General features: G+C 45.3%; 7 protein-coding genes and 2 long non-coding RNA genes across 14 annotated transcripts; 5 read left to right on the top strand and 4 right to left on the bottom strand.

The window, feature by feature from the left end:
- The first annotated feature begins 12,052 nt into the window (after window positions 1-12,052).
- Window positions 12,053-26,219, top strand: SLC46A3 (solute carrier family 46 member 3). 2 transcript variants are annotated; one of them, XM_077341787.1, is made up of 6 exons: window positions 12,053-12,298; window positions 13,894-14,106; window positions 15,876-16,740; window positions 18,102-18,185; window positions 20,131-20,287; window positions 21,271-26,219. In XM_077341787.1, the coding sequence occupies exons 2-6, from the start codon at window positions 13,915-13,917 to the stop codon at window positions 21,356-21,358; spliced, it is 1,386 nt and encodes a 461-aa protein (XP_077197902.1). In that variant the 5' UTR covers window positions 12,053-12,298; window positions 13,894-13,914; the 3' UTR covers window positions 21,359-26,219. The 2 variants fall into 2 exon arrangements, with proteins under 2 accessions (XP_077197902.1, XP_077197903.1); XM_077341788.1 differs by lacking the exons at window positions 12,053-12,298; window positions 13,894-14,106 and adding an exon at window positions 14,157-15,107.
- A 3,070-nt stretch (window positions 26,220-29,289) lies between these two features.
- Window positions 29,290-37,804, bottom strand: POMP (proteasome maturation protein). 2 transcript variants are annotated; one of them, XM_077341789.1, is made up of 6 exons: window positions 37,597-37,804; window positions 34,066-34,163; window positions 33,094-33,154; window positions 31,073-31,174; window positions 30,197-30,290; window positions 29,290-29,518 (listed from the first exon to the last, which is right to left on the bottom strand). In XM_077341789.1, exons 1-6 carry the CDS (start codon window positions 37,597-37,599, stop codon window positions 29,451-29,453), a joined length of 426 nt encoding a protein of 141 aa, XP_077197904.1. In that variant the 5' UTR covers window positions 37,600-37,804; the 3' UTR covers window positions 29,290-29,450. The 2 variants fall into 2 exon arrangements, with proteins under 2 accessions (XP_077197904.1, XP_077197905.1); XM_077341790.1 differs by lacking the exon at window positions 37,597-37,804 and adding an exon at window positions 35,902-35,925.
- A 36,723-nt stretch (window positions 37,805-74,527) lies between these two features.
- Window positions 74,528-218,013, top strand: FLT1 (fms related receptor tyrosine kinase 1). Its single transcript, XM_077341786.1, has 30 exons — window positions 74,528-74,806; window positions 90,003-90,099; window positions 90,374-90,597; window positions 102,621-102,745; window positions 107,498-107,651; window positions 107,736-107,872; window positions 108,561-108,735; window positions 109,436-109,553; window positions 118,206-118,375; window positions 118,534-118,690; window positions 140,907-141,021; window positions 150,727-150,835; window positions 159,713-160,003; window positions 166,145-166,291; window positions 167,511-167,642; window positions 178,582-178,688; window positions 180,521-180,650; window positions 192,013-192,117; window positions 194,906-195,019; window positions 196,757-196,845; window positions 198,863-199,022; window positions 199,387-199,484; window positions 201,395-201,517; window positions 202,816-202,927; window positions 204,995-205,094; window positions 207,389-207,494; window positions 209,206-209,339; window positions 213,121-213,208; window positions 214,258-214,349; window positions 215,849-218,013. Exons 1-30 carry the CDS (start codon window positions 74,740-74,742, stop codon window positions 216,030-216,032), a joined length of 3,960 nt encoding a protein of 1,319 aa, XP_077197901.1. The 5' UTR covers window positions 74,528-74,739; the 3' UTR covers window positions 216,033-218,013.
- Window positions 218,014-221,069: 3,056 nt separating this feature from the next.
- PAN3 (poly(A) specific ribonuclease subunit PAN3) lies at window positions 221,070-294,339 on the bottom strand. 4 transcript variants are annotated; one of them, XM_077341796.1, is made up of 20 exons: window positions 293,498-294,339; window positions 284,898-285,019; window positions 278,855-278,921; window positions 273,406-273,476; window positions 259,349-259,510; window positions 246,737-246,887; window positions 244,464-244,711; window positions 243,562-243,624; window positions 242,635-242,739; window positions 240,508-240,565; window positions 238,537-238,698; window positions 238,108-238,224; window positions 237,914-238,015; window positions 235,557-235,722; window positions 234,159-234,246; window positions 229,417-229,556; window positions 227,641-227,770; window positions 226,480-226,544; window positions 225,654-225,792; window positions 221,070-224,122 (listed from the first exon to the last, which is right to left on the bottom strand). In XM_077341796.1, exons 1-20 carry the CDS (start codon window positions 294,003-294,005, stop codon window positions 223,982-223,984), a joined length of 2,805 nt encoding a protein of 934 aa, XP_077197911.1. In that variant the 5' UTR covers window positions 294,006-294,339; the 3' UTR covers window positions 221,070-223,981. The 4 variants fall into 4 exon arrangements, with proteins under 4 accessions (XP_077197911.1, XP_077197913.1, XP_077197912.1 ...); XM_077341798.1 differs by lacking the exon at window positions 259,349-259,510; XM_077341797.1 differs by lacking the exon at window positions 243,562-243,624 and having other exon boundaries at window positions 293,498-294,337.
- LOC143839585 (uncharacterized) lies at window positions 280,865-285,591 on the top strand. The gene is made up of 4 exons (XR_013231770.1): window positions 280,865-281,267; window positions 281,858-282,035; window positions 284,662-285,266; window positions 285,452-285,591. It is a non-coding gene; the product is annotated as an uncharacterized LOC143839585 (long non-coding RNA).
- A 4,109-nt stretch (window positions 294,340-298,448) lies between the features above and the next one.
- On the top strand, window positions 298,449-374,512 carry FLT3 (fms related receptor tyrosine kinase 3). The gene is made up of 25 exons (XM_077341785.1): window positions 298,449-298,770; window positions 301,419-301,595; window positions 333,374-333,495; window positions 337,484-337,689; window positions 338,578-338,693; window positions 339,975-340,092; window positions 341,845-341,981; window positions 344,157-344,296; window positions 344,382-344,532; window positions 347,334-347,499; window positions 354,634-354,740; window positions 355,702-355,810; window positions 357,582-357,757; window positions 358,935-359,038; window positions 359,118-359,250; window positions 359,353-359,457; window positions 360,906-361,016; window positions 361,742-361,889; window positions 365,682-365,809; window positions 366,316-366,440; window positions 366,614-366,736; window positions 368,109-368,220; window positions 368,984-369,083; window positions 370,835-370,940; window positions 371,940-374,512. The coding sequence occupies exons 2-25, from the start codon at window positions 301,502-301,504 to the stop codon at window positions 372,072-372,074; spliced, it is 3,072 nt and encodes a 1,023-aa protein (XP_077197900.1). The 5' UTR covers window positions 298,449-298,770; window positions 301,419-301,501; the 3' UTR covers window positions 372,075-374,512.
- A 25,183-nt stretch (window positions 374,513-399,695) lies between these two features.
- Window positions 399,696-421,188, top strand: CDX2 (caudal type homeobox 2). Its single transcript, XM_077341784.1, has 3 exons — window positions 399,696-400,452; window positions 413,220-413,365; window positions 420,344-421,188. The coding sequence occupies exons 1-3, from the start codon at window positions 399,942-399,944 to the stop codon at window positions 420,542-420,544; spliced, it is 858 nt and encodes a 285-aa protein (XP_077197899.1). The 5' UTR covers window positions 399,696-399,941; the 3' UTR covers window positions 420,545-421,188.
- Window positions 421,189-440,825: 19,637 nt separating this feature from the next.
- On the bottom strand, window positions 440,826-455,949 carry PDX1 (pancreatic and duodenal homeobox 1). The gene is made up of 2 exons (XM_077341783.1): window positions 455,426-455,949; window positions 440,826-441,500 (listed from the first exon to the last, which is right to left on the bottom strand). The coding sequence occupies exons 1-2, from the start codon at window positions 455,847-455,849 to the stop codon at window positions 441,091-441,093; spliced, it is 834 nt and encodes a 277-aa protein (XP_077197898.1). The 5' UTR covers window positions 455,850-455,949; the 3' UTR covers window positions 440,826-441,090.
- Window positions 455,950-461,053: 5,104 nt separating this feature from the next.
- On the bottom strand, window positions 461,054-465,557 carry LOC143839584 (uncharacterized). Its single transcript, XR_013231769.1, has 3 exons — window positions 465,340-465,557; window positions 464,642-464,737; window positions 461,054-461,656 (listed from the first exon to the last, which is right to left on the bottom strand). It is a non-coding gene; the product is annotated as an uncharacterized LOC143839584 (long non-coding RNA).
- Window positions 465,558-490,097: the final 24,540 nt, after the last annotated feature.

The following is a 490,097-nucleotide window of genomic DNA, read 5'->3' as shown; positions in this document are numbered from 1 at the left end:
ACTAATGGCTTTTGGAGGCTTCAGGCACTTTCTGAACTTATTTATCCACAACCTTCATTATGATCTCCAGATACTAGTCTCAAGATGGGACGTGAGGTTCTCCCAGCACTGCAACTGGTCTCCAGACTACAGAAATCCATTCCCGTGGAGAAAATGGCCGCGTTGAAGGGTGGACACTGTGGAATACTATTCCCTCTCTCCCCCTGAATTCCACATTTCTCAGGTACAGCCTCCAAATCTCCAGGAATTTCCTAAACTGGAATTTCCTAAACTGGAACTCCAGGAATTTCCTAAACTGGAACTGGCAACCCCTTCTTCTTAAAAGCAAGTCACTTCACTTCTTTCACAACGCCTCTTCATTTGTGAGCAGAAGTTTTATATTTCAGTTCCCCAAGCAACTATATATTGTTTTTACTGTGCCAGCTACTGTAAAAAAAACAAGGTCTGCACAGTCGTATTTTACTGTCTGGGTGTCCTCGTTTTAAAAAGCGAATATAATAAAACGAAGCCTGGAAATTCCTGGCATTTTTTTTGGCTGAAGAAATGTTTCTGAATAAATCCAGAGCTTCCCCTCTCGTCAGTGAAGCCAGAGTTAAATAAGCCCCTATCAGTTTCCTACAGATCCTCTGAAAGTCATTCTCACTCATTATGAGACCCAAATTATGGAAGCAATCTTTTGTAAGCAGCCTTCCTTAGCCTTAGCACCTGCTGTGCTGTGATTCATGCCTTTTGTGTTTTGCATGGTATCTGGAGGCTGTTGACAAAGGATTGTTCTAAATGTGGCTAGAAATTCTTTTTTTTCCCCTACCAGAATCTTAGATCAGGAAGAAATGAGAGTTGCGTCACATAAGACATGAGCTCATTTCCATTCTCGCTGACATCCGGCACTGTTTCTACCACACGAGCCCAGATGCTCAAAGAATACAGGCCGGGCTGACACCACAGAGAGCATATTTTACATCCGAGCTGTTCATAGCCATTTGGCACACAATTCCAATTTTCTCCCGTGGAATCTGTGCAAACGTGAATGCAAATGACCAGAGGTGGAACAATAAAATGTTTATGAAGCAGCCAAGGACTGGTGCCCATGCATAATTTACACATTTTCCAGGGCAAATGTTATTAGTGATCCTGCTAAATAATTCTGCATGATGAAACATTCCATGAAACTCAGAAGTCTGCATGACCATCCTTTAAAAAAAATTAAAATAGAACAATGAACATCAATGGAACAATCCCCTGCCTTAAAACCCAGGTCAATCGTATCAGGCATGAAATGTTTTGGCAAAGAGGGAGGTTATCGTGTTCTGGCACAATACAGTAAGAAAATGAACGCTTGGGAGGAGGGTTGCCAGCTCTGGGTTGGGAAATAACTGGAGACTGGGGGTGGAGCCAGGAAAGGGTGGGATTTGGGGGTGAACAGGGACCTCAGTATAATGCTATGGGGTCCACCCTCCAAAGCAGCCATTTTCTCCTGGGGAACTGATTTCTATCATCTGGAGATTCGCTGTAAAAGTGGGGGATCCCCAGGTCCCCCCTGGGGACTGGCATCCCTGTGAGAGGTTGGGTGCTAATAGGGTTCGCATCTCCTACACACATAATTTCGTTGGGGCCACTGAGGCCATCAGGCCAGCCAGCTGCAGCTCCTGGGCTGTGCAATAACCACTCGGGAGATGTTCTTTTGTGGAAGCAGGATTTAAATTCCCTCCATGCATGTGTGCATGTGGGGGGGGGGATGCTGTTTTTACATCAGTGTGGCTCTGATCCGCAGATTTAGACAACTGCAGAAGGAGTTCAGATGCTGTTATTAGATATTCAGACTGATTTAAGAGTTTTTCTAATCAAATCACACCCAGGCCCTTTGTTATGTCAGTGTGGCCCTGCTTGCCAGAATTCTTGTATGTGGTCCCCAAGCACCCAGGAGTGGTTTAAGGCAGTGGTCTTCAACCTTTTTCGGCCCAGGGACAGGTCTGCAGCGGTGGGGGGGAGGTGCCGCTTCGCTCAAGCCTAGGCCCGCAGCTAGGCTTGAGCGATTTGGCTGCCAAAGTGGCCGATCGCTCCTGGTGCAGCAAGCGGGGGGGGGGGGAGGTGCACCTGTGCCTCCCTCCCTCCCCGCCGCAGCCCAGTACCGCGGTACCAGTACCAGTCCGTAGCCCGGGGGTTGAGGATCCCTGGTTTAAGGTATTACAGGGCCCATAGAACCAAAGCTAGTTTACTGGAGGCAGATGGGGTCCTCATATTGCAAAAGGCTCTCTAAGGTGTCCTTAGAGACGGAAAAGGGAAAAGGAGAGAGGCTAAGGGGCTGATCCATGGGGGAGAGCCACTGGGTGGGACCCATAGGTTATACGAATAAACCAGCACACACCTTTGTAGCAGAAAGATCCCTACTGCCAAACGTGCCCCATCAACCCTCTGAATGGTGCTGACGGGGAGGGGTGTCCCAAACTGCTTTCAGTACTTTATAACCTTCCAACCAGTATGAATGGATTCCAGAGGGAGATGTAGCCTTGCGCCCATGCGGGTGAGCAGGCACCTGAGAGCCTGCCATCGATCCTCTTGAGGAGGGAATAGTAAGGCAAAGGAGAGGAAGAAAGCAGAAGGCGGTCCTAATGATATGCTAATGGCGGCCTATCGCTAAGAGGGCAGGAAAAAGGCCACCTCGCCATCAAGCTCCAGTGTGTAAATGACAGCTGACAACTGCGCCAAGAAAGTCCCAGGGCTAAAAGCAGGGCCACGGCAAGGGGAAAACTTCAAAGCAAGAGCAGGAGACAGATTTCAAGGAACTTCCTTGTTCCGTCTCTGCCTCGGCAGCCGGCAGACTCCTGAACAAAGCGGTAACAACCTTGAAAGGAGAGAAAATGATGCGGAACATTAGGATAAGTAAATCCAATGCTCCTGTTCCTAAAAGGAAGAGGGGGGAGGGGAAACTAACCGAAGGATGCTCAGCTGGTATGGCCGTTAATGATAACTGACGCATCTGAGATGGGGGCTTCATACAGGATGTGAAGGAGCATCTTGTGTGTGCTTGAAGGGCAAGAGGGGAATGGAGTGCATTTAACAGAGATTCGATGCACCTGCTTAGCCATGCTTCAAGTATTAGCAGTTCCATCAGTTACACTCAAGTCGCTGCGGGGAAAAAAGACAACATTCAAATAAGAAGCATGTGCTCGTCCCCCCCCCTCCCTCCACAGAAACCCTGGGGGTGAATGGAAGAGTTCAAGGCAATGGAGGGAAAGCAATGATTGAAATCCTGTGTTCACAGTGGGACTGACTTCTCGGCAAACATGCACAAGTTCAGGACACACATCTTAGAAGTGTGAGGAAGCTAAGGGGGATGTGACTCTAGTTATGTGGACTGGGCTGTGTGTCCATTTCTCAGGGAGTCTCCCTTTGCAGAAATGGTATTTGGACAGAATATAGTCTTAATAGACCACAAAGTATTCCTGAATTTAAAAAGCCGGAGACGGTTTTGTGGATTAGAAATAAGAATGGGTGTAGTCACTGTAAATAAACCACATCTCAAAAAAAAAAAAGATATTATAGTGCTGGAAAAGAGGCAGAAAAGGGCAAGTAAACTGATTAAGGGGATGGAACCCCTTCCCCATGAAGAAAGGTTAAAGAAACAATGATTGATGGATGACACGATGGAGGTAAAAGGAAATACATTTTCCCCCAAAGGGTAAGTATTCTTACTAACAGAGGGAAGATCTTGGGCTACTCCACTACTGACTCCATAGTCAGTCTCTGCCAGGCTGGTTTCTGTGTGTGCCACCTGCTCAGAGTCCAGTCATGGGCTTTTGTGCATGAAGGTATCTCTATGTGAGGCACCCTTCCATTATGGGCTACCTCTAGGGTAACACCACTAAATACCAATTGCTGCCACCAACCCCCAAATTCAAGCCTTCAGTGGGGTAGATTCAAATGAGTAGCCGTGTTGGTCTGAAGCAGCACAATAAAATCAGTGTCCAGAAGCACCTCTAAGACCAACAAAGATTTATTCAAGGCTCGCGTTACTGGACTCTGATTTTATTGTCCTTCAGGGGGTTGGGGGGGGGGTTGGATTTTTTATTGTTTTAGATACTTGTGTTTTAATCTTGTTGTTAACTGCCATGAGAGGGCTGGCCAGAAGTGGCGGTCTATAAATATGATAAATAATATAATTAATCAATAATACATGGAATTTACTGCCACGGGAAGTGATGGCAGCTCCGAGCAAAATTCCGACATCTCTGATCTAACAACTCTTCCATGTCACCGTGATAGCTGGTGTGATCATTTGCATTTAATTTTAAAGAAAATAAAGTGAAATTGTGCTTTCCCTTTTTAAAATAGCCTTCAGTTTTTCTTTAAATCCCCTCCCCCCCCCAAAAAACCCCACAATCTGTCAGTTGTGCTGTGGCAGAGATTTTCTTCCTGGATTGCGTTTGTTGCGGTGCTTTCTGTTTGAAGGGAAGTGAAGCTGCTGACACAGGCGATGGATAATCTGCTGACAACTTCCAAACAATGGGTCTCTTGGCTGTAGTGCCCTTGCTCCCCACAGGAGTGGCTTCTCTAACATACCAGCTGCTAAGAGAACTGGCGTCAAGTAAATTGAAACTATAATTGAGACAATATTGCCGTGGCATGCATTACCTAATTGGCACTTGGTGGGCTCCCAGGGGATTAGCAAGCATCCATTAGTTTTTACCTTGCTGAAATAAAGGATTCCCCCCTCCCACCTGCAGCCCATCCCTCCCGCTGAGAACCAAATGCTTTCCCCCCCTCATTGTGCTGATCACTGCCCTGCTGTCAGGAAGGAATGTGCAATGGATTGTGAGTGAGTTAAGTCACCTCATTTGGCACCAATCAGCTCTTTCTTAGGTTTTTAAAATTATTAACATCTTTGGGCACACAGATGATTATAATGCTGATGGCTGCAAAGTATATGCAGCACGCTGCAATCAGAATTCTGGATTCTGAGCTGGTACTACTTGCATAAGGTGTTTTGAACATTTTAAACGCTTTGTAAGCAGCAGGCACTAGGGAAAGGTCCGCAAAACATGCCCCTATGCTCCAATTTGTTATTGAACTGTTAGGCCCTTTAAGTGTAGTTCATTTGTTTAGGGTAAGCTTGCTAGGTCTAAAAAAAGAAGAGTTGGTTCTTATGTGCTGCTTTTCTCTGCTTGAAGGAATCTCAAAGTGGCTTACAGTTGCCTTCCGTCCCTCTCCCCACAACAGACATCCTGTGGGGTGGGTGAGGCTGAGAGAGCCCTGATATCACTGCTCAGTCAGAACAGCTTTATCAGTGCTGTGGCAAGCCCAAGGTCACCCAGCTGGCTGCATGTGGGGGAGCGAGGAATCAAACCCGGCTCATCAGATTAGAAGTCTGCACTCCTAACCACTACACCAAGCTGGCTCTTGGTGTTAGCATATCTGCCCTTTTTCCTAGGTGAATGAGTATAGATAGCTCTGTATATAAATGTGAATAAATAAATAAAATTAAAATAAATATTATTTCCCCCCTCCTATTTCAGTAGCCCAGGAAGAAAAAATAGAAACAGCAGCCCTTTCCAGTCATTCTAACTGGGTAGAATTGAATGTACGTAGACAGGGATGCAATGGTAGGCTCTCTATGGAGGTGCTCTTGAAGCTGCCTTAGAACTCTGGTCCATCAAATGGCTCTCCAGGGTCTCTGGCAGAGATCTTTCACGTCACCTACTAATTGGTCCTTTGAGCTGGAGGTGCTGAGGTTGAAACTGGGACCTTCCATGTGCAAAGCAGATGCTCTACCACTGAGCTTCAGCCCTTCCTCTTGTACACGTATGTTCCAATGAATGTATGTCAATCAAGGGTGGAATTTGCCACCACAGACCCATTCCCCTCCACCATGGATTCCATTTTCTTGGTTAGAACAGAGACTTACAAATGTGGCATATTATAGAAGATATTTATTAGAAGCAAGATTGTCTGTGGAACGTGTCCGGCTGTCCAAATTGGCCCCTGCCCCTACAGCTCCTGCCCTCCCTCCCTGGACGCTAGCCATGTTCCTCTCAGCCACATCAGAGACACACACAGAGCCCTGCCAGACCGAACATGAGCCCTCATTCCCTCCTATCGTCTGCCTCTGCCTCTGCTGTGAGGGAGGCAGAGAGAGCTGCCCCAAGCTGCTGACCAGCCTTGCTTCCTTCCTAAGCATGAGCCCTAATTACCTGCTATGGCTCCTGCTGCAACAGAGAGAGAGACACAGAGAGAGAGACCCCTGCTGCGATGGAGGGAGAGCGAGACAGAGAGAGCTGCCCCAAACTGCACACCAGCTCCGCTTCCCTCCTACAAACCAGCCCTGATTACCTGCTATGCTTCCTGCTCCAAGGCACACCGAGAGACATGCAGGGAGAGAGACAGACACTGAGAGAGATCTGTACCTCCCAGTGTCCCTTGGGTCCTAGCACCCATTGCATTCCTTATTGCAGTGGGATTTCTGCCTAGTCTTTAACCGCTCCTCGCGAAGCGGATAAAATAAAAGAGTAAGGGATCTGTCGGCGGGCCCTGTCCGGGATGAAGAAGGGTGCCGGTAGGCCCCTTCCCCTGGACGGACAATCGGATAGCCCAATCGGCAGGCGCAAAGTGCCTGCTGATTGGGCCCTCCGATTGTCCGTCCGGCAGCAAGGGACCAATTGTGAGCCACGCACAGTGTGGCTCGCAATTGGTCCCTTGCAGCCGGACGGACGAATCAGGAGGCGCAAAGCGCCTCCCGATCCACCCCCTCCGCATTCCGACGCAGCCGGCCGACTGCCGCCATTACCTTTCAGCCAGCAGCGGCCAGCAGAGGAGTCTTCGGGAATGCTGGCGGCAGTGACCTGAACTAGGAGTCCCAATGATTGATGGCATGGTGCCAGTGGGGTGGCATGACAGCCTTTAGATACCTGACCCTCTTTTAATTCTTTCGACAGCCCATAAACATGGATGCTCAAGGCATCCAGGCCCAACCAGGCACACCTATCACACCCTGGACCTGAGCCCCAAAGGGACTTGGCATGGACCCATAGAAGCACCAAGCTGGGAGGCAATGCCAATCTCTCACATGCTGTTGAGAGCTGGGACTGAGGCAAGGAGTTGAAGTTCTTTTGCACCCTCGTCATTGTGGTGTTCCAAGCAATGGCTGGTTGGCAAACCAGCCCTGCCTGTACAACAGGCCAGTAGTCTCACCTGCATGAAGCAGGTCTGGGACTGCTGCTTGCTGAAGGACAGGTAAGCAAGTTTGTGGATATGAGGAACCTGGCTGATCCCAACTTGTTCTCTTAGCTACACTGCTACATCACCTTCCAACCTCCATTGGTGTACATGATCACCAAAAGTGGCAGGACTACAAGGCATCCAAGAACCATCGCCAAACAAGTTCATCGTTGCTTTGGGCAGCTGGATGAGTGGGGAAACAAGTTTTCCTTGGTACTCAGCATCAACATCCAAGCCTTTCTTAAGTGGAACAGCACATGGATGGGAGGGAGATTAGGGTTTAGTGCATCTTGGCACAGTTTTATGTGCAAGTAGGGATAAATGAAGCTGCCTATAAAACCCTTCCATGTGCCCTTTGTCCCATGTGGCAGGGGCCATGTGAGTGGTAGAGTGCCAAGCAGAAGATGGGGGGGGGGGAGAGGCTGCACACGGAGATAGTGATGCAGGCACATGGGCAAAGGGTCAGAGGCAGTGGGGCCCACCAGAAGCGCTGGGCCCTGGCAGGTGCCTTGCCGCAAGGGTTTGCTGACGCCAGCCCTGCTTAGAAACACAGAGTTGGAATAGCCTCCAGGTCATCTAGTTTAGTGGTCTCCAACCCCCAGTCCGGAGACTGGTACTGGTCCGTAGATCAGTCAGTACTGGGCCGCGGCTTCTCCTCGTCCTCCTCCCGAGCTCCTGCCTCGGGGGCTGCCTTGCCACTCTGCCGCCGGCTCATCTTTGGTGCTTTCCAGTGGCTGCCATGGCTGGGGCTCTTCCTCAGCATGGGGAGGCTCCCCCTCGGCAGCACCCCCCCCCCAGAGGGTGGCAGGAAGTCAGGGGCACCGGCGGGAAAGCAAGTAGAGCAGGGGCTCAGGTGGTAGCGGTGACATCCCTCGGCAAAAGACTACCCCCCCCAGGCCTCAGTAAAATTGTCAAACGTTGACTGGTCCCTGGTGATAAAAAGGTTGGGGACCACTGATCTAGGAACAATGCAGGAAATTAGTGCAGCTACTCCTTTACTCTCCCAGTGAGCCCTGCTCTATGCCCAGATGAAGGTGAAAAACCTCCAGGATCTCTGGGCCAATCAGGCCTGGAGGAAAATTCCTTCCTCGCTCCAAAGTGGTGATTGGCGTTATGCTAGGCATATAAGAAAGGGCCCTCCCTTCCTGCCCTACCTCTCACACATTCTGCCTAAAGTTATAGTGAGTCACAGATTCAGCATGGCTGTCAGATGGTGTCTCACTTCTGCTTAAAACCCTCCAAAGGAGGAGAACCCACCACCTCCCAAGGAAGCTTCTGTCAGCAAGTTCTTCCTAATGCTAAGCTGAAAACTGTGGCCTGATAAGGCCAGTCTAGCCCAATTTCATCAGATCTTGGAAGCCAGACATGGCCAGCTCTGGCAAGGATTTAGGTGGAAGACCAAAGGAATACCGCAGCTGCGTTACATGCAGGCAGGCCACTGAAGAATAGTCAGGGTGAAAGCAGAAGGGTGAAGAAATGATGCATTTTCCACACGGCTGTCAGTCGGCCCTCAGCGAAAGCTGAGCGGGCGATGCTTAATCAACTCACCAGCCTATGCAGCCCTTCTCTCTTATCTCCTCTTACCACAAACAAAACCTGGTCATGGGAGATAAACCTATCCATATCAACCTCTGTTTGTGTTTGTGTGTGTGTGTGTGTGGGGGGGATGCTTTACCGTTCTTTGTGAGGTTTCAAAGCATAACAAGCAGCTGACAGGGCAGAAAGGTCATAGGAGGCAAGAGGCTGGAAATGAGAACAAAGAAAGAGATGCTGACAGATTTTTTTTTTAAAAGCTGTCCTTGGTGGACCCAAATCATGTGCATATTCTAAAGGGCAGGAAAACTGGAATATGGTTGTACATCAACCTTCTCATATGCCTGCTTTAAGTGTGTTTACTCAGAGGTAAACCCCCCCCCTGAATTCAGTCAGATTAACTGTCCAGTAACTGTGTTTAGGGCTGTGGCCTTAGAAACCCAATTCAAACCTATTTAAAGCTGCCTTGCTGTATTTCACAGATAGGTGCAGACAGCGGGACAGGCCAGAAAAGCGTTTTAACTGGCATGTATATTTGGCCCAAGAAGAAGAACTTTCTGACCTGCCTGGCTGACAATTTCATTTATCAAATGGTAGATGAACCCACAAGAGGTTCAGCCATACTGGACTTAATACTGACCAACAGGCAAGAGTTGGTGGATGAGGTGAAGGAGGTGGGGACCCTAGGGGGAAGTGACCATGTCCTCAGAATTCCTTTTGAGATGGGGAGCGAAGGAAGCTTGCAGCCAGACGCGGATGTTGGATTTTCGTAGGGCAAACTTTAATAAACTCAGAGACATGATGAGTGTCATACCATGGACGAGAATGCTGGAAGGGAAGGGAGTATGTGAAGGGTGGGCGCTACTCAAACAAGAGCTATTGCATGCTCAATCAATGACTGTCCCAGAAAGACGAAAACACTGCAGGAGCTCTAAGAAGCCTATTTGGATGAACAGAGAACTTCATGAGGAACTAAGAAAGAAAAGGAAAATGTTCAGGAAATTGAGGGAAGGACAGAGCTCTAAAGGTACCTACAGGTTACTAGGCACTGTAGATCAATCATCAGAAAGGCCAAAGCTGAGAGTGAGCTAAGATTGGCCAGGGAAGCCCATTGTAACAAGAAAAGATTTTTCAGTTATGTGAGGAGCAAACGTAAAGTAAAGGAGGCAATAGGCCCATTGTTGGGTGCAGATGGACAAACTCTAATGGAGGATGCAAAGAAAGCAGAAAGGCTCAGCGACTATTTTACATCTGTTTTTTCCCACAGGTCAAAGGGTTTAGGCACATCTAGAGATGGCAGTAGCCAAGAGATAGTGTCTGGGTGGCAGGTTGACATGGACAGAGAGGTTGTTGAAAGGCATTTAGCTGCACTGGATGAGTTCAAATCCCCTGGGCCGGATGAAATGCACCCAAGAGTGCTCAAAGGACTTTCCGGAGAATTTGCACAACCCTTGTCCATCATCTTCAGGACCTCTTTAAGGACTGGAGATGTCCCGGAGGACTGGAAGAGCACAAATGTTATTCCGATCTTCAAAAAAGGAAGGAAGGATGACCCGGGAAACTACAGACCAGTGAGTCTGACCTCTGTTGTGGATAAGATAATGGAGCAGATATTAAAGGGAGCTATCTGCAAACATCTGGAGGACAATTTGGTGATCCAAAGAAGTCAGCATGGATTTGTCTCCAACAGGTCCTGTCAGACCAATCTGGTTTCCTTTTTTTGACAGAGTAACAGGTTTGCTGGATCGTGGAAATTCGGTTGATGTCGTTTACTTGGATTTTAGTAAAGCTTTTGATAAGGTTCCCCATGATGTTCTGATGGATAAATTGAAGGACTGTAATCTGGATTTTCAGATAGTTAGGTGGATAGGGAATTGGTTCGAGAACCACACTCAACGAGTTGTTTTCAATGGTGTTTCATCAGACTGGAGGGAGGTGAGTAGCAGGGTACCTCAGGGCTTGGTGCTCGGTCTGGTACTTTTTAACATATTTATTCATGATCTAGATGAGGGGATGGAGGGACTACTCATCAAGTTTGCAGATGACACCAAATTGGGAGGACTGGCAAATACTCCGGAAGATAGAGACAGAGTTCAACGAGATCTGAACAAAATGGAAAAATGGGCAAATGAGAACAAGATGCAATTTAATAAAGATAAGTATAAAGTTCTGCATCTGTGTCAGAAAAATGAAAAGCATGCCTACTGGATGGGGGATACGCTTCTAGGTAACACTGTGTGTGAACGAGACCTTGGGGTACTTGTGGATTGTAAACTAAACATGAGCAGGTAGTGTGATGCAGCGGTTAAAAAGGCAAATGCCATTTTGAGCTGTATCAACAGGGGCATCACATCAAAATCACAAGATGTCATAATCCCATTGTATACGGCACTGGTTAGACCACACCTGGAGTACTGTGTGCAGTTCTGGAGGCCTCACTTCAAGAAGGATGTAGATAAAATTGAAAGGGTACAGAGGAGAGCAACGAGGATGATCTGGGGCCAAGGGACCAAGCCCTATGAAGATAGGTTGAGGGACTTGGGAATGTTCAGCCTGGAGAAAAGGAGGTTGAGAGGGGACATGATAGACCTCTTTAAGTATTTGAAAGGTTGACATTTGGAGGAGGGCAGGATGCTGTTCCCATTGGCTGCAGAGGAAAGGATACACAGTAATGGGTTTAAACTACAAGTACAACGATATAGACTAGATATCAGGGGGGAAATTTTCACAGTCAGAGTAGTTCAGCAGTGGAATAGGCTGCCTAAGGAGGTGGTGAGCTCCCCCTCACTGGCAGTCTTCAAGCAAAGGTTGGATACACACTTCTCTTGGATGCTTTAGGATGCTTTGGGCTGATCCTGCGTTGAGCAGGGGGTTGGACTAGATGGCCTGTATGGCCCCTTCCAACTCTATGATTCTGATTCTAAGAAGATAAAAGAGAAATGACTTTCTGCTTAGTGTATTGGAAATAGTGCTTGTTATCCATTACATTTGTACTACTGACAAAAGGTCAGGATACATTCATAAGGTTATCTAAGGTTACTTTCATGGCCTAGGTAGAATGGCTGGCCTAAGATTGAGCTGAGCAAAATATCTGGACTGAGATCCATCACCAAGAAAACAGATTCCTTCCACAGCAGAAGAGGAAGACCCGAGTTCAAATCGATCTGAATTCAACAGGATTGACAATGAAATAAACAAAGTAAGTGCAGACTCTGCCCAGGTCAAACGGCGCAGCATCGCCTACGCAGCCACTTTCAGTTTCCGCGCGGCGGGATTGGGCGCGCGCGTCACGCGGGCGAGCAGCAAAAGCAAAACCAAGCGCGCCGGCTCAGGCGGAGAGGCGGGCTCTGCAGCTGGAGCGGCATTTCGGTCGAGCAGCCGCTCTAGCGTCTCTGCTGCCCGGGGAGTCCGATGGCCTGGATGCATTAGGCGAAGGCCGGCGTTTGGCCTCAGAAAGGCCAGAAGCGCCCCCCCCCCATCGCTCAGCGGGCGGGTCTCGGGCGTCCTCCCAGGAGAGCGGAGGCGATGGAGAGCGAGTAGCGCGTGCGAGAAGGTAAGACGCCGCCGCCGCCGCTGCAGGTCGCAGAGGGCACTTGCCGCACGGCACGCACAGGTCCCTTCCCCGGGGAACGTAGGAAGGAAGCAGGCAGGCGTCCCTGGTCTCCCACGCCGCCGTGCTACGTGTGTTTTGCTCCACCTCGGGCGACGGAGGAAGCAAAGGGAGTCAGTCCCCTTCCCTCCGCCTCAGAGTTCTCAGGGGTGAAGGGGCTGCGGTCTGCCACGTCCCTCCCTTAACCTGGGGCGTGAGAGAGAGAGAAAGGAGAAGGAAAAAGGATGAGGAGTCATGTCGAAAGTCATATCCCCAAACGGCGAGGCGGGGCTTTCAGTTCTCTGGACTCTCTCACCGCCCTCAAGGGGGGACTCTTCAGCGCTCTGAGTGCCCGCAGTGGCCACTTCACCCCACTCGTTTTTGGCACACCTCGAAACCTGTTTGGCAGCCTCACTGTTTCCCTCCAATGATGTCTCCAACATACACTTTGGCTGGTTCACGCATTTCAGACTAGCAACTTCAGCTGCCCTGCCCTGCCCCTTTCTCTTTCTCTTGAGGAGTTCTGGGGAAACTGAAGGCACACCCACTTTTTATAGTACCTTGATTGGCCCTAACAAAAAGGTATTGGATAACTTTTGGGTTTTTTAAAATGTAACCTACTGTGAGAGTGTAATCTTTAACAGACCTGTTCTGCAACTTCTCTACCAGTTGTTTTGTGAAGCCTGCTGATCTGCATGTGGCGAATCAGCTTTTTATGACCCTAAACTGTGAAAGACTTTAGCAACTTATTTATAGAGTCCCTATCTTGGGAAGGGGAAAAACTGACAGGACAGAATTCCCCCGGCTCTTATAAAAGCATTAAAAGAGCCCTGCTGGGTAAGACTGGTGATCCATGTACAGTGTCTTGTATCACATAGTAGCCAACCAGTTCTTCTGGAAGGATACTGACAGGACATAGAGCAGGGGTAGTCAAACTGCGGCCCTCCAGATGTCCATGGACTACAATTCCCATGAGCCCCTGTCAGCATTTGCTGTCAGGGGCTCATGGGAATTGTAGTCCATGGACATCTGGAGGGCCGCAGTTTGACTGTTGCCTCCTGGCTCTGGGATTCACAGCCTTTGAACATGGTGGTTCCCCTCAGTCACTATGGCTTACAGGCACAGATAGACCTGTCCCCCATACATCTATCTAATTCCTTTAAAAGTTGTCTTTTCCTATGGCCAGCTCTAGCAGTGAATTTCATATTTCAATCACACTATTTAAAGAAGTATTTCCTTTTGTCTGTTTCGAATCTGCTGCCCATCATTTTCGTTTGAGTTCTGCAGAGTGGATGTTCAAAGCATGGTGGCAAAGCTCATGGTCTGCAATTGTGCTAATGTTTACTGATTCTTTGAAAGTTGATGAATGCCAAAATGATATAAGTTCTTCCATTATTCTCTGAGCAATGTCTGGTAATATCTCTCTTCTATCAAACATCCAAAAGCAATTTAGAGCTCAGCGGTTCAAAGCTGTCATGTTTTGCATTGTTTCGTTAATAATCTATGTGGCAAATGCAGGCATATCATTTCTTCCCATTTTCTGTTTCTTTCACCAACAGATTTAAACTAAAATACAAATCATGAAGAAAACTCTGTTAGTGGAGCCTGTCATTTTCATGTATATGTTTGCCTATTTCCTGGAGCAGCTCTCAGTACAGCAGTATGTGTATCGGAGAATCTGGGAAGAGACAGTCAACTCCAGCTTCATAGATGGCAACAATATTTCCCACTGTGAACTAAACCAAAGTGATCCAACTTACTTGAAGGAAGAGGTAAGGTGATATTGCATATCAGGTTTTGCAATCTAAGCAAAACTAAGACTGTAACAGTGCAGTCGTAGACACAGGTGTAGTCTTCTAAAGCCAATGAAGTTGGAAGGGGTAATTCTGTTTAGGATTGTCTGATCTAAGCCTTAGTCTGGAATAACTCTGAAGAAGAAGAGTTGGCTCTTATATGCTGCTTTTCTCTACCTAAAGGAGGCTCAAAGTGGCTTACATTCACCTTCCCTTTCCTCTCCCCACAACAGACACCCTGTGAGGTGGGTGAGGCTGAGAGAGCGCTGATATTGCTGCTTGGTCAGAACAGCTTTATCAGCACCGTGGCAAGCCCAAGGTCACCCAGCTGGTTGCATGTGGAGGAGCGTGGAATCAAAATTGGCTCGCAAGATTAACCACTACACTAAGCTAGCTCTCTGCACGGGTAGTAGATGAAGATCTCCTGCTATTACAGTTGATCTCCAGGTGACAGATCAGTTCATCAGGGAAATGGTTGCTTTGGTAGTTTAGCAAAAATGTACATTAAATTAATTCTTCAAAGTGACAGACTGCTCCAAGCAATTTGATTGATTAGCATCGGCTGAGCAGAGAAAGACTTCTGCTGTCAGATTTCTGCATGGATGGAGCCAAGTCTGATTTCAGCCTTAGCTGAAAGCAGTTTGACACAAAATGAGAACTGGGGGAAAGTTGGCAAGGACAAGTGGGTTAGACAGACTTCCATTCAGGCCAAGGAAAGGAGATAGACCTTTTAGAGAGAAGCAAGTTAGCTCTGAAGAGTTTAGAAATCCCTGATCTGGGGTGGTTAGAAACTGCCTTTAGAGAATTTAGGTGTCAATTAACTCTAGAAGAGTACTGGTGTTTCAAGAGAAGGGGTTTGGATACTGGAAAGAAGGCACCAGCCTTCTGGAAACCAAAAGAGTCAGAGAATACTCAAAGAAAGTGTACTGAAGTGTTTGGAGAGAGCACTGGAACAAAAGCTTCTCAACATAAAGATTTAAGTAAGTGTGAAAAGATTAAGAAACTCTCATTAACCTGAAAGTAAAATCTGTGCACATACTGATTTTCCCTCAGAGTTTATCTATATTGAGTTACCTCAGTAATTTCAACTCTTGATATCACCTTTGTTAATTTTGATTTTGAAAGTGTTCCTAGTGTCATTATCAGTGATTTAAAGGGTAGCCCAACCCCTTCTCTCATGTTCCTGTAGTGAGCAAGCAGTGAAATGTACTGATATGGGGCGGGACAGCTGAAGTTGTTCAGGAAAGAAGAAAAGAAGACCACTAGGGCTGCTCAGTCTGAAAAAGAGAGAAAAGGAGGGAAAATCTTGCCTCTGAGGGAGGAAATGGACAGGGCTGTCATAGCAGCAAAGAGAGGGTTGGGTTTTTTTGAAGCAGGTGAACTTCAGTTACAGAACTACAACTCCTGGCACTTAAGTTAACATCTTTTAGATGCCAAGTGATGTCCATCATGTTTACTTTAAATCACACGCCTTCCACAATGTTTTGAATATTGTTTTATTTCTAGGTTGCTGCATTTATTTTTTGCTAGATTTCTTCTGCGTGTGTTAAAAATATTTTGCATTTTTATTGTTAACCATCACCTTGAGTACGTTTCTTTCATAAACACAGGATAACAATTTTCTAAATCATAATTTGGGAGTGAGGAGAATGCAAATACTCAAGTAAAAGAGAAAGTAAATACAGGACTATTTTGAATGCCTCCCTCCCCTACTTGATCTTAATTCTGTTTATTTTTTCCTTTTTCAGGAAGTCCAAGCAAAAACTTCCCTTTTTACCATGAAAATGGAATTATCTGGTGCCATTCTCAACATTTTGGTAGCCTTTGTCCTTGTAGCTAATGGGAATAGCTATGGACGAAAAATCTCAGTAGTTCTGCCTCTGGTGGGGAATCTTGTAAGTGGCATTTTCCTCAGTGCCACATCTTATTACTCTCTCTCCCTCCCTTTTCTGTACGCTATGGCCTTTATAACTGGGTTCTTTGGCGGCATTGCAACTTTCCTCGGGGGCGTCTTTGCTTTCATAGTCGATCTCTGTGAGAATCCGAAGCAGAAAACAATCCGGATAGCGGTGGTTGATTTGATCTACGGATTGGTGTCTGGAGTGGGAGGACTGTCTTCAGGATTCATTTTGAGAGGAATAGGCTTTACTTGGACATTTGTGACTGTTTCACTGATTGACATGGTGAACATTTTCTATGTGATGTGTTTTTTGGACGATACAATACGTGTATCTGAAGTTCAGCGAAAGTCTCTGCTGGGCGGCCTTAAGAAAACTTTTTCCGAAGTGCACGCACTTTTTAAATCCTCCTCTCCTAAGAAGCAAACTTTGATCGTCTTACTGCTGTGTACTTTTATGGCTTATTTGTTTACAGTGTTTGGTGGGATGTCTCAGTTTATCCTTTATGAACTGAATGACCCACTCTGCTGGAATGAAATCTACATAGGATACGGCTCTGCAGCATCCACTGCAATCCCTTTGACCAGTTTTCTAGGAATAGCTGTACTTTCTCAGAGACTAAAAGACATCTACCTGGTTTTCATTGGGATTTTCTCATACGTTGGAGGGATTATCATGGCTGCCTTTGCCAACACTACATTGCTCATGCTTCTAGGTGAGTGGAGAACCAGGCCGGTGAAATGCAGAAATTAGAGTGGGGAGAGCTGCAGTTATGGGTGATTATCCATTTATTATATTATCGCTGCCCATTTTTCACCCTAATCGAGATCAGACCTAGCTTGGATGACTTTATTCGCTCACCCTAGTTATCGCAGTTTTTACTAAGGAGCAGAATGGATTTTTTTTAAAAACCCAGATTGAAAACTGTACCATATTTAAAATATAAGTAGAAAATACTTAGATAACAACACAGCATGGTGTAGTGGTTATGAGCAGTGGCTTCTAATCTGGCGAGGCAGGTTTGATTCCCCGCTCCTCCTCATGCAGCCAGCTGGGTAACCTTGGGCTCATCAGAGTCCTGATAGAGCTATTCTGACTGAGCAGTCCTGTCAGAGCTCTCTCAGTCCCACCTACCTCACAGGTGTCTGTTATGGGGAGTGGAAGGGAAGACGATTGTCAGCAAGTTGCTTTGAGACTTCTTGGGGCCCAGAAAAGTAGGGTATAAAAACCAGGTCTTCATCATTATCATGATTTTCTTTTTTTTAAATGTTGTGTGTAAAAAGTGCCTTCGATTATACACACCAAAGCAGAAATGCATAGATGCAGTAATGCAGCATCATATCTCCACCTGGAAGAGAGAGCATTTAAAATTCAATATGTGGTTCATTCCATTATCCAAAATTCGAAACTATGTACAAACATAATGCATTTCTCTTGATGGCCCAGAACCAGAGTCAACTGTTGTGTAACTCATTTTATTAGGACTAACCTAAATAGAACAAAACAGTGAGCAATATTTCTGGCAGAAGATTCACCAGGCTTGGGTATTCAGTAGTCGGCAGGTGATTATCCATTTCTTCTGAACTAGTCTGAATTAAGAGACTAGTAGGTGTTGGCTGCTAAACAGGTTCCAAGATACAGTAAAGGCTACTGGGACAAGAACCTCTTTTGCAACAAACACTACATAATCCAGTAATCTGTAACATCCCCTGCATTTTAAGACTCAACAGATGCTGGGCTAAGGGCTTCTCCATCCTGTCCCAAAACATCTTCCTTTTAAATTCTGATTTTATTTACTGAACATCCATCCAGCCTGATGGAAAGTTCTGGCAAAGGAAAAAAAAAACTTGGTCACAGTGTTGCAATGTCTTTGGTTGGTCCTAATAAAACATGCTGTTACAGTTGTGACTGAATCTTGTGCCATTGTAATCCTAAATAATTACATAATTATATATTTATACATCTTAGCTGCCGTTCCCTGGGGCCTTTAAAAAAAAACTGTGTGTCTTACAATGACTGTTTTGCTTCTTGGCTTGTTTAATATCGCTGTCTCATGATTGATCATGAATTTTGCAGTACGTGTGCCAGCTCTCCTGGCTTACATGCCTCTTCCAGTGCTTCGATCCATGCTGTCAAAGGTGGTTCTTCCTAGTGAACAAGGTGAGTCAGTTACTGAAAAAGCAGTCATGATTGTTCTGTGATGATTTCTTGAAATCCTAGCCAATGTTGAGTGAATGACTTCAGATTTATTTAGCTACCAACAACATACAGACTCACTTGGAACAATGTTTGAGTCCAGTGGCAGCTTTAAGACCAACAAAGTTTTATTCAAGCACACTACCTCGGATGCAATTAAATGGGAATTTAATATAGGCAGAGGGTGAGCAAGAAATACACAGCGTAAAGAAGATGTTCAATAGATTTAATACAGGAACTACAAGCTAAAACCCCTGTGGGGTTTTAATTCTTGTGTGTATGCTCCTGCTAACCTAAAAAACAAATTGGTACTTGGCCAAATTTGTAAGACTCTTCTCTGAAGGCTTTTTCAGTAGTGGTGGCCCATTTCTGGCACATCCTTTGCAGACAGATCTGTGACAATAATTTCATATTAATGCTATTAAGACGTCTTTTAATTTTCCAAGGATTCAGTTGATTAATTAGTGTATCTGCTATTGGAGTCATCCCAATTTTAGTGGCTTGATTTTTCCTGTTGTTCCGCTGCTCCCATTAGTTCTCTATTTTTACATTTCAGTTTATAGTCTTCTGCTTTGTGGGCTTTTGTAAACTGTTTTTTTCCAGTCAAAACTTTTAAAACTGTTTTTATATGTGCAGCTCAAATTAGGTTCCATATTGAATCTGAGGATTGTTTCACGCATGCATGGATGTGACTTCGAGGATGTTAATTAATTTCAGTGACATCAAGTTCTATGAAAGTCCTGTATGCATATAAATTGACTTGCCTCCTCCAGCCAGGCACTGAATGATCACATGAAACTGCCCCTTCTGTGTCAGATTGTTGATTTAACAAGGCCATGACTTCTCTAGCTGGCAGCAGATCCCCAGGGTCTCAGGCAGAGCGCTTCCTCCTCACCTACTAGCCAATCCTTGTAACTGGGGATGCCAGGGATTGAATTTTCAGCATGCAAAATTGGCTTTACCACTGAACTACAGCCTCATCTTATATTCATCATATGAGTCAGCCCTGAGATGTCTCTTAAATAAAGATGTATCTTAAAGTCTCACTATGGGATAATTTTTGAGTTTGTAACCTACAGTTGAAATGTTAGTCTTGTCAGTTTGAAAGCTAAGAAATGTAATCTACAGCAAAGAAATGCTCTTAGCAATGCCAACCTCCACGTGGGACCCGGAAGTCCCCCAGAATTACAGCTCATCTCCAAACTACAAAGATTAGTTCCCCTGGAGAAAATGGATGCTTGGGAGAGAGAATTCTATGGCATTGAACACCATTGAGATCCTTGTTCTCCCCAGGCCAGGCTCAATCCTCAAATTTCCAGGAGTTTCCCAATCTTGGGTCTATTAACTCAGGGGGATGTGGCAAACATAAATGTAGTAGATTGGGCTGCCAGCTCTGGGTTAGTAAATACCAGGGGATTTTGAGGGTGGAGCCTGAGGAAGGTGGGGTTTGAGGATAGTAGGGGCTTTAATAGTCTGTAATGCCATAGAGTCCACCTTTTCAGACTGTCTATTTTCTCAAGGTGAATTGATCTCTGTTGGTTGAAGATCAGTTGTAATAGTGAAAGCTGTAGATGAAATACATGAACCGTAGATGAAATGCAGCTGTCAAAAAAATACAGAAACTGCAGTGCTAGTTCAGTGTGAAATGCCTTTTATTTCCCTTGTACCAATCTTTTGAGAGGCACTGACTTGTCCTTTAGGCCTTTCTATGATATTGCTCATCACTGTTCATCTTCTTAATTGCAACTTTAGACTCTATGGCGCCTGTGGGTTTTTTGGTGGAAAGATATGTTTTAAATAAGTGTAGATTATCCTTGTAGGCTTTTTGCCCTGGTATTGCTGCAGAACCTTTGTAGGTCTGAACTATCTTACATCTCTCTCGAACCTTTCTTTGTTCTATTTTTGACAGGTGCTCTCTTTGCTTGCATTGCCTGTTTGGAGGTTGTAATCGGTGTCATCTCACTTGCTGCTTTTAATAGCATCTATGCAGTCACTGTAGCCTGGTATTCAGGCTTCAGTTTCCTTTTATCAGCCGGTCTCTGTATAATTCCTTTGGGCACCATGTGGTGAGTATGGATCATGTTGAATGTCATCTCTTCACCTTCACAAAGCCCTTCTGAAATACAAATTGAGGTAGGAGTTGGTCAGCAGTTGCCTGGAGAGAGGCGTGTTGATGATAGCATAGAGGGAGAGGGGGTTGTGGTGGTAGAACATCTGCTGTACACACAGTCCCAGCATCTCCAGGAAAATCAGAAAGGACAACACTAAACTTGATGGGGCAATCATCTGATTCTGTATAGGGAGCTTTATGTGTTATGTAGCCTGGGCATTAGTCAGTCACTGCCCTGCCCACCTGGCTTTCCCCAGCTGAAACCAATCAATGGCGACAAAAATGTGCAATTTGTTCATCAGTGTAAATACTTAGACATAAAAGAATATTTTATAACTTGCATGGTGAGAGGCCTTTCAAACGGAGTGTCTTCTGCTGGAATGTTGCATTTATCATTGCCACAACTTTATTAAAATAGGTTGAATGAGCAAAGGGAATCTTCTGACTCACAGCCTCTACCCCCCCTGCTCACAAACCAAATCAGTTTTTATTGTTGGCATCTGAACCACAGACTGTAGCTGCTCTCTGCCCTCTGCCCTCTATCCTGGATTCCACACCACATCTTAGTTCCTCATTTGAAGGGCAGAGAGCAAACCATAATCAAGTATGGCTTTTGCAGCGGATAGTTTCTGAGCTGCAATGGCAAGGAGTAGCAAGTGATATGGCCGATCCCAGGCTCACCTTCATAACTTTGCCATCGTGCACAGAAACCTTCTGGTTTCTTTAGCTCAGGGGTTGTCAAACTGTGGTCCTCCAGATGTCAATGGACTACAATTCCCATGAGCCCCTGCCAGCATTCACTGGCAGGGGCTCATGGGGATTGTAGTCCATGGAGATTTGGAGGGCCTCAGTTTGACCACCCCTGCTTCAGCTGGTGGTGACTTAATGGACGCATGGTGTGTCATCTCTTCTAAAACCTCTCACATCTCTTTCTCCTAGCTGGTTTATGAGTGCCACTGGGCATCAACAGGAGTATATGCCACTTGTCCATGAAGAAGAGCCTGCTGGTGAGGAGGCTGACAGCTGAGAGGAGGATGTGCCTTGCATACGACCTCTCGCCTGCTTGAGACCCAGTGGGTCAGTTGGGTTGTCACAGCTGAACTGGGATCTGATGTCTGCACTACTGGAGCTCCTCAAGAACTGAAAAGCTGCTGCTGTACTAGATGCTGTGTAAAAGGGCAAAAGGGGAAGTCACAAAGGAGAGAATATGAAGTCTTTCCTATCTTGGTATGGCAATACATAGGATTTAGCTGTTAATGTTGCAATACTAATGTACTCTGTGATGAAAAATAGGAGTTTCAGAAGAGAGGAGAGGACAAATCGACAAGAAATGCTGAAACTTCTTGACTTTGTTACACAAAATGGCAAGTATTCTGGGTTCAGGGAAACATGTCTTCATGGACAAAGTTAGGCTAATGAATCCTCTGTGTTGCCAGTGTAAATTAATTAGCGTCAAGGGCTTTTTAAAAAAGGGAATTTGTGACCAGGTTTTATACATTAAAAAAAAAAATTCAAACATTTTCATTTGAAAGGGTTTCAATTCTAAAATAAAGGTGGTGTAGTAGGAATGTGGATTTCTAATCTGGCGAGCAGAGTTTGATTCTGCACTCCCCCACATGCAGCCAGCTGGGTGACCTTGGGCTCGTCACAGCACTGATAAAGCTGTTCTGACCGAGCAGGAATATCAAAATTTGATTTTCCTCATTGATTATCTTGGTATCTTTGCAGTTGGTATTACTAGCATCCCTATATTGAAGAGCGAAAGGCCGATATATATGCTATATATATATATGCTATATTATTCAATAGAGTTTGAATGTTACAATTTGGATATTCCATGATATTTACATTCAAAGGACAACCATTGAGGAAAATTTCCATTTGAAAACGGGACATATCTAGAAACCGTTCTGGTTGGATCCTACCCGACAATAAACAAGAACGAAGAACCATTTACTTCAATTATTTTAGTAACATTTATAGTAGCCTTGGGATAGGTTTTTTCTTTCTCTTATTGTATTCACTACAAACCGCCCCACTTGTCTATATTTGCGGGAGCAAAACAAAAACAAGGTTTGCGAAGGGGGCGGGGGGCCAAGAGCCTCCAGAAAAACAAAATATAACAAGACAGACATGGTCATGAGGAAAACCCAGACATAAAGCACCAGGAAAAGAGGGGAAGAGCTACATGACATTCATGAACTAGGCCTAGCCTAACCCTAACTGTACAGAATTTTTTAAGGTTTAAGAACAAGAAGTTTTGCAGGATATAAGCTTTTGAGAGTTAAAACTCCCTTCCCTGCCTTAGTATCTGAAGAAGTGTGCATGTACATGAAAGCTTATACCCTGTGAACTTTAACTTTGTTACCCTTCTGAAGCTTTAATCTGCTGATGTCCATACAAGTTGATCTTGCATCCCATCATAGTGAATCAGATATGAATGGTGGGATACAAATTGAGATAATGAGTTGGGGCACCCCACTGTTTGCTGAATCTGTTGGTTTGTGGTCTGGATCCGTGTTGAAGGCACTCACTTTCAGCATGTGTGAATCTACTTGAGGATGATTTAATATCATGCAATAAAAGAAAAACTGTGGTGAAACCACATCTAAACTGTAAACAAGCATACCGAATACATGATCTAGTGGTCATTGATATAATATCAAGAATTATGCTTAAAATCCTGAGCTCTAACAATTAAGAAAAAGAGTTGGTTCTTATATGCTGCTTTTCTCTACCCTAAGGTGTCTCAAAGTGGCTTACAGTCATCTTTGCTTTCCCCACAACAGGCACCCTGTGAGGTGGGTGAGGCTGAGAGAGCCCTGATATCACTGCTCAGTCAGGACAGTTTTATCAGTGCCATGGCGAGCCCAAGGTCACCCAGCTGGTTGCATGTGGGGGAGTGCAGAATCGAACCTGGCATGCCAGATTAGAAGTCCACACTCCTAAAACTACACCAAGCTGGCACTCCTAACCACTACATCAAGCTGGCACGAAGCCACCACTACACAAAAATTAGCATTTAATGTAGATCCAATTCAATAGATAAAGAGAATTTTAAGGAACAAACGTTTTGGACATTATTCACTTTCAGTCACCATAAGTGAAAGAAAACCTTTGTCAAACTTATCAATGCCTAATCATTGTAAAATGCAAGTCCTTTAATCAGCACAGAGTTTTTCCTGGGTCGGTAATCATCATGGACCTTATTATAATTCAACTGCTGTGGAACTCCATCCTGGTTGGTGAATATGAAACTCCAATCCAGTCAATGATGCCACAATCCAACCACTGAAGAACTGCAGAATTCCAGGACAGCAGTTCAGCAAGAAGGTGCCAGCTACTCACCTGTTTTGATACATAATCTTCTTCAAAGTAAAACAGATTTCAACATACCTGTCAGCATAACAAATCCACCAAAGGCATAAAGAGCTCAAAAATCAATATAACCAACCAAGAGTATCCAGCTTCAGTCACTTCATTGCCAAATTTGTAAGAGTAAAAAGCTGACCCCTTATTTGATGGGAACTACACTTTAAGAAATTTTCATCCTCTGAGAAATGTGGGACCAATTTTGACATGTACGTATGAGTTGTTCTAGAAATGATTTGTTAAATTGCAGAGGTAGAGTTCTGTTGTACTGACCATGTTTGATCTGTGAGATCAGATTATGCAGAAGGGAGCAGTTGAGGTCACACTTAACCAAAGAGCCCCCAGCTCTTGTGACCGCATTTAATACCTGTCAAGGCTCCACTCTAGAGCTGAAGCTACTAATGCATTCTGGCCACTGCCAACACAGCATGAAACAGGATTTAAGTCCAATGAGATGAATGGGCTGAAGTGTGTTCACTTCTGTTTTAGAACTTAGAAAAGTTCCTACTTTTTATGTGTTCCTGTAGGCATATTGTGTGTAGGGTGGGGGTGATTGATAATAAAGAACTTACATGGTAAATCTAGAAGCAAATCCATTGTATGTTGCTGCTGCTTCTAAGGTTGCCATATGGTACACAGTATCTCTCAGGTGTTATATTTTTCAACATGATAAGTAGTTAATATTTTTGCTCTTTATGGTATAATATTTTCTTCCAGCTGGTATGGAGACTCTCATTTCTTTTATAACTCTTTGGAGCTCAGGTGACAAAACCAAAACTGTGCAGCTAATTAGCCTATAGTTAATGTGATGTAAAGTGTAATTTTTGTACTTATATAGCACTTTTAATTTTCAAAGCACTCTACAAATATGCAAACCATTATTTTTTTAAGCGCAGCTGGGAGGCAGGCATTGTTTGCCAACTTAATGGTGGGGACAATCTTAAATATCTAACTTGTCCCATGGTCCCTAAAACAAATTAATTCTGGGCACTGAGATTATAAAACAGCTTCTGTTACTTTGTATTATAGGCTCTGAAATGCCATTATGTATTGTACAGGTCAGGGGATGCCATTAAACAGGGTCTTTTGGCCCTGCAGAATGTTGCTAGCAGTACCTGGTGCATTCCTCATATCTGCAGCTGCTGTTTAGGTAGCTGTTTCCTGTCCTGCCATTGTGAGTAGTTTATTGCTTTGCTGTATCTAAGTAGCCAGGTATACTATGCTGATGCTTTTATGAGTCCCAGATCTGAGTACTGATCTTCTTAAATATTTTTGTCAAAAAGAGGAGGGGAGAAGAGAAATAACTGATTGTATACTTTATGGAGAGGATAATCCACAAATACATACAATAAGAAAGTTCACCCAAAAGATGAAAATGCAGATTGTTATAGTTCCATCTGCTCCCAATAGTATATCCGCTATTTTATGTTGGAGCTTCCTTGAAAGTAATTGTTAAAATAACCATAGTTAAATAGTTTATCTCTGCACTGCTCTCTTAAATATTTTGTTCTCTGCAATTTGTAGTCTTTAATTTTTCAAAAATGCTCATACCTGTGAGGCTGGGTGGTGCTGGCAGTCTGCCGGCCTTCCAAAGTGGATATATAATTACAGAGTGGGTCTTTAAAAACTAACCCAAAAATCACAAATTTATAAGAGCGGGTTTTTGTCCCTCACTTGTTGTTACCTGAAGGAATCTCAAAGTGGCTTACAATTGCCTACTCCTCTCCCCACAACTGACTCCCTGTAAGGTAGGGGAGGCTGAGAGAGCCCTGAGAGAACTGTGCCCAGCCCAAGGTCACCCAATAGGTAATATAAGTCTGGAGCCTTAGAGAACAGTGAGGTAAGTCTGGAGCCTTTGAGAGTGCTCCTGTTCAGGCTGCCATTTCCCTGGAAGTTGAGTTTTGGTATATTATATATGACAGTGTTATAACAATGAGCTGTACCATAGGTCTTTCTGTATGGTTAATTTTAAAACATATATATGGCCTCTAGAGAAGGATCTACTTGTTTTGGCTTCAATTCTGAAAATGAATATGAAGACAAAAGAATCCAGAAGTTATCCAGGATGTACTTTTCCACACCATTTCACATAATTCCTCTCCTCTTTACAGTTGCTGTCTTTTATAGCTTCTTTTGTCCTCATGAGTTCTGAGCTCACTGGCATATCCCTTCTGTTGATCAAAGGAGGGCCCTTAATCACCTGCAGAAAAGCTGCTAGATTTGATATGAACTTTAACTCTTTTTGCTTTTCCCAAAGAACTGTAGCTTGATAAGAATTCTAAGAGGAAAGCCTGCACTTCCCTTCAGCATCTAAATTATTATTTCTGGGAGAAAGGGAAACGTGATTTTAAAATAATCAAAGTAGAAATTGGAGTGTTCAAAAACTGGCGGCTTAAGAGCCATTCAATTAAATTTCCATGTGTATTAGCAATAATCTTGTACAGATATGTAGCAATTTTGAATGTTTTTAATGTATGGATGAAAAAAATTGAGAGAAATTAAACAGATTTATAAGATTGCTTTGGTTTCTGTTCTAAAAAAAAGTTTATTCTTGGTTGTTGGGCAAATGGACAAATAGTACCGAGGGGACGAGCAAGAGCATGCCCTGAAGGGAATCTTTTCTGTCTTCCCCTCCTGGCAAATATCCTGTGATCTGTGAGAAGCAAAGGCTGGGAGTTTATGAAGGTTCATAGTTAAACATTTGGGGTTGATGGGAAGCATCAGATTGAGCCAGCCAGGTCTTAGTCACTCAAGCTCAACTAGAAAGATCTTGAACACCTTTTTAATAGTTCCGGAATGGCAAAACATCCATTCAGATTTTCCACTGACCTATGAAATATTTCATCAAATCAACAAATTCTTTTCAGTAGTAGGACTAAAAAGATTGAAATCATTCCTGTTCTATATCAAACAACAATTATGATCAAATTTAGCCATTAATAAAAACAATTTACATATAAATGTAAAATTAATACAGAGGCTAAAACACGGCTAAATTCACAACCTAATTGGCCTGTAATTAATTATACTTAAAATTATTCAAAGATTTGAAACAGCTTTCTTATGGACACAATCTCAGCACAAAATTTGACTAGGGATATTCTTATTAGAGTGGTCTGCAAGGAGATATTTACATAATTTTTCACATCTTCCTGGCCACCTGGATGGAAGTAAGATAAGTGGAACAAATTAAATGTCCTTATAAAATGGACAGTATAACAACATGTTCCACTGTTTCGACTTCATTCAATTGGAAGAAATTTGGCTAAAATCAAATATAAAACATGAGATCAACCTAGGCATAAGCTGAACACCATATGGTGAAGGGAAGCTGTATGCCTCAGAAGACATCTGTTCATCGCAGAACAAGGTATATGGTTGATCAGGGATTTTAAAAAGCTTTGCATAAAGTGAGCTACCACTGCAGAAATGAGGGGCTCTATCTTCCAGCAGGTGACAAGTTAGTGACTCATCAGAGACCCAGCGTTTTAATGCCAGTGATGGAGACAGAGCTTACGAGCAGAATAATTGGGGCAATACAGAAGTACATAGCGATTCTAGTGGCTCGGAGAACCAGGTTTAAAATTCCACTCTGCCATGAAAGCTTGCTGGGTGACTATGGGCCTTCCACATTCCCTAAATCACAGGGTTACTATAAGGCCAAAAGGCAGGAGAGAAGAATGATGTAAGCTGTCTTGGGTCTCTACAGTGGAGAAAAGTGGGTACAAATAAACCAGCTGTGACCAGATCCCATCTTTCAAGGAACGACCACAATACAGAAGTACATGAGACATCAACTTGACAGCTACTGATAACCACTACACCAGAATGGCTCCTTAGCTAGTCATCTATGCTGAACTTGCATCTAGAATGGATTATTGCAATGTGCTCTACTTGGGACTACCCTTGATGAGTGTACAAAAACTGGAGCTAGTACAGAATGCTGTGGCTAGACTGCTGTTTGGGAGCATGCAACCCTGATCCTGCAGCAATTACACTGACTTCCAACCCATTCCCAAGCCCAATTAGCTTGTCCTATGTTGCTTTGAACCAGGATATACAAAGGAACATCTTGCATGCATTCATGCCTGGGAATTAAGAGGACCTCCTGACTGTTCCATTGACTAAAGAAATGGTGGGTAAACAAGACAAGGCCATTTTGACAGCACATCCTGGAGAAGTCCAAAATGTCACATGACACTACTGAATGAAACCCTTGGCCATCAAGGTCAGTATTATCTGCTCAGACTAGTTGTGGCTCTCCGAGATTTCAGCTAGTAGGCTTTCACATCACCTATAACCTGGTTGATGTTAACTGGAGATTCAGATGGTTGTACCCACAGTCCTTCTGCATACCAAGCAGATATTCTACCACATAACCACAGCTCTTACTAGCTCTTCCCCTATACTTTTGTGTCATCTGTGCAGCTGATAAAGCCCTTAAAAGACTTTATAATTTACGGAGGAAATAACCACCATGGCTTTAAGAGAGCCCTCTTGGCATAGTGGTTAAGAGCAGCAGCCTCTAATCTGGGTGATCATGTTCGATTCCTCACTCCTACACTGGAAGGAGAAACTCCCTAGCTTCTCCCGCTAAGCACAGGGCTGAATTCCACAAACCCATGTTTTCCCTGCAATCCTCCCCCCACCCCTGAGGCACACAGCATGAAGACAGACAGGGCACATTCTTTCTTTGTATATATGGTTCTGGTTCTTTTTTCTGTTATGGCCCTCACTAAACAATGGTTTATTTTGTATATGCCTTCTGTTTTGGCATTCCTTCTGTGGCTGGTGCATTGGACAGAAGAGGGAGAGCTGGACGTTTCTACGGGGCACCGGGCTGACACTAATGCTGTTTGGACCTACTAACTAGCTTTCTACACATGAAGCCATAGCAGGCAAAACAAAGAGCATGAAAACATAGCAGGCAAAACTGCAGCCTATTCCTTCAACAGAAGTATCTCAGTACTTTTTGACCATGTTAAGCATGACTCATGGGCACCAAATGTAACCAACGAGCATTTAAACAAGCTGTCAATGTTGAGTATAATCATATTTTCCAAGGCATCTGCGAGAGGGATCAATATTACTATGTTAGTTCTCTGAGCACTGCAATTCTGTTTATATCTCAGCTGCTGTAGGAGCGTAGGATCCCAAAATGTTACGACAATATTCTCTGGGCTAAGGGTACACATTGCAGCAGGACCATCAAACGAGGCTGTGAATAAACAGGCCTAATAGTATTCGAAACATACGCTGCTTAAGATAACTTCAGAGGTATGAACTATTTTGAAAAGTCACAAAACTTATAGAAAATTTTATTCACTATTTAAAAGATGTCAAGTCATCAAGAACAGAGAAAGATTCAACAGCAAATACCTGGGTTATAAGTTGCAAAAGAACATCCAATTTAGTATTTTAAAACCATTTTTTAAAATGCCCTGTTTCTATACTTTTCAGTGTGCCGGTTTCGACAATGTGGTCATGAAGTAACTATAGCCCTGAATAGAGATACCGATTTCCTGATATTTTAAAATATCCCAATTACAAGACATTTATATTGACAGTAAACACAAAACAAAGGTCAACATTCTTCAAGCATTTAATGTGCCTTTTCATCAAGTTAGGTAAGAAGTCATGTATATGAACAAAATATTGTACGGCTGCCATTTAATATGGTTTCCTTAAACTGCAGAGAGACAGGCAAGAAACATTTCCATGTACAGTAAGCCTGGAGTATGCGGGTGTTATAATAAACCAAGTTGACGCTCCATCATCATATGAGGATCTCCCATTATTTCACTTTGTGCTGGGTCTGGAAAACAATATTTGTATTAATTCATATTATGAAAAAAAGTATTGTACAAGGTAATTATAAATATGGATCAGGTTCTATGGAAGCTGCCTACGATGGCTTTTGCAGGGACATCCTCTGAGATCTCCCCCCCCCCAAGGGGGGGTTCTCTGACATCTCTAAAAAGCTGATGCTCAATCATGGGAGTCCTATGAGGGGAGAACTGGGTGATGTAGCCCCTCTTCACTCTACCACTGGCAAAGTTTCCACTGATGCAAGAGAAGAAACGCAGGATTTGCTTGTGCTGTGCTTCAAATTCTCCATCTCCCTCTGACAAATGTACAGTCAGCTCAGGCTCCCCTCCCATAGAAGAGGGCTGTGCCTGAACAGATGTGTCTGCAGTAGGCAATATTTAAATGACAATTATCAACCTGATAGCAGACATTAATAAAGAATCCAGATCCTCTCCTAGTGGCAAATTATGCAATTCTGATGGAGTCCATCTACAATGTGGCTATCATTTACATAGAACCTCACAACGCACTGCTATTTTTAAGCAGGTTTTTGAGTCTTCGGCCATTTAGGGAAGCCTTGAGCTATCTACAATTCTCTCTTCCTTAATAATCTCTGAGAAAGACAACAAATGAATAACCTTCATCTCATCTGATATCTCCTCAAGTTCTGAAAACAAATTCTTACCATTGAGAATATCCTCAAAACCAATGCAGTCATAGTTGCCTTTCAAGATCTCCAGGGACAGGTTAGAGCTGTGAAGGAAAGGAAGTCGCTGGACCTGCAAAGTGTCACACAGTATATTAGGGAATCTGCCATTCTGCAGATAAGCTGTCCACATTTTAAATAGAGACTAATTAGAAGTAGTAGTAGAATTTGCTTTTTATTTGTTAAATACATACACATAGATATTGTAAGCTGCACTCATGACAAGTTATAAAGCCACTCACTGTACATTCAAAACATGTACCAGTTTATTTGGAAGGTGATCATCTCTCCTCCCATTCCACAAAATAAATGGAAACACTGCAAGATCTAGCTTGTCTCCAAGAAGGAAAGTTTTTTTTAAATTATCTATGCTATTTAGGGTTGCTTGATTTGCTAAGTGAAACTCATTTGCTGACCTAAAAAGATACCCCTAATTAACTATGCATCATATTTTCTAAAAATGTTAATTCTTATAAAAGGTGCAATGCCGTTTCCTTTCTCATCTAGGAAAGGATTATTAAAAATTACCTGCCAGTGTATGCAGAGTTAACATATGAAAACATATACAATGAATTGATCATGATTCCCTTTATTGAGTGGCACAGCCTTACTAACAACATAATGATCAGACTGAGATCTCTGTCATCCTCTCTGTCTCCCCACCTTCGCAGGAACCAAAGGCCATATCCTGTGCTCTAAGCTCTATTGAATAACAACAGCAGGAATTTAAAGTAAAGATCATCAGCAACTAACAAAATAATAATAATTAAGCAAACAGGGCTTGAAAAAGAAACATACAATGGTTAGTAGAGATGGTAAAGAATTTATGCTGTTCAAAATAACCCCAAAGTATACCTGTTTCACTGCTTTGAACTCCATTTGTAATTTCAGTGGTGCATGCAGCCCTTGAATATTTCTCAGAGTAGAAAAATTCATTTTATCCTCATTCAACGAAAGCTACCAGAAGAAATTTTAAGAACATAATTATATTTGACAACCAATAATGGAAATGCAGTTTCCCTCAATCTCATAAACTAGTTTAACTAGACACATTAACTAGACACTAGATAACTAGTTCCCTTCTGCATGGAAAAATAAGAATGAACAATGCCTTATTCCAAAGGGGGATTTAAAAGCACCTTAACAATCTGCTGTTACATTTCGCTTTGTTGTATTTTGCCAGCTAAACAGATCTGACTCCATCTAGTGGTGAAAGCAGTACATGGCCAAAAGCCAAAATGCCACTCAATTCAAGTGTCAAATGTATTATTTCTGGCACAGGGGAAAAAAAGAAAATGCATGTTTAGCAAAGTTTCCCTGTTTTTTATACATATATTTGGCTAAAGGTTCAGTTCATACTTACTAGGAGCCAGCACAGAATTAGTTTCCCTATGACATCAACAACTGAAATCCTGCCTCTCAGTTGTAATCCCCCTCATGGCTGGGAGATAAACCTTATTCTGCCATGTTACGACTAGAATCTTGTTTCTGCATAGACCTGATCAGCTGAAGGGGAAGAGATTAAGGATGATATGCCAATTTGCCATTTTTGCATGAGCTGTGATAACTGACCAGAGCCTATTACTTCTGAAATTAAACGTAAAGCCACTATTTATGGCTGAAACTCTATGCATTTTATTACTCCTGAGTAAATCTCACCAGATATTAACATATTTATTAATGATCTAGATGAGGGGGTGGAGGGACTATTCATCAAGTTTGCAGATGACACCAAATTGGGAGGACTGGCAAATACTCCGGAAGATAGAAACAGAGTTCAACGAGATCTGAACACAATGGAAAAATGGGCAAATGAGAACAAGATGCAATTTAATAAAGATAAGTGTAAAGTTCTGCATCTGGGTCAGAAAAATGAAAAGCATGCCTACTGGATGGGGGATACGCTTCTAGGTAGCACTGTGTGTGAACGAGACCTTGGGGTACTTGTGGATTGTAAACTAAACATGAGCAGGCAGTGTGATGCAGCGGTAAAAAAGGCAAATGCCATTTTGGGCTGTATCAACAGGGGCATCACATCAAAATCACAAGATGTCATAGTCCCATTGTATACGGCACTGGTCAGACCACACCTTGAGTACTATGTGCAGTTCTGGAGGCCTCACTTCAAGAAGGACGTTGATAAAATTGAAAGGGTACAGAGGAGAGCGACGAAGATGATCTGGGGTCAAGGGACCAAGCCCTATGAAGATAGGTTGAGGGACTTGGGAATGTTCAGCCTGGAGAAAAGGAGGTTGAGAGGGGACATGATAGCCCTCTTTAAGTATTTGAAAGGTTGTCACTTGGAGGAGGGCAGGATGCTGTTTCTGCTGGCTGCAGAGGAGAGGACACGCAGTAATGGGTTTAAACTTCAAGTACAACGATATAGGCTAGATATCAGGAAAAAGTTTTTCACAGTCAGAGTAGTTCAGCAGTGGAATAGGCTGCCTAGGGAGGTGGTGAGCTCCCCCTCACTGGAAGTCTTCAAGCAAAGGTTGGATACACACTTTTCTTGGATGCTTTAGGATGCTTAGGGCTAATCCTGCGTTGAGCAGGGGGTTGGACTAGATGGCCTATATGGCCCCTTCCAACTCTATGATTCTATATATTTTTGATACCGTAAAGCAGGGGTAGTCAACCTGTGGTCTTCCAGATGTTCATGGACTACAATTCCCATGAGCCCCTGCCAGCAAATGTTGGCAGGGGCTCTTGGGAATTCTGGTCCATGAATATCTGGAGGACCACAGGTTGACTACCCCTGCCCTAAAGCACTACTTGTCACAGTCATACCCACTCCCATCAACTTCGGACATTACAAATTAGAGTACAGATATTTAGGACAATTAATGCAGTTCTGGCGTGTTAAATACTGAACTTACATTTTTCTCTGATAGCTCCAAAGGATGGGCAGGCAAAAGTTCACTCTTTGCATTTGTAAAGCTATAAAGAAAAATAAACGATAGAAGTAGTCCAAGCAACCTTATCATAAAGTCTCAACCCTAATTTCTTAACCAGCAACAATTCCAGACACAGATGTTAAGGAATTAAAGCTTCAAATGATTGGAAATACGGAACTAGCACTTTTCTTCAGCAGTGCAGAAGAAATGGCATTGTATAGGTAGCGAAGAATGCCCAGGAAAAAACACTTGGCCAGCTGGCTGCACCCTGATTGGCCCTGCTCCTGCGGCTCCCAGCCTCACCTCACAGACACGCCTGGCTACTACAGCCAGGCGCATCTGTGACTCTCCACTCCTCCAGGCAAGCGCTTCCCGGGCCCCAGGTAAGCGCCCACAATTTCCCTCCTTAAAGGGGAAATTATTATTATTATTATTATTATTATTATTATTATTATTATTATTATTATTATTATCTTTCGATTATACTTCCTAGATTGCAAACTTCCCTAGTTACGAAATGAAGGTAACTGGGTTCAAAACGAACAAGGATGCTATTATCCTGCACCTATCCATGACACAAATATGGTGACATCAGAGCTCATCTCTTTCTTCCCAAAGTAAATCTTGACAAACCTGAAGAAATATCCAAAACCAATGCCATGAAAATCAGGCATACTGAAGCTGGTAATGCAGCAATTAGTCAGTTGAGGCGATCTTGGAGGGAATGTGAAATCATCTAAGTTCTATTCTCTCGAAGTCCTAACCAAACTACTTCTATACTACATGCTTCATTATAAGAAATACCACATATCAGATTGTCAGTACAGAAATTCTACCTTAATGGGACAGAGGTTGTTTGGCTCAGATATCCGGGCACACAGAAGTTTAGCATGGCCAGAAGAAGGAAGCACAAAACTACATTTTGTATACTTATAAGAATTCAACAGTGCATACCCTTTTCGCAATGTATCACGGCTTTCAAATGACCCATGAGATGAAAAATCTGGAACTGGAATACTATCTTTCAGCTGAGATCCAATTCCTCGGGTATTCTGAAATAGAAAGAATGACAATTAATGGGGGAAACTCACAAGTATTTCAAATGACTCCCTGGTAATTACAATAAAATATATTATGTGATTACTTATTTATTTATTGTATTTCTATACTGCCCTCCCATAAGGCACAGGGTGGTTTACATAAAACATAGAGCTATACATCACAATAACAACTACCCTAACAGTGGAAACCAAAACTGAGTAATGATACTAAAACAGTTAACAGTACAATAATAACTTTCTAAACAAGAACCCGCAGGGAGGTCAGTTTGGTTGAGGACATGGAAGGGATGTCTGGGGGGGGGGGGCAGCAGGTAATGTCGAGTCTGTCAGCCTCAACCAAATGCCTGGTGGAGGAGCTCCCTTTTATGGGCCCTGCAGAATTGTGGAAGTTCAGGAAGGGCCCTGATCTTTTCAGGGAGCTTGTTCCACCAGGTGAGGGCCAGGACAGAGAAAGCTCTGGCCCTGATTGAGGCCCAACATGCTTCTTTGGGGCCAGGGATCACTAGCCAGTTGGAGGTGGTGGAGTGTAAGGCTCTCTGGGGGAGTAAAATATTACATATACCTTACGCTTTACAGCAACTTCTCAGAAAATATATTAGTGAGATGTTCGATTACCTTAAAATTAGTGACAATACAAATCATACCTTAAAGCATCTGTTACAAGGAAACTGTCAAATAACTCCCTGACTTCAGAGGGTAGACTATGTTTAAATGCAAACTCTGTCCCTACTCTTCCTTTCCATGTCTTCAGTGTGCACCACCTGGCAGTGTTCAATGCCCAAATGCAAAGTTTATTCCCCCTCAAAAGGTAAATATCTATATCCCATTAAACCCCAGTTAGAGGTTTGGGGGTGTAAACAAAATGCCATTTACCAAAACATGGTCAACTGAACCTTTATCAAAGTTGGACACTCAACCAAGCTCCACATGCCAAAGGATGGAAGGAGAACACCTACAAGTACAGCAACAGTTCTCATGACTGGCTGGGATTTACTATCCATCATAATGGAAGAATGCTGTCCTAATACTACATTTACAATTTTGCATTCAGGATCTCTAAAAATGGCCAGGGGATGCAGAGCAGACTCATTTGTTAGGAGACATGAAAAACTGACGCAATATAGGTTATTGGATAAAAGTCTGGATGAGGAGCCAGGATTCCAAGAAGCATAAGAAGCATAAGAAGCATTAGTTTCCTTTCCCATCAGCAGCCTCTCTTGTTTATTTAAGTTGGACATTGTTTGTGTAGCAACTGTCTCTCGTGCCCTGTCTGAATAGATTTTCCCCATCCACCATCAATTCTGGCTGCAATCTCCAGGCACTTCCTATGCACAAACACACACCCCCATCGCACAAATATTTGGAGTGCATAAATTTATAGCACAAGATCTAAAACTGGATAAATTAAGTAAATAAAAGACTGAACAGCAGGAAATCCCTCCGACAGCAATACTAACATGACAGTCCTATTGCTTCCCAAATGACCCTATCTAGGATCCCATGGTCACAAAACGCTGCTGAAAAGATCAAACATTTACTTAACTCCAACGCTCTATTGGCATTTAATTCCCTATTGAACATAACCGTTCTGAGGTTATAAAATCTTATCTTACGATGATTACTTGCATTCATCAGTTATTTAGCTCCTGACCTGACATACAGAAAACAACCCAAACCCAAATTCTTGGTTTAATAGTGAATGTTGCAAATTACAATCTTAAATCCGCACCATTTATCATGATTATAGAGAATCCAGTGATCAGTTTATGCCTGCAGAATATTTCCATTTGAAGAACCAATTATACCAACTAACAAAGAAAAAGTAAAGTAGTTACTTTAAAAAACAATGGGAACAACTTGTGCAGGCAATAATTACCAACAACAAGACAATTTGGGGTTCTAGTTTCAGGAGCTTTTCATATTTCTTTAACCAAAATCATCCCCTTGCATCCTTGGTATGAATATTTTTTAAACCTGTTCTATGAGGATAGAGTAAGCTCTTGTAAGCTCCCTGAGATCAATCTGGCAGACATCCTAGACCCCTAATTATGCTTCTTACGCAGTTCTATGTCTAGAAACCAGCCAAAGACAATTGGAAGCCAGAGCATGGCTGTTAACAATGAAGCTGGCTTCGCCTGCATTTCAGATCTGACCCTAATAATTTCCCTTATGATAGCTGAACATGAATAATCTACATGGCTAAAGCACATCGAGTGAAAAATTATATCTATAGCAATCTCTTTAGACTCTTTGTGCCTAATATCTGAAAAGGCTGCATTTGATTTAATTAAACTCAGACTGCTAGATACAGAGCTAAAAGAAGTTAGCAGTAAAGCTAGAAATACCTGCTCTGAGTTTGGGGATCTCACCAAGTTCTCAATCCCTAGCTGCACATTTCTATCATCTAACCACCCTGCAACAGTGTACAGTGTTTATGCTAGCTAGAACTAATACTCTACCTTCTACTGTGCTATATAGATTTCAACAGATCCCATATCCAGCTAGGCTTCACCCCTATGGACAATGCTGCACAGAATCAATCACACATGTCTTTTTTTTCCATTGTCCATTTTATTTCTCAATCTGAGCTAAATTTCTTAACTAGCTGCTTTGTAAATGAGAACTGCATTCGGATGAATTTAAGATTCAGTTTCTTTTGACATCCCAGAACCCTGATATAACTGAACCAGTTGCAAAGTTTTTATAACTCGCCATGAAAGATCGTGAATGTATTTTGCCCCACTCTAAATCATGATATCTGCCATTGTTTACTCTCTATTGCAGTGGGTCCCTCGGCACTTTTCTTCCTTTTAATGTATTTTTAATATGCTATCAAAGCCTTTGTTGTTGTTGTAGGAAGCAAGAAGTAAATCCTCAGGCATGGCTGGTAGACAGTGACCCCCACAATGGTGGCAAAGCAAGGTCAAACCACAGGATGGAAGAAATTGTTTGTCTAAGCTTTTCATAGAATATAACTATGAAGTCATGCATTACGTAAAGTACAACAAAATTCGAGTCCAGTGGCACCTTTAAGATTTATTCAAGGTATGAAGTTTACTTGAATAAATTTCTGTTGGTCGTAAAGGTGCCACTGGACTCGAATTTTGTTGAGTCGCTCTCTACGCAGCCCATGTGGACGCCACGCTCTCCACAGAGCCCCATTTCTCCTGAGGGGACACCAAGAGCCCTTCGCAATGCCGGGGGCACAGGCGGCCTCGGCAAATCCCACTCCGCAAACAACAGCGGGGGAGGGGGTGGCAAAAATAGCGCCACGGAAGAGGGGGGAGGGGGGCGTGCGGATTCCAGCAGGTGTATCGAGGCCCGTCCTGCCGCTTCCGCATCCCTGTCCTCCCCCCCCCCATGTCGCCTCGGGACCCGTCCTGCCAACTGACCCCCGTCCCTCCTCCCCAGCGCGGCCACTCACCATCTTTGCACCGTCACCCGCGGCCGCTTCCTTCCGGCTGCAGGGCGCGTCGGGAGAGGGAGTGCGGGGACGGCGCGTGCGTCCCAGCGTCACGCAGGAAATCTCGCGCGAGAACGACTCGGGAGCGCTAACGAACTTTTTTTTTTGAGGGGGGGGAAGGTAGTAGTGGGCTCGAGGCCTCTTCTTGGGAGGGTGGGCTGCTCTCTTTCGCGCCATTTCTGTATTCCCTCCCAGGGAACAGTTGCTTCGTTTTAGGGGCGTCTGGCAGTGAGCTTTCAATGGGGGCAGTTCTTCATTCATGAATCGTTGCTCAGCTGGTGCTTTCGGAGGGATCTTTGGAACGATTGTGCCCTCCCTCCAATATTTTATTTTTTCTCTTTCTGCCTGGGAATATTATCTGCGGGATGTGTTTGAATTGCAGAAATTTTGCGGGGGCTGGAAGCGACATAGGGCGACTCTCCCATGGCCAAAGGAAACCTTCTGCTTTGCCTTTTAACTGAGGGAGCGGTTGTGTTGTTGTTTAGCCAGGCGGCATGGTCTGTGTCGACGCAGTTTTCCTTCTGACATTTGTTTTGTAAAACGTACGGGGAGGAAGCAAACTAAAGCGGAGAGTGTGTCTTTCCTTTCATGGTTTTCTGATACAAATTGCACTTTTGCAAATTGCAAAAGGGATGGGTGTTTTTTTTTTTTTTTGCCTTCATAGGCAAAAAGCAGCTGAAGTTTACTTGCTTTCTTATACAGCGCTCATATGGATCATGTTATTTCACAACGAATACATCGAAAGCATAAAATCAGTATTTTCAAACTGCTATAAAAGATACAGATAGAGCTGCAAAAGGGAACTATGGACAGTCTTAAGTAGCGGGAGGGGGGATTGTTTGACAAACCTGAGAAAAAGCCCCCAGGTTGCTGGAATATCTGAAATGTAAATTAAAAAAAAAAAAGTAAATTTAAAAAAAGTAGTTCCTTAAAGCAATACTATCAACATTTGTAGCTTTTTAAAAAAGGAATCCCTGTTGAATTTTATTAGGGGTTGCTAGGTAACTAAAATTAGTTTGTTTTATGTTTTTGATTGTATTGTATATGTGTCAGCCAACTTGAACTCTATAATAAAGGTGGCCAATGTTTTAAATAAATACAATAATATTGGCCAGTCTTCTCAGTTTTGGTTTCACATGAGCATGTTCAAGCAGCAAACGGATGGCTAGTACCCAAGCTTCAAAATGCATGTTCCTACCCTTTATCTTGAAATTGGGAAAACAAGCCAACTTAAAGAGATGAGGACAGCTGCTATGCAGTTTCTAAATCTTGGCAGACAGAATCACTTGCCATTGAAAGTGCTTCCAGAATTAAGGATATTTGAGTTAGGACAGACTAAAAAAAATTGGTGCCTAAGGCAGAGAATACAAACAGCATCTCATGCTTATCCACCCAAACATATCTTGACAATTGCGATACACACAGTTCGCTCTTTTAGGTGTCTGTCTCACTTTCTAAATTGCATATTAGCTGATGGGAGCTGTAGGGATAATTCAGTTGATGGGAGCTGTAGGTTGTTTTTATTCCAACCAGGTTGATAAAAATACTGGATTGCAAAATTCTTGAAAAACATGCACAGACTTTTACTTTTCAGGAATATATTATATATCTTACTACCAATAGCCACTGACATCAGCTCTGGACTGGGATCCTGGAGATATTATGCTAAGGGATTTTTCTGAAATTATTCATGTACCTTCATGGTTGAATACTAACCTGAATTTAGCAGAAAAAACTAAAACTGAATTTCCTAGCATAACCAGCTACCTGGAAGGAAAAAAGTGTCCTGCCTCATTGATGTAAGCTTAATGAGATATTATTTACCTCCATTTCATGAAAAGCTGCAGCTGCACATTTCCACACATCAAGCCTCTGTTAAAGGGACATGAGATTTTCCACCAAGTTTGTTGGCAACTCAACCTTTTAATTATAGAGTGTGTAGGGACAAGGCAGCCTTCTTCCTGCATAGTGCAGGGGGTTGGACTAGATGACCCATGAGGTCCCTTCCAACTCTATTATTCTTTGATTCTATTCCATCTAAACTATACTATACTTTATTACAAATTTCATCTGTAGTCTAAACTAAAATAGACTAAACTACTGTACCTTACATAAATTTATTATACACAATATGTAGCCATTATTGGTAATGGATCCTGGTATACATTGTGAAGTTAAAAAATTAGTTTCTTCACCTCTAAACACCTTGTACAGTTGAGGATAGATTTACAGTATATTTTTCTTGAACAGTCGCAGTAGTGTGAATTGTGATCTTTATTGCATACTTGCAGAGAATGCCCTTCTGCGCTCAAGTTGGAATGGAACCCAAGCTCCAAAAGTTGTCGAAGAACTCCATCTATCTTATTCCTTCATCTAAAATGAATTTCAGTCCCATTTAATTCTGCATATAAGTACCATGTCTTAAAAAAGTGATATGACTTATTGTCTTTCATTTTTGTCTTCTTTAACAATCCAAATTTGATATGGAACTCCTCTGTAATGATACTGTGTATTGGCATGCTAACAATTTCATTTTTTTAAGTTTAAACTTGATTTTAATTCATGGGAAAAGAAAGCTCAGTGATCTAGTTGGCATCTGAAGCAACTTTTCTTGTCACTAAACATATTTATTTATTGACTATTGGAGTTTGTTGACCAGGATATGAATATCAAGATGAAAGCTGTCCTTGTAGGATATGACCAGGACACCATCATTCCACATACATTACTTGACATCATCATGTTTAGGCTGTATATTATAAAGGAATGTACTGCTGTAGTAAGGATGTAGTTTCCCTTTAATAACAGAGAGGGAAAATAAATAGAAATATGAGATTTTGCCAGCAAATACATTTTCAACAGCATTTGCTCCTTTGTTTAAATCAAACTATGGAATTTATAATTTATTTCTCATCCTTCCTCTAGGAGCACAGAAGTATAAAACAGCATTTCCCCCTCACATCCAACTTGTGAGGGAGCATGGTTTGTGAGATGGGGAGCTATGATGTAAATGGATGTGGCATAGACATATACATAGACATATTATTTCCTGCTTTTTTTCTGCATGCAATTCATAGTTTTCTTCTAATTATGACTGGGGTATATGGAGGACTCCTTGCTTCCATATGAACTAGCCCAATTCTTAAATCTTTGTTGTAGGCCACACCCAGTTTGTGAAAATCAAGGACAGGGACTTCTTGTAGTGGCACCTAGTTTAATGAACTTTCTCCTCACATCCCACTGTTTGGCAATTAATCTTTATTGTCTATAGAATATAGATCCCAAGTAAAAACATGGCTATTCACTCAGGCATTTTATGCTGGGTGATTGCTACTACTAACTAATTCTACAGCAGTCTTCTTCTTGGTTGTACTTCATTTTACTGTTTTGGTTTTATTATATTGCAAGCAGGGGACTTGCAAGAATGTTTATGGGGCATCACATATTCCCCTCTCCCCATTGCAAATTATTGTTATTAGTAATCACATTTATATCTCATTCCCTCTCCCTAGAATGGCTAACAGCATATAGAATGCACCCTATAAAAACAATACAAAAGATAAATAAACTTTAGAAATATATTTTAAAAAATAAAAATCTAAAATCTATCCACTATTAAGCAGGGTAGGATGTGTGGATAGTGAAGACACAGATGAAGCATACCAATTGCCTGGTAGATCACAATCACTCAAAGGCTACCTGAAAAAAGAGCAGTGCCTAGGAGGCACACACCTCTTCAGACAGCTGGTTTGATAGAATGGGGCTGTCACTTTTGTTGACACAAGTTGGACAGTTCATGGACCAGGGACCTTCAATATATGCCAAAGTGAAGATAGGAGAAGATGGAGAGAATCTTGCTGGGAGAGGTGATCCTGAAGGTATGAGGGTCCCAGTCTGGTAAATGTTTCAAAGGTAAGTATCAACACTTTGAATCGGGACCAGAAACTAATTGGAAGCCCATGTGGCTGCTGTAGGATAGTTGATATACGTACTGAACAGGACACTCATGTCAGCAATCTGGCAGCTGTGTTGTGGACCATTTGTAGTTTCCAAATCATTTTCAAGGGTAAGCCAGCATAGACCACTTTACAATAATCCAGTCTTGACATGACCATTGCATAAATTAACGTGGCAAGGTCATCCCAAAACAGGGAGCCAGTTGGCCCTGCATAGATGATAAAATGCAGTTTTTGTCATTAAAGGCACATGCTTGCCCATTGAGCCATAGTCCCCTGACAGTGTTGAACATATAAAGGTGAATCTCATCAAAGTTCAGTGTCCACCCCAGTGGTCCAGGCTTTCCCCAGCCACATAGTCTCTGTTTTAGATAGATTTAGCTTCAACCAACTTTCACCAAGCTTTTCCACCTCTGCATCCAGACAGGAGGTAAAGACCAGAATTCCAGCTATAGATCATTCATTAAATAAGAAGTAGAGTTGGGTGTCACCTGCATATTGATGGCACCCCACTCCAGACATCCTGACAATGTTGGCCAGAGGGCACATATAGATGTTGAATAACACTGAGAAGAGAACTGGCCCGTGAAGAATTCCACAGGTCAGGGCCAGCAGTGGACCACCTCTTTCTATCCACAATTATCCTCTTGGACCAGCCCTGGAGGAATGTGGAGAATCAGCTCCAGGCCTCATACCCAGGAAGGCTAGGTGGCTGACCAGGACCAAATGGTCTACTGTGTCAAAGGCAGCTAACGGATCCAACAGGATCAATAACACCATCCTGCCTGCATCAAGGTATAACTGGAGATTGTTAACCAGAGCTGTCTAGGTCCTGAATCCCTAGTCAGAAGATGGATTGTACAGAATCTAGGGCAGATGTCTCATCCAGGAATTCCTTCAGCCACTGCTCATTCAATCGCCTTTCCCAGAAACGAAAGATACTAGGAAGATCCCCCTCATCTAACAATTACCTTTCAGGGCAGGTGTCACCACTACCTTCAGTGCTTGGAAGAGGGCCTTGAGAGAGTGAGTGATTTCTAATGTCACCCAAGGGTCCTCCCACCACTTACCTGGAGGCTTTCAACAACCCGGAAAGGCAAGGATCCAACAAGTAGGTAGTAGGGGTACCCTATAGGACCCTATAGACATACTTATAAGGTTATATTGGTCCTTAAAATATTTTGAGGTGTGTGTCTGCGACCTCAGGCACCTGAAAGACTTCACTGATTATATGCCTTGCTTCTATTAGGTAATGGCATCTAGTTTGGCTCCCTGTAAATTTCCAGTGCACCTTATTTATTTTATTATTTATTTATTATTGCATTCACTGCCACTCCTGGCTAGCCAGCTCATCCCACAACCCCCTTCCCTGTTAACTCCATGGACCGCAAGAGCCACCTAGCGCCTCTCAGTGAGGAATTCAGAGGAGGGACCAAGTCGATGTTCCACCACCCATCCTCAACCAAATGCCTGGTGGAAGGCATATATAAAATTATCCTTCAGTCCCGAAAACTTTAGATCACGTACTATAATTTTCCTGCTGCTATCAGCCTTACAAACACAGTTGGTCAAGGATTGATAAATGTTTTTAAAGAAAGAAACTAAGATTTTGTTTAAATGTTCCTTTTGGAATGAGTTGGAAATTCACAAGAAGGCATATACCTTAAATATGTTTCATTTTAAAAGCCACTAAAGCCTAAGAAGTAGAAAACAGCAGGTGGCATGCCCAGATTCCAGGCAAAACCAAGCTATGCAGAGAGTTTGGCAACCTTTAAGCAAATGTCTATGTAGTCCAAGATCCTGTTTCCCACAGTAGTCAAACATGTCCCTTTAGGAAACCAGCTAGCATGGAGGCAAAAGGTCATTCTCCTAGGCTGCCAACAACCTGGAGCAAAAAAAGTCCTTTCCCTTTAATAAATTCTTAAAGGGATATTATTTACCAGGTGCTATTACTCAGCTCCCATGTTCACACATTAAACCTCTGTTAAAGAACAACACCCTTTTCTCCAGGCCTGCTTAACAACCCTCCTCTCCTTCCTGGTTTTCCCTCATTAGTTTGTATTTAAAAGCCTACTGTCTGTGAATCTGGAGCATTTGTTTAGCTGTTGTGAATAACAGCCGCTCACAGGTTTAAAGAAAAAATTGCTGTCCTTTATGGCAGTGGTTCCCTTACCTTTTTATCACTGGGGACCAGTCAACGCTTGACAATTTTACTGAGGCCGGGGGGGGTAGTCTTTTGCCGAGGGATGTCGCCGCCGCCTGAGCCCCTGCTCCACTTGCTTTCCCGTCGGCGCCCCTGACTTCCTGCTGCCCGCTAGGGGGCGCTGCACAGTGCAATGCCGAGGGGCAGCCCCAGCCATGGCGGCCACTGGAGTGCACAAAAGGTGAGCCAGCGGCAGAGTGGCAGGGCAGTCCCCGAGGCAGCAGCCGGGGAGGAGGACGAGGAGGAGCCACAGCTCGGTACCAACTGATCGACGGACTGGTACCGGTCTCTGGACCAGGGGTTGGGGACCACTGCTTTATGGCACTAGGCAGCTGGATTTTTCAGTGGCCTGGAGGTACATCTTATCAAAAGGACCAGATTTTCAGGCTGTCGGCAATACCAACCATGCACTTGGGGCAAAGGACAGGCCCTGTGTGCTAAGGAAAACAGTCCAACACGCTACTGCTCAGCGATAAGACATGGTGTAAAATTGATTTTGGTAGGAATACTTAGAAGTAACTTTAAGTCTTGTTATCAACTGTTCACAATTTAGTGAAAGGAAATGCTTTTCAAGTGGCTACTGCAACATAACATTAATATGAAAAGTCCCTGTTGATTAGCGGCATGCCTTTGCAATGGGAATGAACACTGTGTGCCACGTATATGAACCTGTATGGGAAAAAGCTTTATCCTGTTGAGGAAAGATTTCCTTCGCTGGGCTTTGTCAATAGCCATTCATGAACTTGCTAAAGTGAAAGTCCTTTTTATTTTACTTCATGAAATAAAACAAACACATTCTCTTTGATCCTTAACCAGCCCTTTCTTGATTAGACTTTTATGTTTCAGCGTGCATTGTACATGTAATTATTTGAAAAGGGATCTTGTTTTAAATTATTTAGCCTTTTCTGGATATTAGATAAACACAGGCATGTTTAGCTAAAGAGTAAAAATAAATTTCACACGACACTGCAAAACGCAGCAAAGAAAATAATGTGTGGGCGTCAGCGTGTTCCCAAACAAGGCTCTCTGGGGGCTCCTTTTAACACACTGCTACGTTAAAATCGTGTTCTGAAAACTTCAGGAAACCCCTACATGAACCCACCCTTTCCTGAAACTGGTGAAAGTATTTTTTAAAAAGTACTGCAGTGAAGAAGAAAAAAAAAAAGATTGCTGCTAACATAGTGCCAAAGCAGATTTGTTTTGTTTGCTTACTACTAGCAGTTGTTTCTCCTTTCAATATATTGAAAATGCTCATGTTACTATTAATAGCTTTTAATGAAATGTTAGTGGCATCACCGCAGCATGTTTTGTTAATGGGGAAAGCGTTTCCATGCTAAAGCAGACTGCAATAACAAAGTCTTCTGTGATAACGTAGCTTAATAGTCTTACATATTTTCTTGGGTTTTTTAGTCTGCTGGTTTTAATCTAATTAAGCATCACACAGAAATGTTCTGTAATGTATAACCATCGCTCCTTTTAAAGTTTATGGACTCTCCCATACATGCTGTTCTGCTGTTTTCATTTCATTTTGATATCTTGTACTATATATACTATATATTGTACTATATATTCCATGTAATCATGTAATATATGTAAACCTCCCAGAGCCCTGTGGAAGGGCGGTATATAAATCTAAAGTTAATTAATTAATTAATTAATTAAAAATGCATACTGCCCTTTTGTTTTGTTTTTACTCTTTTCCCCCCCATTTAGCCATAAAGCTTTCTTTCCATGGCAGAATACTACACACACCAGGTCCACTCAAACCCATTCCCACTGCTTTACAAAAGTGAGCAGAAAGGTACCAAACTCACTACACTTCCTTAACCGTGTAATCCTAGGCTGGCTCTACTCTAAGTCAATTGAATTCAACATGCTTAGGCTGTAAGAACTTCTCATAGAATTACCCTGTTTGGCATCTGGTCTTTTTCTCCATGACGCAGAATATTTGGGGTGTAACATTTGCAACTGATCACTAGGGGTTGCTCAGATGCCAAACTTGGCAAATCTTTGGCACTGTTATGAATGCCTGTGAGTGCTAGCAGCTCTTTCAGCATCTTGTACTTGCAGGTTACATGCAGTTTTTTTCTGAAACCCTGGGACATTTAGAATATATATAGTTATCAAAGTGTTAGCATTTCCTTCAGGAATGTAGATGTCACTGAATTTAATTAAATTCAAGGAGCTGGAGGACTTTTTGTTAAATGAGGTGATTTAGGAAAATATTATTATTATTATTATTATTATTATTATTATTATTATTATTATTATTATTATTATTATTATTATTAGATTTATATCCCGCCACTCCCTTGCGGCTTGTGGCGGGTAACACTATCACAATAGAAAAAAAGTATATGGTTTAAAATGATATTTTATGTTAGGCATTCTAAACCAGAATTGTATGACACAGAAATTATAGTGGCATCACAAACTGATTCCAACATTTGAGGCTGATAGTTGGTATTAGTTTAGAACAAGTGTCGAGGAAAATGTCTTGTCCCTTTAACAGAGGCTTAACATGTGAAAATGAGCAGCTATGGCTTTTTATGAAGCATCCCTGGGCAAATGATATTCCATTAAGAGTCCATTGAAGGAGCAAGACATTTTTCTCCAGGGAGATGGCAACTTTAAACAGTGGGTTAAGGGTGTGCATTTGGTTAATGTAATCCGGGGGGGGGGGGGAAACACCACATATTGGTATTTTTCAGGTATTAGTTCAGCCAGATATAGATTTTGATATTTTTTGACTAGCCAAAATGGCAGAGCCTGAAAAATTCTGAAAAGCTGATAGCTGAAGGGTGTTTAAAGAGGTTACTGTCCCTTTAAATGCCTTCTGGATTAACTCATGTCGGAGAAGGTGTTTAAAGGTATTGTAAGGTATTTAGCATTCCCTTGTACAGTGGCTGTCAAAAGACATTTACATTTTAAAGAGACTGTGTTTCCTTTAAATTCTCTCCCCCTCCCCACTTCCATTGAAAGCAATAGAGGCTGGGGGTCACCTCCTTTGGGGGACCATAGAATTGGATCCCCTGATCCAATTTTTTTTGGGTAGAGGTGGGGGTGGAGGACAGTCACCAGCAGCTATGCTGCACATTTGGTGGCTCTACTCAAAAAACAGGTCCCCTCTGAGCCCCATGCAAACACAGATCAATTATCTAATATACTCTGGAATGGTAGAGAACAGGAAGGCCTAGAGGATCATTGTCCATGGGGTCGTGATGGGTCAGGCATGACTTCGCACCTAACGACAATGACAACGACAACTCTATGGAACCCCCCAATCGTTAAATGGAACCCCCCAAAATTGGCATTCCTTAATATTTATGGAATCCAAATTTCATATTGGTATTGATAATTGGGAATATTGGGAAATGTTGATATTGTAAGGGTTCAATATACCTAAACACGAAAAATACCAATTTTTTTGTAACTCCTAATGCAATATGTTATGTATCAAAGTGATCTGCAGCATATTCCTTTCAGCAGCAGGTTCCTTCCTTACAGAGTCAGACTCTTCATCCATGCAGCCCAGTATCCTCTACTGTAAAAGGTTTTAGGCAAAGGCTTCCTGAGTTCTTTTACCTACATATGCTACAAATTGAACTAGGACTCTTATCTGTATGTAAACCCCATTTGCTTTACATCTGAGCTATGGTTCATCCACTGATACAGAGTAACTTATTTATGCTCTATCCATTTTCAGAGCTATTAAAACTGTGTCAGTCCTTGATGACTAATATATGATATTACCATGGCATTGTTAGGGTAATATGTACTCACAAAGTAGCATTGTGCATGAATAAATATATCAGGCCAAACATTCTATATTTATGTTTCATGAAATGCTACTATAATAATGCCAATATATACTACTCTTTCATTGTTACTGTCACAGGTACACATATCTCTTTAATGTCGGGTTCTTTTTAAAAAGATTCTCTGATCTTCTATTACCATGATTGGTACTTTAAAAAAAATGTAGCATGCTTAATGTAGCATCATTGCTATGAGACTAAACTCTAATCCACAAGTCACTAATTTAAATTTCATCTCAGGCTCAGACTTACTAGGTGAATGTGCCAAACCATTCATCATGAATTTTTTGCAGTATGATGATAGTGGTCTGCAGTATGGCTATTGTAAGAATAAATGTGGTAGTGTGTATGAAGTACTATATAAAAAAGTATGAAGTACTGTATTAAAAAAGTATTGTTAAATTAAAACATAGTCTATCTAATTCAGTCTTAACACCATTTTATTTAGAGAGTTTACATTCAGACCCAAAATCCGCTTTAACAATTAAGATAATTTACTAAGGCAAAACGTACTTTTTAACTTCTTGAATGAAAGAGCTGTGATAATGGATAAAACACCAGTGTAGAAACATTCTATTCACTGATGACACAGCCATAAAAATATCCTGGGGAAATGGACAAATATTGACACGATCCATGATGGGAAGCAATTTGATTCACAGAAGCTATATTCAATGTGCCTGGCAGCACTGTTAAGAATCACAGTATTCTAAAAAAGCCTAAAATCTGTGCAGTTCTAATTTTCAAAATTACCCATGCATTTATTTTCTTTATGAGGTACAAAGAATACATAATGCTTTGCTTTGCCTTCTCTCTCACACATACTTCATCCTTATCCATTGTTTCTCTTAATATTTGTGAAACAGCCTAGGGGGTGGAGAGTGTCCTGGCTGTGCGAGATGGAATAGGGCCAATCAGGGTGCAAAGCTGGCCTCACAAGCTCCTCCCGGCCTGGTAACTAGCACCTCCTGGCTTGCTGATGAGCTCCTCTTGGTCTGCTAATGACCTCCCACCCGGCCTGCTGACTGCCTGCTAATGAGCTGGCCAGCCCCCACCCAGCTGCGAGCTGCTCAAGCCACCTTCAGCCACGTTGCTGGGGTGGGGCGGGCAAGGCCTTTTCAAAGCCCGTTCTTAGGGACAGGATTTGCAGCTAGTAAGATATAAGATAAGATTATTATCTATATGTAAAATTACATTAATGTTGACTGTGGATTTCTGCTAAGAAATAACATTTGATGTATCAATGAAAACTGGTCAAAGTAATTTAAGATGTACTAACATAAGGAATATATTTCTGGGTTTTATTTGTGGTTCCCCAAAGGATTCCAGATAAGTTACAGTAAATGCATCAAAGGCTATAAAAACCACTACAACAGTAATGATTCCAGGGTCTAAAATGTATATATACATACTGCTGACTATAAGGAAGAAAACCTACGTATATTATGAAGTATTCTGATCTAGTACATTTATGGATTGAATCCAGTTACTCACTTTCACTAAATTAGATCCTACTAGTAAAGATGTGCAAGACTCTGTGAGTGGGATTGGTTCCAGTCTGATCCTTATCGACCCCAATTTCACTACCTCCATTACTCTCCCTTCTCCTGCCTCCATATCTACTTTCACACTTTCTCCCATTCTTTCCTCTTTTGCTCCTTTCTCTGGGCTGGTTTCTCTTTCTTCACTGGGCCAAGGTTGCTTGTCAACTCCAGAATGCCATCCATGATCATAGAATCATAGAGTTGGAAGGGGCCGTACAGCCAATCTAGTCCAACCCCCTGCTCAACGCATGATCTCATGTCATTTTCTAGAATTCTATTTTGAGGGTGCATTCCCCATGTTACTCTTTTTTTTTAAACCAGGACTTGTTTTGTGGGTTTTTTTGATCTGCATTCTGGGAATTAGAATTAGATATGTGATGAATCCATTCTTTTCCTTCTTCCTCGATCCTGGTTTCAATAACAAAGTAATTGGATCCAATTAATAACATTTTAGAGGCATAACAGATATAAAGATGCTTAGATTTTATTCACCAACTGACTCTTGGGTTGGGATATTAAATTGTTACAGTACGTCAAACAGAAGGCTGAAACTGGAGACATACAAGTTCAAAGGGAGTATGAATAATAGAAAAGCCGGAAAATAAAGCAATTCTGTACTTTTGTTTAGCATCTGGATTTAATTAAGCCACATTGGGAATAGAGGTTCTATAGCTTTCTTCAGTGAGTGAAGATGATATTCGGGTGCATCATTCAGTTGGGGACTGGGGAAATGTGCTCCTTTTAATGCTTAATATGTGAAAATGAGAAGCTTGAAGCATTTCATGATTTATAGAGGTCGATCCCACTAAACCTCGATTAAAGGTACACAACACTTTTTTCTCTAAGCAGTTGGTAATCTAATCATTCAAGTGGAAACCAGCAGTGTGAATTATGAGGCAAATCATTACAAGTCCTCTTGAAGACAGTAAAAATTTGGTGGGATATGTAAAAGAATGGGCAGAAGTGACAATGTATGAAAGTGATAAGAACAATATAATAGGACAAACATGGTACGAACATCTATTTAACTATAACATACTGACAGCCCTGTAGGATGGACATATCAGTGGTGGTTTTCATGGGAGGGGACTCAGGGGCCAATGGGAGGTGATTGAATTCAGGTTAACCTCAACCAAATACCTGGTAGAAGAGCTCCCTTCTGCAGGCTCTGTGGAACTGTTTAAGCTCTGCTAGGGCTCTGATCTCATCTGGGAGCTTGTTCCACCAGGTGGGGACCAGAATGGAAAAAGGTCTGGCCGTTGGTGATGCCAAGTGAGCTTCCTTGGGGCCAGGAATCACCAGGCAGTTGGTAGTAGCAGATCGCCAGGCTCTTTGAGGGGTGTAGGCAGAGAGGCAATCCCTTAGGTACACTGGGCCCAGACCACAGATGGCCTTAAAGGTGATTACCAGGTGATGGCTTTGAAGGTGATTTACAAGGAATCCAAGCTTATGCCAACACCATGAAACAGCTCCTGTGTTGCATTTGTGCCACACAAACTGTTTTGGAGTGAGGACATGAAAAAAGCAGAAAGGGAGCAATTGCCCCCCAATATTTATGGCTTCTGGAGTCCTCCTTCCCATTAACAAATGTGTTGCAAGAATTTGGTGTTGGAAAAGGAGATGCAGAGTTGGACTGGATGCATGATACAGGACTGGTGAATGTTCCTGCACTTATCTGGACAGGATACTACTAACAGTTACATGACAAATCTATGCTTACACTACTGAACTTAATGTGGATGATGTTATGGTAGGGCGAGAGATTGTCCCATTAAATACTGGAGTATAAATGTCACTTTGTTGTACGTCACCATTCATGGGTCACTTCTCTTGTTCTTTCCCATACTGAAAAGCCAAAAGAAACCATGTAATACTGTTTCTACCCTTGTTAGTAAGACCTTAGGAGTTTGAAAAATAAAGGTACAGCTATTAATCCCCTGTTGATTCTTTGTGGTCTACTGGAAGGGTATTTGGAGTGTTTTCTATATATTATTCGATAAAAGATGAGGCTAGATTCCCCACTGCTTTTAAAGAGCATGCTGAGGCAAACTGCTGTTAGGATATGCAAGACTGCACATTTGTTTATTCTTATTTCTCTGCTCACATCCTTGAAAACATATGGTCGCTGTTTTTGTTTTGACTAATTTAGCAGGTTTTTTATTTTTAAAAAAACACCACAATGTGAAAAAATGTGGTAACCTAATCTTTTCCAAGAATAGCTTGCATATGAGAACAGGAAGATGTCTAAGTAGACATACTAATGGAATGTTATCATCAGTATTTGCTGCCACATCTAGATAAAAATTCACACTCATCAGATACCCTAGATAATACTTTAAATAACAATATTACACTACAATTTTACTTCTTATATCGTATCTTCTCTTCTGCTGTAATTAAACTCTCTTCTAGTAGCTTCTCTAAAGTGATTCTAAATTAAATATTGCTGTTATGAGCATTCCATACCAGTCAGCCTTCATGTGTCTTATAAACCATGAACTGGGCCCATTCTGCACACATAGGATAATGCACTTTCAATGTGCTTTGGCAGCTGGATTTTGCTGTGTGGAACAGGAAAATCTACTTCTAAACTACATTGAAAGTGCATTATCTAGCTCAGTGATAGCTCAATCTCATCCTTTCTTAGACGTTAAGCAGGTACAGCCCTGCTTAGTATTTAGATAGGAGACTATCAAGGAGTACTGAGGTTGCTATGTAGAAGTAGGCAATGACAAATCACCTCCTAACATCTCTTGCCTTTGTGATTCAATAGCTAACAATATATATTGTGATAATATTATAATGGCCATATTTGTTGTTCCAGTTTCCTCTCCTAGTATTATTAAGATGATTTTTCACAAAACAGATACCAAATTTCTATTTCCATTTGTCCTAGCCTTTGCCTTGATCTTTGGCCTTCATGAAGTTTGTTAAATAATCTATCCTGCTAGACATGTTCTTTCCTTTGCTCACTTTCATATATTTAACAATGTAAAAAGACGCACATGTGTGGCTGCTTCTAACTTTGATACCGTTTGCCTAGCATGCTTAAATGCTTACAAGTATGTAACATGAAGCTACTAGAAATTGCTAATCTGGTGAGCCAGGTTTGATTCTCCGTTCCTTCATATGCAGCTAACTGGGTGACCTTGGGCTTGTCACAGCCCTAATAATACTGTTCTGACTGAGCAGTCCTGTCAGAGATCACTCAGCCTCACCTACCTCGTAAAGTGTCTCTTGTGGGGAGAGGAAGGTAAGGCAAGCCCCTTGGGCAATGAAAAATGAGGTATAAAGACCAATTCTTCTTCTTCTTCTTCTTCTTGTATCTTGACTCATTTTGAAACTTTTCAGGACCAGCAGGAAGGCAGCCACAGTTCTAAAAAGCATCTCTCTTTACTTTGCTTTAATCTTTTAGGCAAGGATCCTCATATATGTCATTTCTTCTCATGGTATCTAAGGATAATGATGGACAACACAGCCCCCTTCATAGACATCCTGATTTTCCATCTTTGTTCGTTTCTGAGCTTCCATATTCTGAAGGACTTTGTGAATCACTTGAAGGTGAGGAGTTAGGTTTCTTCAAGACTTGTTGGGATAGGGAGAATACATAAGGGAAAGTGACCCTTTCAGTAAGATCACCCAGATGACTTTTCAACAGAGAGAAATACTCTATGCATTGGTAAGTGCTGCTGTCCAGGAAGCATATGATCTATTATTACAGTATATGTTAAATACGTGGGTTCACAAGAATGAACGCCTGGCTACTAGGTGAACAAAAAGTGGCTTAGACTTACCACGGCCGCTCGTTGACGCCTGCGGAGGGCCGGCTGGAGGTGGATGCAACTGCCCCAGCAGCCTGTGGGCCGGGCGCACTGCCAGTATGCAGCACGCATGATGTCAGGGCGAGCCAGAACACACAGCAACTATAAAAGGCACCACATTGTGCCTAGATGAACAATAGCTCTATATTGATCTCAATGGTGAGTGCACATGGAAGAAAACAACAACTGACTGAAGCCCCCGAGAACAACTCCTACTTATATACATTTGAATAACAATAGACTCTCCCGCGGCTGAGCCCAATAGAAGAAGAAGTTCTTATATGCCACTTTTCTCTACCCAAAGGAGTCTCAAAGCGGCTTACGGTTGCCTTCCCTTCCTTTTCCTCACAACAGACACCCTGTGAGGTGGGTGAGCCTGAGAGAGCCCTGATATTACTGCTCGGTCGGAACAGCTCTAACGGGACTGTGACTAGCCCAAGGTTCACCCAGCTGGCTGCATGTGGAGGAGCAGGGAATCAAGCCTTGGTCACCAGATTAGAAGCCGCCACTCTTAACCACTACACCACGCTGGCTCAGAGGCACTTGATTAGTTTAAAAGGATTGGCTCTAGCGCAGGGGTAGTCAAACTGCGGCCCTCCAGATGTCCATGGACTACAATTCCCAGAAGCCCCCGGCCAGCGTTCACTGGCAGGGGGCTCCTGGGAATTGTAGTCCATGGACATCTGGAGGGCCGCAGTTTGACTACCCCTGCTCTAGCGCCTGTGAGCCTTGCACTCATTGGTTGCTTCTGAGGCCTACCTCGGACCTCCAGCTCTGTCCTGTGCAGATTCACGTACGCAACAGCATACTTTTAGAGCTCTTTAAAATCTGATACTCAAATAACTGAAGATCTTTCCATAAGCATCCTTAATAATGATGATTAACCAATTGCCGCAAAGTACATTCTTTGTTGGTTCGAATGGTGTAATAAATAGAATACAGGACTACGACCTAAGATAAATGGGCTTGCTTGACTCAGTCAGTGTCTCAGTCATTCAGCCTGTGATACCTTAACAGGGGTGGTGTTGTGGGTATTCCGGGGGGGAGGGGGGGAGGGAGAACCACATGAAAAGCCTCTTTGAGTCCCTGATCAAGGAAAAAGCAGAATGTAAATCAAATAAAGCTTACTATGATAATATTTTGTTCTATATAATGGCATACTGCGATGTTATTTATAATGTAATAATGAGGCACATAGCTTATTCCCAAGAGTTTATCTCAGCCAGTGAATCAATACTTTTGGGAACTTTGCCGACCCTTGGTGAGCAATTTAAAGCAGGCATCTCAGTCTAGCTACAGATTTCTCATATTCTTTCTAATCTTTGTGTTAAATTTTGACAACTTTGCAATTTACCTGTGCATAAGATACTGTAGGCGTAATCCTTTGCACACTTATCTAAGAAATAAGCACCACTGAATATAGTGTAACCCCGAACAGCCCTAGCTTGGGAGCCATGTTTTTGGGCTACCTCCATGATTTCTTGGCCGCACACGGTCTGAGATTGTAGGAAAACTACATGTTTGTTATTAAGAGTAGTGTTCAGGCAATCAGGCTACCAACAAACTCATGAGGAAGGAAACAGGCTTCAGGCTTCCCTCCCATGCTGTTTTCCAGAGCTGAAAGAACTGCAGGGGGCCCTGTTTACTGTATTGTGGGGTTCCACGTGCTGCAATCAGAACATGTGACAACCCACCACAGGGCAAACTACCCACATATAGTCATTTCAGCTCAGCGAAGTTAAATGGAAGGCTGAAATCCAGCACTCATGAGCCAAACTGGGCCCCAGCATGCTTGGAAACAGTAGTTCCCTAATGACATCTGGCTAAAATTTTAATTCAGTGGCACCCTTAAGACCAGCACAGATTTATTCAAGGTGTGAGCTCTCTTGTGCATGCATACTTCCTCACACAATGGAACAGGGTTCATAAGAGTATAGCTATAAGGAGAGAGTAAATTAGTAAACAGCATCATGTAAACGTCTATAATTATGCTGCATGATAATTCCTTGTTAGAACAATGTATCAGTCATTTGGGTTCAATTGCTGTTCACAAAAACATTGGGGGAATAAAACTGTTAAGGTTAGTGATTAATGGTAGACGCTTTCCCAGTTGTGAAAAGAAATAATTAAAAGGCACTTGTTGATAGCCCCATCCTTCTCCATCCAAGCATGGAGGCATCCATGCAAGTGACAAGCCATGCTGAGCTTGTTCTCCTGTCCTAAGTCCAGAGAATAAGATTCTAAATTACATTACACTACATACTTACATCGCATTACAGTCTCATTGCCCCAAATAGAATAAAAAGAAGAGGGGGTTGTAAGGAATGTAGATATAAGACTTGAATGAGGTTAGCATTTGTAGTGAGATAAGAAACCAGTATCCCTGCTGAGTCCTGACTGCAGGTTCACCATGCCTGTCTTCTTTTGGTTTTCAGTAAGGAATGAATCATGGAATAAATAAAATACATCATCAGAATAAATAAAATGCATCTGGTCACCCATCTGCCTTCAGTCTTTTCCAACCCCTCAGTCACACCAGTCTCCCATTTCAAAATAATGCTCGTAGTGATCATTTTTTTCAAAAAGAACCACAACAAATGGTTTTGGTGAGGGACAATTGCTTGGCTTTTTCATCACACTTCTTAGTATCACACAGAAATGCCTCATGCTCTATGACTCACTAGAAGCACAGACTGATGTTTCACTTCACTTTAAAGGAAATCGGCCTCTGCTTCATGAGGAGTGATAAGAAGGCCTTCATGTGCCCACTCATCTCCCCACACCTCTGTACTTGCATGGTGCAACCTCCTGTTAAGTAACTTCCTGGATCTATGGGTGAAGAGGGAAGTTTCCATCAGCAAAGATAGAGACCCTGCAGATGGTGTTCATCCCAAAAGCTATCTGAAGTAATGGCCTGCTGTGTTAGATCTTTTCCATGTCTACTAATTGTTTAGTCCTAGACTCCTAGAATCATATAGAGTTGGAAGAGGCCAAACAGGCCATCTAATCCAACCCCTTGCTCAATGTAGAATCAGCCCAAAGCATCCAGGATAACTATCTGTCCTGCTGGCTCCTCTGACAATAATGTATTTCCAGGCCATTGCTGGTACAACAAACAACATCTCTGGTCATTGCAGTTGCAGCTTTGTATAGTGCCTGTTCTTAGGCTTCATTCCAGCTTTGCTTTTGTCTTTGCACCTTGTCTGTGTTTTGCATCACTGCACTCCACTAAGGTTTTCACCATGTCTCCCTGGGCCAGCTTGGCATGCTACAGAGGAGGAATACACAAATCTTAAGCCTAGAAAGTTTCTGGTTCTAGATCACTTGAGATCAGGAGGAACTACTACATGAAACTATGCAAACAGAAAATGATGTTCCATTGCTCAGGCAAGGCAAAAAAGCATGGCTCCTAAAGTTTGTACTAAGCTTTGCTAATCCATAGGCATCATGCTGCCTAACCATCATGGATGCTGAGACCACACACTCTTTATTCTGCGTCAGAAACCATTCTAGACTTGAACATACTTTTTACAACTCTGAGACTTGAACATGCTTTTTTAAAAAGCTCACTAGGCCAGGCCTTGAAATGCTGGAATCAAGAACCCTGGATGTTCACATACTTCCATGTCATCCCATATAACTCAGCAACCACACCTAATCTAACCATACACCCAATGTCTGGCCATTGGAATATTCATCTTTCATCTTGCTGAGCAGCCCCACACTGGGAGAACCGTGTCTAGCATTTATGCTCCAAAATGGAGCATCCTGTCCCTAGTGGAGCGACCTATGCATGTATTTTCCTGTTGTGTGCATCACATGCTTTGAGGGAGGGATTCCCATCCTTTTTGCCACCATGAGGGGAACATATACTTCTAGTGTGCTCCATACTAGTGGTATTTTTGGCCTGTGAGTTTTTTTTCTTGATGAGCTAATTTTCGCAGCACAAGTTGAATTTTGGAAGTCCAACCAAGAATTTTTTTTTCTTCTGAAGTTGACTCTTGGTGCATTTCCCCTCTGACTTTTCCATCTCGTTCATTTATGGACCCTTAATTATAGCATTCAAAGCACTATTTAAAAAATGTGCCAAGTATGGCATTAAAATGCCCTGCTCCGATGAGCATGAACTCTGTTAAGAAATGTTGTTCTGGTTGGTGTTCATACAACAGGATGCATAGCACTCAACTGCCAGATGCACTAGATCTTTCTTAACAGGAAAAGATAAGTGACTTCTGAAGAGGAGCTGCAATGTTCCAAAGGTTTAAGAGACATCCTTTCCTGTCATGAACTTCCCTCGTGCTTCTTTGCCTTAAAAAAGAGAGAGAGAGAGAGAGTGCAGTGTAAAGGTACTTCCCTCTTCTTAAAGTGTGGCAAACAAATACAATAGCTGTGTAAACCAAAATTAGATTTTTTTGGTATGCTACATCGTCAAAGGTTTTTATCTAAACATGTGACTTAATTCGAAATTGAAATACTTGCTTATTTACAAAATATCAGCATAGCTTATGAGAATATTATGAAACTTGAATGGTTTGAGATAATTTACAATTTAATTTTGTAAAAATTTGCTATTCATTTTTAGATGCGTTTTGATTGTGAGGCCATCTTCAATTTTTTTCCTTTCCCTTTACTAATTAAAGCAGTACAGTAGTGACAAAATGAACAAAATCTGCTCCATTGATTAATCAGCTTTAGCACAATCACTTCTTTTTTGGATGCAAGCCTGTCATGATAAGTGCAGAAAAGTGGGTTGAACTGGAATCCACATGGCTGGGTTGGACATATTAATTTTTCCGCGCATCTAATATACAAATGCCAACCCCCTGAAATCAGTCTCTTTGCTCTTGTTCACATTCTTGAAGCTGTTAACCGTTCAATTTTATATGGAAAATGTGTCGTATTCATTTATTTTTGGCATGTGCATCTTAAAAACAGCCTGCCTTTTCATGTATTGTGAGTTCATACATGAACTCATAGTCTTCATATACAAATGTTTGTAGTATGTAGTATCTGTTGCTATATGAATTATCCTATTATGACGTTTTCTTCATTGTTCAACATGCCCTACATGCTTTGTTTCCTGTTTGGTTTCACATTTCTCTTTAGCTGCAGATTTCTGCAATCTTAATTCTATTACGTATATATCTCATCATGTGGATTGCATTCTCAGTGAGAACTGTGGACTATAAATTACACAAAAAATAAACAGATTACAAATCCCAACATTTATTTCTTTAAGTTTTTCTAGCCTGCCTTTCTCATATGAACCCTGTTCCCTGGGAACAACATTTTAAGGAGTTTAGCTAGAGCAGGGAAAGTTCCTTTCATTAGAGTTCTAACCTTATGTTTTTTTAATTAATAAAGGACAAATATTTGAAAATACGTGTTCTTGTCACAGCTGGGATTGGTTGTGGCTCCTAGTTGAAAGTCCATAGTGTTAAAAATGGGGGGGGGGGGCGACATGTAATGTGTGAAACGGTTCTTCATAGTGTGAAGTCAAAGCCAGAGGGTGATGCTAATATTTGTTTTATGAGCTGGAGGTGTGCCTATTCAAGGGTGTTTCATCTTCAGATGAGGGTTATCCTCTACTTCTGACTCTTTTCTTTCACTGCAAACTTTTATTTTAAAGATCAGAAGTTCGCTGTTGTAATACTCTATTTTCACAGGCATCCTTCCCTACCAAGCTTTTGTTAAAGAAGACAATAGATTCTTGTGTCAGTCTTATTGGCACCAGTTTTGTATAATACAGGAAATGCAATTTCCTTTTAGGGCTGGAAAATTAACTTGGATCATGCTTTCCCCCCCCCTTTTTTTTTTTGTTTTCTTTTTTCTTTTGCTAATCAGTACACACCCTGGGAAACCTGGATTTCTGGTTCTGGAAGGGAGAAGGGAAACAGCATCAGCATCTATTCTACATCCTTCAGTCTAAAACTCTTTTGGTCTTTTACTAATGAAGGTGTATAACTTGAATGATGCAAATCTAACAACAACATACTCAGAAGTACGCCTGTTTATGTATATAAATGTATTCAAGGGCTGCTTTCTTAGTAATTGTGTATTTTCCAGTGCTATCGACCTAAGAAATAGTTTGCACTCAAGAGGAGAAAGTGGCAAAATTCATAATCCCTACCCCCACCCATCTTCATCCCTGACTGTAAAGAGAGTTTCTTCTCACTATTCTCACCTTCTGCCCCTACTTGATCGCGTATTAGAAGCAAGCACTCGAAAGCTCATGCCCTGAATAAATCTTTGTTGGTCTTAAAGGTGCTACTGGATTCTGATTCTATTGTGCTACTTCAGACCAACACGGCTACCCATTTGAATCTATTGATTGCATATGGAAGTTTAGTACAAATTAGCTGACAGATTACCCCCTAACTATGAGAAACCTGCATGGAAACTGAAGGCAACGCTGTAAAATGATCAGATGTCCTTATGAAGAAAGATTAAAGATTGTGGGACTTTCCGGTATAGAGAAAAGATGACAAAGTGTTTCCTTATTTGTGTTATTTGTTCTTATAACGCCTCTTTTGTTTCTTTCTGTAGTTTGGAGTTATGAAATATGTTATATGTATTATATTGATATTTTTTTTGGTTTGTGTTTTTGTTACATTTTGAAAATCAAACGAAGTGAAAAAGAGAAAGGTGACAGGGACATGAAAGAAACATCACATTATTTATTGGGTAGAGAAAATGGATATAGATAATCTTTTCTCTATATGTGTTCTTACTAGAAGTGAGGTAAATGATGCAGTTGGAGGGAAAGCAGATTCAAGGTGGGGAAAAGACAGTCTTTGTTTACGTAGTGAGTAATTAAACTGTGGAATTTGCTGCCAATAGATTTTGTGAACCTATCTGAACCCTACTTTATCCAAAGGAAGTAAACTTCTAAAACCCAGGGCTGGCAGGCAAATGATGAGCTGGCTGGCAACATCAGCAGGAAGCTCTGACCTCTATGCCATGTTTGCTTTTCCTCCAGGACAACTAGTTGACTACTAGGTAAAATAAGATGCTGGGTTAAATGGCCCATTGCTCTCTTCCATCAGGATTTTTCATTTGTTCTTATGATTTTATACTATGCATAAACAACACAAGCTGCAAGAAGACTTCAACCTACCCAAAAACAAACCCCCTTGACCTCAACAAGGGCCAGAGCTTTCTCCATCCTGGTCCCCACCTGGTGAAAAGAGCTCCCAGAGGAGATCAGGGCCCTGACAGAACTAAAGGAGTTCCACAAGGCCTGCAAAAGGGAGCTCCTCTGCCAGGCATTTGGTTAAGTTCGACCTAAACCACTGCTTGCCATTGGCCCCCAAGCCTCCCTCCTACGACGACTACAAATCCGCCCAACCCACTGGGCGTCAATATGAGTTGAGCTGATGCTCTTTGCAGTTTCCACCGTTCTTTAATGATATTGTTCTCATTGTTAATGTTATTGTTGTTATCACCTGTTATTACTATAAATTGAGTTACCTGTATCATTTCTTGTTTCGTGTAAACTGTCCTGAGCCTTCGGGGAGGGTGGTATATACAATAAATAATTAATAAATAAATAAGACAATTGTCTATTACTGGTAGGAATGCAATACAATGCACCATTAAAGAGAGTGAAAATAAAAACAATAGTTAACTGTTGGACTAGATCCAAGAAGAATGAAATTCAGATTTCCACACAGCCAAGATGTTCATTGAGTAACCTTGGGCAATTCACTCCTTTCTCGGGCTAATCTCATCTAATTGTTGTAAGAATAAAACATAGGGGAGAGAATAATTTACTCTACCCTGAATCTTCTGGAGAAAAGGTGGAATAAAAATTTGACAAAGGCAAAACTAATATGCCTGTGGGTAACTTGGTAGGTTGAATTGAACAGGATCATTTCTGCAGTAGCGGATACCCCTACATCGACTGCCTTAATCAGGGGTAGTCAAACTGTGACACTCCAGATGTCCATGGATTACAATTCCCATGAGCCCTTGCCAGCAAATGCAGGATGGGGCTCATGGGAATTGTAGTCCATGGACATCTGGAGGGCTGCAGTTTGACTACCCTGATCTGAAATTGGTCAAAAGATCTGCACAAAATTCTATATCTTCAAGAGGAGATCTGAAGCTCATGGTCCCTTTCTGTGTGTTTTCAGAATCTCACTTTGCAGTGAAGTTAATTGGTCCTCAGACTTCATTTCAAGCTTTGTCATTGAAGGATTCACAAATTCAAATTTCTTCTGCCTCTGCCCTTGTGTGTCTGGTCCTTAACATGTGATAACCCTGCCAACTGACCCCCACTCCCTCCCTTTCTAAGAACCTGCTGCCTTAAAATAATATTTCTATTGTGTTGTGACATGTTCAAGCAGCAACGCAATGATAAATTCATTTCATGGGCAGGCATGGCAGGTGAGACAGCACAGTTTTACTTTGAGGTGGTCCAGTTAGTGTGACTCAATGACTATCAAGAAACACCCTTCTCTTCACCCCCTCCAGCCATTTCACCCATTGTTTATTATGTGCGCTCATGCACATTTTTCCTCTTAGAATCCACTCTGCAACACAATAACAATATTGGGGGGGACCCATAATTTAAATTTTGTCTCCGTGGTAGTCTCCATTAACGATGCATTCCACGTATTTGTGATTTGGGGAGGGAGTGTGATGATGGCAACCACACTCTCAACAGCTAATTTCATGCATGCATTTTGAGTGTTGACAGAGCAGAGGATCAACACGTCACACCGCCCATCCAGTGATCTGGCAAGACTTTCCTCCCCAACCAATCACCACTTATGTTGTCTGTGGACAGGACTGAGCAGGGAAACCAAGGAGTGATCAATTCCAGCGCTCTAATAAGTCTTGGGCCATTCCTCGCTGCTGACGCAGGAAAACCACCATTAACAGGCAAAGTGAAAATGAGAGACAAAGGGCTTGCTGAGAGGGGCAGAGTACAAATTGGAAGATAAAGAAAATTAATAATAGAGATCTCTCCTGACAGAAAGGGCATTTAACCCTTCAGTGGACTGCAAGGCAACCCAGCTCACAGTGGGAATGCCTTCAGCTGATCAAATTCCGTGTTTCCAAACACACTACCCTGAGCCGACCTTTAAAACGGTGGTGTTGAAAGGTGATGATGCTTGGTTAAGGGGGGGGGGAGATAGCCCCCCAAAGAAGCAAATGCAATTTCACCAATTTTTGTTTCCAGGCACTCCACGACAGGGAAAAGGATGCTGCCAATGAGGACGTGCTGTTTACAAGTCAAATTCAGGGATGGGGGCTTGCACGTGTACAATCTCATGATGCTGTGCTTGCTGTTTTGTAACTGAGTTATTACATGGATAGTAGTGGGGAAATGTAAGTATACAGTATCAATAGGCATGCAGATCCCTATTGCTCAAATTGCTGTTGGTTTGTGTGGTGATGTGATTATTATTAATTTTTTTAAAAAATGAAATACAGTCTGTGGCTGAGGGGGTGAGGACAGAAGGCTGTGGGTAGAGACAAAAAGCATCAGAAACAAAACGGAGGGGGGGGGGAGAATGAAAAAGGAAAGTCAGTGGCAGCGAGAACCCACTTAATGAGTGATGACATTTCTGACTTTGCAATCATCAAGTGATGTTAACATGCATGCACAATTTTTTAAAAAGAGGCATGATGCAAGCTCAGTCTGGCTTACAATGAGTAGAAGGCCGAAAAGAAAACCTTACTGCAGAGTGAAACAGGAATTCAACATGTGGAAATAATGAGGTTTGTACTGTGCAAAGGGCCCTGGACAGGTCAGTTCATAGAAAGAAGAAGAGTTTATTTTTATACCCTGCTATTTCTCTACCTGAAGGAGTCTCAAAGCAGCTTGCAATCACCTTTCGTTCCTCTTCCTCATCGTCCATCTTCCTGTGCAGCCCCACGCTGGGACTGTGCATGTGCAGGCCGGCTGCGGAGAACCTTTTCTAGCTCCAAAGCTCCGAAGGGGGCACTCGCAGACCCAATGCGTGGACTTTCCCACCAACTGGGTCACCTGATCTTAATGCAGAGAGCCCCTGTCCTTCAGTTCCTCCGCATTGTCTTACTGAATTTGACACTAAAGGGTCTATCCCTTTTGTCAGCTCACACTCATTTGGCAGCAATCGCTGCCTACCGTTCCGAGATAGATGGAAAGTCAGTGTTTGCCCACAAGTTGTTAAAAACCTTTTTTGAGGGGCTCTCACTAAACTCCAACCCCCACATGAAAGGCCAGTATGTCTATGGTCACTGGAAGTGCCTTTGCACGCATGAATGAAACATCCATTTGCACCCATGGCATCCTCATCCCTAGACCTCCCATCCCTTAAGTTAGCTTTTTTGGTGGCTGTAACCTCAGCCAGGAGAATAGGGGAATTGGCAGCCCTCAGGATGGATCTGCCTCATATGAAGATTTACCCATTTAAAATGGCCCTTCGTTACAGCTGGGAGTTCCTACCTAAAGCAGTGTCCATGTTTCACATGTCTCAGGACATTTCCCAGCCTGCCTTCTTCCCCATTCGCTCCCCATATGCTGAGAGAGCATGACACACGTTAGATGTTCACAGAGCCGTATTTTATTACATTGGCTGGACCAAGTCTTTCCACATGACAAACTCCCTTTTCATGTGCTACTGGGGGTCTAAGTAAGGTTGTTGAGCCTCCTCACAGTCTATTTCCCATTAGGGTGTGGCAGCAATCCAGACCTGGTACAGAGAATCCTCCCTAAACTGCCCGCTGGATGTTTGTGCCCATTTAGTTAGAGCTCAGGCAATGCTGGCAGCATTCTCAAGGAGGCTTCCTCTACAGGATATTTATTGAGCAGTAACCTGGGCCCATTCCGCACACGTAGGATAATGCACTTTCAATGTGCTTTGGCAGCTGGATTTTCCTGTGCACAACAGGAAAATCTACTTCTAAAGTGCATTGAAAGTGCATTATCTATTGTGGGCAAAATAGGCCCTGGGGAGGGGAATAGACTTACATGAAACATTATGAATTGAACCTATAAACTAGAGCTGAAACTCAGTTTGGAACAGCAGTACTACATTCGCTGTTTTAATTGAAGGTTTCACCCCCCCCCCTCTCTCCTCAGGTACATCAACTCACTAAACAGCAAGACAGACGATGAAAACAGAGTTGCTTACCTGTAACAGCTGTTCATCAATGTCTTATGTGCGGACACACATTCCCTCCCTTCCTACCCCTTCCTACCCCTTCCTGCCCAGGAGGTTGGGAGGTCGATCCCAGCAGCCGGCTCAAGGTTGACTCAGCCTTCCATCCTTCCGAGGTCGGTAAAATGAGTACCCAGCTTGCTGGGGGGTAAACGGTAATGACTGGGGAAGGCACTGGCAAACCACCCCGTATTGAGTCTGCCATGAAAACGCTAGAGAGCATCACCCCAAGGGTCAGACATGACCCGGTGCTTGCACAGGAGATACCTTTACCTTTAAACCTCTCTCCCAAGAAGAGTAAAGACAGGTTCAGCATAACTTGGGTTCATGGCGGTGATGGGAACTGAGGGATGGGGGTGCTCTGCACTAAGGTCAGGTGACCTGATTGGTGGGAAAGTCCATGCATGTGCAATTGGGTCTGCAGTCCTCCCTTTGGAAGCTCCCTTTTAAGCTAGAAATAGTTCTCCGTGGCTGGCCTGCACACGTGCAGTCCCAGTGTGTGTCTGCACACAAGACATCAATGAACAGTTACAGGTAAGCAGCTTTGTTTTCTCTTTAAAAAAAATTTAATCAACTTTCCTTAAGTAAAAGGGGTTCCATAGCGACAATGCCTTGTTGCTTAGAGCAGAAAACTTATTCTGAGGAATTTTGAAACACTAGGACTAGGCTCTGACTTGTCTCACAATTTGTCAGATCAGTCTACCAGGCATAAGAAAAAGCAACAGAATGAGCTTCTGAACCAATCATTCTAGTATACCTCCATCAAGAGTAGCCCATGAAGGAAGTTACAGTATTCACTTTGGTCAGTACCATTAAAACATATGCAGTTCCAGGATTCAATGGTTATCCAATAGCGACTTAGAGCTTCATCTCAGTTAACAAAGGTAGTCTGAAATACAGGAGTTAGGAGAGATGTTTTCACCTGTGGTCTTCTTCAGTGGCATGACTGTCTTTGATTTGATCATTACTTCATTTACATATTTCTGTACACCCATAAAAGGTAATCTAGTTTCAGAGGAAGACAAGAGCTGAAAAAGTCAATACCCATTCCTCTTCTTCTCCGTTTCTGACATAATCTGCTGCCTGTTGCTTTCCTGGGCTTTGTAATCTCAAGAGACCTTCTGATTCAACCGGTGTAAATAACATTATTGCATTATTAAGGTAAAATTCCACTTCCTACTCTGAGCCCCTTACACAATTGGAAGTTACACTTTTCCTGTCATCATATGATTCTGCCCTGTACTTTTAAAGGAAGTGAAATGTTGGGAAAGGAACAGCAAGCTTAAAATAGCTATATTGACCTCCAATATAAAGTAAAAAGTAATGTTAACAAACTGGGAAAACATACCTATAAAAAGCCACAAAATAAGTCTTTACAAAACTCAGAGATTCCTCTAATGAGCTAGGTCTAAATCTAGAATATCCTGTTATAATATTGCAGTCTTATATTGTTCTTTCTTTAAATAATTGCAAGTAGTCAAAAATGAACTTTTCTTCAAAATATTTCCATATTAAAAAATTGGTTAGTTTCCAGATTTTCCAATTTCACTCAACATTTCAACTAGACTAGTATCATAGCAAAAATTTTTTTGTAATGTTTCTTACAGTCATTGCAAGCCAAACAAAAATAATACTATGTAAGCTTTGATTATAAACCTTATAATCATTATAATCAGATTAGATGAATATATGGAGGGATACAACTCGAAAATTTTAGTTTCTCAAAGCAAAACAAAATTGGCTTTTCTTTTAAATACACTTTATTTTAAACAACAATAAACAGCAAACCCCAAATCATAGGCCAGCAAACTTGAATAAATATGTTTTATTCGAGGACTTAAAAAAAAAAAGATGGTAAGCAAATATCAGTATATTAAGCAAGTATACTAATCTTATTTAACATACTAATATTTGCTTCCTTACTTCCTTTCTGTAGCATATATTTCTTCTTATAAAATTGATTAATTTAGAATGCACATCATATTTGTTTATGATTTGCTGTTCCTTTAAGATAGAATAGGCTAAATTTCCCAGCATTTGGCTTAGCAAATTCTAGCAAGCTTGAATGGTGCAAACTCACAATGCTGGTTTGGTGTATTCTTTGCATATCCTTAAAGGATAAATGTTTGCTTTTAGTATTCTAATATTTTCTTGCTTCTCGTCTAGTACAGGTGTGAACAGGCAGAGTCTTACTTATGGCTTCTTAACGTGATGGATCCAGATGTATTTGTTACCTTGTGAAGAACTTCTGGTATCATGTAACACTGGAAATGGATTTAAAACAGTCCTCCCTCAACTGAACACATAATGAAAAAACATATAATATATCCCATATAATATATCATCCATTGTTCCTATTAATATTTGTGAAACAGCCCTGGGGGTGGAGAGTGTCCTGGCTGTCCGAATTGGAATAGGGCCCATCAGGGTGCAGCCCTGATGGGCCCTGCCCCTACAGTTCCCGCTGTCCCTCCCTGGCCACTAGCCACTAGCCACTTTGCTCTCAGAAGCTGCAGGAGCCAGCATGTGAGAGAGACACACAGAGAGCCATACCAAACCGCAAACCAGCCCTGATTACCTGATATGGCTCCTGCTGCGAGAGAGAGAGAGAGAGAGAGAGAGAGAGAGAGAGAGAGAGAGAGAGAGATCTGTGCCTGCCAGTGTCCCCTGGGTCCTAGCACCCATTGCATTCCTGGTTGCAATGGGCTTTCTTGCTAGCGGGAATATAATTTCATACATACAGTTATTGCCATACATACTTTCTGTTCCCAGCTTACTATCTGTCTGCTCACTTTTGTTTTTCACATACTTTATTACATTCAAATTTTTAAAATAAATATTATTATGAAGAATGCAAAGGAAATCCATTCATGATATTTTCCCACTATATCAGCTATAATCATGTTTGCTGGTGGGGGAGGAAGATACTCTGTTCCTTTCTAACTTCTTGGCAGGTATAGCTGGAAGGGTAGCTTTTTTGTTTTATAAAATGTATACCCTGCATTTCTACCCTCATAAGGGCCACCAAGGCTGGTAACAAATTGAAAAATTCATAATGAACTCACAACTTAAAACCCACTGAAACCAATAAAAACACAGCATTAAAACAATCCAAACCAGAACTAAAATATATACAAAAACATAAACATATCAAAACATTGTACCTGAAGAAGGGATTAGAGAACTTTGACTGAGCAGATATCTTTTTCCTTTCCTCTTCTAATTCTCCATGAAGATTTTTAGCTTCTCAGATTCAAAAAAAGTTAGCTTTACTGGTTTGTGCTGATGGAGCTGGCATTTTGTGTAGGATAGAGCTTTAAACTTATTTCAGCCGGCTTTGAGTCACTGCATTGAACTTGACTTGAGCCACAGATATCCCTAAATATTCCTTGGGAAGTCATGACTCTTAGAAGCAATGTCCTGTAAGAAGGAAGTTCATAAGGTCTGGGTGGTGGAATGTTGATGTGCACAAATAATTTGAAGATTTGAACCCCTGGGTTTATCCTGGGCTGCTGTTCCTGCACTTTTGGAGAGCTACAGTGAAGTGAGTTCTGAAACTTTATGCTGGATCAAATCCTCTTAGCCTCTAAAATACTTCTGGTCTTCTGTTTTATTTAGGGAACTGGTGCTATGTCTCCCATCAGTGAAACAAGGATATAACGTGACATGGCACGCATGATGAGAAAGAATGAATCTGGGAGGAGATAGAGGTGTTTATTTTCTTATCTATTCTATAAAGGATGAGAATGTGAAACATGTAGAACAAACTTCTTAAGTAAATATCATTAAGTAATATTAATTGGAACAAATTGTAGCTCAGTTATCCTATGGCTTCTTATTCACTTCCTCTGAGACATATATTACTGGCCACTAACAAGGACAGGATATGAAACTAGATGGACCTTTGGCAGAATTTATTTTAAGAATTCTTATTTTCTTAAACTGTAATGGTAATTTCCCACAACATCTTCAGGAAACATTCTAATCAAACTTAAAAAAACAACAACTGGAGAGCTGAATCACTTTTCAAAAAACCATCTTCGTTCACGTATAATATCGTTTTGTGAGTCCCAAGAGGTTTTAAGCTGTGTTCTTGGTTCTGTCAGTAGCTTCCTGTGACGTTACTTGACTCCTGTGTGCTTGAATTTCCTTCTGTGTGAATTAAAGTAACACATTCATTAGAAAGGGTAACTTCTTTCAAATGAGAAGGTTTCTGAAGAAGAAACTAAAAGGAGGGTCAAAGTCCTTCAGGAAGCTTGGAGAGTATTTCATAGAATCATAGAATCATAGAGTTGTACAAGCCAATATCACATGGAAGCTGTTTTCTGTATTCATTGTTTTGAGTCTTGACATCATAGAATCATAGAATCACAGAATCATAGTTGGAAGGGGCCATTAAGGCCATCTAGTCCAACCCCCTGCTCAATGCAGGATCAGCCCAAAGCATCCTAAAGCATCTAAGAAAAGTGTGCATCCAACCTTTGCTTGAAGACTGCCAGTGAAGGGGAGCTCACCACCTCCTTAGGCAGCCTATTCCACTGCTGAACTACTCTGACTGTGAAATTTTTTTTCCTGATATCTAGCCTATATTGTTGTACTTGTAGTTTAAACCCATTACTGTGGGTCCTTTCCTCTGCAGCCAACGGGAACAGCATCCTGCCCTCCTCCAAGTGACAACCTTTCAAATACTTAAAGAGGGCTATCATGTCTCCTCTCAACCTCCTTTTCTCCAGGCTGAACATTCCCAAGTCCCTCAACCTATCTTCATAGGGCTTGGTCCCTTGGCCCCAGATCATCTTCGTCGCTCTCCTCTGTACCCTTTCAATTTTATCTACGTCCTTCTTGAAGTGAGGCCTCCAGAACTGCACACAGTACTCCATGTGTGGTCTGACCAGTGCCGTATACAATGGGACTATGACATCTTGTGATTTTGATGTGATGCCCCTGTTGATACAGCCCAAAATGTATCAACTGGTCCCCGATGATAAAAAGGTTGGGGACCACTGCCTCCAGGTCTTTGGTTGTCGAAGATCAGAGGGGCCTTTCCTGGCCAGGCTAGCTTGGTCATCTATGGACCTGGATTGTCGGCATCCTCTTAGTTCTCCCTTGAGGCACAAGTGGGGGCTATTGGATTTGGGGGGTAGGGGTTAGGACTTTGCCACGGAGTTATTTTTCATTGGGTGGGTTGAGTATAATTTTAATTTTTAACCTGTATCTGTGGGGGTTTTATTTTATGTAACCTGTCACAAGGCAGCTTTGCTGATAGTGGCGGGTCATAAATCCAACAACAATGACAACAGTAATAATAAACAATGTAAATAGTACCAGCCCCAATACCAATCCTTGTGGGACCCTTCTGATTAATTTTCTTCATAGTGAAAACTGTCCATTTATTCCTACTCTTTACTTACTATTGTTTAACCAATTTTAATCCATAAGATTCATAGGCTCCAGCAATATGTGGACCGAGAACTTCCAGAAGTACAGGCAGGATTTCGAAGAGGCAGAGGAACTAGAGATCAAATTGCCAACATACGCTGGATCATGGAGAAAGCTAGGGAGTACCAGAAGAACGTCTACTTCTGCTTCATTGACTATGCTAAAGCCTTTGATTGTGTGGAGCACAACAAATTGTGGCAAGTTCTTAAAGAGATGGGAATACCAGAGCATCTTATTTGTCTCTTGAGAAATGTATATGCAGGTCAAGAAGCAACAGTGAGAACTGAACATGGAATCACTGACTGGTTCAAAATTGAGAAAGGAGTTTGGCAAGGCTGTATACTGTCGCCTTGCCTATTTAACTTGTATGCAGAGCACATCATGAGAAATGCGGGATTAGAGGAGTCACAAATTGGGATCAAGATTGCAGGGAGAAATATCAACAACCTCAGATATGCAGATGATACCACTCTAATGGCAGAAAGTGAAGAGGAACTAAAGAGCCTGTTGATGCGGGTGAAGGAGGAGAGTGCAAAAGTTGGCTTGAAACTCAACATCAAGAAAACAAAGATCATGGCATCCGGCCCTCTCAATTCCTGGCAAATAGATGGGGAAGAAATGGAGATAGTGACAGATTTTATTTTCCTCGGCTCCAAGATCACTGCAGATGGGGACTGAAGCAAAGAAATTAAAAGACGCTTGCTCCTGGGGAGGAAAGCTATGGCAAATCTAGACAGCATCCTAAAAAGCAGAGACATCACCCTGCCAACAAAAGTGCATTTAGTCAAGGCTATGGTCTTCCCAGTTGCAATGTATGGCTGCGAAAGTTGGACCATAAGGAAGGGCGAGCGTCAAAGAATTGAGGCTTTTGAACTCTGGTGCTGGAGAAGACTCTTGCGAGTCCCTTGGACTGCAAGGCGAACAAACCGGTCAGTCCTAGAGGAGATCAGCCCTGACTGCTCTTTAGAAGGCCAGATCCTGAAGATGAAACTCAAATACTTTGGCCACCTCATGAGAAGGAAGGACTCCCTGGAGAAGAGCCTAATGCTGGGAGCGATCGAGGGCAAAAGAAGAAGGGGACGACAGAGAATGAGGTGGCTGGATGGAGTCACTGAAGCAGTAGGTGCAAACTTAAATGGACTCTGGGGAATGGTAGAGGACAGGAAGGCCTGGAGGATCATTGTCCATGGGGTCGCGATGGGTCGGACACGACTTCGCACATAACAACAACAATAAATCCATAAGAGACCTCATCCTCTTACCCCATTGACTGATAAATTTACTCAGGAGTCTTTGGTGAGGTACCTTGTCAGAAGCCTTTGGCAAGTCCAAATATATAATGTCACTATTTTCTACATGCTTATTCACTTTCTCAAAGAACTCCAAAAGATTGGTGGGGCAGAACTAGTATTTACAGAAGCCCTGCTGGTTTTTCTTCAGCAAACTTGGTTTCTCTGTGAGCCTAACAATTCTGCCTTTGATTACAGTTTCAATTAATTTTCCTGTAATTTCCTGATTTTCTCTTGAGCCCCTTTAAAAAAATGGTATAATATTTGGTACTCTCCAATCTTTTTGGTACTACAAATGCTTTGGTGTTTTTCTTCAGCTTTATCCTGTGTTAACCATTCATGGTCTGTAACACAATCAGTTCCTGGTGTTATTTTAGCAGAGAAAATAGACGTTGCTTTATTTTGAATCAGACTACCAGTCCATCATTGTCAGTATTGTCTACTCAGGCTGGCAGTAGCTCTCTAGGGCTTCAGCCAGAGGTCCTTCACATCACCTACTACCTGATCTTTTCAACTGCAGCTGTTGGGGATTGAACCAGGGACTTTCTGCATACTAAGCAGATGCTCTGTCACTGAGCCACAGTCCCTCCCGTCTCCATCTTCTACTTCCAATTGTGTGAATGATTTGATTTCTGCATGTCCACAGATACAATCATTTGTTTGGTTGCCTCAAATATGTGTTTGCAATGAACTGTGAGGTTGTCTTCACAGAATTCTGAGTCACTGTTCTGCTTAATTTTGTGTGCCTAGCCCAAATGTTCTGACAATATTTGATTCTATTTTGTTTCGTTCTTTTGGGTTCCAATCAGCTATGATGATTTTGTTGGGGTGTGTGATCCATTCCTTCCTGGTCACTTGCACACATCAGCTTCTTCCTCTTCAGCAATTCTTGTTGTGGCATAATCTTGAATGGTGGCTATACTGATAGACTATCTAGGAAATCTGTTCATTGCATCATAATCCCTGATTTTTCTTCTCCCTACTTGAGCAACTCCATGCCTTGGTGTCTGTCATTTCCAGAGTAAACTCTTTGTTATTTCCTGGCCGAAAATGTCCTGATCCAGCCCACTCAGGATCTATAGTGAAATGTCAGCTAACCTGAAAATGTCAACTAACCACTTCTGATTATCTCTTACTTCAAAACTCCTATGATGAGGCTATCCAAAGCAAAAGAAGAGACACTGCTGGAAGACAGGACCCAAATATCCGAGGGCACTCATCAAATATGAGTAACACTACTCTTAATGTCAGAAGTGGTTTAAAGCCAAAAGGACATTCAGCTGTTGTGAATGGATGCAAGAGGAAAGTCCAAAGCTGTTTACAGAGAGAACAGGAACATGGAATGTCAGAAGTATAAATCAAGGTAAACGTGAAACCGTAAAATGAGAAATAGAACATTACATTGTCTATGAAAGAGCCAGCTTGGTGTAGTGGTTAGGAGCATGGAGTGGACTTCTAATCTGGTGAGCCAGGTTCAATTCTGCACTTCAATTCTGAATGTGAATGTGATGTATGATTTGACCACTGATTTTAAAATGGCAAGGATCCAAGTAGTCCTGTGACTTCAGTCCGTGATTTGCACTGTACTCTGGTTTCTCTTCAGATCACATTTTAGTGATGTTTCATGATGAAGAGGATCCAGGGTTTTTTGTACAGTAATCTATGGATCTGTAAATTCACAATGGATTTTCTGTATATCCATCCAATGTACAATGTACAAGAATCGTATCTAAGAACATGGATTTTCTTTTGTAGGTTTAATACATGTAGGCGAATGTGGTTTGCCACTGTGCCTATGAATAACTGGGTGCCTTCCATACAGTGATGAGATGTCATGGTTTCACCATTGCTGGAATGATTGTAGATAAAGCACAGCAGCGAGGGGTCTTCCAGACGACAGGTGTTCCCACAGTTTTCCTGCCCTAATCCCCTGGAAGTGGCCACCCTGCATTCTCTGGGCCCCTGGGGATTTTCCAATTAAAAAAAATATATATCAGGGCAAGAATATTGTTCTATTACTGTACTGCTAGAAGTGTAGCATGTTCTCTTTACATTCCCAGTATTCACATTTTAAAGAAGAGTTCTAGGCCACTAGCTAACAAAGATACACCTTTTTCCTTGTATCTCCGCTTTTTATTTAAAGGTGAGAATCAAGAGAAACTGATACACCTATTATTACAATTATATATCAATAAACAATATTCTAGTGCTAGTTTTAGAAAAACAAAAAGCCCTCCAGGGTGGTGGGGGAGGAAATGGCTGCCATGGGGCCATAAAATCCAAAATTTCCACCCATACAGTAGCCATCTCAGTTTTGCTGCAATCTTTCCCAAAAGTGCAGTGTAAAGGAAGAGTGAGAAAGACCAGAGAAAAGCTGGGGAAACCATAATGCTGTGGGGAAGCAGGGAGACAACCCACCCACCCCTGCCCACGAACTGAATTCCAGGTAGAGAAGCTCTGGGAAATGCATCTAAGCCCAGCTGGAAATGTATACATGTTACAGTCTTATCTTTTTTTTGTGTTGGTTCATAATGTCTGAAAGAGACCTCTGGTCTCTTCCAACTCACAACCACTTTCTAACCCAAATGAAATAATAACTTTATGTGCCAGTTGAGTAAAGCCATGATTATCCCCGCTGGAGATAAAGTTCTTGCTTCCAAGGAACTAGTAGCCCTGTGTTGGTCCCAAGGTTATCTAGTCCAACCTCCTGCACTATGCAGGACACTCACAACCCTCTCGCTCATCCACTGTAACCTGCTACCCTCTTGAGCCTTCACAGAATCAGCCTCTGTCAGATGGCTATCCAGTCTCTGTTTAAAAATTTCCAAAGATGGAGAACCCACCACCTCCTGAGGAAGCCTGTTCCACTGAGAAGCCACTCTAACTTTCAGGAACTTTTTCCAGATGTTTAGACAGAATTTCTTTTGAATTAATTTCATCCCATTGCTTCTGGTCTGTCCCTCCAGGGCAAGAGAGGACAATTCTGCTCCATCCTCCATATGGCACCCTTTTAATACTTGAATATTTAATACTTGAATATCAAATTCCCTCTCAGTAATCTCCTTTCCAGGCTAAACAGACCAAGCTCCCCCAACCTTTCTTCATACATCTTGGTCTCCAAACCCTTCACCATCTTTGTTGCCCTCCTCTGGACACGCTCCAGTTTGTCTGCATCCCTCTTCAACTGGGGTGCCCAAAACTGAACACAGTACTCTAAGTGAGGCCTAACTTGCTTGAATTACTTCCAAGCAAGGCGTTACGACCCAACCTGCCAAAGTAGGAATGGCTTTTCTGTATACATCTACACAAATCAGGAGCCGTTCTTTCACCAGCGAGGATTGCATGCTTTCCCCCTCCCTGCTTAACCCCCTGGAAGACGTCCCATTGATCCCAAAGGGCCATTCCCCAGTAGGGTGCTTAGAAGGGGGGGGGGTCCGAGGCTGGGAGCTGCGGTGCAGGAAGAGGGCATCCTCTCCTCGTAGGGACCGGCTCGTCCCTCGGATGTCGGCTGGTTTCCTTTCTCCGCAACCTGCGAGCGTCTTGGAGCAGGAAGCGGGTCGGAGGTGCCTTTCTCACCCGGGGGCGGGCGGGCCGGGGGGGGGGGGGGGCGCGAAGTGACGTGGGGCCAGAGGCGTGCTTGGGGAAAGGCGGCTGCGGCTGGGGAGGTTATAAAGAGGCCGAGCCCGGCGAGCGCGCTGCCCTGCGGATACTGCCTGCCTGCGGCTCCCGCGCTGCCTGCCTGCCTGCCGGAGAGGAGGAGACGGCCCGCGGGACGGACGGGCGGCAGCGGCGGCGGCGGCTTCGAGGGTTCGCGGCCGAGCTTCTCCGGGCGGAGGGGGCCTCGCGGAGCGGCGGCTTTCTGCGTGCTCCGTCGGGGCGGCATGTTCGGCTGTGGGCTCCCGGGAGCTGTGCTGGGCGGCCTGCTGGGATCCTGCCTCCTCCTAGCAGGTAAGTCGCGCCGGAGCGCCTCGCCTGGCCCCGGGATGCCCCGCCGGGCCCCTCCGATGGGAAGACGGCAGCCGAGACCGGGAGGCTCCTAACCCTCGGGGCCGGCAGAAGGCGCTTCCCACCCCCACTGCCCGGGCGCTCAGGATGGGCGTCCCCAGGGGCACGATGCGCCGCCGGGGCAGGGACGCGACCCACAGCCGTCCCCCCGGGGGGGGGGGGGGTTCACGGAGCCCGGAGGATGAGCGGGGACCGCAGGCGAACGCACCCCCTTGCCAGGATCGCCCCAGCGTTCCTCGGGGGCGCCTCTCTCCCCGGGAGCCTCGCCCCGATGTGTCCCACCGTCGCCGTCAGCGCGCCGTCTCCGCGGGTCCCTTGGAGAAGGGCGCTCGGAAGCCGCGCTCGACCGACTTCAGCGTCTCCCGGCGCTGGTCCAGGCGAGCATCCCTCGGGCGCCCAATCCGGATCCGATTTGACGCGGGTTTCGCTGTCCGCACGAGAAGCTCCTCGACACGCAGAGGCCAAAAAAGCTCCGAGGCGGCCGTAGCAGCGGCGCCCTACGCATAGGCGGGATCGCGCTGCAGGCATGGGGCTCCCCAAAGAGAGGCGCGCGGGCTCGACGCGTTAGTCCCGCTGAAAATCGGGGGAAGGGAAAAGGCAAGGAGTCGCCCCTTTTTCTCCAGGGCCGCCCCGCAGAAGCGGCTTCTCCAGCTGCTTCTCCAAACGCCCCCCCCGCCCCCTCCCCCTCCCCAGCGGCTGCCCGGTTTGCTGGGCTCGTTGCCAGAAGAGAGGCACCCATTCGAGTCAGTGGGCAGCGGGAGCACAGTGGGGAGAGCCTCTCCCCGCGCCCTGGTTTCGCCTGGACCTGCGAGCCCCGGCTCTTTCTCCGCCTTTCCACGGTCGCTGGGTTGGGGAGTGAGGCGGCTGCCCCTTCCGACATGCTGGCTGGAAGGAGGTTGTCTGAAACGGGGACGGGGGGACGGCCTGCTTGCCAGGATATGTCATTAGGGAAGGAGGCGATTCCTGAAATATTCCCAGCGCAAATACTGCACCGAAGCCTTCCTTTCCAACCCACTGACCTGGAAGCAGGTTTTATTGGTTGTACTGAAACTTAACTCCAAGAAAGTGCTGGCCATAAATGTCCTTCAACTTGCCGAGATTTACTTCTAAGTAAACACGTTGAGTGTTGGGCTGGACTTCGTTTAAATCCGAAATTGATCGTTAAAAGTGGATTTTATACTGGATTGTAAGAACATTTTCCTTTCATTTAAATGGATTGTGTACCGTCTCCCCCCTTTTCTTGAGTCGGTCTGTATTATAAATATTAAGCCTAAATCGGCCAGAATGTAACAGAATTCTTAAAGCTGCCGTCTTCTGGTTTTCCATTGCTATGAGCGTCATTAACAACGGAACAGATAGGACAAGAAGGGCTCAAAGAGGCTCATTGTCACGTATTATAACACAAATAATCTGCAATGTATCACTTACGAAAACCATTAGACTTACCAAACCCATTAAACCATGTTGTAGTTAATGTGGGTCATGCATTTAAATTATAGCTGTTAGAAATACAGAAAACCAATTTAATTACCATTTGTGAAAATGGCCTTAAGCTCGAAAGCACCCTCTGCCCAGTTTTGATGCTGTAAGCAGTTTTTGATGCTCAAGTACAACAAGTGCGCCTCTGGCAGCCATTCAGTCGATGGAATGGGGGATGATCACACACAAGATGGTCAGCTAAAAAAGTAGCAGAATACAGATCCAAATTAATTGTTATAGAAACTCCGTGGAAGGCAGTGCATAGATGGGGCACAAGGTTGTTGATGTTCGTAAGTGTATTTGAGATCATTGTCAGCAGGCATAACAAACCAATTCATTTTCTCTGAAAGTTAGGAGCCCCTTTAAACTTTATGAACATGATCCAGCCAAAGCAAAGTGCTTTTGAGCCCTAATGGTCTAATTCAGGGGTAGTCAAACTGCGGCCCTCCAGATGTCCATGGACTACAATTCCCAGGAGCCCCTGCCAGCATTTGCTGGCAGGGGCTCCTGGGAATAGTAGTCCATGGACATCTGGAGGGCCGCAGTTTGACTACCCCTGGTCTAATTTATTCAGCACATGCTTAAATCTGTGCCACTGACAGCTGTAGGAGCCCCTTCACAATTTATGCTGCACCATGATGCCGGTGTTTCCCACAGCATGAGACATGCCTCCTTACATGCAAGTTTACACACTGGGGATCCCTGGCCACACTCTAATTCCATGAAGCTGGCCTTCAAGCCTCTGATGAAGTGAACTCTGGTGCACAAAAACTTATTTTGGAATAAGCTTTGTAACTTCTGACCCACTCTTCTGTCAGTATGTTACCAAGTTTTGTCCTAGACACAGAATATGGACTAGGTAGAGTACTAGCAGTCAACCTAAGCACAGAAAATGCTATAAAATAAAAACTTCTAGAGGCTGCATGGAGAGGCTTCATGAGCTACCTCTGGGGTAACAATAAGCTGACAAGTGACCTGTTGAAGAGCCTTTTTTGGAAGTCCCTTTGGATTGCTAGTTCTTTCTAGTTAGATCATGGCATGGCTCCCTGATTCATTATGTTAAAAATACCTCCTTGTGTGTAAAGTGGCAGCTGATGTATGGACACTTATTAATTTATCGTATAAAGGTAAAGGTATCCCCTGTGCAAGCACCGGGTCATGTCTGACCCTTGGGGTGACGCCCTCCAGTGTTTTCATGGCAGACTCAATACGGGGTGGTTTGCCAGTGCCTTCCCCAGTCACTACCGTTTACCCCCCAGCAAGCTGGGTACTCATTTTACCGACCTCGGAAGGATGGAAGGCTGAGTCAACCTTGAGCCGGCTGCTGGGATAGAACTCCCAGCCTCATGGGCAGAGCTTTCAGACAGCTGCCTTACCACTCTGCGCCACAAGAGGCTCTTTTAATTTATTGTATAGCATGTGTGTAATATAGCCAGGAGATCCTAGACAAGAGATGTTCATAGGTGCTTTGCCCCCACATCATGACCCTGGTGCAATCCTTCCAGGTGCTAGCTTAGGCCAACCATGTTTAGTTTCTGAGATCTGATGGGATCCGGCTTGCCTGGACTATCCCAGTTGGGTCAATGACCCCAAGGCTGGGCTTCCAAGACAACTGAGAAGCAGAGGTACTTGGTATTTATACAGGGGAGAAAAGCCTTTTCAAGTGTTAACTTTCAATGAATTGTGCTTTGTATACGTATCTCTGAAATATTTTATGAGTGCACCTAAAATGTAATGTATAAGGATTAGATCCAATTAAAGCCGGTGAAGAGCATTTTTGCAGGCAGTAATGGAGGGAGTGGTTTCCTCAGATTCTTCCTTTCTACTGCAAATCTCTACAGTGCTATTCCTGGGATTCTCAAACCTCAGTGCAGTGTTCTTGGGAGGAAGTACATTGCAGCATGAGAGGGGAAAATTCAATTCCCAAAGGTCTGTTGCACTTGTAGTGCTCTGGATCCAACAAACATGTTCCATGCATATGAATAAACATATGGTTTTCAAAGGGGTACCTTTATCAGGAAAGTTGTTTGTGACTCCTTGCTGAGAATACACTCAGTAACAACCCTGGACTTGCTGCCATGTAATGTGCTTAGTGGCAACATGCAGAATCACTGATGGTTAAGTTGTCTGTAAGTTGACAGTGCAAATGTCAGAGAGGAGTGATTTGTCCTTGTGTCAGTATTCTGGGTGTTTTGAATGAGTGCTTAAGTATTCTTCCTTACATTTAGACTACACTGAGAAACATAAGGAGCTTCTGCTGATTTCTTTCTACTAATTTGTACAACTTTATGACTAGTTAAGGTCCAGCAGTAAAACTGAGGGCCATTTCCCACGGCGATCTTTGTTGCAAATTGTTTGCGGAATGAAAAATCGCCATTTAAAATAGTGGAATTCGTCGTTTTGCACACCTGGCTTTGTAGTGGAATCAGTTGCGTTTTTTAGCGTTTCCCACAGGCTTCCGGTCTCGGCAGAAATCGCTAGAAAGGAAGCGCTATTGCCAAGCTTGTCCCGCCCCTGGCCGTCAAGCAGCCAATGGGCAGCCGTTAGCATGCTCCCAAACAGCCCCTTTCCCTTTAAGAAAGCTTTTTTAAAAAAAAAAACAGACCCATAGCAACGAATCTACGTAGATTCCTTGCACTGGAGAGACCCATCCAGCTGCCTAATGTGATCTATCGTTTGATTGTATGATCGTTGGCACGCTGGCTCGAGTGATAAAAAAAAATTCCCCCCCCCCCCCTTCTCACGGGCTCGATTTTCGGCTGAATTTATGTGTAAAAAATAAAGGGACTTTATTTCTGCAAACGGGCTTTTATGTGGTTTGTGCTTAGTGACTAAAGGTGAAGGACTGAAGCCAGGGAAGCCTCTAAACAGAAAGAGGCTCGCCGGTGCGTTTATCCCCGCTCGCTCCGAGAAAAAAAAATGGCGATCGCTTCGCCGGAAGTTTGGAGGAGAGATCCAGGGGGAGGGACTTTGAAGAACCAGCTACAATGGTAACGCACAGGTCTTTAGCGCTACTGTTGCAGATTGGTTGCAGGAGTGTATCGCTATCCGGAGGGTGAATCCAGTTTTCTGGATTCCCCTGAAAGCGCCACAACGAAGCGCTTATTGCTGATCGGTTTCAGGATTGTTGCAGATTGTTGACGACGTCGTGCGTTATGGCAAATTAGTAGCGTTTTCAATCGGCAACCATTGTGCTATTTTTAAGCCGTGGGAAATGCCCCTGATATATGAAAGATGCTGCATAGAGCATGGTTGCATGTGACAGAATGACAAATGCAGTTTAAAACAATTCTGCTGGACTACTTGGAATGAAACTGAGTTAGATAGTAATTGTTTGCATATACATGGGAATAAATAACAGTGCAGCTACCGTGACGTACTCCGGAGAGAACAGTGTTTTATATGTCGCTAAGTTCTTGACCTGTTTGTTGGTGAACTTCACAATATAATTAGGTTATAGCTGGAAAAGTATTCCTTCTGTTTTTGATGTGCAGCCTTCCCCCCTGTGGAATTCCTACACTAAGTTCTATGCCTAGTGTTAATTCTTCATCTCTAGCAGCAGCTTGCAGCCATTACAGCTGGGCAGATACTTTCTGCTAAATACAAGAGGAAATCTGGTTGATTACTTTAGCATAAGGTTTAAGGTTACTCTGCTGTCCCTTAAAAGCAAGTAGGGGGAGTCTGTCCCTTCTTTCCACTTCACTGTGAACCAAAAGGTTTCTTTCACATATTTTGGACACCTTGGAACTTTTCTGTAAATGCAGTGTCTGAAGAGTTCGTGCTATAGAACTAGGACAAAGAAAATAGAACTTGGCTTTAATGTGTGTGTGTGTTTTCTGTGTGCCAATACACTTTCCACCTCTCTTATAATGTTAGTGAATGACAAGAACTGAGGTTTATAATTATATTTATTTAAATCATTTAGACTTCCCCCTTTCTCAGCCAGCTCATGTTTGTAATGTAACAGTATTAAATGATAGTTAATAGTTGATAAACCCTAGTTTGTGCAGGGGAAACAAACTCAAGTTTGCCTAGATGCTTGGTTTTGGACATGATAGCACTTGGAGTTTCATTGAAGGCTTCCCAAATCGGGAAGCTTTCAAACATTCACAGTGCATGAGATGAGAAGGGGTGGGGGAGTAAACAAGCCATGTTAATCAGTAAAGCCCATCAAGAACAAACCAGGGCTTGTTGTGGTATCTAAATATGGACAGGGGACCCCGCACCAAACAAGAATCCCAAGGTTCTTTGGAGAAGGTCTGTCTTGCCTATTAAGGAGGTATAGAACCGATGTAGCATTAATGCCTCATATGCTTCTTCTGTAATAACTCCTCAGCTGTTGTTGGGATTCTGTGCTCTCCCCTAGCACAGTGTTTTCATTGTGTTTAAGAGAGATGAACTAACCATGTCAGAGTGGTCTACATGGAAAGAGAGAAATTATGTGCAAGCATCTCTCTGCTTAGAAAAGCAATAGCCAGGAGATCCTAGACTGTCTGGGAGATCCTAGACCTTAGAAACAGCCTCCTCTTATTCCCCCCCCCCCACATCTGGTATTTAAGCTATATAGCCTCAAAACCTGGATAAAGCGTCACAAAACAGACTTGCTACAATTGTGACAGAGATAAAACAGACAGAACTTGCCATCATTAGTTCTGTCATTAAAACTTAATGGTTAGCAATATTTAAAGAAATCTCAATTGTTTTGTACAATGTCCAGTATAAATGCACATATGTAAGTGAGGACCTATAAGATTCAGAGGGAGGGAAGTCCCATTCATCACCCTCCCTGCCCAGTTCCCCCCTTTTTGTTGTCCCCACGCACTTCCCCACTCCCCCCGCACTTTTGCTGCCTTCTCCCCCCTCTTCCAGTCACTGTTTCCACTCTCTTATCTCTTTCTTGTTAACACTTCCATTCCTAAAAACTCCTGTCCACCTACAGTTGCTACACAACCTCACACTGCCAGTTATGCTGTCATAAGATTTTAGAAGATCTTAGTCAGCATTTTCCATTTGTGGAATTTTCAGTCTTCAATTGCATTAAAAAAAATTGAGATATCTCCTCAACCACACAGGTTTCCTCACATTTACAGAAACATCTGTCTGTCCTTGTTCTCATGAGGTAGGTTTTTGGTCTATGCTCCAGGACCAGATTAAGTATTAGATACGTAGGTATACAAATGTGAGTGTGTAACATTCATTTTACTTAGAAATTCCTATGTATATATAATTTATGTATGTACATGTATCTGAATAGATCTAAGACATGGTGGGTCACCGGAGCCTGTAATTCAGATAAGCCAAAGATACACCAAGTTCAACTGCTGTATACAAAATCAGTTGAAACTGGAATATAAAACTGATAGAAACAAAAAGGATTTAAAAGTTGTCAAATGGGTTTACACCAGCTCATAATCTATTTCTCCCCAGTGGCAGGGTGAACAGCCATATGCATGTATATTCCCAGCTGAGAAATCTTCAGCCGAGTTACAGAGTGTGATTTCTGGTTCTTAAAATAAATGAACCTTGTTGCAAGAAATGTTTAGAATAATGGAAATGAAAGAGAGAGAAAAATCACATTAAGATACTTTAGCCTCCTACCTGTGGAAGTAATGTATAAAATGTATACTCCAATAGCATTGGTTTGATTGAATGTCTCTCTTTGGCTGGTGGGGATTTATGCTTGGCAGGAGAAAATACAAACATATAAGACACGCTTAATGAAGATTTTAAAGGATATTAATCTAGCCTTTGGGGAAATTGTCTTTGATGGATTGCTTCATGGACCACTGAAGAAAAGACAGATTCAGCTTTGAGATTCTGTGTGAATTGCTAGTTGTAAAGATGTATTGTAGACAATAGTGCAGTTCAAAATGGTTCTCAGAATGTGAGCTGGGTCTCTGGAGCCAAGGATACATTGCCTGAGAAAGTGACATGGTACATGGTGGCACCAGTTAGGTGAGGAACTGATACGTTAGTTCTAGTAATGTAGGAAGCCAATGTTGCCACCACCATGTCAGTGGATTGCTAAGCAGTTGCCAAAGAATGGTAGCTCTTGGCTCACTTTTTGCCTGGAATCTGCACAAGAGATGCACTTACATGAAACAGTGTGCACTGAACTGTAGAATGCATTATAGAAATGATTTAATAGTAAAGTGGACGGCTTTAGGGCTTTTTTGCATGTGTGTGTCTGCGTGGACATTTTAAGTAACTACCCCACAGTAAATTCTAATTTATTTCTGATCTGGTTGTTGGTCAGGGATGGTAACACCCTTTGGCAACTACTCATCAGTCCAAAGTAGTAGTGCTTGACTCACAATGCACCTGGAGTTCACGCATGCACCTGGTTTTTAGTTGGTGATCAGGTAATACCTGGGGAGTTCCCCCCCCCTCCACACCACCATTGATTGGTATAAGGCACTGCTTTGCCTACCATCGCTTCCCAAATGGTGCAATACAGGTGGTTTCTTGGGCTCTTTTGCCAGGTACCCTAAATTTTAATCTAGGCTGTGTTCCTTTGAGCTGGGCTTCTTTTGGCCATAAACAAGGAATATGGTGAGTTGAACAATTATTTGTAATTGTTACTTTAGGCTGCTTTCTATGTCAACATTTGAAAACAGTTCTAGGTAGTGTATGCTCCAAAAGGTTACAGAGGCATTCATTGTAGCTAATTTATGGGAAATGTTGAATGCAGTTCCAGTTTAGCAGAAATAAATAGCCATTATTGATAGGGTTTCCAGCCTCCAGATGACACCTGGAGATCTACCACTCTTCCAGTGAGACTCCAGACAATCAAGATCAGTTCCCCTTAGAAAATGGCTGCTTTGGAGGGCATTCTGGACTCTATGGCTTTATACCTTGCAGAAATCCTTCCCCTCCCCAGGCTCCACCCTCCTTAGGCTCCATCCTCCCCTCCCACCCCCCAAATCTCCAGATATTTCCCATCCCAGAGCTAGAAACCCTACTTATTGTTTTTTTCTGGAATAAAATTATGTGGAAGTGGAATTAAATTGCACTGATAAGATTGCAGCATTTGTAAAAGTGGTGGTTCATTCGTTTTTTCACGTCCATTGTCAAGTCACATCACGTAATTTAAATCTTTTTGGAATGTAAGGGATACAAGTTAACTCTGGTACCCTTAGGAGTTCTACACAGACTGGATTTGGTTTTAAAAGTGTCCCATAAATATTTTAAAAGTCTAAGCGATCAGATTTTAACAAAGAGGTTCAGTGCTCATTTTACTGAATTCGAGTCTTGAAAGATTAAAACATTAAAATGATTTTCCTCAGATACAGATCTCTGCATATTTTAAGGGTTCATTCACTTTTGTGTACTTTCAGTGGTGAAAATGGCACAGCCTCCAGGTATAGCACTGTCTCCCTATGCAGCTTTGTGCCTCCAAAAACATCATGTGCTAACATAGGGTTATGTGCAACCCATAGTTGTCTCTTTAGCTGAGACTGAAAAAAGTGGTCTCCTAAATTAATCTAATGGATGTCTAGAAAAGGGAAGGTGACTGTAAACCGTTTTGAGACTCCTTCAGGTAGAGAAAGGTGGCATATAAGAACCAACTCTTCTTCAGTAATATCAGGGCTCTCTCAGCCTCACCCACCTTACAGGGTGTCTGTTGTGGGGAGAGGAAAGGGAAGGTGACTGTAAGCTGCTTTGAGACTCCTTCAGGAGAGAAAGGCAGCATATAAGAACCAACTCCTCCTCCTCCTCTTCCTCCTCATTCTATGTGTACATAGTTCTTTCATGTGCAGACTTGACATTTCATTGTTTTGTATATGTAGACCTTTTAGGACAGTGGTCCCCAACCTTTTTATTGCCGGGGACCAGTCAACGCTTGACAATTTTACTGAGGTCCGGGGAAGTAGTCTTTTGCCGAGGGATGTCACCGCCGCCTGGCCCCTGCTCCGCTTGGTTTCCCGCCAGCATCCCTGACTTCCCAACACCCACTGGGGGGCGCTACCAGAAGCAGCTGCACAGTGCCACGCCAAGGGGGAGCCCCAGCCATGGCGGCTGCTGAAGAGCACCAAGGGTGAGCCGGTGGCAGAGTGGCAGGTCAGACCCAAGGAGGCAGCCAGGGTGGAGGACGAGGGGGAGCTGCGTCCCGGTACCGACTGATCCACGAACCGGTACCGGTCCTTGGACCGGGGGTTGGGAACCACTGTTTTAGGGGACCAAGACTCACAAAGGGGTTGACAAAGATACCTTTCATGATAATAGGATTTTTAAAGAACACTAACTTTTCAAATACTGTGTCCATCACAAATCCAGGCCTAAAGGATTTTTAATCAATGCATTGAAATGTTAGCTTCTTAAATGTTTGCTTTGCTCTTTATACCTGTGAGTAAATATTACCTCATGGATCATAATATACACAGTGATCTTGGGTGTCAAGAGATCACAATTTAAAAGTTGCCTGAAATAAGGCTTGAGTCGTTGATTCCAAAATTACTTGTTAAGTGCTCTCATTTTCAGGACCTTTAATTTTTAGTACTTCCTTTGGAGATAGATCTGATGCTATTTCCTGCTATGGTGTTTGACTGTTGCCCCCAAAGGTTTTTTAAATTAAATTTTTGTTTGCCTTCTGTTCACTTTTGTATCAGTTGTCTGATGCAGAAACCATCCTCTAATGTCCTGAAAGCAATTGTATATCTCACTGAGTGGGTTTTAATTGCAATGTGATATTAAGAAGGCACAGTATTGTAGCACAGTTAAGTTCAGCAAGCCAGCAGGTGTACTAATTTCAGGATTGTTTTATATGAAAGACATAAATAAAAATATGTTATTACTTAAACTTTCATTTGGTCTTGTTAGCACATTCACATTTAGTGTTTGAATATTAGAGTATCAAGTGGAAATGTGCATGTGTCTTCTAGCCATTATAAATTCAAGGCTCAGAAGACAGAATGCACATCACTTTCAGCTCACTGTCAGACTTCAAGCAGCAGCTGGACAGAGACATATCCTGGATGCTTTAGTCTGATCCTGCATTGAGCAGGGGGGAGGACTAGATGGCCTGTATGGCCCCTTCCAACTCTGATTTTCATAGAATTCTAATGTTCCATTCCTGTACCATGAGCAGACATGATAGCTATACCTATGTTAAAGATTTAACCACTTGTCTGCCTATGCCCCCCACAGGGTACAAATTCCTGGTACATTCGCCTGGCCTCGCCCCTGGTGGCCCTGGCCCCAACCTGGTGGAATGAGCTCCCCGAAGAGCTGATGGCCCTGTCGGAGTTATCAGCTTTCCGCAGGGCTTGCAAGATGGAGCTCTTCCCCCAGGCATATGGTTGAGACCAGGTTGAGGTCCCGGAGATACCATCAAGGGATCCTTTAGAGTCAGTGAGATCAGGACCCTCTCTCCTAATGAAAGAGCTCCTGACCTTAACCTGGACAGGGGGTGGGGAGTTAACTCTAATGTACAGCCATCTTTTAATGTGTCAGTGGATCTTTTTAGGGGTTATATTGTTGTATTATTTTTATTGTTTTGTACACTGCCATGAGCCTTTGAGAGTGGTGGTATAGGTCTAAAAATAAATAAATAATAAACATTAATATATTCACCTTTGTAGTCAGTGACTCCTTTCACTATCTTGAAGGAGCAAATGGTCATGGAAGCTGTTCTTTGAGAGAATAATGTTATAGATGAAGCTCAAATGACTAAAGGGTTTTACTTTAAAGGATGCGGAGAACCCTCACATGGATTAATCTCAAATGATAACCTGACCCATTGGTTGGAGAAAGTCAAAAGCATTTGGCTAAGTCCAGAACGTCTCAGCTTTATGGTTTAAACTCATGAGCACCATAATCTTGCCCCAGTTACAATGCCTTAGCAAAACCCAGATTTGACTAGTGTAGCATATCTTACTTAGGGTTGCCCTTTTTGTGGAAACCACAGTTGGTCCAAAATGCTGTTTTGATACTATAGTTGGTCCAAAATTTACAGTTTCTAATAGGCCGCACCTCTTTCATCATACTAAGCTGAATTGTGCCATCTACACTAGATTCCAATTTGTTTCTGGACCCAATATAATGTGCTGATTTTAAGCTAAAGCTCTAAATGGCTTGGGTCCTGATTTTTAAAGGACCATCCAACCTGGGCCTTAGGTTACACACCAGGGGCCTTCTTTCAGGAAAGAGCCTTAACTGAAGTCTGGTTGATTGTGACTTTATTGCCAACAGTCCATCGGGATGTCAGCCTCCAGGTGAGACTTGGGATTCCCCTGGAATAACCCTTCATCTCCAGACTACAGAAATCACTTCCCCAGGAGAAAATCACTGTATTGGAGGGTGGACTCTATGGCATTGTACCCCACTGAGGCTCTATTCCAAATCTCCAGGAGTTCCCCAACTTAGATCTGGCAGCCCTACCTTCCTATATCCCACCAATGGCTGTGGGTAGACTTTGCTATCCTAACCCCACCTCACACCCATGTATGGAATGCTCTCTCTCCAGCCTAGTTTAAAGATCTACCTGTTCCATAGGGCCTTTGATTTAGACTGATGTTAATGGATTATCTTGTTTATTGTTTTAATGATGTTCAATTTGGTGTGATCTGTTTTTAAACTACATTGTGAACTTCCTTGGGAATCAGGCAAAGTTGAATGGTGGTCTAGAAACATAGAATAGATAAATATGGAAGCTTAAGATAGACATTGGGTGCTTTCTAAACTGTTGTATTTTCAAACCCAGAAACTACTAAAAATGATATTGCTGTTTAGTGGCAGCTAGTAATATCAAATGAGCCTCTTGTGACACAGGGTGGTAAGGCAGCAGAAATGCTGTTTGAAGCTGTCTGTCCATGAGGCTGGGAGTTCAATCCCAGCAGCTGGCTCAAGGTTGACTCAGCCTTCCATCCTTTCGAGGTCGGTAAAATGAGTACCCAGTTTGCTGGGGGGTAAACGGTAATGACTGGGGAAGGCACTGGCAAACCACCCCGTATTGAATCTGCCATGAAAATGCTAGAGGGCGTTACCCCAAGGGTCAGACATGACCCGATGCTTGCACAGGGGATACCTTTACCTTTACCTTTAGTAATATCAATCCATCCTTGAACTAATAGATGTAGCATTTATTATTATTTGATAAGATTCCACATGATATTTTTGTTCATAAGTTGGTAAATGCGGTATGGATCCTAATTCTGTCAGGTGGATCAATAACTGGTTGACAAATTGTACCCAGAGGGTACTTGTTAATGGTTCAGCATCTTCTTGGAAAAGAGTGACAAGTGGAGTACCCCAAGGATCTGTCCTGGGGCCTGTGTTGTTCAACATATTTATAAATAATTTGGACGAGGGATTAGAGGGGATACCTATTAAATTTGCAGACAATACTAAACTGGGAGGGGTAGCAAACACAACTCAAGACAGCAACAGAATACAGGATGATCTTGAGAGGCTCGAGAAGAGGGCTAAATTGAATAAAATGAAGCTCAATAGGGACAAATGTAAAGTTCTGCATTTAGGTAGGAAAAACCAAATACACCAATATAAGATGAGGGAGACTTGTCTTGGCAGTAGCATGTGTGAAAAAGATCTAGGAGTCTTAGTAGACTATACATTGAACATGAGTCAGCAGTGTGACTCAGTGGCTAAAAAGGCAAATGGGATTTTGGGCTGCATCAAACGGAGTATCGTGTCCAGATCACAGGAGGTGATGGAACCGCTTTACTCTGCTCTGGTTCGGCCTCACTTGGAGTACTGTGTTCAGTTTTGGGCACTCCAGTTGAAGAGGGATGATGACAAACTGGAACATGTCCAGTGGAGGGCAGCAAAGATGGTGAGGGGTTTGGAGACCAAGACGTATGAAGAAAGGTTGGGGCAGCTTGGTCTGTTTAGCCTAGAGAGGAGATCTGATAACCATCTTCAAGTATTTAAAAGGGTGCCATATGGAGGATGGAGCAGAATTGTTCTCTCTTGCTCCAGAGGGACAGACCAGAATGAATGGGATGAAATTAATTCAAAAGAAATTCCATCTAAATATCCAAAAGAAGTTCCTGACAGAGCGGTTTCTCAGTGGAACAGGCTTCTTCGGGAGGTGGTGGGTTCTCCATCTTTGGAAATTTTTAAACAGAGGCTAGATAGCCATCTGACGGAGAGGCTGATTTTGTGAAAGCAAAGGGGTGGCAGGTTACAGTAGATGAGCGATTGGGACGTGAGTGTCCTGCATAGTGCAGTCGGTTGGACTAGATGACCTATGAGGTCCCTTCCAACTCTATTATTCTATGATTCTATAATCTTGATTATGTTGTATTGGACTGTTTTATTTGTCTATGCTTTATTCATTGTACTTCTTATGATGTAAACCACCCACAGCCACTAGGAAGGGCAGTATAAAAATTTAATAAATAAATGAATGATGGTGGTTCAACATAGCACAAGAAGATGGCACTTGTGTGGCAATGAAGGGAATTGATGGTGGAAGTAAACAAAATGGAGACTCATTTTGCCAATTTCACAGTGGTTTCCTTGTGTTCACTTTCATGCAAGGGACTGAACCACAAGGATTTTAATGGAAGCTGCAGGTTTGCTCGGTTGAGCTGGTCTCATTGAATGCATATTTTAAAATGAAAATCAAGAGTAAGCTATTTGTGCATGTTCAGGCCCAAGCAGCTGGAATGTTAGAGTCACAACATGGCATGGAAGCCAGCTTGGTGCCGTGGCTAGGAGTGCCATTTCTAATCTGGTGAGCCAGGTTTGATTCCCCGCTCCTCCCCCACATGCAGCCAGCTGGGTGACCTTGGGCTCGCCACAGAACTGATATTGTTCTGACCCAGCAGTAATATCAGGGCTCTCTCAGCCTCACCTACTTCACAGGGTGTCTGTTGTGGGGAGAGGAGAGGGAAGGAATCTCTTTGAGATTCCTCCTGGTAGAGAAAAATAGCATATAAGAACCAACTTCTAATTCTTCTATGTGTCTTTCAGAAAGTGTACAAGCCAATATCACATGGAAGCTGTTTTCTGTATTCATTGTTTTTGAGTCTTGACATCATAGAATCATAGAATCATAGAGTTGGAAGGGGCCATACAGGCCATCTAGTCCAACCCCCTGGTCAACACAGGATCAGCCCTAAGCATCCTAAAGCATCCAAGAAAAGTGTGTATCCAACCTTTGCTTGAAGACTGCCAGTGAGGGGGAGCTCACCACCTCCTTAGGCAGCCTATTCCACTGCTGAACTACTCTGACTGTGAATTCCCCCCCCTAATATCTAGTCTATATCGTTGTACTTGTAGTTTAAACCCATTACTGCATGTCCTTTCCTCTGCAGCCAGTGGAAACAGCCAACTAACATCCAGGGAATTAGTTTGTGTCAGTGTTTCCTTGAACAGTGAGGTGACAATTAGAGATCACCTCTTATTGCAGCTGACCAGGAGAAAATGGCCATCCTGGAAGGTAGACTGTATAGTATTATACCCCATTGACATCCATCTCCTCCCCACACACCACCCTCCTCAGGGTCCACTCCCCTAATCTCTGGGTATTTCTGAACCCTTGGCAACCCTTACCCTTTGTAATATCTTGATGGCTTTGGTTGAGAAGAAGGAGAGAGGGAAAAAAAGAGAAGAATCAATATAATCTCTTTGTGAGCGCTGTGAAAATACACAAACCAGCCCATTTTAACAATGCTGATTTTTATCTGTTTTCTAGGATCTAATTTAGGATCCAAACTGAGAGGCCCAAAACTAAATATAATAGGAAAACAACATGTCATACAAGCCGGAGAGTCTTTAAACCTCATGTGCAGGTAATCAGCTGGGATGGACTCTGTATACTTAACTTACACTTATTGTGCTACTTAACCAAATGCACTCTTGCCTTATTTTGTTTTTTGAGACTAAAACTGAAAAAACAGACGACTAAAGAACAAGTCTTTGCTTTAATGGTTTCTGTTTTAAAAGATACTAAAGGCACCTAGTATAACCTAACATAATAAAACAAAAGCTTGGGAATGACAACTATGTAATGCAGCCTGGTATAATTGCTTTTTCTCCCCTTTGCTTCCTTATCTGCATTTGCAGTGGGGAAGTGGCCCATTCATGGTCTTTGCCTGAAGATCTAAATAAGGACAGCAAACGTCTGAATATCACCACATACACTTGCGGAAGAAACAGAAAGCAGTTCTGTAGCAGCCTGACTTTGAACAGAGCACAAGCAAATGACACAGGATATTATAGCTGCAAATATCCATCTTCAAGCGCTGCGAGAAAGAACACAGCATCAACAATATATGTATTTATTAACGGTAAGTCCCTCTTTCTTTTATAAAGCCAATGGTTTCACAGAATGTTTTACTGCCATTGCAGAAGAGAAGGGAGACGTATAATGAATGGATGAGTCATTGCACTTATAATTATCATACTATTATGATGTAAGTCACCATGAGCCGGCATGCCGAGAGTGGAAACTAACAAGTCACATTATAAATGAATATTGTAGTTCTACTTTCGAATTAGAATCATAGAATCGGGTCCAGAAACTTGGGATCAAACTCGTTAGAAAAATCATTAATGCTCGGCATGATCAGCAGCAAAAGGAAACGTGGTGGCCAAAGGATCCGCTGGCTCGACACGATCAAAGCCAGTACAGGGATGACCATGAACCAACTAAAAGAAGCAGTCAGACAGGGCGCATGGCAAAGACTTTCCTATAGAATTGCTGAGGGTCGGACATGACTGAACGGATAACATCATCATCATCATCATCACCATCACTAAAATCAGTTGAACATGCTGTCGTGTCCTTGTGCACTTAAAGCCTTAGAAACATTCCAGTAAGGATTAATTCACACAGGAACCATTGCTGTTTTTAAGACTTCTGCTGGAATTTAGACAACATGGATATGCTTCTTTCTTTTGGTTGCTGGTACACGTTTCAGTTGCTAGAGAATAACTTGCTAATGATTTCTCATTCCCTTCATTTTGATCGATCAGTCTGTCCAAAAAAACCCCAATGTTATTTGGGCCATGACATAGGACATCCGTGATATACATTAGTGTGCAGACAAACGACTCCCATCCCAATTCATCTTCACCTGTGGATTACTATGACCATCTTTTTATCTGATGGGGAGGGTCAGCCCAAGCAGCATGAGTGAGGTATAAATCCAAGAGGGCTAATGTTGTGGTGCTTGTGTGATGTAAGACCTCAGAAAACCTCTTGGGAATGCAAGGAGCTGCACGATTTTGTTGATGCTGGAGTGGAGCTTTCTAGTCGTTGCTGCCTGTATTGGCTGTTGTATAGAGGAATAGACAACAGAGGGCTTGATTACATAGGTGAAATAGTCCTTAGGAATTCATGTAAGGGAGGTATGTGTGCACCATGGGAGAATGGAAGATGTTTTGTTCACAGTGTATGCATTCAGTGATGCATATGGTATGGGGGCATTGTAGGTAGAAGAAAAAAATACACCAAAAATACCAACTGGCATATAAAATATACTGGGAATTAAGGATGCTTTTTCAGTTTGACAAAAAAAAAAAAGTTGGGAGAGCAATCCTATGTTGCTCCTGTGCTACAACAGATGGCCATGGTGCGGCTGTGGTGCTCCTAGTTACCTCCCCAAGGAGGTGGAGAGAGAGATGCCCCAAGAGTGTAGCTGGGTACAACCATGGCAGCTGCCTTGGTGGACTCAGGGCATGTGGAATTTTGCATGCCTTGTCCGAGAGGAAGTGTGCCTATGAAAAGATTAAGAGCAATGCATGGACCCTTTCTACCACAAATTCAGTAATATTCCTTACTATAATGGTGTTTCTAGGTGTGCACGATTTTAGCCCAAGGGTGTGAAATGCTATTTCCTTGTCAATTGAAACAATACTGGAATGTCAGACACCGATGGCAGGGACTTCAAGAAAGTGATTGACTTGAATCTATTGACTTATTGTACTCTTCAGTCACAATAGTGCTGATTATGGACTACATGGTTTTCCTGTTGTTGCCAGTGGGAAGGGACAGCGCTGAGCTTGTACAGAGCTAGGGTTGCCAACCTCCAGCTGGAGACTAGAGATCTTCTGCTGTTATGACTGATCTCCAGGCGACAGATCAGTTCACCTGGAGAAATGACCATTTTGAAGGTGGCCTTTATGACATTGTGCCCATCCTCTCCTCAAGCCCTGCAGTTCATTCCTTTCATATATACAGCCAGTGTTGCCAATATCCAGGTGATGGCTGGAGATTTTGATAATAATAATAATTCATTTACATTTTTATCCTGCCCTTCTATGTTGCTCAGGGTGGGTAACAACATTTAAAAACTTTCACTCTGACAACTGACCTTCAGGCAACAGGGATCAGTTTGCCTGGAGAAAATAGTTGCTCTGGAAGGTGGATTCTGTGGCATTATAGCCGAAGTTCCTCCCTTCCTCGAACCCTACCCTCTCAGACTCCACTCAGATCTCCAGGTACTGGTTGCCAGTTGCAGCTCAGATTGAGTACAAGGTTTTGGTATTGACCTTCAAGGCCCTTCACGGTCTGGGACCCACATACCTGTGGGACTGCCTATCACCTTATGCTCCCTTCAGGACTCTGCAGGGACTTTTTGGTCCTGGCCCCAACCTGGTGGGATGAGCTCCCAGAAGAGCTGAGGGCCCTGAAGGAGCTTTCATGGTACCTCAGGGCCTGGAAAACAGGGCTTTTTCACCACACCTTTGGTTCGTGTTGGGGTGCAGAAGAACTAAGGGCCCCTCCTCAGATTAAAATGACAGTCGGCACCCATGGAAATCTATGTTCTGAGGCGTTGAGACAGTGGAAGTGGACTATGTGTGTGTAGATTAAGTTGACCAGATTTTAACATTGGTAAAGTGGGACATTATTGACCGGGAGGTTCTTGATTTAAAATTTGGTCTATATGGAGCAACAAAAAGTTTCATGGAATGCATAGAATGCAAGAATAGTATTGTAATATATGTTTTTTACTTTCAACATAAGTACAATTTTCCAGGTACCTCCAGATGTCCCTCCAAAAGTGGAACAATCTGGTCACCTTAGGGTAGATACGGGATGAGTTCTTGATTTTTTTTCACTGCCAGAGCTTGTTATCTTGTTTAGTGTTAATGTTTTTAACTGATGTAGGGTTTTATTCTGTAATCCGCTGCTAGACGTTTTACGAGAGCGGTGGGTAATAAATCTAATAGATAATAATAACTTCCCAACCCCAGAGCTGGCAACCCTATACAGAGTTCACAATTACTCAGGTCCTTCTTTTTCCATGTTATGACATGCTTAGGTGCTTCAGAATCACAGGAATTGATAAACAGGAAACAAATGCAGGATATTTGGGGATTTGTTCTCCCAGCATATTAAGAAAGAATCAGAGTTTGAAGGCTTACGAACCCAGGAAGCTTTCAGTCCTGCTCTGTGTGCAACGGCAGGAAAGAAGAAGGGAGGGAAGTATAAGAACAGCAGCAAGACGGATTCCTGCCATCCCCAAAAACAGAGGTTTGTCAGGGTGTCTGGATACAGTATTGGGTCTAGATGAGTGAATGGTGTTACTCAGGGCACAGCAACTTCTTATGTTAAAGAGATGTTTTAAAAGTGCTTTGAAGACAGTGATTCTATGTATTCTAACAACATTCCCAAGATTTTGTTGTATTTTTAATCCTCAGATGTTTCTTTGTTATTTCTGACAGATAATGCAATGTGTATGACAGTGGCTATTTTAGAAACCCCCTTCCCAACCAGCTATTATTAGCTTACCTGGTTTCTATTCCATCTTTCTCCCCAATGGTTTACATCACTCTCTTCTGCTCTGTTTCATCCTCACAATAACCCTGGGAGGTACGTTGGGCTATGAGTGCACTGCTTCCAAGGCAGTGTGGGGATTTGAACCCGCTTCTCCCAGATTCTAGTCTGACACTCTAACCATTATGCCCCACTGCGCCTTTTATAATAGGTGTTGCAATACCTCTTACAGTTGCCACCCGTCTGGAGAAAACAAACTGTCCTGTCCCTCAGTTAGGTGCTTCCCCAAGGAATGTAGCTGACCTTGCCTTCATGTCATGAAGTGGCTCAGCTGTCCATTTCCACACATTAAGCCCCTCTTACATGGACAGGATATTCCTTTCTCCAGTTTTGTTAGCAACACTACTTATATGTAACACTGTAAACACTGAGGAGGAAAAATATCTGTCTGTACCAAACTCTAGCACTGAAAATTGTTAGTCTGGAAACTCCAGAGAAAGCATGTACTGCTGAATTAGTTTGTGCTTGTTGCATCTTGAAGCAAAACGTAGAGAGAACGCAAGTGCTTTTGTTTCTTTTAAATACAGTGCAAAAAGGCCATCACTCTCCAGTGCTATATAACCAAGACATTCCTGAACAACTGACAGTCTTTTCAGTAGAAGTCTAGATACTGGAGCCCGTGAGGTGCTCCTAATTTCTTGTGGATCTTTTATATACTGTTTCTCCCAGTGTCTCCCCCCCCCATTTTTTCCCCCTCTGCTTTACTTGTCTTTTTGTTTGATTTATCTTGCTAATAGCCAACAACTAAGTGGCTGCATTGGAGCTGATTTGGATCTAGTTCTGGAAGTGAGTTGACAGAAAGGAGCTTTAACCATTTTCTCCCTTGCCATATCCCTTATCTCAGTCATGCCTTTGGAATCATTGCTTGGCCCATGCCAGAAGGGAGATGTGGTGGAGTCAAGAGCAGCTGTCCTAGGGTTGCTGACTCCTGGTGAAGTGAGGACAGTGTCTGGGGAAATCAGAGCTTGGGAGGGGATGGATCTTAGTGATGATACAATGTCATAATGTGCACCCTCACCCCCAAATCAGGCATTTTCTCAGGGGGTTTTGTTCTCAGTCCCACCTGGAGGTTGCTAGCCCTAGAAGGGGGTGCTACTGAAGTAAGAAAAACAACACAGTGTGAACGATTAAACCTTCCTTCCCTGGCCCCCTCTGAAGCTCCACTTGACTCTTTAATAAGATGACCAGATTTTAACATTGGTAAAGCGGGACGCCATTGACTGGGAGGGGGGGGGTCTTGATTAAAAATTTGATCTATATGAAGCAACAAAAAGTTCCATAGAATGCAAAAATAGTATTGTAATATATATATATTAATTTCAACGTAAGTACAATTTGCCAGGTACCCCCAGATGTCCCTCCAAAAGTGGGACAATCTGGTCACCTTACTCTTTAATATTGCGGGAAATCTGCTTGCAGGCATCCAGTTTGGCTTAACTGGGGTACCGGGGAGAACAGACTGTGAGCAGTATTGCCAGCATCTAGGTGGGGAATGAAAAGACAAACAGCAGGGGTAAATCATGACAATCACTGAGAGTCTTTTTTCAAACAACTTTGTTTAAAATAATACAAAATATAACTGATTCAGACCAATAACCAACCATGGCTGAAAAGTACACAAAAGTGTAATTGACTGGATCTTGACTGGCTCCATGACTTAACTGAGACCAAAAGAGCAGTTATAACTCTCTTGTCTTAACTTTTAATCCCACAAGTTAAGACAAGAGCACTGGCAGCCTTTTGGAGCTCTGACCTACTTGGTTTCTAGTATGGATATTTGTTAGTTTGGCTTTTAACCATATGCACGAGATATCAGGGTCGTTGTGATGTTATTTTCAATGTTTTGGAAATTCCAAAAAAGGCAGTGGCCAAAAAATGAACCAATGACTTTTATTGAATTAGTTACACTTTTATATATTTTCTATCCATTGTTGATTGTTGGTCATTATATTTTGTAGTATTTGAAACAATGTTGTTTGGAAAAAAAGTCTCTCAATTATTGTCATGGTTTATCAGAGCATGTTCTCTCAGTCAATTCTGTTCTGTTTGTATTTTTGTTATCTTTCGACTGTAACCTGAGCTTGGGGAGCTCCTTTGCCTCTGATACTGACTCATAAAGTGTTGGCAAAGTTTAAATTTGCAAAGAGGAGGCCAGCACCAAGCTGTTTAAAAGCATAGTATAGTTTTATTTTGAAGAGAGAGAACTTTGTATGGAAAATACGGTTGTGCACTTTGGCTCGGTTCGGCCGCCTCGGAGATCACTGAAGCCTGAAGTGGCACATAGGAGGCCAGCGCTACAGCGTGGAGAGGAGGGGTGGTGGTGGCAGTGCCTGGCTGCCTTGGGCATCGGTGATCACCGAGGCAGCCAAACCGAGCTGAAGCACACACCTCTAGAGAGAGGCCTAACTATCTTCTGCTCTGCATTCACTCTGTCTGTTGGTTCCATATGCAAGCAAGGGGGAAGTATAGACAAAGGAGTAGGAAATCTCCAAATGAGCCAATCAGGACATTGGAGGAGATTATTTGAAAAAAAAAAACAGGACGTTCTTATTCTAATTCTGCTAAGCACACCTCTCCAGTGCTCCTGTAGGATATGCTTCATAACCTTTAGAATCATGCATGCCACAAATCTTGTATCATCATAATCATCTTTCCACCTTCATATTTTGCTAAGAGGTAGGTGGGCGGGGGTGGGCCCGTCACCAGGACAGACAGCAGTTCTAGTCAATCGGGTGAGGGCACAATCTAGGCTCTCACCAGGACAGGCCAGAAAGCGATGGGGAAGTGGTAGGACACTGTGAGTACAGAAGGAGGCCTTCCCCTCAGGTCTAGAAATGCCGCATCCGGGAGCAATGACGTCTCTATGTGTCTGCTGGGCGGCCACAGCGGGGTGGGGTGGGGCCTTTCAAAGCCCGTTCTCATGAACGGGCTTTGAATCTAGTCTAAGATAAAGCATCATGATTTAACTGACATAACTCTGACATTATTTACAGATTTTTAATCTTTTTAAAATGTAGGAAATGTAATATATTTTAGAATTAGAACCATGACTATGTTAATAATAAATGCAATCTATCACACCAGGATAAAGAAATTTCCAAATAGGTATATTTGAACACTGCCGTCAGTCTATGCTTTCTGGTTCTGTTTCTCTGACAGACGGAGGAAATGAATAACCTGCGTATACATATACAAACACTGCAAAGAAGTCAGCACAGATCTTACCTGGAAGGCCCTTTAAGACAAAATGTGCAATCATAATTCAAGGGGTAAAAATCCCCTCATGTGTATTGGTGTTATTCTAGTCCTTTGTGTCGCTGAAGCAAACAAATACCATTAATTAGTGCTTTGTTCTCACTTTGGTGTGTTCTGGATTGCAGATATATCCGCTAGTGTGAGAATGTTCTTCCCCTTTAGTACCAGTTTCCTGTCCCTCTTTTTAAAAGGCTGCAAGACATGTGATGGCCCTCAGCAGTACATTGTTGGCATCAGCCATCGGTGACATTCTGTCTGCAGACACCATGGTCACACTGGAGGGCAGCTCTTCCTTATACTTATAAATGGCTTACAGGTTATGCATACAGGAAATTGCTCTGTAAAGCTAGCTGGTTTGGGGAAATAGCTTCTAATTTTGTGACAAGGATAAATGAGTCTTAAGGGAGTAGTAAAAAAGTAATGTTGCACTGGAGATACGAAGAGCCAGTGACCCGCTTTTATAACTACAATCTCTGTATTTAAAAAAAATGTTCCTTTTATAATAGTGGTCTTTTGGTCTTTGAATAATATTGAAAGGGAATGTTGTTAGGCTGTTTACATACTTTGCTTTTCTTTTATGTGGAAATAACGTTAGAAGTGTAATTTTTCTACCAATGTGCAGTCTTTTTTCATTTCTAATGCACATTTGCAAAAAGAGTTTCATTTTATCATATGTGACCCCATTGAACTCTTGGTGTAACTAAGACACTGATCTGGCATTTGCTGGATAATATAAAGGTAACACTGCCAATTCCCCATCAAAATGTTTCTCTTCTTAATAAACTAGATATTTCTCCTATGCTCAGAGAATTGGATACATATGACTGAATGTGCAAAATTTCAGTGTAACCCTGTTGCAATGAAAGGGGTTTATTTATAGAACTGCAATTCAGATGTTCCTCTTCCTGGTGCCATGCAATGTCCAGGTCCTTTCCCTCTGAACCCTCTCCTGTCAACAGGTGAACAGATCAATGGATAGCTTTAAAGACCAGCTGAAGTCTAAGGAAATCTCATAGAATCATAGAGTTGGAAGGGATCTCCTTGGTCATCTAGTCCAACCCTCTGCATTATGCAGGACACTCACAACCCTATCGCTTATCCACTCTAACCTTCCACCCCCTTGAACCATCACAGAATCAGCCTCTCCATCAGATGGCTATCCAGCCTCTGTTTAAAAATTTCCAAAGATGGAGAAGCTACCACCTCCCAAGGAAGCCTGTTCCACTGAGAAAACACTTTGTCAGGAACTTCTTCAGATGTTGATCAGTAGGGATCATCAGAGAAGAAGTCATCATGTTGCTTATCATTTGGACATGGCTCAGGTGGAGTGCAAGCAAAATACTAGTTTTGAGTCCTGTAATACTCTATGCTCAAAGTAGATGTAGTTTTATGAATTGGCTGGAATACCAGTCTTGCAAGAGAGGCCATGAAAGTCCATTAATTGTTTGCCAGATTTTGTGGGAGGGGATAAGGCTCAGTGGGAGAACCTGCATTCAGAAGTTCCAGGTTCAGTCCCTGGCATCTCTAGTTTTAAAAGGACCAGGTAGTCAGCAATGTGAGAGACTTCTACCTGAGACTCTGGAGAGCTGTTGCCAGTGAGTAGCTAGTACTCACCTTGATTGACCAATGGTCTGATTTGGTATAAGGCAGCCTCTTGTGTATTTCATGTATGTGCTAGCTATTCTGTTGCACCAGATGGCTATGTGGCAAATGAGATGTGATGACTGAACATGATTCATGCTTCCTTATGAAACAGAGAACCAAGTAATGTAAAGCCCTGCAGGACTGGGTAGGAGGGTCAGCCTTTCTCTGCCCGTTCTCTACCATCTTCATCTACATTTCACTGCTGGTTTACTCCTGGCAGTTTTACTTGTGGTTTTAGAATAAGAGAAAAAAATCCAGCAAGAAATAATTCCAAGGAAGAGTTCAAGACCCTTTCCCACCTAGCCCTAATATGCTTTTAACCCCCTGTCCTACCTCCTTTATGAAGAGTTGGTGAAGAGCTGGCCTCCCCACTTTTACCTTTTCCTTACGTCACAGATGGCAGGGCTCTTGAATTGCTGCTTATTGATAATTGCTTGGAGACCACTGAATGGGTAGCCAAATTTTTATCTATAGTAATGACCCACAAGGTAAAGCAGTAAGCGTCACTAGCTTGATCTTTTTGTATTTTCTGCTCCCTTCTCTGCTGTAATTTGTTTTACAGCTTTATAGATCTGTATTACAGAACTAATTTGTATACTGTTTTATATTTTGGATACCATTAAAGGTTTTTGTATTTGTATTTGTTTGAACTCAGGGAAGTCTCCTTCCTCCATTTTATCATTGCAACACCCCTGCAGGTTATCCTGAGACTATTTGACTGGCTCAGGTACACACAGTTAGGTTCATGGTGAGTGATTTAACCTGGATCTCCCAAGCCTAGTCTAACACACTGTTACACCAAAATGGTTTATGGAGCATTTAGATTTTTTCCTGTAATGTCAAATATATTTGGCACAGTGACTCTGAAATAATCATTGTCCTGTTCTTATTCACTTAGAAGGAAGTATAAATGAGTCTGGTGGTCCTTCCTCCCAAGGAAGCGGATATAGGATTGCAGTCTATAGCTGCAGTCCTATGACAACTGCCTAGGGCTACACTCAGTTGAGCTCAGTGAGACTGCCTTCTGAGTAGACTTCTCTAGGATTGCAATATGAGGTCCTTACGATGGTTGTAAAAAGAGACCAGGACTGTGTTGTGCACAATATGTTTAAAAATAGGTTTCTAAACATTATTAAATCTAGTTTTCTAACATCAGTACCAACATGTTACTTAAATCTATCTGGAAAGACCAGATGATGTCAGAAAATACTGTTATTTGCAGCTAGTAAGCATCTGTATCTAAATTTACTTATGTAATTTATATAGTGCATAAAAACTCAACAATTTTCAGAGAATTATGATCAGGTAGGGAAGTTAATTTGACGTGAGGGGATGTGGGTCAAGATGGCTTTGAAGTTTACAAATGATCCCTAGAGGAAAAATTATGCTTTTGAAAGCCTGCTTTGAAAGACTTTTCCTTCACTGGTATATTTAATGTTGTCCAGTATTTTTGGCAAGCTCAGTTATGAATTGAAATCTTTTCCTTTTTAGTATTTTTTTTCCTGCAGTGATCATGACCTTTTGTATAGTGCTAGCCCCTAAGATTCACTCACTGACCTCAATTCCTCAAGCAAGATTTTAGTTCTGGCTGAATCAGGACCTATGTTGTACTAACAGGTTTAATATGACATGATCTCAGTTTGGTGCGGAGTAAAGAATGCTTGAGCCCGTCGGTTTCAATGAACATTAAAGGCACAGCTCCCTATCACAGTATTATTCAAACTGAGGATCCACGATGAGTCCTTTATAAGGTCTTACTCCTCCCAGCTAACATGAACATTGAGATTTCTAGGAATGACAGGAGGGATTCCATGCTGTTAGACTTTCCCCTTTTTGCAGGGCAGGGGTTGATAGAGCTCCTGCTGCCAACAGCTGCCTGGTATCCCAGTAATCTGACAGCACTAGCCTGAAAAATGTGCTAATTAGTCACGGAGTTCAGTAGCTGAGCCCCTGAAACTCTTGTGTCACCAAGGAGGTGCAGTCCTAAGAGTTGCTTCAGGTTCAAAAATGAGTTCGCTGAGATCTGAACATGCTGGAAAAGTGGGCAAATGAGAACAAAATTCAGTTCAAGAAGGAGAAGTGCAGAGTTCTAGCTCTGGGTCACAAAAATAAAAAGCAAGCATACCTGGATGGGAGATATACTGCTGGGCAGTAGTGTGTGTGAATGAGATCTTGGGGTACTTATAGAAGAAGAGTTGGTGCTTATATGCTGCTTTTCTCTACCAGAAGGAGTCTCAAAGCAGCTTACCTTTCCTCTCCACATAACAGACACCCTATGAGGTAGGTGAGGCTGAGAGAGCCCTGATATTCCTGCTTGGTCAGAGCAGCTTTATCAGGGCTGTGATGAGCCTAAGGTCACCCAGCTGGCTGCGTGTGGAGGAGGAGCAGGGAATCAAACCCAGCTCGCCAGATTAGAAGTCCACACTACACCAAGCTGGCTCTCTTGTGGTCTGTAAGCAGACACTGTGACGAGGCAGTAAAAAAGGTGAATGCAGTTTTAGGCTTTATCAACAGAGGCATCACATCAAAGTCACAAGATGTCATAGTCCCGCTTTATACTGTATTGGTCAGACCCCACCTGAAGTACTGTATGCAGTTTTGGAGGCCACACTTCAAAAAGGATGTGGACAAAATTGAAAGGGTGCAGAGGAGAGAAAGAAGGATGAACTGGGCCCTGGGACCAAGTCCTGTGAGGAAAGGCTGAGGAACTTGAGAATGTTCAGCCTGCAGAAGAGGAAGTTGAGAGGAGACATGATTGTTCTCTTTAAGTGTTTGACAGGTTGTCACTTGGAGAAGGGCAGAGAACAGTACCTGTTGACAGCAGAGGATAAGACCCACAGTAATGGGTTTAAACTGCATGTAGAACAGTACTAGATAGATATCGGTCAGAGTAGCTCAGCAGTGGAATTGGCTGTCTGAGGAGGCGGTGAGCTCCTTTCACTGGCAGCAGTTGGACAGATACTTATCCTGGATGCTTTAGGCAGGGGGTTGCATTGAGCAGGGGGTTGGACTAGATGGCTTGTATGACCCCTTCTAATGCTATGATTCTAGGAATAGATTTTCATTGTATTTTTCAGTTCAATAGAGACAGAGAGACGTGAGTCTTCAGCCATAGACAATACTAGCCAATGACCATCTTCAGTTGAATACCAGAAGTTACTGTTTCATTTGCTGCTGGTATCCAGCAACTCTGAAAAAATTTTTTCAGATCTCTTGTCCAACCTCATCCCTGTTCCCTTGTTCTGGCTAGAAGTCATGCTCTAACATGCAAGTGCTTGGCTATCTCTTATGTAAAGTCCCTTTCAAATAAGGGGAAGATTGATTAGATCATATATCAGGGCCTTGTGGCCTTACCACAAAAATATATTACTTAACTTTTAGAAATGATTCTCTCACTGCATTGTTTTGAGGAGACTGATGCATTGAAGCTCTCATGTGCAGCTTGTCATATACTTTGAAGGGGGCACATGGCAGATATTGGTGAAACAGAGAAGAATTTGCAAGAATGTTAAATCAAAATAGGGATCCTGAGTTTCTTAAGTTTGAGCACTGCCATCTAAAAGAGCCTAACTTTCCGTGTTCATCTGCAATTCGATCCTGACTTAACTTCTCTTTATTCTCCTTTTGCAGATACACACAGTCCATTTGTAGAGGTGCACGGTAATATACCAAAAACGATTCATATGACTAACGGACAAGAGCTTGTCATCCCATGCAGAGTTACAGCTCCAGATATTTCCGTTACATTAAGCACGGTACATTTTTGGGTTTTTTTGCTTTCAAAAAGTTTCATTCTATGCTGTACATATCACACACTTCTTATGTGATTTAATGTTTTTAAAATGGAAACCAGTGATTGTCTGAACCATAGGAAACGCAAGAAGCCAGTGATGAAATTGCACTTGAGTCTCCCGGTGTATTTAACACTCCTTAAAAGCAATTGCAAGTGAGTCTCGTATGGGTGGCAGGAACAATGCTCCGCTGTGCAGTCTACATATGAAAAGGTTTGCTTGTCTGAGCTGTCAAGAGCTGCCTTCACTGGAATCCCGAGTTCTTCCCCAAAGCTGGCAAACCAGTAATTTCCAATTGATAAAGTAACAAGCTAATTTCCTCCCATCTTGACCTCTGAAGCTGGAAGAAGAGTAGAGAGACACTAGGTCTGTATCCTGTGGTGACAGGAAACTAGAAGATGGGTCTTCATTCATATATAGCACACCATTCAGGAACTGTCTCAGAGGATGATGGAAATCTAACCACACCCATCCAACTTCAGAGACAGTCCTTACAATCATCTAACGGCATCTGCAGTCCGGATGTGCTTCTAAAACAGGAGCTCAGGAGAATGGCCCCATACTGATGTCCTTCCATTCCTGTGAGTCCTTACTGCTCCACACGGAAGCAAGTTACTGCACTCCACATTGAGTCTTCTGGTCAGCCTTTCAAAGAGCTTATATTGCTGTTGTATACTGAGTCAAGATAATTCATCCATGTAGCCCAGTACTGTCTGCTCTTGACTGGCAGGCACAGAAAGGTCCACAGAAATGCCCACACCTGCTATTTCAACTAAAGAGATCAGAGATTGGTCCTGGGAACTTCTGCATGCAAAACATGTGTAGTACTCCAGAGCTAAAGGCCCTTTCTGCTTCCACTTAGGATGTCACTTTCCTCTTCCCAGGCAGGTTGCCAGGTTCCCCCTGGGCACCAGCAGGGGAAGGAGAGTATGGTTGCCATATCCAGGCTGGGAAACTCCTGGAGATTTTGGAGTGGAGTCTGGAGAGGACAGGAATCTCTGAGATACAATGCCATGGAGTCCACCATCCAGCGCATCTGTTTACTCCATGGAAACTGATACCTATAGTCTGGAGATGAGCTGAAATTCTGGGGATCCCCAGGCCTCACATGAAGTCTGGCAACCCTATCCTCGGAATCATCTGTCATGAAGGTTCCCAGAACTGGCTAGGAAAGTGTTGGGAGGTTATGAGGGTGCAATTGGAGGAGAATCTGATGACACTTTGAGATGATGCTTTAAGAATTCCCCTTATATCTTTGACAGAGATTAGGGGAAATTCCTAGAGCATCACTCTTCAATTTCTTGATGGCATAAGACTGCAGCTGGAGTTAGGGAATTCCTTGCTGGGCCCATGCAGTTGGGAAGCCCATCTGCCACTGCTATTAGGAACAGAAGGAATCAGTGATGAGCCTGGATTTGAGCTCTCCCTGTGTTTTAAGCTGTTCCTTAAAAGCAGCTGTAAACAGGCCTGATTTGGGTGGGTTTAGCCTTCTCACCTGTTGTTCCTCTTCAGCACCTATAAAGAAAGTAGGGTTGGAGTTTGTTTTTCGAACAAACCAAGAGATAATATGTGGATTGAGGAAGCCAAACCTGCTACCTCCTTCCTCCCTAAACTGCCTTGTCATTTATTTCTTTCATCAGTGTTTTCTGCCAGCCAGGCTCACTTCAGATGTCACAGATGGAAGATAAATGCTTTAATTACAATAGCAAAGAATTTCATCTGAATGGGATAGGGGAAGGGGAGACTACAGCTAGAAATGTGTTTCCTATTAAAACCAATAGAAACAATAAAACATAAATAAAAACAGCATGAATGAAGAAGAAGAAGAGTTGGTTCTTGTATGCCACTTTTCTCTACCTGAAGGAGTACGTGGTTTCTAGAGCTGTCTGACAAGGTTTATTTTTGGTACTGGGCACATGTTCTAGGGGCTTTATTCTAACCATCTCAAGAGCACAGCAACTAGAACATCCTGTTTATGACAGATAAACCTTAGCATATGCCTATGCATATATTTTTGCATCATTTTAAACACCCATTTTAATTTTTCCCTTATGTTTTCTTCTCTTTTTGTCACCCTTATGGCACAAAAGGGAATTTTTCAAAAGCTGCCTTTGTTAGGGCCATACTTCTGATGGACACAATCATTACTTATACCACAATCCTAAACTGAGTTACACCTTTCTAAAACCATTGACTTAAGTGAGATTACGGCTGGATGGATACACTGAAGCAGTCGGTGTGGACTTAAATGGTAGAGGACAGGAGGATGGTAGAGGACAGGATGGTAGAGGACAGGACGATTATTGTCCATGGGGTCGGGATGGGTCGGACACAACTTTGCACCTAACAACAACATGGTTACACTACTAATATGTTTTGGCAAAGAATGATCATTTTTGTTAGTTTGAAGAACAGGCCCAAATTACTTAATGAGTCATTTGACATGGATAGAGAATTTTAATAAGTTTTGGAACTACGGGGAAAGCAAATTTTCCCCACTGGGTGTCCCCCCCCTCTCTGCATGCAGTGGAACTTTAGGTGGAAATTGAAATATCTGCTTTGGGCTGATCCTGCGTTGAGCAGGGGGTTGGACTAGATGGCCTCTACGGGGCCTTCCAGCTCTATGATTCTATGATTCTAGTTCAGCAGTGGAAGAGGCTGCCTAAGGAGGTGGTGAGCTCCCCCTCACTGGCAGTCTTCAAGCAAAGGTTGGATGCACACTTTTCTTGGATGCTTTAGAATGCTCTGGGAGACTCAAGTGCAATTTCATCACTGTTTTTTTGTGTGTTTTTTCTACTGCTCCCCAAATTTCCCAGGTTTTCCTCTCAGATTTTTTAAAAAGTTGTATTCACTTTCCATCTCTAGCCATGGATAATTAAAATTACAGGGTGATGCTGTTTTAAAAAAGGTTTTCACACTGTAAATTGGATTATGACCCATTTTTCCCCTCATGTCCCTGATTCAACAGCTCTGAAAGTAGGTTAGGGTTAGAGTTGGCTAGGGTTAGGGTTAGGCAAAAGTCCGATAGATATACGAGCTGCTTATTATTTCATCAGTAGGCTCAATAATAGACTATGATGGGCATTGACCCAAGGATTTTAAATATGTTTACTCAAAGTTTTTTAATAGCTTGAAATTTAACTTTGATTGGATTTATAATTAAAGTGGAATGGAAGAAGGTACCTTTTGTATTCACACTTTGGTGGAAACTTCCTAACAGATGGGACCTCTACTGTAGCAGAAGGTTATGCGTGCCACTTACTGTCAGTGTCTGTATATGCAGTGATAAATCGGTTAAGGGAACAAAATGGGAAATGTTTATGTTGGGCAGCAGTAGACACAATAGAATGCCTAAAATTCAGGACACTTTAGAATGTTAGCCAGCATGCCATAAAATAACAGACAGTATTTATACACATGGGACACGTTCTTCCCATTATTTCAATGGTTATTATGGCTTCTTAGCAGATGCTGTAAAGATAAGGAAGTATATTCTACTGTGTCACTTTGGTGTTTAGTGTGATTATTGTTGATTCTATTTAAACATCTTTTTTCTAACTGAGGAAACTGTATGGAATGAAGGGAGGTGACTTCCTTTGCATATCCAAGCTTTGATATGTGATCAATGACAATGCTATATTTTATTGAATGTACACCTACACAGGAAAAAATGTAGAAGCTCCTATTATCTCAGTGTAGATTTCTAGGTTTTTACAATAAAAATGTCTCAAAGAGAAAGAATAAAATGGGTTCTGTAAGGCTAGTGCCCAAATCAGCTAGAAAGTGTTATGCCGAAATGGGAGTAAATCGTGCTTGCTACAAAGTGCAGCTTTACAGTTCTTCTACAGTTATAGTATCTCTCTGGTTAGATATGATGCTGGCTAGATAATTGTCATGTTGATTCTCCCCCTTTCAGTCCATAAAAGGTAGAAAAATAGTTGTGCTCTTTCCACATTTAGTGCTGGATTTGGATCTGAATTATGTTGCATTCCCAGCATGCTCTGAATGTGTGAGGGTGGGGCAAGAAGTAGGCAAAACCAAAATGCAGCCAGTGAATCTTGCTCACCTCCAGCATGCTCACTTACCTGTAAATGGGAGAGGAGCATAGAGGTGTTGGTGCTAAAAGCAGAGAGAAAGGATTATCGATGGGCAAGTACTCCTGAACCATATGTTGTGGTTGCCCTTATTTCATATGGAAAGAGGATGTTGATATAATCTGAAATTGTCCACTTCCTTTTGAAGATGGTTTTATCAAAAGCCTGTTGTCAGGCTCTGCATTAAATGCTGTCATTATCACATTCCTCTGTCAGTAACAAAAATTATATTATCTGTTATGAAAACTAAGTGGGGGGAAATCTACACACATTTGTAGAAAGAATCCTTCACTCGTATACCAAACACCGAGCCCATTCTTCTCTTTCTGGCAACCCCCGTCCTCCCCAGTTATTTCTTCCCTCTGTTTCTTCCCACCTGTTCTCAATTCTGCTATAGTGCACCATTTTTCATTATTGGGAAGTTCTGTTCCCCCTGACATTTGCAGATGCTTAGACATCCCTTTTGCTGTTGAAGGTTTCTAACTGCTCAACCTTTAACATTCTTAATGTTTAATCGTGTATATATATATTTTTTCAGGTTCTAGGATTTGATTAATAAATGAGCCATTCATTGGCTTGAGGGGAACAACAAAGAGAAATAATGCATAATTTTCATTTTTAGATTTCAGGTGAAGTTCCCAAAGGGAAGACTATCTGGGATAGTACTAAAGGTTTTATAGTGCCAAACGCTACATTTGAATTCATAGGCCTCTTCCAATGTGAGGCAATAATTGGTGGACGTAAACACAAGACTATGTACCTGACATACAGGCAAAGTAAGCGTCCTTCCGTTCATTCATTTCTATTATTTTACTGTTTTAAGTATATGACTAATTTTTCTGTTTTGGTGTATTGTGTAGACAACCTCATTGTTAATGTCAAATTAAACGCCACAAGACCAGTCAAATTACTAAAAGGAGACAACCTTGTTCTTAACTGTACTGTCACTGCATCCTGGAACACAAGAGTGGTTATAACATGGAATTATCCTGGTGAGGTGGGTGCTCTTTCTCTTTGCTAATAAGAACACTTCTCTAATGACAAGCATGTAGGGATTACAGCCTCCAGGAGGGACCTGGAGACCCATCTCCAGACTACAGAGTTCAGTTCTGCTGGAGAAAATGGATACTTTAGTTTGTATCTATGGCATTGTACCTCACTGAGGTACTCCCCAGGCTCCATTCCCAAATGAAGAAGTATGGAAGGGGCAGAAGTTTCCATTAAGGAGGATTGGCCTGGGACCCACTTTCAGAAATTTTGGTCCTGACCCACAGGTTAGGTTTAGAATCATAGAATCATAGAGGCCATCATACAGGGCATCTAATCCACCCCCCTGCTCAATGCAGGATCAGACTAAAGCTTCCATGATAAGTAAAGACCACCAATGAAGGGAAGTTCGCCATCTCCTTATGCAGCCCATCCCACTGCTGAACTACTATGACTGTGGAAAAAACATCTCAATATCTAGCCGATATTGGCAGCAGAGGATAAGCCCCAAAGTAATGGGCTTCATCTATATGTGTTCTGTTGGACAGGAGTGAATTAGTCTTCTTTTATATATGTATCTATGGCATATATGTGGAACACTTACCACACTTGAACCTTGAGTTATCACTGATTAAACTACAAATGATGATTTCCAATACTTATAACTTCTTCCCTGTAACCGTGTTCCCCCTGCCCAGAGAAGCAAAAGAGGTACCATAACTTCAAGCATTAACCAACGGACTTATAGAGCAAACGTATTCTACAGTATTCTTGTGGTTGATAAAGTTCGTGATGTCGACAAAGGACTGTATACTTGTAATGTGAAAAGTGGTCCATCTCTCAGATCGGTTAATGCAACTGTCTATGTTTATGGTAAGAGATATTATGGAATGTGCCTTATAGGAAGGTTTCACGGTCTTGTTTAACTGCTTGTGTTTTCTTTTTCCTTTTTTTTAATCTGCCATCTAAAATATTGAATGGATTTACCTTTTTGGTACTCTGCTAGGTGGTCCTGATGGGTGGGCCTGCTTTGAATGGTGAGTTGCTGCATAGGAACAGCTTGTCACATGGTACGAATCGCCACATTGAGTGATTTAAAGTGACTTCCATACATTGGCTGTGACTCTGCCAACCAAATTACCACCTTCATTAATCCCATATGGAAACTGGTGGCCATCCAGAAATGCTGCCCATATTGTGGTCCATTCCTTTCTCAAAGCCCTAAGTCAGGGGTAGTCAAACTGCGGCCCTCCAGATGTCCATGGACTACAATTCCCAGAAGCCCCTGCCAGCGAATGCTGGCAGGGGCTTCTGGGAATTGTAGACCATGGACATCTGGAGGGCCGCAGTTTGACTACCCCTGCCCTAAGTCTACACTCAGCTCTTTTTAGTGAGTACCTCTGACACTTATAGGACGTAGCCATTTAAGAAACCTTTGTGTAAGACAGGGATTTTGTTAATATTGAATATTATACCATAATGTCCCATTGCCTGTTTCCTTATTTGTGTTCTTTCTTGATCAAATTACTTTCTGCCACACACCATTTTCTACCTTTCTTTCTTTTTTATAAAGAAAAAGCATTCATCAGTTTGAAACACCAAAGAAAAAATGCACTGGAAGTTGGAACTGGCAAGAAATCCTATCGAATTTCTATGAGAGTGAAAGCATTTCCTACACCAGAGGTTATATGGTAGGATTAGTTATTTTCGCATGGACAAAGAAATGACTTGTTTGCACAAATACTTTGCAAGATTAATTTTTATTTATTTATTTATTTATTTATTTATTTATTTACTTACTTACTTATTTATTTATTTATTGACTGCTGCTCTCAGAGACTCGCTGCAGTTTACAATAAAACAATAAAATAATGCAACCCCTAAAATTCCCTTAACACATTAAAACACTAAAAGTTCCACTCCCAACCCCCTTTCCAGCTTACAGTCAAGGAGCTCTTTCATTAGGTGTGAGGGTCCTGATTTCACTAGCACTACAGGATCCCCAGATGGTAACACCGGGACCTCAACCTGGCCTCAACCATACGCCTGGTGGAAGAGCTCCATCTTGCAGGCCCTGTGGAAAGCTGACAATTCAGTTGTTGTTGTTAGGTGCTAAGTCATGTCCGACCCATCGCGACCCCATGGACAATGATCCTCCAGGCCTTCCTGTCCTCTACCATTCCCCGGAGTCCATTTAAGTTCACACCCACTGCTTCAGTGACTCCATCCAGCCACCTCATTCTCTGTCGTCCTCTTCTTCTTTTGCCATCAATCGCTCCCAGCATTAGGCTCTTCTCCGGGGAGTCCTTAGAGCCCTCAGCAATTCCGGGAACTCATTCCACCAGGTTGGGGCCAGGGCTGAAAATGCCCAAGCCCTGGTCACGGCCAGGCGAATGTCCCTGAGGCCCGGGACAACCAGCAAATTCGTACCCACAGAGCAAAGTGCCCTGAGGGGGGCATAAGCAGACCAGGGGTCCCGCAGATACATAGGGCCCAAGCTGCATATAGCCTTAAACGTCAAAAGCAATACCTTAAACTTGATCAAGAAACAGACTGGTAACCAGTGGAGATGAAGCAACGCTGGCTGAATATGGGCCCTCCAAAGTGTTCCATTGAGGACTCCTGGAGCTGCAATCTGTACAAACTGTAATTTCCAGGTCAAAGCTAAGGGCAGGTCCACATAGAGCAAGTTAACAGAAGTCTAACCTAGAAGTGACTGTTGCATGGATCACTGTGGCCACATGTTCAGAGGACAAGTAGGTCGCAAGTAGCCATGCTTGGAGCAGATGAAAAAACGCCTCCAAGTAAACCGTTGAGTAAAGGTGTCCTGAAATGGACTTGGCAGCCAAAGGAATACAAATGGTAACCATACTGTATATGTCCCACCATTTCAGGGAATACAACTTCTTTGTTTCTATGCAGCTTGGGCAGGCACTGAAGACACACTGATGTCCTGGTGCAGTGTAGTCCTTAGAGTGCTGGGATGGGACTGGAGAGACTGGATTCACGTCCTCACTCTTCCAGGAAGCCCTGGGTGGCCTTGAGCCAGATACTTTTTCTTTGCTTCCCCAAGCTTCTTGGAGAAAGGTAGATCGATATTACAGGTCCAGTCGTAAACACTATTAAATCATTACATAGGAAATGTTAGGCTATTTCATACTGAGCTCATGAACCTCTGGCTGATGCAGGGCAATTCTCCATTGCCTGATTCTTATGCTGAAGAGCTCTTGAGGTGTAAAGGAAGAAATTGTGAGGAAATTTCCAAGGAAAAGAAGGAGTACCATCAATTTATTGAAACAGTTCACTTGTGCTTTGTCACCCTCTGGTATTTCATATGTGAAAGTAGGGACATTTGAATAAGGATTCCCTGCTACAAGCTGCTTACTGCTCTCTTTGCCTGACGTATGTGGGGTTGCCAACATTGTAAGTTACTATTGGGTTGCATTTGTCTTTAATTGTGGAAATAAATGTCACTATAATTGCTGCAGAGTTAACCACTGTGAGGTCCCCCTTGTTTACTGGGGATCTGACAATGATGGAAAAGGAGAAGCAATGGCTAGAGCGCTGTTAGTGGGAAAACTCAGAGGCAGACTGTTAGAACATGGCCTGGAGCTTGTATTAGAGCCTGTTCTATGGCAATGATGATGGTGAAAAAGCAATCCTCCACCACCATTGTGCCTGCAATGCTGAGCTGTTTTATGTGGTTCTGGGGCCTTTATGGAATCCAGAGAACTGGATTCTGACTACCCAGCAGCCTGCTGTCATCAGTTTGCTACTTACTTTGCAGACAAAACCTCCCAGATCCACTCTGGGTTAAATGCTGGCATGAATGCATATTAGATGATGTACTTATGGCACTTGGTTGTTTGATATATACGGATACCTTTCAGCTTGTGGGCAAGATCCTTGGAGAGGTGAGACCTCCTACCTGGGTTCTAAACCTTTGCCCTTTCTGGCTAATAAAACCTGCCAGAGGGGGCCTGGCTGAGGGTGTGCTCAAAGAGGCAATAATCAGACTTATTCTGGAAAAAAAATCCTCTCTAAGGCCCATTATGCAGGGAGGGGAAGGTCCGCATTTGGGGTGGAATGGCGTCGCCTAAAATCACCGGTCGCAGATTCGGTGCAGACCGCTGAAAAAGTCACGTTAGCGAAACGCAGAAGAAAGCGGAGCTTCTGGGCGACCAGGGCACAAACAGAAGCAGTGCCAGAGTCGCCGCGTGCATAATCAGTTACTCCGGGTTTTGCCACTGTTGCGTCCCGTCCTGTGAGTAAGCGGTTTGTTTCGCTTCTCCCCCCCCCCCCCCCGCATTTTCCATGTGACCCGAAATCGCCATTTTGGCAGCCGTGCATAATGGGCCTAAGTCTTATTATTTTGGAGAACTTCTGGCAGGCCTCTAGTTATCCATTCTAGAACAAGATGCTTGAGTAGGTGGTTGTTTCTTGACTTCAAGAGCTCTTGGAAGAGACTGATTTTCTGAACCCATTTCAATTCAGCTTTAGATGGGGGTTTGGAACAGGGTCTGCCTTGGTTGCCTTTGTTTATTACCTCTGCTGAGAATTAGGCATAGGGGATGTGATCCTGTTAGTTCTGGATCTCTCTATGCCCTTTGCTACAACCATAAGATCTTACTGGGTTGCTTCTTTGTGCTGGGACTGCAGATTACCATGTTCTGGTGGTCCAAGTTCTGCCTGGGGGATGGGATAGTTTCGTTGGGGTGGGATTCTTGCTTGGCTCCATGGCTGTTGATCTGTGGGGTTCTAGAGCATTTGATCTTATTCCCCATGCTATTTAATATCTACACGAAGCCACTGGGAGAGGTGATCAAGAGGTTTGGAGTCACCAATATGGAGATGACACCCAATTCTGCCTTTCTTTTATGCCTAATTCCAAGGATGTTGTTTATGTTCTGAACTGGCCTTGGAGTCAGTAATGGACTAGATGAGGGTAAACAAGCTGAAATTTAACCCTAGGTTAGTAAAAAGGCAGACCAAGACTACAGCTCTCTCCTGCTTTGGATGGGGTTATACTCCCTCTGAAAGGCCAGGTTCACAGCTTGGGAGTGCTGCTGGACACAGTGGTGACCTTAGAAAACAAGGTAGCTGCAGTGGTTCAGAATGCTTTTGCCCAGCTTCCTCTAGGGCAGGGGTAGTCAAACTGCGGCCCTCCAGATGTCCATGGACTACAATTCCCAGAAGCCCCTGCCAGCGTATGCTGGCAGGGGCTCCTGGGAATTGTAGTCCATGTACATCTGGAGGGCCGCAGTTTGACTACCCCTGCTCTAGGGCATCAACTGTGTTCCTTCCTGGGCAGTCAAATTTAGTCACCATGACCCTAAATAACATCCAGAGTGGACTATTGTAATGCACTCTACTTGGTGCTGCCCTTGAAAAATATTCTGAAACTGCAGCTAGCACAGAGTGCTGTGACTAGACTGATGTCAGGAACCAGCTGTCAGGAATATGTTGACCTGTTATTACTGCAATTACACTGTTTATTGATCCACTCCTGAGCTCAGGTGAAGGTGCTGGTTTTACCTTTAAAGCCCTACATCAGGGGTAGTCAACCTGTGGTCCTCCAGATGTTGATAGACTACAATTCCCACGAGCCCCTGCCAGCAAATGCTGTCAGGGGCTTATGGGAATTGTAGTCCATCAACATCTGGAGGACCACAGGGCACTACCCCTGCCCTACATGACGAGACTGGGGTTTCTGAAGGGACATCTTCTCCCAAATTTACCTGCCCAGGAATTAATAGAGAGGCCCTCCTCACTGTCCTACCGATCCAAGATGTTTTTTTTTGGTGGGTGCAGGAGAGAGGGCCTTTTCAGTGGCAGCCCCACAGTTGCAAAACAAAATCCCCAGGGAGGTGTGCTTTGCCCCCTAATTTTCCATTTTTAGGAGGCAACTGAAGACTGTTTTATTTAAGATTGCAGCTAATTAAAGTAGTTTTAAATAGTGATTTTTGAAAGGGAAGACAGCATGGTATTGCCCAGTCTCATTAGGTCATGGAAATTAAGCATGGTTGACACTTGGATGGGATTATCAAGGGATATCCCGCAAAGGAAGTGAATGGCAAATTTTGCCTTGAAAACCTCTTCCTGGGGTTGCCATAAGTGGACTGAAATTTGACTTTGCACTTTACACACACACATTGTGATTTTTAAAGTTTGATTTTATGCTTTTATGTATTTTATTAATATTGTAAGCTGCCTTGAGTTCTGTTGGAAGAAAAGAGGCTAGCTGATATTTTAAGTAAGTAAATAAATAAAAAACATCGACCCAGGGGTTGGGTGAAAAGCTGACAACTCTAGTTGTGGGAATTAATTCACTCCACAATGGACTGCTGGACACTAGCTTCTGAAACAAGATGTATGAGTGGACTGTTCATAACCATTTCCTTTTTACTAAAACAATGGAAAGAAAGTGCCTGTACTCCCTAAATTTTGTTGAAAGGCATTTTCCAAAGACAAAATAAGGACCACTTACCAGGTACAGGAACAACACAGCAAAATAGAACATGTTCCTGGAATGGAATGAGTGTTTGGTAACACAGAAAATAGTTCAGAAGGTCCCTGTCCTAATACATTGTCATTTTTGTTACAAGGTAATTTTTATTCATAATAAAAGAAAAGACTTGGGTACTTTACTGTGGAGAAAAAGAGTTGAGCTACAGTGAAGATTTCCCCTTTGAGAATAGGGCTGGCAGCCCTATGTTATAGGTGAGTGATTCCCTCTCCTGGGCTCTGCGCCTCCCCCCAGTGAACAGCTGGCCAGTGGGAGGACTTAACAGGAGCAGGAGAGAGGCCCCGGCTAAGTCACTGGCAATACGGCACCCTCACTTCTGGTGTGTACTGGAAGTGATGTCACCATGTCGAGGAATTGCTGTGAGATTTGAGCAAAAACTCTATGACAGAAACCATCTGTAATGCCCATTATGTACGGAGTGGAAGGTCTGCATTCGCGGTGGAATGGCGGCAGCTAAAATAACTAATTATGCACACTGCAGGCAGCAACCGGGAGCAAAGTCAACGTATGCCGCCGAAAAAGTCGCGTTAGCGAGATGCAGAAGGAAGTGGAGCTTCCCGGGACCAGGGCGCAACCAGAAGTGGCTCTGGAGTAGCCACGTGCATAATAGGATACTCTGGGTTTTGCTACCGTTGTGTTCCGTCCCGTGCATAAGCGGTTTGCTTCGCTTCTTCCTCCTCCGCGTTCTCCATGCCGTCGTTTCAGCAGCCGTGCATAATAGGCCTAAAAGAATGGGTTCATTCCTTGCTCAGTCAGTTTTACTGATTTTCTCGGTATCTGCAATGCCTGGAGTTGATCAGATATAGCAGAGCAAAGCATGCCACGGAAGGACAGTCTTCTTACTTCCCCCAGTGAATCTAAAGCTAGAAGGTCATGTACTATGGACGTGTTGGTTTCCCCTCACTGCTCAGTGTAAATGGTGCAATTTGAGCAGCTTCTCTCAATGCAACTCAACCCCTTTTGGCACATCCATTGTTATTTTTCAGGCAAGTTTTGGGTGAGTCTCCACCCTTCCTAATCTTATTGGTCTGCCTGGTTCTCCCTGCCTACACTTCCTCTTACCCAGCTGATTAACACTTACTGGAGAGCTGCATTTAGACCTGGGAGCAGTCAACACACAAGTGTTCCTGTGGAAGCTTTGCCTAATGCTGAAGTGGCATGACAAAAATAGCTATGAAAAAGAAACGCCCCCCAAATTGAAGCAAATGCATTCGGGAGACTAAAATATTTTTTTAGTGTCTCCTAATTTCTATGCCCTTATCTGGATAGCCCAGGCTAACCTGGGCCCATTTCATGTACAATAGATAATGCACTTTCAATGCACTTTAGAAGTAGATTTTGCTGTTCCACATAGGAAACTCCAGCTGCCAAAGCACATTGAAAGTGCATTATCCTGTGTGTGCAGAATGGACCCTGATCTCATCAGCTCTCAGGAGTGAAACAGGATTGGCCCTGGTTAGTACCGGAAGGGAGACCACCAAAGAATTCCAGGATTGGATGTGGAGGCGAACAGTGACAAACAACCTGTAAATGTCTCTCGCCTTGAAAACCACATGGGGCTGCCATAAATCAGCGGTGATTCAACGGCAACCCCCCCCCTCCCCAAACTGTACTTCTTTCATAAAAACTCTACATTAGCAACAAACTGTCTCTAGTACAGAATTCATATGCTCTGATTTTCAGGCTTTTTGCATTGCTTTAATATGAGACAAAGTTATCTGTTTTCCCTTGGTTTCGTCAAAAACGTGTAAATGGTTAACTGTGGTTCCTTTTTATTCCTTTTAAACAAAAGCTTGATTCGGAAAGCAGTTCCTTACAAAGAAGTCCCATGTTATTCCGCAACACCTCTGGCCAACTTTTAATTTTATTCCAATCCTCTGTTTTGTTTAGTTTTGTTTCCAACTCCTCTCTTCCATTAGCAGTTTTAAATGGAACATAAACTGTACAAGTTCAAGTGACGGCGATGCTGTATTGTGAGACAGTATAGTCTTTGGCCGTGTTAGGCTGTGCTGGTAATCATTTGTGAAGTCTCCAGGGCTTTTCAGTGTAGCTTCAGACATTATGGATTAGCAGTTGTTTGGCATCTGTCTCATTGTGCACCCTGTAATATGTATGGCAGATACATGGATTTATTTCACTGCATACACTCCATGTGTGATTGTTGCAAATAATAACTTGACCCCATAGTGAAATTAATATATCGAATTGTATGTTATAGGTTATATCATCTTGTATGCCAGGGGTTTAACTGCAGAGATTCGCATCCCTCTTGAGATGAGTGTTGCCAATAGGCCAGAGGATAAATGTTCTGTAACTTTGTGTAGAGGCTTAATGAGATGTTATTTACTAAGGGATGGTATTTGCCCGGATCCTATGACCAGCCTCAGCTCCCTGTTTCCACACATTAAGCTTCTGCTGAAGAGGGCATTTTTCTTCTTGTTGACAATATTTATTTGTTTCATTTATGCCCTGCTTGTCTCCCAAGTGGAAACTAAAAGCACCTTAGGAGAGCATTCTCCTCTCGTCTATTTCATCTTCATGATCATCTTCTGGGGTATGTTAGGCTGAGAGAGTCTGACCAGCCCAAAGTCACCCAGCAAGTTTCCATGACACAGTAGGGATTTGAATCTGAATCTTCAAATCCCAGTCTAACAACCACACAAGAATGGCTTTCCAAGACTGGATTTCTAGTCTGTATAACAAAATACTGCTTCACTTGGTATATTCAAGAATCAGCATTTTGGTACTGTTTGGCATGACAGATTTAGGTTGATTGTGGCTTTTATAGGCACATATAACTGAAGATGTTAATAAAATGGACTTCTTTAAGGCAGGAGTCCCCATCCTTGCTGAGTCTGTGGGCACCTTTGGAATGCTGGCGGTAAAGCCAAGCACAAAATATAAAGGAGTGAAGTTAAGCATAAGTTCAAAATGAATGACTATATTGTTTTAAAATACTTTCTTGCGCAAATACAGCTCACCTTCAGAAACACAGCGAAGACAATGGGGCTATGGCAGCAGCTGTTGTCAAAGGAACTTGAACAAAAAAGCTGCACAGCCAATCATTCGTCCTACTAAACGAAAGCTCAGCTTGGCCCCACCCACTTTCTAAAAAAAGCCTCTTGTGGCGCAGAGTGGTAAGGCAGCATACATGCAGTCTGAAAGCTCTGCCCATGAGGCTGGGAGTTCGATCCCAACAGCCAGCTCAAGGTTGACTCAGCTTTCCATCTTTCCGAAGTCGGTAAAATGAGTACCCAGTTTACTGGGGGGTAAACGGTAATGACTGGGGAAGGCACTGGCAAACCACCCTGTATTGACTCTGCCATGAAAACACTAGAGGGCGTCACCCCAAGGGTCAGACATGACTCTGTTCTTCCACAGGGGATACCTTTACCTTTACCTTTTACTTTCTAAAAAGGTTTTGCAGGCAACAGGAAAAAGGTCAAGGGTCACCATCGTGTCCATGGGCACCCCACTAGGTACAAATGTGCATGCACGGCAGTTCCGCACATGTGTGTTTGCATCCTCTGGCATGCCAGCGGCCGCACCTGCCTCTTTCCCCTCCTCTCGCAGCAAGAAGCTAGACGGACCACAAGCGACGTGGCCACTTTGGTGGCTGCTTTGCTCGCGGCCCAGCAAGCTTCTCGCTGTGGGGGGGGGGGAGACAGGCACGGCCGCCAGCAGCCCAGTACTGAGGCTTTTACAGTCCGGTACTGGGCCCCGGACCGGGGGTTGACGACCCCCAGTATACATGATCTATAGGCAGAATAAACGCTGACACTGTAAACCATTTTAACTTGTTCTTGTCCTTCAACAGGTTGAAAGATGGGATCCCTGCTGCTGAAATGTGCACCCGTTATAGAATTAGAAGTTATACGCTCACCATAAAACATGTTGCAGAAGAAGATGCAGGGAACTACACGATACTGTTGAGCACCCGACAATGGAACCTGCATAAAAACTTAACCGTCACACTCAGGGTAAATGGTGAGTTGGTAGCATAATTCATGTTCTTGGCAAGGAACAGATTCTTAGCTGGATTTTCTTTGGTTCAGCAAATATATCGATTCCTACAAGCTGATTCCTATTTGTCTTCCAGGCTTCTTTAATAATTTCCACTTCTGCTGTCTTCCATCTTTTGACAGTGAAACCACAGATTTATGAAAAAATGTCCTCCCTTCCTGGTCCTAATCTCTATCAAGTGGGCAGCAGGCAAACCTTGACATGCACAAGTTATGGTATTCCCCAGCCTACAGTTAAGTGGACCTGGAAACCTTGCCACCAAAATCTTTCTAGGCCAAGGTAGGCCATTTGGGATACTATTTTCCCTGAGTTTTCTGTTTGCTAATGTCATTACGAATCTCTGCTTATAAAAATATAAATTATAAAAAAATGTATAATTCTGCTTATAAAAATTGTGCTTGAAGCCCCCCTCAGGCTTCAAATTAATCATGCCTACATTTGCAGTTTGCATGTGTGGAGTTCTCCCAGTACTTAAGTGAATAAAGCAGCAACAGGTACCTTACAGCAGTGATCCCCAACCCCCGGTCCACAGACCGGTACTGGTCCGTACATCAGTCGGTACCGGGCCATGGCTCCTCCTTGTCCTCCTCCCTGGCTGCTGCCTTGGGGGCTGCCCTGCCACTCTGCTGCCGGCTCACCTTTGGTGCTCTCCAGCGGACGCCATGGCTGGGGCTCCCCCTCAGCATGGCACTGCACAGCTGCTGTTGGCAGTGCCCCCCAGCAGGCGGCGGGAAGTCAGGGGTGCCAGTGGGAAAGCAAGTGGAGCAGGGGCTCAGGCGGCGATGGTAACATCCCTTGGCAAAAGACTACCCCCCCCCCCCAGGCCTCAGTATAATTATCAAGCATTGACCGGACCCCGGTGATAAAAAGGTTGGGGACCACCTCCTTACAGCATCTTCCTTCAGTGCAGCCCTCCGCAACTAGATAGTTTGGAGTTGGCTTGGAGGGACCAGCTCTCTTCCCCAGCTCCACAAAAGCCTGGAAGATTTTATTATTTATTTTATTATCTTTATATACCGCCTTCCCTTTCAGCTCAGGACAGTTTACATTAGAACTCTCATAAACGATACATATAGTAAACGTCTTGACTTAAATATATAACATCTTTAACTAGAAGTTGCATTGAATAAAACAATTTATAATTTAACATTCAACACTCAGTGCTCAACAACTCAGTTTTTTTGCACCGTGGTTCCATTTTTCTACTGTGGGTGCAGTTGATGGTGGGAGGGGCCCCTGAGCTCCGGTTGATGGTTTGTTTCACTTGTCTTGGCCGAAAGCCGTGTGGAAGAGCTCCCTTTTGCAGGCCCTGTGGAGTTTCTTTAGCTCTGGCAGGGCACTTTCCTGCCCATTTTATTTAAACAGTTTATGAAAGAATGTTCAGGGTGAAGGAAATTGATCTCTGAGAATGCTGGACAGAACCCCTTCCATCTTGGGAAAGTTCAGTGGCCGAATGGGAACTGTCTCACCACCTCTTGAGGATTGACCATTTCGAATTTAGAGGATGTGTATGTCTTGTCATACTATTCCCTGAGCCAGACAAATCTGAATGAGAGCTTCAAGGCCAACAAGACAGGGAAAGCCATCTTCAAAGATAATAAAAGGGAAGTATTCTGCAGAAAGACTTTAAAGAGTCGTCTGTTTTGCAAGCTGCTTCCTTTCCATTGTATTCATGACATTGCCAGCACCCACCTAGAATCCAGTTCTCAAGAAACGAGAAACTGTCTGCTGCCTTCATGTTCGCTGCTGACTCACGCGTACAAGCAAAGACTGAAACAATGAATGCTTTGTCTAAACTCTTCCTTGTGTCCTCCTTAGAAAGAAAGAATAATAAATCATCAGAAGATGATTTAATTCCCAAAGAACGTTTTAGATCTTCTGCAGGACATGCTTCCAGTAGATATGTAAATAGCTTGTTAGAGAGACTGAAGCTATCATGTGGAAGGACTTCATGACAGCTGCTGGCTGGCACTATTGAAAAGAGCTTTCCATGTGAAAGAATCAATCTTTGTCGTGAATCGTTTGCAGATGATATGCCAGCCACATGGAAAAGTTTGTCTGGTTGCCATCTCACGGCTTGCCATAATATATGAAGTAACCCAGAACCGAGCAACTTTCATTTAGCCAGAAATAGCAACTTGGAGCCTGTTTTAGTACTGAGTGAAAATGATCACTCAGTTTTTTTTTTATTTTGTTTTATTTCTAACCCAACCTAGCACATCAAAACTGTAAGCAAATAAAATTCTTGGGACATTTCTACATGCTATCAATGTAGCGTAATGCTTACCTAATGAAGATGTTATATTCCGGCACCTACACATGATGACCACATCCCGCATCTGGGCAGCAAACTGCTCGCTACATCCTCCATATTACAGTGCTTCTCTGGGCATCCCAAAAAGTGGATTCACCACCCTAAAAAGTGTTAATGATCAGAGAGCAACCAGCAGGCAATCAGCAGAAGGAAGGTATGGAGGCTCAAATACGCTAAAGTCATCTGCAGCATCCCACCCTCACTCCTGCCCCCCTCTCCCTTGCTCCCGGGGAGGAGAATTACTTTTTTTAAAAATGGGGAACTTCTTGGAGCAACGAATAGGTGGACTCACATGCAGGTGATGCCAGAAATAAAAGAATACTCCATTCAACAAAGAGTGCCTCTTGAAAGTTTTCTCCTTCCCCCCATAAAAAAAAACCAGGAATGGTATTAATTTACTCATTTATCAAAGGACTCGGCTGCCTCAGCTTCAGTACCCATGAAAGTCAATGGCGCCATAGACTATAATAGGTATTTGGGCATTCCCATTATATCCTGTGGGATGGACTCTCCATTGGATATAATGGAGGGGTGGGGGCATCCTCTTTGGGAGCACCTAGAAGTGTACCCCTTTTACCAATCATTTTGAAATTTGGAGGAGAGTCAGGGAAGAGCCTCCTGGAGCTACCCTGAAAGTTTGAAGTCTGCATCTCAAGCCCCCACTCCCCAGGCCACAGGAAAGCTGGGAATGCCAAAATTCCCATTGTAGTCTGTGGCACCATTTACGTTCATGGGCATTGAGGCAGCCGAAATGGGTCCTTCCTGCACAAGCCTACTTGTGATCCCATAAGGGGTGTTCAAAAGCACTATGGTTTTATGCATAGGCATAGCAACAGAGAAGTATGATTTAAAAAAAGATTAGCGGGCATTGCAGAGCATTTACCCTACTTGCTGGCGTATAAGACTACTTCCCCCCCCCCCTGAAAAACATGCCTCCAAGTGGGGGGGTCGTCCTATATGCCGGGTGCATTTCAGTTGGGGTAGACATAGCTGCCCATAGTGGCCTCCCGCTGCTCGCCCGGTGCCCATAGTGGCCTCCCGATGCCCGCCCACCTCATTCTACATACCATCCAGTATCGCACAGTATCCACCATGGCCGCGGCGGGTCATCAGCGTGGTTGCAATGAGCATCAGCAGCGAGACAGGGGTGCCAGCCTTTTCAGTGTGACCGGCCTGTTCTGCTCGGCGGGAAGCAGCAGCGATCTGGCCCGCCCCTTGTCTATGCAGAGCTCGCACATGTGCACTTGTGCACTAGTGCCGGTCACAGGGAGGTGCAAAGGCGGGCCGTGTATATAACAAACTCTATATTATGAGTGGAAATGTTGGGGGGTCATCTTATATGCCCAGTCATCTTATATGCCGGCAAATACGGTAATTATGGAGGAAGGGGATTGGTTGCCTGAATTGATTGACAGGTGGAAGTGTGACGCATATAAGGTATGTCACTCTCTTCCAATAGCAGGTGAGGAGGGTAAGATGAGCAAAAAGAAGGCAAACAAAGGCGAGACAGCAAAAATGTGAGGAGTGCCTGGGGGCGCAATATAATGTGCTTTGCCATTCCGTGGGCGTGACACTATTTTTACTAATGTGCGGAAATGCCCTATATTTTATTCCCAGTACCAAAATGCCTTCCCTAAACTCCCCTTCCTAAAACTTACATTTCCAAAAAGCATTAAGAAAAATGAAGCAAAAGCCCTGAAAATGTGTTATCTTTATTGAGTATGGAATGTGAATAATCCCACATTGAAGTAAATATAATTCCTATACATCGTTACTTAAAGCCATGTCATGATTCCAAACAATTTTTGGTCAGTAAACTAAAGGAATTTTCATCATTGTTTCTGAGTAGTTTTTCTGTTTCTGGAATGTGTCATTTGTGAACATTGTTTATGTGATACAGAGAGCAGAAGGAAACCATTTTAACAATTCAATATACAATACAGGTTTTTTTGATATGTAGAAAATGCACAGAGTCAATTTAAAACATTGTTTGTGAAAAGGGCTAAAAGCAGAGCTCTTCCTTCACACTATCCATTTGCTTAATTTTTTTTAAAGGCTCCCAACAACCTTATTGCATCTGTATTCACAAGTTATTTATAATACAGTTTCTTAAATTAAGGTTTAAACAATCTTCTTTCTAGACAGTTTACTATTCCATTATTCAATAGTCATTCTTACCTCTTATGTTGGGCATTAATGTTCCCATATCAGAATTGTAAGTATGAAGTTAGCTTACTCATTAACATAGTACCCCAGTTATGGAGGGAAATACAAACCCGTTTTAAAAGAGACTGAGAATATGTACATGCGTGTCTCTAGAATATGTAACTAATTTATTTGCTTGTGTGTGTTTTAAGTGCCATCATGTTGTTTCTGATTTATGGCAATCCAGGAATTAATATTTGAGACTGGTGTAGGTGGGGCTTCAAAAGTGTGTAATGCCTCTGCAGCCACCTAACCAGCCACATAGCACCTCCTGACCTATTTCAGGTCAAGAAAACATTGCAGAAAGGAGATAAGGTTGCCAGATTAGTAGAGGTTCATGTTCTGGAATTCCACACTACCTAGGTGTGCATAAACCTGACTAGGGTCAAGAGAGCTGTTCCACATGGCAACAGTTGAGCCATAGAGTTGGAAACGACTGAATGGCGAACATCATCATCATGAATTAATGACCTCCAAAAGTCAGAGTCCTTGCCTTACATAGAATAATAATAGAATAATAGAGTTGGAAGGGACCTCATGGGTCATCTAGTCCATTATTACCTCTCTTTATACAAAACCAATCAAAAGGTTCTCCTGAACAAACAACATTGAAATGAATATCAGTAGTGGAGCACTTGTGCATAACCCATTCATTTCTGTGGTGTTCACCCAGGAGAATCTTTGCAGGGATTGTATTCCTCTGATATCTGCTGAAAAAGCAAAAGCATCTGGAATATTCACCCTCTTTCTGTCTTGCTGAAGCTAAATGAACAAATTTCCACCAACTTTAGAATGAACAGTCATCTTCGTCAAACATAGACAGCCGCTTTAATTGCAAATCTTCACTGTTTCTTAATGTAATATTAAAGAAAAGGATAAATAGAAAATCATTATGATGTGCTTGGTTAGCATCTGGGGCAAAAAAAAACTCTGGAACGGAAATGAGGCCGTGCAAAATTAACAAATAACCAGTGTTAATTGTGTTTTTGTGTTTACTAATGGCTTGACCTGCTCATATTTAATTTGTGGGTGTCTCTACTCATGCAATGTCATTAATAAGTATTGATTCGTTGCCTTCTGTTTCTTATTTGTCTTTTTTTTTAGAAAGGTAGTGCTTGGCAACTGATGGGAAAGTCAGGAGGGGATATAGCATTGCAAGTTTTTTTTTTTTTTAATGCATCCTCATGTACTTACTGGAAGTTCTCATTAAAAAAGTGATAAAGGGTAGCTATGGGAATCTCTAGAAACTCCATGGTAAAACCATAGGCTTTGGTCCCACGAGGTCATTCAAGAAAATGTAAAAGCCATATAAAACAATATGAAATGGCATTTGCTATAAAAATAGCCGACGGCGTTAAGGAGTCTCTGTAAAATGCAACTCAAAAGGTTGTGTCCAATGATCCACTTGCCACAAGCATTGCAGGCCCACCTCATTTCTTCCTTCTACTCTGTAGGTCCTGCCAGTGCCAGGAGATTCCTAGCCAAACTGATTCCTAGTATCAGTGGATCAACGCGCTGCAGGGAGGTGTGAAATTGTTCCCTTTCCCATTATTAGTTCAGCTCTGTTGGCAGAGAGGGAGGAAGCAGGGGTTCAGCCTTTCTTCCTCTTTACTGCAGCTGCCTGACTCACATGGTGATTACTCCACATCGGTCTTGTGGTAACCCTGGAAATTTTATCAATTATTAACAAGATTTCTACCCTACCTGTCTGCCCCCATAGGGCCACCCAAGTGGTTAATAAATTAAAACAGACACATTAAAATATCATCTTAAAATTCATACATTGAAGCAAGTAAAAAAAACAAAGCTTAAATTAAGTCCAAAAGGTTTAAAATGACAGTTAAACACTGGGGAGGAAAGAGTGATCACCAAGCAAAACCAAATTATCTATCTATCTATCTATCTATCTATCTATCTATCTATCTATCTATCTATCTATCTATCTATCTATCTATCTATCTATCTATCTATCTATCTATCTATCTATCTATCAGAATGAATTTTCCTGGGGTCTGAAGTAACTCCTGGGGGGAACAGGAAGTGAAAAAGATCTGCAGCTTCCTGTACCTTCTGCCAACATATCAAACAGGTAAAAGCTACCATTCTAACAAACTAGAAAAGGAAATAGAAATTCAGCTCAAATGTTATGTAGCTAGCAGAGGTGTCCCCAAATTTCTCAGCTAGTGAAAGCCTGAGCTCAGGGTTCAAGTCCTTTGGAAATGTTGGAGTTCCAATAGAGCACATAGATTTAGGTCAGGCCTGCTCAGTTTGTAACCCACCAAACTAATATTCCTCATCAGCCAGGCAGCCATACACTTTCGCAGTCTCAGAAGAACAGCATTTTAACTGACAGTAGGTGGCTCTTCAGATACCTTCTATATGAAACACTTAGCAGTCTGGTTTCACAAATGTCTGAGAATTTAGCCCACTCACCAGTTCAAGGCATTTAGCATCTTTATAGGAGTCAGGATCTAGTAACACCAGATGTGAGCTATATGGGCATTTGCTGAATGTGCTTCCTGTTAGTACCTGTTTGGCAGCTTATGGTAGGGTCTCTAACAATGCCTGTAACAATTGCTTATTTCATTTGTACTCCAATGTGGTGTAGTGGTTAAGAGTGGCAGCATCTAATCTGGGGAGCAGGGTTTGATTCCTCACTATTCCATATGCAGCCGACTGGCTGACCTTGGGCTCATCACAGTCCTGATAGTGCTATTCTGACTGAGTAGTCTTGTCAGTGCTCTCTGAACCCCACCTACCTCCCAGGGTGTCTGTTGTGGAGAGAAAGGAAGGGAAGGCAATTGTAAACTGCTATGAGACTCCCTTGGGCAGAGAAAAGCAGAATATAAAAACAAACTCTTCTTCTTGCAAACCATAATGCGCACAAAAATAAAATGAATCCTTAATGAATGTACCCTGGCTGGCAGACAGTGTTCTGACCAAGTTATCACTGGCTACAATGACCTTAAACCCAAATCCTCTAATCTGAGACCAACACTCAGAGTCCTCCATTACACCACAATTGGCTCTGTGTTCTGCATTGTTGTAGTAATGTTGCTGTATTTTTGGGTGTGTGTGTGGAGGGCACCCATTTAGATTCCCTGAAGGTGGTTGGCACTTTGTAAACTCATACAATACTATATCATTTCAAGGATATGTTCTGTCAATACTGTGTTTTTCTTGTTGGTCCTGTACTACAGGCTGCGGACCAGCGGTGGCGGGGAGGGCGATCGCCCGGCCGCGCATGGCATGCATGTGCGGCACTCCTGCGCACGTGCACACGCGTGGCCGGATCATGCATGTGCGTTTGTGCCATGTGTGGCCGCAAACCCGCATGCGTTGCACTTCTGCAAACGCAAACTCGCAAATGCGCATGCGCAACCCAGCCACGCTTGTGCGGGAGTGCTGCGAATGCGCATTTGCACGGGAGTGCCGCGAGTGCGCCTTTGTGGCCGCGCATGGTGCAAACGCACATGCACGGCCAGGCATAGCCCTGCGGAGGCAGGGAGCCGCGGCCCAGTGCCAGGGCCTTTGCGGCCTGGCACCAGGCTGCGGCCCGGTGGTTGGGGACCACCGCTGTACTATACTTCCTTCCTACATCTGACTTTTGCAAAGGATTATATGGTGGATCTGTATTTCCTGAGAATATTGTATTGGTTGTAGCATTATTTTTTACTGGACTATGATGACTTTCAGTCATTTCACGCAATGTACCTCATAATTCTGCCACTAGATTCCTTGGAAATAAAATAAATGGAACATTTCCAAGAAATGCATGTTAGAGCAAATTGCTAGGGTTAAAAAAAAAGAATTGTGATGAAGAAAGCAATTTACTTGGCTATTTATTTTTACTTACAAAATATATAACCAGCCTTTCTGACCTCATCACAGTCACCAGGGTGGGTAATAGATAAAATACAAACATAATAGAACATTAAAAAAAAACAATTACAATAGAGCTGAACACAATATAAAAACAATTAAAACCAAACCAAAATACATATACAAAAGTAAAAGCAACCAAAAAGCCAGACAAACTAGGACAGGAAAGGGGGGGGGTCATTGAGGGAAAACTAGAAGAAATAAAAACTCTTCATGAGCTGACAGAAGACAGAAATGGAAAGGGACAGGTGAGTCTGTCTGGGGAAAGAGTTCTAGGTGTAAACTGCACGGAGCTTTTATTCCAACCCCAGATCTATTCAGTCCCTGCCCTCTACACAGAATGTGATTTCCATTTGGATTTGGGGCGATTTAAATTTTCCTTCTGCAGCAAGAAGGATTGATCCGGAGTGACATTACCTTTATTGTGCGATATCTTAGAGTGCTTTTGACCCTCAATATTTAAAGGCTGTTTTGAATCTGGGCTCTCCTCCGTGGTAGAGGACCCGTGATTGGCCACAGGTGGTCATGTGACAAATTTGCCTTAAAGGAGAAGCCCCTAATTTTTCTCAACTTCTGTCGGTCCTGGGTTTTTTCTCCCTTCTCTGCCTTTTTCGATCCTCTCCCCCACCTCCTCCAAGAAAAGAAAGAAGCTCCCTGCTTGGCTCCTCTCCACCCTCCTTCAAGAAAAGAAAGAAAGAGGCTTGCCCCCCCCCTTCTGAACTACCCTAACCACATGCAGAAGACTTTCCCGTTCAATGGGGAGGGGGGGGAAAGGAAGATCCGAGTTCAAAGCGCTCTGAATTCAACAGGATTGACAATGGAATAAACAAAGTAAGTGCAGACTCTGCCCTAGACTAGGCATGTGCGATTCACTTCAGATAGTCCAAAAATACCTAAATCAATGTTGTTTCAGACATCTTTGGGACAAATCTGGTCCACATTACACTTCACTGAACCACAATTCGGGCATAATGCAGGCATGTGGAGATTAGGCCATTTAAAGTTTAAAGGGACAAACATTTTCCTTTTCCATTTATACCATGGTTGGGGGGAGGGGGCTTGAGGTAGAGGCACAAAATTTGCAGGTGCAAACCCCCAAGTTTCAAAAAGATGGGACCAGGGGGGCAATTCTGTGGGCACCCAAAGAGTGTACCCCCTTCCAACCTCCATTGTTGACAATGCCGGGGAGAGAGAGCAGGTCCACAGTTCCTTTCTTTCTTTTTTAGAAGTGTGATCTGATAAAACACTAATTGCCCAATGACTATAGTCTCCGGGTAATATGAGATTCTATCATTTACCATTGACTGCTATACCCCAGACAGTGTTATGGCCAAGCAATACCAGCCAACTGAGGATCCTTGTTTGGCCCCAACTGGAGCCAGGGCTTTCTCAGCCCCGGCTCCTGCCTGGTGGAAGGAGCTCCCCAAGGACATCAGGCCCTGATGGAGCTTCCTAAGTTCTGCAGGGGCTGTAAGATAGAGCTCTTCCACCAAGCCAATGATTGAAGCCAACAAAAATCAGAACCACACTTCCCGGCCCTCCCTCCTCTCGTCTCCTCTTTCATCCTGTCTCCTCCAGCCTGATTCCGTGCTAATTATTTAAGCTCCTAAGATCAAACAAACAGGAACAGCAGGTTAAGAGCAAAGTATTTTTAATAATTTAATCTTGAACTGTTTTTTATGATATTTTTGTGTTTTATTCTGTGAATGTTATACGCCTTATTGTTCACTGCCCCAAGACGGCCAGCCTGAGAGGGGCGGTATATAAATCAATAAATTAATTTAGTCATGAAGCCAGTTTGTTCTTTAAATCCATGGACAGACATGTCAAAATGACATGTAGTAAACTCTTAGCCTGGAAAACTTCCTCATCCCTAGTTATAAATATATTGCACTATTGTATTTGGCAAATGGAGGCAAGATCTCATTAAGAGAGCAGAACTGTGGAGTGGAGAGAGGACAGTGTGAAGCTAAGGGTGATAACGGTGGCCTTGTCCAGAATAGGCCATGGGAGTTTTCTTATCTTACTAAGGCAGGAGGTGCTGGGAGCTTCCTGTGCGAAATTAGGAGCATACGCTGCTTTCCTCTTGTTGTTTGGCTTCCTTCTCTATATAAGACGGTTCCCAGCACAGTGATTATCTTTGCATCTTCAAACATGGCACAATCAACTTCCTTAAGAGCTTGATGTATCCTTAAAGGCAAGCTGGGATTTTGTTCCCCTTTCCCTCTCCCCCCTCATCCAGATTCTTTCTCACTTTGAAGGTGTAGTTAAAGAATGAAAACACAGACTAACAAGACTAATACGTAGTACATTTGTGTATTGCGAGTCAGATCCCTCATTGGAAAGGTAGGAACTTTTAGGAGCTCTGAACAGGACTGTAATGCAATATGTGTCTTTGGGCTTCGAATGACTGACAACTCTGACGAGTCCCTTTTGCCATTTTTGTCTGGAAATCGAAATGGTTTCAAAAAGGAATTGTTCATTTCTCCAATACTGGATCCAAGACCACTCAAGTGTGTGTGCATGGGCCTGTGGGCAGTGTTTGGAAACTCCAGTGGGCACAAAATGCTGCTGTCAGGAATGGTTCATAGGGACAGTATCACGTAGTCTTGACCCATCCACACTGGCTCCCAGTTTGTTTCCAGGCACAATTCAAGGTGCTGGTTTTGCCTTCTAATGTATGGAATCAACTTACTGGAAGGACAACCTACTCCCTTATGAACCTGCCGAACCACTATGATCATTTTTGGAGGCCCTGCTTCAGGTGCCCCTGCCTTCTGAGATTAGGAGGGTGCCAGCCTAGGAGAGGACCTTCTAGGTCGTGGTACCTAATAGTCTGGAACTGTCTCCCCAAGGAGATTTCCCTGTCCCCATCTATTGCCATCTTCTACTGGCAGGTGAATACTTTTCTGTTTGATTTGTTGTTCATTCATTCACCCCTTCCTACCCCTGGCCTTGACTCAGAAATTGCAGCTGGTGCAAAATGCAGCTGCTAGGGTTCTCACAGGAACATCTTGGAGGGCCCATATCCAGCCTGTGCTGTTGCATTGGTTGCCAGTTGTAGCCTGGATCAAGTTCAAGGTTTTGGTGTTAACCTTTATGACTGTCTGCGGTCTGGGCCCCACATACCTGTGGGACCGCCTATCTCCCTATGTCCCCTGCAGAGCTTTACGTTCAGCGGGTATGAATCTGTTGGAGGTCCCTGGCCCAAGGAAGGTTCACCTGGTGGAATGAGCTCCCAGGAGAGCTGTGGGGCCCTGTTGGAGCTTTCACAGTTTTGCAGTGCCAGCAAAACAGAGCTCTTCCACCAGGTTTTTGGTTGAGGCCAGGGAAGGAAGATCGGGGGCCCCTCACCGAGGTCATCAAGCTCCCCTTAGGAAGATCTCCCCTGAGACTTGTTGTAATTGGGGGTTGTAATTGGGGATTATAACAATGGTTTTATGGGTTTATTTTTTTGTCTGTGAATGGCAGGATAGAAGCCAAGTTATGAATAAGTAAATAAATGTCTAGTGTTTTAATTGCTGTTTTTATGTCTTTGTGTGTATTTTAATTCTGGCCTTATTTTAATGATGTACTTTTTGATTGGTTTTAATGGTACTAAACTGTGATTTTATTATTTATATATTTTAACTGATTAGGCATCTTGGTGGCCCTTGTGTGGGCAGAAAGGTGAGATAAATAAATAAATTTGCTGCCTTATTAAACATTCTTTTATCCATTTAATTATACTTTAAATTTTCTTCTGGGTGAGGAGATAGCTAAGTCCTTTGAGTGCTTGTCAGAAAAGCATTACATCTAAACCACTCCGTAATTTTGTTAGTGATGTTGTAACTCAGATTTTTTTTAGTGTTTCTAATTTGTCTCTTATGGTTGGAGTTCAGTTTAGATATCCATTAGTTATAAAGGTGAAGGGAACATTAAAAAATAACTTAATAAACTGCACAGGATTCAGTATGTGGACTTACTGTTTATACAATGACATTAACTTATATGTTCTTCAAAACTCAAGGAACTTTAAACAGATCTTTTCCATACCTGGAACAAATGGGACAATAGTAATGCTCCATAGAATTACAAACATTCCACACAGAAATCTTGCGATTCAGGCACAGCACTGAATGCACTCCCAGTTTGCCAAGTTTTGGGAATGTTGCTAAAACCAGTCCCCCCTCCCCCCCATCCCCTGGGAGGGAACTGACAGTAACCTAAGGTGGAAGCTGAAAAGAGTCGCGTTGGTTTCTTCCATCGTTTCCCGCCTCAAAGTGATGACATTTGAGATCCAGCCAATGCTGTGGGCCATTTCGCACAAGGACCAATATTGCTAAATGTTTGCAGTATGCAGAAACACTATATTTAATAGTGGAATTTTGTCATTCTGCATACCTTCAATTCTAGTGGAATATTGAAGTCCCAGTAGCGGTCTATTCATTCCCCACAGGTTTCCTGTCTTGCCGGAATTGCAACAAAGGAGGTGATATTTTTCCGTGCTTCTTCCTGCCCCTGGCCATCAATCAAACAGAACAGCCAATGAACTGTTGTTTTCCTGCTCTCGAAAAGCCCCTTTCCCTTTAAAAACTGTTTTTTAAAAACCCGAAAACACCAGTCGCAACAAATATTTGTTCATTCATTGTCTCAGAAAGACCTTTTTCACTGGTGCTTAATCTTCAAGTAAAAAAAAAAATACCCCATGGGGCGCGATTTCTGGCTGAAATTACAGGCAGTGTCGAACAGGGGGCTGTATTGAGCTTGGAAACTTTAGTGACAATTGCAGAAGGGAACTTTGTTTTACTGTTAAGCCTTTCTGTAGAGGGACTTTAGCCGAAGAAGCCTTGCTTATTCGTTGCTTTTGCCGGTTTAAGAGGGGAAAAATGGCGATCACATCTCTGGAAGCGCGGGGGCAAGAGCTAGGGAGGGACATTCTTTCTAGCGCTATTTTGAGAACGCACATGTCTTTCTTTGATGTGTTGCGGCTTGTGCTCAGAAATGTAGCGGTTATTTCAGGGGGAATCCACTTTCCTGGATTTCCCCCTAAGCACTATAAAATTCCAATTGTTGCTGGAGTTTTGCGGGAGTTTTGTGGCTTCTTTACGTCATGCGGAACGTTAAATTAATAGCGTTTACAAAAGGTAAGACTTCGGCTACATTTATGTTGTGCGGAATGGCCTGTATCTCCTTTGCCTTCCTCCCCTCCATGCCATATTTTTAAATTTTTTTGACCATTATTGCATTATAATTTATTTATTATATTTATATACCGCCCTCCCTGGAGGCTGATCTGTACTACTCTGTACTCTCCTGCATCCCACCTTCTTGATACTGTGGCAAATCATCTCCTCCAGTGACCTCCTCCTTCTTTTCCTGGTTGCATTCAGTTCCCAAGCAGAATGGTTGTTTTGCTTTAACAAACGTGCGTTGCAATGGAGCTCCCCCTTTCCCCTCCCAGCTGAACTCTTTCTCTGAGCAGAGTGGATCCTTTTGGCTCCTTCAGTCAAAAGTAATCTCCATGGAGTTATGTGGGACATGCTTACACAGGTGTTCTTCCACAAAATGTTCAAGTGTTTGATCTATCTGGAGCTATAGTAAGAAAGGCTGCAGAAGCTCTAGATTCAGAATAAACAATTTCCTTTTGCAAACTGTAGGAACTGTGTTTGCTTGTTTTTAGGTGACGGTATGGCAACATACTTATGTTGTAATATTATCAGGCAGGCAAAATAGAAAAAAAGATTGCCAGCAAAAAGATTCCTGTTCAGGTCTGCAAATCCTTCCCAGTCCCTTAGAATCATAGAGTTGGAAGGGTTCTCCAGGGTCATCTAGTCCAACCCCTTGCACAATGCAGGAACTCACAACTACCTGCCTACCTACAGTGACCCCAATTTCATGCCCAAACGATCCCCCCTACACACCAAAAATTTCTAGAATCCAGCCTGGCCTGGAGGAAATTCATTTACCTTCCAGAACCAGTAGGCAACCCCAATGGGGAGGGGACCCAATCCAGCAGAAGAGCTCCCATTTGGGTCTGCAAGGGGTTGGGAAATTATTCCCAGTCCCTTACAGAGCTGGCAGCCAGCTCCAAGAGGACTGATGATCCTGGCCAACCAATGCTATTGCAAATGGGGAAGTAGCTGCCTCTGTTTTGAAACCCTACTGGGTTTCTCTGATAGATAACTAAGCTCATCATGATCACGGACATAGGCAATATGAGGAGTCATAGTGGGAGAGGTGGCCTTTGGAAAATGATGGTCCCAGGCCCTATAGGGATTTAAAGGTGAGAGCCAGCCACTTGAATTTGTTCCAGAAACCAAAGGGAAGCCTATATAACTGCAAGGTAGGTTGACTGTGCAAATACCAGGGAGAGCAAAAGTCTGGCAGCCGTGTTCTGAATGGCCTACAGTTTCCAAACCATCTTCAAGGGCAGCCCTGAATAGAGTGAGCTCCAGTACTCTAGGCTGGAAGTGATCATGGCATGAATCACTGTGGCCAAGCCCAAATGTGGCAAATAGGGGGCAGCCAATATATTTGGTGAAGATGGAAGAATGAGATATTTTAAGGCCCATTCTGCACAAGGATCAATGTAGCAAATTGCTTACAGAAAGAAATAACAGAATTTTAAATAGTGGAATTCGGCGTAATGCTTACCTGCCTTTGAAGTGGAATCCAGTAGCGTTTCAATCATTTCCCACAGGTTTCCGGTCTCGCCAAAAATCACTAGGAGCTTTGTCCCGCCCGTGCTTTGTCCCGCCCCTGGCCGTCAATCAAACGAGCAGCCAATTGGCGGCTGTTACCATGCTCCGGAAAAGCCCCTTTCCCTTTAAGAACAGTTTTTAAAAGAAAAAAGAAAAATGTTGCAACGAATATGCCTTGATTCCTTGATTCCTTGATTCCTTGCTTCCTCCTAACGTAGAGACCCATCTAGCTGGCAGCTGGCGTGTGAGCTGCCGATTCATCGTTGCCACACTCCCCCGAGTGAAAAAAAAATCCCCCCCCCGTGCACGGGCGCGATTTTCGGCCGGAAATAAAGGGAACTTGCAAACGGGGCTGTGTTGTGCTTGGTGACTTGAGGGGAGCTTTAAAGCAGCTCTGTGGAGGGACTGCAGCCAGAGAAGCCTCGCTGTGTGAATGAAGGCTCGCCGGCTCGTTGCTCTCCGCTCGCTCCAAGGAAAAAAAAATGGCGATCGCTTCGCCGGAAGTTCAGAGGAGAGAGCCAGGGGGAGGGACTTTGCTGAAACCGCAACAATGGTAATGCACAGAACTTTTTTGAAACTGTTGCAGATTGTTTGCAAGAGTGTAGCGCTTTCCAGAGGGTGAATCCACTTTTGGGGATTTCCCTGGAAGCGCTACAACGAAGTGCTTCTAGAGGTACTGTTTCAGGAGTGTGGCAGATTGTGCGCGACGTCGTGCATAACTGCAAATTAGTAGCGTTTTCAATTTGCCACACTCCTGCTACATTTAACTTGTGTGGAATGGGCCTAAGAATTAGAACCTTAATTATATAAATAATAAATAAATGGACTCTATGACTCCTGGGTTAAGAAATGTCCAAGTTTGCGTATTTGAACACTTGCAACTTCCATCTATAAATGCATCCTAGTGCTGCCTCTCTGACCGACAGTGGCTCTACTTGGTCTCAGGACCAAAACAGATAAGATGCTGAGAGAGCTGTGACTGGATCCTCCTGGCAAGGGTTGCCAACATTCAGACAGGGCCTGGAGATTTCCTGGAATTAGAAGTGATCCCCAGACTATGGAAATCAGTTCATCTGGAGACAAGGGCTGCTTTGAAGTGTGGACTTTATGACATGAGGTGTCTCCCCTCCCAAGGCCCCCAGGACTTTACTCCTAGATCTTCAGGAGTTTCCCAGCCCAAAGTTGGCAACCTTACTCCCATCCTTAAAACAAAAATTACAGCCACAAAGGAGAGCGGTTCAGTTTGGGGCTGAATCTGATCCCACGCCACATTTTTTTTCTTGGAGAGGAATAGGGTAGGGTTTTTTTGTTTTATTTTTGCTTTTAAAATCTAGTTGAGATTGGGTTAATCTCCCTGCCCCCTCCCTGTGAGATCCCACAGGGTCCCATAAGGCAGGGGTGGGGAAACTGTGGCCTTCCAGATGTCCATGGACTACAGTTCTCATGAGCCCCTGCCAGCATTCACTGGCAGGGGCTCATAGGAATTGTAGTCCATGGACATCTGGAGGGCCACAGTTTGCCCACCCCTCCCATAAGGGATTATGCAGTTTTGCTTTTATTATTATTATTATTATTATTATTATTATTATTATTATTATTATTATTGGATTTATTACCCGCCACTCCCTTGCGGCTCGTGGCGGGTTACAACAGTATAAAACCCCATAAAATACATTAAAATCCCATTGACACATCTGCAATTAATAGCTACCTGGCAAGAGCGGCTAATCGACTATCCATTCCCCCACTAGCGGGTGGAGAGGGGATTTAATCCCAATCCTCAGGTCCCGGGGGGGCATAGATGTTAAGCCTGGTCTCAACCGTAAACTTCAGCTCTTTGAGGGATCTTTTCTGACATTTCACTTAATATATAATCACCCATTTGTGCTTTTTTATTTATTGCAAAGTGATCCTAAGATCAGACAAGCATAGGGAAACCATATAGAGAATTTTATGATTGGTGAATGCAGTGCATGAAAACAATCCTGAGATACTAATCCAGGGCATTTTCTGCACTTACCGTTTCCTCCAGAGTTTGAATAGAGTGGATTCAGTACGACTTAATTTGTATGCTTTGAAAGCATTCTGCATTCCCTACTGCTTTCCCAGGTTTTCATTGCAGTCTGGTGGGATCATGGTGTGTATGTTTCTGGATTTCACAGAAATACTTGCTATTTTCAGCTGTGTTGGCCTTTTGTTGTTGTTGAGGGGGGCAGGCTTTCATGGTCTCCTGGTTGGTTATTTTAAAGGTGGGTATGTTCATTTGCATTCATAGGGAGATATTCAGTTGGCTGCCTTTATTTTAATATTTGATGTCATCTTAGCTGTCTGAAATGCTCCCTCCATTGTCTTTATGCCATATTTTCAAATCAAGAAGTGTGACAGATTGTTTCCATTGACCTTCTTTCAGTAGAATAACTCCCCTCTTCCCCCCACCCCAAAATGTTCAGTGATTTAGTACATTTAATACATTCCTGAATCTGTATCTATTAGAGTGCGATAGCAAATACACCCGCCGCTGTACATCATTAAGTAGATGATCCACATGTTATTAAGCTGGTAAATGCATCCAGTAGCAGACCATGATTTATTGGCAAGTTTTGAAAGCAGAAAACACAAAGGGAAAGGAAGCCTTTTGTATTGGTCCCAAGGAAGTGCTTGTTGAGATGTTTGTGGTTCGTGGATGCAGACATGCATGTACAAGCAAAGAAAAACACACACACACAAAACTTTGCCTCCACCCCAGGCATCAGTATTTGAGAATTCTTGCTATTATATGGACCCTGAAATAATCAAATGCATTGATTGCCATCTCACTGCCTCTTTAGTAGTCCTTATATGCGTTGCCCTTGGTCTCCTTCAAAATCCATCTTAAACCCTTTGCTTCCTCCTTGGTATCCCAAGGTGCCATCTCCCCATTTTTTTTTCAGGTGATCCAGTGCATATGCTGAACAAATATGTTTTTGTTAAAATTGTGCAATGCCAGTGGCGTGTCACCTGGTGAGACCATTTTGGCAACCAACCCAAATTTGCAGATTAGCTCACAAAATCCTAAACACCTGGGCATGATCCTGGACACTTCCCTCTCTATGGAGGCACGGATCACAAGAGTAGTGCGGCTGGCATTCTACCGCATATGCCAAGCCAAACTACTAGTGCCCTACTTGGACCCAGAATACCTAGCCACAGTTCTGGGCTTCTGCAATTTGCTCTGCATAGGCCTACCCTTAACCTTGATCCAGAAACTACAACTGGTGCAGAATGCAGCGGCCAGGTTCATCACAGAAACATCATGGAGGTCCCACATCTGGCCTGCTCTCCAACAACTGCATTGGCTACCAGTTGAATTCCAAATCAGACTTAAGGGTTTGGTAATCACTTTTAAGGCCATACTCGGTCTGGGCCCAGCGTACCTGAGGCACTGTCTCACTGTCTATACCCCTCAAAGAGCTCTATTCTCTGCCACTTCTAACTGTCTGGTGATCCCTGGCCCTAAGGAAGCTTGTCTGACCTCAAAAAGGTCCAGAGCTTTGTCTGTCCTGGTCCTCACCTGGTAGAATTTGCTTATAGAAGAGATCAGGGCCCTGCCCCAGCTAGGACAGTTCCCCAGGGCCTGGAAAATGGAGCTCTTCTGCCAGGCATTTGGTTGAGGTCAACTGAACCGACAGCTACTGGACCCCCCCAGAACCCCTGTTCGTGAACTAAATATCCTGAACTGACCAACCATGGGACTGTTAACATGCTAATGTTGTTCAACCACTTTCTGAACCTATTGGAACCACTGTTATTACTGTTGGCACGATTGCTTATTTGATGTTGACACTGACTTATACTGCATTTGTTTCATGTTCTCCCATGGTTTATGTAAGCTACCCTGAGCTGCAGGGAAGGGAAACAAACAAACAAACAAGCAAACAAACAAATAAATAAATAAAGTGGTGTACCAGTACTGGTGATAGTCCACCAAAGAATGGGGGACAGTGGAAGGTACACAGTGGGCATCCTCTGGGCAGCATGGATCAAGGGGCCGTCCTCTCATGGGCAGATCAAGAGTGGGGCACAAAAATAGACAGAATGATTTTGCTTTTTAAAAACTGCCTTGGAACTGAACAAATAAGATAAATTGAGGAAAACCCATTTTTAAATAACATGCAAAAATGTGAATGGAATGTGTCCTCAGCCTGAAGGGGGGGAAGCACAGTACAGGATTTTAAAAAGGAACATCTGCTCAGAAAGCAAAAGTAAAAAAAAAAAAAAAGAGGGGAATTCATAGTGGAAATGGAGGAAACCACCAGTGCAGAAAAGTCCCAGGTGACTGTGGTTAAGATTTCAATAGTGTATATGTTTTTGGTCAGTTTTTCCCCACTTAATTGATTGGTGTTCCCCCTCCCTCCCCCAGCTTTGGCACCTTTAAGATGATATCCCAAACAAGATTAATGCATCATGTTTTATGTGCTCGTGAAAGCCAACAGTTCAGCAAGTGCTACTGCATATTGGCTGAATATGGTAAAATGTTGCTACAGCATTTACCCTCTGATCTGGGTTTCACTATATATTGACTTATCTCCAACTAGATTTATTAGTTATTTGATATACACGTGATGAAATTATTTGGAAGGAGAGATTGTAGAAGATGGGGACAAATTGCTAGGATCACAATGTACTAGCTTTCTAGAGTTTTCTTTGCCTTTATTTTCAACAAAATCAAAGGGACAATGGGACTGAACAGGTAGTTGTGGGACAGCTACACAGTTTCTTGAATGAAACATTGGCTCTTGATCCATTGCAGTCCGGCTTCCAACCTGGCCATGGGGTGGAACTGATTCTGGTCACCCTTACAGATGATCTCCGGAGGCAACTGGATCTAGGTGGGTCAGTGCTGGTGTTCTTGCTAGACTTTACAGCAGTGTTTAACACTGTCACCCATGGGCTATTAGCCCAACATTCAGTCAACATGGGGATCTAGGGCACAAATTTTAAAGGGCTGCAGTCCTTTCTCCAAGGTTGGGAACAGAGGATGGTTCTAAAGGAGAGAGCCTCCCAGTGGCATGTCCTGGAATGCAGGGTTCCACAGTGAGCTATTCTCTTCCCCAGTGTTATTTAACATCTATATGCACTTCCTCATCCAACCAATCCAGAGTTTTGTGTGGGGATATCATCGATGGCAACCAGCTATTCTTTTGATGGATGGCCATCCATCCACACCACCAGACTCTTTGGCCAAATGTCTGGGGGCTGTGGTGGACTGGTGCATCATCTAGTAATAGAAAATATCATCAGATAGCAGCCAACTATGGTGACCTTGTTGAGTTTTCTAGGCAAGAGACAGAATATGCTGTTGCCATTGCCTGCCACCATGTAGAAGCCATAGACTTCTTTGGTGGTCTCCCATGCAAGTGCTAACTAAAGCTACCCTATACTTAGTTTCCAAGATCTGATGAGATTGGGCTAAACTGGTCCATCCAAGTTAGTGCCAAGCCATCCAGTATCACAACAAAAGAAGCTCTTCAAAAGGATATGAAGACATGTACCAAATAAAACAAACATTCCAATGTGTTTATTTCCACATGTATCAAATTAGCATTTGGAAAACAAATTCATTCCATTTAGGTTATATTTGAGCATACTGTTTAAAAACAACAACAACAAAGAAAACCCTAGCCCATTATGTATGATAAACATGGCTTGTCCCCCCCCCCCCCCCAGTCTTGAAATTTCTAATAACTGTTACAACTTTGTGGCTCTCTCCACTCCCAGTTTAAAGAAACCAAATGTTTTGAATTGTACATATTTTTAAAATAATTTAGAAGGTTTTATCCCATATCTAGTAAACAATGGAAAGCATTTATATTTTGTTAATTTTTTATGGGAATGTAAATATATGTATTTAAGTATGCGTTGGGGGGACCATTGTCTTAATCTTAACAAATGTTTTCATGAAATTACTGCAATAATGTAAACAGATCTGTTTATGAATTCTGGTTGCTTGATAAGGGTGACAGTAAAATTCTAATTGTTCCAGTTGATATGTTGTTGTTATTGTTATACTGTTATATTTGATTTTGATAGTGTTCTATGTGAATGTTCAAAAATGTTTTATGTAAACCGCCCAGAGCCATAGGGAAGGGCAGTATAAATAAATAAATAAATAAATAAATAAATAAATAAATAAATAAATAAATAAATAAATAAATAAAATCTCAATACAGCATTTCCAACCTGAATAGAAATCTATGTCCGATTAGGAATCAAATTTTTCACGCCCCTTTTGGATAATGCCCTCCCCCTCATCATAGAAATTAAATAATTTTTTTGTGAAAATCTGAGATCTCATGTTATTGTTGTGTTTATAAACAGTGGTCTGATTCAATAAAAAGCAACTTCATATACTGATGTGTGAATCTACTTTGGTAACAGATACAAGTGTGTGTGTGTTAAGTGCTTTACGGCGACCCTATGAATGAATGACTTCCAGAAATGTAAATAAATAAATGTCCTCTTATTAAGAGCCTCCTTACTCAGGTCTTGAAAACTGAAGCATGAGGTGGCCTTTATCATGTTGGGTTTTCATCCTTTCCTGTTTCCTTCACCTTTTATTAGCATTGTCTTTTCCAGTGAGTCTTGTCTTCTCTTGTTGGGGCAAAACTATGATAGCCTCCATTTAGTCATTTTAGCTTCTGAGGGGAGGTAACTGGAATTCTGTGTTAATAACAGTAATCTCTTTTAAGTAATGCTTTTTGAGTGTTTGAAGTACTTCATGTACTTTTACCCTGTAATCCAGGAGTAGTCAAACTGCGGTTTGTCTTTTTCAGTGCTCCTTAACATTTTAATTTTCCGTTGGAAAAATGAACAAAAAAACACCTTTATTTTCCAAATGTATGTATTTCCCACTTCCATGTTGAAGCCTTTATCTCTCTCTCCAAATTCTGAGTCCCATTCCTCCCCATCATTTATTTTATATGTATCAATAGCTTGATGTTTAGCCCGTCGCTCCCACATCACCCCCCACACACACACACACACCAACATGCCACTGACCCCCTCCCCCAAGTGAAAGCTCAATGACTTGCTGCCACAGCTGTTGTGTAGCTGGAGAGAGATGGCATCTGTTGCTGAGACTAAATAAATATTGCTAAAGCAGTTTGCCTGGTCTGACATTGTTATGACTGGTTTTACTTCTGTGCATGGGATTTGGAAGAAGGTATGTTCAGTATACCTGAATTCCATCTGTGGCTGATCTATCACTTTAAACCACAAAATTCAAACTTGGACCTAACCTTTGGACGGGCATCCAATGACCAGTAAATGTCACACACCCAATTAGTCTGCCTTTACCGAGGCAGTTGCCAGTGCGTACAAGAGAGAGTCAGATGTTCAACTTCATGCTTCAATCTCATTTTTCCCACCCTAGGCTTGACTTTTGCTCCAACCCAGAGGCACCTTTCACTTTGAAATCTGGCAGCACGACAGGAAACAGAATCCGAAGCATCACCCAGAGAACAGCAATCATAGAGGGGAAGAATAAGGTATTGTCATTACGGTTGGGGAAAGACATGCGCTGCTGCTAATGCTGGGATACCATTGGTGACCATTTGTCAGAACATGACGCTGAAAGATATTTCCAAAATCTAATATGCTTTGTCCTCTCAGCCTAAGAATGTAAGCAAAGCCTTGCCAGATCAGACCAGTGGGCCATCCTAGTACAACATCTTGCGTCAACTGATTACTCTGGAGGGCCAACAACAGGGCAAAGAGACTGAGACCTTTCCCTGATGTTGCCTCCTGGCTCTGGGATTCAGAGGATTAGTGCCACTCAATGTGGAGGTTCCCTTTATGCACCATGGCCATAGCCACTAATAGACCTTTCCTCCATTAATTGGTCTAATCCCCTTTTAGAGCCATCTATGCCAGTGACCATCACTATATCCTCTGGCAGCAAAGACCTCACTTTACTCCCTCATTGAGTAAAGAAGTAGAGCAAACAGCCTAATGAGTTTGACTATACAGAGAAGTAGTGCGTAATAGTCACAGATTACACTGAGAAATGCACAAGGTTTTCAAATGCTGAGCAGAGATTTGAAGTTCCTCTTCCTCAAAAATCAAACCCCATGGCTTTCTGTGGCACTTGTTTTGCATGCTTGCATACATGTTTGTATGTATGTGTACACCCAGAGACATAAATATCCCTCTGTTTGCAGCTCTGTGGAAATCTGCCTTGCTAGCCGCATGTAAATAAGTACAAGCTGTTTGCTTAGTAAGGTACATCTTCAGTGATCTGTGGCACTTGATTTGTGGCACTTCATCTTCCTTAAGTAGTTTTAAAAGGGGTGTTAACAATTTGCCGTGGAACCTTCTTTGGGTTCTTATAGTCTCATTTTGATGCTCTCCAGGAATGGACAGGACAAAATGTGAGGTGTCAGGCTCAATGGAATACTAAATGATATGAAATCCCATAGACTGCGAAAGCCTTGTCCGGCTATGTTGAATGCAGAATGCACCATTTGATGCTGGTGTGTAATGTCCTTGTTTTTTCTGCAGACGTTTCCCACCTATATGGCTCTTCAGTGAGTTTGCTAAGAGACACAAAGCCAGTTTATTGGACTCCATCCCATGTCTGGTTGTTGTAGTCCACAGTTTGAAAAAAATAGGGGATGTTGAAAATTTGGAGAGGGTTCAAACATGAGCCTCGGGGATGTTTGAAGTCTTGATAAGATTGTCTCACATAAAAGGAAGGATGGGAATTTGATTTGAACACAGTATGAAATTTCCTCCAGGGTAAGGAAATAGCACTGAAGAACACTTCATGATTTCACACAGAGTTCCAATCGAACACAAATAGTCCAAGAGGAATACAAACAGTTTGCTTACCATTCCTCTTTTGGTGCTTCCCGGGAGAGCCAGCATGGTGTAAACAGCAGGGAGCTCTAATCTGAAGAACCAGATTTGATTCCTCACTCCTTCCCATGCAGCTGGGTGACCTTGGACTAGTCACAGTTCTTTGAGAGTTGTTCCTACAGAACTCTCTCATCCCCTCCTACCTCACAGGGTGTCTGTTGTGGGGAGAGGAAGGGAAAGGTATTTGTAAGCCACTTTGGACTCCTTCAGGTTCTGAAAAGCAGGGTATAAAAAACCAGCTCCTCCTCCTCCTCCTCATGATGCTAACCTCAAGATTCAAAGCAAAAGTTAGCATTTGCATGCGCAGGAACTTTATCTGCCTTAACTAATATTAAAGGGGCCACTATTGCCTTTAATGAATGAAAAAAGACCTGGATGATTCAAAGATCATGGATGATGATGGATCATCAAAGATGATGGATAAGTTGAAGGACTGCAATCTGGATTTTCAGATAGTTAGGTGGATAGGGAATTGGTTAGAGAACCGCATTCAAAGGGTTGTTGTCAATGGTGTTTCATCAGACTGGAGAGAGGTGAGTAGCGGGGTACCTCAGGGCTCGGTGCTCGGCCCGGTACTTTTTAACATATTTATTAATGATCTAGATGAGGGGGTGGAGGGACTACTCATCAAGTTTGCAGATGACACCAAATTGGGAGGACTGGCAAATACTCCAGAAGATAGAAACAGAGTTTAATGAGATCTGAACACAATGGAAAAATGGGCAAATGAGAACAAGATGCAATTTAATAAAGATAAGTGTAAAGTTCTGCATCTGGGTCAGAAAAATGAAAAGCATGCCTACTGGATGGGGGATACGCTTCTAGGTAACACTGTGTATGAACGAGACCTTGGGGTACTTGTGGATTGTAAACTAAACATGAGCAGGCAGTGTGATGCAGCGGTAAAAAAGGCAAATGCCATTTTGGGCTGTATCAACAGTAGCATCACATCAAAATCACAAGATGTCATAGTCCCATTGTATACGGCACTGGTCAGACCACACCTGGAGTACTGTGTGCAGTTCTGGAGGCCTCACTTCAAGAAGGACGTCGATAAAATTGAAAGGGTACAGAGGAGAGCGACGAAGATGATCTGGGGCCAAGGGACCAAGCCCTATGAAGATAGGTTGAGGGACTTGGGAATGTTCAGCCTGGAGAAAAGGAGGTTGAGGTATTTGAAAGGTTGTCACTTGGAGGAGGGCAGGATGCTGTTTCTGTTGGCTGCAGAGGAGAGGACACGCAGTAATGGGTTTAAACTACAAGTACAACGATCTAGGCTAGACATCAGGAAAAAATTTTTCACAGTCAGAGTAGTTCAGCAGTGGAATAGGCTGCCTAAGGAGGTGGTGAGCTCCCCCTCACTGGCAGTCTTCAAGCAAAGGTTGGATACACACTTTTCTTGGATGCTTTAGGATGCTTAGGGCTGATCCTGCGTTAAGCAGGGGGTTGGACTAGATGGCCTGTATGGCCCTTTCCAACTCTATGATTCTATGATTCTAAAGAGGTAAAGAGATAAGATCCTGATATTTAATGGCAAAACCCATATGTTTTTCTAAAGGTACTGTGGTCAGTGAAACTATTGGCAATTGTTTCCAGCCACTGATATCACAGCCATATTTACAGGAGATTTCACATTTGGATTTAGCTATTCTAGTGGCAGAAATGTGCAGTCTCTGCTCTCCAAATCAGTTCTCTGCTTGTCTGCGAGGCTTCTTGCCTCTTCTGGCAGACAGGCTGCCCGGCCCTTTCCTGTGAATTCACTGGCTCCTTTTAGGACTAGTTGCATGACAACAATCAGGGAGAAAGGGTGGAACATGTTTACCCCTCCTATGGTGAGAATGTACCTTGAGTCTGCTGTGGTTTGGATGCTGCTAAGGATAGGAAACAAAGAAGTGTGTTTGTCTGTAACTTGAGAGGAGAGAACATTTCCTTGGGGTTTATTCTTGGAGGAAAGGAAATATGGCTTAGTTGGAGGAAAACTGGAATGTGATGAAGGCCCTTGGAGTCTCGGGACAAACTATTGAGGTGAAGAAATCCCTACAAGAACATTCAGCTCGGTGCAGGAGGGAAACATACATCCCAGTTAGCTCACTTTGCCTTGTACTCATTAATCCAAGTACAGGGAGAAGAAGGGGGAAACCTAGATGGGATCCATACAAAAGTCCCTTATTCTCCTTGGAGTAAAAAAAAAGGTCAGGTGACTAGCAATCTCCAATCAGCAGACGGGAAAATGACACAGCATCTATATTCCCACATGCTACCTGGCTCTGTCGATTTCCTCTCCTCAGAAATGGCTGGTAAAGAAATCAGTATCTTTCTATGAGTCTAAAGCCACAAGAATGGGCTGCCACATCCCCAGTGAGCCACCACATCAGGGGTAGTCAAACTGCAGCCCTCCAGATGTCCATGGACTACAATTCCCATGAGCCCCTGCGAGCGTTTGCTGGCAGGGGCTCATGGGAATTGTAGTCCATGGACATATGAAGGGCCGCAGTTTGACTACCCCTGCACCACATGCTTGTTCTCACTACTAACTGCACACATGATTCTATGAATTATGGCCAACAGGCCTTGCCTGTCTTACTTTCTGTGCAGAGTTTCAGTGCACATGTATCTGCAGTAAGGAGCTCTTTAGGAATACACATGGCATCAGTAAAAGAGGGAGTTTATCTGCTTTATTTTTAACTTTTAAACAATAGGCAGAGGTGCAGAGAACTGTGACAAGAGTTGGACCTTGTCAAGTCCTTTCCAGTAATATCTACAGGACCGCCTCTTTCACTATGTCCCCCAAAGAACGTTACATTCTATTGAACAAAATCTACTCAGGATCCCTGGCCCCAAGGAAGTCAAACTTTCCTCAACCAGGGCCGGGGCCTTCTCAACCCTGGCCCCAGCGTGGTCGAATTCTCTGTCAAATGAGATCAGGGCCCTTGAATAGTTCCACAGGGTCTGAAAGACAGAGTTGTTTCACCTACAGTTGAGGCCTAGGAGAAAGAAATAGCTTAGTAGTGCCACCTCCCTGTCTGTCTACAACCCATCCCACTGGAGTCCATCTGAGTGAATATCTTACCCCTCCTCCTCTATTTTTCTTGAGGAAGGAGGTGGCTGAAGCCAATTGGTCTAGTATTTCATTGTTATTTACAATTTTTAAAACAGGATATTTAATTTAAAACTCTTAAGTGTTTTAATTTTAAATTTCTTATGTATTTCAGAACTCTTTGTAAGCCGCCCTGAGCCTTCAGGGAAGGGCAGGGTATACATGTGAAAATAAACTAATATATATTGGATCCAGTGCCTGAGGGATACGATAAAATCATCAGGCTGGATAAACAAGTGGAGGTCTGTTCCAAAAAGCGGCCCAAGCAGATAAAGCAAGCGGGGCAAGCAAGTGAAGCATTAACAGGGAGGGGCAAAGGTCTGTGGCCTACAAGAAATAAGTGCTTTGTTGCCCAGACCAAACCTACTGAAAATTGCATATAAGAACACAGAAATCTTTCTTCTTTCAACAAAGGACAGGCATCAACAGGTCCCACTTTTTAAAAAATCAAAAATGTTAGTCAACAGCCTTGTCAAATCTATCACCTTGAACTTGCTTTTGTGTTCCCTACTTGGTTTATTTAATATCAAAGTTGAGCCGCCATAAAATTTGAGCCCTTTGGACCTGGGGTTGCTCCCATTTGGGAAAGTGAATCCTATTTTGCTCCACAGCATTAAGTATAACTTGATACTGCTTCCCAAGGAAGTGAGCCAAAGCTCAGGTTGGCAAATCCAGGGCCTATTCGGCACACAATAGATAATGCACTTTCAATGAACTTTAGAAGCAGATTTTCCTGTTCTGCACAGGAAGATCCAGCTGCCAAAGCACATTGAAAGTGCATTATCCAACATGTGCAGAATGGGACCAGGTTAGGAAGTTCCTGGATTTTGGGGGATGGATCCTTGTGGAGAGCAGAGTATGTAGAGGGCATTGACCTCAGCAGTGTATAATGCCATACAATCTATGCTCCAAAGCTGCCATTTTCTCCAAGGGAACTGGTCTCTGTCACCTGGGGAACAGTTGTATTTCCAGGAGATCTCCAGGCCCCACCTCAGGTTGGCTGCTCTAGTCAAAGCCATTCTGACATAGCATTCAGAAGGGGCCAAGCTGACTTCCCCAGTCCTGCTCTTGATGTGGATGCCTGCAATGTCAGGGCCCAAGAGCCATTTGGTTTCTGGCTCTAAACTGCATGTGTACCCCCTGCAGAGCTTAGGAGAGAGCACCAGTCCAAAAATGTGGAAGGATGAAAGGATGGAAATCAAGGAATTTAATTCTATAGAATATATGAGTGGCAGGATAGAGTACCTTGAGACTGTACAGCAATTCATACAGTTGTTACATACCCTAGTGGGATACTGCATTTCCCCCCTGTTTCAAATATTATGGCTCTCTATGTAGATTGGAAAGAAATAGATTGAACCACTTGGTGTCACAGCCCCAGTTTGAATTGGGTCTCCAGTGCTTACTATTTCTACTTTTAAAAAGCAGATTGGTTTATGGATATCCTGAGATGGCCAATTTGACCCTTATATGGTTCATGGGAAGCAATAATTACTGGTTGCTTCTTTCATGCATGACTGAACTGATTCCATTGAAATATGTTGCTTTTATAATTCTGGAATTTCCCCTAGCATTTAAAATACTTTGGCCGGGGAAGAGGTGTTTACCAGCCTGTTTTTCATTGATCAGAGTTGACACAGAGGTTACTTAGTGAGCAAGCCTAAGCAGGACTGGCTCAGAAGTAAGTCCCAGTTGACTCAGTGCTGCTTACGCCCAGTGAAGATGCTTAGCCTCCCACTGCACATCAGTAAGCACACAAAAATGGTTGTTTATTCCTTTGTGCATTTGATGAACTGAGCTCTGACTTACCAACAATGCAGTTCTAAACAGACTTATACCCTTTAAGTTCATAGCCATCAATAGGCTGGGAAGAATATAAGCCTGTGAAGGATTGCACTGAAGATTTACGCAGCAATATATTTGTTAGGTTTCACAAGATTTCTATTTGTCCTCACTACAACCCTGTGAGGCAGATTAGACTGAGCAAAAGTGACTGGCCCCAGGTTACCCAGCAAGCTTCCATGACAGACCAGGGATTTGAACCTGCATCTCCCAGATACTAGTCTGACAGTCTAACCACTATACTATGCAGTGCATAAAAATTGGCACTAGCTGGGCTGCCTTCATACCAAACACTAAGAAACCCCTCTGAGATACTGCCTAATGTGCAAATGTTGGTTATGGAAGGAACATAGAAAAGATATTCAGTGTGTCTTCTTTCCAGTGTAAATTATTCATTAGTGTGTTACAAGTCTATTTAAATAAAATTTAGATTTATATTCCATTGTAATTTCTATATGCATAACTGTATGGATTGAGTCAGAGAGTACTCAGTACTCTCTGTCTACCTGTGCCAAATTAGATAAGTATAAGTGAGTCCCACAAGGATTTTCCCCTTCCCCACTAATATTGTTCTCTTCCTTGAAAGTTCCTATAGCCCTTCCCCTTTTTATGCCTACCCACTATCCACTAGACCAGGGGTAGTCAACCTGTGGTCTTCCGGATGTCCATGGACTACCTTTTATCTACCCATTTTCATGGGGACCCAAAGCAGCTTACACCATTCTTTTATTTTCCACTTTATCCCCACAATAACTTTGTAAAGTAAGTTAGGCTGAGAATCTGGAACTGGCCCAAGGTCACCTGGTGAATTTGTTCAGCTGGTGATCTCACATCTGCTGATTCAAGCCTGGATCTCCCAGATTCTAGTCTGAAACTCTTAACTGCTAGACTACATTGTTTGTTTGTTTGTTTTTTGGGGGAAGCTGCTCTTGAACAGTAGCAAGCAGCCCATCCTGGGTGAATCATGCAAATCATATGGTACAAAGCAACCCAGTGGTTGCTGCTAGGCCTGGCCTTGATAAGTCCTTGATCAAAGGGCCAAATCATTCTTTTACTGAAAGAAATTAAGGCTTAAAGCTGGCAATACTGTGTTAGTTGCTTAGCAACTGCTACTATGATCATTCCTTTCTTACAGCTACAGGTGCTTATCATTTTGAACGTTTTAGCCCCATCAGCATTTTTTTTTCAAGATTTCAGATTTTTCTGCAAATCTGGGGCTTTTCTCAGGTTTGTAGAAAGATCTGTCTTGTCTGTCCATGGAGCCAGTTTCCAGATTTAAATCTCTATAAAAGGGGCCATATTATATAAGACATGGTTTGGAGATGACAGAAGAGTGATGGTTGAAATGTCAAACCAAATTCTCTCTGACAATAAATAAATAATCTTTGCTCAGAGTGCCATAATGCACTGGAAGAGTGCCATTTCAAAATATGCCCAGATAAATGCATAAAAGGATGATTTCTTTAAGAATAGTTAAAATGTAGGTTGATCCACGAAAAAACAAAACTGCATTAGTGTAGTTTCTTTTTAATATCACAATGAGAACAAACTTTCAAATTACAAGCTAGATTCTACACGCCAAAAATAAAAAAGAGCTGGGTGAGACAAGAAAAATCTGGGGTATATTAGAAACGCCCTTGAGAAGACACTTTGAACTTTTAAAAGATGAAAATGTGGAGTTGTGGTTATCTTTCGCTGAGAGCAAATCAGGTTCCAAAAAGTCTCAGTGTCTCCTGAGATAAAAATAACAAAAATTGAATTTCCCCCTTATGTGAGGAAAAAACAGTAGTTCATCTATAGGTGTTTGTAAGGCTGTGAGCAGCAGAAAATGTCTTATGTCCTTATGTTCATGGAGGTTGAAGAATGATGAAATGATTCAATAGACAGCAAGTCAATAAAAGCCAAATTGGGTTCCATTATCTAATGGATAATCTAATGGATGATGGCATTTAACCTTCACAATTGGAGTCCCAATAGGACAGATGTGGCCAAACTATGGCTCCCCAGATGTCCATGGACTACAATTCCCATGAGCCCCTGCCAGCACATGGGAATTGTAGTCTGTGGACATCTGGAGATCCACAGTTGGACCGCCCCTGCAGTAGGAGATAGTCCAGTTGTAGAATCTCTTTCTTGGACAGTTCATTGTAGCATTTCCCCAAGCAGATAGAATTCTAGGTCACTGTGTTGATCCATGTTGTAACGTTGAGATTCTTATAATAAGGAATACTTGCTTTCATTGTGGGCCACTTGCTTGTCTGTCTGCTGTTACTTACAAAAAGAATTTGGTATATTTTGCTTTGTGTTTGAAAGCCGGAGTGACACGTATTGCCAAGTGTTTCTCCAGGTGATCAATTCAAAGTGTGCCAAATCTCATTTTAGTCTTTGAGGACTACTGTGAAGGTTCATTTGGGGAGGCTCTTTTCTTGGGTTCCGAAGAACGTGCAGCTCTGGTTCAAAACCATGGCATATAATCAGAGAACAGCAACTTTATGCTTTAAAAAAATTTAACAGAAAGGTGACTGATCTGTATTGACAAGAGATTTAATCAAAAAGTGTTATTCCTTTGGCTTTACAGCAATTTGTTGACAGAGGAAGGGAAGCTGATTACTGCCCATTGCTGCTTTTCATTTAAGCTACCCAGGAGTCTCCTCCATACTGTTCTAGAACGCCTCTTCATCCCACGGGGAGAATTCCAAAGGGCTCAGTGGGGAGGTGGGGGAAATCCTGCCTAGCCAGCTTTGTTCCATTGCCAGTAGCATGGATCTAGTCCAGGTTTGCCATAGTTCTTGGATGGTCTAAAAGAAAAAGTAATGTATGTGCTTCAAATGCACTGCTGTGAATCTTTCCATCCTCTGCAGATACCAATTGTCATGGTGTCTGCCATGAAATACATGCCATCCTTAAAGCCAAGATATGAAACAGTTGTTTCCGGAAAAAGCTGACCATACCCTTCAACTCCTCCACCCCTTCCTCATTCAGCACATGAACCTGTCGCAGATGGAGCCGTCATTTTCAATGTTATTTTTTCCAGTTCCTTTAAGTGACTGATAGGCAGCCTGTGGGATACAGCTCATGGTGCCGCACCTCATTTATTGTAACCTTCTGATGTACTGGTACTGGTACATCAGAAGTACAAAATAAAAATAAAAACTGCATCGTCAAACCCATGCAAAAAGTTAGACTGGTAATATAAATGTCTCTTGGGAAAGCTGCTTTCCTGTTTTTTTACTGTTATTTCCATGATTTCACATGGTGACAACTCCTGGTTGCCGAACTGCATTTCACTGAATGAATGGAACAAATGAATCGTATCAGTGTCAGGATACAGAAAGATCATTGAAAAATAATTCAGTGAATCTTATGAGAAATGAAATGATTTTTTTTTCTTTTACAGACTGCAAGCATTTTGATTGTGGATGAATCCAAAGTATCTGGAATCTATACCTGCATTGCTTCCAATAAATTAGGAATGGATGAAAGAAGCATTCGTTATTTTGTAACAGGTAAAGTACAATTCATGCTGTATAAGGTCCTAAGACGTTAGATAGATTGGATTTTCCCCTGTTCCTATTTGAGCAATTATTGTGGTGGATGCAAATATGGCTTTTTAGACAGCGAACTAACTCACAGGGCATATCAGAAATAGGATAGCCCAGGTGCTGCAGCTCTTCACTTGTTGATATCACATGTGAGATGTTCTTGTGTCCCCTTCATTGGCTGGAGTGCTGCAACGTCATGGAATGTTTACAAACATTCCATCTGGGCCATTTGTGCTGGCTCGTGTACATAGTGAGGTGCCAGCAGAGCATAGTTGACAACCAGGTCTTGACAACCAGGAACTTGACAACTAGGTCTGAATTCTTGCCAATGACTTTGGGCCTCCACATCCTCTTAGGCTAACCAATCTCACCAAATTGCTATTGTGAGGATAAAATAGCGGAGGGAGCATACGGTAAAAGAAGCAACATGGGATAAAAACAAAATGTAACAGAAGTGAGCCCTTAAAGCCACTCGTCCCTACCAAATGCTTTTTATCCAAGAAGCTAAAATCATGCCGAACTTTGCTCATATGGATGTTATTATCAGCTGTACTCAGTGTTTGTGGTTGTATGAATCCTTTCTAAGTTACTACTATGATCAAGTAACCTTCCTTCCTTCCATGCAAATAAGAAACTAAATGTTCCAGTTCTTTGGTCCTTGCTGAAGGGGAAGAGGGGGGTGGGGAGCACCTTTAAACTAATGCCAGTACAAAAATGCTGATGGCTACGAACAAAAGGCCAGGATGCTAAGAAGGATTTCCTTTCAGTGTATTCAAAATAGATACTTCAGAGCCAGACCGATTGCTTGAGGTTTGTTAGTTTTTCGTCAGTTTTCAAAATTGTTCTCATTTGATGGCTAGTTTAACCAATGAATGGCAGTGGTACAGGAATGTGTGTGGGACAAAAAGCAGTTCGTTTGTAGGGTGCTGTTTTAGGAGTCTGCAGAAAGGCAGGGAATGCTCCGGGATTGGTGTGAAGACACACATAAATCTGCCTTCTGCTGAGTCCTCCCATTGATCCATCAAGGACAATATTGTCTAAGACGGGCAATGGGTCTCCAGGAGCTCCATTAGAGGTCTTTCATATCACCTGCTGCTTGGATTTGTTGAATGGAGATGTTGTACATTGAAGATGGGACCTCCTGCATGTGAAACAGAGGCTCTTCCATTGAACTACAGACCCTTCCCTTGTCACTAACCACAGGCTAAGATAGGTCATCCTTCTCAGAAGATGTACTGGATGGTCTACACTGGGGAAGGAGATTTCCATGAGAGGATCTCGGACAGCCTGTGGTCTGAATGCCCATACGACTATGTTAGTAGGGATGGAAGGTCAAGCATTTGGAGGCTGTATCAAGTACTTTGCAAAGTAATTGCTTGGGCTGAGCTTGAAGAACTAAAATTCAGTCTGGACAGGTTTTTTGTTCTGGTGCAGAACTTTTGGTTGTATCAAGTGGTCTGTCACTTGCTGGAGCAGTTAAATAGGCCAATGGCCAAAGGAATGTGAAGCTTATGGCTACTGGCTTGCTGCTTTGGGTGTTTCAAATCAGTTTGAAAGATTGTAAGGTATGCATGAGCATTGACTGATCAGGACAACTCCTTTATTATTAGCCATTGAATGCAGTATTGAACATCTTAAGGCAGAGCTGAAGAATTATCATGAATGCTTTAGGCTGATGGGGTTGGACTAGATGGTCTGCAAGTGTTCAGTGTAACATGTGAAGAGGGCCAAAGAAATAAACAGTGTGTGTGTGGGAGGGGAGGGTACATAGAAAAGACATATCTGCACCTCATGGTCTATCCTTTTTGTTTATTTCCAGTATCAAAAATTATTTAATATCCACTGTGTCCTTAGAGAAATAATTGGCAATTTTATTTCCGACATGCACTTGTTTACACGACCAGTTAAGTTAGTAATAGTGGGCACCCTATGCTTTCTGGAATGTTTGTATCCAATTATTGACCTCCTCCATGACAAGCTCCTAGTTAGTTTTTGAGGAGGCCCAGAGTTTTGTGGAATACAGTTTTAAAACTATTGCATTAGTAAAATGCAATATATAAGTATGATAAATAAAAATAAATAAAATAATAATCTATCATATTTTGCCCTTCCATTCTTCATTCATTTTCAAAACGAGCCCTGACCAGATTGGAGCATAGTATAGTTGTCAGACTAGGAGCTTGAAGAACCAGGTTAGGGAAGTTTGCTGGGTGACCTTGGGCCAGTCCCACGCTCTCAGCATTACTTACCTCACAGAGTTGCTGGAAGGATAAAATGGAAGAGAAGAGAACCATGTAAGCTGGGTCCTCCCTGAGGTAAATGAAAATAAACAAAAATGCCCCGTTATGTGCTTCATGCAGTTAGGGAGTGTTTATGTAAATGATGCAGCATATGGACAGGAGAGATTTCTTGGATTCTTCCTGTAGATTTGTACCATGAAGGGCGATGACACTATGGGGATGACCAATGTGTTTGAGAGGGAAGATGGAAGGAAGATTCACAGCGGACTGCTTATTCCATTCACACACTGAATCAGAGCTTTTCCGCCCTGCTTTTGACACGGTCGGTTCAGGCTTTTGTTTGAGGATGTTGGCTATCACCATCACATGTAGTTTACACTTTTGGTTAAACATTTCTAATGAAGAGTTCTGTAGCACCTTTAAGATAAAATCTGATAGATTTATTGTGATGTAATAGTGGATTTGATACTGCAGCCTGCTTTACTGTCGCTTTTCTTGGGCCAAGAATATCTTCTAAATAACAACAGAAATCACACATATGCTTTCAATATGTGCCATTAATGTTTAAGGCCTTAATGGTTGCTCCAGTATCTCACATTATTTCTGTAAACCCAACCGATCCATTTTGCATCTTCCAGTCCACTCGGTCAGTCTGATCCTTCCCCTATTTCTGGCTGTTTTGTTGGCACACAGCAGGGCCCTGGGCGTGTTCGCAATTACTGAGGGTGAGACAGGAACAGCACGGCCTTATCTTCTGGCTGACCAGTGTCACTAAAGGCATTTTATTTTGAGATTCCTGATGGTGCTTGGCAAAGATAAACAAAATCTTCCATCAGGAAACCTGGGAGCTATTTCCACAGGAAGTTTCAAATCACTAAAGTAAATAAAAGTCTTTTACATTATTCCAGCCATTCATACCCCAGCTTGTCCCAGGCTATAACAAATGTTATGAGGTGTTACCAGTTAGTAGTTTTTTCCTTTTAAATGAAGCACATGATGGCATCTTTCCTTCATTCGCTCTTTCTCCCCGTCATACCTTCTTGACTACATATATTATTTTATGCTTCTTGTGCGTAACTTTGCCATATGGCAATTTAATAATAAAATAATAATAATAATAAAAATAAATAATACTCTGTCTCTGTCACACACATAAAATATATTTCTTCAATTTCCCCCCTCTCATTTTATGTCTAAAAATATCCAGGGCTGATTATATACTTACTTTGTTTATTCCGAGGTGGATCTTGCTGAATTCAGATTGATTTGAACTCAGGTCTTCTTCTATCCCCCCCCCTCCCTATTGAAACAGAAAAGTGTTCTGCACTCGAACTCTGACCTGGGGGGGGGACCAAGTGCAGCAGGGGCCTCCTTGGGCTCACCACAGCACTGAGAAAACTGCTCTGAGAGAGCAGTAATATCAGGGCTCTGTCAGCCTCACCCACCCCACAGGGTGTCTGTTGTGGGAAGAGGAAAGGGAAGGCGATTGTAAGCTGCTTTGAGACTCCTTCGGGTAGAGAAAAACAGCATATAAGAACCAACACTTCTTCGTCATCTTTTTCTTCTTCTTTTCTTGAAGTGGGGGGGGGGGGGATTGGAGACAGAAGGAGGGGAGGAATAAATCCAAGAGGCAAATTTCTGCTGAGAGAAGTTAGGTCTTCTAGAGCACAGTCATTATAAGGGAAACCTTGCAACTGATAACTAGGAAGACTTTGAACTGACACGCTAGGCAATCAGAGGAGACTTCTTATTTGCGAGGCATGGAGATGAGAGTTAATTTGAAAAGAGCATAAATCTGCACACTTACTGATGCTGGTTTTTCAAATATCGAGGGTTATATCCACTTCTGGATATCGCGGGGGGGGGGGGGAGGAAGGGTCACTCCCAATCAATCATGCATGTTGCAGAGGGAAAATTTAAAATGCCCAAAATCAAGCTGCAAATCAAATTCAGTGTAGATGGGAGGGATTCATTTGAACTGGGACTTGGTAAAAAGCCCCGTGCAGACTACACCCAGAATGTAAAAACATTTTAATGCTGTACCTGGAGAAATCAGACAGCAAAGATTAAATTAATTGTACTCCAAAATGTACAGTGCCAAAGTTTGACTTAGCTGTTGTTTTTTAATTGCTTTTTCTTGACTCTTAGTGTATAGGCATCACTATTTTTTTTCTCTACTGGTATATTTCTGGATACCAACAGAGGCAAAAAAGGGTGATGTCTGTACCATAAGAGTCAATAAAAAGCACACATTTCTAAAAAAAACTAAATCAGGCTTTGGTCTGAATTCCAGTGCCAAATTAAGAGCTGTGTGTAAGGGGCTGTAGCTCCCCTGTTAGGACATAGGTTGAATAGACTGGAATTTCGCTCGGTGAAATTGCTCCCTGTGCTAACATTGGTGCCGTCCAGTAAACAAAGACAGGAAATAATGTGGCACAGCCTCCAACTAACACGCTGACACAGTTCAAGAAAGTTGTGTAAATATTGGTCAGGCCACAGAAATCATCCAGAGGCTGTAAAGCAAAACTTGGCCCTGTAATACTTCTCGCACAGGAGTCTGAAAGTGAGCTCCAGCTTTCACTGTGAAGGCTGACACAGTCACGAGGCTCCTATAGCAATGTTCTATTGAATCTTGCAGTCAGAATGGGATCAACTATCCTTAAAAAGTTAAACATGTCTTACTAGGAGGCAAAGCATCCAAGCAAGTGCTGGTGGAAATTGAACAGAAAATGCACCAGCTTTGCCCAAGGCTAGAAAGGAGAGATTCCCATCTTGCCATGTCCTACCTCTGAAGATGCCAGCTGCAGTTAGTGGTGAAACAACAGGGATGAAAATTACCAGACCATGCCCACACAGCCTGGAAAACCCACAGCAGCTAGCTAGAAGGGGTCCTTTCCGTCATATAAAGGTCACATGATATATTTGCAGAAAGCTAAAGTTATATTCCCCCAGAACATGGCCAAAGATGAATCTGAATACCGGAAATAATTATTTGGGTCCAAAGGTACGGGTGAAATAAATTTTGCACTAAAAATATTCTCCCCAAAATTCCCCTCTGTTAACAGCATCTGATGGCTGGCGTGCAATTTGACGTCCGAAAAGAATCTCACACTGCAGTCAGTTTGTACAATGTTTGACAGCTGACCTGCAGTAGAAGTCAGTGAACTGAAAAGAACTAACATCAGACTATATCTGAAAACTTGCATGTACTAGCAGGAAACATTTGGCAGTACCTTATATGCTCAGGTGAGCAAAGCTGTTTCAGTTACATACCAGGAGACATGATCCTTTGATCTGTTGGTCATGAAGGACTTATAAGTTATAGCCATTGACTGGAATTCAAGAATTAATTTAGAACCAAGTAGGTCAGGGGTATTCAACCTGTGGTCCTTCACAATTCCCATGAGCAAACGCTGGCAGGGGCTCATGGGAATTGTAGTCCATGAACATCTGGAGGACCACAGGTTGAATACCCCTGAAGTAGGTGACTGCAGAACAGGGTAAAGTTGTAGTCAGGGGATAGTACAATGCTAGATATTCATTTTTCTCTACCTAGCTCCTAATGGTAATCAAACTATGGGATTCTGTACCATCTGGCATTTCCATGTTTTCTTCAAGGACAGATCCATGTAAAGTACATTTCAGTTATCTAACCTTGAGTTTATCATGGTATCGATCCACATGGACAAACTGGCCAGGTCAAGGTGGGGGGGGGTCATCCATGGGTCTAAGTAAAATGGAAGTAAGCTGAATAAACTTTATTCTCCATCAATAATCCTGTGTCCGGTATAATCCCTAGTCTGTTAACTCAATCAGCAGGGGTCAGCTGACTCCCATCATGTGTGGGAAGCACATTAGCTTCCTAACCAGCATTGGTTTTATATCTTGTCAGGATTTAATTTAAACTTGTTCACCAAGAACTGGCTGCTGGAAAAAGAAATATAAACCTTGATATCATCCAGTATATTGATGGCATAAAGAGGAGTCTTTTGTTACTTCTAGCACCATTGTGATTAGTTGTTAGGTGCCATGGGACTCCTTTTTATTTTTTCGTCAATAACTAACATAGGTAATTTTCTAGTGGCATGATGACTTGTATTCTACCACTGTGCTCAACCAAGTTTGAAGCCTTCCACCAGCCCAAGGAGACTTCCTCTGATGACAGAAGCCTTCCTCCTATAGAAGAGTCTCTTCCATTGGAGGAAGACTCCTTGGACCACAGGAAGAATTCAGACTTCCTCTGAGTGGAGCAATTAGGATAGAAGCCCCTGTATTTCCTCTTTGCATGGCATCAGACATTTAGCAACTTTTTGCACCTGATACCAAGAAATAATTAGCAGCTTATTCTTTCCCATGAGATTCCTTGGTTTCCTTCTAATAAACAATAAGCAAGTGCCATTAAGGATGTATTTTAGACTGAGATGCATCGCTGGAGAATATTATTCATGTAAAAAAAGAAAGCAGCCATTTTAAAATCAAGCCATCTTAATGATGCTGGGTTTATATGCAAATTATAGATGGAGGGATGCCAGCAAACAATGTAAGTCTAATTTGTTTTAAAAAATAAATTAAACACAAATGTGTCACCTATAAGTATTAAGCATCACTGGGGATGTGATCCAGTTTTGATATGACTTGGAATCTGGTCAGATGGGGAAACAAATAACCTTACTGATTTTTTTTTTGGCCATTTACTTCTATAAATTATCCTTGACTATAGCTGTGCCCCTTGTTTCTGGTGTAAAAGAAGTCAATTTATTTTCTATTTGCGGTGAATCCAGCATTTAAAAACAGTTTCCACTTATAAAGAGTAATAAAGAGGTAATTACCACCCATCAATCTACCCAGTTTACAATTAGACAACTAGAGTTAAACCAATAAAAAGTCATGTTAATAATATGTGTACAATGTAAATTTACCCTGACAATAACTCTGTCTTATTCCTTCTGTCATAAAAGAGATTGCAGTTCATAAAACCAAATGAGAGCTCAAACCAACCACTGTATAATATCATAATTAAGAATGTGCAGTTTCATTATTTATTGAAATATCAAAGGATCCTGTAAAGATCATTTCATAATGCATGGGAGGGAAGAGGCTATTATCACAGATATTATCCTAGTGACCATTCAAGATCAAGTTTGCTATTCACTATTCATTTAATATTTCTCAAACTATATTTAAAAACAGAAAGCGCACCAAAGGTTAGTTGTATTCCAATTTGTTTTTAAAATTAGGACTAGTAAACTGTCTTTCTAGTGTGAATTCTAGTGTGAATTCTGAGTTAAATGATCATTCCACAAGGTTTTCAGGACATATATAGTTTTTCTGATTTAAACCTATGAAGATAGGTTGAGGGACTTGGGAATGTTCAGCCTGGAGAAAAGGAGGTTGAGAGGGGACATGATAGCCCTCTTTAAGTATTTGAAAGGTTGTCACTTGGAGGATGGCAGGATGCTGTTTCTGTTGGCTGCACAGGAAAGGACACACAGTAATGGGTTTAAACTTCAAGTACAACGATATAGGCTAGATATCAGGAAAAAAATTTTCACAGTCAGAGTAGTTCAGCAGTGGAATAGGCTGCCTAAGGAGGTGGTGAGCTCCCCCTCACTGGAAGTCTTCAAGCAACGGTTGGATACACACTTTTCTTGGATGCTTTAGGATGCTTAGGGCTGATCCTGCGTTGAGCAGGGGGTTGGACTAGATGGCCTGTATGGCCCCTTCCAACTCTATGATTCTATGATTCTATGATTCTAAAGGTGCTTGGACAGATTGATATGCCAGAAGCATTCCATGTGTACTTGAAATGACTGTGTTCCAAAAGGATGGGAAACAACACTAAACACAGACTGTATCCATCACATACTACAGCAAAGTGTGCCAAGAGAGGATGAATATGTGAGCTCACAGACTTCCAAGACTGGTTCCTGTCTTGGAAGGTTTGGAAGGGTTTGAGCTCACATGCTCACCCATCCTGCTTCCTTGCAACATGACTCAGAAACAAACCACTTATCTCTATGTGGAGATGTGGAAGTCTGTGATTTCTAACCTGAGCATCCAGGAAGGAGGGAGCCATTTCCTCAACAATAGGTTGAATAGGAACTCGCCGAGAACATTTTTTTTTCTGAAGGAAAAAAAATATATCCTTGTATGAACAGACAAATGTCAGGCCATTAGTCATACAAAGCTAAGGTGACCAGATTGTCCCACTTTTGGAGAGACATCTGGGGGTACCTGGCAAATTGTAGTGATATTGAAATTAAAATATATATATATATTACAATACTATTTTTGTGTTCTATGCATTCTATGAAACTTTTTGTTGCTCCATATAGACCAAATTTTTAATCAAGAACCCCCCCCCCCTGGTCAATGGTGTCCTGCTTTACCAATGTTAAAATCTGGTCACCTTATACAAAGCTGTCCCCAAAGTATAACTCTCTCCTCCTGGGAGAGCTGTCCACAGGGAGATGTGAATGATAGCAGGCACCCTTTATATGGATCATTGTGAAAATATGGCAAGGATGAGGAAGTGCCTCCAGAAAGTATATGTTTTTGAAACTTCCTCTGAGTAATCATTGTCTTTTGATGTTTTTTACAGATGTGCCGAGTGGATTCCATATTAAGTTAGAGAAAACGCCTATTGAAGGAGAAAATCTGGTGCTATCCTGTTTAGCCAACAAATTCCTGTACAGAGACATTGCCTGGATTTTACCAAGGACAGTAAACAACCAAACAAGAATAAAAAAGGCAGCCACTAAGGAGTATTCAATTGACCTCACCCTCACTATCAGGAACATTTCGCTTGAGCACTCAGGCTCCTATGCTTGCAGAGCAAGGAATGTATACACTGGCGAAGAAGTGCTTCAAAAGAAAGACGTTACAGTCAGAGGTGAGCACTGTAACCAAAAGACTGTTTTCTCACGGATCCGCAGATTTAAAGGCGCAAGGAATAATTGTACAACACAACACAATATAAAACACTAAAGGACTCACTAAAAAGTCAAAGTTCTCTCCTATAATCTTGATTGATTGCTTACTACTGTGGTCCTCCAGAAAGTGGGAGGTTTGAACATAGGAAGAATAGCAATACAAAAAAAGCAATCCCAATCAATCAGTGACTCAAACAGCAAACCCCCAATCTGGGCTTCCAATTTGGCTCAGAGAGTGGGAGAGAGATTCCACTTTGACAAAGCCGTGGAAGTTCGGAATTGGAAGACTTCCCCACCCCATGCCCGGCATTTTATGTGTTATGTTGTATTGTTCTTTGCTGTCTCCCCTCAAGTGCTAATGAAAAACTTTGGACTCAGCTTCTCTTCGGCTTTAATATTCGACCTCCTCCCAACTGTCAAAGTGGCATAAACTGAAAACTTTGTTGTTATTGTTGTTGTTGTTGTTAGAAAACTATCTGGTTTTGGTCAACATTGGACATTGAATAAATTAACTTGAAAGTACAGAAAGAGTATGGGCCAGTTGGTGAGAATGACTGGACTACAGTGTATGTTTTTTTTTTTTAACATTAATAAGATTTTTGTGGATGTATAAATATTGCCTGCAGAGCAAGTTGTTATGCTTATTTATTTGAAATTGTTTTTTCTACATTAAATATATTAATCTTTTTTTTAAAACCAACTTTTCTCAGGGAAGGCTCTGAGGATGCAGAATCAGAAATAAAAATGTTGAAATAAGGCACACCCCCTTGTATTGTTTGCATGGAATAACTCTGTTCCGTTGAATACATACATTGAGGGGACGTTTCAAGTTGCCCCCCCCCCATTAGTTTCCTTTCAAGTAAATAAGAGTGTGACTGTTAAAGGGGTGTTGACATCAACGGGGAAGACTTTTCCCTCGCTTTAAGGGAATAAGTGTAAATCCTTACGAGAAGAGAGCTTTTACTGCCTCTGTCGAACAGGTTGCAGCCTTCAGAGGAAACGTTTAATGCAGGGGTAGTCAAACTGCGGCCCTCCAGATGTCCATGGACTACAATTCCCAGGAGCCCCCTGCCAGCGAATGCTGGCAGGGGGCTCCTGGGAATTGTAGTCCATGGACATCTGGAGGGCCGCAGTTTGACTACCCCTGGTTTAATGTATTTGTCCAAATCTAAATTTAAAATGAAAGTTATTAGGAAATATATGCACAAATCTATTTCTCCTTCAGATGCAAACCGTAATAGGATTTAATATGGGGATTTACAAATGACTAAGCTACTCATAGAGAATTAAAGCAATCTAACCTTTTTAAGCATTAATTTTTATTCTCTTGTGTGATTTCATTTCAAGGTGTGCCTGTGTGTTATAAAAATCTGTATAAGGAAGAAGTTACTATTTTTAATAGATCTGATAACTTTATTTTTTTACAATGTATATCTTTATTATATTGGGGAGGGGGGGGGGTTCATTTATGATTAATGATTATATAGAAATTTTAGCCAAGTGTTTGCAGGTCACAATAGTGACAGCAAAAGTGGGAACAAAAGTGGCTTTGCTATTAAAAACAGAGGGTGACAACATGACAATTTCTTGGGCCTGAGAACTCACCCACCCATTTCCTCCTTTAAGGTAGCAAGACTGTGTCCCCCAGCCAAGCTTGTCGTTCACGTGGGAATTGCTTTTGTCAAGTGTGAAAGGGTAAACAATAGCATTTCCACATCATGCCAGTTTTTGTGAAGCCTAAAATGCTTTGAAAACAATTAGCTACCTGGAAGTTGTCAGGGTAAAGAAAAGAATAATGGTTTCTATCTTGAAGTTTCACCTATAGCCTCCTTGTGTACAGAAGATCTTTTTTCAGTACTACCACAAGGGCTCCCAGCAACAATTTATGTTCTTGTTTAGCAACTTGCTGTGGGTATTAAAAATATGTTTACATGGCCAATTCAATTACTAGGAACTTCATCCCAGTGACAGCACTGTGTATTGGGGAAAACAGGGAAAGAAGGAGCCATTGCTGTAGAGGTTATAGCTAAGAACATGTTTTATAGCGCATTATGGGCTACAGTGACAGAACGTTATGTATTTGTAAGGGCTGGTAGAAACAAGACTTTAGGACTTAGCAGAAGAGGAAAAAAATGAAGGAGCAAATAGTTGGATGCAACCTACCCATTACTGCTTCTGTGCCAGCTCCACAGGGTGAATTGGACTAATAGGCTCATTAGTCATATACAAATAGATGCATGGTTTAGACTGTAAAGCTTGCTTATGAGTTATATAATGATTTACAGCAAGTTGCCCTATGTGAAGAAAGGCCACCTAATCATTCTTCCACCGAAATTGCTCCAAGCCTCAATAGCCATGACCTGCAAAGTTATAAATTATTGCCCCAGCATTGCTGGGAGATATACAGACTCTCTCAGCAATGTGCAACAGGGTCTTAAAAATGCCTTTGGCACTGTGACAATGCACAAGCCCACTACCAGCACTGCTTGTGTTTGCTGTGCTGGAAAGGGGTGAAACTAGTGATGTTCCACAAGACCTACAATTTCCATATATGATGTGAAAAATAAGAATGGCAAAGGAATTGTAACTGGAAAAAAGAGTGTTAAAATTCAGAGGTGCATTTTAATGACTCGGAATCAGTAACTGAACTGAGAATGTAAATTATCCACTTTAAGGGATGCAATTGTTAACCAAGAAGGGCTGCATCGAGGGGGCTTTCAGAAATGGTTGGCATTTTTCCTGTTGAGTAACAAGTGGGTTTTCTGTCTCAGGTTATTTTTTCTGTCTTGCTACTGAAAGCTTAGGATCAACAATATCTCTGTGGCACTGCAATTGCTGCTCCGCTGTGGCTTCCTTCAGATTTCTATGATTAGAGGATACAGCCCACCATGGACTTCTCCACTGTTTCCGCACTGGAGGCTCTGTGTCAGGCTGCAGTCTGGAGTTTGAGCTTAAGCAGGGTGCCCCGCCTCTTCCTTCTTCTACACAGGGAAACATTTGGCCCAGTGCACCTCGCCCACCCCAGATTTCTGCTCCCATATGGGAGCCGGGGCAGTGAAGTTCCCAGTGCGGAAACGGTCCTCTTGGACATGGGAGTTACATGGGGAAAGTTTGTTGTTGACTGTATGCAGCGTTGGCTAAGTGGTTGCAACTGGAATCTGACATAGATTTTCACTGAACTGAAGCGAAAAGCAGTTGAGCCAATCTGAAGTGCATGTGAAAAATCACTGCCTAGTAAACACAAGGGTAGAAATAAGGGAATGATGATTTCTTGCTTGAATCGAGCATTTGAAAATCAGCCAATTATGGCAGCCAACATATTCAAAGTATGTGAAAAGTGATGCAAGGAAATGTTTCTCGATATGGAAAAAATGTGTATGGCTATAAACAAATTAAAATTAATCAGAAATAACGTACAGATTGTGTGCCCTCTTTTTTCGTCTTCTTGCTGTTTATCTCAAGTGAGTTGAATATGCTGTTCTGTACAGTGTTTTGGGGAACACAAGAGTGACAATTGGGGGTCTTAGGCTTGGCATCAGGCCAAGTATTCTCCTGGCTTCACAAACAACACAAAGTTTAGCTGCATCTTATGGTGTAAACTTTTGTGGGCTAGAAAGAAGCCAATGGATGCAAGAAATTATCAAGGTACACAAACACGTATGTGTGTGCACACACCAGTGTAGAAGGAAAAACTCTGAACACTGGGGGCGAAATAGTGATAATGTGCAAGGAGTGTAGTCTGTGACACTTCTACATAACATTCAGATAAAAGCTAAGCGTTCACACAACCTTCCTTGCCTTGCTAATATGATTTAATATCTGCAATGGAGAACGAAACTGTAGTGCCATTTGATATGTAAACGAATAGAATCAAAATGGAAGATAAGATTTAATTCAGCATTTTCAAGATTCAGACTTATTGCAATGCTCCTTTGTTGAAGAATGGTGATTTCCAGGTGAGCAGCAGACTGTTCTGTGAGACTGCAATGATGTCCCTCTAGTTTCTGGATACTGCTTTTTTGTGTCTATCTCCCCCCCCCCGCCCCTTTATGTAGAAACCAAAATGCTTGCAGATGTAGGCAACAGGAATGCATTGTGTGCACATTGTGGTGTACATTGTGATGGGTGGATGAATGAGCCCCTGAGACTAGCAGATGATATGATGAATGAGCCACTGATGGCTGATTTTATTTGCATTGTCCTATATCTGCATTGCATGAGTAGATGGTGAGACACGGAATTAGCACCTAGGTCAATTGCAGGGCTTGGTCCCTTTGGCTTGTGTCTCTCTCAGGTAACCCAATGTCTGGCTCAGGCTGACCATGAAGAAGAATTTTCTAGATAAAAGAAATTGAAAGGGTGTCCATATCCCTTGGCACATGAAGCCAAGGTGGTGGTGTTTGGTGATGTTTTCCCACCAAAAATGTTGCATGAGGGAGAGGCACCATGGTCCTTCAGCTCTAATGAGCCACCAAAGAATATTTTAAAAAATACCAAAAAGGATTCAGGAGTGAGGGAATGTATACTTTACCAGTGATTTAATCAGTATCTGGAGTTATTTTTTAGAAGTATTTAGTTCTCTTGTATCTAAGGTCATATATAAAATGATACTTCCTCAGGTCCTGAGAAAATGACCTCTTTCAAATAATTGATTTTTCCATAAGTGTAATAGAAATGTTCATCAGATGATATATTCTGGCCTCCTCTGAATAAAGTCAATAGCCATCGCAAGAACCAATCCAACATGGCACTTGGCGCTGTCACATTAATGCAAAATAAAAAAATGGGGGTGGGGAATCTGACAGGCTTGTTTGCCAGTAGTTCTTATTATGGTAGTGAATCTGCAATGCTTTAATTGCTAGAAAGGTCTGCAAGAATCTTCTGTCTTCTATGTGGTTAATCTTCCCGTGATTCAGTAATGGTTGCGTCACAAAATACACCAATAATAATGGACATATAAAGAACTTTTCTATATGAATATCCAAATATTGCTAAAGAAGAGAGAAATCCATTTGTGATGGGATAGTAAGATTAAGAGAGTCTATTGATCAGACGTGTCTCTTTTAACCTGGAGTGAACAGAGGATTCCTCTGTCTGCATGGATACTGATTTAAAATATCCCTCAAGGTGGTTGTAACTGGGATGAATACTAGTTACCTGGAAAATCTGGTTAAGCGATAAGCCAAGCCTGACTATGCATAGATACCATGGATATCAACTTGATTCTATTTTAGGGTTGTGTTCTACAGAATGAAGCCACATGACTTCTGTATCCCAGCATATTGAGTAACTCCTAATTAGAACATGTGTGGTATAGGCTTGTGGCTTGGAGGATAAAAATAAAAATTAATGTAGTCCTAAAATGCAATAAACAATCTATTAAACAATCCAATAAAATCTTCAGATTGCTTTGGTCCAGTTGCCATATGGTGTTGTGGTTGTTGACTATTTACTGGCTATTGAACCAAAAGCTAAAATCTTCAAAGGCCATCCTCTGCTCCTTAGTTTACAAATAAGATCATGGGTTTTATTTATTAGACAATGTGTAAAAATAAGTAATAATAAATAATAATTCACACTGCAGATAGACAATACTCTTTAACAGCAATAACAAGGACAAGAGGACTATCAGTAGCAGCTTATGAAAACATACTGTGGGGTGGGGATTTGGTGGTACTTGTCCTGCTCCCAAGAATCCAAGGACCTTTCTGCTTCGGAAGAAACCATTGGATCTGATCCATGAACTGACTTTGAAGGAAAGCACCAGCCACCTCTCATTCGCATGGACTGTTTCTGTGCTGTGGTCTCTGTTGTCAATAACTAATATTGGCTATAGCAAGTAGCCTTTAAAGAAGGAAGATCTCTAGTTTGTGGTGCTTGGATTTACTTTTGCATATCTTTTACTGATCCTCTTTTCGTTTGGTGAAAAATGATGAATGGAAACATCAGAGAACAGTTTGTTTCTTTTCCTTTTATCATTTTCTTGGACCCACATGACCACTTATAAGATGCTTAGGTCATATGATGGTAAGAATAGGGCAAGAGTTTTTACTTTGTTGTTTATGGGGACGTACTAATTGATCTGTCCATGTGTTTTGTAGCTCAGGAGGCACCATTTCTATTGCGGAACCTGACCGATCAGGTTGTCAACACCAGTCACTCTCTGACTATGGAGTGTCTTGCTCATGGTCTACCAGAGCCTCAGATATCCTGGTTTAAAAACAACCAAGAGATACAGCAACAGCCAGGTAAGTACACTTTTTGCCCATGTTTATTTATACATACCATGTAATCTAGCTCCTATTTCATTCTAATACTTCTGAGTCCGATGGATGCCCCTCTCTGCAGTTAAGGACTTTGCAGGGGGTATAATACTTGGAAGCCAAACTGGAACGGTGTGCTGATTTCTTTTCTGATCTTTGTTAGTGATACGAGCCTGCACAAGAACCAGTCAAGACATTCTGGTGCTTGAACTAAAATATCCAGATTGTCCTTTCATACAGATTCAAGTTCAAACATGTAGTCAACTGAATAACTGGCAATTCGACATACTTTACAGCTCTCCAGAATTCGCTGGCAGGGGGCTCCTGGGAATTGTAGTCCATGGACATCTGGAGGACCGCAGTTTGACTACCCCTGGTGTAGAGTCAGCAGAAAGAGCAGAGAGTTAGTACTAGTAGTACGAAACAACATACTATTACTCTGATCCGGTATAATAGAAAACGGTGTCTTTTCCTAAGGTTCACCTTTACAGCATTTCCTTTGTTGTCACTGGAGGAAGTGCCATGCCTTGAAATAATATCAAGGTTGTTTTAATCCAATGTGATCCCTGTCCAAAGAACCTCCCCATAAAAGAGGCACTGCAACCTCCATAGCTCCAGTAGTCACTACCAGGCCTTGTGCTGGAACAACAGCAGTAATTGAGACTGCTTCATGGGATTGCGCTGAAAATTCTGTATGGCATAACTATGCTAAAGAGCAGTGGGGTTTTAGGTAGTGTGGGGTATCCTGGTTCCTCAGCACAGAAGCAACACTGCATTAGGACCCATCTCCTCATCAACCAATAGCCTGTGATTTCAGATTCCTGGGGAGAGTCCAAGGATGAATGTTGCCTACCACCATCAGACGCCCCCTGAGTATGAAGAATCAGCATGGCACTGATAAAAGTCCTAAGCCATCATCTCCTTTACTGGTTATATTCCAAGGAGTGTATCTTACCTAGTAGCCACTAGATACCGAAAACCATTAAACAAGCATTTTCAAGCTGTTAGCCCCCATTAACAGAAAAATCTTTAGCTACTAAATATACGAGATATCCCTACTCTAAGAGGGCATTAGCTTTTTCTTGTGAAGTGCGTTGTGTTGTTGATTGCTTTGGTTTGGAGCTCAGAGTTCCTCCCAAAGCCAGCTGCATCACAGAGTCTCAGGTGCCATTTTGAATCGTTTCAAACATCTCTCATTCTACAGGTATCATATTAGGGCCAGGAAGCCAGAGCCTACTGATTGAGAGAGTGCAAGAAGGGGATGCGGGGCACTACCACTGTGTGGCTGCTAACCTAAAAGGAGTGGTGGAAAGTTCAGCCTTTGTCACCATACAAGGTAACCCGTTTCACGCGAAGAAGAGTAGTCACCAGTCACCACTTCTTGTGTTGGGTTTTCTTTCTCTTCATTGATCTGCTCCTGCGTTGCCAGTCGCTTTTCATTGTGGCAGTCTTCTCTGGCTGTAAGAACAGGTAAAATGGCCTTGTTGATCGTCTGCGGTATTTTTGAAACAAAGCCTTAACAAGGGAAATGCACCAGGTCAAAGAGGAAGCCAAAGGGAAATGCTAGTTCAGAATATGTTTATACTGACTTGAAAATAAGCTTTGCTGCAAATCAAGAAAAGTAGGGTCAGGGTAGAAGATGAGTATATATTTAGCCTTGCTGAAGACATTATTCTGCTGAGCTTCCTGTTTCAGGCTGCTGCAAACCAGGATATGTTTGTCATTGGGGAAGAGGGGAAGATTTTCATTTCAGTACAGTGTGTGAAACCCATCTTAAGGTTGGTCCAACAACTGTATATATATATTTCAGAATTACTTGCTGTTTTATTCTCAGCTTCCATATCTGTCTGTCTTCCTTGTCCGTCTGCCTTCTCCTGAACTGCTTTGCCATCAACAAAGTAACTGATGAAGGGCGCTTGTCCACTTACACCCTGGAAATCTTGATGGTCTTTAAGATGCTATAGGACTTAGAACTTTTACTGCAAACTAATGTGTCTACCTATCTGATCTTTGTGACATCAATAGCCATGAATGTAATCCCCATCCTCACCTCAGCCCTGTTTGTATACCTAACAACATATCTCACACTAAGGAAAGATGCAATGACTACTTAACTGGCCAGGAATTAAAAGGTCAAGTACGAACAACAGCCTAAGAGAGTAAGCAGCAGCCAGCATAGCTACTGATTGGAACCACAGCTGAATGACAACACAGGTCTTAAGTGATGAGACACATTCTCCAAACTATGGAAAAAACAGAAAAGGAAGACAGCTCACTGTACATGGACCCGCCCCACCTGTCAACCACATTTCAGTATGCATTTGCACTAACTGGTGGGCATCTTGTTAGCATGCAATGGGAAAGGGATACCATAGAAAAGAAAGAAGTTTAGGATCAATCCCCAGATCATTTCCAATTTCCACATTAGGAGCCTTTGCCCCTGTTTCCCCTCTTTTTGCCCCCAAAATGAGCCTACAATTTGTTCCCGCGCTGAAGCCAAGGGACAGGAAGGAGAAACTTCCCAGCAGCCTTTAAAAAAAAAACTTGTCCATCTTTGTCACATGATGAAAACTCAATCATCTGCCAGTGCCATTTTGTTGCCTTAGAATGTCCCCCTTCCAAGTCTGAAATAATTTTGTTTTTTAATCATCTCAATCATGTTATAATGCAAAACTGTAATAACACAAACAAGTTTGTGGGAATACAAAAGGTGGGTTGTTGTTTCATACCATTCCCCCTCCCCATACATACACAAAGAACGAAAATCCATTTTTGAACACTATGCACATGACTTGCGTCAACAGCACCTTCAAAACTATGTTCTACCTAACCGAATTGGCAAGCAAATCAGTTCACCGATAGGCACACAAAGCCTCTTTTTCGGGGGGAAACTTATAACCAAGCTATAAAGAAGAATTTCACCTCACAAATTGGGAGTAACTAATCAGAGCTGCCAGAAATTAATAGAAATCTGAATGAATTTTGAAAACTGGTAAGCTTTGTTTTACATCCCAGGAGCCTACTTTCATCTCATATCTTCTTGCATACCTGGGAGGAACACTTTGCTAATATCTCTGCTAGTTCTTGTAGTGGCGATGATTATCAGAGTAATTGGAACCTATCAGAATGGCTCCCTATCTGATCTGCTGAAATTAGTTCTTTAATTTCTCAAATGAAGAATGGAAAGCTCTGCAGTGCACATTTAATTTCCCCAGAACTCTTCAAAGTTAATATATTCTGGTGGAAGGATCTATTGGCAATTGTATTCACTCAGGCAAATGTCACAAAAGTTATGCCACTTGCTTGGAGACATGCCAATTTATAAGCAGGGAGACAGTGCTAACCAATCCAATTACAGGCTGAGCAGCCTTTTATCAATGGCAAGGAAGCATGATGCTCTGTCCCTTTATTACTGACTCGTGGACTGGTTGGAGATTAAGAAAATCCTGGGAAGGGAACAGGCTGGTTTTTGGTGAGGAGCTGATACAGATGATCAGCTTCTGACATTATCTTTAACCGCTCCTAGCGGAGTGGATAAAATAAAGCTGTAAGGCCCCGAGGGCAGGTCCTGTCCGGGATGAGGAAGGGTGCCGATAGGCCCCTTCCCCCGGACTGACGAATCGGGAGGCGCAAAGTGCCTCCCTATTCACCCCCCTCTGAGTTCGGATGCAGCTGACCGACCGCCGCCATTACCTCCCAGAGTTGCAAGATGGCAGGTCGCCGCCGCCACCCACAACACCTCACCCCCCGGCACAGCCAGCCAGCAGCGGCCACCAGAGGAAGCTTTGGGACCGCCGGTGGTGGCGCCGCATGCCACCACAGAGCGCCAGCCAGCCAGCTCCAGTGGCAATGCCCACAGCTGCTCCCACCTGCCGCACAAGCGCTGGACGCCCCGCCACTGCCCACAACATATCGCCCGCCAGCCCAGCCAGCCGGCAGCAGCCGGTGGCAGAAGCTTGGGGACCACCAGCGCCGCGCGCCACCATGGGGCGCCAGGCACCCAGCTCCACGGTGCCACCCGCAGCCGCTCCTGCCTGCCGCCCAAGCGCCGGCTGCGCTGCCGCCCACAGGATATTGCCTGCCCACCCAGCCAGCCACCAGTGCCCAGCGGCGGAAGCTCGGGGAGCGAGCGCAAGCTACCACCGACCGCAAGCTGCCCGCTGAGGACACAGCCCGTCGACTTCGTCCTGCCTGTCAAGCTCTCCCGCCACCATTTCATGCCTCGCCTCCAAAACACCAGGTAGGCCGCGAGGCGGGGGGGCCACAGGATGACGCCAGACTTGCCAAGCCAGGTCGCAGAGCCCCGCCGATCTAATGGTGCGCCTCGCTAGCGCCCGCTGTGTTTTGAGTGCAGCGGGCTTATTTTCTAGTATTCTTAATAAATATACAACCGAGAGCTGGGGGATCCCTGGTGCTGCCTTCATGGATTTGAAGGCAGTTTTTGATACCAAAGCCCATGCCCAGTTTCAGCACAAACCAACATGAACATCTATTGCCAAGAGGCTTTGATTCTATATTCTAATTCTACTGCAGAAGTCCACTATTGGTTAGTCAGACAACTTTTCAACGTAATTTGTGGGAGTGCGTCAGGGGGCATGCTGTCCCCTCTACTGTGCAATTTATATATCAATGATATGATTTATGCTGTCTCTGCCCAGGATTGTTATTCCTAGACACTGCTAAGGTTAAAGCTTCTATACTATCTTTTGCTGATGATGCAATTCACCTATCAAGAACAGTTCAGGGCTGTCCTTTCTGAGAGTGATTGTGCATGGTGGCAGCTGCACCAGGCCACCACCATCTTGCAGCAGAGCAGCATGTTAGGAGGAGGAGGAGGAGGAGGAGGAGGAGGAAGAGGAAGAGGAAGAGGAAGAGGAAGAGGAAGAGGAAGAGGAAGAGGAAGAGGAAGAGGAAGAGGAATAATAATAATAATAATAATAATAATAATAATAATAATAATAATAATAATAATAATAATAATAATAATAATAATAATAATAATAATAATAATAAAAGAAAATTTAGGATAGCCAAGTGGCCGGAGTTTTCTTCTTTATTTTTGGACTAGTCATCCAACCAGCCTTCTTAGCACATGTTGAAAGACTGGCTACAACAGCAACAAATGTTGTTATGTTGTTATGTGCAAAGTCGTGTCCGACCCATCGCGACCCCATGGACAATGATCCTCCAGGCCTTCCTGTCCTCTACCATTCCCCGGAGTCCATTTAAGTTTGCACCTACTGCTTCAGTGACTCCATCCATCCACCTCATTCTCTGTCGTCCCCTTCTTCTTTTGCCCTCGATCGCTCCCAGCGTTAGGCTCTTCTCCAGGGAGTCCTTCCTTCTCATGAGGTGGCCAAAATATTTGAGTTTCATCTTCAGGATCTGGCCTTCTAAAGAGCAGTCAGGGCTGATCTCCTCGAGGACTGACCGGTTTGTTCGCCTTGCAGTCCAAGGGACTCGCAAGAGTCTTCTCCAGCACCAGAGTTCAAAAGCCTCAATTCTTTGACGCTCGGCCTTCCTTATGGTCCAACTTTCACAGCCATACATTGCAACTGGGAAGACCATAGCCTTGACTAAACGCACTTTTGTTGGCAGGGTGATGTCTCTGCTTTTTAGGATGCTGTCCAGATTTGCCATAGCTTTCCTCCCCAGGAGCAAGCGTCTTTTAATTTCTTTGCTGCAGTCCCCATCTGCAGTGATCTTGGAGCCCAGCAACAAATATTACCTGATTATTGTTTTATTCTGGGACTCAGTATATTCCAGCTGCCATCAAAATGTCATGGTTGCTGCACAAAGTTTATATGGGGCTGGTAACTGGATTGACATAATAGGAGTGTCCTTGAATTCAGTTCTTCTTAAATCCCTATGTTCTATCTGCATAATTCCAATTGTGCAGTGGCAGTAGCCCTCCAAGCTGAATTAGAACTACCATCCCTTGAAGCTCAGAGTTGACTGAAGGCTTTCACACTTAAAAGTATACACTCCAGCATCCAAGATAGCTACCTTGGCTTAGACAGAGAGGATTCCTATATTTCCCACTGGGATGAGCTTATCAAGCAACAACTACAGCTCCTTAACCTTTCCTTGGACTCCCTTTTTGCAGTTACCAGACAGGAAGCCATAAGAATATTTAAGAAACATCTATATAAGTATGGTTATAACAGTATGATCTGTAGAGCACAATGTGTTTGTTCTACTCTGTTTGTATTCTGAGACCTTCCCGATTACTGCTCATGTTTAACTGATCCTAGCTATAGGCGTGCCTTAATGTTGGTGTGCCTTAATACCCTATCATCTAGAGTTTTGCAAGGGTGGTATCCTATAATATTGTAATCTGATTGACTACGCTATTGTGGTGCAGATAGTGTAGATGCTCTGTATCACATGACCTTTGAATGTAATTATTTTTCTGAGCGTAGCTTTTAATTCTTCCTTTGGTCTAAAATATAGATCATAGGGAGACATTACAACTTTCATTAGAAGATAATAGCTGAGATCATTCTTTTAGCTGCAAAATTAAATGCATCTATGATAGATTTTCGCAGCCATTCAAATGGGGTCTAGCTTTTCCTATATCTTAGTAACATGCTTAAAATAAATGTTAATGAGCATCATGAGGTAAATAGTTTTCAATAACCTACAGTACTCGTAACAGCTCTGAGTCAGAGACAGTGTATGATCGCTATCAGACTTTGCTTGGTTGATGCAGCCTTCAGAGATTAATTCTTGCTCTGAAAAATATTACATAAATGCATAGAAAGAAAGAAAATGTTGGTGTCCCCAGAAGGTTAAAATGGAGAAAATTGTTGTGTCTCAACTTAATTTGCCTCAGGTGGCTGTTGTGAGGATGAAGTGGGAAAACTTTTATAAAGGAAGGGTAAATTTAAACCTTGAAAGGTGAGAACACAAAGACTGTTTCACTGCCCTGTCTCCTGTGTGGGGGCACAAATCCAGGGCAGACTAGGTGCATTGGGCCCAATGATCCCCTATGCGGGAGCAGGAAGAAGCAGGGCAGCCTGCCCTGGCTCAGACTCCAGCCTGCAGCCCGGCATGAAGCCTCCAGAGCAGAAATGGTCAGAGAGGATTATTGTATGCCTGATAAATGTTTCTTATGTTTGAATTTTCTTGGGCAAGGAGGGAGCCTGAGAATTTGCTGTTGTCTTTTAAAATAAACACTTTTAAAATTTGTGGCTCCTCTCTCCCTCCCATGTCCTGTAATGTAAGTGTCTGGGAACAATAGAAATAATCTAATTATCACTATGCAAATCCTACTTTACAAAATGTTGGTGGATTAAAGTCAAGAACAGAGTCGCGGGATGCCCTCCTCCATCCCTCAGAATGTGAACAAATGGCTTAGAGTCTCACTTTAAAAAGGCTCCCTGTGACAGTTGACTGAGCTAGCCAGGACCCCGCAAGGAATACATTAATCTTCCTTCTTCTTTTTTTTTTGTCAAGAACGATGCTCACATGGAGATGAAATTGCTAGATGCCTGAGCAGAACTGAACTGAAAGCCTGGGAAATCACATTCCAAACCAGTTCCAAACCTTCCCCCCTTGTTTTCCCATAGAATATTGTTATGCCCTCTGCTGAGACTGCTTTATGAGAGTGGCAGGCAGAAGTTTTAACAAAAGTCACAGGCATTATCAGGCTAGAGTCACAAGAGTAGAAAATGAATTTTGCTTTGAAAATGTTTTGTAAATGTCACCAGAGTTGCAAGGGGGAATATTTTTATTATAAGCTATCTTTGGAGTATACTCAGATAGTTCTAATATATTCCAGATCTGGAATGTTTGTGAGGCTTCAATTTTGTTCTTCAGATTAATTTTTTTTGTTGCCTTGTTTTCCTGAGGTTTTGTCTGGACATAACCTTGCATGCCCTGTTATTTAAAGGGCTGTCCCTTTTCTGTGAGAAACTGGACTGACACAACCTGTTGTTCAGAAATTGCAAAGATGCCTCAAGGTGAATAGAGAAGGACCATTTGCTCCCATACAAAACTTCTTGTCAGTTATGGTCTGCTGTGGAGCCTCTACTTTGTCTATCCTGCCTTTAGATCTAAGGTGGATAGTCCCCAGGAAGAACTGCTGTCTCAGGAACTCCCTCCCTTCAGAACTTATTTGGCAAGATACCTGGGCTGGTTTGAAATACTGAGGCTTTGGGAACAGTTTTCTCAAATGTAGTGAGTTATATCCACTTCTAGATATCATGGTGAAATGGTAGTGTCACCACAGATCAATCACAGATGTCACAGAGGAAAACTTTAAAGCACTGAATAGCAAAATGGAAATGTAATGAGTTTTTTTTAATTCAAGGTCACAGGGGATAAAAAGCCTAGTGCAGAGTCTGCCCTGGATAGTTTTAGACATCAAGTAAAGATTATTCCACCCATTTCACTGGCAACAATGTCAACACAACTATGATAGACTACAAGAAGCTTCTAATGTCCTTGTATATGTCCCAGGGTGTTCTGCACTGAACACATCTGACAGTTTCTGACATTTGTGCAGATAAGAAAAGAATAATGGAACACCTTTTTCTTTTGCTGCAGATTTCTGTTTGCTTGTTTGCTGAGACTCCTGTCAATTAGTTTGCTTCCTTTTTCTCCTTCTGTTTTTCTCTTAATCTTTGTCTTTTAAGTTTTCTATATTTTGTACTGGCTTTACTACATCCTTGCGATACTTTTATATGTTCTTATGCTGCTAGCAGGCTATTTACTGCAGACTGTAAACTGCCTTGGAAACTGGCTGGCTAAAAGAGTCTGGGAGATCCAAATCAAACAAATAAATGTCACTGGGCTTCCCCATTCCCTCCACTTCCCCTTAGAGCCCAGCCAGTTATCTCAGAACATTCACAAAATCCTCACAATATTCCTAGGGTTTGTGACTTGCCACTAACTTTCCACTTCCAAACTCATCACTGATGCCTTGACCGCAACTGATTTAAATCCTCCAGATTACCTTAATATCAAATGTATAAACTAAACAAATCAGTAACCTGAAAAGTCCCATAAGAGTACAAACCCAAAAGACATTGTTAGTCAAAATGAAAATATATTTATTGCAAAGGAAATCAGAAATTATTTCACTTGGAAGAAAATACACAAACTGGCTGGAAACATTAAAAAAGAACAACATACAAGTTTACTGAGGTAATTACAGAAACTTGGTGGGATAACACTCATTATCTGAATATTAGGATTTAGGGTAGAAATTTAAAAGGGACAGACAAAGGAAGAAGGGGGAGGAATAGCAGTATATGTTAAGAATGTGTATGCTTGTGAGAAAGTACATGTATGGAATTTCAGCTGAGAGTCTTTGGGTAAAAATAAAAGGAGTAGGAAATAATAGTGGTATTAATGTGAGGGTCTACTATAGACTACCAGGCCAGGCAGAAGACTTGGATAAGATGCTCCTAGACAAGGTTACAACGTTCTTAAAGAGGCAAGACATGGGTGATTTCAATTACCCAGATATCTGTTGGAAGACCAACTGCTAAAAATGAAAAGTCCAATAAATTCTTGATTTGTCTTGCTGACAACTTCATATCCCAGAAGGTAGAGTGAGCAACTAGGGAGTCTGCAATTTTAGATCTGATTCTCACCAGTAGGGAGAAACTAGTTGATGAGGTGAAAGTAGTGGCACACTTGTATCAGTGACCATGTGTTTGTGGAATTTACAAACCTGGGGAACAGAAAAACTATGTTGTCAGACATATATATATTGGACTCCAGGAAAGTAAATTTTAACAAACTTAAAGTTATGCTGGGTAGAATCCAATTATCAGAAAAAATTACGGAGATGGGAATTCAAGAGGGATGGGAGTTTCTTAAAAGTGAAATACTGAAGGCACAATCACAGACAATTCCCTTGTGAAGGAAAACCTGGAGGAGCCTAAAGAAACAAGGGTAGATCCATAAACAGTTTTTACAAGATTTGAGTAATTTAAAAAGATGGAAGGAGGGCCTTATATAACCAAGGATGAATATAAACAAATAACCAATGCTTGTAGGAAGAGAGTTAGGAAAGCTAAAGAGAGTTAGGAAAGCTAAAGCTCAGGAAAAGCTAAAGCTAAAGCTCAGGAGAGTTAGGAAAGCTAAAGCTTAGGAAAGCTAAAGAGAGTTAGGAAAGCTAAAGCTCAGAATGAGCTTAGGGTGGTGAGAAATGCTAAACATAACAAAGAAGGGTTCTTTAGTTATGTTCAAAGTGTAAGGACATGGTAGGACAATTGAAGGGACAAGAAAGTGAAATTTTAGCAGGTGATGAAGAGAGGGCTGAACAGTTCAATTCCCACTTTTCCTCAGTCTTCTCTTGCAAGGGAAATCATCCTCATTGTGGCAAAATCACATCATGTGATGAGGGATGGAAGTTGCAGACTAAGATCACTGTAGGGGTAGTACATAAATACCTATGTAGTCTCTTAAATGAAATTGAGTCAAATTAATTGCATCCAAGAGTAATAAAAGAACTTGCAGATGTAATTTTTGAACCTCTGTCCATTATTTTTAATACTTCTTAGAGAACAGGTGAAGTGCCAGAAGATTGGAGGTGGGCAATGTTGTTCCCATCTTCAAGAAGGGGGAAAAGGAGGACCCGGGTAACTACCGACCTGTTAGCTTAGAACAAATTAAGTCGTTCCTTGAGAAGTTACAGCAGGTGGCTGTGATTACTAAGAGTCAGCATTGCTTTCTCAAGAACAAGTCATGTCAGACTAACTTTCTCTTTTTCAGATTAGGTGAAGGTAGCTAGACACCATTCTTCCCAAGCATGTTAGTCCTAGAATAAAGAAAGGGGAGAAAACAAAAAGCCTATTCAGTTAGTTCCACACAATGGCACCTCTGGACCTTCTGGGAGAACTTTGAGAACTTTGGTCATCCTGGGCCAGAACACATGCTGGTTATGATTCAGCTTAACAACTATACACAACAGTGACAATTACTGACACAACAGTGACAATTACTCTTACTAGCTATGGATTTGATAGGAAATAACCCCAAATTGCTATATGGCTACCTTTTCTCAAGCATCTTCTCTCAGGCCTCTAGGTCAGTGGTCCCCAACCTTTCTGAGGTTGGGGACCGGCAGGACATTGGGGCACGGCCCGCGCGGGCCACGCCCCCACGTCAGCTGCGCCCGCGGGCCGTGCCCCCGATTCCCTCTCCCCGCCCTCCCTCAGTAAGAAGCTTCCCGGGCCATAAGCTTGCGGCCGGGGAAGTTTTTTACTGCGGGGGGGGGCGGGGAGAGGGAGCTGCGGCCCGGTGCCATGGCCTTCGCGGCCCGGCATCGGGCCGCGGCTCGCAGGTTGGGGACCACTGCTCTAGGTTATTGGTCCTGAACATAGCCCTGACAGAAGTTAACATCACTTGTGGTATGTACAGTGTTACAACCTAAATCCAAATGGTCATGGGCTAACTTAAGTGCAGCCATCAACTGGGAAGCTACTCTCCAAGTGGGACCTTGGAATCCACCCAAATTGCAGCTCATCTCCAGACTACAAGAGAACAATTCCATTGGAGAAAATGTATGTTTTGGAGGGTAGACTTTATGTCCTCCTCAGGCTTCACCCCAAAATCTCCAGATGTTGCCAACCTGGAACTGGCAACGTTACTCCACCCTCCAGGGTGGCCAGGGAGAACTTGGCAACCCTAGTAATTGACCAATAGCACAAAGCATGCTTTGCATTCAACAAGTCCCAAATTCATTCCCAGGCACCCTGGAGTTCCAGGGATTTTACACAGGAGAGCTTGGAAACACCTCTGCCTTTGCCTTGGAAAGTCATGTTAAAGTAGGCAATATAGAGCTAGTCATACCAATTATAGCATAGTAGAAGGGAGCTTCATTGGAGAAAGCTGACGTAGCACAGTGAGCTGCAACTCAGCTATCTAAAAAAATCTAAATTGAGCCAACTAGAAATCTCCAGGTGAAATTTTGGTACTGCTATGAACTCATTCTCGGGTGGGTGTTCCGTGCAGATTCCATGGGAAGTCATTAGGTTGGGACTGCTTTAAACTGTATTCTGTCAACATGCGGAAAAGAGCAAGAGTTCAGTAGCACCTTCAAGACTCACAAAATTTGTGGCAAGGTCTGAGCTCCTTCAGAAGTGAGCAGTGACTCACAAAAGTTCATATACTGCTACAAATTGTATGCTTTTAAGGCACTGTTTGGCTCTACTGCTACAGATACACGGCCACCCATCTGGGTTTATAATCACGTGCTATGGATCAGAGATTTTTAAAGTGATCATTTAAGAAAAACATTTGTTGCTTGATTTTTCCAGGAATTTCGGAGAGCTCAAACCTAGAATTAATCACACTGACTTGCACCTGCGTGGCAGCTACACTCTTCTGGCTTCTATTGACACTTTTCATACGGAAGCTAAAAAGGGTAAGGACAGAAAAACCAATGCTAAGCCTTGCTAGATTTTCGGACTGTATTCATCTGAGTTTAAGTGCTGCATTATGATATCTTTCAGCTAGTAAAGGTAAAGGTATCCCCTGTGCAAGCACCGAGTCATGTCTGACCCTTGGGGTGACGCCTTCTAGCGTTTTCTTGGCAGACTCAATACGGGGTGGTTTGCCAGTGCCTTCCCCAGTCATTACCGTTTACCCCCCAGCAAGCTGGGTACTCATTTCACCGACCTCGGAAGGATGGAAGGCTGAGTCAACCTTGAGCCGGCTGCTGGGATTGAACTCCTAGCCTCATGGGCAAAGCTTTCAGACGGCTGCCTTACTGCTCTGCGCCACAAGAGGCTCTATAATCTCTCAGCTAGAAAAAGATAATTGGTCCACAAAAAGGTAAAGGTAAAGGTATCCCCTGTGCAAGCACTGTCATGTCTGACCCTTGGGGTGATACCCTCTAGCGTTTTCATGGCAGACTAAATATGGGGTAGTTTGCCAGTGCCTTCCCCAGTCATTACCGTTTACCCCCCAGCAAGCTGGGTACTCATTTTACTGACCTTGGAAGGATGGAAGGCTGAGTCAACCTTGACCCGGCTATTGGGATCGAACTCCCAGCCTACTTCCTGCTAAAAAGACATGATTTCCCTACATATACAAAGAAGCTCCATTTAGGAATTTTATCCTGCAATCTTAAGGGCAATTTCTTGGCCTATATTAAATATAATTTCAAAGCTCTGTACATTTGGTCATATCTTATGATTCCATTCCATTTACACTAAAGCTTTTCCCTGCTACAAGAAGTCTTCTGCCAACAGAAAGTCTCCTTATGCCGATGAAAATCTTCTTATACAAGAAGTTCTGCTGTCAACAAAATGTTGTCATAGGATACAACACATTATAAATAATTTGTAGTCATATTAAAAATTGCCTCTTTGCATTTTTTTTTAAAAATAAAGGAAATAAATTGTCAAGACTTTATTTCCAAACAATTGCTTTGGCCAGAAGGGCATTCTCAGGTCTGAAAATTCCTATCGGTGAATATCCTTGTAAGTCTCAGTCCCTTTAGTGTAGGAAACAGTCCTTGTAGCCTTCAAGGCTGATCTTGTGCTTCTTTACTCGGAACTTGATACCTGGTTTCAGTGGGGCTCAGTCCCAAATAAGTAAACTTGGGAGCATGTATCCTTAATCCTTCCAACAACTGAATAATTCTAGGTTATTTGTGATGAATCAGTGTGGGGAAATAAGATTGCGTAGGAAGAGCCTACAGGGAGAAATGAATTCTTGAAAATCTGAAAAATGTGGACACAAAATGTAACTGATGAGTGCGTTGCAGATTTCATTGAGGTCTTGAGCAACTTTAAAAACCACATTTGGCCCTGTTCTCTGAACAACTATACTGACAGCTGAACTCATTTGTTACATATAGCAGCATTTTCTTTTGCACAGTTGCCGTCCAAAGCTATTTTTAGAGGCTGGAGTTAGTCATTTCTCTGCAGTCTGGCAGTGCAGACTGGAGTCTCAATCACACGGCAATTGTTTGAGGAGGTCTCCATATGGATTTGATTGAAGAAATCATGCATGCAATAGATACGAGATGAGGTGGTGGGAATATAGTCGAAATGAAAAGAGGCCCTGCAATGTTAACAAGACGCAACTTTAACAGATTGTTCTATGGAGTGTGAAATGTCCGTCCATATGGGAAGAGGAGCGAGAGTCATATCTAATCAACTTACCACCTTCCTGAACAAAGCCAGGGGGACCTGCCTGATATTGCTCTATCTTTTTCAGTGACTTGGACATTTTGGTCTTATTTTCTAGCCTTCTGACATAAAGACAGACTATTTATCAATCATAATGGATCCCGAAGAAGTCCCCTTAGATGAACAATGTGAACGACTTCCTTATGATGCCAGCAAGTGGGAATTTGCCCGGGAAAGACTTAAACTGGGTAATACATTCATTACTGTATCATCACATGGGAATAGTGGGTTGGTAAGGACAAAACAGTTGGTTCTCATTAGGGCTGCAGGCTTCTATTGGTTTCAACCATGGATCTGTTGCCTGGGAAGTTGATTCAAATTTTAATAGCTGGAGGGAAGTTTTAGCTGATTGGGCTCAGACTCATCCTACGGGCGCAGTTCATGGAACATGATCCATCCCTTCTCATATGTGTGCAATCTCGTATACTGGAGACTAGAGGTCTTGGACTGTATGTTGGAGCCTCTGTGCCTGGGCTCTATGCACCAAGGATCTCTCTAAGGGCATGGAGATAAGGTGTGGGAACATTAAACACAGTCTGGACTTCCCCCTCCCCCAGTGCATTCATTTGTCCCTAGAAGAAGGCCTGAATAAGGCTTGCAGCTCAAGATCATGACCTTTAATTGTTACAGCTCCTCCACTAAGCAATCTTTTTGTTATTGAATTACTTTAAAAATAACTTTCAATGCAATTGTTTCTATCGGGATTTTGCAGAATGTATTTACAATCCAGACACAGAGAACAAAGTGCCTGTGCAGTTCGCTCCTCCCTTGCGTGGACATGAGCACATTTTCAGAATGGGTTAGCTAATGAACACTTTTCGTCCATGGAGATATGTCACTCTTATGCCTGGGTCTTCATGCGAGCCAGGTACAGGTGTGCCAGTACAAAGATTCTACCTGTCCCTCCCCCATATGATCCTGGCCCAAACCATGTATCTAATTATGTAATTTTATATTTGCACATACACACATGCGGGTGCCAGTATAGAACACTCTTCTTACATCTGATGAAATGGACCACAGTTCACAAAGACTTCAGATCACAGTCAATTTTAGTAAGTAAATCATAAAGGAATCTATTTACGTTTACCCTTGTACCTCTAGTAGGAATGTGTACTAAGGCAGGGGTAGTCAACCTGTGGTCCTCCAGATGTCCATGGACTACAATTCCCATGAGCCCCTGCCAGCGTTTGCTGGCAGGGGCTCATGGGAATTGTAGTCCATGGACATCTGGAGGACCACAGGTTGACTACCCCTGTACTAAGGGACCGATCTGGAATGATTCAGTTTCAGATGAAGCTGTCTCAGATTGCCTCAGCTTCAGCCAAAATGGCCGAAGTGCTTTGGCACCCATTAAAGTCAATGGCACTATTGATGTTAATAAAAATTGTTGGCTTTCCTGCCTTTCCCGAAGCCTGGGGGTGTGGGGGTTTAAGTTATACCCGCCAAACTTTGAGGGTATCTCCGGAAGGCTCTTCTGTGAGTCCCTTCAAATTTCAAAAAGATTGGACCAAGGGGTCCAATTCTAGGGGCTCCCAAAGAGGATGCCCCCATATATCCAATGGAGAGTCTATCCCTTAGGATATAATGAAGCAATAGATATTAAATACTTATAACTTGCTAACTAGGATAGGGATGAGGAGACTGAGAAACAAGGGGGGATTAGAAAGGGGGAGGGAGAGAAATAAAGGCATTTCATGAAAAGGAAGGGTGCAAAATGGAGAATAGGGTGGAAAAGAGAAGGGGAAATGAAGAAAAGAAGAAAGATCTGGATGAGCAAACAAAACAATGGCACAGGAAGGAAGGAAGAGAGAAACAGTGCTGGAAAGAATCTTGTTAGTGTTGGAATATGCAAGAGCTGCAGTGTGCATGATTGAGCAGAATGTAAAGTGTGTCCTGCAGGGGGCATTGGAGGAGATGGGTATTTAGCACAGTTAGAATAGGAATTTCCCAATGGTTATCAAATACTCTCCTCCTGTGTCCTGATTGGCTCAGCTGGAGACTTCCTGCTCTTTTGAACACATTTCCTCCCAGTTTGCCTACAAAACAGGAGTTGAACAGAAGAATAATTGTAGACAACCATTTGAACAGTTAGTTATGTATCTTCTCTTTCTATACATAGTTGGTTCTCTTCGTAATAAAAACTATTTTATTCTTTAAGCAGCCTGGTGCTCTGCTCCTTTTCAGATTCAAACTCTGCCAACAGTTAGGAGGCTGCAGTCTGGCAATGGCTGTGGCAGCCATGAGCTGTGCTGGCTGGTCTTACCATGCTCCAATGGTTGGTGGTTGATGGGTTTTGCAGGATCTGCAAGTGTTTGCCTCCTTTGTAGTACATTTTGCAGAAAGCACAGGGATGGGCTGTTCCCAGTGTTCCATGTCCCCTGAGCCCCTAGTGGCTGAAGTGCAGAACTGCATTAGAATCTGAAGGCAGCTGTGGCTCTCCAGATGTCCATGGACTATAATTATATCAGGGGCTCATGGGAATTGTAGTCCACAGACATTTAGAGAACCACAGTTTGGCCACCCCTAGCTGATTTTGGTCCCAGGAATTTTGCTGCCCTAGCCACCCCACCACCCCTCCCTGCAGCAGTGCTTTTGAGAAGCTAACAAAGGAATAACAACACAATGGGTTAAAAATAAACCAGAAATAAAAATAAAGTCACATTAAAAAATATCAACATCTGCTTAGCTACATAATGGTTAGATACATAATGAATTGAAACCCATTGTTGCTGATAAATACAACAGGAACACAGCAATGTGGATTAAAACAGGATTGTGGTTTAAAACTGCATTGTGAAGATATGCTGTAAAGGGGGTGGGGGTGGTGATCGAACCATCAGATGCTGGAGGGACAGAACCACTTTTGCCTGTCACCCAAAACTTGAAAATGGCTACAGGGAAGGGGGTATGGTGATCCTGTCCTTTGTGTCCATTTATTTTACTTCACTCAAAAAGGGCATCAGCAACATTGCCCTCGATTTGGATTTTAGAGTTTGGGCTTCTTCAGGTGGCAAAAGGCGTCCCATAAGATGCCACATTGTCATGCATTTCTGTCCCTCCTTTGAAAATAAGTGCCAGCACTGAGCCAAGAAGGGGTTCAGACTTGAGTGTATGTTTGGCAACATCCATTCCATCTAAGGAGCTGAGGTGGGTACCTGGCATGGAAGCAGATTGTTTTCTTATCAGTTGGGGGTGGGTGGGTTGCATAAACAAATAAAGATCATGAATGAAAACCAGATTCTGCAAAGTTGGCTGGGTGCAGGATGTTTGGGAAACCCTCTCCTTCGCAAGTCCCAGATACATGGGAGTCAGTCCGCCCTCTAATTGACCTTGGCAGCAGGTACAACTATTATCTTACAAATACGATTTGCTCTTGGGGAGTTTCTTTTCAATGTATTTTTAGTCCCACAGATATTATAGATATGCCTTCCCTTTCCACCTATTTTATTTCCATTTCCATAAAACTATGACCTGCAATTATGTTTTTTTAAGGATTTTAAAAAGGAGGGTGTCCATTACCACCATGAATTGTAAATTGTATGGATGATGGTTTTAATGGGTTTTTAATGGGGACTGTATTATGTAACGGTTTTTAATATGGGCTCATTATGTAACGCGCCATGAGATGGCTTGCTGTGGGTGGCAGTATATAAGTTGAAATAATAATAATAATAATAATAATAATAATAATAATAATAATAATAATAATAATAATAATAATAATAATAATAGCTCTCTAAATCATCTTGTGATCCTCTATCAAGAGCCAGCATGGCATAGTGATTAAAAGCTCTGGACTCTAATCTGGAGAACTGGGTTTGATTCTCCACTCATTCACATGCAGCCAGCTGGGTAGCCATGAGTTAGTGATAGTTTTTTTAGAGCTGTTCTCACAGAGCAGTTCTCTTAGAACTCTCTCAGCCTCACCTACCTTACAAGGTATCAGTTGTAGGGAGAAGAAGGGAAAGGTGTTTGTAAGTTTAAGATACTGGTACTTACCCATAAGGCCATCCGTGATCTGAGTCCTGCGTATCTGAGAGACTGCTTCTCTATCTATACCCCCTGAAGAACTCTTTGCTTGGCGAATACCAATCAGTTAGTGGTCCCTGGCCACAAACCTGGTGGAAGGACCTCATAGAACATATCCAGGCCCTGCCAGAGCTGGGGCAGTTCCACAGGGCCTGCCAACCAGGCCACAGGTTGGTGCTAAGGTTAACATCTACCTGATGGCCTCACCTATCCAGCCAATTACTAATCTATGCAAGATGCCCCATACTATAGCCTGACTTCTGGGAGAGTGACAGTAGAATGCCTTGAATATGAGTTGCCGCTTTTAAGCTATGTAAAATTAATTTTAATTTAATTTCTCTTATTTTAACTATTGAATCTTACATATAATATGGTACACTCCCCTGAGCCGGTCTGCTGAAAGAGCAATATAAAAATCAAATAAATAAAGCCACTTTGGGATTCCTTCAGGAAGTGAAACATGGGGTAATTCTGTAATGTTATCAACAGAAATGTCCATAAAGCCAATCTACTCTACAAAAGTTTATTGGTTTTATGCAACTTTAAATGTCATTGCTTCTTCCAAACTTCAGTGCTAGTTATAGATTCGTAAGGGCATTGTGAATTCTGCTAGACATTCCTGGTCCCTTTCATTGATCTCTTAAATGCACTGAGCTACGGAAATTACTAATAAATAACTGTTGGAAGTGTAAAACAGATTCTTCTACTGCACTCCTAAAGCCTGGGTCTCTGGACTGAATTTCCACCTTCAGTTTCTGCCAGATTAGACTGTTTTAATAGAAGCAGCATGCGGCAATAGATGTTGTCCTAGCAAGGATTCCCGTCATGGAAAATTTACCCACGAAGCCACAAAATGTTTTGGGCTCAGGATTCCCAAAGGAACATACTCTCCTATATGACCACCACACCATGGGCTCCTATATGACCACCACACCATTTTGTGTGCCATTATGAGCAAACATGCACACATACCATTTTTCTATTTTAAATTCTTCCCTCTCCCAAAGCTATGTGCTCACACTTTCCATTCCTTGAGCATATGCCTCTTATATTTTTTTAAAATACCCAAGCCGACATGGTTGATCGCCCTTCCATATGTTGGATTATGCAAGATACATAGTGTGCATGATTCAAGAGCATATAAAGAATACCCTATAGGGGGCATCAAGGGAGATGCATATTTAGCATAGTTAAACAGGATCTTGCTGATGTTTTTTTTTTCCAAATAATCTTCTCCAGTGTCCTGATTGGCTCATTTGGAGACTTTCCACTCCTTTGATCACACTTCCTCCCTTCTTGCCCTCCAGACAGTATGAATATAAAAGAACAGTTACTTAAGAGTGTAGGACTCTGTCTCTGCTCTTTCTATACAGAGTTGTTTATCTTCTAAATCAGTGGTCCGCAACCTTTTCTAGGCTGCGGACCGGCGGCAGCGGGGAGGGCGATCGCCCGGACGCGCATGCCATGCATGCACAGCCGCAAACGCGCATGCGTGGCAATCCGTGGCGCAAATGTGCATGTGTGACCCGGCCGCGCATGCACGTTTGCAGCTGTGCATGGTGCAAACACGCATGTGCAGCCCGGCGCGGCCCTGCAGAGGCAGGGAGCCACAGCCCAATGCCAGGGCCTTTGCGGCCCGGTGGTTGGGGACCACCGTTCTAAATAACTATTTTATTCTTCTAAGCAGCCTAGTGTTGCACCCTCTTGCATATTCCAACTCTGCCAACACCATCATGCAACAGTGGGGACCAAGATGTCTACTGCTAGTACAAGTAGCATGTTAGTCATCTCTAGCAGAATTCCGCGGCATTTTTTTATCCGTTGGGTACCATTGGAAATCTGACACAGGGTGGTGATAACAACCACAAAACAGCCATTGTAGAAGGCAGAATCCACCAAAAAGTGGCCATTGTGAGAAGCAGAGCCCTCCCCCCCCTGCACACACACAAGAAACCCAAGTACAAGGGAAAAGATGGGTAATTTTAAAAAATACACTGGAGAACAATAGCAAGCAAAAGGGAATAAAACCAATAGTGTGGTAGCAGCCATCACAACGTGTTATTTTAATCTGCACAGCCAGTCCCCAGTGATCATTAAAGCCCTGCAGGACAAGATCACCACCTGGCCTCACCCACTTTCTCGAAATGCTTGGTGGGCAACAGGCAAGGTGTCAACATGGCCCACGGCCTCTACCCTGGGAATCCTGATCGACCTGAGAGAAGAAGACCTTGCCTGAAAATATTCTTTGATCTCAAGGGAATCCATGTTGGTATGACTGAAGCCAAAAGCCATGTGGGGAAAAGTACAAAAGCACTGAGCGTCACTGTTGGCCATGCTGTTTGTGCTTGCAATCAGAGTATTCTTTCTCTGCCTTCATTTCCTCATCAGCCCTCTTAAGCTTCATCCTTATTGACAGATGGGTCACCCAGCCATCATTATGGTCAATGAAAGGAAATGCCACTTCAGAAGTCAGGCTTCTAAGCTGAGCCAGAAAACTTTGCAGTTTGCAAGACACATTCTTCCTTTGCATCTGTCCTCTGGGGGAGACTAAAAAGGGAATGTCCCCACTCTACACACAGACATTTAGGCAGTCATGTTCCATGCACTTCACCTCCAACAGGTGTCCTTACCCTGCATCAGTTCCATCGGTGTGGTTTGTACTCCCCTCAGGTGGCAGCATCTTTTGGCTTGCCAACTGGTTGCTGCTTTGGTGGTATTTTTATACAAAGTGATGACTACTTCCTGGAAACAGCGGGCTAGACCTTGTGACTTTCTTCTGCCAAGAGAGAAGCCTTCCTTCAGTGGAGCAGAGAATCCAACCCCATGATGATGCTATATAGCCAGTGAGGTCTGGCTCTACAACAGCATCACTGGAGACATTTAATTTGCCATCACTGGCGTTGCCCCATAGCCAGATCTGAAACCGGAAGAAGAAAACGGAGCCCATGAAGCTGGTGATCAGAGCCAGGAACACCCGTGAGCCAGCATTTGGAGGGCCACCAGCAAGCATTTGGATCCCTCTGGATCAGTCCTAGAAGCAAACACGTGCAATTGATTGATTGATTGATTGATTGATTGATTGATTGATTGATTGATTGATTGATTGATTGATAACCCGCCCTTCCCAGCATTGCCATCTCTGGGCAGCCTCCAACATAGCATAAAATGATACAATAAATAAGTTACAAACAATTGTTAAAAATTAATAATAAACAATTTAAAATATCCATACATACAGCTGTATGGGCAACTAGAACAGTCAGATCATCTTGGCTTTTCCAGGGAGAGGTAGATATATGGGTCGCCCAGATGATGTTTCATCAGATCATCTAGCTGTTCATTGGCACCAACCAAAATTACAATCTGTATCTAAATAAACATATGCCATTCAACAGTGTTCTTGCTGATAAGGACTGTGATCAGCCCATGCAATGTCCATTAAGCCTACCTCACAACTCTCTGCCACTCACAACACCTACAAAGCTTCAGCAGTTTAAGTCAAAAACATATTTAGCAGCACATTCCTGGAACATTTGGCACAACGCTCAAGTCATCTATGCCCACATTCAACTACAGGAGTTTCTCCCTCCTTCAAAAGCAATAATAATTTGAAAATAATTTAAAACAGAGGTCCTATAACTTCACAGAATGTCTATAACAGATCAAATAAGCTAGACTTGTGTTGTTACATTAGTGTGCTAAATTAGATCATACTTACTATTTGCTCTCCAAAATGGCTAGACAATATTTTCCAGTATTTCCAGGGCTTGAAACTAACAGAGCCCCAGTTCTCAGTTGTGAAATTCCTGGAGATTTTAGGGGTCGAGCCTGAGTTTGGGGAGGGCAGAGCCCTCAATGGGATATAACGCCATGGTGGCTCTCTTCAAACAAAGACCAGTTGTGCTTCGAAGAGATTTCCAGTCACCATCTAGAAATTGGCACCTTTAGGAGAACAACATGAGTATGAGGATCCAGAGCAGGTTGCCAATCTCCAGGTAGGGCTTAGCTATCTCATAAAATCATAATTGATCTCCGGGCATCAGTTCTTCTGGAGGAATTAGCAGCTTTAGACTAGAGGGCAGAGTCCTTGACACTGAATTGCACTGAGGTCCCCCCCCCCCATCATATTTAAGCACTGGCTTTCCAGCAATTTCAAAACAAACTGGAAGCTCTAGGTATCCATAATCCAATAGCTGCTGAGCCCACCACAGCATGTAGAGACCACCGAGCCTTTATCGGTGGGGAATATTTTTTTAAAAACATTTATATGCTGTCTTTCCACCCAAACTTTTAGAGGCTGCAATTGGAAATATTCAAAATATTTAATAGTATAAAATAATTCAATGAAAACACAGAGTCAGAGTACTTTCATTGGCTTAAGAATGGTAAAATATAGAAACTAAAATTGTAAACAGCTACAGTTACAAATTCTATATTGGAAATATTTTCCTTTAAAATTGCCAAGGGAAATTTAGTTACTTTTAGAATATTTGCTGAGTCCTTCACAGTATAGTTTTCAGTTTCTTCAACTATTCAGCTAAAGGACGATGGTGTAGAACAAACTTAGGACATTCCAAGATTAAGTGGTATAGTGTGTCAGGGACATTATGCCCATGCAAACAATATCTCTCCTGAGAAGGAATCTGCAAAAATCTACCCTGAGGTAGGTTTAAAGGAAAGATATTTAGGCGAGCTAAAAGAAATGCTCTTTTTAATGGGTGTGCCTCCAGAGTTTGGAGATACAAGGACATGGTTTTATAGATTAAGGGAATGTCCCAGAATCGAGGAGAACATACACTATTAGTAAAATAACCTAATGACTGAGCATCCAGATCTTCTAATCTCTGAGAGACTGATTTTAGTATAACCCTTTCTTCTTTGAAAACACATTAACAATAGAGGTATGCGACCTCAATCTCTGTGATTGGCTATTATTATATAGCCTTTGGATTCATCTGGGTTCGGCTCCTCTGTTCCTGCCTTGTCAATACAGCCTGGAGGTCAGCTCCAAAGCACATTGAAAGTACATTACCCAATGTGTGCAGAATGGGTCCTTATCTCTCTTGGCAGACTGTTCCAACAGGCCAGGGCCAAGACTGAAAAGGCCCTGGCCCTGGTTGAGGTCAGTCTCACCTCCTTTGGCCTGGGGATCCTAAGCAGATTTTCATCAGATGGTCTTAACAACCTTTGTGGGGGTGTAGTGGAAATTCCAATGAAATGTCAACGTGAGATCCACCTTTGATTACAATGGAATAGGGATTTACCTTATGTTTGCAATACAGTTCCTTGGTATGCAGTTACTTTCTAAAGCTGCTGGGGAAAGCATTTTTGTAGTTTATAAAGAGAGAAGAAGTTGCTCCAAGAATTAAAATTTACAGATATGCTGGACAAGGGCTTAAAAGCCCACATTTGGCACCAAAATGTAATGTGACTGAAAAAAGAATATTGGAGGCGATTTTTTTAAAAAAAAAACAACCGTGGCTTTTATGAGAGTTTTTAATGGAACTGAAATTCTTCAGATGGAAAAATATATCTGGAATATATACTGAAGTTTAATACCCTTGGGGTGTTTTAGTAAGTACACAGTAAGATTTATAAATTGTTTGTTCCAGTGTGCTAAATGGGCTATTATTGGTCAAAACAGACATAAAATTTGCAGTCGAACGAAGGAGCTTCCTGAGAAGTTTAAAACTGCTGGATTTCCCCCTGGCCAACATGTGGGTCCTAAAGGGCCCCTCAACAGCATGGAGGTTCCACATATTGAACTGCCCTGCTCCCCCTTTCTAGCACAGACGAGAAGGGCCCTCAGGGAAGGGGGAAGGTCGCTCCAGGGCACATGAGGAAACTTTGGAGTAGTGGCAGGCATGGGGTCAAACAAATGGGGGCCTGCTTGGTAAAGAGTTGTCTCTTTAAAGAAACTCACAAGAAGTGGTTGCATTTCAGTTTACAGGCCGGAATCCTGTGAATGGAGTTGAATAAACCAGCCCTGCCCTCTGAATACTCTTTATAAATATAAAAATTACATACATCATGGAGCAAATTTTGAAGGTATCACTGAAGGACAGTACATTTCCAGTTTCTTAGTTTACTGTTGTACCTCCTTTACTATGAGGGGAACCCTTGAGGTTTTCTGACTTGTATGCCAAAATGTATAGCACTCAAGACATCTTTGGTCAAGAGCTTCATGAAGATTTTATTGGTACCCAAATCAATTCCTGTGCCAATAAGGGAAATGAATGAATGAAGCAAAGGTTAGTGATGGTGGTTCTTGTTTATTCCATGTCTTCTGGTTATTATAGCATACAGGAGTCTGGACAATTTCCAACATAAGCGTCACTTGTGAACAGAGGCTACCTCTGCAGACTGATGCTGGTCAGGCAACCATGAAAGGCACTGCTAGGCCTCACCCAATGTATTCGGAATATGGATGTTAGTTCAAATGAAACTATCTTGAATATATCTTGTTCAAGATATCTTGTTATATAGAGCAGGGGTAGTTAACCTGTGGTCCTCCAGATGTCCATGGACTACAATTCCCATGAGCCCCTGCCAGCATTTTCTGGCAGGGGATCGTGGGAATTGTAGTCCATGGACATCTGGAGGACCACAGGTTGACTACCCCTGATATAGAGTATATCTTGAATAAGACTCTGCATTTGCCAAGGACTGTGACAATTTTGCTGTGGCAGTTTTTAAAAGATGCAGAAAAGGCTGTAACTATTAATTCCCCAGGGTTACCAACCTCCATATGGAGCCTGGAGTTCTCCTGGAAGTGATCTCCAGATGACAGAGAACAATTCCCATGGAGGAAGTGGCTACTTTGGGAGGGTGGACTCTATGGCAGTACCCCTGCTGAGATCCTCCCCGAACCCTGGCCTCCCCATTTACTTTAAAACCCTATGCCTTAAAGTCACAAATTAGCCATAAATATTAAAATAAGAATAGAAGATCCCTTTAGCCGTCATGTCTAGGAGCCATGGATATTCCTGTCCTCCATGAAACTGTCTACTGCTTGGTTCAGATCTCCAAGAATTTCCCAATCTAGAGCTGGTGAGTTTATGACATTCCCCCACTTCCCCAACCATGATTCTCCCCATGTCCTGTCATACTTTCATAATGTTGTGTTTGAGTGGGTGAGATGCCATTTCTGCTGTAAATGGTCAACAGCCATGATTCTCAATGTGTGCCTGAACAGTGGGTGGGATGCAGAAGTAGTCGCTGGGATGCAAGGTTTTCAAAACCAGTGCTAAGAACTTGCTCTCCTCCAACTGTTTTGTCAAGGACCTGCTGCAGATTATCCATCTGAGACCTTCTGACGTGCTAGTTTTTATGTCCTCAAACGTATTGTAAATTGTAAATGTAAGAACAGAATGCCTTTAAAGATATAAATGTCCTTTGGGAAAAATGTACTTTTTGTTTCTATCATGGAACTCCAGTTCTTTGAGAGTGATTGGTGGGACACAAGACATAAGTTGTTCAGTGGTTTTTTTTTAAATAACTGGTTTCTTTTTGATGCAGGGAAGACGCTTGGGCGAGGGGCTTTTGGAAAAGTCGTGCAAGCCGCTGCTTTTGGAATTAAAAAGTCACCCACATACAAAGTAGTGGCTGTGAAGATGTTGAAAGGTAGGGCACAGCATGAATCTGCCTGACTTTATTGTGTTCAGGGTGTAAGCACTCATTCTCCAACTGCCCAGGGTCTGCAGAGAATCTGAGATTGTGTGATAGTCTTACTAACTCCGTAACTAGAGCCATTGGGCTGCCTTCTCCCCTGAGGAACACCTAGGCTAAAGTGACCAGAATTAAGGGCACCTAAGGCAGGACGCGCCACTGCCACCGCCGGGTTCTGGAAAGGCAGCATACAGTTTCTAAAAGAGTAAAGTTGCATGCATTTAAAAAAATTACTCAGCATGCTTGTAATGTAAGAACTTGGTACTCCCTTGGCAATGGGGAGCATTCAGCTGAAGCCTAGCTGCTGTGTAACACAGGGAGATGGTGGGGCTCCACAAGTCTCAGCATGATTCCAGGAAGGAAATAATAAACAAGATGCCATTCAACTTTTTAAAAACCCTCTATTTCCCCTGTTCAGTGTTGGTGCAGGCTTATAAGAACTTCTCTAACATGGTGGGTTGGATCCCAAGTGCCTTTAGCACTGCTCTGCTAATAGAAAGGAGCTTTCCCTCTGCCTGCTACAGCTGGCTGAATTTCTCCCAATTGAGGACAAAGGAGCCTCAATGAACAGCTTGAAGGTGGATATAATCAGTAGGGTTGCCACCCTCAGGTGGGGCCTAGAGGTCTCCCAGGAATTACAACTGATCTCCTAACTACAGAGATCCGTTCCCCTGGGGAAAACAGCTGCTTGGGAAAGTGGACTTGATGGCATTATATCCTGCAGAGGTCCTTCCTCTCTCTCACCCTCACTTTCTCCAGGTTCTACCCCAAACCTCCAAGAATTTCCCAGCCCAGAGTTGGCAACTGAAATAATCAGTGAAAATCATCTCCACTCTTCTCATGAGCAGAAGTACTTTCTACCAGCAGAAAGTGATATTTTGGATCCAACCCCAGATCTGTTATTGTGTAAGGCTCTGAAAACTGTTCACTGGCCTTCCTCTGCAGAAGTGACACTCCTGGTCCCATTTGTGTGCACGAGACCACTCAAATTTCAAGATCCATAGGAAACTTAGAATTCCAGTCAGGATCAGACACCAAATAAATGAAATTGTGAACCATCTCTAGATAAATATTCAGAGAGGGAACTCTAAGTTACCAATGACTGATTTCCAAGCTTCAGAAGGACATCATTCCAGGACTCAAATGTTTATAAGTCTGGGATGCAGAGAGAGAAAAATAGCATTTGAAGGTATCAGCTTTCTAGGTTACAAAATGCAGACAGATTTGACCAGAAGAATCATTAGGAAAAAATATATAATGGGATGATCTCATTGGGGGAAGGGGGTCTGTGGTTCAGTTGGCATGCCAAGCTCCTGCTTGGCATGCAGAAGGTCCCAGGTTCTGTCCCCAGGATCTCCAGTTAAAAAGACAACAGATTTAATGGGGGCAGTCGACAGACAGACAGATATGAAAGACCTCAGCCTGAAACCCTGGAGAGCCGATGCCAGCCTGAATAGATAGTAGTGATACTGATGAACCAAAGGTCTTATTCAGTTTATGTGTTCATGTGACACGTTTCTGGTGCAAAGTTTGCCAGATCTTCAAAAGGGGCTGCTAAAAAGTCTCCATAAAAAGTCACCTCCAGAATAGATTTCTGTAACTCGCTCTACGCGGGCCTTCCCTTGTCCTTGATCCGGAAACTTCAGCTAGTGCAAAACGCAGCTGCTAGGGTCCTTACTGGCACATCTTGGAGGGCCCACATCCAGCCAGTGCTGAGGCAGCTGCACTGGTTGCCAATTGCTGCCCGGATCCGGTTCAAGGTTCTGGTTCTAACCTTCAAGGCTTTATGCGAGTTGGGACCCACATACCTGAGGGACCGCCTATCGCCCTATGCCCCTCGCAGGGCCTTGCGCTCTGCGGGTGAAAACCTGTTGGTCGTTCCCGGCCCTAGGGAAGCACGCCTGGCCTCGACCAGGGCCAGGGCCTTTTCGGTCCTGGCCCCGACCTGGTGGAATGAGCTCCCGGGAGAGCTGCGGGCCCTGCGGGATCTTTCAACATTCCGCAGGGCCTGCAAGACGGAGCTCTTCCGCCAGGTTTATGGTTGAGGCCGGGGCTGATAATAGATCTATGCCTCCCCCGGGGACTCGGGTTCTGGACCCGAAGCAAAACATCATCAGGACCTCCTCTCCACCCGCTAGTAGTGGGAGGGAGGGGGGGGGAGTTGAGCTGCCATTCTTGCCATGCCGGCAATATTGGCAATGTTATTATTGTTTTATGGGGTTTTAATGGGGAATTGCGATATTGTTACCCGCCACGAGCCGCAAGGGAGTGGCGGGCTATAAATCTAATAATAATAATAATAATAATAATAATAATAACTGATAGACCACAAGTGGTAGTCAGCATGGGGCACATGTGGGGAAGGAATGAGGCAATGAACGGAGGTAGAAAGGTTTGATGCTCACTTTGCCTGAGTTAAAGGTATCCCCTATGCAAGCAATGGGTCATGTCTGACCCTTGGGGTGACGCCCACTAGCATTTTCATGGCAGACTCAATACGGGGTGGTTTGCCAGTGCCTTCCCCAGTCATTACTGTTTACCCCCCAGCAAGCTGTGTACTCATTTTACCGACCTCGGAAGGATGGAAGGCTGAGTCAACCTTGAGCCGGCTGCTGGGATTGAACTCCCAGCCTCGTGGACAGAGCTTGAGAGAGCATGTAGCTACCTTACCACTCTGCACCACAAGAGGCTCTTGCCTGAGTTAATATGCTTTATGTGTATGTGCTTTCTCTTGACCTTGCAGAAGGAGCCACAGCCAGTGAGTATAAGGCTCTGATGACTGAACTGAAGATCCTGATCCATATTGGTCATCATCTTAATGTTGTTAATCTGCTGGGAGCTTGCACAAAGAGTGGAGGTAAACACTGTGCTCTCATTTGCTGGAGCCTCGTTCTCAATATGGTGTTCAGCTGAGCTACATTTGTATAACTAGACTGCCAGTGGGGTGGTGGAGTGATTAGAGTGCCTGACTAGGATCTTGAAGACTCAGGTTCAGACCTGCACCCTGCCACTGAAGCTCACTAGGTGACCTTGAGCCAGTTATGCCCTCTCTGCCTAAGCTACCTCACAGATTTGTTCTGGGGATGAAACAATGTATGCCACTTTGGATTCCCATTAGGTTTGCCCACTCAGTCCTAGGAAGTTCTTGAAGATTTGGAAGTGGTGCCTAGGGATGGGAGAATCTCACTCCATATGTCTCTTCTATGCGCCAGCTGTCGGCTAGCTTAGGAAGGCCCATCTGACTGTGACCAGAATGCAGGCTTTGTCTATGAGGGCTCCGTCTCTGTGGAATGGACTCCCTGAAGGGGTGGGAGGAGCACTTTCAGGAGTTGCTGCAGGGCCTGCCTGTTTCTCTTGGCTTTTGAGGGGGTTTGAATTGCTGCTGGCAGCAGTTAAGGAGGTGGGCAAGGAAGAAGACGATGACGAGTTGGTTCTTATATGCCGCTTTTCTCCACCCGAAGGAGTCTCAGAGCGGCTTACAGTCGCCTTCCCTTTCCTCTCCCCACAACAGATACCCTGTGAGGTGGGTGAGGCTGAGAGAGCCCTGATATTACTGCTTGGTCAGAAGAGCTTTATCAGTGCGGTGGAGAGCCCAAGGTCACCCAGCTGGCTTCATGCGGGGGAAGAATCAAACCCGGCTTGCCAGATTAAAAGTCAGCACTCCTAACCACAACACCAAGCTGGCTCTCTGGATTGGTGTGGTGTTTGTTACTTGGTTTTTAGTTTTAGCTGGGGATGACTTAACTGTTATTGCAAGCTGCCTTGAAGCATGGGAAAAGGTGGGATATAAAGGCTGTAATAACTTTGGTTTCATTTAGAGTCAATGGCATACCATAACGATTGCTCTTCAAAGCCACCGTTTCTCACAGGGGAATTGATCCTTGTATCGTGTAGATCAGTCATAATTCCAGGAGAATGCCTTGTCTCCCCCAGAGGCTGGCAATCATGGGCTCATTCCGCATGTGTAGGATAATGCACTTTCAGTGTACTTTGCAGCTGGATTTTCCTGTGCAGAATGAGAAAATCTATGTCTAAAGTGCATTACCGAATGTGTGCAGAATGGGTCTCCACTGAGGAGCCCCATGGGGAATAAAGGAAATAAATAAATAGAAAACATATACCCTGCCGTCCTACTAAATAAATAGCTTGTAAGACAGGCTGTTGACATTACCATACTTGCCAGAAAACTGCTTTGTTGTCATTGTGCTTAACAGTTCTTCCCCCTTATTTTGGCCTTGGTGGGGTTAGGCGTAAATATAGATGAATCATGGGCCTGCAATCTAACTTGGACCAAACCTTCCCACCAATTGTCAAGAAAGAATGGAGGAAACAAAGATGAGGGTTGGGATACAGTGAAAGCAACATGTATTTCTTTGAAATATATGATAAAATAGATTATTTAAATTGTGGCTTAGCCTTTGTTGTTGTTAGGTCCAAAGTCGTGTCCGACCCATTACGACCTCATGGACAATGATCCTCCAGGCCTTCCTGTCCTCTACCATTCCCCGGAGTCCATTTAGCCTTAAAACGTCAGTAATATCAAGGGTGCACTGAAAACAAACCTTCACTAAAAATGCCTCACCCTTATTCACAGGGCCACTAATGGTGATTGTTGAATATTGCAAATATGGAAATTTATCAAGTTACTTGAAGAGCAAAAGGGATTTTTTCTCCACAAACAAGGTAAAAATTTCAAATGCCCCCTTGGTTTCCATCCTACCTTTTTGCTAATAAGAGAAGTCTCTTGGGTTTTGCCTAGCTGAGCAAGACAAACATGTAATCAAGGGACCAAATCCTAAACAGGCCTACTTGGTATCCTACTCAAGTCTATTCCATGGAGCTTACTCCCAGGAAATTAATTGTAGGATTGCACAGCAAGCATGCAGAGATTCTTTCAGCAGGTCTTGCTGTAGAGCTGCGGAGCAAAACATCCACGTTAGTCCAATGCAGCAGTTTGGCACAGCACCACTGTAGCCTTGTTCCAAGCGCAAGATTTTGTACAAAATACGTGAGGTTTGACCTTTCCTGTCAAGTCTCAACCAGTATGCGGCAATCACAGCCAAGGGATGTTCAAGAGAGGAGCAGAGGTAGTTAGACATTGCCTTCCTCTCTTCCCCCCCCCCTGCACTCAATTTATGGCAACCCTGTAGGGTTTTGAAGTTGACATTCCGGGGAGTGTAGAGCAGGGGTAGTCAACCTGTGGTCCTCCAGATGTTCATGGACTGCAATTCCCATGAGCCCCTGCTTTGTTTCCAGAATCCGATGAGATTGGGCTAGCCTGGACTATCGAAGTCAGGGTTTACTTCTCATAGCAACTCCATTCTTACATGAGTGGAATATTGAGATGACTGATGTAGAAGGAGGAATCTGGCTTACTCACATCACTTCTGGGGTGTGGAGTGCCATCACTTTCTGGGAGTGTGGTGTAATATGCAAATCCACTGGCTAATATGCAAAAGCAATGACTTCCATAGGACCATGGCTACAATCCTAAGACTGCTTTACCCGGAAAAAGTCAAAATGATATGCATTGCTCATTAACAGGGTCATTTGCATGCTAGGTCACCCCCCCCCCCTTGGGCACATGAAGTGCTGTTAGTAGGCCATACACCCTGCCATGTTACCAGACATACTCTATGTTGACCATGCCTCCTCCGAAGTTACCGGAAATGATGTGACAAGGCCACTCCCTCAGGAACCCCTTGCATATTAGTTAGGTGATTTGCATATTACGTTGCCCTCCCAGAAAGTCATGACTCCACACCCTGGACGTGATGTGAGTGAGCCAGATTCCCCCCTTACATCAACTTAGAAATGATGGATACACCTGGCATATTAATTAGCCAGTTTACATTTTAGCCACACCCCTTCCCCATTACTGAAAATGATGCGTCTGACAGCTTTGTATGTCTGCTTTGGAAACACCCCCCACCCCCGAGAAATTGTCTAACACAGGGATAGTCAACCTGTGGTCCTCCAAATGTCTGTGGACTACAATTCCCATGAGCCCCTGCCAGCAAATGTGTGGTCCTCCAAATGCCTGTGGACTACAATTCCCATGAGCCCCTGCCAGCAAATGCTGGCAGGGGCTCATGGGAATTGTAGTCCATGGACATCTGGAGGACCACAGGGTGACTACCCCTGCCAAACTGGAGATGAGAACGGAGAGCAAGGCTACCTTAGCTGATAACATTCTGGGGCTTTACTCAGTTGCCTGAATCATATCCAAGGAAATAAATATTCTGCAGAGGTGACTGCTAGTTAATGGAAAGAAGTGATTAAACTTAACCAGAATATGATAATATGCAGAACATATGGAAAATACTGCCTTGGAGGGCGGTGGAGTCTTCTTCATTGGACAGTATTAGGAAGCAATTAGATGAGCATCTGTCGGGAGTGTGTGGATTTTAGGTTCCTGAGAAGGTGGGGTGGGGTGGGGCTGGACTGGATGGCCCTTTGTGGTCTCTTCCAGCCCTGTGTGATTCTGATTCAGAACATTTTATCATTGAATGGAGCCCCATAAAAACCTGGTGGCACAAGTGAGCCCAAGCCAAGTCCTGTTGAGTTCGATACAAGAGACACCATTACTCTGACCATCGAAACCAAAAATGCTTAGCATATGACCCTGGTTCTTGGTCTTTGGTTCACCTCCTCTGTCTTGTGGCAGTTTCCCAAAATGATTTCTCATCTTGTTTCAAAGGATCTTTCCATTCAAGTAGAGCTGATGACAGAGGAGAAGGATGTTGAGCCAGTCAGTGGTAAAAAAAGGAGGCTGGAGAGCGTGCCAAGCAGCGAGAGCTTAGCAAGCTCTGGGTTTCTGGAAGATAAAAGTTTAAGTGATATGGAGGAGGAAGAGGAGGGTATGTATTAATTCCTTCCTTTTTGTCTGCAGCCGACGGTATTTTTATAGCACACTCTGCATCTCTGACATTTTCTCTCTCCATTTATCATCCTTGTAAACATCCGTGGGAGATACTTAGATCCCAGAAAAGATGGTTTAAAATAAGCTTATTTAGAGCATTACACAATGCAACAGGAAGGTGTGTGACTGTTTCATTGGGCTCTTCCTTATCCTTGGGAGAAGTTCTCAGCAACTTGCAACAAATGTCTCCCCCCCCCCTCCCCACCTGACAAGCAAAGTGAGTGGCAGATATTCTTTGGAGTGCACATAAATGCTGACAGAACCAAGTCATGTTAATCTTGTATCTGCTGGACTCATTTCAGATGCTGATGATTTTTACAAGTGGCCTCTCACAATGGAAGATCTGATTTCTTACAGTTTCCAGGTGGCCAGGGGCATGGAGTTCTTGTCATCTCAGAAGGTTGGTGACTTCTTGAGCATTTTCCTCCCAAGACGCACACTGATGTTAGCACTTAAAAAGGATGTTTTGTCTTGCTTCGTCCGTTTTAGGCATGTAGAGGTATGGGGTAGCTGAGCACATGGTGGGCCACAGCACATAACTGTTGGGCTTCATCTTAATAAATGGGGCTCAAGTTGGGAAGGCCTCATTTGACTCATGCTGCTTATTTAGCAAATTATGAGATTTCATAGCTCCTCCAGCAACTGCCAGCTATGTTGAGTTGGGACATGGAATGTCATTAGGGTGACAAAGATCAGAAGTGGTTTAAGGATTTGCAGGGCCTGAAGCACCAGAGCCAGTTCAAAGATTGGCTGGGCCCTAGCAGAGCAGGAAGGACTCCCTGGGAAAGAGCCTAATGCTGGGAGCAATTGAGGGCAAAAGAAGAAGGGGACGACAGAGAATGAGGTGGCTGGATGGAGTCACTGAAGCAGTCGGTGTGAGCTTAAATGGACTCCGGGGAATGGTAGAGGACAGGAAGGCCTGGAGGATCATTGTCCATGGGGTAAGGTGACCAGATTGTCCCACTTTTGGAAGGACATCTGGGGGCACTTGGCAAATTGTACTTATGTTGAAATTAAAAAATATATATATTACAATAATATTTTTGTGTTCTATGTATTCTATGAAACTTTGTTGCTCCATATAGACCACATTTTTAATCAAGAACCCCCCCTGGTCAATGGTGTCCCGCTTTACCAATGTTAAAATCTGGTCACCTTACCATGGGGACACGATGGGTCAGACAACTTTGCACCTAACAAAACAGTACAATTTCAGCAGGAGCAGCCAGACTGGGGCAGAGGGGCTCCCCCACAGAGGAAAATGGTACAAATCAGAGTCCAATAGCACCTTTAAGACCAACAAAGACTTATTCAAGGCGTGAGCTTTCGAGTGCAAGTACTCTTCCTCAGAGTGTCCTTAAAGAAGAAAATGTGGGAGGAGAGAGGCTATGCCCTTATCCATGGGAGGGGGGGGGCTCTGCATGGGGCCCCAGGAAGTGTAGGGCCCGTAGCATGTACGACATGGATAAACTGGCCCTGACAAAGATAGACACAGGATGGCAGGAATCACTGGTTTTGACAGCATTTCCCTAAAATTATGTCTTGATTTCCCTAAAATTATGTCTTGATAGTCTGCCTAAGGAGGTGGTGAGCTCCCCCTCACTGGCTGTCTTCAAGCAAAGGCTGGATACACACTTTTCTTGGATGCTTTAGGATGCTTAGGGCTGATCCTGCGTTGAGCAGGGGGTTGGACTAGATGGCCTGTATGGCCCCTTCCAACTCTATGATTCTATGATTCTATGATGAAGAATGCAGCCTGGGATCACTGAAGCTGATGTCCAACATGGGAATTCAGAGTGTTCTGCAGGACTGTGAAAGACTCAGCTTTTCTTTTTTACACATATTTTTTAAAAAGTGAGCTTCTGGTTTTGGTGATTCAAAACAGCAGAGATCCATATTTCTGTTTGAATTCAGTTTGGAGACTTCCGTGGTCTCTGTCAGATCTACTGAGAAAGGCCCAAAATAGTGGGGGTGGGGGAACCAATCATTGGAACCCACCCTGGAGTCATTTTGGTTTTTATTATGAGTTTCAAGTTACATTGACTGCAGGAGCTAAAACAGTTCGATGCATCAATTCGTAATAGTTTACAGGTTAACAGTGCATCTCTTTGAATTCTCAAAACGCATATGCTTGGGAAGCTGCCTCATATTTAAAAAGCATGAAACTATTATGTGCAACATTTAGACCAGCTTTGTAAGAAAACATGAAATGGAGCTATTTTTCAAAGACGAAAATCATGGGGAAAGATGTGGGAACTTGTGTAAAGAATTAGGGAACTTCAGTGAGTTTCTGCAATGGTTTCCTTGCAGTGCATCCATCGTGACTTAGCAGCCAGAAACATCCTTCTCTCAGAAAACAATGTGGTGAAGATCTGCGATTTTGGCCTTGCAAGAGATATTTATAAGAATCCTGACTATGTGAGAAAAGGCGATGTAAGTCGGCATTCTGCTCCTTATTCGCTCCATTGTTTATCAGGCTGAGCTGCTTGCAAAAATGTTCTCCAATGTTTACATTCCCTGCACTTAAAAGGCCCCTGAAAGCCAGCGTGGATTTGTTATGTGAAGATGAGCAATCCAGATGAGTTGTATACACAGGGACCGTTTGCATCCTTCCCAACAATGCTCGGAAATGCTCCCCAGGCACCGGTTTTTGAATAGTTTACATGTTGATATTTGCTCCTCAGCTTGCCTTGCCAAATGAAGCTGTGAAAGGGCTTCAGGCCTTTGTGCGAAAGAAAATGGAAGCTTGCCTTTTTTTCCCACCCGGGTTTAGCAGGGTTTAAATTTCAGCCAGGGCTCATCGAAACTTGGCCCCAAGACCTACTGATTCAGTTCCAGAGCCTGTCGTCACTTGTAGGGCTCACCTGAAAACGTGTGAATTCGTATCCTTTGATCTGAAGCTGTGAATAAGGCCACTATCTGGAAGGATCTGTGAAGGGCTAAGGAAGCAGCATCCCTAGAGCAGATAAACTGCCACATATCTAATCCAGGGCTGCATGTGGTTCTGGTGTTGGAGGGCAAATGCTTAATCTGAGAGCCAGCTTGGTATAGTGGTTGGGAGTGCGGACCTCTTATCTGGCATGCCGGGTTCGATTCTGCGCTCCCCCACATGCAGCCAGCTGGGTGACCTTGGGCTCGCCATGGCACTGATAAAACTGTTCTGACCAAGCAGTAATACCAGGGCTTTCTCAGCATCACCCACCTCACAGGGTGTCTGTTGTACTTTTCCACATAAATCTCCTCAAGGCGACAAATATCTATACAAATATGGGTGTAAAACAGAGAATCCACACAATAATAGCTTGTGCAAGGATTCACATAGTTCCATGCTTCAGCTTGCATATAAAGGGTATGCAAACTCCTGCATACACAAAACATGTTTTCACTTTCATCTGGCATGAGCTGTAAAATTGATTTTTTTTAAATTAGCAGAAAATACTTTCTTAATGCAGAAGAGCACCTGTAGACTGAACTCATCTTGTCATTGACGCAATCTAAGGTTACTTTTCCTGTTCTCTACACAGCGAATCAATCTTCATGGGGAAACCTAAATCACACACAGTGCAGTCCTAAGCAGATATTCTCAGAAATTGGTCCCATTGAGACCAATGGGATTTACTCCCTAGTTTTTAGGATTCCAGCCTAAATGTCATTCTGTAAAACCACATGCATTCACAGGCTAATTTCTGAGTTCCCCGAGCAGTCGTCAAGAATCTTTGCTTTTGTTGCAGGCACGTCTGCCTCTCAAATGGATGGCACCCGAATCTATATTTGATAAAATCTATAGTACTAAGAGTGATGTTTGGTCTTATGGAGTTCTGCTGTGGGAAATTTTTTCTTTAGGTAAGTAGCAGCAGCCACGTTTAAAAAAAAATGATAATCAACTCAATGCATTATTAAATATATGTATGTTTAAGTGAGTTTTATGTAGTTTGCTTACCAGAATTGTTGTGATCCATGTCAGGTACTGCAGTCCACCTCTCCTCAATCTGTCCTATGCCCTATGCAGCAGGCTCCTTACCAACGTGATGTCATGGTACAGAGTGGCATTCTCTAATCAGTAGACCCAGGTTTGAGTCCCCACTCCTGCACATGGAGCCAGCTGGGTCACCTTGGGCTAATCACAGTCATGTTAGAGCTGTTTTCACAGAAGATGAAGATGGAGAAGAAGAAGAAGAGTTGGTTCTTATATGCCACTTTTCTCTAACCAAAGGAGTCTCAAAGTGGCTTCCAATTCCTCTCCCGACAACAGACACCCTGTGAGGGAGGTGAGGCTGAGAGAGCCCTGATTACTGCTCAGTCAGAACGGCTTTATCAGAGCTGTGGCAAGCCCAAGGTCACCCAGCTGGCTGCATGTGGGGGAACGCAGAATCAAACCTGGCTCGCCAGATTAGAAGTCCACACTCCTAACTGCTGCACCAAGCTATGACCTGCTATGTTAGATATTTTCCATGTCTACTAATTGTTTAGACCTTTAGTATGTTCATGATATCCAATGATATTTGGCTGAAATAACAATAGCTGTAAGCAAACAAGATTGTGGGAAGGGAAAACTAAGAGGAAGCACAGATTTCTTTGCCACTTCCCCATCCCACACACACACAGATGGATCCTAATGGCTCATATCCTATACAATGGGAGATCCTTTCCCGAGAGTAGTAAGGGAATGTATAGTAATGATCCTACTTGTAGAGTTTTAGGAATTTGTGTTCAGGATTTGATCCCAGAAGAGACAGCCTCTTTAGTGGCATTTCCTGCCTGTTTTAATTAATTTTTCCAGCTTACTTTGAAGGATACAATAGGCAGCGGCAAACTAGCCCTGAATCACATCACCGCCACCAACAAAGACTAGCCCAAGAACTTCTGCAGAGGCACCGATATTTTTAACACTCCAAGGACAGACCCCCCGGTTTTTCCATGGGAGGAGGGGCAAGAGGGTACCCCAGGCAATAACAGCCAGCCACAATAACCCCTTGGGTCCTACGATGCCAGGCCTTTGCCATTCCCAGCTGCTTCCTCCTTGCACTGACCTGTGGGGTTCACAGAGGAACAAATGCCAAAAGCATTGTCTCAGCATGAACCAGAGCAGGGCATCGGAGACGAAAATGCTGAGTGAGGGTGTTTTAAAATGCAAAAAATGCAAAATGTCGGATACAGAATCCATCCTGCAAAGGAAACAACAATTTCATTCATCAAAGAAGAATGGCAGGAGAGACAGACACAACAACAGAGGAAGTGGGCCCATGCATGCAGTTCCTTAGACAAACAGTCTTTTGGGTAGTCTGGGATATGTGGCTGGGGGTGGGGGTGGAGTTCTGGCCTCTAAATTAACTCTTAGTACCCTGGGAAAGGAAGGCCAGAAGGAAATCGAAACTCAAGGAAGAGGTCTAGAAACTATAAGGCTTTATTATAAATTAACAGCACTCACTCGGCCTAAGTGTCCACCCATCTCAAAAAGAATAGATTTAGGATTTAATTTCAATTTGTTTCAATTCTGTGATTATGATTAGCTTGCTGAAGAGCCAATTGAGCTTGGTTCTTGATTTATATGTCAAATCCACTTAAGCTATTGGGAAGTTAGGGCAATTTCACAGCCAGAAGGAGCAAAGGGTTAAAGTAACCCTTGAGTTGGCAGCCTAATGAAGGCTGGCGAAGTGTAAAAACAAGGCATCATTGGATGAAATTCACTGGATGCTCTAATTTTGGATGCTCTTGAAAAGGGATGGCTCCTCTTAAACACATGTTAATTCGAAAGCACAATCCATTTAGAACTCCTTGTGATAGCGGGGGCTGATGGTAATTGTAGTCCATGGATGTCTGGAGAGCCACCACATGGGCATCCCGATCAACATTATATAAAAAGAACAACAAAACAGAAAATAACAGAAGAATGCTTATGTTTTCTTTTAGGTGCATCTCCGTATCCAGGTATTCAAATAGATGAAGACTTTTTCAGCAAATTAAAAGAAGGTTTACGAATGAAAGCCCCAGATTTTGCAACACCAGAAATGTAAGGGCTCTTGAATGGCTGCAGAACATCATTTTGGAATAAGCCTCACTGAACCATCACATGCGTGGAACAAAATCCCAATAACCTTGGTGGGAGTGGGGTGTTAGAACATAGCAGAATAGGAAAGTGAGCCTTGAACATGTTCTGGCTGGCTGCAAATAACCCCAGTTGCTTCCCCCTTTTGTAAAGGTGCCAGTGGGTACTATACACTCGCAAATATTCATGTATACAACCAATCAATCAGTATTTCCCAGCACTGGATGCATGAGAACCTTTAAACTGGACATGCTAAGCATTCAACCTGAAACTATCTGAATGCCAAAGATGCACTTCAATCCACTCTCAAGTGCGCATATAACCAGATGTGAGGAGTGCCCAGGAGCTGGAGAAATTCAGGTACATGTAGTGAGAGGTCCTGTCTCATGTATTTTGTATGCAGAAGGGTCCAGGTTCCCTGGTATGTCCAGTTAAAAGAATCAGGCAGTAGGTGACATGAAAGACCATGACCTGAGATCCCAGAGAGGATAAATGAATATCTGAGAATCTCCCAAATGGGTTAAAAAACAGAAGCCGCCCCAACAGGAACCCCCTCTCCCATTGCTTCCTGTATGACTATATGACTCCTCCACTCCTGCCAGCTTCTAAGAGTTAATCACGCACTTCCCACATGCCACCAGAAATGGGTTCATAGCCATAATGTGGATTTTCAAACTGGAGGCTTGAGATTCTAAACATACTAAACAATGGACTTGTGCAGAGCCCATATCCTGCTCTTATCCTGGTGTTCAAACTTCACTGTGTTCAGACCTCCCAGATGTGTGAGAATAGTTTACAGGTCATCCTAAGGAAGGCAAAACTACTGGGTAGAATTGGCTGGTTTGGGGCTTGCTGGAGAACCAAAAAGGGAAGAAAATGATCACATAAAAATCACAAGATTTTTTTCATAGTCCCATTGTATACGGCACTGGTCAGACCACACCTGGAGTACTGTGTGCAGTTCTGGAGGCCTCACTTCAAGAAGGACGTAGATAAAATTGAAAGGGTACAGAGGAGAGCGACGAAGATGATCTGGGGCCAAGGGACCAAGCCCTATGAAGATAGGTTGAGGGACTTGGGAATGTTCAGCCTGGAGAAAAGGAGGTTGAGAGGGGACATGATAGCCCTCTTTAAGTATTTGAAAGGTTGTCACTTGGAGGAGGGCAGGATGCTGTTTCTGTTGGCTGCAGAGGAGAGGACACGCAGTAATGGGTTTAAACTACAACGATATAGGCTAGATAACAAGAAAAACAATTTCACAGTCAGAGTAGTTCAGCAGTGGAATAGGCTGCCTAAGGAGGTGGTGAGCTCCCCCTCACTGGCAGTCTTCAAGCAAAGGTTGGATACACACTTTTCTGGGATGCTTTAGGATGCTTAGGGCTGATCCTGCGTTGAGCAGGGGGTTGGACTAGATGGCCTGTATGGCCCCTTCCAACTCTATGGTTCTATGATTCTATGATAAGCATGTGAAGATTATCAAGGCTTTCGGAATAGAGATCAGTGAAGGGAAGTCTATAAGGAGTTGCTGATGTTTATCCTGTAGCACAGAAGGCTGGTGCAGAGATTCGATAGCGGTTTTCAAATACTTGAAAGCACAGTGTAAACAGAGTCACAGCCTCTGCATGGAAGAGAAGAGATAAAAGGCTTATACGGAAATCAGGATTTATGATTTAATGCAGTATTGCTGTTTCTAACTACAAGAGAAGTCAGTTAATTGAACCATTAATTCACGCGGCCCTCCATTTCTTGAGCATTTTAAAAGAGAGTTTGAATAAACATGTTTGATGGTTTGTATATGGAAGAAGAGGACAATTAAAAGGGGTGGATCTGAAGAGCATTCAGTGTATTTCCTCTGTTCTTCATTTGCAGACTTTATTACACGATCGCTAGCCTCTGGGCTCAAAGCCCAATTCCAAGGAAAACATTGCTTAATTTAATTGTCAGGGGTAGTCAAACTGCGGCCCTCCAGATGTCCGTGGACTACAATTCCCATGAGCCCCTGCCAGCGAATGCTGGCAGGGGCTCATGGGAATTGTAGTCCATGGACATCTGGAGGGCCGCAGTTTGACAATCCCTGGAGATGCTTTATTTAAAAGTTTTAAATATTTGTTCTGTATTTTATATGCAGTTTTAATTTTTGTTTGCCACCTCGGGGGCGTGTGGAGTAGAAAGGTGGCATGCCAGTGTTTTAAATCATTAATAAAAATAAAATAAGCCACAAAAGAAGTAGGACTCATGAGATACTTGCTTTTTGGCAGATATCAGATCATGCTGGACTGTTGGCAGAGCAATCCCAATGAAAGGCCAAGATTCCCAGAGCTGGTGAAAAGATTAGGGGATTTACTGCAGGCAAACGTGCAACAGGTCAGTAATAAAGTTGTGCTAAGATTTCAAGATAATGAGATTTATGTCAGGTAGTTCTTTCACCTTTGATAGATCAAAACAGACAGGTGTGTTAGTCTGTCTGTAGTAGCAGGAAAGAGAAGTTCAGCAGAACCTTAAAGGCGAATACAATTTGTGGTAGGATATGAGAACTTAATCTCATTAAGACTCAATCACTGCCATGAGATGGCTAGTCTGAAAGAAGCTGTAAATAAATTGATTAATATAATCTATAAATCAATTAATAAACATTCAGGGTCTGGGCAGTCATTGCATGCTTTTGCATCATGACTGTGGACGTACTTGTTGGTCTCCAATGCAAGTACTAACCAGGGCTCACCCTACTTAGCTTCCAAGATCTGGCAAAATTGGGCTAGCCTGGGCAATCCAGGCCAGGGTAGTTATGGCCAATGGCAGCACAAAGGGAAGTCATATTTGAATCCAGGAATTCCTCACCAGAAAACTGCAAGTTAAGAGCCAAGAAGAAAAACATTGTTGCGAGGGAGGATTTAAAATTTGGTTCTGCTCCTGAGGAGGCAAAATTTTGTGGCATAGCTGGTGAACACAAACCAAAACATAAAAAATTCCATATAAAAATTGCATTTTCTGCTGCACAGACTGGATCCATGCTATATGCAGTTTACTGCACTGCTTGGGAACTACATTTTTTCTCTGTACTGATGAAATATGCTGTGACGAAGCAGAGGTGAAACAAAGTACTCAATTCTGGAACCTTGTCACATATTAATACAGGAATATATATGCAACTTGAATAAAAAAGACTACTCTTTAATTTATTTGTTTGTTTGATTGATTTCTATACCGCCCTATCCAGGAGACTGGCTCAGGGCAGTGTGCAACATAAAAGTTTAAATACAAAAGTCAAAGCAAAATTTAAATTTAACATTAATTTTTAAAAGTTGTTGGTAAAAAAACAGCAGTGGCCTCTCATCTGCAGAGCATGCAAGAGTCTGGCAGTGGTTTGGAGCTTCTTCCACTCAATGTTGGTAACTAACAGGTGGATGTTAACAGATGGAATAGGCTGCCTAAGGAGGTGGTGAGATCCCCCTCACTGGCAGTCTTCAAGCAAAGGTTGGATGCACACTTTTCTTGGATGCTTTAGGATGCTTGGGGCTGATCCTGCGTAGAGCAGGGGGTTGGACTAGATGGCCTGCATGACCCCTTCCAACTCTATGATTCTATGATTCTATGATGGGTGGGACCATGAAATAGGTAGATGTTGTTTAGCTTTGTTGATTAGAGAACATTGGCTTAGAGTCAGAACCCAAATGGAAAGCCAATATGGCAGCATGGTACACTTTAAAGGAGGTAGACAATACCCTCTTCTTTCTTCTTCTATGAACTTTTGGATTTTTTGGCTCTGTTTGCCAGCTATGCCACAATGTTTTTTTCTTATATTGACGTTGTAACCAATTACTGTGGCTGCCTATATTTACTTGCTTGTATTATTGAGGCAAAATTTTGTGCAGAAAGTTTTGCACTGTTTGTATTTTTTAAGGATGCCTAAGTGAGGATTTGCTCTTGTGCAGAAATGGTGTGGGAGGGAGGATTGGATTAAAAACAGATAAATGAAACATTTTAACCTACTTCATGACAATGATACATGTGTGCTCTATACGATTTCTATACTTTCCCTGTATTCATGACATATTTTCTATCTTTTTGCTACTAGGATGGCAAGGACTATATCCCTCTGAATATATTATCAGTAGATTCTGGATCTGACAGTTCCACCTCTTCCGTTCCTCAGAAGGAAGAGGGTGAATCAGCCCCACCCTTGAATAGTGGAAAAATTGAAAATTCTGGGTAAGACTGAAATTACTGGAATATTTTATGTGTAGAAGATTGAGGGTACTTAGTATAACGTGCGACACAATCACTGAAATAATGCAGACAATGGTAAGCTGGTCATTTTTACTGTTCTTCTCTCTATTTTTGTAATGTTTTACAAACAGTCAAGTGACCTATGGAAGAAATGAAAAAGACACCACTAAGAGAAAATGCCTGCTTGTAGGCTCCAAAACTGGCTTATTGGAAAATTCTGTCATTGTGCCTCATTTATATATTAAAAAAAAAAGGTAAAGGTAAAGGTATCCCGTGTACAAGCACCGGGTTATGTCTGACCCTTGGGGTGACGCCCTCTAGTGTTTTCTTGGCAGACTTAATACAGGGTGGTTTGCCAGTGCCTTCCCCAGTCATTACCATTTTACCTCCCAGCAAGCTGGGTACTCATTTTACCGACCTCAGAAGGATGGAAGGCTGAGTCAACCTTGAGCCAGCTGCTGGGATCGAACTCCCAGCTTCATGGTCAGAGCTTCAGACAGCATGTCAGTTGCCTTACCACCCTGCGCCACAAGATGCTGCCAACCGAATGCCACTTTTATGTAAAGGCTTAAGAATTCTACAGTTCTCTTTAACTCTAGTTCAAGTGTTGTATTATTATCACTGGGACTTTTAAAAAAATAATCAACTTTTTGCTATAGCATGAAAGACCCATGGTACCATCGTGTCTATATTTATTGTATTTGGATGTGGTTTTCCAAAAAAGTTGTTTATAGAGCCTCTTGTGACGCAGGGTGGTAAGGCAGCAGAAAAGCTGTCTGGAGCTGTCTGCCCATGAGGCTGGGAGTTCAATCCCAGCAGCCGGCTCAAGGTTGACTCAGCCTTCCATCCTTCTGAGGTCGGTAAAATGAGTACCCAGCTTGCTGGGGGGTAAACGGTAATGACTGGGGAAGGCACTGGCAAACCACCCCATATTGAGTCTGCCATGAAAACGCTAGAGTGCATCACCCCAAGGGTCAGACATAACTCAGTGCTTGCACAGGGGATACCTTTACCTTTAAGTTGTTTATAGCCAAAACACAAGTGCCAGTTAATATACAGGGTTGGATTCATCCTTTTTGCTTCGTCTTCTCTAGTGCTCATTTTTACCTCAGGTCTTGCCCCACATGGCTTTTGTCTATGCAGGACCACTGATGCTCAGCACAGCCAGTTTCGGTGGCCAAAAGGTTCCCCTCCTCCTCCCTTTTTCAGCAGTGAGAAACCTGGCTGTATCCAACCTGTAATCTAGCAAGTTCTCAGCCATGATGGAATGATGTTTGACTGCTTCCCCTTCTCCTGAGGAGGAGAGTTGGCAGTTGGGAAGACAGGAGCTCTCAGTAGGCCTTGGTTTCAGCCAGGATGGAACAGTGTTTGGCCTCCTGTCTGCAGCTTTCAGGTCACCAGATTTTAAGACATCCAGTTCAGTGGGACCTCTCCCAAAATCAGGCTAGTATGGTGTGAATAAATTGTTCATCTCCTTAGCTCCAGAAACTCAATTGTTCATTAGCTCCAGAAACTCATTTTTGTGGGATGGGAGGGCATGTCAAGATACCATCACTATGCCCTCCTCCTTCTCAGACCACCAGCCATTTCCTCTGCGGTGAGGCTTTGGCCCACAGGGGTCAGGGCAGGTGAGTGAACAGGTGACAGCAGCTCCTCCTCTTCACTCCTTTAATGAAGAAGTCTTTGGTCATTTGCTTTTTCCCTGTGACAGGGAGGACACTAGTGAACAGGAGACAGTGGTGGTGGTGGGGTACAGTAGTATTAGGGTTTCTGACAACAGGCAACATGGTGTGACACAGGCCAAGAGAGCCTGATGAGACCCCATTTTTCAATATCTTGGCCTTGAACCACTTAAAAATAATCCATTACTTATCTCCTTGAAAGCAATGATAGGCTCGACTGACTAGCTTTAATGAGACTTAATCACTGCTAGTGTTCAGTAGACTGTGGCCTCTATAGTTCAGCTGTATATTATATCAAGCTCAAGCCCGTCCAATTAAACATCTTTTGTGTCTATTAATCGTTGTTTCCTTCTTGCTTTGCTTGTTAATCTGGGCTTCTGCGGAGGCATGCTTTGCTGCCTAAGTCTCATCTTCCCATGTGTTTTTATTACTGGTGAGTCATCTTATTTTGTTTTCTTGCTGGAATTCCATAGGAGTTGGCGGTGCTGAATTCTGTTTTCTTTTTGTTCTCTTATCTTTTCATTCTTCTATTGCTCATTATATTTGTTCTGTTGCTGATTGGTGGGCTTTCATTTTTCCCATTCCTGTTAGTCTCTTCTCTTTTTAAAATGTATTTGTCTTGTTGCTACTTCTACTTGGATTACTTCCAATTATCCTGAGTTTAACTTATCTGAATCCAAACTTTGGGGTGCTCTTCATTCTTTTTTTCAGTCATAAGTAATTCTGGTACTATTTTGTCTCTTTCTAAAATTCGGAGATCTCACACAACATCCTTATGAGATCTCAATGGCCATTTTGAACTGCCTAGCCAACTCTAGTAAACAAAAATGTCCATTGCAGCTTCACTTCATCACTGCAGGTGAATTGGGGAAAGGAGTGGGGAAGCAAGTAAGTCAAGTTAAGAAGGAAGTTGAAGATGGGAGGAAGGAAAGAAAGAAAATAGAGCAAAAAGGGGAGACATGTGACCTGGGGGAGCCAAAAGCTGGAGAAACACAAAAGCTGGAAGGGGAAAGTAAGGAGAAAAAATTAAGGGACAGATGGAATGGGACAGGTAGGTGGGAGAGGAAAGGATCCAGTTAAAAAAGCAAATCTGCGTGGGCTGTGATGGTGACAAAAGGACAAGAAATGAAGCAAGACTATGGATGATTGGCGGGTGATGTTCCCTCCACAGGTCCTCAGGGGTCTGGTGCTTGCCAATATTAATAATCACTGCTGCTGTCCCAACCACTATTATACTGTCCTAGGCAGGTGATACAAAGACAGGATCCTCAGTATAGTATTTATTGTCTTTTCTAGTGGGGGGGCATGGTTGATGAATAATGTAAAGATCTTCCAAATTAATGTGATATCAATAATTTCTTTTATAAAAGGCCTGAAAAGAATATTGAGTAAATCCGTTTTCTTTGTGGACATGGTGAAACTTATGTGGGCAAACCACTGGTCATCTGACCAGATGACCAGCTCACAAGAAGGTAGTGAAGATGATGGCCACAGGCCAAGATCAAGTTCTGTAGGCAACAGCGGCTATAGTATCGGTACTATGGTTGCCACACAATATCTGACAACTAATAGGAGGGTTGAGGGAATAGTGTCCTGGAAGAAAAACTAAAAAGAAAAACTAGGCCTGGTCTACTTATAGGAAATTATGACCAAAGAGTTTCTGGAGATTCCTAGAGCGGCCAGTGAGTGACAAGATTAGCTTTAGGAATCACCAGGAAATGGATGGTAAGTAGGCAAGGCCTTATTTTTTTTCTTAGTTTTTTTCTTTTTCTCCCTAGGACATTTGCTCCAACTCCCCTGTTTGGCCTGCCAATCAGTTACCCATCAGCAGGCAATGACTGTAGTTATCTGGAGATTTCTTCCCATAAGCAGGCAAATTAGAAATCTAATCACTACAGTGAAGCCATTACAGTTTAAAAATATGTGAAGTTATATACATAGTAAAACATTGGTCTTCTCAGGAGCATGCAGGTGTCCAGAAGTAGGGAGAGTACAAAGCTAGCAGCGATGTTGTTTGTTAACCATAAATGATTGATTCTGAAATGGTCTTTACAAGCTTTCCCTCCATCTGTTGTTTTTAGAAGATATGTTAATGTCTTCAAAATGAAACCACCGCAAAGAGTCAAGACCTTTGAAGAGCTGTCATCCAAGGAAAGATTTGGACTTGATGTAAGGCATTGCTAAAATTGCTTGTATTGACCCTGGTCAATATACAAAACATACTGCTGCACTGCTGAATGAGTAGCATCTAACTGGAAACTATAACAACACTAGGAAAAGTCAGATGCAGTAGGAAAAGTTAGACCCCACATTTTGTGAATGGGCGGAGTTGGTGGGGACACAGATTGAGACATGACAGGAATGACAAAAAGTGATGAATTGGAAGGAATCAACATGGTGGTGGTAGCGTAGCTAAAGTAATGTAAGTGATCAGCAATATTAATATTCTTGTGGGAAGGGAAGGGAAAGGAAGGAAGGAAGGAAGGAAGGAAGGAAGGAAGGAAGGAAGGAAGGAAGGAAGGAAGGAAGGAAGGAAGGAAGGAAGGAAGGAAGGAAGGCAAAAAGACAGAAAGACAGAAAGACAGAAAGACAGAAAGACAGAAAGACAAAAAGACAAAAAGACAAAAAGACAAAAAGACAAAAAGACAAAAAGACAAAAAGACAAAAAGACAAAAAGACAAAAAGACAAAAAGACAGAAAGACAGAAAGACAGAAAGACAGAAAGACAGAAAGGAAGGAAGGAAGGAAGGAAGGAAGGAAGGAAGGAAGGAAGGAAGGAAGGAAGGAAGGAAGGAAGGAGCATGATGGGCAGCATGCAGCAGAGTGCCTCCAGGCTAGAAGATCAAATCAGACAGGAGCAAAATTAAAACATCCCATAGGAGTTCAAATTGAAGGGGGGGAAGAGGCATGTCTGTGCTACATCATGGTACCCCTAACATCCTAGGCCACAACTATTAATAAATTTTGAATTCCTAAGACCAATGGTTTCTGGGATCTCCAGAGTGAACCAGAGACAAGATAAGTAGCCTAGATACGAAGACTTTTTTTTACTCTTGTGTGTTCTCCTGAGACAAAACAGCCCTATGGGGCAGTTTCCTTTCCTGTTAAATTGCAGCATTTTGTCAAAAGAAAAAATATTCCTCAGAACTGCACCTAACATATGAAACCTGCACACGAAAAAAACGGAATTGCATGATTAACACCTTTTTCTCTTCCAGAATTGCCAAGGAGACAGTGGACCAGTGCTGCCTTTAGAACGGCTCAAGCGTTTCACATGGACAGGCAGCAAACAAAAGCAAACCCTCTTTGGGTATGTGAGTTAGGCTACACTGTTCATTTACAAAATATCTAAATGGGGCTGCAATGGCTTGTTAGAAAATTATCTAGGGGTTGTAAGCATCTGTTCTCACCTTCCTTCTGCAGTTCATGTTGTCCTCCACCCCCCATCTCTTAATCGTGTGTGGGAGTTAATTTTTTATATTTTAAAAAAAGAAATTATTGGGTGATATGACCATGTTAGAGCCTCTTGTGGCGCAGAGTGGTAAGACAGCAGGCATGCAGTCTGAAGCTCTGCCCATGAGGCTGGGAGTTCGATCCCAGCAGCCGGCTCAAGGTTGACTCAGCCTTCCATCCTTCCAAGGTTGGTAACATGGGTACCCAGCTTGCTGGGGGGTAAACGGTAATGACTGGGGAAGGCACTGGCAAACCACCCCATATTGAGTCTGCCATGAAAATGCCAGAGGGCATTACCCCAAGGGTCAGACATGACTTGGTGCTTGCATAGGGGATACCTTTACCTTTATGACCATGTTGATCCACACCCCCCCCCCGCCAATGGTGGGTGGGAAGGGAGGGGCCCAAGCCATACAAATCCTTGCTGGCTGGGGCTCATCACACATGGTAGTGATTGCCGTCCAGAGAGGTAAATATTCTCATTTTAACTTAACTGCGGGGGGCAGGGGAACGGAATGGATGGAGTGGCATAGTCCTGCCCCGGCCATTTCTGGTGTTGAGGTGCATTATGGGGGCAATAAACCCTGTTTCTGCAGGCTCCCTTTGGCGAAGAAGAGCAAACTGGTAGGCAGCCTTGAGTGTAGGTATGGTTCTGTTCACAAATCATCATCTGTAATTATTTCTGCACTGTCACTTTCTGTGCTTTGGGAGTGGCCTGGGGAAAACATATCCCGTGATATATGAGTTCCAGGGGCTTGGTGGGAAGGTGGGGCTTGCGGACATCACTTCTGGGGTTTCTTGAAGCCTGAAGAATGTTTCAGGGGTTTCTCAGTGGTAAAAAGGTTGAGGCTGATCATAGGGGACCACTTTATTTATATATCAATTTATTAGACGTAATTCTCGGCAACTTACAATCCAGACCCCAGCAGGCCTAGCCAGTGTGTGGGGGGGGGGGGAAGGAGGGAGTCCCCATCAGCACTCCCCTTGGCTCCGGACAGGCCCATCCAGGCCTGGAGAGACCACAGTGGGCCTTTTCAGGATGGGAGGCAGTCCTCACCAGCGCTCTCCCCCACCCCGAAATAGCCTCTCCAGGCCTCAACTGGCCTGCCCAGGACGGTGGGGGAGCCTAACACCCATTTGATCCTTAAATGCAAATGGCTTTTTTTGCTAGTTCCATATAATTTACATCAGCAAGCATGACTTTCTCACCCCACTGCTCTGCTCCAGCACAAACACCGCACAGAAATACCTCTTCCTGGGAGATTTGGACTTCTAAATTTGTTTTGTGTTATTGTTCATTGTTAATCTAATGACACATTTATCAGGTACCTAAAAGGAATTTGTTTTCATTTACAGCCTCTGTTCTGTCAGCAGAAGCAAGGACTCTGTGTTTACAGACAGAACTAAGGAAAACTTATACAGTTTCAGCTGTGGCCACATCAGTGACGTGACTCGGTCATTTCCTTGTGGCAATACGATGTGGGAGAAGAAGATACACCAAGCGTTCCCTCCTCCCAGCTATAATTCTGTGGTCCTGTAGTCCACCCCACCTGTTCAGCAGGGTTTTAATAAGCACTGGAAACTGAAGACTGCTCCTGACTTCTCTTCATCTCCATCATTTAAATAGGTCTTTATTGCTGTGCCAATCACCAGTATTAAACAAGCAACAGAATGACTCTCATGCACCTCTCCTTGCTCTGGCCATAATGCTCATGCAGTCTCAATGGCCCAATCCTTGTTCAAATGCACTAGGAAAGGGGGTGCTTAGTGCAGCAGAAGCTGCTTGCCTGCTGTTTCCCTGAATTCCTAATTGTTGCTTCTTCCCTTGCTCCCAAATGACCTTAGGGGAATTTACTAGATCAGAGGACAAGTAACTTCCACTCTAATCAGTTCCATTCCCAAGAGATTTCTCCTCCTTGCTCCCCACCCTCAATCTACATGAGCATTCATATGTACCTATTATCTTATATCCTACAAATGATTTGGAAAAGAAACCCCCTAAAAGCAGACTATTCAGGGCAGAGGAAATAACTGGAGATGTCTGACATTTCCCAGCAGCCATCTCTCCTGTATCTCTGTATGTCTTGGAGTCACTTTCAGCTTTGCAAGTGCACAGCTTGAAATGCTACAAAAACCGGCAAAAGGTATTCAGGTAGCAATCAGAGAGGATTGCAAAGATGAAGCTGCTAGGCACGGACAGTATGGCCTCAAAAGATACTGGTCTCACACCACTTTTGTCACCTGCGAAGATTCTGGAAATAATAGGTCACCAAAACGGCTGGATATTCTGCTAGCCAGTGAAGAGCTACAGTTCCCAGGGGAGAGAAAGTGACTGTTAAATTCAGGAAACAGACTTAACCCAAGGATTATCTGCTGCCAGGGAATTGCAATGGTCATTCCTCCCCTCTTTTAAGCTAAGTTTCTTGCCCCTGCAGGCTGCAAATATAGCTTGAAAGTTTGCAGGCTACATAAAATTGTCAAGATTCAAAGCCAAAATGAAGATTTCAACTGGAAAGGAGTGACACACTTAACTAAAGATCAATATGCTTAAACCATACAGGCTACAGAATTAGGATTTCCATGGCAGAGGGTTTTTTTTAAAGTATTCTTAAGTTTTGTATTCTAGTTGTCAAAGATTTCATAGCAGAAAGTGCTAATTTATGGTAAACCACATAAATGCAATGTAGTGTTGTCCACAAGCCTAGATAAGCCCGTGTATATCTTTTGCACAGGCTTAAATGCATGGAAATGGGCAGCTGAGGCTTTTCATGGCATGGAGATAAATGACATCACTTGGTAAATAACATCTCACGGAGACAGGACAGTTCTCCTACAAGCAGTGGGCAGCCATAAAAAGAACAGGGAGGCCAGTGAAGCTTTGGCTAAAATAGCTGCTGCATCAATTATTCTGCTGCTCTTAGAAATGCTGCTAGGTTCATTTAGGTTAAGTGCAAGCTTTCACTAAATGTGTATTAGTGAGCCAAACCTTCTGTTTAAGGGTAAAGTCCCTGAGATGTCCAATCGAGTCAGGCAGCTAAGTACAGCCACCCCATCCCAACCACAGTCAGTCTTTATGAACTCCCATGGGAAACAGTGGGATTAGTTAGTGGGACTTGGGCACAACTCACTCAGGGCCAAGAGAACTCTGTTGGTGCAGTGACCAGAGTATTTGAGCCTGATCTCCCTTGGAGCAATTGTAGGCCTGCAGTCTTTGGTCTTTCTATGCAAACAGGGAAGCACTGTTCTCCCAATACAGTTTGCCCACCAAAAACTATGAAGAGACATGCGCTTCTTTAAGCTGGGCATTAGCAACTGTATATGTATATATATATTTTTAAAAAAGTATTTATATTTACACGTAATAATGCATTTAAGGGACTTCTTTAAAAAACTGGAATGTTGAATTCTTGTCCTATAGATAACAGGATGCAAATAAATCTTGTCACCTATGCCTTAACTTTTTGAGCTATTTGAACATGGGTTTTTGACAGTCTTCCAATAAAGTTCTCTTTAACGCTTCACTTGAGGCTGCATTGTTTTGTCTGGGTGACTCATTCTCGTGACAAAAGAAATGTCTTGGAGGAATAAACCAGACTGAGTTTAAGGAACAAAAATGGCACAGATTTCCTTAAAGGACCATGTGGCCACAATACGTTGTGAGAAAAATCATCACCATCAAGGATCATGAATTCATGATGAGCTACTAAAGGGGCTGGCAAGAGATTCTTCCTCATCTGTTGAGCCTCTAACATGATACTGTTCCCTGAATAATGTTCAAATGATGGCCTGCATACAGGAAAACCACCCCTGCTGCTAATCAATCATCATACCCTTCAGATACCCCTCAAACAGCAGGCAATTCACACATTCAGATGCAGTCACCAAGCCACAAGCTATTCAGAGAATGAGATGTATGCATCCGCCAGATACTGTGTCCATGCCTTAGAAGCTGACATCCTTCTTGAACAATGGGGGGAAACAAAGCATATAGTAACAGAAGATGGAAGTTTTAACACAATATGAGGAAAGTATTTGTCAAACCACCTAAAAGATTGCCATCACGGAGAGATCAATTGCTTGGTAGCACAGGAGCATCTTTCATCTGTTCCTCTTTTCATGCCCCAAACAGAGTCATATCAAAGTTTTGGACTGCAGAAGCAGAAAGAAGGCTTAAGTTTCTTCTCAGTAGGAATCATGAAGGCTGTGGGTATAAACTAAGCTTTGGGAAGCCCATGTACAAGCCCAGGAAGTCCCCATTCCCCTGTCCAGCAAAGAGGCATGCTGATCCGGAAGTCCTAGTTGTTTATTTATATTGAGATTTATACACTGCCCCTCCTCCGCTGTCAGGCTGGCTCAGGGAGGTTTCCATCACTTTAAATTGGGGAATATGTTTGATGGCTTCAGACTTTTTCTGACTGGATAGGTTGCCAAATCCAGTGAGGTTGACCAGTTTTCCTCTTGACACCCCATCCCCCCCCCTTCGGCTGTTCAAGATGAGTTACAAGAGGACAGCTGACATTTTACCCTCTATGCCAAACAAAGATCCTAGCACCTACTTTCCCCCAGAATACCTAGCAAGAGTGTTCCACTTGAGCCACCTCCTAGATTTCTGCAACTCACTCTATGTGGGCCTGGCCTTTGTCCCTGATCTGGAAACTGTAATTGGTCCAAAACACAGCTGTCCGGGTTTTCACAAAACCATGGAGAAGGCAAAAGGGAGTGCTATAGAGCAGCTGTCCCCAACTCTCAGTCCAGAGACCGGTACCGGTCCGTGGATCAGTCGGTACCGGGCCGCGGCTCCTCCTCGTCCTCCCTGGCTGCTGCCTCGAGGGCTGCCCTGCCACTCTGCCACCAGCTCACCTTTGGTGCTCTCCGGTGGCTGCAAATAGCTAGGGCTCCCCTTTGCTGTGGCACTGCTGCTGCTGGCAGTGCCCCCAGTGGGTGGTAGGAATTCAGGGGCGCCGGTGGGAAAGCAAGCAGAGCAGGGGCTCAGGTGGCGGCAGCAACATCCCTTGGCAAAAGACTACCCACCCCCCGGGCCTCAGTAAAATTGTCAAGCGATGCCTGGTCCCCGGTGATAAAAAGGTTGGGGTCCACTTCTATACAGCACTCATCTCCCAAACAGCTCTTCCCTCCAGGGGAACTGATCTCTGCAGTCTAGAGAGGAGCTTTCATTCTGGGGAGGGTTCTCCAGTGGAAAATGGCAGCCTCCAGCTGGGACCTGGACATCCCACTTCTAGGGTTTCTCAAAGCCTAAAGAATATTTCAGGGCTTTCTCAATGGTAAAAAAGTTGAGAAAAGCTTTCAGAGGCAGTAACTGAGACACCCTTTGTAGTTTCTTTGCCAACCAATGTTTTCATGTTTTATCATAACATACAACTGTTTTTAATTTACTTTGATATTGAACTGAACTGAAGAAAGTACAGACTGAAAGGTTTTCAGTTCATCAAACAAATTTTGCTATCAATTAAATATTTTCATTGAAGGAAGAAACTGACAGGTTTATGAATTATTGGATGTTGTTGTTAGCAATTACTTTCCCATCTGGCGCCTGGCATCCTTGCCCCTCCATGGGAGCCAAAGCCAGGATGTCCCACCTTCCAAGTAGCCCTTTTCTCTAGGGGGACTGATCTCTGTTGCCTGGAAATCACCTGCCACACCAGCAAATCCCCATGTCCCAACTGGAGAGCGGTATCCTGCAACTTCTCTGGAGCTCAGTGCCACAGCATTCCCCCCTCTCAAGCAAGTCCTTTAATCTCCGGGAGCCTAGATATGAGTTGTCATTGCGGAGTCCCTCCCTCCAAAACAGCAATTTTCCCCTGAGGAGCTGATCTCTATAGTCTGCTGATGACCGCCAATTCCAGGAACAAAGGCAATGGTTGGTTGCTATGGCAGATCTCACCACATGAGAAATATGGTAGGCAACTGTGGCTGGAGCGGCGGAGCTGTTGTTGCTGTTGTTTTAATATTGGGTTATTTAACTGGGGCTGGGGATGTTTTATTGTTGATATTGTTTTTATTGTTTTATTGTGAGCCGCCTCAGGCTGGCAGTTGCCAGGAGAGGCGGGGTATAAATATAAAAATAAATTCCCTCTTACCTTGAAAACCCCATGGACCTGGGGTCACGAGGAGTTGGCTGAGACTTGACAGCACACAATATTGATATTCATATATACAGAGCACAAAATTGTGTGACTTCTCACAATGTGAGAGGTACAGAGGCCTTCACCATGCTAAACTCTGTAGTTAATAGATAAATCACATAAGAATGGGCCTATAATTTATGTATAGTTTGCTAAGCAGCTGGCCCAACATATTACGCTAATTTGTAGAATGACTCTTCCACTTCATACGCAAGCATTAAACATACAATTCTGTTCTCTTCCATCTACAAAATCACATGGGCTGTACAACTTTCAGTAGATTCAGTCCTACTTTTGAGTCAAACTGCTCCAAATCTTGAAGTCAATCCACGAGCAGCTGGGGGGGTGGGGGTGGGAGCATAATGAAATGCAATTTCAGTCAACTATGAAGAAGTGGAATACACCGCCCTTGTACAATATTTCACATGCTCAAAAAATTTTATGGTATTCTTTATTAAAAATACTGCTGTACACATGAAAAGAATGAAAAAAAAAACAGGATTAAAAGGTAATACAGTGGAATTGTGACATCAGAATGTAACATACTGGTGCTTTTTAGGGGAAGCTGTTGACATCTAAAATTTTACCAGAACAAAGGCAAAAAAACAAAAAAAGTACCCCAAAGTATTTACAGTGTAGCAACCACACAAAACAAAACCCAAACAAGCAAACTTAAAAAAAAAAGGGGGGGGGACAAAGGGGGGAAAAAAACAGGTAGAAAAACAAATTTCTAGCATCACATGATTTAGGGGGAAAGGTTGTCCTTTCTGTGCTTTCAACAGTAAAACTAGGAAAGTCAGAATAGTTTCCCTATATGTAAAGACTACACTCTGGGAGACCTGATTAATTGCTTCTGTATTTTAGGGATTACATACACAACTCTTCCTATGAATGGAACTTGCTAGTTTTTGGACAGCCTTTAAATGGAATGATGCTGGAGTAGAAGGGCTCTCCCCAAAAAAACACCAAAGCAAAAAAAATGTAATACATGGACCAAATAAAACAAATAAAACTCCACACTGTTCTATGCATTACCCAACAGCAAATATTTCCTGGATGGCATTTACTTATGGAAACTTATTGGCTCTTTGCTCTCCCTTCCCCCCCCCCCCCCAAACACACTTCAAACCAAGTCCTGAGATTACTGGGGCCAAAGCAATGGACATTTAACATAATGACACAAGTTAGCAAAATGCAACTTGCCTTTCAAGAAGCAAATTTCAGAAGCAACTTTTGCTGGTCTGGTGAGGATGAGATCAAAGTCCTGCATTACCCCTTTTGCCTTTGTTTGTCCCAAAATATTGGTCCACAAAATAATCTGTCAAGAGGTTCCCAATTCCCACAACTGAAGAGATGATCCCATTTCATAAAAACAGAAAGTGGGAAAAAGAAAAAAGCCTCAGCCCGCTTATAAATTAAGCATTCAATATTTCTTCTAGAATACAAGTACTACTTTTTTTGTACAAAAAGAATTACAATATGATTTTTTCCCAAAAAACATATAAAAGACAGCTGCTCTTCCTCAAATACATGAGCTAATGATAAAAGACTGGTTTTGCCATGTTCATATTTTCAAAGTCCCTGTTCCTCTGGACGTTAAAAAAGAATGGTATTATGGCAACTGTTGTCCTCTGGATATTAAACGTTATGATCCTTTTAAAAATCTGTTCAGATTATATGGTAATTTATTTCATTTAAGCTCATCAGCTGATGCTGCCGATCACTGGATGTAATGCATTTCCGTAGACTGTTCAAGGGTTTCCCTAGCTTTTCAATGATTTTTGCTATGAAGAGTTTCCACAATGCAAATCTCAAGGAGGACTGTCATCTTAAAGCTTATAAAACTGGACAGAATTATTAAAAATTTCTATGAAATTACAAATATTGAGAATTAATAAAATGAAAACCAGTAACACCAGTTGCAAGTGCTTTTGAAGTCGGTCCTGACCTTTTGGAAAGAATTTCCACATTTCCTTCAAGGTGAGCACCCAGTGCTCTTAACACATTCAGTGCTGGGGACGGGGGGGAAGGATGTAGATACATACAGTCTTCACTACTGCATTAAGAAAGGGGGGGGGATCTTACATATTTGGCAGTCTTCAGTATCAAAGTGTAGTTGTTCTACAAATTCCCTTGAATACCCAAACTTGGAGTCAACGGCAGGTCCAGTATCAGAAAGTTAATTGAGGAGGGGGGAAGAAAAAAGTCCAGACTTGAAGACTGATTATTCATGTGCTGAGTTATTATGAGAAGTAATTTTACTTTGGGCTAAGCAGCAACTGCAAAAGGCACAGCAGACCACCATTCTTCCAGAATCAGGCCATAAAACTTCAAAAGCTCTCGATGCCAGACAACTGCTGTGTGTAGTTAATCTTCTGAACAGTGTCTTTGTATCTGTATCCAGTGTAGAGTACCATAATAAAGCTGTGGTTCAAAGAACAGAACTTTATACAAAAAAAAATTACGGTAAGTAACTTAAAGGAATACACTCCTGAAACATCAGGCCTGTAGCACAAATTCTTTTTTTAAAAAAAACTCTGTTAAAAATTGCATAAATGTAAATGCATCTGACTAGCAGGAAAATATACAAACAGGTATTTTATTTAAAAGGCGCTGGTCGTGTTCAGAGCAATTTGGATCTGCTCCTGGAAGTTACAGATGCTTCTTTGTTTCAAAATGGTGCTATGTTGCTTAGGCAAAGCTTTAACCAGATAAAAGGGGATTTTACATGTGACGATTCTATACTTCACTTGATTTTTTTAAAAAGTATGTATCTTCCGGTTTAATTGGTAAACCAACAGTGGGGGGTGGCATATGACACACGTACAGAGGTTACAAGCGACACTGTAATTTACAGAACACAATTTCTATAAAATTATTCACCTGGTCCTTTATAGTATTTCTGGGGTGCAAATAATGTCAAAATGAATAAATCCTGCGGTATACTCAGTGGCAAAGAAACAAAAAAAGGTTATCCTAGAAGTGTCCTTGTAAAGAGATTCCCTTAGTAAATATCCAATGTGGCAAAACATCAGAGTTCAGAAAGTCTTTTAAAAAATTAAAATTAGTGCATATACGAGTGGGAAAAAAATAAAAGCAGGAACATCATGCCCTGATGTGTTCCTTATTTTAAAATAAATTCTTCACAGATAAAGCCTCCAATGGCAGCCAGAGTTCAAAGGTAAGCAAAAAACATTCTTCCCTTCAAGTAACAGTGTACCTGACTGAAGTGCAACATCTCCTGCTGTTTGTTTCCCGAAATGTGAAATGAGATGACGATTCAGCTGTAGTGCAATTTGCTATTGGTTACGTTCCTCAGCAATGTCCGGCATGCTTTCAGCAAATACTACAACTGCCCGTTAGCGGCTGCAATCAGTTCTTGAAAAGTGTTTTCAAAGCAGCGTTTCAGGTCACTATACGTTACCACAAGCACGCTCTTCTCGTCTCTGGAAATGAGGCTTATTTTTTCTGGCACACCAGCATCTAGCTGAAATCAAAAAGTGCACAGAAGCTTTTATTGGTAGCCAAGGCCCGACATAATAATCAATCATAATAATAATGTCTGTACAAATTTTTTTGCACGAAAAAGAGCTCTTCCACTCATTCCCAGTAAGTATTATTTTCCAGATGGATGGGAAATCCTCAACTCAGCTCCCACACCTCCTTGGAGCAATCCACCAAATTGTTAAGGAAACTTTACTAATGGCTTAAAAAAAAACACACTACGAGGTGAGCCTGTCCAACGATAATAGGAAAGAGAAAAGAAACCCCAGTTGAGATGCACATGGTACCACCATGGAGTGTGAAGAGATTGTTTGGCTTGGGTGAGGGGAACAAATCAGAATGTCTCAGCATGAGGGGGGGGGGGGGTTACATTAAACTCTTTGCCCCTAAGTCTAAAACCAAGTTCTCTATGGCTGTGGACACCACTATGTAAAAGACTCCTGGATACAGAGAGAACCACCAATAATCAGATAATGCTTTTAAACTAGACAAGACCAGCAAAACTTCTCACACGGATTTCAGGGGCTTTTGATGCAATCGCCAGCACCTATTCGCACCACCAATCCATATGGGATCCAGTGGCACTGCGGCCACTATATATTATTGTATTATTATATTTATATTTATTTCCCGCCACTCTCGGCAAAGCCGCATAGTGGCGGGTTACAGGATAAAATATATTCCAATTTCCCTTAAAACCAACAATTAAAAACTGCTCAACAACTGACAGCAACCAGCATACCTGACTCACTGGGGAATCAGGGAGAGGATGACCCCCACCGATGACATATGGTGGGGAATTTCGCCTTTGGGGAGGCCCATAGATCTTCTCTTCACCCTGGCCTCAACCATAAACCTGGTGGAAGAGCTCTGTTTTCAGAGCCCTGCAGAAAGCTGGAAGCTCCCGCAGGGCCCACAGTTCCTCTGGGAGCTCACTCCACCAGGTAGGGGCCAGGACCAAGAAGGCCCTGGCCATAGTTGAGGCCAGGTGAGCCTTCCTGGGGCCAGGAATGACCAATAAGTTGGAGCCCTGTGGGGGGCATAGGACAACAGGCGATCTCGCAGATATGTGGGTCCCAGACAGCATAAGGCCTTAAAGGTTAATATCAAAACCTTGAACCTGATCCAGACCGCAACTGGCAACCAATGCAGCTGCCTCAGCACAGGCTGGATGTGGGTCTTCTAAGATGTTCCTGTGAGGACCCTAGCAACCGCAATTGCAATGTCCAGGTCAGAGACAAGGGTAGGCCAGCATAGAGCGAGTTACAGAAGTCAATCCTGGAGGTGACCGTTGCGTGGATCACCATGGCCAGATGCTCGGAGGACAGATAGGGTGCTAACAGCCTCACCTGGCGAAGATGGAAAAACGCCTATACAAATTCAAAGGCCTCTTAGCTGTCCCCCATCCAAAGATTAATTTAAGAATCACATTCCTTTGAAGAAAATAAATTATTAAGTGAAGAAAGAAGACAAGCCACAGAATTCATGTACAAGTAGAACTGGCTCTTATTTACCTTGTTAAGACAAGAGATAATGTGACTGAGGTCTATCCAGGGAGTACCCGCTTCTGTCACTTGATGGAAAAGATGATCCCTAAAGAGCTTCAGGAGATACCTGTCCCCAGTTTCTGACCATGCTGGGTCCTTCTGAAATCTGTCACAAAACAGAGTTTTCATCTCTTTCATTAAAAGCACATCATAATACACTTTAGGCCAGGGGTTACTTTAAGATTGGCTTTATAGGAACTTCTTACATGCATCAGCAGAAGGGCTCTTCCATCAGAAGAATGCCAACAGAATGATATGGTAAGCATATAATTCCAGGGGGAAGGAAGGGACATTAATCAAAAAGTACATGTACATTAAACAACTGGCCCCTAAAGTCTAAAACCAAGCAGTCAACAGAATTATATGGAAGGACTAAACTGAATATTATTATTATTATTTTCACCCTTCACAAGAGGCAGTGTAGCACTTGGAAGATATTTTCTGCTGATAAGAGAGGAATACTCTTCCAAGGAGGCACTTAGTAGTTTGGAATTTCAAAAATCAAGCTTTAAGTCTTGCAAAGACTATGTGACATGTCATCTTGAACCAGTTAATTGCCTGCATCCCAACAAGCCTCATGTCAGGAGTTTACTATGCCATAAAGTGCTATGGCTCCGTTTATACACAAGGGAGGATGCCCTGGCTTGAATGCTACAAAACCGACCAAAGCAGCCCAGTTCATCTTCCACATTCTAGTCTTTCCAAGTCCACTGTAAGACACACGAAGACTGACTCCCTGCAGGGCCCTTTCCCACAGCACGGTGAAACAGAGACCGCTCAGCTCTCTCCTTACTCTGGCCTCTCATTGATGGTTCCCAATTTCGCAAGAAGCCGGAATAGTCTTCCGTTCTGAACTTCCTGGAAGACAAAAATTTTTGGAAAAAATTACAAATTTTGCACAACAGTGCAAGTAAAAAAATATAACACAGAGGAGTATAGTAGCAATGAAACTGAAGGATCTAGAGAACAGTATGATCAGACTACATTCCATAGACACTGAAAATTCTTCAACACATTGAGCTGTATGATCCCTCAAGCCAGGAAACTTCTTCTCGTATGCTGTTTTTCTTTGTTAGAGAATCAAGAGTCTTTCTACAACCAACATTTCCATCTCACAAAGAACAAATCCAGTAGTCACACTGTTCTTACTGAGAATTTTCAACCAATACTAGTAAGGAGTCAAGGGATATTTTAAAAAGACTAATGTACAGCAAAAGCTTTGTCATTTGGCAACTGATTATCAAGAATGCTCTATCAAATTATATTATTCAACGCATCACCTCCTGCTGCGAACAGGCTTGGGGTGGTTCACGCTGGTAGGATACAGCAATCAATAAAAGAGTTAAAGTGGCATGAAATACGAAGAGTTCTGCCCAATATGGGGGCTTTTGTTATGGCATGGGAAGGTGGGGTTGGCCACTAAGGATTCCTCTGGATAAGAGGCAGGGCAGAGAAATTAGTTTGAGTTACCTGGCATATATATATTAACCCATAACCCCTTGTTCCCCATGAGTGTCTGATTCAAGCTTTACAGGATGTATTCCCTGTTTCCTCTAGTTTCGCTAGGTGGTTTGTCCTCCTTTTCCAGAATATGTCACAACTTTCAATCATGCCTCCAAAGATGAATTTTTGCACCACACACTTGGAATGTAAAGATTACTTGACGGCAAATAGTGTCCAGAGGACATCACATAACCCTTTATACTGTTGATGCTCTTTTTTCTGGTTATTTGCTATTTCCCTGTTAGTGTCTACTGATATTTTGGGATTTTTAAAAAGCGTTTTTTTACTTTCATTTAACTCTGTTGCATAGAGTATACATGTCATTTTAATTCTTGTGGGTGAAAACGCTCCTTGTGAAAAGCAGTAGGTGTAGTAATTGAACAGGGTACATACTAAAGATGGCAATAAGCACAGCTAACTGCAGTGCACACTGTGTGCGACCATAATTTACCTTCGCAAGGTCTTCTTCTATTACATCATTTCTCATCTGGGCAGCATCCAACTGTGTGTAGAATCGTGCACCAATCATAGGCATGATATCATTTACACTTCGAAGCCTGTTTTGGTCAGTCAGCAAATACCTACAGCAAACAATGTTTAACAAGATGCTTCAAAACAAGGCTTCTGAAAGATGCTTTAAGAAGAGGGTCCATCAGTGAAGACTTATAGTTAAGTATTTTGAAAGTTAACATTTAACTGACAGCTAGAAAGCAAAAACAAACAGAGAGAAAGAGGAACTAAGTTCTGTTGTACGATGCCGCAGAAGATGAAAAATCTAAATGGTCAAATTTAATCACCATTTGTGTGGGCATCTTTCGTTTATAATGAAGATGACCTAATTCCGCCTACAATAAAAATGAGCTATCAGTTTTGCATTCAGTATCATGGAGCAGTATGTTTTAATGAACATATGTGAACACATGAAGCTACTTTACACTTTACATCCCTTGAAGCTTCGTACTGCCTGCTTGGACCAGCTGTGCACATATTACAGTGAACAAACATGTACAGAGAACACATTTTACTTTGAGTGCAAGTTCAGTCATTTTATGCTATATTCAATGTGTGTTTTGCAGAACACACAATTTAAACTCCATGGTTATCCAGGTTCTATTTTTTAAATGAAAGTTCATTGGCTGTTTTTTTACAAATGCATGCTCACGGTAATAGGTGTGCAGGGCTAAAAATTCTCAGAAAGTCCTTCCCAAAACCTGCTCCCTGAAAATGTGGCACTGACACTGTTAGAAACCGGAACATTCTGTATGCAAGACACATCCTCCAGCAGTGAGCCCACAGCCCTGTTCTCTTTCTACTCTCTTCATTCTAGGCTAACTACTGCATTTAGCCCGCGTTACGCTAAGAACCAGTTTGAGGTTAAGTCCCTGTGAGTATAAATATCCATCCCAGTACAACAGCAAAAATTAAATTTAAAGCTTCATCTTGTTTTGGCTCATTTTGGAATTCAGAGTTCTCATCATTACCCACATCTTATCAGAAATTATCCAACTGCAGGGAATAGCAATTTTCTCCAAACTGTATTGCTGTTACAAAAATACCCTGACAGTGCGGTGCTGAATGTTTCTGATGCTGTACTGTGGGATCTATACTGTAAGTGCAAGGTTTAGGAAGGCAGCAGTAACAGATGAGTGCAAAATGAAGTATATGGAAGACTGGCAAAGCTTTTGCTTAAATACAGAAGGTACCTTAAACAAGACTGATGGTATTTTAATAGTAGGCAACAATTCTACCATTTTAAGTTGAACTGTAAAGTGTTACAATGCTCCCGATCAGGTAGGTGAGTTAGCTTTCTTCCTACAGTCATCCCCCAGCCAAGGACTCCCTCTTAGTTCTACTACGAGAAGAATTCCTACCACATGGTAGAAGGGGCTTTACTTATTTAAATCATCATGATAGAAGAGATGATGTGCCCACAAAATTTTCTGGGAAGAGTTTGCAGACATAACCAGATAACACCATCTGAACATGCATGATACATACTGAGGAGATTATCACGACCACATTTTAACCTATAGGGCAGGGATGGCCAAACTGTGGCTCTCCAGATGTCCATGGACTATAATTACCATGTTCCCCTGCCAACTGGCCATGCTGGCAGGGGATCATGGGAATTGCAGTCCATGGACATCTGGAGAGTCACAGGTTGCGCCGCCTCCCCCCCCCACCGGGTGAGGGGGAGAAAAACTGTACCTCATTCCAAATAACTTACAAAATAAGATTCTTCAAATCAGAGGAATAGTTGATTGTCACCAGTTCCATAGCTTTCTGTAAATTCTCCCTCTGAATTCCCGCCAAGGAATTGCACGCCAAAGCCAACACAACTTTCCCTAGAGAAATTAAGTCAGCTTGCTGAGGAAAAAGAACACGTACAGTTTTATCAAGGTCGGCAATCAATAAACTGTAGCATTCGAGAACTTTAATACACATATTAAATACATCAATGATGAATTTAAAGTAATTCTTGAATGTGGAAACCTTTCCTGACAAGACACCCACTTAATCATACAAGCTTTTAATAAATTTTATTGTGTAGCATAGTAGGGCAGTTTCAATTAGGACTTTCTCCCAATTCAATTTTCAGATTTGATGGAAAGATGAAAACACTCCGAGGGCCCATCTGACCCATGCCAGTGTAGGAAGCTGCTTCACGTGTGTCACATCACTTATTTCTGCAGATACAGGATGTCCACCGAATTTCTTTTAAATTGGCTTGTCCATCCTCTGAGAAATTATTGCCAAGGGTCAGTCAGCAGAACTCACCCTCCATCAAACTTTGATTTGGGGTGGGGAAGAGATGGCCACTTCTGCCAAGTCCCCTTTTGCTGCAGCTCCTGGTACTGCAAGACATAGTTAGCTGAGAGGGTCTCTCGACTGCGGGTTACGATTTTTCAGGAAGTACAAAGAGCTGCTGGCAGAGGAGGAAACAGATAAAGACCGTTTCCATGAGGCCACTCCATTCATGGAAGCAAGAGATCCAAACGGTTCTAATTAAATCTACTGCAGGTAAATGGAGCAAGACATTTTGCAAGAGAGATCACTCAATAAAAGGGGCTTGAATTCAGGTATCTGGAATATTCAGCTCAATGCCAAGGTGACAGAAATCCCATGAAGTTAACATGCAATAAATGTAACTCCTTTTTTAATAGGTTGTGAGGCAAATACGAACACGGTCTGGCTAACATGTCTCCTTCATGTTGCTACATTGTGGATTCAGAGAAACCCAGGAGATTAAGAGGCTTCCCCCTTTTGCGCAGACATGTTCGCTTGTTAATCATCAGTAAAACCAGGAAAAAGAGTTGATTTCCACAACTAAGGGTAAAAATCTTCAGCTGTAATTTCTCCCTGCTACTTTTTGTTTTAAAAAAAATTGAAATCATAATCGGAAATATACTTCACTAACCTTTCCCCTAAATATCTGCTTCTTACCTCTGTGAGTCCCCCCCTTCCCTTTTGTTACATTTCTTTAATTTTCCCAAACAGCAATGCTTCTTCCTGCTTTTCAATTCTTGTCTTCCCCTCCCCCTTCCGATTCTACCTATGGCTCTATTTATCCATTTACTGTGTGACAGCCTCTATTCATGTGTCTGAATCGAAGTATGAAAAATAGACTGCAAGAAACAATGCAATTTTTTTTCCATCTTGGCCTATGCCTAACTTCTTGTTCTTTCCTATCCAAAATGCACAAGTTCAAGTTCAAGAATAAAACCCTCTTAAGTATTACACAGTCATACCTGCAATTAAAACCAAAACTTTACTGTACAGGCAGAAAGCTGAAGCAATGCAGAATTGCCTGAACTATTGCAGTTCCACGGGGCCTGCAAAACAGAGGTCTTCTGCTAGGGTGAGGTTGACCAAACCAGCATCTGCTGGGGGCCCCAGAAACCCCTCTCCATGAACAGAACCTTGACTCAACCAGCCTATAGGACCATAGTTACTGTTGGAATTGTTATATGAAAAAGTTAATGAGCTGGTATTGAAACCACTGTTACTATTGTATTTATTTGAGCGATTGAATTATACTGTATTTATCCCTATATTCTAGGTAAAACGGCCTGAACTGCAAGGGAGGGCAGTATATAAATAAATAATAAATAAATAAAAATATGCAGGAATGGCTGTGTGCTAAGTCTAGAAATGACTTCTGATAAAAATCCAATTGTCAGATCAGAGAACTCAAGACCTTTCTACTTCATATTAAACTGCTGACAACCTATTTTGTTACCTTACTTAACTGGGTACTTATATTGTTGTACGACTGCTACCTCTGCTCTAAAAATAACTACAAACTGGATCCCAAGTTTCCAAGCCTAAAGGGCCTTCAGACTAGAGGAAGCCTGGCATGGCATCAGACACTTTGGATCCAGCCCTAACATGGTCTTGAGAGTCTAAAAGGGGAAGACAAAGGAGGTAAATGGCAATGCAGAGTTCTAAACTGTCGTTTGAGATTCCAGGGTGCTGCTGAAGTGTCATTTCTGAAGCAAAGTGAGGCTTAAACGACTCAAAACGGCCTGGACTCTCCATCATCATTCTCATCATTATGCTTAAGAACTCTTGGTTGTTGCTGTGGTTTGTGTCTGCCACCAAACAGACACATCATCCCTTTGGGAAGGTACTGATAGATCTGCTTGCCTATAAACAACCATAAAAATGGCGTTATGAATATGTACTACTGCATCTATTCCAACAACGCTTACTGCAGCATACAACCAGTTTTTTTCCTGCTGGATTTACAGAGGAAACCACTGCATGCTCTACCACATAGAGAGATTCCTGCAAAGTGTCCCTGCGTTGGGTAGATGTATGGCACTGCGGAATTACTTCCATTAAACTCAGCTAGCAATTCTTTTCCTCAGCTGACCACAGGGAGAATATGGAACCCCGGTTCTGTTTGTTTTGTTACATTTCTGCAAATGTTGTAAGTCATGCCACTGACAATCTGAGATAACATTTGTGCAAAGTTCTCAGAATTTAAAAACCGAGACTTCAGATTTAATTGTCCTTCTTAGCTTTAAGTCTTTCAAGGCAAGGCAAGCATTTCACCTGGTAATACTTAATGGAGGTGGCTCCTTTGTTTTCCCTTGGAATCACTATGGCCAGAGACGACTACAGGCCCTGCCATCATTGCCAACCAGAACAGAAGACCCTTCCCAAAAGGAGGAGGGAGCAAGCTTGCTACAGTTCCTTCTCCTTCCACTTGTGACAATCACGGACTACCCATGAGATGCAGTTTTTGTTTGTATTGTAAATCTGTACTCTCCCTGCTACATTTGGCAGAGGATAGGACTGGTGTTCAGCTTGCAGTTGCAGAGGCCAATTTCAGCAACATGAATCAATATGGTGCTCAGGTTGTATGAAGAAGTAGTTCCATTTCATTCAACCTTGTATTTCTAAACCAACTTGGGAATGCTACAGAGATCTGAAGAGACACGTGGACATTTTTAAAGCAACGTTATTTCTAAAAATTGTTCAGAGAACCATGACCTCAAATTCTGTTCTAATAGCAATTGTTTTGCCCTTCCTAGCAGAATGACACCCCAACTGTAGTCTTTGGCTAAACCCTCCACTGTAGATTCTTTGTGGGCACAGAGCCCTCTATTTTGGGGTTCAGAACTTCGTAAAGCACCACTATATACATGAATTTTAAATGCAGCATCAAGAAATCAATGTCAATATTTCATCACAATGCTTTAATGTTCATCATTTCACCCCATAAATATTTACAAAGTGAACATATTTTGCCCTAACTAAAATCAAATGAAAGGACAAAAAAGTGACAATTATTCATTAGCGAGTTGGATGGCAGAGTGCTTGTCAATGAGTCAGTGAAAAGGGCAACCTAAAAATATAGCCGCAACATCTGCATATTTGCACATTTCTTAAGTATACAGAAAAATATTTTTTATAATTAAGAATGAATCCTGACATGAGGACATTAAGAGGCATGGAAAGTCAATGGCAGTTGGGTATTGGTTAAAGGGAAGTGAGGGATGGGGAAACTGGCCTCTACAGATTTACAGTATAGGCACAGCAACTTGCTCCCTATCTCTCAGCAGCAGACCTACCCAAGGTCCTCCATGTGATGATCACCTCTAGATTAGACTTCCACAACTCACTCTATGCAGGGATTCCCTTGAGACTGGTCTGGAATCTCCAACTGGTTCAAAATGTGGCAGCTAGGGTCCTCATGGGAGCCAGTGGAGAATGCATATGACACTAGTGCTCTCCCAGCTGCATTGGCTCCAGACTGGAGACTGAATCAGGTTCAAGGTTTTGGTTTTAACTTTTTAAATCCTAAATGGTCTGGGACTGGCGAATCTGCAAGACTGCCTCTTCCATCACCCCCCCCCCCCAAGAGCATTGAGGTCATCTGACCAAAACATGCTTAGGTTCCCTGGCCCAAAATCGGTGAGACTGGCCTCAACCAGGGTCTTTTTTAGCCTTGGCCCTGGCCTGGTGGAATGTTCTGCCAAAGAAAATCAGGGCCCTGCAGGATTTTAATCAGTTCTACAGGGCCTGAAAGATAGAGCTGTTCCACCGGACAGATGGTTGAAGTCAGACAGAACATCAAGAAAAGCTCGCTTCACTGCCCAAAATCAAAAGACAATTGCCTCCCCAAGAAAGAGCTGGAATTCCCCCCACCCAAGTTTTATTCAAGTGAGGTTGATGTAAATATAGATGTTTTAATATTTAATATATATACTATTGAAAAAGAAATTGAATATTTTAACATACGGTTACCTGCCCTGAGCTATCAGGAAGGGCGGGATACAAGACTAAAAAGGTGATGATGATGAAAACAGAAGGGAAAACCGGATTCAGAATCAAGTTCCCTGATTATTCTCCCCCTCCTGCGTTCCCCCAACATGTCATAACATAGGGGCCTGTATTTGTAGAGAATCACTGTAAATGTCCAGTAAGAAAATAGTATGTTGTAAAATACTTTGAACTTACTTGGAATTGGGCCATTAGCGCCAAGGGATTGTTTTGGCTGTTATCGAATGTTAACACATCAAAGACTCCAACACAATTTACTCTCAACCTTGAAAAGAAATGAAAAATTCTTTGGATTTCCAGTAAGATTAACTGTGTGGTTTTTACAGTTTTGATTTTAAAAAAAAACATTTCAAGACCACTGTCATAAATAATATTAACATTACTGGCAATTGAATACCAGGAGTGCACATATATGCAGACACTAATAAAAGTTGAAAAAAGAATAAATACAGACACTAAAAAGTGTGTGGGGCATCTAGAAGGACATGCGAAACCTGCCCTTCAAGGAGATCCAGCTGTGAGTTCTTTGCCCCATTGATCAGATCCTCGATGGGACAAAAACAGGGGTCCAACTTGGCCACTAAAGTCTCTGACTACCCCTGCCATCTCTTTCTAGGGGAGCAGGGGGTCGGGGGGAGGAACTGATGCCTCCTGCGCCTCAGCTTCTTTCAGAAGTCATAGAATCATAGAGTTGGAAGGGGCCACACAGGCCATCTAGTCCAACCCCCTGCTCAACGCAGGATCAGCCCTAAGCATCCTAAAGCATCCAAGAAAAGTGTGTATCCAACCTTTGCTTGAAGACTGCCAGTGAGGGGCAGTTCACCACCTCCTTAGGCAGCCTATTCCACTGCTGAACTACTCTGACTGTGAAAATTTTTTTCCTGATATCTAGCCTATATCGTTGTACTTGAAGTTTAAACCCATTACTGCGTGTCCTCTCCTCTGCAGCCAACAGAAACAGCATCCTGCCCTCCTCCAAGTGACAACCTTTCAAATACTTAGAGGGCTATCACGTCCCCTCTCAACCTCCTTTTCTCCAGGCTGAACATTCCCAAGTCCCTCAACCTATCTTCATAGGGCTTGGTCCCGTGGCCCCAGATCATCTTTGTCGCTCTCCTCTGTACCCTTTCAATTTTATAGTCAGTCCTTCCCTTAAGTCAGTCCTTCCCTTTCATTAGGGGCTGGGCCTGTCTCCGCTTCTTTCCCCAAAGGTTATGACTTCAAGTTTGTGATTTGTGATGTATTGTAAACAACATGCCAGGTGTGTACTGGAGAGGTCTCCCTGTAGGCAGAGAGAGGAGTGTCCCTGGCTGCTGAAGGCCATAGTCTCAGTTTAGCTTCTATGGAGAATTCAGACTTGATTTGATCTAGAGCTCAGACTTAATTACAGGAGCAGGGAGAAATTGCCCATGGTGGTAATAGTGCAAGGCATCTCTGCAACCCCTGCCTAATCCAGCAAACAAAAATGTACACATGCACTGACCTTAAGCCTAATCTGAAAAAATACCAGCATTCTCTGCTGACACACATATGCCCTCCTTGTCAACAATGTAATAGCACAAGAGAGTCTGTTACCTCGTTTTACCAGTTACCAGAATCTTTGTGGGGTCCATTACTCGACAGGCCAATCCTGCTGTATGGATGGTCCGCAACGCAGAGCTGAGCTGCACAATGTAAGCCCAAATCAAGGATTCAGGTAACAACCCAGCATGTTGCCGGGGCAGAGGTCCATCGTGTTGACCTATTACAAGAACCATAGAATCAATGTGTACTTCAAGGATTATTTCACTGTAACTACTGTAAAAGATGAGCTAAATGCCAACTTTAAAATGTTTATTAACAGATACCACCATCTACTTAAATTGAAACAAGCATATGACTTTAACCACAATTTTAACATTGATTTTTAACAAATATACACATAAAGGTATTATTAAGCTGCCATCTTACTGTGCCAAGAAGAAAACTAAATACAAACATGTTCACATGCATTAAAATTAGCACAACCCCAAGACCATATAACAGTCCAGAGAACACTGAAAAGCAAATAACAATGCATACAAATATTCAGAAATGTTCAAATCAGCTGCAAAATAACAGACTCCATGGCCCACGGCATTTGGAATGTTGCACATTCTTCCCATAAACCATGTATTTGATAGCTTTTCAATGAATCAACCGTCTAAATTGGAAAATAATTTATTATGGGCGGTTTATTAAATGCCAACGAATATTAGCACACGGGAAATGGGCTTTTCCTTTCCAATGGGCCTTGAATATCAGAGTAATATGTTTTTTTGTAAACAAGGGTTGACTGACATGTGGGTGCTTTGGCCTAAGCAGTGACAGCAAATGCTGGCAGGGGCTCTTGGGAATTGTAGTCCATGAACATCTGGAGGACCACAGGTTGACTACCCCTGCTCTAGAGGATCTCTGTTCTGGGATATCATCCTTTTGTGGAGCATATAAAAATATGAAAGACACAAAAAGCTATTACTAAATACCCACAGAAAATAAAGGCTATCTAGTTTAATAGGACCATCTGAGAAAAGACTGTATGAATTTAGGAAGCGGGATTACAAAAATATATCAGTGCACAGGTGTTCAGAACAGAAATAACCCAAGTTTGTTATGTCTTTATTTTTCTGTCAAAACCCCCCAAAAAACTACCTTATACCACATCCTTAAAATATGCTGGAATGTGTTAGCGAATGACACAGCAAAATAAGACTAAAAAGGCTAACCACACCGTGAAAGCGGAATGGAGTATGTAAAACCAGTCATGCAACCACAATTCTCTCTCTTCAACTGTCATGGGCCTACTAACGACACACAAAAAGATGGCTTAAAACAATAAGTTCTAAGAAATTATGCACTAGGAGACCACTACTTAAAAAATAGTGTCCGGCTGCCAAGCATTGGCTATAGCTATAGGTATAAATTCTTACCTTCAAATTTCATCCTCAATTCTACAAATATCACTGACAGTAGTTTTCAAAGCAAAGGTGGCTTGCCACAGCCTGCCACTGTGTAGCAACCCTGGACTTTCTTGGTGGCTTCCATCCAAGCATTAACAAGGGCTGATCTGACAAGACCAGGCTAGCCTTGGCCTCAAGAGGTATATTTTGCCTCTACCAGGGTCAGGTTCTTTTCGGTCCTGGCTCCAACCTGGTGGAATGAGCTCCTGGAAGAATTTCAGGAGCTTTTCACAGTTCCGAAGGCCATGCAAAACGAAGCTCCTCTGCCAGGCATCTGGCCAATGAATTAGGGATTGACTAGGAAAATAGTCTATTGCATCCAGGAATGCAACAGGCTCTAGCGGAGGGCCTCAAAGGAGGAGCGGGCTTCAGCCCTACCTGGAGTTGTTGCTGGCAGCTGGGGCGAGAGCAAGGCAGCCGGGCATCGAGGTGTGTGGGGGGCGAGCCTGTAGCCCTCGTGGAGGGTGGGCCGACATCTCTGGAGGTGACTGGGCCACCGTGGCTGCTGGCGGGCCGGCGGCCAAGGCAGGGCAGCGAAGGAGCGGCAACCTTGGCAGCCAGGCAATGTCTGGCCGTGAGGCTGGCTGCGTGGCTTGCAGCCAGCTTCTGGAGATGGTTGCTCCAGGGGCAGGATTGGCCCATGTGGGCGGAAGCACAGTCCAGACACCTTTCCCAAATATTAGGGAGAACAATGGCAAGGATATAGAGCTGCCCTCCCCCCACAAGAGCTCATAAGATCCCTGCTCTTGAAATAAAAGGGATATAAATAACATCCGCATGTAAGCTTCCGCCAGTAGTTGTGGAATCTTGTGCACAACATATATTTTGTTTTAACTGTTGAATGTTACAACGTAACTCTTACATGTTGTTGAGCTGGTATCCAGGAGGGGCGGTCATACAAATCCAATCCAAATAATAAATAAAATAAATAAACATATTTAAATCAGGACTTACCCCACTTTCTTTTTGTGAAATAGGCATCAGCACTAGGATCATTGAAGTGTCTGCTCATCATGGTCTCTCCTCCGGCATGGAAATCATACGCAAACACAAGTGCTTCAAAAGCAAACAAACAAAAACCAGCCTAATTAGTTATGCAGTTGACCCTTCCAATGTTATCAATCAGCATTTATATACCAGAAGCTTACAATGCTCTCCGAATGCTTTTGTGGTGAATACTTCTCGCAACGTTACAATATTTGAATGCTGGATTTTTTTCCACATGTCAACTAACACCATGCACTTGGTGTTAACAAGACGGAAACCTGAAAGGACAAATACATACATAAATCCTCCATTCAAAGCATCTCCAGCTCCCCAAAAGAACTTTTCTCATTGGTTCTGAAAATACAGAGCTGCCACCAACAGAGGCACACCACAATAAACTTGTGTTGTTCACCGCCTATTCTATGGATCATTAGTTGGGCCATATTCCAGTCGCTTGTTTCTAAAAGAACGATTTTGTCTGAAATCCAATTCTCTCTCTCTTTTTTTTACACAGAAAAGCACAAGCGTTTTAGGCTTAAGTACAGGTAGCATTGAAATTTTAAAAGATGACAACTTATGATTTCCCTCACCATGTATCCTCCGAAGGCAATATGGCAGATCATCTTTGCTATTTACAGCTTTGTAGCATGATGTTATGTACCCAAAGTTGCTTGTTTTCTGAATCCGATTGGGTGGTGGCAGTGGTTCTAAAGGGAAAAGGCTGTGGTAGCTGTCCACTTCCGTTGGGACAGCTAAACCAGTTTACAGAAATACATTAGACACTACTTACATTGTAAAGAAACAGTTATCACAGAGACAAAAGAAAATTAATTAGATGTCAAAACAATACACAACTCTTGTTTTAGAGGGCTGTCACAAAGTTAGAAATTTGCAATTACCGGCCTAATACAAATAATTGTATGGCTTTCTCACAACAAAGCCTTTTCTAGAACAAAGTTTCCAGTATTAGAAATGTTAGCACGCAAGGGTGTGTTAGCTGTTGTATAGATGGAGAAGAAAAGGGTGCAGCTGATCATGGTACTAGAGAAATGGTCAACAAATCTTAAAATCAGTTGGATACAAACTGAGAATAAAATCCTGACATGGAATTTTTGTTGAAGCTTTTTATGTTACCAGTTTAAATTAAACTGTATTCACCCACTGTTGGTGTTCCCCAGATTTGTGATGTAGCGAATCAGCATGTCCAAGACCCAAAATGGCCTTAAACATGGAAACAGCCTTACCAATATGGCACGGTGGCCCTTTCTTTCCTTTTCTGTTTCTTGCAATGCCAAAACTGTGCTTTAAAAAATCCAGTTATTTTAACATGACATAACATAGGGTTGGATCCAGCCAGCATTTTCATGGAACCTTGCTCAACTCGCCCATCTACTACAGCTATCATCCCACAAGACTTGTACATGCCAGTCTAATGTTTCTCAACACACTATTTTTGTCATTTTCACTAGGGCAGGGGAAAAGCTAACTGAAGCCAATCTCTATCCACTATGAATAAAAAATATAATTTTGCCCCAAATCCTGAGACCATTCAATACTCTCACTTGAAGATTACACTACAGGTCATCACACTGTTTTGTTTTTTAATATTAGCGGTATAGAGCACCTCTGCTATGTTTATTCATAGGAGGTTTATTGGGTTTTGAAGAGCCTCCCTCCCTCAAACTCCCCTATGATGGACCATGCCACAGCCTCACTGAAGGAAGTCAGGGGACTCCGAAGTCCCTGCTGGGAACAACTAGCTGTAAATTGCTCTGGACTACAGTCTGAGATAACTCCTAACTGGTTCAGGAAGTGTTTACGTTTTGGGAACATTTAGATTAGTGTCCCATGCAACTGATTTGTCACAGTAGCTTTAAAACAAAGAAATAATTCCTGTAAAGTAGCACCCAATGATCTTCTGAATTGTAGTACAAGAGATACAGCACAGCATTTTTTCGTTGTAACTATGGTATCCTTACTCGCTACTCTAAAACCCAGAGTGTTTGGTCTACAGATATCAGCAGTGTGATTTTTTGGCCCGGAAGACTTGGATAATTAAGCACCCCTTCCTGCAGCTTAAAAAACCTTATATGTGGCAATCCCTTAATGAATATCACAAATAAGTGGAAATGCTAACATCAGCAATTGTACAGAAGTAATGGAAATGAAATATGCAAACTAATATAACTCCTAGGTCCCCAGCACATTGTGCATGGGTTTGAAATAATGATCCAGTCCATGGAAAGCTAAAAGGTATAAGGAGAAACCCAAGTGTCGGTTATGAAAGGATGGAAGAGTTAGTAAAGAAGACAAAAATTAAAGCTTAACATTGAAGAATACTGAATGAACAGATATTAAATAATTTTAGCTGGATGCTGAATGTTTCCTTTAGTATAGTTTACGTAATCATATGAATTAGTTCAATTATATAGCTGAGGAAGTAAAGGGGGGGGAAGCCCACCAAATTCCTTCCTGGGGAAGGGCAGAATATATAAATATAATAATATATATTTTTTAAAAATTAGGAATGTGATTAAGATTCAGGGTGTTCAGCTACTTACTAGGCATATCTGCTTGGTCTATCTGAGCCATCGTGATTAAGTGTCTGTTGATCAGCTCCTACAGAAACATATTTTGCACTCTTACAGATCAAGGCATGAAAATGCAGTTTGCTTTTTCACATACGCTTTGAGTCACAACATCATAGAACAATCCAGTCTAGCCCACAAAGAAGGTGAACCCTTACAAGCAAACCTTCTCCAAAGACTACAGCACCCCAAATCTGCCTGGAAGTATCCTTAACAATCTCTGCAGGTAGTCAGTCTCACCCTCTCTCTGAACTCATCTAATCTAGTTCCATCCAATATATGCAACCTGCTCTTCAAAGGCCTCCATGAAAATTCCACAACAATGTTCCCCACAATTGGCTCCAATATTCTACCACCTGTATCATCAGAAAGCTCACCCTAGACATGGGACTAGTGACTTCTGCCTACCATCTGAGCTCATGATTTCTTGACCTCAAACTTTATCGTGAAGACTGCCCTTCAGTAACAATACTGAAGATCCCACTCAATCTTTTCTTCTCAATTTTAGATGGTTGGCATCTTCATTCAGTCTTCCGTCCTGTGACTTTCATGAGATGACTAACGATTTTTGATGCTGGGCCTCTTCTTCCCAGCTTCTCTTTGCTATTCTGGAAATACACTAGATACAGTCTTTCAAAAGCCATGCTAAAGCACAGAGTAGTGCAGAAAACATCTCTCACTACTCCCTTCGTAATTACTTCATTAATATATGCTAGTATGGCTGACATTTCCTCATGATGCTGGATTGCCAAGATATATTCATCTTGCCTTGTTAGAAGCCATCGTCCCTTTTCTACAGTAATAAAGGTGAAGGTATCCCCTGTGCAAGCACCGGGTCATGTCTGACCCTTGGGGTGATGCCCTCCAGCGTCTTCATGGCAGACTCAATACGGGGTGGTTTGCCAGTGCCTTCCCCAGTCATGACCGTTTACCCCCCAGCAAGCTGGGTACTCATTTTACCGACCTCGAAAGGATGGAAGGCTGAGCCAACCTTGAGCCGGCTGCTGGGATTGAACTCCCAGCCTCATGGGCAGGCAGCTTCAGACAGCATTTCTGCTGCCTTACCACCCTGCACCAAAAAGGCTCTTTTTTTACAGTACTGTCTACTAAAAAGACACCCTCTTCCTACCCAATACAGGACTTGCATTGTTAAAAGTTATGAATTATAACTATTCCATCTTCCCAAGACTGGACATGATATATCCACATCTACATGAAGCTGGGCATCAGGGAAAGCACTTTCAATTTTAAAAGTGAGGCATGGAACACAACTGCCATTAAATAGCAGTTGTCACAGCAACCAACAAATACATTTGGCATCCCACCCTAAAAATAATCAGGTATGCAGAATACGACAAGGGGTTGAATGTCCATAACCAGAATTGTCCCCACCATGAGGGGCTGTCAAACATTCATTTTGTGGCAGAGCCCCACAAACTACAAGTATATTGTAAATAAATTCATCATTTGCTCTTCATAATCACGTGGCCAGGAATCCTTTAATAATGGCATGGAAAGGTGACATACTGAAAGGCATGGTAAACCCATGGGCTAGAATGGGTTCTGCAATGGTTTATGCTTCCCAAAAGACCGATCAGTGGGAATAAGCTCAGAGGCACTTCCATAACCAAATCTCTTTGTAAAAGAATGCCACTGTAACACTGTAGGTACATTTTTATATTCACATTTCCTTTTAGATTGAAGAGTCAACAGGTGGCTGGAATCCATGTAATGCTGTGAGGCATACCAAAGAAGATTATAAACTCCTACATGTTCCAACATGTTTTTATCAAATACAATGACCAATAAAGAGCATGCAGTAAGTACATTAAGAAACAGGCTGTTAAGTCTGTGTTACAGAGTCCTCCAGACTTAGATGCACAGAATAGCATTTGCATCTGTTTAAAACAGTCATTTCAGTTTTAACACATCTACTGCACCCATTAGTGTCTCTTACCTACTTCCTCAGAAATGCATATCATTGTTTTAATGATTCGGTGCTGAACACCACTTTGTGAATTCTTTGAATAGAAAAGCAGGATAGTTATAAATAAAGCAACTGAATGAGTTACAATTATTTTGTGCCATACAATAACGTACCTGTCTGAGTTCATCTGCCATAAAGAAGGAAGGTGCATTTGCTTTTGGCTGCATGTAAGCAACATGAGGCGCAGTTGGAGGATAGATGTGATAGTTTGGGAACACCTAATCAAAATGAGGGGAGAAAAACATTCTTCGGAATATGAAAAGCTTAGAACAGTGGTTCCCAACTTTCTCAGGCTGCTGCCCCCTTGGCTCCCAGCTGGCCCCCCTACAATCACACACCTCTTTTCTAGTGTTAGGTCTATTGCAAATTCAAAATGCACTATATTGCCTACAGTTCTTTTGTGCAGCAGCTGTTATTTTGATCTGGAAAAAAAATATGTAAGTTCTTTGTAAAAGTCATTTGTAAAGGTCACTTTGGGTCCTCACTGGTGGGGGGGGGGGGGCAAGCAATGGAAAATCCCATGGCCAAGTGGCCAGGAACAAGCAGAAGAAGGCTTTTTCAACTTCCCAGAGATGGAGACTTTAGGAAAAGGGGTGCTAACCCTGGGTTAAAAAATTCCTGGAGATCTGGGGTGGAGTCTGGGAAGGACAGAGTCTGAGGAGGGGAAGGAGCTCAGCAGGAATAGGATCCCATCCAGTCCGCTTCCTGAAGCTGTTATTTTCTTCAGGAAGCTAAGCAGGGTTGGCTCTGGTCAGCTCTGGGATGGGAGTCCACCAATAAAGCACAGGGTCACCACTACCCAGAGGCAGGCAATGGCAAGCCACCTTGGAACATCTCTTGCTAGGAAAACACAGCTGCAGCAGGAAGAGTCAGACTGCTGCCCTCTTACTGGCCCCAAATTCCTCACCACCCCCTGGATCCTTTCACATTCTCCACCGGGGGGGGGCATACCACCCATTTGGGGAACCCCTAGTTTAAAGTAAGCATTTTTAAGTCCTTTGAAATACTACTATAATGGAATAAGACACTGGCCACTAGACCTGAAAGGGTGAGCTTGAAACTTGCTTCTTCTTTTGTAGGACTGCTGATTCCAACAAATTCACCTGTTGATAGGAGTGTGACTCAATATTAACTGAAAAGAATTCTAAATCTAGCCATCTGACAGATGCTGGTTCTGTGAAGGCTTAAGGGGGTGGCAGGTTACAGTAGATGAGCGATTGGGATGTGAGTGTCCTGCATAGTGCAGGGGGTTGGACTAGATGGCCCATGAGGTCCCTTCCAACTCTATGATTCTATGATTGTATGGACTCTGGTCAAGCAAAGCAAGTCATGGCAGGAGCCGGCAGCTACCTGACATTTTGCTCCCCCATTTTGCTTCCCCCTACAAGTTGGATCGGAACTCAGTTTGTCTAGGTACACAGAATGGAAATCCCCCACAAAATCGGGAATGATCATGTCCTGGGAGTCCACCCACTCGTTTTCTGACAGCAGCAAATTTTCCAAGTCACAAAAATCAGGTCACCCCAGAAGTATATAGAAGGGAGCTGTGGTAGATCATTAGTCTAACATTGGTCCATCTAGCCCAGCAAGGTCCACTTGAATTCTTGAAGGTCTCAGGAAGCTTTTTTCCCCTCAGCTCTGCTACAGGAAGCCCTATAATTGGGAATCCCAGGTACCCTCTATGCAACAAGATATATACTGCACCACAGATCTGCGGGCCCTCCCCAAGCTGTTCTTTCCAGGCAACCAAGGAGAAGAAGACTTTGTAAAGAAGAGAACATATCTTCTCTATCTCTTTAAGCTGTGCACAACCAATTTACATTAAATTTGGGGGAAAGGGTTAGTTCTGACTAACATCCCAGATTACAGAGTTGGATAATGATGTAAAATGTTATTTTTTTTGTGCCTGGCAGACATCCTCATAGAAAAGCTAAGATCTTACCATTCCAGTTAGAGGTGCTGGAGTTGTGTCAGTATAGAAATAGGTTGTGCCTCCCACAGTTTCCTTCTGAATCACCTGACCAGTAGCTGAAGGCTGGGAGACAGCATTAGTTACAGGTGTGGAGGCACTAGTAGGCACCATATAATTTGCTGGGTTTGGTGTGTGACTTCTTCGTCTAGGTGCAGGAGAGGTATGAGGAGTAATCTTAGGGGAATGAAGAGGAGAGGATCCTGCTGACAGTGACATTCCTTGGGAAAAGGAAAAGGGGGAGGTAAGAAGACATTTCTTCTTATGGACGCGCAAGGCTTGAAAAGCAATTCATTACTTTGCAGATAGACAAGCTGACTTTTGTAATGTAAAGGTAAAGGTATCCCCTGTGCAAGCACCGAGTCATGTCTGACCCTTGGGGTGACGCCCTCTAGCGTTTTCATGGCAGACTCAAAACGGGGTGGTTTGCCAGTGCCTTCCCCAGTCATTACCGTTTAACCCCCAGCAAGCTGGTTACTCATTTTACCAACCTTGGAAGGATGGAAGGCTGAGTCACCCTTGAGCCGGCTGCTGGGATTGAACTCCCAGCCTCATGGGCAGAGCTTCAGACTGCGTGTCTGCTGCCTTACCACTCTGCGCCACAAGACTAAAAAGGGATGCAGGTGTTTATTATCAGAGATTTAATTCAGATAAAATTTCTCTTCACAGCCAGAGCATATATGGGGACAAAATTGGCATGCTGGTTTGTTGCAGGTTTGTCGTCCCTGGGCCCGTGACTCTGCTATGTGGCTCTCTGTTCCTGTTAATAAGCTATTTCAGAATAAGAGACCATCATTAAGCAAGGAAAGACCTGCCAAACAAGGACTACGAGAGAAATATTGTCCAGGATATGGAGCACATCACTAATGATGCCTTGATGCAGCAGCTAACACACAATGGACCAATTGTTCTGCAGCACTTGAACTAACTGAGCTGTCTTCAAAATCTCAATGATAATAAGCCTCTTTAAAAATAGTGACATAACTAGTTGCCTAAAGCTTATAACCAAGAATAGCATTAGGAGAGAAGGGGACTGCAAAGTGCCTCATTAAGGGTGTGAGGCAGCCATTTAACATCACGAAAGATGGGGCACCACTTCTGCTCCTTGCATTCAAATACATTAGCGCCATAGATCCAGTTCAGTTGACCAAGAGGAAGTTCAGAGATCCTATTCAATCACTATCAGCTTGCCCAGAGAACCTTGAGAACCTAGAGTTTTGCAAGTCAGGCTACATGTCTACAAATACAGGTCATCTATAACAATGACTAAATGGAAATCAAGATTTCTGTTACAGCCCAAAGAAGTCACGGCCTACCATTTGTTCTCTGCGTATGACAGAAAAACTGGAAGAGAATAATCAGTGTCAAATGCAGAACCTTTACTCAAGCATGTTAACCATTGCTCCCCAAATGGCTGCCTAAAACCCACCATGCTCATTAAGCATTTGAGAGTAGTTCTACAATCTATGGAGAGTCTTAAAACAACTGAACACATGCTTTTTGTGTCTTTCCCCCCAACTCCCTTCCAACCCTTTGTCATCTTCCTTGGTTCTCATAAGCTCCTTGAGGCAGTGACCTGTGTTCTGATGCTCAGCCAGGCCCTAAGCACACTGAAGTCGCTATATAAAATACCTGCTCTGGATTCAGTAATTAATCCCTTCCAAGAGACCTGTTTGCATGCAGTTCAGACTTCGATTTATTAGGCGTTCAAATGTGTTCACAGTTCTCTTACCTGAATACTATTTTTAATCTTTCAAACTGTGATTTAAAAAAGAGATATGTCTCAAATTGCTTGTTTTTAAAACCTCCATAGGTAATCCTTTGCAGAGAACACATAGAAACTTCACTAGTTACACAAAAGTATATACCCAGAATTAAACTTCAACGAAGGTACCACTGGACTTAAACTTTGTTTGAGAGCATAGGGCAGCGGTTAAAAGCAGCAGCCTCCAATCTGGAAAGCTGAGTTTGATTTCCCACTCTTCCTCCAGATACAGCCAGCTGAGTGACTTTGGGCTGTTCTCACAGAGCATTTCTGTCAGAGCTCTCTCAGCACCACCTACCTGACAGGGTGTCTGTGGTGGGGAAAGGAAAATGGGACTGTAAGCCGCTTTGAGACTCCTTCAGGTAGTGAAAAGTGGGGTATATAACTTTTCTTCTATTGCTTCAGAAGAAGAGTTGGTTTTTAGACCAAAACTGATACCCACTGAATTTATTTTCATTACTTACTTTTACTCTAGGCTTACCTGGAGCTAGCCCAGCATTTGCAGGACCTCCCATGGAAGGATGAGAGAACAAGGCTTGAGAGAAGGCAGATATATTTGACTGTGACATGTTACCAAGTCGGGAGGTTGATCCTCCTTTAGGAATAAACTCACTTGCAGCTGGATTTGGTGTCTGTTAGAAAACAGAAAAAAGTAGGTTTTAATTTTTAAAAAACAGACATATCCAACAATCTAGTTAATTTTTAAAGAGTTAAGACCTCTGTAGTAGGTTTGGAAAAAAAATGTGACACATCATCAAACAAATATGGTTGAGAAAAATCACTTGTGCAAATTCAGATACACTTCTATTACCTGGCTCTTCTCACCCAATAGGTTCTTCCCTCAACACAGAGCCTTGCAATAGGCAGCTCCTGCCCATGTCATTCAAGGGGGGGCACCATACTGTATAAGAGGTCATGCGGACGGGTTAGAGATGGACAAAGGAAGAGTGATGCCAAATTAACAGATTACACGGCGTAGCTGTAATATGGAAATGGGAGGAGAGTGGTTTGCCTCGCAGACCTGATGATGTTCTTCACAGAGAATATTTCAAATCACCATCATAATAAAACACACACACACCCAAAATCATAATATAATCAAGTGTAGTGAAGTCTGCAGTGGACCCTAGACAAACATAAGACTAAAGATCATAGCAACATACTCTACTAGATAGCGGAGGAATAAATCATTGTGAGTAAAATCATGCATATTCCTTGCCATGTAGATTCTACGCTGATATATTGGAAGAGTCCGCTGGACCCAGTTCTGGGAACACTTTCAGGCTTGTTTCAACCAAGTATACGGACATTAACTTGAGCTTCCTACTTATTTTTTTTTTGGCTTGCAAAAATCTGAAAATATGAAAGGGATCATTTCCTGGAGGTCCTTTCCACGTCCACTAAAGAAAGTGATTATGAAACCTACTTGGAATGTTAACAACTCCAGCTCAGTATCAAATCTGCCCTTCCTGGGCAAGGTAGCAATCTGGTTTCAGTGCTATCTGCATGTAACAGACTGTCTAGATCTCTCTGAATCTGGTTTCCATCCCAGTTAAGGGGATGAAACCGCCTTTTTTTTTGTTCTGTTTGATGATTCTATGCCAGGTGGCTGATGGAGCTTTTGAAATTTTCAGCCACGTTATCTTCCTGGGATGGCAGACTCTAATGGATTAGTGCTTTGCATTATCTCTTCTCTAATCCTATATATTTCAGAGGTCCTAGAAGATACCGCCAAGTAACTATTGCTCTTCCCCCTTGGATTATGGGACACTACAGTTTCCTGGTGACCCCACTGAACTACTAGATAAAGGTATCTAGACATTTGTAGCAAGCTCCCTAATATGCTGATTTTAGTTTTAATTGTTATTTTTAGGAACTGTTGATTTTCCTTGTAAGCCACCCTGATGCTATAAGCAGAATGGTGAGATATAAATTTCAAAAATAAATTAATTTTAATTAAGGGCCATATGCATCTGAAAGCTTACCCAAAACAAAATGTGTTTCCCACATAGTGACAAGATTCTGTCATTTCTCCATTGTAGGTCCTGATACAGTGCCACGGGACTTCCATGTGTCTAAGTGCCCCACTCCCCTGGGAGTGGCCATCCCCTATACCCCATGTGCCAACTAGGGTTTGCCGTTTTTCCGCAAATTAGCAGCTGAATATCACTGTAACATCCTGAGCATCAAGTTCCTTGAATTCCCCACTTTTAAAAGTTAGTTTATTGCCTCTTTTATTGTGGAGACACGGGATACAAGATATGGAATATCTCCAACTACATAAGGATATGAGTTTTACCAGCTACAACTGATAAAGGATATTTCTTTTACAAAAAGCATAAATACCCCCCTCCGAGAATCTAACATAGGGATGCTGATGCAGTAATACAGAAACAAAAAATGCAGAAAAGCCACCCCATCACTCATATTCATTAGTCAACATATGGTCCTGCCCCAAACAGCTTATATTAAGAATGAAGTTGAATAAAAAAGCCACAGAGTGATCAACAGGGATCACTGCAATTACATCATGGCTACATCATGTTTTTCATATTTTCCAGAATGGTTAGGCCACAACTGAATCTCAGCCACCATGAAGATTAACTTCAATTATCCCCATCACACCCAAAACTTGGATGCAGTAGAATAACCCAGCAATAAATACAGGCCTTTGCAATCCATGTACATGTTAGCTGGTCTGAAGGCAGTGGGCTATTTTATAGGATTGGCTACATAGTCCACTGACTGGCATCCATGGCAAGTGAAGAAGATGTACAAGCTGGAGGAAAATTTGACTGGCAAGCCAAGTCAGCCGATACGGGGTACAAGGCTGGAAGAGCAACATCAACTTGAGATGCTCATGTTCTACAGCATTTGGAGGGGATGACGTCATCCATTCAGTTGTGTCCGACCCTCTGCGATTCTATAGGAAAACCTTCGTCCCTGTCTCTGACTGCTTCTTTTAATTGGTTCATGGTCATCCCTGTATCGGCTTTGATCGTGTCGAGCCAGCGGATCCTTTGGCCACCACGTTTCCTTTGGCCGCTGACCATTAATGATTTTTCTAGCGAGTTTGATCGCATGATATGTCCAAAGTAAGTGAGCTTTAGCCGTAATATCGTCCCTTCTAATGACATAGTTGGTTTGCTCCTCTCTAAAACTAACTTGATGGTAACCTTAGCTGTCCATTGTATTTGCAGGTATTGGAGGGGAACGGGATATAAATTTTTATATTACCACTTTTTACACTGAAACTGCAAAGACAGATGCTGCTACTGCTGCTGCACTTGTGCCAGGTTTCGCAGTACAGACATCAGATAAAACTTAACAGAAATGTTTGGACACCTACCATTCGGACTTACTTCTGCAGTGGTTCAGAGGATTCAGGCCGCAAATATAGACAAATATATATCTGGGTGAGGTAGGAAAAGTTGTCTTTTTCATTAAATACTAACATGTGTATATATAATGGACACTGGTAGTTTAAATGGACAACTAGTGTCCATTTGTCTTTTCCAAAAATTTACTGGTACTATTTTACAGGCCATCTGTTTAAACACCTACTATAAAAGGAGGGTGATTTCCCCCCATATTTTACACACATGCTATATTAGTTTGCAGTCTCTCCCTCATGTCTATCCTCCCTCCCCATCTACAATGCCAGAAGATGAAAGAATAACATGTACACAAACTTCTGTTAGACAGGTCATGCTATGGAAATTACAAGATATGCATTACACCACAGTTCAGAAATTTAGTTCTGCAAAACCTAATTACACCTGAGAATGGAATTAATCCAGGTAGGCTAACACAATCTATCTCTCACAACGGGAGAATTCCCGGAGGGACTGAAAGAGGCTGTGGTACGCCCACTGCTGAAAAAAACATCCTTAGACCCGCGAGAGCCCAACAACTATCGACCCGTCTCGCATTTAGCGTTTCTGGGGAAGATGATTGAAAGGGCTGTCGCAAACCAACTAACAGAGTACCTGGAAGAAGCTTCGGTCCTAGACCCATCCCAGTCAGGCTTCCGGCCTGGCCATGGGGTAGAGACAGCGCTAGTCGCTCTGACGGATGACCTCCGTCGCCAGTTGGACCGAGGCGGGTCGGCACTGCTGATATTACTAGACCTCTCAGCAGCGTTCGACACAGTCGATCATGAGCTTCTAGCTCGCCGCCTCACCGATGCCGGAATACGAGAGACAGCCCTCCAATGGCTGATCTCCTTCCTCTGGGATCGTGGACAGAGGGTTGCAATTGGAGACAAAACATCAGACCGTCGTCAACTTACTTGTGGAGTCCCACAAGGAGCGGTCCTCTCTCCTATCCTATTCAATATCTTTATGCGCCCTCTCGCACAACTGGTACGGAGGTTTGGGCTGGGTTGTCATCAATATGCCGATGACACCCAGCTCTTCCTCCTGATGGATGGCCGCCCTGACTCCCCCCCAGAAGCATTAGCCAGCTGCCTGGAAGCAGTGACGAGATGGCTGAAGCAGAGTCGTCTGAAGCTCAATCCTTCAAAGACGGAGGTCCTGTGGCTGGGTAGGAAGGGCCCATGCGAGGAAGCGTGCCTGCCTGCCCTGGATGGAGTACAGCTCTCTACGGCTCACTCCGCCAGGAACCTAGGCGTGATTCTGGATACTTCCCTTACAATGGAAGCCCAGATCACAAAGGTAGCGCGGCTGGCATTTTACCATCTCCGCCAAGCCAAACTACTAGCGCCCTACCTGGCCCCGGAACACCTAGCCACAGTGATCCATGCGACGGTCACCTCTAGACTGGACTTCTGTAACTCGCTCTACGCAGGCCTGCCCTTAGCCTTGACCCGGAAACTACAGCTGGTCCAAAACGCAGCGGCCAGGATCCTCACAGCAACACCGTGGAGGTCCCACATCCGGCCCATTCTCCACCAACTGCAGTGGTTGCCAGTTGAATTCCGGATCAGACTAAAGGTTCTGGTAATTACCTTCAAGGCCATTCACGGTCAGGGCCCAGTGTACCTGAGGGACCGCCTCCCTGCCTATGCCCCTAAAAGAGCTCTGCGCTCCACCGCCACCAACCGGCTAATGGTCCCTGGCCCTAAAGAAGTCCGCCTGGTCTCGACCAGGGCCAGAGCATTCTCTGTACTGGCCCCCACCTGGTGGAATGAGCTCCCGGAGGAGATCAGGGCCCTGACGGAGCTTAAACAGTTCCGCAGGGCCTGCAAAAAGGAGCTCCTCCGCCAGGCATTTGGTTGAGACCAGGCACAACCAACAGCGAATGAAGGGCCCCCGCTCCCCCCCCCTCCCCCCCTCTCCCCCCTTCCTCCCAGAACTCCACCAGAGCGCTCTGGACCTGTTGTGGTATTGCACCGTTCCATCGTTATATTATTTTATTACACTGTTATACTGTTATATTATTCTGTTATATGGTTACAACCACTGTTATTATTTACTGTATATTTTAACGAAGACTGTTTTATGTATCGTTGATTAGTTTTAATGTAAACCGCCCTGAGCCTTCGGGGAGGGCGGTATATAAATCTAAATAAATAAAATAAATAAATAAATAAATCAAGACATAAGCAGGGGAGGAGGGTTGAGAAATCTGTGATAACTGGGCCTAGCTATTACAGGTATTCAAGCAAGCCTGGGAGTGGCCGGAGGCATAAGCCTTTGAGCTGACCTGAAGAGCAAAACACCAAAGGACTTGCAGCTTGTATCCATGGCCCAGAGTAGGTTAGGACAATGTCAGAGCCTCACCAAGATATAGGACTACTGTATTATTTTTTCCTTCTTGTTGTTTAAATTCTATTTTTGCATTTTAAAATGGGGAGAAAATTGGGGTTATAAATAAAGTCTGTATCTTGAGTATTTATGCATCTACTTACTGCCATGTCCTTTCAACAAACTGTCTGGCTGACAATGCAAAATACAGCCATTCTTTATGAAAGTAAATTTTTCAGTTTCCACAAAATCAATACAACTGATTAAATTATTCCATTTCCCCTTCCTCCAGCTTGGTGTAGTGGTTAGGAGTGCGGACTTCTAATCTGGCGAGCCAGGACTGATTCCCCGATCCCCCACATGCAGCCAGCTGGGTGATCTTGGGCTTTCCACAGCACTGATAAAGCTGTTCTGACTGAGCAGTAATATCAGGGATCTCTCAGCCTCACCCACCTCACAGGGTGTCTGTTGTGGGGAGAGGAAAGGAAGGTGATTGGAAGCCACTTAGAGACTCCTTCGGGTAGAGAAAATCAGCAGATAACAACTCTTCTTCTTCTGTTCAAATGCACACACCGTAAGGCTTCATCTAATGGCCTCTGTATGACCTCTCTCTGCATGCTCATTTCCTCCAGATGCTGACCCCCTCCCACCACATCCTCAGTGCAGTTCTCCAGTCCAGAAGGCTTTTTGTCTCCAGCCACCATCTTTCCAGGGGTAAAAAGGAATTACTACATGAAAGGAGACTCTGCCCTGGATAGGCTAGCTTGATCTTGTCAGATCTTGAAAGCCAAGCACGGTTGGCCATGTTTACTATTTGGATGGGAGATCCACACAAAATAACAGGGTCATGATGCAGGGGCAGGCAATGGCCAACCACTTCTGAATATCTCTTGCCTTAGAAACCGTATGGGGTCACCATGAGTCAGCTGCGATGACAGCCAAACAACAACACGTGAAAGAGGAATGCAGTCAAAATCTGTGCCTGCCCCTTACTGTGAGAACCAATGAATCTTATATCTTATTAATAAATACATAACTTTAGTGCTTTGAAACAACTACATCCACACTCTATCAGTCCAAGTACATGGAAAGAAATGTGGACTCCCCAACAGAAAAGCGCAGTTGTGGGCTCATTTGAGGGAAAGTCTGGAGCATCGCAGTATCCCTTATAAGGAAGCATGCAAAGCCTTTGCACCTGTACCATCCCTTCTCTGGAGTGAGCCCACTGTTCATCTACCCCCCTCCCTCCAAACCCCTATGGTAGTCAGGGTACAATTCATTCTCTTTATCTGTGTATCACCTTCAAATCCAAAACTATCTGCAGAATCTATACTCCAACTTCAAATCACATTCAAATAAAATCTGGCCATTCCATCCAACCCGAAAACTGCCAAACCACATTATATACTGCATTCTCTGCATTCTTGTAATACAATACCCTGTTTCCCTGAAAATAAGACCCACTCCGAAGGAAGACCTACCTTTAATTGGTCCTTAGGGCCAAGGCCGGCCTTAGGGGTGTTATTAGGGGTGTTCGCGGTCATACAGGGCACCAGCCGACATTCAAATCTGGAGCATATGTGTATGGCTGTGCTGCTGTGCCACTCATTTCCCCGCTGGCAGCGATGCCCACTGCAGAGCCCTGCCCCTGATCACTTAGGGCCATTCCGCACCGGGATCCATGTTGCAAATTGTTTGTGGAACGAAAAATCGCCATTTTAAATAGTGGAATTCGTCGCTATGCATACCTGCCTTTGTAGTGGAATCCAGTTGCGTTTCTATCGTTTCCGGTCTCGGCAAAAATCGCTAGCCAGGAAGCGCTATTGCTGAGCTGTGTTCCGCCCCTGGCCGTCAAGCAGTCAATGGGCGGCCGTTATCATGCTCCCAAACAGCCCCTTTCCCTTTAAGGAAGGTTTTTAAAAACACACATACACGTTGCAACGAATATGCGTTGATTCGTTGCAATGGAGAGACCCATCCAGCTAGCAGGTGGTGTTTGATCGTTGCCACGCTCCCCCGAGTGAACCCCCCCCCCACAGGCGCAATTTTCGGCCGAGAACAGTGTGAAAAATAAAGGGAAAATAAACCAGCAAACGGGCCTCTGTGTTGCTTGTGCTTGGTGACTTTAAACAGAGGGACTGCAGCCGGGGAAGCCTCACTGGGTAAACGAAGGCTTGCCGGTGCGTTGCTCTCCGCTCGCTCGGAGAAAAAAAAATGGCAATCGCTTCGCCGGAAGATCAGAGGAGAGAGCCAGGGGGAGGGACTTTGCAGAAACTGCAACAATGGTAACGCACAGAACTTTCCCGCTAGTGTTGCAGATTGGTTGCAGGAGTGTAGCGCTTTCCGGAGGGTGAATCCACTTTTTGGGATTTCCCTGAAAGCGCTACAACGAAGTGCTTTTTGTGGATCGGTTTCAGGAGTGTTGCAGATTGTCAACGACGTTGTGCATAACGGCAAAACTGTAGCGATTTCAATTACTAACCATTGTGCTATTTTGGACGAATGCGGAACGGCCCTTAGCCTCTATCAGCTCCGCCTACAATCCCAGAATCCCCCGGCTTGACAGAAGCTGTGCCCTGCACTTAAAGTACAATTTAATGGGGTTTCGAGGGGGAACTGGAATAAATGTAACAATTTTTTTTGGGACGTCAATACATATAAGACCTAGCCAAAAATAAGCCCTAGTACATTTTTTTTAACCTAAAATTAATATAAGACACTGTCTTATTTCCAGGGAAACATGATACAACTAGAACCACGTTTATATTAACTCCCAAACAATGTAAAACAAACCCCATATCCATTTGTTCGTTCTCTTTTTTATGACAATGATAAACCAGTTTATTTTCCTTTACCATTCCTGCTGCCAAATTTGAGAGTTTCACACTCAAGGTCTTTTGTCCTGCCCTCTATTCCAACTTTACTTGCTATAATAGGTTCCTGTGCTAATAAGAGCTACAGAAAAAAGAATGCACTTGCAGACTGTAGTGAAAGCAACAAGGGGTTATATTCCTTCCTCTTAATCCAGAGATCCCCAACACAAGCTTCAACATTCTGAAATACTTCTTCACCACCTGGACGTAAGAGAAGACTAAAACTGTGTAACATGTCAAATTGACAAGACAGATACAAGGTTGTTTCCAAGATCCACAACTTTGTTTAAGACAAGAAATGCAATTTGTTGCAAGTGATCCAGTTGCTTCTTCCATAGGTAAGACTTCTGTCACATGGTGTACTTAAAAAGTCAATACTTAAAAGTGCAGTTCTGTACACTTAAAATGCAGTTCTGTGACTGGCGAAGTGCATCTTCCCAAACAAGTTCATGCACTGATGTTATAACTGCCATACAGAATGCTGTTGCAGAAGTATCATTCAGCCTACAGCTTTTCCCAATTATTTATTTTAAAGCTTTTGTATCCCCCCTCCCAATACACACTCAAGACAAATTAAAATTCATGCCACTATGTGAGTAATTTCACTCTCTGTTTATACCTGTCCACCTCTAGAGGCCAGGTAGTTTCCCCACTCCCAGCCTAATTCAACTATAAGAGGGAATATTTCATTTAATTCTTTAACACAGGGTTGGTAAGAGACCACCTGGAGTAACAACTCACCATCTTATTGTAGTCTGGAAAATGTATTTATGTTCCTTTTTCCTGGGTTGCAGTATATGTTGGTATTAAGTTACCAGTGCTCAGCATAACCACTCCATTTTAAAGTTTTCTCTGCTTAAAAGGTCTGGAGTGTCCAAATTAACTGAACAGACTATTTAGCAGTTAAATATTTAATAACAAATTTTATGATTTCCCTTAAGAAATGAGCTTCAAATGCCAGTGATGTTTAAATGTATTCTTCTCAGTGCTACAGAGATTAACAGAAGACAAGGGTGGATCCAGATTAAATTTTCCACAAAAGGTGATGTCATTTCCCCCAATTCTTCTTCTTCCTAATGCTGCAGATGCCCAATTTGCTTCTCATGCTGCTTCTGAGAGTCTTCCATTCTCCAGGAGCAACGTTTTGGAAAGATCAATGGGCAGGGGTGGTGGGGAGACAGAAATGGGAAGATTTGTCTCACTTACCATGAAGCTTCCTTCTCCGCAGTCCAGGGGTAGGGCAGCCTCTACTTCTGGGAGAAGCTCTCCCTATCTGCAGGCAGGGTTGCTGACCTTTGTGTGGCTTCTGGAAAGGGAGGGGCTTCTCTCTCAGATCTCCAGTCTGGTTCTGAAGCAGTATAGCTCCCTCTCTCTCAACATTTAAACAAAAACTAAGAAGGAACTTCCAACAGTTGAAAAAAATAAACTGAATACAAAAAAACTGTGTGAAAACACAGGACATTGGAAGACACTTCCCAGCAAATCTCACCAAGAAGAGGAAGGACAAAAAGGTAAAGTTCAGACAGCATACCTCTCTTGTTCCAAGAGCCGGATCCATAGCTCTACCCTTGGGTGGGGGAGAGACCACCCCACCCCTCAACCATAGAGAAGAAAGATTCACGGCAAGACAAATCTTCTGTTCTCCAGTGATCCAGGGTGGAGCAATCTCTGCTTCTGGGATACAGAACAGCAGCGTGCCTCAGGAAGACTCAGCTCCTGGAGCAAGAGGGCATGCTGTATGACCCTCCTTCCAAAGGCAGCCTCTGCTAAGGCTAATTTGTCTATTTTGTAATGCCTGGTGAAGGACTGGACAGACTTCCAGGTGGCAGCCTTACAAATGACTTCTAAAGGAAAGAACTGTAGGTTGTAGAGATAGCCACCCCACTAAGGTGAGCCGTAACACCCAGAGGAGGGTCTAACTCTATAAGCTTGTATGGGAGCAGACTATATCCACTAACACAGGGGTCCTCAACCCCCGGTCTGCGGCCCGGTACCGGGCCGCCAGCGGCCGCACCTTCCTCCCCCCCCCCGCAGCGAGAGGGGGGGAAAGAAGCAGGCACGGCCACTGGCACGGCAGCGACGCAAATGCGCACGCGTGTTTGCGCCCCCTGCTGGCAAAAACACGCACGCGCGTCAGCTCTGTGCATGCGCGTTAGCGCCACCTAGTGGCGAAAATGCGAGCAGCGGCCGGGCCGCCGGCTCTCTCCCACCCTCAGAGGCGGTCCCCGACTACTAGAAGGTTGGGGACCGCTGACATATCCACTAATTGTGGAAGTAGATACTCTATGCCCTAGGGGAACTTTCTTGAAAGAGACAAACATAGTTGGTCTTTCTAAAGGTCTCTAGATCTACCAGTGTAGCAATTCAAGGCTCATTTAATGTCCAAGCAATGCCGCTCCTTTTCCTGAGGGTGTTGGGACCTAGGGCAGTAGGAAGGAAGAATCAAGACCTCTGACATATGAAATGTGGAATCTGCTTTTGGAATAAATGCTGAGTCTGGTTAAGCACTACTCTATCATTGTGAAAGATACAGAGCTCTTTACTCACTGATAGACTCCTGAGTTTTGACACCCTTCTGGCTGAGGTGATGACCACTGAGAAGATAGTTTTAAAGGTGAGCTCTTTGAGACAGCAAGTGGCCAGTGGCTCAGAAAGAACTCTGGAAAATACCTTAAGCACTGTATTCAGGATTCAAGTAGGGAAACAATGAACCTGAAGTGGACTGAACAAGGATGTGCCACTTACAGGTGAGTGATGTGATAGGGTTGTCCATTTCCTAGCTCCCCAATGACCAAAATACCTGCCATTTGCTTTTTCAATGTATTTGTACTAAAACCTTTGTCCAAGAAGGAAAGAATATCTCCCACTTTAGCTTTGAGCGGATCAATCCCGTTGTTAGAACACCATAACTAGAAGACGTGCCATGAGTTATTATAAACCCTGTTAGTAGAACTCTTCCCGGAAGCTATCATTGGGGTAATAACTCTGAGTAAGGAAAGATAATGAATAAACCCACCCACCCTGGGGCTTCAAGTAAGGATTCTTTTTTACCGGGATTCATGAGTTCCACGTGGGGTTGTTGGTACTGCTAAGACTCTAGCTTGCTGTGCTCAGCCAACCCAGTAAACTTAGTCTGTGGGGAGTGCTTGGCATGCTCTGATCGAGCAGCCACCCACACTCCTACAGGGAGACTGACTGGAGAAGCTCTGAAGACTGGAGACCTTGTGGCTTGGTAGATCCTGAGGAGCGAAAGAGCTGGGGGGGGGGGGGAGATGGGACTCAGCTCTGCAGATGATTCCCCATTCTTCTGCTGCCAAAAGGAAACCCGGGGTGAGTGGGGGAGAGAGAACAATGTCCTTTCCTCTCCCTGATCAATCTCCCAGCAAGAGAAATTAAAGAAAACAGTGGTAAAAATACTTAGAAAAGGTAGAAATCATAACAGGAATCACAGTGCTCTAAAGCAGTGGTCCCCAACCTTTTTATCACTGGGGATCGGTCAACACTTGACAATTTGACTGAGGCCCGGGGGGGGGGGTAGTCTTTTGCCGAGGTATGTCGCCACTGATGCCTGAGGCCCTGCTCCACTTACTTTTCCGCCAGCACCCCTAACTTCCCGCTGCCCGCTGGAGGCACTGCCAGCAGCAGCTATGCAGTGCCATGCCAAGGGGGAGCCCCAGCCATGGCGGCCGCTGGAGAGCACCAAAGAAGAAGAGTTGGTTCTTATATGCCACTTTTCCCTACCTGAAGGAGGCTCAAAGCGGCTTACAGTCGCCTTCCCATTCCTCTCCCCACAACAGACACTCTGTGAGGTGGGTGAAGCTGAGAGAGCGCTGATATCACTGCCCGGTCAGAACAGTTTTTTCAGTGCTGTGGCGAGCCCAAGGTCACCCAGCTGGTTGCATGTGGGGGAGCGGAGAATCGAACCTGGGATGCCAGATTAGATGTCCGCACTCCTAACCATTACACCAAACTGGCTCTCTGACAGCTCAAAGGTGAGCCGGCAGCAGAATGGCAGGACAGCCCCCAAGGCAGCAGCCGGGGAGGAGCCGCGGCCCGGTACTGACTGATCCATGGACCGGTCCCGGGACCAGGAGTTGGGGACCATTGCTCTAAAGGACCACTGTCGACAACATCAATCTGCCTTAAGACAGAAGACTGGAGATCCAAGAGAGAAGCCTCTCCCTTTCCAGGAATTGCACAACAATCGGCAACTCTGCCTACCAACAGGGAGGAGCTTCTCCCAGAAGCAAAGACTGCCCCACTCCAGACCACTGGAGAACTTCTGTTCCACTGGCAGAACTGCACTATACTTGAGGAAAATCTAATCTGGATCAAACCCAAATCATATTTGCTGAAAAATGAGTATTACCAGACACTTTACATGCCATTCATTTATTTTAATGGTGAAATTGTGAACAGTTTTCAGGCTCCTAAACATATCTGATCTGAGCAGTTTCCAAAAATAAAATAGTAGTCAACATATTCAAAGTGACTAGGAAAAAGTAATTTTACCTGTAAATTGTTTTCTGTGACTCTGTTCCACCAAACCATATTGATGGGTACTCCTGTTTTACACCTGTCAGCCAGGCAGCCAATAGGATTCTTTGATTTTCGTGCCTTTGATCCCACCGGAACTATCCTCTCCTCCAGCATCCCCAGTCGATACTTCCTTGGCTATGGAAAAGAAGGAAAAAAACCAGGGCACTCCCAACATCCCTTAATCTGAAACTCAAAACTAAGGCTAGATGAGATACTATATCTCTGGTTGACTTCTGGATTGGTGGAATAGGAAACAATTTGCAAGTAAAATTTCTGACACTGTTCCCTTCAACCCCAATTTACCATGATTTGGACTAGAAATCTCTGTACAGGCCAACTATCATAACTAGCATACCTGCCCTGCCATGTGTTCCATTTTATTAGGTGGGTGGGGGGACTTCCTAGATTTCTTCCAAAACAGAAAAAAAAGGTTTTGGGATGTGGACTATCAGGCAAGTTAGAAGCTTTCCTGTCATTCGTGTACCTTCAATCCTGTCAAGTTTCACTTTTTGAAAGTATGAGCAGCCTTCCAGAAGTCAAGAAGAACTTGATTTTTTTGGGGGGGGGGGGGATGTTCAGACCAAACCAAAAGTCCTTAAGTCTGTAAGCCACAGCACATTAGAGTTTCAAAACCAGATTTTGAAATCACTGAGCAGGCCACAAAGTTAATATGTTGGCAGAGGACAGCTATTCCTAGAATAGAAAGAGCTCCTTCCAAACAATATCCTGCTGTAACAGATTCTATCAGTTTATGGGTACTAGTGAAAATGATTTGGAACAAAAAATTAATTACACAGACACAACACCGAAACACCAAAACACCAGGTAAATTAAGATAACCTCCTTACCTATTTGCCATCAAAACAAATATTTAGAAATAGAAAGGAAGCATCAGTGGGAATCAGGTTAAGATGGGACACTCAGGAAAAAAAGTGGACATCTTCCCTATTCAAGATATTTGTAAAGACTCAGTACTCAAGGAGACATTAAAAACCTAAAGCATATATGGTTTAATAAAATTGTTTTTAAAATGGATGTGCACACAAAGAAACAGGCTGTAAGTATAAACAGTATTTCTTGACAAAAACTTTGAAATGGGCTTTTCGTCTAAATCAGGGTAGTCAAACTGCAGCCCTCCAGATGTCCATTGACTACAATTCCCATAAGCCCCTACCAGCTCATGGGAATTGTAGTCCATGGACTTCTAGAGGGCCGCAGTTTGACTACCCCTGGTCTAAATTATGACTAGAGGATTAAGACCTCATTTGCAGGCAAAGGCTAGCAGACACTTGAAATTCAACCACGATGCTGCTCTAAACTACCAATGAAACCTTTATTTTTTTTTCTTTTATGTGATGGAAAAAATGACACTACTGAAAGATGTTGCTTGGCTCACACAAAACACACAGGCCAGAATTAAAAGAAACCAGCAAAAAGAGAGTCAGCTGATGTTAGATATGTCTATTCAGATGCCCCCAGAATAACTTAAAAGTAGATATGAACTTGGCAATAATGCTGCTAATATGGATTCAGATGCCATCAATGTCAAGAGGGAAGCAGCACAATGTCTCCATTCAATAATCCATTTAAGAATAAGAGCTGCTTGTGCAAAGAAAATGCAAAGATCTGGCCCAAAGGTTGGACCCAGCTGAGTTCCTTAATCTAAAATCATGAATTGCAATGAATGCAGTTATCACCTGAAGAGTATGAAATGACCAGTGGTTACCCAGCTCAGGCACTAATATGACTTGGGACATTTCATGGCAATCAAAACAAGTATGCAAAAACTACAGTGTGACGTGATAGTTAAGACCAGTTAACGCTAATCTGGAGAACTGAGTTTGTTTTCCCACGCCACCCTATGATGCCTGATGGGTGACCTTGGGTCTTCCCCCAGTGCTTTCAGAACTCCCTCAGCCTCACCTGCACAACAAAGTGTCTGTTTTATGCTGTCGAAGGGCAAGGTGATTGTAAGCTGCCTTTAGGCCTCTTAAGGTAGAGAAAAAAACTACTTTTTCTACAGGGATGGTCAGCAATTACAGGGCCCTAGAGTAAAACATAGCCTGAGGACCACCACCCACTTCCCTTCAAGTTGATCTAGAGCAGGGGTAGTCAAAACTGTGGCCCTCCAGATGTCCATGGACTACAATTCCCATGAGCCCCTGCCAGCAAATGCTTGCATGGGCTCATGGGAATTGTAGTCCATGGACATCTGGAGGGCTGCAGTTTGCCTACCCCTGATCTAGAGTCTGAAACAAGTGTGGAGCAAAGCTTCCTGGCAACTTTACGGGGTATAGGTGCAAATATTTACAGCTTTCCAAGACACCTGGGAGTTGACAAATGTACCAGAGGAATGTTGTGGTTTGTATGTTGATCCTATGACATACATTCTACTGTATTCAAAATATCCATGTAAAACACTGCTACACAAGAGCCAAAGCAAATATCAAAAGTCACATTATTCAATATTTTCTAACGCTCAGTTCAGAAAGTTATTGAACAAAAGTAGACAAGTTGCACTCTTTCTACACATAATTATGGACATTTTCTATGGTGTCTAAATATTCCTGCTCAAGTTAGTTTAAATTTTATCATCTTTAGAGATATGCTTAACTTTTGGAACAGCTGCCTAAAACATTTGATATCATTGGTAGTTACTTGCATTAGAAAGGATATTAATTAAATTAAAGAAGAGTTGGGGTCAGCTTCTTGGATTCAATTTAGAGGTGGCAATCATTCACACAACATTCTGTTAACAAAGAAAAGACTCTAACCTCTTTAGACAATAGTGTTTCTCCGCTGAGATTTTTGCATAGAAGAGACAGGAAGCAGACCTAAGGCTCATGAGCTGTCTCCCCTGCAATACTCACTGAACAAAGAGATACATTCACAAACCAAATGGTTATTTGATATGCATTTTTACTTCTCCCTGTACAAAAAATAGAGTCCCATGGGCGACTTCCAAATTTTTCCTGGGCTGAATGTACATAGACTGAACAGGTTTTCTAAAACACATGGTGTTGCTGTAGCCCTTCAACACAGGACATAGCTAGCCAAAATTCTTAAGCTTCAACAAAGAAAATAACTGCTAGCACTTAATAGTCCTAGTAGCCAACAATGTGTAACAATGCATAGATCTCAGAAGTCAGAGGGAACTGGCACAATAGCTGTATACCTGCAAGTAGTATGGGAAGACTAAGGTTTTGTGCATTCCCTACTCTGCTCACCATAACACCACACGTATTTTTAAATATAGGAAACACAAGATTGTATATGTATACTGTACTAGTTTTAGAATGCCCTTGAACATCTTACAATTTTATACACCAGGATTTGTAAAATATGCTGTTTCAAAAGAACAGTTACTTAAGAAACTACCTTTCAGAGGTTACCAGCAGTAGTATCTCCAATAGTTTAAGCACTTCTCTTTACTTTCATGTAGTTCAGAGCTTCACAAACCAAAATGTTATTCAAATCAATTGCAGAAGCAGTGAAAAAAAAGCAAATTCTATGCTAAGAATTATTAAGCAAGAAACAGAAAGCAAAGCAGCTAAATCTATGGCTTGGAAAATTGGGAATAATATGCACAGTTCTGGTTGCCATCTCCCAACTGTGGGGCTAGAAAAGGTGCAGAAAACGGGCAACCAAAGATCACTGCCTAGAACACATTCCCTATCAAAAAAGGTTAAAGCATTTTTCTTTAGAAAAATGATGACGGATGATAGAAAGCTAGGTATGGGTTGGAGAAAGTAAAATTATTTTCCTTCTTGTTCCATTACACCAGAACACATGGACAACCAATGGAGCTGATGGGCAGTAGATTAGAGCAGAGCAGATGAAAGGAAGTACTTCTTCACTTAACAAGTAATTAATTTGCAATATTTGCTGCCATAAAATGCAGTGATGGCCTCTCACTCAGTGGTCCCATCAATCACTATCAGCCATGATGACAAAATACAGCTTCATAGTTCAGATAAAGAAACCTGCTGAATACTAGCGCTGGAAGAGACTTTTGCTTTTATGCCCTGCTTGCAGGTCTGCCAGAGCACCTGGCTGGCCAACTGGGTTAAGCAGGATGCTGGACTATATGGACCACTGGCCTGATGTAGCATGGATGCTCTTGTCTAGATCAAATGGTTTTCTATTAATTCACTGAAATGAATCTAAAGGGAGACAGTTTATGGAAAAGTTCTAAATAATAAATAATGGGAAGAGATATACAACTGGAGGAGCAATGAAAGGCTACAGCTGCTTTAGACCTTTAACGAAAAACCTAAGAAACTCCACCAATGTTAAATCACACAGGTAATTTAAGCCAATCTGGTTTTGCTCCAAGTTTAAACTCACATACACATACCCCCCCCTTACTCCACATGAAGTTATAGGTACACATGATGACTATGAATAAAAAGTATGTTTGACTCTCATTTGTAGCTTTTAAGAATGGTAAAGATATTTGGCATAACTACAGGCAGCTGCTAAATTACAAGATACATAAGCACAAATGCAAGTGACAAATATTACATCTAAACTTGTAAAATTAAATTTTATGCTTTGGAAGCATAAACAATGCTTATTAGTCAATCTCCAATATATATATAAAGCCTGAAAAAAATTTTAAAATCCATGTTTGGGATATTTATGGGGCAAAGGATTACCCTTTTTAAGATTGTCAGCTAACAGATAGGTTCCACTAGTTCTAAGCAGATCTTAAAGATGCCTCAGATCACTGACTAGGGGTGTGTATTCAACTAATCCCAGCCAGAAAAAAATACCTTGTTGATATTTTTTAAAACAGCTGGATACAGATTTTGACTTTCTTCCAGCTACTGAAATGGTCTATCCTGAATATGTAAAGCTGCAAGGGAGTGGCGGGCTATAAATATAATAATAATAATAATAATAATAATAATAATAATAATAATAATAATAATAATAATAATAATAATAATAATAATAATAATAATAATATATTCTGGATTTTTCAGGACTGCTGGGTAGCTAGACTTAAGGTATTTAAAGGGACCAAGATCTCTTTAAATGCCTTGGAGTCAATTCACTCCAAGCTGTGAAGTTGGGCAGCTTGGAATGAAGTCTGAGCTCAAAGGCATTTCAAGGGACCACTTTGACTTCAAGACATATAAAAGGATGTCAGTCTCCTTAAATGCTTCAGACTCATGGAGTCAAAAAAATTCAGCATTCCCAATTATTTAACAAATCCCAATACCAGACTAGTATTGGGATTTGGGAATATCAGGAAATTGTTAGGTTCAATATACCTGAACAAAAAAACACTGTTTTTTTTTGTTTTGTCTTTGTATACCCCTATCACTGACCCTACAGGCAGTCAATATAGTCATGGTAACCTGAGGGAAATCTCTGAATCCCAGAGCCAGGATGAAACATTAGGGGAAGGCCTCACCCTCTACAGTCTGTTGTTGGTTATCCAGAGGAACTGGCTGACAACTATGTAGGCAAATAATTACAGGCAGCCACAGGAAATGGTTACAGCATCAATAAAAGAAAAAAAACCACTGTGACATAGCTGGCAAAACCAACCAAAAAGTTCAAAGGTGCATATAAAAGTTGTCTTGTTTTTTATTCTATCTGCATATACTATTCTGCAATAATACGCAACAAGTTCCAAAATTCAACCCTTTGTTTCACCTTCACTTTGTCCTAGCATATTTCATCTGAAAATATATGAAATATGAAAAACACAGAGAACACAAACTGAGCCATTACAACATCTAGAAGAACAACTCCCCATGCATTTAATATGCTCCAAATGATTACCAGCACAGACAAAAAATGTAGCTCCCAAGCAGTATAGTAACCTGCATTGCATAGATCCAGTCTGCTGCATTATGTGGACCCACAAGCCACCGTAGTAAAAGACATATTTGCTAATAGTCCCCAGCTGAATGGAGTAAGAGTTAAATGCATACAGGTGAAGCCAATTACCTGAGCTTTGGCTGCAATCAAGCTGTCAAGCCAACTGACATTAGATCATCTTTGACAGCTGTCAAACCACTGAGCCATCATGTCATCATTGACAGCTGTCAAGATACAGGGCTATTTTCTAAAGTTTTGGATCATTTCTGCAAATTAAAAAAAGAAAAACATTGGCATATAGTCTTAGGCATACCAGGGCGTGATTTGCCTTTATCTATGGGTTGGAGGAGGACATGCTTGTTAGAACTGATGTTCTAACTAGAGATATTCTAATTAGAGATCAGACTGGTCCACAGGACCAAATGGCAGAATAGGGGATGACCGCTGTACAGTCTCCCCTTGCCCATTCCTCCAAGATCTCCCTTGCCCTGTCGCTTTTCCATGTATGAAGAAGTAGTATGGAAGGGATGGTTTGTAGTAGGAAAGCAGCTGTAGGGGAGGATAAAAATGGTTAAGTAGCTGTTCCTCCTGTGCAAACTCAGTTTAAGGATTTTTTTGGGGGGCGAGGGGGAAGAATAGCAGCAAAAACTTATACCTAGATGGGATATTAATACGGGTAGATAACTTCATTGAGACCCACTGCTTAATTATTGGAGGCAGGGAATTTATTGACCAGCTTTGTTTTTAGGGTGGTTCCCTTTGAGGAATGTGTGTTTCTCTTAGAACATGAGAAGAGCCTGCTGTATCAGATCAGTGGTCTACTTAACTCAGCACCGTATCTCACATAGTGGCCACAACATCAGTTAAAGAAAAAACACTGTGGCATAGCTGACAAAACCAACCAAAAAAGGCAAAGGTCAGCAATGGATGTAAGGGCCAATAATAGGAAGAAACTCCTAGTTCAGAGTGGCAGCAACAACCGCAGAACTAGCTTATACTTACACACACACACCAGTCCTTCTTTCTTGAGTTGCACAGAAAGAAGCTACTTGGCATACCACATATTTCATAAGAACTGAGCCCTGTCTGAATTCCCACAATTTTTCAGAGCCTGCAAAAGGGAGCTCATCCACCAGACATTTGCTTGAGGGCGACCAACCCAAAAACATCTGCTGGTCTCCCCTGATGCCCCCCTTACATGACTAAATATGACCTACTTAAGGGTTCCGTTGCTATCTTTGTTGAACAACGTTCTGTTGAAATATCCTAGTTGATATGTTATGTGCTATGATTGTTATATTTGTTGTGATGTTCCATGTAATCACCTCATGATGGTTTTATGTAAACCGCCCAGAGCCGTATGGAAGGGCAGTACAAAAATCTAAATACACAAATCTTTACACCGCCCGTGGCGCCGCGGGCGCCACGGACTAAATAAAACAGTAAGCCCTTGGAAGGCGGGCTGTGTCCGGGATGAGGAAGGGTGCCGATTGGCCCCTTCCTCATGACAGACTATTGGAGGGACCAATCGGCAGGCGCGAAGCGCCTGCCGATTGGTCCCTCCGATTCCTTGCCGGAGCAACTGCGAGCCGCGCGTAGCGCAGCTCGCAGTTGCTCCAAGCCAGCCGGCCTCTAAGAACCTCTAAGCCAGTGGTCCCCAACCTTTATTAGGCTGGGGACCGGCAGGGCATCGGGCCGCGCCCGTGGGGGCCGCCCCCGCGGGGGCCGCGCCCGCTGATCGGGCCGCGCCCGCGGGCCGCGCCCACGGATCGGGCCGCGCCCGCCGGCCGCGCCCGCGGATCGGGCCGCGCCCGCCGGCCGCGCCCGCGGATCGGGCCGCGCCCGCCGGCCGCACCCGCGGGCCGCGCCCGCCGCCGCCCAGGGAGCCCCCGGCCTCTACAAACGTATCGCCGGCACAAGAAGATGGCCGCCGGCAAGAAGACCGCGCCAGGGAGCCGCCCGCCGAAGGAGCTGCCCACCGCAAAGGAGCTGCCCGCCGAGAAGGAGCCACCCAAGGAGCTGCCCGCCGAGAAGGAGCTGCCCGACGTCGCTACAGCCCTCTCACCGGTAAGCTACCTTTCCTCACCCTGCCCTCGCCAGTCCCTCGCTCTCCACCCCCCTGCTAGGGCCCATTGTATTTGGAATACAATGGGCTTTTTTACTAGTAATAAAATAAACAAACAACTGATCAGGAATTTTCTTTAGACATTCTTTAAAAGATTAGCAGGAACCAGCTGCCCAGAGACTGCAGAAAGTCCCAGGTTCAACTCTATCTCTACTCAGTATCTCTACTCAGAAGGATCAGATAAAGGGCGATGTGAAAGAGCTCTGCCTGCCAACCTGGAGAGCTGCTGCCAGTCAGATGAGACAATGCTGTCTTTGATAGACCAATGGTCTGATTCAGTATAAGGCAGTATCATGTGTTTGACAGACTAAGAGGGAGAGCAACAGCAAACAACGAGGAAGCTCTTTGTTTTATTTGTTCAACTTAAAAGAGCTCAAACAGGGATGCTGTGGATACATGTGGGTACAAGGTATCTCATTGAAGACATCACAGTTCTCTCACCCTCCCACCATCCAAAGCACATTTTGCATGTCCTTCTGGTCCCCATCTCCCATTTCTTCTGCAATAGAAGGGTAATCTCCCATCTTCCAACTGGATCTGGAGGAAGCAGCAAAGCCTAGCTCTCCTACAGTTTGTTTCCTCCACTGATCTTTAGGTATTAAGAGAGATGAACAAACTTTGTTGTAAGAGGCTTGTGTCTTAGACCTCTCCATATTCTCAATCATGTCAACCCTTGAATACACCTCAGATACTCAAGGGGGTAAAAAATCTGCCAAGCAAAATGGTTTTCATAAGGAAACAAATGAGGATTTTACCAGAAATATCATCAAGAATTTTAGGCATTCCCAACCTCTGCAGTTTAACTATGAAATGATTTGCTCAAGCAAACAACACGCTATTAAACAGAATGCTTTGAATGTTCTACAGAGTAAGGAAACCATTGTCTTTACATGGTGGTACAGTCTGCAGAATGTATTATTGAGTAATATATTAGCTACAAATAACAGTTCATCAATGGTCCCTGTTGTTTTAGTCAGTGCCGCATCCATCACAGACATTTCAGGGACTTGTATGACTGACATCCTCCTGCCCCAAATTCTACATGGAAACTAAAAGGACCAGTAGCAGCAGAGCATATGCTTGGCATGCAGAAAGTTCCAGGCTCAGTTCCTAGTATCTTTAGTTAAAGGGATTAAGTAGTAGGTGATGTGATAGGTTTCTATCTGAGACCATGGTCAGCCACTGCTAAGAGTACTGTCCTTGAAAAAGCAATGGTCTCTCTCAGATTAAGGCAACTTTATGCCTTCAAGAGCTGCCTTACAGGTTGTTCAAGAGCCTGCACATTGAATAAGGAAGCTATCCTTCCTCTATGATGATTTTTATTGATTTTGAAAAACCTTCACTAAGGATACACATCCAGTGACATGATCACCTCTATGAATATGGAGGGCTACAGGCAAGTTTTCAATACAAAGATAAATTAGTTAAAGAACTAATGTATGTGGGGACAATTGGAGGATTAGAGCAGTTTTTTTTGAGCAGCTGCAAACTGTGCATGTCCTGGTGGCCATACATACAAAATCCCATCACGGAGGTACATATGTATAGTAGTTGATGATCCTATCCAAGCTCCTAGTCATGCATGCTCCTAGGAAATTTTCAGAGACTTGGTGGTTTCTGGTAATATTTTTAATTATTTTTTTATGTATTCATTGTTGTTGTTATGTGCGAAGTCGTGTCCGACCCATCGCGACCCCATGGACAATGATCCTCCAGGCCTTCCTGTCCTCTACCATTCCCCGGAGTCCATTTAAGTTTGCACCTACTGCTTCAGTGACTCCATCCAGCCACCTCATTCTCTGTCGTCCCCTTCTTCTTTTGCCCTCGATCGCTCCCAGCATTAGGCTCTTCTCCAGGGAGTCCTTCCTTCTCATGAGGTGGCCAAAGTATTTGAGTTTCATCTTCAGGATCTGGCCTTCTAAAGAGCAGTCAGGGCTGATCTCCTCTAGGACTGACCGGTTTGTTCGCCTTGCAGTCCGAGGGACTCGCAAGAGTCTTCTCCAGCACCAGAGTTCAAAAGCCTCAATTCTTTGACGCTCGGCCTTCCTTATGGTCCAACTTTCGCAGCCATACATTGCAACTGGGAAGACCATAGCCTTGACTAAACGCACTTTTGTTGGCAGGGTGATGTCTCTGCTTTTTAGGATGCTGTCTAGATTTGCCATAGCTTTCCTCCCCAGGAGCAAGCGTCTTTTAATTTCTTTGCTGCAGTCCCCATCTGCAGTGATCTTGGAGCCCAGGAAAATAAAATCTGTCACTATCTCCATTTCTTCCCCTTCTATTTGCCAGGAATTGAGAGGGCCGGATGCCATGATCTTTGTTTTCTTGATGTTGAGTTTCAAGCCAACTTTTGCACTCTCCTCCTTCACCCGCATCAACAGGCTCTTTAGTTCCTCTTCACTTTCTGCCATTAGAGTGGTATCATCTGCATATCTGAGGTTGTTGATATTTCTCCCTGCAATCTTGATCCCAATTTGTGACTCCTCTAATCCCGCATTTCTCATGATGTGCTCTGCATACAAGTTAAATAGGCAAGGCGACAGTATACAGCCTTGCCGAACTCCTTTCTCAATTTTGAACCAGTCAGTGATTCCATGTTCAGTTCTCACTGTTGCTTCTTGACCTGCATATAAATTTCTCAAGAGACAAATAAGATGCTCTGGTATTCCCATCTCTTTAAGAACTTGCCACAATTTGTTGTGCTCCACACAATCAAAGGCTTTAGCATAGTCAATGAAGCAGAAGTAGACGTTCTTCTGGTACTCCCTAGCTTTCTCCATGATCCAGCGTATGTTGGCAATTTGATCTCTAGTTCCTCTGCCTCTTCGAAATCCTGCCTGTACTTCTGGAAGTTCTCGGTCCACATATTGCTGGAGCCTAGCTTGTAGGATTTTGAGCATAACTTTGCTAGCATGAGAAATTAGTGCAATGGTGCGGTAGTTTGAACATTCTTTGGCATTGCCCTTCTTTGGGATTGGAATGTAAACTGACCTTTTCCAATCCTGTGGCCATTGTTGAGTTTTCCAAATTTGCTGGCATATTGAGTGTAGCACTTTTACTGCATCATCCTTTAAGATTTTGAATAGTTCAACTGGAATGCTGTCACTACCACTAGCTTTATTGTTGCTCAGACTTCCTAAGGCCCATTTGACTTCACATTCCAGGATGTCTGGCTCCAGGTCAGTAACTACCGCATTGTGGTCATCAGGGATGTTAAGCTCGCTCTTGTATAGTTCTTCTGTATAATTTTGCCACCTTTGTTTAATCTCTTCTGCTTCTGTGAGGTCCCTACCATTTTGGTCCCTTATCATACCCATCTTTGCATGAAACGTTCTCTTCATATCTCCAATTTTCTTGAAAAGATCTCTGGTCCTCCCCATTCTATTGTTTTCTTCTATTTGTTTGCACTGTTCATTTAAGAAGGCATTCTTATCTCTTCTAGCTTTTCTCTGGAATTCTGCATTCAATTGGGTGTATCTTTCTCTTTCTCCCTTGCCTTTCACTTCCCTTCTCTCCTTAGCTATTTGTAAAGCTTCCTCAGACAGCCATTTTGATTTCTTGCATTTCTTTTTCTTTGGGATGGTTTTAGTTGCTACCTCTTGTACAATGTTGCGAACCTCCGTCCATAGTTCTTCAGGCACTCTGTCTATCAGATCTAATTCCTTAAATCTATTTGTCACCTCCACTGTGTATTCGTCGGGGATATGGTTTAGTACATACCTGAGTGGCCTAGTGCTTTTCCCTACTTTCTTCAATTTAAGCCTAAATTTTGCAACAAGAAGCTCATGATCTGAACCACAATCAGCTCCTGGTCTTGTTTTTATTGACTGGATAGAACTTTTCCATCTTTGGCTACAGAGCACATAGTCAATCTGATTTCTGTGTTGACCGTCTGGTGATGTCCATGTGTAGAGTCGTCTCTTGGGTTGCTGGAAAAGAGTGTTTGCTATGACCATTGTATTCTCTTGACAAAATTCTACCAGCCTGTGCCCTGCTTCATTTTGTACTCCAAGGCCAAACTTGCCTGTTATCCCGGTTATCTTTTGGCTTCCTACTTTAGCATTCCAATCCCCCATGATGATAAGCACATCATTTTTGGGCGTTGCTTCTAGAAGGTGTTGTAGGGCTTCATAGAACTGATCAACTTCATCCTCTTCAGCAGCAGTGGTTGGGGCGTAGACCTGGATCACTGTGATGTTGAATGGTTTGCCTTGGATTCGAACTGAGATCATTCTGTCATTTTGGGGATTGTATCCCAAGACTGCTTTTCCTACTCTCTTATTGATTATGAAGGCTACTCCATTTCTTCTGTGAGATTCTTGTCCACAGTAGTATACCTGATGGTCATCTGAATTAAATTCACCCATTCCTGTCCATTTTAGTTCACTGATTCCTAAAATGTCGATGTTCAGTCTTCTCATTTCTTGTTTAACCACGTCCAGCTTGCCTTGATTCATGGATCTGACGTTCCAGGTTCCTATGGAATAAAAATCTTTACAGCATCGGACTGTCTTTTCGCCACCAGTTACTTCCACAACTGAGCGTCCTTTCGGCTTTGGCCCAGCCGCTTCATTCATTCTGGCGCTACTCGTACTAGCCGTCTGCTCATCCCCAGTAGCATATTGGACACCTTCCGACCTGAGGGGCTCATCTTCCAGCGTCATATCGTTATGCCTATTGGAACTGTCCATAGAGTTTTCATGGCAAAGATACTGGAGTGGTTTGCCATTTCCTTCTCCAGTGGATCACCTTTTGTCAGAGCTCTCAGCTATGACCTGTCCGTCTTGGGTGGCCCTGCACGGCATAGCTCATAGCTTCACTGAACTACGCAAGCCCCCTTGCCACAACAAGGCAGCGATCCTTGAAGGGTATGTATTCATACTTGGATTTATATCCCACCTCTCATGTCGCCTCGAGGCGGCTAACAAAACCATAAACAATTACCCCCTAAAAACCCCATTAAAACAGTAAAAACACATATAGTACCCCAATACAATCTACTAGGTCCAGACAACTAAATGTGAAGAACTTTATGACCACTCTAGCTGAGGGAAATTTATAATATTCTGTAATTTCATGTGGGAGGATTCAATTTCCCATCAGTTTTAGTAGTCAAATTTGGTTCATCTGAAGATAAATAATCTTTTATTGCTCCTTGAGCCTGGAAGAAAAACCCTGATAGGTCTGATTACTCTACTGCACATACCTTACCAAACCCTGTCCTATAGAGAAAGGGAAGATATTTCTTTATAACTTGAAGATTTGATATCAATTATTTAACATCAGCCAAGGCAGACTATAATCTTGTGAGCACTCTTTAGATTGCTTTTCCTCTCTAGCATCATCATAAGAAAGCATCAAATATTTATTTGTTAGCCTGCCAAACGGGATAAACAAAGAACACTGCAACAACACTAAACATTCCAACTATGACTGTAAACTGCAGGAGTTTTGACGGGGGGGGGGATCAAAGCTAGCTAGAGAAAATACTACAAAATTAGTTTAAAAAATCACTAGCTTGTAAAATAAGAAGACAGTAGTCAGATGAGGGAGATTCAAGTCCAGCAGCACATTAAGACCAACAAGATATTCTGGGCACAAGATTTCAAGGGTCAAAGCTAAACTAGTCAGAAGAGAGAATGAATACAATCCTGAAATTGTCATAATGGTTTCAAGCTAATCAGAAAACAAGAAATCCAATATATGATTTATACTTTGTTGAAAGTATGGTGAACTGTTGCATGAAGTCTTCTCCCCAAACAATTAGGGGGTGGGGGAGTTATGGACTCTTACTTGCAGTCCAACAGGAAAGTGAGCCAATTCTTGGATTGCTATGGGAAGCAGGGGTGCAAAGCTATCATATAAATGCATTCTCATACATACCTAGAAGCCTGAACTATAAGCTACTATGCCTAGTAAGGTGACTCTCAATAGCTATCAGTTTCTCTATATACTGTAATAAACTGAGTAGTCCCAAAAGCCTTCTTTTGGAGCCACTAACTTTCTGAACGGTGCTGTGCCACTCTATTATTAAGGTGATTAAAAAAATAGAAATTTTGTTAATACATACCTTTCTCCTTTGAGATAAGCTGAGAGCAGCAAAGTCATTAAACAAGGACGAAGCAGGTGAAGTTAGAGGATCTACAAAAAGTTTAAGAAAACAGATACAGAATACACATTTTAACACTATATTTAGAGTAAATAATTAAATTCAGAGTTTTAAATTTAAAATCTATACCCAGGATCCAGAAATGTATTTTAATTGCTTTATTTTAGGCTCACTTAAAGGCTTGCATATGCTCAGTAGAACATTTTGACTTTTCGTTTGAGCAACAGAGCTCCAAACCATGTGAAGCTTTGCTTCCTTTCAAAGGCAGCTTGCCAGAGGGCTTCTGCACACTGGGTTGAAACAACTAATCCCATGTTCTTTGGATACCGGTCTACAGATATTATATACTTCACAGACCTCAGCTGAAAGAATTCCAAAACTGTCACAGTAATGCCTGATTTTTTATTTTTAAAAACCTTTAAATATTGAAGTGCTTCACAAAAAAAATGACCACACTTTAGCCGAATACAGACGTATCGGTAAAAGATAGGGTGATCGATCCACTTAAAGTTAGTTCCATTTAAAGCCTTTTAATATCATTTAAATGATATAGTAGTTTAAATGATTTTAATATCATTTAAACTACTCATCATGCCTGAGCTTAGCTGAAGCAGAGGCAGCCTGTTTTAGGATAATAAAGCATCCATACAGTTGACCCCTATGGATTCATCCAGAGCCATGAATTCTTTGTAATGTTCTCTGCAGTCTTCCATGCTCAGGATGAATTCATGCATTAATTTACATCTTCCTTGCTTAGTTAATTCTTATAAATGAGCTTCCATGCTACCTGTTCCACATTTGTGGGCTTCCTTCACTGATGACAGGAAGCCAGAATCAACACATACATTCAGTGCACTTTATGTACCCGTATCAGTTCAGCTCTATTATATTTCTAACCCATCCTTTCTCAGAAGGCACTCAGGGCAGTAAACAGGGCTAAGGCTGAGAGACTAGGTAGCCAAAAATGTACACTTTAATCATGGACAGCTGCACAAAGGATATCAGACAGGACTTGCTATAGTTATACTCACATTGTAGTCAACATTTTACTCAGAATTTAAACACATAGTATATTCCACATAGTATATTCAAGGATGTTATTTAAACATCAATACATAGTAAAGATTAAGAATCAGTATTCAAAGACTGTATCAAACTGATCCACACAGACTGAGCTTACAATTATAAAAAGGCCCTCCTGAGCAATTCTGTCTTGCTAGAACTTATTCCATGATGTGGGGCCAGCTCAGAAAAGTTTCAAAAGTGAGCAGCAGCTGCCTAAAACAGTTTATAAGAAGTGACACAGAGCAGATCTTGATCAGGAGCAGACATGTCACACTGAAAAATGAAATGAAAAGAGCTTTACTCTTAAGTTAGCTAGTCAAATAGATTGACTTCAAATTGACTGAAACCGCCTAATACTGGAAAATGTGCCCCTCTCATAAAATGAAACAATTATCTCACTTGATTACTCATGTGTTAAACATGAAACTATGGCCTGTTCTCATGAGCCACTCAGTGTGCAGTAACTGTTGGAAAATGTTCAGCTGTTGTAGGGTCCAAGCTGCAGCAGCTTACAACAAAGGTCACAACATTCCACAGCATGTGCCAAATTCGACCCCAAACACCTCTTTCCATGGCCAGTCTAAGGGGCCAAATGCAGACAAACGAGCATTACAAACTGAAAACTGGGGAACTGTAAGAAACCACACCATAGCAAAGCTGGGCATCAAAGATGAGAGAAGAAACTGCAATGTAATTTACTTTTATTCCATAAGCTGTTTTGGAGACCCTTCTGAACCAAAAGGTAAGGCAAAAATTAAATACAAAAATGAAATAATTACATTTAATGTCATGATTCTACAATATACTATTTTAGCGATGTAAATCGTTGAAACGGGATAACTAGGAGAAATTTTATCATTATTTTCCTGGTTTGCATTATGGATAAATTAGCAAAAAAGGCCATTGTGAAAAGATACAACAGGATCTAGCCCCCCCCAAGGGGGGCAGTTACCTCCCCAAGGGCCAATCAGGAAGGAGGACTGGAGTCAGTCAGGGGAGGGCTGTCCCCTGCATGATTGGCCCCTCGAGGGGCGACAGATATCCCTGAGGGCCAATCAGATAGCAAGTGTGTCAGGCACATGCAACCGGGCATTATTATGTGGAATGATGATAATAAACATGACCTATGACAAGAGGAAGGGGGGAAACCCTCTGGCACTCCCATTGCAGTGGTGCTGTTTCCACCTCTTTTCACTTCCCTCCTTCCTGTCCCCTGCCTTAGCTTCCTTGTGATATGTATGTTTTGGGTTGTCTTGGCTTAGAGACCTCGAAATGCGTTCTCATCAGAATTTATGCAACATGTGAACTTTTCTAAAGTCTAGGGGGTTATTTCCCCAAGTTTCTAGAAAAATCTCCTCTATCCTTTGTGGTCCCATTGTGCAAATTGATTGTTTTAATTTGCAAAGTGGGGTCAAGTCTGGGTTTAGATTTATGTGCTGCTTCCACAAATAGAGATCTTTAACTACTTAGACTGCAGAACGCCACCATTGCTTAGATCTTCCAAACAACATAGTTCTTAGCACAACTCATGGGGCTTTCAGGGCTTTCTCTTTTCAGCTGCAGCAAAGAAACCTCTTACTCCCAATGAAAGATAGAAGCACAGGGAGGCTGTGGGCAGAGTATCCATGTGGTTACTCCCCAATCTAAGGAGGGGGTGGAACTCAGATTTGTGTTTCTTCTCTCATAGTTCTCTAAGAGCTTCTTTCCTTAGTTCATAGTTGAGCTCTGATGTTTCTTTAGCCACAGCTGAGCTGTGAATAGGTATGCGCATTTAGTATATTGGAGTTTTAAAAACAGCCAAAAAATACCTTACCCATATTTTTCATCTGGATATATTGGGGCCATCCCAAATGGTCTTTTTTCCACAGTATGGCTAGATAGTCAATTTTAAAGGACATTTAGAGGCAATGACTTTAAATGCCTTCAGGTGAGCTTGCAGCTTACAGAAGGTATTTAAAGGGTTACAGAATTGAATCCACTAGTCCAATCTTTTTGGAATTTTTTTTTTGGGGGGGGGATGTTGGGGTGAGGCACCAGCACGAATATTGTAAATTTGGTGCCTTCACCTCAAAAAACTGGCCCACCGAACCCCAGATATCTCCAGATCAATTCTCTATTATACCCTATGGAGATTGTTGATTATAATGGTCCCCATAGGGTATAATGGAGTTGCAAAAATCCAAGATTCCTGAATATTTAGCAGACTCAAATACCATACTGGTATTGGGATTCAGGAATATCAAGAAATATTTAAAAAAATACTGTGGGAAGGGGGTTGTGCACACCATTTGCTGTGAAGGAGAAAATGGGATACTGACAAGTTACAAGGAAGGGGCATATTTGTGTGAGCTTCCCTGACAACAGATGGAAGGGTAAGGATGGAACAACAGTGAGTGATGTAGGGACGGGGAGAGTCATTTAATTGGTCAGCTCTCAGGGAAGCAAAGACAAGCAGTGGCAAGAAATCAGAATCAAAAGCTAGCACATGTCTGTGGCAAGCCTATAAACTGTCCACCTCTAATGATCTGACATCTTCCATATTCACAAGGATGCTCCAAGTTTCATTCATTTATTGCATTTTTAAATTTATTGACAACATTTCTATCCTGCCTGATCTCTTCAGTCCCTGGGACAGCCAGCAATGCGGCAACGATATAGTGTGGGCGCGAGTTGCAACAGTCCAAGTTAACAGCATTCAAATAGATGAAAATAAACCAATCACAGATTTAAAAGCACTCAAGATCTAAAACACATAGTCTTGAAATAAGCAGAGCCAAATCTGCTGAAGCAATTTATCCTCCTCTAAATGCACTTTGGAATAAGAATGTCAGGCATTCATGTGTAATGAATGTAGTAAGTGACGGTTCTTTCCTCATCCACCCTAGCAGGCCATTCAAAAACACAGGGCATACCATGGAAAAAGCTCATGGTCTCACTACAGATATACAGACAGCTTTAAGGGAGGTGCAGGGAATACACAGAGAGATGGAGCTTGATGAATAGGAGGGCTGTGAAGCACTTTAAAGGTAATAACCAGCTCCTTGAATTGAGCCCAGGAGCAAATAGGCCATGAGTGCAATTGACAAGCCACCATTGGGTGTTCTGACTGACTGGCCCCAGATCAGGGATAGTCAAACCACAACTCTCCAGATGTCCATGGACTACAATTCCCACGCGCTCCTGCCAGCGTTCGCTGGAAGGCCGCAGTTTGACTACCCCTGCCCCAGATGATAACTTTGCTGCTGCATTTTTTATCACTGGGAGTTTCCTCATTGTCTTCAAAGGAAGCCCCATGTAGAGCTCATTACAACAGTCCAGTCTGAAGGCTAGGGTAGCTATGTAAGCAGAGTCTAGCTTATAAGCTAGTTGCAATTGCAAGAAAGCACTGGTTCCAACAGCATCAACCTGCTTATCCATTAACCGTGCCAGGCCCCCAGGCTCTTAACTCGATTTACTATGTAAAGCTAGTCAAGTCAATCAATACCAACCAAACTTCCTTTGTTTCCAGCCAGGATCGCCTCCATCACCTGATGTTTAAAGGTGCTTCTCCAAGTATACATAATTAGTACACTATGGGAAATTTCTATCATTTGAGAAATAAATAAAGTGACAGATTTCAAATGGCTACTTATTAGACACAAAATGATAACAAGGTAAGTAGTAGTAAGGTGCGTCTAACTATTTGGAACAGAATATGCATGGAAACCTCGACGAGGAGAAAAATGGATTAAATCGCTATTGAAGAAGAATGAGTGCATAAATGTAAGACAAGATCTGTCTCCTATTATGGGATGTAAACCCATATATTACCAAGTCATTGGCATTTTATTTCTTGGCAACTTAACATGAAATTTAAATTAATACACTTTTATGATTCCCCCATGTGATAAGATATAATGGCTTAAGGCTTAAAGCCAAAGTGCATTAAAGAAGGAAAGCCTATGCATGGAATTCACTTGTCCTGCTTCATTAGCAAGTATACGATTCAAAACAACTGTATTATTTTCACCAGAGGAATTTCAGGCAAAACGCTCTCCTTCCATCCCATTTAAACACCTTTTTGCAACTGAGATTTTCAAAAGCTATCTGTAAGCTGCAGTAACTCTTTGGATAATGGACAAAGGGTTTTTCAGCTTTAAAAGGAATTTCTTGCTTCAAAAAATTTAGTACATCTATATTAATATGAGCATCTATCGAAATCATCCCCTCCCCAGAAGCACTAAATGAAGTGAAACGTTTAACATCTTGTGTTACAGTTAAAGAGTCTGTTCAACTATTTCCCCTGTGTAAAAGCAGTAAGTGAAAACAAATTTTTAAACAGATTCAAGAACAAAAACCCTCTTACCACGGCCTGCATACGACTTGGCACTGTCATTGAGAAGGCTAGGGGAACTGCTGCTATTTGTCATCCTCTGCAGAAAGTGGGGGGGGAAAACCAAAACAAAATTGCAGTCTATAAATAATGTTATTTGGACCATTTGTAGTTTCAGAACATTTAAAATGGATAAATACTTGTTACAAGACAGTTAACTGGAACCTTTGTTCTCTTAGGACACACAAGTCGAAAAATGTTCAACAAAACACCCATCATTGCGCCTGAATTCAGCTTCAGCAACAGCACATGCACGTGCGCATACACACGTATGCTTCCGACTGTCATCACTGAGGACAGAGAGAAGGCAGGAAGCCACCATGGGTTCAAGTTTGGACACAGATGCTGAGAATTCTCTTCCAGAAGAATACTTTATCTTGAACATTGTCGTTTGCTTTAGATTTTGACTCCTGCAAGCTGCATCGCAAACCAATTTGGGGCAGTAAAAGTGGGGCAGACATAATAAAGAAAAATGGGGGGAAATTCTAACTGGTTAAGTGTTTAAAACAACAAAGACATCATCAGCATAAGCCTGGAAGCACAATAACATACAATACTATTTGTTCAGACTGAAATATCTCTCTTAGGTCAGTGGTTCCAACTGCAAAGAAGGAGGGAGGGCAAGAAGAAATGTGGGTAGGAAGGGAGGGGAGGTTTTTAGATGAGGATTTGCCACCAGTTATAGGGGTTGCATATTTTTGTAACTGTAGTGGCGGTTGGTAAATGCCACTATAAATAAATAAATTTTCCCATTAATTCATTACCATTTTCAATGTAAAGAACAGAGGAAACCTCCTGTGAAGAGAAGTCTTAAAAGTAGCAAGTCACTTTGTGCAACCCTACTTAATCACCAGGAATCAGAAATAAACATAGGAATTAACAGTTACAGCTGCTTGATTGAATGAATGAATGAATGAATGAACGACATTCGCAATATTTATATCCTGCCTTTCTGTCTAATCAAGACCACCAAGGCAGCTAACAGTCAGAACATAATAAAAACAGTTAAAATAAAAGGCATATATAAAATCCAAACCAGCAAGTTAAAAAACAAGGCAGGGAAGAGGAAATCATTGAGAGAATACCAGGCAGAACGAACAAGTCTTCGCTGGCTGGCAGGAGGCAGTGATAGAAATTTACAAAATAAATATTTATGGGGAGTGCCTTGGCCAAGAAGGCCCCCTCTCATTGGGTTGCCATCCATTTGACATCAAAAAGCAAGAGCATCTGAAGGATGATCTCAGAAGTCAACTTAATGGTCAGATATTTTTGTACAGAGGTAGAGACTCCTTAAAATATGCTGGTCCCAACTGTACAAGTCAACATCAGCACCCTGAATTGGACCAGGAAAGAAAATGGAAGCCAATACAGACGAACCAGGACTGGAGGGACATGGTCCCTATGACCCATTTCAGTCAACAACTTGGCTGAAGCATTCTGTACTAACTGCAATTTCTGAACACTTTTTAAGGACATACATAGAACATAGAGCATATTGCAGTAACCTAGCCTAGGTGTTACCACAGAAACCACCAGAGTTCCCAGATATTTTCTGCTCAGGAAAGGCTGTAGGTGGTAAAAGGCACCCCAGGATATTGCCACCTTTCCTTACTGTACTTGTCCAATAGTAAGCCCAAGTCTAGCAGCACCCCAAAGCTATGAACCTGTTCCTTCAAGAGAAGGTGCAAGCTCATCCAGAGTTGGAAGCACCTCAAATCCTGGGTCACTCCTGCCTACCAGCAACACTTCCATCTGGAGTTAAGCTAGCCACTTTAATTTTGCATATTTCAAAAAAAAAGTTAAGATGTCATTGCACAAAGCTTTTGGTGGCCTCAAATTTCTATTTTAAAATGTTTTAAGTTCATGTACATTAAAATGTGAGTTCTGCACAAAGTACTTGAGCTGGAAAATCTCCTCCCCCGCCCCCCCCCCCCCATAATGATAGCCATAGAGGTATATTGAAAAGAAAAAAATACAACCAGGAAACAGACAAAATTTTCTAGAAAAAAAGATTTTCTGTTCTTTAAAGTTATGATTTATAGTAATACAAAGTTCCAAAAGTCAAACTGTTGGCCATATGTAAGCGCTCACCATAAACTGGAACATACTGACAGAACTAGATCAGAACAAACCTCGCCCCAACAATTCCCCCACCCTTTTTTCACTTCCACGCAGAAGGCACTCAGTTCCATATTGATCCTTCTGAATTTCTTTGATTCAGTATGCACCACACTGTTGCTATGGATCCAAATATGTCATAATGGCTTATTTAAATTTTAGCCTAAACACAAAAAAACTTGGATAAATGGTCATAAGATCCTCCAATATAGACAGGCATCTTACACTGCCTCTCCTATAATTAACTTTCATAAAGGATGATGAAAAGGTACCAGTTCTGCCCACTATATACTGAATCAGGAAGCTAAGTCAAAGGCTCTTCCTTTGGCATTTGTAGATAGACACATTAGCTCAGTTTTATTTTTCTTTTGGGGGAAGGGGGGGGAACACAAGGTTTTAGCTCTTTGGTCCAGGTAACAGGCTAGGAAGAACGAAGGAAATACTTGTAAAATCCAGAAGATGAGAATGGGATGTTCAGATTGTTAAAGGGACCATTACCTATTTGAACAAATCTTTTGTAGACTTCTCAGTACATCCAACCGGCTTCACCATTCTCTTTCAAATTCTCTCCACTAGAACTGTGACCACTCTGAGCTTAGTTTTCTAACCACTGTGTTCAGAAAACTCAAATAGTTCTTCCTTGAGTCCAGAAGGGCTGCTTGTTTTGAAAGACCATCACTTTTAACCACGGCTAATGGTTTAGGGAGGAAAACAAGTTAGAGGTGTTTTCCTACATATATTAATTTTGTGGATCTTTCTTTCATGAATGGTTACGTGTTTGATGTAACTGTATAGCTTCATTGTAGTCTCTTCTTGTGGTTGGTTACACCGCACGTGCCCTTACATATTAACTTTCAGCTATGGTTTTATCAGTGGAAAGGAAGAAGTATCAACTCTCCAGTTTCTATTCTGTCCTCTGCACTTCTTAATGAGCTCCAATTCACCAAGAAGGCAGGATCTTCTTTTGAATTTTGGGTCCCGTGAACCAAACCCCCCATGATTCAGCAGAAACATTGATAAAGAAATAATACTTCAGGTGAGAAAGCATTTATACAGCTTTACAACAAATGAGCGAATACAAAGAACGTGAAATGTGTCAAGTCAGTCTATGAAATGAATGAAACCACAAGAGTGATCTAATAACTTGCAACAAACCATATGACAAACATATTAAATAGAAAGAACATCAAATCAGAATCAGAGTTGAAAGGTACCTCCAAGGTCATCTAGTCCAACCCCTGCACACTGCAGGAACTCACAACTAGCTGCCCACCCACAGTGACCCTAATTTCATGCCCAAGTGATCCCCTCCTCCCCACACCAAAAATCTCCAGAATCCTGCCTGGCCTGGAGGACCCACAGTGGACCCACCACCCACAGTGGTGATCAGCAATTCCCTGGTATGCAAGGAAGGGCCACAAGAGATCAACACTGGCACATCTCTTCCTGCCCACCCACTCACAATCTGCCTGAATTCATAAAATCAACATTTCTGTCAGATGACTGTCCTCTGCTTAAAAACTCCCAAAGGGGGACACACTACCTTCTGAGGAACATAACATTTAAAACATATTTAATGGAAGTCAAGAAGGATGGACAGTGATTTACCCTATTAACCCAGGGAGAGGGGAAGATTTCAGCTACACAATATAACAGTACAAAATTTTCCAGGAGCATTATTTTGTGTTGTGCAGTAGCAGAAAGGCAAACATTTTCTTTGCCTATCAATTCCTACAGGAGGGGATCTATTAAACTGACTACAACAAAGGCTTTAACAGACTCCACCTCTCACCAGGCAGCCCCATTTCTTCAATCACTTAAAACCTAGATACAAATAGCTTAAGGGGTCCCCATGGAAAGAACATGAGCATGAAGGTGGCAGTTGAGAAGAAAAACATGATGGAATCTATAGATCTTCTGCTGCTACCATTCATACTGCATTCAATAAAACATTCCCTGCTATGCAGTGTCCCTAAGTATGGACCCATTCTTCCTATTTGTCAAATTATTTCTTTCAAGGAAAATCTAGCAACATCACACTACACACTACAAACACTAATATTCTGCACTATGGAGATGAAGAATGTTAAGGAAAGGTCACTTTGTACCACCTATGAAACAATATAAACATGAAATAAAATTACTTCTCCCACTATCACATATATAGAATTTTTCTTTTTTAGAACCTTTAAACAGGTGGCAGTAGGGGACAAAGGCACTTTTCAGCAGTTTTGGTAGGTCAGCCAGCTGAGGTCATTCCTGGGCAGAAATGATCTTGCCACTCTGGGGCAACCCCTTGTAATATCTAATTAGATTACTGCAATGCTCTCCACGTGGGGGTGCCCTTGAAGAGTGCCTGGAAGCTACCGTTGGTACAGAGAATGCTGTGGCCAGAATGCAGACTGGAGTGCTTATATGTCACATAACCCGTTTTTGTCATGCCTTAACTTTAGAATACACCAAACTCCACATCATCTCAGAACTATAAACAGTTCAGCAGGATAAGACCAAAGGTCCGTATAGTCTGGCACTCTGTTACAAATGGTCATCAACCAGTCTCACAAACAGAAAGCCTACAAACAGGATATGAAACCTCTACCTCCTATTTCCACCATCCAACTAGTATTCAGTACCTCTGAACATAGAGGTTGAACTTAGCCATTACAGCCATCCAATTTGACCAACCCCCTTTTAAAGCCATTTTAAGTTAGTGGGCCATCAAAAGTTAATTACACATTCTTTGGAGTACTTTCTTTGGTCAGACCTGCAAATCCAATGGGAACATTTGAGTTCTAGTATTATGGAAAAGAAAAAAAGAGTATTCTATCCACTTTCTCTGTTAAGTGAATAATTTTATAAACATCTTATATTCTTTTCCAGAAAAACCATTAAATAACACTGGTCTTGATACAGTACCCAGGGGAACCTATATTTACTTTCATTCGAAGAACTGGCCATTTACTCCTACATTCCAAAACTTAACTAGTTAATAGTCTTTTTACCTCATGGTTGTGCTAATTATCAGATTTTGTTGTCAAAGGTTTTTGGGAGAGTCCAAAGCCCACCTCTCATTTTCCATATGGTTTTTAATACACACAAAGAACTCCAAAAGGTTAGTGAGGCTGGAAGCCTTTGCAGCAGCCATTCTGATTTTTCCTTAGTAGGTCTTGTAATAACATCCCATTTATTAGCAGTGGCTTAACCTACCCTTACAGAGGCTGCCATGCATATTTTCCATCCTGTGGAATTCCAAATTGCTCTCTGAGTTCTGATTTGATACAGTATCTTCCCCAGTGTCCTCTTACTGTTGGGCTATTTAATTTGAGGCTCTAACGTAGTCCAGTTGATCTTTATTAATAAAAAGCTAATTAAAAGAAGGTACAAAAACCTCATACACCTTTCTGGTCATTGGTGCTTCTTAAAACTATTATGCAGTTCAGAAACAGATGCCTGGGTTCAGAACACCTCCCTTGACCTTCTTCATTCTCCCAAACTGTCACTACACTCAGAACAGAGACAAGTATACTAGCAGATCCCATGTTCAAATGAACATGGAACACACAATGTAATCACAGCCTTATGTGCAGTGGCGGGGGGGGGGGGGGGGGAATGACGACCAAATATGTAAGCCTAACAGCTGCTCTCAATCTCGCCATCTGTAGAGACCGGAAAGAAGCAGCAGGATGAACAGGATGGCAAAGTCCCAGCTCCCTTTGCATTGATTCCAGAATTCATAGGAAAAATTAATCCGCTGTTGATCCACTGTAAACTAGTCAAGAAGTCCAGAAAGATCTCAAATCACAAGGAAAAGACATCAAAAAGAAATTAATTTGTTGCAGAAATATTTGTAAGTCTTAATGCATTTCAAGCTACTTGCAAAGTGTAAAGGAAGCATTACCTGCATCATAGGATACTTTGCTTCTGCAGGACTTCCAAATCCATTAACACCAATGAAACTGGTACTGAAGTAGGAGTCTGTAAGACTGGCTTCAGCTAGAGCACTTCCATCTATTCCTGGAACTGAAAGAAAATAATGGAAAACTCACATTAGAGGATACCAGTATTGCAGGCACAAGCACAGAAGTTAAATCTGCATACTTTAAACACACCCTCCACCTATAACCAAGTGAAAAACTGCTATAAATAAATGCGTAACATCAATGGCTGTCAGACTCACAACATGGCACTCACTTTCAGCCAACTTGGAACAAATTACAGCTACCCTACAGGGCTGCTTTTTGTTTAACACAGGGTCAAATACATGCATGTCTCCTTTCATTGTCTAACCAAGGATTAAAAAGCTGGTAGCCCCTTATTTTGGGAGGGAAGATTGCACACAGCCTTCCCAGATATGTACCTGGTTCTGTTAATTCTAGTTATAAAATTGGTGGTAAGGGCTAGTAAGAATAACCTGGCAGGTGGAACAAAAGGTAAGCAACCACGCACTGAGAGTTCTCTTACAGGCTGATAATTTTCTATGCACTATGAAAAGTTTCTGAAATCTTATTAAGGGGATTCAATTCAATAGTGTCATATTTTCCTACCTCATGACAGAATTCTACCCTTTATTAATTTTACCCTACTACTACTGAAGGTAGAAGGCACAGAAAATGTAAGATGGAGACCTGACACTGATTTATTCAATGAAGCATTTGGTGTTAGAAAGGGCAACTGCTTGCTGGAAGAGATGGAACTTGTACTAGGTACAGGAAGAGCATAAAAGAAAGAACGAAATACGCTGTTAAGATTTTACCCTTGCCTCATTCACCTGCAGGGGTTCTTTACTCCAGGTAAAGAAAATGCAAGTTCTACATAATCTCCAGGTTCAGCTATTCGCTTCTGTACATTATGACAGTAGCAAAGGACACCATGTGTGAACTAAAGACCTTCTCCCAGTCTCATCTCCTGCAGAGGTTTCTGGAGGAGAAAGTCTCTAAACAAGCCCAAAAGGGAACAACAGCTAAAAATCATCAAATTGATCTTTCTGAAAAGAACATACTAATTAGTGCATCTTTGAAGTTTTGTTTGTTTCATAATTTTCATATAGGGGAAGTCTGGCAATAGCTTTTAAAAAAACACACAATTTTAAAGAGTCCACTGTGGCAAAAATGTTTGTAGAAGATACAAAAATGTGGGAGGTGAAAAATCACTCTACTCAGCATGAATGTGTATTGGATGCTTGTGTTGGATTTTCAAAAATGAAATAATACACCATAGGCTAAAAGTTAAGATGAGGGGGGGGGATCAGAATTAAGCTATGCTATTCACTATCAGTGCTCGAAATCTCTATTTGCATGCAGGATCGAGAAATTTGTTTTTAGTTTAGCAGAAACAGTACTGATTACGTGGAGCTTACGGCTGACCTATTTCCATCTCAGAAGCCTCAACCATATGTTTGTATCAGGCGCATTGTGAGTTGCTCAGTATTTCAGTCAAGAACACTACATATTATGACTTTATGTGCCAATATTATGACTGTAACTAAAGAGGTCTCCAAAATCCTTTCCACTACCAAATTCATAGTCTATTTTAGAGAAAGACTGACAGGGTTTTTGTTTTTCATTTCCCTTTAACTACAACAGCATAAAATATTTGTCAATAATTAACTTCCAGACAAAAGTATCAACAATAAATAATCTCCTGCATTTAAAACCTGGAACATCTAATATGCTTACAGAGGTAGAAATCCACTGCATTTCATATAGCTCCCTATCAGTTCAGTGGCACCAAAGTTGAATTATTTTCTATTGCCTGGGTATATTGTTTGGGGAATATAACTGCAGCATCACAGACAGCCAGAAACAGCAGTATTAAAGGGGCAAGAATGCCAGGTAACATGTATTAAATATTAAATATATACTGCGGTAGGTATCTACTGCCAGGAAGTAAGCTAAAAAATAAAGGATAGTCACTTCCTCTGTGGTACTTGAACCCGAGTCAGGGCCTTTTCTAAATTGGGACCGTCATTAATGCCCAAATGCATCTTTACCCCCTCCAAACTTGCTCTCAGAACATTATCCTTGCACTATTAGTACATTCTTCCTTTTAAGAGGATGCCTGAGCCATGACCCACCAACTACAGAACAGTGACTTTTTTTTAGTGTACCCTATATTTTTAGGGTTCTTGGGAGTGTTATGTCAAAGTTTTAGAATAAACAGAATGACACTGACAGCAAAGGATAGGAGACAGCATTTTCTTGCAGTATTAGTAAAAAAGCAAGATTTATAAGCTCTGTTATTAAGTATGAGTAATGCTTCGGTTTACTTATATTAAACATTCATAAGCCCATTCACTCCCCCCGCTGGCAACTAGGATCAAAGGTAAGAAGTACTCCTAGTCTTTCCTCACATGAACACTACCAATAAGTCTAGAGATCTTCCAAGGTAATGATGAGGTGAAGAAGAAGAATAACTCACAGAACGTAAATTCAATAATCTCAAAAAGAAATCTATATTCACCATCTCACAGGTAGGTCTGCATTCAGCTTCTGAAAAGAATTCTGGGTAGAGTAATAAGACTGCACTACATGTCGTGGTACAGCGGCATCTATGCCATATCACTATATTTTCTTTCATTTCCTGCAAAGAAATTTTGCAGCCAAGTTATAGTAGCTTCCAATACTAGGCAGAAAATGCTAGAAATAGGAGATCAAATTAATTAAACATAGTGTTCCCCTATTTTTCAGATATAGAGAGCCATGGCATGTTTAAAGTCAACGGCACATAATAGTTACATCTGTGTTCTTTAACTCCCTTTCTAGTGGTAAAGGAACACTCATAAGCTGGGCTGACCCAAATATCCAGCCATGCGGTATGATTTATTACTCTACTTTGTTCAGTGCTCTACCCATTCAAGCACATAGTATTTTAACGTGTCCAACCACTACCTTTTTTACTAAAACTCGAACCACCCTATTTACCCATTTCTACCCCCAAAAAATCATTTCTCTCCCTTCTTCCTAATTAAAACTACTTTCAGAAATGTTCCTAGTTCTCTTCTCTTTTAAAACAAGGCTATCTAATCAGATCCTAGTTTTAATTAACCTGTCTCAATTTTTTTCTTTGTTCCCAATACAGAACACTAACCATACCCAAATCCAGTGGCTCATGCAGATGAAAATATTACTACCAGTTATAATTCTATTGTTTTCAACTTATCCCTCTCTCCACAACACAACTGGACAGACTTCATTGCTAGCTTTAAAACATTGCATGTATTCCTCTTAAAGACTTTTTATTGCCCATTATTCTGAACCCATAATAATCTCTGTAAGCTACATTTATCACATTTCTTTCCAAACGTTTTCATACTATTTTCTTGTTAGCACATTTGTTAAGTACAATAAAATCAACCATAAACTAGAACTGTACACCAAGGTTACAACTGTTGTGAGGTTTCTCCATCAAAACATGCTTATAAGTATTCTAGATGCATTCAAAAATGACTGAACATGATATTTACCATAGGTGTAAAGTCAAATGCATACCAAAAAACTGCTAATTTGAGTATTATATATGTATTAAATGTTTAATTGATTTTCTACAGTTCCTGCTTTTTCATTTCACAAAGTCCAAACATACACACAAACTGTAAGTACTAAGCTGTCCAATAGCAGCCAAGTATGTTTTTAAATACATTACCAGTCTCAGTGAGGTTCTTAATTAGGAATTTGTGTCCTATGTATGAATGGAACCAAGGTACTACACAACTCATTATTCCAGAACTCTCAATGGCCCATTATGCACGGCCACCGAAATGGCAATTTCGGGTCACATGGAAAACACGGAGGGGGAAGAAGTGAAGCAAACCGCTTATGGACGGGACGCAACAGCGGCAAAACCCAGAGTAACCGATTATGCATGCGGTGACCCCAGCACCGCTTTTGGTTGCGCCCCGGTCACCCGGAAGCTGCGCTTTCTTCCGCGTTTCGCTAACGCGGCTTTTTCGGCTGCATACACCAACTCTGCGGCGGGTTGCAGCCGGCACCGTGCATTATTGGTGATTTTAGTCACCACCATTCCACCCTGAATGTGCGTTATTCCCTCCATGCATAATGGGCCATTGTCTTATTTAAGATTGTAAAGATAAAACCAACTTTCATGAGTCTAGCAGGGATTCCCAACCAAGAGTCTGTAGAAGCTCGGGGGGGGAGGGGGGAGTCCGCAACCTCCCCACCTGCCTTAATGGACTCAGCCACAAGCTAGGGAACCAACCGCTTCCATTGCTCCTGTGGTTTCTGCACCTGGGAGGCGGTAGAACCTGCACACCTACTCCCACCTCCTGCCTCTCCCTCAGTCCTCCTTGAGCCTGTCTGAGTTACTTGAGACAGGGCGGAATACAAGTTTAATTAATTAATGCTTGTGCTCCTTGGAGGATGTCCCTTTCCTGCCTTAAAAATCAGTGAGTTCCTGCAGACAGGAAGGGAAGGCTTAGTTGTGGAGGTCAGCTGGGGAGGATAAAGAGGCAGAAGCAATCAGACCAATGTTGGCCTGTAACAGCTGAGCTGGCAGGGCCCTGCCTCCTCCTTTTCTCCCTCCCCCCAGGCATTGCACATGGTCTAACCTTGCAGCCTCTCTTAGGTGGTGACACCTCAGAGGGAGGGAAGGAGCCGGGACACTCCAGCCTAGTCAAGGCAACACTGGTGAGAGGCTTTCCCCCCTTTTCCTATCTATCTCTTCTTGGCCTTCCTAACTCCAGCTCCTGCCATGACCACCTCTGCCTGGAGGGCATAGTGGGTAGACCATGGGTGTAAAAATCAAGGGGCGGGTCAGTTGTGGCATGGTATAGGATAGCGATCCCCAACCTGTGGGCCGCAGACCACGTGTGGTCCTTCGACTAATTGGAGGTGGGCCCCGAAGGATGCCTTCTCCACCCCACCCCCCCCCCCCCGGCCCTTTACAATGCACTTTGGGTGTCATTGTTTCCCATCACTCCCAGATGGGACTATCTCGTTGCAGAGAAACAAGCTCAGGGTTCCCATTGATTTGTCACTGTCATGAGTTAAAATTTCCATGAAAATAAAATGTTCCTTATGTTCATTGTGGCGTGTCTGTATCTTATTTTGAAGGGATGTTTAAACATTACATAGCGATCAGAGAGCGTTAGGGCAGCGGTTGAGGAGTAAACTACCCCCCCCCACCGGGCCTCAGTAAAAGGCGTTGAGTGGTCCCCAGTGATAAAAAGGTTGGGGACCACTGGTATAGGAGAATCTGGGCTGTCCTCTCAACTCCTGCTCTTCTTTCTAGCTTACACAAGACTGAGCTGTCATAGAAATAGTAAAATTGGGGGAGGGGGGAAAGAAGGGTGAAGGATGCCGATGGTGATGTCACTTCAGGGGGCGTGGTAGGGAGGCATGGCCAGCTGACATCACTTCTGAGGCTCCTCGGTCTTATAGAGAAAAGAGGCATCCTGGGTTGCAGATCTTTTAAAAATCCAGATAAGTTTCCCTTAGTAACAATTGTGCTACTGTTATGCCAGGTACAACAGACACACTTGTTACAATGAGTCTTGCTAGGCCACCCTTTCAACAGAAGGAATCACTACAATTATACTAGAAATGTTCATTTTAATTCCAATCCTTAATAATTTTGTCCTCCATTCTGGGCACTACGCTTTGTTTGAGTACCACTAATATTAAATTTGTAAACATGCAACTCAAACATTCAGTTTTAAATTTTTTTTTAAAAGTGGGGGGAACAACCTGACTAGTACATCTTAGAGATGGCATTCTTTTGGAATTCCTTTTAGAACAGCAAGACCACTCCGTCTCTGATATTAATGAAAATTTGCAGGAGTTTTAAAAATTCATGTGCCGGATTGCCATTCTTTTCACCAAAGGTTAACATTCTATCAAAAAAATTAGATATGGCACATGACATACATGGTAGCTCATACATCTCATGGCTCTTCATGTTTTTTTTTAATTTATGGGGAAAATCTTCTCTTCAATGTCCAGATGTTTAAAAAAAGCAGTATGACTATTATAATGGCAAATTCCCATTATGTTTGTACTGTATTAAAGACTAACATATGGTAAACTTTCATGTGTCTGTAAATTTAATCTTAGAAAGGTAAACCATAACAACCAACTCATTTTTCTTTTGAAGTTTTAATTAATTTTTTTTGCAGAAAGCTCATGTCATGAATCACGAAGGACATCACTGTTGCATCCAATTTCAGCAAATCACACTGAAGATATTTTGTAAGAATTACAGATTGGAAACAACAACAATTGAGTCCAATGGCACCTTTAAAACCAACAATGATTTATTCAAGGCATGAACATTCGTGTGCAGGCACATCTCATCAGACAAGGTTTTTGGTCTCAAAGGTGCCATTGGACTCAATTTTTGTTGTGCTGCTTCAGACCAACACGGTTACCCACTTGAATCTATCAGATTGGAAACAAGACAAACATCGAACAGAATCAAAATGTTGGGAAGTCTGCCATGCTCTACCTTTGGATACCTGCACTAAGCAGGTTGGACTAGGCAATCCATAAGGCCCCCTTGAGCTCTGTGGCTTAACACTGCAGAATTACTCCAGTCTAAACCCACTGAGCCTCTTGTGGCGCAGAGTGGTAAGGCAGCCGCCTGAAAGCTTTGCCCATGAGGTTGGGAGTTCGATCCCAGCAGCCGGCTCAAGGTTGACTCAGCCTTCCATCCTTCCGAGGTCGGTAAAATGAGTACCCAGCTTGCTGCTGGGGGGTAAACGGTCATGACTGGGGAAGGCACTGGCAAACCACCCCGTATTGAGTCTGCCATGAAAACGCTAGAGGGCGTCACCCCAAGGGTCAGACATGACTCGGTGCTTGCACAGGGGATACCTTTACCTTTAAACCCACTGAAATCAATGGACTTCAGACAGGAGAAACTCTGCATAGGACTGCATTGTGATATAAAATGGTCCAGCATCCTGGAGACAGCCCAATACACATGGCTACTTTTTCCACAACACACTGACTTTCTGTAATCACCTCAAGGCAAAGATCAATGTGTATTATGAGCTTACAAAGGACTTCAACAATAGTGCAGCTGTAGTACTATCTCTTTTACAGCAAAGCCCAATTTGTTTTTTGTTGGATGGGAGGGGGAAGAGAGAGAGAACACAAACCATATGTAAGCTTATGAATAAATGTAACGCAGACTTCAAGGGGGGCTTGCACTGCATAATGAAACTATCATGATGGGCTTTTTTAACTATAAGCATTTTAATATTGGGACACGTTAATCACAACTGCAGATTTCACGCTACTTAAGAAAAGTATTCTGCAGATGAACAATGTTTTTTTCCCAAAGATTCTCCTTCAGATTATTTCACTTTAAAAATCCTACTAAAGGAGAAAAGTGGCTTTATAATGTCATTTCTTCTTGCATAATCCACATGGGAGAATTATATTTAACACAGGCCGTTTCACACTTGTATGCCAGATCTAAATTGCAGGCATCTTTTAAGGGGAAGGGGTAACAGAATTGGGGTTTGATATTTTATTATGATTTTAAATGCTTTTATTATGATTTTAACTCCTATAATAAGCCACTTTGAACCATGAGGAACCATGGGGCATACATGTTTTAATAAATTAATGATATTTACTTACAGTGCAAGTCCATACAATATTGATATATACAACAATTTCACCTTAAATAATCTGCACATATTGGAAAAGGATGCCAGGTTACAATCGAATTTTGAACGCTAAGTTCCAATTTCAGAAATAATTCTGGCAACTAAGGAAAGGGGAAGAATCAGAGGCATCAAGAAGCCCACTGTTGCTAGGCAGAGACAGGCAATGGCAAACTAACCCTGCCTCCTGCCTTGAAAAACCCCCAGGAGTCAACTACATGACAGCCTTTTCTACCACCACTAGGCACTTTCCTAACAGAAGTCAGGACAAAAGAGGGTAAGGTAAAAATTCCAACTGCTCATTTTCCCATGCAATACTCACTATCTCGTGTTTCAAAGAAACCCACTTTAAAGCTGTAAGTTGGCACAAACAAGAGACATGGATGTACCAGAGACTTTGATATACATGCGCTGTATACTAACAATGCAAAACATTGTTTTAATTTAAATTATGCTGCCAATCACGACTCTACCTACAGTGGGGTACGCACAGGTATCCCAACGTACAAGGCACTACTTGTTCAGAAGGGCCCGCATGTAAACAGGCCTGCGGAACTTAATTTGGCTTTCCAGACTTTCGGCGCTGTCTGGCCCCGCAGCATGTGTGCCTGTGCTTTCGAAGGAGGCCTATCCCCCCTGACCCGCACCCGCCGCCCCACCCGGTGGGGTCCTCCTCCTGCCGCCACAGCCACGCAGGGCAGGGCAGGGCGCAGCAACACCGCCGCCGCCAGCAGCGCGGGCCGCAGTTCCCCGCCTGAAACGGGAAGGAGCCCCAGGCAGCCGCGGCCGCCCCCCTCCCCGCTTCCTCCCCTTCCCCGCGGCCGCCAGCCGCCTCCTGGCCGAGCACCCCCACCCCCCTCGCCCACACTCACTGGCCAGCCGGGGCCCGTCCATCCCCGCTCCGCCGCTCGCTCCGCCGTGGCCGCCGCCCGCCACCAGCTCGGGAGGAGGCTTCTTAGGCACCGGCGCCGCCGCCCCCGACGCCCCGTGCCCCGCGTAGCCGCCCCCGCCGACGCCGTGCCCGGGCGGAGCGGCGACGGGCGGAGCGGCAGGGCCCGGCGGGAGGCCGAGCGGAAGCCCACCGAGGGCGCCGGGGGGCGGCGGGCCCGGGCAGGCGGCGGAGGCGGCGGCGCTCCCACAGCCGCCGCCGCCGCCGCCGGGCTCCTCGTGGAGGAACTGGCACTCCTCGCCGTAGAAGCACGTCTTGTCCTTGGCGTAGTAGCGGCAGAACTTGAGCTTCAGCCCGCCGGGGGCCGCCGCCGCCGCCGCCGCTCCCCCGGGCCCCGCCGCCCCCACCGGGCCCCCCACTGCCCCCACCACCGCCGCCGCCGCCGGCCCGCCCGGGGAGGAGCAGGGCAGGCCGCCGCCGCCGCTGTTCATGGCGGCCGCTACAGCAGCTGCGGCAGCAGCAGCAGGAGGAGCGAGGCCGCCTCGGGAGGCACCGCCGCTGCCGGCCGCGGCACCATGGGGCAGGCGCGGCGGGGAGCAGCCACCACGGCGACGGCCGCGCTGTCACAGCCGGAGGGCCGGGGGAGGGGATGGGGGGAAGCGGGCGCTTCTGTCGAGAGGGGCCGAGCGAGCCCGCCAAGGAAGCCCGAGTGGGAGGCGGGGCGCCTCGGCCGGGCGGCTCAGTGGTCCTGGCGGCGGCGGCGGCGGGGTTGTTTATTCCATTTTCCTCTTCCTGAGCTGCGTCCGTAGCGCGCCTGCGCGAGAGCGAGGCCCGCTGGGTAATCCGGGCCTGGAGCGGCAGGCTGCGCTCTGGCAGGCAGCGGAGAAGGCGGCTGGGGAGGGGGCGCCTCTGGTTCCCTCCAGGGCCGGGACCCGGATTGCTGGGGCTCGCTTCGCCTTGCGCAAGGGAGCCTTTGCCGAAGCACCTCCTGTCTGCCGCTCGCAATTCCGCAGGAGTCCAGGGGCGCCTGCCTGGCTGACCTGGCTTGTTCCAGCACGAACATCCGGCGGCCAGAGGCCGCTGCAGCGCCCCTCGGAACAGGGCCCTCGCCGGGGCGGCCTCATGCCCCAACCATGCCCGCGCGCAGGCTGTGCCGGCGCCGCAGAACCCCGAGCGGGATTGGCGCTGGCCCAAGTCACCCGCGCTTCCTCCCCCGCAGAAGTCTGAGCTGGTATGGAGCCTCTAACAGCCATGAGCAAGCAGGAGTCCACAAGGAGGGACATTCCTTCCAAAATCATCAGGAGTCTATAAAAACCCCAGCCTCATAACCTATTCTCAGCTATTCTGTGCCCCCTGAAGCATATTGGGTCCTAATCAGCGTTTTTGTTCATTTTGGTGCCTAGGAAACCGCAAGTCTGTAGACACATCTTGTTGGGAATTGCATGGTTTTACTCTTTTGTGATTGGCTTTAGCCACCAAGTCGTCGTAAACAACTACCTGTGGAAAATAGCACCATTTCTTTCATACATTCTAACCAGGAATAATGTCCAAGCTATACACTTGTAATAACTCAACACTTAACTATATTTCAAAAAGTATGAACTATGCCAGGGTAGACTTTTAAACTGACCCCCACAGGTCAAAACTTTTACACCTTCAGATCATGAACAGGAGAGCAAACTTTAATTCCACTATATATTCATTGTGTACAGCAATAGACTGAAAGGCAAGAAAGGAGGCAGAGTTCAAAATTACACAGATCCAGAAATGTAATTGAACATAGTTAAGCTATTGCCAGTAGAAGTGGTTGTGTTTTAATAGGCACCCATCTACCAAAAACTACTCATGAATGCAGATGATACTAAACTGGGATGGTTAGCAAACACAACAGAAGACAGAATCAGAATGCAGGATGACCTTGATAGGCTCGAGAAGTGATCTAAACTGAATAAAATGAAATTCAATAGGGACAAATGTAAAGTTCTGCATTTAGGTAGGAAAAACCATTTACACCAATATAGGATGGGAGAGACTTGTCTTGGCAGTAGTATGTGTGAAAAGGATCTAGGAGTCTTAGCAGACCATACATTGAACATGAGTCAGCAGTGTGACTTGGTGGCTAAAAAAGGCAAATGAGATTTTGGGCTCTATCAAACGGAGTATCGTGTCCAGATCACGGGAGGTGATGGTACCACTTTGCTCTGGTTCAGCCTCACTTGGAGTACTGTGTTCAGTTTTGGAAACCACAGTTGAAGCAGGATAGAGACAAACTGGAGTATGTCTAGAGGAGCAAAAAAGATGGTGAGGGGTTTGGAGACCAAGATGTATAAGGAAACGTTGGGGGAGCTTGATTTGTTTAGCCTGTAGAGATGACTGAGAGGGGATCTGATAACCATCTTCAAGTATTTAAAAGGGTGCCATATAGAGCAGGGGTAGTCAACCTGTGGTCCTCCAGAGGTTCATAGACTACAATTCCCATGAGCCCCTGTCAGCAAATGCTGGCAGGGGCTCATGGGAATTGTAATTCATGGACCTATGGAGGATCACAGGTTGACTACCCCTGATATAGAGGATGGAGCAGAGCTGTTTTCTCTTGCCCTGGAGGAATGGACCAGATCCAATGGGATGAAATTAATTCAAAAGAAATTCCATCTAAACATCCGGAAGAAGTTCCTGACAAAGCAGTTCCTCAGTGGAACAGGCTTCTTCGGGAGGTGGTGGGTTCTCCATCCTTGGAAATTTTTAAACAATGGCTAGATAGCCATCTGACAGAGAGGCTGATTCTGTGAAGGTTCAAGAGGGTGGCAGGTTACAGTGGATGAGCGATAGGGTTGTGAGTGTCCTGCATGATGCAAGGGGTTGGACTAGATGACCCATGAGATGCCTTCCAATTCTATGATTCTATGTATGTATGGTGTCTCCAGTGAGAGGGAATGGAGGGGAGAGGAGGCGTTACAGTGAATACTGTAAAAGAGGCAAAGTCTGTTGGACAGAGAACAGAAGCAGGCTTGAAATGGGAGAATGGGAGAAAAAGGTACTACTACCATGAAAACTTTAGGAGAAATGGAGAAAGAGGAGCAGTATGTATACCCACCCAAGGAAACCACTTCCCAGATAATTTAATCCTAACTACATCTCCTTTCCTGCCTGGTCAGTTTCAGAGCCCTGTGCTTTCCCCAGGACATCTCCTCCCTCCCCTTTTCTCCTAAAACGGACTTGTCTCTTTTCCTCCTTTAGTTTTATTCCTCAGCAGTTGGCAGTTTTGCTAGGGAAAGGTTTTGCAATGCATTTATTTAATGTAAATCGTAACAAAATTGTTCACTGTTATTGCTTTTAAATAAAACTTCTGGTTAAACAGTGTCTTCCTCTTCCTTGTGTGCTTGAAACATGCTTAACATAAGGCTAGAGAAATGTAACTGCATCACACTCTATCCTTTGAGCTATGGGTATCCTGGCTGGAGTTCATTCAATGCTTGGAAGAGTGCTTGGAAGAGTTGTAATTGGCTGTAGGCTTGGTTAGTATCCTAACATGTGTTATGGCTCAGAGATGTAGCAGGGGACTGGGTTAAGCAAAACTGCATTTTCACTATCCAAAACTTCCCTGGGAATTTTTTGAGTTCTAGAAGTTATTGCTGGTCTAGTGCTATACTGGTTTTTGAGGTAAGAATTTGAAGAGGCTTAGGATGCTGAATAAGCACTGGCTTGGTGCCCGCATACCTTGACTCAGCTGGATGTTCAGATGCATCTATAGATCTAGGTGTTGTGCCAGTGTAGAGCTCAGTTGGCATCTTAAGCTGTTGAGGGACAGGATTTAGGACTGCTCCCCTGGCCCCCAAATCCTAGTCTATCAGTCTAACCTGTGTACTACACTGAGTCCATAGCTTTTATTTCTGCTTCCCAACTGTTCAATTCTAACTTTGAGCATTTGGTGCTTTCCAAAATTGGACACCTTATCCCTAGTTTTCTAATTGCCAATGTCTTAGGACCAAACTAGACATTGCAAGTCGCAACACCAAAAGATGAACATAACCCAACCTTAACAGGTAGGAACTCAGAAGTTAAGTTGTACAATAAAATAATGTAAAATTTGTTAATTATTTATTATAGTGCACAATTAAAAATAAAAACTCCATGAAAACTATACGAAACTAACAGCACATAAGACCACTCATGTTTGAAGGATTTACATATTAGACTCTTTTTTAATCACGCTCATTCTGATATTTTTCAATATCTATTTATCTTCCAGGATCCCATTCAACCACTCAGCTACACTTTATAAAGAGTTTAATATAGATATTTTATAGAGTGTATTATCACAGTTCTGACAACTGAGGAAGACCCAGTAGGGTCAAAACGCGTTTGGTCTTATGTGCTGTTAGTTCTGTATAGTTTTTGTGAAGTTTTTATTCTGTTTTTAATTGCGCACTATAATAAAATAATTAACAAGTTTTAAATTATTTTATTGTACAGCTCAACTTCTGAGTTCCTATCTGCATGAACAACGATGCCATTTCAGAGATCAATTCTGGCCAAATATTTTGAGGCCAAATATTTTGAGGATCCTGACTGGATGTGCTGAAACAGTGCCCTAGGGAACATGGGCTCTCAAATGTCTAGTTTGGCCTTTGTTTTGCTTCTCTTACACTTTCTCTCAGCATATACTGTGTTCATGTTTTGTCTGAAATTTTGTGCCTATCCATTTTCCCTATAGACTGCTGCTGTTTTGTATCCTTTTGTGGCTACATTTTCTTCTCAGAAGTGGTCTGTGGTTCAGTCTGTAAGCCTCCTTTTCTCTCACACAGCCTGCCACTTTTCAAAGCAATTTTTCCAAACCAACTGTCACTTTCAACTGTCAACAATTGTCTCCTAACTGCCCAGTGTTCATTTACAGACAAACATATACAGCCTTTCATTGCTGTTCAGGGGGTGTTTTTAATTGTTTTTCTTTTCTTTCCTTTCTTTTTCTTTTCCTTTTGCTTACTTGTATGCAGAATCTCCTAGTTTGTCTGTTGGGGATCCTTTGACAGGGTCGCCATACTGGTCTGCAGTAGAACAGTTAGATGTGAGACCAGTAGCACCTTAGATGCTAACACGAATTTCAATATGTACGCTTTGGAGAGCCACAGCTCTCTTCAGCATAGTCTCAAAAGCTCATACTCTGAAATTCTTGTTGGTCTCTAAGATGCTGTTGGATTCACATCTGTTTCCCTGCCTCCTGACTGACAGGACCACCACCACATTTTACTTTTATGAGTATGCTGCCTGAGTTTCAATTAATATAAATAACGTCCCTGCACTCTGAAAAGATATGGCACTCTTTACTCCCTCTTCCAATTTCTTTTTGAGTAACCACCCGTCATTTCTGAGAATCCTCTTTTAAAAGGAAATACAGTAATCTTGGACTTTGTGAGCAGCTTCCCATCCACATGAATACTGAGTTTTCTAGTACTATGGCCACCCTTCTCTATTATTATTATTGTTATTGTTGTTGCTGTTGTTGTTGTTATTATTATTACTATTTAATTTTTAGACCGCCCTTCTCCAAATAGGTCTCAGGGCGGCTTACAACATAAACAGTTAAAACACAATAAAATCCCCATAAAACCCCCAATTTACATCAACAAGTCACATATAACATATCAACGGCGGTGGTCACAATTCTGATCGTATTTACACGACTTCCCCCCAAGTTCAGCCTGGTGGGGAGAATAATATTCAGAAGAGGGTGGCACCAGTGCAATATATCTAACAATGATCTCGATGTTAGAAATCTCAATATTGGAGGGGATCCTCTGATGGATTAGTGAGAGAGCTGCCCTGGCCTCAACCATATGCCTGGCGGAAGAGCTCCATCTTGCAGGCCTTGCGGAAAGCTGGTAGATCCCGCAGGGCCCTTAGCTCTTCTGGGAGCTCATTCCACCAGGTTGGGGCCAGGACTGAAAAGGCCCTGGCCCGGGTCAAGACCAGGCGAACATCCTGTGGGCCTGGGACAACCAGTAAATTCATACCCGCAGAGCGGAGTGCTGCGGGGGGGCATAAGCAACCAAGCGGTCCCGCAGGTAGATGGTTCAACACGACTTACATCTCAGACCAGTCCTGAGCACCAGTCAGGCTCAAGTGCAAGATCACCATATTCCTCTCTAATAAGTTACGAAGGCTAGCTGTTTGGCGTGCTTCGGCCACTTTGGCAATCACAGATTCCGTGATGGCTGAAGCAGCTGAAGCGCGCCGAAGCGCCCAATCCTAACCCACAGTCGTAGGTTGTATTTAGAAATGTTAGCAATGCATACAAAGAAGAGGAGGAGAAGGAGGTGGTGGTGGTGGTGGTTTTTATGCCCTGCTTTTTCTCTACCCGAAGGAGTCTCAAAGCAGCTTACAGTCACCTTCCCTTTCCTCTCCCCACAACAGGCACCCTGTGAGGTGGGTGAGGCTGAGAGAGCCCGGATATTACTGTTCAGTCAGAAGAGCTTTAACAGGGCTGTGGCGAGCCCAAGGCCACCCAGCTGGCTGCATGTGGGGGAACGGGGAATAAAACCCAGAAGCCACTGCTCTTAACCACTGCACCACGCTGGCTTCACTTTTACTGGGCATACTGTTTCTGTTAAGAATCCACTTTGCTTTGAATGTAAAAGCTTTTTACCATCACTCTCTTCAAATGAGAAACAGCTTGTGATCCTCAAATGCTTTACCTCCAGAAGAGGGCTCTAGAAGTACTAAGAGTTCAGTTGGCTTTATGCATTCATTTTTCATATCAAAATCCATGGTCTTAAACTTTAGGAAGATCTGCAGGTGAGCCATCAACTGGACTAAATCCAAAATCGATTACAAAGCAGTCCTACCCTATTTATGACATGGTGACTGAAACAGCAGCTGACGAACAGCATACCTAACTCCAATAATATATAGTACATAGTTTGGGTCAAAATGGATCCGCCGTACAACACATTAAAGTGAACTTAATAAATGGAAGCCATTATGTTCTCTTGAGGGAAATTAATGTGAGTACACATGGCATATTAATGCACATACTTAGGAGAGGATTCCAATTAAACATTTTGCTCATGGCCTTCTGGGAACAAGGGGAAAAGGGCACTCTCTGTGTGAAAGAGGCCAACAGTGATAAAATCTTTTCTGATGCCAGTGGAAGCAGGAACATTCAGACTACTAGACCCCCAAACGTACCACAGAGGGTAAAGAGTTTATTCTGGCTACTCCCTGGGACCTGTTAAAAAAAAGTCATGAACACAAAAGCACCCATTTATCACTGTTAGTAGAATTCCTCTGAATCCAGTTTGAGATGAGGAAACAGAACTCCTGAATTTATCTAGCTGCAATGTTTATTGCTGATTCAGAGGGAGGATTTCCTAGGAGAACAGGCGAGAATATACTGAGGGCCAGCTCTAGTTATTTGTGGGCTCCTGGGCTCCTTCTTACTGTGATCACCCTTAATGCCAATGTCTCAACCTTGTGCTGATCTTCAGGGACATGAAAAAGCACAAGAAAATCTTGCTGGTTTTGAAGGCTTCCATTCAGCCTGCCATATTCTAGCCTTGCTGGGGGTGGACTTTAACCAATATCCAACCCATTGTAAGCAACTGATTAGATGGATAGTTCTGGAGGGCAGAGCAACTCTTTTCGGCTGCAAAGAAAGAAAGAAAATCCTCAAATAAGAGTTGACATGCAAAGGTGTCAGAGCAAAGAACTTTACTGCTGAAATTAACATATTGGTTTTCCTTGTGCAGCCTGGGTTCCCATTATTAATAACTCTGTGTGGTTAATTTATTATAGCCCTGGTTGCACACAGTCCTTTCAAACAGAAGGAAGAGCCCCCATTTCTCCCCTCACAGATATTTCCTTCAGGGTTGGTTGTAGATATTCTTGTGTTTTGGGTTTTTTTTTAGCATTTCAAGCAGTGGTTTCATGGTACAAAGGCTGGGTTTGTGGTCTATGACGCATATTCTTAAAAGAACCACCTGCAACATTCATGCTCAGAGTCCTGGAAACAGAAGGCTCCACTCCACCGACTATGAGTGGCTGGCTAAGCACCTGGGCCCACACAAGTCAACTCTGCTTGCTTGGTAAGTCACTGTGGGCTTCAGCAGTGGCAGAAAGAGTGCCACGGCCTCCACCCTGTTCTGTCCTCAGGCTAACTTGAACTGTGTCCTTTTCATCTCTTTCTCATTTTACCCTCTCCTGCCCTTGTTCTTACCCTTGCCAGCTTTTCCTGTCCCCTTTTTCTTCTTGGGTTTTTTATTTCTCCCCTGTTTGTTTTCCTCCATTCATTCTGCTCTCTCTCATTTTCTCTTAGCTTGTGAAGAACAGATTTACAGGTTATTTAGAAGGAGGAGGACAGGCCATTGCTGGGGTGGAAAGGGAAGAGGGTGAAGTTGGCATATGAAAACAGCTATACAGAAACTTTCATCAGGCAGCTTTGAAAACCTCAGGCTAGATTGGGATTTGGGTTTGCTAGGGATTCAAACAATACATTTTCACAAAATAGAAATCAGTAGATGTAACATATAAAACATGCATTGTGTCTCTTAGTGGTGCTGTTTATTTTTATTTAGGTAATGATATATTGGCTCTTGGTTCACTGAAAACATGTATTACAGATTTCAGTTTCTTAGAAAATGTTATTTAAATGGGGCTTCTTAAATATTGATCCTCTTTAAGTACAACTGTTAGGGATTGTTGAATCATATTTAAGTATCCAAGTGTCTTTCTTTGATGCTTGATAGAAATCCTAGGTCCAGTAGAACTGTAGTATCAAATTAAATCTCCCCTGTTCTTCTCGCAAAGGACAAGGCTAACTATCTCAGATCCCTTAACCTTCACTTCTTTCTTTGTCTTGCCAATGGAAAATGCACTTGGCCACAATAACTGGCACCAGAATATCAAACAGTTGTGGCAATATATTGATGGAGAGCGCTAGCATAGCATTCCCCAATGCCAGCAGAGTGTCATGAAATGATTTGTTGAAGGCACAGCATTTGGAACACCCTCTTGTAGGCACATAATTTCTGGTCTATTTCAGCATGTCTCTGGGCTGGGCTTCCATGCTTCATAAATGACTGGACAGATTTGTGCATGATCTCTGCTAGATGTGTCAAACTTTGATTTATTCAACCTTCTTCAGTGCAACCCCAAGCAGGTTTACTCAGCAATAAGCTCCAGAGTACAAACTGTGTGCATGGAATAGCAATTTATTTCTTCAAATGAATTTACGTATGCCTTAGATTTGTATTCTGCCCTTTCTCAAGTGATTCATAAGGTCTCATCTGAACATAATATCTGGCTTTAATGGATCTTAAATCTGTAGCAATCATTTCATACCGAAAGATCAAAGCAAAAGGCTATTGGAAAACCTGTGGACAGAATGGCTTTCGTTGACAGTTTTGTTTCTTGCACTATTCAATGAGCAGATCAAAATACTATGCTGTGATTGTCCCTTATTTTTCTGGTAAATAGCACTGATTGATATCATTTATTGTTGCAATTATACTGTTTCGGTGGTGGTTGATTATCAGTAATTTTGTCATTGGTGTTCCTTTCATACCGCTTTCCTTTGTTGGCCTCCCAGGGATAGTGGCTGGAAAGGCAGCATGCACATCGTAATGCACATCAAAAACATGCAAAAATAAGCCACAGGCCAGACTGAAGACCTTGTTGCCAGGCTCAGGAAAAGGCTTTAAGTGGCAGTGGAGAGGGAATGGCTTAGATCCCACTCAATCTTTTTGCGCCTGACAGTATTTCTAAAAGCACAGCAAGGTTTGTCTCTCTCCACAAAGCTGCTCCTGGGTGAAAGGGACCCCTTGGAACAGCATTGGAGGGGGGACTCAAAGGAAAAGAACACCACCACCCACTTTGTCCAAGGAATCTACTCTGGTCCTTTAACTCCCAAATAATTGTAGAATGAGTGTGGAGTAGTGGTGAAAGTGGTAAGGTTAGGATCTGGGAAATCCAGGTTCAAATCCCACTGATGCCATGGCAGCTCAATAGATGACCTTAGGGCCAGTAACTCCCTCTCCACCTAGCCTACCTCACAGGGTTGTTATAAGGCTAAAATGCAGGAGATGATGATGATGATTATGATTTCAATTTATTACCCACCACTCCCAAGTGGCTCGTGGCAGCTTACAACAGTCTGATAAAACTCCCATTAGAACCCCCGACATAAAAGCACATAGATCCATAATCACAAACCAAAAGAGAGATATGACGGGGGGGGGGGGAACAATTCAAAATACTATCCATTCCCCCCACTAGAAATCTCATAGAGTGAGGTGGGAAGAGGGGGGGAGATGGAACCCGTAGCCGCCATACACATTGCTCTATCCTGGAAGGAGGGCCATGCAGAATGATGGATATTCATTCTTTCATTGGGATATGAAAGGTGAGAAATAAAAAAAAATTAAGTACACAGCAACATGTAATGTCCTTTATTGCTTGGATCATATTGACACAAATATTACCTTACGTAATCAGCATGTTTTATCTGCTATTCTATTCTTACAGGAAGGAAAATTAAAGCAGTGATTAGTTTGCACAAAAAGAGTGGGACCCAACCCTGACTGGAAGCCCCACCGTTTGACCCAGAAACTATTCTCTGACTGCATATGCACAGGAGGGGGCAGTAATTATTTTGTCATGTATTCTGCACCTCCTTGGGGAGGGGCACCTTGTTGCCAAGCAGTTGAGCTCTGAAAAACACAGCAGAATCCTAAACAAAGTTACACTGTTCTACTTCCTCTGTTTAGGATTGCCCTGTATTACACAGTTCTAGGATTAAACCTTGACTCTAAAACCAAGTTTTAAAAGAACAGAAATAAACACTTCTCTTTCAAAACAAGAACTTGCTTTTCCCTGAATTATTTCACCTTGGGAATATTTTTAAACTATAGCCCTTTCCAGTGTGCTAGGAGAGGAACTTTTGGTTGCCTTGAGGTTGGGGACGGCCTCTTTGCCATTACTCTGTGTGTGTGTGTGTGTATGTAATTTTCCTGGTTGTAGACATTTCTGTTGTATGGAACCATCCTCTGGTTACCATTCGACGGAATCTCTGTTACTAGTTTATTGAACCCCTAGCCACTTATGGTAGAGGAACAAAACAGAAAAAGAGAAAGAAAAGAGGGAATTGCCTTGCCCGCTTCTTAAGATTCCACCTTTAGCACATCTTGAGAGAGTGCAGTTTGTGAGCCTTACCTTAACTCCTGAAGGAGCAGCTTTCAAGAAGCGCTGGAACACTGGATAGTGGCTAAAACAGTAAATTTTACTTGCTAATATTTACATATACATATATAATGCTCACTGATCTGACCTCTTGTCAGATCAGGGCCACAGAAACGTAGCACGCTACAAGATACAGTCTTTACATAATGGACACTCTTTACATAATGGACACTCATAATGGCACAAAGAAGCAATGGGACTCTCTGAACAGAAAAGGCTCAGCTTCTCTTCTATTGAAGAGAGAAAGTGGGTGGTCCCACCTGGAAGTGGGTGGTCCCCCCTCTGAGTTTTTCAGAGGCTAGATCAGTTCAAACTGGTTTCTTGGTAGAGTCTGCAATCTTGGGCTGAAGTTAGGTGTCCTCTCCTGAGCACATGACCAGGACCTTACAGTGTAGAAACACCAACCCTGCTCTCAACTACATCGACTGCTCTCCCCCGGGCTTCTTCTTGAACATCGTTGACCTCCTTCTCCTCCACCCCCCCTTTTTTAGGAATGGGGGTAGGAAGGAGATCTTATTATTGTGCCGCCATGTTGTGACATTTTAAAGTCTTTTAATGGGAGTTTGAATGGGGTTTTTAAGACACTGTAACCCACCACGAGCCATTTGGGAGTGGCGGGAAATAAATCAAAATAATAACAACAACAACAACAACAACAACAACAACCCTTCAGAGTAGGCCTGGACCAAATAACTCACTCATTGCATTTCAGGAATTTCCTTGATAGGGAAAACTGAACGTTGTCATGCAGCTATTAAAGGAACAGAAACTTTGTTGGGGAGGGATACCCCTTGGCAGTCCCAGAGGAAACCTATTTCTGAGCTGGTCTCTGTGGAGTTCACTGAACACAGTTTCCATTCTGGCAGAAATGGGGCATGAACTCTGCTACCAAAGACATAGGTCTGAATTGTATAGGTGGCGTTGGGTATTTGACTGGCCCACCAATGTCAAATATTGGGCAAGTATTGTTAAATAATCATCAGGTATTTATAAAATGTCAACGTTATTAGTAAAGAAGAGGCAGATCAAATTCAGTGGAGTATTTAATTCTGAGGTGAAGTAGAGAGCATGTCTGCCTAGTGTCTATTTCAGGGGTAGTCAAAGTGCGGCCCTCCAGATGTCCATGGACTACAATTCCCATGAGCCCCTGCCAGCGAATGCTGGCAGGGGCTCATGGGAATTGTAGTCCATGGACATCTGGAGGGCCGCACTTTGACTACCTCTGGTCTATTTGAAGTTCATTCCAACCATAGTTCAACAGTTTCTGTATAAGTCGTGATTGTCCTTTTTGAGTTAAGTTTACCATTTTACATAATCCTAGATGCCTCACTTTAACACCACCCAGCGTTTTTAAAAGTTTACAAGATCCTAATAATGCTAAAACTTCATTAGTACCACAGCAACATATTTTCATCGATTAATTTAGTTATTTAAATTACCAAAATTAATGAACTGTTACTTGTGAACTGAAGCAGGTAATTTCTTTTAAAGCAATGAATTAGAATTTTCAGTACCGTCAGGTGACAGCTTTTATCAAAAGAAAAGGGTCACTGAATTATTTTTCTCTTTGGCTGTTGTCTGAAGCATCAGACTCACTCTACAGCAGTGGTTCTCAACCTGGGGGTTGGGACCCCTTTGGGGGTCGAACGACTTTTTCACAGGGCTCGTGGCAGAGCAAGAGGCTTGACTAGGGGGGGCGCCATCCACACAACAGCCTTGCAGGGTAGCTTGAGATAGAGTGTTCATCTGTCTGGAGCAGCAGAAAAGAGTGGGATCGGCATGGTGGGACAAGAGGCAGAGCTGAACGGAGAAACCATGGGCGGGGGAGAATCCAATTTATATGCAATCTTGAACAACGGATCTTTATGCCATTAGTCAGTTTCGGCTTAATTTCTGTGAAAGCACACTTGCATAATTTTATGGATGGGGGTCACCACAGCATGAGGAACTGTATTAAAGGGTTGCGGCATTATTGGTATACTTTTATATTGATTTTGATAGTGTTCTATGTGAATGTTCAAAAATGTTTTATGTAAACCACCCAGAGCCATAGGGAAGGGCGGTATAAAAATATAAATAAATACATAAATACATAAATTAGGAAGGCTGAGAACCACTGGGCTACAGTTTCAGGAGCTCACATGGTGGGGGGGAGGGTGGCCAGAAAGTCAGACTAGGGTCCAGGAAGCTCTAACAGCCAGTCTGCCCATGAAGCTCCCTGGTAACTTTGAGCCACTGATGCAGATTCAGCCTCGTCTGCTTCACGGTCTTGCTGGGAGGATAAAGGGAAGGAGGAGATGATGTGAGTCTTTTGGGGTCTCCACCGAAGAGCAAAGCGGCATGTAAATGATGATGATGATGTCAGCCATTCGGTCGAGTCCAACTCTTGGCGATCCTATGGCACAGCTGCCGCCACAATTTCCAATCTTGCACCGCTTCTTTTAGTTGTATAATGTTCCTGCCGGTGTCCGCAGTGTGCTTTGTCAGCCGGGTTTCCTTTTTCCGCTGGCCAGTCCTAGCATAATTGTTTCCTCCATTGCGTTGGATGGCATGATATGGTCGAGCACACCTGAGCCTGCCGGCCACAAGCCTGGGTGAATGGGGAGAGTTAAGGGAAGACCTGACAATCTACCTTGTAAAAATTCTGCCAAGAAAATCCTATGATTCAGCTCTCAAATGACCCAGCCTATAAATATCGAATAACAAATGAAATTAAAGCAGAAATAAAGTAATGGTAATATTTCAGAAGACAGTTTTTTAAGGCACTTGTTGCTATCAGGAAGCACCATCATGACACGAAAAATCCAAGCTGACATCTATACCGCGGCATTCTTGGCTTCATGCAATATTTGATGTGGTCAAATAATAGGCAATAGGTTGTTAATATTTGACTGAACTCTATGCAAACCCTTAAGGCTTTTCAGAATAACTGCTGACAGCTGTGCTTGATACTATTCATGTCAAATTAGCCAGGCAACCTAATCCTAATATGTTTTCTTGGCAGTAAATCCAGTTGTGCTCAGTAGACTTTCCACCCAGGTGTGCAGCCATGCAACAAGCATGTCTACTCCAAAGCAAGTCTTAGTCCAATCATATTGACTCCTAAGTAAGTCCACTTTGCCTTGCCTCCTTGGCGTCAGTTGGAGACAGACTTGCTCCAGAAATTCCCTCCCTGGAATTAGTCCAAGTATTCCAATTTGCTTCCAGGTGCTTCAGCTTCAAAAAGCAACCAGAGTCCTGCCAGTTTGAAGCATGGTCCAGCAGTGCACAGCCCTGATTGGCTGGCGTTTTGTGATACGACCAAGTATCTTCCTTCTCCCTGGTCATCCACAGAGCAAATTTGCACTTACAAAGTTTCCTCCTTTAAAAAGTTTTCAGGGTTGAATGAACGAATGTAGTGCATCATCATCATTGATGCTGCCCCTCTGAAAGGATTACAAGGTGAACTTCCCACCAGGACCGTGTTAAGAGGAGCAAGCCAAGCAGTCTGTACTATCAGTGCAGAATAACATGTGCTCCATGGCATCACAGGAAAGCAGCAGCTGCTTTTGAATTGTCTTTTCATGTGTTGCAAAGGATGGGCATGCTGTAGACATGAACGTATGCACACTGTGCCATGACAAAGGACTCTCCTTTGAAAAACAGGCATGTACAGTGGTGGAAAGCGCTGACAGGTTAGGGGTGGTTTGTCACTGCCTGCCTCCATCTCACAAGGTCTCCCATCCAAATACTCACAGGGGAGAGCCAGTTTGGTGTAGTGGTTAGGAGTGTGGACTTCTAATTCGATTCTGCGCTCCCCCACATGCAACCAGCTGGGTGACCTTGGGCTCGCCACGGCACTGATAAAACTGTTCTGACGGAGTAGCGATATCAGGGCTCTCTCAGCCTCACCCACCCCACAGGGTGTCTGTTGTGGGGAGAGGAATGGGAAGGCGACTGTAAGCCGCTTTGAGCCTCCTTCGGGTAGGGAAAAGCGGCATATAAGAACCAACTCTTCTTCTTCTTCTTCTGATGAGGTCAGGCTACCTAGGTCAGGCTACAGACATGCCAGGTGATGTTATTTTGCAGAGCAGACCATAATTAAAAAAAAATACATTTGAGGTATCCTTGCTAATGCTAAGGAGGCATCAGAGAATGGTAGCATCATTTTCCTCCTTGTAATTAAATATTTGCTTTGTGAACTTGCCAATCCAAATTCAGCCAAATGTTTGTCACCTTAGAAGCCCACAAAACATACCAGAACATGTTCAGACACTGAGGAGCTGCCAGAAATACTAAATCAGAAAACATCTTTCTCGAGGAGACGAGGCAAGTTTGATCCTGACCATCCCTTTTACACATGCATCAGCACACACTTTCTTTTGCCACATGAGCCAGTTGGTTCTCTGAAGGTAGCTCCCATTGAAATCATTTAATCGCACACAGAGGTTTCTGTTCCAAGTGCAAAATAATTTGCAACTATATATATGGACCTCCTGCTATGCACTGGGTGTGTTATGTATTGCTCATGGGGAACAGGGTGTGGATCGATTGAACATGGCACCCCATGTAGGATCTAAGCACACAAAGAAAATGAAAGAGATACCATGGGTGGTGAGCGGCCTCAGGGCATCGGTGAGCACCAGAGGATGCATTGGTGCTTTTGTCTGCAGAAGTCATTGGCTGGCCCCTTTTGATTTTTGGTGATCTCTGGCTTGCCTGCTGTAATTTCTGCACACAAAGTAAGTTGCACATAGCAGGTTGTGGCTTGTGATGAGCCTATGTGGACTGGATCTAACAAGAAGGGAAACACAACTGAACAAAGTGGCAATGAACTTCTATAGGTATGTGCAGAATTGCCCATTTCAAGAACCTCGGTATGTTTTGAACCACAAGAGTTCTCACGTGCATGTGTAGAGTTTCTCATTTCTTTGCAAATTGGACACAAAATGCTGCCTTATCCTGAATCAGATCCTTGGCCCATGAAGGTCAGTAGTGTCTACTCAAGCTAGCAGTGGCTGTCCAGGGTCTCAGGCAGAGGTTTTCACATCCCTTCCTACCTGATCCTTTCCACTGGAGATGCTGGTGATTGAACCTGGGGCCTTCTACATGCCATGCTGATGCCGAACGTCTGAGCCACAGCCCCCCAACCGGAAACAAGTGGTCATATATAAACATGTAAGCGTTGTACAACACTTTAAACTGAATCCTTTCAATGTTTCTGCCCCACTATAACTCTTTACAATCAATAGCGAAGTTGTAAGAAAGTTTAGTGGATGCAAAGTTGTCATAAAAACAATTCTGTAATTGGCTAGAACATTTGCAAGGATATTATCCCATGAGTCTTAGGCTTTGCATGTTTTGTGTAAAATATCTGATTTAATCTAAAACTCCTTTCTCAATAAATGACAACATCCTTAATGAGGTGGGTGTTTGTTTTGTAAAGCGTTTCTGCTGACGAAGATTCTCAGATTGGGGGTGGGGGGGGGAGTGTCCACACCCATAGAAAGCTGTGCTCGACAGGAGCCAAGATCTGAAATAATCACGCACAAACAGTGCAGTCCTAATCAGAGTCATACCCATCTAAGCTCATATACTTCAGTGAGCTTAGAAAAGGGTAGCAGTGTTTAGGACTGCATTGCCAATTATGGTTTTCTTGGTTAAGATATCTACTGCAATCAGTAGAACGCTTTCCTATCGAAGAATATGGGCTTTGCTTCTGAGTAAACCTGCTCAGGACTGCTGCCCACACCTGTCTTCATGAAGAAACCATGCCATGCTTCTGATTCTCCATGCTCTGGGCAACACATGCCTCTGCGTACCAGATGCTGGGAACATACCAGATGTAGGGAAGGGTAGCTTGAGCTGTGTCCTGCTTGGGAGCTTCCTGGAGGCTTCTAGTTTGCTGCTTTTGGAACAAGAGAGTTCTTGGTGGACTTTTGGGCCAGCAGGTTACAGCCTTGAAATCTTTCCACCTGATGTGTTGAAAGGTCAGCAATGGAAAAGAATCATTTCAAAGGGGAAGCAGATGCTGGTACTTCAATGACAAACGGTATTGTTTTCTTCAGTTGTTGTTGGAACAGAGAGTTACTTTTCATTTCTCCATCGTATGAGATTTTTTTTCACTTAATAAGTAACATGTTGTAGAGTTTGCTAATGTTTGTAGAGCATGCAATGGAGGTCAGGGGAAGCAGGGTTGGTTGGTTGATACCTGTGGACATTTTACAGAGGCATCAAAGTACCGTCTCCTACATCTGCGGTAGACAGAAGATGCCCGACTCTGCTTCTGTAGTTTATGACACATTTCCATTCTCTCCCACATGTGGTGACCTTGGGCTCACCACAGCACTGATAAAGCTGTTCTGACTGAGCAGTAATATCAGAGCTCTCTCAGCCTCACCCAACTCACAGGGTGTCTGTTGTGGGGAGAGGAAAGGGAAGGCGATTGTTAGCCACTTTGAGACTCCTTCGGGTAGAGAAAAGCAGCATATAAGAACCAACTTGTCTTATTCTTCTTCACCTAAACATAGGCTACCCCTGTCCAATTAAATCCCAAAGGGATCCCAACTCTCCTGAATCGCCAAATCCAGACTGATGTGCACAAAGCACTTCTTGTGGGAGGGGGGCAGAGAGCGTGCCCCTCCATCCTAAGCACACTGCTATAAAGCTAATGCTGGACTGGAACTTCCAAAGTTACAATCCAGACTGTGGATGGGCTTCTGCTTCTTCTCCACATCGCCAGGGAGTTCCTTGGGAATGGATAATCCTCTGCCTTGTCCATAGCTAGCTGGTGTTGCTGCATTTGTAACTGGGGTAGGGAATGGGGACTCCTGCTTTATTGTTAGAGACCACAATAGCAGAGCAAGAAGTTCTTGTCCTCTTCACTCTCAATCTCAGTTCTGTTTCCTCTTCTCTTTCCAGACAACAGCTGTCCTCAGCTTGGCTGAAGTCTTCCCTCCTCTGCCCACTTCTGCTCCCAGAGGCACCGCAGGGGAAGAAAAGCTCTGTGGGTGGCTGCTGCGTCCCAAAGAGCAAGCCACACCTCTCCCCACTTAGGTCTGGATCACCCAGAAGGGCCTTCCCCTCACCCCAACCATCCCAGGAGGCCTCTTCTTCCCTCCCTTCTGAGCCTCTCCCCATTTGGGAACCATCCACTATAGAAACTACTCCATCAGCAGTGATCTGGCAGGAGTAGGCAAGATATCGCCTGCTTAGCAGAGGCTCGTGAGAAGTTAGCAAGGCTGTCTCTTAGGCTTTCCAGAACAGCAGCAACTTGAAATGGGATGCGTAGGGGCCTGAGTGGGTTCTGCTCCTCCATCCCTGTCTTGCAAAGTGCATCACCTTTCCTTCACAAGCAGCCCCCCCCCCCAATTACATCCCATTTCCCCTCAGATCTCAGGCACAAATACCTACATGCTCCGGTCTTGATCCCTCCCTCCTTGATCCCCTTCCCTCCAGCTGCTGGCATTCCTCTTTCTAAACTATATCGTCCTGTTCTCTCCTTTTTCAAAGCCCATAATGCCTTCAGCCCTTCATGCCTCCCGTTTCCTCCTTTCCTGCTCTAAGCCAGCCCTCTGCTGACTCGTATCCTCTTCACCTGCCTTTCAGGATCCCCATTTAGCCCTCAGCACTCAGGTTCTGAAGAGGGGGTTGGTTGTCCTTCCTCTTTAATCTCAGGGAGATGGATGTGGGTCATAACTGTGATGAGTAAAGCTGTTCCTGCCAAAAATAGTCCCTTACATACAATTATTGATGCCATTTAGGAGCCCTTCTTCTTGTTGATTCGTTTTGCATCAGAGAGGCACATGGCCGGGCCACCTTGACACCTTCTCTCACAGCTCTGGGTCCCAGTTAATAAAGAGGAATGGACAGATATGCCTGAATTGATTGGGTTTATAAACCAGGATGGCCCAGAATAACCTGATCGTGTCATATTTCTGAAGCTAAGCAAGATGGGACCCTGTTAGTAACTGGATGGGAAACTACCAAGGAAATCAAGGGTTGCTATGTAGAGGTAGGCAATGGTGGACTGCCTCCAGATGTTTCTTCCCTTGAAACCCCTACAGGATCGCCATATTTCAGCTGCAATTTGGTGGTACTTTATGCTACCAAGGACTTCTTGTCTTGCTGTGACAATGATTCCCTTGTTGTGCACTCATTGCCACGGCCAGTGCAGAAGCATTCACAGCAGTAATGGTATGTCCACATAGGGATATTCTTGTGTTTTTTCTAGTTCAACCCCTAGCTCAAATTAGGCAGTATCGGCCTAAATTAGATGTCTTGTGAATGTTCTCGGGGGGGGGGGGGGGCACCAGCCAAGTTTTGAGTACCAAGATGGAGCAAAACATCCATATTGGGTGATATACCCACATATGGGTTGATTGATTCCCAATCAAATTTTGCACAACCGTGCCACTTCTAGAGTTTATTCAAGCTCGAAGAATGTTTCGGGGATTTCTCAATGTTAAAAAAGTTGAGAAAGGCTGCTCTAACCACCACAACGTGCTTGGTTTTATAAAGAGTAAATAGAGCACAAAAAAGAATTGCAGTTATGTTACAATGCAATAGATCTTTCCACCTTAAAATTAGAGTTCAGCAACTCCAGAAAATGCTTTCTGAGATCTTAGAGAATCATTTACATATTCCCCAAGGCGTACAAAGTTCAGGATTTTGTTTTCATATTTTCTGGGGAGGGGTTTGCCATCATTCTTTGGGCAATCAACAAATTGCTCATTAATTCACATTGAAACTAATTTCCCAGGTTGTTGGGGGTTGTATGTGTGTGCCACTGACTGTGTTTAAATGTTACTGGAATTTTATAACCTGAGATAATAGCTAAAGATTCATTTCATAACTCAATGTGTCAGCGTATGGATTGATATTTCGAAGAGCTGGCCCCTCCAAACCACATCCCTGGACCCTTTACCCTCCTCTTACAGTAGTTGCCCTCCTGATCTCTGACTTTTCCAGCTGCTGCCACTGTCTCTTGTTGCACCAGCTGGGCCCATGCCTTTCCTTCACACTGCTGCCTGCCTTCGGCCCTCCAGTAGGGTCGCTAACTCTGGCTTAGGAATTTCCTGGAAATTTGGTTGTAAGGCCTGGGGTTGCTGACATTTGAGGGTGGGGTGGGTTCAGCAAGGATGTCATTTGTTGCCGTCCCTCTCCCCTCTGAATCTACCACTTCCTCCAGAAGGGAAATGACACCTCCAGTCTGGAGATCACTTGTAATTCCAAGAGAATTTCAGGCCTCACCTGAAGCTAGGGCTGCAAGCCACACACACACACAGAGCCACCAGCAGGTTATAGCAGGTTGGGAAACCCGGAGATTTGGGAGTGGAGCCTGGGGAGCACAGGGTCCTCAGTGGGGTAAAATGCCACAAAGCCAATCATCCAAAGCATCTATGTTCTCTAGGGGAACTGATCTCTGTATCCTGGAGATCATCTGCAATTCTGGAGTGTTCCCAGGTCCCACCTGGAGGTCGGCATCCCTGCCTGGGGCTTAGCAACTCTATGCTCCAGAAATATGGATGCATGACCTCCAAGACACATCTGTCTGTGAGAGGATAAATGGGGATTCTAGAGGATAGCACAACATTCTTCATACATCCTCCATTATCAGTGCAGCACCAGTTGTATAAGGGCATCTATCTACCTGCCCAGCCATGCACCACAAGCAGGACCTCCAGCTGCACATGCATAAGATAGGTGGCCTGCACAGTCCAGAGGCCTCAGGCCCATTGGTTGAGAGGCAAGGGTGATGCTCTGCCACTGAACTGCATCTCTCCAGTTGGATGCCATGAAAGAAACCATCATGCCACACACCAAGTTGCCATATGTTGTGCTGAATGAATGTAGTCAATGCCATGGTGGAGATGACAGCATAGGGAGGGTATGGCTAAAAGAAAGAAATAGATAGAGCTCTATGAGTCCTAGAAGGCCATAGATGACTAAGCAGAGATGATAGTCTCCAGGTGGGACCTTGTGGTCCTCTGGAATTATAGCTCATCTCCAGGTGAGAGATATTACTTCCCCTGGAGAAAATGACTGTTTTGAAGGATGGACTCTATAGCACTATACTTCACTGAGGTCCCTCCCCCTCCCAAATTCCCATACACTCCCAGCTCCACCCCCAAAGTATCCAGGTATTTCCCAGCCCAGAGCTGGCAACCCTGTGACTAAGACAAGGCAGCCAAGCAGTGTTCAAGACCTAGCTCCCATTTTGGCATGTAGGATCCAACCCTAGGACTAAGGCTTTCAGCAGCTGAGAAAGTCTTGGCCAATACAACTTTCAGCATGCCATGAGAATGGTCAGTATAGATTGGAGTAAAATTAAAACTGATTGTGGCTTTCTTCACTGTAGAGCTCTTCTGAGAAGTTCAGAAGGAACATAAAATGGTTTCAGGCTGTGGATGACTCATCCCTAATTGAGAGACAACCTGTTCTGTAAGATTTTGTCTCCTTCAGGCGGAAAAACAGCCTTTGTTCAGAAAATATTTCTTTGGTGGTATGGGGAAAGGACTGTGATACCTCATAGGCTCAAAATATGTACCGTTCAATTCCATGCATTTCTGCATGTTGAAAGAACCAAACTGGTGTGTTTGTGTGTGTGTTAAGCATTCCAAGATGCTGATCTCAATTTGCAAGCCAATCCAAACAGAATTTTAATCACTATTGCAAGCCCATCCAAACCATCCTGGCTTTTATGTATGGAGAGAAGAGTAATAGTGACACCAGTCAATGTTCTGCTTTCTTATATGCATGGTTTTGACTCTTTGGGTACCGCAGTAAAGGGAGAGGCAGATTCTGGCATGGCCATGGGGTAGAAACAGCTTTGGTTACCCTCATGCATGACCTCTGAAGGCAGCCGGACTGAGGCGGGTGAGTGCTGCTTGTGTTATTAAATCTTATGGCAGCATTTGACCCAGTCAGCCATGAGCTTTTGACTCACCAAGCTGGCAACATGAGGATATAAGTCAGCCTTACAGTGACTGACCTTGTTTTCCCAAGGCTGGAGACAGAGGGTAACAATTGGAGAAGAGCAACTGTGCCACTGTCTACTCCCTTGTGGGATGCCACAGGGCACAATTCTCTCCCTGATATTATTTAACATCTACATGCACCCTCTTGCATAGCTGAGCTGTGCAAGTACACCCAGCTGTACTTACTGATGGGTGGTTAGCCAGGCCTGGATGCGCCCGCCCTCCAGAACCACCCAGTCACTGCAGGTACCACGCCCCCCTCTAGTGCCCATTGCATTCCCCTATGCAACAGGCTTTCTGGCTAGTACATAAATAAAAATAATTCAATATATCTATGTTGATTACTTTGAACTACATGTAAAAAGAACCAAACACATTTCAGCCTTCAAGGCCTTCCTCAGCATGCCAATTAATTAATTGATTAATTAATTTCCACAATTTATATACTGCTCCTCTTATGACAGTGTACAACCTTTGAAATACACAACATCACAACATCACATTATTAATTAATAAAACAACACAACTGTTCAATAAAATAAACATTTAAAAACCATTTAATACTTCAGATTTTGATTTGCAACTGAATAAATGAGATCAGCCCTGACTGCTCCTTAGAAGGCCAGATCCTGAAGATGAAACTCAAATACTTTGTCCACCTCATGAGAAGGAAGGACTCCCTGGAGAAGAGCCTAATGCTGGGAGCGATCGAGGGCAAAAGAAGAGGGGGACGACAGAGAATGAGGTGGCTGGATGGAGTCACTGAAGCAGTCGGTGCAAACTTAAATGGACTCCGGGGAATGGTAGAGGACAGGAAGGCCTGGAGGATCATTGTCCATGGGGTCACGATGGGTCAGACACAACTTTGCACCTAACAACAACAACTCCCACTAAGGGAGAGACTGGGAGAGGGCAGGAAGGGGGGGCAGCCAGATTGTGCTAAATGGATTTCTGTTGGTCTAAACCCCTCATTTTATCCAGGAGCTCATTCCACCACGGGTCAAGTGGGCTTCCTTGGGGGTGAGGACTCACAACTGGTTGGGGTTGGCTGATTGCAGCACTCAGACAGGCAACCCCTGACTGTTTTCTCATTAGGACACACACCTTGTTTTAGCCACACTTTGGATTTCCTTTGTATGCTGCAAGTTGACTAGCATTTCCACATTTGGGCTTTCCTCCCCTTATTTCCCAGGCTGAAATTCACAACATGCTTTCTGCACTGAGTCCAGCAGAAACAGCCTCCCATCATGCTTTGTTCCCTTTCCCTTTTCCCCAAATTGTGTTTATTGAAAAATGGTGTCTGTTTGCACCTTTCTTTTTGTTGCATCCCTTAATCCCAGCATTCTGCGCCCTTGATCGCATCCCTCCTTCCCCCAAAGTGTCCCAAATGTATTTAAACCCCGAGTTATAACATTATAAAATTAAAAGACTGCTGTGTTTTCCAAGTTTAAAGTTTTTTTAATCTTAGAAACAGCATTGTAAAGGGGTGATTGCGTTACAATTGCGTTCCAATGCGTTACAAAGTTTTAAAAAGGCAGTCTGACAGCCTTATACAGCAGTGTTTTGACATAATAACATTATAACAGATGCTTTTTTTAAAATTAAAATTTAACTTACCTTTAGCCACATTGATTTAGCCACATTGCCCTTTGTGCGGAATGGCCCCAGGTGTTGGGGAACAATAAGAGAATAAGGAGAAAGAGCCACACATTCTGAATGGGACTTCTGCAAATCTTATCTGCAAATCTGTCATGCATGGCTTCAGATCTTCCTCTTTGGCGGGCACCTACACACATTCCTCCAGTGCTGCTACTTTTTTTGTTGTGTTCATTTTTTAAAATCCTCACTGAAACTTTCATGACACAAGGGGAGATTTGAACCCAAATCTCCCAGACACGAGTCTAATTCTCATAACTGCTACACCACCCTGGCCACAGTGCCTTGCCGGGGCTATCCTGTTCTGCTCTGCTTGCCAAGTGCTCAGTGAAGAGCCACTGAAGTGCTTGTGGTAGTTTCCTATTGGGCAGGTTGGCGAGGTCAGTGTTGCTGCATTCCATGGCTCAGCCATAAGGTCCTGGTTGTCCCATGAGGTATGGAGACTCACTTTTGAGTTAAGTAGTGTATTCTGGGTCTATGTTGCAAAATGGCATGAGAGAGAGGAATGGAGAGGAAGAACCATGGATGGAGGCATGTGTGACTTCTTGCTCAACATGTGCCACCCAAGGTGTATGGGGCCACTGTCTTGTCCCTCCTTGCCACTTGATGGAAATTCCTGCCATAGTGCTGGGTGACATTTTAGGTTCTGTGACATGATCTCTGCATGTTCCTCTGTCTCTGCCGTTACCTGGATGGTCCAAGCAAGCCCAGCCCCTTGCTTGCTTTGGAAGCAAAGCAAGGCCGACTCCTGGTTACTGTTTGGATGGGAGACTCCCAAGGATTTGGATGGAGTTCCTTCAAGGAACACCAGGGGTCGTGGCAGGAAATGGGGAATGACCTCCAAATGCCCCTTGCCTGGTTGCCTTATAATCCTCGGATCTCCTGGCTGCAAGACACAAACCATAGGATCAACAAATTTCCATCTCTACCAGGACTCACCTGATGGGTTGCATTTCATACTGTTCCATTCAATGGGGGGGGGGGGGGAGAGATTAGCAAAGCAGAACTCTGTCTTTGTTTTCAAGTTGTCAGTACCAAAGTAAGTGAGAGCAAATGTTCCTCTTGGCACAGCACTTGGAGGATCCTTCCCCTCTTTAAATCCCGACTTGTGCAAGCTCCACCCTCAAAACCTCCGGGAACTTCCAGCCAACAGCTGACACCCCTTGCTACTTCTACAACTTCTGTGAATGTAAACATTCCATGGGAACAGCCCATTGCCTGAGGTCTTTTGACCAAGTCCCGTGTGCCCATGGCAGCAGTGCATGAAGCAACCCTTGTTTGTCTGGAAGGAGAAGGCTGAGAGAAAAGGTTGCCCAGCCTGATCAGGCAAGGCTGCCTCAAGAACCAGTTTGTTTGGATGAAATCCAGGATACCAACATCTGAACAAACAGATCAATGAAATAGTTCTCTGCAAACGGTCACTTCCACAAATGGAAGGCAAAAGTCGGGGCCCTGTCACTATGGTCCTCTGGGAACATCAGCCCATGTTTTGTCCTTCAGAATCATGCAAACTGAACATATCTGTATTCAATGAGAAAGGTCTAAGGAGAGGCTGTTCCACGACTGCTGTTTCCTGGTGTATGAGGGAATATGGGGACTGGAGGTGGTGGGTGTACCGATTTAGTTCAAGCTGCTTTGAACCACGGGAGAAAGTGGGATATGTATTTTGAATAACTACATAAAAGTTCTCATAGAGTTTCCCTTTTGCATACACAAAGACCACAGTTCTCCTTTTCTTCAACTATCTACCACTTGTTCTGGTAACAACGTATAATGTCAATGTGGCAGGCGTTGCACAATGACGCACATGTGCAGACCATGTCTTTGGCATCATTGGCCCAGCACTGCATGAGCCCATAGTGGCAAATATTGTCACAATGGGGACTGTTTGCAAAAAGAACCCCAGCAAGCACCATTATTTGAAAGCATGCAGCTGGTAGACATAGTAAAATCTAGCCATCTATCTCTTATCTCATAGACTCAAATTTAAAAGGTGTCTTCGTTGTGTATCACACAACTTTTGAGAACATGAGGCAGCTGTAAATGGAATTCTGCCTTCACTAAAAAACAAATGCTTTTGCGTTTGCATTTCAGAAAGAGCTGGTTTAGCTAGCATGACCTGTCTTCAGCATCACAGGCCAGTTCTGAGGAGCACATACACTTCAAAGGGCTGCTTAACTGTTTACAAGCCAGTCCTGTGGCTCTTCAGCAGACTGCATGATGAAATCACACAGAGGAGAGTATAATTATAGGATGTGTGACACAGTTTGCATACTGTGAACACAACTTGATTCCAAGAGGTCATTATTAGCAGGGGGTTGGGTCAGTTTATCAGAATGAGTGACGTTGTCAATTATTACTTGCATGCATTGTGTGTGTGTGTGTGTGTGAGCGCATGAGCATGGGTGTTACTGATTTATTAAGGATGAGTTTTAGTGTTCAGTTATTAAACAGTAATTGCAGCTTTTCATTCTGTTGCTGATCACAAGGAAGTACAGGATACAAATATTAAAAACAAATACATTAAGTCACGTCAAATATAGAGCTAATTTTACAAGTAATATTTAAAACTTTTTTTTTGCATTTCCCATATGGTGATTCAAATTCAAAATTGACATTGGCTAGAATATGCCTATTATTTTCAAAGGGCAAGCTTGTGCATTAACGATCTCCACTACATTCCAGATTTAGGCAATGCCATATCTGCACCTAATTCTACCTGAGCAAAGAAAGCTGGCAAGAGAGGAGGAATAACTAGGTTGGGACTTGGGAGCCATAGTCGGTTGAAAACTTGTTATTGGGGCAACAGCTTGGCCCTGCAAGATTCTAGTTTTCAACATATTACAAAGCCAAAGGATTTATTACGTTCCTCTTCCACCTTTCCCTCATCCTAAATTGCTCACTTGTTCCTTCCTTCCTGTCCCCAGCTTGATTGTTAGAATGTAAAGTACTGGTATATTTCTAGGCTTATCTGCTGTTTGTTTTGATACATTTGGAAAGTGAATTACTTATGGCTGCATATATATATATATATATATATATATATATATATATATATATATATATATATATATATATAAAGCCACGTTTTAATTTTCTGATTTGTCCAAGAAGGCCCTTTTTAAATAAAGGCAATAAGATTTCAGTTTATCTGTTAAGAATTGTAGGCAGCTTCTTGCTATCTCTTTTTCTTCCCCTCAAATTGCACTGTTTATTGGATTTCATTTGTTCACTAACTGTAATCTAGTTTTACTGGGCTGTTTATGACATGTATTTGATCGGCCTTTTTTTACAGTTTCCTTGCAACCCACCTTAAGTGTCAGTGTGAAAGGCAGAGGATAAAGTCAACCTGTGTTTCAGTTGATTGGGTTGTAAGTTGCCTTGGCTGTTCTTAGTGGTACAAATTTCTTGCAACTCTGCTTTGCTTCTTCTGATCTGCCCTTGTCTTCCTTTCATGACACATCTGCCTATGATGGTGGTATGTCTTGTCACCACTTCAGATTTGTCTGGAACTGAGCTGTTGGTCTGCTTACTTGAGCCCTGAAAGAGAAAGAGAGAAGTCATAGTGGATCCCAAGGTTCGGTGCCTGGGGAGAGCAGAAACATTAGCCAAAGTGAGAGAAGGAGGAAGGAGGAAGTGATGCAGAGAAAGGAAGAAGATGCTCAACACTCCCAGAGACCACCTGCTGAAATCTGCTTATTCTTGGCATACATCTGGTGACCTGGCAAATAGCACTTAAAGAAATGGTTAGGAGGACCAAGAGGAAAGGGACTACAGAGGGAAGGAGGCAACCCCCAGATTGGTCTTTGAGGAACTCTAGCGGAAAGACAGGCAACCATGAGTAGGCATGGGGAAAGACTTTCTCTTTGCCATCAGACTTGAGTCTCTGTATGTGACCGAAGCAGAGGTGAACCTTACATGTCTAGAGCAAGCCGTTTCTGGAAACATTTGAAATACATTTTGATGAACTTAGTTATTCTGCGCACACATGTGCAATTCTTGTATAATGGTTGTACCTTGTACATGTGACATGGGATTCAACACATGGCTGAGTGCACAATTTAAACCCCACATTTATCTGGATACCAGATTCCCAGGTTTATTTTTAAAGTAAACACAAATTAGCTATTCCTTACAAACCAACGCCATGCAGAAGGTGGTGCCCAGCCTGGCAGGGGTGCACAGAAGGTGGGAAAGGCAGTCCCTGGCCAGTGGTAGGGAGCAAGCTGGCATCAGGCAATCACACAGCTGTCATCACTGCTCCTAGAGGTGGATCCAAGACTTACTGGCTTTGCTTACACAAGATCCCAAGTTCAGTCCCAGACATTGCCAGGTCAAAGGGTGATGGAAGACCCTGGAGAGTGGTTGTCACTCAAAGCAGTCAGTACTAAATAGATCATAAGACAACTCCCTGGGATCAGCAGCTAGGTCTGAACTAGACAGCCCTTGTGAAGCAGCTGGTTCTTTGCTGACTATGGCCCCCAGGGAGTTTTCCAGGTAAGCTGAAATACCAGTTCTTTCCTGGCAGCAGCAACAGGGCAGTTTGTGTCTGGAGGATACATTGGTGGTGGGTGCTCTCCTTGGCTATCATGATGTATCCATTGAAAGTGAAGCTCGCTGTGTCTCTCTTTCAGGTGGGTAGCCATGCTGGTCTGAAGCAGCAAAAGAAAGGTGGAGTCCAGGGACACCTTTAAGACCAACAGAGTTTTCTTCAAGGCATGAGCTTTCGTGTGCAGGCACACTGTGGTGTGTGATCTGAAGAAGCATGCCTGCACACAAAAGCTTATACATTGAATTAAACTGTTGGCCTTAAAGGTGCCCCTGGACTCCCTCTTGGCTCCGTCTCGCTCTTTAATGTACACCTTGAGAGAGACTAACGTGACTTCACTGCCCACAATATATCCACATTCCTCTTTTGCTCCTCTGTGGCTTCCGTCCAGTCTGCTAGTCAAGGGTCTTGGAACAGTGCAAAAACAAGCTGTTTACTTGAAAGTAAGAGTGACACGAGAGCCTTTGCCACAAGGAACCATTTCTCTTTCGAACTGTCTCCAGCTGCCCCAAATGCTATCGCCTGTCTCCATCTGTCTCCTTCATCACAGCCCAACCTGCTATTAAAGAGTCCTCCAGCTACCCCGTCCTGTTCCGTTTGCCCTTCTCTGATGGGAAAGCCGGAACTGACTCTGGCTTTCTGCCAACGGTGGGGCAGTTTCCCAAATGGCAGAGTCTGCCTTGCCCAGAAGCAGTGAGAGACATAAAAGAGGAATGGTCTTTCCAGCACACATCCTGAGGTCAATGGCCATTGTGTTTTCCTGACGAATCGCTCTCAGAATGCGTGGGCCGGCAGGGGAAGGAGATGCCGCTCTACTCAGCATGGCAAAGGCCCTTGACAACATGTCATCGGCTGCTTGTTCTCACTTGCAAGCGGGCGGTGCGGAAGGCGGACCTGGCCAAAAGAAGCCCAAACAAATGCAAAGAAGCATCGCTAGGAAGAAGTGGGAACAAAGGGAACTGGAGTTTCACAGAGAGGCAAGGTTTCACGCCCCGCCATTTCTGATTCATAAAAGGGCAAGGGTACAGGCAAGACGTGGTCAGGAGGGGTTTGCTTTACAGCAAGTTTTCCCCAACTGTACTTTTGGCAAAATGGACGGGGCAACTGAAAGCAGCACTGAGAGGGAATGCTTCTTACAGCAGGAAATGGCCAGGTTGAATGTGGTGGAGGGCTAAACAAAGCATGCTCGAAAGTGCTTGAGAGGGAAAGCCCTGGGAAAGCATAAAAGGAGACTCTTGTCTCATAGGCTCAGCCCTGTAAAGTATATTTGATAACTGAGGCTGAGGCCTAGCCAAAACTATAATCAAAGCAAGCTTACTGAGAAAGGCGATTAACAGTGTAGATGTCTAAACAGAGTTATACCCTCCTATACCAGTGGGCTCAGAAGGGTATAACTCTCATGGAGATGATACTACCTAAATTGTTCATAAGACTCAGGACTCTGTTCACATGTTACAGTGAATGCATGTATATTTTGCCTGCACATGCGTTCATTTTATGTGCATTCGGTTTATGAACAAAAATGGGGACCAGTAGCTGGACCAAAGTCAGGTTCCGGTCACATCTTCAGTTATTCATTTATTGATGGTAACATGGAAATGATTCAAACAAAGTTTGAGTCCAATAGCTCTTTTAAGACCAACAAAGTTTGATTCAAGTTGTGAGCTTTGGTGTAGATGCACATTATCTGAAGAAGCACAATAAAATCAGAGTCCAGTAGCACCTTTAAGACCAACAAAGACACACCATGAATAAATCTTTGTTGGTTTTAAAGGTGCTACTGGACTCTGATTTGATTGTGCTACTTCAGACCAACATGGCTACACATTTGAATCTATCATTATCTGAAGAAGTGTGCATGCACACCAAAATTCAAACTTTGTTGGTCTTAAATGTGCCATTGGACAAACTTTGTTCTGCCACTTCAGAATAACACAGCTACTTATTTGAAGCAATGAGAATTAAACAGCCATACAAAGAACAATCAAGGGCCCTTCCGCACAGATTCTTTGTAGCAGGAGCATGGCAAATTGTAATCGCCACTAAAATGCAGTTATGCACAACGTCGTAGACAATCTGCCACACTCCTGAAACCGATCCGCAAAAAGCGCTTCACTGTAGCGCTTCCAGAGAAATCCCAAAAAAGTGGATTCACCCTCTGGAAAGCACTACACTCTTGCAACCAATCTGCAACACTAGCGGGAAAGTTCTGTGCGTTCCCATTGTTGCAGTTTCAGCAAAGTCCCTCCCCCTGGCTCTCTCCTCTGATCTTCCAGCGAAGCGATCGCCATTTTTTTTTCTCGGAGCGAGTGGAGAGCAACGAACCGGCTAGCCTTCATTCACCCAGCGAGGCTTCCCCGGCTGCAGTCCCGCTGTTTTAAGTCACCAAGCACCACACAGCCCCGTTTGCTGGTTCCCTTTATTTTTGGCCGAAAATCGCACCCGTGCACGGGGGGGATGTTTTTTTCACTTGGGGGAGCGTGGCAATGATGAAACAGCAGCTCACACGCCACCTGCTAGCTAGATGGGTCTCTCCGTTGCAACGAATCAATGCAGATTCGTTGCAGCGTGTGTGTGTGTTTTTTTAAAAACCTGCCTTAAAGGGAAAGGGGCTTTTCAGGAGCATGATAATGGCTGCCCATTGGCTGCTCATTTGATTGACGGCCAGGGGTGGGACAAAGCTCGGCAAATATCGCTTCCTGGATAGCGATTTTTGCCAAGACCGGAAACCTGTGGGAAACGATAGAAATGCAACTGGATTCCACTATAAAGGCAGGCAGGCATAACGACGAATTCCACTATTTAAAATGGCGTTTTTTTGTTCTGAAACAAATTTGCAACATTGATCCTGGTGCGGAATGGCCCCAAGAATACACTGCACACAAATTGTACATGAAACAGTAACACTAATAGGGCTTAAGCTTCCTTTATAAACTCACCAAGATCACGTGGTTTTAGGGCAACTGTACAAAGTAACACTCTTTTAACCATGTTAAACATCACTGCAGACACAAACAATAGCTCACCCAATCAAACTGGTTTTGGATCAAGGCAGAAGGGCCATTTAATTTACAGAGAAGCTGTCCCGTGACTTGCTGCCCTAGAAAGTGACTGGTAGCCAAGGGTAAACACACAGCCAAGCCTCAGCAACTCTGCTAGTGCCTCAGGGGCCACTATCACTGGCAATAGTTATCAGGGTCATCTCATCTACTGTCTCTTTGAAAGAGGAAGGAATGGGTGAGTGAATTACCATTGCTGGAACTGCTGGGCTGAGTAGCCTAGTGGTTGCAGCTCCATCTGCAGCTTTCCTTGTTGCAGGGCCACCTTCACCTCCCAGTCAGCTCCTGTTTTGTATTTAAAGAGTATAAATCAAGGGTTCCCAACCTTTTTGAGCCCATAGGAATTCTGCTACAAGGTGGGGAGGGGGGCTGCAACTACAGAATGGCTGCCACAGGAATAGTCCCCAAGGGATCCCATGGTTTTACATCTCCAGGTGACAGAGATCAGTTCCCCTGGAGAAAATGGCTGCTTTGGAAGGTGGCCTCCTTAGCGTTATACTCCATTGAGGTCCCTCCCAAAATCCCGCCCACTCCCGGCCCAGAGCTGGAAACCGTATATGGGTAGTAGAGTCACGCAAATAGAAAGAAAGTCTAAGCACAGGGAAGAAGAGGGGCAATTTGAAAAATACACTTGGAAAGAGGAGTGAGAAGGAATAAAAGCACTGTGGTGGGAGCTGTTGCTGAAAAATCCAGATTTTCCTTGCTTGCAAGAACCATTAATTTTGTTTTGATTGATATGATAGGCCCTCTCCACATTGTCCCACTCAAAAAAAAAATTCCCTCCCCAAATAAAATAATGTTCTCTCACTGACCCTTGAAGCTTGGTTTCTTTTTTGCAATTAGTAAAGCTGGCTGTCTTACCCTGTCACTGAAGAGGTTTTGGCTTTAACCTAGCCCTGAGCTGGTTCTGCACATACTCCCCCCCCCCCCATTGTCAATCCTGCTGAATTCAGATTGATCTGCATTTTTTTCTGAATTGAAACACACTGTGTTCTATACTTAATTGTGTGACTGCTCTCTCCTTCCCATTTGATTGGGGAAGCTAAGAGTGGGGAGGGGAGCGGTGGTTGCGAAGCTAAGAGTGGGGAGGAGAGCTGGCGTTGAAGGAGCACAAGGCTGGAGAGGGGTTTATTTCCTGCTGTCTGTCTCCTGACTCTACAGCCAAAGCAAGCAGGGGGGTGGGGGAGATGGATCATGAGACAGCTTGTTTATTTTTCTTTTCCTGAACAAGGGGTGGGGAGAGAATGAGAGGGGAAAGACAATCCAAAATGCAAATTTCGGCACATAGAAGTGTGAGTTTTTGGACAAGAGCAGAATCACTTGAAAAATGAGGGCAAAAATAAATCTTGCAAGGGAATGGCAACCGGAAACCAGCAGTCTTTGAATTGATGCCCTGACCAATCAGTGACAGATTACTGTACTACGTCAGTGTCAGGAGGATGTTAATCCAGCAAATGTCAGAGATCTATACTTAATACTGGGGCTTTTGGAGCAGTTTTTCCAAATGTAGCGAGTTATATCTCCTCCTGGATATCATGGGGGAAAGGTAGTGTCACTGCAGATCAAATATAGATGTTGCAGAGGGAAAATTTGAAGCGCTAAATATCAAAATGGGAATCAAATAATGTGTAGATTACTTTTTTTTAATTTGGTGTCACTGGGGATAAAAAGCCCAGTGCAGATTCAGGCCAGGAATCTATGAGAAGATATGAGCCCTCTTCTCTACAACTTTTTCAGAATGGCACTGAGACATCAAAAGTCCAACCAAAGTCATATAGGGGAGGGATAGATGGAAGCTTTGATAAAAGGAAGAGTTGTACAATTTGTAGAATCTGAATTACAGGTTTTAGATGCTTTTCTTTGTTTCTGAGTTTTGTCACTGACAGCTTTTGTTTCTGTGTTTACTCAAACACACTTCTGTCTTTTTTATCTGAATTATTCAGAACTCCCCTGGCTTTCCAGAAGGCAGGTACCCTCTGCTAGTAACCCACTTTCCCTTCCTAGAAACACCAGTTTCCCATTAAATCCTGAGGTGTATAAATTGGTTCTTTCTTCACCGGTTCAGGGAAATCCACAAACAATTTCCCCTTTGTAACTGGGCAGGAATCTTTCTTCCCTCCCAAGAAGAGCCATCTTAGTGTAGTGGTAAGACCAAAAGCTTCTAATCTGGTGAGCTGGGTTTGATTTCCCTGCTCTTCCACATACAGTCAACTGGATACCTTTGGGCTCACCACAGCACTGATCAAGCTGTTCTGACTGAGCAGTGATATCAGGGCTCTCTCAGCCTCACCTCCCTCACAGGGTGTCTGTTGTGGGGAGAGGAAAGGGAAGATGATTGTTAGCCACTTTGAGACACTTTCGGGTAGAGAAAAGCAGCATATAAAAGCCAACGATTCTTCTTCTCCAGACACAGGTTCTATCAAACCCTCAATCAGAAACAATTTCCTTCCAGTACATAGCTCTAATATCAATACCCTCACAGCTGTTGCTGGCCAATTAGAGTTGGAGCAGTCTGTCACTCCAGTTATTTGCTTCAGTGAAGAATTAACCCTTCACTTCCTATTACACCTGTACTTCAGGCCTAGTTTTTAAAGTACTGTCCATCACAGTTGAAACTATGTTCTCAATAGAACTAACTATTGAAGTGTCTTCTTGACATTGGATTACTTTTCTGTTGTTGCCTCATGTGTCCAGTCTTTGTGCCTTCCTCATCCATCCTGAGAAGCTCTGAGGAAAATCCAGTGAGGGGAAATCCAGCTTTTTTGGATATCTGAGGTATAGATGGGGTTTGAATAATTATTAATTTATAGTTGAATTAAGCTATTTTGACAAACTGCAGACTGTCGGGTATCTCCACCATGTTCGGAAATTCCCACCAGTTTTCCCTTTGGTTTGGTTCGTTTGGCCAAAAATGTAACCTGCATGCAAGTTCTAAGGAACTTGAATGCTTGCTCACTACTTGACATTTTAGCTGTTCTTAATAAAAGGAATGACTCTCCTGTTGCAGGACTGAAGCTTAGCAAAACCAGTAGAGGTTGTTTACCTGTGGTTACTTCCCTTTTCTTACTTCCCTTTTTTTTCTTGTTCCTTATGCCTTATTTATACTCATAGGATTAGGATGTGGCTTGTAAACCACAGACAATGCCTAATACAGTGCAGTGTGCTCTCAGGCAGTACAGTGAGGCAGGCGCCATGCCATTACCATTCTCCTAGAATGCTGTTTTGCCCACAGCCATAGTAAAAAGAAACAGGGCTGCATTAAGAAATGTGGAGTCCCTGAACAATGTCATGTTGATGAGGCCTTATAGCCTTATAGCATTGCCACAGATGTGTTTTAGCTGAGTAAATTCTTAAATCAAAGGTCTCATGATCTGAGAGCCTTCAGATGTTGCTTACATAGCCTGTGTGTAAATCTGGCTTTGGAAAGAAGGAATGCAATAAAGGGGTAAGGTACTGAAGATCTCAAGTCTGTGAAAGGAAGCAGGAGTTGTGAAACTGGGGGAAGCTGCATCAGTGCCACACATGTCTTAATGACATTCCCTTACAATGGGGAGGGACATCTTGTTTCCCTTCCTTGGCCACATGTGGGCAGTTCTTGTTCTTGACTTATATAACACAATGACCCTTATTATAAACTAGTTTCAAAGCCCATTTATAAAAATGGGCTTTGAAAGGGGAGAAGGGGGAAGGGTAAGGGACACGCTCTCAGACCCCCCCCCCCGAAAAGCGGCGCCCTCCCAAGGCGAGTCAGAACCCCAGGTCCACTCACCGGCTTCACGCTGGTCCTGGCTGTTAACGGCGGGGGCGTGGCCGAGGAGGCCGGGCAGCACGGAGGAGACGCGGGCCGGAGAGGCGGCTGCTGGCCAGCCCCCTCCCCGAGGCTTATTTGCGGCTGTTGGCTGGCTCGGGGGACGTTGCTGCTGCTGCTGCTGGGGCTCGTGGGTCCAGCTGCGGGAAGGCAGCTCGGACTACGTCGCTGGGGGCCTGTCGCGCGGCCTTTCTTCGGACGTTGGCTGCCTTCCGGGACGCCGCCACTGCCGCTTTTGGGGCTCGTGGGTCCGGCTGTGGGAAAGACCTGCAGGGCGAGGACCGTGGGCGAGGAGGCCGGGTATCACGGAGGAGACGCGGCCCCAGAGAGGTGCCTGCTGGGCAGCGCCTTCCCCGACGCATCTCTGCTGTTTGTCTTCGGCCATTGCACTTCCTGGTTCGTGGGGCTCCGTCGGGCGGCTCCGTCAGGCGGCTCCGTTTTAGCGGCTCCCTCAGACAGCGGCCTGATGCAGCGAGAGGCGCAAAGCGCCTCTCACCGCGTCAGGCCGCCAGGCAGGGAACCCCGGCAGCCGCGCTCCGCGCGGCTGCCGGGGGCTCCCTTGAGGCCGGCGGCAAAGGAGCAACTGCGAGCCGCGCTGCACACGGCTCGCAGTTGCTGGGGCTGGGATTCGGAGGGACCAATCGGCAGGCGCACAGCGCCTGCCAATTGGTCCCTCCGATTGTCTGTCCAGAGGAAGGGTCCAACCCAGACCCTTCCTCATCACGGACACATCCCGCCCTAGAACCCCTTATCGTTTTATTTAGTCCGTGGCGCCCGCGGCGCCACGGGCGGTGTTAAGAAGATAGTATTTAATTCTGAAAGAGGAGAGCGACTGTTCTCATCTGAACATATATACCTGTCTGCTTGTTGAAATCATCTTTTAGGACACACATGCACACAGGTCAACATCCTTCTTGGAAGTTGGGAAGGTAGCTATAAAAAGCTGGGACTTTTCAGTACTGGCACCTCAACTGTAGAATGCCTTTCCCGCAGGCATCTTCCAGGCCCTAAATGTATTTAGTTCCCCTACCAGTGAAGTGGTTACCCTTTATTTATAAATTCATTTCCTGTTCTTGTTCCCCCAAGATTTATTTTTAGTGTGTGTTCTCTCTGCATTTCAGAGTTCTTTTTGTTCTTCAAGCTACAGTAGTTTCCCCCTAGTTTGACTTGTATTGATTTCAATCTGTTTTACTATATTTGGAATGTTTCTATTAGAATCTGAGATGCTTGTTTCTTTCTGCTTTTCTAATACTTTTGGAGGAGGGTGGGATGATTTTACTGTCCTGCTCTACATTTATGAGCTGTCTCAATCTTTAGGGTGAGTCTACAGGAATATTGAAAACAAGTAAACTTGCATAGCTGCCTTGGTGTAGTGATTAGAAGCGCCGACTTCTAAACTGTCCAGCTGGGTTTGATTCCCTGCTCCTCCTCCACATGCAGCCACCTGGATGACCTTGGGCTTACCACAGCACTGTTAAAGCTGTTCTGACCAAGCAGTAATATCAGGGCTCTCTCAACCTCACCTACTTCACAGGATGTCTGTTGTGGGGAGGGGGACTGGAAGGCAGGTAGAGAAAAGTGGCATATAAGTACCAAGTCTTCCTCTTATGCCAAGTCAAACATTGTGCATGAAGCTTAGCTTAGCCTTTTGTACTGTGATCAGCAGCAGTTCTCTAATGTCTCAGGTAGAGAAGAGACTTTCCCATCTCTGGCTATTGATGTCTTTTATCGACAGGGGTTGCCTGAGAGGAATCCTGGGGTCTTCTGCATGCAGTGACTGAGCCACAGCCCTTCATCACAACATCTTTCAGACAATATTATTTTAGTTAATGCTGCAGAAACAGGCACTATTCACATAGGCAGACTTCTCAAGAAATTGTGCAGGGAAGGAACAGGAAGTGCTTGGGAGCTGAATGACTGGACACCATGCCAAAGAAGGAATTAAGGGGATTTCAGGTGCCAAAACTAGACTAGAAGTGGATACATCATGGAAGTGAATGTCAAACCCTCAAAGACTGGAGGCAGAGCAAGAAAGGACTGTTGAGTTACTGTAGCCCACTGTGGGAAAGCAATGACATATTCCTGCGTCTCCTGACACTCACCACAAAATCCTCCAGATGCACAATTAGTTTCATAGTTGAACAGAACCTTGAATCCAATTGAAACCAGTTCCAAAGCCACCCACTCTATCATTTGCTGATCAGAACACAGGAGGGTCACGAGCAAAGGAAAATGAAAATGGTGGGAAAGACCTGAGCGTAGTCCAGTTATAGGGCAGCATTAAGCAATGTAAAACCAATGCTCTGAAACAAGCCCCCCGTGACATTTTCATCACTAAATCTTTCATTGAAGCTTTATATTCTAAGTCATAGAAAAGAATCATAGAGTTGGAAGGACCATCCAGGGTCATCTCGTCCACTTCCTGCAGGATCCAGGAAATCCACAACTACAGTATTTATTCATCTGGTCCAGCACTGTTTTCTTCAGTTTCCCAAGGTCTCAGCAGAGGATTTTCCCAGTCCTGCTATCTGAGATATTTCTGGGGACTGAAAACACTAGGAATTCATCCTGTGCTTGCTAAGTTAACTAATGCCTGTCTAGTCAGCCAGTTCTAATGTATAGACAAGGGATACAAGTATCCTGGGAAACATCAACATAGACTAGAGCTGAAACAAAACCTGAAAATATGATGAATTTTCAGATTGTGAAGCTCAGTTACTGGTGACAAAATTCTTCAGCATTCCACTTTCCGTGTCAATATTTGCCACTGGTGTTCAATTATTGCTTGTCCAAATGAGCTCTTACTAGATACACATTCAATTTGATTGCAAATCTGCTGCAAAAATACTGGTTATGACTGTGCGTTTGCTGATAGACACTGTCAGTTTTGTATTGTGGCATGTCTCATGCCAGACGTTGACAGCTGCCAGATGTCAGATACTGTCACTGTGCACCTTGACATGCTACCCACCTCCCATTCTGCTGGCTCCTCCATAATCTTTTCATGTCAGATCATGCTGCTGCAGAAAACCAGATTATTTAATAGCCACAGTTCCATCAGCATCTGCAGAAGGGAATGCTGGGGATTTGTGTGGAGAGAGCCAGTTAGTTTCAAATCTAGTCTAGAAGCAATCAGTCCTGGACAGCCCACACTGGCCCAATCTGGTCCAATATGGAATCTAAGCAGCATTGGGCTTGGTTAGTAATTGGATGGGAGACCATCAAGTAAAATTGGGGTTGCTACACAGAGGGAGGCAATGGCACATCACCTCTCTTAGTCTCTGACTCTGATACCCTACGAGGTTGCCATAAGTTGGCTGCAATTTGACTACACTTCCCACCACCAAGAGCAGAGTTAGGGGCAAGAGCAGCAAGTCTTAATACATAGTACAAAACTGCTGCTGCATAGTCCAATCCTGAGCAGAGGAGCACCCTTCTAAGGTCATTTGGGTTTAGGAGTGCTCTGTTGGCTGTCCAGGAAGTCCTGACTCTCTGAATAGCCATCACTGGGGACTGATGTGATTGGCAGTTCTCTAAGATAATGTAAGATAAAACTTATGAAAAACAACTTTTTGCATTATATGATTGATTGATTAGATTCATATCCTGCCACTCTCCAGAGATTTGTGGTGGGTTACACAAAGCAGAAACAAACCCCAATAAAATAAATCAGACCCCCCATGCTAAAGGTAAAGGTAAAGGTATCCCCTGTGCAAGCACCGAGTCATGTCTGACCCTTGGGGTGACGCCCTCCAGCGTTTTCATGGCAGACTCAATACGGGGTGGTTTGCCAGTGCCTTCCCCAGTCATGACCGTTTACCCCCCAGCAAGCTGGGTACTCATTTTACCGACCTCGGAAGGATGGAAGGCTGAGTCAACCTTGAGCCGGCTGCTGGGATTGAACTCCCAGCCTTATGGGCAAAGCTTTCAGACGGCTGCCTTACCACTCTGCGCCACAAGAGGCTCTTAGACCCCCCATGCTAAAAATCCATAAAACCTCTAATCAGATCCCCCTTAAAAAATCCATAAAATCCCCTAAAACGGCGGCATAATCCCCAAATCTTCCTGAATGCACAAACAAGCCACCACAGGTACAAGATACACAGGATGTAATAGCATTGGCCAGAGGAGAAGCCCCAGTTGTCCCTGGAGAACCCGGCCTCAAACAAAGATCTGGCAGAAGAGCTCCGTTTTGCAGGCCCTGCAGAACTGAGACAGCTCCGTGAAGACCCTCAGTTCTTCCAGGAGCTCATTCCACCAGGTAGGGGGCAGGACCGAAAATGCCCTGGCTCGGGGTCAAGGCCCAGTGTGCTTCTCTGGGGCCCGGGGCCACAAGTAGATTCGTACCCACAGAGCAGAGAACCCTGGGGGGGGGGCATAGGCAGACAGGTGATCCCTCAGATATTACAAAAGGAGCCAATTTTTAATATTCGCAACATTACATAGTATATAAAGTAGACACTGCAAATAAACACATCCATGTGGAAATATAGTGTGTGACAATTAACACCACCCATCCTAAATATGTAGCTTTACCCAACAGCTACCGTGGTCATCCAAATTTCCCTGACATCAATGTGTTTCTCTGTTTTTACAGCATTCCTTCTTATATTGACTTCTCCTGCCGTACTAAGCCAGACTACATCAAAGATTACATGCTCTTTAATCAGACCAAAGAGTGATGCTTTGAGATCATCAGAATCCCCAGCATTTTCTGAGGTAATGCAGCCGCTTGGTTAATTCTCAGAGATAAAAAAACCCTTTCCCCCCTGTCTGTATATTTTAATCCTTCATACCTTCAAAGTACACTGTATTAATTGCTGATTGGTACACAGGAGGGTCATGAGCAAATGAAACCAAAAATGGTAGGCAGGGCAGGTCTTCCGGGCAGGAGGTAATGCATCCTCAAAGAGCACAGTCTTGGAGATGCATAGGCACAAGAGCAGCACAGAAAGGGACAGGAGGTCTGTGTCTCTACCAACCTTTCTCTCTACTCAATCTCTACCAACCTTTCTTCTCCACTCAATCAACTTGACTGAGTGCAAAGGAAGTGCTGGAGAGATGGATACAGATTTCCCATCCCTTTAACTGCCCTTCTTTTATTGAACAATTATTGGAAACTTGTTTTTTCTTTATGTCTCTCTATAAAAGTGCTAGAAATTTACTTTCCTTGACCAGGGGATTCAATCCCATCTCTGGATGGGACTGAACATCCAGAGCATTTCTCTGAGCATTTCAGTTCTCACACAGTCTGCCATTTGTCACCCCACACAGCTACCATGTCTATAGTGTTTTTGACAGCCATGTTCACCAGTTCCTCAGAAAGCTACCAACTCTGAACTTTTCTGGCAGGGGTTTTGCTGTTTTAACAGCAGTGGGACAAACTGGGGGACAAACATTCCACAGACAATGATTTTTCCATCACTGCATTTACTTGTTTGGGGAGGGGTGCTGATGAACTTTGACCTGTCATGATTCTGTGGGCACAAGACCTTTGCTGCGGAAAAGTTGCCAACTCTAGCCCATAATGTATTTTATTGTATATTTTTATGTACACTAAGCCCCTTTTTGTTTGGACAGTTCTTTGACTGCTGGCAAGAGCTTCTTGTGGTGCAGAGTGGTAAGGCAGCAGACATGCAGTCTGAACCTCTGCCCATGAGGCTGGGAGTTCAATCCTAGCAGCTGGCTCAAGGTTGACTCACTTTTATCCTTCCAAGGTTGGTAAAATGAGTACCCAGTTTGCTGGGGGGTAAATGGTAATGACTGGGGAAGGCACTGGCAAACCACCCCATATTGAGTCTGTCATGAAAACGCTAGAGGGCATTACCCCAAGGGTCAGACGTGACTCCGTGCTTGCACAGGGGATACCTTGACTGCTGGCAGCAGGTATACTCTATTCTTAATCTTAGTTCTGTACACCTAGGTCATACTAAAACAGCTAAGAAACATTATGCCCTTTCCAATTCACCAGTGTCAATGAGCTTAGAAGTCCATAATTCTTCTTAGGACTATATTATTATTCACTGGTGCATTTTCCCCAAACCATGCAGTATTTTTTTTCCTGATACATATTTTAGGAAGGATTAAAAAAAATAGTGCAACTGGGTTATTTGACATTACAGAAAAGTAAGAGGATACCAAAAAATCTTGTTCGCAATCAGGGTATAAATATTCGTTCCTGGATTCTGTCCTCCACATCTGGTTATTTCAGGTATACTATCTTTGAAGCGGAATTTCCACTGACTTATTATAACTAATAACCATTATTAGATCTGTCTTATCCCCTTTCCAGTTTAACCTGCTGATTCCAAATCTCCAGGGCATACCAGATTAATTCACAATGCCATTCCAAGCTAAGCATAGCCACCCCCTTCTAAGTCCATTGAAGTAAATGGATTTGAGGGGGTACAACGCTGCTTAGGATCACCTTATTGAGCCATTAGTTATCTTAAATTGCCCTAGGTCTATAGAACTACGATTAAGAATATAGCATATCTTCCTGTAGACTGCTCTCAGCAATAGTTCTATACATTCTAGTTCTGCAGAGCGGGTCTCAGCATGAAAGACAAAAGGCAGAAAAACCAGCTTTACAGCCAGAGGTAAAAGTCAAGATCAGAAGTACAGGTTATGTACAGCACATAGCTGATATCCGCATCAGCTGTACAAGAGCTGCCTGTTGTTAGGTCAGCAGTATCAAAGGACTGACTTACACAGCTCAGTCTCCAGTTGAATGGTCACCACCCATGCAAAGGACCAGCTAGCCAAGATGAGTTATAGACCTCTTTTCAAAAGCTTTCAATAAAGTTGGCCCATGAAGTTAATTAGTAAGTACCAAGATATGTTCTTCTTGTCTATAAAGTGGGATGGATCTGGCCAACTCTTTCACTTAATCTCGCCCAATTTCCCTCCTAACTACCAACCTGCATTCCACGTGGCTTTGTCCATGAATTCCAGCAGAACTTTCTTGGTGGCCAAAGGGAATTTCCTCCTCTTCTCTTTATCAGTGGAAAAAACTGGTTAGATCCAATCCAGAAAGTGTCTAAATCACCAAGGTAAAGCACTATCTAGGTGAGACTGGTAGGAGCTATATAGCTTCATAATATACCTCTATGATAACTATCCCCGCCCTCTGGAAATGCAAAACACTTATATTTCTTTAAAGAAAAGAAGACCCAAGAATCTGACTGTCTCTCAAAAAACCATGGCTGTATTCCAACCTGCTGTGCCCTTGTTAGAACTGTGAATGAAAGCAGTAAGGGGAGCCCTTGGAACAGAAAACTATGGGAAATTATGTTTCCTTTAGAGGTATTAGTTTAATGCTTTCCATGAACTGTTGCTAGAAATGGACATCAGTAGTTGCCTTATATCAAGTCATATCAGTGATCCATCTTGCTCAGTGCTATCTGTTAGTGGTTTTTCAGGGTCAGGTAGAAGTCCTTAGTTCTATTACATGAGGCTCTGAGGAGGAGCATCTGCTTAGCATGCTGAAGGTTCCTGGTTCAATCCCTAACATCTCCAGTTTTAAGGATCAAGGAATAGGCAATGTGAATGACCTCATCCTGAGATGCTGAGAAGTTACTTCCAGTCAAAATAGACAATACTGAATGGGACATATGGGCCCTGCGGGAGCTTTCAACATTCCATAGGGCCTGCAAAATGGAGCTCTTCCGCCAGGTCGTTGGGTGAGGCTAGGCTGCAAGGTAGATCTGCCCCCCCTATAGCCCCTATAGCATAGCACCTATGGCACCTACAGCAGCTATAGCAGCAGTAGCTAGACCAACTTGCATCTTTATCTTCCCCCCCCCCCCAGGATGAGGATTGGAGGTGGGTTAGTTTAGGCTATGTGTTTTTGCCGCATCTTGGTTATTGTGTTTAATTATGTTTTTACTGTTGTTGTGATTTTAATGTATGGGGTTTTATTGGGGTTTTATTGTTGTAACTCACCTCGAGCCTCTTAGGGATAGGTGAGTAACTAATCCAATAATAACAATAATAACAGTAATAACAATAATAATATCCATGGTCTGACTCATTGTAAGGCTGCTTCATATGTTCATCGGTAAACCAAGATGTCACAGATTAAACATAATTTGCATGAGACCTGATGGAGGGAGTTTTGACTATGAACATTTTGTTGGTGTCTAAGGTACTACTGGGTAATGTGGGGCAGCCCATTCTCATCAGATCTTGGAAGCTAAGCAGGCTCGGCCCTGGCTAGTATTTGGATGGGAGACCTCCAAGGAACACAAGGGTTATGGTGCCAAGGCAGGCAATGGCAAACCACCTCTGGACATTTCTTGCCTTGAAAGTCCTATGGATTACCATAAGTCACCTGTGACTTGACGGCACTTTTTTTTAATGTATAATTTACGGTAATTTATAGCCCAGCAGTCCCATAACCTGCTCGTGTCGGGTAATAAAATCTTAAAACCCAAAATAACCTACCCCCACCAAGGTGCTCTGGGATTTGGATCTAGTCTGTCTGTGTTCTGCCACTGAATGATGAGTCCTCCTCATCGAGATGAATAGCTTAACATCTAATAGTAATAGAACAGAGAGTTCTAATTTGCTCATTTCACTCCATGAACTGCTTTGTGAAGGCATCATGAATGAAAGATTTTTAAATGAGTTGTATGAGTTTATTAACACCTAGAAAGAAGGAAAGATCTTCAGTAGTTAAACCATGTCCCTTTTCCCTTCAATACAGATCCAAGATAATCCTGACGATCTTGGATGTTACATGAATTCTGAAAGTTTGGGGAATGTCTATCAAGCAGCAAAAGCTGTAGAAGTTGGTGAGCTTGAAAAAGTTGAATTAAAAGTAACAATAAATACTTTGGAGAATGTCACTTGTCTCTGGGTTTTTAATCAAGGCCAGATGGAATGCAGCTCCACTTTGGAGTCGAAAAACTGGTAAGTAAGAGTATGGGAGGAACTATTTTTTAATCTTTAGATTGTTTTGTAAATATCTGTAAACAGATTACATTTGCAATCTACTTCATAACTGAGGTTCTCACAAAATTATTATTAAAAATAAAATTTGAAAATGAACTACAATAGCTACCAGTTTTCCAATAAGAACACTTAACCAGCAAGAGTCTACCAGAGGAGAGAAAATCCCTGGAAACAGCAGAGCTAATCAAACAGGTATAACTTGGAGGTATTCTACCTTAAGTTGTAAGAACCACTAAAGTTGAAGGAAGGCTTATTAGGTTGGAGAAAGGCTTCAAAGTTATGCTTTTAAGCATACACTCAAATTCTCCCCAAACGGTCCTTACTTCAGGAAAGCAATAAATGTATCATGGCACAGAGGGCTGAATTAAATTGGTGCTGTGCCAAGCACTCCATTGGTAGGACATGCTTTCTTATCAGCTCACTATTGCAAAGAAGGGAATGGATGACTGCAATCCTACATGAGTATTCAGAGCAGTTCTACCCGCATCAGCCTGGCTCATTTCACAATATGCCACAGTCGTGGGAGTAATCTGATCCTGGCTGCAAATATTTCTGCATCAACAAGTATGGTCTTCTTTCCTCCTCTCGGGAGATTAAAGCCACCGCAGCCAGAGCTGCAGGGGATTGTACAGGCATCTAGCAGGGAGACCATCTAACAGGTAGAACATTCCAGAGCATCAGTAAAGAAACTCCAGCCTGGCTAAGGCTTGCAGAGTGATCAGCATGGTGGTTAATCCAGCCCTGACTGTAAATTCTATTTGCTTTTCTTTCGGTTACCGTTTTGGACTGCTTCCTTTTCCTTTGCGTGAACTTTCTAAAGTGGAAGCCTTGTTTCCTGTCTTACAGGCATGTTATTTCAGTGACCTTCCCAAAGATCAGAGAAAGGCAGGCTGGAAAGCACATGTTGACCATTATAACCGAAACCCAGAACTACACGGTAACATTTACGTTTAATATAAGAAGTAAGTATGCCATGGAGCCAGAGGGTCAGTTAGAGAGCAACATGAAGAACACTTTTGCTGGAAAGGAGGCATAATAATTTTCTAAATAAATAATAAATAACTGATATGGGATGGTAGGGGAGGAGTGAATGCATGAACCTCAGAGTGGGGAAACGTGATAGACATTGCCTCCTTTGACGGTTCCCATTTTTTCTCTTTAACCATCCTCTCTCCCATTCTGTCCTGGCAATATGTGCAGTCTTCTTCATGCCCCTCATATCAAGCCTGGGTATTTCATCTTTTCCAAGGAAGAGCTTTGAACTGCTTTGATCTGAATTTTCTAAGGGATCTCAGCCTTTAAATTATCTACTGATATTCTGTCACATCTTGCTCCTTAATGTTAAGAACCACAGAGAGACCAAGGGAGGGAGGGAGTTGAAATATTTATCTGTGTTTGCTTGGTCTTAGAAACAGCCAGGGAATCAGCTAATTGGACAGGGGGATTTATTGGTTATCCTCAAGAATATAAAGTGATAGTTCTTACTCCTTTAATTAAAAAACCTTTTGTAGTACTAGTCAAAGATATCCTTTCCCCAGTTTGTGAAGTTCACGGAGTGCTCAGATTTACCTTCATATGTCCAGAAATCTTTCAGTCTTATGTTATGGGAAATGTTATTTTGAACATATATTCAGAATTGTTTTCATTGATAAAAAATTGTTGGCAGGTTTATTCATTTCTCTCAGCTCCAAAATGTTAATGTTTTCATTCTTGGTGGCAATCACAACAATTAACACAAGCATTTCCCCCATCTAGTCTAGATAAACAGAATATTATTCAAGGTATTGGGCATTGCATTTCTTTCAACTTCACCTAACGTGGTTGTTGGGTGGATAAAATACTACTCTAAGAAAACTGGGAGAAGATCAGAAATAAATATAGCGGAATGAATTATCACAGTCCATCTTTAAAACTAATACAATTTAATAGGTCACTTTATAATGCTAATGGCTCCCAGGCCACATTCTAACACAGGTATCCTTCCAGAATATCCAGGTTCTGATGGGAAAGTTAGTGACAAGCAGGGTACATGTGACATAATTAGTGACTGAAGTTTTCACTCATGTCCATGGCCCAGTTGTGAAAGCATCTGCAGTGATTTCACCATCTCAGAACACAGCTGGTTGTGAACATTTGTTTACATGGAAAGGTGGTTGATCGTGTGACCATCAGATTACAACGCCAGGTACAACTGCATGCATTCATAGATAAATAACAGGCTATGTGTGCCTTCTTTTCAACAGGCAGCCCAAGAAAGCCCTATTTTATTAAAAATGCACGTTCAAATACTGTAAGCTGCATATCTGAAGGCAACCCTAAGCCAGTTATTGAGTGGCGCTTTTGTAGTACTCGTGGTGAAAGGTATGTTACCTGGTTATTTTGGCCTATGTGCTTCTTTGGCATGGACATTTGAGCATCTTTCAGTTGAAGGAGGATGGCATGTGAATGCTACATGTGAGTGATTTCCTTGCTGTGTGAGTGCAAGTACGGTTTTTGAACTTTTTATGTAGAATGACGTGCACATTCCACGCAGGCCCAGCCTATGTGTTCCCACAAGTGAAACACAAATGTGTCCGCATAGTGGGGCTGCCCAAATTTTAGCAAGTAATCTAAAATATGACATACACATAAAATGTTACAATCCAGTTTTCGATACATCAGAACCAACTCTTTTTTTGAATCATTTTTTTCAAAACATCTTGAATTTGTTCCAGTTTTTCAGGGGCTTGCACAATTTGGCCTAGGAGGGATCCGTATCTGTTATAGGAATGGTGGAAGCACAGCCACTGAGGGAAGCATGACAAATAGGGAATATCCCAGTGCATATTGTTCTATCACAAAGGTGACTCTCAATTAGTGTATGTCAGCCACCTTATGGGGCATTATGTGAAAATATCTGTTCCACATAATATATTACTGGTAAGGCCTTGGAGGAGGAGCGTGTCTCATGGCTTAAGCGCCACTCAGTGCTTAACTTCCACTCAGGGTGGCTGTCCCACCCCTGAGTGCCTCCTGCTCCAACCCGCTTGCCTGCCTGTCCAGCAGTCAGCCAATCACCTTCCATCCCCCACCCCTGACCACCCCCTCCTCTTTCCACTTCCCTCAGAGGCTCGGAGGCTGCAGATCCCTGCCACATCCCTGCCCCTCCTGATGAGTTCCCATCCCCAGGGGCCTCCAGCCTGCAGCCTTTCCAGGTCCTGGGGGGAGGGAGAGGCCATCCACATAGTTCTTCCACCCCACCCTCCAATCTAGTGCCTGTTGTATTCCTGAATGCAACCGGCTTGGCCCCTAGTGGGAATATATATATAAAGTGAGATAAAATCTCTTTGGCCAGTCTGCAACACCCTGCAACAGCAAGTCTGATTCACTAAGGGCCAAGCCACAGCTTCGGCAGTATCATTCAGTAGACTCCTCTTTGATTACTTCAACATGCAAGAGGAGAAATCACATATTTTGAATTCTCGCTCTTATTAAAATACCCTAGCAATAATGGCAGACTCGAGGTCATTGTACCCCACTGATGTCACTCTCACCCCCAAATCTATCTTTCCCCAGGCTCTGCCCCCCCCCCCATCTCCAGGAATTTTTCCAACCCAGAGTTGGCAAACTTACTTGAACTAATGTAAGAGTATGAACTGGGTGGGGGCATGATTAGGGTCAAGAAGGGGGAACTAAGGGAAGAAATCTAGTGGTCTTGATTGTCTGGAGCTCCCTGAACTGTTCAAGTCATGTGATTTGTTTGCATATGTTTGTGAAGGAATTTTTGCCTGGGCCCTAGGGTGATTCCTGGCAGGCCTGCATGTGAGTCCAGATAGTCAAAAGTCTGTGCCTGTGAGCCATAGACTAAGAGCAGATCCTTAGTGGTTGGATTCAAGATGATCCTAGGGCAATGTAATGAAAACAAGTAAATTTGTAATTTCCCTAATTCAGAAATAATTTTATTTATTTATTTATTTATTTGTCATTTGTTTATTATTGCATTTATATACCATTCAGGACGGTTCACAGAGAACATGAATCATGTGACAGATTACAACATACATTCAGTAACTATATCAATAGTATAGTCTTTGGTCCTTTTGAGATGCATATATTAATTCAGATGTTTTCTAGGTGCAGTAATGGAACTGAGCACAAAACAAGGGAAATACAGCTTGATTTATTGAAAAACGAGTGGCTGTTTCGTCCACATGTATGGTGCTGTGCAACTAATGTGCTGAATACTCTATGCACTGAAATCCATACAATAGGTAACAGTATCAGTATCTAATTGTTAGTTCCTTTATTCTGGGTGATAAGTGTGGCCTCTTCTACCCTTTCCTCTGTTACCTTTCACATCCCTTCATTCCCCCTTTCTCTGGAGCCTTTTCTCTCCCCTCACCCTGACCCTCTGCCACTTCCCCAGTCAGTTTTGAGGTATTCTCAAAGCAATTGAAGGATAGAAACACGGCACTACTGGCAATGGGAGCGACACAATGGAAGGAGAGCCAAACTGGCCACCTCCTGTGAGGTGCCTGAGCTCACAGCTTGGTTCTGTTAAGGTAAAGGTAAAGGTGCAAGCACCGAGTCATGTCTGACCCTTGGGGTCACGCCCTCTAGCGTTTTCATGGCAGACTCAATACGGGGTGGTTTGCCAGTGCCTTCCCCAGTCATTACCGTTTACCCCCCATTTTACCGGCCTCAAAAGGATGGAAGGCTGAGTCAACCTTGAGCCGGCTGCTGGGATCGAACTCCCAGCCTCATGGGCAGAGCTTTCAGACTGCATGTCTGCTGCCTTACCACTCTGCACCACAAGAGGCTCTTTTGGTTCTGTTAGTCTTTATTTAAGGCACATGTTTGCTTGGAACTATTTTGCTGTAGCACAGGTCTGCTACTAGAATACAGGAAGGAAATACGAGGAGAGCCAGATGAGGTGCAGAATGAAGTAGGCAGAGAATGGGGATTCACTCCCCCATTCTCAGTGAGGCAATCCACCAGCCATGTTCATAATATTGAATGAAACCCATTATTCCCAGGCCTGTGGAGCCTACAGTCTTGATTTCAGCTGTATCCCTCTGTTAGAGTGTCTCACATCCCCCAAAGGCTTACAGGCTGCAACTGAGGCCACCCAACACAGTTTGTTTCACAGGGATAAATATTAGCATGCTCAAGCAATTTTACTTCTTTCTGGATATTTTTTGCCCCTTCAAAATCAGAAAGTTCTCATTTCCCCACCTGACCATTTCATTGAAGTGAAACTGTATTATAAAAATGCTAGCTTCAAAGCGCAGGCGGAGAGCTGCCCCTGGGTCCGGGAAGGCCTCTCGCCACAGTGAAAGGCCTTCCCAGACCTAGGGGCAGCATGGGTGGGAGCTGTTTGGGGTGGGCCAAAGCTGGCCGCACCCTGATTAGCCCTAGTCCACCTCGGACAGCCAGACTGGCTCCACCCCAGGGCCAGTTTCATAAATATAAAGAGGAACCATGGATAAGGTTGTACGGGGGATGAGGCTGAGAAAATCCAAAACTCATCTTCCCCTGAATGTAAGATCAAATATATATGATTGATAGGTTCTCCTCAGCCCCAAGTTAGATTGTTGAAATATTCAGTTTTCCTATTAGCAACACTGACCATCTAGCCTTGCATGTGTAAAATCAAAATGTTTACAATTCTGTACATGTTGAGGGACACAGGCAATTTCTACCCAAAGGAGCTTATAGACATGTGATTCCCCAGCATAATGCTTGCAGGTGCTTCAGCGCCCACCAATATGTCTCGCTTTGTCCACTTGCTTTGAGGTCTTCCCCAAAGCCAAGAATCAGTTTGACTTCTGACTATCTCCGCTTCGTCAAAGAAGGAGGCACTTCAGATGATAGTTGGGTCTATAGGCTATGGCATTCGGATCTCATTGACCCCATCAAAGGCTTGGAACTTCCCAACTTTTTGTAGTTGCCCCACCCCATGGCAACCATTTTGTGGTGGTGCTTATTATAACGGGAATTTAGGGAGATCTTCTAGATTCCCCATATAACTGGTCCTGGCCATTTGTGAAAGTACTCGACAGGCTTATTTACATATAATATTGCTTGGGCCATCGTAACAAAGATGCTGTTTCTTCTTCCCAGACCACACCAAGAGGCAAACAAGCTGTCCTCCAAACACTAACTCTTTATCATTAACTGTATCATTCTTTGTAACTCTATAGCACAGTGCCACTAGCACTTGACAAAAGTTTTTAAAATGCCCATGGGTTCACCAAGCTGAGGACCCTTTTATGGTCTAAATTTGGATAATAAGCTATTTGGGTACATAGAGAAATCTTTGGTGCTTATGGAACATTCTAAATAATAATGGCATTAGATAATCATTCCTATTTTTAGTTATTACTTTGACAAGAGATGACAATGCTGGTTTATTTACTTAACAGGATATATATTTTATATTGCAGAGTTACATGTAAGAGGACAAACTCTATTACAGGAATTCTTTCTTAAAGTTGGAGATCCACTTTTCTTGAGATGTCGAGCTTTATACAGCAGTTTTTGGTTTAAAGTCACGTGGGATTTTGAAAACCAGCCATTAAATACGGTACTAAAACTGATGTTTTTTTCTTGTGAGCACCTGCTAATAGTCTCAGTTATTTATTAAATGCTAAATTTTCCTTAAAAATTAGAACCTTACACTTGAAGGAAGACACAGCCAAAGTAACAATAGGATTAAAACTCAGTATACATTTGCTTCATCAGTGGGACAGCATAGTCATGGACACTATACCTGCTCATCTACGTATCAAGCAAATGGAACAGCTTTAGTCAAAGTTTTAGGTAAGTCAAATGGCAAATAAATATATCCAGAGAAGCAGTGGGGCCTTTGGATGACAAAGGAATAAAGGGATTGCTAAAGGAAGATGGGGAGATAGCTGAGTAGATCAATGACTTGTGTTCACTGTGGGAAGTGTGGGGCACATACCCATGCCACAGCCCCTATTTTCAGGAAGGGGGGCTGAAGAAATCATTCAAATTGAGGTGACCAGAGATGAAATTCTAGACCCACTGGTGAACTTTAAAAAACAATAAGCCTTGAGGTCCTGGTGGCATACACCTGAGAGCTCTTAAGGAACTCATATGTGATGTTGATCTACTAACTTGTATATGTATCACTAAATTCAGCTGCTATATCACAAGACTAGAAAGTAGCAAATGTGACACCAATTTTTTAAAAGGGATCCAGATGGGAACCAGGAAATTTGGAGTTATTTGGGAAAGTGAAGAAGCATATAGATAACAACAATGAAGCTGATGGGCTACTTGTTCAGGGCAGAGTCTGCACTTATTTTGTTTATTCCATTTTCAATCCTGTTGAATTCAGATCAATTTGAACTCGAGTCTTCCTCTCCCCCCCCCCCCCCATTGAAATAGGAAAGTGTTCTGCACATGGTTAGGAAGGCTCAGCAGAGTGGGGAGGAGGCAAATGGAGACTCTTTCTTTGTTTTCTTGAAGGGGGGAAGAGGATCGAAGAAGTCAGAGGAGGGAGGAAAAAATCCTTTCTTTTCTTGAAGGGGGGGGGGGGGAGGATCGAAGAAGGCAGGAAAAAAATCCAAGACCTAAATAAGTTGAGAGAAATTAGGGGCTTCTCCTTTAAGGCAAATTTGTCATATGACCACCTGTGGCCAATCACGGGTCCTCTACCACGGAGGAGAGCCCAGATTCAAAACAGCCTTAAAATATTGAGGGTTAAAAGCACTCTAAGATATCGCAAAGGTAGGGTCACTCCGGATCAATCCTTCTTGCTGCAGAAGGAAATTTTAAATCGCCCCAAATCCAAACAGAAATCACATTCTGTGTAGAGGGCAGGGACTGAATCGACCTGGGGTTGGAATAAAAGCTCTGTGCAATTTACATCCAGGACAGACAAAAGAAAATACTAGTTTATGCAGAGAGTGATAAAAATGTGGAATTTGCTGCCAGAGGATGTAGTGATGGCCACAGGAATAAACAGCTATAAAGGGGGATTAGATAGATTTATGGAGAACAAGTCTGTCAGTGGCTACTAGCCATGGTGACTTATCCCAGAGCATTTGTGCCCACTGGCAGGGCGCAAACGGGCATGCGCGGCAGCTCTGCACATGCACATTTGCGTGGAGCTGCCACACATGTGCAGTGCCTAGGCCTTACTCTCCCCTCACCCCCGCAGGGGGCCACTGGACTAGAAAACCTAGGAGTTCCCTTCCAACTCTATGATTCTATGGCCCTGCCTTCCTTGATTTAGTCAAGCTATGTCTTCTTCTTTTCCTGCCACCTTCCACTTTTCCTGCCATTATTTTCTTATCCATTGAGCCTGATCTTCACAAGAAGTGTCCAAAGTACAACCACCTCCGTTTCATCATTTTACCTAAGGTTAATTTCTTCAGAAGTGTGAGATCTGGATAATATCATGTGTTTGGAGAGGATCATATGTGGCACATTTCCTGACGTGTATGGAGATAACACACCCTACATGCAGTCCTCCCAATATATAGGATCACCATTTTGTCTGAAGAGGAAAGTGTGTATTGGGCCTCTTGCCTGTGGAGGTGGGGAAGGTTTACATGACAGAGTTAGTAAAGTTAAGGATTACTGGCTTGAAAGAGAGCTAGAAAAGTATGCAGAAGGCCAATCTTGATGACAGATAAATGGATCCTCAGTCTTCAAAGGTAGTGTGACTCAATCCAGTTGGTAGGGAACAATTAGGAGAACTCCCTGTTATCACAGGCTTCCAAGATCTGCACCTTTTCCTCACCAGGAATTTGATCCGCCTTAGTTGTTGTCTGGCTGCAGGCCAAATTCCCAGTGCTGACAACAGCAGTGCGTTGGGGCCATCCCAGGCATGGTCCAACTCAGACCTTCCATTGCCCTGGGTGGCGATGTGATCAATGCTGTACCTTAGCTAGGAGGAAGGGAAGAATCCAGGCCTGGTTTCTCCCCCAACTATGGCATCCTGGAAGGGACAAAACATGCCCCAGGCAGCTCTGTGGCACTGAGCAGCACCATGGAGCTGCCTGGGGCATTTTTTTGTTTTTGTTTAGGAACAAACAGACATAAACAGACAGACTTAAAGGCCCCCACCACCCTGCGGCATGGCAGGACCTCACCGCCTTGGCTGCCCAGGTGGAGGCACAAATCTGGGGCAGGCAAGGTGCCACTGCCAAAAGACGAGGTGCCACAAATCTGGGGCAGACAAGGTGCCAATCCCATGTGGGAGCAGGAAGAGCCTGGGCAACCTGCCCCTGCTCAAACAGCAAGCTGCAGCCCAGCGCCCCAGCCGCTGTGCAGTAAATAACTGGCTAGATGATATGGGAAATAGGATGCAGGACCAGAAGAAGTGTATTCAGATCCATGAACACTCAAGATAGAGTGGAATACATTGCTGTTAGCTTTTAAGGAGCCACTGTTATTATTCCAGTTCCATAGACTTCCCCTCTGGACCCTTTATCTTGTTCTCACAGGGCTCTTTTTGAGTTCTGATACTTGCAGCCTCATCAGATGATAAATGTGCCAATCCTTCCATAGTAGTACTATAATAAGGAAACAGAGATGTGCATAATTACAGCATACTTTAAATTAAAAAAAATAATTTCTATAAACAGGTAAAGGGTTTATCAATATCACGGATTCACAGGAAGTTTATGAAGTTGGTGTGGAGGAAGATATTTGCCTTGAAGTCAATCTTGAAGCCTATCCACCAATCAGATGCATTTGGATGTTTTCCGGAAAGTCGTTTACTTGTAATCAGACGTATACAAACCTTTACAGGTAATCAGCTCTTTATTTAAAAATCCTAGTTTATTTCTGTTATGAAAGCATAAAGTTCTCATAAAGTCCCATTGACATCTGGGAAACTTGTTTCTAAGTAAACATGTTTAGTGTTGTGCTCCATTTGTTTTATATCTATATTGCCATGGTTGGGGTCAGTGCAGCTACAAAAATACTGCTTGAGGAAGTCCCTTAGCAATCTAGTAATCTTCATTTTCAACAAACTCACAATGCCGTCGTCAGATTCTATGCCCTGTCAGTGTCTTGCCTTATGCCAAGATGTATTGGTCTATATTGTAGCCCATAACATGGCATATGATCCAATCAGAGTTAAGAATATATATCTCCCATTCGTTTCAATGACCCATTATACACGGGCCAGAATGCCCGCGCTGGTGGCGGCAGGGCATCGGGGAAATCCCTGATTATGCAAGACCCCACCACAAGTGTGGGCATGGCCTGGCGCAGGGCCACGGAAGGCCCGCGTTATAGAAACGCGGGAACTTTTGCAGCTTCCTGGATGCTGTGGACGCCTGCAGGGGCTGGGGCTGGCCAGCGCTGTGCATAATTGCCAACCCCGGGCCTTTCGGCCCACCCAGCCCCAACCTATGGTGTCCCTGTAGGGACATCGCACACCCTTGTGGGCTCCACAGAGCGACAGAGCTGGCAGGGGCATCCCCCTGCCCCCGCCAAAGCGTGTGAATGGGGTCCAGCCCCCCCACCTCCCTGCCCTGGCCGCTGCCACTTAGCCTGCTGGCCCCGACATAAAGTGTGTGTGTGTGTGCGCGCTATGCCAGGACAGCCCTGCACTCCCTGACCCCATGTGTTCACGGGGAATGGCGGGGCATCCTGCCCCACCACAACGGCATGGTGGCAGCGCGGAGTAGCTGCTGCCATGCATAAAAGGGTCAATGGGAGTTTTAAGTACAACTGGTTGCTGTGTGATTCAAGTGTGTAGCCATGTTGGTCTAAAGCAATCAAACAAAAATTTAAGTCCAGTGACACCTTTAAAACCAACCAAGTTTTATTTAAGGTGTAAGCTTATGTGTGCATACACACTTCCTCAGATACAATGAAATGGGAATTGCCCATCTATAAAATAGGTAGAGGATGAAAAGTATATTCGCATACAGTTTAATGCAGGTATTTAATAGATACAGGGGCCAAACAGGAATAACACAGCATTGCATAAGAGGTTACCATTTGTTTGGGCTTGATTCCAGTCAGGATACATAGTAAAGAAAATAAATCTGTCAAAATTAGGGGTTAATGGGCAGATGAATCTTTAATTGTGGGATGCTGGTAACCTTATATGCTAAGCTTGTTATTCCTGTTTAGTCCCTGAATCTGTTAAGCTTCATTATACCATATGTTAATTTAATTCTCACTTTCTACCTAGAGATGGACTGGTAATTCCCATTTCATTGTATCTGAGGAAGAGTGCTTGCACACAAAAGCTCAAACCTTGAATAAAACTTGGTTGGTCTTAAAGGTGCCCCTGGATTCCAGCTTGGTTCTGGTTGTTTTGCGATCATTCCAGCCAGGGTAACAAAGGGAAGTTAAGAAGAAGCAGCTCGTTTAGCTGGCAGAGATGTTCACAAGACTTCCTCCCTTCCCAAAATAGCCTCTGGCCTTGCCCAGGTTAAATACCTTTGGCAGAGGAGGACCAGAAGCTTGTTATGCTGGCAGAGATGTTCCCATGCCTTTCTCACTGCCTCACTCACTTGTATATTATATATTATTATAATATTTATATATAACATAAGTGAAAAGAGCATGCACTGGCATAATCCTGAAAAGCCATTAGCAGTGAAGGAAGCTCTTACATTTCTCTGTGGCCACCCATCCGTGGCTGGGGGCCTTGTGTCCTTAGCCTTTTGTTAGCAGGTGAGCTAATGATAACATCTGTTTTACTCTTGCACTGGCAGCAGCTAGGTGCCACTGTGCAGGTACAGCATCACCCTGCAGGCACATGCAGCTATTAACTGCTGCTGCGTAGAAGTTGATGTGACACATGAGATCCCTTCTCCCCTTGAAGGGCAACATGCGTAGGGGCAGGTTGGGAGGGAAAGAATCCTCCCCAGCCCAGCCCTGCCTTCCGCAAAAGAAGACTGGAGGGAGAATGAGTCTGTCCAGCAAGCCCTGTGCTATTTGGGACTTGGCTAGGGGCCTCCTTCCCTTCAGGAGGCTCGGCCATGTATCTCATTCTTTGCACCTGGTTCCTCCTGTCCCATACTGGGCTCAGTGGGGTGCCGTGTCCCATCTTTGGGATTGGGGCGGACCCAGCAGAGAGGAGATGGCCTCTCAGGCCGTAAGACTATGGGGACTTTTCCCAGTGGACCCAATGGAGAAACCAGTTAAAGATGCTGTTCTTGATCTTTAAAGCCCAATATTTCTTGGAAATTGCATACCCAAGAACTGTCTGTTCCCTTATGAACCTTCCTAACCATGAAGGCCATCTTCCAAGGCCCTTCTTGCGGTGTTCTCGCCTTCCGAGATTAGGTAGGTGGCAACCTGGGAGAGCTTCTTCTTGGTCATGGCACCAAAAATCTGGAACTCTCTTCCCAGGGAGACTTCTGTTGCCTTTTTGTTTCATCTGTCATTTCCTCAGTCTTCTCTCCTTCCTGCCCGGTGTTTTAACGACTGTTTTTATGGCATTCTTGTGTATTTATTTTAGCTTTGGTTTTAGTTGTTTGAATTATGTGCTTTTGTTCGGGTTTAATAGCTGTCATTTTCATTAAGTCTATTTTAAATCTGTTAGTGGTCGGTGGCCCTGAAGAGGACAGAAAGTATAATGTGTGAGGGGAAAGTATAAATTTTGAAAATAAATAAACAAAGTTTAGTCCACCCCTGGGCATACAGTCTACCTTTTCCTTTCTCTCTCTTGGGCCACAACCAGAAAATGTCATTGATATTTTACAGTGAAAGTGGGAGCTCATCCCAGCAGGTGGGGGTCAGGATAGAGAAAGCTCTGGCCTTGGTTGAGGTTTATTTGTTTAATTACTTATACTCCACCTGTGTCCTCAGTGGAGACTCAAAGCTTCTTACATTGTCGTCTTCTCCTCCATCTTCTCCTGCCACAATGTGCTTTTAAGCCCTCCTGTATAGCTGGCGAGTCCATGTGAATGCCTACTAAATTATTACAGGAGTGTTCCCAATAATCTGTATGACTCTGCAAACACAGGTAAAGCGAGAGAAGTGTTGACTTTGCTAACTTAAGCATAATAGGAAATGAGGAAGTCCATTCATATGCATCGGACCTTGAAAGTACATCATGATTCTGTGCTGGGCCTGTTTGTTTGTTTATTTTGTGCACTGAAAATATGACATTTATTTAAAGAAAAATTCCAGTGCTTCTTCCATTTTTTTTTTTGTGTTGAGCCCTTATAGGATTTGGCTGACATATATACTCATTTGAATCAATTTGTATAGTCTGATGTTGGTTCTGCATCTTTTATATGGGGTAAACTTGCTTCCATGATCTATTTCTTTAAATACTTATACCCTGCCCCCCCCCAGAGGGCCTCACAACATCATTCTCACCCTTTTATCCTCTGAGCAACAACCCTGTGAAGTAGGTTAGGCTGACGGAGAGAGAAGCTGGCCCAAGGTCACCCAGCAAGCTTCCAAATTAGGATGGGGATTTGAACCTGGCCTTCCAAGATCCCAGCCCAGCACTGGAACCACTATACAGGGTACACTGTACAAAAAGCAGATGCTGTACCACTGAGCCACAGCCTCATCTAGACTTCCCTCTAGCCTCCCCTGTTGCTGTCCTACACACACACCAAGGGGCCCCAGGCTGTCAGCCAAGCCTGTCAAGATCTAGGAGGGACACAGGGTGGTCAGCTCCACGTTGGGAAAGGCCTAGAGATTTGGGGTCTGGAGACTGGAGAGGGTGGGGGTTGGGGAGGGGCTTCAGTGGGGTTCATCTTCCAAAGTGGCCATTTTCTATGGAACTGATGTCTGTCTTTTGGAGAACCATTGTAAGGGAAGGAGACCTCCAGCTGCCACCTGATAACTGGCAGCCCTAGAGGCTGATAGCTGGCAGCCCTAGAGCCCTAGCTGCACATATTGTATTTGAGAGCCAGTTTGATGTAGTGGTTAGGAGTGCGGACTTCTAATCTGGCATGCCGGGTTCGATTCTGCACTCCCCCACATGCAACCAGCTGGGTGACCTTGGGCTCGCCACGGCACTGATAAAACTGTTCTGACTGACTGAGCAGCAGTGATATCAGGGCTCTCTCAGCCTCACCCACCCCACAGGGTGTCTGTTGTGGGGGGAGGAATGGGAAGGCGACTGTAAGCCGCTTTGAGCCTTCTTCGGGTAGGGAAAAGCGGCATATAAGAACCAACTCTTCTTCTTCTTCTTCTTCTTCTTCTTCTATTTGGGCTGGATTCACCTGGGGTGGTTTAGTTTTTGCAAGGCTGTGCTAAATTCCTATGGTTTTGAATTAGCTGCTTTGCCTGCTAACCAGGCTGGCGAACAGACAGGATTCTGTTCATTCATGGAATGGTTAAAAATGGCTATAATTGTAAAATATACTTTGAAGATGCATACATCAACCTTCTGGGTGGCCAGCAGTGTTTACATTCTGGTAACAGGTGTGAGTAAGAATACCACCTGTTAGTTCCGCTTTATTCCTTTCAAGTCCTTCTTTTGTTGTTGACCTTATTGTTGCTCCTGTTGATCTCTGTTTACTTGGGTGAAATTGTACAGGAATGCAGAGGATCTGTATCTTTTATTGGTTGGAAACAAAACCAGCCGAGGAAGCTTATTGGATTGGAAAAGGAAGCGCTTCCCTTCATTCCTTGTCAACCCAAAGAACTACTTTTGTTATGTAGTAGGCTAAATAAAAAATAAAGTTCCATAGGAACTTTCCTCTCAGCTCTTTGGCCTGTGATTTAAAACTGTACCTGCAACTTCCCTTTTCCTTCAACATGTTCTTAGTGCTTTTCAGTGTTCTGTTCCCTTTTTATAAAAAGAGGACACGTCTTTGTGTTCAACCTGACTTTCACTTCTTCAGAGCAAACCAAAGCTTGAGAGATTCCATTGCTTTACGTCTTCCTTTGCTTTCAACACAGATCAGAATGATTCTCCAGAATAAATCAGTCTCATGCAACAGAAATCTCAGTGTCGAGGTCATTTGGGGTTTGTTCCCCCACTTTCTTCCTATTGTTTTATTTATACTGGAAAGGTTTGGAAGAGCAGTATTTAAAAATAAATTTCCGCAATATTTTGGGAGGCTGTTTATACAATGAAAAATCTGTCCTTGCCCTTTTTGTTATTATTTTAGAAAATGTGATAGCTTCCTGCAGATTTTCATTCAGTGATGTAGAAATGATGTTATTTTTTATGAAACTGGAACAAAATTTAGTCCTGGTGTATACACATGCTTGGTAACCTGTTTGTGAGTGTTTATACATGAACACACTCACCTGAAAACAAAGGGTTGAATCATACCAGTTATGCCATATGATTTTATCCAATTTTATTTCTCACTGCAGGGGATTCCTCTTGGTTTTTATTCACATGGACTTTCAATCCCTGGCATAACCTCTCCACTAGCAAAAAGAAACTACCTGTGTTATGGTAGTCTAAATAAAAAGTAGATGTCCATAGGAATTTTCCTCTCTGTTCTTTGGCCTTTGATTTAAAACAGTGAAAAAACTGGTAGGATCCAACCCATATGCCATATTAAGAGTTCCAAATGAATTGTGCAAAAATTCATTTTCACATCTTGTCTGGAAGATCTGTGCAGAAGGCAGTAGATGCATTTCTTCCTCTCTTGCAGAAATACAACATTCCTTTTTATACATTAGACATTGTTCAGCAGCAGTATCCAGTCTCAGGATAGGGACAACTTAACATTAAGTTTTAAAATGTTAGCCTGTCAGTCCTTGTACATTATTCATCACCAACAGAAGGATTGAACTGGGTTTTTTTCGGGGGGGAGGGGGGATCAGGATGTCTGCAACATGCTCTTTCTGTCTCTGTCTCTGTCTCTCTCTCTGGCTCATTCACCCAAACTTCCACAGTTTCACTCAGTCTTCTGTGCTCAGTTTTGAGGCATACAAACTGTATTTCTGTGTGGTCTCTCTATGCAGCAAAAAGGCAAGGAACAGAGATCATGTGATCCCGGCCCTTTCTCCTCTGTGTGTTCACTCTTCCTTGTAAATTATCTGCCGAGGGCTAGTTCCATCTGGCTTCACAATTTGCCTGATGCACATTCATACCAGCAAGTCAAATCCTGGCATAGTCAGACTTACCCTTCATCTTGTGCTTCCCAAAAGCTGCTCATTATTTGTTTTAATGTACATCTATATGAAGCCGTGTGTGTGTGTGTGTGTGTGTGTGTGTGTGTGTGTAGCAAAAGAAAAGAGTAAGAGTCCAGTAGCACCTTAAAGACTAGCAAAGTTGTGGCAGGATATGAGTTTTCATTAATCACTGTTCAGTTCTTCAGACTCCTGTGCATCGCAAAAGCTCATGCCCTGCCATAAATTCTGTGAGTCTTTAGGGTGCTACTAGACCATTTCTGTTTACTACTGTGACAGACAGACTAACACTGCTAGCCATTGTGTGTGTGCGTGTGTGTGCGTGTGTGTGATAGCATTGTAAGTTACCAAATATGTCTTGAGTGGAAATGGAAAAAGTGTGTTGGGGACATCGTAGATGCTGCCCATTAGGTGCCCTTCAAAGGCAGTTTTCTTTGGTTCAAACTGATCCATACTGAACATTTTCAGACACTATTTTTTAGCGCTTGCCTCAGGGCTGAAAGGAGTGTGTTTGCAGTGAAATGGCCTGGATGCTTTCAAACTGCTGGCACCGTTTTGAAAATGCCCCATATGGCTTTATCAGCTCCTTTCTTGATTTCCTTGAAGGTCTATTATTGGCGGTGAGGTCAGAGAGGCCTTTATATAATGACTTGGGTGGAACATCTTCCTTGAGTCAATGAAATGATTTGAAAGCATACATCTTCGTGAAAGATATTAGTGGAAGAATTAAGTAGCTGGGCCATGGTACTATTTTGGGTTCTGATTCTTTGAGAGCTGCCTGGGTGGCTTTAAAAGCAACCCTTGGGTGCCTCGAGAGACATGCCTGAATAACCACTCCTTCCTTCCTTTATGAAACAGCATCTCTGCAACCCTCTGCGATCATAAACACCAGCCGGGAGAATACGTTTTCTATGCGGAAAATGATGACGAATGTGTGGAGAGAACATTAAAACTATATGTGAAAAGTGAGTTAAAAATGCAAAAGAAAGCAGATCTCGGGTACATCCTGCTTGAATCTTCTTCTCCCTTGTCCAGTGTACTCCCTCCCAGGCATTGTCTGTAGAACTTTGACGAATGTTTTCCACATTACCTTTTGGACTTTAAAAAAAATAAGTGTGCGATAATAATATCTAAAGTTAAAAATATGTTGATCTTGACAGTGGAGGGCTCATGAAGTGGAAGAGGCAATGCAAGGGGGAACTTCCACAGTCTACCAGAAGGGTCATAACTCATGCATGCACAAGGGCCAGTGAATCTCCAACAAGGCCAGTTAAAGGTGCAGATGGGGCAAGGACTGGCCTAAGACTGCAGCCAGTTAGAGGAGATGCTACTAGTCTAAATTCACCTATGATGACATTATACATGACAGTTCCATATGTGTATACGAGTTCTTGCAGACAAAGGCAGCAACTTCTCCATCTCAGATTTTGAGCAGTTTACATTTGCTCAGGGAGGATTCCAGCAGCATGGTTTGAAAATTGCATTGATGGGGAAAGGGGATACAGAGCTGAATTTGTAGGGTGACTCATGACTCATTGACAGCACATAAACTTTGCATATTGAGGGTCCCAAGACCAACCTCTGGCATCTCCAGTTAAGGAATTTCACACAGCAGGGCTGCAAAAGATCTTTGCTTGAGGTCACAGAGTAGCTGCCACTAACAGGCAAACAATACAGGTAAGATGAATGGGCTGACCTGATGTCATGCGGAATCACATTTTGATGTCACCTGGTATAAACCTGACTCTTTTTTTGCCTGGATCTGCTGCTAGTCTGAGTCAAGAACAAATATTACCGCCTTGATTTCTGTCTCTCTAAGCTGCCATCCTAGATACACTTAGCTGGAACTTTGGGGAGGTTTTGTTCCGACCATGTGTGAGAAAACATGCTCTAAAGGATTTGTACTTCTCTTACTATCTTTTGCAGAGAAACCTGAAGTATCGTCTGTCTCACTGTCCAGTCAGGTGTCATGCACTGCGGAGAGCTTTCCTGCAGCATCTTGGGTCTGGAGAGCGTGTTCTGAAGAGCATGTAAAGTAAATCAAGAGCTCCATGGAAGTCTGTGGTTGTTCCATTGAAAGGATAAGAAAGGCCCTGGTGTGATGGATTCCTACTCAGGTTTCCATTTAACCCCCAGCTGCCAAGCAGCTCAGAACATGCTGGGCCAGACCAGTGGTCCATCTAGCACCATATGGCCTTCCTCAGCCATTCCATTAAGTCCAGCATTGTGAGCCCAGAGCCTGGTAGGCTTAGAAGAGGACTGGGCTTCCTGGCCACTTTTTACATGTAATAGTTAAGTTCCTGTGTGAGTGTGTGTGGTTTGTGTGTGTAAAGTGCCACCAACTTCTGATAACTGCAGCACGAGGCTGTGCAGGCAAGTGAAAAGCAGAGGAGGTTCCCCATTGCCTTTCTCTTCCTTCTTCCTTGGTGATCTTCCTTCCAATACCAACCCTGCTTAGCTTCCAATGAGAGAAGGCCATACCAGGCTGCCTTCCCTCCCTTATTAATGCTCTAAATAATATTTTATTATTACAATAAAAATGGCCAGGAGGCCCAGTTCTCTTACACATACTCATGTTTTTCTTGCCTTCTTGCATACGAAACAGATACATAAAAATATTTTACTAGTAATAATAATATTTGATGGTATGCATATTAGTAGCATCAAGTATTTTATTTTATTTGGGGGGGGGGACTTATATCCCACCACTCTTGAGTGACTCGTGGCAACTTCCAGTTATAAGCATTGTTCTTAAGCATTAATGACAATGATTGAAATACTCAATTAACTGCACTTAATATGATCACAATGCTTCTTTGAGTTTTCAGCACATTTGTGACACATTGTTAAAATAGCATTATTTTAAGGTTGGTGTAGTGGTTAGGAGTGCAGACTTCTAATCTGTGAGATGGGTTTGATTCCCCGCTCCTCCCCACATGCAGCCAGCTGGGTGGCCTTGGGCTAGTCACAGCCCTGATAGAATTGTTCTACCGAGCAGTCATATCAGGGCTCTCCCAGCCTCACCCACCTCACAGGGTGTCTGTTGTGGGGAGAGGAAAGGGAAGGCGATTGTAAGCCGCTTTGAGACTCTTTTAGGTAGAGAAAAGCGGCATATAAGAACCTACTCTTCCTCTTCTGTTCAATGTATCCCATATATGCAGGAGGGGGAAGGATGCTAAAGGTTCGTACGTGGTAGGAATCAGGCACTAGGGATTTCCTGATGCATAGCTGTGTCTCTGAAGTACTACTTATTCCACCTTTTATTAACATGTTGTAAAGTGGCGGTCAAACAACCCTAGTCTCAGTAGTCTTCCAGAATGACAATTCACACTTGATGTGGCCCCATTCATGGTTCACCGGTGTTTGCCATTGAACAGGCAGGCACATCTGTAAACATGCAATGGACACATGCCAACTCCTTGGAAAGTGTCCACCATGTATTTCCAGGTGTTTGGAGATGCAGAGCACCCATTTACGCTTCCTCTGTTTGCTGTGACAAACATCTGTCAAACTAATGAAGTGGCTCTGAGATATCTCCCCTGTTACTTCGCTTCTGGCATAAGTGGTGCAGGATGGTCACATAGAATGTGCCCAAGATTCTAATTTTTATCCTTCATGGTTCTAGTCCACAACATGCATCAGAAATTTAAAAGTATTTGTGAGCAGAAGTTAAAGTGAGCAGCTATCACAATAAAGAATGTTGTTGTTATATTAAAGCCACAAACTTTTGTCCTTGATCCTGCTCTTGTCTTTCCAGATCTTTGGGTAAATAGTTCAAGACATAAATAGCTTTCTTTTCCCCTCAGTTGTACTGAAGTCACAGATGGCATCTCAGACGACAAGCGTGAAGGGAAAACCTTTGGTTCCTGGATCACAAGCAGCACTTTGCACCCGGCAGAGGCACATGCTGGATTGTTCATTGAGTGCTGTGCAAATAATTCCGTCAGTGTCTCCTGCAAGACAAACTTCCTTAAACCCAAAGGTATTGTCCCCTTTATGCCTATGGAGCAGGATTGTACTCCTTTTGTTTACAGACTGCTGTGAAGAATATTTTTGAAGAACTATTGAAAAATTAATAGATCTCCCTAACAAAGCTTGTTGGCAAAATGCATAGCGGATGCTTTGGGTATTTAACTCTGGCTTTGGTCACCCTCACAGATGATCTTCAGAGACAGCTGGATCTAGGCAGATTGGTGCTGCTGTTGCTATTGGGGTTAACAGCAGTGTTCGATGCTGTCAGCCATATGCTAGGAGCCCACCACCTAGCTGACATGGGGATCCAAGGTGCCACCCTTAAATGGCTGCAGTCTCTTCTCCGGGGTTGGGGACAGAGGGTCACGCTAAGGGAGAGATCTTCTGGGCAGTACTCCCTGACATGTGGGGTTCCCTAAGAAGCTACCCTCTCCCCAATATTGTTCAACATCTACGTACCTCCTCTCATCCAGCTGATCCAAAATTTCAGACTGGGGTGGCATCAAAATGCTGGTGACAGCCAGCTATACCTGTTGATGGACAGCCATCCTTTCCACCTACCCCAGGGTCTTTAGCCAAATGTCTGGAGATGTCTCAAGCAGAGTCAGCTGAAACTAAATCCAGCTACGATTTAGTTTCTAAATCTTATTCTAGCTGGGTCACCATGCTCCAGGTGAGACAGTGTAACTCCTGGCTCTTGACAGGGTCCAATTAACAGCTTCAGCAATTGTCAGGAATATGGGTCCTGAATGCCTCCTTGTCTACGGAGGCCCAGATCACAAGTGTCACTTGCCAGGCATTACCATCTTTGCCAGGCATGACAATTAGCACCTTACCAGTCAGCATCCAACTTAGTCACTGTGATCCATGCAATGGTCTCCTCCAAGCTGGACTTCTGTAACTTGCTCTATGCAAGGCTGCCCTTGAAATTGCTCTGGAAACTTCCAGTGGCCCAGAATGCAGCTGCAGGGATCTTTATGGGGACCAAATGGAGAGCACATATTCGACCTGTGCTCTCACAACTGTACTGACTCCAGACTGAAGACTGGATCAAATCCAAGGTTTTGGTTCTAACCTTTAAAGCCCTTAATGGTCCGGGAAAATCACATCTGCAAGACCGCCTTTCACACTGCTTCCCCCAAGATGTTGATTTCACATTCAGTCATTTATCTCTTTTCACATTGCAGAGGTCTTTGCCCTACCGAATTATGTTGCTTTATATGCAACCATTGGATTCTTTATTTCATTCATCATAGTGATTCTCCTCTTCGTTTCCCACATCTACAAAAAGGTAAAGGCTAAACCAGTCTCTGTGTTTTCCTTATTGCCCTTCCTTTTCCCAGCCATTCACCGTTTTCCATTTCTAACAGCGACTGAGATACATGAGTCAGATGCAGATCATACAGATGGTGGGCCCGTCCGACAATGAGTACATCTACGTCAATTTCAGTGGGATGGAGTATGACCACAAGTGGGAATTTCCCAGAGAAAATCTGGAATTTGGTGAGAATCTGCAGTGACTGCCCTAAAACGAACCATCAGACAGATAACCACAGGCCCAGCCTGAAAGATAAAGAAAATGCTTTTCATTTTTTCCCCTTGCAGGGCGAGTTCTTGGCGCTGGTGCCTTTGGAAAAGTGGTGAATGCTACAGCCTACGGAATTAGTGAGTCAGAAGTGTCTGCCCAAGTTGCCGTCAAAATGCTGAAGGGTACGTTGGAAGGAGTGGCTGGTCCTTTCTACTGCAGAACCTGCAGGCTATTGAGATAGTGGCGTTTGCATTCAAATCAGCTGCTGGATAGCTCATCTGGCTGGATAGATAATCCAGGCACGAAGGCGGGGAAATGGTGAGCCATCGACAACCAAGCAAGTGCAGCAGGCCAGTCGACTGGGTGGCTCAATCACCCACCCCCAGAAGGAGAGAACAAAGACAGTGGATGGTGGGGCAGAAGCACCATGGAGACACAGAGCATAGGTTGGGCTGCAAGGCATACTGGCCTCAGCCTGTATGGCTGAAGCTTCAGTAGCTCTTATATGACAATAGTGAACCTGTGGTCCTCCAGATGTTCATGGACTACAATTCCCATGAGCCCCTGCCAGCAAACGCTGGCAGGGGCTTATGGGAATTGTAGTCCATGGACATCTGGAGGACCACAGGTTGACTACCCCTGTTATGTGAGACTGCCCTGGGGGCAGTTGAGAACTTTTGAGTCATTCGAAGAGAAAGAGTAATGCCCCAATACACTTATTCAAGAGTAGGCCCCATTAAACATAGGGAAACATACTTCTAAAGAATCGTGTATATGACCACACGGTAAGAATATGGTGTGGTATGAAATATAAGCACCCTTTTGCTTTAAAAAAAATTGTATTTTTTATTTATTATTATTGAAAACTTTTCTCTCTGGCCTTTCCACCCAAATGCTGTCCCCCAAGGTAGCAAATGTCAAACATTTCGACATGAGAGCAACATTTAAAATAAAGTCTATGTAAAATGCCCAATCTAGCCTGATCTCGTCAGGTCTCGGAAGCTAAGCAGGGTTGGGCCTGGTTGGTATCTGGATGGGAGATCATCAGGGAATACCAGAGCCCTTGGAAGCCTCTTGCCTTGGAAACCCTACAGGGTTGTCGCTGTGAGTCAGCTATGACCTGACACCACTTTCCACCACTTACATGACAAACACACATATAACACCAAAACCAGGGAGGAGGACCAATAATAGCTGTTGGGGGTATGCCAAACAAAACAAAAAAGTCTTTACCCTTTGGTGGAAGACAACAATAGAGGAAGATGGACAAATCCTCTTCAAGAAGGAGTTCAAATTTTGGCACCATGACTGAGAAGGCCCTTCCTTGGGTTGCCTCCCATCTACCCTCACATTCACTTCTGAGAAAGTACACATAGGATCCAGCATCCCAGTTACCGATGGAGAACTGTCAAGTTCTGCTTTTCATCAGGGCTGGGGGTTTGTCTCTGGCCCCTGATCTGGAAACCTACAGCTGGTGGTGTGGGATGCTTAGCTTATTCAGGATCATTAGCATATACAGGATCCACTTTGAGGTGCTAAGCTTAAGTAACCATTGCACATGGACATGATTCAGTTCAGGCCAAACTCAGCCTGGCCAAAAGCATGCTTCACAATGCTGTTGTGCTTACAGAAAAATACAGCTCTTCTGAAAAAGATGCTCTGATGTCGGAACTCAAAATGATGACTCACATTGGATGTCATGAAAACATTGTGAATCTATTAGGAGCGTGTACCTTGTCAGGTAAGGAGCACCGTCCTGAACTTCAGCCTCTACTGTACCATTGGCGAGTGGTTCTCAAGCGTTTTTAGAAGGGGGATAAAACTCTAAACTGACTTAATTTTTTGGCACCTATTGACAAAGCAGCTCCACTCTGCTTTCCCCCTCCACGGCATAGAAATGCAAGGATCTCATATCAATTAATAGGGAAGATGTTTCCATTTTCATTTTGAGCACTTAGAAATATGTAGCATTACTGAGTTCTATTTCATGGCTATTTCTTGCAGTCTTCAGAAGCAAGACTAAGGGTGTCATTGTGCCTCTCAGTGCCGTCTCTCCCAGTTCACCTCTCCTTCCTCCCACCTGGCCTCATCATAACCCTTGAGGGAGACCAGCTTCTCATTCCCAGCTCAGTTTGGCAGCCACTGCTCTAGGCTGTTGTTAAGCCGCAGACACATCAGTGGCCTGGTAGACAAAATGGATGGCAGGGTTGGCTCTCCAGATATCCATGGACTACAATTCCCATGAGCTCCTGCCAGCAGAGATAGTCACATCAGAGCTAGTCTTTTCTATCTGTGGCTCCTCTCCAGTGAGGAGCAAAATTGCAAGGAACTCTTAGGCGAGGAGAAAGGGAATCTGTGAAGAAGTGCTTTTCTGCCACCTTCTTCAAAAGTTTGCTTATTTTCCCTATTTTATGTCTAGTAGTCACAGCAGCTGTTGATTTGTTTGTTTACTAAAACATCTTCCAGGACCGATTTACTTGATTTTTGAATACTGTTGCTACGGAGATCTCCTGAACTATTTGCAAAGCAAAAGGGAAAGATTTCATAAGACGTTGACTGATATTTTCAAGCAACATAATTTCAGCTTTTACCACAATTTCCCAGACCGGCCGAGGTAACTACCTAACCTGTTGTGGCTTGGGGAGAGGTATGGAATGCCAAACTAAGAGTGAAGTCATCCTCATACAGTCATCCTCATACAGCAGTGTAAATGTGAGTCTTGGAAAGACATCTGTTAGTATGCATCTGATTGACAACTTTGTTCCATACCTCTGACTGCTCCGTGTAAGTCTAGCACAACAATGCACTGTGTGGAAGAGGAAAGGTTGTGGCTTGATACAGCAGCTATTTTGCATGCGGAAGGTCTTGGGTTCAATCCTTGGCATCTCCAGTTAAAAAAAAAAAGGTCGTATGTATGTAAAGTTGCATCAAGTCACATTTGACTCATGGTGATCCCAACACGGGACTTTTAAGGCAAGTGAGAATCAGAAGAGGTTTGCCATTGCTTTCCTCTGCAGAACCTCCCTTGGTGGTCTCCCTTCCAAGAACTGACCCTGTTTAGCATCCGAGATCTGTCTTCCTTCCTAACCAGGTAGTAGGTGATGGAACAGATCTCTAAGGCAACTTCATGTGTTCATAGGATCCCAATCCCTTTGTTGGCTACCAGTGTCCTGGATCATGGAGCAAACCTGTTTTAAAAGATTTACACTTTCTCGAGGTCATGAAAACACTGTTGCAGGTTTTAACATTAAATAACTGTTCATGATGTTTTGATGCTGTATGCCTCAGAGGTTGCTATTAGGTTCTTGTGTAAATCTGCAAACATTCATATTTTTTCACTGCTTACAATCGTTGTGGCACGGTACGATATAGAAATACATTAACAAATGTGAACTAGGAACTCGTACCATTTCAGCATTAGCAAATATAAACCAAGAACTCATAACATTACAATGTTACGGCGTTACAACATTATAATATTATAACTTGCGGTAGCATAACGTTTGACCATTAACTTTACAGTGGTAGTGTTGTTTCTGTTGGAGACAGTGGGTGGTAGGGGAGGTTTCTGGGAGCTCCGACCAGTGTGTTGATTCATTGGCCTCGACCGAAAGCTTGGTAGAAGAGCTCTATTTCGTGGACCAAATTTGCAACACTTATTTTTTTGGATGCTCACAGGTGACTTACATCATGCCTTTAGAGAGCATGATCTAGAAGCTTTAGCAACATGTTAGTCTATGCAATATCTTGGCCAAAATATATAATATCTGAATCGTTCAGATCTGACCATCAATGAAATCTACTTTCCTCCTTTTTTTTGGAAAAACTCAGTTTTCAAACTTGGAACCTTTTTTGTCAATGACAACTTAGGTAGAGTTGGAATGACATGTATGCTTAGACAAGATGGATTTGTGCCAGTGTTCTATGTATCTGTTTAATTATTTGTTTAATCAGAGCTAGACTGATCATATTATTTTTCAATAAAATGTTTAATCGCTATGTTGACTGTTTTATTGGCTAGGAAACAGAAGGTTTTGCTTTGAAGCTGAGACAAGCAAATGAGCAGACCTCAGTACCTTCCTTAGAGATTGAGGGCTGTAACCTGCAAAGAGGGTTGTAATCACCAAGCAGCACTGTGATTTAGTGACTGATGCATGGTTTTAATTCAGCGACAAGCGTTTTTAATTTCAGACTGCCTTATACTGACTCAGACTGTGGGTCTAGCAAGGTCAGTATTGTGTATCCTGCCAGGCAGTGGTTCTCTAGGGCCCCCAGTGGAGGTCTTTAAACCACCTATCTCTTAACCTTCCAGCTTGAGATGCTGGACAGGGGAGGGGGTGAACTTGGGACCTTTTTGCATGCAAAGCCAATGCTCTGCCACTAACCCACAATCCTTCCCCGTGGTGGGCTTGCAATTTATGTATTCTTTTGGCCAGCCAGCCAGCCAGCAACCCAGATTCTGTAGCCATGAGTTTTTTCCCCTATTCACACATGTTGGATAATGCAGTTTCAGTGTGCCTTTGCAGCTGGATTTTCCTTTGTGGATCAGGAAAATCTGCTTCTAAAGTGCATTGAAAGTGTATTATCCAAGGTGTGTAGAACAGACTTAAGTTACACGTGAAGCAGCCCAGAATCAGCTGCAAAACAAAAAACCTACACAATGCCTTCTAAAGACAGCAAGTGAACAAATGGGACAACACTTTAGTGCATAGAACTTACCCCATAAAGTTCCCAGTTCACCCCAAGGCCACCCATCTGTCTGCTAAGAGCTTGCCTCGCTAGCTTTGCAGACAAGGTAGCTGCTCAAAGGGCTGTGCCGAAGGTGCCTGCAGACGTGGCACACCCGCTGCAGTTGTGGCAGGCAAGGCAGTTACTGCTGGGCAATGCCAAAGGGATGGTCCATATCTGGTGATCACTGGAGGTTTGAGGACACTCCTGGCCACAGTTAGTGGACAAGAACAAAGAGATGAGACAGGACTGGTGTTAATCTTCTACAACAGCAGTCTATGCCAGGCGAATGTGGCATGTTTATTAAGCGACACTGCCTCTCAATTGCCACCCCATTAGAGAAGATTATGCAAAGATATGAACTTAGCCCAGCTTAGTCTGGAGGGTGGGCGTGGGAAGTGCTGTCAAGTCCCAGATGACTTATGGTAACTCCGTAGGGTTATCAGGGCAAAAGATGCTCAGAGGTGATTTGCATTGCCCTCCTCTGCAGCGCAACCCTGGGCTTCCTTGGTGCTCTCCCATCTCAGTCTTAACCAGGGGCATAAGAGGAAAGCCCGTATTCCACAGCCCTAGTGGTCATGTGACAGTGCGCAGTCAATATCTTTCCCAGATAAGCAGGAGCAGACAGGCTGAAATGGGGGATTGGAGGGTCTCTCTCACTGACAGATGGCTCAGCTATCTCCTGTAGCCCAGGCTGAAGGCATGGGGCATATCTGGAAGGTTCTGTATCGCTGGCACTAAATGGGCTCTTGGGTGTCATCTGGCTTCCAGAGCCAGGAGGATTCTGGGTTGCTGTCAAAGTTTCCAGCTCGAACTGCCTGCGTTTCCCTCCCAACTGACAGCCCAGATCAGTCAAGGACAGGGGAGGGAGGGAGCCTGTATTAAAATGCTGGACTTCTGCCCAGGGCATCTGATCATTGAAGAAGAAGAGTTGGTTCTTATATGCCGCTTTTCTCTACCCAAAGCAGGCTCAAAGTGGCTTACAGTTGCCTTCCTTTTCCTCTCCCCACAACAGACACCTTGTGAGAGAGGTGAGGATGAGAGAGCCCTGATATCACTGTGGCGAGCCCAAGGTCACCCAGCTGGCTGCATGTGGAGGAGTGCAGAATCAAACCTGGCATGCCAGATTAGAAGTCCACACTCCTAGCCACTACACCAAACTGGCTAGTACAAAGAGCCAAGTTATTAGTGCAACTTTATTATATTTTAAGAGCTATATTTGTATATAAAAGCCATGACAAATCAGCTGGTTTCATCTTCCTGGAATGAGAAGTCTTTTGTAGGCTTGGTTGTAGCAAATGAGTAATCCAGCGTGTTCCGAGTTCCAGCAATATATGTAATAAAATTCTGATTAAGCATACCTCCGACTAAACCTCTGTTTGTAAAAACTATTTGTTGTCATTGAGGTGGCTACTGCTGGTGTATTCCCCGGGGAAGACATGTCAGTCTTACTGATGTTTCCTTCCGTGTAGATGCAGGCCTTGTGGGGCTGAAGTGACACAACATCATTTGTGTCCAGTGGCACCTTTATGTCCAACAGAGACCCTCGGAAGAGGTGTGCACGCACACTAAAGATGATACCCACAATGAAACTTAGTTGGTCTTAAAGGCACCACCAGACTCAAACTTTGTTCTTCAGTGTAGCCATTCTTCTGAAAACCATCTTTCTTTTTTTCAGAAATGGAAATATACTAAAAAGTTGGCCCTATACACCATTTGATGGAATGGATGACTTTGTAAATGTGCTTGTACAAGACTTGGATTTGACCTTTAAACCATCTGACATTTCCCTGCTTTCTGGAGAGGGTGAGACATTCAACAACGCTCTTTCAGACCAACAGAATTGCTTTAGGACTTTACAGCAAGAACTGTGGGCTGAACAGCCTGAAACAAGATAGTAATTTGGAGATGACTTCTGCTAACACTCACACCCTAGAGCAGCCTTCCCCAACTTTTTTACCATTGAGAAACCCCTGAAACATTTTTCAGTCTTCGAGAAACCCCAGAAGTGGCATGATTGGGCAGAGTATGGTTGGGTTACATAGCTGTGGACATGCCCACCTGAGGCCCCTCCCCTGCCCATCCCCTCCTGGCCCATCATTGGCCAATTTGGGGGGTCAACATGACCACATATGGCCATATCACCCTATACATTTTTAACAAATTTTAAAAATATATTTAAAAATAATTTACTCCTATCCACTCAGGAAACCCTTCCAGGGCCATCAAGAAACCCCAGGGTTTCACAAAACTCTAGTTGAGAAAGCCGGCCTTAGAGGAATGAAACTCTTGTCTTGGCTTTTTGTTTACAGAAGACGTGAACTACATAAACAGGAGAATTGAGGATGAAGAAGACCTCAATGTGCTGACTTTCGATGACCTACTGTACTTCTCTTGTCAAGTTGCTAAAGGGATGGAGTTTTTGGAATCAAAATCGGTGAGTTTCCTTTGTTACACACACATAAAAGGGGGTCCTCGAGGAAAAGAGCAACCGACAGGCACTCCTCTTCCCATGGCTCTGCTATGGATCATAGTAGCAGGCAAATGCACAGTACTAAGATGCTTGGAGAATTAAATAAAATCCTTTGTTGTTTGATCCTGCCTTGACAGTGTGTCCACAGAGATCTGGCCGCCAGGAATATACTAGTTACCCATGGGAAAGTGGCGAAAATCTGTGACTTTGGACTTGCCAGGGATATTTTGAACGACTCAAATTATGTTGTCAGAGGCAATGTAAGTAGATGCCTGTTTTAAATCTTTTGATTAAACTATGTCCCTAATTTAATGAGCCATTGCTTTGCATGCACAGAACACTGTCCAGAGAGATGATATTCTCTCTCTCTCTCTCTCTCTCTCTCTCTCTCTCTCTCTCTCTCTCTCTCTCTCTCTCTCTATCTCTCTCTATCTCTCTCTATCTATCTATCTATCTATCTATCTATCTATCTATCTATCTATCTATCTATCTATCTATCTATCATCTATCTATCTATCTATCTATCTATCTATCTATCTATCTATCTATCTCTCAGCACACAAGCTCCGTTTTCTCTACAGAAGGCTGTTCCACAAAGAAATTCTGTCTGTCCTGTCTTTCTCACACGCAGCATTCACACACACATGTACATGCAACGCACCACTGGACATTCTTCATCTAAGAAATGAGACAAATTTGAACCAACCGTGATTTTTTGTGTTCCTACATAATAAGAGCACCCTCAGCAAAACAACATGCAATGTTTTTCGTTCTCTCATCCTCTGGTGCTAATTCCTTTTCCTCAGTGCCCCCCCACCCCAATTGCTTCCCAGAAATCCCCCATTTGACAATCACACATCTCCTGACTGACAGAAACATCAACCCAGTGCTTACCAATTGGTGCCAAGCGCTTTCACAGGTAATGACAAAATGGTTGCAAATCGTTCTTCAGACTGGAATGGCTTTCTCTTTCCTTGACACAAGGCTTGGGAATGGCAGACTTCCGTATGCCGATAAACGGTTGTCTTATCCAAACTGGATGAAATGATAAACAGTTGTTGGTTCTTCTGCCTACAAAAAAAGGATTCCAAATCAGGATTAAACTGATTGGAAATGTGGTTTGTAGGCAAGAGAACAGGCCATAGTTCAACTGACTCAGATGAAATGACAAGTGGTGGCTGAAGACCCAAAGTTTCCATATCCTAATTCAGCCCATCAGTCAGTCAAGGTCAATATTGTCTGTACTCTGACTAGCAGAGCTTCTCCAGGTCTCAGAAGAGGCACTTTCACTTCCGCAACTAATACCCGATCCCTTTTTAACCCACAATGCTGGGGATTGAACCTGGGGCCTTCAGCATGCCAAGCTCTGGGCCCAAGAGCCACAGCCTTACCTGTTAGATTCTGATTGGCTTGACTGGGAACACAAAAGCCTCCCACTCGTCAACCACGTGAGAGGTGAGCAGAGAGGAATATACTAGCATGAGGATTTTCAAGGTTTCTTCTTGTAACAACAACCCTCTGTTTGCCATAATGTCTGTTGCTACCAAAGTTCATGTGACTTTTTCCTCCTTTAAGGTGTGCAACTTTTAGTGCACAAATGAATCTTTTTTCCCTTCTTCCCCCTGAGTCTAGGCTCGCTTACCTGTCAAGTGGATGCCACCTGAAAGCTTATTCGAAGGGATATACACCATTAAAAGTGATGTCTGGTCTTATGGAATCTTACTGTGGGAAATCTTCTCCCTTGGTATGTTTTGGATAATATTGCCTAGAGCAACTATTACAAACTATATATTTATAAGTTATATATTCACAAGAGTGGAAGAATGGAGGGGAGGGGTTATTTCAATGTCACTAAACCCAGCACAAGGCAATCAAGACAATTCACCAGATAAATATTGAACAGCCAAGAGTGATATTTTATCCTGTTTTGTTTGCTGCAATTATTATACTATACCTTTCCATCTGATGCAGAGACAAACGATAACAAAGAATTAAAATAACACAATGCCATCAAAATAAATAATTAAAAACAGTAATGTCTCATCATATGTAATACTGCAGTAAAACCACAAACAGTTAATACAAGTAGTAGAGGCCTTTCTTCCATGTGCAGTTAGAAGGACAGTGGAAGAGGATGGATTTCATCTGGTTCCAGGCATGTGTCAAAGCAAAGTGCAGAACCAGATAGATTGGCAAGGAAGGTCCTAGGGCATCATTCATTCATCATTCATTCATTATGTCATTCAGTCAGTCAGTTATTTAGTGCTTTGGTTTCTCTCCAGATTGTCTTGGGGTGGCTCACATCAGCAAGATTAAAAACCCATATGTAGTCTTAAAAGTTTTAAATACATCAAAAATCAATTCTTATATCTACCTCCAGTGCCCCTATAACCTTGCGATTAAATGTCCACAATTTCAAAATAAGCCACATAAAAGGAGTCAAAAAAGCCTGGCCCAGGTTCTGTGTCTCAAAGATTGTTCCTTACTAGAAAACTTTCTTTCTTTAGGTGTGAATCCCTATCCTGGAATGCAAGTTGATGCAAATTTCTACAAGCTTATTAAAAATGGATTTAAAATGGATCGCCCTTTTTATGCTACTGAAGAAATGTAAGCCTAGGGGATATTCTTGATTAGATAGCAAAAAAAAAAATGTATTCTGTATGGGTTTTGTGAACTTCAGAGAGAAAGTGAGAGGCATTCAGGTATCAATTGCTTGTTTATCCATGAAATAAGCCCTTTGACAGATCACCTCAACATTTTTTGCTCAAAATTTGAAAAAAAAACTAGAATAGTCTTGGTAAACAGACTACAACTCCCATGAGGCAGTACTAGAATGGGACATGCAAATTGTTTCCAGTCTGTACGGCTCACCTGGCTTTTATGTCAAGAAACACCAGGTTATGCAGTCATGATGGATGCTGAACACGGAGACAGCACAGACTGCGTGGTCCTCCTGAGAACAGGGCTCCCAAGTGGAACTAGGCCACCAGTAAGGTTGCTAGAGCATTCTTGCTTCTTGGTACCTCCCAGCCATTAGAGGAGGGCTTGCCCCACTCCAAAACTGGCTTGGGACCAACTTTTTAACCATTTATGACACGGCAACTTCCATTCAAAGAACAAAATCTTTCTTTTAGCTTAGGAACATTTCTAGGCTTTAAGAAAGAGAGAGAATTAGCTGGTCCTCTTCCCACCCAAATGATAGTGGTCCAAAATGCCATCCACTTATCCCACCCCTCTGCCTACCGAGGACCAGGTGGAAGTTCCAAGACCACGCTGGCAGTGCTGAAGTGACGCTGGGAAAGGGCCCCTCTTAGCAAACTCTGTAAAGCAGGGGTAGTCAACCGGTGGTCCTCCAGATGTCCATGGACTACAATTCCCATGAGCCCCTGCCAGCGTTTGCTGGCAGGGGCTCCTGGGAATTGTAGTCCATGGACATCTGGAGGACCAGTTGACTACCCCTGCTGTAAAGACAACAGTTTCAAGTGGGCAGCCGTGTTGGGCTGAAGCCGCAGAACAAATTATGAGCCCAATGGCACCCTGAAGGCCAACAAAGTTTTATTCAAGGCGTGAGCTTTCACGCACACGTGTATTCGTGTATTCTTCAGATACAATGTGTTTTTTTTTTTTAAATAAGGGCATTGCATCTGAGGAGGGGTGCATGCGCAGGAACGCTCGTCCCTTGAATAAAACTTTGTTGGCCTTCAACGTGCCGCTGGCTGGACTCGGAATTTGTTCTGTAAACACAGCAGAGTGCTTAAAGTCAGGGAGATTTAAAGAAGTTCCTGTTAGTTCACATAAATAACTCCTGGCCACCTATGTTACGCGTTTGGGGTACTAAGTAAAGCAGATGTCTTTGGGTGTTAACGGAGAAAGTGGCAGCAGCCCCACCTAGAGAGGAAAGCCTGCTATTGCAGTGGCCCCAAACAGCAACCCCCCCCCCCCACCCCGTGCCAAGTCTCTTCTTAGGTTGATTTCAGGTGGGCTACAAAAAGAATGAAGTCCAGTGTGATTTGATTGGAGTCTTTTCTGCCATAGGGCAGACTCGATGCACTTGGACATTTATTCCGGCTAAGAGCGAAGCCAAAACAACATCTGATGGGTGTAGAGCCAGATCTCCAGATGGGGATCCACCCCTGTCACATCTCCAACCGAGCAGGGGCTGGAGGGTGGTTGGAAGGTTCAAGCTGAACTCCATGTAGCTGTAATTGCACAGGACAACAGAGTCAGCAAAATCTACCTCTTGGGTGCTGCAGCAGGGCCTGTGGCATGGGACATATTCCTATCCAAGTGGCCTAGCTTTTGCTTGGGGAAAGAATCCCATATTTTCTCCCTGCAGTTTTCTGTTGCTATCTTTGCAGATATTTTATACTGTGCTCCTGCTGGGCTTTGGATGCCAGGAAAAGACCGTCCTTTTCGCAGCTGCTTTCCCTTCTGGCCTGCCAGCTGGCTGATGCAGAAGGAGCAGTGAGTAACCCGGAAAACAAGCACTTCTCTCCCTCCCTCCCTCCCTCTCTCTCTCTCTCTCTCTCTCTCTGCATTTCTGTGCTGAAAATCTTTTCCTAGGATGGTGGAGGGCAATGTCCCCTGCTGCTGACTGATGTTGCCCTTTGGGGAAATTCCTCTGGGGAAGCTCCAGCACAGCTGCACTCTGGCCTTTCCTCCAGCCTTGCAGTGAGAAGGGAGAGGTCGTGATGTCTGAGCAGATACCACTGAGGACCCCCTGTGGAGACGGAAGACTGTTCTGTCCCCTTTCCAGGCAGAGTGTGAGGTTGCCCTTTGCCTTCCATTGGGGAGAAAAGCCACTCGTGCTGCAGCCTGAGTCCCTAGAACTGGGCTGGCCCTTAGACTTCCAGGGCTGACCACAAGATCTTCTGGTGGGGGTGAAAAATCCCAATGAGTTGTGGACAGTTTCTTGGAACACTGTAGGGCAGGGGTAGTCAAACTGCGGCCCTCCAGATGTCCATGGACTACAATTCCCAGGAGCCCCTGCCTTCCCCCCTGCCCCCCCAGTGAGAACCCCCTTGGGCTTACATGTTCTCCTATTTCCCATGTGAGGTGGGTGGGGCTGAGGGGGTGCTTGGCCTCCAGCTCCCATGGGACAAGGAGTGATTTGCATGCGGGTCCCCTAGATCAGGGGTAGTCAACCTGTGGTCCTCCAGATGTGCATGGACTACAATTCCAATGAGCCCCTGACAGCAAACGCTGTCAGATACAATGCCCGGTACCAACTGATCCATGGATCACTACCGGTCCCCGGACCGGAGGTTGGGGGTCACTGCTCTACTGGATCTCTCACATATTCCTAGCCTACCTCCCAGCATTTGGGGGAGGATCCATGACATCTGAAAACCCCCCTCGGGCACCAGCAAACAGTTTAAGCAACGACAGGTCTAATGGTAACATTGACATTAACCGGATCGGGGAATGCTGTCTGACTCTTACGTTTCCCATCCTAAAACGCAGGTGTGCCAAACAACCAAGAGTGGGAACCTTGAAGAGGCACTTGGCTCCAGAAGCAGCCCGCTCAGCGTAAGGGAAGCCGATCCCCTTCCAAGCACCATTGCAGGTCGTGATGAAGAGGCTGCAAGGGAGAAATAATTCCCATTTGTGATGTCTTTTTTAAAGAACGCATAAGCTGAATGAATGAAAAGGGAACAGGCTAGCTGCTGTCACCGCTGTAGAATTCCTCTTGTCCAGTCCTGCCTCATCTTTGCTTTGAAATGAAACTCGCTGGCATGCTGGCTGTACCAGGGAAAGGGGCATTTCCCACAAGGGCCAGTTGTTTGCTGAGATGCCTATGCTCCCCACCCAGCCAGATGATTTCTCTCCTGCTGTAGCTAGCGCCAGACAGTCCGTGCGGGTTCAAAGGCAAGCCCAAAGAGTTAGGCACATTTGTACTTCGGCGGTTTACACAGGGATGCTCAGTGCTCCGATACTAACTCTTGTTGCCCTTGTTGAGTAGAAAATCCTCAGAACACCCAGACATGCACAAACACACACTGTGTTACATCAGATTAGCAAGAGACTATATTGGGAGTGGACATTTCAGGGAAACAGGAGGTTTCACACGGATAACCTCTGGATCGGCTTGCTTCACACTGCTTTCATGCTACGCTGCAAGAAGGGTGGAATGAGTCTGGGATCTTGAGCAGTGAGCTGTCCACTGCCACTGGTTGTCTACTGCAAGGGACACTGTCCTGGAGGATTATCTGTGGGCAGAATTACAAGGAAGAAGCAAAGCAGTGAAGAGCTAGGGGGTAGGAAGAGGGCAGCAGGGAAACTCCGGCTGGGGATGCCACCGCAGATCAGGGATTGGAGCTCACTGAACAGGCACCTGGGACAACAATCCCAGGAGTTGCTCACAAAGTGGAAGCTTGGGGGGGGGGGGAGATCTGCAAATTCAAAGAGATGGGAATCAAGCAATGCCCTCCAAAGAGAACCCTCCTCCTAATCAAGAATTAGCTCACAACTCCTGTCAGAGCTTAAAATAATTTGTTCCCCAAACATTCTCCCAGACATGGTCCTTTGCTGACTTTGCTCTCCTTTGAAGGTTCATAGATTTCAGGAGCGGCCAGATTGTGGCATGTGTTAGCAGGGGCTCGTGGGAATTGTAATCCGTGGACGTCTGGAGAGCCACATTTTGGCCACCCCTGAGATATTTGTTGAATATCCACTGGATATAGCTGTTACTAGGTATCATATTATTTGATTTTTGACTTTGGGATTTTGTTGGATATCAGTATTATTTAATATTTTATTTCAAAATCCTACCCCCTTTTCTATTTGGCAGGTAATATATGACAACTTTTGATAATGGCAGTATTACCGCTTTAACAGTATTCTGTATGGAAACAGTTCAATATTTTTGAAAGTATTTGACAGCTGATATGCTACAATATTTAATAGAGGACAACTTGTGAAATGTTACATTTGCTGGGAAGAACAATAATAAAAAGATATCAATGAGCCTATAGAATACCAAAACACTGACAGAGCTGTCAAAGTTCCGCAGGGCCTGTAAAACGGAGCTCTTCCGCCAGGCCTGTTAAGGTCAATGGGCCCCCTCAGGCTTTGCTATTCCACCTGACAACCCCTTCATGGATGGTTGTGGGGAGCCTGGAGGATTCTTCTTTTCTACCATCTTGGGCCTTTTCAGCTTTTAGAGTCTGTTGGGTTATTTTTTAATGGGGCTTTTATGGGGGTACTGTTATATAATCCGCCTTGAGTTCAAGGAGGATGGCATACTATAAAATTGATGGATGGATGGATGGATGGATGGGGATCTAGTGATAAAATTTTGCATTCTTATTTAAAATTTTACACTTTACAGTAAGCTACTCTGTGAAACAGGGAATTTTACATGATTAAAAATTGGGCTCACTTCTAATTATTACTGTTACTGAGGCTGGAAGGCAAACTAATGAAAGCTCCCCCTCCCTGGTGGTCTTCAAGCAGTGGCTGGACAGATACTTATCACGGGTCCTTTAGAATGATCCTGCCTTGAGCAGGGGGGGTGGACTAGATGTCCTGTGTGGCCCCTTCCAGCTCTATGGTTCTATGAAGTACTGCTTCAGTGACATAGGATCTGAGGGATATATTGAGAAGGATGCATCTCCTGTCAGTGGTTCCCCTGGGTAACTGCATATCAAGCTTATCACGCTCCTCAACTGATCAGTGATAACTGCCTTTCTGGAGATAGGTCAAGACAAAGAGCTACGTGAGTCTGTCCGTAGCAGGAGAAAAGAGCAAGAGTCCAGTCTCACCTGAAAGCCAAACAAAACTGGTGGCAGACAGAAGTGAGCAGTGACTCATGAAGGCTCACCCCCTGCCACAGACTTCATTACTCTATAAGGAACCTCTTGCTCTTTTTATAAATAAATTGTTTTTTTAGAACTTTGTGGCTAATATGTCCTGCCAATGAGCAATTGTTTTTATTTACATAATTGATATTTTTATATATTGGGGTGGGTTAACTTTGGGCTATGCTTTGTGCAGCTTTGTAGCAGAGCAGTACAAATGTTCAGTGAATAAATAAATACGTCTTTAAATGCTCTATTGGCTCTTCAGGTCAACGGATTGCTTTGTTTGCCTCGATCCGGGGGGGTGGGTGTCTGCTGGAAAACATTTTTGGAATATGTGTGCAATTTGTCCAAACCATGTAGGTCTTGTTTCAGAAGGCTTACACATGCTTTGGGAAACAGGAAACTATTTATACACACACACCCCTGATGCATGCTTGGGGCCATGGTTCAGTGGAAGAGCCTCTACTTTGCATGCAGAGGGTCACAGGTTCAATTCACAGCATCTACAGTTAAAAGCAGGGGTAGTCAAACTGCGGCCCTCCAGATGTCCATGGACTACAATTCCCAGGAGCCCCTGCCAGCATTTGCTGGCAGGGGCTCCTGGGAATTGTAGTCCATGGACATCTGGAGGGCCGCAGTTTGACTACCCCTCGTTAAAAGGATCAGGTATGTTGTAAGACTTCCACCTGAGATCCTGAAGAGCAGCTCCCAGTCTGAGTAGACAATACCGACCTTGATGGATGGTCCAACACAGTATAAGGCAGCATCATATAAGTTTGTATTTACTTATTCTCATCCCATCAGCATTGCCGTCCTTTGCTCCCTGGATCAACAAGCCAATAGATTCAGTGACCACTACTGCTTCTAGTATTGGGCTAGGCTGGGAGAGGTCAGTAGCAGAAAGGTGGAAGAAAACCGATAAAGAACCAGCAAGAGAGGATATAAATTTGACTAAAATACCAATTTTCCAATCACACAAGGGGGCAAGTGGTACTGTGGCGCATGGACGCTTTACCTAAGCACATAAGAGCCCTGCTGTATCAGACCCAAGTCTCATTCCGCTCAGCATTCTAGTCACACCGGGGGGGGGCAGCAGAATGATGCCTTCGACCCCTGCCTTCGACCCCTGCTGCCAGGCGACCAGCAGAAGGAGGAAGAAGATGCCCGTCATAGCTAGCAGCCATTTACTATCTGACCTGAGTAAATGCAGCCATATTGGGTGTTTTCTGATAGCCTTAACTGAGCTCCAGGACACCATCACCCTTCTCATATCAAGTCATGTTTGGTATCTGTATTCCCCCCCTGTAGGGGACATGAGAGACAGGGGTGGGGGGAGATATTTCCATTTGAGAAAATTCTCCATGACCCTAGCCTAGGCTGTTGCCCGATGCTGCCTCAGTACGTACATCTAGGGCAGCCTTTTTCAACCTTTTGACCACAGAGGATTCCCTAAAATAATTTTTCAGGCTTCAAGGAGCCCCGGGAGTGATATCAACTGGCCACACCTTCCTGCCCTGCTCCCCGGAAGTGACATTCTACTGGAAATGACATCACCACCCACGTTAAGAAGCCGGCTCAAGGAGGACTGTGCGAAAGGGGGGGGAGAGATAGGAGGCCGTTAAAGGCAGGAGGAGGCATGCAGGCTCCATCTCCTCCCAGGCTCAGAAACCACAAGAGAACTCACTCATGTTCAGGAGGGAGGGGGAGGGAAATGACCCATTCCCAACTTATGGCTGAGTCCATTAAGGCAGGAGGGGTAAGCCTGTGGACCCCCAGATGTCTGCAGACTCCTGTTTGGGAATCCCTCATCTGGAGACATGATCATAGATCTTCAGCGTGGCTTGTAGTCTGGCACAAAGATGCTGCCCCATCACTATTTATTTACTTCTCCAAGTGCCCTGGGTAAAATGAGTTCTACCTCAAAGCTTCCCCACCTCCTGGATTGCAAATTTGGCCCACAACACCGTCTCCTGTTGCAGCCTGTATTCAGTTCATCCCCCAAGCTGCAGAGCTCTTCTGCCTCCTTGTGCTCTCTGCAAACATGAAGAGCAACAGATGTTCCAACCGTGTCCTTCCCAAATGAGTACCGGTTGTTGGAATCAAGTTGAAATGAAATGTATATAATATCCCCCTGGTCTTCTTGACTCTGCTAGATATGTCCCTCCACCAGCCCTGATTTTACAATTTTGAACACTAGGTGATGCTGTAAGATCATGTTTTCATAGTTGGGCTTTTGTTTTTGGCAGGGCCTTACAAGATAAATATTTGCATATACTTTTGCATTCCTTCAAGGAGCGGGGGGGGGGGGGGGGGGAGAGAATGGAGGGGGGATTTTCAAAACAAATACTCCTGACTCAAATGTGGTTAGACTCACACACACACCTGTTTTTCAAGGTTTCTAATTCCAGATATCGTTTAGGGAAATACTAGTTTTAGGGAAGGTACACTATTTGGAATCTCCCGCTGTACTTATGCTGCTCACACACTCAACGCCTCCTCCCCCCCCCCATGTGCCCACAAGCTCCCAAACCTCTCTTTCAGTCCTCTGGCACTCCTCCTGGGGCCTTTGGAGCAAGAACTGTATGCAGAGGGTGAAATGGCACAAGGAGGCTAGGGCAGCTAGGGCTGTTCCCAAATGCCTTCGAAGTAATGCTGGGGTGCTTCTTGTGGGTGCCCCCAGGCACTGGGCATTCGGCCTGGTCTGATTCTCGGCCAGTGGGACTGTGGTCCCTTCTTGTATGGCTTCATTTGCTCCCTCCACCTGTACCTACCGTTGTGCTTTCTGCCGGGTGGCTTATATTTTCTACAACCACCTGAAAAGCGATAGGGAAGGTAGAAGACAAAGAAGAAGCAGCGCTGCTTTTTGTACCCTGCCTTTCACTGCCCAAAGGAATCTCAAAATGGTTTACAATTGCCTACCCGTCCTCTCCCTGCAGCAAACACCCTGTGAAGTAGGGGAGGCTAAGAGTTCTGACAGAGACTGTGACTGGCCCAAGGGCACCCAGCTGGCTGCAGGTGGACAAATGGGGAATCAAATCCAGTTCTCCAGACAAGAGTTCATCTCCCTTTGCCACTTGGCCACGCTGGGCCTCAAGAAGACCTCCTTAGATCTGAGTACCCAGAGCAAAATTATAGTATATCTGTTTCTAGCAAAAGCAATCATTTATTTTCTTTGGAAGTCTGCCTTTCTCCTGAACAGGGATCCAAAATAGCTGACATCATTTCCCACTCCTCCATGGCATCTTCACAACAACCCTGTGAGGTAGGGTAGGCCGAGACAGAGTGACTGGGCCAGGGTCACCAAGCAAGCTTCCATGGCAGAGGGAGGGATTCAGACCTGGATGAAATCCTCAGAGGTCTCCCATCCAAATACTAGCCTACTAATTTCTGAGATCTGACAGGATTGGACTTGACAAAACTTACTCTATGGATTTCCTGTCTCTTTCCTTGAAGAATCCTAAAATCATAGAGTTGGAAGGAGTCAGACAGGCCATCTAGTCCAACCCCCTGCTCAATGCAGGAAACTTTAGAAGCCCCTCTAAGAGAGTTCTTTTGAAGTCTAGAAAGATAATCATTTTTTCTACTGCTCCCAGTAGGATAAAAAGGTTTTGAGAAGTTAAATGTATAGTCAACTGAAGCCTCCCAAAGTCACCTGATACAAGACAGGTGATAGGACCTTTTGAGGACCAAAGAGCAGATGAGTGTAGTAATTATTTCCAAACAGAAAGGGAGCCAGCATTTGACTGGAAATATGTATTTGATCCATAGAGAGTGAGGGGTGGGTAATCTGGGGTCTTAATCTACCATTTTAAGTAATGTTTTAATGGTCACCTGTGAGCAGCCTTGGGCCGCAAGGAAAGGTGGGTGGGGGGCAAATCTTTTAATGAAACAAATAAATAATAAACTGGCAGCACGTCATTTTCCTCACACTGGGGAGGTGAGACAACATCCCTTTTTTAACTGCTTGCAGAGAGGAGCAGTTGATAAATCAAATCAATAAATAAAAATATGAGAGAGCTGGTTGCTTAGGATTACCGTCCCTTCCTCTTCCCACAACAGACACTCTGTGAGGCCGAGAGGACTGTGACTGGCCCAAGGTCACGCATCTAGCTGCAGGTGGAGAAGCAGGGAATCAAACCTGTTCTCCAGATTAGTGGCCACTGCTCTTAACCTCAGCCCTGTGCTTGGAAAGGGGTCTTCCTTGAAAGCTGCTTCCCCCACCCCCAGCCCATCATTCCCCCTGGCACCCCTTCTACAGAATGAAAGGACGGCCCTGGGCTATGGGCACCAATGGTTGAGGGACTGAGGTTCATCAAACTGAGATTTGGGGCACAGTGGAGATACATGTATGGTGTATGCAAGTCTTTTGCTATGTGCTGGATGGAGATTGTCCAGATCCTGCTGGGAAGAGTCTACGGTAGTCCTTCAGACACGGAAGCCGTCCCCCTCCCTCTATGGCTCAGTTGAAATCAATACAACTTACTTCCTGGGGAATGAGCTGAGGCCCAAGGTGTCATAAATGGAACAAAACAACCTGGGACATCTTTTGGGGAGGCGGCAGTCTAGGCTCAGAGTGGGAGGGGGGTCAGGAGGGGGTGGCTCTCCAATTTCCTTTTCGCTACAGGCCTTTGGCATTTATGACTGTCGCAAATTCGCGTTCCAAAATAGGCTCATTTATTCTATTTGTTGTCGTTTTTTAAACTTTATTTCCATCTCTGAATTTATTAAAATGGGAAGAGCTGGGATTGCCCAATACCTGAATGCTGGGCTGGAGAGAGACTTGTGTTCGAGTCTGCCCTTTTTGGTGCCTTGGGGCAGAACAAAGCTTTAGTTCCTTGATTTATGTGAGAGTGACAATGGGCCTTCAAGACAAGCTCTAAACTGAAGGAAGCCCAAAACATAATCATAACCTTATCCTTGGCATTGCATCCAGACAGTATCTAGTTATTGGTTTAGCATCCACATTTCTCCCCAAAGTGGCTGGCATATGGCCTCTTCTCTGTTTCATTCTCACCATTCTCTGAGTTAGTTTAGACTGTGTAAAACCAGCCCAAGATCACCCAGCAAGCTCCCTTAGAAGAGGGAAGATTTGAACTGGATCTCCTAGATCCTAAATCCCAACCAGCACACCATGCTGAGTTTCTATCAAATGTATCGATCAGCCTTGGAAGGGGCCAGACAGCAAGCCATACAGGTGAATGGGAGAATTTAAAAATAACTCCTAATAAAATAATTAGCACAGGACTTCCTTCAGCAGAACTTCCTTCAGCTCAAATTCCATCTTTAGGGGGGGTGCCTCTCCAGGAAAGTGGGCTATCGTGTCTAATCAGTGGAATTCAAGCATATTTAAACATGTTTAGGTTGTGATTTTACAGCAAATTTCTCCATTTGGAGAAAAGGGTGTTTTGCGCATAATCTCTTATGGCATGTGTTGCTTGGTGGTCAACCACCCCCTGCACTTGGAGAAGGTCCTAGTTAAATCTCCTCCATCTCCACTTCAAGCCATCTTTTGAGGGGTTGGTAAAGATGCCCTGGGACCTTGGGCAAGGGCTACCAGTCACTGCTACTACCAGGCAGCTACCTCCGTGTGCCCAGATGAAAGCTATATTGCCAAGGATACCCCTTCCCTTTAAAAGGGGCTCTTGTTCTCTTGAAGCCTCTCAGGAATCATGTCCACACATGCCTAGGGCCAGTTGATCCATGTAGCTGATGCTACAGGCCCCTTGCTTCCAGGGGCCCCACGAGGTGGCTTCCTCCCCCCATGGGACAAAGCTGTAACCTCTCTCCTCCTCCCTTTTCTGCCTTTAAGGGCACTCAGAGTGACACCCCTTTCTACTGGGGGAGGGAGCCTTCCGCCCTCAGTCTGGCTGCTCCTGCCTCAATTAAACTCGGCTAGGGCCCAGCAAATCCTGAAGCTGGCTCTGGCGCTACAAGCCCCGCGTATCCTTAAACCACTCCTGCACATGCCCACAACGAGTGCAACAGATGCACAAAAGTAACCCAATGTCAGGCAAACACAGAGTGAGGGTGGCCCCTATCTCCTTGCAGGGTGGATCAGCCGGCCATGCGGAGAGCGAGGATTCTGGAGAGTCCAGGTGGAGCCGACAAGCCTGGAAATGGGGAGATTTGGGTTCAGACCTCGCTTTAGCCCCACAGCTCCCCAGATAACCCTCCCCTCCTCACTGACTTTACCTCCACTGTGGAGAATAATCTTCCCAAAGTTCCTGGAGAAAACTGTATGTGGCTGAGTGTGAAATATGTGTGGTTTGTTGGGGGGAGATAACTCCCTAAACCAGAAGCTCAGAGGGAGGGGAGATACAAGCCCAGCCTTTCTTGTCCCTCCCATCGAGATGGTGGGAAATGATGAAAGGGGCGACACAAACACACACACACACACACACACGCACAGGCATATGCAGTCTAATTTGAGTCTGGGCCGAGCTCCCCCCCCCCCCCATGCTCGGCCAGGGTTCCCAGAGGCGGGTCTCCCAACCAGCCCAATATCATCTCCAGGACAAAAGTGCTGGCTTATTCTGCAATGTAATCTACATCAAAGCCTGGGGGCTGAGCAGCTTGAAAAGGCCCAAGATGCTTTTTAACTTCTTATCGGGCCTGTGCTTAGGGGAAGCCATAAATTCCACAGGTCGCTCTCCCACAGGGTTCCTGCTCCCCCCCCCCCTCCTTGGCCACCAAAAGCATTCAGGGAGGTTTTTTTTTTTAAAAAAATCCTGCTTGCAAACAAAACCCCCAAGGGAAGGGATGGGGGGGGGCAGAAGGTGGCTCCCACAGCACCCTGCGCAGCAGACTTTGGCTAAGCACCCCGGGCTGAAAGGGAAAGACCTTGCTGGTGGGGATGACCCCAGAGCTGGAGAAGAAGGGGGCACTGACCAGCCCCACGTCTAGGGTTCGAAAGCCCCATCTGCCATTTCCCGGGGTGCATGCAGAGATCCAGGGCAGGACCGTGGCAAGCAAGCGCCTGTTTGCAGATGAAGCACCCCCTGCTTTCTCTTCGCACGCCCTCTTCAGTGGGCCCCATGCTTAAGACCCCCTCTGATTATTCCTCCGGAGCATCTACATTTCAAGCGACTATTATTATTAAATGGGCCTTGAGCCTGCATGCCAAAGTTACAAAGTCTTTTCCTCTCCTCCTTTGTTCTTTAAGGAAAGGCACTGGAGATGGAAAGAAGAGGCAGGACAAGGCGGAATGGAGGAGGTGTGGGGTGATCTTGGCAGGCTGGCGCTCCAACGAACAGAATGAATTTTAACAGAGACATGTGCATAATGACAGGATGGGGGAGACGTGTCTTACCGGGAGGACTAGCGGAAAGGATCGGGAGCTTAGTAGTCCATACACCAAACAGGAGTCAGCACTGGGATGCGGTAACCAAAAGGCAAATGCAGTTTTGGGCTGCATCAACAGCAGCAGCGTCTCTATAACATACACTCCTTTCTTTCTTTCTTTCTTTCTTTCTTTCTTTCTTTCTTTCTTTCTTTCTTTCTTTCTTTCTTTCTTTCTTTCTTTCTTTCTTTCTTTCTTTCTTTCTTTCTTTCTTTCTTTCATAGAATGAGAGAGTTGGTCCCTCCAGGGTCATCTAGTCCAACCCGTTGCAGGATGCAGAAAATTCTCAACTACCTGCCCACCCACAGTGACCCCAATTCCATGCCCAAATGATGCCCCCACAACCCAGCTCCAACTTAACTGAGCAGTCTGGCCTGGAAGAAACTGACCTCCTGATACCAAAGTAGTGATCAGCATTTCCTTAGGCTTCTTTCTTTCTTTCTTTCTTTCTTTCTTTCTTTCTTTCTTTCTTTCTTTCTTTCTTTCTTTCTTTCTTTCTTTCTTTCTTTCTTCTTCTTGGGGCCCCAGAGTAACCCTGCATACAGCCTGCTCTATGATCCAGTTGTTCCATTCGGAGCCCCTGGATAGATGGGGGAACTCTGCATGGGGTTTACCTGGCTGCAACTCTTGCTGTCCTGCATACCTTTCCCTATTGCTGAGCTGCCCTCTGTGCAGCAAATACTATGATGGGGGGAGTGTGTTTGGTCCGGCCACAATAACATTTGTGGAACAGCCTGGATCCAGCTCCCGCCCTGTTCTGTGGCCTTCCTTGCGGCCACTGAGTCTAAGGCAGGGGTAGTCAACCTGTGGTCCTCCAGTTGTCCATGGACTACAATTCCCATGAGTCCCTGCAGCGTTTGCTCATGGGTGTTGTAGTTCATGCACATCTGGAGGACCCCAGGTTGACTACCCCTGGTCTAAAGGCATCGGAGCCACCACCAGATGTTGGGCTGCCTGTAGGATGTTTTAGGGACCTGGCATTCCACCCAGCCACAACTGCAGTAGCAGAGAAAAAAGGCAGGCTGCAGACCTCCAGGGGTTTCTTCCAGCCATGACAGACAGCTTACACTCTTCACATCCGCTGCCTGCTGTTCAAATGTTAATCACTGGACCATTCACAATTGGTCTCCGTAAAAACAAATATCTTGCAGCAAGGAGTGCTATAAATTTTAAAAGGAAATCCTGATTTGATCCTATTGTCTTGTGCCCTGCTGGGTGAACAAGGGTGGGGTGGGGTGGGGGAGCTTGCAAAGCTATCTGGAGAGGGCAAACAGTTCACATGGAAACCATTTTTTCCTTCAGACCGCCTTTTTCAAATAATTGAGTCCTCCTGCGGTTAGATTAAGACTACAGTTTAGGGATGCACATGTGCCAGCTTGTGTTTGGAGGGGAAAGGTGGGAGGGACATCAAAAAGGGGCAGCCCTTTGGAAGGGAAAACCTTCTTTCTTCCTCTGCAAAGAGAGTTTCTGGAGAGCCACCATGTTGGTCTGCAGGAGAACATCTGCAGCTGAATCCAAGAACACCTTGAAGTGGGGACAGAAACATTGTGTATGTCTATATATATATATATGCCTATGATCCAGATGTTCAGAAAGAGACTGGGTGGGGAGGGGATGGATATTCCCAGATTAAGCCGTCCAGGCCCATGGCTTCCACCCAGGAGGTCTCAGCTCCATGGCCCTTTCTCCTAGCCATGTTAGGATTGCACAACAGGGTGGTGTGCGGGGATAGGGGCCCGTGTGGGTGAGAGAGAGACTTCCTCAGGGCAAAACTGTTTGCTATGGGGAGATGAGAACATGGCCTGGGTTTGCCCTGAGAGTTGTTTCTGATATAATGCTGAAAGAACCTAGAATGTGCTTCAGATCTTGTAAAACTATTTATGAATTGAAACGGAGGAGCAGCCGGGAGCAAAGAACTCCAGGCCCTGAGAAACGACAGATCCTGGCCAACTCAGAAGCTCTCCTTCCTTGTCCCCAATCACCCCTTTTCCCTTCTCCTTCCAGGAAAGCAACCGAGGGGGGCGGGGTGAGTGAGGAGGTAGCAGAAGCTGCCCAAGGGGGTGGGGTGGGGGGAAAGTCTCTTCTCCCCAGCCCTACCAGCAGTGCTGCTTGCGGTGTGGATGTCCTGCACTTCATGCATCCAAAGGCCAGAGCAACAAGCTGTGAAGGGACCCAGCACATTGTTAAGGGGTTGCTCATTTCTCCCTCCCCAGAGCATCTGGGCTCCGTGGCTTCTCCTCAGGCAAACTAGACTTGTTGCTGCATTGCACAACCCAGGAGCAACCTCTTCTCTTATGATCCAGTGACAAAAGAAAGAGAGAAAGAGAAAGAGAAAGATATGAGAGAGAGAGAGAGAGAGAGAGAGAGAGAAAGAAAGAAAGAAAGAAAGAAAGAAAGAAAGAAAGAAAGAAAGAAAGAAAGAAAGAAAGAAAGAAAGAAAGAAAGAAAGAAAGAAAGAAAGAAAGCTCAACTTTGTTTAATTCAACAGGGACCCAAAGCAGCCTGGGTCCCTTCTCTTCTCTTCTCTGTTCTCACAACAACCCTGTGGGGTAGATCTGGGTAAGCAAGGAAATGACCAGACCAAGGCCTGGCACTCTTAGCAGCTCTGGCACTTTGAGTCTTTATTTATTCTTTCTCCAGTTTCTATGCCGCCCTTTCCCTGAGGGCTCAGGACAGCTCACAACAGTTACATTTTATAATGCATTAAAAATCCAGCAGTTAAAATTAATAATTTACATTTAAAGACAATCCCCAAGTGCACTGCCAGTGCTCTACTCAGAGAGGAAGGAGAATGAAGGACAGCCATGGCTATCTCAGGCCTTCTTTTCCATGTCTGGAGGGAGGCCAGCTCCCTGTTTAGGCCTCCACTGCAGGCCCCACAGAACTGCTTCAAGACCCACAGGGCCCTGATCTCACTCGGGAGGCCATTCCACCAGGCTGGTGCCAGGGCTGAAAAGGCCCTGGCCCTGGCTGAGTCCAATTTGATTTCTCTGGGGCTGGGAACCCTGAGCAAGTTCTGAGGGCTGGATTGTAATGGCCTTTGAGGGGCACAGTGGAGCCAGCCCCTTCCCAAAGGTCATTTCTATATTGCCTGAGCAGAAACTTCCTTCCTCCTCTGAGGAACCATTTGTTAGTCTGATTGGGGGGGGGGGGTTCCCAGGGCCAGTCTCAGAAGCAGGGCTGAGCAGGAATAAAAGGGACCCTTCCTCAGGCTATGGTGTAACATCATGCGAAACCCCATACCCTGAGGCAGTCGGCTGGTTGGGAATTGGGGGGGGGGGGGGGTTATGCCGCCTATCTTATGTCAGTTTGATAAGGGGTCAATTAGTTTCATTGGGGGGTTTATGCCTATATGTAACCTGCCATGAGTCTTTGGAGAATGGCAGTCTAAAAATTTAATTAAATTTAATTTAAATAAACAAAGAAATAAATAATTGCGTAAATCTCGGTGGCCACTGAGGTGTTCCTGGGTATACCACCAGATCCTTCCCACAACATCATTTGGCTGAGGAGGCCCCCAAGGGCACTCCCGAGGGTTTCTTCCAGGGCCTGCGCTTGTCCTCCACCCTGGATTCATATCCTGCTTTGGAAGGGCAAGAAATGGGATGCAACACTTTGAAAGCAAGTCGAGATCAGGGCCCCTGAAAGGGTTCCAGCCTGAACCTCTGGAAATGCCCTGAGCACAGGCTCCCGGTTGGACTCTGGCGAATGTCCAGGACCCTCTGGCTGCCATCTCTGCTGGGGGGGCAAACACCCCCCCCCAATCTTATCAAGGAGGGAAGGGCTGGCTTGGCCACCCTCTCCTCTCCTCTCGCCCCCCCCTCCGTTTACCAAGGGCTTTGCGGGCCCCATTTTATATGGGCCTGGCAAGGCTGGGGTTGTCCGGACAACCAGGGCTGGGAAGCTCCGGAAGGCGGCGGCGGCCATAAACATTCCTCCTGCGGGGGGCAGCGCAGGCAGGCTTTGAGCTCCCCCCCCCCCCGCGCATGCCAGGAAGGGCGGGTGGACAGCCGGGGAAGCGCTGGCGCGCCAGGGTTGCCAGCTGGGCATCGGGGCACCTGGCAGCCCCGCGGGGGAGGCAGCATCCCTTGGGGGGGGGTGGACTTCTCCTGCCCCCTGCCCGGGGCTCAGTTGCAGGCTGAGAACAGAGGAGGGGAGACCCCCATCCCCCGCTGGAGCTCCAGAGAGCCCTGGGGAAGCGACGGGGGGGGGGGGGGGACGGGACGGACTGAGAATCCTTGCCAGGGCCTGTGGCCTGCTTGAACCCACTGATGGCACCCGGGCCCAAGGCAAAACGCACATACGTAGTACAGAGTAAATCCACCTCAGAGGTCAGAAGGAAAGGGAGTCCAAGACTAGGGTCTATTGATGGGTCAAAATGAGAGGTCAAGAACTAATCAGTTCTTAGGCTGAATCTAATGAGTAGCCGTCTTGGTCTGAAGTAGCACAATAAAATCAGAGTCCAGGAGCACCTTTAAGACCCTGGGGAAATGCCCCATTCCTTCCAGCTTCAGGATCACGTTGGATAAAGCGCTTTCAATGTGCATTTGCAGCTGATTATTTCCCCTGTACAAAACAAGAACATCGACTTCTAAAGCGCATTATCCAATGATTGTGGAATGGACCCTGCAGGTCTTAGAGGTACAGTCATGAATGGGTGGGGGCTGTTCCCTCCTCCCAGCCCTCCCCCATCCTGTGAATTGTCAACTTTCCCTCCAAAATGGCCACTGCAGGGGTTAGGCTGCTGGGGAATCCCAAACCTTCCCTCCTCGGGCTACATGCGAACTTCCACAACTGGCTGTCAATTGTCTCCCACCCTTCTTTTTACCTTTACCGCCCCTCTCCCCACGGCATTTCTGGCTGGATCATCTTCAGCAGGCTTTCTGCAGCCAGGGCAAATGACAACAACAAAATAAAACCCTTGTGCCCAGGGTCACAAAAGTTGTGGGTGTTTCCACACACAAAAAAAATGATGCCCTTTCAATCCACTTTGCAACTGGAGCTTACTGTGTGAACAGGCAAGCTCCACAATGGCCCATTATGCACGGCTGCCAAAACGGAGATTTCGGGTCACATGGAAAATGCGGAGGGGGAAGAAGCGAAGCAAACCACTTATGCACGGGAGGGGGCACAACGCCGGCAAAAAACGGAGATTTCGGGTCACATGGAAAATGCGGAGGGGGAAGAAGCGAAGCAAACCACTTATGCACGGGAGGGGGCACAACGCCGGCAAAAAACGGAGATTTCGGGTCACATGGACAATGCGGAGGGGGAAGAAGCGAAGCAAACCACTTATGCACGGGAGGGGGCACAACGCCGGCAAAAAACGGAGATTTCGGGTCACATGGAAAATGCGGAGGGGGAAGAAGCGAAGCAAACCACTTATGCACGGGAGGGGGCACAACGCCGGCAAAAAACGGAGATTTCGGGTCACATGGAAAATGCGGAGGGGGAAGAAGCGAAGCAAACCACTTATGCACGGGAGGGGGCACAACGCCGGCAAAAAACGGAGATTTCGGGTCACATGGAAAATGCGGAGGGGGAAGAAGCGAAGCAAACCACTTATGCACGGGAGGGGGCACAACGCCGGCAAAAAACGGAGATTTCGGGTCACATGGACAATGCGGAGGGGGAAGAAGCGAAGCAAACCACTTATGCACGGGAGGGGGCACAACGCCGGCAAAACCCAGAGTAACCGATTATGCACGCAGTGACCCCGGCGCCGCTTCTGGTTGCGCCCTGGTTACCCGGAAGCTGTGCTTTCTTCCGCATTTTGCTAACGCGACTTTTTTGGCTGCATGCACCAAATCTGCAGCCAGTTGCAGCCGGCTCCATGCATTATCGGTGATTTTAGTCACCGCCATTCCACCCCAAATGTGCATTATCCCCCCCCCCTGCATAATGGGTCATGCAAAGGCTGGCTGAAGTGGATTGGAACTGCATTATTTAGCAGGTGTGGAAGTGCCCCATTCCTGGTTCAGCTCCAGTTCTCAGCCATCCTCAGAAAGCTCCAGAAAGCTTGATGACTGCTGAACCTAACTGAAGAGGGCTTAGTCTAGAATAAACAGGTGCATGCTCCAAGGGGCGGAAAGGTTGGTGGTACCAATTCCTGAGCAGTGGGACTCAGCTCTGTGATTTCTCCACCATTGGGTGGGGGTTGAAGAATGGTGTGGTGGGTAATAGCGGCAGGTTTGATTCCCCGCTCCTCCACACGCAGCCAGCTGGCTGACCTTGGGCTTGCCACAGCCCTGATGGTGCTGCTCTCACTGAGCAGTCCTGGTAGAGCTCTTTCAGCCCCAGCTACCTTACAGGGCATTTGTTGTGGGGAGAGGAAGGGAAGGCAACTGTAAGCCACTTGGAGATTCCTTCTAGGAGAGAAAAGCAGGTATAAAAAGGAACTCTTCTTCCTGGCGCCTTTCCCTTGAAGCTAATAGCCCAGATACAGCAGGGGGCAGAAGGGGCCTTGCAGCAAGTGGGGAGAGCAAAGGGGGACCGAAGCAGAGGGCAGAGCACCAGGCCCCTTGGTCGCAAATGCAGTCCCCACCCACCCCTCTGGGGGTCTCCAAAACCCAGCCCTTTTACCGGGAGTCGATCCCTTGGGGGGGGGGCGATGGGCTGCCCAGGGCTGCCTTGCCCGTGACCTGAGGGGGTCTTTGGGATGGAAGCAACGCACTTTCGCCCCAAGGGGTCGGCTTTTCAGGGGACTCCAAGCAATGGAAGCAGCGTTCGCTTCCGACCCAAAGCCCAGCCCTTCCCTGTCCAGTCGTCCCCGTTCCTCCAGCAGCACCAGCGGCAAGGCTGCCCCTGCGCCGGCGGGGCCTGTCTGTAGGATCGGTCGCAGCCTGCTTTGGCCTGCCAGCCACGCGTCGCGGCCTCCTTTGCTTGGCCCAGCCGCCTCCGAAGAAAGTCTAAGCACTCCCCCGCCCCCGAGGGGAGTTCGACGGCCATCCCGAGAAGGAACTGGGAGTGCGCTCCTCCCCTCGGTTCTCTGAGGAGCGAACAGGGCCGCTTGGGAAGGAAGCGCCGCATTCTCAACGGAGCGAGCGGGCGACTGACCAGAAACCCCGGCCGGGAGGCCTCCCGGGAGCCCGGCCACTCGACGCCGCCCGAGGGGTCCCACCAGTGCCGAGTCCACTGGAAAGGCTTAACTCTGTTTAGGACTGGGCGGAACAAAGCTTGAGTCCAGGGGCGCCTTCAAAACCAACCAAATCTTCTTCAAGGAGTAAGCTTCCCGGGTGCACAGCACTCTGCGTCAGGCACAAGGAAATGGAAGTTTCGAGACCACGCAGAGCAGCAGAGAGCGGGTCATGGACAGGAGGACACAGCAGGACGCCCTTTACCAGCTGCAAGGACTGGCCGGTTCATCTGTCCTTAAATCCTCATCGGGGTTCTCTCACGCCGGATTGCCCTGTAGGGGAGGCTTGATCCAGAGATGCAGAGATAAAAAGAGAGAGGCTGTTAGTTATGGATCAGGCATTCCTGGTCCATATATAAATATACATACCTGTACATATACCTGCACATATACAATGTGTGCGCGCGCATGTGTGTGTTTATTTATTTATATTAACCTCGCACAAAAACAATAAAAATGTCCGTGCAGCTATTGGAAATATGTAAGAGAGGTACTTAAAATACAAGCTTGAATCTTGAAAACCGTATTCGAGAAAATGCTCCAGGCCTTTATAAGGACCAGCCCAAGCATGTCACAGTAGCCAGACAGCCCGGCTCAGCACCAAGGGACTGCGCATAAGGTTTCATCCTGGGAACAGCTTATGCATGCATGTTTGTATTTAGTCAGCCTTTCTCCTTGAGACTCAAGGCGGATTACACAGTCTAAATCAGATTCAAGTGGGGAGTCGTGTTGGTCTGAAGCAGCACAACAAAACAGAATCAGATTCCAGTGGCACCTTTAATACCAACAAAGGTTATTCAAGGTGTGAGCTTTCGAGTGCAAGCACTCTTCGTCAGACTAAGGAAGAGAGCTTGCACTCGAAAGCTCACACCTTGAATAAATCTTTGTTGGTATTAAAGGTGCCACTGGACTCTGATTTTGTTTTGTTGTTCAGTCTAAATCAATGAGACATCTCATAAGCAATATAGTAAGACGAAGGAGATCATCATCTTGAAACAAAATATGATCAGCAATGCAGTCAGCCCTTTTCAACCTTTTGACGGTGGAGTGACCCCTGAAATATTATTCAGGTTTTAAGTAACCTCAGAAGTGATGCCAACTGGCCACACCTCCTGCCATGCCCCCAGAAGCCATATGTATGGCATCACACATAAAATAAACTGCTTGTTAAATAAGAAGTTAGTGTCATTTTTCTGTGTGCAGTACCTTGCCTGAGCAAAAAGAGGATGCGTTCAGCTCAGCTGTCATAAAGCAAGGCAGCAATTCTCCTCAGGTGAAATGATCTGTGTGATCTGGAAATCACTTGTAACTTTGGGAGATCTCCAGGCACCACCAGGAGGTGGCAATCCTGGCAAGACCTGATAATATATTTGCCCGGGGTCGGATATGGCTGCCAGAGAAACGGGAACCCTACCCTGTGGACAAAGGAATCCTTGTGCAGGCTGTGTACCCTCTTTGCACTGGACCCAGATGTACTAGCTCTTGGCTAGGATGCCAGCCTCCAGCTGGGACCTGGGGATCCCCTGGAATGATAGTTCCTCTCCAGATTACAGAGATCAGTTTCCCTGGAGAAAGTGGCTATTTTGGAGGGTTAATTTTGTGACATGGGGTGCAGTCCTCTCCTGCTTGAATATCTGAATCCCTTTGTAGCATTCCTCCAGCATTTTTCTGCTGGTGGGGCTTGGAGAAGAAATTGGGGGGGGGGATAGGAGGAGCCAATGGGAGGAGTGCAGCAGATTCAGCTCTTCCCTCTCATGCCTTTTCTCCTGTGTATGTGAATTCAAGGAGGAGGAGGAGGAGGAGGAGGCTCAAAGCGGCTTACAGTCGCCTTCCCTTTCCTCTCCCCACAACAGACACCCTGTGAGGCGGGTGAGGCTGAGAGAGCCCTGATATCACTTGGTCAGAACAGCTTTATCAGTGTCATAGCGAGCCCAAGGTCACCCAGCTGGCTGCATGTGGGGGAGCGCAGAATCGAACCCGGCATGCCAGATTAGAAGTCCGCACTCCTAACCACTACATCAAACTGGCTCTCCGCAAACAGATGAGCAGAAAGACACTCTGTCTTCCTGGTTCCTCCCCGGGCTCTGGAGTCCCCGTAGACCCTGTCTGAGGACGGCTGCCCTAGCGGTGGGAGTCGGAGAGGTCACACGGCAAACCTCCAGGGGATGCTACACGCACAACGTTACAGCCCACGGTCCGCACTCCCGTTCATAAGGAGCCCTGCGACCTTTACAAACTGGCGCCCCAGAACCACTTTGTTAGTGGAATGGCAGAAGCGCAAGCGGGGGGGGGGGCTTCCTGGCCTGGGGGGGGGGGGGAAGCACCACACAGAATGCAGCGGCAGGGGCAGCGGTTCCTCTTCAGACCGGTTTCTTGCCCCCCCCCAACACACACACAGACACCCCGCATTTTTCATTAGATGATTATCATGCGTTTATGATTTTAAAAAGAAAGGGGGGAAGTCGCCCTTTAATTCAGTTTTATCGCATTGTTTATTGTATGCACTATACTGGTATCCCGTGGCTCCGCCCCCACCCGCTCAGAAATAATTCTGTAATCCGCCTCCGAATCTCGTGGAGCCCATCTGACGATCCGTGAAAGACGTGGGGAAGCGAGCAAATCCCTGCGGTTTGGTCGGCCTCTTCCTGGGCTCCGGACAGCCCTCGCCAAGCACACCGTCGGTCCCCTCCTGGTCAGCCGAACTCCCCCCTCCCCTTTGCCTGCCCACCGTTCGGGACCCCCTCTGGAGGATGCCGGGTCGCGGCTGGCTCCCTGCTGCCCGCGTCTTACTGCGGGAAACGGGTTTGTCTGTCTGTCGGGACAGGTCTGTCCTATCCGAGGACATCACCCGGTCTGCACGGAACTTGCCGCCCATTGAAAGGGACACGTAGAATAACAAGATTTGGGATTCTGTCAATAGCTGGGCAAATCTGGAGAATTCAACAGGCTCCCCGTCGAAAGAGGCTTTCCACGGATGCCAGCAGGGGGCCCTTGAAAGTCAAGGTCCTCTCACCGGGTCTCCCAGGCTCCAGGGTCCGTCTCGAGGGGCAGGTCTACCCGGAAGCAAGGTCTGATTCTATTCCGTGGGGATGCCTCGCCTGCCCTCCCCCTACCCCCCCCCCCCCCTTATCTGGGGTCTGAGATGTCCTGACGTTGGGACGGGGATGGTGGCCGGGAAGGGTCGCTGCGGCTGGCGTCTGCTCTGCAGCAGGCCTGGTCTAGACCACCAGTCTCGAGCCGACGGCTGGCTCTCCTTCCCAGGGACTGCGATCGTCTCTCGTGGTCCCCGGAATCCCGCCCACCCTTTCCTTGGGGCCCACGAAGGAGGCCGCCCGTTGGATGCCAGACGGGCCGCCGCACCCCGAGGCCAAAGCGCAAGGCGGCCTGAAGGATCGAGTCCGGCGGCCCTTCTCTCCCCCCCCCCCCCAACCCGACGTGAGGCAAAGGACGAGCTTCCTGTGCGGGCAGCGCTTCCAAGAAGACTCCTTGGCCTGGAAGGTGCCGCTGGGCTCGGGCTCGGTCCTGCTGCAGTTGCCGCTGCCCCCCCCCTCCCCGCGCGGCTCCCCGCCTGACTCTGCTGCTGTTCTGAGTCGCTACCCCCTGAGGGAGGCGAACCGGCCGCGTTTGAGCCGATGGCGTCGGCGGCGTGCCCGTCTGTGCGGCCGAGTACCCCGAGGCAGAGGCGCCCCCCCCCCCGCAGGAAGAGCACAATGAGCCCTCGGGGCTTCTCCCCTGACTGCAGCGCGCCGAGCGCCGGAGCCGCCAACTATCGCGCCCGGCCGGGACCCCTCCTCCCCCCGCGCCCCGCCGATTGACATTCGCCCTCCGCCCGCCCTTGGTCGGACCGCTCCAGAGGGGGCACCGCGGGGATTCTCGGCGGCAGCGCGGCCCTTCCCAGACGGGACGTCCAAGGACTGAGAAAGGCTTAACAGGGCTGAGGATGGCCGGGTGAATTACATGCTTGGAGGAGGGCTTATCCTGGGGGGGGGGGACTTAGCAAAGATTCCGCATCCCCCAGGCACAGTTACTTCCGAGTAAGCGCGCATAAGAGTCCCGATTTTGAGCAGACCGGATCAAAGCCGGCATCTTCATGTTTCAAACACCTGTTTTGATCCTTAGCGGCCTGCCCCAAACCCTGAGGTTTTTGATAAAGAGTGAGAGAGACTCTACAAAGAGACCCGGCAGGCCTCGACAGCGTCACGTGCTCGGTGCACAGAGGTAGATGCGATCTCTATCGGGCGAACCACCGGCCTGATATCAAGTCAGGGAGTTCCAGCCCAGCAGAAGGTTTTGTCCGCCAGCCTCTCCCAGCTACGCTGCATCCCGGGAATCCCCATGGCCGAGAGAGCCGGTCGCTCGGACCCCCCCCCCCCGCCCCCCCCGCCCCCCCCCCGCCCCGACGTCTCCGCGCATCCCGCTGCGGGTTGAGCTGGCCTCTGGCGCTGGGCCAGGGGCGCCGGTGAGCGCCAGTCCCGCCGAGGCCTGGGGATCGGGGATCAGGACCGTCGCGCCTCCCCTGCGGGCGGAAGGGCTGACCGAGAGGCGGATTCCCGTCCAGGCGCTGCTCGACAGGCCGTCAGCGCTGCGGGAACCGGCTCAAGGGCGCCCGCGGGAAGCGGCAGGTGGGCCCCACTTCGCGGCCACACGGCGCGTCTGGCTGGACCTGGCCGAGAAACCGTCGCAAAGGGAGAAGAAAGACCGCGCAGAACTCCCAGGGCGGACTGGAGAAGCGCCCTCCCCGAGCGGCTCCCCAGCGCCCTTTGCTCCCAGCGCCCTTTGCCCATCTCCCGCCCCGCCCCACCGCAGGGGAGATGCCCGTCGGAGCCGTCGCCAGGCTGCTGCTGCTGCCCGGGATCTGGCGGCGCCCAAGAGCTGCGGGGCCTTTTGGCCCTCGGAGCCCTTTCCTCACTCGGCTAGACAGACAGAAAGGACAGGCTCAGTTGCGGAGGGAGCCTCCCCCCAGGCCCAGCCCGAAGCAGATTCCTGGTGCCGGTGGCCCCCCCGTCCTCCCAGCTCCCCCCAGCCCAATGAATGTCCCAGTGGACATCCAACAAGCACCAGGATCATCAGATCATCCAACAAGCACCAGGATACAAGGGGGATTAGAACCTGGGTCTCTCGGCTTGGCTTCGTAGGAAACACCCATGGATCGGAGATGTCGAGTGTTGCTGTCCTACCCAAAGCACCATTATGGTGCTCCCATCCCTGACTTCGGCAGCCAGTGGAGGGAGCTCCACAGTCCCACACAGACTGCGCTAACAATACAGCCCAGAGTTCAAGGGCTTACTCAGAAATAAAGTGCCGGCTTTCAGTGAGGTGTTTCTTCCTAATAAATATGGTGAAGACTGGAACCTCGGTTAGCTCTGACAACTCCTAAAATTCCAGGCAAAACCCAGGTTAATGTCCACAAAGCATCCTCGTCCACACCCACATTAGCCAAGCCCTGCTGGGTCAGACCAGTGGGCATCTAGCCCAGCATCTTGTCTCACATAGGCCAGCCAGTTCCTCTGGAGGGGCAACAACGGGGCATAGAGACCAAGGGCTTCATCCATTTTGCCTCCTGGCTCTGAAATTCAGAGGCTCAATGAATGTGGAGGTTCCCCTCAGTCACCAGGATTAGCAATCTCCATGAATCTATTTAATCCCCTTGAAAGCTGCTTATTCCTGTGGTAGGAACGCCAAAAGAGGCCAAGAACATAAGAACGGGCCTTATTGGGAGTGGGAGGGGCCTTCCTCATGAGTTCCAGCCCAGCATCTAAAACTGGGGGGGGGGGTCATGTCCAGTGGCACAACAAAGCTTTACTTAAGGTAGAAGCTTTTGTACACCCTTCAGCAGAAGAACACGAAGGCCTTGAATAAAATCTTCTATGAAAGCTCATGTCTTGAGTGAAGCTTTGAGGGCCTTAAAGGTGTCCCAGGACTCACTGCTTCTGCTACTGAAAAGATTATCCTGCCCAGGTCCACAGACAAGGTGTCTATTCAATGCAGAGGCTTTTTTTTTTTTCCTCCAGAGTAGTTGGCGACCTCCCCCTAACCCAGATGGATTGGGGGGGGGGGACTCTGAGCACATGTGAAATGCAGACAGTCATGAAAATAAGAGCCCTTGAGCTGGCTCAAGATAGTGCACGTCATGTAAAATACAACAATACAACTTAAAACCATTCCGTTAAAAAAATTAAGATCTACACATTAAAACAATAACAGGGCAATATCAGCAATTATGGGCAAGGCTATGATCTCACTTCAATCTCCTGGAACTAGAATTCCATTCTAGGGTGGCTTTGATGGGTGGGGGCAAAGATGTTAATTCAAGTGTCGACTTGGGGTCTGGAGATCCCGGGTTCGAGTCCCGGGGGTGACCTTGGAGCCTTGCCGTGCCCTTAGAGCCCTGCCCCTGTGGTGGGCGCAGACCCCTCGGTGGGCTTGACCGCTGGGCTCTGGCCTGCAAGGCTTCGGTCTTCCGGGCGGCCGCGAGGAGGGGAGGTGTTGACGGGGCGGGCTGGGGCGCCGGCCTTTCACCCCCCAAGCAGACCCCCGGGTTTCGTTCCTGGCGGCCCGGCGGGATCCGCTCCGGCACCAAAGGTTGCTCCTTCATGCAGCGCCGCTTCGGCCGAGCACGTTGGTCTTGCAGGTCAACCCCAATGAAGTCGAATGGGTTTCCTCGCGAGACAGTGCATGTCAGTCGCGGCTCTGGGCGGCCGACGTCCCTTTTGGGGTTCTGACGTCAAAACGAAGGCAAAGCCGGAGGGGGGCTCTGCAGCGCCCGGAGCCTCGGGCTAGTCGATCCGTGGGAATCGTGCCCCGGAGACCTGCGGCTCTCCACGCCCGCACGCCCGCCCCGACAGAAGCTTGTCTTCCCACCCCGGCGGCCAGAAGAGGACCAGGCTGTTTACTCAGAAAGAGCCAGGCCCGCAGAGTCCGAGGGGGTCGCGAAGCTTTTAACTCTCGGCTTTTAACTGTGTCTCACCATTGTTTTCCGTGGGATTGGCTGCAAGCAGCGTTCCAGTAGAATTTCAGTTCGAAGTCCAGGTGGCCAAGAAAGTAGGCCGAAATTCAAGATACCTCGACTTGGGCGATTATTTCCTGGCCATTGGGGGGAGGGGGCTGACCTGACGCAGTTTCATTACTGGCAGGGGCTCTTGGCACCCAGGAAGTGCATTTCATGGCGTCGAGATAAATAACCTCACCTGGCTAATAATATTCCCGTTAAGCCTCCATTAAAAGGGCGTGGCAGCCCCCTCCCCCTCCCCCTTAGACCGCCTTTTCAGGGGTCTGCGGTTCTTTCTGCTTCCAGCATTCCTGTTTATAGGAATACAGAGGGGGTGCCTCGTTTATCGTCAAGGGGACACGCAGGTATAATGTGTGGCCTTGTGGGCTACCTTGTCGATTTATTTATTTACCTTATTTATTCCCCTCCTTTCGCACCATCCCACACACCTTGGATAATGCCTTTTAGTTTCGCCCAGGAAAACCCAGTTGCAAAAGCATATTGACAGTGCATTATCCAACATGTGCAAAATGGTGTCGCATTAAAAGGATAACTGCGGAAACTGCTTCAGGAGGCCTCCCCCCCCCCCCCATACATGCACTTATTATTCATACATCCATTAGTTGTATTAGCATTTGCTCAATGACTAGATTATGGCAAATTCATATCTGTTGTAGTTCCCACCCCGGACAGTGCTATGAAAATCACACATTCAGCTCTACACTTGTATACAGCTTTGACTCTCGTGGTTTCTCCTTTAGAAGTTGGGTGTTCATTCTCTGGAACTTCAGGGAGACCTTGCTTAACGGGTCGAAAGGATGACTGGTGAACTCTCTAAAATTACATACGCCTATGGAATTCTGGGAAATGTAGTCCATTTGAGGGCGTTGAGAATTCGTAGTTAGAGAGCTCGGTTCCCACACTGGCCGGATCACAATCCCCCCCCCCCCCCCGGAGAAGGAATGGCCATCCAGCCGGTATTGTTATGCAGAACAAGACTTAACATTTCCAGAGTGCATTCTTCGCTGAAATACTTTCACCCGCCTTATCTTGACCGCCCTCCTGTAAAGCAGGTCACACGGAATGGCACATTGTGTATTCCTTGGCCTAAATAAATTTTCTCTGCCTCCGCCTCTCTTCTTATAGGTCCGGAAGAACCTTCTTCCCGCTCCATCACTTTAGAGAACAAAAGCGAATTTTCCTCATTCCTATTATTTGGGACAAGGTAAAAACAAAGAAAGAAACAAACAAAAAAGAGAAGAACGGCACACCGAATCGCCTTATCCAAGTAATCCGGATTCAATCGGGCCGAGGGAGCGGGAGAGGGACAGTTTCCAGCAGCGCATCCCCTTTTCATCAAGAAGGCCGCCGGAAAGAAACGGCGTGTTTTATGTCCTCCATTCAGGAAGCTCTGCTCGCCCCTCGCTGTTCATTTCCTCCAGAACAGCCCATTAAAATCCCCGGGGAGATGCCTGCAGTGAGCAGCCCCTTCTCTGCTGCGCGGGCTCCTTTCTTTCGCCTGCGCTTGTTTGCGGGCAATTGCGTTGAGAGATCGCGCCCTTTATTTCGCTGGCCTAATTGGATTTGATTAATCGTCTGAAAGCGGGTCGGTTAATAAAGTCGATCGCTTCACCGCCTGGCATGCGTGTGTATGTGTGTGTGTTGTGTTTTGTGTACCCAATAGAGATAGGACTGATTGCGTCTGTATACACAGATCGATACAGACATATTCTTTGAACTCATAAAGGTCAGGGAAGTCTTAATGCTATGGGTAAGCACACTTGCCTGGAAGTGAATGCGATGGAAATCAATAGGGGGAGGGGGCCGCGGGGGGGGAGGGGAGGGGAGGGGAGGACATGCCCACACCGAGGAAAGGGTTAAAGGGGCAGGGAAGACTCATCTCTGGAAAATATCCCCTGCCGCATCTGGCACGTGGTTCATCTCTCCTCTTTCCCCACCAAGGGCAAAGATGTCCGTGGGAACAGGCCCAGCGTGGGGCAAGCTTCCTTTTACACGGAAAGATACCCGGGTGTGGATCTCAATCTCTCCCAAGACTGTGGGCTGAAACGCGCTCGGTCAATGGCAACGTATGGGACGGGGCCATCAGCCGAGGTTGTGGCTGGATCGTGCCCCTGGCATTGCCCTCGAAGGGCTTTCCCGGAGTGCCCTCGCGGTTGGCTCTGCCCACGCAGCCTTTCTCGCTGGGGCGCCGCCGTCGAGGGGCCAGCGGCTGGCCTGGCTGCGGGGGGGGGGGGAGTTTTCCCCCTTGATAATCTGGAGGAGCCCGGGGCTGGGCGGTCCCGGGGGCGCCGCCTGCCTTGTTCCCGACCCCAAAGCCGAAAAGCCAGGAGCGAATCCGCGGGGGGGGGGGCGCAGCTTCAAAGGGCCGACGGGCCAGTCTCCTACCCGAGCGTCCCTTTCGCGTCTGCCTGAGAGGCTCTGCGATTCGGATCGGGCTGGAAATGCGCCTGGAGCGTGAACCAAACCGACTGGGTCAGGATTACCAAGGCCCGGGGTTATCTTTCCTTGCTGGAGGGACCCCTCTTCCCTGGCTCCTAGGAGAGCGGTCGGGAGGGAACCCAGCCCGCGGGGGGCAGCCCTGCTCCAGGCGCAGGAGATCTCTTGGAAGCCACTGCCCACTCCCAGGGACCTCTTCCCGCCCGGAAACTGTCCCCGAAATCCGGAGTACCAGAGCCTCGGCCTTGTGTCCGAACAGTCCACTCCACCGCGCACCTCTTGGACGCCGAGTCTTTGCCTTCCCCGCCATTGCGGTCCAGACGGCTCGAGCCTCCACGGAGTCCCTTTCGAAGCGGCCTTGGCTTCGGATGCTTTCAGCAATCAAAGGGAGGCCACTTCGCCTCCCCGCCCCAACCCCTCGCCCCAGTTCGGATGGCGGAGGGGGTGGATTTCACAGGCAGGGCTTTGCAAACGGAGCAGATGGTAAGAGAGAGTCCTTCACTTACACCCCTGCGCAAAAACATTCCCCGCCATCCAGATAGATTCAGATGTGTCCCAGCGTTGCTTTGAAGCGGCAGAAGGACGTGGGAGTCCAGCGGCACCTCGAAGGCCAACCCGGTTCCGCGCCCTGGCCTCGCACTCCCTTCTGCTGTCCCATCGCGCACCTCCTGGGATGAGCCCCGGTGGCTCGCAGGGGGGCTTTCCCACCTGCCTTCAATGGAGCGAACTTGATAAGGGACTGGGGGGGGGAGAAACTCCCTCATCTTGACACACGCCGAAACCCTAAAGAAATTAAGATAATCCCTCTCTCATTCGGGATTCACCTTTCTTCCCATCTCTCTCCACACCCGGGATTAGCCTGGGGAATGGGTTATTAATGAGTAAGCAGCTTTCCAATGGGCGGCGGGGGGGGGGGGGCGCTGATGACGCTTGGGAAGGCCTCGCGATTCCACCGGAGAGAGAACTGCTTGGAGATCAAAGGAGGCTCCGCCGGGCGCCCTTTTGGGGATTGCAAAGGGCTCCCTTGAGACAAATTTCCAGTGGGCCTGCAGAAGGAAGGCCTTGGGAACGGACTGTCGAAGCCTTGCGCACTGGATAGAGGCATACGCTTTAAAACTTTATAATAATTGTCATTAGGTAAAGGGACTCCTTGGAAGTCACTGGGCGCGTCCCCGGGTCTCTCTCCCGTCCCCCCCCCCCGCGCCTTCTCTCTCTCTCTCTCTCTCTCTCTCTCTCTCTGGCAAGGCCTTCGGACTCAGTTCTTTGAACCTGTGATTGGAGGTTAAAGTGCGCCAGGTTGCAAAGGCAGAAGGAAGCTCTTAAACAATAAAGGCTTGGCGATGTGGCGGTGCTCAGGTCGCTGCCCTCGCCCTTATCTTTTCAAATGCAAATCCTCTTCGGGGGCCACTGGTGGCGGCTATATTACCCCACCGCCCGGCTTGCTCTCTTGTTCTGCCCGGCCTGCCTCTCTCCCTCTCCCCCCCCCGCCCGCCCTCCCGCCTGCCCGCCCTCCACGTCACCTGCCTTCCGCGGTGGGCCCGGCCCAGCCCAGCCGTGCCTAGCGGCGCCTTGTCAACCCCTGGCTCATCTTGCGAGCGCCGCCTGGCCGATGGAGCGCCGCTGCTGACGGCGCCGGAGGGAGGGAGCCGGGCGCGGCTGTCCTGCGCTCCGCGGCCGCCGAGAGCGGAGCCCACCGCCGGCGCCCCAGCAGCATGCGGAGCAGCGCCGCCCGCCTCCGGCCACCATGTACGTGAGCTACCTGCTGGACAAAGAGGGGCCCTCCATGTACCCGGGCTCGGTGCGCCACGCCGGGGGCCTGAACCTGGCCGCCGCGCAGAACTTCGTGGGCGGCCCGCAGTACCCGGACTACAGCGCCTACCATGTGCCCGCCGGCCTGGGGCTGGACAACCCGCAGTCGCCCGCCTCGCCCTGGCCCTCCGCCTACGGCGCGCCCCTCCGCGACGACTGGAACGGCTACGGGCAGGGCGCGGCGCCCCCCGGGACGGCGGCGGCCAACGCGGTGCACGGCCCTGCGACGGGCGGCTTGGCGTACAGCAGCCCGGCCGGAGACTACCACGCGCACCCCCACCACCAGCACCCGGCCCAGGGCCCGCCGGCGCCGCCCTGCGGGGTCCCCCCTTCCGGGGCCCTGCTGCAGCCTCTCAACCCTCCGCCCGGCGCCGAGCAGCTCTCCCCTGGCGGCCAGCGGCGGAACCTCTGCGAGTGGATGAGGAAGCCCCCGGCAGGCGGACCCGGTAAGGCAGGCGCCGGCGCCGGCGCGGCTGGGCGGGGGAGGCGGGAAGGGCGCCGGGCACCAGCGCAGAGTCCCCTCGACGGACAGCCCGGGACGGAACCCTGCAGGGCTGGGGGGGGGGGGGAGGGAACGGGGCTCGGCTTCTGGCCGAGGGCAAAGATCGGCCCCACACCGAGGCGGGAGGACGCGGGCGGGTTCCGGAAAGTGTCGCTTGGGCTGCCTCCGGAATGATTCCTCCCGGCCTTCCTCAGCCACCAGCCCAGCTCCTCCAGCGGGGCCTGCTAATGTGTGTGCTTAAGCCCCCCTCCCTCCCTCCCTCCCTCCCTCCCTTATTCCAGGCTCCGCGAGGCATTTATCTGGGGGCGAAATACCACTGTCGGGTAGCAAGGCAAACTTGCACTTTGGCCGCAGCCGGCGCGCAAATGCGTCTCCGGCTCTCCCAGTTGGTCTGCAGCCCCCGGAGCCGGATTCCCTGCCGGTCGGCCCCAGCAATCCCTGGGGAAAGAGGCCTGGGGAAGCCGCCTTCTAGTCCCCGAGGGCGCTTTTCGGAGCGAGCCGTTGTAGGGAGCCCTGCCCTGGGAGATGCAGGCCCGGATCTCAACGGGTTGTGGACACGGTAACAATCCATCCGTCAACAACTTTTGGCGCAGTTCAGGTCTCGGTTCAAAGTGGGTTTGGAAACGAATCGGACAGCGGCCCGTGGTCCTGGCACCGGAGCCCCCTTTTTGTGGCTCTGAACGACCTTTCACCTGACTGGCGGGATCCAAACAGATCTCCGGTGGGTTTGGGAGAGGTCAGAAGCCGCTCTCCGGCGGTCGATTTCCCGGGGATGTGAGACAGCCCCCCCCCCATCCCGCGCCCCCCGCCCTGTGAATGGGAGCCGGTGGGCCTTGCCGGGGATATCCCTTCCAGGGACACCAACGGCGCTGCCCTCCCAGGGCGCGGCGACCTTCAGAGGTCAAAGGAAGGCGATAAATCCAAGCGCCGCTGACAAATTGCGGCGGAATGGGGCCCGCAGCGGCGGCCTCTGGGCGTCTCTTCGGCGCACTTGTCTTTCGGCCACCCTGGGGGAGAAGGGCGGCGAGCTGAGCTCAGCGCTGGCTCCCAAGTCGGCTGCCTCCTAAAACGTCACGGGGCTTTTCTGTCCTGGAGGATTGTGCTTGACCTTCCTGGTACTGGGGGTGCCGAGGCCGGCCAACAAGAGAAGGGCCCCTCGGAAGGCTCTCTCTCTCTCTCTCTCTCTCTCTCTCTCTCTCTCTCTCTCTCTCTCCCTCTCTCTCTCTCTCCCCCCCCCTCTGTGTGTGTGTGTGAAAAGAAGCGACTGGACTTGCTTCAAACCACCGGAACAGGCAGCTGAGAGCCCAAATCCCACCCAGTGTCAGTCCCACCGATCTGTTGTCTGGCCAAGGAGGCCCCGAAAGCCTCCTGAAATCACGCGTTGGATTGTGGCCCCCCTGGAGTGGGAAGACTCAGGGGGATCCAACCGGCCGCAAAGCCACGGGGCCAGCTGCCGGCAGGAAATCTTTCCGAGAGCCAGAATCCAACCCCGCCGTCAAGGACCGCCCTGACAGCTGGGGGGGGGGGTCCTTGGCATTTTTAAACGGGGGAGGGAGGTTCATTGCGTCTCTCCGGAAAGATTCGCGCACCAGCTTCCAGCCTAAGGAGGATTTCGTTTCAGGGTGCGAGGGGTGTGTGGTGGTGGCATGTTGGCCTGCGAACTGACGTCTGGGACCTTCGGCCTCCCAAGAAAACTGCGGAGAAACCCCAGCTCTGTTCCGGGCTGCGTTTTGGTTTGGTGCGGCGGGCAGTGCAGAGGACGAATGTCCTCCGATGTGGGGTATCGAGTCTGGGATCCCAGGCAGTTAGCGGCGTGATTCTGGCCTGCTTGGCCGGGTTGTTGTGTGGGCAGCATGTAGAAGAGTTCCCACACCGGGGGAGAGTTCACCGGGTGAACGCGGTCAGTCAAGAAACGGCAAAGAATCGCCGACCCGCGCAAGGGCGGCCAGTGACGCGTCTTGGCCAAGCGATCGGTCGCGGCCGCCCTCCGAGGACGGGTGGGGACTCGATGGGCCTTTCGGCCGCCTCACTCCGCTTTGAAGCAGCAGCACGAGACGGGGGCTCACTGGGCTCGCTCCTTCTGGTCTCCGGCCCCTCCAGAGCGACTGCAGGATTTCGCCGGGGCGTTTCCGACCGTTTCGGCCTGGCAGAGGCGATCTGCGGCAGCTCCAGACGCGGCCCTCGTGTTCTTTTGAAGTGAAGTGACCCCGTCGCTGATCCTTAATGCTTCCGGTAGCAGAAGGTCCCCTGGCCTTTGTTCCAGAGCAATGCCGGGGGGATCCGGAATGTAGTGTTTTATTGACTGGAGAGATCCAATGCCCGGATTCCCAGAAGAGGCTTCTGAAGTGCAGCGGCCTGGAGTCCGGAGCCAGGGACTTGAAAGCGGCACGCGGAAAGGAAACCAAACCACTGAAGCGGATGGATAATGCCTGCCTAAGGATCGTGGCTGCTGGCCTGTCTCTTCTCTTTCAAGAGGGAAAGTCTGCCTTGGCCTGCCTAGTTTTCAAAGGTGCCTTTTTCCGGTGAAACCCACAACTCTGACTTGGTTGCACCAGAGAATTGCATTTTATTGCCAAGTGCCATGAATAGTTGCTTGGGAGGCCGCGATCCTGACCCAACCTTCTGGGAAGCAGGAGAATGGCAGCTTCGAGCCTGGATGCAGAGAGGGGCGGTTCATAAATCCAACAATAAAATTAATAAGCGCTCTTCTAGGCCTGTTGGCCGCCGTGGGCTCAGGTGGGTCCTGCTGTGCTCAGGATGGCACAGGTAAGGCACCCTTGCCTCTCTGAAAGGCAGCCGGCACGGGAAGGATGGATCCGGTGAGCCCGAGTTGGGCAGGAGCTCTTTTGAGTAACACAGCAAAATCCCCTCTCCTAGAGAACCAGCATGCCAAGGAAAAGAGAGCTCACTGACTCCCTGACATATTAGTTAGGACTTTTTAAAATAGCCTAGAAGCACTTTGGCTCCTATCAGCTCCTTCCTGCCGTCTGCCCTATTGCTAGCCCAGAGCACTGTCTCCCCCTCCACAGGCCTCTATTTTGAGAGCAGAGACTCCTGCCTAGATGACATCATCATCAGTATCATCACCATTATTATTATTATTATTATTATTATTATTATTATTATTATTATTATTATTATTATTATTATTCGGGCTTGGGTGGCTACCAGCACAAAATATGACAAAACATCCTTTAAAAGATTACAGACTAAAATTATCCGTGGCTCTGCTGACCTTTCTGCAGATAGCTATTCTAAGCTTGTGGCCTTCTCTGTGGGGAGTAGCCTGTACAATAGAATAGCTAACAAGGTTTTATTCACACCAAAGGTCACACCTTGAATCAAATTTCTTTGGATTTAAAGCCAGATTGGTGTAGTGGTTAAGAGTCGCCGCCTCTAATCTGGGGAATCCGGTTTTAATTGCCCCTCCCTCCTCCACAGGCAGCGAATTGGGTGACCTTGAGCCAATCGCAGTTCTGTCAGAGCTCTCTCAAGCCCAGCTACCTCGCAGGGGAGAGGAAGACTGTTGTGGGGAGAGGAAGACATTGTAAGCAGACTCCTGCAAGTAGCGAAAAAACAGGATACAAAAACAAACAAACAGACAAAACCCCAGCTCTTCTTCAACCAACCCTTTTTCGGGTGCCCCCGGACTCCGGCTTTATTGTGCCCGAATCTGCCTAGACTAGAGAAGAGACCCAGCTCGGGGAGCCCCAAACCCGCCCGGGAGAGGCAGCAGGGGGGCAGGCGCCCTGGCCTGGCAGGTGCCTCCCTACCGCCCTTTCGCCTCGGCCTGCTGCCGGGTTTCCGAGGGGGGGAGGGGGGGAGTGGTTCTTGTTGCGCCTCGGCGGCGGCCGCCCGAGGCCACGGTGACAGCCACTTAAAAGATTTTTATAAGCCATTACAGTCCTATAAATCATCGGCGGCGCGCGGTGGGCTGGGCATGGGTTTCTCACTCCCTGGGCGCGGCGCGGGAGAGGAGGGGAGACCGTCGAGGACGCGGCGCTTCAAGGTCGACCAAGACTGGCCTCCGCATCGAACCTTTCCTCCGCCGGGAAAGCGCTGCAAGAAAGCGGCGACCGGGCCGGGGGCGAGCCGGGCGGGCGCGGCCGGCGCCCTTCGGAGGGCTCCACCCTGCTGGAGAGGCCTGGGATCTGCTGCGAGGGAGCGCTCGGGGCCTTTGGGGGGGGGGGCGCTGCAGATCCCGGTTCTCGGAGGGGCTGCCGCTCAGCCGCAGGTCTGCGTGCTGCGGTGGGGGGAGAACAGCCCCGGCAGACGTCAACTTGCCGGCTCCGGTCATGAGCCAAACCGCCGCCCCGTCTAAATGAAGCAGGATCGCAGTCTGGGATACATCTGGGCGGGGGCTCGGCCCACTCAAGGATCAGCATTTCACACCTTTGCGTCGGCAGTCGTGAGCATCTGCCTTGGGCCCTCCAACGCGCCACACTTCGGCCTTAGAGCCCGTCGGGGAGACTCTTCTTGCTCCGGATTGGAGCCGAAAGGAGGCTTAAAATTCGAAGTGATCCGTCTCTCTCTGCCAAGGGGCTCTTTCCCCGCACTGGTTCATCTTCCTGTCCGGTGTTTTTTTTCTCTATCGCCAGCCCCCGACAGTAAGCCTTGTGGCCCGACCATCCTGGGTGCGCTCAGTCGGGAGGAAGTCCCGTGGACTTCAGTGCGATTCCCTCGAGTGAATTCTTCCCCATCGAAGGAAAGAAGAGCCGAGCGAGCAGAGAGCGAGAGCAGCACCCGGGGAGCATCGCCCGCTCCTGGCCAGATTCCCTTGGCGCCCCCCTGAGCCGCAAGGGACCAGGTCCTTCCCCCACCCGCCCGCCCGCCGGCCAGTCCGGGTGCCAAGCGGTGGCCCTTTGGAGCAGACGCGACGGTCTCCCGACGAGGTGGCTGGCAGCCCAGCTGGTCGGGGAGGGGGCTGCTCCTGTGCGTGTTCTTTGCCGAGGAGGCCAAGGCCTGGTCGCGCTTGTGATGTTAATTTGCGGAGCCCGCTTGCCCCACCCCCTTCTTTCTTTTGGCAGACCCTCCTGTGTCCCGGGGAGGGGCTTTCACCCCATCTCCCTTTGATATCCGCCTTCCTCCCCATTGTTTCCCCGCGGCCGGACCGGAAAAGACCAGCGCGGAGGCCGGGCACGAACTTTCGCAGTCAACACCGAAATCTGCCATGCCCCTCTCATTCTCTCGCCCGCGGCGGCGCAGCGGCCGAGGTGGGGGGGGGGGGGGTAGACCTTTCAGGCTGGGCGGGCGGACGAGGGGCAGAGTGCTGCGGCCTGGGGGAGCCCCCGAGGAAGCCGCCGGCCCTTGGCTCGCTGCCCGCCTCGGTGCTTGTGGGAGCGGCACCCTCGGAGGGATCCATGGCGAGGATGCCCCGAACGGATCCCCCACCCACACATACACACACACCAAGATCCTGCCTCCCCCTACCCCTCCCTCGCCCCGATAAAGATCCGGTTCAGCTTTGAAGCGCGTCTTTCTGGTTCGTGTATTGTATTTATGACTCGCCCTTTCTCTTCGGACGCAGGACGGGGTGCATCATAATAAAAACGTACGGAATAATAACAGAGATAAACACACGCAAGAAATAATTAAAAGCCTCTTCTGCCAAGAAAGGTACTCCGACTGGGAATGAAAAGTCTCGAACACGCCAAAACAATCCGGCCTGACTAACTGTCAGGAGCAAGGAAGGGGAGAGGGGCCAGGGGAGTCTTAGCGGCCTCAGATGTTGTGCCGGAAGGCGTTGAACGGGCGGGCGGTTCTCCTCCGCGGTGCTCTGGGCCTCCCCCGTAGGCCTGGTGGAACAGCTGCAAGCCCCGCGAAACCGTCAGAGGCCCCACGGGGCTCTGACCTCCTTCGGGAAAGCGTCCCATCAGGCCGGGCCCAGCAGCCAGGCACCCTGACCATTTTGCCGGCTTGATTTTAATTCCCTTCGGAATACAAGGAGAGGCGGTCCCGAGGTGCGGGCCGTTGGCGCGCTGGTATTTATTGGGGCACGATCCGCATTGACTCGGGAGCCACTCCGGCTGGCTGGAGCTCAGGAGGCCTCTTCTCTGTGTAGCCTGCCCAGCTCCTCCTCTCTGGCACCTGGTGTTCTGCCAGGAATCCTCGGCCTTTCATGTCGCCTTCTTTATCCGCCGCCTTTCTTACGAAGGCTCAAGGTGTTTTTAATCTTTAATGTGTGCACCTTACTATAATAAATATTTGTATTTAAATTTAAACTTTCCCTGTAGCTCAGCCTTTAGGTTCCTAGCCTAGTAAGGAGAAACTCAATATGTTCCCCGCGGAGCAATCTGTTATGAGGTATCATTTATGATGATGATTTATAAAAATACTCTGAACAATTTTGTTTGTAACAGCTGCGAGTCAGGTAGGAATTCAAAAGAGTCCGAAACGCAAAGAAGAGCTCGACCGGCAGGACTCCAGACTGCCGGCCGCGTGTGTTAAGCCAGAGGGAACGTCCTGGGCCAACAGAGAGGCCCTTCCGGAGGCCGGCCTACCCTTTCCGCGTGGCTCCGATCTCCTCTGCTCAGCGCTCTGAGGGGAGGCCGGCCAGCTGCGACCCTGGCTTCACCAGCGGGGAAACCGAACTGGGCTTCGCCTTTACTCCTTTAGATGTTTGGGGATTTCAACATTGTTTTCCCTGCCTTCATTTCCTCCTGGGGAACAACAACCCTGTGAGGTGGGCGAGGATGAGAAAGGCTGGAGAGGGGCTCGAGGGGGGCCTACAGGGCGGCCCGGCTCTAGTGGGGATTCCCACCTGGGTTTGGCTCCTGGATCCTGGTTGGAACCCTGGGCCCCTCACATCGCCTAGCTCTGCCGTCTGAACCGAAAAGGGTGGGGGCCAACTGGGACGCCCAAAGGCCTCGATCCTTCGTGGTTATTATTCATTCCGTTTGGATTCGCCGCTTCTTCCAGAGCGCCGAGCCTCGTGTTATTCATTACGAAGCCTGGGCCTTTGCGGGAGCGCCCTGTATGCTGCGATGCAAGGCAGGTCACCCTGGCTTTCAGCAACAGGACTTAGTCCTTTGGATTTCCTCGGGGTCAAGAGGCCGGCGCGTTGGACCGGAGAGGGCTGGGCCAGGCCACCTCACTCGGCCTCATCTACCTCGCAGAGGGGAGGGCAAACGGGGCGCCCTGGGCCAGGGCAGAATGCCCTTGGGAGGGGGCGCTGGGGATCCTGGACCCGCCTCCCCCGACTGGGTTGGTCCTGCTGGGCCGGGCGGCTGGTTCTTGGTGCGGGGAGCCTCCTTGGCACCTGCAGCTCGGAGGGACCTCGCGGGGCTGGCCTGGAGACCATCCGAGAGCGGAGGAAGCGGTCGCTCCGTCTCTTCATGCTGCGGAGCAGGAGATACTGAAAGGGCGCAGATGTCCCGCAGATGCCGGGGGTCTCCCACCGTCCCTGGGGCTCCCACACACAGCCCCCCCCCCCACTTGGGGTGTAGGATGAAAGGAATCCCACTTCCCCCCCCACTCCGTTTTTAGGGGGCGGGTAAACATTCGCCCCTCCCCGCCCCTCCCCAGCATGGTCCTGGGAAGGGCGTGGCCGGGCGGTGGCCTTTCAAAGGCCGCCGGAGCTGCTGCTCTCGGTTGATATGCATGCAGCGCGGCGGGATGAAAGCGCGGGCCGCCATTTGGCCGGTCAATCCGGGCGCTCCTGCCAGGCGGCTGGGCTGGGCTGGGCTGGGCTCCGCTCGCCTGGCCGGGCACGGTGGGCCTGCAGCTGGGGGCTCCACTCTGATCCGCCGCGTCTACCGCGCCCTCGCCTCCTCTGGCTGCGGGGCGGCCGGGAGGGACGAGAACCAGCCGGCCGGCGGCCCAGAGGCGTTGCTGGCCAAGAAGGCGGCCCGCGGCAGAAGCCTTTCGGGCGACCCCCTCCCCTCCTCTCCCCGCAAAAGTTAACTACCCCTGTAGGACCGTTTATGCACTGGGAACTTCACTGCCCCAGCTCCCATGCAGTAGCACAAATCGGGGGCGGATGAGGTGCACCTGGCCAAAAGCTCCCCTGTGTGAATGCAGGAAGAGGTGGGGCCACCTGCCACAACTAAAACTCCAGCCTGCAGCCTGGCATGAAACCTCCAGTGCATAAACAGTTTAGGCAAAACCGGCTTCCCTTGGAATAGCTCTGCTTTCTAGGATGACCCGCTGCAAAAGGATCATTGTTGTAACACCACTGGCAAATGGAACCGAGTAGAAGCGGTTGGCCCGGCCTGCCTCTGCAGAGCGACCCTGGGCTCCCTTGAGGGTCTCCCATCCAAACCCTCAGCAGCACCGTCCCTGCCTTTCCCTGAAAGTCCGTCTTTGTTGCCCAGACTCCAGGCGGATTAGGCAGCTCAACACAATAGTCTCGGGGAAGATCAGTGTAATGCCACTTGTCAACACTCTGGGGCACCTCAGTGCCCAGCGCTGGAAGCAAAGAGCCGTTGCTGTGAAGCCAGTTGACTTCCCAGTGGGGTTGGAGTTAATCCCAGGCTGGATCCCACATGGGGATTTAACGTCCATAGACTAGTTCTTTCACAATTCTAGTTATTTTGAGGGTTGGCTTTCCATCAAAATTGCTCACATAATTTAGGCCTTGTTCTTGTGGCTTACGCTATAGTTCTTCTGACTATCCTGTTCATGCTGAAAATGAATTAGCCAGTTTGGTGTAGTGGTTAGGCCTGCAGACTTCTAATCTGGTGAGCCGGGTTTGATTCTGCACTCCTCCACATGCAGCCAGCTGGATGACCTTGGATGACTGATAAAGCTGTTCTGACCCAGCAAGAATATCAGGGCTCTCAGCCTTACCTACCTCACAGGGTGTCTGTTGTGGGGAGAGGAAAGGGAAGGCAATTGTAAACTGTTTTGAGACTCCTTCAGATAGAGAAAAGTGGCATATAAGAACTAACTCTTCTTCTTCTTCTTCTTCTTCTTCTTCTTCTTCTTCTTCTTCAGTGCCAAAGGACTAAAATGTAAATGCACAGCATAGATCAAACAGGGAAAGCCCAGTCAATATTCTTATGGTGGATGGAATGACAAATCTGTTTGGAATAAAAAAAAAAACTTGACTACTATGAAATAGATTCTTATCTTCCTAAGGAAGGTGAGGAACCACCTTCGATCCCTTGAAATATCTCATAAGTAACTAGAAACCTACACGTGAAGTTTGAGTCCAGCGGCACCTCTAAGACCCACAGATTTGGACTCAGTTCCGCTGCTTCAGACCAACCTGGGTGCCCACCATAAGGAATTCCCTTGGTGCGATTTCAGATCTTAGCATTCTCATATAAGATTTTCTGCATCTTCTTTTCTGCTCCGCAACAGCTTGGCATGATCTGTTTAAATTCTGCAAGACCCATAACCACCCCCCCCATACAAAAGCTACTTTCTTGACCTTTGCTTTGTGCTTGTCGTTTTGTATTACAGTCAGTAGAGGCCGGGTACCTTTTTGGTCCTGAAAATGCCATGATAAACTCTCTTCTCCCCCCCTCCCACCCCACTTGCTGCATTTTCTGCCGTTAATGAGTAGCCCATGTCTAAGGCAGAAAAGCTTGTCTTGGGGAACAATGCCTGGGTGACCTGCCCTTGGAGAAAATAACCGGTGGGGCTGCAAGGCCTGGATGATAACCTTGTGTCCCTTGGGAAAAGACAAGTCTTGAAGGTGCCCCCAGGCTCTGCTCAGTGTTTCTTGCAGTCTAGTAACATACAAGGCTCTTGTGCAGAATTACATGGACTGTGGGCTGTCTTCATCGGACACAAAAGGGCCCCCTGGCTTTCGGTCAAAGCAACACATGGGCCTAGCCTTGGGGGGGGGGGTGGCCATTAAAATGAGCCCGGCTTCTGCTGTGAACAGATGAATCTGCTTTGTCTTGAGTCAGTCTGCTGGGCCGTTCAGCCCACCGGCCACTGTCTAAACTGCCCTTTCCAGAACAATGCCTAAGGTGGGGTTCCAATAAAGCCATGCAACACACTCAAAATGACCGAATTATGAGCCTTCTGGAAGCTGGGTAGGGACAGAGGGTCCAGAAGCTTCACAGCTTGGGCATTGGGGGAGGATTTCTGCAGAGCCAGTCCAGCACTAGAGCTGCTACACTGCAATGGCTGCCTTAGGCCAGGGGTAGTCAACCTGTGGTCCTCCAGATGTCCATGGACTACAAGTCCCATGAGCCCCTGCCAGCGTTTGCTGGCAGGGGCACATGGGAATTATAGTCCATGGACATCTGGAGGACCACAGGTTGACTACCCCTGCCTTAGGCCTCACTGGTTGCGCCTTAAGAGTTCTGTTGGCCACCATTTTTGCTCTGAGACGTGGTGCAGAAGATAACTAAGGTGTGATTCAGACTACAGAGGCTCTAGCTGGAGAGCCACAGTGTGGTATTGTGGTTAGCAGGCCAGACTAGGAGGGCCAGATTGGAATCCCGGCACTGCTGCTGAGCAGCCTTGGTCCAGTCACTCCCTCTCAGCCTAGCCTACCTCCCAAGGCTGTTGTGAGGATGGAACGGAGGAGAGGAGAAGGCAGGAAGCAAGCAAATAAACGCATGTGTCTTGACTGCAGCTGTAATTGAAACTTCTAGCACTTTCTCTTGATGAGGCTTCCTCCCAAATAAACTGAAATTTTAAAAAGTGTCATCTATTCTATAACAGGGCTAATTACAGGGTGTCAGCTTCTAAAATAAAAAAAACAACCCAAAGCACCTCCAGTCTGCACACTCAAATTGGTTCATGTGGGTGCTTAGCTGGAAGGTCATAAATCCAGCAGCTGGTTGTTTTTTTACAAGCATGCATTGTTTGAAAATCACTTCCTCTTCAAGCCAGATCTGTGAGGGTTTATAATTTAAACTCAGAGGAGGAAGTGGGATCCTTTCAACACTGCTGCTAGGGAAAGCACAGAAGCAAGATTATCCCAAAAGTGAGCTCTCAAAATACTCATTTGTTTGTTTGTTTGTTTATTCATTTATTTTGTGATTCCTATTCCACCCTGTCTTTAAAAAAAACTAGAGCAGATTACAAAACTGTAAAATACATATAAAATGTCCACATATAGTAAACTTAAAATTAACAACTACATTAACGAGAAGCATAAAACTAGCCAATTAAATGTCAACATTCTTATTAAAATATTAAAACATTAATCCTATTAATTAAAATTGCCCATGGCGCTTTTCTCCATGGCATTGGGGTAGGGAAATCATTCAGAAAACTGTTTCATCCTGGCCTCAACCATAGACCTGGTGGAACAATTTTGTCTTGCAGGCTCTCTGGTCAACTACAACTCCTTGGTGAGCTACAGTGTCCTCCTAATCTTTAAAGTCCATTCTGCTTCTGGCGATCACCCTATGGACAATTGTTTCTCAACTCGTGTGTCAGGACTCTAAAGCAGGGGTAGTCAAACTGCGGCCCTCCAGATGCCCATGGACTACAATTCCCACAAGCCCCTGCCAGCAAATGCTGGCAGGGGCTCGTGGGAATTGTAGTCCATGGGCATCTGGAGGGCCGCAGTTTGACTACCCCTGCTCTAAAGTGTGTCACAGTCCAGCCTTCCCCAAAGGCTCCTTCTGCTGTTTCCATCGCTCTCTTTCATATTTTGGAAACCAAGCCCTGGCCCTAGAAGCAGTGACGCAGTAGGGGGTGCTTTTTCTTCACTGCATAGGCATGCCGATTGACAAAGAATCAAGTCAGAGGCATCCCAATTTGTCCTAGAGTTTCTTAGACATTTAGAGGGGATTAGAGGGAGCAAGGGAGAAGGAGAAGGCAGTCAAAAGATGAGGTGGAACCTCCATATACAAACGCTGTGTCTGTCCAAAGGGGCAGCTGCACCCTTTGTACAACGTTGGTTGGCTTCTTACAAATATCTGGTTGGCCTTTGTAGAAAACAGAATGCTGAACTAGATGGGGGCCAAGGTCATATTTGCTTAGGGTGCCAAGAAGCCTCGGGTGGGTCACCGTAACTTTGGAGCTGTGATTCCAGTGGATACCTATGTTGGTCTGAAGTAGCACAACAAAATTTGAGTCCTATGGCACCATTAAGACTAACAAAGATTTGTTCAAGGCGTGAGCTTTTGTTTGCATTCAGAGTCATTATTCCAAAAATGTTGGGGTATTTATTTGTCTGCGGGGGCTGGTGTAACTCTGCCTAGGGCTGAGACTATTGAAGGTATGTCTCTCTGCAGGCAGGTACACAGGATTTTTAAAAAGGGGGGAAGTCACCTTCATGAAAATTCTTAATTAGTTCTTTCTCACTTTTCTTGAATTTTTAAACTTGCCTTCCATTATTTTTCTGCTTGCATGGATGCTTTTTTGAACTATTTGAATGAGTAGCTTTTTGAACTATTTCTTTTATTTCATAGAATCATAGAATAATAGAATTGGAAGGGACTCATGGGTCATCTAGTCCAACCCCCTGCACTATCCCAATTGCTCATCCACTCTAACCTACCACCCCTTTGCCTTCACAGAATCAGCCTCTCCGTCAGATGGCTATCCAGCCTCTGTTTAAAATTTTAATCTTTGTTAGGGTGGGGTAAACCCTCCCCAAGCCCCCTTTGCACATGGCCTCCTCTCTCTGATTCCCCTCCCCTAGAAGCCTTGGTTCTTGACAAACACTGGGCAATACTAGGCTCTTGTAGAAGTCAAATGGAACGCTCCCCAAACATATCCCAGAAAGAGGAATCCCATGAAATCATGCTGCCAGTATGCTTCCTGACACTGACCTCTGACTGTCTGTCTCCCCAGTGAAAACCCGAACGAAAGACAAGTACCGTGTGGTCTACACAGACCACCAGCGTCTGGAGCTGGAGAAGGAGTTTCACTACAGCCGCTATATCACCATCCGGAGGAAAGCAGAGCTGGCAGCTACTCTGGGATTGTCGGAGAGACAGGTCAGACGGACTGATGCTTTGCTCAGAGGAATGTCCTAATGTCCCCGCAGCCGTTCTCTTTGTCCAACAGCTTTGGTTCTTGGTTCTGGGAATGATCAGAGAGATGCTTTTCTTCATTTACTAATTTCAGTGCTTGGTGGGAGGGAAATGCTGTCCAGCTGCAGCTGACTTATGGCCACCCCAACTCCACTATACCCCACCCCACCCCACCCTGGGTTTTCAAGGCAAAATGTCAGTGTTTGTCCTCCGCTTTTCTGCTCAATGGGGGCCAAAAGAAGCTTCCAGCATGATTCTTCCCCTGTTACCCCTACAACACCCCTGTGAGGTAGATCAAAGAGTGTCTAGCCCAGGTTCACAGCATCACAGAAACACAGAATCATAGAGTTGGAAGGGGCCATGCAGGTCATCTAGTCCAACCTCCTGCTCAACGTAGGATCAGCCCTAAGCACCCCGGAAGCTTCCGAAAAGACTGGAGCCTGGCTGTCCTGTTCCAGTGGCTAATCCACATGGGTTCGTTGGATTCATTGGAATGGGGTTCATCAAAAGGTGACCTGAACAAACCTCTGCAGGTTAATGTCATTGGGATCACTAATCCAAATGAATTGCTCCCCCCCTAAACCAATTCTGTCACAGTGGGCCATTTTTTGGGTGGAGCCAAGAGATCTGTGGCTGCTAGGAATGCTCATGCACTTGGAGAAGAAGATCCTGCCCCTTGAATTCTCCTTTAATTAATTCTCTTTGAATGCAATTGGTGTGTGGAAATGGGCAGCTGAAGCTTTTACTGGCATGGAGGTAAATGGCATCACCTAGCAAATAGCTTCCCTTGGACCTTCTGTTGAAGGCACAGGATATGACCCCCTCCCCTGACAGCTGGCAACCCTAGCAGCTGCCCTCTATGTTTGGCTTCCCCCTCCCCCGGGATCCCCTCCTGGTTCCTACTTGTCTTCATGATCCCTCCCTTGCCCGTCCTTTGTCACTTGTCAACAATCCCTCCCTTACCAATGTTTTTATATTTTGTGTGGATTCGAAATGCTCTGCATGTATTTTAATGATGTGTGTTTGGGAGGGGGGTGATTTTAATGGTTTTATGGTGTCATTTTATTTTGCACAGTTTAAATTGTCAGCCACCTTGGTGGCCCTTGTAAGGGCAGAAAGGAAAGATAGAGATTTTTTTTTAACAACTGCAGCAATAATCATTGTTGTTCTTGTTTTGTTGTTGCTATAGTTATTTGTTGTTGTTCCTGTTGGTATTATTATTTCAGTTCTACTCTCATGATCAGGGATAGGTGAGGGGCAGTAAGAAGCATATCCTGGAAGTTAATCAGGGTTAGCATGGGAGGAGACTGGGGAGTTCCAGGGTCATGACGTGGAGGCAGGCACTGGCAAACCACTTCTGTCCATATCTTCCCTTGAAAATCCCACGGGATCCCCATAAGTCAGCAGAGAATTTAAGAGTGGGAGGATTGCCCTGCCTAGAACCAAAGAGTCGTGACTTCACATACAAGATGTTCCAGTTATAATTCATAGATTTATTTTTTTTAAGATTATTACAGGCTTCCAAGTTGAGTGTCCATGAGAAGGCATGAGGGACTTGTTTTGTATAATATTTATTTATATTCATGTTTCAATTTCTAAGTTGCTACTTTCGGCCAAGGCCAGCTCACAGAGACTTACATGTTCCAGATGAGTTTGCTTAAGCATTTTGGGAATCGTCCCTTTCATTTTCACAAAACCCGGGACCCTCCGAAAGGCAATTTTTGTGTTATCTGAGGGGGGGGGGAATTCTGTCAGGAATGACAGGTTTAAGGCCTAATGATAGCAGCAGAAGGCAGACATGGGTTGTGGGAAGGAAAAAAGCCACAATCTGCTGGTCCATTCCTGCAGAGTCATCTTACCAAAAGCAGGAGGTTGGGTATTGGATAAGATGACTGGGTTTTTTTCCGGCTGTGACTGCTATCAGGTCAGAGGTGTCAAATCTGGGATGGAGGGCCCAGCTTGCCACAAACAGGTCCTCCAGGGCTGTGCCTTTAATTGTGACAAAGGTCAACTCCAGCTGAATCTGCTACAAAACAATAAGTTAATTACAGCCTAACATTTAGAAACTCTCCCTGATGTTCTTACAAGTTCCTGTCCTTAAGCAGGCACAGTCTTGAGCATTCCTAACTCCCCAAAGATAAGCATTAGATAAAGGAATATCAAATACACATGCTGTCTTGGCAGATGGTTTCATAATTTGTGTAGGTAAGATCTCCAGATCATGCTTGCCATCCTTGACCAAGCTGACAATTAAAAAAAATAAACCTAATATTTTAAACCAAAGCTGCCTCCCATTTCTAATGTCCATTGTGAATCATATGAAGTCAATAACAGAGCCACTGAGCATATGCAGCATTAACTCCCACAACTACAGATGAAGGTTCAAGGGGGGTGGCAGGTTACATAGTGCAGGGAGTTGGACTAGATGTCCCAGGAGGTGCCTTCCAATTCTATTATTCTATGATTCTATGATTAAACAGTGATATTCACAAGTATGGTGGGGGGAGCATTCCACTTTCTATTTAGTTGTTTGTTTGTTGTATTTAAAATGTTTATATGCCTCCTTTCTACCCAGTTTAGGGCTTCTGAAGTAGCAAACAATCAAAATTTAAGACCAAACCTTTCTAAAGGCGCAAACAAAATATATTGCAAAATAGGGAACTTCCCCCAGGACTTTTCATCACGCTTGTTGAGTACACACAAAGAGGGGTGAGGCAGGAGACAGAGTGAGCTATCAGAGCATAATATATAAACAACAAACAGTTAAACTCCACAGTGAATCCTATGTCTCTCAGGCACTAATTCAAACACAGAGAACCTATATAAAGCAGAATTTAACATTTTTACCTCTTAGGCAAAGATTCTGTTAGTCAAAATACAAAATTCTATTACAGCATTGCTCTGTAAAAAGAAAAGAAAAACGCAAAGAGTAAGGATATAAATCGTTCCACTAAAACTAAGCAAAAAGTAGTTCAACATATGTCTGTGTGATGTGTCATCAAGTTATAGCTGACTCATGGTGACCCTGTTGGGTCTTCTAGACAAGAGACGTTCAGAGATGCTTTGCCACTGGCTGCCTTCACATAACGAGCCTTGTGTTCCTTGAAGGTCTCCCATCCAGATATTAGCCAGGAGTAGCCCTGCTTAGCTTCTGGGATCTGATGAGATTGGGCTAGTCTGGGCTATCCAGGGCAGGGGATGGATTGATCCCATGCCGTAACAGAAACTTCATGGTATTGGAGATACCTGGTTTTCATCCTGTTTGGATAACTTTCTTCATCAGACAGAGACAGAATCAAAAAACTGATGAACTTCCTGTCTGTATGATTGCAAGCCCTATATCCCCCGCAGGGCTCTACGCTCTGCGGGGGAGAATCTCCTGATCGTTCCTGGCCCTAGAGAAGTGCGCCTGTCCTCAACCAGGGCCAGGGCCTTTTCGGTCCTGGCCCCTACCTGGTGGAATGAGCTCCGGGGTGAGCTGCGGGCCCTGCGGGAATTACCAGCATTCTGCAGGGCCTGCAAGACGGAGCTCTTCCACCAGGTTTTTGGTTGAGGCCGGGGTCAGCGAATGAGTGCCAGCATTCCCCCCCCCCGACCTATTAAGTTAGATCTCCTCCCCACCCTCCCTGCCGCTCTGATAGCAGGGGTGGGAATGAGAGCTTCTGCCATGTTGGGATTGTTTTTAAAGTATTTTAATGGATATTTTAATGGGGATAAGACTATTGTGACCCACCACGAGCCTACGGGGAGTGGCAGGAAATAAATATTAATAATGATGATGATGATGATGATGATGAAGAAGAACTCCAGCAACTCACTCCCATAGATTAAAACAGTTTTTCTGAACCAAGGTTTCGTGAAACCCTGTGGTTTCTTGACAGCCCTGGAAGGGTTTCCCAAATGGGTGGGGAGTGAATTAATTTTAATATATTTTTAAAATGGTTAAACATTTATCACCCACTCATGCCTCCCAGAATGACCAATGATGGGCCTGGAAGGACTGGGAAGGGGAGGGGCCCTGAATGGGTGTGTCCACAGCTTTGCTTCCCCACCATACTCTGCATGATTGTGCCACTTCTGGGGTTTCTCGAAGCCTGAAGAATATTTCAGGGGGCTCTCAATGGTAAAAAGGTTGAGAAAGGCTAGATTAAAGCCTCTGAAACTGGAATGCCTGCTGAACATTTAAAACAGCCGAGGATATTCTTCATACTACCCCAGGTCTCTCCAGCTCTAATACAGCAGGATTTCATGATGTGGTTTCCCAGGCAACCAGTTCCAAGTAGCCATTTTGTGACAGCTTCTCCACAGGTCTGGGAATCCCAGTAGAACCTTTCTGGTACTATGGTCAGTGGCTTGTGGTTTACAGCTTCAGGCCTTCACACAATCGTGTGAATCTCTCTATAGGCAGTCTAGTTGAAGGAGCAGAGGCTCTTGTGGAAGCAAAGTCTTCTGATCTTTAAGGCTTTTCATGGCATCAATGCAGGGAGAATTGGTTTGGGATACTTAGTCGGTGGAGAGGGCATGCCCTAAATACCTGCAGAAGCACTTTCATTTCCTTCTTAGAGCACGTGTTTCAGGGCAAGGGGAGGGTAACTGAGCAGCGATATCAGGGCTCTCTCAGCCTCACCCACCTCACAGGGTATCTGTTGTGGGGAGAGGAAGGGAAGGCAAATGTCAGTCACTTTGAGGCTCCTTCGGGTAGATGAAAAGCAGCAGATAAGAACCAACTCTTCTTCTTCTTTTAACTTGGGGCAGGAGGGGAGGCAGGAAAGCCCCTTTTCAAATCTTATTATTACCGTAAACTCATCTGGCTGCTAAAGACAAGCTGCCGTTTCCCTAGTTGTAATAGGACAGGGAAATAATAGTGCAGTTTGTAGTACGAAGGATGAAAGTAAAACTTGATTGCACTGCAAGATTATTGATGAGGTTATAGACTTAAGGGATGGGAACCACCTTGGACCTTTAAAAAAGGACTGTAAGTGTCATTTAAAAGAGATTTTGGACTGATATCTGCTTTAAGTGCCAGGGATATAGACAAGATCTGGGCAGCCTGGCTTAGGTTTATGGTGTGAACGACTTAAGTCCAAGTGTGCTGGTTCATCTGGTTTATGCACAGGGTTACTGGCCACCTTTGTATACCAATACATGAACATTGTTATTCTGCTTCTTAGAGGTCAGGAGATGTTCCAGGATTTCAAGCATGATCTCACTGCTTGTTGCAAACACCCCACCTCAGTTTGCAAAGTGACCTGCATTTCTCACTCTCAGTTCCTCCCCTATCCCAGGTGTCCTTGGGTTTCCTGGAGATTAATTTGCTGAGAGTCAGTCTCCCATGTGAGTAATGGGCTGGCCTTTCCCTGTCACTTGCAGAAGCACAGGATGGCTTGCACTGACTTCTAGAATGCCCTTTGGCAATTAAAACGACAAGAAATCAGCTAATCTGTAAAGTGTCCCAGCCTTTGATTGAAATATTTTGCACATAAACCAATCTCACTTTTTTACAGATCCTTTTGTACTGGCTTGTCAGTGTCCTTTCCCCCCTTCCATACACACATGCTCTTTCATGAACATTTTTTTAAAATGTTGCTTTGACAACAGACTTGCTAGAACCAAAGCATTCCAAATCCCACCTAACATGCAACTTGTCTGTGTGAACTATTCCTAACCCTTAACAAGCCTCTCTTACAAGCCAATCCCCAAAAATAGTGAATAACAATAAGCAAGTTGCCTGTTAATTGTTAGGGCTGCCATAAATTAGCTGCAATCCTTCAAATGTTCAATAGCCCAAGCCAGGAAGAATTTCTGGCTTATAGTTCTAGTAAAACATCAGTCTTTTCAACTTTATGGGAAAAGTTAAACACATGCTTGAGAGTTATATGGACATCCTCATAACAGGAATTGGTATATTCCCCCCTCCCCACCCCTGGATGAGCTAAAGTGTCCAGAGAAAGAAAAAATGTCCTGTGTTTTTAATAGAGGTTTAGTGGGGCGTTATACACCAGGTGATATAACATGCTTCTCTGCTTGGGAAGGCCTCAGGTGCTTATTTCCATATATTAACCCTCTACAAAAGGAGGAGGTTATTTCTCTCTAGGTTTGTTAGCTTCCAATTCCTTATGCAGTCAACTTTTATGTCAGGGGTCCCAGGCCTTTTTGAGCCTATGGGCACCTTTGGAATTTTGACGAAAGATGATGGGCACAATCACAAAATGGCTGCCACGGGAGGAGGAGCCAGCTGCAAAAAGTCAGGGACTAAGGTTGCATATAACTCCAATGGCACTTCTTCTGTCTGAAACGTTGAAGCTTATTAGGACGCCTTTTCATCTGCACAGGACGCCTTTTCATCTGCACAGGACGCCTTTTCATCTGCACAGCCAATCAAAAGCTCTGTTGAACACATGCTGTGCCCAGTTTCTAAAAGCGCTTGGGAGGCACCAGGAAAGGCACCCATAAGCTTCACGTGGAGGACCCTTGTTCTGTGCCCTTCTCAACAATGTGTTCTTCCATATTTCAAAAGCCTTACTCAAAGGTACTTCAGCTTTTGCATAACCACTGGCATTTAGAACCCCAGGCTACTCCAGGTGCCCTCGAGCCAAAGATTGCAGTGACTTTTGAAGAAGAAGAAGAGTTTGTTCTTATATGCCGCTTTTCTCTACCTGAAGGAGTCTGAAAGCAGCTTACAATCGCCTTCCCTTTCCTCTCCCTACAACAGACACCCTGTGAGGTGGGTGAGGCTGAGAGAGCCCTGATATCACTGCTGGTCAGAACAGCTTTATCAGTGCCATGGCAAGCCCAAGGTCACCCAGGTGGCTGCATGTGGGGTAGCAGGGAATCGAACCCGGCTCGCCAGATTAGAAGCCCGCACTCCTAACCACTACACCAAACTGGCTCTCACCAAACTGGCTCTTCCATTTACCTGTGTCCCTTTTGTCTTTTATCCAGGTAAAAATCTGGTTTCAGAACAGGAGGGCAAAGGAGAGAAAGATCAACAAGAAGAAGTTGCAACAGTCCCAGCCGGGCGGTGTGCACAGCGGATCAGAACCCATGAGCCCGGTCTCCTCCATGCAACCAGGGACAACCAGCGCAGGCCCCAATGGAGGCGTGATGGGTGCCGCTGGCCTAGCGCCACCCACTGCACAGTGACAGCCACTAGGACGAAAGACTGAGCAGCTGGAAATCTCTGCCCTCCCGGCAAGTGAGTCCAGTGGAGGGAAAGGCCACTCGCCCTGCCTTGCAGAGGGCAAGATGGCGGCTGTCCTTCTTCCCACCTGTGCACTAGGATGGACTTCCTCGCGTCTGACACTCCTACACTTGACTCCATTCCTTTGCTTCACGTTTGTACAAAATGCACTGAGAGCCACCCACTTTTGGTGGGGACAAGGGAGCAAAGGGTGTTGATTTTTTTTTTTTTAACAAAAATTGTTTTGCTATTCTTCTTCCCATGCTGGAGTGGGTGCCACATAGCTGGCACTTTCAACTGACACTTCTCTTCCCCGTGAAAGTACCGGATCTCAGGGAATTGAGCCTGGAATGCCTTTTTCTTATTGCTGTTGTTTGTTGCCAATGTTGGTGGGCTAATGAGAAATTCTAAGGGGGGGGGGGAGAGAAAGCAATGAAAGCATACCCCCTCCCCAATATCCTACCTATACCCAAAGGATGACCCTTTTGCCCGGCAGCTCACATGAAAGACTGAGATGAAAGCTTGGATACACCCTGAAAGGAGCTGTTTGGTGTTAGCTTCTTGTGAAAGAGCTTATAAACCTGGCATGGATGGTCTCCTAACTAGATTTTTATATATGTGTGTGCGTATATATATGTGTGTTTTTGTGTAAGTGGTCACAGATCCCTTTGGATGGAAAGGATTTGGTTCTGATCAGTCTTGGGCAACTGGTGGTTTTTACATATGACCTTCAAGGGAGTCCTGCCCTTTCTGCTGGAGAACACTTAGACGTAACAGCCAGAACAACTTCCACTGAATTTACTGAAATTTATTTCACATCTAAGCAGTACAATCCCAAGAACTGTCCCAAACCTATCTCCTATGTGTGTTTATTTGGGGGGACGTCTTACATTATTCTTAAGCAATGTCATAAGATGTCCTAATCACATTTGTATGAGATTTAAGTTGCTATGAACCCAATAGACCCAATCTACAGTCTTCTTAAGACCCATTTAGGATACGGTTGTGGTCCCGTTTTTCTTCCTTCCCTGGAGACCCACAAACAAAGGGAAAGAGCCCTAGCCCTATCCAAGGCCATAACCTTTTAGGTTTGTGCTTCAAGCGGGGCTGCGTTTGGTGTTTCAGTACATGACCACAAGGCACTGCTGAGGTACTTGACAGCGTTGCATTTCAGTTGTGTTGTTGTTGTGTGCTTGAGCAGGACAGAGTCTCAAATTAGTCCCCAACATCTGGTAAGTGACTGCTGGGACCTGACACGTTTCTCTTGAGATTGCTGCAAGGCCCTCTCCTTGCCCTGCTGCTGAAAATGTAGAATGCCACAATGTTCCCATCGTTGACCATGGATCATCAGCCCCCCTAGTAGTACAGTTCCTGGTCCAGCCACCTGTTCTACAGACTTGCACTCTCCTAGTTCCTAAGTCCTGTGGAATTCAGCAGGCAACAACTGAGGGAAGGAGGGAATGAGCAAGTGGCTGCAGAAAGGAAGGGCACAGGATATTTCAACAAGGGCATGCACATAGGCAGACCCGGCAGCATCATTTCCCCTGCTGCCCTGGCAGACCTAGGAGAGGCATTTGATAAATCTAACTGCCGTGATCTTGCTTCATGATCAGATTCACCTGAGCTACTATCCAGATCAGATCTATAAGATTCACTCAATTGGAATCCTGGGCTGGCTTGCCTGGAGAGAAGTTCCGTGAGGGTTCCCCATGATTATTCATGATGGACCAGAAGTAGAGCTGAAGTGAAAGTTCACAAACACGCCTCAGAATTTGGTTTCCAGTTTTTCTTTGTGAGGTTCAGCTTTCAAGGACACTTCTTGCGAAATGACGCCTTCAGCATGCATGAGAGCAAGGACCTCTCAATCCAGCGAGAACTCTAGGCAAGGCTACTCTTCGCTAAGGCTCTTGAAATCATTACGTCATCTTCTTCTCCTCCATTTTATCCTCACAACAACCCTATGAGGTAGATTAGACTGAGAGCGCATCATTGGTCTCCCAGATACTAGACAGTCTTGTCCACTACACCGTATTGGCTTTCAACAGAGTAATTCTGTTCAAGACTGCATTATTAGGGATCAGCAGCAGCAGATGATCAATTATCAGGGTCCCTAGCAAGGCAGGGCAAGTTTAGTGAAGCTGGCAGTCCTCCAACTCCTTCTCCTTTGCTAAAACTCTCAAAACCCAAGCAATCATCATTGAAAATATCAAATTAGGAAAATTAGAATATCATTTTCTGCAAACAGCTGCTGATCAGGAGAACTCCCTTGAGGAATTTCCCCTAACTACAATAAATCTGATCCAATTTGGCGAGATGAAGGTCTGGTTCAAACTCACCAGGACCATGTTCTGACTCCCAACTGCGTGGCCAAGGCATGTCTCCTGCCCCATTGCTAGGCAGGTGTGTGGGGATCAGGCATTCCATGTGATCGGATCATTCTCACAATCCCTGGCTGCAACTGGAGGGCACTTTACACATTGTAGACGCAAACACAGATCAGATGCAGAGACAGCAAGCACAAACTTGGTGTCAAAGTAAGAGGGTTTTTTGGGGGTGGGAGGGGGCACTGCCTTACACAGGTCATGAAAACTGAGAACGCATTCCAACTTTTGTCACAAACCATTCAGAGGCATTCTGGGATCTTGCATAAGGCAGCTGACAACTGTGCAAAATGGCACAAGCAATGCTCACTGTATGTCTCATGCTTTGTGTCGCTCTTACCCCTAATTCTGAGCACAGGTCTTCTGGAAGAGAGAGGCAGAAGCCAACCAGGGGTACAAAGACAATACAATAAGAAACAACTACCTTCACCTTTGTGCTTATGAATTATTTAATTTCCATTACAATGAAAAACAGATCCTCTTTATTCAGGAAGCTATGAAATGGTTCTACCACTGGGTTCAGTTCCTTCATTTTACCAGACCTTTGGCTTGCCAGAACCTTTCTGATCCAGCAAGACGTTTGGGTAGATCCAGAGACGATTCTACACCAATCATAATGAATCAAGATGGTTCAGTTTTATCCTTTTGAGGGGGAGGGGCAGCTTCTAGTTTGCATGCCTGTTAGGCCTAAAATCTTCATGCAAATGCACAAAACCAAAAAATAGCAAATGTTCCAATAATTCAAAATAAGTCAAGAAGGAGACTGGCTGAAGCAAAGATAAAAGTTTATTTTGCACAAAATAGGGAGTTTAGAACAGCACTGCAAAGACAGCTGAAATGGCCAGAGGAAAAGTTTTCATATTTTGCATTCCATCCTTTTACAGTATCCATCACTGATTGGTTCATGCACAGATGCTAAGTATTGGGTTGGTCAGATGCCAGATCCATTGTTTGGAATCTGCTCTGACAGGTCAATAGAACTCCCACTGCGGTGTCAGGGGTGGGCATCGGACCATCACTTCACATGGGAATTGCCCTTGCATGGGCACCTCTTTTACCCACAGTTGGTAACAATTACAACATGAAGGAACAGCAATTAGTCTCCCTAGAACCCAATGGGCTCCTTTGTATTACAGCTACTGGATTTCAAGAGTACAGGCTGCCTCTGCTTGCTCACAATGGCACCTCCTGACCTTCTGGATGACCTTTGGTAACTGCGGTCAGCCTGGGCCAGAATGCATGCCGATTATGATTCACCTTAACAACTATAGAAAACAGTGACAATTAGTATCCTTACTGTCTATGGATGTAACAGGAAATAATCTGACAATTTCTACAAGGCTAGCTTTTTTTCAAGTGTAAGGCTGCAGGTTCAATCCTTGGCATCACCATTTAAAAGGCCCAAGCAGGGGGTGATAAGAAAGACGTCTGAAGAGCCACTTCCAGTCGGAGTAGAAATATAAGGACAATAGGATGGTCAGCACTAAGGGCATTTCATGTCTGTGTGTCTATTTAGCTGGCAGACTTCATAAGACATCAGAGCCCCATCTTGTCCCTCTGCAAAATGCTCCCTTCCTTTATGTTTCCATGCCCGTTCAGCAGGGTGCCACGGAGGGCGACACCGCGATCCCCTGGCCTGCCGCGCAGCTCCTGCCGCCCTCCGTTGCCGTGGCCCGCGGGTCAATGACGCCTCTTGGGCCGGCGGCCTGCTTGCTCAGCGGCGCAGGGGTCCTAAAGTCGCCACTGGCCCGGCGGGCGGCGCGGCGCAGCGGGGGAGCGCAGCAGGAGCCCGGACCAGGCCCCGGCGGCAGCGGCGGCGGCGGAAAGGCTCGGCTCCCTGGCCCTGGCCGCCCGCTCGGCCCCGCGGCAGGCCTCTTTGGGCCCAGCAGGCCGCGTCCTGCCCAGCACGGCTGCAGCCACATAGACGCCTCGGGAGGAGGCGCGCTCCCCCCGGAGGGCCTTGGCGCAGTGCCTTAGAAACGCCTCCCGCTACGGGGCTGCCAATCTCCAGGTGGTGGCTGGAGATCTCCCGCTAACGCCAGGCGACAGAGACGCCTGGGGAAATGGCCACTTTGGGACCTGGTCTGCATGGTCCTTCCCCACACTGAAGTCCCTCCCCTCCTCGCCCCTGACTTCCCCTCCTCTCCAAGCTGGCCACCCTCATCCCGCAGCAGGGCCGGATTTACACGAAAAGCGGCCCTAGGCTATTCCAATTATGTGGCCCTTTCACCTCCCATTTTTAAGTTTGTAATTTAAATGAGAGATAATAAAATACATCATTACTGTAATATATATCAATATGTTAAATGAAACATGTTGTGATTGGTAGTAACGTTTATAAAGAATGTGGAATATAGGCCCCTCTTGATCTTGAGGCCCTAGGCTGAAGCCTATAGGAAAATCCGGCCCTGTCCCGCAGCCTTCGCGGAGGCGGACCCCTTGATGAGCATGGGGGGGGGGGGGCTTTCAGTGCATCGGGTCGTGCTTCGGCTGTGGTGCTGGGACGGGGATTTAGGTTTGAGAGACGTGCAGGCTGAGAAACGGAGGCTGAACTCCTCAGCAATCCTTCCCGCGAGTAAGAGCCGCTAAATACTGTGGCCTTGCTTCTGAGTAGAGATGCCTGGACTTGCCTTGCTAATGTCTTTCCAGATAGGAGTTGCGAAAGAGAAGACCCGTCCTCCCTCGGGCAAGTCCCTGGGCTGTTGGAGAGATAGGTCTTCCCTTCCCTCCCCCTTTTAGGTTTGCACAACAGGCGGGGCTAGTGTGGCCCTCCCCTCCCCACCCCTTTCCTTTCTCTTACTGGCCTTTTTATGCCACGTGGAAACAAAGGCCACTCTCCCTGAAGCATGGTGCTGTCTAGATGACCTTGGTCTGCTCACAGCTAGCCAACCTCGCAGGGTTGTTGTGAGGACAGCATGGTGGAGAGGAGAAGGATGCCAGCCGCTTTGAGCCCCCAAGGTGTGGCACAAATGAGTCAAATAACAAAATTAATTATGGATCCTGCGTCCTCAGTGGTGTCTGCAGAGCTCTGCACTTGTCCCGCTTGAGCCCAGCTGGAGCAGCAGAAAAGGCAGGCCCACCGAAGGCCTTCTGGGTAGCAAGAAAGTGGCCATGCCAATCCCAGACTGCAAAACGATTCAATTGTAGAAGTTTATAATCTATTTTTAAGAAAAAGTCTACAGTGGCTTCAACAAAACACGGAGCACAAAAGGATGTTGACAAGCGACTGCCTGGACAGCAGCAGACCCCCTTAGCTCCAGTGGACCCCCCCCCACTTAAACTGGGCCCAAGCTTCAGCCATGACCTTTGTGGACCTGTAGACACACCCGAGGGGGCAAAGGCAATTAAAGTGGAAACTGGACTATATAGTAAGAGAGAATGTCTTGCAGGACCAGACAGAATTTTAGCTCATGCTTACAAAAACCTTCCAGGGACCAGGACAGTACCAGGTATGACACCCAAGGTCAGCTGCGCCCTCTGGCTTAGCGATCCAGGCCCTCAGGGGCCTGGCCAGTGATCCCTTTGCAGTGGATTCAGGGTTTTGTTTTCTTTGCAGCTCAAACCAACCCCTTTCCTAATCAGCTAGGGAGGCTAAATCCTCTGGAGGTGGATAATAAGTTCACCAGAGATAAGTGGAGGATATTTAAAGGGATTGTGAAATTTTCAATAGGACATAGGGTAAGTCTGCCAGCTACCAGCACTTCTGGCTCAGGTGATTTGGAAGAATGGAGACTATCCCATAAAAAGAGCTGTTTGCGCCTTGGATGCCCACCCTTGGAAAATCAATTGATCGAAGCTTGGCCTCTCTAAGCAACCATCTCTTCATCCAAAGACACTCTGCGAGCAGAAAACTCTAAGCAAGAGATGCGGGTAGATGTGGCTGCAGCCTTAAGCCTGTTTTCCTGGGAGTGTGCTTTACTGATGACAGCAGGATTTACCTCTGAGAAAACACAGGGTTGCATGTGGGCCTTGCACCCGGCAAATATTAGCACTTTCTCTGGTAGTTTTTGTTTGCTTGTTTGTTGGGGGATGTGGTGGAGGTTGACTCGACTGGATTATAGTGACAAAAGAATGAATTGACCTCAGGTAAGAAAAGAGTCTGAAGAGAATTCTTCAGGAAAGAAAGAAAGAAAGAAAGAAAGAAAGAAAGAAAGAAAGAAAGAAAGAAAGAAAGAAAGAAAGAAAGAAAGAAAGAAAGAAAGAAAGACCTAGATGCAAAATTAAGCCTCTCCATTCTTTCTGGGAAGGGAAAAAAATACCAGGAGGGAAACATCAAAGGGTTGCCAAATTCCGAACAAGCCCCTGGCAGCCTGAGCATGCAAACATCAGCGGGAGATAGCAGTCATCTCCATTCAGCTAGGAGCCTCTCCACCTCCTGCTTTAAATATATCAGGCCACGTTTAAAGAGGACCAAAAACAGTATGGTAAAGCCTATGAAAGTTTAGGGGTCGAAAAAGAGTCCCCCCAAAGGGATACAGCAAGTGAACGTTTCTCCTCCACACACACCCTGTTCTAAAGATTTTTCTCATTTATCACCAATCCTCGCGGCGTATTAGCATCACCGGGTTGCTAAATTTCCAGCGTCACACAACCAGTAAAACTTTGTGCGGCGCTGTGGAGATGCCATTTCTATCAACTGCGGGGGCTCCGGGCTCCTCACTCGCGGGGCCTCGGTGGGCAACCTGTTTGCCGCTTAGCCTCTCGCCAAGCCGCGGCCGAGGGAGGCGCCCCGGGCCGGCGCCCCCTCCCCCGCCGTGGGTGTCCCCCCGGTGCCCTTTCATCCGGCCCTGGGTGGTTATCCATTACAGCGAATTCCTAATCCGCCCCGCGATGGGAAGCGGCCCTCCATTCAGGGCGGCTTCATTAACAGAAGGGACTTCCCGTCCTCCTTCCTCCAGCTGGCCGTTTACGATCCATTGACCCCTGGCCTAGGAGGAAACAATTAGTGTCACCACCCGGATAGATCGCCGGGCCCGATCCGCGCTCCCCCCCCCCCCGCCCTCGCAAGCCAGGCAGGCCGAGCCGAGCGCAAAGGCGGCGCCCGTGGGGAGGAGGGCGGAGGAGGCGCATATGGCGGGGCCTGGGCTGGCCCAGGAAGCATTCCCGGCCCCTGAGTCATCCTCCAGGTGCCCTTTGAAGTCCCCGGCCATTGTGAGCGCCCCCCCCCGCCCCCTGGGCCAAGCCCCCTGGCCCTGCGCTCTGCCGACTTCAAAGGGACTCTGCCAAGGGAGCCTGGCTCGCCCTCGCCTGGGCTGGGAGGCTGGGCAGAAAGGGCTCCGGAGAAGGGGCCTGGCCTGGCCGGCAGCCCGAGGAGGAAGGGACTCCCCTGCCCTTCCCCCCTCCAGCCCATATGGCCAGGGGGTTCCCTCTGTGTCAGGCTGCGCTGGCTCACCCATCTGCAGGACAGATGGGGACAAAGGCGGGAGGACCAGCCTGTAGACGCTGCTCGAGATGTGACCTCAATGGGCCTCCTCTGGAGAGGAAGGGGAATTGTTCCTCACCCTCCATTTCTGGATTACTTATTGATTGACTTTGAGTTATTGCCGCCCAATGGGGACCTAAAGCAAACTGTATCATTCTCCAGCCCACCATTTTATCTTCACAGCACCCCTGCGAGGTAGGGTGGGCTGCGAGGGAGTGAGTGGCCCACAGCTGTCCAGGAAACTTCCATGGCAGATCCTAGCCTGAGACTATAATCTAGCCAGTACACCACACTGGTTGTATTGTGCCTCTCCCCTACAGCACTGGTAAAACTGGGAGGCCCATGTGAATGCATGTTAATGGTGCACTTCCCTGGGGCAAACAATGGCATTCCGCTTTCTTGAGGGAGGGTACTGGCAGAGGAAGTAGGGATGGCAAACCCCCCCCCCCCCACCCAATACATTCAAGGTCCCTGATGCAGGAGGAGAAAGACAGGCATGACTCTGTCCAAGAGAGACTAAGATCCCATGAACCTTATCTTATCAGTTCCCTTCCTCACTTGCTGAAGCAAAAGGATTCTAGACATGCTCTTCCCACAGAATATGGGGCTAAAATGGCACAATTTTAAACGCAGGGGCAAGAAGATTCGTAGCCCTTAAGCCTCTATCACAGTAGGGGAGATTGACTCTTCCAGCTTCACAACCTCCTCAGCCCCTGACCTCCCCATCAAGGAAGGTTAGCTTGATGCAAAACCCAGGTAAAAGGGTGTCTTGGGGCCTCAAGGCTGAGCATAGGAGGAAAGGTGCCACTGCAGAAAATGCCCTGTCTCTGGCTGCCACCTGCCTCGTCTCCAACCTCAGGGCCCCGAGAGCACAGCTCAAGAGTGGGACCTTAACTGGGAGGCTGGAAAATATGGGAAGAGATGATCCTTCAGGTCCCTCAAGAGGATGTTATTTACCAGGTGATGTTTTTTTTACCTCCCTGCCACAAAAAAGCATTTCCATATGTCAAACCAATGGCAAACCTAAGTGGGTAGGCCCTGATGCTTTTTTGATGCACATCTGTGTATGTCCTTCTTGAAAGAGCAAACTGGAGTTTTGTCAGCCACTGCTTCAGACGGGAAAGATCAAAGCCTGCTACTTGGTGGAAGAAGTGGCCGCTCTTCCAGCTTGGGGTAGTGGTATAGAGAGGTGGCTTCTAATCTGGCCAGCCAGGTTCGATTCCTTGCTCCTCGTCCACATGCAGCCAGCTGGGTGACCTTTGGCTCGCCACGGCACTGATAAAGCTGTTCTGACCAAGCAGAAATACCAGGGCTCTCTCAGCCTCACCCACCCCACAGGGTGTCTGTTGTGGGGAAAGGAAAGGGAAGGCGACTGTAAGCCGGTTTGAGACTCCTTCAGGTAGAGAAAAGCGGCATATAAGAACCAACTCTTCTTCTTCTCCTTCTTCAGTAATATCAGGGCTCTCTCAGCCTCACCTCCCTCACAGGGTGTCTGTTGTGGGGAGAGGAAAGGGAAGGAGAATGTAAGCCACTTTGAGACTCCTTCGGGTAGAGAAAAGCGGCATATAAGAACCAACTCTTCTTCTTTCTGTTCACCTTGAAAGGCCCCATCTTGCCACCTGACCCTTTATATCTTGAATAGGTGGATCTATCAAAGTCCGTACAGTCCATGTGACTTGGACAAATGTCTACCTGCTGCCTGAGGATCCTCTTTGCTGGAGGTGGATTGAAACCGGCCACTTCTGCACCCCAAGCGGAAGCTCTGTTCCTCAGTCATGGCCTCTCCACCCTTCCGAAGTGGGCCATGAAGACTTACAAGGAGGCGGACTCTTGAATATGCTTGCATTGTGCTCCAGCCTGAAAACGCGGTCTCTGCCCCTGGTTGGCCATACAAAACCAGAAAATTATGTCATTGTCCTTTTCACTCGCTTTCTCAAACCTCCTGGAGGCATTCCAGTGGGAAGCCACGTTGGTCTGAAGTAGCACATAAAAATTGTGTCCAAGAGCGCCTTTAAGATCAACAAAGATTTATAACATTTATCTAAGATTTATATAAATAAATAAAATAAATAAGACCAACCAAAACTTATTCAAGGCGTGAGCTTTCATTTGCAGGCACACCTTCCTCAGACAAAATGGAACAAAAATTTGCCACTAATTTACCTTTTCTATATATTTGTGCTCTCGTGATCCTTGATCCATTTTGTCTGAGGAAGTGTGCCTGCACACAAAAGCTTATGCCTTGAATAAATCTTGGTTGGTCTTATTTATTTTATTTATATTTATATTTGCTAACCACCACTCCCAGTCCTGGCTGGCTCATGGTGATTTACAGCAAAATTAAAACCCACATAAAATACACACAATATCATAAAACAATAGTGACCGCAAAAACCCAGTCTAAAACCCTCCCCTTCCTCCCATCCTATAATAGCAGCTGCCACCACACCCACACCCAGAGGGGGACATCTACTGACAATACCCGGCCTGTGGGGCCTATATCGGGAGGGACCCATTCTTCCTAGCCTGGCCTTAACCAAATGTATGGCAAAAGAGCTCTGTCTTGCAGGCCCTGCAGAACTGTGATAGCTCCATCAGGGCCCTTAGCTCTTCCAGGAGCTCATTCCACCAGGTCAGGGCCAGGACTGCAATGGCCCTGGTTCTGTTTGAGGCCAGGCATGCCTCCCTGGTCCCGGGACAACCAACCAATTTGAACCTGCAGAGCAAAGAGCCCTGTGGAGGGCATAAGGAGACAAGCAGTCCCTCAGATAAGCAGTGCCCAGGCCACAGATGGCCTTAAAGGTAAAAACCAAAACCTAAAATCTGATCTGGAAGTTAACCAGTAATCAGTGCAGCTGCCTCAGCACAGGCTGGATATGGAGCCTCCAAGATGGCCTCGAAAGGACCCTAGCAGCCGCATGCATTTTGCACCGATTGCAATTTCTGGGCCAGAGATAAGGGAAGGCCCATGCAGAGCAAGTTACAGAAGTCTAATCTGGAAGTGACTATTGCATGGATCACTGTGGCCAAGTGTTCTGGAGACAGGTAGGGCGCCAGTGGCCTCACCTGGCACAGATGGAAAAATATCAATTGGGATACCCTCATGAGCTTCCATAGAAAGGGAAGCATCACAGACCACCCCCAAATTCCTGGCTGTAGGTATAGCAGTAAGCTGCAACCCATCCAGAGAGGAGAGGTGCAATTCCTGATCCTGCCCCCTCCTACCAGCCACAGGACCACCTTCTTGGAGGGGTTATGTTTAAGGGGACTCTGCCTGAGCCATCCAGGCACTGCTTCCAAATATCTGGCAAATGTTTGCAGGGGCGGGGGGGGGGAGTCTGGCTGGCCGTCCATCAGGAGGTGCTATGGGACTCAACTCCTGGATGTAGTATATTCCCACAACAGATTACTTCTCAGCATGCTGGCAGAGGATATTGTCATGTTGGGATGGCATTCAAGATGGACATTGTAACCCACCATGAGCTGGCTTCAGAGGTGGCAGGAAATTATAAATATAAATATAAATATAAATATAAATATAAATATAAATATAAATATAAATATAAATATAAATATAAATATAAATATAAATATAAATATAAATATAAATATAAATATAAATATAAATATAAATATAAATATAAATATAAATATAAATAATGTGTACTCTTTATGTTCTTTGTTATTATTGCTGGTGTTTAGGAGTCATGCAAAATGCTTTTCTCTCAACATATTTCTGTAATTTACCTTCCTCCTCTCTGCATTTGAACCATGGGGACAAGGGAGTGAGGAAGCCCAACGGGACCTGCACAAACCAGCAGCCAGCCAGGAAATGGGAAGTGTTACCTAGCTCAGTATACTGGGGGGGGGGGGGTGCGCAGAAGATTCCTGAGGAGCCTGATTCAAAGTCAGTGGAAACTCTCCAGTTTACTTACCTTGGAGTTGGACATTGCTCTTTAACACCCCTGAAGACTTTTGCTGATTACACAGGGCTTTGTATCTTGCAGTGACGCATTACAAAATACCAGGATACACGCAGACTGCTGGAGCAGTGATATTTCTTTCGTCTGGTGTGCAAACAACTAACTAACCATGGGTACAGCCACAGAGCGGGGGTTGGGGGGGGGAGAAACAAAGAATTATTTTGCTTTCAGGAATGTATATTCAAAAATGAAACCGATATTAGGTGTCCAAATTTGCTGACAACCTGGAGAAAAACTTGCTTTAGGATACTTTGGGCTGATCCTGCGTTGAGCAGGGGGTTGGACTAGATGGCCTGTATGGCCCCTTCCAACTCTATGATTCTATGATTCTATAAAAACAACCTTCCTCCTTTAACAGAGGAGTAATTGGTACAAATGGGCTGCCAAAATTTTCTTGACATAGAACTACATTACACCCCTTAAAGGGGCAGGTCAGTTTTGTGAGAGCCAGCATGGTGTCATGATTAACAGTGGCGGCCTCTAATCTGGAGAGTCAGGTTTGATTCCCCCCTCCTCCTCCACATGCAGCCAGCTGGGTGACCTTGAATCACTCAAAGTTCTGTCAGAGCTCTCTCAGCCCCATCTACCTCACAGGACATCTGTTGTGGGGATAGGAAGGGAAGTGTGTTGGCAAACCACTTTGGGACTTCTTCTGGAGTAACTGGAGTAATCTTGGTCCAGTCACAGTTCTTCCAGAGCTCTCTCAGCTGCACCTACCTCTCAGGGGGTTTGTTGTGGGGAGACAAAAGGAAAGCGATTGTCAGCTGCTTTGAGACTCTTTTTGGTAGTGAAAAGTGGGGTATAAAAAGCCAGCTTCTCTCTTTTTTTTAAAGAAGGCCATCCCAAACACACCCATTATGCGACTCCCAGTCTCCTGGCGGTGAGAGCAAAGGGCCAGTAGATGGCGGTGTTGGCTCTTACTTGGCAGCCCGGGTTAAAATCTGCAGTGTGTCCAAAGCCCGGCCAGAGGCGCTGGCAAGCCGCAGCGCTTTCCTGAAAGGGGGCAGAACCCCCGGCCAGTGTCCAAGCAGAAGAAGGGAAGGCAGATTTTCATCTCTCATCACCCCCCTCCTCCCAGTTCTTGGCCACAGGAGGGGGCCTGTGGTCGGGCGGGCTGGTGTGGGGGCTTCAAGTAGCGGCCCGGAGCCTGGGGGGAGGTGCAAGGCAGCAGGGCCTTGCTGACCGCTGGTCGCCCTCGCCCTGCCTTCGTCCTCTTTCCTGCGGAGCCGCCACCTTTTCACGACCCCAGACCGGAAGGCATGGCCGGGAGGCCGTCAAGGAGCCCCTGACCCTGTCGGGAGGACACGAAGCCCTCGTGGGTGGAGGCGAGTGGGAAAGCGGTAGGGGGAAACGCTGGAAGAAGCCTCACAAACAGCTTGGGTTAGACGCAACCCCTGGGCCTTTGCAGCCTGGAAGCCTATTTTGTGTGTGTGGTTTGAGAGTGTTTTCTTAGAGACAGGAGAGGAAAAGCCCAAGGAAATAACCGGCACTAGGATGCACACCTGCACTGTGGCCTTCCTGGTGGGCGGCTACATGGCAAAATCACCTGTCCACCCCCAAACCGCAAGGAACATTCCTGACCCAGGAGTTGCCAACCTTCAGCTACGGCCTAGAAATGTCCTGGAATTGGACTATAGAGATCATCTCCCCAGGGGAAAGGGGCTGTTTTGGAGGGGGAACTCTGCAATGACATCTCCAGGCTCCTGGAGATGAAAGGGCTTCCTTGGGAGAGGGAAATCTGTGGCACTCTGCCCCAGACGTGTCGCAGGATGCCAATCTCCAGATGGGACCTGTGGATTTGCTGGAGTGGCAGGTCGTTTCCAGGCAACAAAGATCAGTCCCCCTATTCAGGGATGCCAACCTCCTGGTGGACCTGGAGAACTCCCAGAATGAAAGCTCCTCTCCAGACTGCAGAGATCAGTTCCCATGGAGGCCCCCCAAATACCACCAATGTAGGCTTTACAACCCCTCCTCCCCTCTTCCCCGAATAAATTCTGGCTGCCTTGTCGGTGCAAGGAAGGCAAAGTCTGTTGGAAGAAGAGCCCCACCCTTCAGAAGGAGCTACTCTTAGTTCAGGCGAGTCAAGCCGGGCCCCTGAAATGTCTTGATAATTCTCTGATCTTTCATTGCTGCCTTCCTAGAAGCAGCCTGAGAGCCCTCCGGGCATTCTGGCCCCTTCCCTCCGTCTTAGCTCAGCCTGGAATCACTCGCCGTCTCTGCCTTTCCTTTCAGCGATGGATTTCCTCTAAGGAAGCCGTAATCGTGGTGGGTGTCTTACCTGCTCTCCCAAGAGGGCACGTTGAGCTTCCCTTGTGCTTAACCCTGAGAAATCTGCTGCCTTAGCAGCCCTTCCTATTGGGAATCAGGCATGTGGGAGATGGTCCTTTGGGGCTTCGGGTCTTAAAACTGACAGGTTAAAGGATTCTTTGCGTAAGAATACATTTTATATCAAATCATATGTAAATCGTAACGCCAAAGCAGTAATTTATGGAATTTCCTGCCCGTGTCAAAAATTCTATATTGCATCAGACTATGAAGAAAAACCGCCCTGGTGGTCAAACAGCAGATTGCCCTTGGGCATCCAGAGAACCAGCTAGGCTTCCGGGTGTTGGAACAGGTCCAGGCTCCTGCATTTCGGCAGTTCAGACTCCTAAAAATGAGAGAAGCCTTCTGGATCCATAAATTGAAAACACTTCAGCCATTCGGATTGAGTGAAGGTATAGACTGGCAAGGTGTACAATAGTGTCCATAGTCCCACTTCACAACAGTTTCTGTGTTCTATGTATTCTTTTTGGATAGATCTTTCTTCCCCCACCCCCACTCCAGCCCCTGCAGCGAGCGAAGCGGAGGCCCGGCCCTTCCATCCTCCTTTCCCTTTTCCTGGCCGCTCCCACCACGACGCTCTTGCCCGGCCATGGGGACGGGGAGAAGAGGGCGGGTCATCCGCTCGGCATCGCCCTCGCCATCTGTCTTCTGGAAACCCGACAGAAACCTGGGGCGAGGGCTGCAGTCCTGCTCGCTTTTCTCATATGGAGTACACGCGATTGACAACGGCTTGACACCCGCGGGATATCGTCTGTTGAAGGTGGTTCTACTGCATTTCAAGCCCGCCTTTCTCAGGGAGACTCGAGGCGGCTTAGAAAAGAATGCAGCCCAGCCGCCATTGGTCCCAGCGAGAAGAGATGCGCCAAGGCCTGGCCTGTCCAGCAGCAAGGGAGGGGAGCCGAGAGAATGCGTGCTGGCGGGGTCGGACTTCCCAGGCTGCTCGGAGTCGGGCCTCCTGCCTCTCCTGTGTCTTCGATGCAAAGCAAGCAAGGAACCCCCTGCCGAGCAAGCTTGCTCGGCTCCTGGCGCAGAAATACAGCAGCCGTCCGGGAGCGCCTCGATGACTCACAAGAGGTCTTCCGGCAGACGCTCCGGCGAGCCAGAGCTCCCGTTTTCGGACTGGAAGGTCCTTCCCTGGAATTAGGATACAATCTCATGCGCCTTTGAATCCGGCTTAATCTACACGCCGATCCCCAAACTAGTTGAACTTGCGGGCTCTTTGCAAACTTGGAGAAAGTGGTACTGGATGCCGTAACGGAATGGCTGCCATAGGGGAAGGGCCCAAGCATAAAACTCCGGGAGGCTCCCCAAGGTGTTTGGAGGTCCCAAGAATCTTCCTGGGAGGGAGGTGGCTGTTCGCTGCAGAAAGAGAGGCAGCGCTTTCATGAACCACCCCTGCACCAGGGCCAGGGCCATTTTGGGAAGCCAGGTCTGGGATTTTGCTTTGGAGAAGAGATGCTGGGCAAGGGAGGGGGAGGGGTGCACGTTCCGTGGCAGTTCTCCCCAAAAAGGCAAACTCAGAGTCCTTGACAGGACGGAGGCTGCAAGACTGATTGGTGAATCCTAGGTGAAAATCAGTAGTTTATTCGAGGAGACTACAAACGGCTACATAGGAAGCTTTGTTGCTACAGCTGAGAATATACAAATGTTTGGAGTAGGTCTAGATCCCGGCATTCCCCCACTCCCCACATTTGTTCCCGCAGTCGGTAATCTTACAGGATGCATCAGCTTATCATCAAAGGGTATGCCTGATTCACAACTTGGCAGGAAAGGAAAGCCATAAACCCGGATAGGAGACCAGATGGCCCAAGGGCCAGAGTACCAGGGAGGGGTGACCTGTAGAAGAAAGGCAGCGGCTGCCCCTGGGAGTGGACGATCCTGGGACATTGGTCAAGCTGCCATGGCATGAACATGACAGGGGGAAGTAAGCGTCTGCCCAGAAACACTCCAAGAGGAACCACGTTGGAAGTCACTGATCTTACTTTTTCCAAATTTCCTCCAAGGGCTAGAGAACCAGGGAGGGATGACATGAGGGGGTGGGGGATCCTGGGATATAGCTCAGTCCCGGGATATAGCTCAGAGGCAAACATGTCACTCTGCCACCCCAAGATCGAGCCCCCTTAAGGCTCATCAACTTTGTTGAGACTTTCACTTCCTGGAATGGGTCCCCGAAGCTCTGGCGGAGGGCCCCGCAAGACCCACCGAAGCCCGCAAGTCCAGGGGCGTAACCCGCCACCCACCACCCCACCCCTCCAGTCGCGAGCTAAACAAGCGGACTCAGCTCACCTGGGTGGGGAGCGCATGCATGAAGTCCCTTGCCCGCGCCAAGAAGTACTGGCGTTTCTCCACGCCACCTTCTCATTTCCCACAAAGTCTCTTCTTGCCCGAGTGGTGCCAGCGCGGGCACTGGGGCCGGAACCCCCGGCCACGGCCGATCTCGTGTCCCAGGGGCGACTGAACTGGTCCTTCTCATCCGCTTCCTGCTCCATCCTCCTCAGCGGGGCTGTCTTCTAGTGCTCCCGCTCCCGTTTCGTTTCGGGACGCCGATTCCTCAGCTTTGGTGGCCCATCCGATGCCCGGGCCCAGGTCCTGCCAGACGGTCTCGCGAGATACCCGGTTTGGAGCCCTTGGAAGGGCCCGCTTGGCGCCCGCGGCTGATGAACGCCCGGGCTGAGTGGAGTCGGTTGAGGCCAGCGACTGCGGTTCTCAGCCGCCAGCTGGGTCGCAGCAGCCAGCCCTTGGTCTGCGGCCGCAAGGGCTCCAGCTCTCCGAGCGCCTCGGCCAGGGCTCCTTCGGCCGCTGGCTCTGGACGCGAAGGCCCTCCGGAAGGGCCTCCTGCCAATGATCTCCTCCACAGCTGGTGGCCCCGCCGGGATCGGAGGCCACGGAGGTTTCCGCGGTCCCCTCGGCCACCAGTGCCCCAGTTGGGGGCGCCGTGGAAGGCCAGCGTGGTGTAGAAGTCAGTTTTGGAGCAGATATAGAGCCCGCCGGCATCCCCCCCCCCGCCGCCGCCATTTGTTCCCTCCGCCTGTGAACTTACAGGACGCATCACCTCATGCACAAAGAGCAAGTCCAGTTTACAACTTGACACCTAGAGGCAGGCAAGGGAAGCCGGAACAGCCGTAACGCGATAGGAGAGCGGATGGCCCAAGGGCCAGAGAACCGGGGAGGGGTGTCCCAAAGGAAAAGCCCAAAGGAGGAAGCGATTGCCAGAAAACACCCCAAGATGGACCGCATCGGAGGTCCCTGATCTATGGGATACCTTCTCCTGCTGTCTCGACATCTCCTCCCCATCTCTGGATACGCTACTTGGAACCATGGTTAGAAGAATGCGGCAGGCGCAAATGAAGACCTTTTTCTGCAGGCCGATCCTGTCGCAAATTCCCTCGGAATAAGTTCATTGGAGTTCAGCGGGATTCGCTGCTCGCAAGCCACAATGAACATTTTGGGTGTGCTGATAAATTCATTCGGACGTCAGCAGAGTGAACTGGCTCAGGATCCCGGGCTGAGATTTCGCGCCCGCACTTATTGGGGAAACCCCTCAGAACAAGGCGAGAAGGCCCAGCTCCACAGAGCCGTCTTCTCCCGAGGACGCAGGCTGAGGATTGAGATGTCGGTCCGGCGCTTGCAAAGGAAAAGAGAGGCGTGAGCTCCTCCCATGGAAAATTAAAGTTGCTGAATGGTCTCCTTTATACCTTCTAATGTACCTTTCCAGGGGTAGTCAAACTGCGGCCCTCCAGGTGTCCATGGACTACAATTCCCATGAGCCACGTATGGTCATGTTCATCCACCCAACCCCCCCCCCCATTCCCAAAATGACCAATGATGGGCCTGGAGAGGGTGGGAAGGGGTTGGGCCTGGTGGACTTTTACACTGTTATGCTTCCCAACCATATTCTCCTCAATTGTGCCATTTCTGGGGTTTCTTGAAGCCTGGAGAACGTTTCAGGGGTTTCTCAATGATAAAAAAAAGTTGAGAAAGGCTGACTTAGGTATAGAGCCGTGTGGACATCTCTGGGATTCCGAGACAGGAAGCAGAACTCAACATAGAAGGAACCCTCATATTGGGGAGCAGAGGAGTGATTTAAAAATACCCTGGGGAAGAGGAGGGAGGAAGAATAAAACCAACACTGGCAGCAGCTGGTGCAGGAAAAAAATTTTTTGTTTTTTTTAAGCTGCCCAGGTATGGGAAAAGAAGGCTCATAGTGCAAAATAGGTCATTTTGTTACTCTGTTTAAAAAGGCCAAAAATAAATCCCAAACGCATCTTGGCCATAAAAGCCTTCTTCAGGGTATTCTGCAATGTATAATAGAATAATATTACTGAGTCTATACAATTATAGTTAATATCACACAGCGCATATTTTATATTAAAAGTTTTAAACCCACCCTAAAATGCACAAAATTGCTAGAGCTTATTACACTTAAGATTGCATGTAAAATAACTCCTAGCAAAAAAAAAAGAAAAACCGAAAGATAAGACTGTTCTGATCTTAATTCAAATTGTCTAAACTCAGTAAAGTTATTATTGTACTACACCTTGCAGTTTCCTCTGAAGAAGCCTTGAATGGGCAAAACGCATCGGGAACTCTTTGTAATAATTAAAAAAAAAAACCGAGTTTTTTGCGCCCTCGGCCCTGTGATTGGTGCGGCTCTTTCTTTTCTTTTCATCTGCCCTGCCAATCAGATCTCCAATGGCCAGCCAGGTCCGAGCCCTGCTGGGCAAGAGCCCCACCCAGGCCGGCTGGGCTCCAGGGGGGGGGGGTCCAGGCAGGGAGGAAGAAGAAGAAGAAGAGTTGGTTCTTATATGCCGCTTTTCCCTACCCGAAGGAGGCTCAAAGCGCCTTACAGTCGCCTTTCCATTCCTCTCCCCACAACAGACACCCTGTGGGGTGGGTGAGGCTGAGAGAGCCCTGATATTCCTGCTCGGTCAGAACAGTTTTATCAGTGCCGTGGCGAGCCCAAGGTCACCCAGCTGGGGGCATGTGGGGGAGCGCAGAATCGAACCTGGCATGCCAGAAGTCCGCGCTCCTAACCACTACACCAAACTGGAGGGGCTTCGGGCCTCAGCTCTTCTTCCCAGCAATACGGGATGGTGGCCCGCTAGCCCTCACCAATCCAGGGGGGTTGTGTGACCCTCTTGAAGGGGCTGGGATTGAACGGGAACGAGAGAAAGCGCGCCGGATACGGAGGAGGCTCACGCTGTCTTGACGGGCACCGAGGACGACTGCCTCGCTCTGAAATGCCAGCTATTCCTGGCGTGCTTTGGGCTGGGCTCTTGGATGTGGGCTTGTTCTTTCAAGGGCTGCGGGGAAGCGATCCCGCCAGAGTTAAAGCCCCTGCCTCGGAGCCGGACCTCTCGCTCGGACTCAGCGCACGCCGAGGTCTTTCAAGCCCTCCAGATCGCCTCCTTTGGGGCGTCTTCCGTCCCCTTCGCCGGCAGAGCTTCTGGTCGGTCCTTCGTTCTCTGCACACAGAGTTTGGGGGACATGCCCAGATTGCCCTGCCTGCTCCAGAGTTGTGCTTAGGAGAAGATTCCCGGGAGGAAAAGCACGTCCCCCCTTCCCCAGAGCCACGGCCCCAATTCGCATCGGCAAACCCTGGAGAGCACTTGATCCACCCCATCTTCAGGCTACTCGGGGAGGAAGGAGGAAAGTCAGACAGGGCTTACGCCAGCAAGGTCTTCCCGCCCATCCCAAGGGCGACTCTCACCCCAACCCCAACATGCTCTTCACCAAACCTGCCAGCTGGACTCCTAAATGCAGAATTGCGCATTCCAGAAATGCGCGTGTGCGCGTGCGCGGGTGTGAGTGAGAGAGCGAGAGATCTGGTAACCCTCCCCCCCTCCCAGCCTGAACCCATTGAAGCACAGGGAGGCAATCTGGTTTCTCAAGGCAGGGGGGTAGAATCAGGGAGTATGGGCGTCCCCCCCCCCTAGCTGCGACAGAACACTTGCCCGTATTCAGGGGGATTGCCCGGTTGGTCTGCAACCGCTGTGCCCCTCTGGCTACAGATCTCCGATTGTTATCTGCTTCCTGCGAGTCACCCTGCCATGCCATGCACCTCACCCACCCAGCCCACCCACCCGGCCAGCCTTGGCTGGATCTCGACCTCCGGGCACGAGCGCCTCAAACATCGCCGGTTACTTTTTATTTCATTTCCAGTAGACACATTTCTCGGACAGGTTTCGAACCGGAGGCCGCTTTCTCTTGTCCACGGGGAGGCAGGCAAAGTTTGGGAGGGGAGGCGCCTGTTTCTCCCCCCGCCCCCCGCCCCGTTTCCGGCCAGTCTGCCCAGCGGTGGGGGGCGCTCCGAGGGCGGCTGCTGTGGCGGAGAGGGCGTTGCGGGCCTGGCTTGCCAGTCCTCCGCGGGGCGGGAGGAAGGGAGGGCGGGCGCCTCTTCACCGCTGGGCCTCGGGCGGCGGGGAGGCGTCGGGGCTGGGGGGCAGCAGCTGCAGGGCGCCCAGGGTCCCCTCCGGCGCCTCCTCGCCGGCCTCGTCTTGGCCCGACAGTTCCCCCGACGAGACCACGCAGTCCTGCTCGGGCTCTCCCCGGCTGCCTCCGCCGCCGCCGGCCCCGCCGCCTCCCGCCCGCTTCTTGTCCTCCTCCTTCTTCCACTTCATGCGGCGGTTCTGGAACCAGATCTTGATGTGGCGCTCGGTCAAGTTGAGCATGACGGCCAGCTCCACCCGCCGCGGCCGGGAGATGTACTTGTTGAAGAGGAACTCCTTCTCCAGCTCCAGGAGCTGGGCGCGCGTGTAGGCCGTCCGCGTCCGCTTGCTCTCCTCCGGCTCCGCCGCGAACGAGGCCCCTGCGGGAAACCACCGACAGTTAGACAGGAGCAGAGGGGCCGGGGTCTCGCTCGGGGAGCCAGCCCCCTCCCCTCCTCCCCTCCTCGCCCGGAGAGGTCGAACAGCCTGTCCGGGAAGCCTCAGCATCGGATTGGATCGTAGGAACAGTTTCAGGAGAACCCTTGGAAGGCTCCGTCGAGGCGGCACAGGATCGACCCCCCCCCTCCACAGTGCTGGTTTCTTAAGAGGAAATCTTAATGGGAAAGGAGACTGGTGATAAATGAGCCCCGGGGCTTTGTCCAAGGCCTTCAGGGATGGAGTCAGAGGGTGGTTGCTGCTTTTCCAGACTGTAATTTGAGTCCTTGGGTTCGCCGGTGACTCTGGCTGGCGTCTTCAGAGGCAGGACACGGCCAGAGGGTGTGAAATTCCCATCTGGCCATGTCCTACCTCTGGCGACACCAGCTACAGTTACTGGGAGCCAGCCACACAGTCTGGAAAACCCGCAACAGCCAGTCCTATGACTATTTTTTTTATAATAAGGGACATTAATCACCTGCCTTTTAATCGACTGATCTGGGAGCGCCTTAACGCAATGGAAATAAACCAGCCGATTGCTCAACTCTCCCTAAAAGCTACCGACCCAACGGAGGCGATCGTGCTTGGAAAGAGAAGAAAGAGGAAGATGAAAGGGGGGGGGGGAGCCCAGCAGGAGAGGGACCGACTCGCAGCACAATCGGAAGGAACGTCACTCCAGCCTGACCCCAGTCACAGGAATGGTCTGAGACCGGAGCAACTTTCCTTAGGGCTGCATTGACAAACCGGCTCGCTGGGGAGGGCGGCATAGAAATAAAATAAATAAAGTTTGATGACAGGCTGTTTTGGAGGACGTCGCTTCACAGGGTCATCATCCACGGGAAACGACCCGCACAGACGCACACGTTTTCCCCGTTCCAGAAATACAATCTTGTAAGGAAATAATTCCCTTGATTCTCCCCCCACCAACAGTAGAAGCTAGCCCAGGAAGCAGCAGGCCCTTGCACATGGGCGAGCTCAGGGACTGGTGGCGGCGGGGGGGGGGGGGGATGGAGGTCTATCACCCGGTGCCGACACAGGACAATGTCTGGGGACTTCATTTACGGACAAGAATCCCACAGGATCTGGAATACCGAAGAGCTGCCATTCACGGGGGGGGGGGGGGTGTGTGGAGGGGATGGAGGGAGAAAGCGCACTACTGACCAGGGGAAATAGACCGTCGGCCTACCCTGCGGGATTGCTGTGATTAATAGACTTCTATTCTGCCCTGTCTCCTTGGTCTCAGGGCGGATTCCATCACAATACAATCACACCAGGGTAAAATACAGCAGTGAAATGGAAACGATTGGGTTAAATAACATTAAAATCGAAACGAATCCAGTCGTCTGCCTGGTAGCACGTGTCCACCTGGGGAAGAGGACAAGAGGCGTTAGGAGGGTCTGCCCGGGAGGGATCTCCCTTGGTGCAGGACCCCAGAGGGAATCACCGGGCGCCGGCCTGGCCTGATGGCCCGCAGAGAGCTTCCAACCGCCGACTAAGGACGGAGCGCTGCTTTTTAGTGGCCACCAGGCTCTCACCCAACCCTCCATTCCGACAATGGGGCGCTCTTATTATTACTATATGCATGAAAGACAGTGCTCTGCAATTGGAGATCTGGCCAAATTATTAAGCATTGCTGCTATTATTATTGTTGTTGTTATTATTATTATTATTATTATTGGGACACCCCCCCCCCGGGAAAACCAACACACATGAAGAGGTGCCGAACTCAGGAGCTCCGGGGAGACACCGAAGAAGAGCCGGCCTTCGGAGGGGGGCTGCGGAAAACTTTGTGGCCATTCGGGGAAAACTCTGTGGTCATTCCGCAGCCCGTGGACAGTCCCCCCCCCCCCGCTCTCCTTTCTTTGCTGGCTGCCCGTATAAACTGGCAACGGCTCCTTCTGGGCAGCCTCCCCTCCCCCCTCTCCCTGGAAGGAAAGGACGCCGCAAGCCCCATGGCCGAGAGCAGAGGCCCGTCCGCCGAGTCAACCACGGCGGGATTCTGGCTCTGAGGAGCTCCCTGGGCTCCTAACGGGAGGGGGGGGCATCCCCGGAGCCCTTTCGTTTCAAGTCTGCGTCTGGAACACAGGAGGGGGGCCTACTTCGGGATGGGCCCCTTAGGGAAGGCGCTGGGGCAGCCGGGAAAGGGTCGCGCTCCCCCTTTCACCGAGACCAGAACTGCAGGGCCGATGAGTCCCCCGCGCCCTTCCCTCTTTTGAACACAGGACTGGAATTAGAGCCCCTCTATGGGCGACCCCGTAGCGTTTTCTAGGGAAGAGACACTCAGGGGAGGTTTGCCATTTCCTGCTTCTGTGTGGCGACCTTGTGCCGGTCTCGCATCCAAATAATGGCCAGGGCAGATCCTGGCCAAGATATAGACTGTACAGGCCAGGACTTTCTCCCATGTTTCAAGGGTAAGCGCCATGAATGAGGGAATAAATTTCCTTTAGTGACTTGCCCCGAATAGAGCTCTTGTTGATTCTCAAAGCCACCAGGACTCAAAAGGTTTTGCCTTTGATTGCATCGAGGCTCCTTAAGGTAGAGTGAAACAAAACGCAACTTTCCCTCTAAGTTTTCCCAGTAAGAGTTGTCCTTCATATATCAGAAGCTCTGATTTAGGAAATGACATACTGGAGTTTTAAAAATCATATTACTAGGACAGCTTAACTCGGCTATTCCTTTTCATTAATTACACGGAGACGTGTGTGTCTACCATAGACTGCAGAATTTGGAAAGCGAGCAGAAATCTGATACTGTAACTGAAACCACGCTGAGATTAAACCTAAAAGTTAAATCGGTGCAGGAATGACATAACAGGATCAGTCATTATGGATTACGTTTTCTGGTTCTTGTGTTGATTTGACGTGGAAGACCAAGATTCAAATCCAGTAGCAATCTGGAGATAGCTACAACAAATAACATAACAAAATATTTGTTGTTGTTGTTAGGTGCGAAGTCGTGTCCCATCCATCGCGACCCAATCTGGAGATAGCTACAACAAATAACATAACAAAATATTTGTACAAAATATATATTTTTAAAATTTTTAAATTAGGGGATCTGAATATCAAGCTTTCCTGGTAAGGTAAAGGTAAAGGTATCCCCTGTGCAAGCACCGAGTCATGTCTGACCCTTGGGGTGACGCCCTCTAGCGTTTTCATGGCAGACTCAATACGGGGTGGTTTGCCAGTGCCTTCCCCAGTCATGACCGTTTACCCCCCCAGCAAGCTGGGTACTCATTTTACCGACCTCGGAAGGATGGAAGGCTGAGTCAACCTTGAGCCGGCTGCTGGGATTGAACTCCCAGCCTTATGGGCAAAGCTTTCAGACGGCTGCCTTACCACTCTGCGCCACAAGAGGCTCATGCTTTCCTGGTAGATGAATACAAATACATTAAATGCACATGGCACACATTCCGGAAGTATTATATATTCCCCACAACCAGATATTGTTCTTTCCTATGCTGTGTGGTTAAGCCAAGAATTTCTTATACATAAGGCTATGATCTCCTCCTCGATCCGGAATGGACTTTCCAATCGCTCTGGGTGTGTGTCGCACCAGCCAGGGGATGTAGCTGAACCCACTTGGAACGTTTTTCTCCTCTTTGGTTGTGTGTTTGGGCTCTGGAGAGCCTTCCCTCCCTTGGCCAGATAACAGGGACCCAAGGAAGGGATCTGATGTTGGAGTATGCAATGTCTGGTGTACAAACCAGGAAGAAGAAAGATTCAAATGAGTAGCCGTGTTGGTCTGAAGTAGCACAATAAAATCAGAGTCCAGTGGCACCTTTAAGACCAACAAAGATTTAGTCAAGGCGTGAGCTTTCGAGTGCAAGCACTCTTCATCAGGAAGAGGAAGACCGTGATGGGGGCAGCAAGAAGGCTGTTAGATGGACCAGAGAGTTCAGGACCTTTCTATCTTTTAAGTGTGCTTTTTCTTTTTCTTTTTTCTGTTTTTTTTTTTTTGAGCTGATTCAAAGTCCAAAGCTTCCACCTGAGATGTTGTGGGTCTGGAAGGTGCAACTGGGCTGGAATCTTGCTCTTCTACTGACTAGGCGATTTATTGTGTGTTTATCAGTTGTTTGTATTGATCCCTCGAGGAGGCCAGAAGAGGCGGGTCTCTCCTTCCCTGAAGGTTTCCTTAGGGGGCCTCTTGTCGCGGCAAGGACGGCGGCCTCCGTTCTCGGAGCTCCTGGTTTCTCTTCCGGAAGGGCCGGCCCGCCTGGGCGTAGCCCCTGACCAGGACCGGGCCGGAAGGCTTCGAGGAATATCGGACTCCTGCTGGCCGAGATTACCGGTCGGTTCGGGCCTCTTGTTCCGGTTTCTGTCGCGGCCTCCGCTGCCTTGTCGTGAGTCTCTCTCCGGCTTGAGTGGACCAGAGCCGAAGTGACTCCGGAGCCGAGATCCTTTCTCATCTCTCAGAGAAAGGTATTTGACCAGCCGGCGTCGCACAAGTCCATTTCTTCGGGGATTTCCCCTCGAGCCTAAACAGAGTCGCCGTCTTCTAGGTGCACTCGCTCCAAGGAGAAGGTTGACACGCTGTGGCTGGATCGGGGCCCCGTGTCTCTAGCCTCTCGGAAAGTTTGCCCGAGGGACTGACAACGATTTTTGGGACACAGGAGACGGCGGAAATGAGACCCTTCGGCATCCCGCTGGAACACAACTAGCAGCGCTTTTGGCTGGGCTGTTTTCTTTCGTTTCTGAGAGTCCAGGTGTGCGGTGGATTCAGGTGGGCAGTCGTGTGGGCCTGAAGCCACAGGACCACGTTTGAGTCCAGGGGCACCTTGAAGACCAACCAAGGGTGGTTCTGGGCATGCGGGAGGCCCGGGTTCATGTCCTTCCCTAATTTCTACTCTAGGCCCCTCGGCCAAGCCATTCATCTCTTCGGGTTTTGTAGGATACGCTGCAGGAGGGTCGAGCCCTGCGCTCCGGACCAACCCCCCCCCCCCTTTCAGGAAGGGGGGAAAAGTCACGTTTAAAAAAAAGACCGATAATCAATTTCCCACGATCAACCAATAGCCCGTTGTTTTTTTCCTCCAACGACATCTAGAAGAAGACCAATTTCACAGCAGCATCCAAAGCATTGGCAAGAGGCTGAGCGCGCCTACCTCCTAAGAAGCGACCGCTCCCTGATCGGGATAGTCTTGGAAAGCGAAGCGGGCTCAGCCCTGACTAGTAGGGCGGTGAGAGACAAAGAACACGGCGGTGAGACAGGAGCAAAATGGAGCCTGGCCACAGCAGCAGACAGCTAAAGGAAGCGGGGCAAGACCGAATGAGATGGAGACATCGGAGCCAACAGGTCACCCAAAGTCGGCCATGACTGAAGGGCTAACCTCCTCCCCCTCCTCTCCCAAGGAACACTAAAGAGGGTCACGGCGCAGAGGCAGGCCATGGCAAACCACCTCCCAATATCCCTTGCCTGGCTGCCCTGCAATCCGCGGGTCTCCTGGCTGCGCTGCACATGCCGTAGGCTCAGGGCTGGCCAGATTGTGGCTCTCCAGGTGTCCGTGGACTACAATTCCCATGAGCCCCTGCCAGCTGGGAATTGTAGTCCACGGACACCTGGAGAGCCACAGCCTGGCCACCCCGCTAAATGACAGATACTAACCCTGATTTCATTCCTTGCCTGATTAATTTTTTCTGCTCTGCCATTATGTAGGAACATGACCAAAGCAAGCCAAAGCGAAAGCGGCACTTGCTTCCTTTCAATAGATCAGCGATATAAACTAGGGATTTATGGTCTCGGGAAAGGTGGCGTTTGGGGAACGTTTGCAGTTCTTCCTACCATCCTGTTCTCCTGGATATCCAAGGGGCTGGCCACCTTGATACGGTCTGCATCCCCTCCCCCCCTTCCCAAAAAAAGTCTCATCTCTTCGACTGGATAGGGCAGAGGTAGTCAAACTGCGGCCCTCCAGATGTCCATGGACTACAATTCCCATGAGCCCCTGCCAGAGATCGCTCAGAAATACTTTGTTTAAAGCAGTTCTCCTGATGAGTCTAATACTCCAAACTGTGGCTCTCCATATGCCCATGGACAACTTATTGGCAGGGGCTCATGGGAAATGTAGTCCATGGACAACTGGAGAGCCACCCCTGCGTAAATCAATGCCACCTGGGTGGGGTGTGTGAGTTAATTTATTGCATCTGATATAAATCTCATCGGTTTTAGGAACTTTTCCTATCCGAATAGGGTCCTGGAGCTCTGATCCTAACCCAGATGTGCCTGAAAGAAACGGATGTGATCGTCCTAGAATAAACCTAGAAATGTTTCTTCAGAAAGAGCACCCCTGGAAGTGGAATTTCGGTCCTGAACAGCTTGACCGTGTGAAGGGTGGACTGGAACTGCAAACGGTTGGGAGATTCCATTCCCCTGACATTTTGTTTGTGGGCAATTCTGGCTCAAAGTATTTGCTAAGGAGGGTTGCTTGTCAATGGATTCTGATTTCAAAAGTATAGATTCAAATGAGTAGCTGTGCTGGTCTGAGGTCGCACAATAAAATCAGAGTCCAGTAGCACCTTTAAGACCAACAAAGATTTATTCAAGGCGTGAGCTTTCGAGTGCAAGCACTCCTCCTCGGACTATGAACTGGCCATCATTAGGAATATATAGCCCGAGGAAGAGTGCTTGCACTCGAAAGCTCACGCCTTGAATAAATCTTTGTTGGTCTTAAAGGTGCTACTGGACTCTGATTTTACTGATTTCAAAAGTGTGGGGCCCAGAGCACGCAGAAGATCCCAAATCCAGGCATCTGCGACTGGAAACCTCCCTCCTGGAGCGACCCTCCTTCAGCACTGACCTTGACAGATCAATGGGATGCCTCCGTAGGAGGCCCCTTCATGCATCCACGTCGGTTCCCCCCCCCCCCCTGCCCCATGAAAGGAATGCTTTGTCCCATTCAGACTTAGTTCTCAATCGTTGCTGATTGCAACACAACATATGCTGAACTGACTGGGCTTCACCGATACATCATGGCCATCCTATGTCATGTACATGGGGGGTTTATACATCCTAAAACAGTTACCATTCCATGTGGCCATTGTGTGTGCTGTGGACACAACTGCTCATGTATCATGGACTAAACATGTCAAGGGTGACTTATGGATGGAGGGCTTTCATCTATGCAAAAACACCCCGGAAGTCAGCCTTCGGCTCTATTGTCATGCCGGTGGCCAGACTATGCTAAAATGGCCCATTCTGTGGTTTACTAGAGCTGTCGGATCTTGACTCCATGATATCAGACTGCGTGCCCATGCAAAGCTGAGCTGTGGATAAAATCTGGGAACTGACTCGCCATTTTGGTCGTAGCTTCATGGCCTGGGTACAACACACAACATGCAGAAGGGCTCAGATGTCAACTCTCTGCATTGTCCCTTCCAGGGGTCTGTCCCAGGCAAACTGTTGGAACTATTTCTTGTAAATTGTTCTGGCTCAGGTGAGAGTAGTGTGTTCATTTTCTTTAACGTGCTATGCCTTTTGTTACCCTTAAAGTGGCTTTTCTCTTTCTATCAATAGAAAAGGAAGAAATTAGCACCATTAATTCTAAAAGAATTTTAGCTAAATTGTAATTCCATTTGCATTTATTTTGTGCCATTAGAATTACATTTTTAAATGTGTGTCCTGTCATGTAAAGTTTTAAAACTTTTTTTGTTGTGGCACACTATTTATTACTAATTATTAAATTTATTAGACTTACTTATTGGCTGCCCCTCTCTCAGGTAGGCTTGGGGTGGCTTCCATCAATAGAAACACATAATCCCATGAAATATAAAACATTTAAAATAGTAGTTCTAAAAATTCCTATTCTAAAAACCATCCTAGAGTGCCCGATCATTCTGGCACTGATCTTGCGTCCAGATTTCAGGATGGACAGGGAGGTGGAGAGGGGACATTCTGGCCTTGTGTAGGGCTTATAATGGCATCAACCAAATGTTACATGTTCCTGTTTATGCCGTGATGTTATGGCCTATGGCTGCAACAATAAGAATAAACTTCGAACTTCAAGTCAATTATTCTCTCTCTCTCTCTCTCTCTCTCTCTCTCTCTCTCTCTCTCTCTCTCTCTCTCTCTCTCTCTCTCTCTGGGATGGGATGGAAATTTGGCTGCGATGACCGACGCCCCAAAATTAATGTTTCTTGGAATCTGTTCCATTAATTCCAGCGGCACCAGCTCCTCTTTACCTGTTGGGTGAATCAGTGTTTCCAGCAGTAAATTTCTGCCTGTAGCCAAATAATGCCTCACAGGGCTCGCAGAACGGATGGGGATGAGGCGGGAGCGGAATATACCCCTGCACTCATGGCATTAGTTCTTGATAGATTCCAGTGGGGAGCCGCGTTGGTCTGAAGCAGCACAACAAAACAAAATCAGAGTCCAGTGGCACCTTTAAGACCAACAAAGATTTATTCAAGACGTGAGCTTCCGGAAGAATGCTTGAAAGCGCACACCTCGAAAAACCTTGGTTGGTCTTAAAGGCGCCACTGGACTCTGATTAGTTCTTGAGAACGACATGTAGACATATTAGTTATTTACACCCCACACTTCTTCCCAGTGGGGACCCAAAGTCGCTTACATGGTTTCCCTCGCCTCCCTTTCTTCCCCACCACAGCCCTGCGAGGTAAGGTGGGCGGAGAGAGAGTGCCTGTCAGCCCGGTCAGCGCGCAGGGGCAAGCAATGGCAAACACCACTCGACTGCGCCGCGCTTTCCCGCCGCTGCCACCCTTGGGAACAAGGAAATACGCCCGGCTGACTATCCCAGGGGTAGTCAAACTGCGGCCCTCCAGATGTCCATGGACTACAATTCCCACGAGCCCCTGCCAGCATTCGCTGGCAGGGGCTCGTGGGAATTGTAGTCCATGGACATCTGGAGGGCCGCAGTTTGACTACCCCTGGACTATCCAGTAGAGCAGGGGTAGTCAACCTGTGGTCCTCCAGATGTCCATGGACTACAATTCCCATGAGCCCCTGCCAGCAAACTCTGGAGGACCACAGGTTGACTACCCCTGCAGTAGAGGATCAGCACCTAGTATGGCTTGGGGGCCTGGATAAGCATCGGGGAGGGAGTGCTGGGAGGGGGGAAGAGTTGATTTTCAAGGGGAGAAACTGATGCTACCCTCTCCGTTTTAAAATGGAGCTCAATTGTACCACCGACCTTGCTTTTTAGGTCGAAAGCCCTGGGCTCAAACCAGAAAAGAGAAAAGAAAAAAGGAGCTAAAATGAAAATCGGCAGCTATTCAAACCTGGTCGGCGGCTTCCACGGCTGCCGCTCGGCCTTGTGCAGAACGAAGTCTGAAGTTGAGCCATCGCCATTCAGCTTTGCCTTTGGCAACCGACAGCGCAGTCTACACCGCGCGGGGCAGCCCGAGGCACAGTCCCGCCAGCCGAAGGGCCCGAAGTTCTGCGCCAGGCCCTAAACTCAAGCCCCAGGAGCCCGCCGGCGCCTTTTCCCCGCCTGGCCCGTGTGGCCGGAGGCAGCGGCTGCCGAACCACGAGAGCCCCCGTAGCCCCCGTGTCAGGCTGATGTGCACCCCGGGGGGTGGGGAGAGGAAGCCGAGGACGCCACGCCAGGCCGGCCTGCAGTGCACCGCCGCCCCATTGGGGAGCTCCCCAGCGTTCTGGGGCGAGGAAATCCCATTCTGGAGACCGGCTCTTCTATCACCCCCCCCCCCACCCACCCCATAGCAGCATTGTCGACCGGGACACCCCTCCACCCAAGCGAATCTCCCAAACCCCGTGGTGGGGTGGGGTGGAGAGGCCGCCCCGTTTGGCAGGGATGCTGGACGCCCCCCCCCCAGCAAATCTAGCCCGCGCCCTCCAAGATCCAAAGCAGGAAGAGAAAGGAGCAGCTTCCGTTTACGAGCACCACGTGCTACCATTACTCGCAAGTAGGTCTCACCGAATTTGGCGACGCCACCCAAGGAGTGACGGTGAGTCGGTCCCAGGGATGGAAGGCAGCCCTCCTTGCCCCCTGCATCCAGGAAGGCTGGCTCCAAGAGGCGGCCTCGGGCATCGGGGTGGGTATCCTGGGGGGGGGGGGGTGTTTGGGGCTGTCTCCGGGATTAGCTTCGGTGGATTAGCGGAATATGTCGCCTTTACCCCTTCCCTCCGCCATCGTCTCTCCTTTGACAGGCCCGGCCTCGAGGAAGGGGTTGTTTGTTAACCCCGGGAGGAAATTTATAACACTCCCCCCCCCCCCCACACACACACACATCATTTCTGCTGTCCCTCTGAACAAAACCCGTCGTGCACTGTTTGCAGAAAGGCGTGACCTGGAGCACGCGAGACGCCTGGCCCGATAACATTGTCCAGCTGGAGCCGGAAAGCTTCCCCCCCCCCCGCCCCTTCCTGGTGGGCGCCTCGTTCCCCCGGGGGGATCGGACGGCACCCTCGCGGCCCCTGTGCCGTCCGGAAGAGGAGGAGGAAGCAGGCCTGGAAGGACCTCCAGGTGCCCAGGCCCGAGGGCAAGCACGCCTGGTCCTGCTCCTTGGTCACTCAGCACTTCCAGTGAGGCTCCCTCCCAAAACAAAGCCCGAGGCCGGTGTCACCTTTGAGGCCACCCAGGGGTGAGTCAAGATGCAAGGCCCCCTGCCTCAGCTATGTCTGCTTCGGGGCGCCGCACACGGAAGCTCCCGCCGGGGAGAAGACTGGGTGCGTTGGTCGGAAAGCGCCGCCGTCCGACCGGGCAAATCTAGTCCGTTGCCTCGAAGATCCAAAGTGGACACCCGGCTGCCCGGCTGAAGCTTCCCCCCAAGGAAGGGCCTGTGCGGCTGCCGCTTGGGGGGCCAAATGGGCTTCCGGCCCTTCCATGAGTTGCAGCTGAGGCTGGTCGAAGCGATTCAGAGACTCGTGGGGCTGGAAGGGGCCCCCGAGCCGTCGAGCTCAAGCCCCTGCTCAAGGCCGGATCGCCCAGCTCCCACCGCCTTCCTCAGCCCCGCTGCTCCGAACCGAAACCGCGCTGGGGGAGGAAAGGGCCATCGGACCGGCCCCGTCGGATGCCCGAGGTGGTTGGCCCTGTCCGGCCTCCGTCGCAATCCTGGCCTGCCTAGGGAGTGGGGCGTGGGGCGGGTGTCTCCCACCAGACCGACCTCCGACCAAGCCATTTCAGGCGGGAGAAAGAGCCAGCCCGTGGGCCACCCTGGCGTTTCGGCCGCGGATCTTGAGACCAGGTTTCCCTGGGCCCAGAAGGTAGTGCGGGCAAGGCCACCTGTCCGGAAGCAGAATGGCCCGGCCCTCTGTGGGCACCAGCCGGCCCCGTCCAAAGTAACTGAGCCGAGAGCCAAAGGCCCAGTCCTTTGCCCCCCACGGGACACGTCCAAGGTCCGGCCACCGCACGCTCCTCTGCTCTGCTCTCCCCCGGCCCCAGAAGACATCACGGGCGTGCTGCTCGGCTATACCGGATAAGGAGCCGAACCACAACGAGACCTCGGCCCTGCGGCCCTGCCGGATAAAGCAAAGCAAAAGCAAAGCCGGGCGGAGGATCCCGGGCTTTCCGAGGCTTGTTCTCCGGCCTGAAGCCCCACTGGGCCTCCGCGCCCCACAGCCTGCCCAGCAGCCTTCCACGTGTCGCGCGTCTCCTGTCGGGGCAAAAGGCCGGGGACAGCCAGGGGAAGGCAGGTTCAGACGAGGCCCTGCTTCAGAGTCGCCTTTCATTTAGGGGCCTGCAGGCCGCAGTTGAAACTCGTGACCCCCTCCTGGGGAGAAAGGCCTCCTGCGATGTGCGGGATATGGCGCCGGAAAACATGTCGGGGGTGGGTGTGCTTCCTCTCAATAATACGGAAAGGCCTGCAGTGAAATCGGTCGACATTTACTCAAATGCAAAATCCCCTCGTATCCCTTTCCCGTTAAAGAAAGAAAGAAAGAAAGAAAGAAAGAAAGAAAGAAAGAAAGAAAGAGAAGAAAGAAAGAAAGAAAGAAAGAAAGAAAGAAAGAAAGAAAGAACGATAGTTATAGTAAAGTGACCATTAATAAATTTAGGGCGTGTCGCATTTTAAGGGGGTCGTTTTAGATCAAAATCATTTTAATCCCGCAACTATTTTTTCTAAAGCAAGAACCGACCGGGCCAACGTCAATTTAAGGCAGATATCCGGTGCCTGGGAGCGCGGCGATTCTCTCCCAGCAGCAGGCCAGCCCTGCAAGGTCGAGCCACAGGCCGCGTTCCTGCCTCGAAAGGAGTCGGTCTCCGGAGGCCTGCTCCTTGGCTCCCCGCGACTCTCCTCCGGTTCCACCTGAGCAAGGCAGCGGCGGCGGGGGTAGGACGCTGGCGGCAGTTTCGGGTTCGCATCCAGCGGCAACCGAGAGCGAGCGCGGGACAGAAGGGGCGCACAGGGCCCCCGAAGCAGCAAGAGGGGGGGGGACCGCAGACCCCGCGCCCTGCCAGGCGACCCCGGGCGCCAGGAGGACCTGCTTCAAGTTCAGACTCTGGTTTATATTTCCGGACTTCCGATGGCACAAGCGGCTTCCTTTCGTGGGAAGGCAGCGCGCCGAGGCGGTTCTGAAAAGGGCCCGGTGCCGACGAGCAGGCTGGTGGGTGTGGACTCCGTGGTCCAGGAAGGCCTGGCGCCCCGGGAGGCGGCTGGCGGAGAGTCGGAAGGCGATCCCAACAGGATCACTTCTCCGCTTCAGGGGAAAGATCCTCCCCCCACGGCGACTCTCGAAGAACCAGGAAGGGCTTGATCTAAAGCGGGGGGAACCTCCGCCGCCCCCACCCCGAATGCACCTCCCCAATCTGGGGGCGGCCCGCAGGGACTGGGGGAGCAGGGAAGCGGTCCCGTTTGCAGGCCTGCCGGGGCAGAGGACTTCTTGGTGGGCGAAAGGGCGCCGGATTCGCCTGGCCGCGGCCCTCTGCGCGATCCGAGCCTGGTTGTCGCCTCCTCTCTGGCAGAGGGAACGGGAGGCCGAGGGGCGCGGGGCTCTCTCCCGTTCCAGCCTCCGCGGCCCAGCCTATCCAAATGGGAGAGGAGGGCCCCTTGGGACCCCGTGGGGGAGACAGGTGGGGGTATAGAATAGATCGAGGAAAGAGAGAACTATCTGGATCGCTGGCTTTTAACCACTCTAGATCCTGTTAAGCCTCTCTAGATCCTGTTGATGGTGCGACAGAAAATGATATGTGATAATGTGGCCAGGATTGGGGAAATACCATTGATCTGGTTAATAATGCACACTTGTTTTCTCCAACGGCCTCGGTCTACCTGGGAGGAAGTGCTGACACTGGGACAAAGGGGGGAAAGGAAGGGTCATTTACGGCCTAGTTCCTTTCCAATTTACTGTCATGCCAGAAGGCCTCACACATCAGGGTCACACCCTGCCCAGTGGCTTCCCGTCCACCCCGGTTAAGGGCTTCGGGTTGTCCTCGCGGCTCGCCATTTCGGTTGCTCCCGGTTGCCTTTCTGACGGACCTCTGCTGGGTGCTGGACGCGCAGGATTTCTCTCCCCCGACACGGGTCTCTCCTGTCAGTCAGGGGCCCCGACGACGACTAGCAGGAAGGGAGAGGGCTTCCACATCGGAAGGGAAACCGTCCAGGCCAGCCTTGGCCCTTCGCGCCTGAGAGCCTTTGCAAGAACCTCCTCTCGCGAGGACGGGCTGCTCCCCACTCACCCCCCCCTCCGCCAGCTTTTCCATGGGCCAGGCTGCAGATGGCTTTTTATGGAGGCGAGCAGGGGGGGCGGGCGCGGGGGTGGTGGTGGTGGCAAACACACATTTAATCTGCACCACCCTCTTCTGCTCCCGTGCCGGAATCATTCATCCCCACAGTCCTCTTATGATCGTTGCCCGCAGAGAAGCTGGGAGCCCCGGCCCTTGGCCCTCCCAGCGCTGGGGGAGAAGTGGGGTTGTTCAGCGGGGCCCAAGCAGCAGAGAGCGAGGGGGAGGGGAGGGGGGTCTTACCGGAGGCGAGCCACTGGCCCTTCCAGGCGTGGGACTTGGTGGATTTCATCCAGGGGAAAGGCAGCGGCGCGCGCGGCTCCTCCACCGCGCCCGGGTCGAGGCCGTCTGCGAAGGCGAGCGCCTCGGGGTGCGGGTGCGGGAGCTGCGGCGGGTGATGCGGGGGCGGCTGCGGGTGGTGGTGGAGCTGGGCGAGGCCGGGGTCGTCGGCGATGGGCGGCACCTCGTAGGGGGAGATGTCCGGCGGGCTGCCCGGGTCCAGGCCGGCCAGGGCGCCGGCGTAAGGGGGCTCGGGCGTCGGCTGGTGCCGCCCCATGTAGAGGCAGGCGGGTGGGCTGGGCTGGTAGTCCTGGGGCTGGCCTCTCTGGAAGGCGCACGGCTCCTTGTACAGCTGGCCGGAGGCGTAGTAGTGGCCGTCGGCGTTCATGGCGCCTCCGAGCAAGGCGCGCCCGGGGCGCAGGCTGGGCGATGCCTCTGACAGGTCGGTCCCCCGCACCTGCCCGCACGGCCTCCGGAGCCGGGACCAGGACCTCTCGGCCGAGCTCCGGGATTGGCTCTCCGCCCGCCCACGTGCGTCCCCCGGGCACCCGCATTGGGCGACGCCTTCCCAATCGGAGGAGGCTCTTGGTCACCTTCGGGGCCCGCCGCGCTGTCCTTTCGCTTTCTGCCCCCAAACCCGCCCCGTCTGGCCGCCCGCCCGCCAATCCCGCCGCGGCCTTCCACGCGCCCGCCTCATTGCCCGAAGGCTGCCTGCACGGCTCCGCCCGAACCTCCCCGGCGTTTCTGAGCAGGTGCAGAGTGCTGAGGCACAGGCTCCCACGGGTGGCGCTCCCGGGCTGGGCGGGGGCGGGATCGGGCCACCAAGGGTTCAAGGAAGTCTAGAGCGGGGGGCCTCACTCCTCCTTCGCAGCCCGACCCACGAGTGTCTGCGGAGCTTGCGAGTTAGCCAGACCCGTCCCTTGCCTGGGACCTGGTGCTCGAAGCACAAAGTTCCCTGGAGAGGCGGCGCTTGAGGAACTGCGGGTTAGACCTATTAATGGGAAGAGCTCCCACGACCATGGTTGGTGTCCTGGATAAAGAGCGGCGCCCTCCCATATGGCAAGCCGGTTTTCATTCCCCCTTCTTCCTCCAGGGCCTTCCTCCTTCCTCCTCCAGGGGCAGCCAGCTGGGTGACTTGGGGCCGGTCACAGTTCTCGTAGAGCTCTCTCAGCCCCACCTCCCTCTCAGGGTGTCTGTTGTGGAGAGAGGAAGGGAAGGGGATGGCAAGCTATTCTGAGACTCCGTGGGGGTGGTGAAAAATGGGGCTCACCCCACAGAAGTCAACTGTGCCTGGAGGCCCGGGCTCCAGATTTCTACTTAGCTGTGAAGCCCCATGAGGAGGGAGACTTAACCATCCCTGAGCCTCATCCACCTCGCAGGGCTGTTGTGGGCGCAAGATGGAGGAAGGCAAACGGGCCCGAGCTCCTCCGAGGTAGGGCAAGACAAACCCGCGGGAGGAGGGAGAAGGATCTCCTGGTTGTTGCGGGGTCTGCCATCCTGGTCGCCTTCTAGGGCCCTTTTGGCCGCAAGCCGCTCCCCACTCCTTCCCGGAGTCCCATGAAACCCCCTTCCCCAAGGCCGCTGGGTCCCGATCTGGAAAGAACAGGGGGGGGGGGGTCGTCGAGTGCCGAGCAGCCCCGCGGGGTCCCAGAACGGGGCAGGTGGCGGCGGGGCTCCGCTTCCCCTCGCGTTTGTTTAAGCTCAATCAACAAGTGTCCAGGACTGTTGAATTTCCAGCCCCTCCGGCCTGGGAAACCTGTCGACCCGCGTGAATTCTATCAGCCAGAGATTAGCAAAGGCCACACACGCCTTATCACCCGGGTCGGTTCCTGCAGCCAGAAGGCTCCGCGGGCAAACAGTAAAGGAAACCTTCCCGAAAACAGCCAGCCGTTTGCTCACCAGCCCCGGGAATATTTGCATACACGTCGCACTTGTTCTTCCTAGAGGCCTGCTGACCCTGGGGAGGAGGGGAGGGGGTCGGGATGGAGAACAGCTCTTGAGCCTGAAAACAGATCCCTCCTTACCATGGGGGCTGGTGTGGATAGCCCAAGGTGTGGATCACAGGGTTACAGCCACCCACCCCGAGGAGCTTCCTGTTTCAAGTATGGGGCAAGAAACAGGACAGGGCAGGAGGTGGCAAGAGGGGGAGGGCAGGAGGTTCAGTCCAGGTTCTGCTTTGAGAAGGGAGCAGGCTGGGTCCAAGACTGAATAAGAAAAGGCGGTTTCAGAAGAGGGTTTGGGAGGGGAGAGGGAACCAACTCCAAGGGAGCAAGATAGAGGCACCAACTTCCAGATCTCCACATGACCACGATCCATTCCCCTGGAGAAAATGGCTGTTGAAGGCCACCTTGGATAGGCCCCTCCTGCTACCCTCCCAAGGCTCTGTTTTCAATTCTCCAAGAATCTCCCAGCCCAGAGCTGGCAACCCTAAAGAAATAGCCTCAAGTAGGAGCTGTCATCTTTGGGTCAATCCTTGACAAAAGCTTTGCATGCTAAGAAAGTAAGATGAGCTGTCCAAAGTTTGTGACTTTTAGATCCCATTTATTTTGAAAGGAGAGACTATCCTCCCCCTTTTTGGATTGATAGTTCTTAAGACAGTTCTTAAAGGTATCCCCTGTGCAATGTCTGACCCTTGGGGTGATGTCCTCTAGCGTTTTCATGGCAGACTCAATACAGGGTGGTTTGCTAGTGCCTTCCCCAGTCATTACTGTTTACCCCACAGCAAGCTGGGTACTCATTTTACCGACCTCGGAAGGATGGAAGGCTGAGTCAACCTTGAGCCGGCTGCTGGGATCGAACTCCCAGCCTCATGGGCAGAGATTTCAGACTGCATGTCTGCTGCCTTTCCACTCTGCTCCACAAGAGGCTCTTTGATGGTTCTTAACGACATCCATCTAATGATGCACATCAAAGCAGAATGCTGTGTGTGAGAGGAAGGAAGTCAAATGTCTCTCATACAAGCCTAGAAGAAAGGGAGGGGTTCCGGATGCCTTTTGATAGGATTCTTCATCTCACCCTTCATTTCAAGAAGCTCAGGATAATGAGATTTATTCCTGGACATTCCCTGACTCCATCATATCTGCAAAGACACCTGAAAATTTTGCAAAGGGGATGCACACTAGAAAGCATTCGGCAGTATTGGATGTGCCATACTGTCAAAGAAATAAAATGAGTCCGGTAACCCCTTAAAGACAAACAACATTTGTGGCAGAAGAGAGCAGTAACTCACCAAGGCTAACAAATTTTGTGAGTCTTTCAGGTGCTTCTGGACTCTTTGCTCTTGTCTGCTGCGGCAGACAAGCACAGCTACCCATCTTGATGGAAACCATAGAAATGGAGAGGGACTTTTGCTCCCTCTCCCCAAATGCTAGAAGTCAAGGACATCAGAGGATGCTAATGGGCAGTTGGTTCAGGATAGACAAATGGAAAACACTCCTTTGCTCAGAAAGTCATTAAAATGGGGTGCGTGGAGGAGAGGCCTATCCCCTGAGGGGAACCTCCACATTCACAAAGCCTCTGAATCCTTGAGCCAGGAGGCAACATCAGGCACCTGTGCCCTCTGGTTGGCCCTGCAGGGCAACTGGATGGCACTGGGAGAGACAGGAGGCTGGACTCGATGGACCATTGTTCTGATCCAGCAGGGCTCTTCTGATGTTCCTGAGCCTGGCAGCACAATTTGATCCGTCTTCCTACTGCTTCGCTCAGTCCAAAATTGTCTCATGTCGAATCCTAACATTCAGATGTCACATGCCAGCCTCAGAATTTAAACATTTGGAAATCTAAACTTTCGCACACAGCCTATCAGATCCCAGCAAAGATAGGGATGGCTCATTTACATTACCTACTGAACCCACAAAACTGTCTTTTCTTGATACATTTAATATGTTTGATGCATTTGCAACCCTTTCTTGATACATTTACAATAATAAATTTAACAACAACAACATTTAGCCCTACCAGTGATGCACAGTCCCACCCCAGTCCCAAATTCAGCCCAGCCTTCCTTTAAGCAGCTCAGGTTTGCCACATGGGGCTCACTCCTCCTGATTATGTTGTGAAGGTAGCTTAGCCAGAGGACGAGTGAGGGGCACAGGGTCTTCTGCTAACTGCCATGAGCAGCAGAAAAGCTGAGGCAGATGTGGGTCGGTGGGTGGTGGGTGGGGCAAAGCCCCAAGGAGGAGGGGAACGTAGAGAAGAAGATAAAGTGAACGATGGGTTTTATCAGACAGCAGGAGCGTCTGACCAGACAACTAGGCAGAAGAGAGGACAGGGAGGGAAAGGAGAAAGAGCATGAATGTCCTTGGTTGTCAAGAAGGAACCTTGTTAAAGGAATCTTAACACATGTTTAAGAAGAAGAAGAGCTGGTTCTTCTATGCCGCTTTTCTCTACCCGAAGGAGCCTCCAACCGGCTTCCAATCCCCTTCCCTTCCTTCTCCCCACAACAGACACCCTGTGGGGTGGGTGAGGCTGAGAGAGCGCTGATATCACTGCTTGGTCAGAACAGTTTTATCAGTGCCGTGGCGAGCCCAAGGTCACCCAGCTGGCTGCATGTGGGGGAGTGGGGAATCAAACCCACCTTGCGAGATTAGAAGTCTGCTATCCTAAACACTTCATCCAGATAAAAGTCTGGGTAAAAAGAAATTATGTGGCCTCAGGATTAAATGACATTCAGGCGGCCCAGCCACGACCCTCAAGGGGGCATTTTAAATGCATTTAATTCTGTTTTCCCATTCAACATGCCCAGGATCTAGTTGTGCAGTGATTAGTGCATTTTTATTGTGAGACCCTGCTGACTCCATGATGTTAAATTCTGAGCAGAATTGAGCAGGAGTGGGGAATCAAACCCAGCTCACCAGATTAGGAGTCGGTGCTCCTAACCACTACCCCAAAAGGCATTCTTTTGATTAGTCGCTTCAGATCACACCAAACTTTCTTCCATAGTAAATTATTAGATTCTGAACATTTAAAGTGGTCCTCAAAGGCAACCTTATTGCAGTCCTTGCATTCACCTGGAAAGGTTGGAAGATGGTAATATTTTCCCTTTTTTGCAAATGAGCGGAGGCTGCAAAAAGAGAGACGAGACTTTATCCAGCATTTTACCCACTATGCTACCCAGGCTCTCTGTATGTTCCCATAAGGAGCATGGGGCTCTATAGTATTATCTACAAGGTGAACCCTCCAAGTGTTTTGAGAGATTAGGTGGGCCAGTTGGGCTTCTTGGTGTAGTGGTTAGGAGTGGCAGCTTCTACTCTGGTGAGCCAGGTTTGATTCCCTGCTCCCCCACATGCAGCCAGCTGGGTAACCTTGAGCTTACCACAGCACTGAGAACGCTGTTCTGACTGAGCAGTGATATCAGGGCTCTCTCAGCTTCACCCACCCCACAGGGTGTCTGTTGTGGGGAGAGGAAAGGGAAGGCGAATGTAAGCGGCTTTGAGACTCCTTTGGGTAGAGAAAAGCGGCCTAGAAGAACCAACTCTTCCTCTTCTGATTGCCCAATTTGAGATCTGATTGGTTGTGCAGATTAAGAGAACATTTCTTCTTTTCTTTTTTGGAAAATTTTTAGTTTTATTTGGAATGAAATCAAGTTAGCAAAGAAACAAAACAATAACTAAAATAAGAATACAGAAAGAATTAAATCTAACATTTAACCTATACAAAAAAGTGTAATGTCCTCTTCTCTCCTCTACTGCTTCATATAGTGCTTCCTTTCTTAATATAGTAATGTTAGCATAGCAGAGTTATTTCATTGATATGCAGATGCTGTTTTAGCTTAGAAAGGAAAGGTTTATTTACTTAAGGACATTCTGGATAAAAAAGAGGGGAGATAGAGATAGAGCTCCTTCTGCTAGTTTGCTCAAGAGAGTAATGGTTGGAGAAGTTCTGGGAAGAAAGAGGAAATTGCCCTGAGAGTAGCAATCTTGGGACAGACAAAAGGCACACTTAAAAGAAAGGTCCTGAACTCTCTGATCTATCTAACAGCCTTCTTGCTGCCCCCATCAAGGTCTTCTTCTTCCTGGTTAACTTTGTACACCAGACACTGCATACTCCAACAAGTTCTTCATACTCTTCCACAGATCTTCCATTGGTCATATGTGAGTCTAGCCATTTTTGACATTTTGGCTACTTTGTCCAGCCACTGAGCTATGGTTGGCACCTCCGTCAATTTCCAGTTCTTTGCCCACACCAACCTCGCTGCTGTACAGACATGGAAAAAAAAGTTTCTTGCTGTATGCAGCAAAGCTTCTGGATGCATACTTAATAACATACAAGCCAGTTTTAGGGGGAAATGGGCCTTAAACATTTCCTATAATATCATGTGTATTTTGGCCCCAAAACCTTTCACTTTCTCACAGTTCCACCACATGTGGAAAAAGGAACCAACACTGTTATTACATTTCCAACATTTGTTATTATACCCATTAGACATTTTTGCTATTACTTTAGGGGTGATATACCATCTATAAAAAATCTTATACCAGTTTTCTCTTAGTATTTGACTATTTGTTTGCTTGGGTACTTTGCTTAGCCCATACTCATTCCCAATCTTCCATTGTGACAGTAACACCGAAATTTTGCATCCCTTTAATCATACAACTTTTGACCTGTTCCACTTCAGTTTCGAATCTCAAAAGGTGTTTATAAATTTGACCTTGCAAATGCAGTTTGTTGAGAAGAATGTTCTCGGAATCAGAGAGGGGGACAGTCATGTCTGCCCGTTTATCAACATCTGTTTTATACCTGGGTACTAATTGGTTATATTCCATCTAGCGTATTTCCGCTCCTTTTTCTAATACTTGAAGGCTCTTAAGCTCACCTGTTAAAAGATCTTTGTACTTTAAGCAAGTTATTCCTTCTTGTTGAGATCTTGAAAGGTATGCCTCTATAGGTGATTTCAGAAAGCAGTTAGCTAAACAAAGTCTTTTTTCATACCAAAAAGAACATTTCCATGACAGCTCCCTCTGCAGTGCTGCTTTTATTCTCTTCTTGACTTCCCAGGCTGTCTTTTCCTCTCCCCCCCACCTGCACTTAGGCTGCCCTAGTTTGGTTCATTGGCTCCATCTCCCATGTGGCCATTTGGGGGATGTGCCCCCTGCCCTGTGCCAGAGCTCCACAGGTGCCCATAGGCTCCAGGAGGATGGGGGAGCCATTCAAAGCATTCCCAGTGTGCTCATGCACTCTACTGCTGCACCAAGGAAAATGGCAGGGCTATATAGATGAAGGGGCAGGGAGCTTAGATAGCGGCTGGCTGACTAAACATCACAAGGCAAAGGAAGAGGAGGAGACTGTCTTCCTTTAGAATCAGGGCCTGCCAGACTCGGCTTGTTAAGATGCCCAAGAAGAGGACAGTCTGCTGGTGATCTGCCCTCTTCTAGAGTATCCTGCAAACCAAAGAGCAGAGTCTGGCAGGGGGAGACTCAAGCAGGACAGAGATGCAAGCTGGAAGTCAGCAGACAGAGAGACTGGAATAGGCTACAACACAACAGGCTGGTCCCAGAAAATTCACTGGGGTGCTACTGAAGTGATGCCACATTCTGAATTGTTTAATGTGTCGTGTTGATTCTGTATGCTTTGTTCAGGCAATAGCTCTGGTTCCGAATTCCTGCAATTCCTAGTCCCTATCACATTGCTTTTTAGATGTATCATCCTGTGAATTGCTTTGATTTGCATTGTGCAAACTGCCATGAATCTCAGCAAGAGGGCAGACCATAAGTAGCTTTTAAGAGATCTGACCCTGAATCTAAACACATGGAGCCATGATAATCAGGGTGTGAGCCTAGCATTCATTCCAATGGCCTCCCATTGGTTTCTCCCCTGAGCGAACTGCCCGCTGGCAGCACATCAGACATAGCAAAGCAAATAAAACATTCAGCATGCTATTTCCATCTTTTAAAATGCCATGTTATTCAGGAAATCTTCTCTCAAGAAGCTGCCAGATGGGTTATCGTTGGCTAGTCACAGTTCTCTTAGAGCTGTTCTTGCAGAGAGCAGTTTTCTCAGAGCTCTCTCAATCCCACCTACCTCACGTGGTGTCTGTTGTAGGGAGAGGAAGGGAAGGGTGTTTATAAGCCATTTTGGGGAAAGCGGTGTATAAAAAACCCAGTTATTTTCTCTTATTCAATGTCAGTATGACCTACTCAGAGGGACAGTTTCTCCCCAGGGACTCAAGTAGGTATCTTTTACATCCCTTCCTGATCTCCTTTCAACTAGAGAAGCCAGGGATTGAACCTGGGACCTTCTGCATCCCAAACAGATGGCCTACCATGGCCCCTCCCATCTCTCTTTCTTAGCAAATGGCTTTCCAGACGGCACTGCTCCTGATGATGGAACTTTTCTTTAGCCTCCATTGCTTCCCATAGACACGTCCTCCGGGCAGCTACACAACCTGCTTCTAGTAATACACGGCACATGAAGTTGTCTTCCATGGACTTGGTGCCTCGGTCCATCAAGTCAGCATTGTCTGCTCAGACTGGCAGCAGCTCTCTGGGGTCTCAGGAAAGTCTTTCCCATCACCCACTGCTTGGCCCTTTTAAACTGGAGAAGCTGGGAATTGAACCAGGGTTCTTCTGCATGCCAAGCCGGTGCTCGCCCACAGAGCCATGCCCTGTTCAGAAGACATCCCTCCATATACCATTACTAATGTTTAGCTTTTTGCATTGTCTGATTATAAGGTGGTGGTGGTGGTGGTGGTGGTGGTGGTGGTGGTGGTGGTGGTGGTGGTGATGATGTATTAAATTTCTATACCACCCTCCCTATATGGCTCAGGGCAGTGTACATGATAGGTTAAAATTAACAGTAACTTAAAAACCAAAACAATGACATTAACAGTAAAGGTAAAGGTATCCCCTGTGCAAGCACCGAGTCATGTCTGACCCTTGGGGTGACGCCCTCTAGCGTTTTCATGGCAGACTCAATACGGGGTGGTTTGCCAGTGCCTTCCCCAGTCATGACCGTTTACCCCCCAGCAAGCCGGGTCCTCATTTTACCGACCTCGGAAGGATGGAAGGCTGAGTCAACCTTGAGCTGGCTGCTGGGATAGAACTCCCAGCCTCATGGACAGAGCTTCAGACAGCATTTGTGCCCCTTACCACTCTGCGCCACAAGAGACTCTCTTTACATTAACAGTATAAAATGTAATAAGAACCTAAGTAGTAGTTCAGCAGCATTAAGCCAAATACTCACTGCCCGTAAGTCTCCAGACTAGGTGTCTCTCAGTTGGCGGTGTTTTGTAGGGGAGGGCCACAGATGTTAAGAAGTCACTGGCCTCAACCCAAAGGCCTGGTGGAAGAGAGTAATCAGGTGATTTGGAGGGACCCTTGGAAGAAATGGAAGTCATTAGGGATCCTGCTAGGGATCCAGCTCGCTATGTCATTGTGCCAGCTCCGACAGGGCCCAGCTCTCCTCCAGGAGCTCCTTCCACCAAGTAAAGTTTACATCTCCGTGTTACAACTGTATCTAGGACAAAAGAGATTTATTTGGAGATGCCCAATAAAGAGTGCCGTATTTGTGCAGGCCCAAATGTATCCAAATCTGTCTGTCTGCTTGGCCAGGTGATTTTTCTCAGGTCGGGTGGGGGCGGCGCCTGAGCATCAGAGCTGAGGCAGGAAGAGACCCACAGAGATGGAGAGACGGAGCGAGTGGTTTGCCGGATCTGTTGCTCCTTGGGATCCCCGTCCCTTTTGTGCTCTGGAAGCTGTGAATAAGCTCATTGTACAGTGAACTAAGAGCATTGATTAGCCCGGAGCTAGATGGGTAGGCTGGAAAGGACTGACCCCATGGAGATAAATAACCTGCTCTTTCCCAGCTGGGTCTGGTTGACTTGGTGACAAGGCAAGGAGGGGGCGGAAAGCTGCCCAAAGGACAAAGATCATTTCCCTTACCTGGTCTCGCTTGCTTGTGCTCTCTCCCTCAGGCACACGAGTCCTGTTGACTTTGCCCTCTCCCTCTCACTGCACCTTCCTCTCAAAATTAACCCCCCCCCTGTCTCCTTGCCTCACTGGCTCCTGAGCTCTTCTGACACCAAGGAGGGGCACTGAGGAAACCAAGGGAGCCAAACCTGGAGCAGCTAGACGGAAGGACACCAAGTAGGGAATGGGGGAAGAATGAGAAAGGAAGGTAAAAAGAATGAACTTTCGCCTTTCTTTCCGGTGCCTCATTTTCCAATCAATCTGCCTTATCTTCCATTCCATAGTGAGCTAGATCCCCAACAGGATCTCTAATGACTCCCATTTCTTCCAAGGGTCACTTCAAATCACCTGATTACTCAACACCCAGTGACTTGCAAATCCATACCTTGGGGAAGTATTCTGTTTAGCGAGGGTCCGAGAGAATACAACCGTTCTGAATGTGGTACTTGATCTGAGTAGCGTGTTCTCACATGCAAGTAGTTCCTTGATACTACAGAACCGGTGTGGTTTAAAGCAGGGGTAGTCAACCTGTGGTCCTCCAGATGTCCATGGACTACAATTCCCATGAGCCCCTGCCAGCAAATGCTGGCAGGGGCTTATGGGAATTGTAGTCCATGGACATCTGGAGGACCACAGGTTGACTACCCCTGCTTTAGAGGTAAAAGTACTGTACTGAAGATACATGGGTCCAGATCCCAAATCAGCTCCAAAGCTCATGGGATCATCTTGGCCAATCACTCTGGCTGAACGTAAACGGGTAGCATGGAAACAGAGGAAAATATTTCTGCTTGTTCTGAGTTCCTTGAGGGAAAGAGCTGGGACAAATGGTGATAAACAGATAGAAAAAGAGATTGTGAACATAAAGGGGTTAGCCCTTTATCAGTCTCTGAGTTGTAATCTGTTGCAAAATGCCGCCTAAAACTAGGGGAAGTTTGAAGCAAAAATCATAACTTTTAAACTTTTCAGTCTAAATTTTGATGCCAAAAACTAAGTTGCCTGAAGTTTGGGGTTCAAAATGTGACAGCTGCGATTGGTTGAAAGAACAAGTAATGTAACATGCACAGCAATCTGTTTTTGACTGTACACTGTCAAATACAGACCACTGTTGCATAACACTTCTCTGAGACTACAAAATCTTCAGATGTTGGCGGTGAATAGAAAAAGTCCCTGAGCAAGCTGAGACTGGTTTGATTTGCAGATGAAAGAAACCCCACCCACTTGTCACTGTCACCCTGCTCCCTTTTTCCTGCTTTCTAGGCTGTCCCAGGTTTATGGTGAAAACTTCCTTCTCAGGACATAGCCCCACAATGTAGATGTTTAAAGCCTACATTCTTCATCCATGTTCAAAATGATATACACACAAGTAGGGGAACCCACAAGGATGTGTGTGTGTGTGTGTGTGTGTGAAGTGTCATCAAGCCACTTCTAATTCATGAGGACTCTCTATGAATTAAAAACCTCCAAAGATCCTCTCCTTAACAGCCTTGCTCAGGGGTCTTGTGAATTGAGGGCCGTGGCTTCCTTGATTGAGTCCATCCATCTCCTGTTGAGTCTTCCACTTTTCTTGGCATTATTGTCTATTCCAGGGACTCTTGTATTCTCATAATGTGAACCAAGTACCATAGGCTCAGTTTAGTCATTTTAGCTTCTAGGAAGCTTCCAAGCTTGATTTGATCTAGGACCCCCTTATTTGTCCTTTGGGCAGTCTGCCATATCTGTCAAATGTTCTTTCAATGCCACATTTCAAATGAACCAACTTTCTTCCTGCCAGCTTTCTTCTTCGGCCAACTTTCACATCCATGCATAGTAATGGGGAATACTGTGGCATGAATTAACTTGATCTTGCTTGCTGATGAGACATCCTTACAGAGACACCCAATTTCCCCCATTTCACCCTCCTCATGCTATTTCCCCTCCTCTTGGTCTCTCCCAGGTGCTCTCCCCTTCCCCTGCTTCTTTGTGTCCCCTCCCCCCAATCCACCAATCCACCTGCTGCCCAATTTGGTATGAATTGATAACGTAGCCAAAAGAATCTTCACCATTAGTATTTGCACAGGAACATGTTTGTACGAACTCCTTGAAGCACCCCCCCCCCCTCCTGGAAGCAGAGAAGCCTCCAGTTCATCTTACACATCGGTCATGATCCCCAGGGAGGGGCTGTGGCTGAGTGGGAGAGCCTCTGCTTTGCAGAGCTGTTGTCTGGAGAGCCCCTGCCAGTCTGAGTAGACAATACGGACCTGGATGGGCCAAGGACCTGATGTGGTATAAGGGAGCTTCGTGCCTTTCCATTTAGGCTGTTCCCTATATTCTCAGGCTTATCTGTACCATGGAAATGATAATGCAATATTACCTTACAGGACTGCTGATAACTACTGCAAGCAACTGATGTGCACTATAGTTAATTGATTATCCATTTGGTAGGTTTTGAACACATATACACTGCAGAATATACACACACTGCACAGTACACACATACACTGGGCAGTGCACATATATACTGCACATTACACATCAACAATGCACATATACACTGTGCTATATAAATTACAGTAGTAATGGAATGGTAGTAATTCCCTTTGGGCTTAGAGCTCACTGTATCATAGCTTATCTTTATATTTGGACCCATAAATCTTCTAGGGCAGGGGTAGTCAACCTGTGGTCCTCCAGATGTTCATGGACTACAATTCCCATAAGCCCCTGCCAGCAAATGCTGGTAGGGGCTCATGGGAATTGTAGGCCATGGACATCTGGAGGACCACAGGTTGACTACCCCTGTTCTAGGGAGCCAGCATAGTGTAGTAGTTAAGAGTGGCGGCCTCTAAACTGGAGAGCCAGATTAGATGCCCTACTCCTCCACATGCAGCCAGCTGTGTGATCTTGGGCTAGTCGCAGTCTTGTTAGAGCTGTTCTGACAGAGAAGATCTTTCAGAGCTCTCTCAGCTTCACCTACCTCACAGAGTGTCTGTGGTGGGGAGAGGAAAGGAAGGGGATTGCAATGAAAATGAAAAGCAGGGTATAATGCCAACTCTTTTTTCTTCTTCTTCTTGTTGCACATAATTGCTTATTAAAGCCCTTCGCCATTCATCAGTATCTAGTTCTGTCAGTCTCTTGCTTGCCTTCTTCTGTACTTTCCCTAGCTCTGCAATGCCATTTTTTAAAAATATGGTAACTGGAATTGCACGCAGCACTCCAAACAGATTTATCCGGAGACATTAGAATTGTGGCTATTGTGTTTTCAGCCCTTTTTCTATTAATTTTCTGAGCCTGAAGAGAAAAAGTGGGCAATAAATGCTACCGCCACCAATAAATAATTCCCAATCCAGAGTTTAGCTTTTTCACTGCTGTGGTGCCCTGGTTGACATTTTCATTGAACTGTCTACTACAACCCCAAGGCGTCTTTCCATCTCAGTCCCAAAAAGTCCAGACGCTACCACCTATGATTGAATTTTGAGATTTTTTGTCCCAATTTACATCACCTTACACTTATCAACACTGGACTTCCTTTTCCACATTGTTGCCCACTCACCAAATTGTGGGAGTCCCCTGTGAGCTCTTCCTAGTCAGCCTTAGTGTCCATCCTCCTGAATAATGTTTTGCCCTCTGCAAATCTGGCCACTGCACTGCTCACCCCCAGTTCTAGATCATTTCCCAACAAGTAGCCCCAGCCCAGACACTGATCCTTGTGGGACCCCAGTGCTCATTTCTCAACTGACTCTCCATTTACTTTCACTTTCCTTTTCACTACCTTTTGTTTTTTATCCATCAAAGGATCTGTCTTCTTATCCCATGACTCATAAGCTTACTCAGGAGTCTTTGGTGAAGTTCCTTGCCAAAAGTTAGCTGGAAGTTCAGGTATATGGATGGGCCACTGATATTTACACGATTGTTCGGTGGATAGCCATTACAGTTAATAGCCATCACGAACTGGATCAGACCAATAGTTCATTTAGTCTGACTTCCTACCACAAGTTGTGGCCAACCAGTTCCAACAACAAGCTATAGAAGCCAAGACCTTCCCCTGATGTTTCCTCCTGAATCTAGAATTCAGGAGTTTCGTGCCCCTGAATTTGGGGGTTCCTCTCAGTCACCATGGCTAGTCACCACAAACACACTCATGAATCTATCTAGCCCCCTTTTCAAGTGGTTTATTCTGGTGGCCATCACTACATCCTCTGGCAGCAGATTCCACATTTTAATCACTCTCTGTGTAGAGCTATTTCCTTCTGACTGTCCAAATTCTACTGCCCATCAGCTTCATTGGATGCCCACAAGGTCTAGTATTTTGGGAGACGGAGAAAAGCTCTCTTTGTTAACTCTTGCCACTCCTGAATGGAGTCACCTGTAGATTTGCCCACAACTCACCTCTAGTTCCATATAATTGATGAACAAATGAAATTAGGGCATCCCCAATACTGATTGTTGTGTGAGAACTGTCCATTACAACTTTGGTTAATTTTATGATTCTAGCTGCCAGAATAATTATTGCTAACAATTGGGAAAATGCTGAAAATGTGGTGCTATATAAGTGGTGGAATAAACTAAAGCAACTTATGCTACTAGAAAAATAACTTACAATATAAGAATAATTCAAGGGAATTCCTGTCAAAGGAATGAATTTAATTTAGTTTGGAAACATGTAATAGAATACAAAAAATCTTTAAATAGCAATGTTTGGGAGTTAATTATGTAAATATGTTAGTCTGTGTATTTAGCTAATCATATTGTGTTTGTTTTGCGGTTGTTGGTTGGTTTTTCGTTTTTCTTTTTTCTACACAGTGTTCTTGATGTTACTGTTATTTTTTTCTTTCTATGTCTATTAAAATAACTTTAAAAAGAGAACTGTCCATTGAGCCTGGCTCTTTGCTTCCTATCATTTAACCAGTTTTTAATCTACGTGAGAACCCACCCTCTTATCCCATGACTGCTAAGTTTGCTCAGGAGTCCTTGCTCAGGAGTAATGTCTACCAAGTCACCATTGTCTACTTGTGTGTTCACTTTCTCAAAGAACTCCAGAAGGTTGGGGAGGCAGGACTTCCCTTTGCAGCAGCCAGTGGCCATCACTGCACCTTGAAGCAGCAAACAGATCTCAGGGTCATACACAAAGCTTCCTTCTTTTGCAGGGGTGGGTGGCCAAACCATGACTCGCTAGATTCCCATGGACTACAATGACCATAGTCCTGTTGAATAACAGCAGTTCATGGTCGTCGCCTGGAGAGGCACAGTTTGACCACCCCTGTTCTACTGAGTCTTGGTCTTTCAAAGCCAGGCCTGGCCCCTCTGGCTGGCAGCAGCTCTCCCCAGTCCGAATCTTTCCCATCCTCCACTACCTGAGCATTGTACCTGGAATCCTCAGGGACTGAACCCAGAACCTTCTTCATGCAAAGCAGATGCTCCGCCCCTGAGCCACAGTCCCTTCCACTTATGACTATGCACTATATATTAGACATCTATGATCAGGCATTCTGTCAAGAAGTTACTTTTTCATCTTTTCCAGATCTTTTCCAAATGGGCTTCATCATGTGGTGTCACGACAGAAGGGGAATGTTTTCCTTGTAGGTAGAACCTTGACACAGATGGGGCTGGGAAACAATGCAGCTTGTCTTACTTGTCATAGGTGAGAAGAGCTTTGAAGGTTCCCAGGCCTCCCGCCCAGCAATGTCACTCAGCCAAAGAAAGGATGGGAAGTGGTCTGGTTTGGTCCCCTCAGTTATGGCGCAGGAAGTAGGCTGAAGTGGAGCATCTCTGGGGCTGGCCAGTGCCTAGCTGAAGCCTGCTGATTTCACCTCCCCTCCCAATATTACCCCGAGGCCACTGAGCGTTTGATTTAATAGTGTGCCATTAAGCAATTGCTCTCCCAAGCCATTTAACAGCACCCCTTATGGATAAATAAACAGAAAGGGCAGTAAAACAATTATATAGTGAGGACAGTGGAAATGCACCAAATTAGGAAGCTTCAGTAACCCGAGATCTTCCCCCTCCGCACAAACAGGGGAATAATGTCCTAGCTAGAAGGAGAACGTTTTTTACAAGAGAATTAAAAAAATTACCCTGTATGGTAATTGCAAATCAGAGATCTGATTCTTTTGGGCATATCTGATGCTGGAAAATCCTTGGTATAACTGGCCCAGACTACAGAAATGACCCAGCCAAAACATATGTTCCCTTCACCCCATGGGACAAATAGTGAAGTGGATGGAGTAACAGCAGCAGCAGGGATCTCCAACTGGTCCAGTCGAGGAGCTCACCTGGAATCCTGTGCTGTGGGTATTGCAGCCCTGTGGCTTATGAACGGCACTGGCTACCACCTCGTTTCTTGTCCAAATTTAGACTGGCATTCTTATCCTCTGTCAGTCCATCTGAAGGAGTGGCACAAGGCTGATGGGGATCTGAGGTTAGCAGATGGCTTCTTGCTAAAAGAATTCTCACTCACATGGGGTGAAGTTAGCCAGGCCGTGCCTTAATATTGCCTGAACACTCTTCATTGAGGGTGTGAGAGTCGGTAGATTTCATCCACAGGCATGCTAACTGGGTTCCCACTTCTTCTCATGCCTGCAGTGTTCGCCTCATGTTCCATGACCGCCCCAGCACACCTCTGTAGAAGCTCCAACACCACACAATAGTCTTTGCTCTGAAAGCTGAAGACGTATCCCTGCAAGACATTGCGAACCCTGTGCCCCTCCATCTCCAGTAAGCAATGAAGCAGGGAGGCCCTCAGCAACACCCTTTTATTTGAATTGTGTAATAGAGTTTTGAGTCTGAGGACCTCTTTTTAACACCAAAACATTTCACAGTCCCTCACAGTAGCGATCCCCAACCTGTGGGCCATGGACCACATGTGGTCTGTCGACTAATTGGAGGTGGGCCATGAAGGACGCCTTCTACCCACCCCCCAGCCCTTTACTTCACCCCCCCCCCGGCCCTTTACAACACACTTCGGGTGTCATTGTCTCCCATCACTCCCAGATGGGACTATCTCGTTGCAGAGAAACAAGCTCAGGGTTCCCATTGATTTGTCATTGTCATGAGTTAAAAATTCCATGAAAATAAAATGTTCCTTATGTTCATTGTTGTGGCGTGTCTGTATCTTATTTTGAAAGGATGTTTAAACATTACCATCGCGACCAGAGAGCGTTAGGGCAGTGGTTGAGAGTAGAGGAGTAAACTCCCCCCCACACACACCGGGCCTCAGTATAATTGTCAAGCGTTGAGTGGTCCCCGGTGATAAAAAGGTTGGGGACCACTGCCTCACAGGATCCCAGTTATAACAGTAGTATCCATCGCTTGAGAAAATACATGATAACATAATAAAAATACATACTAACAAAAATGCTGACATTTGCAGATCCGTCCCCCCCCCCAGATGTCCCAAGTTTGGGAACCACTGGTTTTAATGGATGGATAGAGAAAGGATTTAAACAATGGTGAAAGTTGTCAATGAGCAGTTTCCTGGGGGGGGGGGAATGTCCCTGGAAGTTGATGGTTTTTGTTGCAGATTCTGTGGGCCTGGAAGAATCTGCTTCCGTCCAAGTGAACGTTGTTCCATGAAATTCCTGTTGCAGCTCTTCGACAACGTAAAGACAGCCCATTCACTTTCTGTTGGTTCCAACAGGACATGTTTTCCCCAAACAGCCGTGTCCAGTCCCTCTGGTATTTACACAGAAGGAGTTAACAGGTGACTGGGGATGTGAAGTTCTTATAAACCCCGCTTAGTCCACAAAGCCCCGTGTACTTGTCACTTTGGTTGTTGTCGCTGAGATGTCGTTCATGCAGAGCTGATGGCGACACATTTGCTGCGACAGTGACTAACACCCGAAGCAAACAGAGAGAGGGAGAGAGCGCAATAAAAAAGCAAAGTAAATTGATTCTTCTCCAGGGTGTACCATTAGCTGGTGTCCTAATGTGAAACACTCTCTCTAAAGAGCATTTCTAAGTAGAACAAACAGTTTCCTTTAAAGGTACATGAATTTTATATGATTTACAGCTAATTCTCTTTAATTCTGCCCATGTGAGCAGGCGATAAGGGAATGTCAAGCTAGTTAACAGCAATGACAGCCCAGGAGGAGGGGAGGAAAGCTCTTGTGTATGATTTTCAGCCGCTGTATCCAAGCATTGGGTAAAGCCAGGAGGCATGGTGTTATGGTGCAGTAGGAGTAACTGATAACTGTGGGATGGTGATTGAAGTGGCATGAATGCTCCATTTCTTTCTTCAAAACATGGGCTTTCATAGCACTTGTAGTTAGTTTTTCATGATGCAATCCAGGCAAATAGTAGTAGGTTGGTTGATAAAAACACAACATGTTGACTGCGGATTAAAATGTTGATGTTGCCTCAAGTAACCAAGCCATATATGAATGGACCACCATAGCTGGAACAGACAGAAGAGAGAGGCCTCAGCCTTGAGTGAGGTTGAGCTGGATTATTTATGTATTGATCTAGATATATTTCCCCAGGCCCTACCCTCCAACTCATCTGGCATTTGCTGAGCCAGGGAGGGCAACCTTACATTTGACCCTCCATGTAGCAGATGGGGCTGAGAGTGACAAGGGTTGTCCACACCCTGAAGGGGAAAGAGTCCTTTCAGTAGAGGATTAATGCATAGAAACAGGTAGGTGAAGCGTTATAACATGGAGATCAGTAATACCACCTGCTAAGGAGCACCCCATGAAGCTACTGTTAGAAGGGCAGGAGGGGTTTTATCCAGGCTGGCCTAAGGTTCCATGGGAGAGTGAGAATTTGAACCCAGGCATCCCAGAGGCTAGCACAGTGCTCTAACCGCCAGACTAGCAAGGCAGTAGCTCAAGCATCTGTACAGCGATGACCTATTTAGACTGGAGAGCTAGGCCAGACTTTGAAAGCAGAAAAGGCCAATTTATTTATTTATTTATTTATTTATTTATTTATTTATTTATTTATTTGGACTTTTATACTGCCCATTCTTTACAGCTCTGGGCGGTGACCACCATTGATCCTTTTTATCACCTGACCAAATTGATGAGTCAGCGGGGTTCTGCGCAGCTAAGGGTCTTAAATGGTGGTTTTGGGTGGAGGGAGAATGGACTAGGATCTTCCATTTGTAGTAGGGCTAATACTTGAACTCCTCGACCTACAGAAGGCAGGGTGGTTTCTTCCTCTGCTTTCTCAAGATCCAATTCTAAATTTAAGAATAGTCAACTTCTGGGTCAAGCTTACTGGCCAGGATTGACCCTGCTTAGCTTCTGTGAAGCTTAGCTCTTCATACTCCTGCATAAAAAGATGGTTCGTTGCATCTAAAGAAGAGTGCCTTCATTCATAAAAGTTTATGCTGGAATAAAGTTGGGTTAAGTTTAAAGATGCCATAAGATTTCTGGTTTTGGTTTTGGTCTTCCTGCAGCAGACTAACAGAGCTATCCCCTGAAGCTATATGTAGAAGAATGACTGAGCTATCTGTTTGCAGGATAAAATGACAATGGGATAAAAATGCAATAAATTAGAAAAGTTAGAGCCCTGTGAGATAATCTAAGCATTTAAATATCCACTGACATGTTAACCAGTTAGACAGGCTTGTATTAAACTGCTTGGTGGGGGTGGGGGAGAATAAAACTGCAACAAGACAGAAAAGAACTTAGAAAGTATTCAGTCATGTCCCTATCTTGATAGCAAATATGACCATGGATTTACCTGTTTCCCTTTTTCCTTCAAACTTTATGTGGGAAAGGAAGGTCGATCAGGGAGGGAGGCAGAGAAAAATGGGAAAACGGAGCTTTTGCAGAATTGATTTTTCCCAAGTCCCCACAGTGGGATATCTGGAAGAAATGTCACCTTTCACAAAGCTAGTTAATAATCAATAACCATGTGAAAACAAAGCTGTCTTACCTATGGAGAAGCAGAGATAAAGGCAGGAGTATAGCACAGTTGTATTGCCTACGAGACACACAAAGACTTCTTTGGTCTATTCCCACTTCTAGTAAATCCAGAGTAGTGTATTAGCTGACAAACAGAATTAGGATTCAGACTGGATTTGAATTGTGCCACTTTCTGTGTGTGTGTTTACACACATACAGGCACACAGCAAGCGAGTCTAGGGAAATGCAAATGGTTAACCCAGGTTTAGCATTTGGCAAAAGGGTGTTACTGTTGGCACCTGTTAAATAAGACATACTAGGGAACATGAGAGAGGACCTACACTGAGAACCTATGCATATTTACTCAGAAGTAAGTCCTATTGTGTTTAGTGGTGCTTATTTTCATGAAGGCATGTTTATGATTGTCACCTTAGACCATTTTCTTCGCAGTTAGGCGGGGGCACATGAGCCATTTGTCCAGTTTGGTTTGCTATCATGCCTTGGAGGCGCTGCACACTCCTACTTCCCATTCCCTGGAGGCAGTACTGCTTTAGCAGATCTTCCCAAGGAAAAGGGCAAGAATGAGGCAACTGAGAGGCAGGTTTGCCAACAGCCTGGAGAAAGCTGCCCCTTTCAGAGAGGTTTAACGGACTGTTACTGACCAGGGGACGAAATTTACCTCCATGCCATGAAAAGCTTAAACTCTCAATTTCCACTGATGAAACCTCTAATTAAGGGATAGGACATTCCCCCCTCCCACACACATGCCCAGCTCTCCACAGTCCTAGGAGATGCAGGAGCAGGCTCCCAAGAGTTAAATGAAAAGCAGCCACAGATGGCTGCAAATTTGATCCAAGCAGGAGTTCCCCTTTTCTTGCCTAGTTTAATGCTAATTTGGGGGAGGAAATATTTTTTGTTGTTGAAAACACCAAGGGAAGCCTGGTTCTGAGAAAGCTGCTGGAGCTGGCGGAAGAGGGCGGGAGGCACTTTGATAGGCTGGCAGATTGGAGAGGAGGGAGTGGTCTGGCTGGGAACAAGGAAAGAGGGTAGCTGCTGGGTAGCTTCCTCACTCCCCAGGAGCATTTTGTTTCCAGTCTGAGGTTGGAAGTGAGTGGCAGGACCATGGCCGAGCAGAGCAGAGGCAGTGGAAGACAGAGGTCAACTGAGCCCATGGGAGGGATGTTTGTAGCCCAGGCATAATCCTATAAAGCATTCACAACACCCTATATATCCAGACAAATACTTTAAAGAGCCAGATTGCCAGATAAGCAAATAAAGGATGGGCACTTTGGATTGGATCTATCCACTTAGGCCCCTGAAGCTTGAAAATGATCACCATAACATCCCATTAAATGGTAAGCACACATGGTGCGCCAGCTATAAACTTTTTGTTACGGTAGTAGTAGATGACTGTCCCTGGCTGCCCCTGGTTCGGTGCATTAGGGAAGAGCTGGGACCACAAGCGAGTAATGACTTTTTTCCGGAGTCTTGAGACAGACCTTTGAAAAGGGCGAGCAAAAGGTGCTGCTGGCAAATCCAGAGGACAGTCATCTTTGGAACAGGGATCATAGAATCATGGAACCATAGATGGAAGGGACCTCCAGGGTCATCTAGCCCAGCCCACTGCACAATGCAGGGACTCACAACTACCTGCCCACCCACAGTGACCCCACGGTGACATTCTCAGTGAAAGCTTTCCCTCCTTGACAAAGAAAGCACCTTTCCATCTGCCAGAGGGAACTCCGTCACTAAGAGCAGAATAGCAGAATAGCAGCACAAGAGGCAGCAAAATTCCCCCTTGCTCCATGACTTCTGCTTCTGTACAGACGCCTCTCTTGTAGATACAAGCAGAAGAGTAGGGTAGAAGGGACTGTAGCCAGCCCAAGGAAGCTGCCTTTTGCCCGGGAGCCCAGGAAGCCTGCCTCTTGCCATTATCCAGACAGGCAAGCGAACAACAGGCCAAAGCCAAGGCAGAAGCTTTGCTCATGTTCCCTGCAAGAGACAAGGTTGATCTTCAGAAAGCAGAGCCAGACTGGGAGTGAGGCGTCTCCAAATGGACAAGGCGCCTCCAAGGGCAGATGCATCCCATTTTCACGTACTGAAAGACAGGCAGAGAAGAACACGGAAAGTCGACGCATACTGGTATGCTTGAAGTATTGCTGTTTGCATTGGTGAAGGCTTTCCCAGCTGGAGCCAATGGGTTGTTGTGGCTTTTCTAGGCTGTGTGGCTGTAGTTTTAGTCCCTGACATTTTGCCCGTAACTGTGGCCAGCATCTTCAGAGGTAGGACATGGCACTTTGGCATGGCAAGATTCCCCTCTGTTATTTGCTCTGTTTTTTGTTTTTTAGAATTTCTTCCCACTCTCACCTCCCCATAGCAGCTGTGGCTGAGAAGTTTCCTAGGTGTGTGCAGACCTAAGGGGGGGGGGTGTTGCATTAAGTGCAGATGGGCTAAGCCATTTTCATCAGATCTTGGAAGCTAAGCAGGGCTGGCCCCAGTTACAGTGTGGATGGGAGACCACTAAGAAAGCCCTGGTTGCTAGACAGAGGCAGGCAATAACAAACCCCTTCTGTTCATCATGCGTAATCATCCAGGCTGCCAATCTGAATCTTCATTTTTTTTAAATTATTCACAGAAACAGAAGGGGGGGGAACAAACCAAGACTGGACCAAGGGGTCCACATCTAGGGGTTCCTAAAGAGGGCACCCCCATCTGCTCCATTATATCCTATGGGACGGAATCTCCATAGGATATAATGGAGCAGATGGCAGCACCCTCTTTGGGAACCCCTAGACGTGGAAACCTTGGACCAGGGGTAGTCAAACTGTGGCCCTCCAGATGTCCATGGACTACAATTCCCATAAGCCCCTGCCAGCGAATGCAGGGGCTCATGGGAATTGTAATCCATGGACATCTGGAGGGCCGCAGTTTGACTACCCCTGCCTTGGACCAATTATTTTGAAATTTGGAGGGGAGTCAGGGAAGAGCCTCCCAGAGCTATCCAGAAGGTTTGGAGGCTGTACCCCACCCCTCACTCCCCAGGCCCCAGGAAAAGTGGGGATGCCCAAATTCCCATTACAGTCTATGGCACAACTGACTTTCATGGGCACCAAAGCCAAGGCAGCCATGTCCTCTGATAAATGAATAAATTAATATAGTTCCTGATTTTGTTTGGGAGGGGGGAGGAAACTTTCAAGGGGCATGCTTTGTTGAATGAAATATTCTTTTATTTCTGGCATCGCCTACACACATGTCAGCCTATTCATTGCTCCAGGAAGTTCACCATTTAAAAAAAAGTAATTCTCCTCCCCGGGAGCAAGGGAGAGGAGGGTGGGCGCGAGGGCAGGATGCTGCAGACGACTTTAGCATGTTTGAACCTCCATATCTTCCTTCTGCTGGTTGCCTGCTGGTTGCTCTTTTTTGGGTGGCGAATCCACTTTTTTGGATTCCCAGAGAAGCGCTTTAAAATGGAGGATGTAGCAAAGAGTTTGCTGCCCAGATGCGGGATGCGGGCGATGTCAAGTGGAAGGGCCAGAATATAGCGTCTTCATTAGGTAAGCATTATATTACATTTATGGTGTGTGAAAATGAGTCTGATTGGAGAGGGTGGTTAATATGCTATTCTATCTTCTGAGTTAGGCTCTAAAGTTCAACAAACTAAAAACAAATGTAGAAGAAAATAAATGACCATTTTGAGTTCCCAGGCACATACAGAAAAGCAGAGACCAGTTCAGAGAGGGAAGAGGATCAGATCTGTCTTTCTGCCCTCTCTAGTTGACTGCAAGGAAATGGAGATATTCTCTCAGAGCAGAAAAAGCTGGACAGAATCAGCATTTTGGATCCTCAGTAAATGAAGGCAGAAATGGCATAAAGACAGAGCGTAGTAGTCAATCAGTTGTAAGAGTATCAGATGAGGATCTGGAGGGCCCAATTTGAACCTCAACATCTGGCACAGAAGCTTGCTGGTTGACCTTGGACCAATCACTGTTTTCCCAGCATAGCCTACATTATTGGGCTTTTAGTCATGGCCCCCAGAATGTGACATTCCTTCCCTGGGAGATTTATTTGCCCCCCTCTCTTTCTGCCAGTGAGTGAAAATGTGTTTGCTTGGCTTTGTGTTCCCTCCCCATCTCTTATTAGGCCTTCTCCCTCCTTGTGTGTGCTTTAAAGTTTCAAATATTTTGTATATTTTTATTTTAAATGCTCTGGCATTTACAGGGATTGCCCAACCTATCTTCATAACCCTTGTGCCTGCTTGTCTACCTGTTTGATATTATTGAATGCTTCCTGTGTATAATTCTGCCTTACAATAAGCCAGATACTTTGCAATGCTTTTTAATGTTCAAATCGGTTTAATATCAGAGAGCCTGCATTGTGCTGTAGAAATGCTTTAAATAAGCAAACCCATAAGGCAGATTGAGTTTTGTGGCCGGATGAGCAGCACAAGGTTTCATCTGATGCCCCTGGCCTGAAAGGGGGGTGGGGGGTGAAGCGGAAGAGCCAGATAAACTACTTTTGGAAATGGAAAGTCAGCACTTACATGGCCAGGGAGCAGATGTTTCCAGCAAGTGTTTGTTTGTTCTTCAATGAGAAAAATCAGCTGGAAAAACTGGGCCCAAATACACATTGGCAGAATGTTTCTGCTGGAAACACCAGCAGCCGGCTGCCCACCTTGTCTGTCTAGATTTCTCCATCAGTTTCTTGAGAGGTTGGGGAGCCCCAGCTGACAAAAGGCTTGCCAACTGATGAGAGAGCAGAGCCTCAATATTCAAGAGGTGGCATGCTTGGGACACCCCCCCCCCTCCAGGTGCTTGCAGGGTACCTAATCCTGCCAGAGCAGACTTTACCATGAAACAGCATGAAGTTTTGAATAAGAATTCAAAACCCCTCTGATTGGGGCTGAATAGAATTCTTTAATATCTCTTCCCCCTCCTGAGAAGCTATCCCCTCTTCCCAAGAAACATGAGAGGCAATTTGGTGTAGTGGTTAGGAGTGTGGACTCCTAATCTGGCAAGATGGTTTGATTCTGCTCTCCCCCACATGCAGCCAGCTGGGTGACCTTGGGCTCCCCACAGCACTGATAAAGCTGTGATATCAGGGCTCTCTCAGCCTCACCCACCTCACAGGGTGTCTCTTGTGGGGAGAAGAATGGGAAGGTGACTGTAAGCCACTTTGAGACTCCTTCAGGTAGAGAAAATTGGCATATAAAAACCAGCTCTTCTTCTTCTAAGCAGAACCATAGCAATTTCAGAAGATAGGTAGTGAGAGTTGGCTAGAAAGATAATGAATGCAACATATTAGGGGGGACACATACTTTGTGTCCTCACTAGGGAGAAAGTCCGATGGAGAAAGAGAGACAGAGAGAAGAAACAAGCAATGGGAAATCCCGTGGGCAGGAACAAGCAGAAGGAGGCTTTTCCAGCCTCCCAAAGATGGAGACTTTAGGAAAAGGGTGCTAACCCTGGGTTCAGAAATTCCTGGAGGTCTGGAGTGGAGCCTGGGAAGGACAGAGTCTGCAGGGGGGAAAGAGCTCAGCAGAAATAGGATCCCACCCAGCCCACCTTCTGAAGCTGTTGTTTTCTTCAGGAAGCGAAGCAGGGTTGTCCTCCATCAGCACTGGGATGGGAGTCCACCAAGGAAGCCCAGGGTCACTGCTACCCAGAGGCAGGCAATGGCAAGATGCCTTAGAATGTCGCTCACCAGGAAAACGCAGCCACAGCCAGAAGAGTCAGACTGCTGTCCCCCCACTGCCCCCAAATTCCTCACCGCCTCCCTGGATCTTTCCACTGCCCCAGGGGAGGGGGGGACTGCCCACTCCTAGCCTAGATCATCGTTATTGTTATACTGTTATATTGATTTTGATATTGTTCTATGTAAATGTTCCAAAATGTTTTATGTAAACCGCCCAGAGCCGTAGGGAAGGGCGGTATAAAAATCTAAATAAATGAATTAAATAAATGAATTAAATAAATGAATTAAATAAATGAATTAAATAAATAAATAAATAAATAAATAAATAAATAAATAATCATGCTCTCTGCAGATTTCCATGTCCCTGGAAGAGTCTAACTCTGTCTAGGGTGGCAAGTTGGAACCAGCAGCATCTTTGAACAAGTATATTGGAGGGGGAGGCAAATCAACTTTGGAAGATTTTTTCAGCCTATGGTTGTTGATCACCTGTGAGTAAACCTGTTGATGTACTGTCTGTGTTTTGGTTTTGCCCTAAGAAACACTGAAACCTCTCGGTCCTAAAATGGCCTTGCTCAGGTACTGGAAAAATTGCTTGGACTCAGAATCAGCTATGATGAATGTTGTTGACTGCTGCTAAGAGCTTCTGATTCATTTGCATTCTTGTCTGGATGCCTTTGTACTTTCCAGAGTCCAAAAACAATCTAGAGCTCTAGCACCTGCGTTATCCCATAAGACACTTTGCCTGGGCAGCCAGTGATGTCAGGGTAACCTTGGGCCAGTCACAGTTCTCATAGTCCTGTTCTCCCAGAGCAATTTCTCTCAGAGCTCTCTCAGACTCACCTACTGCTCAGGGTGTCTGCTGTGGGAAGATGAAGGGAAGGCATTTATAAGCTGCTTTGAGACTTCTTTGGGCAGTGAAAAGTGGGGTATAAAAACCAGCTCCTCTTCTTCTTTATCTTACAGCCTTACCCAGGACCTGTCAAAAACAATACTGGAGGATCTTCTCCCATTTTTTTACCCTTATAATATCTTTCATGATGTAGCACCTAATTCCTCAGTTGTTTCATTTATTTAGGTTTAAAGCATTCAGGTTGTGTTCTTGCATAGGGACATTCCAATCCACGCCCCCCACCAACAGCCCTGGAGGAAAGGTTAGGTTCACAGAACGACTGGTCAACAGCCACCCAGTGACCCAAGCAGGGATTCGAACCCAGGACTCTCCATTTCAATGCTAACCATCTAGCTTCTGCAGTACCGATTTGGGCAGGGGTAGTCAAACTGCGGCCCCCCAGATGTCCATGGACTACAATTCCCATGAGCCCCTCCTATCAACTGCTGGCAGGGGCTCATGGGAATTATAGTCCATGGACATCTGGAGGGCTGCAGTTTGACTACCCCTGGATTTGAGTGTCAGAAGCTATCTGTTGGCTTAGGCAGGCTTGTCTGGAGGCAAGGAAGTGATGACAGTTTTGAACAATGTTAACAAAGATCTCAGATCCGTCTTCCACACGGCTTTCTCTCAGTCTGTCAGGGATCCTTTTACATAATCAGACCCTTGGTTTAATTGTGGCCAGCATGGTCTACTCAGTCCGGCAGTAACTCTCCAGCATCTCAGGGCTCCAGACTCTTCCATCTCACCCAGCGCCTGATCCTTTAACTGAAGGTGCAGGGGATTGAACCTGGGACCTTCAGCAGGCCAAGCAAGAGCTCTGCTACTGAGCCATGACCCTTCCCCCTGGTCTCATGGCCTGGGGGTCTCTCTCTATGTAAGGGATGGAACTGGACACACATGGAGTTAGCAGGGCAGATACTGACTGTCCTGCAGTGGGTGCAGGTGGCATTTGCTTTTACCACCCTATCCCTAAATGGCAGCACCACCCACCCACATGCTGGCATGCCCCTGGGCCTAACATGTGCAGCCCAAGAATACCAAGTGGACAGGGGCTGGTATACATATATGGAATCCAATCAAATTCTGTCTCCTAGGTTATTATGTCCAAATGGTATAACACTATGGGAAGATCAAGCTTGAACCCCTTTGGTGGTGAGATCTGTAAGAAACCCTGCTGGTTGGTAAACCTCCCTGTCACTTACACACCGGTTGAGTCATCCTTCTTATAATCTCTCTTCCTTCTGTCCCATTAGAACTCAGGGACAGGTAGACTGTTGCCAGAATGAAAACTAGGTCTGGTTGTTTTAGAAAATATTCTTTTCTAATTAATTTTCTAGCTGGATGACTTTGGACCAGTCACAATCCTGTTAGAGCTGTTCTTGCAGAGCAGTTCTGTTAGAGCTCTCTCAGACCTACCTACCTAACAGGATATCTGTTGTGGGGAGAGGAAGGGGGAGCAGTTGTGAGCCACTGCCTTCAGGCTCCTTCAGGTATTTAAAAGCAGGGTATAAAAACCAACTTTTCCTCCTCTTTATCTTACAGCCTTCCTGGAAGGCTTTAAACAGAATCAAATGTTAGTTTTTCTCTCTGTGTTCTCCGGTGTTGGCTTTGCCAGTAAAAACTCAGACAGTGTGGCCACTTAACAGGCGAGGGGCTGAGAGGCCCATGTTCAGCTTCCTGCCCTCCCAGAAAGCTCACCTGGGGACCTCGGGGCGAGTCCCTCTGGCAGCTTCACCAAATCCACAGGTTTGGGGTCAGGGAGAACAGGGGTCAGGGCGAACGACGTACACAGCTCTGAGCTCCTTGGAGCAAGAACACGATCTCAGTACACGAGACAGAGAGGCGTTTGGTTCTGTTTTCCTTTTTTGTTTCGCAAACTATACAGCGAGACTTCCTAACCAGCAGAATGAAGAAGGTTAAAGCAAAAGGCGGCGCCCAGTTGATTGATTTAGCAGCAATAAACTGGCAGGGGGCGCTCTAGCCTCACGGTTTATGGGCCTGAGGAGGCGCTGAACTTGCGCGGCTCAGCCCGCAGTGACGCTCGCGAGGCTTCATTGAGGCGGAGGAGGGACGGGATGCAGGTGGGCAGCGGGCTGGCCTGAAGCAGCAGCCCAAAGTCCGAGCCCGGCGGCCCCTTGAAGCTCAGCCCAGCCCCATTTATGTCGGCAGGCTTCTTCAGAGATCGCGAAACATTTAGACTCTACCCAGCCCTTCCTGGCGCTCCGGCTTCCTGCACATACATAATGGAGGAGGAAATACTGTTTCACCGTGTTTGTTTTTAATGTGTTCATTTTTGCAGGCTGAGGGTGGCTGCATCTGAAGAAGGGTGCTGGCACACAAGAGCTTGTACCTGGAGTAAAACTGGGTGGCTCTTAAAGGTGCCCCTGGACTCTGAATCCGTAGTAGGCTTTATCTCCGTCCTGCCAGAGAGATCAGGAAATACACACAGCAGCCCCCGCAGCTTTGACAAGGCTCTTCCGATCCCACAGGCACCACGCGAGAGCGACTCCACGCTGGGATGGGGATGCAGGTAGAAACATTTTTCTTCCTCTCCCCACAATAGGTAGGTGGGGCTGTAAGGTAGGTGGGGCTGAGAGAGCTCTAAGTGAACTGCTCTGTGACAGCAGCTCTAAGAGCACTGTGACTAGCCCAAGCTGGCCTCATGGGGAGGAGTGGGGAATCAACCCCAGCTCTCCAGATTAGAGCCCACCATAGTTAACCACTGCACCACACTGACTCTCCAGTGCAAGCCAGTTTGCAGAGGCCTCTCAGAGGGGCCTGCCTGAAGAGTTGGCAGTCGAAATGGAACCCATGAGAGGGGAGGGTTGAGCCAATGTGGCAGGGATACTATAGGACTTGCTGCTTTGAGATAACTAGGATGGGGGAGACCCAGGTTCGAATCCCCACTTTGCCACTTTCTTGCACTCCCAGCATATCTGACAGGGGTCTCATTGGGGAGAAATGAATAGATCCATATTAATTCATGATTTCTCATTTAGTGGTCCTACTTTCCCCTGAAATGTACAGAAACCAGGCTGAAGGGAAGAATGGTCAGGGGAATGGGTGACTTTCTCCTCTGGCCGTCCGTCTGAACTGAAAACATTTGCCATGACTGGGTCCTTGAAAGTTACACAGAAAAGGCAGCCATTCTGTCTATAGGCTGGTGACATTTTTAATACACAACATACAGTTTATTACCATTTAACGGTAATGACTGGGGAAGGCACTGGCAAACCACCCCGTATTGAGTTTGCCATGAAAACACTAGAGGGCGTCACCCCAAGGGTCAGACATGACCCGGTGCTTGCACAGGGGATATCTTTACCTTACAGTTTATTAACTCAGGCTCAAAAAATATATCAGAGAGTAAGACAAGGCACAAAGACAGCACCCCAAAATCCCCAGTGGGATAGATTCATTAGTGTGTTTTAGCGGCCAGATCCCGGATCCTTCCAGATCAGTAGCGTCTGCTCAGACTGACGGTGGCTGTCTGGGGTCAAAGGCAGGGACGGTCCACATCACCTGTTATCTGATCTGTTTAGCTGGACATGCCAGGGATTGGGCTGGGGACTCCCTGCACCATGCCAAGGAGATGCTCAACCCCTGAGCCACAGTCTCTCTCAGCTTCCGTATGATGAGAAAGCCACTGGCCTTTTACTCATGACTGTGGCAGGAGGTAGAAATGATGAGGAGTCTGGAGGGAAAAGAGGGGGGGGAGAGAAATCACCCAACACCCTCATATTCCGACTTGAGCTCCTTCTGATGAAATAACCTGATAGCAGATAGGGGATGAATCTGTGTCTGGGATAGGGATTTCCAACGTGGGGGGGGGGGCGGGGGCGGGTATGTCCCCTGGGGCTGAGGGAAAGACCTGGGGGTGGTAGTGAGGGGGTCTGCAGTCTGACTCTTCCTGCTGCGGCCGTGTTCTCCTAGCAAGAGACGTTCCAAAGTGGCTTGCCTGTTCCTGCCTCTGGGTAGTAGCAACCCTGGGCTTCATTGGTCGTCTCCCACCCCAGTGCTGCTAATGAGGACCAGCCCTGCTTAGCTTCCTGAAGAAAACATATATGCATGTGGGGGTGGGGCACTGGGGATGTGGCCTGGGAGCCAAGTGGGCAGCAGCCCCCAAGAGCTTAAGAATCACTGCTGTAGAATATTTAGGGCCTTCTGTGCCTCTAGGAAGCTTGGGGCCATGAGCAAAAAAAGCATGTCCATCTTCACATGACTATTGATTTGTAGCATTTGCTGTTGCAATAAGTGAAGCCTGCCTCTAAACTGGCTGCTCTCTGGATCTGATAGTTGAAGAAGGCAGCCATTGTGGAGCTTTTTGCATTGTGGAGCTTTTTGCATTATCTTCACCATTTGGTGGTGAAGATATTTGTTGTTGTTGTTCCTGTTGCTGATTCACACCAGAGATTCAAGGCTAGAAGTTTCTGGTGGTTCTGAGATGCCACCTCAGAGTCAAGAGGAGTTCCTTCCTTGAAGAAGAGTGGATTTGAACGGAGTGGATCTGGGGACTTGGAGAGGAAGAGACTGTAACCCTCATGCTGTACCTGCATGCCCCGTATTTTTGTCAGTAATGAGTATGAACACGCCTATCTTGGCCCCAAATCTTTTATGTCAAGAAAACAAGAAAACAAGCTCTCACAACAGCCTCCGAGGTTAACTTCAGATGGGTTGAAGAAGAAGAGGTTGTTTTTTAAATACTCCTTCACTACCTAAAAGAATCCAAAAGTGGTTTATAATCCCTCTTCCCTTCCTCTCCTCACAGCCGACACCCGTTCTGAGAGAGCTCTGAGAGAACTGCTGTGAGAACAGCTATTAGATAACTGTGACTAGCCCAAAGTCACCCAGCTGGAAGCATTTGGAGGAGCATGGAATCAAACCCGGTTCTCCATATTAGAGGCCGCCACTCTTTAACTGCTACACCACTTTGGCCACGTTAGCCTGTAGCAGCGTCCAGTAGAACTTTAGGTCTTAGCAGCATTTCTTCCAGCGGAAGCTCTCATGGGTCAAAGCTCCCTTCCTCAGAGGCATGAAAAGTATGTCCATGAGGCTAATGCATGTTGTGAATATAAACCCATTAGTCAAACAGGGGCACACCTCAGGCCTCTGCTGAACTGACTTTACAGAAGCTGATGCCAGAATCTGTGTAATCCCAGGGTCCAAGGTCCCCCTGGTCATGCGCTCTGCAACTGCTTTTGAGCTCTGCTTTTGAGCCTTGAGCAGAGGAGGAAGAAAGCTTCTAAATCCAGAAGGACGACTCTGCTGCGCAGGGGAGCAACGGGAGAAAGCGAACGGCCTCTTTGGAAGCATCGAGTGGCCTGTCAGGCCGTGGCTGGAAGCGGATATTGTGAGCCAGACAGCCTGACCCAACAAGCTCTTATCGATTTCTGTATTATCCTAAACGGCGGCAAACCCACAAACCTTATTCGTCTCTTCCCACTGAGCAAAGAGGACACTCTGCAAAGTCGTTCTGCTTGGAATGCCAAACGAACATTCAGTTCCTGGCTCTGCCTTGCTGCCTCTAAAGCCAGCAGGGTCCACTAGATGTCACTGGATCCCAACTGCCGGACAGGTTTGCTGGATTGCTGTGAAACCAGCATCCTCCTCCTGGGAACCCCCTCCCCCTCCTTCTCGCAAGCAAGCAAGCAAGCACTGCTGAAGTCAGTGGGAGCAGGAGGAGACCACCTCCCGGCTGTGGCCCAACTCCTTGCCCCCTCATTTCAGTGGACTGCGACTCGCCCAGATGTCCGACCCAGGTGATGGGGCCTGTGGGGTCTTCAGGGGTGTGTGTGCTTGTACAAGGGCCACTGCTTCAGGGATGGGCTGTGGGGATGTGTACATGACGGGCAGGCCAGTGGCCTCTCCAGCAGCTCCCCTAGTAAGAAACCTCCTGCAATGAAGCAGGTTAACAGGCCCATCCAAGGTGCCCCTCCTTTCTTTCCTTTGCCCATCTGGGTCATGTCATTAGATTTCAGGAAAATCCAACCACTTGTTGGCTTAGAGCTTTTCTAACTGGCTTTTCTCACTAATGAGGACCCAAAGCCACTCCCAACATCCTTCTCTTCTTTTCCATTTTGCTCATATAACAACCACCTGGCCAGGCAGGTCAGGCCAAGGAATAGTCACTGGCCCAATGTCACCCAACTTGTTTCTATGGCCGACTGGGGCTTGGCGCCTGGGTCTACCCGACCCTGGTCTGCCACGACACTCCCCTGACCTTGGCTTGATGCTGTGACAACCAGAGGGCTGTTTTCAAATCTCAGGGGGAATGCCACTGGCCAAATCCTGTGTAGGGACCGGGTGGACTGCGGCATCTCCCCCCCCCCCTCCATGGAATGCAGAGTGCTGGACATCATTTTCCCTCCCGTTGTATCTTCCCTACAGCCCTGTGAGGTTGGTCAGGCTGTGAGGAAACCACTTCATCTGGGTCACCCAGTGAGCTTTGGGGGCAGAGCTGGGGCTCGGATCCCTCTCTCCCAGAACCCTCGCTCTGTGGCTTCTCACTCCCCCACCCAGCCGAAGGAGCCGCTCTGGCCACACAGCCTGGCTGCTGCCTCCTTCAGCTTGTCCATGCTGCTCTCAAGGTCATCACTGCTTGCTGAGATAAGTAAGGAGGAGCCTTCTCTCCCCCCCCCCTTGCCTGTAGTGGTTTCATTCATGTTGGAGGAGGAAGCAGAGCAAGCAGAATCAGTTCTGCCAGGGGAGCTCAGTGCCACTCCTGGCAGAGGGCAGGGAGAGACTTGCAGCCAGTACTGTCACAGAAGGAAACAGGGCTTCTCTAGCTGCCCTGGGAGAGTCATCCCTGGCATTTGCCCCAAAGGCAAATGAGAGGAAGGTCTAAAGGCCAATGCAGAGGGCATAATGGAGGAGAATGAGAATGTGGAAATATCATTCAGTCACATGTGACTTGGCAAACCTCCTTAAACGAGGTCTAACTCTGTTATGGGCCTGAAGAGTATTGAATCTGGCCCTTCCTGATCACAGGGGGTCTGCCATCTCATCTTCACAGAAGCCACATGAGGCAGGCCAGGCCAAGAAATAAGAGCTGACCTAACCTGGCCCAGTGAGCTTCATGGTGCAGCTGGAAATTGTGCCCTGGGTCTCTGTTGGACACTCTCCACACTACACTGTGTTGGAAACAGCTCTGTGTGTGATGTCTCCGGACTTGTGGCTCTAATAGGAACTCTCCTCACCATAGAGTTAGTGATGGAGCAGAGGTGCCTCCAGCATCTCTCTCCATTCCAGCTCTTTAGTTTAGAATAGGAATCTTTTCTTAGTGTGTAGAAATAAGTTCCTAGAACTTGACCACAAGTCTACCAGAATTTGATATCCTTCACTCTGGACCAGCACTCGGCACCCTCCTCTCCTCTCCTCTCCTCTCCTCTCCTCTCCTCTCCTCTCCTCTCCTCTCCTCTCCTCTCCTCTCCTCTCCTCTCCTCTCCTCTCCTCTCCCGGGTTAGGTTCTAAAGACAGGTGCCCTAGGAACCAGAAGCCCAGATGCTCAGGAAGCATCCCCCAGAGTGCTCAGAATTAAATGGGACCACTCATCCCCTGGCTCTTCTGGGGCACTTTGGTCCTGTGCTCCCTCCCAGGTGTGCTTCTTGGATGACCCTAAAATTCTCTGAGAAGCTGGAGAGCTCTAGTAGTGACCAGGCAGGGGACGTGGCTGGGGTCTCCGGGGGAGGGGGGCCTGGCCTGGCTGAGAGTTGCTTCCCCCCCTCATAAGTCCTCCCAGCGATGCGGGGCTTTGTGACTACTTCCCCGAGTGAAATGGGGCCGGCCCAAGCTGGACTCTTTGCCGCCAGCCAAGCGCGTTCATCGGGCCAGGGGACTGACAATGCCTGGAGGCGAGGCGAGGCGGGCGTGCCGGCGCCGGGGGCGTCCCCGGCAGAGAGGGTCGGTGGCTTTCCTCCGGCCCCAGGCCCGAGTCTCCCGCCTCGCCATTCCCGGCCCCCGAGGGCGCTTTGCCTGGAGGCTGCCCCCGCCCGCCCCCCACGTATGGGCTTCACGGAATTAATCTGATCAATTACAGCCTTTTTCACGTGGCTGAGCAGTTTCAAAGATGCCACATTTTATTATCTGCTGACCCCGAGACATCGCAGGTGCAGACTTAATGGGGGGAGGGGGAGGGGGCAGTCCCGCCATCCCGATGGGCTCCCGCCCCACCCCACCCCACCCCGCGATCTGTTGCTGCTGCGGGGCCGGGAGGGAAGGGGACCCGGCGCTTGGGCTGGCCCGAGTGCCCCCACCTGCTGCCTCTGCCCGGGTTGGAGCCGCCCTCCAGGCCGCCCTGCGCCCACCACAGACTGTGGGGGGGGGGGCTC

Source organism: Paroedura picta, chromosome 6 (assembly GCF_049243985.1).
Source record: "Paroedura picta isolate Pp20150507F chromosome 6, Ppicta_v3.0, whole genome shotgun sequence".
Lineage (NCBI taxonomy): Eukaryota > Metazoa > Chordata > Lepidosauria > Squamata > Gekkonidae > Paroedura > Paroedura picta.
Note: the sequence above shows the minus strand (reverse complement) of the source record. Positions and strands in the feature narration are given on the sequence as shown.

Coding starts and splice junctions, on each gene's coding strand:
- SLC46A3 (XM_077341787.1), top strand. CDS start 13,915: ATGAAGAAAACTCTGTTAGTGGAGCCTGTCATTTTCATGTATATGTTT. Junction 16,741..18,101: donor TACATTGCTCATGCTTCTAG/GTGAGTGGAGAA, acceptor TGAATTTTGCAG/TACGTGTGCCAGCTCTCCTG. Junction 18,186..20,130: donor GGTTCTTCCTAGTGAACAAG/GTGAGTCAGTTA, acceptor TATTTTTGACAG/GTGCTCTCTTTGCTTGCATT.
- POMP (XM_077341789.1), bottom strand. Junction 33,155..34,065: donor CGTGATACATTGCGAAAAGG/GTATGCACTGTT, acceptor TTTTCTTTATAG/CTTTACAAATGCAAAGAGTG. Junction 31,175..33,093: donor TGGAGCTATCAGAGAAAAAT/GTAAGTTCAGTA, acceptor TTCTTCTGGTAG/CTTTCGTTGAATGAGGATAA.
- FLT1 (XM_077341786.1), top strand. CDS start 74,740: ATGTTCGGCTGTGGGCTCCCGGGAGCTGTGCTGGGCGGCCTGCTGGGA. Junction 102,746..107,497: donor TTTCCGTTACATTAAGCACG/GTACATTTTTGG, acceptor TTTCATTTTTAG/ATTTCAGGTGAAGTTCCCAA. Junction 209,340..213,120: donor GGAAAAATTGAAAATTCTGG/GTAAGACTGAAA, acceptor TGTTGTTTTTAG/AAGATATGTTAATGTCTTCA.
- PAN3 (XM_077341796.1), bottom strand. CDS start 294,005: ATGAACAGCGGCGGCGGCGGCCTGCCCTGCTCCTCCCCGGGCGGGCCG. Junction 242,740..243,561: donor TTTCAAGCTCACCCTTTCAG/GTCTAGTGGCCA, acceptor CATTTTGATTAG/GTGTTCCCAAACTATCACAT. Junction 235,723..237,913: donor TTTCACAAAAAGAAAGTGGG/GTAAGTCCTGAT, acceptor TTCTTGTAATAG/GTCAACACGATGGACCTCTG.
- FLT3 (XM_077341785.1), top strand. CDS start 301,502: ATGCTCAGAGTCCTGGAAACAGAAGGCTCCACTCCACCGACTATGAGT. Junction 344,297..344,381: donor AAAACCAGCCATTAAATACG/GTACTAAAACTG, acceptor CTTAAAAATTAG/AACCTTACACTTGAAGGAAG. Junction 344,533..347,333: donor AGCTTTAGTCAAAGTTTTAG/GTAAGTCAAATG, acceptor TTCTATAAACAG/GTAAAGGGTTTATCAATATC.
- CDX2 (XM_077341784.1), top strand. CDS start 399,942: ATGTACGTGAGCTACCTGCTGGACAAAGAGGGGCCCTCCATGTACCCG. Junction 400,453..413,219: donor GCCCCCGGCAGGCGGACCCG/GTAAGGCAGGCG, acceptor CTGTCTCCCCAG/TGAAAACCCGAACGAAAGAC. Junction 413,366..420,343: donor TGGGATTGTCGGAGAGACAG/GTCAGACGGACT, acceptor TCTTTTATCCAG/GTAAAAATCTGGTTTCAGAA.
- PDX1 (XM_077341783.1), bottom strand. CDS start 455,849: ATGAACGCCGACGGCCACTACTACGCCTCCGGCCAGCTGTACAAGGAG. Junction 441,501..455,425: donor GGGCCAGTGGCTCGCCTCCG/GTAAGACCCCCC, acceptor GGTTTCCCGCAG/GGGCCTCGTTCGCGGCGGAG.